The sequence below is a fragment of the Cryptomeria japonica genome, chromosome 10 (assembly GCF_030272615.1).
Source record: "Cryptomeria japonica chromosome 10, Sugi_1.0, whole genome shotgun sequence".
Lineage (NCBI taxonomy): Eukaryota > Viridiplantae > Streptophyta > Pinopsida > Cupressales > Cupressaceae > Cryptomeria > Cryptomeria japonica.
Window position 1 is genome coordinate 718,359,603 of NC_081414.1, and position 576,716 is coordinate 718,936,318.

Here is a 576,716-nt window from a genome sequence, read left to right on the forward strand (position 1 = left end):
TTCCTACGCTTGTATATGTGTAGAAGTTGATTTAAATAATCCTTTTCGAGACTCTATGGAAATTTGTTTGGGGAAATCTTCTTGGATCCAATAGTTGGACTATGAGACCTTGCCATTTCGATGCATAATTTGTCATGAATATGGTCATTTATAGTAGAGATGTCCCATAAATAAATATTCTAATATGGCTATTTCCAATCCTCCTCACTTTGTTCTGGGGGAAGATAAGGGGAAAGCCCCTCTGCCTAATGGTCATACTGATAAAGATGGCTTCATTCTTGTCAAACCTCAAAATAAAGACAAGGGAAAGAAGGGAACTTGGTTGGATAGGCAAAATCATGTCACCCTAAATAGGTTTGAGGTTCTAGAGGATTTGGTCCAAGAGGAAGGAGTTCTGGTTGAAATTTCCTTAGGTGCCCAATTTCAGCATGAGGTACTGGATTGGGATTCCAAGAAAGAGGGTCGGGCACTATCTTTGGAGAATCAACATGATGTTCAAATGGTTATGGATTTGCCTTCCCATGTTCAGGACAACAAAGATCTTAGTGAGTCACAGGTCCCTGAAGGTGCAGTGTTCATGGCATCTACTCCTCCTTCCACTATAGTGGCTTCAGGTTCAGTGAAGAGTAACAAAACCCCACCTGTTTTAGGCTTGCAACAGAAGATCCTCAAAAAGGGTTCTTTAGACAAACATTTAAGGAGTGGACAAAAAATGGATCAGGAAAAGGTTAATCTTATTGGTGATACTTTGGTTGAGTTGGGGTTTGTGAAGCCCATTGATTCCCACTTCTCTCAACCACATAAATGATTGTGCTCTCATGGAATGTAAGGGGGTTGAATAAAATCCCTAGACAAAAGGCTGTTCACAGATTAATTGACTCTGAGTCTCCTGATGTTGTTTTTATTCAGGAAACCAAGCTTTTAGTGGATGGTTTGGCTAGTTGTGCTTTGCGTGTCTAGCCCCAGGGCCTTTGGCAGGGAGTGAGCTCTCACGGCAATTCAGGGGGGGTTGCTTACTTCTGGAACCCAAGGAAATTTTCCCCTTTGTGGTGGTTTTCTAGCAGGTCTTCCATTTCTATGGTCACTTCTAGCTTTAAGACTAGAGAAAGATGCCTCTTCTCTAATATTTATGCTCCTACCAATCTTGTGGGTAAGTCTCATCTTTGGGCTCACATCAATCTTGTTTGGGCTCAAGATCCTTTTCTCCCCTGGATTTTGGCTGGAGATTTTAATGTCGTTACTAGTTTGGAGGAAAAACGAGGTGGGTTATTCAGGCTTGATCCTTCCTCAAATTTACTCAGAGATAATATTGGTCTCTTGAATCTTATTGATGTGAAGCCAATTAATGGTGTCTTTACATGGAATAATAGGAGGAGTGGTGTTGAGGCTATCTCTAAAAGGCTTGATAGATTTTTGGTTTCCTGCTTTTGGGTGCATGATAGGTGGTCCACCAGTTCAGAAATTCTTGATTGGAGGGGTTCTAATCATTGTCCTATTAAGCTTTCTATTACATCTTGTAGAACCTCCAAAAATACCTCTTTCAAATTTCAATTTATGTGGCTTCGTGATCAGTCATTGAGGTATCTTATGGTTGATTGGTGGTATGAAGGGGTGCTTGCCCACATGTGAGCTATGTACTCCTTTGGGAAGAGATTAAAACATGTAAAATATAGGCTGAAGAGGTGGAATAAACAATGTTTTGGGAACCTGTATAGACACAAGATGGAAGCTCAATCCAAGTTGGATGAGGTTACATGTCAAATTAGGGATCAAGAGATGACTGTGGAGCTCAGTATGGCAGAGTCCCTTGCCTTAAAGGACTTAGAAGAGTGGGAGTTGCGTGAGGAGATTTTCTGGAAACAAAAGTCTCATGGGGATTGGCTCCAAGAAGGTGATAGAAACACTGGTTTTTTTCATAATTCTATTAAGGCTCGAAGGTATGGTAACTCTATTACCTCTCTCATTTATTTAGAAGGGGTTCATCTTTCATCTAAAGAAGAAATTGCTATGGAAGTGGTCAATTTTTTTTCTAATTTGTTTACCACAGAGGAACCTGAAGCTTTGGTGGAAGAGAGGGCCATCTTGAACTGTATTCCCCCTCTTGTCTCTATTGAGATGAATGATTCTCTCTTGCTCCCCATTTTGTTGTCTAAACTTGAGGGGGTTGTTTTTCAAATGAAAAAAGGCAAGGCTCCTAGCCTTGGCAGGTTTCCTATTGAGTTTTTTCAAGAATTTTGGGAGATTATAAAGTATGATCTTCTAGATGTGGTTCAAGAATCTCATAGGAATAAATAAATGCTCAAATCTATGAATTCTACTTTCTTGGCTCTCATTCCTAAGAAGGAGGGGGCTAATAGCTTGGATCAGTACAAGCCTATTACTTTATGTAATGTTGTCTACAAGATAATCACTAAATTGATTACTGACGACTCAAACCTCTCCTTTGCACTTTGGTTTCTAAGGAGCAACGTGGTTTCATTGATGGAAGACATATCCTTGATGGAGTTGTGATAGCAATGGAGGATATTCATTCGATGGCTTCCTCTAAGGAGAAGGCTATGTTTATTAAACTTGACATGGCAAAAGCTTATGATAGGGTGAGTTGGGATTTCTTACAAAAGATCCTTTTGGCTTTTGGTTTTGGAGAAGAGTGGGTGAATTGGGTTCTTAGTTGTGTGACTTCTACCTCTTTCTTATGTCCAGCTTATCCTTTATTAATGGGGAACCCTCAGAATTGTTTAGCGCTTCACGGGGGCTTCGACAAGGGGACCCTTTATCTCCCTATTTATTTATTCTCATGGCTGAAGGTCTTGGCAAATTTCTCACTTCCCAGGTGAGACATAGTCTTATTCATGGCTGGAGTTGGAGTAATGCTCTACCTCCCTATTCCCATCTTCAGTTTGTGGATGACACAGGTTTGATGGGCAGTGCCAGAATCAATGAGGTAGTGAATTTCAGGAGAGCTTTGGATATCTATTGCAAAGCCTCAGGTTAGAAAATTAATGAAGATAAATCATCCATATATTTCTTTAATACCCCTCAGCTTATTTAGAATAGGATTGCCAAGATCCTCAGATTTCAGATGGGGTCCCTTCCTTTGTTGTACCTCGGGATTCCTTTAGATTTGGGGGTTCAGCATAGAGATTTTTGGCAAGGAATTTTGGATAAATTTCGTTGTAAGGTTAATCATTGGACTTACACGTCATTATCCTCTACTGGAAGAGTGATTCTTCTAAAGACTGTGGTGCAAGCACTTCCCATTTATAGGTGTTTTGTGCAGGCTCCCCCCTCCAACTTTGTGAGAGAGTTTGATTCCCTTTCCCATCAATTTATTTGGTTTGGTATTTTTCTTTCTTCTAAGTGGAGTTTAGTTAAATGAGACTCTATTTGTAGACCGAGACATGCTTGGGGTCTTGGCCTCAGATCTATTGATTTGGTTAGCAAGGCCTTAGTGGCTAAGCTGTATTGGAGGTGGTGTAACAGTCAGGATCAAGACTAGGCCAATATTTTAACCCACAAGTATCTCCCCGGTGCTAATGATCACGAGGTTCCTCATCTTAGTTTAGTGGGCAGGGGCTCTTATATCTGGGATACTCTTAAAAAAGGTGCCCAACTTATTAAAGATGGCCTTTTCTGGATTTGTAATATAGGCTCTGAAGCTCTTTTTTGGGAGGACTCTTGGGATGGCGCCCTCCTATTTTGTCTAGTTATCCACAACTTTAGCCTCTTTCCAACATTTTCACTAATGCTGGATGGGTTAAGGTGGAGAATTTTAAAATGGTTAGGTGCATTGGACAGGTTGAGGTGACTTGTTGGAAGGATCCTCTTTAATGGCCCTTGGGTGGTTCAAATGAAGATCGTGTGGTGTTGGTTAACGTCTTGGAGGGTAGGTTATGTAGTTCCCTCAAGGAGAGATATTTTGGCTTCGGGTCCTAATCCAAAAGGAAATTTTTTTGTTGCTGAAGGTTATGCTCATCTTGATAGGAAATTGCATGGCCTGACTGATGTTCCCTGGTGTAAGAAGGTTTGGAATAGCTTCTCTTGGTCAAAATGTAATTTCTTCTTATGGCAGGTTGCTCAGAGGAAATGCGTCACGTGGGAGAATCTTTGTAAGAGAGGCTTCCAGGGACCATCTATCTATTATCTTTGTATGCATAATGAGGAAGATTGTTCCCACTTGTTTTTTCTATGCCCTTTCTCTAGGGAGATTTGGCACAAGTGGTGGGAGGCTTGGCAACATGCTTGTTTTCATGCTACCTCCTTAATTAAATTTTGAGATAGCTTGGGCAGACTCCCAACAAAGACCTCTTTTCTTCAAGTGGCCTGGGCTATTGGGCCAACTCTTATTATCTAGAATTTATGGTTGGAAAGGAATAAGAGGGTCTTTTGTGATTCACATATAGGGATTTCTTAGCTGTGGTAGAAGATAGTTAATAGGCTTTAGGAGACAATCTCGACTAAGTGCAATTTGTTTGAAAATGTTGATCCAGGTAATTATGCTATTATAAGGAATTTGCAATTGGAAAACACTAAAATGGACCATGCTGCTGGAAATAGATCTCGACATGCAAAGCAACATATAAGTAGAGATGGAAGGTGGATTCCCCCTCCTGTGGGAATCTTAAAAATGAATACAGATGGCTCTTCCCATGGGAATCCTGGACATGCAGGTATTGGAGGTATAGGTAGAGGTGATGATGGTTGTGCAATTTTTTTCTTCTCTATTTATATTGGGCAACACTTTAACAATCTTATGGAGGCCCTAGCTATTAAGATTGCTATTGAGTGAGGCTGTTCTTCAGGATGGAGGAAGATTAGTTGTGATTTAGATTCTCAGATTGTTGTGGACATGTTGAACAAACAAAATTTGAATGATGTGAGTTGGCAATTAGCTTCTGTGGTAAGACAAATTTTACAAATGTGTAATACATTGGAATTTGTCTCCTTTTGTCATATTCCTAGGGAGTGGAATAGAGTGGCTGATTGTTTGGCCAAGTGGGCTTCAGAGCATGTTGATGGTTGGGATTTTAGTGGAAGGGATGGTTGACCTACTGATTATGTTGAAACTTTAGATAGGTTAATGCTACAAGACAGGATGATGCAAGAGCACCCAATGGTGTAGGATCAATTTCCCTTTTATGTTTGTTTCCTTTTCATTGTCATTTTTGAGGCCTTTCGAGGCTCCAGATGAGCCTGGTTTTTGGTGTAATTCCAAAGTTAATGGCCTCACCATCTTCTTGAGGGATTTCTGAAAAGGTATTATCATTGGAAATCCGATGATCAGATCTATTGCTATGGTCACTGGACTTTGTAGTGGTGGTGTTGGTGGTTCTTTAAGGATCCTTTTAGTTTTTGTTGCTGTCTTGGTGGGCCTAAGGTCTGTTATTTGTAATTCTATGATTTCTGAATAAATCTTTGTGTGTGTGAAAAAGTGGTCTGTAAGCTACAAGCACAACACTTCAATTAAGTCATTATATGTGTAGCGTCGTAAATTGTACGCACTCGATAGGGTGATACAATTTCACACCTAGTTTAGCACCCGCCTTAGTGCGTTTTGCATTCTGCATTGCATTTCTCCTTAAGCACTTAATTAATCAAATTAATTAGGTCTAAGGCCCTATTTCATCATTTTCTACATCACAAAGTTGGGCCCTTTCACTAAAGCGCGCCCTTCGCATTTTATTCTTCCAATACACCACTTAATCAAAAACCCTAATTAAGTCCTATTTCGAACTTGGGGGCTTGGTTTCGGGGTCTAAACATCTCGAAATCACCTGTAACTTCGGGATTCTCTCTAAAATCATCATATCCGACGGCCCTGAAAATTTGGTGAAAAGTTGTCGGGACCATGGCGCCCGTGCAACATGGTCCCGGACATTTTTCCCGAAATTTTGGGAGCACGATCCAATCATAAAATAAAGCTTAACCCCAAGAAATTGGCGGGATATTCAATCTCTAGGTCGGCCAAAATACGAATTTACGACCTAGGGTTTCATACATAAGAGCTCTCTTTCTTCATTTGAAAGGAGGGGATTTTTGTTTCCAGGAACTTCATATGCAGCGAAAGAGCAGATCTTTGAAGACTTCAACAAAACTCAACATCATTCTATCAAGCATCTATCAAATTCATTCATTCATCCAATTAGGGCTTGGAAGACATTGAAGAACAATAAGAGATTACCGACTGAAGATTGGCTTGTACTCCTCCCTTGAGGGTTGGGTATGATTTCATATTGTTTTCATGTCCTTACATAAGCTTTGATATATCGTTTATTCATGCTTTAGATCACATTGCATCTTGATTTAGAGCATTTGCATTATCATTTACAAGCAATTAGGGTTTACTTTCTAGGTTGCTCTAGTTTGCTTTCTTGCATTTTAGACCTTGCACACACACTAGGTCTGCACACACAATACATTTTACAAAACAACTTGGCTATTCGTGGAGGTGGAAATCACCAAAGTGGGGGTTTGACTAAGGCAAAACCCTATATAGCCGCCCTTCCCCCTTTTCAGATATTATTGCAGGTTTCGGGATTCGGACGACGCCGCAGGACACAGATCCGGAAAGAGGAGACTGAGACAGAACTCTGTGTGCAATTGCAGCTCAGAAGACTGGGACAGGGGCGTTGGGCGCCCTGGTCCTGCCAAGACAGGGGCGCTGGGCGCCCTAGTCCTTGGGACAGAGGCGCTGGGCGCCCTGGTCCTCCGGACAGATAGCTTTCCGACAGTTTCCAGACAGTGTTTCAGGGTGCAAAACAGTGGTTTCTGGTGCAGTTTTCAGGACAGTGGCGCCCGCGCCCCCGTCCCGAACATTTTTAGTCCGATTTCGACTCCAGGTACATATCTGCATTCTTATTTTATCCTTACATTTACAGCTGTTCATTGCTTAATCTCAATTCTGCAAACTTGTTACTAGTTCATACTTACATTTTGAGGTTAGGGCTTGAACTTGTATCATTTTAGCTTTCAATTTCAACAAGGGAATAGAAATCCTAATAGATATCCCGTGGCTCTCTCTTTCACCAAAAGAAGTAGCCAACCGTGTGATATCTCTAGGCTCTTTCGTATTCCGCAATGTGTGTCAAAAGTTAGGATTAGGGTACATTGTCCTAGTCTTGCTTTTTCCCCTACACATTTTGGTGAACCCGACGTGAAACTATCATTGCTTCCTCTTGCATTGCATTTGTTAGATCTAGATTTAGTGTGTTTTTCATTTCATTAAAAGGGAAAAAAAAAAAAAGAGAACTTGTGTTTCTTTGCATTGTGTGTTTCAATTTTATGCAATCTTTTCAAAATGTCAGATTTTTATTTGCAAAATGTTCATGCATTTGATGATTATTATGAGTATAGCCAAGATGAATTAGATGAAGCCTTAGATGAGTTTTTAAACCCTAAGGATGCTAAACCTTCATTTTACCAAAAACTCATAAACCTTGTTACTATGCCATTTAGGTGTGATGAGAAAGATATGACGAATGATTCCTCTCAAGGATACATTCCTATCCACTCTTCCCCTGAATCTAGTAACATGGTTGTTTTCAATAATCCCCTCTATGAGGAGATGTCTCCTTTTGAATCAAAAGACAAACCTTTTAACCGATATGATCATGCTTTGTTGGATGATGCCCTTGATGACTTTGTGGCTTTGTTGAAACCTATAAATAAAAACAAGACCTCTAAATTGGTTAACATGATAAATTTGAATGAATATAACAAACCTCTCTTTGAAGTCCAAGGTGCTTATCCTTCTCCCACCTTTCAAAGTCCTAAGACTCCTCTCCTTACTGTCCAAGGGAGGTATGATCATGATTCCTTTTGTACTCCGAATAAACCAATCATCACCGTACAAGGAAGACAATCTATAAGTCCTTACAATTATGCTAAGCAAATAACTGGAGAGAGTTATCATGCGGTTGCCCATACTTATCATACCAGAAATAATAAGCAACCTAACCCTCCTCCTGTTATTCCAGTTTCGCTTCCTAATCCTCAACCAATTCTTCCTCAAGCTCCCCGTATTTCGCAAGTTATGGGTAAGGAATATGATCTCATAGAACAGCTTAAAGCTACCCCTGCTAAGATATCTCTTTGGGATTTGATTCAAACTTCTTCCGCTTATCATGGAATGTTACAAGATGCCTTGAAAGATTTGAATGTTCCTCCACCGAATACATCTAGTAATATAGCATCTTTTGTTAACTCTGTGATGAATCCTAAACCTCAAATTGTGTTTACGCAAGATGAGTTGCCTACTAGTGAAGTCCAACAACAATATGATCCCTTGATGATTGTGGTTGTCATGAGAGACACTGCTATAAGACGAACACTAGTAGATAATGGCTCTGGCCTTAATGTGTGTAGCATCAATCTATTGCATAAGATGAATGTGGATACATCTCTTATGGAGCCTGACTCTCGTTCCATTTGTGGCTTTGACAATGTGGCTAAGACTTCATTGGGTATCATCACCTTACCTCTCACAGTGGGACCGGTTACTTTGCCTACTCCTATCCATGTTATGCCGGGAAATTTAACATACAACTTGTTATTAGGGAGGCCTTGGATTCACAGCATGCAAGCTGTCCCCTCTACATTGCATAGACAAGTTAAATTCATCTATAACAATAAGACATATACTTTGATGGGAGATACTAATTTTCAAGCATGTCTACAAACATCTAAAGGAGATTCTTCTAAGCCATCTTCATCTAATTATGACTCTTTAAATAAGAAACCTATTGATGAGTCTTTGTTTCCCGAGGATCAAAATCCTTGGGACGAATCTGGAATTCCTAAGGAAGATCCTTCTCGGCTTGAAACTACACAAAAAAAGGATTTTGATCCTGAGAAGGTTCTCGTAGAAGATGATTGGGGATCTCTTGATTTTAATCCTATCTTTGTAGGTGAATATAAACTTCCTTCTAGAGATCTTAAAGTTGAAAAGAAGGAAGAAACTGAAAATCACAAAGTTGAAAAGAAGGAAGAAACTAAAAAGCAATCAAACCTGCCTGAGGCTATGAGTAATAACTTTGTGGCCGCTTCTCAAACTTCCTCTTCTCACATCTATAACTATGAAGAGTTTGATTCTTTGTCTTATGAAAAACCACCTTCTTTTCCTGAAATGGTTGATCGCTATGGTCGTGGTTTTCGTATTTTTGCTAAGCATGGGTATCATGGAAAAGGTTGTGGTGCTAATGAACAAGGGATCAGAGTTCCTCTAGAGACTAATTTTCATAATTATGCCTTTGGACTTGGTTATAATCCCTGCAGACGTACTAAAGCCTCTAAAAGACCATGCATTAGTGTTAATGCTATCTCTACATCTTTATCAATACAACACCCTGAGTATATTGATGGGGATTCTTTGGATGATTGTGCTCTGGATATCTTCCCTACTGACGATGCTTTAGCTGAGTTCTTGGGAGCCTATGACACTCTTCCTCGTTATCATCACAATAGGGGTCTCCCTTATTGTTTGAACACTGAAGCTTATTTTGGAAAAGAGATTGATAATGATAAGATTGTGAAAGAATTCCCTCAGTTAAAGGATACTCCTCAACAAAGTAACCTCCTCATAAGTGATACCCTTGATGTTAAGATGGATCCTTGCAACAAAGAAAAAATCATTAAAATTGGAAAATGTTTGGACGAAGAGGAACAGAAACAATATGAAGAGCTATTGCATGAATTCCCTGAGATCTTTGCTTGGGCATATTCTGACATGCCTGGTATAGATCCCAAGATTGTTACTCATAATATTGTCTTAGTTCCTGATGCTAAGCCCGTGAAACAAAAGATTCGAAAAATGAATCCTAAGATAGCTCTGCTTGTTAAAGCTGAGATTGAAAAATTATTAGAGGCTGGATTTATCCGCCCTATTGACTATTCTCCCTGGATTTCAAACATTGTCGCTGTGGCTAAACCAGATAACAAAATAAGGATGTGTACCGACTTTCGGGATCTAAATAAGGCTTCTTTAAAAGATGATTTCCCTCTTCCAAACATTGACATGATAGTTGATTCTACGGCAGGACATGCCTTGTTATCCTTCATGGATGGTTTTTCAGGCTATAATCAAATTTTCATAAACCCTCAAGATCAATTCAAAACCGCTTTCACCACTCCTTGGGGTACGTTTTGTTGGATAATGATGCCTTTTGGGCTAAAAAACGCCGGTGCAACTTATCAACGAGCGATGACCCTTATCTTTCATGATTATATGCATAAGATTTTAGAGGATTATGTTGATGATATTTTGGCTAAATCCTTTCTTCGCATGGATCATGTTAAAGTCCTTCGTCAAATTTTTGAAAGAATTCGTAAATATCACATGCGCTTGAATCCCCGAAAATGTGTTTTTGGTGTGGATAGTGGAAAACTATTAGGGTTCATAGTTTCGCATCGTGGGATTGAGGTGGATACTAAGAAAATAGATTCTATTGTTAACATGCCACCTCCTCGAAATGTATCTCAACTTAAAAGCTTACAAGGAAAGATTCAAGCTATTCATAGGTTTGTGTCTCAACTTGCGGATCGTACCTTTCCTTTTACTCAACTTCTTAAAAAGGATATCACTTTTCAGTGGAATGAGGATTGTCAACAAGCATTTGAAGATTTAAAAGTGTATTTAGCTAGTCCTCCTATTCTTCAACCTGCCGAACCTTCTAAACCCTTTATCCTATATACAGCTACTTCTTCTCATGCTCTCGCAGCATTGTTAGCACAACATGATAAAGATGGTAAGGAGTGTCCGGTGTATTACATAAGTCGTACTTTACTCGATTATGAGACCCGATATTCTGTGATAGAAAGACAATGCTTGGCTGTGGTGTTTGCGACTCAGAAATTGAGACATTATCTTTTAATTTCAGAAGTCCATGTCATGGTTAAGTTTGATCCGTTGAAGCATCTTTTCTCTAAAACTAATTTGTCAGGACGTCTCGCTAAGTGGGTTATGATGTTAACTGAATTTGACCTTAAATTTGTTTCACAAAGAGCAATTAAAGGACAAGCGTTGACCGATCACTTAGTTGAGGCCCCTTCACCCTTCTCCTTCCCTAACCCTGAGTCCTTTCCTGATGACTTCATTCTTTCTATAGAGGAAGATGAAACTTGGGAGTTATTCTTTGATGGCTCTAAGTGTCGTACGGGATCGGGGGCAGGTGTTGTTCTGATTTCTCCTACAAAGAAACCTATTCCCTTGTCATATCGTCTAAATTTCCTGTGTACCAATAACATTGCTGAGTATGAGGCCCTTATAGCAGGAATAAAAGCAGCTCTAGCTCTTAATATAAAACACATACATATCTATGGAGATTCGCAATTGATTATAAGACAAGTAACAGGACTATATCAAGCGAAACAGGACAAATTATCACAATATAAAGACCTTGCTATATCTTTATTACGAAATTTCGATTCTTATACCATGGAACCTGTTCCTCGAAAAGATAATCGACATGCGGATGCAATGGCATGTGTGGCTTCTTTAGTATCTTTAGAGGACCCTATGGTTGATCTTAACTTCGTTATTCACAATCTTACTTCTCCAACTATTGAAGATGATTCTAGCTTGGTAACATGTTGTGACTTTGTAGACTTAGATGAATGGTTCTCGCATATTGTAAGATATTTGACCGATGGTACCTTCCCTGATTCTGCTAATAGGAACACTAGGGCTAGAATCCGCAAGTTGTCTGCTAGATATATCATCCTTTCTAATGTCCTTTATCGAAGGGGTTATGATGGTCTTCTCCTTCGTTGTCTTAACAAGTCGGAAATCCCTATTGCCCTTGAAGAGGCACATTCGGGTGCCTGTGGGGGGCACTTTGGGGGCAAATCCCTGGTTCATAGGTTGCTTCGTATGGGATACTATTGGCAAACTATGCAGAAGGATTCCTTTTCATTTGTTAAGAAATGTCATCAATGTCAACAACACAATAACCTGATTCATGCTCCTGCCCAAGAACTTCGCTCTCAAGTAGCTTCTTGGCCCTTCTCCGCATGGGGTTTGGATCTTATTGGAAAAATCTCTCCTCCTTCATCTCAAGGACACACCTTCATTATAACCGCAACAGATTACTTTACGAAGTGGGTAGAGGCTATTCCCCTTCGCTCTACTACTGCTGAAGTGATTTGTCAATTTCTTCTAGAAAACATTATTTCTCGATTTGGGATACCTTCCACTATTATATCAGATAATGGAACATCGTTTAAGAACAAGGATGTGAAGAAATTCCTCGAGAAGTATCATATCAAACATCGATTTTCTACACCTTACTATCCTCAATCAAATGGCCAAGCCGAATCATCCAATAAGATAATTGAACAAATTCTTCGCAAAACCGTGAATAAACATGGTAAGGATTGGAGTAACCAGCTGATCTATGCTCTTTGGGCCTACCGAACGAGTGTACGAATTGCTACGGGAACTACTCCTTATAATCTTGTTTATGGTGCTGACGCTATTATGCCCTTAGAGTTAGAAATTCCATCACTTAGGGTTTCTCTTAAAGGTATAGTAGATGATGACTCCTATAGAGAACAACGACTTCAACAGCTTGAGATGCTTGATGAACAGCGTATAAACACTCTTGAGCATATTCAAGCGTATCACAAAACTCTACAGCGAAGCTATAATGATAAGGTCATTCAACGTTCTTTCTCAGTAGGTGATTTAGTCCTTTATGAGAATCAGCGCAATGTGAATGCCTTGCCGGCTGAAAAGGGAAAATTTAGTCCTAATTGGCTTGGACCATATATCGTCATTGAGGATTATGGATCAGGTGCTTACAAAATAGCGGATGTAGATGGTACACCTCTTAAAGAACCTATCAATGCTATGCACTTGCGTAGATATTATGCTTAAATTCTTCACTTCTTATCTATCTTCTTCAACATTGGATAATATGTTAGTGTTTCTTAATTAAAAGCAAAATAGAATTAAATGTTATAATGTTTGATCTATATTGCTTCGTTCCTGACAAGCATTTCTTCTCACTTTATAGTTTGTCTTGAATTCATTAATGTAAATTGTAAAAGGTTTACATTTTCATAATACTAGCATATTATACAGTGTCTTTATGTGTTAAGTAGAATCGTATCATGTTGTGTTTAAGTTCAAAATTAAATCACATTAGTTGTATGATTCTTAAACTTAATGCATATTTCTTCCTTATCATCAATGTTGTACTTGATTAAATATTTTAATTAAGTCACACATGTATCTATTTTAATCATGGAGCATTGAGAAATCAATCACATAGAAATTAAATCCTGAACATACATGTACATTTACCAAATGTATTAGATTTAATCAAAACAAAATATACATTGTTTTAGGCATTAAAGATAACACATTTGAGACAAAAATGAGAAGCATGTATATATACATATATATGTGTGGATCGTGTACAAACATAGGTCACTGTATATCCAAAATGTGACCTCTCTCTTACATCATACAATCATCTCCTATCCCTAGGGCCAGTGGCTGGAGAGTGTCGACTGGATGCTCCCTCCTGATCTGGCCGTGGAGGTGGACCCATGGGTGTATAGCGCGATACAGATCGTGAGTGACTCCGAGAGGAACTCCTACGATCCCTATCCATGAGGATCGCACGATAGGTGGTAGCCTCGGTCTGGGCCGCTACTAGATCTCGCCGCACCTGCTGGAGGTCCTCTGATAGGACTCTCTCTCTCTACCCCGCCTGATGGAGATCCTCTGATAGGACTCTCTCTCTCTTCCGCGCCTGATGGAGATCCTCCGATAGGATTCCCTCTCTCTGCCGCGCCTGACGGAGATCCTCTGATAGGACTCTCTCTCTCTCCGTCCATATATCTACCTGCAATCGGAATGGGAAAAACAAATCCTCATGCCGACTCACGTTCCCCTGAGGCCTGTAGGTAATCTGTGAGGAACTAGGAATCTGTGCTATCATGGAGATGTCTGTCATTGCCTGCTGAATCAAGGAACGCCATTCCTGCACATTAGCTGTGGCAGTAGAATAGATCTTTGTTAGTACCATTCTATACCATCAAAGCATTAATCAATCAATATAAACCTATTATACCTGGATCTCCCTCGCGCCAGTAGGGATCATGATATGGTAGGATCTGTGATTGGGAACCGCTAGGCTCCCCTCACTCGAATACTCTATCCATGATGGGTGTAGGCTGGACGGTACTAGTGACAGGTCTCCATATCGCCTCTTGTTCCCCCTGTTGGGGAATAAAAGGTGGGTCCAGGGCTATGGTATCGTCTCCTGAATGGTGGGGAGCTGCATCCGACTCCTCCTCATCATCTCTATCATCCTCCTCCTCATCCTCCTCGTCATCCTCATCCTCATCCGCATCATCACCTGCATCCTCCTCGTCCTCCTCTCTATCTGCATCCTCCTCCTCCTCGTCACTAGGCTGATCGCCTGTAGGTGGATCAGGATCTCCCGCCTCCTCATGATCCTCTCCCTCATCTGGCTCCTCTGACCTGGATCCCTCGTCCTCGTCTCGGTCTCCATGTCTCCATGGGCCTGGATAGCCTGTCGGATGATCTGGTGGAAAGATAGGACCTGGATATGATCTCATGAACCATGAAATATATCTACGCTGTGCTCCAGGCTCTGCAGAATAGTCAGTGACTACATCCTGATCTGATCCCTCTAAAGTCTGTCGTCTCGATATCATCCACCGTCGGTCTCGCTACTGCTCTAGGTCTAGGAAGGACCCGTGAGTGTCGAGTATAGATGGGCACATCGGCTGTAACACACTGCTCTAGTCCGAACTGCCTCCGTACTCGGTCAAAGTAGAAAGGGACTATGATGTGTGCATATCATCCTTGCAGTAGGCGGTTCCTCTGTAGACATGCTAACTGTCTCTCCATACCATCCCATCTGTGCATCCGTAGGTAAGGTCTCCACACTGTCACCTCGGCTGTCAGTCTATCAATAGTCACTCTCCAATACAACAAATCCCCAAATCTCCACTCGCTGGTCAATGGATAAGCGAACACCCTAGGTCGCTCGCTCGCTATACTCAGTGGATAGCCGACGAGCCTGGTGCATGTGAAGTGCTCTAAGATCCACACCTGCAGAAGTGTGCATGTCATCAAACTACAACCCTATCCGAATACATACTCCTCAAGGTCGTGATAGAGATGCGCAAGCATACTCCGACCCCATGCATAAACTCTCCTATGTCTCTCCATCCCTCTGATACACCATGTGAGGCCCCCATGCATGTGTGTCCCTCGCCCATTAGGGCAGACGGCTAGTGCTATGATGGCTATCATGAGGCGTCTCAGAAGTGGTATCTCTCCTGTAGGATGTAAGAGCCAACTGACCATGATACGACCTCTCGTCTCGCTCGGCATGACTCTCCCTATGCAGTACATCTGCTCCCTCTGATGATCCTCTGCTACCCGATCAGTCGCATATGTGACTGTCGCTCCTCTGATAGGAAGACGCAGTATACGGTACACATCCTCGAGTGTGACCGTCAGCTCTCCTACCAGAAGGTGAAAGGTACAGGTGTCCGGATCCCATCTCTCCATCAGTGCCATCAGCATCGTAGGATGAAATCGAATGGCCGGCATAAGAATCATGTACCACAATCCTACTATCGATAGGGTGTCTCTCTCTGACTGAGTCAGCCGTGGAATCTGGTCTCGCAAAGTGCAAAGGATGTGTCCCGCTGTGTGCTCTCTCATGTACGGGAGACCCTGCAAAATGAAAACATGACCAAAATCAGTACTCAATCATCGAAATCGCAAATGCAAACTGTTGAACATTGAATGCTTGCCTTGTAACCCCTCGCCAGGCCCTGATTGGGGACCATGGCGCCCTGTCAGGGACCATGGCGCCCTGAGGGGACCATGGCGCCCTGTCAGGGACCATGGCGCCCTGCAGGGACCATGGCGCCCCTGTCAGGGACCATGGCGCCCTGGGGGGACCAGGGCGCCCTAGGTGGGCCCCGGTCGGCGTTCAGGGTCCGCATTCGATCACGGAAAAGTCAAACATGCGAGAAATCAAAAGTCAAACGTTCAGTCAACTCACCTCGTCCAGTGGCTCGTCGTCGATCACGGCCTGGCGCAGGATCTCGATCCTCGTGGGACGCTCCGGTCATCGTGAAGGCATGATGACTAGGTGGGCTCCGCTGCACTGAATAGTATCCTGAAATTGACAAAGTGACGAATACAAGTGTCACTTTCGAAGTATATACTCTCGTTTGTTTATTCTTACTTCTTAAAACCCTAATTTTTATCCTTCATTTTATCATAACTTGGGTTTGGGAGATGCGATTTTTGAGCCGTTTGTTGCGTTGGAATCGTATTTTCCTTCTCCTACTCTCAGGATGTTCCAAAAAGTGCTCTGATGAAGCCTATTTAGTGAACACCCCTCATCAATACTCTATTACACAATTTGTCGCAAGTAAACATGCTACCCTGTTTCACCTCCCTAAATAAGCAAGTCGAAATAGGGGGGGGCATATAGCTACTCACAGATTTCATCACTTTCCCTAGTAAGCATTAGGTGATTTTTGTGATCTAACGTTTGTTTTGTAGGGTGCGGTTCCTAACTGTGTACTGCAGATACCGCTGGGGGCTTCGTCCGACGACTTATGGATATATCCTTTTTCAAATAATGTTTACTTTTCTGTACTTTAGCTTGCATATGCACGTAGTACTCATATGACCGCTAAAGTGGGGGCTAAATGTAGCGTCGTAAATTGTACGCACTCGCTAGGGTGATACAATTTCGCACCTAGTTTAGCACCCGCCTTAGTGCGTTTTGCATTCTGCATTGTATTTCTCCTTAAGCACTTAATTAATCAAATTAATTAGGTCTAAGGCCCTATTTCATCATTTTCTACATCACAAAGTTGGGCCCTTTCACTAAAGCGCGCCCTTCGCATTTTATTCTTCCAATACACCACTTAATCAAAAACCCTAATTAAGTCCTATTTCGAACTTGGGGGCTTGGTTTCGGGGTCTAAACATCTCGAAATCACCTGTAACTTCGGGATTCTCTCTAAAATCATCATATCCGACGGCCCTGAAAATTTGGTGAAAAGTTGTCGGGACCATGGCGCCCGTGCAACATGGTCCCGGACATTTTTCCCGAAATTTTGGGAGCACGATCCAATCATAAAATAAAGCTTAACCCCAAGAAATTGGCGGGATATTCAATCTCTAGGTCGGCCAAAATACGAATTTACGACCTAGGGTTTCATACATAAGAGCTCTCTTTCTTCATTTGAAAGGAGGGGATTTTTGTTTCCAGGAACTTCATATGCAGCGAAAGAGCAGATCTTTGAAGACTTCAACAAAACTCAACATCATTCTATCAAGCATCTATCAAATTCATTCATTCATCCAATTAGGGCTTGGAAGACATTGAAGAACAATAAGAGATTACCGACTGAAGATTGGCTTGTACTCCTCCCTTGAGGGTTGGGTATGATTTCATATTGTTTTCATGTCCTTACATAAGCTTTGATATATCGTTTATTCATGCTTTAGATCACATTGCATCTTGATTTAGAGCATTTGCATTATCATTTACAAGCAATTAGGGTTTACTTTCTAGGTTGCTCTAGTTTGCTTTCTTGCATTTTAGACCTTGCACACACACTAGGTCTGCACACACAATACATTTTACAAAACAACTTGGCTATTCGTGGAGGTGGAAATCACCAAAGTGGGGGTTTGACTAAGGCAAAACCCTATATAGCCGCCCTTCCCCCTTTTCAGATATTATTGCAGGTTTCGGGATTCGGACGACGCCGCAGGACACAGATCCGGAAAGAGGAGACTGAGACAGAACTCTGTGTGCAATTGCAGCTCAGAAGACTGGGACAGGGGCGTTGGGCGCCCTGGTCCTGCCAAGACAGGGGCGCTGGGCGCCCTAGTCCTTGGGACAGAGGCGCTGGGCGCCCTGGTCCTCCGGACAGATAGCTTTCCGACAGTTTCCAGACAGTGTTTCAGGGTGCAAAACAGTGGTTTCTGGTGCAGTTTTCAGGACAGTGGCGCCCGCGCCCCCGTCCCGAACATTTTTAGTCCGATTTCGACTCCAGGTACATATCTGCATTCTTATTTTATCCTTACATTTACAGCTGTTCATTGCTTAATCTCAATTCTGCAAACTTGTTACTAGTTCATACTTACATTTTGAGGTTAGGGCTTGAACTTGTATCATTTTAGCTTTCAATTTCAACAAGGGAATAGAAATCCTAATAGATATCCCGTGGCTCTCTCTTTCACCAAAAGAAGTAGCCAACCGTGTGATATCTCTAGGCTCTTTCGTATTCCGCAATGTGTGTCAAAAGTTAGGATTAGGGTACATTGTCCTAGTCTTGCTTTTTCCCCTACACATTTTGGTGAACCCGACGTGAAACTATCATTGCTTCCTCTTGCATTGCATTTGTTAGATCTAGATTTAGTGTGTTTTTCATTTCATTAAAAGGGAAAAAAAAAAAAAGAGAACTTGTGTTTCTTTGCATTGTGTGTTTCAATTTTATGCAATCTTTTCAAAATGTCAGATTTTTATTTGCAAAATGTTCATGCATTTGATGATTATTATGAGTATAGCCAAGATGAATTAGATGAAGCCTTAGATGAGTTTTTAAACCCTAAGGATGCTAAACCTTCATTTTACCAAAAACTCATAAACCTTGTTACTATGCCATTTAGGTGTGATGAGAAAGATATGACGAATGATTCCTCTCAAGGATACATTCCTATCCACTCTTCCCCTGAATCTAGTAACATGGTTGTTTTCAATAATCCCCTCTATGAGGAGATGTCTCCTTTTGAATCAAAAGACAAACCTTTTAACCGATATGATCATGCTTTGTTGGATGATGCCCTTGATGACTTTGTGGCTTTGTTGAAACCTATAAATAAAAACAAGACCTCTAAATTGGTTAACATGATAAATTTGAATGAATATAACAAACCTCTCTTTGAAGTCCAAGGTGCTTATCCTTCTCCCACCTTTCAAAGTCCTAAGACTCCTCTCCTTACTGTCCAAGGGAGGTATGATCATGATTCCTTTTGTACTCCGAATAAACCAATCATCACCGTACAAGGAAGACAATCTATAAGTCCTTACAATTATGCTAAGCAAATAACTGGAGAGAGTTATCATGCGGTTGCCCATACTTATCATACCAGAAATAATAAGCAACCTAACCCTCCTCCTGTTATTCCAGTTTCGCTTCCTAATCCTCAACCAATTCTTCCTCAAGCTCCCCGTATTTCGCAAGTTATGGGTAAGGAATATGATCTCATAGAACAGCTTAAAGCTACCCCTGCTAAGATATCTCTTTGGGATTTGATTCAAACTTCTTCCGCTTATCATGGAATGTTACAAGATGCCTTGAAAGATTTGAATGTTCCTCCACCGAATACATCTAGTAATATAGCATCTTTTGTTAACTCTGTGATGAATCCTAAACCTCAAATTGTGTTTACGCAAGATGAGTTGCCTACTAGTGAAGTCCAACAACAATATGATCCCTTGATGATTGTGGTTGTCATGAGAGACACTGCTATAAGACGAACACTAGTAGATAATGGCTCTGGCCTTAATGTGTGTAGCATCAATCTATTGCATAAGATGAATGTGGATACATCTCTTATGGAGCCTGACTCTCGTTCCATTTGTGGCTTTGACAATGTGGCTAAGACTTCATTGGGTATCATCACCTTACCTCTCACAGTGGGACCGGTTACTTTGCCTACTCCTATCCATGTTATGCCGGGAAATTTAACATACAACTTGTTATTAGGGAGGCCTTGGATTCACAGCATGCAAGCTGTCCCCTCTACATTGCATAGACAAGTTAAATTCATCTATAACAATAAGACATATACTTTGATGGGAGATACTAATTTTCAAGCATGTCTACAAACATCTAAAGGAGATTCTTCTAAGCCATCTTCATCTAATTATGACTCTTTAAATAAGAAACCTATTGATGAGTCTTTGTTTCCCGAGGATCAAAATCCTTGGGACGAATCTGGAATTCCTAAGGAAGATCCTTCTCGGCTTGAAACTACACAAAAAAAGGATTTTGATCCTGAGAAGGTTCTCGTAGAAGATGATTGGGGATCTCTTGATTTTAATCCTATCTTTGTAGGTGAATATAAACTTCCTTCTAGAGATCTTAAAGTTGAAAAGAAGGAAGAAACTGAAAATCACAAAGTTGAAAAGAAGGAAGAAACTAAAAAGCAATCAAACCTGCCTGAGGCTATGAGTAATAACTTTGTGGCCGCTTCTCAAACTTCCTCTTCTCACATCTATAACTATGAAGAGTTTGATTCTTTGTCTTATGAAAAACCACCTTCTTTTCCTGAAATGGTTGATCGCTATGGTCGTGGTTTTCGTATTTTTGCTAAGCATGGGTATCATGGAAAAGGTTGTGGTGCTAATGAACAAGGGATCAGAGTTCCTCTAGAGACTAATTTTCATAATTATGCCTTTGGACTTGGTTATAATCCCTGCAGACGTACTAAAGCCTCTAAAAGACCATGCATTAGTGTTAATGCTATCTCTACATCTTTATCAATACAACACCCTGAGTATATTGATGGGGATTCTTTGGATGATTGTGCTCTGGATATCTTCCCTACTGACGATGCTTTAGCTGAGTTCTTGGGAGCCTATGACACTCTTCCTCGTTATCATCACAATAGGGGTCTCCCTTATTGTTTGAACACTGAAGCTTATTTTGGAAAAGAGATTGATAATGATAAGATTGTGAAAGAATTCCCTCAGTTAAAGGATACTCCTCAACAAAGTAACCTCCTCATAAGTGATACCCTTGATGTTAAGATGGATCCTTGCAACAAAGAAAAAATCATTAAAATTGGAAAATGTTTGGACGAAGAGGAACAGAAACAATATGAAGAGCTATTGCATGAATTCCCTGAGATCTTTGCTTGGGCATATTCTGACATGCCTGGTATAGATCCCAAGATTGTTACTCATAATATTGTCTTAGTTCCTGATGCTAAGCCCGTGAAACAAAAGATTCGAAAAATGAATCCTAAGATAGCTCTGCTTGTTAAAGCTGAGATTGAAAAATTATTAGAGGCTGGATTTATCCGCCCTATTGACTATTCTCCCTGGATTTCAAACATTGTCGCTGTGGCTAAACCAGATAACAAAATAAGGATGTGTACCGACTTTCGGGATCTAAATAAGGCTTCTTTAAAAGATGATTTCCCTCTTCCAAACATTGACATGATAGTTGATTCTACGGCAGGACATGCCTTGTTATCCTTCATGGATGGTTTTTCAGGCTATAATCAAATTTTCATAAACCCTCAAGATCAATTCAAAACCGCTTTCACCACTCCTTGGGGTACGTTTTGTTGGATAATGATGCCTTTTGGGCTAAAAAACGCCGGTGCAACTTATCAACGAGCGATGACCCTTATCTTTCATGATTATATGCATAAGATTTTAGAGGATTATGTTGATGATATTTTGGCTAAATCCTTTCTTCGCATGGATCATGTTAAAGTCCTTCGTCAAATTTTTGAAAGAATTCGTAAATATCACATGCGCTTGAATCCCCGAAAATGTGTTTTTGGTGTGGATAGTGGAAAACTATTAGGGTTCATAGTTTCGCATCGTGGGATTGAGGTGGATACTAAGAAAATAGATGCTATTGTTAACATGCCACCTCCTCGAAATGTATCTCAACTTAGTTGGATTTTTGAAGGTCCAAATGTGAAAATTTGATTTTGCATTTGACTTAGTTGGATTTGCGTGATATTTTACTTCTCTTGTAGGCTAATGTGGAATGTTTTTTGATGCTTCGTTGTTGGATTTTTGCAGGTTCGATTACCTCTTGTGCTGTTTAGATGCATATATCCTCCTACTATGGCATTAGTTCGACATTTATTTGAGGTTGAACAGGCTCATATTGACTTGTGCGGCTTGACTCATCTATTAAGATTACCTGATATCAGTGTGAATCATGGAATGCTCACGACATTGGTTGAGCGTTTTCATTTAGAGCAGAACATGTTTCATCTGCCGGTGGGGGTGTTGACTATCACTCCTGAGGATGTATACAGGATCCTCCATATCCCTTTTGCTGGGGATAAGGTGGATTATGATTCAGGGCACCTTCCATGATTACAAGCAGTGAGGCATGTCTTCAAGGATCCTGACATTTTAACCCATTCCATTAGTTGGGACATATTGATGGGCAGATACAATGAGGAGTTTCCTCTGGCGTGTGTTCTAGCAGGATTTATAGGCTATTTTCTAATGCCATATAGAGGGCAGCAGGGTTTCCAGTGTGGATGGGGTCAAATGCTAGAGAGATTGATAGAGACCCCTTAGAGACTTGGCTAGGGTTCGTGTTTATTAGCTCACATGTATTGAGAGATGCATGAGATTGTGTATAGAGATGGGCAGAACATGGCCGCTAGTGTATATATTTTGCAGGTGTAGGCTTGGGAGCACCTTCCCATTTGTCAGCCTATAGTAGATGATAGTAGTGAGCTCGGGCAACTGATTATATATAGGTATGCCAGATACATTACACAACCCCATCCGGGCAAGATAGATTTTTGGAGATGACAGCTAGATGACCTGATAGCCATTGTATGGAGACTGTACAGAGGCTTAGAGCCATGGGATGACTGGCGGATGGTTCACAGGGACCTTTTTATTACATGCCCTCTTATTGGGAGATCACAGACCATTATGGAGCGGTTCATTGTTTCTTAAGTGATGAGGCAGTATGGCATGCCTCAGGCAATCTCGTAGGAGTTTACAATTTATGCACGTTACACATATGAGGAGAGACAGGGATGGTCTCCATGGTTGTCCTATGCTTTGGTGATGCAAGAGCTGATTGATGTACACTGCCTAAGGTGGAATTATATGGATGATGTGGCGGATGCGGGGGTATTGCCCCAGTATAGAGATTGGTTTCAGCAGCATCCATTCCTCGATTCATAGATCCAGCAGAGCAGGCTCCTCATATTGAGGATGATGCCCCCGCACCGGCACAGGGATAGGGATAGGGATAGGGCCACAGGTAGGGACAGGCACAAAGAGCTGAGGCTCCCCAACGGAGTGGTGGTTATCTTGGTGCTAGCAGCAACAAGGTGCCAGTTGATGTTGGATAGTAGAGGGGTAAGGGCAGATCCCTAGGGCATGTAGGAGTGAGATTGGGTGGGACTGAGAAGGAGTGAATAGCTCCAAGATAGGTCCGATAGTGGTGGGATGAGCAGGGTGGAGCTATAGGTGGAGATGGGGGTAGAGAGCCTATGAGAGAGCAGGGGAATGATGCAGGACGGTCGATGAGAGCATGTCTTATAGAGCTGTAGTCACAGTTGACAGTGGCTTAGACTCAGTTGGTGAAGCGAGACTGACAGCTTGCTGAGGTGAGGTTTGAGCGTGATCGCTAGATCGCATCATTGAGGGTAGAGTCGAGAGCAGAGATGGAGGCTTTACAACAGGAGGTCCTTCTCCAGAGTAGTAGGGCAGCTTATTATGTGGTAGCATATAGTGTCGTAGTTCCTATTGTGCAGCAGGTGATACCCTATTCGCAGTATATGGCACGATCAGAGGGAGCTCGGGCACCTCGTCAGGATCGCGGGCATCAGGCTCCTCCTCCTCCACCAGGCAATGAGGGAGAGGGTGTTAGCTAGATTATTTCTTTTTGTAGCTCAGATATTTTTTGTAAACACACCCATTTTTTTGTAGCCTATACAATTCTTGCTCTGATGGGAGTATGTATATGTCATTTGACATCATTTTGTACTCTTAGACTTGACATATTATATATATATATATATATATATATATATATATATATATATATATACGAGATCCAATTTGACTTCATCGTATTTGTGTTGATTCGTTTATGAGATGTCTTTTATATGCTTTATTCTATATGTATGCATTTCTTTTCAATATGAATGTATGTAATGCAAATGATTATAGATGTCTATTTTTGTTTCTTTTCATATGCAAATGAATGAATATGTAATGAGTAATATGAGTAATGTAATATTTTCATTTTTCTATGCAATAAGATGAATGTAGATGAGTAAATAATGAAATGTATGAAGCCATATTAAATGTTATGTATGCGGCTAAAACATCTCAAAACACAAGTACTCGATTGGAGAAATGATGATAAATAGACTGCTTAGCGTAAGAAATGATGATTCTTTCAGCTCTCATTCAGAAGATAAAGAGATTATTATCATACCAAAATCACTCTAAATTCACAAAAATGCAGAATGATATGCAAAATGATATGCGAAATGATATCCTAAACCTAGTCATTGGATTTAAAATACTTAAGATTCATCACTGAGCATAACGAACACAACAGGCAGGTTAGAGTTCCTTTCTTTTTCAATGTGCAATATTAATTATCTTGTCCGCAATGACCCTTTTTTTGTTCATATCCTTGGACAGATTTTGTAGGGACCCAAATTGCATCATAAAGAAATTCCCTCAAAACAGACAAAGAAATGATATGGACCTCCTTGTAGCATACAAATAAGTGGAGTCGAGGTATGTGACGCGATTTCACCTTGTTGTGAAGGTTCTTATCACAGACACCCAGCTAATTTATATGTTTCCAAATCATTGGGATCATTCCTACAAGCAGAAAACAAAGAAAATATTATGCCCCCAATCCTTGCTCCTCTTAGTCACAATAGACTTCCTCAAGTTACTCAGAGGGATAATAATCGAAAATCAATATAAAAGACAACACACAAAGAAAATTTTCATTCATAGCTCAAACTGTTTAGTGATTGTTTTCCGTTATGTTGTTTTTCTTTTTTACTCAATGATAAAAACTCTTTGGTAGTTAGGAGATAGGTGACTGACTCATAGTGGATGACCAGGTTTCACTAACGGAAAGATGACTTGTTTGACACTGCTTAGGATATGTAATGTGCTCTGTCAAGTAACCTAAGACTAGGACACTGATCAGTTTCAAGTCATGAGGGTTCCAACAAACCAGGATGTCATGAAAGTGATTGAAAAATATGTACATGCGAAAGCAAAGATGCATGAAAGCGGGAAATGCCAATGTTGCGTTGATAGATAGAGCACTTGAGTACAAGAGGTGCCTGTTTGCCAGGTTTTCACCTGCTTGGCAGAGATTCATTTTTTCTACCAAGGTGCTTGTTTACCAAGTTTTCACCAGGGCATTTTATCTCTTTTATATTTTTTTTCTATTTGATGATTTTTCCCTTTTTTTAATTTTTTTAATTTTTCCATTTTTTTGATTTTTTTCATGACTTTTTCCAACTGTACAAGTTGGTGGCACAAAGAATGCTAAGTGAAGAATTTCTTCAAATGGATGGTGTTAATCGGTTCATGGATCTGTTCTCCTTCTGAGTTTGAGAGTTGATAGGCACCATAGCCAAATACTGCAATAATAATGTAAGGACTCAGCCAATTGGGTTCAAACTTCCCTTTATTGTCGCGAAATTGTTGATTTTTTGGATTTTCTCTCAGAATTAGGTCACCAACCTGAAATTCTCTTTGTCTAACTTTCTTGTTATATCCTTTGGACATTCTCTTCTAATACACTTTGAGATGATCAAACACCACTTGCCGATGCTCATCCAACAATTCAAGCTCTTGCAATCTAGATATTCTATGATCTTCATCAGTAACAAGACCTTGCAAAGAAACTCTTAGAGATGGTATTTCTACTTCAATAGGTAGTACTACTTCAGACCTATACACCAAAGAGAAAGGTGTAGCCCTAGTAGGTGTTGTGATACTTGTTTTGTAAGCCCATAGTGCAAGATTGAGCTGTAGATGCCAATCCTTCCCAGATTTTTTCACTGTTTTATGCAAGATAGTCAATAGGTTTTTGTTAGACACCTCAGCTTGTCCATTACCTTGAGGGTAATATACCGATGACCAGTGTTTCTTTATTTTGAATTTCTCACAAATCTCATCTAGATCTTTATTCTTAAACTGTCCTCCATTATCAGTTACGATAGACGAAGGTATCTCATACCTGTAGATGATATATTTTAGGATGAACAAGGTGACTTGTTTACCGGTTGCTTTGATGAGTGGAACCGCCTCTACCCACTTGGTGAAATACTTAGTGGCAATTATGATGAATTTATGTCTGTTGGATGAAGCAGGATATATCTGACCAATGAGATCAAAGGCCCATTGCTGAAAAGGCTAGTGTGTTATAAATGGTATTAGGTCCCTTGCCGGGGCATGTATGAGATTTCTATGAAGCTGACATTTCTCACAAATTATAGCAAATTGGATGGCATCTTTTTCCATGTCTGACCAGTAGTAGCCAGCTCGTAATAGTTTTTGAGCTAAAGTAAGGCCATTCAAATGAGATCCACAAATACCACGTTTAGATTCTTCAGTTTATAGACACCTAAGCAATGTACCATCCAAACCTCATCGAAATAAATAGTTAGCTATGATAGCATACCGTGAAGCATTTCCAGTTAGGTTTCTTTTCTCATTTCAGGTAAGATTTCCAGGGATAATTTGGTCTTGTAGATAGGAATAGATGTGGCTATATTGGGATGAGTCATGTCCAATAATAGAATAAAATATTTGGGTCTCAGGAGAATCATAAGCTAGGTAATATAACTCTTCCACCAGGAAATCAAAGCAAAAATTGGACTCCTGTAGCTCAGGTATAGATGCCAAGGTAGCCATAGCATCTGTTGCTCTATTTGTGGATCTAGGAATTTGTTGGAATGATACAAAAGCAAAATATTTCTTAAGATCATCAACCATCCTCTTGTAAGGCATCAATTTCTCATCTCGAGTATGATATGTATCATTAATTTGATTAACCACCAACTAAGAATCTCCATAGATATACAGTTCTGCAACCTTCCATTCAATAGCTAGTTTTATCCCATTCACCAAAGCTTCATATTTTGCAATGTTGTTTGTACAAGGGAATACAATCTTATAAGACTTTGGGATTGAATACTTCCAAGGAGTAATGAATAATATTCCAGCACTTGAACCATTTTGAGTAAAGGAACCATCAAAGAACATTTTCCAAGGTTGTTGAGTAAGGTGCATTATTGACTCATCTGAAAACTCTATGTGTAGCGGTTGAGTGTCCTCAAGTGGAGATTCAACAAGTTGATCAGAAATTACCTGTCTTTTTATGGCTTTGCATTCCACATATTCAATGTCAAACTCTGTAAGGATCATTACCCATTTTTCCAATCTTCCTGTAAGTGTTGCCTTATTAAGAAGATACTTGAGTGGATCAATTTTGGCCACTAGCTTGATTGAATGTGCTAGCATGTAGTGTCTTAGTTTTTGTGATGCAAAGACTAATGCCAAGCATGATTTTTCTATTATAGTGTAGTTCATTTCATAAGACATCAATGTCCTACTGATGTAATAAATAGCTCATTCCTTTTTATTGTCATCCTATTGCGCCAGAAGTGCCCCCAGTGATGAATCAGTTGCTGATATATATAAGATTAGTGGTTTACCCTAAATCGGTGGCATCAATATTGGTGGATTTGATAGGTACTCTTTTATCTACTGAAGATGTTGTTCGCACTGCTGATCCTAGTTGTATAATATTCATTTTCTCAATACCTTTGTGAAAGGTTGAGCTTTGTCTGCTAGCTGAGAAATGAATCGTCTGATAGATTGGAGACGTTCCTGTAGAATTCTCATTTGACTGATGTTCTTCAGAGGCAGCATTTCCATTATAGCTTGAACCTTCTTAGGATCAACCTCGATTCCCTTCTTTGAAATGATGTAGCCAAGTAGTTTACCAGATGTCACTCTGAATGCACACTTCTTTGGATTTAACTGGAGTTGGAACTTTTCCATTCTTTCAAGTATAGGACCTAACTCTTAAATATGCGTTGACCTTTTCATAGTCTTCACTAAGGTGTCATCAACATAATCTTTCATATTCTTATGCATCATGTCATGAAAGATGATTGTAATTACTCTTTGATAGGTTGCTCCTGCGTTCTTTAGCCCAAATAGCATGACGTTCCAGCAAAAGGTTCCCCATGCACAGGTGAAAGCTGTCTTTTCTTGATCTCCAGGAGCTATTTTGATTTGATTGTATCTAGAGAATCCATCCATTAGTGAGTACATTTCATACTTAGCAGTCATGTCGACTATCATATCAATATTTGGTAATGGAGAGTCGTCCTTCGGACATGCTTTGTTAAGATCTCTGAAGTCAGTACAAAATCTGATAGACTTGTTTGCCTTTGATACAGGTAGTATGTTTGAAATCCATTCGGCATAATCTATAGCTCTGATGAATCCAGCTTTGAGCAGTTTTTCTAGTTCAGCTTTGACTAATAGTGCTACATGCAGGTGCATCTTATGAAGTTTTTGCTTAACTGGTTTTACTCCTGGTGTAATTGAAAGATGGTGCATAATGAGATCAGGATCCAAGCCTGACATATCAGAGTACGTCCATGCAAAGTTTATTTTCTTTTCTAAGAATAGCTGAGTGAACTCCTTCAATTTTTTTACTGACAGTGATTGAGCTACATGAATGATGTGTGTTGTCTCTTGACTCCCATTGTTCACTAGCTGAGTTGGCTCGATCAATATGGAGGACCTTTCCTGGAAATGACTTGGCAATATATCAAGTATCTCACCTTTAGGCACCTCAGAGAGGTTTTCACCTTTAGGTATGTCCTTTATTTTCTCTTTTTTAGATTCTGACACCGCCACAATGTGGTTTTTGCTATCAGATCTTTTATTTTTATTTTTCCTATTTTTGCGACTAAGATACTTGATATCCACTTCAGTCATGTTCTCACTCTGTTCACTGGTGGAAGAGTTTATAGGTTCAACTGCATTGAGATGATAGGCTAGCGTATAGTCATTAGCAAAAATAGGTATAATCGTGGCCTGGTTTTGTAAAGTACAGTCAATCAATTTGGGATGTACTAAGGATAAATCTTAGATAGGCTCAAGAGTGTTCACAGTATTGTTATCACAATCGCGGATTGAAAAGTCGAGTTCCAGAATGATACCTTGATACCAGGAAGAGTCAGATCATTATTATTAAAGTTCACGTTAATATTTAGTTGATCTAATCTGATAGACATACTTGTAACATCGTTCACTACGCCAGACTGGATGTCATATCATGGTTTAACAATGATAAGATTAGTAGACAAATATTCATTGTTTGTATCAGATGATTCAGAATTTGAGGCTGAATAGATAATATCCTAAATAGGACTGTCATCAGAGTCATCAGGTGAAGTTTCTGAGTCTTCTTCAAGTGATTTAGTAAGAATATGTATGGTATCAATACCAACATCTTTAATGTTGCAAGTTTCTTCATGTTGTGGTTCATTTGTCATTTGTATTTGACACACCTGTTGACATGATTTTGATGTTTTTGTGATTTGCTGTCTCCTACTCTATTCAGCTTCTTCTAGACTGATAACTGGTTCTTGTTCTTTAGCTTCCAACTCTTCTTGTTTAGTGCTATACTTGATTTGTTCTATTTTAGGATAGGGGTACATATATGAGAAGCTTTCTAGTATTCTTCCTTCTTTCAGTCCTTGTTCATAATTTGCTTGTCTCTTTTGTCTAATTTCCTATATTTCTTTCTATATTTTTATGCGCATCAGCTCTTGAGTATCATTTATGACCTCGCTAGACTCTTTAGGAGTTTTTGTAGTGGATGTGTCTGAGAGGTTGTCAGGACTCCATTCATACTCTTTTGAATCAGTCTCTGAATCATCTACTTGCTGTCTGCTAGTATATGTGACTAGAACTTTTAGTGGTGCAAACGATTCTCTGATTCTTACTACTTCATCTCTTATATCTTCAGGGACCTCAACTTCTTGTATTATTGTAGCTGATGCCATTGAAGCTTGAGCACTGACTGTTTCTTCTTTCTTGACTGCTGATTCCTCTTTCTCTTTCCTACACTCTGCTTTTGTTTGTTGAGTGTCTACTTCCTGTAATGTTAAAGGCGATATTATTTTCTGCCACTTAGACTTAGAAACATGTTTTTGATCTGATGTCTTTTTTGGATTGTAACCCAGTCCAGCCTTATCATTTGTGGATTTTGTTCGTAGCTGAATTGGTTCAGTAATACCTTCCTTTTGTTTTATCCAAAAGACTAGTACCTGAGTACCCCATGCATTGAATCATTTTGTATCCAGGACCATATTGGTTTGAGGAAATCTCACAATGTCTTACCTCCTCATTTTGACTATCTTCCTTAAAGAGCTAGTTAAGAACAACATCTTCTTCTATTTCATCTGCCAAGGAGGTAGAAGACTGTACAAAGAGACCATCATATATGGTATTCGGAGCTGAAGTTTTTGTTCTCATAGCTTCTGATGGCTTGCCCAATTGTTTTGGCGATGGAGGGAGAGAAACTAATGAAAGTACCAGTTCTATCTTGTAGCCATCCATGCTGGTATTTGTAATCTTCAATCTCTTTTCTAAGTATTTCATTAGTGCTTTTGGATCTGCATTTTAAGAGGCTGCCTTATTATGAGGCACAAAAGTATCTACACCTTTTGTCAATGCATTACATACGACATTTGTATCAGCAGGAATACTGACTTCAGTTCCATTATAAGGGAACTTTAAGCATTGATGGTATGTTGATGGTACTTCCTTCATTTCATGAATCCATGGCCTGCCTAGTAATATATTATATGACAATGGAGTATCAAGAACTTGGAAAAGGACATCTCTCTCTAGTGGTCCCACTCTGATAGGTAATGATACCAGACCTTTAGAAGTCCTTTCTTCTTCATCATAGGCTTTTATTGTTATTTTCTTGCCAGGATCAATGACATTTTTCAAAGAATCCTAGTTGTGTAAGCAGATTGTAAGTACAAATATTCAACCCTGCGCCTCCATTTATCAAAACACGTTTGACTCTGTGTTTGTGGATCATGACTTCAATATGCAATGGCTGGTTATGTGGATGATTTAGTGAGTTGTCATCTTCTTTTGAGAAGGTCAGATAGTGAGGTGAAGTCAAATGACCCACCATAGACTGAAACTAATCAATGTCTAAATCTTTTGGAATGTTGGTAGTGAGGAATGCTTTGTCTAGGATGTCTTTGTGAGCAGATGAGAGTTTTAACAATTCAAAGATTGAGATTTGAGCATTTATCCTTTTCAACTGTTCAACGACACTATATCCAGAAGATGATGATGAAGTTAGCCTTTTAAATTTGTCCAAGGTTGATTCTTTTTGTTTGTTTGATTGGGCTGTTGAATTCAATGTTGCTTGAGCTGGGTTGGAAGAACTAGCTCCTTGGAGAGTGACTTTCTTCTAAGAATAGGTCAGAGCTCTTGCATATTGTGATTCATTTGGTTTATCTTGGACTATAATCACATTGCAATATTCTGATTGGGAAGGATCAATCATGTTGATAACGTTGTCCTGCTGACATAAGTATAATTTATCTTGGCACCTCCTTTGGTCTTTGAAGAATCACCTTGTTAATAAATAGGAAAAGGATCTTTAAATGCTTTATGATTTGCATTAGTCAGATGATTCCCAATAACAACTTTACCAGCGTCTATGAGATCTTGAATCTCATGTTTTAGCTTCATGCAATTGTTTACGTTATGACCTTTATTCCGATAGAAGTCACATTATTCATTTTCTCTCCACCATCTTGGTTTGACATCTGGATCATATGGTCTGGAGTTATCTGGTAGTGTTATCAAGTTGTTTTCCAATAGAGTTTTGAAAGCGGATTCATATGATTCTTCGAGAGGAGTAAAATCATGCTTAGGTTTAGAAAGCCAAGGCTTTTCTTTGAACCATTCCTTTGTTTTCGTTGGCAGATTTTCTGCTGCAGCCTCAGCGGCTTTAAGTGCTTGTGTACCACTAGCCAAGTTGAATATTGTGGATTTTGAGTTGGTTTTGATAGTGTCTACTACTCCATCATTAACAACATTCTTGTTTTTGTCTTTGCCAAACTTCCAATACTTGTTCTTCTCTTTAGAGCTAGATCTTGGTTGTGTTTCTTTCCAAGGTGTGATATCCCCCTTCTTTATGAGCACGCCTTCCATTCGAATGGAATTATCTACCATTTTGTTAAATGATGGGTGTACTTGCATTTGTATACTATATTTCAGCTCGGGGACCAAGTTATTGACAAATATATCCATTTTCTCAGAGTCTGGAATAGGTCGAGAATACCTAGAAAACATATTTCTCTAGCATTGGAGGAAAGTAAGAAGAGGTTCCCCTGTTTTCTATTGAGTATTACAAAGATCAATCATAGTCACAGGATGTCGAATGTTGTATGAATATTGTTGTAAGAATAGTTGGATTAGCTCTTCAAATGTTTTTATTCCTTTGGGTAGACTTGAGAACCATTCTATTGCTTGATCCCCTAAACTCCTGAGGAAAAGGTGCATGAGGTACGTTTGATCGTGCATGAACTCCATACAAGTAGCACACAACTCTCTAACATAATCTTGAGGATCTGAGGTACCATCATACTTATCAAATTTTGGGATCTCCACTCATGAAGGAAATGGAGGCATGTGTAGATTCTTGTCAAATGGAAAGGGACATATTGTTTCCAGAGAATATTGTTTTGGGGACTTGTCCTTATTCTTCAGTTCTGAGACGTCCATCCGTAAGGCTAGTAATTGTTTGTGTACCATGAGTATAGGTGATTATTTATTTTTAGTAAGGAGCGTCTGAACATCATATCCAGTAGGAAGTTTAGCACCTTGTTTTGCTAGTTCTAAGAAATAGTCTTCCTTCTCTAGGGTCATGATAGTTTTCATCATTTTTCTAAAGTCTTTGTCCTTTTGATAGTCAAGGATTTATTTTTCTGGAGGTTCAGTGTCTTCGTTAGCCTCACTTGATGATGAGGAGTCATTATCATTTTCAGGAATGTTATTATCGTCCTTGTTTCCGTCATTGTGTTCCATCTCATATATAGTGGGAGATTTAGGCTCATCAAAAATTGGTTCGCCTGATGATGATGGTATGTTAGTGAGTGGATCCTTTTCGTAAAATGGATTGTCAGTGTATGAAAAGGGTATTCCTTTGCCTTTGGCTTCTCTCTTACTAGAACTCCTAGTTTGTATAGGCATTTTTATGGATTAGTGAGACCTAAAGCTATTTGTGATGCAGAGGTCAAGATCAATTTCAAAGATAGTTGTTTAGTTAATGTATTGTTTGGGAGAAACAACTGAGATTTAGTCTGGTTTCAGGAACGATCTATCCTGGATAAGACATTTATCTAAGTTGATTCTAAGCATAGTGTAAGAATCTATCTGGTTTCAGGAATGATCTATCCTGTATAAGACATTATCTAAGTGACTAAAATTTGATAGGTAGTTGATTGAACTAGCTGAAAGATGATAAACCAAATCGTGCAACACAAATGGAAGAGGTACACTGTCTTGATCTGTTTATGCTCAGGAAAATTGATAACCAGTATTATGTTCACTGTAGACTATTTTTAGGCAAGTTTGACTATTCTGTTATGACAAAATCAGAGACTCGTATGACAAGATTTTCTGAACTAGACGACAATTTAGCAGTTACAAGACGACAAATTTTTTGTTTCATACGAGTTGCTATTTCTTATCGTACGACAGATGAGTATGTGTAGGATGAAAAAAGACTCAGAGTAGTTCTATTTCGTATGACATAGGATACAAAACCAAATGACAGATTAAAATGACTCGCATGACACAGGATCAGGTCTAGAATGACAAATCACAAGACTCGTACGAGACAAGATCAGGTGAAGCATGATAAATTATTAGACTCTTACGACTGTTCACAAGACAGAGCCTAGAAATTCTGAGTTTTTTTGATTGCTGAGTATGATAAAGGAGTATGACCAATTTTGAGATGGACTAATTTTTGACTAGGATAGACTAGTTTTGGACAGAATTTTGACTTAGGATAAACAAGCTTCTGACACGGACAAAGTTTTGACTTAGGATAGACTAGTTTTTGACACGAATAGAGTTTTGAATTAAGATGGACAAGTTTTTGACATGGACAAAGTTTCGACTTAAGATGGACAAGTTTCTGACATGGACATAGTTTCGACTTAAGATGGACAAGTTTTTGACATGGACAAAGTTTTGACTCACTGAGTTGTTTCTTGTCTTCTCCAATTTTTGGTATTTCAGTTTTTGTTTCAGGGATGAAAACATGGAAAACAAGTAGTACGTATAGTGACTCCAATCACAATATGCAAACCCTAAGGAATTTGGTGAGGAAAGAAAACCTTTTCTTATAGACTCAGGTACACACCCAATAGCTAATCAGAATACGACCGCTGAGTCTCACGCAATGGATTCTCAACACCGTATTATCCGGCTCCAAACGCTAATGGGGGCACAAAATGACAAGTATCTTGGGAGAGTTACTATCTCTCTTGCACAAAGATTATCCCCCTTTCGGAGATGAACCAGGTAGCTTCTAATTTTGAATTGGATTTAGTTAGGGATCCGTTCGGCGCATCGAGGTATAAACTCAATTAAGAGGTCTCCCAGCCTTGAAAACCAAGGTTTAATATACCCAAAGGTACGGAGGGGAGCTATTCCCGAGCACTACCGTTGACTTGATTTTCATCAAATCACATTTATTTTATAGTGGGTTGGAGTACTTGGCATCTAGTCGTTCCCACTTAGGTCGTTCCCCTCACACCGGCCATAATGACTTTAAGAGTTTTTCAACCCCTTGGGAGGGTAGGCCTGCTAAAGATGTACAAATCTCAAACAAAGAAAAAGCCTCAAGGGTCTGGATTTCTGATTGTCTAGAAAAAGACAAGAGAATACTCTCCTACCTCTCAGAATCTTCTAAAAGCACAAAAGACAGATTTGTTCTTTAACTAGATAGCAAGTTAGGTTCCTAGAAAATGAATTTAAAGAATACACGATGTTTAGTCGATTCTCCTTAGGCAACCTGCAAAGGCAATGAATCAGTAGTCATATTGTCTTTGTGTGACAAGCATATTCTTTGACAAGTGTTCCACAAAAAATTGATTAGGTTGTGAAAAATTCTGAGATAGACAGATAAATAGTCAGGGTCAGTCGTCAGAATAATCAATAAAAATCATGAAATTTTCCTTTTAACCAGAAAATACAGAGTCGTACAATAGTATAAAAACTTGTACGATACAGGATCCCAACTCGTATGAGACAGGATTCTAGTTCATACGACACCTGCAATTTGTCATTTCAGCCTGTGGTAATTATCGTACGAGATGTGCAGATAAAAAAAAAATTCAAAAAATCCAAAATTTGGAAAATAACAAAAAACAAAGCAGTCAGTCTTGGAGGCAAAAAAATGTAGTCTTCATCCCCATGGTGGGTGCCAGATATGTGTGTGTGAAAAAGTGGTTTATAAACTGCAAGCACAACACTTCAATTAAGTCATTATATGCATGGTTAGTAATCAATAGTCAATAAGTAAAAAAGCCATAACAAAGCGACTAATTGCCTTCTAAAAGATGCAAGTATAAGATTGCTCTCAGATTGTTATAAGAAAGACCAGTGACTAGACTACACCAAGACGAAGGATTTAATCTATATGATATTAACTATATGGATGCAATATGGATGAATAATTCAAGCAAAATAATCAATTCAAGCAATAATGGATGTAAGCAATAATGGATGCAAATAATCTAAAAAACACAATAATCTTCAATGACTCCAGAGTGAAATTAGTGTGATAATAATCTCCAAGTGTGTTTTCAAAAATCTCTAGGGTAAATTGGAATGAGAGCTGAAGACTAAATTTATAGAGAATTACCAAGAGAAAAGCTCAATTTAGAATTAATTGAAAATAATTGAGAAGTCAGGTTAAGTTTACCTTGAGATAGATTCCAATTATAGTTTAATTGAAATGCATTCAAATTAGAAGTCCAAGTTGCATTGGAAATAATAATAAATTAATTCCATGCATTTGTGATAAAAATAGATAATTCTTTTATTTATTCAAGAAAAGAGTCTTTTCAATGCAACTGAACTTCTTTTTCTGAAAAGCTTTGAATTCCAATTTTAGAGAATAATTCAATAATTCAATTAAATTGCTTTTCTGATTTCAAGTTCTAAATTTAGAAAAAGAAATAATATCTCAAGTTTAATTTCTCTCTCAATTCATTTCTTTTTGTTTAATTTCAATTCAACTCTTGTTTTGTAATTAATTCCTCTTTTGTAATAAATTAATTCTTTTTGCATGATTAAATGGCAATTTATTAATTAATTAAATATGCAAGGATATTTAATAAATTAAAATGGGATAATTGATCAAAATAATATTCTTGGAAATGATTCAATTAATTAAATGAATATTTAATTAATATTGAGTAATTGATTTGCCATGTGATATTTGATGATTAAAGAATTAATAATGTGCTCAAGATTGATTTAATTGCCTTTGGTTAGGACCTTGGTGATGTTGTCGAGATTAGGGGCCCATGGTTTAGATGACAATTTATTAGGGTATTACAATCTTTATCCCTTTTTTTCAAAAAAAACAAAAACAAAAACAAAAAAAAACAAAAACAAAATACTAACTTATGCTAACCTCCTAACAACTAGGAACTAACATATTAATTTTTATTTTTTACATTTACATGGGATAAAACTAATAAAAATAATGCTATACTAATAACTTATATATATCCTATGCATACCCTATGAATCCTCATCACATTTGGACACAAGAGTTGGCTTGTTTGTGAGAGTTGTATTCAGTTTGATTGGGATCGATGCAAGTCAAGTGAATGGGTTGATACATGGGTTCCACAATATCTAACTCCTTTATCTCAGATAATATCCATGTCAAATGATGACATGGAGATTTAAGTCAAGTATGACCATCTCTCAGATCTTCTACAACTAGGACATGTTTTTGCAGTGGTTGCACCATAGGGGAATGAAGAGAGATTAGAATATTGGTTGGCATGATGTGTACAACGAAAGTAGAAGCTAACACAACCAATGATAGATGATGATGGGTTCATGTATCTTACAGGTTCAGTTTTAGTTGCAGGAACTTGGTTGCGAACATACAAGATTAGAAAGAATGACATACTTGCATTTGAAGACTATGAGAGACACAAAACCATTCTCATGTATTCACAACTTTTTATAGCTATAAATGTCAAGTTGTTGAAGCATCAAGAAAGACCAAAGACATAAGAACTATGGATAGTTAATAGTGCTGATCATAAAGCAATATTGGATACACTTAAGAAAAGAGATGACCCTTCAGGCACACTTGAGTAGAAGGTCTTTATTATCTCTTAATTTTTTATTATGCATTTTATTTCAAATAATGATCATAAAACGTTTATGTTCATGTTTTTAATGTGTAGATTAACAATTTTTAAAAATGCAAGTCTTTTTTATGGACAAAACTATTAAATCATGATTTTTGCATCAATGTTGTGGGTACACTCGATATAATTTGTAAGGAGGTATCTTCACAGTATATAATCCCACCTCTTTGTTTATTATCATGCATTTCATTTCAAATAATGACCATAAAACCTTTATGTTCATTTTTTTAATGTGTAGATTAACAATTCTTAAAAATGCAGGTCTTCTTGATAGACAATACTATTGCATCACGATTTTTACATCAATGTTGTGGGTACACTTGATCTAATTCATAAGGAGGTATCTTCACGATATATAATCCCACCTCTCTATTTTCATTTATTATCATGTTTTTTTATGTAGATTAACAATGCTTAAAAATGTAGGCCTTTTGATGTTGTTCACATTGCTTATGTTGGTCTTCATTCATATGCATGCATTTCTCTATGTAATCTTGGCTTGTAGGATGCGAGGATAACAGATGCACATGGAGTAGGATGTTGTATTTGTATATAAGTACATTGATGTAACTTTGTTATGATGATATATGATATATTTGTACATGAGTACAAATATAATGTATTTGCACATGAGAACATTGGTGTAGTTGTATTGATGATATACAATGTATTTGTACATGAGTGCTTTGGTGTAGTTGTATTAATAATATACAATGTATTTTTACATGAGTACATTGGTGTAGTTATATTGATTATGATGAAAAAGATGCATAGACTAACAAATCTTATCTGTATGACCCACTTATGTATGTTCATTGATGTCACATGTAAGTGTAATGGTAATTATGTGTCTAGAATATATGCAAATATTGATGATCATGATCATTACTACTTCGCTAAATTCATTATAGCTTAATATAGTCTTGTTAGTCTATATTTATCCTTTTCATCTTCAATATCATTTAATATAGGCTTGATTGATTGTTTTTCACACTTAGGATGCTCAAGGGATGACATCAATAGGGTATGGCCTTGAGAGATTGACCAAGTGGGGGGGAAAAACAAGAGCATGCCTTGGGTAAGAATGCCTAACCAAATATGTTGGAATTCATGGTTTGTGCCCACAATGAACAAAATGATAGTTTGGCTCCATGGCAACTTTTCATTAAATGCGTTTGATAATTTTTTCATCAACTAAAAAATCACTACCCTACGAAAACCACTCTGAATCTTGAAAATCCAAGATAGGCTATTGTAGGAAGCCCTCAAGTGACCCTGTAGGTTCAAACAAATCATTAATAAGTACCACAAATTCTAAGATACAACCTATTAAATTTGGATAGTTTTTCACACTCAGGACGCTCCGGGGACAATGTCAGTAGGATATGGCCCTGAGCGTTTGACTGAGTGGGTGGGGGGGCAAAACATGATCATTCTTGGGGTAAGAATGCCTAACTGAACATGTTGGAATTGACGGTTCATGCCCATGATGAATAAAATGATAGTTTGGCTTCGTGACAACTTTTCATTGAATGCATCTAATGATTTTTTCATCAACTAAAAAATCACTTCCCTGCAAAAACTACTCTGAATCTTGAAAATCCGAGTCAAGATATTATAGGAAACCCTCACATTGTTTGCCTCACTGGGTAAACTGAAAGAGTACATAAGTAATGCAGAAATGAACAATGCAAGTATAAGATGAATATGAGAATAAGCTTTCCATTAATGACTCAGAATGCACCCAATGTCCATAGTATTATCTATTGTCAACATCACCTCCTTAAATACCCGCAGGTAGTATAATATATAACAACCAAAGGGGTACGACACAACCATCATGACTCCAACTACCCACCCGTCGGCTAACTAACTACTAACAAATAACATTACTCCCAAAACATACATATTTCCTGACAACATCATCCCCCCCCCAAAAAAAGAATTCATCTTCAATGATAACAAGAAAATGGGAGACAATGTAACCCATACAAATTATACATCCAAGACAAAACTAAGGAGGGGGCTGAGGAAGTGTCCCTGAAGTAGAAGGTTGAGATGCTGGTGTCTGGGCCGCCAAGCAGGCGCAAAGCTCATAAACCTGCTGAGTACGTGCAGTCACATCTCGCTCTGCCACCAACACTTTCACCAAAGCCGTCTTTACCATATGCACAACTTCTAGTAACTCCTTCTCTTTCATATCCACTGTCTCCGTCATACAGACCAATCAAGCTTGCAACAGGCTCCTCTTCGAAGTGACTGCATCCAACTCCTACTGCATGAGGCTCCTCACACTCTGCTCTGCCAAAAGGCGAGTCTCCACCTCAGCCTTCTCTTCTCGGGCCATCTCAAGCTGCTCCAACAACTGGGCCCTCTCTGCTGCCCACAAGGTCTGCTGACTGGCCACATCCCTCTCCAACTCGACTTGAGCAGCCTCGCGGATCGCAGACTCATGCTGCGTACGCCTTAATACATAGTAGGCGTCTCAATAGAACTGCTCAATCTCTCGGACGATTACCATCACCTGACTCTCCACAATGGGCTCATGCACAATCCAAGCCTACAACATCTCATCCATCTAAGTAGTCAGCCATACCAGGGACTCAAAACATGTAGCAAAGGCTGCGGGGCAGCCCACCCACATAAACTGTAGGACCCTCTCTAACTCCACCACGACCTGCTGTAATGCTCACATCTGGGCCATGGCCACCACTCGCCTACCCATCGTCACCATGTCAACTAAATAGGCCTCAATGTCCTCCCCCTCCTGCTCTGAAGAGTTTGACCATGATGGAAGTCTCCTCTATGTAAGAGTGCCAAGGGGTAACTCAGAAGTCTCTATCAGAACCGATACTACCACATCCTGTTGGTATGAAGGTACCTCATCTGCCACTAGAGGTGTGGTATCCCTCGGCTCCTAGATGGCATAGACGGCCTCTCCAGCCTCATTCCCAATAGTTGGTACATGTGCCTTGCTAGATGAATTGTCCAAGTCTACTACCTCAGCTGGAGTCTCTCGACAAGGTGAGAATACAACAACTCCCACAAGTGGTACCACTATCATCTAAAATTGCTGAGTCAGCCAGCTCTCCATAGCCACTACCTATGGGTCTGTAGTAGGGATCCTTGAAACTCTCTGCATCTCTACGACTGGAGTGTGTGTCGCCATAGCCATTGGATCCTCCAATAAGGAGGCAGAAATGGTCACCATTGCCTTAGGTCCAACAACATCCAACCGCACCTGAGGCTCCATATCAACTACCTCCCTCATTCCCTGCTCCTTAGCTACCACTATTCGATGCGATGACCCATCTGTACATGACTTCGCCATGTCTTCGATAAGTGCCTCCGTGGCTGGGGCCGGTTCCAAAGGTGGTACTCGACCCTATGGAGGTGATGCTACCTACTGCTGGATGGGACCAAGTGCAACTAGTGTGCGACTCTGCCCATATGCCAAAATAGAGGTGCCTCCCACTCCAGATGACATCACAGGTGTGCCCATCGGTAGCAAGGGTGGGGAAAAAAGGACCCTCTCCTTCATCGCCTTGCTGCTATCATCCTCCTCATCCTCCGCTTCTGAATCCTCTATACTACTAGAAGTCTCCCTCCTCTATTAGGTTCCCCTGATGCTGTATCTACCATCCGTTTCTACTTCATGGAAGAGTGCCCAATGTCAAGGTGTCTCCAATACATGATAGGAGGCTCACCTACTACCAACGGTCCCTGTGGCTGTACCTCCAACTCTGCCTCTGACACTGCTTCCTGCATGGCCTCGAAGAATAGTCCTATAGCATAATGGGGCATATAAAATGTGCGATGCTACATCGTCAAGAACTCTCACATTCTCTCTGCGAGCAACGTAGCCCAATCGTACATAATGCCATTCATCAGCCTGTTCATGAGCATAATCTGAGGGAGGGCAATGTCCGACACCCTACCAGATCCTATCAACCTGCTCTTAATGATATCCATTATGCATCGCCAGTGGCCCTCTGCAATAAAGGTCTTGCGTATTCCTCCCTTTGTGGCATCAGCCACATTGTCCAGCTCTGCTGTCATCAAGTTTTTGGATACTAATTTAATCCAATATTCTTTCTCCTCACGCTTCATCTTCTTAGCCTTCAACTCGATTTTCTTGTCTTGTCTGTCTAGGATGCCGAAAACTCTGATAAAGTCCACAACTTTGAAGGATATGGCGACATCCCTCTCGAGATACTCAAAAGTACTAGTCCGTGTGTGTCTATCAAAGGTGTCCACCATGAATAGTAGGGCACCCTCATACTCTCAGATAGGAAACACAGACATTCAGACAAACCACTCCACTCCTACCTTACGAAGGTTCTGCTTCACCAAATCATTGTCGGGTGTGTCTTGCCACCATTTCTGACATTCAGACCCGTTTAGTCCCTTGAAGGTGATATTTTGAGGAGTCAATGTATTTTTGCCACTTGCCGTAGGTTGTGGTGTTTTTTGCTTTTTCTTCTAACTTGCACTAACATCGATTGTGCTGCCTGCAACATGCACGCCTGCCGATAGGACCCTGGTATTTTTATCCATCTGGCTACCACTAGAGGAAGCCTGCAACTACTTTTTCCAACTTCATTTCCCAGTCGACTCCATTAATTTCTCATGTAACTAATTTTTGGTTATAGCCATATGGTCTTGACCTGCGGAACCACCTTAACTACCTCCTAGATGGCTGTGTATGGATGCGTGTGCCTGCTTTGTGCTTGCATGGGTGCTGCGTTGTTGGGCGGATTGCGTGTGGGGTGGGGTGGGGTGGGGCTACGTTTTTATGTGGGCTGCCTTTATGCCTTGCGGTGACGCCTTTATGCCTTGTGGCGGTGGTAACCACAGCACGGTGGCTCCATTGTTGGTGTTGCCACCGCACGGTGGTTCCACCGTGGTTTTTTTTTTTTGGGTGCCGTACGGATAGTACAAATTTTTTTATTTTTTATTTTTTAATTTTTAATTTAATTTTAAATTTTTTTTTTTCAAAATACTTTCAAACACCTTGATTGGAGGGTCCAGGTTCCCTCCATTTGTGGTAAACCTTCAATTTGGACCCGTTCACGATTTCGATCACTTCGCGATCGTCTGATGTCCACAGTCGAACCGATCCATTTGCTGTGACTTCACAAACTTTGTAAGGTCCTAGCCATCTCACTTTAAATTTTCCAAGTTTAATTTAATTTCACCCATTATATTTCAACATGAGTTGTCCTGGGGTAAACTTCATTCGCTTTAGATGCTTATCGTGCCACAACTTCCTCCTCTGCTGCATTGTCTTGGTTGCCCACTGATCCATCATTCGCTTCTCATCAAGTTTATTCGGAGCATAAAGTCACTCCCTGAGGCTCTCCATATTGCCGAGTCTATTTTCTAATGCAATACGAAGACTCAGTACCATGAATTCAGCGGGCACCACTGCTTCCTACCCATACATAAGTTGGAAGGGTGTTTGTTCCATAGTCACTTTGTATGTCGTGTGGTAAGCCCACAACACGGAGGCTAACTTCTCTTCCCAATCTTCCCCTTCACCTTGCATGACTTATAAATGACTCCTACAAGGATCTTATTCGTGGCCTCTGCCTGCCCGTTGGCTCAAGGGTAGTAAGGACTCGACAGAGAATGGAAGATCTTAAATTATGTCATGAGCAATTTAATAACATGGTTGACAAAATGGCCACCTCGGTCACTCGTCAACTACATGGGGATACCATAATGAGTAATGATTTGCTCATAAATAAATTTGGCCGTACTCACCGCTGAGTTATCGGGTAGGGTCCGTGCTTCCACCCACTTAGTCAAATATTCCGTGGCTACCACAATGTATCTGCACTGCCTAGCATGGCTAACTCTGAGTGGTCCGACAAAGTCCAACCCCCATCATTCAAATAATTCCTACGCGTGCGAGGGGTTGAGTGACATAAAGTCCCGCTTCAATGGTTTCCCTGCCCTTTGGCACGTGTCGCAATGAACAACCCATTCTTGGGCATCATTATATAGTGTGGACCACCACAGGCCCACTAGTAGGACCTTTTGTGTAGTAGTGTCCAGTCCCATGTGTCCCCCTGTTGGCCCTTCGTGCACCTCTCAGAGAACTCCTGGAAGCTCCATCTCCATCACACATCTTCTGAGTATTTGATCCAGTCCCATCTTATATAATAGTCCATTGATCAGTTGGAATGTTCGACTTTGTAAAACCAGTTTCCTTCGTTCTCCTGGATGCATCCCTGGTGGAAAGACTGAAGTAGAAAGATACTCCCCGACAACCATGTATCATGGTGGCAATGCAGCAATTTGGAATAAGTGGGCATATGGAAAATCATCGTTCACCCCTTCCACTGGTTCTCCTGACTTTATGCATGATAATTGGTCTACTATCACATGGCTTTTCCCAGGCCGCATGATAATGGTGAATGTAAAATCTTGCAGCAAGAGTAGCCATCAACTAATCCTTCCTTGAATTATCGGCTTGTTGAACAAGTACATGAGGGCTTGATGGTCTATGTAGAATATGAATGGTGTCGCCAACAGATAGTGTCTAAATTTTTGCACCGCATAGATCATCTCCAATGCCTCCCATTCTGTTGTGCTATAATTTTTCTTCGCTTTGGATAACAGTCTACTGGCAAAATAGACGGGATGATCCAACCTGTGATCTCCCACTTGGGCCAGTGTGGCACTAGTCGCAAAGTTTGAAGTGTCCAAATGGACATGGAACTCCCTGTCCTAGTTGGGGTAAGTGAGGATGGGGGCAGCTACCAACCTCGTCTTCAATTCCTTAAATTCTTCACTCTCTGGGGTCCCCCAGGTGTATGAATCACCCTTGCGAGTAAGCTTGTCCAAGGGGTGGGATATTTGTGCAAATTTTTTTATGAACCTCCTATAGTAGCCGATATGGCCTAGGAAGGACTTTACCCTGGTGACATCCGTAGGAGGGTCCATCTCCACGATCACCCATATTTTGTCAGGGTTTGTCTTCAGACCTGCTTTGCATACAATGTGCCCAAGCAATTTTCCTTATGACACCATAAATCGACATTTTTTTGGATTAAGGGCTAGCCTTGCCCTTCAACATCTCACCATGCACTCTTTGAGGGCTACCAAATGCGTATCTTGCCCACTATAGATGGACCAGTCATTGAGAAAGACTTTAAATTCCCTATCGACATCTTGTCAAATATGTGTAGTATAATTCACTGGAATGTTGTAGGTGCATTGCATAGGTTGAATGGCATCCAGTTGTATGCATAGACACCAGCTTCGACCACGAAGGTGGTCTTTAGTTTATCTTCCGTAGTGATTGAGATCTAGTTATATCTGGAGAATCCATCCATAAATGAGTACATCTCATGGCCGGCCACCTCCTCTAGTATGCTGTCCGTAAACGGGATTGGGAAGGGGTCTTTAATTGTAATTGCATTGAGATACTGGAAGTCCACACAAATCCTTATTTGGTTAGCCTCCTTTAATGAGATGACTATGGGTGACACCCATTCACTTATCTATACTTTGAAAGTGATCCTGGCCTCCAGCATTTTTTCTATCTCTTCGTTCACCCACATTCCATAGTTGCGGTTCATCTGGTATGGTCTTTTTCATACAGGCTGGGCTCCGGGTACCAACGAAATGCGATGGACACACAGTTTGGGAGGTACCCCCTTCAGGTCTTTATACATCCATGCGAAGACATCTTTAAACTCTAGAAATATTTTGAAGGCCGCTGCCTTCAGAACGGGATCCTAGTCATCCCCGACTAATATATTCCGTGGGTCCTCCTCCTTTCCCAGGTTTGTTGCCTTTAGCTTGGACTCTTCAAATTGAATTGGCTTGTCTTTCTCGAACTGATGTGTAGGTGCCTCATCCACTTGGTCTCCCCCCTCCTTATATTCTCTGTAATCTAGAGGGAAGGACTCCGGATCGACGGGCTCGTCTATCTGCAACATGTTGCATTGAAAAAGTTTGTAGTCCTCCATCTGCCAATGGAAGAGCCCGTTGAGTGAGAACACCTCATCTTCAGAACATCCCTCCAATTTGAGTACCCCTTCACTGGCTGGCTCCATCACATTCTTGCCTTTGCTTCTGTCAGAACCCCATTCCCATTTATTAGAGTCCTCTGAGTCTGAGTTGGAAGAGGCAAGCTCTTTGCCAACATCTTGGGTCCGTAGGTCAATGATATATTTCCACCTTCCCTTCTCCATGGAGAGTGTATTTTTCTTCCAGTTATGGTTCACCCTCATGGTGATCAACCACACTCTCCCCAGGATGGCATCATAGCCTTTCTTTTTCAGAGGAATAACTACAAAATCTAACAGGAAGGGTTGAGTACCAATTGTCACTTGCTGGGCCATCAATATGCTGAGTGGCTTGATGCCATGTTGGTCAGCTCCCACCAGATTAAATGTGGATGGCCACAAGGTGGGTTTCCCCAGCCTCTTCCATGTCTATTTTAGTAGTACATTCACCCTAGCACCCCCATCCACAATGGTGTCCTTCAGAATGGTCCCAAGGATGCCCATTTCTACCAGAGCTGGGTGCCTACCACTGTTCAAGGCTAGTAACATTGGGTCAGTCGAAGGGTGAACAGGGACCTCCACCTATGGTGCACTCGAAGGTACGTGTGTGGTGCTTAGCACATTGCTAAGGATGGCAATCCTCAAATGTGGCATGGAGTCTAGAAGGTCTTTTACCTTTATTAGCACCTCCATTTGCAAGACTTGCCCAATGATATTCTTTTCCACTTTCAGGTGGGTTGAGGGACTCCTCATCTTCATGTTCTTTCGTCCTTCTATCGCCATCTCTCGTTTAATGTTGACCTTTGCCTCCTGCAGTCTCTCCTTCTCTTTACGGGGGTTGGGATACATTTCCTTCTTTGCCTGCACACGAGTGATTGCCAATACTTCTTTGTCTTCGCTCATCTTCTCAATATTGAGCAGATTCAACTTGGCTTAGGACATTTTGTGTGATCATGATCACCAGGGCCACAACATCTACACAGGCTCTGGGGGGTTTCAGTACTCTGGCACTCTCAAATGAAATGTCTCCATTGGTTGCAGGCCCGATATTGAATTATTGGCTGCCCCTTAGCATCATACTGCATTCTGCTCTGATTGTTGTTATTGTTGTTGCCTCTCCCTCCTCTTCAGTTACCTCTATAACCACCGGATGATGCAGTGGCATCGGCTTGCAGCTGGGCAGAGTCCGCTACTGCGGACAGTGAGGGTTGCTCTTGTGCAAAGAATAATTGGTTCCCTTTTGTTTTCATGTTGTAGGGACACTCTTTGAAGGCGTGTCCCAACATTTGGCAAATTTTGTAGATGCCTTCTTTGAGCAAGTGCCTTTTGTGTGACCTTCTTCCTTACATTCCGTGCACCACACATCTTCATTTTTACTCGTGCTTCCTTTCATGTTCTTAAATTCCTTCAACATATGGTGCATATCCTTTTGAAGAGCTTGCACCTTCTTACTTGATGATTCATCAGTGCTGCTTTCTCCCGAGGAATCCTCTTCTACAGAGGACTTGTCCTTTTTCTTCCGTGATGTTTTGCCTTCACTTTCCAAATCCATCGCGTGGTTCTATGCATCATCATATGAGGTGGTGTAAAGCGGAAAATCGCGATCAAACCCTAGTCGTTCTCCCCTCCCCAACTCTAAGGAGAGAGAAGGGTGAGTCACTAGGGTTTATGGTTTTCACTTAGGAGGGACTTTACATTCAAAAGAGGGGTTGAAACCCACAAGATCCAATCCCACGCAATGCAAGATTGGATTCTATATGAGTCTCAAGGGTTAAGAAAACAAGGCTAGCCTCTTTTGTAAAGAATGTGCATAGAAGAATTAAGCTAAGCATGCATAGAAAGTGACAAAGATTCGCTTATAAACTGAGATAGGGATATAGGATGAAGCTGCGGACCTGGAATTAGCAGTAAAATGTCGATACGGCGCTGTCCTACAAATTTGAGCAAAAGTTGTCGAGACGATGGCGCCCGAGCGCCACGGTCCTCCGAAAAATTCGCGAAATGAAGGGGGATCTGTTCGTCTCTGCACAAGGATTCCAGATCTTCAATTTCAGCCGCGTACCTGCAACCTACACACAGAAAAGCGAAGACAATTGGGGGGTTAGGGATTAGGGGTTTTCCTTTAGGTCAAACCCCAGTTTTGGAATTAACCAAGAAATGAGCAAGTGCTGTAAATGTAAATGTATGTAAAACAAGTACTAATACCTTGTTCTAAGGATGTTTGTATCCTTATGTGCGAAGGTATAGATGTTGTATGTTGTTTGTTGTAGTAGTATGTAGTAAGTGATCTCCTCTTCAATGGTTGAATCCTTATCTTGAATGCAACACTTAGCCTTGAATGGAGACTTAGAAGGAATGCTTGAATGCTTGAATGCTTGAATATAGTTTCCACGCTTGTACACATATGTCCTTCTTACCCAAATGGGAGAGGAAAATGTAGTTTATATACTTGTCAATTAGGGCTGATAGACTGATTTTCCCGACCTTAGGCCGACCAGGAAAGTTAATTTCCAAATTGCAAACAAAAAGACCCGAGACCCCTTAGGAGACTGGGCCCAAAATAGGCCCAGGGAACGCCCTGGTCCTGAAGGACCAGGGCGCTGGGCGCTCTGGTCCCACCTCCCGGGACAGCAGGGTGCAAGGAGGTTTAGGCCAGGGTGCTTGAAAAATGCAGTTTTCAGTGTCATAATCAGGTTTCGGGGTCTCCATTCAGGTTGCGTGTTGCGTCGCCATCGTGAAGACCGAAATGCAGTCGAAATTGCAAGTGTCGCAATTTTAGGATGCTACATTTATCCCCCACTTTAGCGGGAGTATGTATGCTCATACTTCCGGTAAAGTACAAGGAAACAACATTGAAAGACTTTCACCATGTCAAGGAGGCAAGACACACCAAGCCCCCAGTGGACTAAGGATCTTACGACTTCGATTGACAAAGTAAAAGGGAAGATCACAAGGGAGAACCATGACTGTCAGTAGTAAGGTTCCCTCACTATGAGTCATGTAAAAGAAATACCAAAAATTTTCAAGGCAAAGCTAAGTTCGCCAAGAAATTTTCAAGTATCCTGAAGAGATAGACAGGGTGTATGCCCCCCTACGTTAAAGCGATCGCACACGCCTCAACGGGGGTGATTGTTTTAATGTAGTGATACACATAAGAAATGAGAAAGGAAAGGAGCACGTTATCGCAAGGATTTAGCCCCCAAGTGTAAGGTAAGCCCAAGGATAATAGACACAAAACACAAAGCACAAGGTGACTTCGCTTTCCTCGGGGTCAGTATGCTGTATGATAATTCATGTATATCATATGTATGTATGCATAATTGTTCTTCATTCCCCAATCAAGGAAGGTCAGCTAGAAGAAGGGAACACATGTGTCTTTTGAGTCAACATGAGAGAGATCGAGAGATCTCAATGCTTTGCATCGTCCTCAAGTAGACAACACTAAGGACAACAAATAGAAGAATGAGAATAACATATAGAAGAAGTAACACAAGAGAGGAGGAGAGAATCTGCTATGCTAATGTAACTAGTCTAGCACGTCATCTACCCCCCGATCTTGCTGATAATTATTTTGGGAAGGTAGGGAACACGCTAGAGGAGGAACATTCAACACAGCAGATGGAGCTATCACAAGATCCAAACAAGGACTATGTTCATGTTCCGAGCCACATTGTTCTTGTCTAGGAGCTAGGATAAGTGCTTTAGAAAATTCGTTAGATAAATGGTTATCAACATCAACAAGTTCATATTCACTATCAGAATGAACAGGAGTAACATTTGCATCATGAATAATATTTTCATCTATATCATCATCAAGATTTATAAAAATAGGATCTTTAACTCGCACAGCATCAAGACCATCATGCATCTTATGTTTTGGAGATTTTGGAGAAAATGGAATAATGCTTGTTGAAGGTGTTTTTGGAGATTGCAAAGTTTGAGAAGCAGCTGCTTGAGCTCTAAGACGGCGCTTTCGTCGGCGTTCACGTGCAGAACGATTTCGTCTAGTCTTAGTAGGAAGTTGAGAAGATTGAGGAGGAGGAATATTCTCATCCTTATCACTTGGGTGTTTAGGTTGTGGTCTCTTAGGCTGGATGATAGGAGAAGAGGAAGGTCTCTTCTCTCTATAAAAGGAAGGAGGAGGAACTGCTCCATATAAAGGAGGAATATTTGGTTTAGGAAGGAGACCAAGTCCATCATGATGAGGAGGTATAGGTCTACTCTTAGGAAGTTTATTAGGCATAGACATAGTCACATCCATGGGAACGGGTTGGGAATCTTCTTGAGGAAAGACATTAGTTTTATCTTTCAAAGGAAGAACTTCCTTCTCAAGAATGATAGGAATATCAAGTTTGGGTGTTCTAGGTTCACTTAGAGATAGGATCATATCTGTTTTCCACTTTTGATAAGATTTGAAAAGATGATCACTTCACGGAGGAAGAGATTGGAATTGTTTAGGCCAAAAATAATCAATAGGAACACTAGAAGTTCTTTCAGCTGGTTTAAAGAGACTATGATTGACAGTGACAACTTCACCATTATGGGGAAATTTCAAACACTTATGTATAGGAGAAGCAATAGCTTTCATGGACGATAGCCAAGGATAGCCTAGCTTCACACGAAATTGTTCAGATGAAGGAATAATAGCAAAGTTCACATCAAGGGATTTGTTATGGACCTCAATAGGCAATGTAATAGAACCAATTGCAGGAGAAGAAAATGCATCAAATAGTTTCACAATCACATCCGTTTTGTCATATATCACTTGATTCAATTGCAAAGTAAAAAGAAATTCTTCAGTAATAACATTAATCATGCAGGAAGGATCAATAAGCACTCCACGGCAAGGTGTATTCTTGACTTTTGCAACTATGTATAAAGGACCATCAGGTGCCCTAATGGTTTCACTGGAATCAAATGTGATGGAAGGTTCTTTAGGGTTTTCTTGCTACTCTACAAAGTTAATCACATTCGGAGTCATAGACACAAGACCATCAGATGAGAGAGAGGAATCATTAGCCTCAATTGCATTAGAGGTATGAGAAGGTAATGGATCAGTGAAAATCTGAAGATTTTGATTAGGAGGAGCTACAGATGTATTGCCTTTATCATTCACTCCAGAAACAAAAATAGTGTTATTATCAATCAAATCTTGAATTTTACCCTTTAAAGAAAAACATTTTTCAGTATCATGCCCAGGTTGACGATGAAATTGACAAAAAGATTTGCTATCAAAATAAGGTGAAGTAATCTTTGCAGGATCAATTTGTCTTATAGGAGGAAGAGTAAGCACATTTTGTTCCAATAACTTATTCATAATACTATGCAATGATTCATTCAAAGGAGTATACTTTCTTTCTTTCTTGAAAAATTTAGAAATAAGAGGCACACCTGATGCTGCATTCACATTGTTGTTGATGATGTTTTCATTGAATTTGATGGAATCTCTGTTCGGTTTAAACTTTCCAAATGGTTGTTGACTACTATCACCGTTATCACTCGGAGCCATAGAATGTGATTGTTCCATTTGACTCACAGTCAGTTGATAATTGTGAAGAGTTGCACACAACTGTTGGAAAGAAGTAAACTCAGAAAACAGAAGTTTGTCTAGAATATCCTTTTGTAAATTAGAAATAAAGATTCTTTGAATATCATTGTCAGGCACTGGAAAAGAAATTTGAGCATACAAATGCTTATATCTACCAATGAAATCAGTCACTTTTTCTTTAACACCTTGTTTACAATGCATTAAATCAATCAAAGTAACTTTAGGACTTATATTGTTTTGAAATTGTTGAATGAAAGCATTTGCGAGTTGTTCGAAAGAAGTAATAGAATAGGAAGGCAACGAGCAATACCATTGTAGGGCTTTGTCTCTTAATGTTCTAGTAAACAATTTTGCAAGCAACCTTTGGTCATAAGCAAAATCAGTACAAATTGTTTGAAAAGTCTTAACATGTGTTAGAGGATCACCTTTACCATTATAAAGCTCCAAATGCGGGATTTCAACATGTTTAGGAGGGATAGCTCGAACAATGTCAAGAGAAAGTGGGCTCGCAACATCAAATGTGGGCACACTAAACTTAGATTGATTCATAGAGGCGATTTGTTGCTGTAAAGAAGAGACAGTTTGTGCAAGATTGTTAATGGTCGCTTCAGTCGAAGAATTCATATTAGATGTGTTAGATTGAGATGGAGGTGTTATGTTATTGAAAGAAGGTAAAGAGTAAGGTGGTGGGACTCTATGATAATTAGTCATAGGAGATGATTGGACAAGAGGAATACTACAAGGAGGAATGGAATGATTAAACAAATTGCCCCCTTGCGTCATGTTCATTTGTGGAGATGTAATAGGAACACTCATTGAAGGGACGAATGAAGAAATTGGATTAAATGAAGGAAGAGGGTTAATTGAAGAAGAAGGGTTGCCCCCATGACTGGTGATCACAGGAGGAATGTCTTGTGTAGAAGTAGCCATTATGTTTGATGTAAAGGTAGGTATGCTAGCAATAGAAGTCGTCAAAGGAATAGAATGATTGACTTGAGTAGGAAGTTGTGTATAACCCAAATTTTCAGCACAACTCTTCATAGGCATCACATTCAAATCCACAATGTGTGCAATACCACGCAAAATATCAATTCCATTCTTATCACTTTGAAGCATACATTTTAGACCCTCAATTAAAGGAAGAGCTTGACTATCAGGGTATTCTTGAGACATCCATTGTCGAAAATCGTCAAATTGGTTATCCAATTTCGAAAGTTGTTCTACAGAAACCTCATGGAGAGCTTCTTCATCATTAGGAGGATTAGAGGAATTACCCATGTCCTCGTTAAAAAGGCTATTCAAATTAGGTTCCATCTCCTCAGTAGTTAAACCTCGGAAAGACTTAATTCTACGACTTCGTCTAACGGGAATAGTGTAAGTAGGGCTTATTGTTGTAAAACTCATGCACTAGAGAGAGAGAGAAAGTTTTGAATTTAGAGGTAGCAATTTTCAGTAAAATCAACCAATCTTCTGGATTTAAGCTGTTAAATGCAATCCCGACAGTCTCCCGAAATTTCGGAAAAAATGTCCGGGACCGTGGCGCTCGGAGTGCAACACGGTCCTTGCAACTTTTATCAAAATTTGCAGGAATGAAAGGTATGATGATTTTAAAGCTAATCTGAAAAAATTGAGTGATTTTACGGTCTGTAGATAGGCCAAATTAAAGTTGCAATCTCAAAATTGAACCCTACCAAGATTGTCGAAAAATGCAAAATTTGAATTTTGAAAAAGAGAGGGAAACTGAAATTTTGAATGTTATGATTTTAGAGGGAATGTCAAGAGCAATGCAAATTTTGAAATTTAAAAATTGACTCAATTTCACGCAAAATTCAATTTTGAAAGCGGAAATTAAAGTTGTTGTAATTAAGCACTTAATTTCAAAAGTCACAAATTGCAAGAATTTAAATAAAGCACTGAAATTTCGAATGAATGCAAATACACTTTTCAGATTTAGGACAGTAAGAACACAATTTTGACACAAAATTTCAATTTCGATGATTTTTGAATGTTTAGAAGCCTTAATCCAAGCAATCACAAGACCAACTTTGACTGTAATTTTGAAAGTGTTAGATTTGATAAAATCAGCCAAAATTTTGGATTTTAGCAGGAAAATACAGTAAGATCTAGCTCCTGAAATTTCGGAAAAAATGTCGGGGATGATGGCGCTCGGAGTGCACACGGTCCTCGCAACTTTTTTCCAAATTTTCAGGGATAAAGATATTGTGATTTTATTGCGGAATCCAAAGTTACAGCTGATTTGGAGATGTTTTGATCAGTGAAATTGTCGGACAAAGGTTGAATCAAGAGGGTTTCAAAAATTAGGGTTTTGACACTTAACCACTTAATTTTCAAAATTAAAGCACAAATATGAATTGATAATTTGTAATAGAAGGGCAGATTTGAAACAAGAATTAACAATTAAGCATTTCACAAGCTTAATTACTAAAAAGAAAATTTAGGGTTTTTATGCAATTAACCTCTAAAATTTTGCAAAAGATCAAACATGGAAATGTAATCAAGGAATCCAATTTTCAGATCTAACTATGAATAATCAGAAAGGATGTTCACGTCGGGTTCACCAAAATGTAAAGCAGAAAATCGCGATCGAACCCTAGTCGTTCTCCCTCCCCAACTCCAAGGAGAGAGAAGGGAGAGTCACTAGGGTTGATGGTTTTCACTTAGGAGGGAATTTACATTCAAAAGAGGGGTTGAAACCCACAAGATCCAATCCCACGCAATGCAAGATTGGATTCTATATGAGTCTCAAGGGTTAAGAAAACAAGGCTAGCCTCTTTTGTAAAGAATGTGCATAGAAGAATTAAGCTAAGCATGCATAGAAAGTGACAAAGATTCGCTTATAAACTGAGATAGGGATATAGGATGAAGTTGCGGACCTGGAATTAGCAGTAAAATGTCGATACGGCGCTGTCCTGCAAATTTGAGCAAAAGTTGTCGGGACGATGGCGCCCGAGCGCCACGGTCCTCCGAAAAATCCGCGAAACGAAGGGGGATCTGTTCGTCTCTGCACAAGGATTCCAGATCTTCAATTTCAGCCGCGTACCTGCAACCTACACACAGAAAAGCGAAGACGATTGGGGGGTTAGGGATTAGGGGTTTGCCTTTAGGTCAAACCCCGATTTTGGAATTAACCAAGAAATGAGCAAGTGCTGTAAATGTAAATGTATGTAAAACAAGTACTAATACCTTGTTCTAAGGATGTTTGTATCCTTATGTGCGAAGGTATAGATGTTGTATGTTGTTTGTTGTAGTAGTATGTAGTAAGTGATCTCCTCTTCAATGGTTGAATCCTTGTCTTGAATGCAACACTTAGCCTTGAATGGAGACTTAGAAGGAATGCTTGAATGCTTGAATGCTTGAATGCTTGAATGCTTGAATATAGTTTCCACGCTTGTACACATATGTCCTTCTTACCCAAATGGGACAGGAAAATGTAGTTTATATACTTGTCAATTAGGGCTGATAGACTGATTTTCCCGACCTTAGGCCGACCAGGAAAGTTAATTTCCAAATTGCAAACAAAAAGACCCGAGACCCCTTAGGAGACCGGGCCCAAAATAGGCCCAGGGAACGCCCTGGTCCTGAAGGACCAGGGCGCTGGGCGCTCTGGTCCCACCTCCCAGGACAGCAGGGTGCAAGGAGGTTCAGGCCAGGGTGCTTGAAAAATGCAGTTTTCAGTGTCATAATCAGGTTTCGGGGTCTCCATTCAGGTTGCGTGTTGCGTCGCCATCGTGAAGACCGAAATGCAGTCGAAATTGCAAGTGTCGCAATTTTAGGACGCTACAGGTGGGTAGTACAATTTTCATCTTTTTTCGTAGGGATGACTGCAACCCTTCCACAAACCATCTCTTCTTTAGTCCGTCAGCCGGCTGGTTCTCCATCTTTCCCAGTAACTCCTTCAACCATCGGCTGTATGTTCGCACTGTCTCGTGCTTTCCTTGCTTTGTGCTTAGTATCTTTGCCATGATCTCATTATCATCTCAAAGGAGTCAAAATTCCATCTCAAAAGATTTTTGTAGTTTGTCCCATGTTCCCACCTTTACTTTATCCACATCAGAGTAGCAATCAATGGCTACCCCTCTCAGGGTGGTAGGGAACTGCACCACCCAATCCGCTTTGTCAATCACCCCGTTGGCTGACCATATTGTCTCACACATACGACAGTGTCGTACGGGGTCATCGTTTCCATCTCTTTTGAATTTGGGCAACTTTTGTTTGCCCGCCATTGCTCTTCGTACCTTCAATGCACCTTGCCCTCTAGAACCTCCAAGGTTCATAGCTCCCTGGATTGGCTCTCCAGGTCCACTACCACCACCTTGCCCTCTAGAACCTCCAAGGTTCGTACCTCCCGAGATCGGCCCTCCAGGTCCACTACCGCCAGGTAATCAAAAAACTAGTCTGCTGGGTCCCACCAGACTGCGTTGACTACCAGGGATGGCTGAGCCTGACCCGAATAGATTACTTCTGCTACCATGCCCTGTGTCCTCCCAACACCTTCGGCTGCACCAGTATCTCCTACTTCTCTGTTCTTAATTTCGGTCTCCTTCTCCTTCTTGGTCTCATCCTCTCGTCTGAATAGTGTGTATGGTTCTACCATACTCCCATCACCAATTTCTTCCGACATGAGGGAAAGGTCCCCCAGTTGCTTCCGTGTGGTTTCAATTAGATTCGAGACTTGGCCCTCACCATTTTTGTTGTTCCTTCCACTCAGTTCCTCTATGATTCCCTTTAATCGTCTCCTACGTTCGACCTGTTGTTCAAAAATCAATGCTTGTTGGGTTGCTTCAACCTCTTCCACATATTCCTTTTTACTTTTATCCTTATTTAATAGATTGGGCATCAATTCTAATTCCACTCGATGAAACAAAATATCACAGTTAAAACAAGAACACATTCTTATTAATTCACTCTCTTGTCTACAATGTATGTTAACATAATTCCTATGACTATGACAATGTTCTTCTTTATTTCTCCATTCGTAGTTCAGGGATTGTTTGTCCTTCGTTAGGTTTCATCACACTCCTCTTCCTCTTGTTGACACCTCTCCTTGTACTGCCGCAAGATCTGTTGATGGCGGTTTTCACGATAGGTTTCCTCTCAACGGTTTTGGAGAGAAAGAAATGCTTGAGCCAACAAATTGGGAAGGTTGGTCATCAACTGGTTCATAGCAAGGTAGACCACACATCGCTTTTGGGCACATCTTCTTGCATGGCTTCCCTTCGTACGTAGGTTTCAATTGTTGCGTGAAGGATGCACCAGAAGTCCATCATTAGTGTTCTCTCTCTGTCGAACAATTCTTCTGACTCTTCTCCCTTAGGGGTGCTTGTCCCTTCATCCAGGGGTTGGCCCATTATTGTCATGCCATACGGGTTACTCCCATTCCTAGGTTTGAAATCGGCAATGACGCCAAATGTTTGCCTCACTGGGTAAACCGAAAGAGTACAAAAGTAATGCAGAAATTAACAATGGAAGTACAAGATGAATATGAGAATAAGCTTTCCATTAATGACTCAGAATGCACCCAATGTCCATAGTATTATCTATCATCAACATTACCTCCTTCAATACCCACAGGTAGTACAATATATAACAGCTAAAGGGGTGCGACACAGCGGTCATGACTCCAACTACCTACCCATCGGATAACTAACTACTAACAAATAACATTACTCCCAAAACATACATATTTCCTGACAACACACTTGACCCTGTAGGTTTAAACAAATCATTTACAAGTGCCATTTATTCAAAGATACAGCCTGTCAAATTTTGACAGATTTTTACACTTAGGACGCTCGAGGGAAGATGTCGATAGGGTATGGCCTTGAGAATTCGACCAAGTTGGGGGGGGGGGGAGGGAAACAAGAGCATGCTTGGGGTAAGAATCTCTAACCAGACATGTTGGTATCAATAGTTCATGCCTACAATGAATGAAATGGTATTTTGGCTTTGTGACAACTTTTTATTAAATGCATTTGACAATTTTTTCGTCAACTAAAAAATTGCTACCCTGTGAAAACCGCTCCAAATCTTGAAAATTTGAGATAAGCTATTGTAGGTGGCCCTCATGTGACCCTATAGGTTCAAAAAGATCATTAACAAGTGCCAAGGATTCTAAGATACAACCTGTCAAATTTTGATATTTTTTCACACTTAGAGCACTTGAGACCTACAATGCCAGTAGGGTATGGCCCTAAGCACTTGACTGAGTTGGGGGGGGGGGGTAGAATAGGAGCATGCCTAGGGTAAGAATGCATAACCAGATATGTTGGAATGGATGGTACAATACATTGTGAAGAACAATATACCTACCTTAAGTGGGGGGTGGAGATATTTTGCACACAATAATACTATATGGAAAGTAACATTTGTACCCTTTAGTAGCTAAATGACAACGAAAACAAGTTTATGTTCAGAGTTCATATATTTAGGTCTTAAATTTAATGGGCAATGCGTGGAAATATACCTCTTCATAGTATCTCCTTGCTGAGATAACTTTAATGATAGGGGATTGTTGTTGAATGTAGACAATGGATTATGAAAAAATTGCATTCTATTGTAGAAGATGCTTTGCTACTTTTCATTTGTCATTAATAAGCATCCATGTTATGATTAATAATAATACCAATATGCTCATTAAATTTGGTGAAGTTTCCAAAGACAACCAAATTTAACACTTAAGATTTAGATGGAACAAATCATATTGAATCTCAAGATTATACAAATAACATTCTATTTCTCATTATTTAACCATCGCTAATTATTACATTCAAGATTAAAGTTTTAAATAATGAAGCCATGCACATGAGGAACAAATTATATCGAATCTCAACTTCTATATATCAAAATGTCGAATAATTACAAGTGTATGTCCATATACAAAATATACATGCCAACTAGACATGTAAGTATCCCCAAATATCTCTATCACATCCTAGACTATTGTTGGATTAGCAAAATCAATCCTCTTCAAAGCACTCCTTGGCTTTGAAGGATCCTGCACAAGAAAAATCAAACCACAATTGAGATTAGTTATATTATATAATTTACATTTGAAAAGTTAACATAAAAATTAATATACATTGAACTATAATTGAACTCTAAAATTGAATTCTTGATTACCTCAAGTTCACGTCGTCTTAAGATGGTCAGGAGTCCTAAAATATGTCTTTGATAGAGAAGGGATGTCATCATATGTTCGTAAACAACCTATATATGTTCACAAAAACAATATTGATACACGTTAGCATATAATTGTCAATGATAGGAACAAATTATATCTACTGAACACAAAATAAAATAAACATATGTACTTGAGGCATCTCTTCTTCTGTTCCTTTAGGTATCGTGGGTGCAGTCAACAAGGATGTGAAGCCAACAATTCTCTATACATAGAGAAGAAAAGAATATGAAACTATAAACCTATGTAGACATATATAATCATTACAAGTTATTTGCACTATTAATTCAATCATATTTGGATTCAATTACATTTCCCTTGTCTTTTCTTGTGCTTCCAAAGTTTGGATTGCATGACACCGCACTTGCACTAGGTGTGCCCTACAAGAATAAAATAAGATAAACATCTAAGTTAACGTATAAATTTATTAATGGAGATTTAAATGACAAGCATGTATACAATAAAAAATGTAAACAACTAGGTACAAAAATATATACCACATAGTTACATCAAGCCCAAATGAAATGACTGAGAGTGTGGCATCATGGACCTCTGACAATTGCTCCTTAGACATCAACTATTTAATAGACCATATATACAAACATTAGTAAGTTTAATACTATCTCTTATAAATATTCATTTAAAATAAAATTCACTATGAAATTACAAGTTAAGTCTTACCACTATATCATCAGTATCGGGGCTTCACTAAATAGGCAATAACATATCACATGCATTCATATTGGGGGGTTTAATATCCTAAAAAATGATGATGCAATATATTGCCCATCAGTGAAAATAGGGGGGTTTTTAATTCGGGCTATGAAAAAATGTAATATTTTGTGCAAATAGGGGGACATTTAATTTAGGCTATGTATTGGGAGGGGGTGGAGAAAAAAGGAGTTTAGGGCAATATTTTTTGAAAATAGGGGGATTATTAGGTATGCCATGAATGTAGGTGATATAACCTAGGTTCACTAAGTGAAGCCCTCATGATCGTCAGTGTATGATGAAGGTACCTCCTCATCTCTAGCATGTGAGGACTCCCCAGGGTGTGCTCTAGTCCCTGTCATCACATTTGGTGTATCGGCCATATCATGCACCTTGTAATCAGTTGTATCTATGGGAGGATCAATAGGATCTCCAATAGGACCTAATCATACTTGATGGCACCCGCTGGATCCATTGCTAGCATCACCAAAAGGCTATGCTAGTGTCCCAACCTGAGAAATCAAAAGGTTACTGAAAGAGTGAATAACCGATATAGTCTGTGATGCTGCCTTGACAATAATATCTAGATGTTTTACTAGAGGTGGGGGATCAATGTGAGGAGGGGGAACATATGGGCCCTGTAATACTCGAACTGCCCCAGGTCTATCTTGAAGCATACCTAAACCCACACCCTGGAAAGACTTGATGTCAAAGTAGTTGACATGCTTGCCCAAAACAAACTTAGCATACAATTTTTTGATGAAGTAAAATGGGACATCAAGATTGTTGTTGGGTGATCTATCAAAAACCATCCACCAACAATCCCACAAGCTTTTAACAATATTTTTATTTTGACACCATTTGATGGAAAGTTTTGTTTTTCGTCACCTCTATTGGCTATCTAGTGTGAGGATTGATAAACAAAGTGACAATATCAGCTTTGAATATCTCAAGCTCCTTCACCTAATCATAGGTCAATCCATCTGTATATTTAACCCTCATGGCCTCTCGCCACAAAATAAAAAAGTTATGCTCAATGATGACAATTTCTACATTGTCTATTATGACATTAAGTGGAGTTAACATTGGGGCTAGATGAGGGATTCTCTTGTAAATATTAGTAATGCCCCTCAATTGCTTCAAATCTTGACCAATTATATCTTGAATTGTGGGAGGGTTTGGTGGTTGTGGCTATTCAAGATTGTCATTGTTATCACCCATTTTACTTGATTGAAGTTGAAAATTTGAATTTAATTAACAAATTCCAAACAACAATGTATTTGAAATAAAAAAAACATAATTCCTATTAGAAAAATAAAAAACAAATAAAAAAAGTGAATAATTGATGAAAAGACAAGAGAATTGGAAAAAATCATGCTTGTGAGGAAGATTTCACATAAAAATCTTTTAAAAATTGGATATCAGTTATCAGATTTCTTTGTTTCGTGTAGCTCGTGGGTAAAAATGACCCATGGGATGCCTTAATCGGGTATAAATATACCCATAGGGATCAGATATTTGATTCGTGGACCTTTTTTTTGATTGGTATATATGTATATTATATATTATATATAATATAAAATATGCGATATATTATATATTACATATAATATATAATATGTGATATATTATATATTATTCATATGTAATATATAATATATTATATTGAATATTGTATAATATATAATATATAATATATAATATATTACATAATATATAATATATAATATATTACATAATATATAATATATAATATACTATTATTAATATAGTATATAATTTATAACATATTATATATTATATATTATACATTATATACTATATATTATTAATATATAATATATAATATATAATATATATTATATATTATATTATATATTATATACTATATATTATGTAATATATAATATATAATTTATATGAATATTGTATATTATATATTACATAATATATACTATATATAGCATGTTTTGCAGTTTGGATGTCTTCATTTGGTAATCACCGTGGGAAGTGCTCTTTATCCTTATTTGCTTGATTGCTGGTCATGGCCTTGGTATTTATGTTCAGGTGAGTGTATTTATTTTTGCTGATGGCATACACGGTAAGTACTTTTGCTTCATCTGTGTGGTTTGTATCATGTCTAACAGATCATGCTTATCTGGTTAATCACAGGTTTTGATGCCCTCACACGCTCTTATTCAGTCGATCACCTTTGTTAATTGGCATTTCTCTTTATCATGATCTAGAATTTGGCTGTTTGATTTGGTAATCATGGTGGGAAGTGCTTGTTATCCTCTTCGATTGATTACTGGTCATGGTCTTGGTATTTATGTTTGGGTGAGTTGGTTTTTAGCAGCTTCTGAGGAATGTTGTGCTTCACTTTACTCATTAAAGTTTCTCTGGCATTGATTAATATCATGGTTCACAGCTTGGTTTCTTGATTGGGTAATTATGATTGGATGTGCTTTTGATCACTCCTTCAGATAGTGGGTTTGGTAATTATGTTTGGGTGAGTTGGTTTCTGCACTTTCTATGTTGTATCATGCTTTGCCTCAAGGTATTGTTGTCATGATGTTCTCTCTTACCTGGCTTGGGTTATATAGGAGCTTTGTTTTTCTTTATTCATATTGCTTTTTTCTTCTTCATGTTCAAATATTTTGGTGGTCTTACTCATATGCTAAGATGAGAATTGTGGCGGGGGTGCAATCTGTTTCATGCGAATGAATCTGCTAAGGTTTGAAAGGTGGTGGTTGTCATCACGTTCTTGGAAATTGCAGGTGTTATGGTATATGTGGTGGTTTCTTGTTTCTCCTTTGCTTGCTTGGCTATTCTTATGGGTTATTCTTTGGCTTGACCTCATTTTGGTTCCATCGGGTTTCTAGCATCCTCTTCTCCTTCTTATTTGGATTATCCTTTTTTTGCTCATGGTTCTTATCTTGGCAAGCTCACTTGCAGTGGTTTCTGTAGTACCCCTACTTGTTTGAACTCATTGGACTCATATATTATTGGTTGTTTTCAGTGGATACATTATGATGATTTGTTATTTAGTCTTATATGACATTATTTCATGCTTTATCTGGATATGAGATGCATAATTTATTTGCAGTATTTCAGTACTTGTGATTTATGACATTTTATGGATTATTGCTATGTGCTGACACTTTACTTTATCTATGCAATGTGGAATTATATGTTGTGTGTCTGCGAGTGTATTGGATGCAAGGGGATGATTTTCCTTCACTCATTTTGGTGAGACAGGGAACGTCGCAATTCTCCTTCATCAGTGTGTTTGTTGTGTTTTCTATATTGTATATATGTATGTGTGTGGTTGGGTGATGCATGATATTGTAGGTACAAGTACTGGGTAGGTACGGGGTATCATCTCCACCTGGCTTCACAGGTTTGAGCGTGCCTTATATTTTCTGATGGAAGTGGGGGAGATAGTAGTTGACCCTAGTTTATTCATTTACACTCAGGTGAGTGTCGTCAGTTGGTCGTCCTGTCAGTTTGTTCGGCCTTTGTATTTTGTTGTTTGACCTTTTATGAGTAATTGCTTGATGTTTGCTCAGTTTGTGTGTTTAGTGATTTTAATTATTGCATGATGTGTTTATTTGTTTATGAAGGGTTAAAAAAAAAAGAAAATTGTTGATAATGTGAATTAAATAGTGACGCTGGGATTTAACGTCATTTGTGTAAAAGTAGGTAAATTATCGAAACCATGCTCGATGTTTGGTTTTCAAGTTATACGTATTATATATGTATATGGATCGATCATATACTTGTATGAATCAATCATGTACAAGAATATACATATGGAATTATAGATAGTCACATATTGTATAAAAGGTGGCGGGTTTTTATTAGATAAGCGACTAAATTTTATGTCATTATTTATATATATATTTAATTATAGAAAAAGGGTTATTAAAGAAATTGGTAACAAGTTTATTGTTTAAATATATATTAATGAAAAGTCATTAACTAAATATTAAAAAATAATAAAAATGAAAATTATAATAAAACAAATTAAATAGAAGGTGGCGGGTTCTAAGAAAGTTATTTAAAATAATAACTAGGGTGGCCGATAGTAATATCGACCACCCCCCTTAATAAAAGGGAGGGGTCGGTATTACCACCGACCACCCTCCTCCCTTTCTAAATACATTCACCACGTTGCAAGCTGAATTCGGTGGTAGTTAAACACTGACCTACCCTCCTCCCTTGCGATGGAAACATACTCCACATTACATCTCGGGAATCATGGAGTCCAATACGAAGAAAACCAAGTTGCAAGACATGTAAACTACATTGCAAACAACAGGATGGTAGGATGAATGTGTAGTATAGAAGAAGTCGACTGTTCCACATCACCAAACTCATGCCATATCGCAAGGGAGGGAATGCCCTATGGATCACGTTATGCAGGCGAGGTGGTGTCAGCTAGATATATACTCAGACTAACAAGAGTTCGAAGAGTTAAGAGTAGTTTATATGCAATGTGGGCACCACGATGTTTAATCCATGTAACTAAATGTTTGCATGTAGAAGGTTGTTGACTTGGTGTATTTCCCCATGACCCTCGGTGAAATGACAGAGTAACCGGTTTAACTAATTGTTCTAGCACTCCACAACTGCAATGAATGACAGGTAGTTGGTCGATGGACTAGGAGACGTGGCTCTGAAGGTAGTTAACCCCGCGAGGAAGATGGATCTACAGATTATCATGCTCAAGCTATTAATTTGAACTCTAGCTTAGTCAAGAAGTGGTGGGGATGTGGAGCATACATAAGCATATCTGTCAACCATAGGTTCAAGCTTTGTCGATAGGATATGCATTTAAAGACTCTATCTCTTGTAGACATGGAGTAATAAGAAGAAGTTAAACATAGACTTAGGTAATCGAGTCCTATTCAATAACACTTACTGAGCCTTCAAATAGGGAGAAATCATAGGGAAATATTAGGATAAATAGAGGTGGGAGATCGAAGAGAGACACACATATTTTTCATTTTGGCAAGCAAGGAAGGACGATAAGATTTGTGAAAAGAAGAATAGAATAGGGGAGAAGAATAGTGAAGATACTTTTAAAGTATCGAAGAGAGGATAGCAAGTTGGATGATAGTAGGTTAGAGGGTGGATTGGGTTGAGATTGGCAAGCGAGGCATAGTGCTACTTGGCGGAAGAGCATCAAAGTATTGCAAATCAGCCAAGCTCACAAAAAGGTCAGAATTTCTTTTAGTTTTGGGTTATTATTTATGGAATTTTTGGTTATAGGTTGTGATTATTAATATGATCTTGCTTATATTATTGTTTGTTGAAAGGTATTATTATCGTTTGGAAGAGATAAATGAAAAATCATTGAGTAATAGATGTAATTAAGTTAATTGCTATAATATTGAAAATGGTCTAAATGATTAGTTATATTGCAATTTAAGAACATATTGCACACCTTTTGTTTATGAAATAAAATTCATGCTTGGGTTCCAGAACCTAGGTTTTAGGACTTATTAGTCACTTCTCTAGATGAGTTTGGAGAGTAATAGCTTTCTATTATAAGTTGAGTTAAATACTATGTCTTTCGTGTAAGATTCCTATGATGATATTAATATATATTTTGACCCTAACTTATGGTATAATCTTGAATAACGAGGATTTGAAAATTATCTAGGTTGCCATAATATAATATTGTTTCCCTATAGTAGTTAATAAGAGTATTTGATCTCTTAATCATATTATAATATTAGTTGTTAGGAATCCTAATAGAAGTTACCGAAGACATTATGTTTCTTTTTGCTAAGAAATATCGACATTTCTTAAGGTTTTAAATTCTGTGTTTATACTGTCTAAGTTTTGCATATTTCTATGTGTCCTGGATTAAATTACCTCTTTTCTCTACAAAATAGCAACGTTAATTATTCATATTAGTATAGTTGTAAATTATTACTGCAAGTTTTTTATGCATTTGGATGTTATATGAAAAGATTGCCTGTATTAGGATCTTGTTTAAATGGTGTTTGCAGTCAAGTCTAAATTTTGTCATATTTCAAGTTAAGTTGTCATTGTGTCCTATGTTTCTTGGACAGGTGTAGATGTATAACCTTATTGATGTGAGCCATTGTGTGTTCTGACCAAATGGTCAATCTTTGGTTAGTGAAGTGTGTTTCTTTCACTTGTGGTTTGTTAGGATTAGGTATGGCTGTCTGTGTCACCATAGAGTTCTCATAGAGAGACCTTTCGTGTAGTGTCCTATGAGAGAGAGTGGCTTTCAAGTGGGGGCTGTGCCCGAAGTGGATGACAAGATAACCCATCGGAAGTCAGATAAAAAGTGATAACCTAATAATTGATTAGGGGGTGGTTAGAATAAATATTAATTAAGATAATGTGCCTCGTGCATAGGTGTAGCGCTTGTACAGGGCTCATAATGTTACAAGAAGGCCTGGAATGGCAAACTTACCACCTTTTCTTCATGAAAGGATTGGTAGGGTCCGCATGAGACTTAGTTGGAGCTAGAAGCCAGGAGAGGTTACCATGATAGAGAGTCGGGACCTAGGAGGCTGCACCATGGTATCTATCTTAAGCTATGCGATGACACTCTCTGCTTAGAGTCACTAGTGATTATGAGTTGAGTCACATGGATGTTTGCAGAGTCTTGTAGTCCTTTCATACTTGTATTACTTTGCTTGCTTGAGGGTTTTCTACTATCTCCTAGCACGATGGGGTGGTTCCATTTCAGGATCACATGGGTGGTTGGTAGTGCCACTTCCCATTGGATGTTCTGGGATGTATCTTCAAGTGAGGAAGGGATTCACTGGTGTTCTTGGTTCATGGTTCATGTACCAGCTCATGTTCGTGATCCTTGTTCAGTTGAGACCTTGTGGTCATTGTATCAAACTTATGTGTAACCTTGATATTGTAACTTTGTAATATGTGGTATTTATGGTAACCATGTATTTATGGATATTGTAAAAGGGAATCATTGGAATATTTGTTAATTCAGTTACTTTACTCTTTTGTATATATGAACTATGAGAAATGAATGCATTAGAGTACTTGATTCTTTCATTATGGAATTTAGATGTATGTGTAGATTTTATCTTAAACTTTTAATTTTCCTAATTAGCTGAACAATAAGAATTTCTATGGTGTTATTATAATCTAAGAAGCAATCTTCATTGGTATCCCTTAGGGAATCAGGTGTTAGACTTCCGCTGTGTTATTAAATGTGCAAGTGATATAATTAATGCACTTGTTCTTTAAAAAAAATAAATTATTCCACCCTTTAGTTGCCTAGATTGTGATGTTTTCCTTTAGGGTTTATGATGGGGCATTATAGTTTCATTTCTTGTTCTCTGTCTCATGCTAATAAGTTGTTTGGAGACTTGTTCTTTGTAGACAGGGGTGTTTTGTGGATGACCTTTTTTGCTGATTCTTCAGTTGTAGTTGTCTATTGTTCTTCACTCTGATCTAAATGACAGATTATGCTATTGATATCTTCTTCTATGCCTTTTATGGCAGCTTCTTTTGTGTCTAATGGATAGAGTATGTAATATGGGGAGGGGTTGTGTGAAATGTGCCCATGTGGCCTTTTGTAATGGGTAGGTAGGCCTGTGTTTTTAGAGCAGTACTGAAGGGTTTTCTTACTGGTTGTTTCCCTTCAGTGCTCATTGAGCCAAACACCTTGTAAAAGATTAAAAAATATTAATATAATTCAGTGGTATATCCTCTTTTATGAAAAAAAATAAAAAAAATATATTATATATAGTATATATTATGTAATATATAATATAATATATAATATATTATATATTGAATACTATATACTATATTATATAATATAAATTAAAAAATGCGAAACAAATTCGCCAAGATCTCCAAAAAATCCTCCTCCCAAAGAAGACAGGCTTGAAGACCCATTCGTGGTACATTCAGACAGGGAAGTTCATGGAAACAATTGGCTCCGAGGGTTTATTGTCCTCTTGTTCCTCCCCCTTGAAAGAAGTATATTGCTCCTCAACTTTCCACAGGGATCTCTTCCTTCCCAGAAAATTGCCCTCGCCCTCAATGGGTTTTTGAGAATGGCCGATGGGTTGATAAGTGCTCTCAATCTTATTGCAAATAAACCTCAATTTCTAACCCTCATGCCTTGTCCCTAGATTCTAATGGTGAATGGAAGATCTTCCATTTGCCGAAATACAAAAAGTAGTTTTTAGCTCAGGAGAAAAACAATCGCCCCAATTCTGGCTTTCCAAGCCGTTCAAGAAAGAATTCCCAAAAGCATGGTTTATTTGGTCCTAGGCTACATAAAAATAGGCAACATCCTGCATCGGGAGAAAATTGTATTCCAATTGGGAAATCTAGGGTTTTTCTCTCCAATAGAACTTATCTAGAAACACAAGTGAATTAAGAACAAGGAAATAACTCCATCATTCTAGCTCTAAAACTGATGCAACCCATTTGGGATCTTTATTCAAAGCTAGGGATTTTGGTAAAGTGAAGTGGTCGAAATCAGTCAATTCAAAAAATTATTGACTGGTGGGATTTCAAATTCCTGGGCCAGGTAAGTATTTCAAACCTTGAAAATGATTATCTATTCATACTTTGCAAAAATGGGATGTAAAATAGGAAATCTTATAAGGAGATTTGAAACTTTTTAGAGGATATTGTTTTTATCGATTTGAATGGTTTCCAAATTTTGACCATAAATCTTATAAGCCTAAACAAACCCCTATATGGCTAAACCTAGGGTCTCTCCTAGTAGATTATCACTTCTCGCAAATCCTAGAAGCAATTGGTAATAAACTGGGAACCTTCATTGGGTGTGAAGGCCTAGATAGGTAAGATAAATCAAATCCTATAAAAATCCTTCTGAATGTGGACCTTGAGATCAACTAGTTTGATCCCCTGGAACTAATGATGGAAAAAGGAAAGTGGACTATAGCCCATTCCCTTTATGAAGGAGAAATTGATGAATCTGATATATTACTTAAAAATGTATGCAAAACTAATAAGAAACCTAATGACACCTCTAATCCAACTCCCAAACATGATGTGGTGATTAAACTGAATAAGGAAAAGGGAGGGTTTTACATAGAACCCTCAAGGATTAACCAGTGTGGTTCATGCCTATAATCCACTCAAATGAAGCATCCTCCTAGTTGTCCTAAGGTAGAAGATGATCCTTTGACATGTAGTAAAATGTCTCTCAAACAATTTCTTATAAATAAAGACAATCTCAAGGCAAAAGTGAAGAGCTAGATTGAAATTCTAGAATCTGAGGAGGATCAAGTGTAGGGGGCTAATAGCATGGAGCATAAGGATATCATGGACAATAATGATCAAACAATAGAAAGGATCCCCAACCCTCAAGAAACTCAATTGCAATTGGAAGGAACATATGAGCTGTTAGGCTTCGAAAATGAGGAAGAAGTAGATCTTGATGCTGAAGCTGCAGAGAAGCAGTACTTAATTAAAAAAAATGGAATCCATTGATAGTGATGAAGAAATCGAGGAGATTGAAGAAGGATGCAATCTCCAAGAGACACAACCTGAATTTACCTACAAGATTAATTCTCAAACGGGGAATGTAGAGGTAGGAAATCCCTTGGTCTTGGAAGCTTGCTAGGATGGAAATAAATTGGGCATTCTACAAAATGGACAAAGTAAAGACAACCCAGATTGTGCAAAAGAGGCTAAATGAAGAGGTAGGAAATCTTTGGGTGAATTAAGGTCTAAGGATGACCTGGCAGAAGACCAGGGCAAGTTGACCTCCTTTTTTAACTTAGGGAAGGGGAAGGTCCTTCCCAGGGAACAATGAAACTCACTACATGGAATTTTAGGGGCATGAATGCCCCTAAAAAGTAGTGCATCAGAAAGTGCAACATAATCTCTTGGAATTTTGAGCTTATCCTAATTCAGGAAACCAAACTAGAAACTAAGGATACTGAACTCTTCATTAAGAAGATGGGAGTTTGGAAGATGGTCTCAGTTGGGGTTGAAGGAGCTTCTGGGGGACTTGGAGTAATCTGGGACCCTAGAAGAGTTTAATTTGAAATCATAATCAACAATAAACATTGGATGGGAGGTCATGTGAAAAGTGTCCATAGAAATTTATCCTTTCTTCTTGTTAACATTTATGGACCCGTTCAGACATATAAGAAGTTGGAACTATGACATGAGCTGGAAGGTTTTTTTACTCTACATACAGATGACCAAATTATACTAGGAGGGGATTTTAATGTCATTTTGGATCTAGCTGAAAAAAGGGGAGGACTACCTTGGAGAGAACCCCAGTCCCTAAAGGATTTTAGAGACTGGGTAATCCATAATAATTTGATGGAAATTAAAGCTACCAATGGTAGCTACACATGGAACAATTGAAGATTAGGTTTTAGTCATTTTCCCCAAAAAATCGATAGATTTTTATTTAAAGGCAATCTAATTAACTTTCCTTTTGTCATGAAATCAAGCATTCTCCCCACCTCGGGCTTGGATCACTTCCCTATTTAACTGAAAAATTGAAGAAGAGTGAGGCCCTCCAAGGTGCCTATTAAAATTTGAAAAAATGTGGATGTTAGATGAAAACATTCTGAGCCTCATCGAACAATGGTGGAAGGAAGAATTCTTAATTGGGTCAAAAATGTTTTGTTTCATTTCTAAATTAAAACACATTAAGAGAAAATTGCTTCAGTGGAACAAGGAGCATTTTGGAAACATCTTTGAGGAAAAATAAAAAATTGAAAAAGACCTAGAAGATCTCAATGAGAAAGTGTTAAACGAAGGTATGCATCAATCCAGCTATCTAAAAGAAAAATAATTGTTAAGCAGATATGAAAATATACTAACAAAAGAAGAAGTTTTCTGGAAACAAAAGTTTAGAGAAACTTGGCTACAACAAAGAGATAGAAATACAAAAAAAATTCACAATAGTAATAAGCAAAGGAGAAACTTAAATAGAATTGTTAAGATTAAAGATGCAACATGTAATATGATTGAAGGCCCTCAGTCTATATCCTTAGAAGTGGTTAATTTCTTCAACAACATTCTGAACAATTGGGATTCATCTAATAGGAGAGCTCATACAACAATCCTAGAAAACATCCCCAAGTTAGTATCAGAAGAGAAGAACCGAATGCTCAATAGTAAGTTCATTGAGGCAAAGATCCTTATGGCTGTAAATCAACTACACCCAGATAAAGAACCCAGTCCAGATAGTTTCCTGGCATGCTTCTTTCATAAATGTTGGCATATCCTAGGAAAAGATTTGACATAAGCCCTTGAAGCTACTAGAAACTTAGGTAGATTCTCAAGGAAATTAATCATACCTTTATTACCTTAATCCCTAAAAAAGAGCAGGCAAAGGACTTTGATGATTTCAAGCCTATCTCCCTCTGCAACACAATATACAAAATTCTAACCAAGACCTTGGCTAACAGGATCAAAATAATTTTACCAAGCATCATAGAAGATGAACAAACTGGTTTTGTTCTTGGAAGATCCATCTTTGATAGAATCATTTTCTTAAGAAACTATCCATTCCATTCAAAACAATCTTCTTCCCAGTATGTTGATCAAACTGAATATAAAAAAGGCTATGATAAAGTGGATTTGAGGTTCTTATGCAAAAGCCATGAAGTGTTTGGATTTTCAAAACAATTGATTAATTTGATTTATGAGTGTATCTCTAGCTCTTAAATCTTAATCTTGGTCAATGGCACCCCAAAAGCCTTTTTTGACATTTCTAGGGGTCTTAGACAAGGTGACCCAATATCCTCCTTTCTCTTTATAATTATGGTAGAAGATTTAGGTAGATCCCATCACACATCAATAATTTGTGGATGACACTTTGTTGATGGGAGATGCCAGTTATCAAGAGGCAAGAAGGTTCAAAGATATTCTAGCTTTATATTTCAAAGCTTCTGGGCAATTAGTTAACAACAATAAATCAGAGATATTTTTCTTTAACACCCTCCTAGAAGTGAGTTAGAAATTTGCAACATTTTGGGATATAAGAAAGGATCTCTCCCTAGTAAATATCTTGGTATACCCCTATACAAGCTACAAAGGAGTAAAATTATTGGGAGCATATAGCCTCCAAAATGGATAAAAAATTAGATGCATGGAAACATAAGTGGTTATCTTTTGCCAAAAAGGTACTGATGCTAAAGTCAGTCCTTTCAGATTTACCTATTTACTAGATGTCTCGTCTTCACATTCCTAGAGGGATTCATGACAAGCTAAATAATAAAATGAAGGATTTCTTCTGGAATGGGTCTAGGGATCAGAGAAAGATAGCTCTGATAGCATGGGATAAGATATGTATACCTATTAAAGGAGGGGTCAAAGTAAAGAATCTCAACTAGAAAAATATGGCTCTGGGAGTGAAATTAGTATGGAAGATATAAAAGGAACCAAATCTTAAATGGGTCAAAATATTAAAATCTAAATACCTTGACAATAACGATTCAATCATTATATTTAGGACTGCCTCCCCTCCTAAGGGTTTGAGGATCTGGAACTTTTTGCTAGACTGCAAAGATATTATTTTAGAAAATATGACATGGGATATGGTGAAAGGAGACAAATCCCTATTCTAGGAAGACTCTTGGGGAGGCTTCCCTGCATTAGACTCTGCATTAAACAATGACCTAGTCAAAGATAGTATGAAATCTCGATGGGGGATATATGTCCAAGATTATGTGGCATTCCCCAATGGAGTTCCTTCTCTAGGATGAGAGTGGAAATCAATGGATAATTTGGACTTACCTAGACAAGATCTAGAATTAATTTGGAATTTGCTAGAACATAGAAAAATCTCATTCCACAATGCAGATGACAAACTTATATGGGCTAGATCTAAAATAGGGTCTTACAATGTGAAGGATGGATATAATCTCCTTCATAATAAACTCCAGAACCCCCAACCAATCTACCAATTAAGCTTTTCTAAAATAAATAATGTGCTCCTAAAGCAGGTACTTTTACTTGGGTAGCTCTGCACAAAAGGATCCTCATTGTAGATAGGTTTACCAAGCTAGGGTTTGAAGGCCCTTTCAGATGCCCCCTATGTGAAAAGGATGAGGAAATAGTTAATCATATTCTCTTGAATTGTCAGTTTAGTAATAAGTGCTGGAATTGGTTGTGCAACAAGCTAGGTTGGTCCTCAACAATGAGCAATGAGCTTCTTAGCTGGTTTCAAAGCTAGCTAGTGCCAAATTATATAGGAATTTATAGTATTATATGGATTATTGCCCCTTCCATTTTGATATGGGAAATTTGGAAAGAAAGGAACATGAGAATTTTCAAAGACAAAGCTATGAAGGAGGATATCTTTTTGAACAAAGTAGAAGAAACTATAGTAGAAGTTACCAACAACATACTCCTATTGTAGCAGAAAATAGAAGTTGCTCTCTAGATGGGATGAAATCACTAGATTCAAATGACATGGTCTAAAAATCTCACAATTTATAGGTAAAGGAGCCAATGGGATTACAAATAGTAGGAGTCATATTAAATAGTTTCCCCCTAGAGATGGATGGTGCAAATTAAACTTTGATGATGCCTCTAGAGGCAACTCGTGGATTGCAAGGATATGATATATAATCCACAATAGTACAGGTTCCAGAATTTCTAGCTTAAGTTGTTGGCAATTGACACTCATCCGGTAAGGTAAATTGCATTTAAGGTTGTCATTGATGGAAAATCATCTTCAGGTGTTGATATTGTTAGGTCCAATATGGAAAGCTAATGTATTGAGAGGGGAGGGGTGAATCAGTACTTCAAAACATTTCTTCAACAATATCGTTATTGTTATGCATAAACTGAATAGTGCAGTAACATAATATAAAACTAAAACAAATAGATAAAAATCATAAATGATTCACTCCATAACACATATATTTTAGTTATGCAGAAACTCTTGGTTAGAGAGAAAAAATATGGTGGGGATGACACCCACAACTTCACTACTGCAATAATAAAGAGTGCTCGGTTAGAGGTACATGTTTAGCTATTTCTAATAGCTTACCCTGTTAGGAGTAACAAGATCTGTTAGATCTACCTTGCTAAAGGATTTTACAACACTTCATCTAAATGCTGCACCTGGTTAGAGGCTTTACAATCTATAGACTTGATTAGAGTCTTTTACCCTATTAAAGGTTTCTCTTTCAACTTCACAATATTACAATAAAATCATTACAAATATCTGCAACTTTACATCTGAAATGTTATAGCAGATTCTATGTGCTCAGATAGATTACCTTGCTTATAGCATACCTCGGTAACCCATATAGTAACTCGATAAACCCTTCTATTTACTTTGTTCTTCGACTGTTCTCTAAAAACCTTCTCGGTGACCTCTAAGTCTCTGTAACAGTCTTCTTACACTCATGCACACACACCTTTAACTCTTAACTCATGCTGTATAAATAGATCTCTTATGACGGTGATCCAATTCATTGCTTCGATCTTACAAACATGATTTATAACCATGTAAAATATTTCATTGGTTAGATGACCTCGAAATCATACACAATCTTCTAGTGCAATTTCCAATGTGATAACGATTAGATGTGCCTCAATCTTGTAACATGTTTTCATGTACACGTCCAGGTTCAATGAATCTGGTAACACGTTTCACTCAGTGTGTCATCTTTGCTGCTTGGTAGACATGAAAAGATACTCGGTAGATAGCTCGGTGTATACTGCATTCTGTGACTGCTTTCTTTTGTAACCAACTAGACTGTGCATACTGACTGAATATTTTGGTAATAGCAACTGACTAGAGTATATAGTATAACTTTGACATAAAACTAATGGCAATCTGATAAGTAGTAACAATCTCCCCTTTTGACATTAGTTGAGATGTTTGACAAAAACTACTTTCAAAGTTATAACTCAAAAATCTATATACTTTGCAAAATGACTATGCTAACAGTATATACAATAGTCAATGGAATAGTATATTTAGATATACTCCCCTTATCATTATATTGTACAAAACTCTGATTTTGCATGCTTGGTGATCTGTTCTTGTGTGCTTTGCTTACTGTTCTGTATACTGCTCTTGGATACTCTGCTTATTCTGCTCAGTATACTCCCCCTATATACTATACTTGAATATTATATCATTCTCTCAATACTGTATCAAAACTGTATCACTCCCCCAAGACTATATCATATTACTCCCCAAATATATGGTATCACTCCCCCTTTTTGACAAACATCAAAAACTTAATTTCCATTCGGTGGTGGTAACTGGTCAAAAATGTATTTGTACTTGGTTCGGGCGTCGGTGAGAGCAACAGAGAGTGCATCCTTTACATTGTCCATTAAAGAATTTTGTGCTTGAATATCAGCCAATAGTGATATTAAGCCATCAAGAGTGCTTCCCTCTTGTGTAGTAGACAAGTATGTGGCTTGATTGATCTGTTCTTGGATGGATGAAAGATGAGGAAGGAATAATGTCTCAAGTGTCATTATGTCCATTTGGATCTTGTGTTCATTTCTTAAGTCCAATTGTTGAGCCATGAGCAGTTGTAACCTTGTATAAAAATTCTGAATTGAATTTGGCTCTGTGGTCAACTTGCTTGAGAGATCGGTGATCTCTTTCTCAATTGTCTCTATTTTATTCTTAATGTCTTTAATGAATAAAGAAAATGTGCAGAGTTTCTGAAATAAATAATGAATGTGCTTGAGTTGAGGAGTCAACTCAGCAATAAATTTGACAAGTTTGACTTTGCCAATGGCTAGAGCTTTCTGTAAAGTGGAAAATCGCGATCGAACCCTAAGTGTTCCCCCCACCACTCCAAGGAGAGAGAAAGGAGGTCACTAGGGTTGACGGTTTTCACTTAGGAGAGACTTTACATTCAAAAGAGGGGTTGAAACCCACAAGATCCAATCCCACACAATGCAAGATTAGATTCTAAATGAGTTTCAAGGGTTAAGACAACAAGACTACCCTCTTTTGTAAAGAATGTAGATAGAAGGATTGGGCTAGGAATGCATGTAAAGTAAGAAAGATTTGCTTATAAACAGAGATAGGAATATAGGATGAAGCTGTGGACCTGGAATTAGCAGAAAAATGTCGAGACGATGTTGTCCTGCAAATTTGAGTGAAAGTTGACGGGACGATGGCACCCGGCATGCACACGGTCCTCCGAAAAATCCGTGAAATGAAGGGGGATCTGTTTGTCTCTGCACAAGGATTCCAGACCTTCAATTACAACCGCGTACCTGCAACCTACACATAGAAAAGAGAGGATGATTGGGGGGTTAGGGATTAGGGGTTTGCCCTTAGGTCAAACCCCGGTTTTGGAATTAACCAAGAAATGAGAATGCTGTAAATGTAAATGATTGTAATGTAAACAAGTACTAATACCTTGTTGTAAGAATGTTTGTATTCTTACATGTGAAGGTGTCAATGTTGTTGTATGTTGTATGTTGTATGTGGTATGTGATCTCCTCTTCAATGGTTGAATCCTTGTCTTGAATGCAACACTTAGCCTTGAATGGAGACTTAGGATGATCAATTGCTTGAAGGAATGCTTGAATGCTTGAATGTTTGAATGTCGCTTCCGCGTCTTGTACACATATGTCCTCCCTCCCAAAATGGGAGAGGAAATGTAGTTTATATACTTGTCAATTAGGGTTGAAAGACTGATTTTTTCGACCTTGGGCCGACATAGCAACCTTATTTTCCAATTTGCAAACTTAAAGACCCAAAGCCCCATAAGAGACCGGGCCCAAAATAGGGCCAGGGACTAGGGCGCTAGGCGCCATGGTCCCACCTCCAAGGACAACAGGGTGCAAGGAGGATCAAGCCAGGGTGCTGAAAAATGCAGTTTTTGATGTCATGAACAAGTTTCGGGGTCTCCATTCAGGTTCAGTGTTGCGTCGCCATCGTGAAGACCCAAATGCAGTCGAAATTGCAAGTGTCGCAATTTTAGGATGCTACATTTAGCCCCCACTTTAGCGGGTGTATAAGCGTACGCCCATACTTCCGGTAAAGTACAAGGAAACAACATTGAAAGACTTTCACCACGTCAAGGAGGCAAGACACACCAAGCCCCCTAGTGGACTAAGGATCTTACGACTTCGATTGATAAAGTAAAAGGGAAGATCATGAGGGAGAACCATGACTGTCAGTAGTAAGGTTCCCTCACTATGAGTCATGCAAGAAAAATATCAAAAATTTTCAAGGCAAAGCTAAATTTGCCAAGAAATTTTCAAGTATCTTGAAGAGATATGAACGGGATGTATGCCTCCCTACGTTTAAGCGATCGCACATGCCTCATCGGGGGTGATTGCTTTAAGGTAGTGATACATATAGGAAATGAGAAGGAAAGGAGCATGTTATCACAAGGATTTAGCCCCCAAGTGTGAGATAAACCCAAGGATAATAGACACAAAACACAAAGCACAAGGTGACTTCGCTTTCCTTGGGGTCAGTATGTTGTATGATAATTCATGTATATCATATGTATGTATGCATAATTGTTCTTCATTACCCAATCAAGGAAGGTCACCTAGAAGAAGGGAACACATGTGTCTTTTGAGTCAACATGAGAGAGACCAAAAGAGATCTCAATGCTTTGCATCGTCCTCAAGTAGACAACACTAAGGAAAACAAATAGAAGAATGAGAATAACACATAGAAGAAGTAACAAAAGAAAGAGAGGAGGAGAGAATCTGCTATGCTAATGAAACTAGTCTAGCACGTCATCCACCCCCCGATCTTGCTGATCAATATTTCGGGAAGGCAGGGAACATGCTAGAGGAGGAACATCCAACATAGCAGATGGAGCTATCACAAGATCCAAACAAGGGCTATGTTCATGTTCCAAGCCACGTTGTTCTTGTCTAGGAGCTAGGATAAGTGCTTTAGAAAATTCGTTAGATAAATGGTTATCAATATCAACAAATTCATACTCACTATCAGAATGAAAAGAAGTAACATTTTCATCATGAATAACATTTTCATCTATATCATCATCAAGATTTATAAAAATAGGATCTTTAACTTGCACAGGATCAAGACCATCATGTATCTTATGTTTAGGAGATTTTGGCTCAATTTCCGGCTGAGGAGAAAATGGAATAATGCTAGCTGAAGGTGTTTTTGGGGATTGCAAAGTTTGAGAAGCAACTGCCTGAGCTCTAAGACGATGCTTTCATCAGCATTCATGCACAGAACGATTTCGTCTAGTCTTAGTAGGAAGTTGAGAAGATTGAGAAGGAGGAATGTTCTCATCCTTATCACTTGGGTGTTTAGGTTGTGGTCTCTTAGGTTGGATAATAGGAGAAGAGGAAGGTCTCTTCTCTCCATAAGAAGAAGGAGGGGGAACTGCTCCATATAAAGGAGGAATATTTGGTTTAGGAAGGAGACCAAGTCCATCATGATGAAGAGGTATAGGTCTGCTTTTAGACATAGACATAGTCACATCCATAGGAATGGGTTGGGAATCTTCTTGAGGAAAGACATTAGTTTTATCTTTCAAAGGAAGAACTTCCTTATCAAGTTTGATAGGAATATCAAGTTTGGGTGTTCTAGGTTCACTTAGAGATAGGATCATATCTATTTTCCACATTTGATAAGATTTGAAAAGATGATCACTTCACGGAGGAAGAGATTGGAATTGTTTAGGCCAAAAATAATCAATAGGAATGCTAGAAGTTCTTTCAGCTGGTTTAAAGAGACTATGATTGAAAGTAACAAATTCACCATTATGGGGAAATTTCAAACATTTATGAATAGGAGAAGCAATAGCTTTCATGGAAGATAGCCAAGGATAGCCTAGCTTCACACGAAATTGTTCAGATGAAGGAATAATAGCAAAGTTCACATCAAGGGATTTGTTATGGACCTCAATAGGTAATGTAATAGAACCAATTGCAGGAGAAGAAAATGCATCAAATAATTTCTCAATCACATCTGTTTTGTCATAGATCACTTGATTCAATTGCAAAGTAAAAAGAAATTCCTCAGTAATAACATTAACCATGCAAGCAGGATCAATAAGCACTCCACGACAAGGTTTATTCTTGACTTTTGCAACTATATATAAATGACCATCAGGGGCCCTAATAGTTTCACTAGAATCAAATGTGATGGAAGGTTCTTTAGGGTTTTCTTGCTGCTCTACAAAGTTAATCACATTCGGAGTCATAGACACAAGACCATCAGATGAGAAAGAGGAATCATTAGTCTCAATCGCATTAGAGGTATGAGAAGGTAATGGATTAGTAAAAATCTTAAGATTTTGGTTAGGAGGAGCTACAAATGTATTGCCTTTATCATTCACTCCTGAAACAGAGATAGTATTATTATGAATCAAATCTTGAATTTTACCCTTTAAAGCAAAACATTTTTCAGTATCATGCCCAGGTTGACGATGAAATTGACAAAAAGATTTGTTATCAAAATAGGGTGAATTAATCTTTGTAGGGTCTATTTGCCTTATAGGAGGAAGAATAAGCACATTTTGTTACAATAACTTATTCATAATACTATGCAATGATTCATTCAAAGGAGTAAACTTTCTTTCTTGAAAAACTTAGAAATAGGAGGCACACCTGATGCTGCATTCACATTGTTGTTGATGATGTTTTCATTGAACTTAACGGACTCTCTGTTTGGTTTAAACTTCCCAAATGGTTGTTGACTACTATCACCCTTATCACTCGGAGCCATAGGATTTGCTTGTTCCATTTGACTCACAGTCAGTTGATAATTGTGAAGAGTTGCACACAACTGTTGGAAAGAAGTAAACTCAGAAAATAGAAATTTTTCTCTAATATCTTTTTGTAAATTAGAAATAAAGATTCTTTGAATATCATTGTCAGGCACTAGAAAAGAGATTTGAGCATACAAATGCTTATATCTACCAATGAAATCAGTCACTTTTTCTTTAACACCTTGTTTACAATGCATTAAATCAATCAAAGTAACTTTAGGACTTATATTGTTTTGAAATTGTTGAATGAAAGCATTTGCAAGTTGTTCGAAAGAAGTAATAGAATAAGAAGGCAACGAGCAATACCATTGTAGGGCTTTATCTCTTAATGTTCTAGTAAATAGTTTTGCAAGCAACCTTTGGTCATAAGGAAAATCGGTACATATTGTTTGAAAAGTCTTAACATGTGTTAGAGGATCACCTTTACCATTATAAAGCTCCAAATGTAGGATTTCAACATGTTTAGGAGGAATAGCTCGAACAATGTCAAGAGAAAGTGGGCTCGCAACATCAAATGTGGGCACACTAAACTTAGATTGATTCATAGAGGCAATTTGTTGCTGTAAAGAAGAGATAGTTTGTGTAAGATTTTTAATGGTCGCTTCAGTCGAAGAATTCATATTAGACGTGTTAGATTGTGATGGAGGTATTATGTTATTGAAAGAAGGTATTGATTGAGAGTAAGGTGGCGGGACACTATGATAGTTAGTCATAGGAGATGATTGGAAAGGAGGAACACTACAAGGAGGAATGGAATGGTTAAATGAATTTCCCCCTTGCGCCAGGTTCATTTGTGGAGATGTAATAGGAACACTCATTGAAGGAATGAATGAAGAAGTCAGATTAAATGAAGGAAGAGGGTTAATTGAAGAAGGATTGCCCCCATGACTGGTGATCATAGGTGGAATAGAAGTAGTCATTATGTTTGATGTAAAGGTAGGTATACTAGCAATAGAAGTTGTCAATGGAATAGAATGATTGACTTGAGTGGGAGGTTGTGTATAACCTAAAGTTTCGGCACAACTCTTCATAGGCATCACATTTGAATCCACAATGTGTGCAATACCATGCAAAATATCAATTCCATTCTTATCACTTTGAACCATACGTTTTAGACCCTCAATTAATGAAAGAGCTTGACTATCGGGATACTCTTGAGACATCCATTGCTGAAAATCATCAAATTGGTTATCCAATTTTGAAAGTTGTTCTATAGAAACCTCATGAAGAGCTTCTTCATCATTAGGAGGATTAGAGGAATTACCCGTGTCCTCGTTAAAAAGGCTATTCAAATTAGGTTCCATCTCCTTAGTAATTAAACCTTGGAAAAACTTAATTCTAAGGCTTCGTCTAACGGGAATAGTGTAAGTAGGGCTTATTGTTGTAAAACTCATGCACTAGAGAGAGAGAGAAGATTTTGAATTTAGAGGTAGGAAATTTCAGTAAAATCAGCCAATCTCCTAGATTTAGGCTGTTAAATGCAATCACAACAATCTCCCGAAATTTCAGAAAAAATGTCAGGGACCGTGGCGAACGGAGTGCACAAGGTCCTCGCAACTTTTTTCAAAATTTTCAGGGATGAAAGTTATGATGATTTTAAAGCCAATCTGAAAAAATTGAGTGATTTTATGATCTGTAGATAGGCCAAATTAAAGTTGCAATCTCAAAATTGAACCCTACCAAGATTGTTGGAAAATGCAAAATTTGAATTTTGAAAAAGAGAGGGAAACTGAAATTTTGAATTTTATGATTTTAGAGGGAATACTAAGAGCAATGCAAGCTTTGAAATTTAAAAGTTGACTCAATTTCACGCAAAATTCAATTTTGAAAGTGGAAATCAAGGTTGTTGCAATTAAACATTTAATTTCAAAAGTCATAGACTCCAAAAATCTGAATGAAGCACTGAAATTTCGAATGAATGCCAACACACTTTTCAGATTTAGGATAGTAAGAAACACAATTTTGACATGAATTTCAGTTTCAACAATTTTTGAATGATTAGAAGCCTCAATCCAAGCAATCACTAGACCAACTTTGACTTTAATTTTGAAAGTGTTAGAATTGATGAAATCAGCCAAAATTCTGGATTTTAGCAGAAAAAAACAGTAAGATCTAACTCCCGAAATTTTGGAAAAAATGTCGGGGACAATGGCGCTCGGGGTGCACACGGTCCTCGCAACTTTTTTCCAAATTTTCAGGGATGAGAGATATTATGATTTTGTTGCGGAATCCAAATTTACAGCCGATTTGGAGGTGTTTTAATCAGTGAAATCATTAGTCAAAGGTTGAATTAAGAGGGTTTTAAAAATTAGGGTTTTGACACTTAACCACTTAATTTTCAAAATTAAAGCACAGATATGATTTGATAATTTGTAGTAGAAGGGTAGATCTGAAACAAGCATTAACAATTAAACATTTCACAAGCTCAATTACTAAAAAGAAAATTTAGGGTTTTTTTATGCAATTAACCTCTAAAATTTGCAAAAGATCAAACATGGAAATGTAATCAAGGCATCCAATTTTCAGATCTAACCATGAATAATCAGAAAGGATGTTCATGTCGGGTTCACCAAAATGTAAAGCAGAAAATCGCAATCGAACCCTAAGTGTTCCCCCCACCACTCCAAGGAGAGAGAAAGGAGGTCACTAGGGTTGACGGTTTTCACTTAGGAGAGACTTTACATTCAAAAGAGGGGTTGAAACCCACAAGATCCAATCCCACACAATGCAAGATTGGATTCTAAATGAGTTTCAAGGGTTAAGACAACAAGGCTACCCTCTTTTGTAAAGAATGTAGATAGAAGGATTGGGCTAGGAATGCATGTAAAGTAAGAAAGATTCACTTATAAACAGAGATAGGAATATAGGATGAAGCTGCAGACTTGGAATTAGCAGTAAAATGTCGAGATGATGCTGTCCTGCAAATTTGAGCGAAAGTTGACGGGACGATGGCGCCCGACGTGCACACGGTCCTCCGAAAAATCCGCGAAACGAAGGGGGATCTGTTCGTCTCTACACAAGGATTCCAGACCTTCAATTACATCAGCATACCTATAACCTACAAACAAAAAAGAGAGGATGATTGGCGGGTTAGGGATTAGGGGTTTGCCCTTAGGTCAAACCCTGGTTTTGGAATTAACCAAGAAATGAGAATGCTGTAAATGTAAATGATTGTAATGTAAACAAGTACTAATACCTTGTTGTAAGAATGTTTGTATTCTTACATGCGAAGGTGTCAATGTTGTTGTATGTTGTATGTTGTATGTGGTATGTGATCTCCTCTTCAATGGTTGAATCCTTGTCTTGAATGCAACACTTAGCCTTGAATGGAGACTTAGGATGATCAATTGCTTGAAGGAATGCTTGAATGTTTGAATGTCGCTTCCGCATCTTGTACACATATGTCCCTCCCAAAATGGGAGAGGAAATGTAGTTTATATACTTGTCAATTAGGGTTGAAAGACTAATTTTTCTGACCTTGGGCCGACATAGCAACCTTATTTTCCAATTTGCAAACTTAAAGACCCAAAGCCCCATAAGAGACCGGGCCCAAAATAGGGCCAGGGACCAGGGCGCTGGGCGCCATGGTCCTGGGGGACCAGGGTGCTGGGCACCATGGTCCTGAAGGACTAGGGCGCTGGGCACCATGGTCCCACCTCCAGGGACAGCAGGGTGCAAGGAGGATCAGGCCAGGGTGCTGAAAAATGCAGTTTTTGATGTCATGAACAAGTTTTGGGGTCTCCATTCAGGTTCAGTGTTGCGTCACCATCGTGAAGACCCAAATGCGGTCGAAATTGCAAGTGTCACAATTTTAGGATGCTACACTTTCTGTACCTCTTCTATCATTTTTGCAGTGAGCTCCTTGTCTTTTAGCTTGCTCAAATGCTCAGATGCATCAACTCTGGATGTTTCTATTTGATTAAGGAGTTCATCTAGTTGAATATGGATGGCTACATTGGTTGAAACTGTAGCTATAGGTAGCATATTTGATAGCAGTGTCTTCACCTTCTGAAGTACTTTATTCTTCTTTTGTATGGCCATCTATTTTTGTTGTTCGACCTTTTCTTTGCATAGTTCACCAAAATCAATGAGTGCTTGCCCCTTTAATTTTGATATATCCACATTGGGCAACACTATTGGTTTAGACAAATAAACTTTGAAACTATGTTTTTTCACTTTCTTTTCTTTACCTTTGGCCGGTTGGACCAAGACAATAGCTTGGAAGGCTTACTGACCCTCGGTAGGTTGCTCGCTAGAGGCAACACTTTGGTCAGTTCCTGTAGCCTTTGTGGTGTCTTTTGGTGTCTCGGTACTGGGTGTCTCAGTTGCAACATTTTCAATGCTCGAAGGTGCTTGTGAGGTCTATTCTAGAGTAGTATCTTCTATTGCTGTAGACTTGTGACCTTCGATGCCTTGTGTTGTATCCTGAGGAGTTTCGGTAGAGACAGGTTGATTGCTCGGGGGATAAGGCTGAGCTTGTTCTAAAATGGATTCACTAGATACAAGTTTTGCATATGTAGTGCCTTCTATCATTTCATGCTCCAGTTCCTCTGTATCCATGAAATCTTCATCTATTTGAATAGTGTCAACAGGGTCTTGTTCGGTAGCATCAGGACTGTAGTTTGTTCACCGGCATCCTTGATTTTGAAGATTTCCTGCCACTTTATTTTTGTCTCATTTTCTACGTCAATATATAGCCCATTCATCAGTTTTAAGGCTCTTTGTTTGACAAGAAACTGTGGCATCGGAATTAGGAATCATCAAAACATAAGTAGATCAATCAAAACACAAGACATGATAACTCAATCAAAAGAACACTCATTGAAATGAACCTAATTCCAAAGCACATTCAATAGAGGCATAAAAACAAAGCATTTAAAAGAAAGTATCATGCAAACCATATAACAATTCGGATGCTTCTTCCATGCGGCTCCATTGTTGTTCTTTCCTCTTCAATGGGTTTGTGGATCTCACCTACAAGTGCACACACAATTGAAAGCAAGATTGATGTTGGTTATTGGTCAAGAGTACTAGAAGCGTAAGTTCGGTAGTTTGATAGAAATTTGGATTAGGGATTAGGTTTGATTGAAAAACATCCAATTTATAGAGAAATTGAAAAAATGAGCAAATTAGCATCATGCAATTCAAATGGAAATTCAAATCAATAATAGCAAAATTATGACATATCTATGACAAATTGCTATGCAAGGATTATGACAATTCATGACAAATTTCTATGTCAAGAATTTATGACATTTTATGACAAATTCTATGACACATTTCTATGTCAAGAATTTATGACAATTTATGACAAATTCTATGACAAATTTCTATGTCATTGCCATAAATTTAGGAAAGAAATAGTAGGAAATTGAAATTGGAATTAAGAGATTAGGAAATTAGAAATTAGTGAATTAATCAATAATTTTTCATTTATTAATTAATTCACTCACAAAGAGGAATAATTAGCCAATTAAATGAATATTTAATTGTAATGAGAAAACTTAGGATAAATAAGTAATTTATTAATCCTAAAGGAAGAAATGACGCACAAGGTTAAATGATTAAATCATGAAACCCTAGAAGGTGAATTAGCAATGTGAGGATGACAATTAGGTCCTGATTGAAGATAATTAATGTCGATCATGATTTGATTTTGGATTGATAAATGACTAATGCGACAAATGATTTGATTGATAAATGCGCCAATTGACGAGGAACAATGACAAATTGATCCAAATTGACATAATTGAGACAGACAATGATCAATAGCGAAATAATCGCAAAATGACAAAATTGACAAGAGGACGAGGATCGATGATAAAATAGATTGCAAGACGAAAAGATTGGAAATGACCACGATCGATGACAATTTGATCGCCAAATGACAAAATTGAACAAGACAACGATCGACGACAAATCGATCGCATGATGACACGATTGAAAACAGGACAACGATCGATGACAAATCGATCGCAAGATTGACAGGATTGATAAGAGGACAAAACCCTAATTAGGATTGACGATGTCCAAAATGATGAGATTGATGATAAAATTGATAAGAGGACAAAACCCTAAACTAGGATTGACGATGTTCAAAATGATGACAAATAAGCATGCTCATTGATGCAACAAGATAAAATCGATCAAAATCATGACTGGATAATGTTGTCGACAAGACCAAATTCGAGGACGAGATGATTGAAGAATGTAGAAGAATGACTCGATGTTCACGAATGATAAAGACCAAATGCGTGACATAGGAGAAATGTTAATGCGACGCAAAAACCTAAAATGAGGCAATGCGCAAATGTTAAAGTATGACCTCGCAAGCATTTGACCATTTTTGGGTGTCTACATTTTGCCCCTCTTTGAGACAATGCGATTTTAAGAGTTGTTTCAAAGAACAATAATGAAAATGCCCCAGAAAACAATAATGACATATGCATGCCCCCTCGAGGAATTGGCCGGAAACATGTGGAAAAGAGGCCAATTGATCGATAAGAATGATAGAAAATGATAGGATCGGATAGACTGCCAAGATTGACGAAAGAAATGTTAGTAAGCAGAAATTAGACAGAGGACAATTAGAGATGACGAAAAACTTGCTTTCAGTAATGCACTTTGTAGGTGAGAACCTTTATTTTTATGTAGCAAAATGGATGCGTAGCATCATGGCATTGAAGGCCAGAGCTGAAATGCAACCCTTTTTGCAAAAGACAGACACATCACAGACAAACGGCAATCACAATTGAAAAAAAAAAAGAGCGAGACCATGAGCCATCTCGGTCACTCTAAATCACTCAGTGACATCATCGAGCAACATAGGAACATGATCGAAGCCAAAATCAATAAGAAAATAAGATGCACAAATTCAAGCAAATCAGACAAACATCTTGATCTTCATTGTCAAAAGTTGAAAGTGCTGATAGGACGATCATGCTGTCTGGTTTCAGGAAATGCGGTACCCCATCTAAGACAGGACACAGTCTGGTTTCGAGTATACCACACCCTGTATAAGACCCATGATAATAGGAACAAGGACAAATGATTTGGATACTGATATTCGATTGATAAGACAATTTTGATCAATTTGAATGTTTGGCTTGATTGAAAAGGTTCATCTATTTATGCATGATTTTATTAAAGCACGATATTGGATTGCGAGTGTCGTTGGATGAATGCTCAGTGATCTGTCGATGCATAAAGGGAATACTTTATTGCAAAATGCGTGTTTTTGTGAGTTTTACAATTTTTTTGTTTGCGTTTTTTCAGGACTTTATATGATTTTTTTTAGGGATTTCTTCAGGACAATTTTTAATTTTTATGACTTTTTTCAGGACTTTTTTCAATTTTGAAGACTTTTTTCAGGACTTTTTTCAATTTTTACAATTTTTTCAGGACTTTTTTCAATTTTTTTTTGATATTTTTCAGGACTTTTTTGGATTTGTTTTCAGGACATTTTTCAATTTTTATGAATTTTTTCAGGACATTTTTCAATTTTTATGACTTTTTTCAGGACTTTTTTCGATTTTTTAGGATTTTATCATGTTTTTGCCCCCAGTGTCTAGCAAGGCAAGGAATATGACAGGTGAATAAATAGGCTTGTTGAAATGATGGTGGATAGAGGGAAGATAAAGGCCTTTTATCATGGAGACAACATGGATGCAATTTTCAAGGGCTATGGTGTGATGGGACAAGAGACTGGATATGACAATGTAAAGCAGTGACATGGCATGAGGGACATATCAAGAGGTGTTTGAAACCATGTTTAAATTTTGCGTCCTTATGTCAGATCAAGATCAAGGAATGAAAATGAGTGTATGGATAGTGATAAGAGATGGATAGGATAAGCAAGGCCAAGAATGGATAAGGGACATGGACTGAAGGTCGGGATAGGATCAGAAATAGTGGCAGAAAGTTGCAATAAGACAGGGAATATGGATGAAAAGTTATAATAAGCAAATGGATAAATGACCAAAAGCTATGATAGACTAAAAGCTGCAAACAAGATGCATGATGCTCATGATGATCCTCAGCCTTGTCAAGATCAAAAGGGTAATGACAAGGGAAATGGACATGAGGGACAATAGGATATGAAGGGTAATGATAGGGATTTGATAGGATAATGAAACAATGAAGGGCAAAAGGATATGAAGGAGGAAACCTACCCCCAAGTGTGGTGTGCAAGAAGTTCATATATTACGCATGATGCCTGTTTGCCAGGTTTTCATCACGGTACTTGCCCAAGGCGCCTGTTTGCCAGGTTTTCACCAGTGGACGAATTATTTTTCTTTATTTTTCTTTTCTTTTTTTGTCTTTTTTTTTTTGTCACTTTTTTTCTTTTTTTGTATTTTGACTTTTTCAATAGAAGATGGACACATGATAGTGATAGAAGAAGGACTCAAGCGTCTTTTTTTTTTTTTTGGATAAAAGCCTTGAAATAAATGGACCATGACCTTTAAAAGTATGCTCAAAGACGTTGGTAGGATAAGGACATGGAAAATGAGATGAAACTAAGGCAAGGATTTATGCAAAGGATTGGACCAGAGGGATGGAAGGATGGAAAATATGCATTGGATAATGGATAGGGTATTGGAAGAATTCGGCTTGAGTGGATAGAAATGTTGGCAAGATCGACATTGGCACACACCTTGAGAGATGATGGACTGATGGAGGACAAATGTATTTTGGATATTGAGATTTTGATGGAGGAATAGCTTGGGATTTTGGGACATAAGGGCCCAAAATGGATGAAGGAGGTGATGGAGGAACAAATTTGAGAGGGTTGGATGGAGGAACAGCAATTTTGGATGCCAAGTTGGATGTTTCTTTAGGCTTTTGTGCTTCAAGGAGCTTTTTAGGGATCCACATGGTTTTTGATTTTTCATGCTTTTGTGGTTCCTTAGAGTGCATTGCTTGCACAAGGGATTTAGGAACCCATATATATTTTGACTTTTCTTTATTTTTCTCAGTGGGCCTTTGTGGCCTTTTGGATATTTCTTTTTCTTTATAGATCATATTGTTCTTTGTTTTGACATGTCGATTAGATTGGACATGTTGATCTTTGAATACAAGTGGATTGCTAGACTTATGATGCTTATACTTGGCATCCAAATTACTTGGAAGAGGGAATGAATGTCGGTGTGGATGGGAATGATATGGAGGCATGTGGGATGGATGGAAGGTTCTCCAAGATGTGTGCCTTTGCTAATGTTGCATAGGAGATGGAGGGATATAGGGACCTAGAATGGATGGAAGCGATGATGGGGAAGGTGGACATTTGGATTTTGACTTTGAAGGGATACCAACACCTTGAGTGTGAGCTTTGTAGCCATGACCATTAGTATACTCTTTAACATTGAGGAGTTCTTGCTTAGGAAGGTCTACTCCTTTGCCTTTATGAATATCTAGACTTGTAGGATACTCTTTTCTTTTGGAAGAAGACGCGAGTCCATTATGAGGTGGATATGATATGAGAGAAATAATGAGATCTTGAAGTGGATCGGATTGCACCAAAGTGGAAGAACCCATTATGCATGTTGAGGGTTCATGAACATCTTGGACTGACGTGTTAGAATCATGAGGGGGATTAGGATCATGAGGGGGACTAGGATTGTGTAGTGGACATGGTTCAATGACGGGCTCTTCAAGAGATGGAATGGGAGGAATAATGGGATCACCAAAAGAAATGCACTCTTGTAGTGGATATGCTGGATTAGGACGTGGAGATGGAGGAACAAGTGGATCTTGTGGAGGATCTGAAGGAAGAATTTGATCTTGACAAGGAGGAAGATCATTGGAATCCTCTTTAAAGGTGCTTTTCTCTTGAATTTCACTGGGATCATCAGAAAGGATGGAAGGGATATCTGGAATGTCAATGGGATCTGAAAAGACATTTTTTTCATGAAATGGAAGGGGATCATTTGGGATTGGATGGACTGGGATATCTTGATCTTGCTCGGGGAATGGAGTGTCAATAGGACTTTGGATAGGATGGACAAGAATAGGGGAATCGTCATGAGTGTCTGGGAAGATGAGATCTTGGTCAACAATTGGATGGGATGATAAGGTTTCAGGATCTTGATCTTGATTTGCTTTAGGACTCATTTCTTCATGCTCTAAATTATCCTCTTGACATGAGGTTGGACTTTGGATATGCATGGAGGATTCTAACAATGAATCAATGTTTTGGCATGAAGGGAATGCACTTTGAACATTTGTGATGGATTTTGGCAAGGAATCAATGCTTGAACATGAGGAAGAGGGACTTTGAATGGGGTCCTCTAAAACAGGTAATGGCAATAAAGTGCATGGTGGCATTGGGTCTTGTATTTCTGAAACATGACAAGGATGTGCATCATGAATTGAATTATTTTGGCAATCAATTATGGATAGCTCTTGGATAATTTCATCCTTGGGTGTATTGTTTGGTGAGGACAATATGGAAGGTTCTTGTGAAACTTCTAAAGGTGTAGGGATAAATGCCACTAGAGAGTCAATTTGTTTGTGGGGGGATGAGGCATTGCTAGACATAATTGTATTATCTTTATCTTCTTCAAAGAATTCACTTGGTAGTTTCCTTAAGAGCATTGCAATAAAGCCACCTTTCTTTCGAGGTTTTGACATGATTGGATCTGGAATTTGAACTTGTTTTTGGTTTGATGTCATGTTTTGACATTGGACTTGGTTCAATTGTTCCAACATGTTTGAAACTTTGCTTGGTGCATATTGCAAGTTTTGTTTTTGAATGTTTGGTGGCGGTTGTTGACATTGATATGTTGATTGAACTTGTTGATATTCCACCATTGGTTGAACCATTTGTTGACATTGTATAGTGGGTTGGACATATTGTTGAAATTGGACCATTGATTGTGTTGGTTGCATATGTTGAACAATTGGTTGTGTCATTGGTTGTGATGGTTGAAAATATGATTGATAGTAAACACCTTCTTGTTCTTGTTGTGGAGGCACATAATGTTGAAATTGATGTGGTCTCTTTGCTTGAAATTGTTTCATCATCTCTATTTGTGAGAGAAGGGCTGGTATGTCTGATCGTTCAAGAAGAGATCTTACATCAATTGGCTCAATCTTTGGATTTTGACCTGGAAATTTTCGAAGCATTTTGGACATTTGTGATCTATTCTTCACCATGTTTTTCACTCTTTGTTCCAAAATCTCATTTTCTTGAGCTAGTTTCTCCTCTAGTTTTTGTATTTGGACATTTACATCATCATGATAAGTTTGACCAATGTTGCTTTGTTGTTGGGTTGGATAGAATTGTGATTGCATTGTTGGTTGATATGTCAAACTTTGTTGCATCATTGGTGCTTGGAACCTTGTTTCAATAGACATGTCACTATGCAAATGCAATATTTTTGGAAATTTTCAAGGATAATATATGATATGCAACTAAATGCAAACTAAATAAATGAAAATGCAATCTATGGCAAGAATGCAATCTATGTTTTTGTTGTTTTTGAAGATTTTGACAAACTTTTGAATGCAAATCTAAAAGAGATCCTTAGGAAATTGAAATGATGTCTAGACCTCAAAGGACAAAAGGACCAAGTGACAAAAGGACAAATGACAAAGTCTCCCCTATATGCTTGGATACTAAGCGAGGTTTGACAAAATGATATTGATAACAAAAGGACAAAAGATTTGATAAGGTCTAGACTTCTTAACAATGACTTAGGGTTTATCAAAGATTTGGATTACTCAAGTATGACAAAACCTGGTTTTGACACTATATGCAAAGGGACAATTGCTATGATATGATAATGACTTAAGCTTAATGAAGAGACTTGGGATATGCAAATGCAAATGTATGACAATGTCAACCTAAGATGAAACCTAAGGTTTAATTATGAAATGATATTACTCTTATGCAAGAGGACATATGCAAATGGATGACTTCTATTGATATGCAAAAGAAGTATAACTTAGGTGAAACCTAACCTTGATACTTGACAATGACTTTGAAAAATGCAACCTAGGATGAATCTAAATGTAAGTGACATAAGAGTTGAGACAAGTTTTTGAACAATGTTGGATAACCATGTTTGAAGGTGTGCTTTGAACCTTGTTGAACTTTTGTTGGATGAATGTCTCTTGTGTTTAATCTTGTTTTGATCAATGTGTTTTGCTTTTGAAATGGGATAACATTCAACTTTTGACAATCAAAGAATACAAGATATTGCAACTTGGACTCAAGACAATCATGCTCATTTCCACATTTCTTATGGTAGGCAATGACATTAGGTACTTGAGAGGTAGACTCATTATGAGATTCAAGGAGAATACATAGATGCTTGACCCCACGGGCTCCCCTCCACGGCACTCACTTCTCAGGGAAGCCAAGCATTAGTCCCCATGGAAATCTCCCCATGGCAAACTTAGTATCTCTTCCAAGTATCTGAATTTGTCCTTCTCAAGCAACTAGAAGGGTTTTTGGCCTCTAAAAACAAGGTATGTAGTAAGGATTTCTGTTAAGCATTACTCCTTGATGTCATGCAAGCATGATTGAGACATTAAGCCCATCAAGATACCAAACAAATGTAGTCACGCAAGTGCGATTTAGACCAAGAGGCCCTACATAGATGTTGATATGAGAAAGAGTTCAAGGGTCATCACTTCCCAAGTAACTGCAATTCCCACGTAACACTTCCTTCAAAGCTTTCGCTCATCGGTTATTTTTTTATAGTGAGTTAGAATGCCAAGGAATTCTAGCCGTACTCACTTTGGGTCATTCCCTTCTCATGATTATCACTTGCTTGCAAAAGCAAAGTGGTCGGGAAGGCAGGCCCTCTAATGGAGACACTCAATCAACAACACAAGCATGGTATCAAAGATCTAGATTTCTGATCACCCTATGAAGGATGAGAGCATACTCTCCTACTCCAATGTCATACTTAACAAAAAAATCAAACAAGGGTTCATTTCCACCTATTTATAAATCACTAAGTGCCTAATTAAAAATCTCAAACACACAATTTGGTTGTTTCTCCAAGGCAACCTGCAAAACCCTAGTTAGAGGTTTGATTTGTTGTCTTTGACCATCGAATCTGCACAAAACATGTTAGTAGTTTGATTTGTAGTCTTTGTCATGCATATGCCAAGATCCTGCACCAATAATTAGTACCAAAATCCAAAACATAGAAAACAGAATGCAAAAACATCAAAAATTTCAAGTAGAAACTGCATTTTTCACCTCTGTTCTGGACTTTACACAAGCGCAGAACTCATGACACAGGTGCAAGATGTCTGACACAAGCGCAAAATGTTGCATACATAGGCGCAAGATGCATGACATAGGTGCAAGATGCTTCACACAAGCGCAGAAGTCTCCAGAATACCCTGCACGGCCCTGTTTTTGGGTTTTTTGACCTGCAAATCAACTTAGAAGCACTCCAAAACACAGTAAAAGGGTTAGAAGGTTAGTATTCACGTCGGGTTCACCAGTTAACGTGGCATCAGAATTAGGAATCATCAAAACATAAGTAGGTCAATCAAAACACAAGACATGATAACTCAATCAAAAGAACACTCATTGAAATGAACCTAATTCCAAAGCACATTCAATAGAGGCATAAAAACAAAGCATTTAAAAGAAAGTATCATGCAAACCATATAACAATTCGGATGCTTCTTCCATGCGGCTCCATTGTTGTTCTTTCCTCTTCAATGGGTTTGTGGATCTCACCTACAAGTGCACACACAATTGAAAGCAAGATTGATGTTGGTTATTGGTCAAGAGTACTAGAAGCGTAAGTTCGGTAGTTTGATAGAAATTCGGATTAGGGATTAGGTTTGATTGAAAAACATCCAATTTATAGAGAAATTGGAAAAATGAGCAAATTAGCATGATGCAATTGAAATGGAAATTCAAATCAATAATAGCAAAATTATGACATATCTATGACAAATTGCTATGCAAGGATTATGACAATTCATGACAAATTTCTATGTCAAGAATTTATGACATTTTATGACATTTTATGACAAATTCTATGACACATTTCTATGTCAAGAATTTATGACAATTTATGACAAATTCTATGACAAATTTCTATGTCATTGCCATAAATTTAGGAAAGAAATAGTAGGAAATTGAAATTGGAATTAAGAAATTAGGAAATTAGAAATTAGTGAATTAATCAATAATTTTTCATTTATTAATTAATTCACTCACAAAGAGGAATAATTAGCCAATTAAATGAATATTTAATTGTAATGAGAAAACTTAGGATAAATAAGTAATTTATTAATCCTAAAGGAAGAAATGACGCACAAGGTTAAATGATTAAATCATGAAACCCTAGAAGGTGAATTAGCAATGTGAGGATGACAATTAGGTTCTGATTGAAGATAATTAATGTCGATCATGATTTGATTTTGGATTGATAAATGACTAATGCGACAAACGATTTGATTGATAAATGCGCCAATTGACGAGGAACAATGACAAATTGATCCAAATTGACATAATTGAGACAGACAATGATCAATAGCGAAATAATCGCAAAATGACAAAATTGACAAGAGGACGAGGATCGATGATAAAATAGATTGCAAGACGAAAAGATTGGAAATGACCACGATCGATGAAAATTTGATCACCAAATGACAAAATTGAACAAGACAACGATCGACGACAAATCGATCGCATGATGACAAGATTGAAAAGAGGACAACGATCGATGACAAATTGATCGCAAGATTGACAGGATTGATAAGAGGACAAAACCCTAATTAGGATTGACGATGTCCAAAATGATGAGATTGATGATAAAATTGATAAGAGGACAAAACCCTAAACTAGGATTGACGATGTCCAAAATGATGACAAATAAGCATGCTCATTGATGCAACAAGATAAAATCGATCAAAATCATGACTGGATAATGTTGTCGACAAGACCAAATTCGAGGACGAGATGATTGAAGAATGTAGAAGAATGACTCGATGTTCACAAATGATAAAGACAAAATGCGTGACATAGGAGAAATGTTAATGCGATGCAAAAACCTAAAATGAGGCAATGCGCAAATGTTAAAGTATGACCTCGCAAGCATTTGACCATTTTTGGGTGTCTACAGAAACTTTGAATTGTAGGTTGTCAGATGTTCCTTTATTTCAGCTACTGACATATCAGGAAAGAGATGGACTAGACTTCTTTCTTTGATTTGTTTCTTTGAGTCCATTGCATACTTCCACCTATTATCAATATGCAAGTAAAGTTCATTTGGAAGTGACTTTGCTAGTTCCAATGGAGCTAACCATAACTTTAGAAGTGTGTAGATGACAGCTTCTTCAATTTTTCTCTTCTCATCATTATTTCTAGTTTCATACTTGACATATCTAAATAAACCAAATCCTCCATATTCTTTCAGATTAGCACAAAAGTTTTCAACACTATGTATATTTACCTTCTTACTCTTGACAATCTGGAATTTGTTTGCATCCTCTGATTCTGTATCACTAGACTCTTTTGCCAAAATTAGTCTCCGAGTAGATTTCTTGTATGTCTTTGTTACCTTTGGAGCAATAACACTCTTTTTTTTCTTACTCGGTGATGTTGCAGATGCTCTTGTGTTAGGTCTCTTTGTTGGAGGAGTCGGTAGGGCCTTTGAAGTGTCCTGTTTCTTTCTTTTTAACACTTTACCCTTAGGCAATTCGGTGCTCAGTGTTATAGCTACCTCTTGAGCTTCTGATTCCTCTTCAGTGATGGCAAGAGTGCCTTTGATAGGTGTAGAGGAAGAGTCTTCTCTGAATTTCTTTGACAATTCCTTAATCATCTTTGTTGCCTTTCTTGTAGCTTTGGGTACTACAATGCTCATTTTTACCTTTTGCTTTACTTCTTCATAGGTTCCATATCTTAGCTCGGTAGCATGCCTTGGTAGTTTAAGAAATGCATCAATTTGCTATTTTGTGATGTCAAAGTCAATCTTGTAGCCCATAGGTGGAAAATATTGAGTCCTTGGTTCTACAACATTCACATAACAGTAATCGGTGTCAACTTCAAAACATATATCATTTTTGTATTTCTCTACTAGCTGGGGTGGGATTCGGTACCTGATATGCATTTTCTCTTGAAATTTACTGAAGTAATCATCCATTATATCATTGAAATTATCTCCTAACTTCTTGATGAAGTCATTAATCTGATGGGTGATTGGTCGGTGTAGCTCCCAAACTACTTTACCGACTGATGGAAAGAATTTTTCAAAGTAGAAAAACATGCATACCAATAGTGATCCAAACTTTAGAGTATTAGCCGAGTTGTTCTTCTTCGGCTTCCTGATTGTGTTCAGATTCTCAAACAGGTTCTTCAATAACACCTCACATAAGTCAATTTTCATTCCCTTTTTCACAATTTTATAAGCTAAGTCAACTACTGCACAGGGTACACTGTTTTCCCTTGCCAATTGGAAGAAACAGTAACCAATTACTCTAATAGAAAACTTAAGTTCTGCATCAGTGACATTGTTTAGTTTTAGTCCTTTGTAATCAGATTCTACTCCGGTGAAACTGATCAATTCCTTCTGTGATATCATCTTCTGGGCTTGGGCATGGTCATAGATAGGGTAACCGGTAATCAGAGGAATGATTTCCTTGGTTATCTTGAAAGGTTGCTCTTCTAGCCATATGAAATCATCGTGAACTCTGTCAGAACAAACTTGACCCACTGGGGCTTGAACACACGAGGATAGGTTAGGGCTTTAGTTAATCCCTTGACTTTGATGTGCTCATACTTGTTGTTCAATACACCATCGGTACATAGCTCCTCATAGGTGTCTTTGATTTCAACATGACCAAGTTCTTCAACATGACATTTGGTGAAGAATCTCACATCCTCGAATAACAACATTCTATCCGGGATGAGTGAAAAGGTGGTTTTGTCATCCGGTTCAGAAGTAACTTTGGGAGTCAAAGAGTATTTCAGTGAGGGGTTCTCTACATTCTTGACAACTATGGGATCTTGTATCTTGGGTGCCACTTAAGATTTCAGGTAAAAACTAGTAAAGAGTCCTTAGGGTTTTAGGATTTCAAATGACAAACGCCTTATACTTAGCAGATAATGGCAACTAGATAAGATCGGTAAACCAGCTTAACAATACATTGAGATTTGATGTAAATACCTTGGATTTGCTTTGAATGAGGTTTTGATCACCTTGGCATCACTTGCTCTGCTCTCTCAAAAACTTGGTAAGTGTAAATGATCATAAAAATGCTTTTAAATACACAAAATACCTTATCGGGCTCCATGTGGGTTAGGTCAAAAACATTAAATGCACTCAGTTCCTCTTTAACTAATTTACTCTCCTTTTTTGTTTTAACCGAGTAACCAAACTTCCTTCATTTACCGACTTGACAAGCTTCCTGTATTCACCGACTTGATAGGTTTCTTGTGAAGTCCTTCAAAAGACTTTGATAGAATTTCAAACTTACTAATACATCTTAACTATGCAGATTTTGAATTTAGTACATAATAGAATTGGAACTGTTATGATTTTAACCTTCAGAGAATGTAGTCCCTTCATACCTTTACCGATTAATTTGGAATAGGAGCACCTAACTCAGTAGGTAAGGTGCTTTCTTCATTTGACACAATTTCCTTCTTTTTCCAAATCATCTTTAATTTTTCTTTTATTTCCTCAATGTCTTTTCTAGGTTGATCTCTGCAATCTCCAGCCAAGTGTCCAACTTTGTGACAATGAAAACATTCCATACTAGGATTTCTCCATGATCTTCGGTTGTTCATTCCAAACCTTATAAAATAGTTAGCACTAATATGTCCATATCTTCCACAACATTCACACCATATCCTTGTATTGTAATCCCATGGTACTGCTGCATATTGTCGGTAAGGATCTATGTAATTTCAGTAACCTCTAGTGTTTGCTTGGTGTGCAGACTACATGTAGTTCTTTTGCTTAAACCAACACTTCTCGGTAATATGTCCATATCTATTGCAATTTCTACAAAACCCTTTGAATTTTTCCTTCTAATAATTGTTAACAGACTTTGTCCTACATTGATTAGATGTGTGACCATATTTATTACTGTTGTAACAATAACCATTGGACTTAGTGACATTCGGTTGCTTACCTTTTCTAATTTGGCATATGTTGGCAGTGTGACCTTGATTTCCATAGTAGTTGCAAATAGGCTTCTTTCTTTTGATGTTATTCCTGTTTCCAGCTTGCTTTGATGATTCTCCTCTCTCGATAGTATGAATTCCTTTCTCGGTAGAGTCTTTTCCTTTGTAACCGAGTCTTGCAGCTCTGTTGGGTCTTCTTGTATTCAGTTGCTCATCCAAAATATTTGATGCTTCATAACTCTTCTTCAATGTTTCTTTGGATTTCTTTTCTGTTTCAAGTTCATCGGTCAACCTTGATACTTCAAGTCTCAATGCTTGGTTCTCATCATTCTTCAGAATTGCTTCATGATGTGCATAACCTAGTTGATATGATAGGTTTTATTGAATTCTAGTCAACCTTGAGATTTCATCATTCTTATCAGATACTAAGACTTCAAGTTGTTGTTTCTCTCTTTCTAGATCTCTTACTTTATCCTCAGCTGTTCTTAATGCATCTAGATTTTCAGTCATCTGTGTGCTGAAATGTTCATGTTCTCTTTTCATTGCTTTTAGTTGATCAGCCAATGCTTTGTTCTTTTCTTTCAATACTCCCATCATTTCTTCAGTTTCTTCAGATATACTGTTCTCAGATGATGTCTCAATTTGTTCCACTAACTCTTGAGAGTCCTGCAAATCATTAGATAATCTTCTTCTTACTTTCAGAGATTTTTGCATTTGCCTTTGCATGTCTACAATCACTTGATTAGTATGATCCAACTCTTCTTGCAGATACACAATCCTCCGAGATTGTTTATAGCCTTCCATTGATAAGATCTTTCTCTTTAGGTAGTTAAACCCTTGTCCAAGATATGTGCTCTGATACCAATTGTTAGGCCCAATATGGAAAGCTAATGTACTGAGAGGGGAGGGGTGAATCAGTACTTCAAGACATTTCTTCAACAATATCTTTACTATTATGCATAAACTGAATAGTGCAGTAACATAATATAAAACTAAAACAAATAGATAACAATCATACATGATTCACTCCGTAAAACATATATTTTGGTTATGTAGAAACTCTTGGTTAGAGAGAAAAACTGCGGTGGGGATGGCACCCACAACTTCACTACTGCAATAATAAAGAGTGCTCAGTTAGAGCTACATGTTTAGCTATTTCTGATAGCTTACCTTGTTAGGAGTAACAAGATCTATTAGATCTACCTTGCTAAAGGATTTTACAACACTTCATCTAAATGCTGCACCTGGTTAGAGGCTTTACAATTTATAGACTTGATTAGAGTCTTTTACCCTATTAAAGGTTTCTCTTTCAACTTCATAATATTACAATAAAATTATTACAAATATCTGCAACTTTACATCTAAAATGTTATAGCAAATTCTATGTGCTTAGAATAGATTACCTTTCTTATAGCATACCTCGGTAACCCATATAGTAACTAGGTAAACCCTTTTGTTTACTCTATTCTTTGACTGTTCTCTGAAAACCTTCTCGATGACTTCTGTGTCTCTGTAACAGTCTTCTTACACTCATGCACACACACCTTTAACTCTTAACTCATGCTGTATAAAAAGATCTCTTATGATGGTGATCCAATTCATTGCTTCGATCTTACAAACACGAATTATAACCATGTAAAATATTTCATTGGTTAGATGACCTCAAAATCATACACACTCTTCTAGTGCAATTTCCAATGTGATAACGGTTAGATGTGCCTTGATATTGTTGTTAGGCCCAATATGGAAAGCTAATGTACTGAGAGGGGAGGGGTGAATCAGTACTCCAAAACATTTCTCAAATAATAACTTTACTGTTATGCATAAACCGAATAGTGAATTAACATAAAACAAAGATAGAACATATAGATACCAATCATACATGATTCACTCCATAACACATATATTTTGGTTATGCAGAAACTCTTGGTTAGAGAGAAAAACTACGGTGGGGATGGCACCCACAACTTCACTACTGCAATAATAAAGATTGCTTGGTTAGAGCTACATTTAGCTATTTCTGATAGCTTACCCTGTTAGGAGTATCAAGATCAGTTAGATCTACCTTACTAAAGGATTTTTACAACACAATATAAGTGTAGCACCTGGTTAAAGGATTTACAATTTATAGACTTGGTTAGAGTCTTTTACCCTATTAAAGGTTTCTCTTACAACTTCAAAATATTACAATATAATCATTACAAATATCTGCAACCTTACATCTAAAATGCTAAAATAGATTCTATGTGCTCAGAATAAGATTACCTAGCTTGTAGCATACCTCGGTAACCCATATTGTAACTCGGTAAACCCTTCTGTTTACTTTGTTCTTCAACTGTTCACTGATAACCTTCTCGGTGACCTCTCTGTGTCTCTATAACAATCTTCCTTCATGCATACACACTGCTATCTCATTGCATCTCTTATCACATCATATCATCTCATCTTTCTAACCCTAGAATCATGTTGTATATAAAGATTTCTTATAGCGGTGATCTGATTCATTGCTTCAATCTTACAAAAAGATTCTTCTAATGAATAACTAAACAAAATATCTCATAGGTTAGATTGGCCTTGTAATCATACACAATCTCATAGTGCAATTTCTAATGCAAAAATGGTTAGATGTGCCTCGATCTTGTAACACGTTTTCATGTGCATGTCTAGGTTCAATGTATCTGGTAAAACGTTTCACTCAGTGAATGTCAACTCAGTGAGTTAACTTTACCACTCGGTAGCCATGAAACTTTACTTGGTAAACAACTTGGTGAATACTGTGTTCTGTGACTGCTTTCTTCAGTAACCGACTAGACTGTTCATACCGACTTCTCTGTGTGTACCGACTGCATGATTCGGTAATACTAACCAACTAGAATATATAATATGACTTTGGATATAAAACTAATGGCAATTTGATAAGTAGTAACACTTGTAACACGTTTTCATGTGTATGTCCAGGTTCAATGAATCTAGTAACATGTTTTACTCGGTGTATATCAACTCGGTGTGTCATCTTTGCTGCTCGGTAGACATGAAAAGATACTCGGTAGACAGCTCGGTGTATATTGCGTTCTGTGACTGCTTTCTTCTGTAACTGACTAGACTGTGCATACCGACTGAATATTTCGGTAATAGTAACCAACTAGAGTATATAGTATAACTTTAACATAAAACTAATGGCAATCTGATAAGTAGTAACAAATATTTCTCATCGGGATTCATCGTCTTATCATTTTGCATTGATTGGGTCAACTAGTATATACACTATGTTTTATTCTTAATAACTGGTTAGTCTTGGTACCAGTAACGTGTATTTGGAACCCAGTTAAGTATAGGACCTGATTAAGATGTTTTGGGACCTCAGTAATATCTTTGAAGGAATTTATGGTAGCTTGTGAAGGTCAACATGATCATCAGATAATGTATGATATATTTTGTGATCCGACAACCGACAATATTATTTTTCTCATTGAGGCCGACATGGTGAAAAGTTAAAGGGTATTTAAGGGAGATCTCTTAGCGATGGATTCAAGGTTAATAGTGACGCGATTTTGGATGTGAATCAATCAAAGATTGATGGTATGCTATTTGTTCAGCGAGTAAAATCTTTTGTGTGTAGTTTCACGTGCACAGTTACAACTCGTAGCAGAATAGGGCAAAACAAAGTAACAGTAAACTGGTTCACAGAGTAGGTTGACAGAGCATAAACTAGAACTTATCTAGCATGGTCATATGCAATCTATAAGTTAATTTTTTTGTTGTAATCATTGTATAATGTTGTGTAAGTCAGTGAGACTTCTGTTTGAGCAGTGAGCTCTAGGCGGTGAGCCTGATTGCATGTGCAATCCCCTCTATGTAATATTTTTATACCTTGATCAAGTATATAGATATTGTGGGTATTAGCCCCACCGTGGTTTTTCCCTTTACAGGGTTTTCCACGTATAAATGTTGGTGTTATGGCTGTGCTTCTTTATGTGTTATTTGGCTTATGCACATTAGTTATATTTACTATTAACTAGTTCATATGCAATAAGTTCAAAAAATCATTTACTGGTAGAACACTGATTCACCCCCCCTCTCAGTGTTCTTGGATTCCAACAATTGGTATCAGAGCTTAGTTCCTTGGAAGAAGTTTAACCACTTGAGGAAGATCCAAAACTTGGAATCAATGGAAACTGGTCTACAACAACAACTTCAACTTACTCTTAAGGATCTTGATAATGAATAGATAGAAAATAGTAAACTAAAGAATGACCTGATGCAAGCCAGAGAACACATCATTTCATTACAAGGAAAACTTTCAGCTATTCAAGCCCAGAGGAAGGAACTTTGTGATCAATTGTAAAATCAGAGTAGTGATGAAGAGGATGCCTTGAAAGATCAATGTCAGAACTCACTCAGGAGAACACTATCTTGAAGAATAAGATGCAAGCCCTAACCATGAGAATGTGCAAGGAAATTGAGGATAGGAAGAAGAATGAAGAAAACCTAGCTCAAGCATTGAAGGATAGATCTGAGGAATGCAATAGACTGACACATGAGAATGACATGTTGAAACTTAAGTGGATTCATTTCTGGAACATGAACTTGAGAGATAGATCATAATCATGAGAGATGATTTAGTCACAACAAATGAGTACAAAGATAAGTTCAAATCCATCTCTGCAAAATTTGATGAATTGCTAAAGAGTCAGAGAGATGCTAATGACAAGAGAGGTCTTGGTTATGAATAAGGAGAAAGCTTTGGTACTACACAACAAGATCAATCATCCGGTCAGAAGCATAATCATGCCAACAACCAAAACCATAAATCACTAGTAAGACAACCTAATGCTCACAAATTCAATGGTACATGCTTTGTTTGCAATAAATATGGTCATATAGAAAATCAATGCAGAAATAGGAACAATCATAACAATGCATCATTCACCGATCTTGGGAATGTTAGTTGTCATGCATGCAGTAGATTTGGTCATATGGATAATCACTATAGATCAAAAGGAAATCAAGGAAATCAAGGGTGCAACAAAGAAATTCAGAAGAACAATATTGTCTGTTATGCATGCAACAAGATTGGACATATTGCTAAGTATTGTAGGAGTAAGAACCCACTGATAGCTAATGGAAATGCATATGAGAAGGGAAAGGCAAAGGTTGAAGATATCATAGAAAAACATGAGAGAAGATGGGTTAGGAGATCAGATACTCAACCGATAGAACAACTGGTAGAGCCATCAGGTCTTGCACTGAAAGCAGGAACAACTGGTAACTAAGGCACTCTACCTTAGGGGTAGGCAAATAATTGAAGATCATGCAAACACCCCAGATTAGATCCATAGTCAGAGAATTCTGATTGCAGATGGATACTCAGGTGATTTTAAGAATTTACTGGAACGAGTATGAAAAATTTGTGATCTGGTCAGTTTCTTCGGTAGCATTTATGACACTGAAAAATTAGGGTTAATAGCAATAAAAGGGAAACTTTTAAGTCATTTCCTCATACATCGATCGAGCATTCTGAAGAGAAATTTCCAGAGCATTTCAAGAGTCGAAAAATGATTTGTGCGAGCATCTACATTCGAAAGGCGATTTCATCATCCAACAGAATCTTGAGGTATTTACCGTTTGCTGAAACCCTAGTTATCTATCATGGCTTCTTCATCAAATGTTGATACTCCTCAGGTGGTGGAAATCAAGAACCACCCCCATCCTAAATTTAAGAAGCATCTTTTCAAATATCTTCTAAATGATCCTTTGGGAGCATTCTCGAGTGTTTGCCATGGTGTTCTTCATATCAAAGACATTAGGGCATACATCCATTGTGACATTCAGGAGCTTGGGAGCTACGAGTTGTCTTGTGTGTTCACCAAAAATCTAATCACAGACAATCATTTTAAGCTATAATTCACCCATTTGTAGAGGAAGGGTATTACCCAGTTTATGGAGTTTTTGACATTTGACAAAGCTGCATGGGTCCAATATATTCTCAGCCTCATTCATGGGGAATTCATTTGGCTAGACCAACCTTACAAAATCATTGAGGAGGTCATCAAAAATATCACATGTCTTCATAAGGTTGGAGGTCTGCCCGACCCTAGGTCAAAACTCTCCAACACTAAACTTTGCAAACTCATCGGTGGTACCTTTGATGGCCGATTGATGAGAGTTGATGATATCAGAGATATTGATGTGAAATTTGTAGCAATGATAATCAGATACAAATTCTATCAGTCAAAGTGACTGAAATTTGTCTCCAATAGCACCATCCTTATTGCACATCAAATGGTGAAGGAGGACACACACTATGACCTGTGTAGTGTGATGCTGAAGGAACTAATGTCAAACCTTCAGAAAATAAAACAAGACAAGAAAAATACATTCCAGTATGGATCTTTTGTTATATGATTGGTATTTTATGTTTTGAATATGATTCCCGGTTATGGTAAAATATAATGGGCTTTTGATAGAGTAGTAGCCACTCAGATAGCACAAATTTTGGATAGTCAAGGTGATAAGCAACAAAAGGCTAATTGATGGGCATTTTTCAAAACCTTCTAGGAAGAAATGAAGAACATGGCTATAATCCCTAAAGAAATTGTAGAAAAATATAAAGATACTATTTGTTTTATGGTAAATAAAGATGAATGCATGATGGAGGAAGTCCAACCTAGAATAGTCTGGATCATGCCTATGGGATATGAAGTGGATGAGGCCATACTGGAAGCTTATGCACAACACTTATTGAAAGCTCCATTTAATGAAAAAGAAGAAAAAATTGACACAACATAGGAGAAAGGTTTAAAGGTTCATCAGGAACAAGTTGCACTGACAATAAGAAAGAAAATGACAAGGGTTGCAACTAAAAATTTAATCAGTGAGGGTCATGACAGGGACAAAATTGAACAAAAGGTTAAAATTCTTGAGACCAAAAGAAAGGAAGAGGTGAATTAGAAAAGAAAGGAGGAGAGAGAAGCAAGGAAGGCATCTCAGGCCACTCCCAATGTTGTCCCAGTTTCTAAAGAATTGTCCAAACAACCAGAAGCACCATTCGGTGAGCCTACTAGTCCTAAGACAAAAGAATCAGTGAAAATAAAACAAAAAGCGGCTAGGTAGTATATGACTGTTTCTTCAAAGGAGACAAAATCTAATGTAGAAATCAAACAAGCTTCGAAGAAGAAAGGTGTTTTTGCAAGGGTTGTGAGGGAGAAGAAGGAAGCACATAAGAAAGAATCGGCTAAGGAGCCTCCCCGGAAAGCTCCCAAACTCACCATTCTACATAAGCGAAAGCCAAAGACTGATGAGCAATCTAAACCAAAAGAAAAAAGGAGAACCAGTAAGAAGAAGTTAGACACTCAAGACATTATTGATCAAATTATTAATGATGGTAATTTGGATAACATTTTCATATTCTTTGATGATTTTGATGATAAATATAAGGAGCAGTTAGAGGAAGCTATTGTTTTATATCTTGATTCTTTCAGTAGGACATCGATTGAGTTAGGGAAAATTTTGCCTAAGGAACTGTATGATAAATTAGAGGTTAGGAAATTACATGCTCAAACTCTGGACCGACAAATAAAAGAGAGAGAATTAATTAATCTGTGTCCATCAATAACCCCACCAGAGATACAGATTTAATCAATAAGACAGGTTCATCAGAATTCAATCCTAAACACCAAATAACTTGATGTTAGAGAAATTTGAGGAAATCCAGAAAGAGACAATCGATATTTGGGTAAGAATTCTTTTAAGTCTTGGATATGAGTTGAGTCACAGTTTTGTACAGTCACATAATATTCAATTACTATGGCATAAGGAACCGATGAAAGAAAATGAACAAAATGTAAATATAAATCCACTAGTTAGCACTCCACCGGTTACTACTGAATCGGTTAGTGAGTCCAATTTTGAAATTGAGAATACTCAGAATCCTTTGACAGAAAATGTATAGGATGCAAAGGTAGATATTGCAAAAGATAAAGATAATGAGGATAAGGATACTGATAATAAGGTTTTTGAGGATGCACCAGAATAGAATAAGGTACCAAGTGGCGAAGCCACTAGTACACAAGAGACAAAGGTTACAGAGGTTAAGTCACTGACAGACAAAGATAGGGAACAAGTGATAAAATTCCCTTCCATCTTGGCAATTGACCATCATCATTAGCCAAAGGGAAAGTGCCATAATTTCCTATTAGTTTTGACAAGCCATATCACATGATGTCTCTGGCAGAGAAAATTTTGGCCACTGTAGCACTCCAGGAACAAGCCACATAGGAATTGGCTCAGGAAGAATCAAAGGACATGCAACTGATTCAGAATACTTTTAAAGTTTTGAACCAGTTAGTACCGAATTTCCAGGCACAGGGGAGCGCAAGGTCATCCAGTAAACTACAAGAGATCATTAATTTCATTAAAAACCAATATGATTCTTTGGTTAAAATTTCAATAAATGAGGCTAAGAATAAATCTGTAGAAGCCTAGAAGCAGACATTTTTGCAGATGATTGCATCGGAGAAGAGTAAAATTCAAACATGTTTACAGTTCATTGATGCAGCATTGGTAGAAGGTGGAAATGTTTATAAGACTTGTCTGGATTTTTCAAAGCTTACTTCTCACTTAGATAAGCAAATTTCAGACTGTAAGGATAATTTGACTCAAATCTCTAATTGTTATAACCCTCCAGTGAACCTAACAAGTTCTTTAGATGGTCCAATTTTGGTGGTCATGGATCAAATTTTGAGGTTAGAGAAGGAAAGGGACAACACAATAAGGAGAGAAATAGAGCTAACTTTTTTTATAGGTCCTCGACTTGATAATATTTTATTTCACAAGATTGAGTGTATATTGATGAATACTAAGAGGGGGGGGGGGGCTGAATTAGTATACTAGAAAATACTGAACTAAAACACTTTAATAGTTTAGTAGTAAACCGATATAACAGTTTAACTAACAAACTAATTAACACAAATGTAGACCAAACAACAAGTAAAGCATTCACCCACAGAAGCACAATCACCATAACACAAGATATTTTGACATAGAAACCCAAATGGGAAAAACCACGATGAGATGAAACTCACAAGTAACTATCTACAAAATAGTAACTAGACCGGTTAAGGTCAGACTAATTAAGGTCATACAATGTTCTTTACCAGAACAGATCCTGTTAGGAGATAAGTCCAATTAAAGACTACCTTGTGAGAGGATTTTAGATCCACAGATGTGTATCACCTTGTTAGAGGATTTACAAAGGCTTTGTCATGCCCAAAATTTAGGGCAAAAAAGGAACAATTTTTTTTTTAAAACATACTAATTAATTAACAAGTTCATTCTCACGACAAGCGTTATTGAAATTTCCATAATTATATTTGAGCTAATTCTGAAACGAACTAAGCATCGATAATTTGTTTAATTTTATTAATTGCGAAAAACTAACCGGTTTAATTTTATCTCCACGAGATACCTAGTCTTTGGGTTTATTAAATCAATCCAGCTAAAGGAATAGGAGAGGAAAATTAATTTAATCTCCAATATGACTATATAGTCTAACCCACCATTTTTAAAAATTTTCTTTTTATTACTTGTTACAAATTATAACCAGAATTATATATATATATATTTATATATACATATATATATTTTAAAATTAAATACTTAATCCAAATTATGACCAAAATCTATATATATACATATATATATATATCCATATATATATATATATCCATATATATATATATATAGATACATATATATATATATATATATATATATATATATATATATATATATATATATATATATATATATATATATATATATATATATATATATATATATATTACAAATATTTTAAATATTTTAATTCTATTTCAAAAAACACATTAACTTTCTTAATATTAATCCATTTTTTCCTCCAACCCTAAATAGGGTTCTATTTTTTCATATATATATTATCAAATCTAATTATCATATTATATTTTAAATTTCTTTGCCCTAGCCCCACCCGGGCTAGGGTTTAACCCATTTTTTTTAACAGAAAATTTTGCTTGATGGGCCGAAACCCCTTGGCGGCCATATTTTATTGCAGGTTCCGGGAGTGGAGGCGGGGAGAGCCGTGGCGTCACTGTGTGGGCGCATAGTGGGCGCCGGGGCACCACTGTGTGTCCACACAGTGGCGGCCGCGGCCGTCCACTGTGTGTCCACACAGTGGGAGCTGAAGCGGCTCCACTGTGTGTGCACACAGTGGGCGCTGCGCGGCCCTCACTGTGCGTACACACAGTGGGGTCCGCGAGGACCCAAAAACAATTTCCCTTTTTTTTTTTAATTTATTTATTTTTTTAAATATAATATATATAAATTTTATAATCATAGTTAAAAAAGGGTGAAAATTATTTCAATATAAATATATATTTTTTAAAAAAGAAAAGAGATTTACATATAAATTTTTTTAAACTAATATAACAAAGGGAAAAGCATTAAGTTAATTCAGAAATGTATATATATATATATATATATATATATTTGATAAGCTTATTAATCAACACTAACTGAAAAATACAATTTAGAAATACATTTTAAGAATGCAATATACTTTTCTAGAATAAAAAGATTCATTGATTTTTTTCCTCTAATAAAATATTTACATAAAACATCTTTTTTTCTTTAAAATACTTAAAATCTTTCAGCATAAATAAACTTCTATTTTGCCACAAGTAAAATATAGATAAAATTTAAATGAAATCTATTCTTTTGTTTCCATAATACAAAGAAGCTTTTGCATGCAACTCATAATAACTTTTCTTTTACTAAAAACCACAAGTAGAAATAAAACAAGCTTTTCTTTTTTACAACTCTAGGATATTCTGCAAAATTGTTCAGGATGTTTCTTTGAATAGCCACAACAATAAAGCTTCAAATCTATTTTCAAAAATTACAACTTGCTTCTCTTTTCTATGAATAAGGCCTACTTCTATAACAAATTTAAATAAATATCTGCAACTGAATTTAAGTATCTTCAATAATAATCTTTTGTGTCTCTTTCATGGTTCCTATTCTCTTTCTCCTGACTTTCCTGCATAATAGATAAACACAAATATGACCACGGAGTGCTCACCTCCCAGCCTAGGCTAACTGGTAGCCACCCCCGAGCTCGGAGAACCAATTCCTAGACAGGTAACAAACAGGCAAACACATAGAAAGCAATGCATACAGACTTTTTTTAGACACATTCCCAACTTGGCTTTCATAGCACCACACTTTGGTGATGAACATTTTCAAAGGGTGGTAGTGGACTAATACCCTGAGTAGAACTGCAAGTATGAAATAAACAAGAAGCCACCTCATGGCACAATAATAATATCAAGAATCACAACCCCTTATTCCTTATGCCCCCCAAAGGCATTCTAGCCTTATATCCCTCCTTATGACCCCCATTGCACAAATAGGCCATGCATCAAGGGTCACACAAAGATCCCTTGTGATCGCTCTCAAAAGAGAGTCTCTCACTCGAGGGTTGTCACTGCTACCACCCTCAAGATCCTCTTCTCTCCCAAGAGTAAGAGATCTTGAGAAAACTCCCAAAACACAACAATTCATAAAGTAAAAATTCCAAAAGATTTTCTAACACAAACTTTCAAAAACACAGATTCTTATACCAACAAACTTCCAGACATAAACAAGAAGAAGACATTAAAATTAATAACTGAAACCAACCTTAGTCTGCCCAAAGGTTATTATGATATTTGATGAAGAGCTGCCCAATCCACGAATCTCTTTTCTTATACCCTTAATCAATTTTTCTATTCCATAACATTATTTTTCTTTTCAAATATTCTTCTATCTCCAAAAATGGAGAGTGGGTGATTACCCTCCAATTCTCAAAAATCTTGCTTAAGAAGCTCACTTTCTGAGTTCTCACAAGTTTCTAAAAACCAAAAAGGAAAGAAAGCAAAAATGCAAAAAGACTCTCATTCCAAAAGGAAAAATCTTGATTAGATTTAACTTCTAATTTTCAATTTTCTCTCAACTCAAAAAAGCCAATTTTTAAAGTGTTATAAAGATCATTATAAAGTAGAAACTTGCCTAAAATTACCCCTAACCCCTAGGTATACCTTATGGGCTTTAGGAAACCCTATTAAACTACCCCTAGGTGTTCATTTAACCCACTTTAAACCCCTCTGAAGTTTATTTTCGGGTCAAACATAAGTTGACCACCCCAAATATTATATTCCCAAAGTATTTATGACAACACATTATTTTATTTAAGAAAACTATAATTAAACACTTTCCCACCAAGAGACAAAATTTAAATTTAAATCCACACATGTGTCAAGTGACACAACTAAAACATTTTTACAAAAATAAAACATGAAGTTGTCTCTTGTGGTTTTGACACAATAAACTTAAATAACACTTAACACTCATGCAACATATACTGTTACGAATAAAATACAACACAAACGGGGTGTTGTATCTCCAAATAGACAAACCTTGGCTTACGAACATACATAAGTCTAGGTTTGATTCTCCGTAATTTTCCATGGTCACATGGTAAATTTCTTGCGCATCTCAATTTACACATTAGTACTTCCAAATATCCATATATAATATAATTCAATAATATAACAATACACATCATCACTTGCATACAATTTTCATCTGCACAGATTGAATACATCTTTTATCAAGCAAATTCACATAAGCAATTTCATCCCAATTCACATAAACTAAACATATATCATAGTTCTATATTCAAAGTAAAGTCCTGCAAATTCAATAACGACATCTATCATTGCAATATCATCCTATCTAACAATCATGTAGTGTTCTATCTCATAAAGCATATAAGTAAATCATCAAATCATAGCAATGTTATCCAAATCCTGAAATCATATAAGTTCTAAGTCTCAAAATGCATCAAAATAAAGTATCCATAATAGTCTAAAATATAAAAACCACTGAATGTCAGACTGAGTCGAGGTGAGGCCTCACAGGCTTTTCTGAGCCTACCCAGTTAAGGGTTTCTGACTTGTCAAAGATGTGAGTAATCAACAAGTGAATGATCTAGCAAATAGCACAGTCTGCTTGGTTAGATCAATGATAGCTCATTGTTAATGAATTTCAGCATTACTTCGGTCTTCAGTAAATCAACACTCTGTTACAGTACACAGACTTGATCTTCTCTCCTAAGATCACACATACAAAAACTCATCAACCACCAAAAAACCTAATAGCTACTCCTCCTAAAACCCTAAACATGATGTCCTTAAAAAGGAATCTGATTTCATGTCAGTCCAATAGGATTACATTGCAAGTTCCTAGGTTCATTGCATCTAGACACATTTGATAACATGACACAAATCACCATCAAAGTGTCGGTGGATTGTAACTCATCACAAAATACTAGTTGGTAACTCTCATAGAGTATTACTAGTTCATACAACTTTATCGATTACCGATTGTCCAAAAATGAAGACTGGGAAAATGATAACTGCCACTTCAGTTTCTTTGCTTCGCTTGAGATCCTCGAACCACTTGAGGTCTCCATACCGCTTGAGATTGGTAAACACTTTTTGCAAAACACCGATAGCCTATAGACTATAATGCAATACCAGTTTGGAACAAATACCGGTTGAGCATAACTCATACATACAAAAAGTGATCTCAAAGAAAGTGTGTTTCCATCAATGACAATCACAACATAAACATAAAAAATACCAACAATCTCTCCCTTTGGCATTGATGGCAACACTTAGGAAAATTTTGACATCTAAGTGTTTTACAACAAAAATATGCCATAATCAAAACTACTCCCCCTAAGCATATACACTATCCCTTTTGCAGAAAAAAAAATGTATACTACTTCCTTACAGAGATAAACATGAAAGTATACATAGCATGCATCAAAATTTTGAATACAAAATAAAAATACTACTCTACCTTTTCCAACAATTATAAAGTGCAGCTGAATAACCCCTGTGTCTATTAACATTAAAACAATAAGTTTATGACAATAAAAAGTGAAACTTGTCAAAAACTGATTTAAAGTCTTGCATAAATGTCTTCATGGATACAGACCATGACTCAAGAAATGAGGTAGCAACCTCACTCTCTGTTTGCATTTGGGATATTTGTTCCTCCATGGTGTCCAAGGTACTCATCTCTTGAATAACTGTCAAGGCATCCAGATTGAGATATCATTTCTGAAGTGTTTGCAGTCTTGGGAGTAGAACTAGTTGTAGTTCCTACAAATCCCTGGTCTGGTTGCTGATCTCCAAATCAATTCTTGCAGCCTGAAGTTGAAACCGGTGAACGGTTTGCCCATAAGCGGTAAAGGAATCATATGGCGTCTTGAAGGTGCTTATGAACGTCTGCAAATCAGTTTACAATTTTTCTTTCTGAGTAAGCACATCATCACAGAATAGATGGGGTTGACATATCTTGCTGAGTAGTATATTCCCCTCATCCAAAACATCTTTAATGTCCTTCTATTCCTTCTGTAGATCAGACCAGAGCTCATTTAACTTTTTCACCAAGGCACTATTCAAAGCCTTTTGATGCTTCTTTTTGGCATTAGCTTCGGCAACATCTTCCAGGCATTGCACTTGGTCCTCTACAACTGTGCATAAGAGCATCAGTTGAGCTAAAGAGGAATCAGTACTTGGGAGATTGGTACCGGGAATCAAACTGGTGAGTGTTTCCACCATAGTTTGAATCACATCTTCCTCCTTTTTCCTCCTTAGTGCATCCAATTGCTCTTGAGAAAGCTTAATGCTTTGCAATAGCTCCATTTCATTTGTAGACTGGAGGTCAATGGGACTGGTGATGTTAGCCAGTTTGGCTTTATCATTGGTTTCCTTTGGGGTCTCTGTATGAGCACTCTTTGCCACTTCCTCCTTTTCTTTGGCTTTCCGCGTATCTTCTTCTTCCTTCTTCTACTCTTCAACTTATTTCTTTCTTTTCTCTTCTTCCTTCTTTCTTTCTTCTTCTTTCCGCTTCTCTTCTTCTTTCCTTTCCTCTTCCCTCTTCTTCTTCTCTGCTTCCTGTTTCCGCTCTTCTTCCTTCTTCTTCTCCTCTTCCTGTTTCCGCTCTTCTTCCTTATTCTTCTCCTCTTCCTCTTGTCTATTATTCTCCTCTTCTTTTCTCTTGTCCTCTTCCTGTTTCCTCTTTTCTTCTTCTTTTCTCTTTTCCTCTTCCTGTTTCCTCTTTTCTTCTTCTTCTTCTGCATATTTCTTCTTTTCTTCTTCCCATCGCTTCTTCTCTTCCTCTACCTATTTTTCCTGTCCTGTCACTTTTGTTGATGTACCCAGAGTAACATCTTCACCATTAAGGGCATCAACATCAATGAGTTCCATTTGATTAGTGACTGGAACTCCTTCACTGTCATACACCTCATCTGGTTTATTGATTTTCGATTCTTACTCAGCTTTCCTGTTGGCTTCTGCCACTTGGTGGAACCTTAGAGCGGATTGAGCAAGGGAGTGGGTATCTTTTACCACTTCCAGGATTTTTCCTTCTAGCAATAGGAGTCTCCTTCTTCTCATGAAGAAAAGGCCCTTATATCTTTCCACCACTTCATAAAGTTCTGATTTAGGCACATCAGGAAAGTATTGTACAAGTACTTCCTCTCTTATTTCTTGTTCCTTCTCTATGGCAATGTGCCATTTGTTATCTAAGGAATTATATAAAGAATCAGGTGTCTCAGATTTAATTTTTGATGGCCATCGGTCGTTAATACATAAATATTTAATGACTTCCTGTTCAACTTCTTCCTTTTCATCATCATTAAAATCATCAAAGCACTCTTTCAAATCACCATGCACTTTTCTTCTAATATTCTTAATAGTTCTTTGACAATGTGTCAAAGGTTTGTAGGAGGAAATATCAATATTTATCGGTGCAGATGTTGTCGGTTCATTGCTGGTTGTCTTTGTCTTTTTCCTCATTTGCCTAGTCTTCTTAGGCTGTTCTTCAGACATAGTGTCCTCTGAGTCTGGTGTGTTGCCTTTTGTCTTCCATTTTCTCTCAAATACTTTGGTGGGTGCAGCTTCTGGTCTTCTTTGCTGGTGACCGCTTGTTCACTTTGGGACTTGTTGCAGTAACCGGTGCCGATACTGAAGACACTACCTTTCCCTTCTTTACTAAAGGTTCTTCAACCAATGTAACCCTTTCCAAATAGGTATTGGTTCTCTTTTCCTTTGGGTCAAGGGGCGAGGCGAGTAGGGTAGAGGCATACCCATCTATCATGTCATACATTACCTCATATCCCATGGGTTCCACTTCTTCCTCTCTAGGCTCAACCACCTCCATTATGCACTCATCAACTTTGATGGTGAAGCAGATGTCATCTTCATATTTCTTGACAATATCACCTGATATTCTCACTCTTTGGCTCATTTTGCATCTGAACTCATCAAAGTATTTGTTTAGAACTTTTGGATAACCGGTTCTAACCGGTTGAAGGCTTTCCTTGATTTTCTTTGTCACCGGTTGGTTGGTAGACCACTGAATATCTTTGACTCCTGGGAAGTAACCTTGGAAGTAGAAGAACAACCCAACCAATAGTTGTCCAAACTTAAATCTCAAGGCATTGTCTTGTTTAATCGACTTCAGGTTCACCTGAAGTTGCCTTTGCATACAGGTGCATAAATCAAATGATGCATCTTCCATGATCATCCTGTAGGCAACATTTACCACTGCAGTAGAGACAGAGTTGATCCCGCTAGCATAAAATGTCTAGTAACCTATTAACATGTAGGCATATTTGACCAGGTCATCCTTGATGGGATTGATGGTCATTCCTCATTGGTCACTCACAGAACCGGTGAACTTGGTCATTTTAGTCTTGCTGATCTTCCTTAGGGCTGACACTTCACTGACATTACAGAAACTAGTGACGACATGAATAGCTTCCGGTGTGATGTCATGTGTCCACTCTAAGTACATTTTGTCACCATGCACTTTGCTCAGAATGATGCAGATGTGATCATTTGAAAACTCTTCAAGGAAATAGACCGCATTGTGAAGCTTCTTCTTTTCCAAGATGCTGAATTTCAGTTTAATCTTCTTGTCCTTCCTGCAGAATAAGCTTAACTGAGAATGGATCATTAGAGATCCTAGGTCTTCAATTTTACAATCAATATAATCTGAAATACCTTCCTCCACTATAACACCAACGGGTATTTGAGATAGGGCATTATATTTTTCCTTCCATTGGATGAAATCTACTGAATCAACCGGTGCACTAGAACTAGAGTGTGATGTGGGAGCCATTATAAATAGAGATATTCAAAAAATACCTTTGTAAATCAAAATTCAGGGCTTGCAAATACTCCTTTGGTTGCTTAAATACCACTTTGTGTTCTACACTTGACCGACTGATATTAGCTTCTGATTCGTCTTCAAGGTTTTGAAAATTCTTTGAATCGCAATCCAAATGGCTTTTCATTGCTTAGCACTTGAAAACTTCTTTGCTTGAGAACTGATAAGTGAAAATGAATTGAAAAATCCTTTTAAACAAGTTCTTCACCTATTATAATAAATGCTCCACTAGTAGGGCGTAAACCCTAATTTGCCTTTTACCATTTCCAGTCTTTTGCCAGTTGACAGGTATCACATACCAGTTAAGGTCTTTTACCGGTGTAAACTGGGGGTTCAAAACATTTCACCGTTTTCTTCCCCTAAGCTTTTCTAATGCTTAGTTTTCCGGTTCAGTGATTTCCACACTAGGTGCAGAAACCGGTTCTTCTTGAATCAGTTCTTCTGGCTTCTTTTTCCATGATTTCTTCATATCCACTTGAACAGTTTCAACATTAATCTTTCCTTCTGAAGTGACCAGTATATCATCCGATATATTCTTTCTCATCCTGCATAATCTTGCTGTATGACCTGGTTTGTTGCAATGATAGCAAATCATTCCAGGTACTCTCCAAGGTCCATTATTCATGTTTCCATTCTTCCTTCTGCATGTTGCAACAGTGTGACCACTGTCATGACAAATAAAATAGGTTTCTCTCCATCCGGTTGCCACTTGATAGCCATTGTTACCTGACTAATGATTATAGGTATTAAACTAGTTTGGGTTCCGGTTCCCAAAGGGTTCAGGAAAAACTCCTTGACTCCTTTGAGGATACCTCCGGTGTTGTGCGTGATAGACCTGCATTCAAATGATCTATGCCCAAACTTGTTGCATGCATAACAATTACCATGGAATCTATTGGGTCTAGGCTTATCGTTTAGAAAATAAGGAAAATTATTGTAAACCTTACTTCTACATACATTAGCAGTGTGTCCTTCCTTGAGACAATTAAAGTAAACAGGTTTGAACTTTTGCTTACCTTTATCCTTTGGTGCCGGTTGCTTCTTTGATGCTCCATCTTTTGTTCCAGAGGTCTCACCTTCCTCATATTCAGAGAAACCAAGTCCATTAGTATTCTTTACCGGTTTAGTTGATTCAAGCTTTTGCTCTAGCTTAACAGAGCTCTTATTGAATTTGGCAAGTATTTCCTTTGACTCAGTGAGTTCTTTGGAAATAGTAGCATTGGATTCCTTTAAGGTTGCATTCTCAAAAACAACCATGTGTAGTTCACCTTGCATTTCTTCCTTTTCCACTTTACTTTCATGAAGATGAGCGGTAAGTGCACTGATCTCTTGCTTCAGCTTGGAGATCTCATGATCTTTGTCTTTTACCAGATCTTCAACTTTCCTTCAGTTCTTAAGCTCTTGACACATTCTAATAGTTAGTCTTTCAAGTTCCCTTCTTAGGTTGGCATTGGGCTCATTCAATTTTTCAACTTCTTGAACTAGGGCTTCCATGTCTGCTTCATTAGAAAAACTGTTTTCAGTTAGCTCCATCAGTTTTTCAACATGCTCTCTTCTTTTTGCCTGAGAGGCCTTATATTTGACTTTAAGTTCATCATAGGCTTGCTCAGTCTACGTGAGCTAATGAGTAAGTTCCCTAATAGTGTATTTCCCCATATCTCTTTCCAAGTGGTTAGACTTATAGAAAGGTTGGCTCTGATACCAATTGATGAATACCAAGAGGGGGGGTGAATTAGTATACCAGAAAATATTGAACTAAAACACTTTAACAGTTTAGTAGTAAACCGGTATAACAGTTTAACTAACAAACCGGTTAACACAAATGCAAACCAAACAACAAGTAAGGCATTCACCCATAGAAGCACAATCACCATAACAAAAGAGATTTTGACGTGGAAACCCAAATAGGAAAAACCATAGCGAGATGAAAATCACAAGTAACTATTTGTAGAATAGTAACCAGACCGGTTAAGGTCAGACCAGTTAAGGTCATACAATGTTCTTTACCAGAATAGATCCTATTAGGAATCTCAATCTCTGTTAGGAGAGAAGTTTGATTAAAGACTACCTTGTGAGAGGATTTCAGATCCACAGATGTGTATCACCTTGTTAGAGGATTTACAAAGGCTTTTCTGGGCCTACCCGATTAAGGGTTTCCGACTTGTCAAAGATGTGAGTAATCAACAAGTGAATGATATAGCAAATAGCATAGTCTACTTGGTTAGATCCATGATAGCTCATTGTTAATGCATTTCAGCATTACTTCAGTCTTTAGTAAATCAACACTCTATTACAGTACATAGACTTGATCTTCTCTCCTAAGATCACACATACAAAAACTCATCAACCACCAAAAACCCTAATAGCTATTCCTCCTAAAACCCTAAACATGATGTCCTTAAAAAGGAATTCGATTTCATGTCGGTCCAATAGGATTACATTGCAAGTTCCTAGGTTCATTGCATCTAGACACATTTGATAACACGACACAAATCACCATCAAAGTGTCGGTGGATGGTAACTCATCACAAAAATACCAGTTGGTAACTCTCACAAAGTATTACCGGTTCATACAACTTTACTGATTACCGGTTGTCTAAAAATGAAGATTGGGAAAATGATAACTACCACTTTAGTTTCTTTGCTCCACTTGAGATCCTTGAACAGCTTGAGATCGGTAAACACTTTCTGCAAAACATCGATAGCCTATAGACTATAATGCAATACCAGTTTGGAAAAAATACCGGTTGAGTATAACTCATACATACAAAAAGTGATCTCAAAGCAAGTGTGTGTCCATCAATGACAATCACAACATAAGCATAAAAAATGACAACACAATAAGGAGAGAAATAGAGCTAAAATTTTTTATACGTCCCCGACTTGATAATATTTATTTCACAAGATTGAGTGTATATCCAACATGCAGAAGGAGGATCCCACCAAATCAGAGGTAACTAAATATTATGCCAATCTCTTGAATGGATTCACCACCATTCTTGATTCTCTCAAGCAAGGTTGAGACAAATACTTCTCATTTTTGAAGACTATGTATGTTGACTTTTTGAAACATGTATAGAAGCCGATATATGTATATATATTTACAAAATTTTTGGTGGGCACCCCACTTTGTCATTGATGTCAAAGGGGGAGGAGTACAGTAAAATATGTATATATAGCTCAGGGGGAGTATATCAGATGTATATAGCATGAGTGTACATGTCAGGGGGAGTAGATTTAGAGATGGTATCATTTTTCACATGAGTGTTGCCATCAATACCAAAGGGGGAGATTGTTGGCAATTGACACTCATCCAGTAAGATAAATTGCATTTAGGGTTGTCATTGATGGAAACTCATCTTCAGGTGTTGATATTTCTCATCGGGATTCATTGTCTTATTATTTTGCATTGATTGAGTCAACTGGTATATACACTATGCTTTATTCTTAATAACTAGTTAGTCTTGGTACCGATAACGTGTTTTTGGAACCTAGTTAAGTATAGGACCCGGTTAAAATATTTTGGGACCCCGGTAATATATTTCAAGGAATTTATGGTAGCATGTGAGGGCCAACATGATCATCAGATAATGTATGATATACTTTGTGATCCAACAGTCGACAGGATTATTTTTCTCATTGAGGCTGACATGGTGAAAAGTTAAAGGGTATTTAAGGGAGATCTCTTAGCGATAGATTCAAGGTTAATAGTGATGCAATTTTGGATGTGAATCATTTAGAGATTGATGGTATGCAATTTGATCAGTGAGTAAAATCTTTTGTGCGTAGGTTCACGTGCGCAGTTCCAACCGGTAGTAGAATAGGGCAGAACAAAGTATCAATAAACTGGTTCACAGAGGAGGTTGATAGAGCATAAACCGAAACTTATCCAGCATGGTCAGATGAAATCTATAAGTTCATTTTTGTTTGTAATCATTGTATAATGTTGTGTAAGTCAGTGAGACTTCTGTTTGAGCAGTGAGCTCTAGGTGGTGAGCCTGATTGCATGTGCAATCCCCTCTATGTAATATTTGTATACCTTGATCAAGTATATAGATATTGTGGGTATTGACCCTAGACCGTGGTTTTTCCCTTTACATGGTTTTCCACGTATAAATATTGGTGTTATGGTTGTACTTCTTTATGTGTTATTATGCTTATGCACTTTAGTTATATTTACTGTTAATTGGTTCATATGCAATAAGTTCAGAAGTTCATTTACTGGTAGAACATTGATTCACCCCCCCTCTTAGTGTTCTTGGATTCCAACATAAGTAAGCCAATTGGTACAAAACCAAATAATATGGAAAAGATTATATCTCTATGTGAAGGTTTGATTTTGACAATAAAACTCAATATTAAGAAGTTAGAAATTGAAGGAGACTCTACCGTTATTATTAATGCTATTAGACAGGGCTCTACCTCAAATTGTAAATTGGACAGTCAATTAAGGAGAGCACTTGATTTAGTCAATTTCTTATATGAATTCACATCGAATCATATAAACAGAGAAAGTAACAAAAAAGTGGACCTTTTGGCTAATCTAGGTGCAAATGGGATCTTAGAGGAGATTCTTAATTTCTCAGAGCCAAGTCATGCTACATCGCCCTCACCTAGAGGTGATAGGACCTTAAGGTCCTATGTGCATTATTGAATTACAAACTATTCCCTCTCATTAATAGAGGTCCTTTAAGGCCATCCTAGCTGGTACTTACCCCAGACAAGGGGTAGTTATGTTGAGTTGCTCTTATATACTTACATATATTCTTACTTGCTACTGTCTTTATATGTGTGTGTGTGTGTGTGTGTGTGTGTGTGTGTGTGCATATATATACATAAATACACACACACACACACACATATATATTTATATTTATATACATATATATACACATTTACGTATACATTTATAGGTACTTATATATTTTGACAATTTGGAGGAATTGATTATGTGTTGCATTGATGTCAACACTCGCTGTTTTGTTGTCTACTGGGTTCCGGTAGAGTGGTTGGATTATGATGTTGATCTGGAGATCTTCTCCACTATGCTTTGACTTGTGGAATTGGTTTGGATTGGTTATTCATGAGTTCCTGATGTGTATCTCATTCAGTTGGTTCCAGATTTGATGATCCAGAAGCTATCATTTATTCTAGTAAGCCTTTTGGTTACCGATAAGGGTTTTACAGACAGAGCTTTGTTGAAGATCTTTTGGTGAATCTGATAAGTCATGTTGGTACAACTTCTAGAAGGTTATCAGGATGCTGATGGTTATCTTATTTGTGTTCCAGTTGATTGGTGGTGTTTCATTTGTCTTATGGTGAGCTATTATAGGTCCAGTCTTATTCTATTAGGTTATGGACCGGTTTATGTAACATGTTGGTTGATGCTTCCGATGCATTACCGGTTGGATTTATTGTTTGGATTATGTTGGTTTGGTCTTAGGCTGACTTGGTTTATCATTGGTTTGTGGGATTATGTAATGAATTTATTGTATTATCTTTTAGGTGGCCGACCTAATTATTTAGGTTCCAAGTTGGTATAAATATTATGTAAGATCTCTTTGTAGATCATGGTATGTGGGTTATGGGATTATCTGTGTGCAAATTTAGTCTTTTAATAATTTCAAGTTTGTGTATTTAGTGAGGTTCTTCTAGGAAGGATGATTGTATATTATGGATTTTTCCTTAGTCAGCTAAGAGGTGGATAGTGGGCCCCTTGATGTGCCAAGTAGCAAAGTATAATCATTAATTCACAAGAGGTCAAGCAATCTCAAGCGCATCATTAGGTAGTAAAGAGGTGGTATGGCATATGTGCCAAAGAAGGAGTATCCATGCCGATAGAGCAGGCTTAAATCATTTAGATTACCATTCTAAATTGATATGCCCTCTGTGCATTGGTGTGGATGGTGGATATTACAGTAAGAGGTGGTTTGAAGTTTTGATTATGGAGTCGAACTTGCGTCTAGTAGTAGCGGATGATAATAGGCTTATGGATTTTATGGGGTTGTCAAAATAAAAAGATGGGGGAAAATTTTAAATGAGATGGATGACCTAGCCACCTGGGATGTGAAGGAAATTATGGGTGAAGAATTAGTCAACAATGAGTTTAGATATCATGTTAATTGTGACATCCCAACTACCTTGGTGGCAATCCTTATTTTGGTAGGCATTCAGAATGATGATGCCATTCTTCTCTGTAGAAAGTTTTTCAAAGAAGATCTCCTCAGTAAATTAGAGGAAGTGGTTGGAAGTGGGGATGAAGATTTGATGATTCAATATCCCGAAGACTATGATGTGTGTTGGTTAATAGATTTGTCTTTTATAAACTTTAATTCTTTAACTTCTACATGCCCATAAACAAAAGACAAAACACACCAACAATTCGATAACTGCTTAAATAGTTAACCTCTGTATACGGGTACAACTCCCCAAGAATGATTTTCAATAAGCTTATGTTACAACAATTTCTATGCACACTTTTTACTAGAAAGCATTAAAGGTATTTAAGCATTCATATGTCAACACAAAATGAACACCGCAAATGTTTTTAAGCACATATTTATTTTAAAAGCTCACAGACTTCCATTCTTCTAATCGATAAGACAAACATTTCAAAGTTTTTCTTTTGCACACTCACATACACTATATCAGAAAGATGATAATTTCCACAATTGAATCAAATCTTCACAAAGATTCACACTTCAATTAATAAATACACAGATTTATAAGATGAAAAATGCTGCAATTTCATTCACAAATCAAATTGTCTTTCCTCCAGAAATACATAGTACTGCAAAAATATAAAGCTTATGTCCTATCTTAACCAAAAATTCTTGAACCTTTTACAAGACTTTTAATCAAGTATATATAGCCACTAGGCTATGATAGTTTGTTACAATTGAAACCAAAGCAAAAAGATTAACTCTCCCCGAGAGTCAAAGAAGTCTATCCCTATAATTGAAAAACAACTACTAAACAAGAAAAGCGACATAAGCCGCAAGCAACGGCTATGCGATTAAGCTCCTGCAGACAATGTGGCCTCTACCTGTTTCTTCTAAGGTGAAGGAGTGCTACAGATATATCGCCATTCCAAATGAGCTGTAGAGAAGTTGAGAATGAGTTGATAATGTGGAAGACCAATATGAAGTTTTCGCTACTTCCAGACCTCCTTCTTCTTGCTCACCTGGACAACCTTGCCCTTATGTGTCTCAAGATGATAAAAGCAAACCACTATAATGGATTCAATTCGTGCAATTTTTGAGAAATCCTCTATTGTTAAGGATTTTGTTTCTTGGATTTGTTGAACTCGATCCTTGAAGGCTTGAATCATATTAGCTGAATCTTCAAGTGTCTACCTATCATCTCTTAGGAGTTGAATATCTATGCACTTCATATCTTTCTGCATATTATTAATCAGTTCTTTTAACTCCTTCAAAAGTTTGATGGATTCTTGATGCCCCTGTTCAATAATTGAGTTCCTCCATTCAATATTTTCTTTACATACAAAAAGCACATTGTCGTTAAGACCATGCACTGGTTTTTCCGCCAGGAAGTTCATGACCCCATACCTTTGGGTATCTGTCATTTGTTTCAGTATAATTACCCATTTGATTTTCTCTTTTTCCAAGGAAATTATTTTTGTTTCTAACTCCTTGTCCACAGACTCTACATTTTCAAATACCTTAACCAGATCAGAATTGTAGATTGTACCTTGCTGGGCAATTGATTCCTGCCACTCACTAAAGACGTATGTTACCTTTCGACTTCACTGAACATGGTCAGGCAATTTTTGGTTCATTGGTGACCTTAAATAAAATGACAAAGGTACTTGGGAGAGTGACTATGGATTGGGATCATGTATGGCATTGATGTACTGGGCCATCTGCATTATGATCTATTTCATTTCATTTTTATCCTTTTTCTCTTTCCAAGTCCTGGTCAAAATTCTCTTGGTGGAGGTCTCCAGGCATTTAGCATCCGTGACTCGAGAGGTCACCCCTAAATCAATCTTCTCAATAACAAAGTCCTTCTCAATGATAGTCTCAACATCTTTATCTATTGCAGGTCTAGCTACCTATACAATCCAATTCCCTGTTTGATCAGCCACATCTATCATTGCTTCAGTTTTAAGTCTCTTGGACTTTGACGTTCTCCCCAAACATTTACTGACCATGTCTTCCATTGGAATTGATATTGGAATTACATTTCTTTTCTTTCTAAGTGAAGCAATTAACCATTTGGGAACAATAGATGTTTCCTTGGGTGGAGGTGATTGTTGGTTAGTGATGACAACAACCATGATATTTACAGAATCCTCAGCTTCTTGAGTTTCCTTTCCCTTATTAGCAGCACCATCGATGAGCTTGTCCTCCATCTAGGCATCCATTATCCCTTGAATTTACTCTTTAGAGTCCAAATCTACTACAAGTGGACTTGTAAGGAGTTTCTGATGTTTCTTCTTGCTACAAGATCTTGTCACACGAGCAAGGGAGGAACTCAAAGAAGATTCTCCTAAGTTTGCAATTTTGATTTTCTCGGTCCTCCATTTTTCATTACCTATAATATCAATAGCAATTTTAGAAGAGGGAAAATATACTTGTGAAGCTGCACAAGTTCGACCAACTTTTCTACTCATAGGTGCAAAATTGGGTTGCTTTCCAAAATGATGGCTCTTTAGCCATCTTTCTATCCGTCTAATAACATTGAAGGTTCTAGCTTGAATGTTGTCATCTCCTTTTCTATCGCAATCAACTTCTGGAATAGGCTGCCTCTGCATCTTCTTATTGAACTCGAGATCAACAAATTCTTCACCTTCATCCTCTTGTACATCAAAGACATTCATGGATAGACCCATCGTCACAATTTGTTGAACTATGAACCTAGACCATAATCTCTTTCTGACTTGAAACTCATCATCATAGTTCTCTCAGTAGTCTTCTAGTTGAGGTTCATGACAAAAATCAATATCAATATTCAAGTTTTCTATGCCAAACCTTCGGCTATCAAATTTGCATCTATCAACATATAACTGCAAATTGAACTTCTTGAATTCAAGTTCAAGATTTAGGGCATCTGAAAATGATCTACAACTATAATATCCCAGCTCTACTAGAAAGACAACCTTAGACTTCCCTTCGCTTCTCTTATCAATGTAGGCGAGCTGTCGACTGACTTCAATCAAAATGTAATTATCTCAAGCATCTCTGGGTAACCTGAAAGTTTCACCCTGAAAGCTGCCAACTCTAACATAAGTGAATTGAGCAAAGTGGATGAAGAAACTACCATAGATACCTACAAATTCCATCACTTCTATTGATAATCTCTTGTTTATGTTACTTTGCAACTCATGAACCAATCTACCTGCAAAAATATTGTTCCACCTCATGAATTTTTTAGCATATCTCTGCAGCTGTAGGTGAGGATAGTATTCGTAAACCCTTATCCCATCAACCCAGGTTTCATGGTATAAGCCATTCAAATCTCGAGTGCAGGTGAGCATATAAAATAGGTATGATGACATATAAAAACCACTCATCCCTATAAATTTGTTTAAGCGCTCATGCATTCTTTCTGCAACAACATGTCCCCAATCTAGATAAGTGCTTTCATTCAATATGACTTGAATGTAGAAATACATCCAGTCTTCCCAAAAAAAGGCATGGGAATTTCCCTTCAATCTGCTCAACAAAATAACAATATCCTGCACTTCTGTTATAAAATGCTCTCTAGTGAGTGACCTCAATAACCTGGAACCTCGCTTTTGGATTTTCAACAACCAGTTTCTAGCATTTATGCTTCTATAGGTGCTCTTCTTCTCTGAAAAGAAAGAGTGAAGTACCAATGGTCCAATCTTCATACGACTCCTTATGGGGAATTCCCATGGCTGCCATTATGGTCTCCCTATTAATTTTCAACAACACCTCTCCACTGATAGCCCTAATACACCTGTGTTCTGCATCATACTGGTTTATGTATTCTAAAACTAGCTTCGAGTATGGTGCTGCAAGAGGAAATGTAGTGGCTTTAATCAGACCACTTCTTACAATTTTCTCCATCACAAAATTTTGAGCTGGATTCTTAACTCTTTCTAGGAAGTTAGTGAGGTTTTCTTGTGCCAGTGAAGTGTCAGCCATCTCTGGTAGTGAGCTAACCAAATAGGAAGTATGACCCAATTTTGGCAGAGTTGGCCTCATGATGGAACTTTTCATATTTATTAAACATTTTCGGGAATAAAATGAATTCCACTATAATAGCAAAGGAAACAAGCAATAACTAGCTTCTGAGCAAGAAAATACAATAGAAGAAGAAACAATTGAAACTAACTTGATCCTAATAGAAAATTCTCGAAACCTTTTGTGTGCAGATGCAATACCTCCGGCCTCCTTCACTTTCACGACTACTGAGAAGGAACTAGAAATATTTCTAGCTTTTGCAACAAAAATGAATAAAATCTCACTCAAATCCTAGCTAGTTGTACTAATTAAGTAAGCTCATGTTAATTGACACCTGATTTGATGGATATTTGGCATGCATTTAATTTCAGGTCATTCAATTACATGTCACACAAATTACCATGATTATTTGCCATAATTAGAAACTAATATCTCAAACTAACTGAAATATTTCCTTTCCTGTCGCCATTTTCCCTCCATGATACATGCACCACTTCTAAATAAAGCCTCAAACTATGAATTTCAAACTTTGAACCTTGAAACAAGAACCCAAAGGTTCAAATGTTCAAGATCAACTCTGAGGAAGAACATAGAACATAACATAAAACAGTGTTCACGACATAAAAACAAAAGACAACAAATGAGCTAAGATATAACTGACGCACAACCAATTTTGAACCTTGAACCTTGAACCAAAAGGTTCAAAGGTTCAAGTTCAACATGAACTTTCAACAAAGCACTCACCTTTATCATGAAACAAAGCCATGAAGACAACTATCTTTAAAGTGGATATTGAACTTGAACTTTTAACTAAGGCAAGGTTCAATCACTTGAGTTCAAAGGAAGGAAACATACAATCAAAAAGAAAAATAAAAATTAAAGGATAAATTTTGAATTGAAACTCAAAAGAAAAGAAGGGAGGACTAACATTGGCTCTGACTAGGGATTGGGATGACAAGGGACCAAGAGATGAACCTGAGAATCTTTGGTTTCGCAAACAAGCTTTAAATCAAAAGGACCGAAAAAAATAATAGAACCAAAACAACTAACTGAACACAAAAAAACTTATATACAAGACTTGCAAGGGACTCATGCTTACAATTGATATAATTTAAAATCCTGCACATTATAGGACAGGGGAAGAAAAGTACCATCCTAGTATGCTAGTTTGAAAGAATTAGGGCCTTTTACCTCTTGAATTGAGAATGGTCCTTTCCATAGTGACTCGAACTTCCCATGTGCTCCTTTTGGTTCTCTTCTTCTATCCCAAAGTAAAACCTAATCACCTTGCATAAATTTTCGAGGCTTGGATATCCTATGAAATCTTTTGTGCGAGTCTTTAAAGTTTCCACTCACCAACTTCTTCATAATTTTTATCAGATTTTTATTGCTTGACTTTGCCTGGCCATTACCCTGTGGGTAATAATTTGAAGAGTGAGCGAGAGATATCCCATGATCATAACAAAAAAATGAAATCTTGGTAGAAGATAAATTGGTTGCGTTATCAACCACAATCTTTTGAGGAACCCCAAAATGAACCAGAATATTTTCTTTAAGAAAATTTCAAACTACCTCAGAAGTTGTCTTCCACACCAGAATGGCTTCAACCCATTTGGTGAAGTAATTAGTGGTCATCAATATGTGCGTATGTCCAACACTTGAAGTAGGTGACAATGGACCTATAAAGTATGAACCCCACTTTTTGAATGGTTCATCGATAACTACTGGTTTGAGAGGCAATGTTGCAAGTTGTGGCTTCCCAGTGAATAACTTACACTTTTCACACTTAGCTACCTAAGCATAAGCATCCTTGAAATACTTGGCCAATAATAACAATTTATCAAGATTTTATAAGCAGTTACTATTGATGAAAAATGACCACCACAGGCTTCATCATGAAAAGTTTTCAATAGTGGCTCTTGAAGTAACTTATCTACGCAGTGTAGGAAAGTCCCATCCAACCCCTTTTTGTATAGCACATCATAAAAATGATGCATTTAGCAGCCTTTAATCTTAGATTCCATCTTTCTCTCAAAGAAAGGTATGCTGGACAGTCTCCATAAGTTAGGTAATATGCAATGTTTGCAAACCAAGTGTCTTGAAGTCCAACAAATAAGACTAAAGGCAGTTCCTCATTCACTTCGCTCTTACTTTCTACAATTAATTTACACAAACCTCATCCTCTCACCAATTTAGTTGTCTTGATGTCTAGATTGAACTCCTATATCTTAGACACCCATGAGGCTCTATTGTTCATTTCTATATCATGTTGTGTTAAAATGCTCTTAACAACAAAGTGTGGTATATACACTATCGCATGGGAATGAAGAATATAGTACCTGAATTATTTTACAACTTTCACAACAACAAATGCTTGTTTCTCCATCTGTGAATATTTTAATTTATTTTTCTTGAGAGGAACACTCATGAAGGATATTGGAACTTCTTCATTTTATTCATTCTTTTGTAACAAAATTCCTGACAGGGTATGTTCTGAGGGATAACAATAGATAATAAAATCTTTCTTAAAATCTGGATTAACAAGGGTAGGTGCTTGAGCTATAGCTTATTTTATCACTTCAAATGCCTTCTTTTCCTCATTCCATTTGAATACCTTCTTTCACTCATCAGGTTCACAATGTATCTTGTGGTCTCTGCAAAATCTAGAACAAATTTTCTCATAAAATTCACCTGTCCAAAGAAGGACCTGACTGCATTCCTATTAGATGGTAGACTTAGTTGCTGAATTACCTTTACCCTTTTAGGATCCACTTTAACTCCCTCTTTAGAAAAGTAATTTGCCTTCAGTGACCTCGAACACTAACTTCTTCGAACTCAATGACACTTCATGTTCCTGCCATCTCTGCAATACTTGCCTTAAGTCTCTTAGGTGATGTTTTCTTCTCTTGAAAAAGACAGTTAAATCATCAAGGTATATAACAATTATTTTATCTTTTCAAATGACCAAAAGACAAGTCCATAGCCCTCAGGAAGGTTGCTCCAATGTTTATCAAACCAAATGACATCTTTTTATATGCGAAGGTACCCCAGGGAGTGATGATTGGTCACTTTCTGAAACACTAATATGGTTATAACCAAAAAAACCATCAAGCATAGACATCATTTTTGAACTTGAAACTATCTGCAAAATATGATCCATAGAAGGCAACAAGTAATTATCTTTTAGGATGGCTTGATTCAAATTCCTAAAGTCCACACAAATTCTTATCTCCCCGTTTTTCTTACGAATTGGAACTATGTTGGCTATCCAAGTGGAATGATGAATAGGATATATGATTCTAGCCTTCAACATTTTTTCTACTTCGTTAAAGATAGCTTCAACAACTTTGGGGTTAAAATGTCTAAGTTTCTGCGGAAAAGGGTTTGTTCCAGACTTCAAAGTAATGTGGTGTTGAAATTTTCCTTCCTTGAAGTTCTTCAGGTCATGATAGCACTAGGGAAAAATGTCTTTGTATTCCAACAAGAGACTTATGAACCTTTCCTTCTCTGCAGGTGTGCAACATTTTCCTAGGTTAACATACTTAGGATCCTCATCAGTTCCAATATTAACTCTTTCATAACCACCAACATCCTAGATTGTAGGAATTTGCTCATCATTTTTCTTATTAAAGGCATCATGATGATCAAAGAAACATTTTAAAGAGACTAACCCTTCAGGAATTCGATTTCCTTTTAGCTATATAACTCCATCATTTATTTCATGACCTGGTTCTGGTGAAAACTCCTTGCACTCAGCATTTGATCCTTCAAAGAAAGTGGCACTGAACATTTCTGTGCAATGCAAAAAGTTTTTGATTTGCTTGTCATTTTCAAAGACCTACCAAAATTCTAAATTATTAGATACACTAGGTTGGTATATCAATTCCACTTGGTAGGTATCATTTGTAAACTTAGGATGAGGAATCAAAAGGGAAGCTGATACTGCCAAAGAATCAACTTTAGAATTTTTCTCTCTGGGAATAGCCTCAATAGAAAATGCATCAAAACCTTGAATTTTATCCTAGACTCTATTCCGGTAGTGCCTCAACCTCTCATTCTTTACATCGAACAACCCTCTGACTTGTTTCACAATCAACTCTGCATCTCCCTTAACTTGCAATAGTTTCACTCCCAATTTCTTCGCTTTGGCTAATCCCAACAATAGGGCCTCATACTCGGTAATATTATTTGTGTTCTTGAACTCCAACTTGAAAGATAAAGGAATATGTTTGCTAGAGGAAGGAATACAAACTACCCCAACTTCAAAACCTGATGTTGCACAACTTCCATCGAATTCCATCAACCATAAATCCTCCAGTGCCTTAGATTGTGACATATTTCCTATAGCTTCATTATCAGATAACATCATATAATTCCCAAATTGACATTCATGATACAATATTTGTGCTTTTGGATCATTAGAAGGAAAAAAAATGACCTTAGATTTAGGCTTGGGTCGCAAAATGACTCGCTGTTTCCCTATGGGAATGGTGGCCTGAGACCAGACCATCTTAATCTCACCACCTAGGTCTCTACAAAATTTATGACTTAACAACATGCCATAACTTGCAGGAATATCAGCTATCAAAATGGTTAACTTAATTCTTTTATCTAGATGAGCAACAAGGACCACTTGAGCATCTTTGATTTGTCCTAATAAGGGTATTTGTTTGGAGTCCATCGAGTAACACCTACCATAGGATTTTGTTAAGGATAATCCCAAGGCCTTGGCTACTACAGATGGCATGATGTTATCTGAGGCACCTGAGTCTATAATATAATTATTTAGTTTATGACCATTTATGAACAAAGATATATAAAAAGGCTTAGGTTTTGATTCAGGGACATACAATATATCATCCGCTTGATGGGCAACTATTTTAGGAGAAACTTCATGGGAAGAAGGATGAGTTGACACATATTCTTGGGAGGACAATGTAGCATTAACTGAATGTTGTATCATGTCAGCTTGTACATATGCATTATTTCCTTTCACAAACTTAATCAACCTATCAAGTTCTTTGGAATTTGATTTAAGGTACTTTGCTAGTGTAATTTGAATATGAGAGGATTTACAAAATTCTACAATATCAAACGAACCCTCATTCTCTACAGATTTTAATAATTGAGACTCTTGAGGTCTAAAATCATTATTATGAAACTAGGAAATAATCTCCTTACCTTTAGGATTCACAAAAGAAGATGAAGGAGCACCTTGAGGTTTGACATTTTGTTGATTTCTGGTCAACACAGCATAAGAAGGATCTTCCAAGGTAACCAAAATATCACCTCCTCTTTCTGAATCTGACTCATACTCTAGGAAGTGGATTTCAGATTCGCTAGGCTACCTGATAGATTCTTCTTCACTTGGTTCACTCAACACCTTTTTAGAACCAATCAACTAGGCATAATGCACCATCTCTAGGAAAGAACTTCCATCATGGTCATCGATGAGATGAAAAATGCACATGTTAGCTTTTGGTGGAGGCACTTCAATAGCTAGCCTTTGCTGCATGAGAGGCAATTGTAGTGTTTTACCTCTAGTTCCTATTGATTGATTTGGGAATCTCCTCAGGATATCTTGATAGGTCTATGGATAAGTTGTATTGGATTTAGGCAATTGTCTCTTGAGTGTTATCACATCATTCATCAATGTTTGAATAACTGGGTCTTATGTAGTTGTTGAGGTTGATGCCTGCAGGCCAGTAGTTTGAATTTCCCTCTTCCACTTTCCCGTAGTGATTAAATCATCCTCTAGTTCTACAGCTAAAGTCTTGGCAGCTGTTACATTTTGCACTCTTTGCCTACAGATTAAGAAACTTATCTCTAAAGGCATTGAGTTAATAAAGAAACACTTCAAATTATCATCAGAGGGCCTTTGAGTAGCCAGGATCTTATTGACTATCTTATCAAACTTAGCCACAAAATCTCTCATTGTTTCAGGGATATCCTTTTTCAATTGTGCTAATTGAGCCAAAAGTGAGTGTTCATCCTCAGCTAATTTAAATCTAGCTTTGAATTTTGTCTTGAGATATTGCCAATTTGTAATATCACCATTAGGTAAATGGTAAAACCAATTTGTGGCAACTTCAGTCAATGTTTGAACAAATAATCTTACAACCACATCTTCATGCTGGATTGCTAACACACCACATGCCACATTAAAGGCATTCAAATGGGCATTAGTTGTGACCTTCCCATCACCACTAAACTTGGGTAAATGATCTCTTGATCCTTTCGGTAAGGGATTTACATTTTCTCCAAGAGCAAGTGGCCCTATAGCTGGCCTCCAAGGCTTATTAGAAGCCATGGGTAAAACAATATTGAAAGGTGTGGGATTGATTACAGTAGGAAGGACAACACCATGCAAAGTTAGGGCCTGACAAATGAAAGATATAGGTAAAACAAGAGAGGAACTTGGAGGTCTACTTCTTTCTCTTCTTCTGGGTGTAAAGGAAGTGAAAAAATTCAAATTTTGTAATTCTTGAAATACAAAATCAAACACTCCTTCACGCCTCTGAGACCTTGTATATCTTCTTGACTAAAGCCTATTTACAAAATGTCCCTTCAATATACACACATGATGAATACTTAATCTAATCACAAGACAACCCTATGCACCTTATGATTGTATCTAATCTACTATTTGACTCCCTAGTAGATTCGCCAAAAATCTGTTGGTTAATAGATTTGTCTTTTACACATTTTAATTCTTTAACTTCTACATGCCCATAAACAAAAGACAAAACACACCAACAGTTGGATAACTGCTTAAACAATTAATCTTTGTATATGGGTACAACTCCCCAAGAATGATTTTCAATAAGCTTAGGTTACAACAATTTCTATGCACACTTTTTACCAAAAAGCATTAAAGGTATTTAAGCATTCATATGTCAACACAAAATGAACACTGCAAATGTTTGTAAGCACATATTTCTAAATTCCATTCTTCTAATCGGCAAGACAAACATTTCAAAGTTTTTCTTTTCCACACTCACATACACTATATTAGAAAGATGACAAATTCTGCAATTGAATCAAATCTTCACAAAGATTTACACTTCAATTCATAAATACACAAATTTTTAATAGGAAAAATGCTGCAATTTCATTCATAGATCAAATTGTCTTTCCTCCAGAAATACAAAGTACTGTAAAAATATAAATCTTATGTCATATCTTAACTAAAAATTCTTGGACCTTTTACAATACTTTTAATCATATATATATAGCCACCATGCTATGATAGTTTGTTACAATTAAAACCAGACTAAAAAGATTGACTCTCCTTAAGAGTCAAAGAAGTCTATCCCTATAACTAAAAAAACAATTACTAATCAAGAAAAGTAGCATAAGACGTGAGCAACGGCTATGCGATTAAGCTCCTACAAACAACATGGCCTCCACCTGTTTCTCCTGAGGTGAAGGAGTGCTATGGATATTGTGCCATTCCAAATGAGCTGTAGAGAAGTTGAGAATGAGCTGATAATGTGGAAGACCAATATGAAGTATTCACTGCTTCTAGACCTCCTTCTTCTTGCTCACCTACACAACCTTTCCCTTATGTGTCTCGAGATGATCAAAGAAAACCACTAGCATGGATTCAATTCATGCAATTTTTGAGAAATCCTCTATTGTTAAGGATTTTGCTTCTTGGATTTGTTGAACTCGATCCTTGAAGGCTCGAATCATATTAGTTGAATCTTCAAATGTCTGCCTATCATCTTTCAGGAGGTGAATATCTATGCATTTCATATCTCTCTACATAGTATCAATTAGTTCTTTTAGCTCCTTCAAAAGCCCTATTCAATAATTGAGTTCCTCCATTCAATATTTTCTTTACATACAAAAATCACATTGTCGTCAAGACCATGCACTGGTTTTTCTGCCAAGAAGTTCATGACTCCATACCTTTGGGTATCTCTCATTTGTTTTAGTACATCTACCCATTATGCAATTATTTTTGTTCCTAAATCCTTGCCCATAGACTCTGCATTTTCAAATACCTTAACCAGATCAGAAATGTAGCTTGTACCTTGCTGGGCAATTGATTCCTGCCACTCATTGAAGACATCTGCCACCATTTGACTTATCTAAACCTGATCAAGCAATTTATGGTTCATTGGTGACCTTGGATTAAATGAAAAAGGTACTTGGGAAAGTGACTGTGGATTGGGATCATGTATGGCATTGATGTACTGGGCCATCTGCATTATGATCTGTTTCATTTCATTTTTATCCTTTTCATCTTTCCAAGTCCTGGTCAAAATTCTCTTAGTGGAGGTCTCCAGGTGTTTAGCATCCACAGCTCGAGAGGTCACCCCTAAATCAATCTTCTCAATAAAAAGGTCCTTCTCAGTGATAGTCTCAACATCTTTATCCGTTGGGGGTCTAGATACCTCTACAATCCAATGCCCTGTTTGATCATCCACATCTATTATTACTTCAGTTTTAAGTCTCTTGGACTTTCATGTTCTCCCCAAAAATTTACTGACCATGTCTTCCATTGGAATTGAGATTGGAATTAAATTTATTTTCTTGCTAAGTGAAGCACTTAACCATTTGGGAACAATAGATGTTTCCTTGGGTGGAGGTGATTGTTGGTTAGTGATGACAACAACCACGGTGTTTACAAAATCCTCAGCTTCTTGAGTTTCCACTCCCTTATCAACAACACCAACAATAAGCTTGTCCTGCATCTGGGCATCCATCATCCCTTGAATTTATTCTTTAGAGTCCAAATCTACTACAAGTGAACTTGTAGAGAGTTTCTGACTATTCTTCTTGCTACAGGATCTTGTCACATGAGTAGGGGAGGAACTCAGAGAAGATTCTCCTAAGTTTGCAATTTTAATTTTCTCAGTCCTCTGTTTTCATTACCTGCAATATCAATAGCAATGTTAGAAGAGTTAAAAGATACTTGTGAAGTTGCATGAGTTCGACCAACTTTTCTACTCTTAGGTGCAAAACTGGGCTGCTGTCCAAAACGACGGTCCTTTAGCCATCTTTCTGTCCGTCTAATAACATTGAAGGTTCTAGCTTTAATGTTGTCATCTCCTTTTCTATCCCAATCAACTTCTAGAATAGGCTGCCCCTATATCTTCTCATTGAACTCAGGATCAACAATGTCTTTGCCTTTGTCCTCTTGTACATTAGAGACATTCATGAATAGACCCATCGTCACAATATGTTGAACTGTGAACCTAGACCACAATCTCTTTTCGACTTCAAACTCATCATCACAGTTCTCTCAGTAGTCTTCTAGCTAAGGTTCATGACAAAAATCAATATCAACATTCAAGTTTTCTATGCCAAACCTTCGGCTATCAAATTTGCATCTATCAACATATAACTACAAATTGAACTCTTGAATTCAAGTTCAAGATTTAGGGCATCTGAAACTAATCTACAACTATAATATCCTAGCTCTACTGGAAAGACAACCTCAGACTTCCCTTCACTTCTCTTATCAATGTAGGCAAGCTGTCGACCGATTTCAATCAAAATGTAACTATCCCGAGCATACTTGGGCAACCTGAAAGGTTCACCTTGAAAGCCGCCAACTCTAACACAAGTGAATTGAGAAAACTGGATGAAGAAGCTACTATAGATACCTAAAAATTCCATTGCTTCTGTTGATAATCTCTTGCTTATGTTACGTTGCAACTCATGAACCAATCTACCTGCAAAAATATCATTCCTCCTCATGAATTTTTTAGCATATCTCTGCTGCTACAGGAGAGCATGCAAAACAGGTACAAGGACATATAAAAACCACTCATCCCTACAAATATGTTTTGAGCTGTCATGCAATCTTTCTGCAACAACTTATCCCAAATCTAGATAAGTGCTTCCATTCAACATGACTTGAATCTAGAAATACATCCAGTCTTCCCAAAAAAAGGAATGAGAATTTCCCTTCAATCTGTTCAACAAAATAACAATATACTTATGTTATAAAATACTCTCTGGTGAGTGGCTTCGGTAGCCTAGAACCTCCTTTTGGATTTTCAACAACTAGTTTCTAGCAATTACACTTCTGTAGGTTATCTTCTTCTCAAAAAAGAAAGAGTATGAAGTACTAATGGTCCAATCTTCATACAAATCTTTATGGGGAATTCCCATGGCTGCCATTACGGTATCCCTATCAATTTTTAACAACACCTCTCCATTGATATCCTTAATACACCCGTGTTTTGCATCATACCGGTTCATGCATTATAAAACTAGCTCCGGGCATGGTGCTACAACAGGAAATGCAATGGCTTCAAGCAGACCACTTCTTACAATTTTCTCCATCATGGAATTTTGAGCTGGATTCTTAACTCTTTCTAGGAAGTCAGTGAGGTTTGCTTGTGCCATTGAAGTGTCACCCATCTCTGGTAGTGAGCTAACCAAACAAGAAGTATGACCCAATTTTGGCAGAGTTGGCCTGATGATGGACCCGCTCATATTTATCAAACAATTTCAGGAATAAAATGAATTCCACTATAACAAGAAAGGAAACAGACAACAACTATCTTTTGAGAAAGAAAATACAACATAAGAAGAAACAATTGAAACTAACCTGATCCTGACAGCAAATTCTCGAAACCTTTTGAGTGTAGATACAATACCTCTGGCCTCCTTCTCTTTCATGGCTACTGAGAAGGTACTAGAAAGATTGCTAGCTTTTGCAAAAAAAATGAATAAAATATCACTCAAATCATCGCTAGTTGTACTAATTAAGTAAGCTCATGTGAGTTGACACCTGATTTGATGGATATCTGACATGCATTTAATTTCAGGTCATTCCATTACATGTCACACAAATTACCATGATTATTTGCCATAATTATAAACTAACATCTCAAACTACCCAAAATATTCCCTTTCCTGCCACCATTTTCCCTCCATGATACATGCACAACTTCTAAATAAATCCTTAGACTATGAATTTCAAACTTTGAACCTTGAACCAAGAACCCAAAGGTTCAAAGATTCAAGTTCAACTCTGAGGAAGAACATAGAACAAAACATAAAATAGTCTTCATGGCATAAAAAAAGAAGACAACGAACGAGCAAAGATATAACTGATGCACAACCAATTTTGAACCTTGAACCTTGAACTGAAAGGTTCAAAGGTCCAAGTTCAACATGAAATTTCAACAAAGTGCTCGCCTTTACCATGAAACAAAGTCATGAAGACAACTATCTTTAAAGTGGGCATTGAACTTGAACTTTGAACTAAGGCAAGGTTCAATCACTTGAGTTCCATGGAAGGAAACACACAACCGAAAAGAAAAATTAAAATTATAGGATGACTTTCGAATTGAAACTCAAAAGAAAAGAAGGGAGGAATAATAATGTGGAGGCAAACCTTGAGAAATTTTAGAACCCGGTTGTGGTATCTAGTAAGTGACCTCTGTTAGTTTTAAAAGATGAAAACGTTTTTATCTAGAGGAAGGAGGACATAGTTAGGAACATAAATTTTCTGTTTAAATGGCTCAACTTGAAGAGTTATTTGAATAAATACTGGTGGGTTAATTAAATGTGAGTGGAAGGTTATAGAACTCCAGACTATTTGATGAATGTTGGGAAAAAGGCTATACAAGTTCTCCCTCCAGTGGTGATCAGAGTGGCTAGAGGTGGTGGGGAATCTAGGAATAAGGCTGCCTCCACTAAGGAAATGGATTCTTCCTCTATTTTGGCGATAAACATTGAATGCGATTATATAGACCGTAGCCTTTTGGAGGAAGATAGGTTCGAGGTTTTATGGAATTTTAGAGATTTTCTCTCTTTTGGCTCAGGTTTGGGTTGTTATGGTTTTATCAATACCGCATATACATTGGCAAGGTTTGTAAAGCAGAGTAATATCTTCTAGTTATTTAGACTTGCTTCTGTATCTAGTTATGTTTAATGTTGTTTTGATATGTTGTGGACAATAATTGGCTTAATCAACATCCTTATTACATTAACTCATTATGTAGTATATGAATAAAATATATTTGATTATACAAGTATAGCTTATTTTTTGGCACTCTGTTTTGATAGGCTTTACTAAATAACAGATTTTACGTATATTTGGAACTCATTGATAATAGTTATAATTCTATTTTGCTTGTTTGTCTGATGGTTAAGTTTCTTTTTCTTTCATAATTCGGTGTTAGTTGCATTTGTATATATTCACATTCATTGATTTTCTATGACATAAATCTATGTGGTTTTCATCCTGGATATTTGGAATATATGTAAATGCAGTTTTTCTATTACTAACAAGAGTGCCTAGGATTTGGATATGTCTTTATATGTGCAGGACGGGTATATCTGGGGAAGACAGTTAGAAAACCAGCTTACTTCCCACCAATTTCAAGATTAATTAGAAGAGATAGCAGCTATAGTACTCTGTGTTTCTTCTTGGGTAAATATTTAAAGATTCAGATGAAGCACAGGCTCTAGAAAGATTGGATGGATTTGTGGGAATAGAGGTTGGGAGGAGGTATATCTCAACATCTATGTTTCCATCTTATGGTCGAGGTTTAAAGAAGTGTTCCAGAATGTGGCATTATCAGATCTGTTCCCTATGTTTTAGTAATGTAGGTCTTAGCATTCTAATATTTGATCAAAAAATATTGTATAGAAAAAGAAATTGGTTTATGTTTGTAAATGAGGATACCTGAGTCCTCATGTATAACCCGGTTATGAGCGCGATACATGCAAAATTATAACTCTTTATTTTTTTGAGGCAAGACCAGAGGTTTTCTCGACCCGGCTCTTTCCTACCGGTGCCCCTAGTGAGTTGGGTTGTATTAGGTTTTAAATCAATAAAATTATTCGGCTACGACCCATTACTTATCAATATATATATATACATATATATATATATGTATATATATATATGTATATATATATATGTATATATAAATATATATGTATATATATATATGTATATATATATATATAATACAATATATATTATATATTATATACTATATAATATATAATATAATATAATATAATATATAATATATATATTATATTATATTATATATTATATATTATATATTATATATTATATTATATATTATATAATATAAAATTTCATTAATATCGGATATCCAATACTATCAAATATCGAATATGCTTTGGTTTTTGTCATGTCTAGATGTATTGACATCCAAGACAAGCAAAAAGTCAACACGGATTTTTCGCATTTTTGTGCGAGTGGAGAAGGCAATTTTTTTCATATCACCACTTTTTGGACCCTCATGATCTTGCACATACCTAATAAAATTATTTCTACTACTATTGGTGCATTGAATTTTTCTATTGTGAATTTGAAGAAATTGTTCAAGGATATTTAGCTTGGTAATGTATGATAGAAGGTATTTATACTCAGTTTGTTCTTTTCCTTTTTGAAGACTTTTGATAGGGGGAGTTACTGTTATGATTGGTTCAGTTTTTTTTTGGCAAATAGAGTTGCCCTTTATCTTTGATGTCAGAGGGGGAGAAGTATTTTGTTGGGAGAAGTATTAGGAGAAATATTTTTATTTTGCCATCAATAAAATAGGGGAAGATTGTTACACATATGAGTCTTTGCTGTCATTCATGTCAATTCTATTGTTGTGGTCTAGGATGTCTATTCATTTGGCCTGTTTGTTGGATTTGTCTAGTTGTTGGTGTTTCTAGTCTAGAAGTGATGTAATGCAAAAGTATATGGTGAAGTGCATGATTTGACAGTTTATTTTGGTTAAAGTCCTTGGTGCTGGTTGTTGGTTTGGACTTGGTTCGTATGTCTAGCAATTGGTAATATGAAACAAAGTTATATGCAGATTATTATGTAGAATGATGTGGTCTTTTCAGGAACAAGTGGATATTCTATGTTAACTATCTATAAGATTTCTAGATGTCTAGCATTGATGATATGATGTATTTCTAGAAGGTTAATGTCTTTTATTTAGTCTAGAAAATGTCTCACTGTCTTTGCTGACTTTTTTAGTGAATAATATATGTGTAGAGTGTATGTATGCACTAGATACATGTATCAAATGGCTATGTGGATTGCAGTAGAATGATTATGGTAGACTGGTCTTAGTTTTCCAAATGGATGGATGTTTGTTTATGAGCGTCATTTATATCTGTGATCAAAGTTAGTACAGTTTCTAGAGTGTGTAGAGGAACACGTTGCATTTATTGTCTTGTTGTTGCCTTGAGGTTGTTGCGGATCATTAGATATTGTTCTTAGCATGTCATGCTTCTTTTGCAGTCGACTTAGTGTGAATCTTCACACATCTTATTTTCATTTTGCATTCAATATTTTGGGCTGAGAATTCATATACATGTTACATATTTAAAGCCGAATTTAATAGAGTTTATTAATATTCTTATTGGTATATAAAGGATAGATCAGTTGTGTAAAGAAATATACGTATAGCATGCGTAAGTATGGAGATGAAGTAGTGAGATATATTATGTGAATGTGATGTGTGTTTAAAGTGAAGAAAACACATAGATGTGCTACAAGGCAAAGATAAAAGATGTATTAGATGAGTATTAAGTTGTGAACTATTATTTGCATGTGGGTAGATGCTATTCCTTCTACAATTCAAATTTATAATTCCTATTATATCTGGATAGATGTTTTGTATCTTTCCCTGAAGAAGTGCTCTTCAATTGTGCAAGTACCTCTTTTGTATCTTTCTTAAGGTTGCGTGCCTTAGCCTACAAGTCTGGAGTAGTGAGCTCCTTGACCTATGACCTAAACTATTGTAGACACTTATTATCTATTGTGATTTTGATTCTCACCATGGTTTTTCCTAGTTTGGCTTTTCCACATAAAAAAATCTTGGTTTTCTTATGTGGATGCATTTGCTATTTTAGTTATTTATTTTCATGCACATATGATGAATGGTTGATGTTATAATTTGATCAAGTTATAGTAGTTTTAGTATACATTGATTCACCCCCCCCACCCGCCTCTCAACATGTGGTAGTGTTCAACACTATTTTAGTATTTTTTAGATATAAGTAGTTAGAGAAGCCATGAAAGAACATCATGATTAGATATTGAAACTTTTAATGTCTTTGAGTTGTGGAAACTAAAAATAGATAATCTCTTGGAGGAGAAAGATTAACAAAGAGATATGATACAAAAGGATAAGATTTTAGATATGTTGGGTGCAAATTGGACAAAGATAAAAATTCAATGGATAATTTCACCATGTCTCTTTGATTCAACCATAAATATCTCCACGGAATCTATTATACAATCCTATAGAGAAGGGTTGATGATATTTATCAAATAAAGGGTTTGGTAAACAAGTTTTATTTAAATAAAAAATCATATTTGTTGAAATGAAGGAAGAAGACTCTATATATGAGCATTTTAATGTATTTAAATTTAATTTAAAGTTAGCTAGGAAACATTAATATTAAGTTAGATAAGAAGGATAAATGTATTACTTACCCAAATCTTGGAAGAATCTAATAATTGCAATTGCTAGTGGTACAACAAATCCCAATATGGATGGTTTTGTTGTTACTTTTCTTAGCTAAGAGATGAGATGGAAATGAGGTATACTTCATTTGACATTTCCACTTGGTTATTTTTGTGATTATATATTTAACCTTTATGATTGTTACACCTTTCCATTTTTTATTATTGATGTATTATAAAAATAATTCTTATATTAGCATCTAGATTTTAATTGTATATTTCTTGATACTTTGTGACACTCACATTTTGAATTTGACATTGTTTATTTTTTACTTCACACACACACACACATGTTCATAGATGGATATTAAAATTATTGTGTTACAATTTGGATGTTTGTTAATTATTATAATCTCATGTTTGGATGATGTATATTGATGCTTTTTTTTTGAAACAAAGGGGTAGAAATTTATGAATCAACAAAGAATATTACAAAGCCAACAAGATAAGGAAGTCTCACAAAACTAGAAGACCAAAAAGATAAAGGATCATGTCTCTCTAGATATACCCATATACCTACTCATATCCTTTGTGACTAAATCCTCAAGCACCCTAGAATAATATGAGGAAAAATTTCCCCAATCCTCCACTTGCCATTGACCAACCTACTTAGAATCCCATCTTCCTAAGAAATCTACCACCATATTCCATTCCCGAGGAATATGGAAAAAGGTAATAGAGTCTAGAGATCCACAAAGCCTAAAATTATGTCTTGCCACTTGAGCCAATTGCCAACTCACTCCCTCCAACTGCTATCTATTTACCATTTCCATAACGAGTTGCAAATCTAACTCAATGACAATTTTTCTCCAAACTAGACTACAACCTTTCTCCAAAGTATGAAAGATTGTCAGGGCCTCCATCAAGTTATTAGTCTAGTTTATTTTATACAAGGAGAAGAAAAATTGAACCACTCCATAGCTATCTCTACTAACTTCCCCAACTCCAACATGCCTAGGATTGTAGTGAGAGGAAATATGAGTATTAATATTAAAAACCCTTGAAGAAAGAGGAGCCTAATAACCATCTCATCTAACCTTTCTATTGATCCATTTACCAACCCTAGATGGGGATGACCTTCCCTGACACCTAGTCAATCCTAACCTTCGAATAACATCCCGATCTCTAACATTAACTTGATCAACCAAATCACATTTAGCTAAATTAGTTTCCTACAAGAAACTCATAATGAACATCCAAAGTTGGTGGCTAAGAATTCCTTTCTCTTGAAAGATCCTTCTATTTATATCTAACCATATCTGCCATAAAATGGAGGAAGGTCCTATGTCAAGGCTTTCTTCACCTTTCTTACATAGGAAACACATAGAGGGACCATGAAATCCTCTTCTCAAATTATCCCAAGTAAGATAGTAGTTCCAAGAAGCCATCCACGTAAAGGAATTACATTTAAGCCAAGAAAATCTACTCCAAAGCTACGCTTCCACCAAGAAATTTACTCTCTCCCATAAACTTGTTTGTCCAACTCATGATAGCCTAAAGATAGAATAAACCTACCTTTTGAAACTAGATCGTAAGCAAGGGAATCTCTCTTCATAGAACTACAAACCCTATCAGAAAAAAAACATTGCAAAGTTCTTATCGATCCTTATTTGATCCTCCTAGAGGCCACTCATGAGGCTCTTTCCACCTAGTTGTAATATCTTGATTATTCCTTTTGGAAGTTTGATAATCTCACATTTTACTCGATCCTGCCTTTAGAAAAATATCACATAGAGATCTCAAATAAGGATAAGTTGACACGATAAGAAGAAATCCATCCTAGGAATCAAACCACAAGAGAGATTCAAATCCTTTATTGCAAATCTAAAATAACCCTATTTAATAAGCTTATCCTCATGGTTGAGAGTGTTCCAGATCATAGACCCCTTAACCTCAATTATGTACCGAGGCACATCATTAATTTTGACATCATTTAAATATTTTAGATTAAGAATCTTGGCCCAATCCGGATCTTGACAACAACACAATCTCTGAGAGAGCTTCACCACAAAAACTTGACCATTAAGGGTAGTCAAGTGAAGGCTTACACCCTCTCCCTACTTTGGTCTACAAACTAAGGACCACTTGACCAAACTCCATTTCCTCTACCCTGAATTGCTAGCCTAGAAGAATTGGTGAGAGAGAGAATTGAATCTCTAGATGAAGTTGGAAGGGGTAGCCTATACAAATCATTTGTACAGAGGAAGAGCTTGAATCATAGACTAGAGGAGAATAACACACACAGTAGCAAAAATCCATTTGTGAGTCCAATGAGAGACTCTCTTGCAAAACCTATCCAAGATATGTTTCCATTTTTTTTGAAAGAAATCCGATGACAATAGAAATACCAAGATAAATAAAATGAAGAGATCCTATCTGAAATCTAAAAATTCTTGCAATCTTGTCTTGGATAGACTTAAGAGGATTAAAGAAGAATACTAAGGACTCATTATAATTGATATTTTTCCCTAAAGAAACCATATAAGTATCCAAATCCTTTCTAAAATTAACAATCTCCTTAACTGTAGCAAGGCCCATCAAGGGAGTTGGCATTTTTTTTGCCAAGCCTTGCCGGGATGAATTCTGGGAATTCAGTGTAACTAACATTCTGTGTTAGTTAATGTTGGAAATTGACACTCAATTGGTTGGTTTCACTATGTTGTCATTGATAGCAACATGGTAATTTATTCTGGCTTCATATTTTGGGTTAATTGTGTATCGACAGACACTTCACTGACATCGACAAGTTGGATAGATTTCTTTGGTTACCGGCAATGCAGGCCAACATGGTTTAGAATCAAGTTATCAGTATTGGAGGCTGACATCCTTTGGATCTGGCATCAAAAATTGTTTTTGATATTCATGTATTTATGTTATCTAGTCGACATGTATATTGATATTGTATTTATCTTTGTAAGCCGACATACGACATGATGAATTGTAAAGGGTATATAGGTCAGCTGGTTAGATCATTTTGAAATATGATATGGATGAGATTATGGATGGATAGGAGAATATGATAAAGTTATGTAATGTGAAATATATGAGAGAGATTATGTATGTGAGGATATTTTTGTAAAGGGATATTCCGATAAGGGTTTAGGGTTTTAGACCGGAACAAACAAAGCTTAAACGAAACTGTATTCAGGCATAGAAGATTCTATCTTTGTAGTTCAATCATTTCTTCGGATTGTAGTATAGATTTGTATGTATTCAGTGAGGCTCCTTTTGTGATTGAGCAATGTGCTCTAGGCTGCAAACCTTCCTGCAAGCACAAGCCCCTATATTTTGTAATATCTCTTCATATGGCCAATGGATTGATATTGTGGGTCACAAATCCCACCATGGTTTTTCCTCTTTGAGGTTTTCCACGTATAATTTTGCATGTTATGGTATTTATTTATGTGATTGGCTTATTGGTTGCTTTACTTCTTTCAATTCTATATGTATTGGTATACTGGTTGGTGTATGCATGTTTCAATAAGGTTAAAATTGATCATTCTGATAGAACACCGATTCGGCCCCCCTCTCAGTGTTCTTGGATTCCAACAATTGGTATCAGAGCCTTGTGCCTCAGAGGAAGTTTAATAGCTTGAGGAAGATCCTGAATCAAGAATCCATGGATACAAGTTTGGAGAAGTAACTTGAGGTGGCGCTTGAAGATTATGATGTTGAAAGGATAAAGAACTTGAAGCTACAAAATGAATTAAATTCTGCTTAGGAATTCATTCTTGTCCTAAAGGAGAGGTTGTCATTTGTTCAAGCTAGGAGGAAGGAACTTTTGTAGAATAAGGATGATGATGATAAAGATACACTTAATGAACAATATCAGAATCTAAGTTAGGAGAACATGGTCATGAGGAATGAAATGCAAGCTATAACTATGAGGATGTCTAAGGAGATTCAGGACCATAAGAAAAAGGAATAAAATCTTGTTGTATCTCTGAAGAAAAAAATTGAAGAATGTGGTAGGTTGGTTCATGAGAATGATATGTTGAGAACTGATTTAGTACAATCCCAGAGTAATGAACAAAAGTTTGAGAGAGAAATGATAATTTTGAGAGATGATTTGACTATTGCAAGTGAGTATAAAGAAAAATTCAAGATTAGTTCAACACAACTAGATGAGTTATTGAAGAGACAAAGGCAGAATGGAGATTCCGGTGGACTTGGATTTGACCAAGGATAGAGTTCTGGTACTGCAAATGAAGAGAAAAATCACAAGGCACTGGTAAGGCAATTTAATGCTTATAAATTTAATGGTAGATGTTTTGTTTGTAATAAATTTAGTTACATGGCTAGGCAATGTAGAAATAGAGCAAATCATAACCCTGATTCTAGTCCCAGACAATGTTATAAATGTAATAAGTATGGGCATAAGAAAAAAGATTGTAGAATGAATGTTAAGTGTTATGCATGTGGAAGATTTGGACATATGGCTAATCAGTGAAGGTCAAGCAATTACACCGGTTTTAGTAAAGCAATTCAAAAGAACAATGTTACATGTTATGCATGTAATGAGGTTGGACATGTTGCTAAATTCTATAGAAGCAAAAATCCACCAGTTGGTAATGGAGGATCAAATGAGAAAGGAAAAGAAAAGGTCAATGAAATCTGACAAGATCATACCCAGAGATGGGTCAGGAAGTCAGAAGATCAATCTACAGATAGGAATGCACTAGTTACTTGTCCATCAGAGGAGGTTGTTCTTGCACTGACAAGAAGCTCAATCGGTAACTAAGGCAAATGCCTTAGGGGTAGGAAAAATTTATGAAGATGCTGCATATGCCTTGGGAAGAGGTTCTGGAAGATGTTCCAGACATTGGAGATGCTTATCCGGCATGGAGATGTTTGTTTGAGATCCGATATATTTTAGTGGAATTCATTTATATCAATGAAGAATTAGGGTTTTTATTGGAGGATAAAAGGTTGAATTCACTTCATTTCTGATCACTTTGCATTTAGAGCGATTTAGAGGAAGTCTAAGGTGAATCAGAGCGATCGATATCATCTTGAGCGATTTCACCAGCAATTAGAAGAGGTCTTTTGGATTTCTCACCGGCAGTGATTCATGGGTATTTATCTTCAATCATGGAAGCAAGATCATCATCTGTACCTATCTTTGTTGCAAATCCGTCTATTGTTGAGGTCAAGGATTGTCCCAGGCTGATTTTCAAGTGATATCCACATGTTGCTACCTTGGACGATTCGGTTGGAGCTTTTTCTCGTGTCTTAGAAGGAGTCATGTATGTCAAAGATGGAAGAGCCTATATTCACTGTCATATTGAGGATTTGGGAATGATTGATATCGAGAGCATGTACATGAATGAGTTAATGGGAGATTCTGGAAAGATAAAGCCCAAATACCAACATATTGCTGATTTAGGGTTTACCAGTATTCTGGATATTCTAGAATTTGAAGATGAAATTGCTAGGTATGTTTTGAGAAGAGTGCATGGAGAGTTTATCTAGTTGGATAGACCATATAAGATTACAAAGGAGGCCATCAAGGCAATCACTGGTTTACCATAGGCTGGACAACGTCCAGAGAAGAAAGTTTCAAATGATTAGGTTAACAAGATTACTGATGCAACATCAGACAGACGATCAATGAGAATCAATACTATCATCGACACAGACATCAAATTTGGTAGCATGGTCATTGGTTACAAGGTAACTCAATCAAACCGTCTGAATTCTATTTCTAGCTCCTGCATGTATGCAACTTATAAAGTGATGAGGGAGAATGAGAAGATAGATCTATGTGGTTGGATGTTAGATGAATTGTTGATAAACCTAGGAAAGATTAAAGGTGAAAAAAAGGGACATTCTAGTATGGTAACCTAATTGTCTGTTTAATGCTATTTTTCATCAATGAGACTCCCAGTTTTGGGGAGAGAAAATGGGCATTCGATATCTCGGTAGGGAGGCAACTAAGACAGTCAATTGCTACATTGGGTAGTCAGAGAGATGAAAAATTCTGGGGTTATTTCAAAGCATTTTAAAAAGATATGAGTTCTAGGATGAGGGTTCCAAATCACAATGTTGAGAAGTACTCAATCGACATATGCTTCATGGTCAAGAAAGATGAAACTTTGATGGAAGTTGTTAGGCCCCGGAAGATTTGGATTGAGGAAATGGGTTATGAAGATGCACAAATTCTTGATGCTTATGCACAAATGCTAATTGATGTACGAGTAGATGAAACTGTAAATTTTTTTGGCACTGCTAAGCAGAAGACACAAGAGGTTGAAAATGAGTTCAACTAAAAAAAGAGAGAGAAGCAGGAAGGAAATGCAAGTAATTTGTTGAAAACATTTCACAGGACATCAAAGCATTGATTGATGCTATCCTGGAGAAAGGTAGGAAAAGAAAAGAACTAAAAATATTAATTGAGCCTATTGTAGCAGCGTCTACATCTGAAGATGACACACCCCTGGCATTCAAAAGGGTAACAAGGAAGAAAACTGAAGAAAATAAGGTAGAGGATAAGAAGCAACTGGTTAGGAAAGTTACTATCAGGGTACCGACATAGAAGAAAGCACCAAAAGTCACACCTTCAGCCCCATTCAGTACTGGAAGGAGAAAGAAGAAGGATGACATTGATCTGGCAATTGAATCTAGTAATGTAACTGTTATTCCACCAAAGACTTGTGCAGAGTTAGTTGATGAGATTACTAAAGATGGTATGTTAAAGAATGTACAGTTTTATTATGAACATTTAGAGGATGATGAACAAAGAGAAGTAGAGGAAGCAGTTTTGTTATATTTGGATATTTATAAGAAAGCCCTATTAGAAATTGAAGACCAAATACCGACACATTTGTATGATATGTTAGATGCTAGAAGACTATCAACAATGCAAGAGGACAAGCATATAAAGATACAAGAGTTGTTATCTATTTGTGTTTCTACTGCTGCAAAGGAGATGGATAAGACACTTGAAGTTGCAGATAGGAAAATATTTAACAACAAGCATAGAATAATCAATCTTATGTTAAGAAGGGTCAATGAGATAATCAAGGAGACCCACAAGGCATGGGTTAAGTTATTTGAAGAGAACCGTGGTTTTTATACTTCACCAGAATCTAAGACAGATATCGTAGACATCCTGGTTGAAGGAAAAGGAAAGGATGTTATGGGTACTTCACCCTCAATTTTGAAAAACATTAAGTTAGTGGAAATAGAGCCCCCGGTAGATACAAATGTATAGAAAAATGTTGAGATACCGGCAAATATAGAGAGTGTAAAGGTTGATAATGTACAAGATACTAATGTTGAGGACAATAGTCCTCCGGATATAGATGTACAGGTGAGGTTACAGTTCCTAGGGAGGAACCGATAATTACTAAGACTGCACCAAGTGGCAAAGCCACCGATGCAAGTGTGGAAGATATAAAGGTTAATCATCAAAGGAGAAGAAAGAGGAATCCGACAGGGAATCGATAGTGAGTCCATCATTGTTGTCAATTGACACCTCATAGGTTGAAAAGAAAATCATAACCAGGACGAGTTCTACTGAACTCATGATGATGGCTGCACAGAAAATGTTGAAGGATCTATGGATAAAAGGGGTTATTGATTAGTCTATCACTATTTTTCATAGACTAGTCCCAGAGTGCAAGTTTGACAGAGATGCGAGCCCATTTGGCAAGCTTAATATAATCACATAGCACATTTCAAAGGATTTTCAATCCTTGCAACAAATTTCAAACTGGCAAGCACTGGAGAGGTTTACATAGGCAAAAAGAGCTACATTTGATCAAGTGATTGAGTCTAAGAGGAAGAAGATTAGCGAAAAGTTGAAATTGACACATAATGCATTGAGGCACTGTACTAATATCTATAGAGTATGCTATAATAAAGGTTTTCTCACAACTAAGACAAATAAAAAGATTAAGGATATTCAGGAGGAGATTGCAGGTATAGAAAATTCTTTTGATGGACTGAATTCATTAACTACATCTATAGATGGTAAAATTTTGGTTTTGGAAGCCCAAGTTTTTTCTCTTGAGAAAGAAAAAGACAAAATCATAAGAAGAGCCAGAAGTCTTATAGGATTGGTGAGTCCCCGATTGGATTCACTTAGAGTACATAAGGAGTGTATAGATCTAGTTGGTAAGCCCATACCGACAATGTTTAATGGGAAAGAGTCATTTTCCCATTTGTGAAATGGACTTGTATCTATTTGTGACACTTTCAAATCAGGTTGGGATACCTATCTTGAGCTATTGGAGAAGGCCTATCCAGATATTTTCAAATACATCTAGCTCTGGTAAGGTATTTTGGGACACATTCATTCTTCATCCCATTTTTTGGCTTTTTGGTATTCTTTTTGGAATTTTTGATGGCATTGATGTCAAATGAGGAGTGATATACATGTGAAAAAGAAAAAGGGAGTTGTATACATTAGGAGGAGTATAGGTGAAACTATAGAAGTATGAAGTATTTTGTATTGATGGATATTCAGCTCAGGGGGAGCAGGTTCAGAATGAAACTGATAGTTGGAAACCATGACCATTTTCACATGAGTGTTGTCATCAATGCCAAAGGGGGAGATTGTTGGCAATTGGCACTCAATTGGATGGTTTCACTATGTTGTCATTGATGGCAGCATGATAATTTATTCTGGCTTCATATTTTGGGCTAGTTGTGTACCGACAGACACTTCACCAACACTGGCACCGGCACCGACAGGTTGCATAGATCTATTTGGTTACTGACAATGATAGCCGACATGGTTTAGAATCAGGTTATCATTGTTGGAGGCCGACATCTTTTGGATCCGACTTTGACAATTATTTTTGATATTCATGTATTTATGTTATCTAGCTGACATGTATATTGATATTGTATTTATCTTTGTAAGCCGACATAAGGCATGATGAATTGTAAAGGGTATATAGGTCAGTTGGTTAGATCATTTTGAAATATGATATGGATGAGATTATGGATGGATAGGAGAATATGATAAAGTTATGTAATGCAAAATATATAACATAGATTATGTATGTGAGTATATTTTTGTAAAGGAATATTCTGGTAAGGGTTTAGGGTTTCAAACTGGAACAAACAAAGCTTAACCAGAACTATATTCAGGCTTAGAAGATGCTATCTTTGTAGTTCAATCATTTCTCTAGATTGTGGTCTGGATTTATATGTAGTCAGTGAGGCTCCTTTTGTGATTGAGCAATGTGCTCTAGGTTGTAAGCCTTCTTGCAAGTGCAGGCCCCTATATTTTGTAATATCTCTTCATATGGCCAGTGGATTGATATTGTGGGTCACAAATCCCATCGTGGTTTTTCCTCTTTGAGGTTTTCCATGTATAATTCTCTGTGTTATGGTATTTATTTATGTGATTGGCTTATTGGTTGCTTTACTTCTTTCAATTCTATATGTACCGGTATACCAGTTGGTGTATGCATATTTTAATAAGGTTACAATTGATCATTCCAGTAGAACACTGATTCACCCCCCCCTCTCAGTGTTCTTGGATTCCAACAGTCAATACCGATAACATGTCGCGTTATCGATCTCGACAGAGTTAGCTACTTCTTCATAGTTTTACAAAGTCATATAACACAAGGGTTATATGATGTGTCAACATCGGGTTGTGTTATTGACCACTGAGATTGAGTTATGTTATTGACCATCTAATGGAGGGGCTCCCGATCATAAGTGGGCCCCAATTATTTTTCGAGTTGACCAGGTCAATTGACCAACTCACTTAGGCTCAACTGGCTGGAGGGGCTCCAAGTCGTTAGTGGGCTAATTTCCCCCTTCCTCTTACCAATCTCATGATTTTTGAATGCAACAAGCAAAGGCCACGAGATAAGAAATACAAAGGCAGGTAGACTTTTGGCTTATCTCGCAAGGTGAAACAAAGAGAAAAACTTATCCCATGGGACAAGAAAACAAAGAAGACAATGTAAAGCGAAAGGATTTCTCTTATCCCATGGGGCAAAGATGGGCACAAAGTGATGGAGCGGGATAAGGGTTGTGACAAAGCGATAGGCTTTCTCCTTATCCTGTGGGGTTGGAACAACAGATAGATGAGGCCCACGGGATAAGGAGCAAACAAAAACTACAAATAATTTTGCTTATCCCATGAGGTAAATTCGAGGACACAAATGGCCCGTAGGATAAGAACAAAGAAAGTAAATACCTTAAGGCCTTATCCCGCGAGGTTGAGAAAAGGCATCAAAGGTCCCATGGGATAAGGAAACAAGAGTAAATCAAAGAAACTCTTATCCCATAGGAGGAAAAAAAGACACAAATGGTCCCGCGGGATAACAAAAGCAAAGCAGATTCAAAGTAAAATTCTTATCTCGTGAGGTTAAAAGGGGCCTGTAGAGATGCTGCAAGGTAAGAATATAGTGCAGTCAATGGTCAACATAGTAAGGAAGCATGGACCCAGGGTGCCACGTTAGCCACCCATGGTCATTGGATCTTCATAAAGGATGATCCAGTGATGATTTTTTAATATTCTATTGGGATTTTGAGCGCGCTTACATGGTGAGATCTCGCACATCCATCAACGCGTGAGATCTCATATCAATGACCTATTTTCAAAATTTTAGCTACAGGGTTTTCCCTAATTTGTAGAGATATTTTCTCTTCTAGAGGCAGATGATTCTTCTCGAGATAGTTGTAAAACAACATCCGATCTCGGATATAATCTCTCCCTCTTCTCTAATTTTTTGTAACCTAACCCAGGTAGGGTTAGGGTTTTATCAAATGTAACCATCTGAGTTATGCCTGATCTATAAAGGCAATTTTGTAACATTTGGTTCGGATCTTCTCCCTTCTTTTCTCATGCAGAATTATTATGTCTCTTTGCATCTATAAATTTGCCTTGCCTTTTCATCAATAAAATTATCTTTCTTGCCTTTATTCGATTCTTGCAATCTGTGTAAGTGTTTACCTCTTTGTTTGAATGATTTCTCCTTTGGTTTTCTATAGTGTAAGTGATCATGTTGATTCTCAGTCTTCACTCACACTTAGATGGATAAGTAGAATAGTTTGTGCATCCTTGGGTAGTTTTCATTAATGTTTTGTGTAGCTATAGGCATGGATGGATCATTATTTCAGTCTGGGTACAAACCCTTTTCCCTTATGTCCTGCAACCCTTCTCTTTCTCCCTTTTCCCTATCAAACCATAGATTAGTTTTATCAGTGTCGAGTTGGTTCAACACTTTGCCGTCAGATTGAAGAGGAAGTTGGCCTTCTTTGGAGATTCAACCTCATAAGAGCACAAGGTTCCACACTTGAGAGGTTGATTCAATGTTTCACAAGGTTGGCGGTCAAACCTGATCACCAGGGGTGCAAACTTTTGTGTTAACAAAAGTGTCATCCTTGAATTACAAGTGTGAATGAGGAGGGATTCTATTACCTCGATTCCATTCCTCAATTAGACCAACCCTCACCTAAGATTTTTTAAATCTTCCAAAAACCTTTAGGCATCAGAATAAATAGGTATAGGAATAAAGGATCACCTTGCCGAAGGCCCCAAGTAGCTCTAAATAGCTTTGATGGTTCACCATTAATGAGCATTCAGAAAGAAATAGAAGTAACACAACTCATTACCCACTTAATATATTCTTGGCTAAATACATAAGCTTCTAGAATTTTCAACAAAAGGGTCCACTTGACCCGATCCTACACCTTGGCCATATCTATCTTGATAAATGTAGATTTCTATTTTGAAGTTGCCATGGACCGAATATCCTCCGTTTCCACAAACACCCTTGTTAGACATTGCTGTTGCTAGGATATGTTGTTGTCATTGATGTCAACATATTCCTACTCCAGTGATTACAGATTGGTTCATTGTGATATTGGTTTGGTGCATGGAGTATTTCTAGTATCATTATATTCTTCTATACTAGTTCTGGTGATCCAAGAAGCTTAATTGATCATATCATATGATCCGGTTTTGTAGTTTGTTTTTCTGATCAATGCTTTGCAGAGTTCAGTATTTCCTTTGGTATGTTCTTGTGTGATTAGATCTTGTGCTGAAATTTTGGGATATTGTTTGGAATGGTATTGTGTATCTTAATTTCAAATGGTTCATGATTTGGTGCTCCATAGGTTATATTTCTTCATGACAGTTGTTGTTGTTTGAGTATTCTTGAGGATCAGATGTTGATCGATGAAGATTTGATAACTGGTGTTGGTGTAGCTGTTATTGATGATTCTAATGTGCTTTTTGGTGTTTCCTAATCATTTCCTATTTGTATTGATGATACGCATTGATAGTTGTGCAAGTTTTTGGTGATTTTGCTAATTTGGTGACGATCTTCGTGTTATGCAATTTTTCTAGTGGTGTAGCATGTTGCGGTTGATCTTGGCATGATTTTCAGTGGTGTTGAGCATTTGGGAATTTGAATTAGGTCCATGTTATGTCATGTAAATCATTATATTGGTCCAGTGGTTAATCTTTGTATCGTGTGATGCAATTTTATAATTATGAGTTGAGGGTTTAGCCGACCTTGTGATCAAGGTTGATGAATTGTATATATAGGTGATATTGCTATGTAATTTGGGCATCAAGGTTGTGTCTGCATTATCAGAGAGTGATATATGTGCAAACAAGGTTTCATCTTTTGATGTTGTGATTGAGGAGAGATTGGTGTTGTAGAGAAGACAATTATGCTCAACCAAAACTATAATCAGGCATTAGGAGATGCTATTATTTCAGCTCATTCCTTTCGGATTGTAGTTAGAATCTTGTTGTAAGTCAGTGAGACTTCCCTGAGGGTTGTAGCCTTCTGGATCATTACTTTCTGAGAAGTGAGCTCTAGGTAGTGTGCCTGAATGCATGTGCATTCCCCATTGTAATATTTTCACATACTACTGTAGAGTATCATCTTACTATGGGTAGGTTCCCACCATGGTTTTTCCCTTAACCGAGTTTTCCATGTCAAAATCTTGGTGTTATGTGTTGTGTTATCAATTTGCTTATCTTTGTTATTGCTGCAGTTTATCAGATCTATTTTTGTGATTAAGTTTGTAGATCCAGTGAAAATTGACTCATCCCCTCTCTTAGTTTTCCCTCATTTTTTTTGCTAGCACACCCCATCCAAAGTTTGTCTACCAGACACAAAACCCCCCTTTTCCTCTGAAATGAGAAGACTAAGCCATGGCGTAAATCTCTCATCAATTAGCTTAGTAATAATTTTATAAACCACACTACACAAAGCAATAGGCCTAAAGAGATCTAAAGAATCAACACATATTTTTTGGATAAGGGCAAATAAATTCACATTCATGACCTTCATCATTTATTTATTTCTTTGAGATTCAAAAATACCTCCAAGAGATCCATCTTAACCTTATCCTAGTATTCCTGGAAAAAATTTGCTGGAAAGCCATTTAGACTAGGGGCTTTGCCCTTATTCATTTGGAACACAATAATCTCCAATTCCTTTATAGTGATTGGTTTGATTAATAGTTAATTCATCTTGTTCAAGAGAAAAGGAGTGCAATCTAAAATGAGATTTTCCTCCTCAGCCACTAGGGAGTCCTCTGTAAAAAGAGAAGAATAGTGGCAAGTGGCTTCATTTGAAATGAATCTAGTAGAAGATAATTGAATCTCATTCATAGCTTTAAGAGAAGTTATAATATTTCCTTGCCTCCTATCCCTAACAGAGTTGTGAAAGAAAGTTGTGTTTCTACCCCTTTCCTAAAGCCAATCCACCCAAGACTCTTGTTTCCAAAAAAAAATCCTCTCTTAATTCCCATTCCTCTATATCCTTAATAGGTTCAAATTCATGTTTGAATAAATCCTTAGTGAGTTGCTGATCTTAAATTTGATGGGTGATCTCATCCAAGTGAGATTGGGAAACAACCTTAGTCAAGAAAACATTTCTAAAACATTGCTTATTCTAGTGCTTCAACATATACTTTATAAGTTGAATTTATTGAATATCTCAGACAACTGAGAGGGATGTGAATCAACTGTCAATTAAAATATTTTACTTATTCCAGAAAATAGATTTAGTAAACTAATACTTAATTACTTAACCATAAACTAATATAAGCATGAGAGAGCACACACATGAAACACTAGATTTTACGTAGAAAACCTGTTGTCACAAAATTCAGCCCGCTTGATGAACATTTGTGCTCATCAACCCTATCACACATTTAAACAACCTCCAAGTGTGTGACCTTGCATATTATGAGGCTGAGTCGCCAGAGAAGGCCAACTTCCTTATCAATATAGCTGCAAGTGTTGGACTAACCCAACACATATAAATCTAATCTATCGATCTAAGGAGAAAAAGGGGGAGAAAGAATGCTTGAAAGGAGAAATTAGGTTTGCACCTAGATTGAAGATTGATCTTCCCCGCCTATAAATGCAAAAAAACATCAATAAGACTATCCAAGGTATGCACAAGATTCTAGCCAAATTAGTTCCCTAAGAAAGAGTGAAGGTTGGAATTCTTTTTAGGATGGCAAGATGGACTGAAATTAGTCCACATGTGACATCCAAAGAGGGATAAACACAATCACTATTCTAAGGAAAACTAATGAGAATTATTTTTAAACAAGAAGGTAACACATTGCACAACTTGTCAAAATTGAAAGGAGACAAAAAGAGTAAATATTATTGTAGACATCTAAAAATGGTCAACGCTTGCGGAGTCATACTTTAACATTTGCGCATTGCCTTATTTTAGGGTTCTTGCATCACATTAACATTTCTTCTATGTTGCGCACTTGGTCTTTATCATTTACGAGCATCAAGTCCTTCTGCATTCTTCATTTTTCTTGCTTTCGAATTAGGTCTTGTCGATAGCAATCTTCAGTCATGATTTTGGTTGATCTTTGTCCTTGTCAATCTCATCATTTTGCGATCAATTCGTCATTGATCCTTGTCCTTGTCAACCTTTGTCATTTTGCGATCGATTTGTCATCGATCCTTGTCCTCTTTAATCATGTCAATTGGCGCTTTTCAATTTGATCTCCTTGTCCTCTTTAATCATGTCAATTGGCGCTTTTCAATTTGATCTCCTTGTCCTTGCCAATTTTTGTCAACCAATTTTAATCATTTATCAACACTAGTCCTTTGTCAGTTAGAATCGTGATCAAATCAACCCTACATCAATTATCTTTTGTCAAGACCTAATTGTCGTCCTTGCATTTCTAATTCATCTTCTAGGATTTTATGATTTATTCATTTAATCTTGATTGTCATTTTCCCTCTAGGTTAAATAATTTATTTATTTATCCTAAGTCTTCTTGTCACAATTAAATATTTATTTAATTGTCTAATTAATTCCTCCCTCTTTTTGTGAATTAATTAATGAATGAAAAATTATTAATTAATTTACCTAATCTTCCAATTAACTAATTTCTCCTAATTCCTAATTTTCTAATTTTCATCAATTTCTAATTTCCTAATTTCCAATTCATCTAATTTTCTATTTTCTCCTATTTTTCTAATATTTCTCCTAATTTCATGGGAATGACATAGCAATCTTGTCATAATTTGTCATAATTTGTCAATCAATCAATTTTGCATAGCAACCTTGTCAATTTTGTCATAATTTGTCAATCAATCAATCTTGCATAGAAAGTGTCAATTTTGTCATAATTTGTCATATTTGTCATTCTTGATTTGAAATTTCCTTTCAAATCTCTTCATGCGAATCTTGTCATCTCTCCAATTTGTCTATAAATTGGATGAATTTCTTCAATCAAAGAGCCCGACCCGAATCAATCACGCTTCTAGTATCCTTATGTTGTCTTGTCAATTTTGCTTTCATATTATGCTTATGCACTTGTAGGTGAGATCCACAAAACAAAGCAATTTGAAGGAGAAAGAAGGACAATGGAGAATTCTTGAGGAGACATTCACGTTTGCAATGGTTTGCATTTGAATTGAATATCTTGTCTTCATGTTTTCTATTGAATGTTTTTAGGATTGTTATCATTGCAATCTGGTTTTGTGATTGAGCTAGTTTAATTTCTATATGCTTTGATGATTTCCAAATTCCTATCAACAATTATTAATGCAAGGAAGACAATTTTTACAAATATAGAAAGACATTAAGTTTTCTATAGAAGAAAGAAAGAAAATGCTCCTCCAAAATATTACAAAATTTGCCTTTGTAGTTTAGGCATAATTTAGGTTGAATTAAATTTTGAAACCCTAACCTCACCTAGGGTTAGGTTACAAAATACCAAAGGGGGTCAAGAAATGATCTGATCTTGCATGCAATACTCTGGAATATATCCTCTACAAACTAGGAAAAAACAAAATCACTATAGAAGGGGAAAACACTTGTGTTGATATGTCTGAGTACACTTGTAGAAATAAAAAGTCTTTATTCTACATTGAATAGATTTGGGTGGCATCTGGAATCAAGTTTCACATCAAGTCTAGAGTTATGGTAGAGGTTCGAGAGTGGGTGAATGAAATCTAATTGGATTCAGCCGCCTACAAGGTCTACAAGTTGGTCTTGATCATCCAGTCGACAACCAAACCTAGCAGAGATTTGAATCTTAGTGGCTCTCACAAGTTTTAATCTTGACCGTTCCATCTACCATATTGCATGAAGATGGACATGCGAGATCGAAGCAAATAACTCCTCAAAGGCCCACCAAAAGATTAAAACATAGCCATTGGATACCCTCTATGAAATCTGTCAGTTGCCATCGTGCCACGTATCGAGCCGGACCCACCAAGTCATTGCCGAGATTTCAACAAGAGAAACCCTTTCACTAAGAGGAAATTTTTTTTTGTCACCCATAGAAGGTCTGGCTGAAAAGGCCTTTCCATTCAATGCCCACTAATCCAAGTTCCCACCAAGACCACCTAATAGCCGCAGACTTGTCCACCTAGGATGAGGTATCACATGGGACCCACTGGCCTTAGGATGTCTTTGAGAGAAAGGATTTTGGCAAGACTCAAAAGAACTTTCTTCATCATGTATAACCTTGGCCGAAAAGGCCATGTCGCCAAGACCCTATTCGCATCCTGTCAAAAAGATTCCCTGTTCACTGTGAGAAGCACCTTTGCCAAGACCCTAAAAGTCTTTTGGCACCAAGAATAACCTATGCCGAAAAGGGTTCAACATTGGAAAGACAATTCCCAAGATCTTATCGACAAAGGTAGGAGTTCACCAAGAGAAGCCTTTCGGCAAGACCCAAATCTCGTCTTGCTGACCTAGGAAGCTATGCCAAAATCGAGGGAAGCCTTTTGACCAAGTGGTAGAAGGAGAAAGGGAACTAGCCCGCCATGACACAAAGAACCTCTAGCTAGTATGTTTTAAGTGATTTGACAGGCCAATCTAGTCAACATAAAATTAGAACTTTAGAGCCCGAGAAGAATGAGAAGGCCAAAAGACGTAGGTTTAGGGTTTAGAGCTTAGGCTCAAAAAGAGGTTTTTTGCAGGGTTTTAGAGGTAATAGCCAACAAAAATTAATCTCAAATCAGTAATCAATTTGGCTAATGGTTGACATAAATTTAGTCAACATTTTAGTGACTTTGAGGGGTGACAAGCTTGTTTGGCAGATAAGACCAGAGGCCTTAAGTAGATTGATTGGGCATAGAGTCAAGGCATGGAAAAGATAGATAATCTCTACCCTTGCAACCTGGAACACATCAAAATTCTCTACTATTGTGAAAGAGAAGACTGTTCTCATGCACTTCTTGGAAGGAAAATAACTGAAATGAAAAAACATTGTGCCAAAGCACTTGGAGGAATGAAAACCTAGTCTATCCTACTCTAACCAATCCAACTTGAATATTTTTAAACAAATCCATTCATTGATTGGTTAATGTAGCTTCCTTCTCTGAATAAGGAAGGATGAATTTCATGATCCTAAAACTTGATACAGAGTTGGAAGACAACTAGTAATATGGTAATCAGTTGCAAAAAATATTTTAAACCATAAGCAAGATCACAAACCCACAGATTTTGGTTAAACACACTGTTAGCTTGGAATGCATATGTGGATTCGGTCTATGGCTCTACAACCTATTAGTCCTCCCTTCTTTTCTTTTGAGTTTTAATTCAAAATTCGTCCTTTATTTTTATTTTCCTTTTCGGTTGTGTGTTTCCTTCCTTTGAGCTTAAGTGATTGAACCTTGCCTTAGTTCAAAGTTCAAGTTCAATGCCCACTTTAAAGTTAGTTGTCTTCGCGGGTTTGTTTCATGGTAAAAGGTGAGCACTTTGTTGAAATTTCATGTTGAACTAAAACCTTTGAACCTTTTGATTTGAGGTTCAAGGTTCAAAGTTGGTTGTGCATTAGTTATATCTTTGCTCGGTCATTGTCTTTTAATTTTATGTCGTGAAGACTGTTCTATGTTCTGTTCTATGTTCTTTCTCAGAGTTGAACTTGAACCTCTGGGTTCTTGGTTCAAGGTTCAAAGTTCAACATTCATAGTTCGAGGCTTCATTTAGAAGTGGTGCGCATATCATGGAGAGAAAATGATGGCAGGATAGGGAATATTCTGGGTAGTTTGAGATGTTAGTTTCTAATTATGGAAAATAATCATGGTAATTCATGTGACATTTAATGGAGTGACCCAAAATTAAATGCATGCTAGATATCCATCAAATCAGGTGTCAATTCACAAGAGCTTACTTAATTAGTACAGCTAGGTAGGATATGAGTGAAATTTTATTCAGTTTTTTGTTGCAAAATCTAGCAATCTCTCTAGTAATTTCTCAGTAGTCATGAAAGCGAAGGAGGTCGGAGGTATTGTATCCACACTCAGAAGGTTTCGAGAATTTGCTGTCAGGATCAGGTTAGTTTCAATTGTTTCTTCTTTTGCTGTATTTTCTTACTCAGAAGCTAGTTGTTGTTTGTTTCCTTTGCTGTAATAGTGGAATTCATTTTATTCCCATAGTTGTTTGATAAGTATGAGAGGGGCCATCATGAGGCCAACTCTACTAAAATTGGGTCATACTTCTTGTTTGATTAGCTCACTACCAAAGATGGGTGATACTTCATTGGTGCAAGCAGATCTCACTGACTTCCTAGAAAGAGCTAAGAATCCAACTCAAAATTCCATGATGGAGAAAATCGTAAGAAGTGTTTTGATTGAAGTTGCAATATTTCCTGTTGTGGCACTATTCTCAAAGCTAGTTTTAGAATGCATGAACCGGTATGATGTAGAACAAGGGTGTATTAGGGCTATTAATGGAGAGGTGTTGTTAAAAAATTATAGGGAGACTGTAATGGCAGCGATGGGAATTCCCCATAAGGAGCTGTACAAAGAATGGACCATTGATACTTCATACTCTTTCTTCTCTAAGAAGAAGAGTACCTACAAAAGCATAATTGCTAGAAACTGGTTATTGAAAATCCAAAAAGGAGGTTCCAGGTTGCCGAGGCCACTCACCAGAGAACATTTTATAACAAAAGTGTAGGATATTGTTATTTTGTTGAGCAAATTGAAAGGAAATGCTCATGCCTTTTATTGGGAAGATTGGATGTATTTCTACATTCAAGTTATGTTGAATGGAAGTGCTTATCTAGATTGGGGGCAAGATATTGCTAAGAGATTACATGAGGGCTTAAATAAATTTGCAGGGATGTGCAGTATGTCCTCATACCTATTATATATGCTCTCCTACACTTGGGACTGGAATGGTTTATACCATGAACCCTGGGTTGAGAGGATAAGGGTTTACGAATATTATCCTCACCTGCAACAACAAAGATATGCTGAAAACTTCATGAGGTGGAACGATATTTTTTCAAGTAGATTGGTTCATGAGTTGCAAGGTAACATAAACAAAAGATTATCAACAAAAGCGATGGAATTTGTAGGTATCTATGGTAGTTTCTTCATTAAGTTTTCTCAGTTCACTTATGTTAGAGTTGACAACTTTCATGGTGAACCTTCCAGGTTACCCAAGTATGCTTTGGATAGTTATGTTTTGATTGAAGTCAGTCGACAACTCACCTACATTGATAAAAGAAATGAAGGGAAGTCTGGAGTTGTCTTTCTAGTAGAGCTGGGATATTATAGTTGTAGATCTGTTTGAGATGCCTTAAACCTTGAACTTGAATTCAAGAAGTTTAATTTGTAGTCATATGTCGCTAGATGCAAATTTGATAGTCGAAGGTTTTCCATAGAAAACTTGAATGTTGATATTGATTTTCATCATGAACCTTAGCTGGAAGACTCTTGGGAGAACTGTAATGATGAATTTGAAGTCAGAAAGAGATTGTGGTCTAGGTTGACAGTTCAACAGATTGTGAGGATGGGTCTATATATGAATGTCTCCGATGTACAAGAGGATGAGGGTGAAGAAGTTGTTGATCCTGAGTTCAATGAGAATATACAGGGGCAACCTATTCTAGAAGTTGATTGGGATAGAAAAAGAGATGACAAAATTCAAGCTAGAACCTTCAATGTTATTAGACGGACTGAAAGATGGCTAAAGGATCGCCGTTTTGGACAACAACCCATTTCTTCACCTAAGAGTAGAAAAGTTGATCGAACTCATGCTATTGATGTTACAGGTAATGAGAAACAGATTACCAAGAAAATCAAAACTGCAAACTTAGGAGAATCTTCCCTAAGTTCCTCCCCTGTTCATGTCACATGATCCCGTAGCAAGAACAATAGTCAGAAACTCCCTACAAATCCACTTGTAGTAGATTTGGACTCTGAAGAAGAAATCCAGGGGATAATGGATGCCTAGATGCATGACAAGCTCACTGCTAGTGCTACTGACAAGGGAAAGGAAACTCAAGAAGCTGAGGATTCTATAAACACCATGGCTATTGTTATCACTAACCAACAATCACTTCCACCCAAGGAAACATCTACTATCCCCAAATGGCTAAGTACTTCACTTAGCAAGAAAATAAATGTAATTCCACTCTCTATTCCAATGGAAGATATGGTTAGTAAATGTTTGGGGAGAACATCAAAGTCCAAGAGATTTAAAACTGAAGCAATGATAGATGTGGATGATCAAGTAGGGCATTGGATTGCAGAGGTAGCTCGACCCCCAATGGATAAAGATGCTGAGACCATCACTAAAAGACTTTTTTATTGAGAAGATTGATTTAGGGGTGAGCTCTCAAGCTATAGATGCTAAACACCTGGAGACCTCTACCAAGATAATTTTGACATGGACTTGGAAGGATGAAAAGGATAAAAATGAAATGAAACAGATTATAACGCAAATGGCCAAGTACATCAATGCCATACAAGGTCCCAATCCATAGCCGCTTTCCAAGTACCTTTGTCATTTGATCCAAAGTCACCAATGAACCAGAAATTGCTTGATCAGGTTCAAAGAAGTTGGATGATAGCATACGTCTTTAGTAAGTGATTGAAATCAATTGCTCAGAAAGGTAGAAGCTACATCTCTGATCTGATTAAGGTATTTGAAAGTGCAGAGTTTGTGGGAAAGGAATTAGAAACAAAAATAATCGCCTGGGAAAAAGAGAAAAGCAAATGGGTAGCTATGCTGAAACAAATGAGAGATACCCAAAGGTATGGAGTCATGAATTTCCTAGTAGAAAAACCAGTGCATGGTCTAGACGATAATGTACTTTTTGTATGTAAAGAAAATATTGAATGGAGGAACTCAGTTATTGTATAGGGGTATGACAAATCAATCAAACTTTTGAAGGAGTTAAAAGAATTGATTAATATTATGCAGAAAGATATGAAGTGCATAGATATTCAACTCCTGAAAAATGATAGTCAAAGACTAGAAGATTCAGCTAATATGATTCAAGCCTTCAAGGATCGATTTCAACAAATCCAGGAAGAAAAATCCTTAACAATAGATGATTTCTCAAAAATTGCACAAATTGAATCCATGCTAGTTATTTGCATTGATCATCTCGAGACACATAAGAGAAAAGTTGTACAAGTGAGAAAGAAGAAGGAGGTTTGGAAGCAACGAATACTTCAGATTGGTCTTCCACATTATCAGCTCATCCTCAACTTCTCTACAAATCATTTGGAATGGCGCAATATCTATAGCACTCCTTCACCTCAAGAGAAACATGTGGAGGCCACATTGACTACTGGAGCTTGATCACATAGCCCTTGCTCACGGCTTATGCCACTTTTCTTGTTTAATAGTTGCTTTTTAGTTATAGGGATAGACTTCTTTGACTCTCAGGGAGAGTTAATCATTTATTTACTATGCTTTTAATTGTAACAAACTATCATAGCTTGGTGGCTATATATACTTGGTTATAAGCCTTGTAAAAGGTCTAAGAATTTTTGGGTTTAAGATAGGACATAAGCTTTATATTTTCGCAGTGCTATGTATTCTGGAGGGAAGACAATTTGATCTGTGAATGAAATTGCAACATTTTTCCATCTTATAAATCTGTGTATTAAGAATTGAAGTGTGAATCTCTGTGAAGATTTGATTCCATTGCAGAATTTGTCACCTTTCTGATACAGTGTATGTGAGTGTGCAAAAAGAATTTTTTTTGAAATGTCTGACTTGCCGATTAGAGGAATGAAAGTCTGTGAGCTTTTAAAAGAAATATGTGCTTAAAAATATTTGCGGTGTTCATTTTGTGTTGACATATGAATGCTTAAGTACCTTCAATGTTTTTGGTAAAAAGTGTGCATAAAAATTATTGTAACCTAAGCTTATTGAAAATCATTCTTGGGGAGCTGTACCCATATACATAGGTTAACTGTTTAAGCAGTTATCCAATTGTTGGTGTGTTTTTTCATTCGTTTATGGGCATGTAGAAGTTAAAGAATTAAAATGTGTAAAAGATAAATCTATTAACCAACACAACCGATACTTCATGATTGGTATCCACCTTGGAAAGGTACTTGATTGGGTATCCTCTTAAAATACCAAATTTTGGACTCTCTTTGTTGGCCTAGACATGCACAACCATCTCCTCCACTATGATTAAACCATCCTGACCTTGAGGACACCAAAATGTCATTAAGTTTGGAACTAAAAATATCAATGATATTTGAGAACAAATCATTATCTAGCTCATAATCAACCTTCTCATCCATGATATTATTGGCATTGATAAAACTGATCAATCTAGAGAACTGGTATATGAGCTAAGATTTGTCATTGATGTCTAACACTGACCAGTGAAGTGGTATCGGTAGAATGGTGTATTTAAGTAAGCAAAGGTTGACCAAAAGTTCAATCAGCTCAAGGAAAGATATACTAATCCAACTGGTCTATCATTCAAGAAGATCGGTCATTTTGATGATGATGAAGTCACTATAGATGACTCAGACAAGAATACTTGAGGTTATATGCAAACCGGAACCTCATTGGAAAACAGGGGAAGAGACTTGATGCTAGCACAACAAATTGACAATCAAAGGATTAACCAGTAATATAAAAGTGCATTGGTATATCGGTACATCAGTATGAAAGAAGGAAGATAGGTGATCACCATAAATCTCAGAGCGGTGATCAGTTATTTAGTTGTGCTAGAAAAAGGTGAGTTGGCGAGCTTGTGTCTATGCCAAATCATAAGTTGGTAAGGTCAACTTTAGTTATCATCCAGTCAAGTATAATTACTTATGGATTTTATGGTTCACACTTAATTGATTGAACTCGACCCAGAAGTTACTATCTTTGGAAGATGCGGTGGCAGAATTCATTGAACACTTGGCAAAATTGTTGCAGGGCACACTGAGAAAGAGTGGGAGATTCTGAATTTGAAATATTCCAAAATCTATATTGCTTTGATTGAGGGAACACTTGAAGGTGTCGACAGAAAATGTATAAAGTATTTTTGAATTCATTCAGAAAGACTTGATCGTAAAATTTGTAAAAAGCAGATCTTGTAGAAGGTGATCCAAAGTGAAGAGCAAAGTGAGAGGAAGTGCTAAAAGGACTTAGCAAAGTAGAGGGTGTTTGAGGTAGATCGGATGAGTGCAGAGCCAAGAGACAGAGGACCAGTAGAGTGTAGAGCTGAAGGTCAGAGAATAGATAGAGTACAGAGCTGAAGGTCAGAGAACCGAGAGAGTACAGAGCCGAAGATCAAAGGACCGACAGAGTGCAGAGCCAAAGAAGAAAACTGGTGTTGTGTAGAGCAAACACAACCGACATGGATAGAGTGTGATTCTCATTTTGATCCGATTAAGATATCAGTAGCTAAGTTAGAAGATCATCCAATTTTTGCTTTCTAACCATTGCAACTTAAATCCCTTAATCAGGTGGAATTTAATAGGTCCCTTTTGTAAAATCCCTTAACTAAGTGACATCTTAATTGATGTTCTTAAGTCCTTTAATCATGCTACCATTAATAGGGTAAAGGCATTAACTAGCCTTAAACAAAATCCCTTAACTGAGTGGCACCTAACAATTGTCTCTGTAATCTCCTAACAGTGATGGCTCCTCACCGGGTGTACTCCAGAAGAGTACAAATTTTGTGAGTTCCTACTCACACCGTGGTTTTCTCCCATTTGGGTTTCCACGAGATAAATCTTGTTGTCACTATCAACTTTTCATGCATGCATATTCTACTTTAGTGATTAAGTATATTGATGAATATTAAATAAATGTAGATTAGAGTTAAAATTTTTAATTGTGAAAAACTAACCAAGTGATGATTCACCCCTCCCCTCTCAGCACCAGTTGGGACTAACAAATATGTTCTACCTCAACTTTATAGTTTTGGAAATTAGAGATATCAATTTTTTAATCTTCATCAATCAATTTTGATTTCTTCTCTTGTTTATTCTGATCAACATCCTCTTGCAGGTCAACCTTCTGACTTTCAAATAACTGAAAGTCCTCATTTGTCTTCTCTTGGACCTACACATGACATGGTGGCAAGATAGGCACCTCAATGATTGGTTCCTTGCATTTCTCAACAAAAAAATCACTGCGAGGGGCCAACTTGGAGTCTAAACTTGGACAAAAGATCTCTAAATCATCCCAAAATGAGTCCTCTCGCAACTCTTCTTCAGTTTTTAGTAAAATGGGATTAATTTTGGCACTGTTGCAACTCTCTTGAAGATCTAATAAATTTGAAATAGAAGTAAAATTGGGATCCGCCATGGCTCCACAATCCTCATGATTTTGTTCTACCTTCAATGCAAGCTCTTGCATGCACACCATTGGTCTGGGTTCAGAAATATCCTTCTCTTCATCCTGCATGAAGGGGGAAAGATGATCAGATATGACCATGGATTCCTCCCTATTAAATATCTTCTTCTGATTGGTGATTTGAGGCTTCAATAAACTATTTTTTTGCTCCTCTTGCATGATCTTAGGTTCCTCAACATTGTCCTCATAATTGTTGATTGATTTCATCCAACTATCTTCTAAAATGTAACATCATATTTCTTATTTCATAACTTTCCTCTAACACCATAGTCTTTACAAGGAGGCTCATCTCACTTTTATGAGGTTGAGTGGGCTGATAAGAATGCTGAGCAAGGGTGGATAGGTGGAAAGCACTAGAAAAATTTCCACCTGCTCATGGAGAAAATCCATTCGATTGAAACTAGGAGAAATCCTAGTTTGGTTATGTTGGTAGGGGGATGGAGAATGATTTGCATTTTCAAAAAAAGAGGGTGAATAGGAGTTACACTCGTGGTATGAACTCATTATGGAAGAATTGAAAAGAGATGGATCTTGTTACATAGAAAGCTTAAAGGGGCAAATGGATCTGCTCAGCTAGAGAGTAATAACATACCATTAATTGTGAAAAGATTGTAGAAGTCAGGTGCTTGAAGAATAATTCCTCCAAAGGCTTGAGACTGAAGAAAACACTAGACCTTCAGTTGTTTTGAGATTTAGGACTACTTAACTAGTAGGTATTATTTTGTAGAGTCACCAGGTATGTGAGATATTTCCTCCTAAGGCTGAGTTTGCTGATAGACACACCAACCATCAACAAAGGATAAGAAAGCATGAATCAGAAACTACCGTCACAAAAGTTAGCCTGCTTGATTAACACCTGTGTTCATCAACCCTGTGACACATTGAAACAGCCTCCAAGTGTGAGGAATTGAGTAATGTGAGGTTGAGTCTCTAGAGAAGGCCAAATTCCTTATCAATTTGATGCAAGTGTTTAATGAATACTAAGAGGGGGTGGTGAATTAGTATGCCAAAAATCTTTGCACTAAAACACTTTGCAAGACTAACAGTAAACTGGTAAAGTAGTTTAGTAGACAAACCGGTTAGCACACATGCAAACCAAATAGAAAATAATGCATTCACCCACAGAAGCACAAACACCATAACACAAGAAATTTTGACGTGGAAACCCAAATGGGAAAAACCATGGTGAGATGGAACTCACAAGTAACTATCAGTAGAATAGGAACCAAACCGGTTAAGGTCTTACAATGTTCTTTACCAAAACAGATCCTGTTAGGAATCTTCAATCTCTGTTAGGAGATAAGTCCGATTAAAGACTACCTTGCTAAAGGATTTTAGATCCACAGATGTGAACCACCTTTTTAGAGTATTTACAAGAGGCTTTTGGGCCTACTAAGTTAAGGGCTACAGACTTGTTGAACATCTGAGTAATCAACAAGTGAGTGATCTAGCAAATAGCACAGATTGCTTGGTTAGATCCTTGATAGCTCGTTCCTAATGCATTCCAACATTACTTCAGTCTTCTACACATTCATACTCTCTCCAACTCCTCAACCACCTTAAACCCTAGCAACAACATTAATCACAACAACCTAAAACCCTAGACATGATGTCCTTATATAGGAATCTGATTTCATGTCGGTCCAATAGGATTACAATACAATATCCTATGTTTAATGTATCTAGACGTATCCTGTAACATGACACAAAAAGCACCGCTAAAGTGTTGGCACCGTCAAACAATCGGTGGATGGTAACTCATCACAAAATTTTGGTAGGTAACTCATCATAGAGTATTACCGGTTCATACAAAATACCGGTTACCGGTTTGACAAAATGAAGATTGGGAAATATGTGTTCTGTCGCTTTGATCCTTCATTCCACTTGAGATCCTTGAACATACTGCTTTAGATCGGTAATCACTTTCTGCAAAACACCAATAGTCTAAGGACTATAATGCATCATACCGGTTGGAACATGTACCGGTTGAGCTTTAACTAATACATACAAAAATGATCTCAATGCAAGTGTGTGTCCATCAATGACAATCACAACATAATCATAAAAAATGCCAACAATCTCCCCTTTGGCATTGATGGAAACACTTAGGAAATTTTGACATCTAAGTGTTTTACAACAAAAATATGCCAGAATCAAAATTACTCCCCCTAAGCATATACACTATCCCTTTTGCAGAAAATATAATGTAGACTACTTCTTAACAAAAATAACATGAAAGTATACATCAAATCATTCAAAATTTATACTTCTCTCCCTTTGCCAACAGTGATAAAAATATTACAGATTAACACTTGTGTCATTAGGATTAAAACAATAGGAACACCTGCGTCATTAGGATTATGACAATAAGGAATAAAACTTGTCAAAAATAGATTTGAAGTCCTGCAAAAATTGTTTCATAGATAAGGACCAGGACTCAAGTAGGGAGGTTGCCACTTCTTTCTCTGTTTGCATCTGGGAGACTTGTTCTTCCATGACATCTAGTGTGCTCATCTCTTGAGTCACCGTTAAGGCATCCAAATTTAAATAACATTTCTGAAGTATCTGCAGGCATGGGAGTAGAACTATTTGGAGTTCCTGCAAATCTCGAATTCGGTTTCTTATTTCCAACTCTAATCTGGCAGACTGGATGTGAAACCAGTGAATGGTTTGCCCATAAGCTGTAAAGGAGTCATATGGCAGCTTGAAGGTGCTCATGTATGACTGTAATTCAGATTGAAGCTTTTACTTTTGTGCAATCACATCATCATAGAACAGATGGGGTTGGCAAATCTTGTTGAGTAGAAGATTCCCCTCATCTAGAGCATTCCTTATATCCTTCTGTGCTTTTTGTAGTTCAGACCAAAGCTCATTAAGCTTCTTCACCAGGGCAATGTTGGGAGCCTTTTGATTCTCTTTCTTAGTATTTGCCTCTGCTACCTCCTCTAAGCTCTGCACTTGATCATCCACTACTGTGCATAGGAGTTTCAATTGGGCCAATGATGAGTCAGTGTTGGGGAGGTTTGTGCCAGGTAACAAACCGGTAAGAGTGTCCACCACCGCTTGGATCACATCTTTCTCCTTTTTCCTCCGTATCACTTCAAGACATTCTTGAGCAACCTTGATGCTCTGCAGTAGCTCCATTTCACTTGCAAACTGGAGATCAATAGGACTAGTGAAGTCAGCCGGTTTGGCTTGACTACCGGTTGCCTTAGGAGTCTCCATCTGTGAGCTCTTTGCCGCTTCTGCTTCCTTGTCCTCCTCTGCTTCCTTGTCCTCCTCTTCCTTCTTCTTCTCTGCTTCTTTTCTCTTTTCCTCTTCCTTATCCTCCTCTACCTTCTTCTTCTCTACTTCCTTCCTCTTCTCCTCTGCCTTATCTTCCTCTTCCTTCTTCTTTTCTGCTTCCTTCCGCTTCTCCTCTTCCTTTCTCTTCTTCTCATCCTCTTCCTCTTTCTTCTTCCTTGCATCTTCTTGTTTCTTTTTCTCTTCTTCCTCTTCTTTTCTTTTCTTCTCTTCTTCTTTTCTCTTTTCTTCCTTTTTCCATTTCTCCTCATCTTTTTTGTTCTTCTTCTTGTCCTCTTCCTTTTTCTTCTTCTCCTCTTCATCCTTCTTTTTGATAACTTAATGATGAACGAATAGTACTAAACCGGTATTGAGAGGGGGGGGGGGTGAATCAGTACAGGCAAAAGCTCAACCTTGAACTAGTTTGTCAACTAACACTTATGCACTGATAGACAAATAGTAACATCGGTCCTTCAACAAAGTTCAACCAACAAAACCCAGTGTAACTAAGATGAGCAAAGACTGGTTGACACTTATCTTCTCATATAATCTAACTCTTCATTCCATTTCACTCTAATGCATGAATAGACAATCTACCATCAAAGATGTACATATTACAACAAGATCAACATGCATCACCACTTAATCAGAAAATAATCATAACATCACACATGACACACATATTTTTCATGTGGAAACCCAACTGGGAAAAACCACGGTGGGGATGAATACCCACAAGCTTGTTTTTGAACTCTTTGGAAGTCCGCTCTATTAGGAGCCTTGTCCGGTTAAAGATAGATACAATAGGTTCTGTTAGGAACTGATCCTATTAGGGATCACCTGGTTAAGGGATGGCTACAATACCTGGTTAAGGGTTAAACCCTATTAAGGGTACCTTGTTAGAGGATTTCAAGAACTCAATAGCTAAATGATATCAATGACTCAGTAGCTTTCTAGTTACCCTGTTAGAGGATTTTCAACAAGCTGGTTAAGGCTACCCTGTTAGGGGATTTCACAATTGTTGAAGTAGTTAAAGATCAATAGGTATATCAATGACCTGATAATAGCACTCAATGCCAATGCAGATCCGCTTAAGCTCCTTTGATGAATACTAAGAGGGGGGGTGAATTAGTATGCCAAAAATATCTATACTTAAACACTTACTCAGTTTGAAGATAAACTGGTAAAACAATCTAACAGACAGACCAGTTATCACACATGCAAACCAAAATGCAAATAAAGCATTCACCCATAAAAGCAATACAATCATAACACAAGATATTTGACATGGAAACCCAACTGGGAAAAAACCATGGTGAGATGGAACTCACAAGTCACTATCTGCAGAATAGAAACCAGACCGGTTAAGGTCAGACTGGTTAAGGTCTTTCAATATTCTTCACTAGAATAGATCCTATTAGGAACCTCAATCTCTGTTAGGAGATAAGTCCGATTAAAGACTGTAGTCACACAAATTTGTCCAGCTTAATTAAATAAATAAATGCTATTTATTTGATTAAAAATCCACTAGCCATCAGTTAATTAAATTAATATTTAATTAATTCATCCCCAAACATTCTTCTATTAATTAAATAAATTATTCAATTTATTTTAATTAATTCATTAAATCAAATTCCAATCAATTAAATAAATAAAATCTATTTATTTAATTAAATCCCTTTTTCCTCTTTTAAATAAATTAAATAAATTTTTTTATTTAAATCATTATCCTCCCCCCCACTTGCATTTTCCTACAAATGCAACTTGCACACATTTATTGAAATAAATGAATTTATTTATAATAAAATCCTATTTTCCCTCACCCACCAAATCCACTTGCAAAATCTAATCCCCTTCTAGATTCTTCTAACCCCTTCCTAATTAGCCTAATCCATCCCCTAATTATTGTCACATTCCTGAGCAAAATGGAGTCACTTCTCAAAGACTCCAAAGTCTTTGAAAAGCATTTAATGCTTTGTGTGTTCAACAAATTAACCCCCAAAGTCTTCCAAGACCACTAATGGCTCTTACATGACCATTTATGGCTCTTACATAACCATTTATGGTTATTTCAAACTTGTCTCCCCAAACATTTATTGTTTTGACCATATTCATCCATTTCACATTTGCACAAGGGTTTATCCATTGGATAAAAGCTTTATTCTTTGAATAAAGAGTTTATTCATTCAACCAACCTTGACTCTAAATCTCAAAGTCATATCAGGCATTTAATGCTTATTCCCTCTCCTCTCAACCTATCTCACTTTGACACTTGTCATCCTGGGATTGGGTTGAAAGCCCTCACATGGATTTGAAATCATTCAATCCTGACCCTTGTTGAGATTGCTCAATCTCAACCATCCATTGCTCCATTTTTCCTATAAATAGAGCCCATTTCTTCATAATCAAGATCTTGAAAACTTGTATGCATTTATCCTATAGGCATTTTAAGAGAGCATTTTAGCATAATTAACTAATATCTTGTCATTTTGGATGAAATCAATCATTTTAGTATCAATAGCTTAATATTAGCTTCTTTATTAACATTAGAGCAATATTTCAATCTCAATCCTCCATAAGCATCCATAGTGCAAAAAGTTGCTGAGAGCTACACTATTTTGGAACTTGGAGAGGAGAGGAACAAGGGAGAAGGAGCTAAGAGCATGCTAAGAGGCATTTGGAGATGCCTCATTATCCTTGTTTCATTAGTTAGAGATATTAGCATGATTTTAGTGTCTCTCTTGATATGCCTATTTAGATTAGTCTTTGATTGAATAATACTAATGGTTTCTTGTGTGTTTTGTGTTGTTTCTCTTAGACTAACCTTGTCCACTTTGCAGGTCATCAAAGACTACCTTGTTAGAGGATTATAGATTCACAGAAGTGAACCACCTTGTTAGAGAATTTTACAAAGGCTTTTGGGCCTACCCAGTTAAGGGCTACAGACTTGTCAAAGATGTGAGTAATCAACAAGTGTTTGATCTATCTAATAGCACAAACTACTTGGTTAGATCTAGTATAACTTACTACTAATGCATTTCAGCATTACTTCAGTCTTCTCTATCTCTTTTTGTTACAACTTGATCTTCTCATATAAGATCGCTCTACAACAACTCAACAACCACCTTAAACCCTAGCCACAACATAAACCCTTTCAACAACATCAACTACAACAACTCGAAACCCTAGACATGATGTCCTTTTAAAGGAATCTGATTTCATGTCGGTCCAATAGGATTACATTACAATTTCCTAGGTTCAATGAATCTAGACATACTCTGTAACACGACACAAAAAGCATCATCAATGTGTCGGCACCGTCAATCAATCGGTGGGTTGGTAACTCATCACAAAATGCTGGTTGGTAACTCATCACAGAGTATTACCGGTTCATACAAAATACCAGTTGTTGGCTTGACAAAAATGAAGACTGGTAAGAATATGTTATGCCACTTTTCTCCTTCGTACTGGTTGAGATCTACGAACCGCTTGAGGTCGATATGCTGCTTCAGACCGGGAAACACATTCTACAAAATCATCAATAGTCTAAAGACTAGAATACAACATACCGGTTGGAACAAATACCGGTTGAGCTCTAGCTCATACATATAAAGGGGATCTCTATACAAGTGTGTGTCCATCAATGACAATCACAACATAAACATCAAAAATGCCAACAATCTCCCCCTTTGGCATTGATGGAAACACTTAGGAAAATAAAATTTTGACATCTAAGTGTTTTACAACAAAAACATGCCATTAACAAAATTTGCTCCCCCTAAGCATATACACTATCCCTTAATCAATACAATGTATAGCAATTTTGCATACAGAGAATAAACATTGAGATATCAAAGAACATAGCATATATCAAAAACATATATCAAAATTTTTAAAACCAGATACTTCTCCCTATTCTTCTCCAAAATAGATAGAGTACTTCTCCCCCTTTATCAGAAGAATAAAATTTTAAAACCAAAACCAGATACTTCTCCCCCTTTGCCAACAATGACAAAGTACCACTGAATAACCTTGTTTCCATTTGATATTGAAATAATAAAAGTTTATGACAATAATGAATAATATTTGTCAAAAACTGATTTATAGTCCTGCAAAAATTGTTTAATGGATAGAGACCAGGACTCAAGTAAGGAGGTGGCTACTTCTTTTTCTGTTTGCATCTGGTATACTTGTTCCTCCATGGCATCAACTGTGCTCAGCTCTTGCATAACTGTCAAGGCATCCAGGTTCAAATAACACTTCTGAAGAATTTGCAGATGTGGAAGTAAAACCAGTTGAAGCTTTTGCAAATCTCTAGATCCTGTACTAATCTCTTGCTCCATTTTGGCTGACTGGATCTGGAACCGGTGAACGGTTTACCCATAAGTTGCAAAGGAATCATAGGGTGGCTTAAATGTGCTCAAGTAGGACTGTAAGTCCATTTGAAGCTTTTTCTGCTGAGTTAGTACATCATCACAAAATAGATGGGGTTGACAGATTTTGCTTAGTAGCAAGTTTCCCTCATCCAAAGCATCCCTTATATCCTTTTAGTCTTTCAGAAGTTCAGATCGAAGCTCATTCAACTTTTTCACCAGAGCAATGTTAAGAGCCTTTTGATGCTCTTTCTTGACATTTGCCTTAGTTTCTTCTTCCAAGCTCTGCACCTAATCATCCACTACAGTACATAGTAGTTTGAGCTGTGCTAGTGATGATTCAGTGCTAGGAAGATTCGTATCGGGGATTAAACTGGTAAGGGTGTCTACAGCCGCCTGAATTATGTCTTGCTCCTTTTTCCTGTGAATGATCTCAAGGTGCTCTTGAGCAACCTTGATGCTTTGCATAAGCTCTGACTCACTTGTAGACTGGAAATTGATAGGACTGGAGATATCATCCAGTTTGGCTTGACTCCCGATTGCCTTCGGAGTCTCCATCTATGTGCTCTCCATTGCTTTCACTGCCTTGTCTGCATCTTCCTTCTTCCTTTTCTTTGCTTCTTTCATCTGTTCTTGTTCCTTGTCTTCCTCTTCTTTCTTTTTCTTGTCTACTTCTTTCCTCTTCTCCTCTTCTTTCTCTTTCTCTTCCTTCTTCTTCTTTTCTTCCTCTTCCTTCTTTTTCTTCTCTTCCTCTTCCTTCTTCTTCTTTTCTTCCTCTTCCTTCTTCTTTTCTTCCTCTTCTTTCTTCTTCTTTTCTTCTTTATCCTCTTCTTCTTTCTTCTTCCTTTCATCTTCTTGCTTCTTCTTCTCTTCATCTTTTTGTTTCTCCTCTTCCTCTTTTCTCTTCTCTTCCTCTTTTCTCTTTTTCTCATCTTCATCCCTCTTCTTCTTCTCTTCTTGTTCCTTAGCCACTTCCTGTGTGTCCTTAGCTTTCTCACCGCCCTATTCGGCTTGTTGCCCCTATTCTATTCCTTCAGAAGGTATGTCTTGAGTGACATCTTCTACATCCAGGGCATCGACATCAATAGTGTCGATTGGTTCTTCAACTGGGTTTCCTTCTTCATCAAAAAATTCATCCGGTTTGGATATGACCGGTTCTTTTTCTACTTTCCAGTTGACCATTCATGCTTTGTGAGCTTGAATAGCATGATTCATATACTGATGAGTGTCTTTTTCAACATCATCGACTCTTCCTTCCAACAACCAGAGTCTTCTTCTCCTTGTGAAGAAGAGTCCTTTATTTTGGTCCAACACATCAAATAATTCTGAATTTGAGAGGTCGGGAAAGTACTATGAAAAGACTTTCTGCCTAATCTCCTATTCTTTTTCAATGGCAATGCACCATTTATTATCTAATGCTTTAAATAAAGAATCCGGTGTCAGAGATTTAATCTCTGATGGTGACTAGTCATTTTTGCACAAATAAATAATGATTTCCTGTAATACTTCTTCCTTCTCCTCATCACTAAAATCATCATAATAATCTACTAAATCATGAAGTAATTTTCTCCTAATATTCTTAACTATCCTTTGAAAATGTGTCAAAGGTTTGTATGAGGAGATATCAATATTTACCGATGCAGATGCTGCCGGTTCATTCTTCTTCATTTTCTTTGTCTGTCTGGCCTTCTTTGGCTTTTCATCAGACTCGGTCTCTTCAGAGTCCAGTTCATTTGTCTTAGTCTTCCTTTTTCTTTCAAAGACTTTTGCCTGTGTCACCTTCAGTTTCTTCTTTGTAGGTGATCGCTTGGTCACTCTTGGAGTTGTAGTGGTAGCCGGTGCCGATGCTGCAGGCACTGCCTTGGCTTTCTTTGTTGCCAGTTCTCTTCCTTTCTTAATATATGGTTCTTCAGCCGGTGCAATCCTCTCCAAGTAGGTTTCGGTCCTTTTAGCCTTAGGATCAAGAGGCAAGGCAATAAGGGTTGAGGTATACCCTTCCAACATATCATACATAACCTCATAGCCCATTGGCTCCACTTCCTCCATTCTAGGCTCAACAGCCTCCATTAAGCATTTGTCCACTTGAATGGTGAAACAGATATCATCTTCATATTTCTTAACAATATCACCTAAGATCCTTACCCTTTGATTCATCTTTCTTCTGAACTCATCAAAATATTTGTTCAGTACTTTAGGGTAACTGGTTCCAATGGCTTGTATGCTTTCCTTGATCTACTTGGTTATCAGTTGGTCAGGAGACCACTGGACATCTCCTACTCCAGAAAAGTAGCCTTGGAAATAGAAGAACAACCCTACTAGTAGTTGTCCAAACTTAAACCTCAATGCATTGTCCTGTTAGATCACCTTTAGATTCAATAGGAGTTGCCTCTGCATGCCGGTGCATAGGTCAAATGATGCATCCTCTTTAATCATCTGATAAGTGGCATTTACTGCTGCAGCAGATACAGAATTAATCTTGTTGGTTGAGAATGTTTTGTAGCCTATCACCATGTAGGCATATTTCACCAGATCATCCTTGATAGGATTAACTGTCATACTCCGTGAATCACTTGTTGAATCAGTGAGCTTGGCCATTTTGGTTTTTCTTACCATTCTTAGGGCTGGCACTTCCCCTATGTTACAGAAACCAGTGACTACATGAATTGCCTGAGGAGTGATATCATGCGTCCTCTCCAGGTACATCTTGTCACCATGGACTCTGCTCAAAATGATCCTAATATGATCCTTCGTAAAATCTTCCAAAAAATATATTGCATTATGGAGTTTCTTCTTCTCTAGGATACTAAACTCCAATTTGATCTTTTTGTCCTTGCCGCAAAATAAACCTAACTGGGTGTGAATAGCTAAAGACCCTAGGTCTTCAATTTTGCAATCAATATAGTCTGAAATTCCTTCTTCAACTATGACTCCAGCTAAAACTTGTGATAAGGCATTATATTTGGACTTCCTCTAAATAAAACTTTCCGACTCAATGGATATACTAGAACTGGTATGAGATGCGGAAGCCTTTGTCGAGTATTTCAAGAACACGAAAAATACCTTTACAACATGAATTTAGGGCTTCCTGATTCTGCTTCACTCCACTCTCCGTCAGTTGCCAAATCACCGCTTTGTGTTCTCCTCGATCGCTTGCAAACTAGATTTGAATCTCCTTCAAGATTTATCAATTTCTTGAAATCTTAGCTCAAATCGCATTTTCTTCGCTCTGCACTTGAAAAATTTTCTTTTCTTGAAAACAGATAGTGAGAAATGATTTGAAATATGCTTTTATACATGTCTCTCACCTATCACCATTAATGTTCCTCTATTAGGGCATAAACCCTAATTTTCCCTTTTTACCATTTCTGGTCTTCTGCCAAGTGACAGGTATCACATACTGGTTAAGGTCTTTTACCAGTGTAACCTGGGGTTCACAATCATTTCACTATTTTCTCCCCCTAAGCCTCTTTGGAGCTTAGTTTGCTGGTTCTGATATTTCCACACTAGGTGCAGAAACCGGTTCCTCTTCCAACATTGTTGGTTTCTTCCTCTAGGTTTTGTTCATGTCCGCTTGAACTTTTTCAACATCAACTTCTCCTTTCTAAGTGATCGGTATATCATCAGATATACTCTTTCCGCTTCTGCAGAATCTTGCAATGTGACCCAGTTTGTTGCAGTGATAGCAAACCAATCCAGATGCTCTCCAAGGTCCATTGTTCATATTTCCATTCTTCCTTCTGCATGTAGCAACAGTGTGACCATGTCCATAACAAGTCCAATAGTTTTCTCTCCATCCGGTTGCCGATTGACAACCACTATTGCCTGGCTGATAATTGTAGGTATTAGACTAGTTAGGGTTCCAGTTTACAAAAGATTCTGGACCAGCTCCTTGGGTCCTCTAAGGATATTTTTCGATATTGTTCATGACATACCTGCATTCAGATGCTCTATGCCCAAACTTGTTGCATGCATAACAATGACCATTGAACTTATTAGATCTAGGGATATTGTTGATAAAATATGGAAAATTATTGTAGGCTTTGCTCCTACATACATTGGAAGTGTGTCCTTCTTTAAGATAGTTGAAGAAAACATGTTTGAATTTTTGCTTACCTTTTCCTTTGAGTACCGGTTGCTTCTTTGATGCTTCAGCATTTGTTCCTATGGATTCTCCTTCCTCATTTCTAGAGAAACCAAGACCATTGGTATTCTTTACCGGTCTAGATGACTCAAGCTTTTGCTCTATCTTGACAGTACTTTTGCTAAACTTAGCAAGTATTTCCTTTGACTCAGAGAGTTCTTTGGAAATAGTAGTATTGCTCTCCATTAGGCTTGCATTTTCAAAGATGGCTATGTTCAGTTCTCCTTGCATGTCTTCCTTTTCCATTCTTCTCTCATGAAGGCGAGCAGTCAGTGCACTAATCTCTTGTTTCAACTTGGAGATCTCATGATCTTTGTCCTTTACTTGATCTTCAACTTTCCTCCGATTCTCAAGCTCTTGACTAAACTGGATGGTCAATCCTTCCAACTCCTTTCCCAGATTAGAGTTTGAATCATTCAGCTTATTTACTTCTGCAATCATGGCTTCCATATTTGCTTCATCTTCAAAACTACTTTCAGATAGCTCCATCAACTTCTCTGCATGTTCTCTCCTTTTTGCTTGAGATGCCTTGTATTTGACCATAAGATCATCATAGGCTTTCTCAGACTGAGTGAGCCATTGAGTAAGTTCCCTCAAGGTGTATTCGCCCATATCTCTTTCCAAGTGGTTAAACTTATAGAAAGGTAGGCTCTGATACCAATTGATGAATACTAAGAGGGGGGGTGAATTATTATGCCAAAAATTTTTGTACTTAAACACTTACACAGTCTAAAGATAAACCGGTAAAATAGTCTAATAGACAGACTGGTTATCACACATGCAAACCAAAATGCAAATAAAGCATTCACCCATAAAAACAATACAATCATAACATAAGATATTTGACATGGAAACCCAATTGGGAAAAAACCACGGTGAGATGGAACTCACAAGTCACTATTTGCAGAATAGAAACCAGACCGGTTAAGGTCAGACTGGTTAAGGTCTTACAATGTTCTTCACCAAAACAGATCCTATTAGGAACCTCAATCTCTATTAGGAGATAAGTCCGATTAAAGACTACCTTGTTAGAGGATTTTAGATTCACAGAAGTGAACAACCTTGTTAGAGGATTTTACAAAGGCTTTTGGGCCTACCCGATTAAGGGTTACAGACTTGTCAAAGATGTGAGTAATCAATAAGTGTTTGATCTATCTAATAGCACAAACTGCTTGGTTAGATCCAGTATAGCTTATTGCTAATGCATTTTAGCATTACTTCAGTCTTCTCTATCTCTTTCTGTTACAACTTGATCTTCTCAGATAAGATTGCTCTTACAACAACTCAATAACCACCTTAAACCCTAGCCACAACATAAACCCTTTCAACAACAACAACTACAACAACTCGAAACCCTAGACATGATGTTAAAGGAATCTGATTTCATGTCGGTCCAATAGGATTACATTACAATTTCCTAGGTTCAATGAATCTAGACATACTCAGTAACATGACACAAAAAGCACCGTCAGTGTGTCGGCACCGTCAATCAATCGGTGGGTTGGTAACTCATCACAAAATGTCGGTTGGTAACTTATCATAGAGTATTACCAGTTCATACAAAATACCGGTTGTCGGCTTGACAAAAATGAAGACTAGTAAGAATATGTTATGCCGCTTTGCTCCTTCATACCGGTTGAGATCTACGAACTACTTGAGGTCGATATGTCGCTTCAGACCGGGAAACACATTCTGCAAAATCATGAATAGTCTAAAGACTAGAATACAACATACCGGTTGGAACAAATACCGGTTGAGCTCCAACTCATACATATAAAGGGGATCTCTATACAAGTGTGTGTCCATCAATGACAATCACAACATAAACATAAAAAATGCCAACATCCTCTTCACCTTCTGCACTTACACTCTGTAGATATGACTTCTCTCCTCTGGTCTGGCAAGAATCACATATCTCTTCTCTTAGATAAACACACACAACTTTTACCAACAAACTCTGAAAGAATCACAACATCAACCTTATAAGACAATAGACAGTTCGGTAGCATAAAACCTAAACCCTAGACCTGTTAGGTTAAAGAATTCAAATAGTTCAATCCTGACCATTGATCATACTGTGTTGAATGCAATAGTCTTGATCCAATCTCAAAACATTCTCCATCGTTCATTTTCCACCGATTTCATGGCCGCTGATAACCCATCACACGTTATCACCATTTATAGACTTCGCACATTCCCGAGGTAGATAGGAACACTCTTCTTTATGCAAGATCCTTCACGTGCACAAGGCTTACATGGAAACATTATCCATTCTTCGTTATCATGCTAACTTCATCACATAAAGCTCACCAATCGAGTCACACAGGCTTAAGATACTCCAACCAAAAATCCTGAAGTGGAAACTACCTACCAACCGGTAGTCATACAATGCTTCCATGTGTTGGTTCCCATGACTACATGCTGATTCACCTTGACATGCTGGTTCAGCTTGAACAAATATACCGCTTTACTTTGGCATATATACGGGTTCTCACATATGCCAGTTCTCTCTTCATATCACATATTGACATCAATGACAACATACAATATCATTATGCCCTCATACCGGTTCACATAATGCCAACAATCTCCCCCTTTGGCATTGATGGCAATATACAAAGATATCTTTCTACAAACTCATCTTCTCCCCAATTTTTGCAGATATCTTCGCTGCTACACTTCTTCTCCCCCTTTGACAACAATGCCCAAGTGGAGGCACAAACATCCCTATTCCATTATGCTGCTCCCCCTGAGGAGTAGCATCCTTCAACACATCAATAAAAAAAAATTGACTATGCAATACCTGACTGATGTGGAACAAATACTTTTAATTTACCTCCTGAAGGGGCAGTACCCCCAATTCACCTCTTAAATACACAAATGTAGTCTTTGGGAGAGGCTTGGTGAATATGTCTACTAACTGCTCCTTACTAGAAACATGTTCCAGTGCAATTTCTTTATTCTGAACCTTTTCCCTCAAGAAATGATACTTAAGCTCAAAATGCTTGGTTCTAGAATGTAAAACCGGATTCTTTGAAATATTGATAGCACTTGTGTTATCGCAGAATATACTTACCAGTTCAGATACAGGGATTTTGAAGCCATCTAATACATGCTTCATCAAGATTGTCTGAGTGTAGTTCATGAAAGCTGCAACATACTCCACTTTTGTTGTAGACTGAGAGATACAGCTCTGCTTCTTACTCATCCATGAGACCAGTCTACCATCGAGAAAGAATGCACCACTAGTTGTGCTTTTTCGATCATCCACATTACCTGCCCAATCAGCATCTGTGAATACTTTCAGGTTGAAATCATTGTTGTATGGGTACCACAATCCATAGTCAACTGTTCCCTTCAGATACCTAAGAATCCGCTTGACTGCAACCAAGTGGGATTCTCTTGGATTTTTCTGGAACCTTGCAGTAATGCCAACTGCATCTACAATATCTGGTCTGCTATGCACTACATAATGTAACTTACCAATAATTGATCGGTATTCCTTCTCATCAACCAATGCGGAAACATCCTCTTTTGATAATTTGCAACCGGTCACCATCGATGTACCAACCGGTTTTCTATCTTCCATGCCAAAGGTCTTCAACACCTCTTTGACATATTTGGACTGAGTGATAAAGATTCCATCTTTCATCTGCTGGATCTGCAGTCCAATGAAGAACTTAATCTCCCCTATGAGTGACATCTCAAACTCTTCCTTCATCTCATCAGCAAACTCATGACTCATCTTGTCATCTCCACCAAAGATAATGTCATCAACAAAAACTTCACAGATAAAGATTTGATCTCCTTTAGATTTCAAGTAGATATTGCTATCTTCACTTGTTCTCTCAAATCCAATCTTCACAAGATGGGAATGTAGACGTTCATACCATGCTCTAGGTGCCTACTTTAGACCATATAAGGCTTTATGTAGCTTGCACACCATATCATTATCTTCAGATAGGGAAAACCCATCTGGTTGCTCTGTATACACCTCCTCTTCAAGTACACCATTTAGGAATGCAGATTTTACATCCATTTGATATACCTTGAATCCTTTAAAAGATGCATATGCAAGAAGCATACAAACTCCTTCCAATCTGGCTATAGGAGTAAAGGTTTCTCAATAGTCTTCTCCTTCTTCTTGAGCACATCCTTTGCACACCAATCTAGCTTTATTCCTGATCACTGTGCCATCCTCATTCAGCTTGTTTTTGAACACCCATTTGGTGCCAATGACATTTTTATGTTCTGGTCTAGATACCAAGGACCATGTACCATTTTTCTCTATTTGGTCAAGTTCCTCTTCCATTGCCTTGATCCAGTCTTCATCTTTATGAGCCTCTTTGAATGACTTAGGCTCAAATTCAGAGATAAAACATGAGTTTTCTCTGATCTTTCTTCTTGTAAGGATTCTTGCATCCTTATCTCCTATGATCTTCTTAGGATCATGATTTAGCTTGACATACTGAGGAATAGTCTTGACTGGTTCTTCTTGCTTTTCCTCTTCATCCTCATCTTCATCAGTATCAACATTCACCGGTTTAGGAACAATATTATTGGTACTTGGTTGACTGACAACCAGTTCCCAGAAGGTTGGAATCGGTTCATTTACAGCTTGCTCACTACTTGTTTCTTCTAGTTTCTCAGAGGTTTCATCAACTCTCACATTGATACTTTCCATAATTCTCTGAGTCCTATTGTTGAAACACTTGAGAGCTTTACTCTTGGTGGAATATCCTAGGAATATTCCCTCATCACATTTAGGTTCAAACTTGCTCTGATCTTCACTCCTCTTGATGTAACATTTGCTACCAAATACCCTAAAGTAGCTAACCACAGGTGTCTTACCGGTCCAATACTCATAAGGAGTTTTATCCTTACCTTTCTTGATGAGTACCTGGTTCATTGTGTAGACTGCACTTCTTACCGCTTCTCTCCAAAAGGTGTGAGCTACTTTTCCTTGAATCAACATGGTTCTAGCTACTTCAACCACAATCCGGTTATTCCTCTCTGCTAGGCCATTTTGCTGTGGAGTCCGAGGGGTAGACAGTTGCCTCTTAATGCCAAATTCTTCACAATACTTATTGAATTCATCGGAAGTGAATTCCCCTCCTTGATCAATTCTGAGACACTTGATCCTTTTACTGCTTTCCTTCTCCACTAATGCTTTGAAAGCTTTGAACTTCACAAAGGCTTCAGACTTGTCTTTCAAGAATGTGACCCACATCATTCTTGAGCAGTCATCAATGAGAATCATGAAGTACCTATCACCCTGCACACTTCTAGTTTTCATAGGACCACACAAATCAGTATGCACAAGATCAAACAAGTTGTCAACAGTGAAAGATTTACCTTTAAAGGTTGAGGAAGACATTTTCTCCAATTGACACTCTCTGCACAAGGTATTATCTAGTTTTCTTAGCACCGAGAACCCTCTAACTGCATTGATCTTACTAGCCTTCACAATGTTATCAAATTTTACATGGCAGAGTCTCCTATGCCATATCCAGCTATCATCAAACTTAGCCATAAGACATGTACTTATATTTGCATTCAGATGAAATAGGTTACCTTTGGTCTACATGTCGGTGCCCACCAATTCACCATCTTTTCCTTTGATTCTGCAGATTCCATTCTTGAATTCCAAAGTGAGGCCACTGTCATTCAGCTGGGCAACACTTAGAAGGTTGTGTCTGAGAACATCAACCCAATACACATTGTCAGCACTACTCTTTCCATTCAGAGAGATGGACCCTTTTCCTTTAACCATACATGGTGCATCATTGCCAAAATGAACCACACCACCATCATACTCTTCCAAGGATAGAAACTTTCTCCGGTCACTAGTCATATGGTGTGAGGAACCACTATCAATAATCCACTCATTGGAATTATCAAAGTGGGAGACAAGAGCCTTCGTGTCTGACACATCTTCCTTTATGACAACAAACACAATGTCTTCATTCTCTTCCTCTTCTGATTCCTCATCTGTGACACCTTCATAAACTGCAACAAAATAGTTTCTTTGGTTTCCTCCTTTGGATTTCCTGAATCTTTTTAGTTTATCCTTGTTGTCACTATTAGGATAGTTCATAGCAATATGTCCTATCTGGTTACACGAAAAACATTTCAAAGGGAGCTTACCTCTGTATTTACCGGTTCCTTTTGGAAATTTCCTGACAAGAAGAGCTTCAAATTCCATCAGAAACTCCTCATCATCCATTACTCTGCTCTGGCTTGGTTCACCACTAGTGCTTGCTTCTTTTCCTTTCCTGGATGGTACAACACGAGCTCTAAAAGTTGATTCAGTCTTTTGAACACTACCATCAAAACTATTTAGCTCATAGGTTGTCAACTTTGCTATGATGGAGTCCAAGGATACCTTAGTCTTGTCTATTGATCTCAGCTCCTGAATAGCAGCAACCCTTATTGCATAGACCGACAATAGGGATCTCAGGACTTTGCTTATCACAGTGGAATCTTCCATTTTACCACCTGTACTCTTGATATCTCTGATAATAGTTTTGATTCTAATACCAAACTATTGAATGGTTTCACCTTCAACCATTCGCATGTCTTCAAACTTTTCTCTAAGGCTTTCTTCCTTAGCTTGTTTTACATGCTCATCACCTCCATAGATATTTTCAAGAGAATCCCATACCTCTTTGGGATTTACCTTATCTTGGATATCAATGAACTCAATATCAAATAAACTACTGATTAGGGCTTTGATGACTTGCCCATTCTCCTATATCTCTCTCTTTTGATCATCAATGAGAGTACTGGTAGGAGCAACATAGGGATTCTCAACATAGCTTCAGTGTTGAGCACCCATGCTTCTGATGTATATCTTCATTCTATCTTTCCTTATACTAAAATTTTCTTTGTTAAACTTTGAACCTTCCCTCTTCATCATTACAACAGGCTCTTTCCCTCAAGTGGTTAAGCTTACAACACAGAGGACCTGGAGGATGCTCTGATACCAATTGATAACTTAATGATGAATGAATAGTACCAAACCGGTACTGAGAGGGGGGGTGAATCAGTACAGGCAAAAACTCAACCTTAAACCAGTTTGTCAACTAACACTTATGCACTGACAGACAAACAGCAACACCAGTCCTTCAACAGAGTTCAACTGGCAAAACCCAGTGTAACTAAGATGAGAAAAGACCGGTTGACACTTATCTTCTCATATAATCTAACTCTTCATTCCCATTTCACTCTAATGCATGAACAGGCAATCTACCATCAAAGATGTACATATTACATCAAGATCAACATGCATCACCACTTAATCAGAAAACAATCATAACATCACACATGACACACATATTTTTCACGTGGAAACCCAAATGGGAAAAACCACGGTGGGGATGAATACCCACAAGCTTGTTTTTGAACTCTTTGGAAGTCCGCTCCATTAGGAGCCTTGTTCGGTTAAAGACAGATACAATAGGTTCTATTAGGAACTGATCCTATTAGGGATCATCCGGTTAAGGGATGGCTACAATACCCGGTTAAGGGTTAAACCCTATTAAGGGTACCTTGTTAGAGGATTTCAAGAACTCAATAGCTAAAGGATATCAATGACTCAGTAGCTTCGAGTTACCCTGTTAGAGGATTTTCAACAAGCCTATTAAGGCTACCCTGTTAGGGGATTTCACAACTGTTGAAGTAGTTAAAGATCAACAGGTATATCAATGACCTGATAATAGCACTCAATGCCAATGCAGATCCGCTTAAGCTCCTCTTCACCTTCTGCACTTACACTCTGCAGATATGACTTCTCTCCTCTGGTCTGGCAAGAATCATGTATCTCTTCTCTTAGATACACACACACAACTTTTGCCAACAAACTTTGAAAGAATCACAACATAGACCTTATAGGACAATAGACAAGTTGGTAGCATAAACCTTAAACCCTAGACCTGTTAGGTTAAGGAATTCAAACGGTTCAATCCTGACCGTTGATCATACTGTATTGAATGCAATAGTCTTGATCCAATCTCAAGACATTCTCCATCGTTTGTTTTCCACTGATTTTATGGTGGCTGATAACCCATCACACGTTATCACCATTTACAGACTTTGCACATTCCTGAGGTAGATAGGAACACTCTTCTTTATGCAAGATCCTTCACGTGCACAAGGCTTATGTGGCAACACTATCTATTCTTCGTATCATGCTAACTTCATCACATAAAGATCACTGATTGAGTCACACAGGCTTAAGATACTCCAACCAGAAATCCTGAAGTGGAAACTACCTACCAACTGGTAGTCATACAATGCTTCCATGTGTTGGTTCCCATGACTACATGCCGGTTCACCTTGACATGCTGGTTCACCTTGAACAAATATACCGCTTTACTTTGGCATATATACTGGTTCTCTCTTCATATCACATATTGACATCAATGACAACATACAATATCATTATGTCCTCATATTGATTTACATAAAGCCAACACTTTTTCTTCTCCTCTTCATCCTTCTTTTTCTTCTCCTCTTCATCCTTCTTCTTCTTCTCCTCTTCATCCTTCTTCTTTTTCTCCTTTTCTTTCTTCTTCTTCTCCTCTTTTTCTTTCTTCTTCTCCGCTTGCTTCTTTGCTTCCTCCTTTCTGTCCTCAGTTTCCTTTTGTTTTACTTCTTGTTCTACCTGCTTCTCTTGTCCTGTTGCTTCTGATGGTGTACCTTGAGCAACATCCTCTCCATCCAAAGCATCGACATCAATAGTGTCGATAGGTTCAACAACCGGATTTCCCTCGTCATCAAACACTTCATCCAGTTTTGTCACTTCCGGTTCTTGTTCAACCTTCTTGTTAGCTTGAAGCACTTTATGCGTATGAACCATTGTTGTCATATGCAGATGAGTGTCTTTTTCAACATCATCAATTCTTCCTTCCAACAACTAGAGTTTTCTTCTTCTGGTGAAGAAGAGTCCTTTATTTTGGTTGATGACATCAAATAACTCTGAATTTGACAAGTCAGGAAAGTATTGAGCAAAAACTTTCTCCCTGATTTCCTATTCTCTCTCTATGGCAATGTGCCATTTATTATCTAGGAACTTATACAAAGAATTTGGTGTCTTAGATCTAATTTATGAGGGCGACCGGTCATTAACACATAAGTATTCAATGATTTCTTTTTCAACTGCTTCTTTTTCATCATCATTGAAATCATCAAAACAATCAATCAAATCATTCAACACTTTTCTCCTAATGTTTTTGATAGTTCTTTGACAATGTGTCAAAGGTTTATAGGAGGAGATGTCAATATTTACTGGTGCCAATGATGCCGGTTCATTCTTTGTCTTTTTCTTTGCCTATCTTATCTTCTTGGGTTTTTCCTCAGATACAGTTTCTTCTGAGTCCAATGAGTTATTCCTTGTCTTCCTCTTTCTCTTGAAGACTTTGGCAGGTGCCGCTACCGGTTTCTTCTTCGCAAGTGACCATTTGGTCACTTTGGGACTGGCTGCAGTAACCGGTGTCGATGCTAAAGGCACTGCCTTTCCTTTCTTTTCAGGAGGTTCTTCAGTCGGTGCAACCCTTTCCAGATAGGTTCCAGTTCTCTTTGCCTTGGGATCTAGGGGTGAGGCAATTAGGGTAGAGGCATACCCGTCCAACATATCATACATCACCTCATAGCCCATAGGCTCCACTTCTTCTTGTCTAGGCTCAACGACCTCCATTATGCATTGATCAACTTTGATGATAAAACAGATATCATCTTCATACTTCTTGACTATGTCACTGGATATCCTCGTCCTCAAGCTCATCTTGCTTCTGAACTCATCAAAGTACTTGTTCAGAATATCAGGGTAGCCGGTTCCTACTGCTTGCAGACTTTCTTTGATTTGCTTGGTAACTGGTTGGTCCGCAGACCACTGAATGTCTCCCACTCCTGAGAAGTATCCTTGGAAATAAAAGAATAATTTGACCAGTAGCTGACCAAACTTGAACTTCAATGCATTATCCTGTTTGATTGACTTCAGATTCAACAGGAGTTGCCTTTGCATACCGGTGCAGAGGTTGAATGATGCATCTTCCTTGATCATCCAGTAAGCAACATTTACCGCTTCAGCATATACAGAGTTAATTCTGCTGGCTGAGAACGTTCGGTATCCAATCACCATACATGCATATTTTATGAGGTCATCTTTGATGGAATTAACAGTCATTCCTCATGAGTCGCTCATTGAACCGATGAGCTTGGACATTTCCATCTTGCTGACCTTCCTTAGGGCTAACACTTCTCCTGTATTGCAGAAACCAGTGATGACATGAATAGCTTGTGGAGTGATATCATGTGTTCTCTCCAGGTACATCTTGTCACCATGAACTCTGCTTAGAATGATTCTAATGTGGTCATCTTTGAAATCCTCTAGGAAGTAAACCGCATTATGATGTTTCTTCTTCTCCAAAATGCTATACTTCGGTTTGATCTTCTTATCCTTCCCATGGAATAGACCTAGCTACGAATGGAACACAAGAGACCCTAGGTCTTCGATTTTGCAGTCTATATAATCTGAGATCCCTTCTTCTACTATTACCCCAGCCAATACTTGTGACAAAGCATTATATTTCAATTTTCTTTGAATGAAATCCATAGAATCAATAGTTGCACTAGAACTATCATGCGATGCGGAAGCCATGTCAAAATAGAAAGCTCGAGAAATACCTTTCAAAAGTCAAGAATTTAGGGCTTTGCAAATTCCACTTCGCCTTCCACTTCATCAGTTGCTGAATCACCGGTTTGAGTTCTTCTCTTGACCATTTGCAATTTGCTTTTGAATCTCCTTCAAGGTTTCTAAAAATCTCTCTGAATCATAGCACAAATCACTTTTTCATCGTACTGCACTGAAAACTTTCTTCTCTTTTGAAAAATGATAGTGAGAAATGATTTGAAAATTCCTTTTAAACTTATTCCTCACCTACCATAATTAATGCTCCACCATTAGGGCATAAACCCTAATTTGCATTTCACCATTTCTGGTCTTTTGCCAAATGATAGGTATCGTATATCGGTTAAGGTTTTTACCGGTGTAAACTGGGGGTTCGAAACATTTTTCCGTTTGCTCCCCCTAAGCTTTTCTGATGCTTAGTTTGCCGATTCTGATATTTCCACACTAGGTGTAGAAACCGGTTCTTCTTGTAACACTGTTGGTTTCTTCTTCCAGGTTTTGTTCATATCCGCTTGAACAGTGTTAATATCAATATTTCCTTTTGGAGTGACTGGTATATCATCAGATATGTTCTTTCTTGATCTACATAATCTAGCAATGTGACCCGGTTTGTTGCAGTGATAGCAGACCAATCCAGGTGCTCTCCAAGGTCCATTATTCATGTTGTTGTTCTTCCTCCTACATGTTACAGCAGTGTGACCATGACCATGATAGATCAAATAGTTTGCTCTCCATCCGGTTACTGCTTGATAGCCACTGCTTCTTGATTGATGATTGAAGGCATTAAACCAGTTGTGATTCCAGTTCTCAAAAGGTTCAGGACCAACTCCTTGGGTCCTCTAAGGATATCTTCCAGTGTTATTCATAACAGACCTACATTCAGATGCTCTATGCCCAAACTTGTTGCATGCATAACAGTTACCATTGAATTTATAGGATCTAGGCTTATCATTTAGAAAATAAGGAAAATTATTGTAAGCCTTACTCCTACACAAATTGGCAGTATGTCCTTCTTTAAGACAGTTAAAGAAAATAGGTTTAAACTTTTGCTTACCTTTATCCTTTGATGCCAGTTGATTCTTTGATGCTCTAGCATTTGTACCAGAGGTCTCACCTTCCTCATGACCAGAATAACCAAGTCCATTATTATTCTTGATAGGTTTGGCAGATTCAAGCTTTTTCTCTAGCTTGACAGTACTCTTGTTGAACTTAGCAAGTATTTCCTTTGACTCAGAGAGTTCTTTGGAAATAGCAGCATTTGTTTCCATCAGGTTTTCATTCTCAGAGATGGAAATGTTTAGTTCTCCTTGAATGTCTTCCTTTTCCACTTTTCTCACATGGAGTTGAGTAGTTAGGGCACTGATCTCTTGCTTCAGCTTGGAGTTTTCATGATCTTTGTCTTTGACTAGATCTTCAGCTTTCCTCCAGTTCTCAAGCTCTTGACACATTCGAATAGTTAGTCCTTCCAATTCTTTTCTCAGGTTAGAATTGGATTCATTCAGCTTTTCTACTTCTTGAATCAAGGCTTCCATGTCTGCTTCATCAGAGGAACTATTTTCAGATAGCTCCATTAGCTTTTTTGCATGTTCTCTCCTTTTTGCTTGAGAGGCCTTATATTTGAACATAAGATCATCATAGGCTTTCTCAGACTGAGTGATCTGATGAGTAAGTTCCCTCAATGTGTATTCCCCCATATCTCTGCAATGATGGAAGAGACCTTTCGCTCATTTCCCCCGATACTAAACATCAACAACACACTACGACACCACTCAACTACAGCTACACACAACCTTGTACAAATTCACACCAATATGAGACACATTCTTTCTCATTCCAATTGATTTTATATAATATTTATTACAATCATCCTTTATTTATACTAATCTCTTGAATGAGAAGTCTCCCAAGTCAACCAAATAATTTACCAAAACACAATTTAAAATAGGTCTACACTAAACATTAATATGGTGGAAAGAAATGAGAAGTGGACCACACCACAGTGCACTTCATTGATCAAAACAACATGCTATCCATATGCCACAATCACTAGAGAGAAATTAAAAACATTCAGGTCAACCTAACCTAAAATGAACATATTTGTAATCACACCTCCGGAGCACATAATCATGTCCCAAATTATAATAATAAAGATAAATACTTGAATAGCTTAAATCTAAGATATCATCATCAAAACTAGAAATGCAGAGCATTGCAAACACTATTGAATGACATCATCACTGAATACACTTTCAAAGAACCAAGCCATAAACATGGCATCCCAAGGTAATGCCCAACAACATACCCAAAATTCATGAGTGTAATTGCAACATATTAGAAATGTAGAGCACAAACCAATGACAAAAGCACATAATCAGTAAGTTGACATCAATGACAACCATATTGACACACTATCAACTTCTAATTTGCAACAATCTCCCCTTTGTCATTGATGGCAACATTCATCAACAACAAACACAAAATCAGATTCATAGTTGTCCAATATCATCAATCTCTCCCCATTTGACATTAAGAACAAAGGCGGGTAAAAACTCAATATTTGTAATCAACTTCATAACTCACATAACTCCCCCTAAGAAGAAGTCCCAATCATTAGTTTAAACAAAATATATACATTAAGATCCGTGGACTAATGCACTACCATAGTTCAAACTAAGAAGGGGTGTTACCCCCAACTTTTTCTAAGAAATACTTTAAAGTATCCTTGAACAAAGCCCTTCATAAAGATATCTGCAATCTTCTCTTTTGTAGGTACATACACAAGTTTTACTTTATTGTCCAACACCTTTTCCCTTAAGAAGTGATATCAAATACATATATGCTTTGTTCTAGAATGTAGTAGCAAATCCTTAGAGATATTTATCTCACTTGTGTTGTCACACATGATTGAGGTTAGTTCATCAAACATCACATCAATATGCTTCAATGTTTATTTCATCCAAAGTATCAGAATGCAACATGATGCAACTACAATGTAATCAACTTCTGCAGTTGATAAGGACATATAGTCTTGCTTTTTACTTAACCACACAACTAACCAAGAGCCAAGGAAAAATCCTCCACCACTGGTACTCTTTCTGTCATCAACACTTCCTTCCCAATCTACATTAGTATAAGATTTTAGAGTAAAATCTGATCCTTTGGGATGCCACAATCTAAAAATTTTCATTTCCTTTCAGATATCTAAAAATCCTCTTTACTACAACAACATGTGGCTCTTTCGGTTCTTGCTATAATCTAGCTATAAGGTAGACAACATATATGATATTCGGTCTGGTAGCACTCAGGTATAACAACCCTCCAATCATTCATGTGTAGTTGCTTACATCAATCTTAGAAGATTTATCATCATTAGTCAACTTGCATTTGATAGCCATAGGAGTACATACTGGTTTGGAATTATCCAATCTAATATTTTTCAACAACTCTCTAACATAATTTGATTGAGAAATAATAATACCTTTACTATTTTGATTCACTTGCAACCCAAGAAATAAGTTCAACTCACCAATCATGGATATTTGAAATTCCTTTTGCATTTCACCAACAAGCTTCTTGCACATGCCATCATTTCATCTAAATATTATGTCATACACATATACTAAAACTATTAGGATCTTATTTGATTCAACTTTAAAGTAAGGATTGCTATCACTAGACCCCTTTTGGAAACCTTGAATCAATAAGTTCTTGTCTAACCTTCCATACCGATCTCTCAGAGCTTGCATGAACCCATATAGAGCCTTCTTCAATCTCCAGACATTATCCATATCATCTGACAACTTAAATCCTTCTGGTTGCTCAATGTAAACTTCTTTCAATTCTTCATTAAAAAATGCTAACTTCACATCTATTTGATAAACTTTGAAATCTTTATGTGTTGTAAAATCCAAAAACATCCTAATAGCTTTCATTATAGCAACAAGAGCATATGTTTCCTCAAAATTATTTCCTTCAACTTGTGTGTAACCTTTGCATACCAATCTTGGCTTTTTTCTTACCACACATCCATCTTCATCTAGCTTATTCCAAAACACCCACTTTGTTCTAACGACATTCTTATTTGTAGGTCTAGTGACTAGTTCCCAAGTCTGATTTTTGTCAATTTGATACAAATTTTCCTTCATACCCTTTATCCAATTTTGATCTCTACTAGCTTCTTCAACTGTTATAGGTTTAGTTTCAGAAAGTAAACCTAAAAGAGCTTGTTCTTCAACAACTTTACTTCTTGTAATAAAACCTCTATTTTTGTCTCCTATAATTTGGTTCTCAGAGTGATTCTTCTATACTTACCTCAGAGTTTTAGATACAGTTGTTGGAGCAACCTAAGTTTCTTTCTACTTATCTTCTTCTTTGTTCTTCTCTTCTCTTTATATGCTTGTGGACTCATCAGATTCATATCCTGCTTGTATACCAAAATCCTTGAAAATGTTTTTGTCAACCTTCACAATTGTGCTTTCAACAATTTTATTCAATCTCTTGTTGTAACATCGGTAAGCCTTGCTTTTTGTAGAATATCCTAGGAATATACCTTCATCTACTCTGCTATCAAACTTTCCAAGATTTCTTTCATCTCTTCGAATGTAGCATTTACTTCCAAATTTTTTAAAGTATTTCATTGATGGAATCCTCCCATGCCATAGCTCATATGGCATCTTCCCAAATTTATTTCGGAACAAAATTCTGTTGAGAGTGTATACTGTCGTATGTATTGCTTCTTTCCATTACACTTCTATTAGATTTGATTTTTTTATTATCATAGTTCTTGTTGACTTTTGTATAGTCCTATTCATTCTTTCCACTACACCATTCTGCTATGGTATCCTAGGAGTAGATAGATGTCTCCTAAGCCCATATTTCTCACAAAAAGTATCAAATTCATCAGAAACAAACTCACCTCCTCTGTCAAAACTTAAGAATTTAATTCTTCTATCAACTTCATTTTCAACTCTAGCTTTGAATATCTTAAACTTTTCTAATGCCTCTAACTTCTCTCTTAGAAATGCAACACAAGTCATTCTAGAATGATCATCAATCAAGAGCATGAAATACCTCTCACCTTGTAAACTCCTTGTTTTGGTAGGACCACATAAGTCTGTGTGCACCAAATTTTAAATGCCTGATAGAAGATTGTTCCTTTCCTCTGAATGTTCCCTTTATCTGTTTTCCCACATGACATTCTTTGCAAACACTATTATCTGGTTTAGTCAGTCTTGATAAATCTCTCACAACCACCATCCTGAAAAAACAACAACATTGTAGCCATTTTGGCACATTTTTCCAACACTTAAGAGATAATGATGTAATCCTTTAACATAGTATACATTGTCAATGTTATGTTTTCCATCAAAATTAATAGAACCTATTCTAACAATTTGTGCAGTCTAATAATCTCCAAATCTAACTATACCACCATCATACTTCTCAAGTTTTACAAAATTAATTTTGTCACTGATCATATGATTTGAACATCCACTATTAATCAACCAGTTATTTATATCTCTTATAACATGAAATGTTGTTGCAATAGTTTCTACAACCTTAGTATTTCTAGGTTTAGGTTGATCTTTTTCAACTAAGAACAAACAATCATCATCTTCATAATCTGATTCATCATTTGAAATACCAACATCATCTTTAACATGGTAGGCTTTCATATTGAATTCTCCTTTGTTTTCTTTAAACTTTTGTTTTGTTTCTCTCTTCGGACACCTAGATACATAATGACCAATCTTTCCACAATTAAAACATTTTAGAGGTAACATACCTTTACACTTGTTAGTTCCTATCTTCAGCATTCTTACAAAGTTTGCTTCCATTTCATCCAGGCTCTCATTATCTAAATCTTCATACATAGCTTTTGTGGCTTTAAAGGTTGTCTTAGTTATTTCTTTGTCTTTTCCAAACTTCCTCATCTTTACTACAATCAAAGTGCCATACAATTGTTCCCTGGTGAACTTGGATGGATCATAAGTTTCTTCAATGGCTGAAATCTTGTCACTACAACACTCCAGTAAATTCCTCATAATCTTTTCTATCACATCCTTATCATCCAAGGTGACGCCAAGATATTTGATCTCATTCACTACATTGTCAACCTTTTGAAAATAACTTGTTATATCTTCACCTTCTTCCATCCTTAAGTTCTTATATCTATCTTTAGTAGTGTGCATCCTAGCTAGTTTAACTCTGTCATTTCCTTCATATATTTTTTTCAATCTTTCCCAAACTTCATAAGTAGTATCTAATGTAACAACCTTCACCAATTTAAGTTTAGATAGGGCACTAAAGAAATCATACCTTGCTCTTTCATTTTCTTCATAAGCTTTAGTCTCATCTAGGGTAGTAGGTCCATTTTTGGGGATCACATATTTAGTCTCCATAAATTTCCAACTCTTGTACCTCAAAGAAATAAAATATACTCTCATCTTCACTCTCCAAAAACTATAGTTAGAACACATATGAAACACTAGATTTTATGTGGAAAACCCAAGAAGGGAAAAATCATAGAGAATGCTAGTTCTCAAGTATAAAACACCTATTAGGGTGTCACTCGTCAAGGTGATTTTTACAAAGGGTGGATCACTACTAGAATTCTCACTGCAAGTGGGCTCACTACCTAGGAGAAGAAGAAAAAGAAGGAATCCACCACTATAGAACAATCACCAGTACATTGCAATGCTGGAAGAGACCTTTGGCTCATTGTCTTTGGTACCAAACAACAATAACACACAAACACACTGCTCAACCACAACTAAACACAACCTCACACAAATTTACACCAACAAGAGACAAATATTCCTTCTCAATCCACTTGCTTCTATATATTCTTCATTACAATCATCCTTTATTTATACTAATCTCTTGAATGAGAGGTCTCCCAAGTAGGCCAAATAATTTATCAACAAACAATTTAAAATAGATATACACTAAGTGTTCCCATAGTGGAAAGGAATTAAAAGTGGACCACACCAAATTTGCACTTCATCAACCAAAATAACATGTTATCCATACGCCACAATCACCAGAGAAAAAGCAAAAACATTCAAGGTCAACTGGACCCAAAATGAACATATCTATAACCGTGTCTCTGGAGCACATCGTCAGGTCTCGAATCAAAATTAAAAAGATAAAGACATGAATAACATAAATCTAAGATATCATCATCAAATCCAGAAATGCAGAGTACTGCAAACACTCTCGAATAACATATACACTTTTGGAGCACAACTTCCAAAGCACAACTTCTGAAGCACCAAATCATAGAATTACATTCCAAGGCAACATTCAACAATACACCAAAAATTCATGACTGTAACTGTAACATATCACAAATTCGGAGCACAAACCAATCACAAAAACATCAAATCAGTATATTGGAATCAATGATAACCATACTGACACACTATCAACTTCACATTTACAATAGAAGTTGCTTTATAAAAGAGGACATTGATGTCCCAAAAGCCAATTTCCCCTTAGCCCACCACTCAAAAACAAAATATTGTAAAGAAGAGTCTTGCAACCATATTAATTAAAAGTTAAAAGGGGTTTTTTTGGAGGTACCAAAAAACACAATAGAGAGTTTAATCAACCAATGGTCTAACCCTCTCCAATCCAAAATCTCTAAGCTATTAGTCTAGCTATCACCCACCTAGTAACTGGAAACAAGAAACCTTTCAAGCCTCTCATTAATATCCTCATCACCTATTCTTTTACCATTCCATGTATACATGCCAAATTAGATGGTTGTATATCCACCAAGTTCAAATAATCAATGTCATCTCTTAAGATCTTTGAGGACTATTCAAGCCTACCAATCCTACCCCTTTTCTCCTCCATACATAGAACAACACTAAAATCTCCTACCAAGATCCAAAGGAGAAAAGGAGAAAGGGATCTAACCAATCTAATATGTGACTAAAGAAATAATTTTCTTGTTCTGTCATACAGTGCATATGTACATTAGTGAGAAGATTAATCTCACTAGTATCCAAACTAGTAGTAGACAGGATCAGAGAGGATCTAATTAAAATCCACTACACTAGCACTATCTTATGTGGGTCCCAGAAGCAAGCCACACCAACTGAATTACTAGTTCATCTAATATATTGACACTGTCCTCTAGCATAAATCTGAGAGGCTGAACTTAGCATACACTATCATCTAATATAGCTTACATCTTAGTCTCCTAGTTGTAAGCTATATTAGGAGAATGAAGCTGAATCAACTCTCAAATAGCCATTTGTCGAGGGATTCTATTCATATCCCTTACATTCCATGAGAGATCAATAAATTCTAAGATGGGTTAAAATAGGAATCAATGGTTTTCATAGAATCAGATTCAACCAAAGTCACATCGATTAACTTCACTTTTTCTTGGTCTTTCTTTCTTCCCAACTTAGACGTCTTTTATGTAATGCTCTTTTTGAGAAAATTTTAATGAATCTCAAAAGTAGGAGTGCCAAAATTTCCTTTGCCATCAGTTTTGGATCCTATAGAGGCTTACCCTCTACACTAGGATCCTTTGGAATGGGTTTATTTCTATGTCACCACTTTCCTCCACCTCAACCGAAGTCACAAGAGGGGTATCCCTAACCATCCTAGTGTCTATGTACCCCTCTTGGTAAACACTGGGGGGGATCACTAATTTATTTTTCAAGTGGAAGCTCCAAATTCTAAGGTTCTTGTCCTGTAGGCATCTCAAAAAGTACTTCATCAAGCTGGTCCAACTCTTCTAAAACATCAAACTTGTTAAACATTTCATCGATCTACCTCTCCTTCTAGGTTTTCTTTGTCTTCTTCTTTTATTTTTGGCCTTGAATTAGATAAAACCTTCTTTATCTTATTCCATAGGATCATTTTCTTTATCTTTCTTAGGAGATTGATTAGTTTGCACCTTACTTAAGGGTTCTACTAGTTTAGATTTGGGTCATATTCTTTGCAGGTGCCCATAATCATGACAAATATGACATCTAAATGACAAAGTTTCATAATCTACTTTGTAGATCCAAGAGGAAGAACCCAATTGAATTTCCATAGAATCTAATAAGGGTTTACTTAGATCAATTTCAATGTAGATATAGGCGTAGGTGATTACCTTTTTGTCTATAGTTTGCATTGACAACCCCACCAAATTCCCCAATAGTAATGCAATTGAGTGAAAAATATTCAGTCTCCAAAATTTTAGAAGAAACTACAGGAGATGAGCCCAAACTAAAACTCAAGATGGCATCTCCTCTATAGGGTTGAACCCAATATTCCATGACTTCATGAAAAGCCCAACTTGATTGTAGAAGTAGGCCCCCCTTAAAACACCTTATTTTTGTTTGCCATATTCAAGAAAGCCACCAAAAAATAACTATCCGCTATCAACATAACCTCCATTTCTCTCTCTAGATTCCATGTGCGATGGGTCCAAGACTCCGAAAAGGGAGGAGATAGCCAGATTCCTATGAAATTGCAAATCAGAACATGGCTCGATAGATAGTTAACATCCTAAGCTATTGCCTCTAGTTGGATAACCAAAAATAGTTTGCGATCACTTCTAGGAAGACAACAATTTACCTTGGAAGGTCAAAAATCACTATTGAAGGAAGACCCTTCCTTAGCACTACCTTTGTTCAATTCAGCTCCTAAGTTATCCACCATTCTAGAGGAGGAGGAACCCCTTAGAACCACATCCTTGAAAGGGGAATTCATATTTGAAAGAGGCCCAACATGCAAACCCATGTAGACCAAAAAGTAGATCCACCGAACCCTACACCACTAAAAAGAAGAAACTCCCAATCCAGAGCTCAACCCGTGTTTGCATCCTACCAAAAGTAGACAAACTCTACCAGTAATAAACAAACCCCTCACCCCTTACACACAACCTTGATCCTTCGCATGTAGCCTAGAAATAGACCTCCACTAACAAGTAGGGCATCTCGACCCTAGCCTATGAACCCTCTTGCCACCTTAGACTTCATTTCAAATTTTCCCATCTGATGTACATTGACATTAAACTATTGTAGATGTGTTGATTATATGATTTAGGCAATGTTGCACCTTGTTAGGTAATTATTCTTTGGTTCAGCTATTACATATATGGTGTAGATAGACTTTTTGCGTGAATTGAGTGTTCATGTATAGGTTTATTTCCCGACCTAATTGTGTAGGTTTGGGTTATTACCTCAATGATGGTTATTTTGGAGATGTTGCATCAAGCCTAATATATTTTCTAACCCCCTATTGCACTCAAATTGAAGTGCAAAGTATGTCTTATGAGACCTAGTGTAAATCTAAATATGAACTAATGATAATTTTGGATTTGTCTTATGTTGTGGTTAAACCACAAATGTGTGTTGTAGTTATGATTTCTTATTTCCTCATTGAATCTATTTATATTTCATTAAATAATTAATTTTATTTTAATGATGTTTGATACATTTAACAAATTAGAAAATGCAAAGAGAAAAGGAATTACTAGTCAAATCCATTCGGAAATTACATGTAGATCATTTTAACTAGTTAAAATATTTCATTATTTGAGTAAATTCAATTATTTAATATTTTGGAATTAAGGGTATGTTTTAAAAAATTAAGTTATTTTGTAAATGTTAATTATTAAAAATAGAGAATACGGATAAATAGAACTAAAGTCAAAAGGAAAATCGAAAAGGGAAAAAGGGAATTAAAAGAAGAAGGGTTAGCAGTTTTTATTTTAATCTCACATTTGGATGAATTTCTTGATTGAAGAAGTGTTTAGATTTGGATTTGGGTTGTAAGGAAAGTATTGAATGCATGATTTGCAAGTGAGTTTTCAAAATTGGCTTTTTTTGAATGAATTTGTGATTTTAGTGTGCTCTATATTGAAGTTATTTCAATTTTTTTCTTCATTATTGAATACTTTCAGTTCATGGATTTCGTGCCCATTTATGTGGTAGTGTATAAATTCAATTTCAACATATTTTCTTATAATAATTGTTGTCTTAATTTTTTTTTAGAAAATCTATTTTTAAACTACGATGATGAAATTTTTGAGGAAATAAAAATGTGAATTTTAATGCTAAAGAATGTTGCTATACAATTATGAATCAAAAGTGTTTTTTATTTAAAAAAATAATTTATATAAAAATAGTTTTTTTAATTTTTAATTTTTTTAGTTTTTTAGTTTTTTTAATTTTTTAATTTTATCAATGGTGGATCGAGGGGATTCCCAGATTTCATTAGAAAAATTTTCTAGAAAATTTTAATTTTAGAATAATTTTGAATGAATTTAAATGGGAAAAAATAAAACTCATTTATTTTTCATTTGTAATTTTTTAGGATTATGTCCAAAGTGTTATCCCACTATTGTTGCATTGATTTATATGCCACTTAAATAATGATTAATAATTAAGAATTTAGGATCAAGGTATAGGATTGTGAAGGAGTGGCTATCAACATTTTTTGCCAGTTCCATAGTGACTTTGATGGCTACAATGGGTGAGAGTTGTTAATTATTTGATAACTCGAGAAATTCATGGGGTAAATAAAAAATAAACCAAGATTTGAGGTGGTGACATACTTGTAGTGTTTGTATAGGTTCAATATGATACATCAAGGACATACCAAACTTAGTAGAGTTGGTGGATTTCATTTGGGTACCTTCCATGGCCTTATGATGGAAACTCATACTCGATTCGATAAATCCTTTTCATTGTGCTATTGTGATGATGTTCCTTGCCTTTCCCTATGATCCTTGTTCTTTTACCATTACATTTTGTATTGAATGAAAAGTCCATCTTCAACCATGTGTGTTGTTTTTGGTTGAGACATTAATTACATACATGTGTTCATGAGAATGCAAAGTATTTGGAATATGCTTTACCAACACTCCCTGATTTTGTATGAGTGTGTATGTTGTTTTGTGAAACTACATAGATCTTAGCTTGGTGGGGTGGAACTATGGGTACCACATGGATGAGTGGTGCTCAACCAATATTGGATACTAATAGATATTTTGGAGTGGGACAAAACCACACATAAGTCAAAAGAAAGTATCATATTCTCATTGATTATTTTATTGTATCAATGATATGTATAACTCAAGATGTATGATTCCCCTTATGTAGTTTCAATATTATATTGAAACCTCCTTATGGGATGAATTATTAACCACCCAAATAAGTGGTGATAGTGTTATCATTACTTTTACCATTTAAAAAATAAGTGTCAAACATGCATGTCATTTCATGTTATTTTCTTGACAGTTGTTATGTTGACAAAATGAACTTAGATTTTTTTTGAATTTGGGATTGAAATGTATATTATGTGATAGAAAATGCTCAATTATTATATCACAAGAATAAATATTAGTATCATTTACTTAGTCTTGGAAACTGTGCATGAGAACCCATTGTGAGGTGACATTGTGTTGTTCTAGTTTTTCTCTTGGTGCAAGAATGTGTGGGGTGTATTTGGAACATTAATTTTAATAACTTATGTACTTGGAATAATTTTGGAGTCCTTTGTAGACTTCCTAGTCCTTGGGGAGCATCTTCTTCAACCACTTATGTCTTGGAGATCAGGGCTGATCATCCACCTTGGACTCCCTATTGTTTATGGTTGTTTTTGTTAGACAACTTAGATAATCGGAGGACAACTAAGAGGGGGGGTGAATCAGTTGTCAATAGATTGTAGAACTTTAAGCATTAAAACCTTATTACCGGAATACATAAACCAAATACCAGAATATCATATATAACAGTTAAGCACAAATATAAACCATAGAACATGTACCAACCATCCACAAAAGATAACACCCAGATTTGTACGTGGAAAACCTGGTAAAGGGAAAAACCACGATGGGAAGCCTACTCATAGTCAGATAATACTTCCGCATTAAGTATGTGATTAAAATTAAGAGGGGCCTGCACATGCAGGAAGGCTAACAACCTAGAGTGCATTGCTCATCACAAAATGAGCCTCACTGACTACAAAATAAATCCAGACTACAATTCAAAAGAAGAATGAACTGCAAGAATAACATCTCCTATGCCTGAGTACAATTTCAATTATGCTCAGTACCAGAGGTCTTAAAACTCTTTCACCAACCCAATTCGATCACCTATAATCGACCAAAAATGTCTGCATATGATTACAACTTTATTTGCACACAGATAATCCCATAACCATAATCCATTAATCCCATGATCCACAAAGAGATCTTACATAATATTTATACCAACTCAAGACCTAAACAATTAGGTCGGCCACCTAAAAGACAATACAATAAATTTATAACTTAAACCCACAATCTAATGATCAACCAAGACGGCCTAAGACCAAAACAACATAATCCAATCAATAAACCAAACCGGTAACACATTGGGATCATCCACCAACACATTACATAAACCGGTCCATAGCCTATAAGCCGAATAAGATAGCATTAGGTCCAGACCCAAATCCAACACCACTGATCAATAGAAGCCACACTAACACCACTTATCACGTGCATCAAAAGGCCTTCAACAAAGCTCTGGCAATAGAACCCTTATCGGTGACCAAAAGGGTTACTAGAACAAATGATAGCTCCTAAGTCATCAAATCCCGAACCAACTGAACATGATACCCATTTGAATAGAATGAATGATAGATCCAAACCAAATCCACAAGCCAAAGAATACCATATCAATATCATAAACCAACCACTCTACCAAAACCTACCAGAAGCCAGTAAACAACCAAAACAATCAATGTTGTCATCAATGACAAAGCATGAATGCAACACATAATCAATTCCTCCAATTGCCAACAATATCTCCCTTTGGCATTGATGGCAACACTAGATGTGAAAAACATCCAATTGCCAAACAAATCTCCCCCAAAGGAAGACAACTAGCAAACTCCCAAAAGATGATGTAATAACGAAGTAACAAAATCCCCCTATGAATCATATCTTTGTTAAGCTCTGATCTCTCCCCTTGATTGATATTCTATTAAGCTTTGTTTTTTACATATATCTCTCCCCCTTTGACATCAATGCTAAAAATATGACATGAACAACAAAGAAAAATCATAACCCACTGAACCACATAGCTGACTACTCCCCTTGAGTAGTAGAACCTGTTGGTTCCCAAAACCACAGATTGGAAATCAAAAAGTTTTGCCACTTCTCTTAATGACTTCCGAATTAGTCTTAGCCAACAAACAAGATTGATCAATAGATCAAATTCCCTTGCACTTCAAACTTTGCTTAAACCAAGGCGGGTGAACCTATACCTGAAACCTAAATTTGCAGGTTAAAGACTTTTCTATAGTGAATTTAAGAAATTTAATGACTTCAAGATGGCAATTGTTCTTGAACCCAATCGTATTATCTAAAAACTGTTTACTTGTAAATGAATATTTATAAAGTAGTGATTGTATGAATTAGAAATATGTTTCCTTGATGAAGCTTGCTCTGAAAATACTTGATTCAAATATATAAAATCAATAAAAGACCAGTGCCTTGATTCCTTACTAGTTTCATATCATTTCAAATGAAAAATCCTACATTTAACCTTAGAGAAATTTTTATAACTTATTAATGAAACAAGACCATCATCTCAAAGGCTTCTATATGAATTGTAATTAAAATTTAACATCTAGTTAGTCTTACTGAATTTAACTTTATTTTGAAAGACCAATAAGACAATTCAAAGTTTTCCAACCAATCCTTCAAACTAATCTTCAAACTGAAAATCAATCTTAATTATAATAACATAAGATTGCACAATGAAACAATCTATGTAAGAAGATTTATCTAGGGAACTGATCAATTAATTGAAAAGATAGATACCATCATGAATAAAAAACACTTGAATCTTTATATTGAAGATATGATACTTAAATCAACACTTGAATCTTTATATTGAAAATATGATACTTAAACTAGTTGATTTCAGTGTATATCATCCATCAACTTGATACTTCCAGACAACAAGTTCATAAGAAATGCATGAAAGATTGTCTTGACATAAAACTATAAACTTGTGATAAATGTCTTTCCTAAAAGATCCTATATATATAGATGAGGATTCAATTTGAAAGTGAAAAGGCATACCCTTTCATTAAAACTAAACTTAACAAAAACTAACTAGAAACTAACTACCTAAAAACTGCCCTAACAATATGAACAAACTAAAAACTAGAAAATGCAAAGTCACATCTTTGAACATCCTTTTCATATTTATGGTTGATCTCCAAGTGTCTGATTGCACTTTGGAATATGCTTCAAGTATCCTTCTGATTTATAGGTATCCACATCATAGATGATATCACTGACCACAATCTCCAGAGTGACGAAGTTTTCCATATGCTCGATTGTCTCTGTCATGTCAAGTCCATCAGACCGGGAAATGTTAAGGGAGGTACTGAGAAGACTTTGGCATTCCATAATCCATTTATCTTTATCCTTAATCTATCCATTTTGATCTTCAATCTCTGGAAAACCATGTTGTACTATTTCCTTATATTCATCAAATTCATTTTGCAGTTCTATATCAAAGTCTTCATGTTTTCTCAACAACCCTTGTTTTCCTTCAATAACTTTGGCATTTGCATTGGCCATTGTCTTATCATGCAATAAAGTTCCTAATTTGTTATAAATCCAATTTTGAGATACTGCATTATCCGTATTCTTTGGGTAAACAACCCAGAAATCTTCAAGGAAACCTAGAACTTTTCAAACCTTTTGGTTAGTAAAATAGAGGCTGTATCAACCCTCACACTCTTCATTTGTCTTTTTAACCTTTTTTTTTCCAATTTTACTTCTTCACATTTATTTTTCTATTGAGACCCATCATGGATCTGTGGTACAGGCTGTCCTCGTCTTTTTAGCATCTCTTCATATAGTCCCTTGTACTGATCTCTTTCTTTGATCACTTTGACTGATTGTGCTTTATTAAATTTGGAAATATCAATGCCCATGTCAATAGTAACAATGGGGTCCACTTCACCAAATTTTAATTTCATCATGTGACCAAAAGCTTTATTCACATCAATGATCTTCGATATCTTATTTGGAGGGTAAAGAGCCCACAAAAGAAAAGCCTCTTCATTCTGGTCAAATCTAGAGCCAATAAACACATCATTCACTCCCTGAATATCCAATTTAAAATCCTTATTCTAAGAATGTAACATGCTATCAAAAAAAAATAATACACTCATATCCCATCCTAGAAAGATGATGATGCCTACTTCGCTAAGAAGTTGTCTTCCCCTTTGAGGGGTCATAGTAGTTAATTCTAAATTGATTTCTTCCTTGAGTTTCCTCAACAGTTCTGATTCTTTTCAGGATTTATTCTTAGGATAGATTCCCTCAATTTTTTACCTTTGAAATTATATAAAAAGGATTTAAAGTCATCATATCGTGCATCACTATGGATGTTCAACCTGGCAACAAATTGTTCTTGTAAGTCAGTTTCCTCTATTGTGTCTAGGGCTTGATGCCTGGATACTATCTCAACATCTTCTTCCTCACTTTCACTCTAATCCTCTTTGATCTCCATTTCCTACAATCTCTTTTTCTTTTCTTCCAAATTTCTGTTTAATTCATCAATGGACATCTTGACCTCTTCTTCCTCCATGTTCCTAAACATATCTTCTGCTTCCAAGTAAATATGAAAATAATCTCCCAGATTCTAGCCTTTCTTACAACTATGAATATACCCTTCAGGGTCATAATTGAATCTAGCAGTATATTTGAATAAATTCTATTCTTCAATTAATTTCCTATCAATGGCTTCATAAGCCTTTGTTGATAAAATGGTGAAGTCCCCAGAACTAAGAGTCCTGGGCAGGAAATCTTGCTTACGCATATCTCCAAAATGTCTGGCATTTGACACACTTAATTGTCTTACAATCTCCAGATAAGCAATCCTATGTGGTACAAATTTTGGCAACACATATGGGGTTCCTTCAAAACCATAAATTCTGAAGCAAGTAAAATCCTTATGAACAAACCAATCACCCTAGTTGTGATTGACAATACCTCTCTCATCAAAAGCTACATGTCTCATAATTCTTTTAATCTCAGTGGAAATAGATCCTTCACATGGGACACCATAAAATTGGTACAGTGGCTTTACGATTAGCTCTTCAAAGCTAATGTAGTTTGACCTCACGTATCATGAGTCCCATGTTGATGTGCACATTTGAACTAGTTGTTCTTTACCTGCTCTGGCCACTGTGTTCAATTTTAAACTCATTGGCCACATACCCCAAAATATTCCATAAAATAAAATTAAATGCATCAACAATGAGTAAAACTTAAAAGTGGGCTCCCTATTATCCCTAAGGTTCAAGAAACCCTCATGTAATTTTTCTGCAAGATAAGTAGCATAATCAAAGGGTCTCATCTCATACATTTGTACATTTTCTGCCAACACTAGTGGCCCAATACTAGCTACATCAGGGACCTCTATACCTCCAACCTGTCTGCATGACATATACATGTACTGTAAGTAGTGTCTGAACATTTCCATGTTCAATGGGGGACCATCCTCTTTGGTCAGAATGCCCTTCTCAACGTTGTTGAAGGCTAAGTTCCACCCTTTGTAAGTAGTATCCATTTTAACAAATTAATCTTCTAGTTCTTCAAATGACAAGGGCACATCAGGGTTAGGGTCTAAGCTAAAAAATTTAAGTATAGTGCCATGAAAAAATCTGACAAACACCTCACCATTTGGACACTGAATGCATCTCTTTACATAATTATAATTTTTGACTAGGACTTCCATCAGTCTAATATTTACAAAAATATTCAGAACAATAAGTTTACCTAAGCTGGTTATCCATGGGTTACTGATTTGTATTTCTCTGTCTTTTCTTAGAAAATGAAACAGGAGAGTTCATAACCCCTCACCTTTGTCCATACATCTCCAACCCATTTAAACTTATCTTCAAGCTGATCTGTTCTGGGCAAATGTTGTTTCGACCTTCTGGATTTTGGACCTGGAGATTGATCAATAATATCTTGATTCAATTTCCGTGTGGGAGGCACTTCTATTGTTTTGGATTTTTTGGATGTGGACTCATAGCCCTTAGCACTTATGTTCCTTCTTGTTGAACTTCAAGCTTCCATGATCCGTGAAGAATTGTGAGCAATAATTCTCATCTGGTGTGTTTCTCACTAGGATGCCATCTGCACTTGGTTGTCAATTTGCCTTGTTTGAGCCATCAATCTACTCATTCGTAAGCATTAAATACAGGCTACTTTGGTTTCAGTTTTGAATTAAATCTATAATGGCTCATCGGTATATGCTTTTGTGATGAATTACTCCCTTGGCGCCACTAGAAATATTTCATTCCTTAAGTCACTGTTGTCCATCGACACATGGTGTCTTCCCAATGCCATTATTGGGTATCAGCATAACCTTGAATATCTTCTACCAATAGTTATTTTTTTCTCTGATAAACCTTCTCCTTTGTTATTTCCATCAGGTATCGGGATAGCTTGAAATGATACATCCTAATCTCTTTAAGTTATGCTGATGACTAACATCTTTCTTCATGTCGGTGTAGGTCTTACTGATAGCCTTATCAGCTATCAGCAAAGCACTAACTCACATGTTCCGATTGTGAATGATTTATCGATGATGCTTCAGTAGTTACCATGTCGGTGTATATCCTCCCGATGTTCCTATTGGGTATCAGGATAACTCTTATCCCCTTCTCGTGATAGTTAGATACTTCCCGATTACCTTTTTCTTTGCTAAGGTTCTTTCTTCGGGTAAGCTACATCGATGGTTTGAATATGCTTTTCTCTACAAAATGTGCTTCCCTCAATGAAATACATATGTTTATAATTTTTAATATAAATTGAACAAAACCTCATGAAAGCTCAACCTCTGAGATATTACATAGATCTTGCTTCTTTGGCTAAATTTGTCAAAGTGAAAGCCTTATTTTACTTAGTGCCACCCCCTAATTGCCCAGCTGATAGTTGACTCTCTAGAGACAGATCATAGATGGATGGGAATTGATGTTGTAGGATCATTCCTGCACATAAAAATTCAGTAGTAACTATTCTCATGATAAAAAATACTTATTGAAAAGCATAAGCAAATAGTATCTCAATAGCATAAATAATTTTGAAAAATTATGTGCTAACAGTGGCTCTTTCTGGGGATGTATGTTTCTTTATGAACATAGACCTAGTTATCTTTGGAAAGAAGACCAACTATCTACTAAAAACCATAAAAATAAAGAACAGAAAACAAAAACAAAAACAACCCTAACTAATATGTACAAAGAACTACTCCCTATTTTACTTAGTAGAGGAAGTGCTTGAGATATTGCCCATGGGTATGGAATTCCTAAATTTCCCCATCAGTATTCTACAAAATGTATGAATTTTATCCTCTCTTTTCCACAATGACATAAGGGCCTAGCCAAAGTGCTTCAAACTTTCCATGTTTCCCTTTGTCCTGATCCTTAGCATTCCACTTTAATACCCAATCTCCTTCTTTGAAAGTTCTGTTAGGTGCTTTCTTGTCATAGAATAATTTGATCTGCTACTGCTTTCTGATGTTCTACTTCTGAGATTCTCTTCTATCCTCATCCAATTATGCTAACTGATTCAACCTATCCTCTATGAAGTTTACATCCTCTAACTTCTCTTGTGTCACAAATTTATATATCGGGAACAAATTGTTTAGAGGCAATTTTGCTTCTTTCCCATATACCAACTCATAAGGTGCAAATCTAATAGACTTCTTGATGGTAATCCTATCCACCCATACTGATTATTTCAATTTTGAATCCCAAGACTTCTTATTATTTCCCAACATCCTTTTGATTATTTTGATTAAATTTTTGTTACTGGATTCAGCTTGTACATTTCCTTGTGGGTGATAAGGCAAAGAATAAGATACAACAATTCCATATGATTCACAAAAATTGGAAAACTCCTTTGACTTGAAGCACATTCCATTATCAACCACAATTTTATGAGGTACACCAAATCTTGTTAAGATATTTTCCATAAGAAATTTTATTACCACTTTACTTGTGGCTTGCCTAGTTGGGATTGCCTCTACCCACTTGGTAAAATAATTTGTTGCTACTAGAATCCACCCGTGTCCCCTACTTGATTTGTTTGCTATCTCTCCTATGAAGTCAATGCCCTACATTTTGAAGGCTTCCTCTGTTTGCATGGGTTTAAGAGGCAATGCTCCATTATATTTTAGCTTCCTTGAAAAACTTTGACAAGCCTCACATTTCCTAACATATGCATGACAATCCTTGAAAAGTTGGGGCCAATAATATCCAGCACGTAATATCTTATGTGCATTGGTTTTAGCGGACAAATGTCCTCCACATACACCTTCATACAACTCCTTAAGTATTTCTTCTTCTTGATCCATGTCTAAACAAAGGAGTAGGACACCATCTTGATTTTTTCAATATAAATCTCCTTATAGAAAAACATATCTAGCTGCATGAAGCTTGATTGTCCTATTTTGGCTATAAGTGAGATCTTCTTGACATTTCATATGTTTTAGATAATAAACAACATATGTATACCATGGACATCTTTCAATTCTTACCTCTAAGTTTTCTAGCTCCACTTGATTTATTTGCGTTGCTTCTAAGTTGGAATTTTCCATAAGTTTAGCTAAGCCTTTCCTTCTAACAAGCTTGGTGATTTGTACATCTATGTTGAATTCCTGGATCGGATTAATCCATCTGTACCTACGACCAGTAGTCTCAGTCTGTCTAAAAATATCTTTTACTCTTGCATTTAGCACATATGCAACCACATTTGCTCCTACCAGGTATGACCTGAAATATTTTACAACCTTAACCAATGCATAAGCTTGTTTCTCATTCAAAACATAATTTAACTTAGATGCTTGCAATGTCTTACTGAAAAAATGCCACAGGTTGTTCATATGCCACATCATTTTTTTTGTAACATGATAGCTGCTATGGTATGGTAAGATGCAAAAGAAAACACTTGGAAAGGTTTAGAAAAATTAGGAGACTTGAGGACTGGGGCTTATTTAATGGCCCTCTTGATACTTGCAAATGCTTCTAGGGCTTGATTTGTCCATTTGATGTCTGTCCCTTTCTTAAGCATCTTAGCAATTGGTTTCACAATTTTTGAAAAATTTGAGACAAATCTTCCAACAAAATTTATTTGTCCAAAGAATGACTGGATAGCTTTAACAGTTTTAGGTATCTAAATTTTATTTATAGTAGATATCCTTTCAGGATCAATTCTAACACCTTCCTTTGATACAATATGTCCTAACAATTTTCCTTCTGTTACTCCAAAATGACACTTTTTGGGGTTAAGAGAAACACCATATTCTAGTGCCCTTATGAAGATCCTCTCCAAATCATTACAATTCTCTTCTGCTTTCTTTGAATAAGCCATCAAGTCATCTTGATAAACAACTAGAATATAATCAATCAAACCTTCAAATGCCACATCCATAGCCCTTTGGAAAGTAACTCTTGCATTAGTGAGTCTGAAAGGCATTCTAGCATAGATATATGTCCCCCAAGGTGTCGTAAAGGAAGTTTTGTATTGCTTTGTTTCCTTGACCTTCACCTGATTATACCTTGAGAATCCGTCCATCATGGAAATCAATTCATTTCCTGTAACCTTTTGCAACAAATATTCCATGTTAGGCAAAGCATAATTGTCCTTTAATCAAGATATACTCAAATTCCTAAAATCCACACAAAGTCTTATATCACCATTCTTTTTTCCAACAGGTACCAAGTTGGACACCCATGTTGAATGTCTAATTGGTTTTATGATCCCTGCATTTCTCATTTTCATCAATTCCTCCTTTATTTTTGGAGCTAGTGTTGGATTTATAGGCCTTTGTCTTTGTCTAAAAGGTTTCACATATGGCTTTAGAGGAATTTCACGCTGAAAGAGGTCTTCTCTATATGCTTTAAGGTCATCATATGACCATACAAAAACATGTCTATATTTTCTTTAAAAAATTATCAAGGCTGTTCTGATTTTTGGGGTAAGTCTTTTTCCAATAAACACCTCTCTAGGATTGTGTTCACTTCCAAGATTTATCTTCTCAATATCCTCTTGTGTTACAGGGTTAGATTTTAGATCAGCCCTATCCTGATTATCAAAAATCCTTTCCAACACTACCAACCCTTTTGGGATCTTATTTGATTTTAGTTGCAAAATCTCTTTTCCAAACAAAGTGTCTTTACCATCCTGATTTTCTACATAGGTAGTCAAATCAATTTTTTGATCTTCATATTGATCCTCACATATGAGAAATTTTAGTAAATCACGATCATCATAAAAAAATTTCCATTTTTTTATGTTAGCTGGTACTGTTAGCCTTGTTTTGACTTCCACTTGAGTTATTTCATCAAAAGGGATGTCATTGTGCTTGATTGCAAGGTTAGCCATGAAATCTGCTAAGATGTTCTTTGATCTTTCTGTCCAATTTATCGCAAAAGCATCAAAAAATTCTATGGAATCCCAAATTTCATTCCAGTAATGTCTCAATTTTGAATTATTAGTAGCAAATTTGTTTTTAACTTGAGATATAATTAGCTCTGAATCACCATAAACTATCAACATTTTTATCCCATGCGCGTTTGCAATTCTGAGTCCTAATAAGAGATCTTCATACTCCGCTATGTTATTTGTGCATTCAAATGCTAAAAGGAATGAGTATTTAAAAGACTTGCCATTAGGAGATATAAACACAACTCCAACCCCATTTCCATCTTTGCTACATGTCCCATCAAAATACATTTGCCATATCATGTTTTTATTTTCTTTTGCATGCATTTCAATTTGTTTTGTATTTGACATGGTAGGTTTAGCTATACTTATGTGAAAATTATCCATGTCCATATGGAAAAAACATGTCATCTGAGCTGGGTCCACTTCCTCAATGATGCATGATGACCTAGGTTCTCTATCAATCCTAACCTCTATGCCATTTACTAGGATAGTTGCATATGATAAATCCAATTGTACATGTCCACCCACCAAAATAGACCATTATTTGGATAAAAGAATCCCATAACCTGGAGGCACCTCCACCACTGTGACATCAGTTTTGTAAGATGCATCAGGGCACACTGGAAATTTGAATTCCACATCTTTCATGATTCCCACCACAGGTACCAATCTATTTTCCATAGCATAACATTGCCCGTATGGGGTGTCAACATTCATTCCTAGTTCCTTCACAACATCAGCCAACATAATATTTACGGCTGCCCCTGAATCAATCATGCAATTCTTGACAAGCTTGTTATTAATCAACAATGTTAGATAAAATGGGTCCACCTGGTTTAGATTCTTAACCAAAGAAGTACCTAGATAAACCACTGGTGGATTCTCAGTAATTTGTCATTGCTTAGGGTTCTCTTGACTGATTTTACCCACATTAGATATTAGTTTTACTATTTTATCTCTATAATCAGGGAATTTCATAATCTCAAGTAAAGGGAGGGAAATTTTCACCTGAGATAGAGCTTGGGACATAAAAGAATTATAGATTGAAACTTGTTTACTAGTTGTCTTCTTATCAATAGGTTTTGTTAACTTTGGAAGTTCTACCTATTCATTTTGTTTTGATATCCTCTCGTTTCCCTTTTTTAGATTGCCATCTTTACTATCATTCTGCTTTGGTATTTTTATAAATATCCGTGCTGGATTTCCTTGATCTACATTTATTGTTCTTTTTCTCAATTGATAATTACTCTTAGCCTGTGCTACTACTGCTATTGTATAAACTTTCTTCTCTTCATCTGTTAGGAAAATAATTCTCAGCAAGGGTGGTTCCTCTTCGTCTGATAATACTTGTTGTATACTTCTATTTTAATTTATCCTTCACAGACATACATCTAGTACATATTCTTCTTCTAATGAACTATAATCATCTCTACCCCAAAATAGTTTAGAGGAAAGCGCATTTATCGTGGGTCAGTGATCTTCATCTTGGCTTTCATTTTCTAATGAAATTTGAGCAATCACACACTATTCAGGTGCATGAGGCAACCTACAAATGTCACACCATGGGAAATCCTCTACCAAATGATTACCTTTCTTCAATGGATCAGGAGTCTCCTTATTTTGATTTGGCTTCTTAGGCTTACCATCCTTCCAATTAGTATTGTATGGCATGTCATGGAGTCTAGGCCTATCATTTTTTATATGGTGGTGGCATGTCATTTCTATTCCATCTTCCTTTCATATCTTTGACCATATCCATTATCTCTTTGAAATCACCCCTTTTAGAGCCCTAGGATTATACAATTTTACATCATCTCTCTTATTTAGTCTTCCAGAATCTTTCCTATTGTTTTCAATAGTAGAGATAGTTTTAAAAGCTTGTTGAAATATTGTAGGCTTGTGTGACCTAATCTCATAATGAGTCTTACTATCAAATACACGTAAGTAAAAATCAATTAGGAAGGAGTCAACTGGTCTCACATCTCTTGGTATTCTGTTCAATAATTTATCAAATATTTTATTAAATTTAGCCATTGATTCATTAAAGTTCTTTTTGATATTGGTTAATTCATGAGAAGCAAATGATGTGTCATTATGATCACCAAACTCTTCAATGAATTGTGTCACAAAATCCTGCCAACTGACAATTGATCCATCCGGTAAGCCTCTGTACCATTCACCAACGTCTTCTATCAAGGATTACACAAATAATTTCATGACCACATCTTCATGGGGGACTTCAAATTCTTCGATGGTATTCTTCATATTTATCACATGTTGTTCAGCCGATTCTACCCCATTGCTAGTATTGTTTGGAATAGCAGTCCTCAACTTATTTTGAATAGGATTTGGGTATTCTATTATTCCACTAAAATCCAAATTCCTATATCTTTCAATAGTCATAGGTGTCCTATACCCAGGATTATAATTCCCATGATTTCCATTTCCACCATTTTGCCCTCTATTGTTCTGATCCCTGTCACCGTTATGTTGTTGTCTTGGATTTCCTTGATTTTGAATCCTTCCCCAATTTGGTTCCCTCCAATGGTCACCCCTGTCACTCTTGTTGTCACTATTTCTATTTCTCTCTCCTTCTCCGGGTTCAAATATTGGATTGAAACGATTCCTAGTGAATACTTGTTCTCTATTCTTTTTGTGAGGGGGGTTGTATCTAGGAATTATGTCATCCTCTGACCCCCTTTCACTTCCAACTTCCTCACGCCGAACCCTCTCATTTCTTGATGTTTCACCTATAGTTGCCTTTTCTTTTGGGGAAATGAGTGCATTTCTTTTTATTCCCAATTTATCTAATATTTCATCTGGCTGCCTTCTAAGGGCCCTAGCTATTTTGTCCTCATTTGAGCCCATGCTAGCCATTTTGTGAATAAGGGCATCCCATTGGATATCCTCTTCTTCTTTATCTGGTCTCTCACAATTCATCTCATGATGCCAATCATAATTCTCCATGCTTATTTGAGAAAATGGATTAAAATTTTTATCATTAATTTGAGGACTGTGATGGGTTGATGTAGGATCCTCATTTTCATTTAAGTTTCCTCTTTCCCTACTAGGGAAATTTTTAAAACCTGCAAATGTCATTTACGATGTTTGATCTCTTTCTATTTGGTATTTTCTTAGGACTCAATTCACTATATTTATCTTGTGTATTGTGCAAAGATCTTCGTCCCCACATAAAATTTAATGACAATTGCCTAGGGTTCTTCCTTACCCTCTTATAAGACAGAGCATTAATCATGAACTAACAGTAGAGTCACCACCCCCTTTGGAGGAAAACCTTATTTCAGTTGGTCTAAGTTTATTTCCCAGTAGAGTCTGAAATTTATTCACCAAATATTTTGAAAAACTTCTTTTAGCAACTCCCCAATAGAGTCACCAATCTATTGGTTCCCAAAACCACAGATTGGAAATCAAAGAGTTTTGCCACTTCTCTTAATGACTTCCAAATCAGTCTTGGACAACAAACAGGAATGATCGATAGATCAAATTCCTCTATACTTCAGGATTCACTTAAACCAATGCGGGTGAACCTATACTTGAAACCTAAATCTGTAGGTTAAAGACTTTTCTATAGCGAATTTAAGAAATTTAATGACTTCAAGATGGCAATTATTCTTGAACCCAATCTTATTATCTGAAAACTGTATCTTCTTACTTGTAAATGAATATTTATAAAGTAGTGATTTTATGAATTAGAAATATGTTACCTTGATGAAGCTTGCTCTGAAAATACTTGATTCAAATATATACAATCAATAAAAGACCAGTGCCTTGATTCCTTACTGGTTTCATATCATTTCAAATGAAAAATCCCATGTTTAACCTTAGAGACAATTTTAATAACTTATTAATGAAACAATACCATCATCTCAAAGGCTTCTATATTAATTGTAATTAAAATGTAACATCCAGTTAGTCTTACTGAATATAACTTTACTTTGAAAGACCAATAAAACAATTCAAAGTTTGCTAACCAATCCTTCAAACTGATGTTCAAACTAAAAATCAATCTTAATTACAACAACATAAGATTGCACAATGAAATAATCTTTGTAAATAGATTTATCTAAGGAACTGATCAATCAATTGAAAACATAGATACCATCATGAATAAAAAACACTTGAATCTTTATATTAAAAATACGATACTTAAACCAGTTGATTTCAGTGTATATCATCCATCAACTTGATACTTCCAGACAACAAGTTCATAAGAAATGCATGAAAGGTTATCTTGATATAAAACTATAAACTTGTGATATTTGTCTTTCCTAAAAGATCCTCTATATATAGATGAGGATTTAGTTCGAAAGTGAAAAGGCATACCCTTTCATTAAAACTAAAATTAACAAAAACTAACTAGAAACTAACTACCTACAAACTGCCCTAACAATATGAACAAACTAAAAACTATAAAATGCAAAGTCACATATTTGAACATCCTTTTCATATTTATGGTTGATCTTTAAGTGTCTAATCGTACTTCTGAATATGCTTCAATTATCCTTATGATTAATAGGTATTTGCATCATAGATGATATCTCTGACGACAATCTCTAGAGTGACGAAGTTTTCCATATGCTCGATTGTCTCTGTCATGTCAAGTTCACCAGATCGAGAAATGTTAAGGGAGGCACTGAGAAGACTTTGGCATTCCATAATCCATTTATCCTTATCCTTAATCTGTCCATTATGATCTTTGATCTCTGGAAAACCATGCTGTACTATTTCCTTACATTCATCAAATTCATTTTGCAGTTCTGTATCAAAGTCTTCATGTTTTCTCAACAACCTTTGTATTCCTTCAATAACTTTGGTATCTGCATTGGACATTGTCTTATCATGCACTAAAGTTCCTAATATATTATAAATCCAATTGTGAGATATCGCATTATCCATATTCTTCTGATAAACAACCCAAAAATCTTCAAGGAAACCCTGCAACTTTTCAAATCTTTTGGTTAGTAAAACAGAGGTTGTATCAACCCTCACACTCTGCATTTGCCTTTTTGACCATTTGTATTCCAATTACACTTCTTCACATTTATTTTTCCATTGAGACCCATCATGGATCTATGGCATAGTCTGTCCTCCTATTTTTAGCAGCTCTTCATATAGTCCCTTGTAGTGATCTCTTTCTCTGATCACTTTGACTAATTGTGCTTTATTAAAATTTGAAATATCAATGCCCATGTTAGCAGTAACAATGGGATCCACTTCACCAAATTTTAATTTCATCATGTCACCAAAAGCTTTATCCACATCAATGATCTTTGGTTTCTTATTTGGAGGGTAAAGAGCCGACAAAAGAAAAGCCTCTTCAGTCTGGTCAAATCTAGAGCCAATAAACACATCATTCACTCCCTAAATATCCAATTTAAAAACCTTATTCTCAGAATGTAACATGCTATCAAAAATAAATAATGCACTCATATTCCATCCTGGAAAGTGTTGGGAAAAATGGTGTCTCAACCTTGCATTTATGTGAGGTTACTATTTATAGTAAGTTTTCATTTGAGCACGAAATGGTGCGAAACTCTCCCTAAAGCTTCTGGTTGGTTAGATAAGCATTCCGGTAAAGTTGCGTCGTAAGGTCACAGCTAGTTTTGAAGATATTAATGTTTTCGTCTTGGAGGGGTGCAATAAAATATTTAAACTTAATTTTGGGGACTTTAGAGGCTCCGAAACACCCTGAAAAGTGGCCGTAACCAGCGAAGCGGGTTACGAGGTGATAGAGCACTTCGCGAGCTTTCCGGCACTTCAAACGGTTCGTCAATCGGACACTCGGTTCTCAAGTTATGGCCTCCGGAAGTTTGTACTCCTAAAATAGGAAAAATAATTTGTATCGGATACATAAATGAGCTGTAAAAGGGAGTGACACATGTTGATGTGTGCTTTAACATGTCATAGGGCATCTAGAAGGGAGATAAGGTCGGCTACACCTTATTGGGTGGTTTTAGCCCATGGTTTTGTAATACCGTTTGACGGTTTCTTGTATTGTATCTCCTATTTATGAGGTGTGTGAGATAGAGGTTGTGTGTAAGAGTCTTATGGCTATTGAGTTGCCTCTGAATCTCTGATTAGTGGTACTCCTGCGAAGAGCTTGCTCTGCAAGTATGTTGTAATCTATTTTTGATTGTTGAATAAAATATTGAGCTGCTTTTGGAGGGTGGGGTTTTTCTCCCGAAAGGGTTTTCCCCACGTAAATCACTGTGTTGTGGTATGAATGCTATTATATCTATTTCTATTTTCTGTAACTGTTGTAACGATCTGAAAAAGTTTTGCATTACCCTCCTCTCAAGGTTAGTGTAGGAAGTTGTTTCCGCTACTTAACTTCCTTACAGAAAGATGATGATGCCTGCTTCACTACGAAGTCATCTTCCCCTTTAAGGGGTTATAGTAGTTAATTCTAAATTGATTTCTTCCTTGAGTTTCCTCAATAATTCGAATTCTTTTTCAGGGGTTATGCTTGGGGTATATTCCCTCAATTTTTTACCTTTTAAATTATATAAAAAGGATTTAAATTCTTTTGACTTGATAAAAACATCATCAGACACAAAAGAATAATGCTCATCATATTGTGCATCACTACGGATGTTCAGCCTGGCAACAATTTATTCTTGTAAGTCAGGTTCCTCTACTGTGTCCAGTGCTTGATGCCTGGATACTATCTCAACATCTTCTGACTCACTTTCACTCTACTCCTCTTTGGTCTCCACTTCATGCAATCTCTTTTTATTTTGTTCCAAATTTTTGTTTAATTCATCAATTTCCATCTAGGCCTCTTCCTCCTCCATGTTCCTAAACATATCTTCTGCTTCCAAGTAAATATGAAAATAAACTCCTAAATTATGGCCTTTCTTAGAACTATGAATATACCCTTCAGGGTAATAATTGAATCTAGCAGTATATTTGAATAAATTCTATTCTTCAATTAATTTCCTATCAATGGCTTCATAAGCCTTTGTTGATACAATGGTGAAGTTCCCAAAACTAAGAGTATCAGGCATAAAATCTTGCTTATGCATATCTCCAAAATGTCTAGCATTTGACACACTTAATTGTCTTACAATCTCCAGATAAGCAATCCTATGTGGTACAAATTTTGGCAACACATATGGGGTTCCTTCAAAACCATAAATTTTGAAGCAAGTAAAATCCTTGTGAACAAACTAATCACCCTAATTATGATTGACAATACCTCTCTCATCAAAAGCAACAAGTCTCATAAATCTTTTAATCTCAATGGAAATAGATCCTTCACACGGGACACCATAAACTTGGTACAATGGCTTTACTATTAGCTCTTCAAACTTAATGTAGTTTGACCTCACATATCGTGAGTCGCATACTGATGTCCACATTTGCACTGGTTGTTCTTTACATGCTATGTCCACTATGTTCAATTTTAAACTCATTGGCCATGATGGTATGATGAAAGAATAAGGATCTAGTCAACTACTGAGAGGGGGGGGGGCTGAATCAGTAGATAGAAAATTGATATAAACTTTCACCAATCTCAAAAACAACCTCACAATGCAAACACTAAACTGAATAGTTTAAACACTGAAATTCAAATGCAATAAGTAAACTGATTGACTGTTATAACATACTAACAGTAAAACATCTCTGAAAGTCTCAAACCATTTAACTGAATCATTCAAATACTTTACTGGCATAAGTAAAACCTCATTTCAGATTGTTGTCAGTTAACATAATATATCAAAGTGGATTTAGTTGTCAAGCAATTCAACCATAGTTAACATAACCACAAAAACATTCACCACTTGACACAATATTTTTTGACGTGGAAACCCAAATGGGAAAAACCACGGTGGGGATCAATATGCACAAGTATTGTAAACTCTTCTGAAGTTCACCCTATTAGAAGCCAAGTCTGTTAAAGCTTTACAATAAGTCCTGTTAAGAACAAATCCTGTTAGGGACCACCCGGTTAAGGGATTGACTATAATGTCCTATTAGAAAAAATACCCTGTAAGGAGTAACCTCAGTAGAGGATTTGAAATCCAAGCTAATAGATCACCTGGTTAGAGGATTTGAATAACGCTAAGCCTACTAGAGCTTACCCGGTTAGGGGATTTGACTGTTGTAATTCTTAGAAAACAATAGGGGTTTGCTGATCTGTACGAATAGCACTACACTTTCTTGTTCAAATCCTTTTCATGCTCCTATTTGCCTTTACACATACTATAGATACATCATCTGGTTTGACAACCACACTCTCACTCTCAACTACAAATTGCTAACTCTTCAACAAAACAATAGGTCGGTAACACATCACAAAACTAATTCTCTCATAAAGATTACAAATAAATTGGTTCAAGTATGACCGTTGAATTACATAACAATCGCTACACATCATTCAAGATAACCTCGATCGTTCCTTGATCATCACTTCATCAAACTCTGTAACTCATCATGCGGTTTACATTACATGCAATAAACTTGCTCATTCCCAAGATAAAAACCATTATCTCTATGCGCCAAAAACCATTTGAAACTCTTCTCATAATCAGTACCTCTCATCATCAGATCATAAAGCAATACAATCGATTCATCAAACTTCATCGGTTAGGGTTTATCATAACAATAGGTAGGGTTTACTGGTTCACCTCTCCAATACATAACAATACCAGTTTCCTTCACAAACTCACCTACCAGTTGTAGTTCCCTTCACTAGCTCTACCTACTAGTTACAAAACAACATTATAATAGCATCATTACCGCTTAATTGACATCAATGACAACATAACATTTCATTAATGCAATCTTCATACAAATGCCAACATGCCACATACCCCAAAATCTTCCATAAAATAAAATCAAATGCATCAACAATGAGTAAAACTTAAAAGTGGCCTTCCTATTATCCCTGAGGTTCAAGAAAACCTCATACAATTTTTCTTCAAGACAAGTAGCATAATCAAAGGGTCTCGACTCATACATTTGTATATTTCCTGCCAACACTAGCGGCCCAATACTAGCCACATCAGAGACCTCTATACCTCCAACCTGTCCGCATGACATATAAGTGTATTGTAAGTAGTGTCTAAACTGTTGGCATTTCAATAGAAGGAGATTGTTGATATTCAATAAGGATATTGAGAAGGTTGTTGGAGATTATTGATATAACTGAAAAAGGATGATAACTAATAGTTCTGATACTTAATGTTAAGTACAGATGCCAAGATAATAAGATGAGAGGGGGGGGGGGGGGGTGAATCATACAAACTTAATCTTCCATAAAAACAACAGATTCAACCTCGGTAACATATACTTCAGTAATATAACCAAAACTGCTAAACATGTATATTCAAAAGCATATAAACATCATAACACTCATAACACCAGATTTAACGTGGAAACCCAAATAGGGAAAAACCACTGTGGGATTTCGGACCCACTAAGAAATATACTCTTCTAGAGTATGCTCGGTTAAAAGCAAATCTTGTTAAAGATTACAAACACATTGCTAGATGTGACCCAGTTAAGGGATTTCCCTCAGATCTGTTAGGATCTTCACCTTGTTAGAAGTGACCTTGTTAAAGGATTTCAAACACTCAATCAGAATGTCACCTTGCTAGAGGGTTTTACAAATACGACTGTTACATCCACTCGGTTAAGAGATTTTCTATCACTTCACAAAATAACAGTAATAAAAATCTATCTGCAACTTCACATCTAAAATGCTAAAGCAGATTCTTATTTGCTCAATACAATATAGGACTTATCTTGTCCATCTGATGGGCTCTATACTCTGTTATTCAAAATAGGTCTTCAAGCTTCTATGCTCGGTAATCACTATGTAGCATCCTTGTGCATACACTTGCCCACATACATTGTTTATCAATAGTTCCTTATTTATAAACAATTTGCCAACCACTTAATCTCCTTGATCACATTTCCCATGATCAATCATAGCCATCAGATCTTGAAATTTTGACCATGTTCAATGTATCCTTCAATTTGAAAATGTTTTAGCCCGCCTTGGAACTTGCATATATTTCTTGGAACTTGTGCTAGGGTATTGTGGTTCAATCTGAGCGGTAGATCTTCCTGCTGATTTTCCTTTGCCATAGATTTTTTAACAAACTTCATTCATGACATACCAATCATTTAATCATAGCCAGCTCATCAACTTCCTTCATTAAATAATGCTTTTATTCATTCAATGCATTCTATTATTACTTGTTTGCAACTCGATAAATACTAAACTTCACTTGGTAGACATACCACCTTCATTAACCGATAGCGATAACCTTAGGGTTTACCGACTAGGTTCCTTAGGATTTATCGACTAGGTTCTTTGCTCGGTAATATAGTATAGTATTAACCTTACAATCAATAACATATGTATGATATCAAAACAATCTAAACATCATGATCTCATCATTGTCAAACTCGGTAATAGTTGCCCATTGAATAACTTATTCCTCCCCTTATTCATCACATTCTTTCTATGTCTTTTACTGACATCTTTATACTCATCAAATCATACTTCTTAAGATATGGCAACATCATACTGAATTAGAAAATCAATTTCTTGACATCAATGACAAAATAATAATATTAAGATAGTAAACATCCTTAATGAGTTATATCCATAATCATCAACAACCTTCTCAATTTCCTTATTGAAATGCCAACAATCTCTCCTTCTCTTTTATAATGCCAACAATCTCTCCTTGTCTGTTATAATACCAACAATCTCCCCCTTTGGCATTGATGGCAAAGCCAATTGATTTGACCTAATTGATTCGGATTGTTGTGAGATTCTGAAATGCTGAAATGCTCTCCCCCTGTCATCAGAATTCTCCCCCATACATTAGTCTTCTCCTCTTTTCTTCAGTCTTCTCCCCCTTTGACAACAATGGCAAAAAGTAAAGAACTAAAACATAATTTCTTCCTGTATGAAGTGAATTCCTTGCTGTTATGTGTCAACTTAGTCTCAGTTAGAGCATTTATGTCTGCAATTCCTGTTCCCTGTATTGTTTCCTGCACACCTTTAGAAAACATCCTAAAGTGTGTAAATCAACATCAACTCCTAAAATATATTTTGTAGAGTCATCGAATTGATGCTTTCACCTAACTCGGTCAATGAATGGAAGATAGGGGTAGGACCCCTAACTTACTTCTGAGATACTCAAAAGTGTCCCTTGGTAGTGGCTTGGTGAAGATATCTGCTATTTGTTCCTTTGTGCTAACATACTCCAACACCACTTTTTTCTCTTGAGCTTCTTCTCTAAGATACTGATATTTGATAGAGATGTGCTTTGTATTAGAGTGCATAATAGGATTCTTTGAAATGTTAATGGCACTAGTATTGTCACAGAATATAGTTACGGGCTCAGTAACTTTCTCATTTATACCTTCCAACAGTTGTTTGATCCATGCTATGTTGGTATAATTCAATGCTACAACAATGTATTCAGCTTCTGTTGTTGACTGTGAAACACATCCTTGTTTCTTGCTAAGCCAACTCACTAGTCTTTCTCCTAAAAAGAAAGCTCCTCCACTTGTGCTTTTCCATTCATCAATGTTGCCTGCCCAATCAGCATCAGTAAAAACTTTTAAATCAAAGTCATTTCCTTTTTGATATACTAAGCCATAATCCTCAGTGCCTTTCAAGTATATGAAAATTCTCTTGATTGCTGTCATGTGTGTTTCCTTAGGATCTACAGAGAATCTTGCAACTATACCTACTGCATGTGCTATGTCTAGCCTGCTGTGAATGACATATTGCAACTTTCCAATCATGGATCGGTAAAGTGTCTCATCAACAGATGTAGATTCATCATTCTTTGATAATTTATAGTTGGTAGTCATAGGAGTACTTACTAGTTTTGAATCCTCCAATCCAAATATCTTCAAGATTTCCTTTATGTACTTGGATTGAGTAATGAAAATCTCATCTTTCATTTGCAGTATCTATAAACCTATAAAATACTTTATCTCGTCGATTAATGACATCTCAAATTCTTTTCTCATTTCACTTCCAAAGTTCTTACATAGAGAGTCATTTCCACAAAAGATAATATCATCAACAAATATGGTTGAGATCAGTATTCCATTTTCATCATTCTTCATGTACATATTGTTGTTTTCCCTTGTTCTTATAAAACCAATCTTGATTAAATAAGAGTGCAGTCTTTCATACCATGCTCTAGGTGCTTGTTTCAGACCATATAAAGCTTTGTTCAATTTACATACCTGATCTTTATTATTGTCTTCAACAAATCCTTCAGGTTGTTCAATAAAAACTTCTTCTTCTAATATACCATTTAGAAATGCAGATTTGACATCCATTTGATATACCTTGAAATTATTGTAAGAAGAATATATGCCAACAATGTTCTTACTCCTTCAAGTCTTGCCACAGGTGCAAAAGTCTCACCATAATCAATTCCTTCTTCTTGGGCATAACCTTTTCAAACTAGTCTAGCTTTATTTCGAATGACCTCACCTTTTTCATTCAACTTGTTTCTGAAAATCCACTTTGTACCGATTACATTTTTGTCTTTCGGTCTTAGGACCAGTGTCCATGTGTCATTCTTCTTGATTTGATGAATCTCTTCTATCATAGAATTTATCCAATCTTCACTGTTAAATGCCTCTTTCACTATTCTTGGTTCAAATTCAGATATCAGACATGTGTTCTATCTCAGTTTGTTCCTTGTCATCATTGGATCATCCTTATCTCCTATAATTTGACTTGATGCATGATGTCTTCTGACATACTTGGCTAATACAGGCTTGGTAGGCTCTATATGATCTTCTTCATCACTCAGTAACTGAATATTCTCTTCATTTCCTTCTATAGTTTTCTCAGTAGGACTTGTCGGTTGAACATAGACAAATTCATCATAATCTTCTGGTTCTTTGGAATTTCCTTCATCTTTTCTTTCTACAAATTCATCAATTTTAACATTTGCACTTTCTACTATTTTGTTAGATGATTTGATCAGACATTTAAATGCTTTGCTTCTAGAAGAATAACCAAGAAATGTTCCTTCTTCACTTTTCTGATCAAACTTTCCATTTCTATCATCTTTGTGTACATAGCATCTACTTCCAAATATTTTAAAGTAACTTACATTAGGTTTCTTGTCATACCAAATTTCATATGGTGTCTTCAAAGTTCCTTTCTTCATTTGTACTCGGTTCAGGGTGTAAATTGTTGTGCTTATTACTTCTCTTCAAAATGTTTGTGGTACTTTCTTTTCAATCATCAGGGTTCTGGCACAATCCACAATAGATCTATTTCTTCGGAGTTCTCGGTGTAGAGACTTGTCTTTTAATACCATGATCATTGCAGAATAAATTGAACTCATCAGATGTGAACTCTCCTCCTCTATCTGACCTAAGACATTTCAGTTGTCTTCCTGTTTCATTTTCAACTCTTACCTTGTACCATTTAAACATTTGAAAAGCTTCTAATTTTTCTTTTAAAAACATTACTGACATCATCCTTGAATAATCATGCACAAATAATATGAAATATTTATCACCATCATAACTTTGAACTTTCATAGGACCACAAAGATCAGTGTGCACAAGATCTAAAATTCCCTTAGAAGTGTAAGACTTACTTGTAAACCTTGATCTTGTCATTTTACCCATCTAGCATCCTTGGCACATAGCATTCTCAGGTTTTTCAAGACTCGGTAGTCCTCTTACTTGGTGCTTCTTGCTTATTTTGATTAGATTATCAAAATTTACATGACAAAACCTTTTATGCCATAACCAGGCATCATCTATCTTTGCATACAGACATTTATTCCAAGTTGAGTCAAGATGAAATATATTACCTCTTGTTTGTGTCCTGGTAGCAGCTAACTTTCCATTCTTGTCATGAACTTTGACAATTCCTTTCTGAAATTCTATTCGGTATCTTGTATTGTTTAGTTGTGCTACACTCAACAAATTGTATTTCAAACCTTCAACCCAGTAAACATCATTGCATCTTGCATTGTCAAGAAGTGTTATGGATCCTTTACCTTTTATCGGACATGATGCATCATTACCAAATCTTACATAGCCACCATCATAATCTCTTAACATAACAAACTTGTGTTTATCACCTGTCATGTGATGTGAGCATCCACTATCTATGATCCAAGAATCATTAGTATTTATGTGAGATATTAGGGATTTTTCTTCATACCTTTCTTCATTTGATCCATCTTTGATAGCCACATAAACTACTTCCTCTATATCAGTTTCATCTGATTTATCATTATTGGATTCCTCATCGGCTATTAAGCATGACTTTCTATCTCTTCTTCTGAAGTCTCGGTGTCCTCTGTAATGATTATCTTTTTGTCTATCATCTTGGTAATCTCTCTTTTCAGTAGATTCTTTGTCAAGATAGTTAGAAGCCATATGTCCTATCTTATCACAATTGAAACATTTCAAAGGTAGTTTTCCTTTATACTTACCTTTGCCTCTCGGTAACCTTCTGGCTAATAGTGCTTCAAACTCTTCTTGCTTTCTGATTTCCTCTTACAGTTTGTGTACTTCCTCCATGTTCTTGTGAAATCTTTCACTTGCTCCACTGTGATCCCCTTTAGTGTACTTACTCATTCTATCATTGTAATCATCAGATTCACCAATATGAAAAGAACTAAATGCATATTCAACTTTATTTACCAAAGACCCACTATTATCAAAGTTACTTAACTCAAATGCATGTAGCTTACCAATAGTAGCATCTAGAGAAACTAGCATATTGGGTACAGACCTTAATTCATTGATTGCAGAGACTCGGATTGCATAAGCTGGTAGAAGGGTTCTTAACAACTTACTTGTTATATCCTTTTCTTCAATAGTTCCACCTGCTCCTTTGATTTGATTGACAATCTCCTTTAGTCTTGTACTGTACTGGGTTATGTTCTCACCTTCATTTATCCTCATAGATTCAAGTTGCCCTCCTAGACTGTCCACTTTTTCTCTTTGAACATGTTCATCACCTCCATACACAGATATGAGCTTGTCCGACATTGCCTTTGCATCATTGCAGCCTTCTAGATCATTAAACTTTGAGTCAGTCAATACAGATGTTATTTCAATCATTGCTTGGATATGTTCTTGCTTTGCCTTTATCTCTTCCATTGTTAATGGATAGGTGCTCGATGTAATGAAATCATTCTCCAAATAATATACAACATATTCTCCAACTCCTGATAGGTGCAACTTCATCCTTTTCTGCCATGTAGAGAATCTTGACTTGTTTAGCTTCAGTGCATCCCTCTTATACATCTTTGGATCTTTGCCTCAAGTACCTTTAAACTTTTCTTCCGGAGTCCAAAGCTCTAATACCAATTGATAGTTCTGATACTTAATGTTAAGTACAGATGCCAAGATAATAAGATGAGAGGGGGGGGGGGGTGAATCATACAAACTTAATCTTCCATAAAAACAACAGATTCAACCTCGGTAACATATACTTCAGTAATATAACCAAAACTGCTAAACATGTATATTCAAAAGCATATAAACATCATAACACTCATAACACCAGATTTAACGTGGAAACCCAAATAGGGAAAAACCACTGTGGGATTTCGGACCCACTAAGAAATATACTCTTCTAGAGTATGCTCGGTTAAAAGCAAATCTTGTTAAAGATTACAAACACATTGCTAGATGTGACCCAGTTAAGGGATTTCCCTCAGATCTGTTAGGATCTTCACCTTGTTAGAAGTGACCTTGTTAAAGGATTTCAAACACTCAATCAGAATGTCACCTTGCTAGAGGGTTTTAAAAATAAGACTGTTAAGTCCACTCGGTTAAGAGATTTTCTGTCACTTCACAAAATAACAGTAATAAAAATCTATCTGCAACTTCACATCTAAAATGCTAAAGCAGATTCTTATTTGCTCAATACAATATAGGACTTATCTTATCCATCTATTGGGCTCTATACTCTATTATTCAAAATAGGTCTTCAAGCTTTTGTGCTTGGTAATCACTATGTAGCATCCCTGTGCATACACTTGCTTGCATACATTGTTTATCAACAGTTCCTTATTTATAAACAATTCACCAACCACTTAATCTCCTTGATCACATTTCCCATGATCAATCATAGCCATCAGATCTTCAAACTTTGACCAGGTTCAATGTATCCTTTGATCTGAAAATGTTTTACCCCGCCTTGGAACTTGCATACATTTCTTGGAACTTGTGTTAGGGTATTACGGTTCAATCTGAGCTATAGATCTTCCTGGTGATTTTCCTTTGCCATAGATTCTTTAACAAACTTCATTCATGACATACCAATCATTTAATCATAGCCAGCTCATCAGCTTCCTTCATTAAATAATTCTTTTATTCATTTAATGCATTCTGTTATTACTCAGTTGCAACTCGGTAAATACTAAACTTCACTCAGTAGACATACTGCCTTCATTAACCGATAGCAATAACCTTAGGGTTTACCGACTAGGTTCTTTGCTCGGTAATATAGTATAGTATTAACCTTAAAAATCAATAACATATGTATGGTATCAAAATAGTCTAAACATCATGATCTCATCATTGTCTAACTCGGTAATAGTTGCCCATTGAATAACTTATTCCTCCCCTTATTTATCACATTCTTTCTGTATCTTTTACCGACATCTTTATACTCATCAAATCATACTTCTTAAGATATAGCAAAATCATACTGAATTAGAAAATCAATTTCTTGACATCAATGACAAAATAATAATATTAAGACAGTAAACATCCTTAATCAGTTATATCCATAATCATCAACAACCTTCTCAATATCCTTATTGAAATGCCAATAATCTCTCCTTGTCTGTTATAATGCCAACAGATAACTATCTTTATAACATTTTTTTTTCATTGATGTCAAGAAATTGATTTTCTGATTCAGTATGATGTTGCCATATCTTGAGAAGTATGTATTGATGAGTATTAAGATGTTGGTAAAAGACATAGAAAGAATGTGATGAATAAGGGTAGAAATAAGTTATTCAATGGGCAACTATTATGGAGTTAGACAATGATGAGATCATGATGTTTAGATTATTTTGATATCCTACATATGTTGTTGATTGTAAGGTTAATTCTATACTATGTCACCGAGAAAAGAACCTAGTCGGTAAACCCTAAGGTTATCGATATCAGTTAATGAAGGCAGAATGTCTACCGAGTAAAGTTTAGTATTTACCGAGTCGCAACCGAGTTATGACAGATCGCATTGGATTGACAAAAGCATTATTCAATGAAGGATGCTGATGAGCTGGAGATGAATAAATGATTGGTATGCCGCACATGAAGTTTGTTAAGAATCTACGACAATGGTAAATCAAGAGGAAGATCTATAGCACAGATTGAATTGCAATAACCTAGCCCAAGTTCCTAGGAAGGACTGTAAGTTCCAAGGCGAGGTAAAACATTTTCAGATCAAAGGATACATTGAACTTAGTCAAGATTGAAGATCTGATGGCTATGATTGATCATGGGAAATGTGATCAAGGAGATTCAGCGGTTAGCAAATTGTTTATAAACAAGGAATTATTGATAAATAATGTATGCAGGAAAGTGTAAGCACAGGGATGCTACATAGTGATTACCGAGCACAGAAGATTGAAGACCTGTTTGAATAACAGAGTAGGGAGTCTAGCAAAGGGACAATATAAGTCCTATGACAAGATTGTTTTGAGCAAATAGAATCTACTTTAGCATTTTAGATGTGAAGTTGCAGATATATTTTTATTACTGTTATTTTGTAAGTGACAGAAAATCTCTTAACTGAGTGGACTTAACAGTCTTATTTGTAAACCCTCTAGCAAGGTAACATTCTAAATGAGTGTTTGAAATCCTTTGACAAGGTCACTTCTAACAAAGTGAAGATCCTAATAGATATGAGGGAAATCCCTTAACCGGGTCACATCTAGCAATGTGTTTGTAATCTTTAACATGATTTGCTTTTAACCGAACATACTCTTGAAGAGTATATTTCTTAGTGGGTCCAAAATCCCACAGTGGTTTTTAACTATTTGGGTTTCCACGTTAAATCTAGTGTTATATGTGTTATGATGATTATATGTTTATGAGTTTGCATGTTTAGCAGTTTTGGTTATATTGCTGAAGTATAAGTTATTGAGGTTGAATCTGTTGATTTTATGGAAGATTAAGTTTGTATGATTCACCCCCCCTCTCATCTTGTTAGCTATTGGCATCAAAACTTTACAATTGGTATCAGAGCTTTGGACTCCGGAAGAAAAGTTTAAAGGTACTTTAGGCAAAGATCCGAAGATGTATAAAAGGCATGTACCAAAGCTGAACAAGTCAAGTTTCTCCACATGGCAGAAAAGGATGAAGTTGCATTTATCAGGAATTGGAGAATGATTACATACCACCAAGCACCAACCCAATGACCTTGGAAGAGATAAAGGCAAAGCAAGAACATATTCAAGCTATGATTGAAATAACATCAGGATTGACCAACTCAGAGTTTAATGATCTAGAAGGCTGCAATGATGCAAAAGCAATGTGGGCCAAGCTCATATCTGTGTATGGCGGTGATGAACATGTTCAAAGAGAAAAAGTAGATAGTCTAAGAGGACAACTTGAATCCATGAGAATGAATGAAGGTGAGAACATAACCCAATATAGTACAAGGTTAAAGGAGACTGTCAATCAAATCAAAGGAGCAGGAGGAACTATTGAAGAAAAGGATGTAACAAGTAAGTTGCTTAGAACACTTCTACCTACTTATGCCATTAGAGTCTCTACAATCAATGAACTAAGGTTTGTACCAAATATGCTAGTTTCTTTGGATGCTACTATTGGTAAGCTACATGCATTTGAGTTAAGTAATTTTGATAACAATGGGTCTTCCGTAAATAAAGTAGAATCTGCATTCAGTTCTTTTTATATTGGTGAATCTGATGATTGCAATGAAAGAATGAGTAAGTACTCTGAAGGGAATCACAGTGGAGCAAGTGAAAGATTTCGTAAGAACATGTAAGAAGTGCACAAACTATATGAGGAAATAAAAAAGAAAGAAGAGTTTGAAGCATTAATAGCCAGAAGGTTACCGAGAGGAAAAGGTAAGTATAAAGGAAAGCTACCTTTAAAATGTTTCAATTGTGATAAAATAGGACATATGGATTCTAACTGTCCTGACAAAGAATCTAGTGAAAAGAGAGAATACCAAGATAACAGGCAGAAAGACAACCAATACAGAGGACACCGAGACTTCAGAAGGAGAGAAAGAAAGACATGCCTAGTAGCTGATGAGGAATCCAACGATGATAAATCTGATGAAACTGATACAGAGGAAGTTGTTTATGTGGCTATTAAAGATGGATCAGATGAAGAAAGGTATGAAGAAAAAACCCTAATATCTCACATAAATAATAGTGATCCTTGGATCATAGACAGTGGATGCTCACATCACATGACAGGTGATAAATACAAGTTATTTAAATTAGAAGACTATGATGGAGGTTATGTAAGATTTGGTAATGATGCACCATGTCCGGTGAAAGGTAAAGGCTCTATAACACTTCTTGACAATGCTAAATGTGATGATGTATACTGGGTTTAAGGTTTGAAATACAATTTGTTGAGTGTACACAGCTAAACAATACAGGATACCGTATAAAATTCTAGAGGGGATGTGTCAAAGTTCATGACAAGCATGGAAAGTTAGCTACTACCGGGACACAAACAAAAGGTAATACATTTCATCTTGACTCAACTCAGAACAAGTGTCTTTATGCAAAGATAGATGATACCTAGTTATGGCATAAAAGGTTTTGTCATGTAAATTTTGATAATCTGATCAAAATAAGTAAGAAGCACTGAGTAAGAGGTCTACCGAGTCTGGAAAAACCTAAGAATGCTATGTGCCGAGGATGCCAGATGGGTAAGATGACAAGATCAAGCTTTACAAGTAAATCCTACACTTCTAAGGGAATTTTAGATCTAGTACACACTGATCTTTGTGGTCCCATGAAAGTTCAAAGTTATTATGGTGATAAATATTTCATATTGTTTGTGAATGATTACTCAAGGATGATGTCAGTTATGTTTTTAAAAGAAAAATTAGAAGCTTTTCAAATGTTTAAATGGTACAAGGAAAGAGTAGAAACTGAAATAGGAAGACAGCTGAAATGTCTTAGATCTGATAGAGGAGGAGAGTTCACTTCTGATGAATTTAACTTATTCTGCAATGATGATGGTATAAAAAGGCAAGTATCTGCACTGACAACACCTTAGCAAAATGGGATAGTTGAGAGAAGAAACAGATCAATTGTAGATTGTGCCAGAACCCTGATGATAGAAAAGAGGGTACCTCAAACATTTTGGAGAGAAGCAATCAACACTATAGTTTACACCTTGAACCAAGTACAAGTGAAGAAAGGAACTATGAAGACACCATATGAAATCTGGTATGACAAGAAACCTAATGTAAGTTATTTTAAAATCTTTGGAAGTAGATGTAATGTTCACAAAGATGACAAAAATGAAAATTTTGATCAGAAAAGCGAAGAAGGAACATTTCTGGGTTATTCTTCTAGAAGTAAAGCATTTAAATGTCTGATCAAATCATCTAGCAAAATAGTAGAAAGTGCAAATGTGAAAATTGATGAATTTGTAGAAAGAAATGATGAAGGAAATTCCAAAGAACCATAAAATTATGAAGAATTTGTTTATGTTCAACTGAGAAACCCTACTGAGAAAGTTGCTGAAGAAAATGAAGATAATGTCCAGTTACCGAGTGATGAAGAAGATCATATAGAGCCTAGCAAGCCTATATTAGCCAAATATGTCAGAAGACATCATGCATCAAGTCAAATTATAGGAGATAAGGATGATCCAGTGATGACAAGGAACAAATTGAGACATAACACATGTCTGATATCTGAATTTGAACTGAGAATAGTAAAAGAGGCATTCAAGAGTGAAGATTGGGTAAATGCTATGATAGAAGAGATTGATCAAATCAAGAAGAATGAAACATGGACACTGGTCCCAAGACCGAAGGACAAAAATGTAATCATTACAAAGTGGATTTTCAGAAACAAGCTAAATGAAAAAGGTGAGGTCATTCAGAACAAAGAAAGATTAGTTTGCAAAGGTTATGCTCAAGAAGAAGGAATAGATTATGGCGAGACTTTTGCACCTGTGGCTAGACTTGAGGGAGTAAGAACATTGTTGGCATATGCTGCTTTCAAAAATTTCAAGGTATATCAAATGGATGTTAAATCTGCATTTTTGAATGGTATACTAGAAGAAGAAGTTTATATTGAGCAGCCAGAAGGATTTGTTGAAGACAAGAGTAAAGATCAGGTATGTAAACTAAACAAAGCTTTATATGGTCTGAAACAAGCACCTAGAGCATGGTATGAAAGACTGCACTCTTATTTGATTAAGATTGGATTTATAAGGACTAGTGAAAGCAACAATATGTACATGAAGAATGATGAGGACAATGGAATACTGATCTCAGCCATATTTGTTGATGATATTATTTTTTTGTGGTAATGACTCCTTATGCAAGAACTTTGGAAATGAAATGTGCAAAGAATTTGAGATGTCATTAATCGGTGAGATAAAGTATTTTATAGGTTTAAAAATACTGCAAATGAAAGATTTGATTTGCATTACTCAATCCAAGTACATAAAGGAAATCTTGAAGAAATTTGGAATGGAGGATTCTAAACCTGTAAGTACTCCTATGACTACTAACTGTAAACTATCAAAGAATGATTCATCTACATCTATTGATGAGACACTTTACCGATCTATGATTGGAAAGTTGCAATATGTTGTGCACAGTAGACCAGATATAGCATATGCAGTAGGTATTGTTGCAAGATTCTTTGCGGATCCCAAGGAAATCCATATGACTACAATTAAGAGAGTTTTCAGATACCTGAGAGGCACTAAAGATTATGGCTTAGTATATGAAAAGAGAAATGATTTTGATTTAAAAGTTTATACTGATGTTGATTGGGCAGGCAACATTGATGACAGGAAAAACACAAGTGGTGGAGCTTTCTTTTTAGGAGAAAGACTAGTGAGTTGGCTTAGCAAGAAACAAGGATATATTTCACAGTCAATAGCAGAAGCTGAATATGTTGCTGCAACATTGAATTGTACTAATATAGCATGGATCAAGCAACTGTTGGAAGGTATAAATGAGAAATTTACCGAGCTAGTAACTATATTCTGTGATAATACTAGTGCCATTAACATTTCAAAGAATCCGGTAATGCACTCTAAGACAAAACATATCTCTATCAAGTATCATTATCTCAGAGAAGAAGTTCAAGAGAATAAAGTTGTGTTGGAATATATCAGTTCAAAGGAGAAAATAGCAGACATCTTCACAAAGCCATTGCCAAGGGACACTTTTGAGTATCTCAAAAGCAAGTTAGGGGTCCTACCCCTATCTTCTACTCACTGACAAAGTTCGGTGAAACCATCAATTCGATGACTCTATCGAATATTATTTGTGGATTGATGCTGATTTATGCACTTTAGGAGGTTTTCTAAAGGTGTATAGGAAATAGTGAATAGAGACAAGTTGCTCTGACCGAGACTGAGATGATACATGTGTAACATAGCAAAAGCAAGCACTTCACAGTAGAAGAGTTCATGATTTAGTTCTTTTACTTTTTGGCATTGTTGTCAAAGGGGGAGAAGACTAAAGGGTAAAGCCCTAAATGAAGAAGTTAATAGAAGACTAATGACAGGGGGAGAGGATTATTGAAAAAGGGAGAAGACTTCAAAAGATTTTAGCAGCTCAAGGATAACAAGAGAAGTCTCCACATCAATCTGAATCCAAATCAATTTGAATATCTTGTTGGTATTACTATTTAATTGTTGGTTTTGCCATCAATGCCAAAGGGGGAGATTGTTGGCATTTCAATAGAAGGAGATTGTTGATATTCAATAAGGATATTGAGAAGGTTGTTGGAGATTATTGATATAACTGAAAAAGGATGATAACTATCTTTATAACATTATTTTGTCATTGATGTCAAGAAATTGATTTTTTGATTTAGTATGATGTTGCCATATCTTGAGAAGTATGTATTGATGAGTATTAAGATATCGGTAAAAGACATAGAAAGAATGTGATGAATAAGGGGAGAAATAAGTTATTCAATGGGCAACTATTACTGAGTTAGACAATGATGAGATCATGATGTTTAGATTGTTTTGATATCCTACATATGTTGTTGATTGTAAGGTTAATACTATACTATGTCACCGATCAAAGAACCTAGTCGGTAAACCCTAAGGTTATCGATATCGGTTAATGAAGGCAGAATGTCTACTGAGTAAAGTTTAGTATTTACCAAGTTCCAACCGAGTTATGACAGATCACATTGGATGGAAAAAAGCATTATTTAATGAAGGATGTTGATGACCTAGAGATGAATAAATGATTGGTATGCCGCGCATGAAGTTTGTTAAGAATCTATGACAATGGTAAATCAAGAGGAAGATCTACAACACAGATTGAACCGCAATAACCTAGCACAAGTTCCTAGGAAGGACTGCAAGTTCCAAGGCGAGGTAAAATGTTTTCAGATCAAAGGATACACTGAACCTAGTCAAGATTGAAGATCTGATGGCTATGATTGATCATGGGAAATGTGATCAAGGAGATTCAGCGGTTAGCAAATTGTTTATAAATAAGGAATTGTTGATAAACAATGTGTGCGGGCAAGTGTAAGCACATGGATGCTACATAGTGATTACCGAGCACAGAAGCTTGGAGACCTATTTGAATAACAGAGTAGGGAGCCCAACAAAGGCACAAGATAAGTCGTATGACAAGATTGTTTTGAGCAAATAGAATCTGCTTTAGCATTTTAGATGTGAAGTTGCAGATATATTTTTATTACTGTTATTTTGTAAGTGACATAAAATCTCTTAACCGAGTGGACTTAAAAGTCTTATTTGTAAACCCTCTAGCAAGGTAACATTCTAAATGAGTGTTTGAAATCCTTTGACAAGGTCACTTCTAACAAAGTGAAGATCCTAACAGATCTGAGGGAAATCCCTTAACCGGGTCACATCTAGCAATGTGTTTGTAATCTTTAACAAGATTTTCTTTTAACTGAGCATACTCTAGAAGAGTATATCTCTTAGTGGGTCCGAAATCCCACAGTGGTTTTTCCCTATTTGGGTTTCCACGTTAAATCTGGTGTTATATGTGTTATGATGATTATGTGTTTATGAGTTTGCATGTTTAGCAATTTTGGTTATATTGCTGAAGTATAAGTTACCGAGGTTGAATCTGTTGATTTTATGGAAGATTAAGTTTGTATGATTCACCCCCCCTCTCATCTTGTTAGCTATTGGCATCAGAACTTTATATGAACATGTCCATGTTAAATGGGGGACCATTCTCTTCGGTCAGAATACCCTTCTCAACCCTGTGGAAGGAAAAGTTCCACCCTTTGTAAGTAGTATCCATTTTAACAAATTCCTCTTCTAGTTCTTCAAATGAGAAGGGCACATCAAGGTTAGGGTCTAAGATAAAAAAATTCATCTATAGTGCCACGACAAAATATGATAAACACCTTGCCATTTGGAAACTGAATGCATCTCTTCACAAAATTATAAGTTTTGACTAAGACTTCCATCAGTCTGATATTTACGAAAACATTTAGAACAAGAAGTTTACCTAAGTTGGTTATCCATGGGTTACTAATTCGTATTTCTCTATCTTTTCTCAGAAAATGAAACAGGAAGAGTTCATAACCCCTCACCTTTATCCATAGGTCTCCAACCCCTTTAAACCTATCTTCAACTGGATCTCTTCTGGGCAAATGTTGTTTCGACCTTCTAGATTTTGGACCTGGAGATTGCAATTGATCAATAATATCTTGATTCAATTTTTCGTGCAGGAGGGACTTCCGCTGTTTTGGATTTTTTGGATGTGGACTCAGAGCCCTTAGTACTTCTCTTTCATCCTGATGAACTTGAAGCTTCCATGATGTGTGAAGAATTATGAGAAATATTCTCATCTGGTGTGTTTTTCACTAGGATGCCATCTGGACTTGGTTCTTAATTCACCTTGTGTGAGCCATCAATCTACTCAGTCATAAGTATTAAATACATGCTACTTTGGTTTCAATTTTGAATTACATTTGTAATGACTCATCAGTATATGCTTTTCCGGTGAATTACTCCCTTGGCACTACTAGAAATATTTATTTCCTTAAGTCAATTTGTTGTTCATCGACATGTGTCTTCTCGATGCCCTTATTGGGTATCAGCATAACCTTCAATGTCTTTTGTCGATAGTGATTTTTTTCTCTGATGAACCTTCTCCTTTGTTATTTCCATCGGGTATCGGGATAGCTTGAAATGATACATCCCGATCTCTTTAAGTTATGCTGATGACTAACATCTTTCTTCCTATCGGTGTAGGTCTTACCAATAGCCTTATCGGCTATCGGCAAAACACTAACTCACATGTTCCGACTATGAATTTTGTTCCAATGATGCTTCAGTAGTTACCATGTTGGTGTATATCCTCCCAATGTGCCTATTGGGTATCGGGATAACTTCTATCCCCTTCCCGCGATAGTTAGTTACTTCCCGATGACCTTTTGCTTTGCTAAGGTACTTTCTTCGGGGTAAGCTACACCGATGGTTTTAATATTCTTTTCTCTACAAAATGTGCTCCCCTCAATGAAATACACATGTTTATGATTTTTTATATAAACTGAACAAAACCTCACAAAAGCTCAACCTTTGAGATATTACATAGATCTTTCTTCTTTGGCTAAATTTGTCAAAGTTAAAGCCTTATCTTAGTGCCACCCCCTAATTGCCCAACTGATGGTTGACTCTCTAAAGACAGATCATAGATGGATGGGAATTGATGTTGTAGGATCATTCATGCACATAAAACTTTAGCAGTAACTATTCTCATGATAAAAATACTTATTGAAAAGCATAAGAAATATTATCTCAATAGCATAAATAATTTTGAAAAATTAAGTGCTAACAACAACAACACATCAATCCATAATGAATAGTAGCTCTGTAAATGCATGTCGGACTGATGCTAATCAACATCATTCAGGTCTCTACCGGAGGGGCATAAACCCCCAATCTGTCTCTAAAGTACTCAAATGATTCCTAAGGGAAAGGTTTAGTGAAGATATCTGCAATCTGCTCTTTAGTGTTCACATAAACCAGTCTGACTTCATTTGCTTCCACCTCCATCAAAAAGTTATACTTGATAAATATGTGCTTTTTCTTAGAATGAAATACCAGATTCTTTGATATATCAATAGCAGTAGAGTTATCACAGTGAATAACTACCGGTTCATTACAATCCACCCTTATATCCTTCAACATTTTCTTCATCCATAGAACTTGTGTACAATTAGTAGCAACAACAACATACTCAGATTCAACAGTAGAAAAATATGTACATGACTGCTTCTTAATGATCCAAGAAATATGTCTCTTTCAAAGAAAGAAAGCTCCACCGCATGTACTCTTCCAGTCATCAACATCTCCATTCCAAATCTCCAGCCCAATCAACATCTATATATGCACATAGTATAAAGTCATCATTTTTAGGATACCACAAACCAAATTTAGTTGTTCCCTGCAAATACCCAAAAATCCTTTTCACTGCACTCTCATGATTCTCTCTAGGATCACTCTGATATCTTGATACAATGCAAACTACATTCATAATATCCAGTCTAGTCTAAGTCAAATATAACAAACCTCCAATCATAGACTTGTACCTTGTAGGATTTACTGGTGCTGATGCATCTTCCTTAGTCAACTTCTCACTTGTAACCATAGGTGTACCATGATGGACTTGAAAAGCACTGAGAGGGGGGGGGGGTGAATCAGTGACACCAAAAATAAAACTACTTCAAACACTAACTGATAGATGAACTTAATAAAGCTTTTAAACACAATGCATGCAATCCAAAATGATATAACAACATCCACAAAAAGTAAAGCATCCACCATAACACATGTGTTTGTACGTGGAAAACCCAAATAGGTAAAAACCACGGTGAGATGGAACTCACAAGTTAACTATCTGCAGTAATAGATAACTGACTGGTTAAGGTCTACAAAGTGCTTTGCTAGGAGTGAATCTTGTTAGAGATCCCAAAGCTTGATTAGAATCTTATACCCCGTTAAAGGTAGTACCCTATTAGGAGTAACCTCGGTGGAGGATTTCTGAATCCAAACTAATGGATCACCTTGTTAAAGGATTTATATATTGAAGCTTGTTAGATCTTACCCGGTTAGGGGATTTGATTCTGCTGTAATGGTTAGAAAACAACAAGAATGGTTTGATCTATTCTGAGTAGCACAATACTTGCTTAATTAGATCCTTCTAAACATATTCAACACTGCTCTTCTACATACTTTGCAACCTAACTCTTTTTACTTTCGCACATAACATAACACTTTTCACTCTATCAAAAAAATCATTGCGATGTCAATATATAGACCTTATGATTTCATGTCGGCCTTAAGAAATCATAACACAATATCCTAGGTTCAGTGTATCTGGACAAGTGATCATAACTCATCACAAAAATTACCGCCAAGCAGTCGATGCAAGTACCTCATCATGAAATGTGGTAACTCATCACAAAATTACCAAATACTGGTTGGATCAATCAAATACCGGTTTGAGTAAAACATATGAACCATTGTCCTTGAATCTCTACTTGATATCCATCTCGATCTTCATCTTGATGCCAACTTAGTATAATCATAGAGTGTCTCTTATGCACATACCGATTGACACAAAGTACCGGTTAGGGATAAATCTCTTAGTATAACCTCTAACATACAGGTTGATAGAGTAAACAATTGAAGTTACACCAGTAGTCAACATAATCATATGTGTGTGTGAGAGTGTTTCATCAATGACAACAAATGATGAATACATTACAATCATCATCAAGCCAACATACCAACTGGTTTTGAATCTTCCATACCAGATTTCTTCAACAAATCTCTAGCATACTTAGTTTTACAGATGAAAATACCTTTATCAGTCTAAGTAATTTGCAAACCTAAGAAAAAATTCATCTCCCCAATCATAGACATCTCAAATTCATTCTTCATATTTCTAGAGAACTCCATACATAACTTATCCTCACCTCCAAAAATGATATCATCAACAAAGACTTCAACAATCAATATGTCATCATTAGTGATCTTATAATATAAATTACTGTCAGCTTTACTTTTAGTGAAACCAAGCTTCAAAAGATATTTATCCAATCTTGCATTCCAAGCTCTAGGGGCTTGTTTCAATCCATATAAATCTTTCCTTAACCTGCAAACCATGTTTTCATCATTTGAAAGTGAAAATCCATCATGTCGCTCAATGTAAACTTTCTCTTCAAGATCTCCATTCAGAAAAGCACACTTAACATCCATCTGATAAACCTTGTAGTTATTATGGGTAGAATAAGCAAGAAACAATCTCACAGCTTCAATCCTAGCTTTCGAAGCAAAAGTTTCATCATAATTAATTCCTTCTTTTTGAGAATATCCTTTACAAACCAATCTTGCTTTATTACTCACAACTTGTCCATCTTCATTCAATTTATTCCTAAAAATCCATTTAGTTCCAATAACATTCTTATTTTTAGGCCAGGGAACTAAAGTCCATGTGTTATTATTTTTTATCTGATCTAATTCTTCTTCCATAGCTTTCATCCAACATTCATATTTACATGCTTCAATTACTGATGCCAGTTCAAATTGAGAAATTAAACATACCTCATCAGCTACCAACCTTCTTCTTGTCATCATTCCTTTGTTCTTATCTCCAATGATCTGATCTTCTGAATGATTTAACCTTACATACCGAGGAGTCTTTTGACTTTCTGTTCCTCTGCTCTGATCTTAAATTACTATTGAATTTTCTGATATTGCTGGAGTAACTAGTTCAACATTCTATTTTGGTGCAGGTGCTACTAGTTCAGTCATGATCATCTCCACTGCTAGTTCTCTCTCATAAGTTCTGATTTGATTTATGTTTTGTTCATCCACCTTGACATTAGTGCTCTCCATAATTCTCTACAATCTTTTGTTATAAAATCTATATTCTTTGCTTTCATTAGAATAACCAAGAAATATCCCTTCATCACATCCAGGATCAAAATTTCCAATGGAATAATCTCTTTTGATATAGCATTTACTACCAAAGATTTTGAAATACTTAACTGTAGGTGTATGGCCAAACCATAACTCATAAGGTGTCTTATCGATGTATCCCTTGATATGAACTCTATTGAATGTGTATACCATTGTGCTCACAGCTTTTCTCCAGGAGATATGAGGCAGATTAGCTTCCATCATCATAGTTCTAGCTGCATCCAAGATAGTTATGTTATTCCTTTCAACAACTCCATTTTGCTGAGGTGTTCGGGGTGCAGATAATTGTCTCCTTATCCCATTATTTTCACAATAATGGTTAAATTCACCTGATGTGAATTATCCACCCTGATCTGACCTTAATCATTTAATCTCCAATCCTGTCTCTATCTCAACTTTAGCTTTAAAGATTTTAAACTTTTCAAATGCTTCAGATTTCTCCCTTAGAAAAGTAACCCACATCATTCTAGAATAGTTGAATCAATGATTAGCATAAAATATCTATCACCTTGAAAACTTTTGATTCTAGCAGGACCACACAAATCAGTATGAATAAGATCAAGAACATCATTAGATTTGTCTTGTATACTCTTAAAAGAAGTTCTGACTTGCTTTCCCGATTGACATTCCTTACAAATCGGATTATAGGGCTTCACAATCTTAGGTATATCTCTAACTGCCTTAGTAGAACTAATCTTTACAATGCAATCAAAATTCGTATGACACAGCCTCTTATGCCATAACCAACTCTCATCAATTTGTGCGATCAAACATGTATTCTCACTGGAGTTCAAATGAAAGATGTTACCTTTAGTCTGAGTACCGGTTGCAATCTCCAATCCAGATCTATTGATAATCTTGCATTTTCCATCCTTGAACTATAACTAAAATCCCTTATCCACCAACTTCCCTACACTCAAAATATTATGCCTTAAACCTTCAACATAATAAACATTATCCGTATCATGCTTACCATCTAGTGATATAGTTCCCCTTCCCTTGATCATGCATGCTTTGTCATCTCCAAATCTAACCAGACCACCATCAAATTCTTGCAAAGATAGAAACATACTTTTATCTCCAGTCATATGATGTGAACATCCACTGTCTATCACCCATTCATCCTTGTATTCAATTTTATCAGCAAGGGCCTTTTCTTTAAGTACCAGATAATCTTCCTTGATAGCCAAAAATACCCATTCCTTTCCATTGCCGATCCACTAGCTGAATCTTGTGCCAGTTCATCATCAGAATTAGTCACACTTTCCTCATCAACATAGTAGCATGATTTGTCATTATTTCTCCTGTACTTATGCTTGTTCCGATAATCATGATTAGGCCTGAAAGATCTTATAACTCTTTCCTCAAATTTTGAATTCCTTTCAAGACATCTAGATTCAAAGTGATCTATCTTATTACGTGCAAAACATTTAAAAGGTGATTTTCCTTCATACTTACTTGCTATAGGACCTTTAGGTACTCTTCTAGAAAATAGGGCTTCAAGTTTCTCAAAATATTCATCTTCTTTCTTCATTACCTTTAGTTCCTTAGAATATAAGGCTTTCCAATCACTCTTGCCGATAGATGATGTAGATGCATGAAAAACAGGTTCAAATTTTGCAACTCCAGAAGGACGAGTTCCTCAAGCTCAAAAGTAGATAACTTCCCAACCAAGGTATCCCTATTAATAGAGGTGTTTTCCATTTTTCTCAACTCATTAATTATAGTAACCTTCATCTTATAATCTGGTGGCAAAGCTCTCAATAATTTAGAAACTATTTAATCTTCGCTTAGAGATCCACCACAACACTGAATTCCCATGACGATCTCATTAACTCTCTCCATAAAAGAAGTAATCCTTTCATCTTATTTCATCTTTAGGTTCTCATATCTCATCTGATAACCATCAAGTTTAGCAAATTTAACAGTAGGATCACCTTCATTCAGAGTCTCCAATTTATTTCATATAACCTTCACAGTTGATTTTTCAGATAGTCCCATAATTTGCTAATCAGAAAGTGCACACAAAAGGGCTTATCTAGCTCTACAATCATTTTCAATGTCCTTATCCAAGCCTGACGGATGAGGATTCCCAAATGCCAAATTATGAGGTATATAGCCATTCTCAGTGATCTCCCAAATCTCCTTGCCAAGACATCTCAGATGAGTCTCCATCCAAATCTTCCATACTCTGTAATTTGCTCCATCAAGCCTAAGAATTTATCTCAAAAAAAGAGCAGCAGATGAACTTGATAAAATTGCACTATTAGACACCATAGGATCTTCCTCAAGTGGTTAAGCTTTTGCAGAGAGAACCTAGCTCTTATACCAATTGTTAGACAACTTAGATAACCAGAGGTCAACTAAGAGGGGGGAAGTGAATCAGTTGTCAAAAAATTATAGAACTTTAAGCATTAAAACCTTATTACCAGAATACATAAACCAAATACCGGAATAGAAAATATAACAGTTAAGCAAAAATATAAGCCACATAACATTTACCAACCATCCACAAAAGATAACACCAAGATTTGTACATGGAAAACCCAGTAAAGGATAAAACCATGGTGAGAAGCCTACCCACAGTCAGATAATACTTCTATAGTAAGTATGTGATTACAATAAGAGGGGCCTGCACATGTGGGAAGGCCAACAACCTCAAGCGCACTTCTCATCGCAAAAGGAGCCTCACTGACTACAAAATAAATCCAGACTACAATCCAGAAGAAGAATGAACTACAAGAATAGAATATCCTATGTATGAGTACAGTTCTGGTTAAGCTCAGTACCAAAGGTCTTAAACCTCTTTCACCAACCCAATTCGATCACCCGTGATCGACCAAAAACCTCTGCATATGATTACAACTTTATTCACACATAGATAATCCCATAACCATAATCCCTTAATCCCATGATCTACAAAGAGATCTTACATCATATTTATACCAACCCAGGACCTAATCAATTAGTTTGGCCACCTAAAAGATAATACAATAAATTTATAACTTAAACCCACAATCTAATGATCAACCAAGTCGGCCTAAGACCGAAACAACATAATCCAATCAATAAACCCAACTGGTAACGCATTAGGATCATCCACCAACATGTTACTTAAACTGGTCCATAACCTAGCCAAATAAGATAGCATTAGGTCTGGACCCAAATCCAACACCACTGATCAATAGGAACACGAACAAGATAACCAACAACATCCCAAAAGCCATCTAGAAGCCATATCATGTGCATCAAAAGGTCTTCAACAAAGCTCCATCGAAAGAACCCTTACCGGTGACCAAAAGGCTTACTAGAACAAATGATAGCTCCCGAGTCATGAAATCTCGAACCAACTAATCATGATAGCCATATGAATAACATGAATGACAAATCCAAACCAAATCCACAAGACAAAGCATATCGGATCATACCAGATCAATATCTAAACCAACCACTCTACCATAACCTACCGGAAGCTGGTAAACAACCAAAATAATTGGTGTTACCATCAATGACAAAATATAAATGCAACAAATAATCAATTCCTCCAATTGCTAACAATTTTGGAGTTTGTTTTTAATTATGTCTTATTTTTGTGAGTATTTAAAATTATACCTTAGTATGAGACCCTAAAGTGGCTATCCATTCAATCTCTAGTTAGGGCTATATCATGTCGAAAAGACTAGCGCAAATCATGACTACAACACAATTTTTGGACTCTAGTGTTGATTCATGAACACAACACAAATATTATTTATCAAAAAATTGGGACAATTGAGTGACGACAAACTAGTTTTCTTTCTCTATACTAGTATCCCTTATACGTGCTAGTATCCCTTCTTTGCATTAGTGTCCTTTCTAGGTGTTGTAGTCTTATGGTGTGATGTAATTCTCTATTTCATCGAACAATGGGTACTTCCAAGCATTTTTAATAAAAAATATAGAGGAAATATTTTTTCGTTAGCCATGTGAGTCTTACCATGTCATATGTTCATTTAAAATTGTTGTTATGTGGAAGTTATACCATCTTTTACATCAAGTGTGCCATTGCACAAAAATGATCAATCTATTATTATTCTATTTGTTGAAGGGATTGCACCTCCTATTGGGGAAACCTCTTGTGAAGGTTTAGGGTAAGTGCAAGGTAATGGGTCACAAATTGGCAGAAGTCCACGAGTTGGAAAACATGCTCTTAGAAACGGGGGCCCGAGGTGAAACTAAATGGGTCCTCGTTTCAGAATGAAACGGAGGCCCGCTTGAAAACTAAACGGGCTCCCATTTTTAAATATGATTTTACCCATTTTTTTGGGTGCATTTTGTCATTTTTGGATAGTAATGGTGATTTTAGGAACGAGCCCCCATTTTCAAAACGAGGGCCCGTTATTTAAATAACGGGCCCCCGTTTTGAAAACGGAATGGACCCCTATTTTCAAAACGGGGGCCCGTTTTGTGGAAGTTGATTCCACAACCCACCACTTGCCTCGGGATTAGGTCCAGGATAGGCTTGGGATGGCCACACCTGAGACATGTGTTGGCAATATTGCATTATAACAGACAATGAAAGATTGTTGGCATTTCTTAAGGATATTGAGAAGGTTGTTGATGATTATGGATATAACTGATTAAAGATGTTTTACTATCTTAATATTATTATTTTGTCATTGATGTCAAGAAATTGATTTTCTAATTCAGTATGATGTTGCCATATCTTGAGAAGTATGATATGAAGATTATAAAGATGTCGGTAAAAGAAACAAGAAAGAATATGATGAATAAGAGGATGAATAAGGTATTCGATGGGCAACTACTACCGAGTCAAACAATGATGAGATCATGATTTTTTAAATTGTTTTAACATCATACATATGTTGTAAATTGTAAAGGTTAATACTATACTATGTTATCAACCAAAGAACCTAGTCGATAAACCCTAAGGAACCTAGTCGGTAAACCCTAAGGTTATCGCTATCGGTTAATGAAGACGGAATGTCTATCAAGTGAAGTTTAGTATTCATCGAGTTGTTACCAAGTTGTAACCAAGCTATAATAGAATGCATTAAATGTTTGTATGCGGTATTTAATGAAGGAAGCTGATGAGATGGAGCGGATTAAATGATTGGTGAGCCATGGAAGAAGTTTGTTAAAGAATCTAAGGCAATGGAAAGTCGGCATGAAGATCTACAGCTTAGATTGAACCACAATACCTTGGCACAAGTTCCAAGACTATTATGCAAGTTCGAAGGTAGGGTAAAACATTTTCAGATCAAAAGATGCATTGAACCTAGACAAGATTGAAGATCTGATGGCTATGATTGATCATGGGAAATGTGATCAAGGAGATTAAGCGGTTACCTAATTTTTTATAAATAGGAAACTGTTGATAAACAATGTATGTGGGCAAGTGTATGCACAGGGATGCTACATAGTGATTACCGAGCACAGAAGCTTGAAGACCTGTTAGAATAACAAAGTATAGAAGCCCAACAAATAGACAAGATTAGTTCTATGTCTAGATTGTATTGAACAAATAGGAATTTGCTTTAGCATTTTAGATGTGAAGTTGCAGATAGATTTTTATTACTGTTATTTTGTGAAAGTGATAGAAAATCTCTTAACTGAGTGGACTTAACAGTCTTATATGTAAATCCTCTAGCAAGGTGACATTCTGATTGAGTGTTTGAAATCCTTTAACAAGGTCACTTCTAACAAAGTGAAGATCCTAACAGATCTGAGGGCAATCCCTTAACCGGGTCACATCTAGCAATGTGTTTGTAATCTTTAACAGGATTTGCTTTTAACCGAGCATACTCTAGAAGAGTATATTTCTTAGTGGGTCCGAAATACCATAGTGGTTTTTCCCTATTTGGGTTTCCACGTTAAATCTGGTGTTATGAGGTTTATATTGTTCATATGCTTTTGAGTTTGCATGTTTAACAATTTTAGTTATATGACTGATATATATATGTTACCGAGGTTGAATTTGATGTTTTTATGGATGATTAAGTTTGTATGATTGACCCCCCCCCTCTCATCTTGTTTTCTATTGGATCTGTACTTATATTAAGTATCAAAACTATCAATTGGTATTAGAGCTTTGGACTCCAAAAGGAAAGTTTAAAGGCACTTGAGTCAAAGATCCAAAGATGTATAAGGGGGATGCACCGAAGCTGAACAAGTCAAGTTTCTCTACATGGAAGAAAAGGATGAAGCTACATCTATCGGGAGTTGGAGAATATGCTGTATACTATCTGGAGAATGATTTTGTTACACTGAGTACCTATCCATTGACTATGGAATAGATAAGGGAAAAGAAAGAACATATTCAAGCAATGATTGAAATAACATCTGCTTTGACCGATTCAAAGTTTAATGATCTAGAAGGCTGCAATGATGCAAAGGCAATGTGGGATAAGCTCATATCAGTATATGGAGGAGATGAACATGTTCGAAGAGAAAAAGTAGATAGTCTGAGAGGACAACTTGAATCTATGAGGATGAATGAAGGTGAGAACATAACTCAGTACAGTACAAGACTAAAAGAGATTGTCAATCAAATCAAAGGAGCAGGTGGAACTATTGAAGAAAAGGATATAACAAGTAAGTTGTTAAGAACCCTTCTACCAGCTTATGCAATCCGAGTCTCTGCAATCAATGAATTGAGGTCTGTACCTAATATGCCAGTTTCTTTGGATGCTACTATTGGTAAGCTACATGCATTTGAGTTAAGTAATTTTGATAACAGTGGATCTTCAGTAAATAAAGTTGAATCTGCATTTAGTTATTTTCATCTTGGTGAATCTAATGACTACAATGAAAGAAAGTATAAGTACTCTGAAGGAGATCACAGTGGAGCAAGTGAAAGATTTCGGAAGAACATGGAAGAAGTACACAAATTGTATGAAGAAATCAGAAAGCAAGAAGAGTTTGAAGCACTATTATCCAAAAGGTTACCGAGAGGCAAAGGTAAGTATAAAGGAAAACTACCTTTGAAATGTTTCAATTGTGATAAGATAGGACATATGGCTTCTAACTGTCCTAACAAAGATTTTACTAAAAAGAGAGATTATCGAGATGATAGACAGAAAGATAACCATTACAGAGGACACTGAGACTTCAGAAGAAGAGATAGAAAGACATGCTTAATAGCTGATGAGGAATCCAACGATGATAAATCAGATGAGACTGATACAAAGGAAGTAGTTTATGTGGCTATCAAGGATGGCTCAGATGAAGAAAGGTATGAAGAAAAAGCTCTAATATCTCACATAAACACTAATGATTCTTGGATTATAGATAGTGGATGCTCACATCATATGACAAGAGATAAACACAAGTTTGTTAAGTTAGAAGATTATGATGGAGGCTATGTTAGATTTGGTAATGATGCACCATGTCCGGTAAGAGGTAAAGGATCTATAAAACTTCTTGATAATGCAAGATGCAATGATGTTTATTGGGTTGAAGGTTTGAAATACAATTTATTGAGTGTAGCACAGCTAAACAACACAGGTTACCGAATAGAATTTCAGAAAGGAATTGTCAAAGTTCATGACAAGAATGGAAAGTTAGCTGCTACCGGGACACAAACAAAAGGTAATACATTTCACCTTGAATCAACTCAGAATAAGTGTTTTCATGCAAAAATTGATGATACCTAGTTATGGCATAAGAGGTTTTGTCATGTAAATTTTGATAATCTGATCAAAATAAGTAAGAAGCACAGAGTAAGAGATCTACCGAGTCTTGAAAAACCTAAGAATGCTATGTGCTGAGGATGCCAGATGGGTAAGATGACAAGATCAAGCTTTACAAGTAAGTCTTACACTTCTAAGGGAATATTAGATCTAGTGCACATTGATCTTTGTGGTCCTATGAAAGTTCAAAGTTATTATGGTGATAAATATTTCATATTATTTGTGGATGACTATTCAAGGATGATGTCAGTAATGTTTTTAAAGGAAAAATGAGAAGCTTTTCAAATGTTTAAATGGTACAAGGCAAGAGTTGAAAATGAAACAGGAAGACAACTGAAATGTCTTAGATTAGATAGAGGAGGAGAGTTCACATCTGATGAATTCAACTTATTCTGCAATGATCATGGTATGAAAAGACAAGTCTTTGCACTGAGAACTCCACAACAAAATGGAATAGCTGAAAGAAGAAACAGATCTATTGTGGATTGTGCTAGAACACTGATGATTGAAAAGAAGGTGCCACAAACATTTTGGAGAGAAGCAATAAGCACAACTTTTTACACCTTGAACCGAGTTCAATTGAAGAAAGGTACTTTGAAGACACCATATGAAATCTGGTATGATACCTAATGTTAGTTATTTTAAAATCTTTGGAAGTAGATGCTATGTTCATAAAGATGATAGAAATGGCAAGTTTGATCAGAAAAGTGAAGAAGGAATGTTTCTAGGTTATTCTTCCAGAAGCAAAGCATTTAAATGTCTGATCAAATCATCTAACAAAATAGTAGAAAGTGCAAATTTGAAAATTGATGAATTTGCAGAAAGAAATGATGAAGGAAATTCCAAGGAACCAGAAGACTATGATGAATTTGTCTATGTTCAACCGAGAAGTCCTATCAATAAAACTGTTGAAGAAAATGAAGAGAATATCCAGTTACCGAGTGATGAAGAAGATCATATTAGCCAAGTATGTCATAAGACATCATGCACCAAGTCAGATTATAGAAGATAAGGATGATCCAGTGATGACAAGGAACAAACTGAGACAGAACACATGCTTGATATCTGAATTTGAACCGAGAATAGTGAAAGAGGCATTTAACAGTGAAGATTGGGTAAATGGTATGACAGAAGAGATTGATCAAATCAAGAAGAATGACACATGGACTCTAATCCCAAGACCGAAAGACAAAAATGTAATCGGTACAAATTGGATTTTCAGAAACAAGCTTAATGAAAAAGGAGAAGTCATTCGAAACAAAGCAAGATTAGTTTGCAAAGGTTATGCTCAAGAAGAAGGAATTGATTATAGTGAAACTTTTGCACCTATTGCTAGACTTGAAGGAGTAAGAACATTGTTGGCCTATGCTGCTTTCAAGAACTTCAAGGTATATCAAATGGATGTCAAATCTGCATTTCTGAATGGAATATTAGAAGAAGTTTTCATTGAACAACCTGAAGGAATTGTTGAAGACAATAATAAAGATCAGGTATGTAAATTGAACAAAGATTTATATAGTTTGAAGCAAGTACCAAGAGCATGGTATGAAAGATTGCACTCTTATTTGATTAAGATTGGTTTTATAAGGACAAGTTAGAACAACAACATGTACATGAAGAATGATGAAAATGGAATACTGATCTCAGCCATATTTGTTGATGATATTATATTTTGTGGAAATGACTCTTTATGCAAGAACTTTGGAAATGAAATGAGCAAAGAATTTGAGATGTCATTAATCGATGAGATAAAGTATTTTATAGGTTTACAAATACTGCAAATGAAAAATGAGATTTTCATTACTCAATCCAAGTACATAAAGGAAATCTTGAAGAAATTTGGAGTGGATGATTCAAAACCAATAAGTACTCCTATGACTACCAACTGTAAATTATCTAAGAATGATGAATCTACATTTGCTGATGAGACACTCTACCGATCCATGATTGGAAAACTACAATATGTTGTTCACAGCAGACCAGACATAGCACATGCAGTAGGTATAGTTGCAAGATTGTCTGCAGATCCTAAGGAAACACACATGACAGCAATCAAAAGAATTTTTAGATACTTGAAAGGCACAGAGGATTATGGCTTAGTATATCAGAAAGGAAATGATTTTGATTTAAAAGTTTATACTGATGCTGATTGGGCAAGCAACATTGATGATAGAAAAAGCACAAGTGGAGGAGTTTTCTTTTTAGGAGAAAGACTAGTGAGTTGGCTTAGCAAGAAACAAGGATGTGTTTCACAGTCAATAGCAAAAGCTGAATACGTTGTTGCAACATTGAATTGTACCAACATTTCATGGATCAAACAACTGTTGGAAGGTATAAATGAGAAAGTTACCGAGCCAGTAACTATATTCTGTGACAATACTAGTGCCATTAATATTTCAAAGAATCCTGTTATGCACTCTAAGACAAAGCACATATCTATCAAATATCATTATCTTAGAGAAGAAGCTCAAGAGAAGAAAGTGGTGTTGGAATATGTTAGCACAAAGGAGAAAATAGAAGATATCTTCACCAAGCCACTACCAAAGGACACTTTTGAATATCTCAAAAGCAAGTTAGGGGTCCTACCCCTATCTTCTTCTCACTGACCGAGTTCAGTGAAAGCATCAGTCCAATGACTCTAATGAATATCTTTTGGGAGTTGATGCTGAGTTATACACTTTAGGATGTTTTCTAAAAGTGTACTGGAATTAATACAAGAAATATTACAGGGAACAGGAATTGAAGACAAATGCTTTGACCGATACTCAGTTGATACACAACAGCAGGAAATAACATCTTACAGAAAGAAATTATGTTTAAGTTCTTTAATTTTTGGCATTGTTGTCAAAGGGGGAGAAGACCAATATAGGGGAGAAGACTTATCAGACCAATATAGGGGAGAAGACCTATAAAGAAGAGAAGACTAAGAGAAAACTGAGCAGACTACAGATTGGGAAGAAGACTAATGTATGGGGGAGAGCATTTCAGCATTTTAGAATCACAACAATCCGAATCTACTAAGGTCAAATCAATTGGTTTTTCCATCAATGCCAAAGGGGGAGATTGTTGGCAATATTGCATTATAACAGACAATGAAAGATTGTTGGCATTTCTTAAGGATATTGAGAAGGTTGTTAATGATTACGGATATAACTTATTAAAGATGTTTTACTATCTTGATATTATTATTTTGTCATCGATGTCAAGAAATTGATTTTCTAATTCAGTATGATGTTGCCATATCTTGAAAAGTATGATATGAAGATTATAAAGATGTCGGTAAAAGACACAAGGAAGAATATGATGAATAAGGTATTCAATGGGCAACTACTACTGAGTCAGACAATGATGAGATCATGATGTTTTAGCATCATAAATATGTTGTAAATTGTAAAGGTTAATACTATACCATGTTATCAACCAAAGAACCTAGTCGGTAAGCCCTAAGAAACCTAGTTGGTAAACCCTAAGGTTATCGCTATCGGTTAATGAAGACAGAATGTCTACTGAGTGAAGTTTAATATTCACCGAGTTATTACCGAGTTGTAACCGAGCTATAATAGAATGCATTAAATGTTTATATGTGGCATTTAATGAAGGAAGCTGATGAGCTAGAGCGGATTAAATGATTGGAGAGCCGTGGAAGAAGTTTGTTAATGAGTCTAAGGCAATGGAAAGTCGGCATGAAGATCTACAGCTCAGATTGAACCACAATACCCTGACACAAGTTCGAAGACTATTATGCAAGTTCCAAGGCGAGGTAAAACATTTTCAGATCAAAAGATGCATTGAACTTGGACAAGATTGAAGATCTGATGGCTATGATTGATCATGGGAAATGTGATCAAGGAGATAAAGTGGTTACCTAATTGTTTATAAATAGGAAATTATTGATAAACAATGTATGTGGGCAAGTGTATGCACAGGGATGCTACATAGTGATTACCGAGCACAAAAGCTTGAAGATCTGTTAGAATAACAGAGTATAGAAGCCCAACAGATAGACAAGATTAGTTCTATGTCTAGATTGTATTGAACAAATAGGAATCTGCTTTAGCATTTTAGATGTGAAGTTGCAGATAGATTTTTATTATTGTTATTTTGTGAAAGTGACAGAAAATCTCTTAACCGAGTGGACTTAACAGTCTTATATGTAAATCCTCTAGCAAGGTGATATTCTGATTGAGTGTTTGAAATCCTTTAACAAGGTCACTTCTAACAAAGTGAAGATCCTAACAGATCTGAGGGAAATCCCTTAACCGGGTCACATCTAGCAATGTGTTTGTAATCTTTAACAGGATTTGCTTTTAACTGAGCATACTGTAGAAGAGTATATTTCTTAGTGGGTCCGAAATCCCACAGTTGTTTTTCCCTATTTGGGTTTCCACGTTAAATCTGGTGTTATGAGGTTTATATTGGTCATATGCTTTTGAGTTTGTATGTTTAACAGTTTTGGTTATATGACTGATATATATGTTACTGAGGTTGAATCTGATGTTTTTATGGATGATTAAGTTTGTATGATTCACCCCCCCCCCTCTCATATTGTTGGCTATTGGATATGTACTTATATTAAGTATCAGAACTATCAACATGGACCTGCAAATTGAAATCTCCATGAGTGAAAGCACAAATATGAATTTCTGAAATAGTTTACGTACCTCTAATTAGAGAATTTCTATATGAAATTAAAACCCATTTCATATTATACTGTCTAGATTCTAAATATGTAATTGTTTTTAAAAATTGATTATTTTAACTATTTTTCATTTAATTTATACTAAATTAGGTCCATAAACTTGAAATATTAACTAATTTTCTTAATTTAATAACTTTTTTATTTTAGTGAATTTAAAAAAAAAAAATTATATGTCATCAATATACACAAAAAAATTTTCTATTTAAAAAAAAAATAATTCAAAAAATGTTAAGTTTACGTCAAATTATGTGGGTCGTACACGTCAAATTTTAAAAAAGATAATTACTGTCATTAAAAAATTAATTAAATTTTTTAAAAAATAAAAAAATACAAAAAAGTATGCTCATCAATCTTCGGTGTGTTACAAATCATTTCCCAAAATGGTTTGAGAAAATAATTTTAATTGTGTCAAAAAGTGTGGGTCGTACACATGCATGGTATGGTCCTGAAACAACTATTTTTAAAACATAGTTTTTAGAACTCCATTCAAAAAGTTATTTTTTAGTATGTGAGTATTAAAATAAATTACATATTTTGAAAGTAGACTCAGAGGGCTATCTTTTATATTACTGACTTTTTCCAAGATTCAATCTCCAACTATTTTAAAATTTAAGCTCAAATGAGACAAAACTTGAAAATCAGGGAAAACACTTCCACTTTTTGGCCAAAAAGTGGACTCATCTTCTTGCACTGACCCTTTATCCCTTGTGTTTGGAAGCCTTTGTTTAAAGGATATATCCAACCTTGCATTGGTAAGTGTGTCATTCATGTAGGAAATGGTGGTCCATTGTCTAGTTGAGATGTGACATCTCCTAGTTGTACCACCACTTCTATAGGTTTCCCTTGGTGTAGTGGGTATTACCAAATGTGATTAGGGAGAAGATTATAGGTAGATGGTTTCATTATTCTATATTTGTGAGTAGATTTGAGGTAGATGGTTCCCTTATCCTATATTTGTGTTGTGTTCATGAGATAACTTATTCATGATTTAGGGAATGATCATTTTTTTGGTGTGGTTCTATCCTCTCATAGGTTCATTATAGTGAATTCATCATATGATTGGTGTATTATGTGTGTGCCAACTTTCTTGGAGAAATGGTGGTTTCTTCAAAGTATTATTCATGTCTCGAGTTTTGCATGAAATTACCTTTTTTAATAGTTTTTGGCAAAATCCAATAATTACCTTTTTATTGGCAATTTTTAGGTTCTCTTAACTTGCATTTTTTTGGGAATTTTGCATGCTTATCTACATGGCCTATAAAAATTTCTAGTTATTTAAAACTAAGTAAAGCAATACTAATTTTTGACTTACTAATGTACTTACAAGAAAGAGTTTGAGATTAATTAAAAAAATCAATTTGGAAAAATCCCAAGCTTGCTCCAACCACAAATAAAAAAATATGGCCTCTAAAAGTCCTTGTATCATTCTCATCTAGGTGAAAAATATTGTCTCCTGTGAGTTACTCTCCTAGAACTTGTGCCACTTATCATGATCTATATTCTTATATTACCATTATGTAATCCACTTGTTAAGCCCTTCCCATTGTACCAAATACTTATTGTAATGACCTTGTCATGTGTACATTGCCTTCTTTTCCAAAACATGTGTAGTTTTCCCCTTTTTTCTCCCAAGGACTTGTTGTTTCCAATCCATTTCTTTCTCACACTTATCATCATGCACCACTAACCTTCCCTCCATCCCTTATTCTATATATATTTCATCTTTAATAAAATGAAAAAAAATATATCTCTCTCTTTCTCCTTTGTTGCTGCTACATCCTCGTCTTAATTCTCAACCGCACTTTGATTAGTGAAAATTTTAACATTTTCCATATAAAAATCAACAATTTATTTTAGTACTTTTTTTTCTTCGTTTTCTTCTTTCTACACCACTACTGCTTAACAAAAACCCATTACCAAATGATTCGGTAAAAAATCACAACATAAAATATTATTTATATTATTGATATAAAACACAAAAAAATCATTAATTTTTGTTCATTCCCCATTCCATTATACTCCCAAAAATGAAAGAAAACTTTCTTTTAAGAACAAATATGAAAAGTACCTTTTTTTGGCAATTTTTAGCAAAATCCAAAAATTAACTTTATGTTTTTGCAAATTCTAAAAAATTGCCTTCCTGGAAATTTTAAGCAACTTTTGTAACTTGCCCTTTTTTGGTAATTTTGCACAAACAAACTAAAGTAACACTAATTTTGAACTTACTAATCTAGTTACATGCAAGAGTTTAAAATTAATTTAAAAATTCAATTTAGAAAAATCCTAAGCTCGCTTCAATTGCATGTAAAAAAAATGGCTTGTAAATGTTGGCAACAACAATGAGGGAAAACTAAGAGGAGGGGTGAATCAATTTTTACTGGATTAGAAAACTTAACCTCAAATGCAAATCTGATTAACACCAAGTTTTGACGTGGAAAAGCCAGTTAAGGGAAAAAACACAGTGGGAACCTACCCGCAATAAGATGACACTCTGCAATAGTATGTGAAAATAATTACAATGGGGAATGCACATGCATTTTGGCTCACTAACTAGAGCTCACTGCTCAAAGTACAATAACCTGGAAGGCTACAACCCTCAGGGAAGGTTCACTACCTTACAAGGAAGTCTCATTGATTTACAAAATATTTAGACAACAATTCAGAATCAAATGAACTGAAAGAATAGCATTTGCAAATGGGTATGTCCACAAAGATGGTGGTCAGAAAAGTGGACACCACCCCAAAAAAATTGGAAAAACAAGCAACGCGTAGGTAGTTTTAAAATTTAAAATTCCCACGTACGTGCTTAGGTTTGTTCTTCCCGAGCCTAGAAAAGGTAGCGCGTACGCACTGCTTTTAGGAAAATGAGCGCGTACGCGCTACACCTAGGACAATGAGTGCGTACGCGCTGTTCATAGGAAAATGAGCACGTACGCGCTAATAATCCAAATATAACCACGTACGCGGTGCCTGTTAAAAAAAGTTTTTAAAAAAAAAACTGGGTCTCATTTACTCGTGAATAGCACGTTTTTACTTCATTTTTTTTCCATTTCCTCTCCTAAACTGCGAACGGGGTGCTAGATTTGTCCTCCAAGCTATGGATCAAGGTTAGTTTTTGTTTATTCTTGTCTTTCTTTCCCGTTCAATTTGTTTTACATTTTGAATTTAATTTCATTAATTTTGATTAGGTTTTTTCAATTTTTGTTTCAAAAACCAGATTCTTCTAATCCACAACAAGAACAACCAAATGCACCTCCTGAAAATCCACAAGAACAACCAAATGAACCTCCTGAAAACCCACAAGAACAACCAAATGCACCTCCTGAAAACACACAAGAACAACCCCCAATTCCTCCTTTTGACCGCACACCCGAAACACAAGAGCAATTAATTAATCAGTTAGGACAAAATACGTATAAAATCAATAGACTGATTGTTAAATTGAAAACTTCTAAAATTGAGCATCATCAATCCCTTGCCACTAGCCTAGAAACATTAGCTAGTGGTGCCATAGTTGTTTCCACACAAATTACCAAATGGGGAAGCTTTAGGGATAGGTGTCGTCAATTCTATGCCGATGGGCTATCATACGATGGAGTAAAAAACAAAAATTTACTAAACAACAAATATGTGCCCTTTTTGTTGATCCCAAAACTGGTCAGTCATTACCTCTTAATGCAAAGAGGTTTCCCATACATTGGTGTACCAATGTGTAGATGAAGAATCTTTTTTGGCAGAGGTGGTGGATGGTCTTTGATGATCCACCTTGTAATAATTATGAGGTGCCATTATATTTTTTGAGAAAAGTATATTGTGAATTTGTGCTCAATGTGCGCCCAAACTATTTTGACATGAGAGAGTTACATGGTAGAGGTGGTGGCTCTGCCCAAGATAGACTTGGAGCCCATAGGCGATTACCTGCAGAGAGTCACCGCCCCTAGAACCCAAACCCAAGGTGCATTAGGATGTCCTAGTAAAGCTGAAAGAGTTGATGGAGCTATAGACTCTTCAAGTGGCCACAACATTGACTGATGCCATCATCCAACATGGGACGTCATTAGCACACCCTATTGTATTAGATGATGAGCCATTAGGTGGTGACAGAGAGCCCATCCAACATATGTGTGTCAGTTGATTGGGGATATGCTTGAGGATAGATGATGAAACCAGTGCAGATGATTCCTCATCTCATCTGTGCATGATTTGTGGGAGTAGATGTCATGCCCAAACGGCTAAGGATTTTGCGCTAACAAATGTGTTGATGGACATGGTGTTTGCCCATGAGCGAGAGACACAGGTGTGTTGATTTGAATTCATAGCATTTTATTTATCAGTCACTTTAAATTTGTAATTACATAAATGAATTTTCATTTATACATCTATTTAAATTAAGACAAATAATATGTATTTCAGGATGCAGCAGTGGTGTCCCATACTCCTCCCCCAGTTACTATAGCTGCAACATCGATGCCTGAGGTATAAATTTTGTAACATGTTAAAATAAAATAGTACACTTTGAATTCAAAAAAATACAAGATATACTAACTATCTTTAATGCTTGGTCCAATTTTTGGTTTGTAGGTGTTTATAGGGGACTAAATGTCCCATATTGATGGCATCACACTCTCAGTGATTGATTTTGGCCTACAAGGCTATACAGTATCATATTTTGTACAACCCTTTTTATGTATTGTTTTGATGGAATATGCAAGTCATTTCATTTTAGATTTTTAAAATTATGTTTAATTTATTATCTGTACTAATATCTCATGTTAATTTTGTTTTTTAGGGTACCCCCTCTGTCTCTAGGGTTCGTCCTAAGAAAAAGAATTCCTTGAAGATGCAAAAACATGGGAAGAAGGTAATTGAACACATTTTTAGTTGTACAATTGTTTGAAAATGTTGAAATCAATTATTAGTTGGGGTTTGTAGATTGATTAGTGTTTTTTGTCTATTTTACATGTACAGTGACCATTGAGCTATGTGGATTTGTTGAATGCACTTGATTTGCCCGTGGATCAAGAGAGGGCGGAGGTATGTATCTCTACTTTATTTTATTGATTTCATGATTATATGCACGTGTACATGTGAACTTGTGATATATTATAATCTTATAATTTTTACATACAGGAAATATCCATACCTATTTCATCAATGGCGAACCCTCCTCAGTGCACTAGAGAAGCATCTCAAGATCCGATACACTTTTATTTGATATGTAAAATTAATTGTTTTTAAGCTTCAATACTTATCATTATATTAATTGTATTTAATCTTTGAACATTTTTTGTATAGGTAATAGTGACAGTTTCTACATTGATGGTGAGCCATCCTCAGTCCATTGGAGAAGCATCTCAGGCATAGGTACGCCATTATTCTCTATATTATAGCTTTTAAGTGTTTTTGATATATTTATGTTAGTACATTGTATTAATTGTACATTTAATCTACAATAGACCCCTTCGCGGTATGAACATAACATGGATCCATTTAAGTATGTCTTCAAGAAAACTCCTAAGAGTGACAAGGAGACGAGAGAGGAAATATTACCTCCTAGATCAGCCGATGAGGTAATCTACATTTCAATTGCAAAGGAATTAAAGTTAAATGCATAGTTATGTTGTTAATTGTGAACCATTTTCTACAAAAGAATTCTAACTTGGCTTTTGAATTGTGGTTTTGCAGCCATCTACAGAGCCGCATACTACATCGAAGAGGCTTGATTTTAATGATCCACCACAAGTTTAGGATCATATAGTGTTAGTTTTGGTCATAGAATGACCAATACATGTAGATATATTCTACATTTTTATTGTATATTGATTTGGACATGGCATATGCCACATTTTTATAATACTTGTATTGACTTGGCAGACATGCCTTTTTTTATATATATAAATATCAATATTCGATCCAATAAATGTGTACCGAGTTCATTATTTTGTATTAATTGTATTTTATGGTTGTCATTTTATAAATTTAAATGAATATTTGCATATGTAATCAACAATATGAATATAAACAACAAAAACATATGATATAAAACATTGCAATCATAAAATATGATTTGATTAAATTTCTAAAATGTTGAATTAACCCTACAAAACTCCTTGTATTTAGTTCATTATTGTGTATTCACTATATTTGGTGGCTTCCCTTTTATAAATTTAAATGAATATTTGCATATGTAATCAACAATATGAATATAAACAACAAAAATTGACAATATGAATATAAACAACAATATGTGTTTGGTGCGAGAGCACCCTCACACTCCCAATGGCCAAATTTTGTTCATTGTGTGCACAAACTGACATCGTGAGTGCATCTAGGTGGGTAGGTTTATGCTAGGCATGCCCTTGTTGTGCATCCCAAAGCATCGAAACGTCGAGAGTCATAGCATACCGATGCGATCTCTTAAGTGCCCTGAGTCCAAAAAAATGTCAAAATTTGACGGATTGTTTCTTCAAATCCAGGACACATATGGTCGATCCGTTTGAACCCATGGGGTCACATGAGGCTCCTCTACAATGGCTTATCTCAGTTTTTGACAAGCCAGAGCCATTTTCAATTGGTAGCATTTTTTCGCTTGTTGCAAAAACCGTCAATTGCATGCAATGCAAAGTTGCCAAATTGGCTAGAATTGATTTGGTGCATCGTGTACACAAACCAATGTCACAAGAGAATTTAGGTGGGTAGGTTTATGCTAGGTATACCCCTGTCATGCATCCCAAAGCGTCAGAACATCGAGAGCCATACCGTACCGGTGTGATCTCTTAAGTGCCCTAAGTCCAAAAAATTGTCAAAATTTGACGGACTATTTCTTCAAATCCAGGACACATATGGTCGATCCGTTTGAACCTGTGGTGTCACATGAGGCTCCTCTATAATGATATATCTCAATTTTTGATGAGTCGAAGCCATTTTCAATTGGTAGCATTTTTTTGCCTGCTGCAAAAACCGTCAGTTGCATGCAATGCAAAGTTGCTAGATTGGCTAGAATTGTTTGGTTTGTTGTGTGCCCAAACTGACATCACAAGTGTGTCTGGGTGGGCAAGTTTACACTAGGAATTCCCCTATTGTGCATCCCAAAGCACCGGAACATCGAGAGTCATACCGTATCGGTGCGATCTCTCAAGTGCCCTAAGTCCAAAAAATTATCAAAATTTGACGGACTGTTTCTTCAAATCCAGGACACATATGGTCAATCCATTTGAACCGGTGGGGTTGCATGTGGCTCCTCTACAATGGCCTATCTTAGTTTATGACAAGTCAGAGCCATTTTCAACTGGTAGCATTTTTTCGCTTGCTGCAAAAACCGATAGTTGCATGCAATGCAAAGTTGCCAGATTGGCTAGAATTGATTCGGTTCGTCGTGTGCACAAACCGACATCATGAGCACATCTAGGTGGGTAGGTTCACGCTAGTCATGTCCCTATCAGGCATCCCAAAGTGCCAGAACATCGAGAGTCATACCGTACCGGTGCGATCTCTCAAGTGCCCTGAGTCCAAAAAAATATCAAAATTTGACGGACTGTTTCTTCAAATCCAAGACACATATGGTCAATTCATTTGAACCTGTGGGGTCACGTGATGCTCCTCTACAATGGCCTATCTCAGTTTTTGATAAGTTAGAGACATTTTCAATTGGTAGCATTTTTCGCCTGCTACAAAAACTGTCAGTTGCATGCAATGCAAAGTTGCCAGATTGGCTAGAATTGATTCAGTTCATCGTGTGCACAAACCAATGTCATGACCAATTTCAGGTGGGAAGGTTTATGCTAGGCATGCCCTTGTCATGCATCCCAAAGTGCCAGAATGTTGAGAGTCATACCGTACCGGTGCGATCTCTCAATTGCCCTGAGTCCAAAAACTTATCAAAAATTAACAGACTATTTCTTCAAATCTAGGAAACATATGGTCAATCCATTTGAAACTGTGGGGTCATGTGAGGCTCCTCTACAATGGTCTATCTTGGTTTTCAATGACTCCAAGCCAATTTCAATTGGTAGCACTTTTTCACCTGTTACAAAAACCGTTAGTTGCATGCAATGAAAAGTTGCAAGATTGGCTAGAATTGATTCAGTTCATCATGTGCACAAAACGACGTCATGAGTGCATCTGGGTGGGCAGTTTTATGCTAGGCATGCCCCTATCGTGCATCCCAAAGCACTAGAACGTCGAGAGTCATACCCTACTGACGCAATGTAGAAGTTGCTTGACAACTTTTTTGATAATTTTTTTGACAACAATGACAATTTTTGCTCAAATTATATCTAGTCTCAAATAATTCTCCATGATTATACAAGAATAAATAATTCTCATGATTGACCAGTGACACATCAAATATACTCAAAACATAGTCACAAAACATTGACACACAAAATAGTCACAAAACATTGTCACATATTATTCAGAAATTTGCCTCTAAATATGGTCAAATCAGCGCTTGGCTATTTGATTATACAAAAAAATATCTTACAAATCATCTCATGGGATTTTATACAAAATTTGGCATTACAATATGTGCGATTCAACTCATCGTCATTTTAATATACAAATCATCTCATGGGCTTTTATACAAAATTTGGCATTACAATATGTGCGATTCAGCTCATTGCCATTTTGATATACAAAATTTGGCATGTACATATGTACAAATTAGCTCATTGCCATTTAAATATACAAGATTATGCCCCTAAACATGTAAAAATCAGCTCATGGGCATTTATATATACAAAAAATGAATATAGAACAATTCGTCGACGATTTATACAAAATTCTTAAAATCATTCTACTCTGAACCATAGAATCAATCAAGTGAGCCTTCAGGATTGGCTCTAACCAATATTGTGTCAAGTATTGCCTCGTGGTCAGATTCACAAACTTTCCATAAAATCTTGTTATGAGGTCTACCACGATACTTAATCAAATGAATATTTGTTGCAACAACAAGGTTAGAGAAATGAATAATATGTCTATGTGTTTCAAAGTCCTTGAACAACCAAACATCAGAATTATTGATAGGGTATCTCCGAAGCCATGTTCCTATCATGACAACAGACCCTATTGGGTACTCAATACCCTCTCCATCAATGATTGTCGCTGTTAATTTTCTTTTTGGCTCAACACAACGACACAAATAGTAATCTGCTCCTTCTTCATTGTTCTCTTTTGCAACAGCTGCATACACATGACCTGCATTTTATAAAGTGTTAATTAATACCAAAAATAAAGTATGATGTACAACAAAATGAACCAAAAAGAATACTTGCAAAAAAATTACTTCAAAAAATCACCTGAATCCAGTAGGTCGGATACATGGTCAAAATCCAGTGATGTCTCCATCTGGCTCAATTGTAGTGCTTTGGGAATTTGATATGAATCAATGGGAACCAACGGTCTACAAGTCTATTTGTCAACCCGCTCTTGTGATTCACATTCTTCCCACAAACAATACATGCATGAAGAGAAAAAAAAATACCATCTGTCTTGTATAAATTACCAGTGAACTTGAATTTGAACTCATAAATGAGTACATGTCACTCGATCTTGCAACTGTACAACAATGTAGATATTTTTTAATGTTAGATTCAGTGATCAACCAAAAATATCTACGAACCATTGACGTACCTGGATTACCTAGACCCATCGTAGACTTACACCATCACACAATTGTTTCTGCATCTATCAACTCAGCACCACCTTCGTACTTCAATTCTTCCCTAGCTAGGGCTCTTTTCACACATGCTCCTGCACCATTGTGCTCTCCCTTACCATGTCTATCCTTAGTGAAATTCCAAAAATGTTGTACACCGCTTGTCATATGCATCCTTGTCAACCAATAAAACATCTTTGCATTCTTGAATTGTGCGGTGCAATTATCTGACCATATTAAGTGTCGGTTGTATCATATGTTCCTTTCCCTTAAACTATCATAGAAAAATTTAAAGCATTCTTGTACAAACTTCGATGAATGAGTACAATCATCACTTACGTAGAAGTGATACTCTTTTACAACCTTTCTATCCTCCTCTGTGCTATCATCTGCATGCATGAATGCTATGTGTACAAAAATAGAAACTTGTGTAGAGTGATAATACATGGATTTCACTTCATTTTGAGGTTGTAGTGTATAATTTTCAGCGAAATCAATGATAGAGACAATGGTGCCAAGAGGAAATGTGTCCTTACATAACTTTAATTGCTCATCTAACCATCGAGCTCTATGTGTATGCATTATGTACTCATAAACTAGTTTCTCTTGAAACATTTTCATAAATTGAGCTACACATATATCATTTTTCACTATCTTACATCTCTTCAAATATTTTCCATCTTTAACTCCATATGTGGTTGTCTTGTATTTTTTGAAAGAAACTAGTTTCGTACCAATTTCATGTGTGCTCTCCAAATGTATGCATCTTGGTAAACGTTGCAAACCACCACATATAGCACAAGAACCTTCCAAACAAGGCATCTTATAATAAATGCAAGCATCATGTCTATTACATAGCACACTTGAAATAAATTCTCTTACTGACTTAGGAGGTGCTTGTATATTACATTCCTACAAAACATCGTTAGTGTGCAAAGTAGAACAAATATGACAAAAAATATCATAATGCATGGAAAATTCAATATGCATCATACAACAACACGTGGTGCATACATGATTAATATTAATATAAAAAGGTTTTGTCATTTCAAAAAATCTTTGAGAAATTCTTATTTGAGAAAACTTTTGAAGGAATCTTTCATAAAATTTAGTTTGAGTCATATCCAAATAGTGTTTGGCATGTGGCTCATGATTTGTAAACCCAATTCGCCTTCTGAAAACATCTCTTTCATTGGGAGAAACTCTTGTGTTGTCATGCCAAAAATTTTCAATTAATGTTCTTAGTACATCAACAACAACCTTGTCTTTGCGTGGTAGTCTACCTGAGAATGCCCAAAGAGAATTATTGTTAGGTTCCTTTATTTTTTCCTGCCTCTTTAATGCTTTACTTAATGTTGTTCTACTAACGTTTAATGACTTACTTGTTTTGCTTATCAAATGATCTTTTTTAATTTTCTTGCTTATTATGGTTGATGTAATGACATGTCGAGTAGCATTAGAATCTTTAGTACATGATTTTGAACCAATAGCTTGATATGCATAAAATAGATTTCTCACAATAGTTCTTTCACTATTACTTTCAGATGATCTTAGGCCTAGAACTTTCATTCTCTCTCTAAAATTCAAATTTTTAATCATTTGAAGAATTAATTGACATCTTGCAGTTTGATTTAAGTTTTCAAAATAGTTTTGCCATATTCTTTTAACCATTCTTCTACAAGTTCGATCATTCATTTTATTGGGCATTGGCTTCAATATATTCTCATCAATGTCAATTAGATACTTTGGTTTCCTACGAATGAATCTAGGAGGTGTTAACGTCGGTGCATTATGTACATTCAATTCATCAAGTAGAGAAGGTGTAATATGTTTATCATTTAATTGATTATTCAATGCGGTATCTTCTTCAATTGCACTAGGTTCATACAGTAAATCAAATGTCTCTTCTTCAATTGCATTAGGTGCATTATATTCGCTTGGTAAATCAAATTGAGATGTTGAGGATGACATACCTTCTTCTCCCATTGTTCTTATGTCACGCAATTTATTCATACACTGCCTTTGTCTTTCCTTTTGAGCCTCTTGTTGTTCCATCGTTCCTCGCTTGTTCTTTCCCATGGTTGTTATTGGTTGTCCTAAATAGAATCATATTACATATATATGTAAACAAAAGTTCATAAACAAACAAATAACCATAAATATGTATCTTATCACTATTTTTTGGAATCAAACTATTAACCAATCACAATACTATTGACAAAAACTAATAAGAACAACAATTCAATCATTTGAAATCATGTAAAAACAAAAAATTCACTTCTATGTATAAAACAGTGATAGAAGTGTAGACATAGTTCCAGTGGGGCCTTCAACGACCTCAAAAACTTCTTTTGAGGCCGTTGAGGCTCTTGGGCAACTAAAACTATGTCTATGTACCGCGTATGCACTACATTAATAATTGCGTATGCGCTGTTAGTCCATAAAATGTTGGCAAGCCCAACGACATTCTTTTTCCCCATTCTAGACTAATAAGTAGCGCGTACGTGCTCCTAAGCCTAAAAAATGTTATCGCAGGGTAGCGAATAATGGGCTCAGTACCCCATATGCGCTTACAAGTAATAAGTATCACGTACGCGCTCCTTTGCCTTTAAAAAGTTATGGCAGGGCAGTGAACTAATAGTTTCAGTACCTCGTACGCACTATTGGTAGTAGAAAAGATGTGACTGAAAAGGGAGAGAGAGAGAGAGAGAGAGGGAGGGAGGGAGAGTACAGGGGAGGGAGAGAGGGATAGAAGAGGGGGGAGGGTGGGAGACAAGAAGGGGTATGGAGGAAGGGAGAGGGAGAGTAGGGGGAGGGAGGGAGAGGAGAGGGGAGAGGGAGGGGGAGGGGGAGGAAGAGAGAGAGAGAGAGAGAGAGAGAGAGAGAGAGAGAGAGAGAGAGAGAGAGAGAGAGAGAGAGAGAGAGAGAGAGAGAGAGGGGGGGGGAGGGAGAGGAAGAGAGAGAGGGAAGGAGGGAGAGGGAGAGAGAGGGAGAGAGAGAGAGAGAGAGAGAGAGGGGGGGGAGGGAAGGTAGAGAGAGGGAGAGAGGTAGAGGGAGGGAGAGAGGGAGAGAAGAGGGGGAGGGTGGGAGTGAAGAAGGAGTATGGAGGAAGGGAGAGGGAGAGTAGGGTGGAGGGAGAGAGGAGGGAAGGAGGGAGAGAGAGAGGGAAGGAGGGAGAGGGAGAGAGGGAGAGAGAGAGGGAAGGAGGGAGAAGGAGAGAGGGAGAGAGAGAGAGAGAGGGAGGGAAGGTAGAGAGAGGGAGAGAGGTAGAGGGAGGGAGAGAGGGAGAGAAGAGGGTGGGAGAGAAGAAGGAGTATGGAGGAAGGGAGAGGGAGAGTAGGGTGGAGGGAGAGAGGAGGGAAGGAGGGAGGGAGAGAGGGAGAGAAGAGGGGGGAGGGTGGGAGAGAAGAAGGGGTATGGAGGAAGGGAGAGGGAGAGAGAGAGAGAGAGAGAGAGAGAGAGAGAGAGAGAGAGAGAGAGAGAGAGAGAGAGAGAGAGAGAGAGAGAGAGAGAGAAGGTAGAGGGAGGGAGAGAGGGAGAGAAGAGGGGTGAGGGTGGGAGAGAAGAAGGGGTATGGTGGAAGGGAGAGGGAGAGTAGGGTGGAGGGAGAGATGAGGGAAGGAGGGAGAGGGGGAGAGGGAGAGAGAGAGAGCAAGAGGGGGGAGGGAAGGTAGAGAGAGGGAGAGAGGTAGAGGGAGGGAGAGAGGGAGAGAAGAGGGTGGGAGAGAAGAAGGGTTATGGAGAGAGAGAGAGAGAGAGAGAGAGAGAGAGAGAGAGAGAGAGAGAGAGAGAGGACACCATATGACCTCTAATGACACCTAAGGGGTCATATGGTGGGCTAATAAAATGATATATTAAATTTAAAGTTCTGAATAGAACATCATACAACGAGACTCCAAGAAAACAAACAACGAGGCTTCGCTAAAAAGCAAGTGTAAGAGCTTGACCTAACCCTAAGAGTACTGCCTAAGTTCTAAAACATATGATGCTATTAAATTTACAAGGTTATAAGATTGATCTCGGTTGTGATTATAGGAATTACACACTTGATTTCTTTCATGGGTATGTACTGTTCCAAGCTATTTGACAAGTGATGATCATCATATACTACCACTGCCATGCATACAACAAACTTTAATTTCTTTAGGTGATAGGCATTGTGTAACAACATGGGAACTCTCGCATACCCACCACTATCATTCTCCAGGACATCATCTGTGTTACTCTCCCTCTTTCTCTTCCTACCTATTGTTTCCTTCTGAAAAACATATTGCAGGTACTCTGACTCACCATGTTGCTTTTTTGACACTATTTTCCACATCTGCTCTGCTCATTAAAAACACATTCGATAAGAATATTGCTATAGGTTTCCTTGTTTGTCACGGTAATACACCCATGGTTCAATTTCACACCCTATTCCTCCTATTCAATATACACACACAAATCCATTAATCAACGAGACTCCAAGCGAATAAACATCGAGGCTTCACTAAAAAGCAAGTGTAAGAGCTTGACATAACCCTAAGAGTACTGCCTAAGTTCTAAAACATATGATGCTATTAAATTTGCAAGGTTATAAGACTGATCTCAATTGTGACTATAGGAATTACACACTTGATTTCTTTCATGGCTATGTACCATTCCAAGTTGTTTGACAAGTGACGATCATCATATACTACCACTGCCATGCATACAACAAACTTTAATTTCTTTAAGTGACAGGCATTATGTAACAACATGGGAACTCTCACATACCCACCACTATCATTCTCTAGGACATCATCTGTGTTACTCTCCCTCTTTCTCTTCCTACCTATTGTTTCCTTCTGAAAAACATATTGCAGGTACTCTGACTCATCATGTTGCTTTGTTGACACTATTTTCCACATCTGCTCTGCTCATTAAAAACACATTCGAGAAGAATATTGATGCAGGTTTCCTTGTTTGTCACAGTAATACACCTGTGGTTGAATTTCAAACCTATTCCTCCTATTCTATACACACACACAAATCCATCAGTCAATTTTCTTAGGAGAGCATACATGATAAAAATCAAAGAGGAAGTTGTAGACAAGAAATAAATTCACTTACTTCTATAGAAGTGCAGACATAGTTGCAATGGGGTATGGAGGGAGGGAGGGAGAGAAGAAGAGAAAGAGTGATGGGGTATGGAGAGAGAGAGAGAGAGAGAGAGAGAGAGAGAGAGAGAGAGAGAGAGAGAGAGAGAGAGAGACCTTGTATGTGTTTGAGAGGAGGAGACAATACACTTACATGTGTATATATATACTTAATATATATATATATATTATATATTATATGTATATACACATATTATATATAGAATATCATATTATACAATAGCGCACACATGTTGTTTATAGTAAAAAGAGGGTGTACGCGCTGCTTACACCATGAGTACCCCGTACACACTTTTTAAACCATAAGTACCCCGTACGCGCTTTTTAAACCATAAGTACCCCCGTACACGCTTTTTACTGTTTAGGCTTGGATGACAAAACTATGGTTTGGAAGTTTGATTTCCCTCCATGTCTCTCATTTTTGATGTGTTTTATTTTATCAACTTGGTTTATCAACTTTGTCATCATCAAGTTTACACTTCATCAAGTGGGTATTTCTAAAATTGCCACCATATTTTCACCCATCTTCTGAGCTTTCTAACCATATAATTTTTTTTCAATTTGAACAACAATAACATATTATTATTGAATTTCTTTTACCAGTGTCTCCATAGTTCTCATAGACATAGGTGCGCCATTTTTTGAATAACTTTTGATATACTTATCCAAATTTAAGAAAATATATATATTATGGTAGTGCAATTGATTCTTTACAATTTAAAAAAAAAAATTGTATTTGCAATTTGTTTAGTGCAACTTATGCTTCGCGCACGAACAGGTACCTAATTTTCAAGATGTGCTCAATTGGAAAAATCATAAAAAATAAAATACTCAACAAAAAATTACAAAAAAATACACATCTTCTAGTGCTCACTCTTAACTATCTTTGTGCCAAAGGATATGTCAAAATACTAAATCTAACTATGACTTTTTTGATGTGTGAAGGATTTGACCCCCTTGATCTTATCCAATTTTGAAAAAGTTTAGTAGTTTGGAAACTAGATTCAGAGTACTACAATATTTGTTCTTTGATTATCTTCATATCTTGAGTGGATGACTTTCAAATATTGCCTCCAAGTTTAGGTTCACCTGATTTCAAAAAAAAAGTGTCCACTTATACCCCCCTTTTTGACCACCATCTTTGTGCACTTACCCAAATGTTTAATGATAGTTTCGGTTAAGCACATTTGTCTGCTCTATAATACTTCAATCTCTGCTCAATCACAATGTTGAAGGATGTATTCTCTTGTTCGCACCTTTACCATTCTCTGATAATACATACACTTCATCGACACCCAATTTACATGACTATATTGGATCTATATATGTACCTATCATCAAGCTTGACTACAAGGTCGACCAAACCCTCAACTCTCAATTAAAAAATTACATCACACGATACAAAGATCAACCACCAGACCAATATAATGATATACATGACATAACATGAACCTAAACCAAATGCTTCAACATGCAACACTACCAAAATCAACTCCAAGATCAATTGCAACACACTACACCACCAAGAAAACTGCATAAAGCAAAGAATATCACCGAACCCATAAGATCTTCAATAATGCACACAAAGATCATTGTGGCTCATAAAAACAAATAAGACATAATTAGGAAATACCAGCAAGTACGTTAGAATCATTTGTAACAGCTGCATGAGCACCACTTATCAAATCTTCATCAATCAACATCTGAAACTCAAGAACACTCAAATAGCAGCAACTGCTACGAGGAAAGATAACTTGCGGAGCAACAAATCATGATCCATCTGAAATGAAGATACACATGAACATCCCAAACAATCTCCCCAAAATGTAACTCAAGTTTTGATCACACTAGAATATATCGAAGGAAATACCGAGCTCTGCAAAACACTGATCAAAAGAACCAAACTATAAACCGGATCATATGATATGACCAATTAAACTCCCAGATCACTGAAACCAAAATCAAAAATATATAATGATATTAGAAATACTCCATATACTAAACCATGATCCCAATAAACCAATTTTCAACCATCAGAGCAATAAATCACACAAATATGTTGACATCAATGACAACAACATATCCTAATAGCAACAATGTCCAACAATGTCCCCCTTTGGCATTGATGACAACATATGGATATGAAAAAAAATCAATGCAAAGAAAGAAAACATCTCCAAAGAAAGAAAACATCTCCAACAAACTCCCCCTAAGATCAAGCTCACCAACAATAGATAAGACAATTTTCACATGCTTTATCTCCCCCTTTGACATCAATGACAAAAGTTCTCAAAACAGAAACCCAAACTTACTCTCCCCCTTAGATAAACAAATCATGATTACAACCAACTCAACTGAACTACAAACAGACTACTCCATCAAAGGAGCAACATAAACTCATCAACACAGACAAAAAGATAAGACTGTGAAGTCCACCTGATTGATGCAACTCAATGCATCTATTTCCCATCAGGAGGGGTAGATACCCCTAACTTGTCTCTCAAATAGATAAATGCATCTACAGGCAAAGAATTGGTAAACACATACTCTAACTTCACTTCCTCTTTACTGACTTTTTCTCTCAAGAAATGATACTTGATTGATACATGTTTAGTCTTTGAATGTTGCACTAGTTTCTTTGACCTATTAATAGCACTAGAATTAACACAATATATGATGGTAGGATAATCATAGATAACTTTGATATCCTTCAACATTTATTTCATCCAAACTACATTAGTGCAGTTACTAGCAACAACAATTTATTCAGCTTCAGCAGTAGATAGGGAAACTGAATCTTGTTTCTTACTTGCCCATAAAACCAATTTCTTATCCAAAAAGAATACACCATCGAAGGTACTCTTCCGACCATCAACATCACCAGCCTAATCAGCATTAGTGTAAGTACATAACATGAAATCATCATTCCTTGGATACCATAAACCATATTCCACAGTTCCTTTCAAGTATCTGAATATCCTCTTTACAATAGTGACATGACTCTCTTTTAGATCAGCTTGATATCAAGCAACCATACACACATCATGCATAATTTCAAGTCTAGTATGAGTCAGGTATAGAAGTCTACCAACCATAGATATCTACAAGGTCTGATTAGCTTTCAAAGATTCATCATTCTTTAGACAATTTGCAGCCAGTCACCATAGGAGTTCCAACAGGTTTAGAATCCTCTAACCCAAACTTCTTCAGTAATTCCTTCACATATTTAGATTAAAATATAAAAATATCTTTTCTAGTCTGTGAAATCTACAAACCTAAGAAAAAGTTCATTTCTCCTATCATAGACATCACTAAGTCTTTCTACATATCATCGGAAAACTTCATACTCAAATCATCATCTCCTCCAAAGATAATGTCATCAACAAAAACTTCAACAATGAGAATGTTATCATTCTCAATCTTGAAATATAGATTACTATCAATAGTACCTTTATTAAATCCTAATATCAGTGAATACTTATCCAATCTAGCATACCAGGCTCTAGGGGCTTGTTTCAGTCCATAAAGAGCTTTCTTCAGTTTGCATACCATGTCTCCATGTGATAATGAAAAATCCATCAAGTTTATCAATGTAGACTTCTTCCTCAAGATCACCATTCAAAAAGGCTGACTTGACATCTATCTGATATACCTTGAAATTCTTATAAGCATCATATGCAAGCAATAGTCTAATAACTTCAAGTATAGCTACCAGAGCAAAAGTCTCCTCATAATCAATTCCTTCCTTTTGTGAATATTCTTTGCATACCAATCTTGCTTTATTTCTGACAACTTCACCGACTTCATTCAATTTGTTCTTGAATACCCATTTAGCTTTCAATATTGTTGTTTCCATTTTTACCATAAACAGTACCAATCACATTCTTGTCTTTAGGTCTAGGCACAAGTTCCCATGTGTTATTCTTTTCAATCTAATTCAATTCTTCTTCCATATCCTTTATCCAATTTTCATCTTTGCAAGCTTCGACAACATCTTTAGGTTCAATTTTAGAAATCAAACATATGTTCAACTATCCTTCTTCTAGTCATTACACCTTTGTTTTTATCACCAATGATTTGATTTTCCAAATGATTCAATCTTACATACCTCAGAGTCTTCTGATTATTTTGATTTTTTAGGTTCCTGCAACTCTTAACCAGAAGTAGCAATATCCAAATTAACATTTTCTACAAGATCATACTGCTTCAATTCTTATGTGTGAATTTTCTTTAACACAACATTCTGATCATCATCATATCCGCATGCTTTGATTTATTTTCCATAGTTGTCATCAACCTTTATATTTGCACTTTCCACCATCTTTCTCAGTCTTTTATTATAGCACCAGTAGGCTTTACTCTTTGTTGAATATCCCAAGAAAATTCCTTCATCACTTCTTGCATCAAACTTTCCTATATCCTCATCTCTCTTGATATAACACTTGCTTCCAATTTTTTTGAAATATATCATAGTAGGAACATGACCAAACCATAGCTCATAATGAGTCTTACCAGAATCACCTTTTATATGCACTTGGTTGAATGTGTAAACATCAGTGCTAACAACTTCTCTCCAATAGATATTCAGAACATTCCCTTCAATTAGTATAGTCCTTGTAGCATCCAAGATATTTATTTTCTTCCTTTCAACAACTTCATTTTTCTATGGGGTTCTAGGAGCAGATAATTATCTTCTAAGCCCATGCTTCTCACAGAATGAGTGAAACTCACCGGAACAAAATTCTACTCCTCTGTCAGATCTAAGAAATTTCAGCTTCAATCCCATCTCAGTCTCAACATTTTCTTTGAATATCTTGAATTTGTCCAATGCTTCTGCTTTTCCCTTAAAAAGGAAACCCACATCATTCTAGAATAATCATCAATCAATAACATGAAATATATGTCACCTTGTACACTTCTTATACTTGTCGGTCCACATAGGTCAGTATGCACAAGATCTAGTAATTCATCAGATGTATACTTCTTACTCTTGAAAGAAACTCTTGTTTGCTTTCCCATTTGACATTCCTTACATACCGGATTAGGAGGCTTAACAATTTTAGGCAAATCTCTAGCATCTTGAGTAGAACTAATCTTAATCATTGAGTCAAAATTAACATGACACATTCTCATAGACACCATAACCAACTTTCATCAATCTGAGCAATCAAACAAATTTTCTCACCGGCATTCAAATGAAAGATATTACCTTCAGTCTTAGTTCCTGATGCAATCTCTATACCAGAGGCATTTAGGATCTTGCATTTTTCATTCTTGAATTGCAAATAATAACCTTTGTCAACCATTTGTCCAACACTTAAAAGATTATGCTTCAATCCTTCAACATACAAGACATCATCAGTGTTATGCTTACCATCAAAGGAAATAGAACCTCTACCATGGATCACACAAGCTTTGTCATCTCCAAATCTTACTATTCCACCATCATACTTCTCCACACACACAAATTTTCTTTTATCACCAATCATATGATGTGAACAATCGCTAAGAATCACCCATTCATCTTTCTCTTCAACATTAGCAGCTAAATCTCTCTCCTCAATAGTGCAGCTTCTAGAATCAACAGATACCATCCCATCTTCTATAATAGCAATAAACATAATTCCATCTCCTTTTGATTCTTCTCCTGTAACACCTTCATCAGCAGCATAATAACAATTCTTCTGATGTTTATACTTTTGATTAGGCTTGTAAGGCTTATCATACTTCTCATTCTTCTCATATCTATCATTCCTATCATGCTTATCAAATTTATCACGCCTATCATATTTAGACATTCTCTCCACGCACCTAGAAGAAAATTGTCCTATCTTATTGCAAGAGAAACATTTCAGAGGCAACTTTCCATCATACTTACTAGCTGCTTTAGGCAATCTCCGAGCAATCAATGCTTCAAGCTCATCCAATTCTCTTTCTTTCTCTTTCATCTCTTCTCTCTCTTTCATATCTGCATATTCTGCATTCTTGTGGATCATACTTCTGCTTTCCAGATACAGATGCTCTAAATGTTGTCTCAGACTTTCCAAGTGATTCACCAAATTCTCTTAGTTCAAATACAACAATCTTTCCAACCAACATATCTCTTGTCACAGTCCTCACACTCCAGATCTCATCAATAGAAGCTACCTTATGTTTGTAAGCAGGAGGCAATTATCTCAGCACCTTAGCAACAATTTCATCTTCTTCAAGGGTTCCACCAACACATCTGATACCTAGGACAAGTTCATTTACCTTAGTCATGAAGGTTGCAAATGCTTGATGATAGTTCCCGTTAAGCACATTTGTTTGCTTTGCAATACTTCAATCTCTGCTCAATCACAATGTCGAAGGATGTATTCGCTTGTTCGCACCTTTACCATTCTCTAATAATGCAAACACTTCATCGACACCCAATTTACATGACTATAACATATATACATATATACATATATATATATCGACCATCAACCTTGACTACAAGGTTAGCCAAACCCTAAACTCTCAATTATATTTCATCACACGATACAAAGATCGACCATCAGACCAATATGATATTATACATGACATAACATGGACCTAAACCAAATTCTCAAACATGCAACACCATTGGAATCAACTCCAAGACTAACTGCAGCACACTACACCACCAAGAAGACTGCATAACATGAAGAATATCACCAGACCCATAAGATCTTCAAGAACGCACAAAAAGATCAATGTAGATCATAAAAAAAAGACATAAAATTAGGAAAATGCCAGAAAGCATGTTATAATCACCTGTAATAGCTACACCAACACCACTTATCAAATCTTCATTGATCAACATCTGAAACTCAAGAACACTCAAATAACAACAACTGCCACAAGGAAAGATAAATTGCGAAGCACCAAATCATGATCCATCTAAAATGATGATACACATGAAAATCCAAAACAATCTCCCAAAAATGAAACTCAAGATTTTATCACACCAGAATATACCGAAGGAAATACTGAACTCTACAAAGCACTGATCAAAAGAACTAAACTATAAACCGAATCATATGATATGACCAATTAAGCTCTCGGATCATTGAAATCAATACAAAAAGATATAATGACACTAGAAGTGTAGGTCCCAGAGACAACTGAGAGGGGGGGGTGAATCAGTTGTCTAATAAATTCAAACCAAAAACTTATTAACCAACTTAATGCTTAATACCAGTAAATCAGTTAAGTATGCCGGTAGACAATGTTAACAGAAAATTGTTGTACTGGTAAGAATTAATGCATGAAACATAAGCACAAAGTCATCCACAACACATGACACCAATATTTGTACGTGGAAACCCTGTAAGGGGAAAAACCATGGTGGGAAACCTTACCCACAATCATATGATACTACCGTAGATAGTAAGTGTACAAAGAGGGGTCTGCACATGTAGAAAGGCCAACAGCCTAGAGCTCACTACTCAATCACAAATGGGAGTCACACTAACTACAATTGGATGGTTAAATCCAATGAGAATGTACTGCACAAAATAGCATCTTCATATGCTGGATTCAGTACTGGTGTAATGCTGATATGCTTCTACAAAAACCTAACTTCACCTTCAAATGATGTCTTCATATATATCCCTGCTTGATCTCGCATATACCCTTCCTTAAATCTTTTTCGTATTCCACACTTGATCTTACAAATAAGATCTTACATTTATACCATACCCTAAGACCAATTTTAGTAGGTCGGCTCTACAAGATATTACAATAAAAACATTTTACAAACAATACAATATTCGATGCAATAACCGATTGAACATGTTGTCTTAATGCATTTACAACAATAATAAATCATCTCCATAGCATGCCCTACTGATCTGGAAAAGATAAACCTGCCGGTGTAACCCTAGATAACCTGGACCTATTTGCCAGTAAAAGAAGATATGCAAATGAGAATATACCAATGATTATTACTTCAAAGTAAAGTGTGCACATGATGTCTTCGACATTACCAAGTGTCTTCCATGTCAATGTAGGTTCCGGTGAACATTATATCTTGCCGGTTAATCATATACTGGTAACTGTTTGTACAATTTACTGTTTGCCGGTGAATGTTGTTGGATCTCCAACGTAGGTGTATTTAGCAGGTGTTGACATCAATGACAAAACCATACCAAAATACCAACAATATCCCCCTTTGGCATTGATGGCAACACAAGATGGAAAAACCATCAGAGTGCCAAAACAGAAATGTCAAGTACAAAAACCAACAATCTCCATTTCTCCCCCTAGGAGTAATATGTGTTTATACCAATCTCTCATACCAATCTCTCCTCAAAAAGATAATGCATTTTTCATACATCTCTCCCTAATGTTTTTCCATATATCTCTCCCCAATGTTTTTCCATATATCTCTCCCCCTTTGACATCAAATGCCAAAGTCACAAAAAAGTCAAGTTCATACAAAATACCAACCAATTCAATATACCAACTACTCCCCCTAAGAAGTAGCTTCCTCATCAAATACCAAAATAAAAGATTTGTCCATTTAATTCTGCTGGTTGATGACAATCATCAACTGTCTAAGTCTCTACCGGTGGAGGTAAGACTCCGAGCTGATCTCTGAGATACTCAAAAGTTTCCTTAGGCAAAGGTTTTGTGAAAATATCTACAAGCTATTCTTTAGTATTCACATAAACCAGTTTTATCTCCTTTTCTTCAACTTTTTCCCTTAGAAAATTCAGTTTGATAGAAACATGTTTTGTTTTAGAATGTAATACTAGATTCTTAGATATATCAATTGCTGCAATGTTATCACAATATATAGTAATAGGTTCCTTGCATTTTACCTTTATGTCTTTCAACATTTGCTTAAGCCAAAGTACCTGTGTACAGTTTGTTGCTGCTGCAACATATTCTGATTCTGCTATTGATAAAGATGTACAACTCTATTTCTTACTTAACCAAGAAACTAATCTCTTTTCAAGAAAGAATGCTCCTCTAGTGGTGCTTTTTCTATCATCCACATCTCCTGCCCAATTTGCATCTGTGTATGCATATAGATCAAAATTTTCATCTTTAGGATACCATAATCCAAGATTTGTTGTGCCTTGTAAGTACTAGAAAATCCTTTTTACTGTTGATTCATGATTTTCCCTAGGATTACTCTGAAATCTAAAAACTATACATACTGCATTCATAATATCAGGTTTGGTTTGTGTCAAATACAGTAAACCTCCTATCATAGATTTGTATCTAGTTGGATTAATAGGTGTAGATTCATCCCTTTGAAATAATTTGTCATTTGTAGTCATAGGTGTGCTTACCGGTTTAGAGTTCTCCATCCCAAATTTCTTAAGTAGTTCTTTCAAGTACTTAGATTGACTCAAAAATATGCCTTTATTAGTCTATAAAATTTGCAATCCTAAAAAGAATTTTATTTCTTTGATCATAGACATTTCAAATTCATGCTGCATTTCAAGAGAAAATTCTTTGCATAATCCATCTTCTCCTCCAAAGATTATATCATCAACAAATACTTCCATAATCAAGATGTCATCATTAGTTACTTGTAATATAAATTGCTATCTGCATTTCCTTTAGTAAAACCAATCTTTAAAAGATACTTATCCAATCTTGCATACCAAGCTCTTGGAGCTTGTTTTAATCCATATAGAGCTTTTCTTAATCTGCAAACCATATCATTGTCATCTGTCAAGGAAAATCCATCAGGTTGTTCAATATAGACTTCCTCTTCAATATCTCCATTCAAGAATGCACATTTAATATCCATTTGATAAACTTTGTAATCCTTGTGAGCTGCAAAGGCCAAGAATAATCTTATTGCCTCAATTCTGGCTATCGGTGCAAAGGTTTCATTGTAATCAACTCCTTCTTTCTGAGAATATCCCTTACACACTAGTCTTGCTTTATTTTTGACAACCTTACCATCTTCATTGAGTTTGTTTCTAAATACCCATCTGGTTCCAATTATATTTTTATTTTTAGGCCGGGGAACTAATGTCCAAGTATTATTTTTCTCAATTTGTCCTAATTCTTCTTCCATAGCTTTAATCCAAAATTTATCTTCACATGCCTCATTGATAGATAATGGTTCAATTTGAGAAATAAGACATACCTCTTCATTCGCCAATCTTCCTCTTGTCATGACTCCTTTAAATTTGCTTCCAATTATCTGATCTTTAGAATTATTCAGTCTTACATACCGGGGTGTCTTAGTCTGTTGTTGTTCTTCAATTACTGTGGAATCCTCTGATGATACCAGAGTAACTGGATCATCATTCTGTACTGGTTGATTTACTGTTGGTTCATTTGTCATAATTTCTGTTATCGGTTCAGAGTCTATATACCTTGAAGTTCCTTTGAATTGTTCATCAATCTTTACATTTGTACTCTCAACAATTTTCTATAATCTTTTGTTAAAACATCTATATGCTTTACTCTTAGATGAATAACCAAGAAATATTCCTTCATCACTTCTAGGATCAAACTTGCCAATATACTCATCTCTTCTAATATAACATTTACTTCCAAAGATTCTGAAATACTAAGAGTAGGAGTATTACCAAACCATAGTTCATGAGGGGTCTTACTGGTTTCACCTTTGATGTGAACTTTGTTGAATGTATAGACAGCAGTGCTTACTGCCTCTCTCTAGTACATGTGTGGTAGATTTGCTTCTGATAACATACTTCTTGCTGCATCCAAAATAGTTCTATTTTTTCTTTCAACAACTCCATTCTGTTGTGGTGTCCGAGGTGCTGATAACTGTCTTTTGATTCCATTTACTTCACAGAATGTATTAAAATCTCTAGATGTGAATTCTCCTCCTTGATCTGATCTTAAACATTTAATTTTCTTAGTTTAATTTTCAACCATTGCTTTGAATAGCTTGAACTTCCCAAGTGCTTCTGATTTTTCTCTGAGAAAAGTAACCCAACACATTCTAGAATAATCATCAATAATTAGCATGAAATATCTATCACCTTGTAAGCTTTTAGTTCTAGCTAGACCACATAAATCAGTGTGAATTAAATCAAGAGCATTATTGGATTTTTCTGGAATGCTTTTGAAACTAGCTCTAACCTGTTTTCCAAATTGACATTCCTTGCAAATTGTATTCTAAGGTTTCACAATTTTAGGTAGATCTCTAACTGCCTTAGAAGTACTGATTTTTACCATGCAATCAAAATTTACATGACATAGTCTTTTATGCCATAGCCAACTTTCATCTATATGTACAATTAAGCATGCCTTTTCACTGCTATTCAAATGAAAGATATTACCTCTAGTCTGATTACCAGTTGCAATTTCCAAACCAGTTCTATTCATGATTTTGCATTTTCCATTTTTAAATTGTAACTAAAAACCTTTCTCAACTAATTGACCAACACTTGAAAGATTATGTTTTAATCCTTCAACATAGTAGACATTGTCAGTGTTATGTTTACTATCAAGAGATATTGAACCCTTACCTTTGATTGAACAGGCTTTGTCATCTCCGAATCTTACTAAACCTCCATTGTATTCTTGAAAGTTCAAGAATTTGCCTTTGTCTCCAGTCATGTGATGTGAGCATCCTGAGTCAATAATCCATTCATCCTTTGATTCAACTTTAGCTTCTAGGGCTTGTTCTACCAGTTGAGCAATAGGTACCAGTTGATCTTCTATTATAGCAACAAAGACCCATCCGTTGTCTGCTGGATCCTCATCAGAATCATCAGTCACACCTTCATCTGCAATGTAACAAGATTTATCTTTGTTTTTCTTAAATCTGTATCTCTGATATTCAGGATTAGGTTTGTATGTCCTTCTAGCTTCTTCTCTTAGTCTAGCATGTCTATCAGGGCATCTTGAAGCCATATGACCAATCTTATTGCAGTTGAAACATTTAAAGGGTGCTTTACCTTCATACTTACTTCCAATTGGACCTTTTGGCATTTTTCTTGCGAATAGTGCTTCAAGTTCTTCAAGCTCTTCATTCTCCTTCCTGGTTTCTTCAAGTTCTCTTGCATAAAAGGCTCTCCAGTCTAATTTGTCGAAGGATGGAGCAGATGATGTTGATGCTTTGAAGGCCAAATCAGTTTTTATAGTAGCAACAGGGCCAAATTCCTCAATTTCAAAAGCTGAAAGTTTTCCAATCAATGTATCCCTAGTTACTGATGTATTAGGCATTGTTCTCAACTCATTTATAGTAGTAACCTTCATTTTATATGCCGGTGGTAAACCTCTTAAGATTTTTGAAACAATCTCATCTTCACTCAAGGTTCCTCCACAACATTTGATAACCAAAACAATCTCATTTACTCTTTCCATAAAAGCAGAAATCCTTTCATCTTCTTCCATTTTCAGATGTTCATACCTTACTCGGAAGCTTTCAAGTTTTGCAATTTTGACTATGGAATCCCCTTCATTCAGTGTTTCCAAATGATCCCAAATAGATTTTGCAGTGGATCTATCTGATAATCCCATGATTTGTTGATCTGATAATGTGCTCAAAAGTGCTTCTCTAGCTTTGCAATCATTTTCTTCATCTTTAGCTAAAGTAATGGGAGCAGTGTGACCAGCTATAGCAACAGTATAACCATTCTTAGTAACTTCCCAGATGTCTTTACCAATGCAATTCAGATGTGTCTCCATTTTGATTTTCCATATCTCATAGTTGGTTCCATCAAGTTTAGGACTATCCTTTCTGAAATAATTAGTAGATATTGGATCTCCTCAAGTTGTTAAACTTCTGCAAAAAGAGGACTAGGCTCTGATACCAATTGTAGGTCCCGGAGACAACTGAGAGGGGGGGGGGGGTGAATCAGTTGTCTAATAAATTCAAACCAAAAACTTATTAACCAACTTAATGCTTAATACCGGTAAATCAGTTAAGTATGCCGGTAGACAATGTTAATAGAAAATTGCTGTACCGGTAAGAATTAATGCATGAAACATAAGCACAAAGTCATCCACAACACATGACACTAATATTTGTACGTGGAAACCCTGTAAGGGGAAAAACCATGGTGGGAAACCTTACCCACAATCAGATGATACTACTGCAGATAGTAAGTGTACAAAGAGGGGTCTGCACATGTAAAAAGGCCAACAGCCTAGAGCTCACTGCTCAATCACAAATGGGAGTCACACTAACTAGAGTTGGATGGTTAAATCCAATGAGAATGTACTGCACAAAATAGTATCTTCATATGTTGGATTCAGTACCAGTGTAATGTTGATACGCTTCTACAAAAACCTAACTTCACCTTCAAATGATGTCTTCGTGTATATCCCTGCTTGATCTCGCATATACCCTTCCTTAAATCTTTTTCGCATTCCACACTTGATCTTACAAATAAGATCTTACATTTATACCATACCCTAAGACCAATTTTAGTAGGTCGGCTCTACAAGATATTACAATAAAAATATTTTACAAACAATACAATATCCGATGCAATAACCGATTGAACATGTCGGCTTAATACATTTACAACAATAATAAATCATCTCCATAGCATGCCATGCTGATCTGGAAAAGATAAACCTGCCGTTGTAACCCTAGATAACTTGGACCTATTTGCCGGTAAAAGTAGATATGCAAATGAGAATATACCAATGATTATTACTTCAAAGTAAAGTGTCCACATGATGTCTTCGACATTACCAAGTGTCTTCCATGTCAATGCAGGTATCAGTGAATATTATATCCTGCCGGTTAACCATATACCAGTAACTGTTTGCACAGTTTACTGTTTGCCGGTGAATGTTGTTGGATCTCCAAAGTAGGTGTATTTAGTAGGTGTTGACATCAATGACAAAACCATACCAAAATACCAACAAGAAGTACTGCATATATCTAAAAATGATCCCTATAAACCAATCTGCAACCACCGGAGCAATAAATCATAGGAATATGTTGTCATCAATGACAACATGATGTCCTAGAAGCAACAATGTCCAATATTAAAGTCCCTGCATCAATGTGGCTTCAAACTATTGTATAGGTGAATTTAGAATATTTTTTTGGGTTATTTTCAATCATCTTCAAGACCTAACAGTATTCCAAGGGCACCTAACTATAGAATAGGCCACTTGTAGGTACACTTAACATGCAAAAATGAGGAGCAAGAAGAATTAGTTTGGCATACATTCTAAAAAACCATAAATATATTTATCATCCTTTTGTGTTTCTTTTCTATATGTGTGGTATGGATGGTAATTCTATACTACAATTTTTTAAGTTTAAATAATCCAAAATAAGGTGTATTTGATTATAAAATTTTGTTAGGAATAAAATTTATCATGTCAAAACATCAGGCTAGGGTATGGTAGATTAATATATAGAAACCAATATGTCATAGGTTTACCCTATTATGACTAGTAGTCTTTTGTAAAGAGAATATAGGGTAGTTATGTGACTTTTCCAATAGGTTGAGAATATTTAGGAGGCAATTTTGACTTAGTTTGAGGCACTTAGAGCATCTAGGAGTTTTCAAAGGCATATCATCAATGAAGGGGTCAAAGAGAAGAAATATTCTTCATCCAAACAAAATCTTGGAGACTTTTAAGGACCTCAAAACTAGGGACAACTTAGTTGGATGCCCAAGGAGTTTTGACTCAACAACAAGTCAAGAAAGTTGTCATTTTCTCTCAAATACATGTTCCTAAGATGTAGAAAACTATTGCACAATATAAAGGAAGCCCTAAGGTCCATTTTCCAATTAGTTCTTGACATTTAGACTAAGAATTATACTTTGAAAGAAGGTTCCCCATTATCATTTTCCAACATTGTAACTCATTATTAAATTTCAAACTAAGAAACAAATATTTTTCAAGGTTGTATGTAGTTTGTAAGCACCTTTTATGAATAAAGTAAATAGTTATGCTTTCTCTAATCTATATTTTGTGTGCAAATATGAATGACAAATGTGGTTTTTGTGGTGTTATACTCAATCCTTGAATTCCATGTCTCATTTTTTAGCACCTACATATAGAAATAAATATATTATACATGCATCTTATAAGTTGTCTCACTAGTTCAAACAACCTTTTTGTTGTGAAAAATCTAATTTCTTTCATAATATTGTTATGTTCCAACCTTCTTATGAAACACTAATGCATGAATATGATAAGAAAATCTAATTTGTTCTTAGTATTGCTTTCTGATTGAACATTTTGTGTGTAAGTAAACAACATTATATGTTTTGAATTGATTTGGGACATCACCCCATAGAGTTTAGGCTTATTTCATGTTATTTTCTATCCTCTTTCCCTTGACACTATCAGTAATGTAATATTAGTATAGGTGAAGCTCCAAAATAAACCAACCTTCTTTGGAGGTTGGCCTTAACCATTAGAGCGCACACTCTATGAGACCATCCCATATTTCAGGAGGTGGCTGAGTTGATAATTCAATAAGGGTGCAAACTTGAATTGATAATCGATTTATTGATCCTTCTCATTCAAATCACATCTTTGCTTCTATGGGTGATATTGGCATGTCTCCTCGAATTTTTGTGGTACCCTTGAAGTGATTGGTGCCTCTTGTTAAACATTCATCTCCTCTTGTGAAATACTCAGTTGAGGCCTTGGAGACAATTTCTACTCCCTTGTCTCCCTTTTTATTGAATGTGGATCACGAGGTTTGTTAAACCATTATCAAAAGAAGGAAGTAATGAATTCCAAAACATATTTTCTAGTCTCATACTTGAGTCAAGAGCAAGATAACCACTAATTTTGGCTATGATATTGTTTAGTCCTTCTATATTGTTTTTTGTTCTAGTAGGGGAGAGGGACCACTAGTCATGAGGGCTAACTTTGTCAACATGTAGCCGTCACATGGAATATCGTAAGACCTCTGTTTTTTTTAGAAATGTAAAATGGACACTTAAATATCTACAACTAAGGTTTGAAGACATGACTCATCATGCAACTCATCAAAACAATATGTCTAGTGTGAAGTGTCCAAAAAATGACTTTTTAAAGATTTGACCAAAACTTAATCTAAAAATCCCTAATAGTTGAATAAAAAAATATCATTTGTAATTAATACAATATCATATTTTTATGTAAAATATAACTTATATACAACTTAAATGGACCAAATGCCCATTAGCAATCATAAGTGTGTGTTATCTCTATCTTTTATATCCAACACCGAAGGACTAATAGTTGAAAACAAAAAATTATTTGTTGTTATAAAAACAACATATTATTATATAAAATACAACTTATTTTGAACACAAAGGGACCAATTATTGGACACTAAAACCTTTGGAAAATCCCTCATATTTTATGGGAAAAAAAAAGGTATTTATTGTATTCACCTTTTATATTTGTGATAAGACCAATTGTTAATATGAAATACTCCAATGCATACACATTGCTACACCAATAGTTGTACACATAAGAATAATATTTTTTCACTATGATAATAGTACTTATTTAAGTGAGCATCTTATTTCATAAATGACACATTTACAGTGGAATATAGCTATGATATTTTATTTGAAACAAAAAATGATTTATCTCACTTGTTAATGAATGTATTTATGCCCTTTTTATTTAACATTTATAGGTTCTCTTGTGTTCAAGCATTGGTTGATTTTGGCCAACATTTGTTAATTTTTTAATTTAGATATGAACTATTTATTTACAATATATATAATATAAATATGTGGTAAGACTGGATATTATAAGCACAATTGCTATAACCACTATTGAACCAGTACAGCTACCGACAGCTCTCCCCTACATTGCATCAATTTCCATAACCCAGGTGTCCGGTGGGCAAAGGCCACAAAAAAATCTTTGAGTTTGTGCCCTGCGAGGACCTGTTCTCCAGGGAACTGAGCACCATGTCCAGTACTGTGAGGAATAAGTGCACCATGTCCCTCGAGCCAGTAAATCAACCATTACAATGACGAATTGATGAGAAAAGGTGGCCCAGATGTCAAGTCTTCTCTATGTCGTAACCAAGGAAAACGAGAAATATAAAAGACTTGATAGCTGCACTTTGTTCAGGTACTAAAATGATCATATTGATTTGAATCTATGCTCCATATACTGAACAGTGCGTGAACCAAAAATTTACCACCTCTGTGTGATAAAGCTTCTGTACACAACGTGGGTCATTTTGAGTGGTGCAAAACTTAGGGTATTGATATCGTTCACGAGCTCCACCTGTTATTGGAGCTTACATCTCGATGCCAGTTAACTGTTCTACAGTTAACAATCAGCATGAGCCATTTTTCTAAATCTAATTGGATTAAAGAAATTCGTACCTGACATAACGTAGAGAACTGAGCATGTTTGATGGTTTGAGCTTGAATCGCAGTACTTACCTATTGTCTGGATCGTCAAGTTTTGCGGGTAAATCCAAAATGACCTCTAAGAGAGTACATTTATAGACTGTGATCGTATAGGATGAAGGTGTAGATATTTGATCTTGAGATCACTGGATAGAAATTTTCATGATGGATATGGAGCAAGGAGAAGCCTTGAATAAATATTCTATGGTTGGTACACTTTGAGAAGGCAGATTAATTTTTTTTTTTGGAAGGATATGGTTGCCTTATTTTGATCAAATCGCTATCTCGTGTGGGAGAAGGAATATGAGGAAGATAACAAGTGTTCTCTTATTCATGTCTTTATTTCTTTTGGGTGGAAGAATCATTTTTAAATCAGCAATGAAAGAAATAGTTTAAAATAATAGATCTAGGATGTGATGAGATAGTTTTTTTGAGATTGAAGTTGTTCAATTAGATGACATTTTAATTTATCAATGTAAATATGTTAACGATGTACTAAGGAGATTAGATAAGTTAATATTAATATACTAATTCTAGTTACAATAGGAAATCCAACATTGTTGATTCATTGTAAACTTGATATACCCAGCAACTCTAATCTTAGATATCATAAATGACATTATTCTAATTTCAGGATTTAAAAAGTTATCAAAAGGTTTGGTATATTGGGAGAAAATATTAAGATATAGAGTAGGAACAATAGGACATAGAATATAAATGATTTATAGGTAGGAGAAATGATTTATAGGTAGGAGAAGTGATATGAGGAATAATTACAAATATGATTTATAGGATGGATTGAGATATTCTTATGGGAATCATAATAGTCTATAATAATAATTTCATCAACAAACAAAAGTAGAGTATGTAGTAACAACATCAACAACATGTCAAATTATTTGAATGCATAAAGTATATAGAGATTTGTAAAAGAAATAGGAGAACCCAACATTGATATTTTGTGATAAAAAATCAGCAATTTCAATGTCAAAGAATATAATTTATTTATAAGAGAATCAAGCACATCGATACTAGGTATCATTTCATTACAGAGCTAGTGAACAATGATGAAATCTATTTGAATTTTTACACATGAAAACTAGTTGATAGAAATATTGGCAAAGGCATTAGCAAAGGAGATTTTTGAACACTTAGATAAAATTTGTTTGTTGGGAATATTGAAGTAGTTAGCCGCATAAATTAAGGAACGATGTTTAAGTAACATTTTAACTTTCAAAATTAGCGAATACATGTTTTTATCTCCTAGAAGGAGAATAATAATATTAAATATTTATTTCTCATAATAGTAATCACATTTTTAATATGCATGTTATTTGCAACATCAATTTCAAGATAAAATATTGTAATGAAGGACCCTTATACACTAATACAATTGGTAACCGTTTACACAAGTTGATTAAAAGGAGATTTTACAAAAGTCCCGCATGGTAGGTGAATTGGCTTAGGCCATGGGTTTGCTCCCCATTGGTCAGCCTCATCTCGCCTTTACCAAAAAAAAAAAAAAAGGAGATTTTACAAGAATTTTTTTTTCTATCCCTCATTATAACAAGGCTGTGTTGCAACATAGTTATTGTCAAATTTTGGCAAAACTGTTTTGCTATTTGAATTTGAGAAATAAAAAAAATTGAAAGGAGAATTGAAATAATATATAGACAATTGATGTTATATTGAATTGGATCACTCTAAATTTCACTCTAATAACCTTTATTAATTTAGAATTTGTGTTAGGCATTAGTGTAAATGCATATTAATTTTACTTATTGCAAAAAAAAAAAAAAATTATTAATTTTTTTGTATTTCATTGATATGATTTTTTTTAAGACAAAATAATTGAATTAACATTTACAATTGATGAATTTTATGAAACATAAGTTAATAAATATAATTAGAGGTAAGTGTACTGGAGGTGAAAGTAAATTATTTTTAATGATAATTATTATTATAATAATTATGTAAAGTCTATTCAATAAGTTCAATTAATTTAAATTTAATTATTGAAAAAAATTATATTATTATTACTAATTTTTTTTATTTTTTTTTTTAGGTTTAATTGAATTAAAATAATCATATTCAAATTGATGATTTTTTATGAAATGTGATTAATAAATATAATTGGAAGTGGAGGTGAAAATTAAATATGTTTATGATTTTTAATAATTTATTTATTTTTATTATAATAACTATTTAAAGTTTATTGAATAGTTAAAATAAATTTAAATTTAATTGTTGAAAAAATATTGTTATTATTATTGTTTTTAATAGCTTATTTTATTTAAGATCACTTGTTCAATTTTAAATAATCATAATTTAATCAAATTAATTTTACATATTAAACCCTAGAAAATCTATTTATTAGTTGTTATGTATTTCATTTAAATTTGATTATTAAATATAAAACTAACTTTTTTATTTAATTTTTATGTTTTATTATTTTTCTTGGTTTAATGTTTTTTTCTAATAATAATTATACTTTAACAAATTTAATATATGTGTGTGTGAGTGATTGATAATTTATAAGTTTTTTAAAAAAAAATTAAATGTTTGAATTGAACTATTTTAGTTTTTTGGATATTATCCTAAAATATAGGATTACTTGTCATTGCCAAGAATTGGGTAGTATAGGTGTCATGAGAAATAGTCTTATTATACCTCTGAAAAAAATGCTCATTTACATAAAGTTAAAATATGAAAGTTGATTGTATGAAAAATAATAAAATGTTTTGATTGGTTCAAATAAAATCATTTAATCACTAGTTAGTTGCTAGTTAAAACTGTAGCCTCGCCTATAGTTCCATGTTGTGGTAGGAACTAAAAATGAGTAGCCAAATTTTTAGTAATTTAGGGAAGATAATTTATCTTTGTGTTAAGAGAGGATTCTTAGGTTAAAATATAATATTTGGAAAGTGAAAGGTAGGTCATAATCCCAAGATATCCCATGTTAATTTTATGTTGTGAGATCAAGCAACTAAGGGGTGTGTTAAAAGGGTAGGCATAACAAAAGTGGTGGGGGAAACTAATCATGTCGAATAGGATAGGGATGGACTTTAGAAAGGTTCATTTGATCTAAAGATGGCTTCATAAATAAGGAAGTTAGATAATAGAGCAAAGAGAATGAGTGGTGTTTGAAAATTTCAAGTGGGCCTTAATAAGGAAGTTTATGCAAGAGAATAACAAATAGAAGGCTAGCTTAGCAAGAAGGAGATGTTGCTTACTAGAGTATTCGTACACCCATGTTTAGTCAAAGAGGCATCACATACTGAAGAAGAATATACTTCTATATTTAATGAGAAAGGGTAGGTTTAAATCCTTCCAAATATATTGCAATTGATTAATGTAAAATATGTGCAAGTCATATATTAATTTATATAATTAATGAATGAATATTTAATATGTTATTAAGTGATAGATCACTGGTTTAATCACATTTTATAAATTATTTTCTTCTTGTGTGGCTATGAGAGGGCATAGCTTTTTTTCTTGTAACATATAGAGTAAGTATTACAATCGATTTAGATACTTCTTTTACCTTTAGCAATTTTGTTTGAATTAAAAGATGTTGAATTCCCTATCACCTCTTATTGTACACTTCTATGTAGTTTTTCTCAATATAAGTGATGAAGTACTAGAAGGAATGTGCCTACTCCCAATAAAACTAGCATAATATTAGCATTAATTATACATTATTGAAATGGCCTCTAAGAGAGTTCTTTTTATAGATTGTGATGGTATAGGATCAAGAGTAGATATTTGATGATGAGATCACTAGATAGGGATTCACGACACCATCTATGGAGGCAAAAATTTGCACCCCCCATAGTGTATTTACAAAATGGGGCACTTGTAAATACACTATGGGGGGTGCAAATTTTCGCCCCCATAGCCATTTCGGGGATTAACAAGGGATATAGAGTGAGAAGAACCCTCAAATTAACACACTATAGTTGGTGCACTTGGAAAAGGAATGAATTAAAAATATTTGAAAGGATATGATTATCTTATTTTGATTAAATGATGAATATTAAACCTTCTCACTCATTTATGAGAAGAAATATGAGAAAGAGTGATATAACAAGTGTCCTCACACACGTGTGAGGATCACATAAGGAAGAGAGATTATGCCATGTACCCTTTTCACACGTGTGATGATCATATACTGATGTAGGATGTGTTAATTAAGGCCCCTCAAATGAGTGCAAGGATCATACATAAAAAATATGGATGGTGCAAATTTTTTATGATAAAATAGATGGCCAAGATTTTATAAGAGGCTTTTATGGATAAATAGATTAGATGTGACATATGATTAAGTAGGCTAATATAATGATTAATTATAATAATCATAATTTTTTTTTTAATAAAAGGGGTAAAAACTTTATTGAAACTGAATCACAAAAACTACAAAGAGAGCCAGAGCCCCGAGGCCCCAGAAAAGAACCATCAAACCATCCCCACTTCATCCAGCTTCATAACCATCTATGTCCTCAGTAAAAATCTTCTGCAAGTCCTAAGAGTAAACCTTAGAGAGATGCTCCCAACCTTCAACTTTCCAATCACTATCATGCTCTGAGGCCCACTTGGCCAAACAATCAGCTGCTCTATTCCATTCTCGAGGGATGTTGATGAAAGACACCTGCCCCATTAAAGAACTAATATGGAGAATCTGCTGAACAATCCCTGCCATCTGCCATTGGATCCCATTCACCTTTTGCTCATTCAACAAGTTAACAACAATTTGTGAATCTGATTCACAAATCACCTTCCTTCGTCCCAACTCCCAAGCCCACTCTAGGGCATAGAGAATTGCAAATCCCTCCATAAAATTATTAGACTGCCTCCCTTTATGCACCAAAAAGAGGAAAACTACCTCCCCCCTACTATTCCTACCAACACCACCAACTCCAGCAGGGCTTGGGTTACCCCTAGATGACCCATCAGTGTTAATCTTGATAATCTCATCGTGAGGGGGAATCCACCTTCCCACCCTTTGCACCTTCTTCGTAGCCTGTCTACCTCTCCTAACATAAGCTGAGGTAGGAGACAATTCCTGCAGGCCAAACCTACTCACTATATCTGCGTCATCTCTACTCAGTGGAAAATTCACCTCACATTTAGTTTCCACTATCTTCTGGATCATAGCAATGATCCTATTCCAAACTTGTTGAACAAACAATTTGACCTCACAAAAGATCCTCCTATTACTCTCGAGCCAGATCTGCCACAGAATGAAGATGGGCCCAATATACCAGACAGTCTGGAGGAAGGAGGACAAGATAGGAGGTCTGCCCAAATTGCTCCAGAATTCAACCAGAGAGTTCGAGTGGACACAAGGATGCTTCCATACCCCCCACCAATAATACCAAATAAGCATAGAGAAGGGGCATCTGAAGAACAAGTGTGAGGAATCTTCCTCCCCATTACCACACAAAACACAAATAGAAGGCCCCATGAATCCCCGCTTGCAGATATTATCCCAGGTTAGACATATATTCAAAGCCAAAGTCCAAGAAAAGTAGTTACACTTCGGTCAAGAAACATCATTCCACACCTGTTTCCACCAGTTCACCTCTCCTCCCTCAAGTCTTATGTTCAATAATTCCCAGTATCCACTAGCCATATTAAAAAATTCCTTAGGATTTGGAGACCAAGCAAGCACATCCCTTCCCTTGAGGGAGCTACAGTGTCTACTTGCCAAAATGCCATGCAACTCAGCACACTCAACCTCCATCCCAGCAACCAGCCACTCAGTAGGAGCCTTCCACCGCTCCAAATCCAGCCGACCACACCTATAAACAGCCTTAAAGTCACTCACCCTTGACCATCACGCCCCCAAAAGCCTTTAGCATAGATTCCCAAGGTGAGGAAACTGATCAAAGATGGGAGGATATCCATCCCAAGAATCATTCTAGAAAAGGACCTCTTCCCCCCTTCTACAAATCCAAAAAAGCCCATCCTTAATGAGAGATGCCCCCCTCTTGAGATTATACCAGATCGATGAGCCCTTTCCCTCAAGCGGATATCTAGGGATTTCCTCCATCAGGATCCTCTGCATATATTTGTTGGCCAAAATCCTAGCCCAACCTCGATCTTACTCCACACACCACCTCTAGTACAATTTAGTAGCCAACACTTCCCCAAAAAGAATAGACTGCCTTAAACCCAGCCCCCCCCGACTGCTTCGGGCTACACACTAGGTCCCAATTGACCAGAATCTATTTGGAAGAGGAAAGATTGCCTGCCCATAAGAATTGCCTAGCCAGAGAATCCAAACCCTTCAAGAACCACTTATGGGCCACATGAAGCATACATCGATAGATTGGAAGAGCCTGAACCACCGACTGAATCAGTTGAACCCTCCCAACAAAGGATAGCCATCTATGAGTCCAATGTTTAACCTTCGTGCAAAATTTATCCAAAATACCCTGCCAAGACTCCCTAGGAGGGTTGCCAGGAGAAATAGGAATACCCAAATAAATCAAGGGCAAGGAGCCAACTTGGAATCTCAATATAAGAGAAATCCTCCTTTGAATAGTTTCAGGAGTGTTGAAAAAGAGGATAGAAGATTTATCCTCGTTGATCAATTGGCTTGAGGCCGCAAGATAAACATCCAAGACCTTACGTAGATTAGTAGCTTCTCTGACCCAAGCCAGCCCCATAAGGGTCGTGTCATCCACAAAATGCAATTGTGACTGTGGCTACAGGTCATTACCCCATCTCCAACCCTGAATAATACCCAGACCCACATAATGCTTAATTAGCCTCCCCAGACCCTCAACCATGAGAATGAATAAATAAGGTGAGAGAGGGTCCCCCTAGCGGAGACCCCTAGAAGCACCAAACAACTCAGTATTGTCTCCATTGATAAGAACAAAGAAAGAAGTAGATATAACACAACTCATAACCCACTGAACCCACTCATCAACAAAACCAAAAGCCTTGAGGATATTCTGAAGGAAGGACCACTGAACTCTATCGTACGCCTTAGCCATATCCAGCTTGATAAACATAGATTTTTCCTTGGATGAAGCCATAGAATGAATGGTCTCCATAGCAATGACTACACCATCCAAAATTTGGTGACCTTCCACAAAACCACTCTGCTCCTCATAGATAACATTCCCTAAGGACTTCTTAATCTATCCACTATCAGCTTAGATACGATCTTTTAAATCACATTGCAGAGAGAGATAGGGCAGAACTGGCCTAGCCGGTCGGCCCCATCGCACCTGGGGATTAGAGAAATGAAACTCGCATTCAATGCCCGAAGCATCTGTTTATTCCTCTGGGACTCCTGGACTACATCCAATAAATCCAGTTTGATAATATCCCAGAACTCTTGAAAGAATTCTACCGGGAACCCATCCGGTCTAGGATATTTTCCTTTCCTCATGTGAAAGACAATCCTCTCCAGTTCATCCAACAAAATAGGACACAAGAGCTTCTCACTCATCTCCCCTATGACCAGAGAAGGAATGCAGGAAAGAACCTGATTCTCCATCACCGAATCCCTCGAGGGGTCCTCCTTGAAGAGGGCCTGAAAAAACTGTAATGACTCCCTAGAGATCTCATGCAAGGATAAGCACTGCTCACCTCTATTGTTTACCAAAATAGGGATAGAATTTCCATGTCTTCTTGCTTTCATTGAGTTGAAGAAGAAAGAAGTGTTCTTGTCCCCCTCCTTCAACCAATGAATACAAGCTCTTTGCTTCTAGTATATTTCTTCCCTAAGCTCCCATTCCTCAACCACCTTGACAACCCTATCCTCCTCCCTAAGCAATTCCTCAGACAGGCCATGCTCTCTGATTTCACTAGTGATCCCATTCAACACAAGTTGAGCAGCTTTTTTAGCATGGAAAATGTTCCTGAAACCCTGGTGGTTCCACTGTTTAAGTTGAAACTTAACAAATTGCAACTGCTTGGCAAAAGAGTACATGGCAGTGCCAAAGGGTGGCTTCCCATTCCTCCACCACTCCGCTACAAGAACCTACAAAGTAGGATCCCGAAGCCACATAAGTTGGAATTTGAAAGAAGGAGAGTGAGCTACCCGAGCCAAAGAAGAAACCAGCTTGATGGGCTAGTTATCTGACCCTCTCCAGTCAAGAATCTTAGTACTTGTGGACCACCCCCCACCAATCCAAAAACTAGAGACCAAAAAATGATCCAACCTCTCTGCAATCCAATACTCTCCTATCCTCCTATTGTTCCAGGTGAACAAACCATTGCCAGGCTTAATGTCAACAAGCCGCAACAAGGAAATACTATCCTGAAAAAGGGCAGAAGAAGGTTCCAACCGCATGACACCCCCCCTCTTTTCACTCAACTCAAGGATGGCATTGAAGTCTCCTGCCATAATCTAGGGATGAAAAGGGGCCAGCCTTCACATATAAGAAATATGAGACCATAAGTTTTGCTTACCCTGAAAATCTATAGGGGCATAGATGTTAGAAAACAAGATTAAATCCCCAGTCTCAAGGCTAGAAATAAACCCAGATAAAGAAGATCTGGAGGCAACCCACCAGACAGGGCAAAATCTTAAAGGGTTCCAAAGACATGCCACCCCTCCAGAGGAACTAGCTGCCCCAATACACTGACACTCGCCTATCCCCCATAACTTTGGCACTAGACCCATCATACTCTCCACTAAGAGTTTAGTTTCTTGCAAGAATAGGACACTAGGAGAATGATTCCTAATCGATTCCCGAACAACTTTTTGTCTAGGGACACTGTTCAAGCCCCTCACATTACATGAAAGCACAATCATTTTGGGGGATTGGAAAAGTGAGAATCCAAAGACTTTACTAACCTTGACTCAACCAAGTTCTCCCCCATCAATTTGATCTTATCCAAATCATTCTTTCTGCCAACCTTTGAGCTCTTCTCTAAAGCACTTTTCTTAATCTCTTTTTGATGCAGACCCAAGAAAGCGGAGGACTTATTACTTTTCACCCTAGCTGGTTCCAATTTTAAAGCTATTGGAGAACCCTCCTCATCCACCAAATTCACCTCAAAATCAAGAGTGAGTCCCAACTGGACCCCTACTGGCTGATCCATCTCCATTTGCTGGCTTCCAACCACTAGCAGGGCCTGGGAAGAGTCCTCAATTACTCTTTCTAGAGGCCCCCCTGATGCACCTTTATCTAGAGGGATTAACCCCGGATTTACTTCCTGGTGGCTAAGATCATCGAAGACCTCGAATCTGTTGAAGGAATCCTCCTCCTGTCTCTCCTGTAAGGGCCTCTTTTGACCTCGGTTCCTGTTCTTTGTCTTAACTAAGACACAACCATCAGCACCCTCAACCTCGACCAACATGGCAGCTTTCCCTTTCTCAGCCCTATCTAGGCTCAGGTCCGACTGCTGAGATTGGTGCACCGCCGGTTTATATCTAGGGCACTTATGTTGTAAATGACCATACTCATGACATAGACAACATCAAAATGGTAAAGTCTCATAATCTAACTGCTGAACCCAAGAATAAGAGCCTGCGCACATATCTATAGCATCTGGCAATGGTTTACTAAGATCAATTTCAACACAAATATGCGCAAAGGTCATTACCTTTCTCCCCAGGGTTTGCATTGAAGATCCCATTGGCCTCCCAAGCAGAGCAAAAAGCATCCATAGCACATCCTCTCGACAACATTCCATAGGAAAACATGGTAACCGAACCCACACTGGAACCCTATTTGGGAGCTCCTCAGAAGGATTAAACCCCGCATGCCAAGGTTTGATGAACAAACCCACTTGGTTGTAAAAATACGGGCCACCTTCAAAGACCCTATTGCGATCCTCTATGCAATTGAAAGTAACCATGAAATAGTTATTTGCCAACAACATAATCTGCATTTCCCCTTCCGGTGCCCAAGTCCTTTGCGCCCAGTTTTCCAAAAACTGCAAGGAAACCCTCATTCCCAAAAAATTACAGTATAGGGAGTGTTTTGAAAAATATTCAATGTTTTCAACTATCATCTTAGGAGGAATAACCAGCTTCAGCCTCTCATTGCATCTCTCTAGGCAACAATTAATCTTCATAATGCGAGAGCTGCCAACACTCCCAAGCCCAGAATCTGATGAGAAAAGATTATTGTTAAAAGTCTTCATACTTTGAAGTGGGTATTTTGAGCCCATCGTAGCATGGAAATTTATGGCTAGCGCAACTTGCGAGGCCTCACCACCAAAACTCAACATCGGAGCACCAAAAAAACAAAACACGAAGGCCAAGAACACACACCCCAAAAGGGTCACTCAAGGAGGCTCGACACCCAAGGCACCACCCCACTCAAAAACCACAAAAAGGAAGGGCCAACCGACACACCCAAGCCCATGAGATGCAGCAAGCTGGGGCCCCACCCTCGCTCAGCCTAAGCCCTACCCCCGCACAGTCACAACCCCACCCTCATGTAGCCTAAGCCCCGCTCTCCAACCCCCGCAGCTCCCCCCACACTCACAGCCAAACCTAGCACTACACCCACAACCGCTACGCTCCCTCGACACCTTGTACAACCCTCCCCCGTCGCACCTGCAACCAAGCCGCTCATGAGCTAGGGCCTCGAAACCCTAGCTTGGCTGCCTGAGCACCCCCACACACACGCCATCCACATTCCATCATAAAATTCATTTCAAAATAAACATAATTGAATACTATAAGATTAATTAATTAAGTTTAGAGGATGTGAAGAAAACAAGGAATTAAATAAATAGGAATATTTATTTGTTTTTTGATAATATGTGTGATTAACTTATATAAATGTTTTTTATTTATCTATTTAAATGTAATTGAAAAAAAAGAATATTACCTTAGAGGAATGATTTAAATAAATTAATTACATAATTATATTACAAAAAGAATATAAATAATTAATTGAATAACTTTTATTTAACTTGGGAGTGATGACAAGAATTAGTAGAATTGACCAAGAGATAACTTTAAGTGTCTTCAAATATTAAATTATTAGGGGAAGTAGAAGCTCAAATGGAATCCATTGATGGGAATAAATCAAGAGACCAATACCATATAAATGATGACATTAATGGTAAGGATGAAGTCCTTAGGGAATCATAAAAAATAAAATGATGATGCACATGATAATGTGGATGTAGGTGGGAGAATTATACTTTGTTCCATGTCTAGGATAGTGATAGAAACATCAATGGAGTTTCCATGCATCCCAAGGAGGTTAGAATAAAATGAGTTATTTGACTAGGTAATAGAGAAGAAATACTCTATTAAATATGGTAACATGGAGGATTAAAAAAATCTAACGGAGACGTAAACAAGGGTGAAAGGACATGCTACTAGATAACTATTAGCTTAAGTTTCCCAATAAGTTATACAACATGTAAAAGAATAATTTGAGTGTATTTAAAGAGTTTCATTAAGGAGTTAAATGTAATATATTTATTAGACCTAGTCACCAAGAGATAGAGAACACGAATGTGTCATGTTATGTTAGTGGCCTAAGGGTAAAAATAGAAGACGAGTTACGTATATTAAGGTTGTAAACCATTAAGGAGAAATTTCAATGAGAAACAATATATGTGATAAAATGGTTCAACTAATATTCAAGACAAAATTCTTGGAGAAAAGGAAATTGCCAATGGTGATGAAATCTAAAGGGATATTTCATACAAGAAAAAGAAAGTGCATAAAAGACAAAAGGTTTAACACTATTTATGATAAAACTAATAATTATGACTCTAAAATAATAGCCTAATCAATAAAAGGAGGTAGATTTTATTGATTTAGAGGTGGAGGTTTCTTGGATAAGTGCTACAAAAATGGGAAAGTGGGTCCTAAAGTCACATAATGCACATAAATGAAACCATAGAGTGCTAGAGGAAGTGAAGACCAAGGCAATGATAATTGAATAAATAAATGTTGTATCTAAATGCATGTAGAGAAAAAGGCCCAGAAAATCCATCATAATGAAATGGTGTTGCTAAAACTAGCAAGAAGGAAGGATGATACCAAAAAATGAAGTAGTTTGTTTAGGACTATGTGTAAGGAAAGAGGTAAGTCTGTAAAGGTGATAATTGATAATTATCTCATGGATAATTTATTTTACATTGAGATGGTAGAGAAAATAAGGTTAGGTGTTGGAAATTCAGTTGTTGTTCTTTGTTGTCATTGATGTCAACCTATCACGTGTTGTCATTGACGCCAACCTATTCTATGCTATTGATGTTGAAGTGTGGATGGTGTAGTGAAAGTCTCAATATGTAGGAAATAGTATTTATGTGTTTTGATATTGTTGAATTGCTTTGTAGAAATATTAAATTATTTTTGGAAGGGTGGTATAGTAGAAGATTCAATATGGAGGAAACAATATTTAATTTGTTAGTAGAAGAATGCCTTGCATTCCTTTGGCATGTGAAGGGTCAGTGCAAGAAGATGAGTCCACTTTTTGGCCAAAAAGTGGAAGTGTTTTCCCTGATTTTCAGATTTTGTCTCATTTGAGCTTAAATTTTGAAACACTTAGAGATTGAATCTTGGAAAAAGTCAGTAATATAAAAGATAGCCCTCTGAGTGTAGTTTCCAAATATATAATTTATTTTAATACCCACATAATAAAAAATAACTTTTTAAATGGAGTTCTGAAAACTATGTTTTAAAAATGCCTGTTTCAGGACCATACCATGCATGTGTACGACCCACACTTTTTGACACAATTAAAATTATTTTCTCAAACCGTTTTGGAAAATGGTTTGTAACACACTGAAGATTGATGAGCATATTTTTTTGTATTTTTTTTTCTAATATTTTTTTTTTAATTAATTTTTTAATGGCCGTAATTATCTTTTTAAAAATTTGACGTGTACGACCCACATAATTTGATGTAAACTTAACATTTTTTGATTTTTTTTTTTTTCAAATACAAAAGATTTTTGTGTAGATTGATGACATATAATTTTTTTTCCAAAATTCTTTAAAATAAAAAAGTTATTAAATTAACAAAATTAGTTAATATTTCAAATTTATGGACCCGATTTAGTATAAATTAAATGAAAAATAGTTAAAATAATCAATTTTTAAATAAATTTACATATTTAGAATCTAGACAGTATAATCTGAAATGGGTTTTAATTTCGTATAAAAATTCTCTAATTAGAGGCGCGTAAACTATTTTTGAAGTTCATATTTGTGCTTTCATTCATGGAGATTTGAATTTGCAGGTCCATGTCTCAGGTGTGGCCATCCCAGGCCTATCCCGGGCCTAATCCCGAGCCAAGTGGCGGGTTGTGGAATCAACTTCCACAAAACGGGCCCCCGTTTTCAAACAAGGGCGGATTGTGGAAAAAAAGGAAAAATGCCATTTAGAAACGGGGGCCCGCTCTTAAACAAAACGGGGGCCCGTTTTTAGAAACGGGCCCCCGTTTTTTAAAACGGGCCCCCGTTTCTAAAAAACGGGCCCCCCGTTTTTAGAAACGGGCCCCCGTTTTTTAAAACGGGCCCCCGTTTCTAAAAAACGGGCCCCCGTTTTGTTTAAAAGCGGGCCCCCGTTACCTTTCGGCTCGGGAGCCCGAAGCACAAACGGGCCCCCGTTTTTTGAAAACGGGCCCCCGTTTTTTGAAAACGGGCCCCCGTTTATAAGAGCGCATTTTCCAATGCGCAGACTTCCGCGAATTTGTGACTCATTACCTTGCACTTGCCCTGAAGATTATGTGCTATGGTATTCAATATAATGTATATGTTTTGTATATATTGAACTATCAGTTTTGCAAGCCCTCTACTACTTAGTTGGTAGAGTTGGTTGGTGTTGTTTTTGACAATTTGGGTGTCTATCAGAATAGGTTTCGAGAATGCCTGGTGGATTTTGGATATGTGGATTCATGTGCTATAGTTTGGAAAAAAATTTCATGTGTTCTATGTAGTGTTCTAGTATAGTTTTTAGGTGATAATTTGATTTGCAAGTTGTGATGTTTTGAATTTTGTGTTGTTAGCTAGTCTGGTTTTTTGCTTACTGTGATATTGTATCCTACTTGGATCATGTTCTTTTGGTCCGGGTTTTCTTTGGAGGATGAGTATTGTTAGTTTTTTGGATCTCACCATGGCGTGTGTAGATCCACATTGTACAATTTGCATTGGAGATTCATTTTTGGTCAACTAGTTAACACAATTTAATGCTTATCTACGCATTTCATTTGATTCTAACCTTGAAAGAAGTATTAGTGCATGTGGTTCATTGGTATCATTTGAAATAAACACATTATGATATTTTTGGGTCCTCTTTATCTCCTAGAGTGGACCACAATGGTTGCTATTATCTCAAGTAGCCAAATTTATGTAATATTGTTTATTCTATCTATGTTTGACCTAGTTAAGGGTTTTGATGATTATATTATATCTAAAGGGGTGTAGATGTATAAGTGAAGACGTGAAGTTTGTGTAAATTGATGTGCAATGGTTGTGAATGACATGCAAGCAAATTTGGTATTATAGATGTACAAAAGACTGTTGTGATGAGCTTTGATAATAATATCCAAAGTGTGTCAATGTTTAGAGATAATGTTTGATGTCAGATGTGTTTTCCATGGTGTTGGTCACTTGACTCAGTAGTTCAAGGATAATTTCATGATCAAGAGGTCTTTTTCATTTCAATTCATCTATTCCTTTCTCCATCGAAAGATAGTGAGTCTCTTGGAAATTTTTTGTATCATGTCCTAAAACAATGTGTTCAACTTTGTAATTCAATTGTATCTTGCCCTATGGTTGTGCACCTTAGTTATAGAAGGCCTCTTAGGAGCAATGGGTTCCAAAGGCAACATTGTAACAAATTATATTTATATTATGAGTTTGATTCTCATTGTTGTTTTTCTCTACTTGGGTTTTCCACGTAGATTTGTTGTTCATGTGTTTGTTGTGCTTTATGCTTTCATGATTTATTTCTATTGTGATCATATGCTTGTGATTTAAAATTTGCAGATAAAAAATCAAATACTTTTGAGGTCCAAATTGATTCACCCCTTCCCAGTCTTGTGGTGTGTTCAACATTAGGAAGGATAGCTTATCTTAATCCATAACAAGTATATTTTCTACATATAGATTGTGAGTAATTGGTGAAGTATCATATTTAGTGAGATTTCAATTTTATAGTTATGAAGGACAAATGTGGTGCAATGTAATTCATACATACATTTAAACCATTATTTTACTAAAGTATGGAAACATGATCAAAGATTTATTTAGAATAGCAAGTCAAATCTTTATACATTGACAAGGAATGTGAGAAGACACCATCTCATCCATTAGCAGCTATAAGAGATGAGGTGACAAATGTTGGAGTAAATTAATATTTACTCATATTTATTAAGTTTAACTTGGGTACCATTTCCTATTTTTAGAAGGTTAGGTAAACTTTATCATTGTTTATTGTTTACCTACTTTTAGTAATTTATGCCAAGTAGTTGTCAGGTGGTTGTACCTACCCTCACATGACATTGGTTCTCATCTCGCTCACCTTTACTTTATAAGAAATGCCTATGTAAATTGTTTCTCACCTCTCATCTCAATACATTTTGTATATTGGTGAACTAGTATTCTTTGTGATGCTTCTCTATTTATTTCAATGAAGTAGTGTCTGTAGATTGAGATCTTGGGATAGGGTGGAAACCCTAACATCTACAAAAACTGGCCGAAGTATTTTATTTTACTTATAGATAAGAATATCTTGTGAACAACCAAGGATGAAACTACATGTGTTGAAGAGGTCATTATTGAAAGTTTGTAAATGAATAAATGTAAAAGAAACTAAATGTACCTACTACATGTGGCGAAATTGCAATTTAGGAAATACTACAAGTATATGTAATAAAGAAAGTAGAATGCGTGGATTCATGTACTTATAGTAAATTATTAATAATTTTGTACAAGCTATGGTACTTTATGATGAGGGAATATTGTTGTAAGTAGATGCAACAAAAGATAGCAACACATAATTTTTAATAAGACAATTTTATATAAAACAAGATTGCAATAATCCACATGATTTTTTCTAAAATATCACTAATTAATTTTTTCTTCAAGTTAATATGTACAATTGAGTAATTTTATCCATATGGGATAGATACTTATCCATTTTGATATAACATCCAATCTTACAATTTAGGAATTTCCCTATATGGGGTCGAAGAATCCTTCTATCCATTCATTTGATATACGCATCATCCCAAAAGAGGCAAGAATTTATCATAAAGATAGGTATGCACTCTAGTTAGATATTTACACTCATAAGGACCATCCAAGTCTTGATTCACTTCCTTGAAGACCACACTTCCCCATTAGGAGTGCACTAATCTCATTGTCAAGCATATTGGTGCAGCCATGGTCTAGTGGGTCCTCAAAGAGAACATACTAGATCACAGAGAAAGAGTAACATAATGGAAGAAACAACAAAACATAGAGAAAATGCAAAATCATATATCCGCATCATCATATATTCTTTGTAGATCATCCAAAAATCATCCGGTTACATGGAGGCTAACATGCCCTGTTACATACTACATGCCAGATTACAATCCTTTTGGACCTCCAAGAGGTATCCGAATTACAATTCAAGAAACTAGATCCTCCTATTCTTCGAACTCCCTTCTAAGGGTCACATACAACAATTTATATACCATTCGAAATACATCTGGGTCAGCCCAAAAGATTACATTTACCAAGAAAGGAAAATGAAATGTGTAGAATAGGTCAGCCCCAAAATGCAAGATCTCTTCCGCCAAGAATGTAAATGAAGTGCGAAACACCAAGGAAGATCGGCCAAAGACTCAAGAACATCGAGCAAGGCACCAAATAGATCTACAATCCAATAAATCACTCCGCATGAGAAGGAATGACTAACTAGTTGTTAAGCCCAAAAATTGCTCTGGGAACCAAGAACAGCTAATCAAGGAGCCATAAAACACCCAAAAATAATCCAAATGAACTAAAAATTTGGAATGACGATCAAGAACAGGCCTAGAAACCCAAAAATCTGATCTGCAACGAAAAAGAACTAGCTACCGGAACACACTGAAAGAACACACAAACTGCAATACAGAACTGAACAAGATCAAAACTAAAAGTAAATTTTTTTGGTTGATGCAAGATTTCTCATAGATCATGGATTCTCCTACATCAGACACCCCAGGTAGAAAGAGATGTTCCATGAGTGGCAACTCATGAACATCGAAAAGGATTCAGAATATAGACTCCATGCTCATTTATGATCCAAAAATCTTCTTTGTCTGCAAACCTCTTCCTTACCTCCTCTAGAACCTCAACCAGAGTCCGTAACTCCTGATTGTCTTTATTTATCTTTCCTTGCTTCAGACCTGCACATTGTCTCTAACTAATGCTCTCTTTCTTCTACAAATCTGATTTATTTCTACCATAATATTTCATCCGGTTTGCCACCATAACCTTACTGTCGTCTGGTTCCTTCTTAGTATTAGACTTACCCACTAGATCCTTTTGCAAATCCATGCCACCATCTGATGTACCTTCTGCAACTTGCTTCTCAACACTGTAACTCTTCTCAAGACTCAAATTTCCCACTTCCTTCTCTTTCTCCCTCAAAGAAGCTAATATGAACTTCTACCCATCCCTCTCAATAGTGATCAGGTTCCTTCTACAATCATAAATAACTCCTCTATCAAACTACCAAGGCCTTCCCAATAAAACATGACAAGCATTCGTAGACAAAACATCACATAAGACCTCATCCCTAAAAGGTCCAATATTAAAATTAACCAAAAATCGCTCTTTTACTTCTAACTTCTAACCATTCTACAACCAACTTATCTTGTAAGGACAAGGGTGCTTAAGCCTCCTCAAACCAAGATTCTCTACCATCTCCTCAGATACCAAATTATCATTACTTCAACTAGTCACAATAAACTTACAACACTTACTACCTGATTTACATACAGTCCGGAAAATATTCTTCCTCTGAGTAGGTCCAATATCTTCATTGCTCTACTCGATCAAGTCTCTTTTGAACATAAGGGATTCTCCCTGCTCCAATTCCAATACATTCTCATCGGAAACTCTAACTTCCCGATCCTCATTTTCCACACAATTTCTTGCCATCCCTTGCTTGCACTCAAAAGATTAGGATGTCTGGTTTCTCCACACTTAAAATATCTGCCCAAGAACTCTGTGCTGCTACTACCACTCCCTTTTCTTTGTGTCTTCTGATCTGGTTATTTACTCCACTTAGATTCTGTTTATTCTTCAACATTATGCTTCTCTATACTGCCACTTATCTGCCCTTTATATCTCTCCTTTCATCTAGGGTTATTCTATTGTTTTCTTCTCACTTTCTCCTCAACCTTCAAAGCATATTGGTAAGCCTCCTCAACTATGGAAATGTTTAACACACTCATCTCATCCTGAATGTTAAATGCAACTCTATTTATGTACCTAGCCACCTTCTCTCTATCCATCTCTCTATGTCCATATCTGATTATTACGTTGTATAATTCCTTGGTATACTCCTTCACACTCATGTTTCTCTACTTCAAGTTCTACAACTTCTTGAACAACTCCAACTAATAGTCTCTTAGAATGATCTTAGCCTTCAATCTCGCTACCATCTATCTCCACTAGGTGATTTTCATCTCACCATTCTCCACTCTATCTTTCTACAACTCTTTCCATCATAAAGAAACATGCCCTTTCAACTTAGTTTGTTCCAACTAGACTCTTTGCGGGTCCTTAATACTATCAAACTTGAAGTAGTCCTTAAACTCTCTGATCCAATCAATCCATAAATCATTCGGTTATATGCAAGCTAACATGACCTATTACATACTACATGCCAGATTACAATCCTTCTAGACCTCCAAGAGGTATCCAAATTACAATTCAAGAAACTAGATCCTCCTATTCTTTGAACTCCCTTCTAAGTATCACTTACAACAATTTATATACCATCTGGAACACATATGGGTCAGCCTCAAAAGATTACATTTACCAAGAAAGGAAAATGAAACGTGTAGAATAGGTCGGCCCCAAAACACAAGATATCTTCCACCAAGAACACAATTGAAGTGTGGACCACCAAGGAAGTTTGGGCAAAGACTCAAGAACATCGAGCAAGGCACCAAATAGAGCTACAATCCATGAAATCACTCTGCATGAGAAGAAATCACCAACTAGCCATTAAACCCAAAATTTGCTCTGGGAACCAAGAACAACCAATCTACGAGCCATAACACACTAGAAAAGAATCCAAATGAACTAAAATTTTGGAATGATGATCAAGAACAGGCCTGGAAACTAAAAATCTGATCCGTAATGAAAAAGAACCAGCTATCGGAACACACTAAGAGAATACATAAACTACAATATTGAATTGAACAAGAACAAAACTGAAAGGAAATATTTTTGGTTGATGCAAGATTGCTCATACACTAGGGATGCTCCTACATCATATATGCAATTTAAATTTTAAAGGATTTTAAACCTCCCTCAAAATTTAGCCTAAATTTTTGAGGAGTCAAGTGATCCATCTAGGATCCTTCCGAGCATGCAAGAAATATATTTTTATCTTATCTGAAGAAATTTATTTTTTATTTTCTCATTAATTGACTATATTTCTTAGATTCATCAATATTCTTCATACTTGTCTTGATCTTTAATGGACACTCCCTAAGCCACATCCTTGAATTCTTGAGTACTAGGAACTTCATTTACTAGACTACTTGTACATGCCCTACTTCCAAATGAGTTCTTGATGTAAAATATGTAGTACTATTTTCTATTTAGGTTTGATGTGAACTATATAGTGGATTTACAACCCTTTCTAGGGTCTTTTGTTGGTGTAATATTCTAATGTTTCATATATTAGGTTAGTTAATTAGGGATTATTACTAATTTTTAATTTTTATCTCTAGATTTTTTCCATTTCTAGAGCTAAGGTTTCTTAGGTGTCTTAGTGCTTGTATGGAGTTGCATGTTGCTTCCCTGTGTGGTTTATAAATTTCCTATGCACTATATATATGTACATATATTTTTATTTAATAATGACATATTTAAAATATTATCTTTGCATTCAATGTCCATTCACTTAATAGTGTAATATCAATATTCTATCCAAAAGATGTTGGACATTCTAGCATGGTATCAGAGCTATAAGTCTTTTGAATATTTTTTTGAAATATTTTGTGATAATTTGAAAGTATTCTATATTTCAAAACTTGGGTATTTGTAAATCAGTCACTCAATCAATCTACTATTCAAACTCTCTCAACTTTTGATCTACTAATTCTTCTATTGAGTCCATTGATGGTGGTTGCAAGGTTGTGAGTTTCTTTTGGAGATCATGTCCATTTTCATATAAGAAGGTGGATCTATTCAAAGGCATGGTTGGCTTATCCAAACATCAAGAGGCATTTTGGTAATTTTTATTGCTAGAAAAGCTTGTTTTAGTGTTTCTACTTTCTACACATATGAGGAGTTCTCCTATTATTATAGATTTTTCCTAGTGTGCATTGATTTATTGATGGATTATCTCTATATTTTTGAGAGATAATTCTTTTGCAGAATTATTTCATGTTTTCTAGGTGATTAAGAAGTGGTCTAGAAGTTGTGATTATCTAGTAAGGATCACCAAAAGCCATCAAGTTTATTATTACCTTGGATCTTGTGTCCCTAGTGTAAACTATTTATAGAAAAAAAATTTTTGGCTTGTGGTCGTCAATTTATGGTGTGAGAGATGGTTGGTTTTTTACCCTTTCCTAACATTAAGAAATTTTCTTTTCCATTGAAATTTTTGGTGCTATGTTTGGCATTTTTTTTTGGAGATAGCATTGATTAGCTCTATTTCTAGTTTTTGATCACTAGTTTTTTTCTATCTTTGGCTTGATTCACTTATTAGTCATGATTTATTTGGCCCTAGGTTACACAATTTCTCTATAGGGATATCCTATAATATGTTTCCTTTATGATACATACAACTTGAATTAAAATTTCAACTTTCCTATTTTTTGTCTTTATGTCTTGGTAGTGTGTAAATTTTTTCATATGTATATATTTTAGTTTTTATATATTAATACTTTCCTTCCTTATATTTAACCTATATTATCGTTATTATTTTGTCATTTTTTCCCTTCCAATATCTCTTTTTGATCTAGTATTCTATTAAAGACTCATATAATTTATTACCCTTTATATTATGGATATAATATACACTTTTGTGATACTAGAGGCTCTTTGATTTTAATTAATCTTAGAGATTAAATTTTGCAATGTTGTAAATTACACCTTGTGAAATTCTGCGTCACATGATGCGTCCACTTTAAGTTGAATCAAAGATAACCCCTTGGCTTCCATCTCACCTTTTTGTTTTCTTTCTCAACCATGTTGACTATTTTATTCAAGGAAACCTATGCATTGTAGAAACACTTGCGTGCCGCATATTCATCCCATGAATATGTAGTTTGAAGTGGCCATTAAGACATTACACCTAGTATTTTTGGCAATGTAACACCTCCTTCGATGTGCACAAACATTAGGATTCCTTTCTGGACTCTTTTCTTTTTCCTTCATTTGATGGCTCTTCTGGACTCTCCATGCAACCTTTCAAGATTTCATGGACTCTATCACTAGTTTTCTACATCTTGTCCATCATTATCATGTTTGTTTATTACACTATTTCCATTCTTGTAGATTCATGTCTTTGAGGGTTTAGTTCTCATCTTTGCTCCAACAACCAACCTATTTCTTAGTATTGAAGGGGGGTTTCTTATTCCTCCATTATTGCATTTTCCATTTATTTATCTCTATTAGCATATCATTTATGTAATTTCTTTAATCATTTTTATTATTATCATTTTCTCTATCTATCAATCCTATCTGTCCATGGAGTTGGAAACACTGAAACGAGGGTCTGACTATGGTAAACCACAAAATCACAACCCCAACATTTCATCTCCATTCTTCTATGTGTAGGTTCATTAAAGGAAGTGTTGCATTGGCTAGAACCTTGACTAGATGGATGCCTTATGAATTTCAGGTCCCTTTTTTCTTGTATTTTTTGTTATTTACTTTCAATTAATCTAGCTTTGTGTTATTATTTTCACATTAAGTATTTAGAACTTGTATTTGGTCACTTCTATTTTTTTTGGTATGACCTATATGTCTTGTTCATATGGAATTATAGTGTGTCGCACTATCATCCTTAACCCACACACATGTTCTAGATAGAGAACTCAAAAAGTTCACTAGAAGATCTATATGACTAGGTCTTTTAGTTTCTATGATTAAAATACTTTTATCTCTTACAATTAGTTAGTGAGTAAACCTAGAGGTATGAGGATTCTGAAGGTTTCTCCAAGTGGAGAGGAAGTTAGTGAGTCCCCAAAAGGTTTGAATACCTTTTGCAATAGTCCACTTTTCCTACTCTACACTTTGGTGAACTTGAGTGAACTCGCCTCTTGTTTGGATTCAGTTTTTAAAACTTTGTAAAAGTTTTTCTTAAACTTAAGAAATTTAGTGCTTCTATTGGGTTTGTCTCTTGCACATTCTTAAGCTTTTTGAAGCATTGCGAGGCTTTTATATGAGATTTACGACCCAAACTTCTTCTAGGTTTTCTGTCAGGAGGATTTCTAGACCTATCATCCAACTATATTATTATAGTCCTACAAGACCTAGCCCAATGTTATTTGGGACTGTAGATCTTGATAATCCTTTTTCTTCATGATCCTCACCTAAGAATTTGGATTTGGGGGGCTCTTCTACATCTAGTTCACAACCCAATTCTAAAAAAAATACTCCAATGAGTACACCTCTAGGGTCTCCTCTCACCATTGATCATGAACATGCTCTTATTATTTTGTTTGATCAAATTCAATCTTTAGAGGAGATCCTGAGGGATTTCAAAGAGTTCTTGAATCAAGAGAATATCCTCCCCCAAACTAGTTATGTTATTAACAATCTAAGAGACATTCTCATATCAAATAGTAAGGGTATGGAGGTGCTAAGAGACTTATCTATTATTGTGAAATCTCGTTTTCCTCTTACTGAAGTAACACCTAGGAAAATTAGTCCAAAACTGCTAGTCCTCAAATTGATGTCACTATTCCTGGCATGTTAGTTCACATGGTGGATACTGGACCTATTGTTGATCCTTTGATTGGTGGCACTATTTTGAGTGTTAATGTTTCTTAGAATCTCTTAGGGTACATTGGCATGGTTGCTAGCTATTACTGTCACTTCTAATGCTCATTCTCCTAGCATTGGTCTGGGTGCTCGTATTGGCCGTAGAGATGGTACTTGTATTGTTGTTGCTATTGCTGATAGTTTTGGTCCTCATATCTCTAATAATATGCATAATTTGCCTCTTCCCCCACCTAATAATACTATCCTAAATACCTTTATGTCTAGATCACTCTTTCATAAATTAAGGCAACAATTATCACAATAGGACAAGATTCTTTCATGAATCATAATGTGATCATGTTAGAATGGTATAGTTCTTTACCAAATCACTCTATTAAAATATCTTATCAACTTATGTATGCATTGCTCAAACAATTCCAAGAAAACATTGGCAATGAGGTCACTATTGCTGACCTTGTTCACTATAAACAAAGGCCGAATGAGAAAATCCTTGATTTTATCTCATATTATCAATCTATATCAACTAAAGTACCCTTTTCCTTGCTAGATGGTGATATTCAAAGAAAGTTTATTTAAAATGTATAACTAACATTGAGGGAAAATATTTCTCTAAATGATACTCAAATTTTACTAATCTTTATTTTGTACTCATTGGGTGTTAGTGTATGTTGATTTTGTTTGGATATTCTGCTCCAAACTCTCATGCTGATGCCTTTGTAGGCGTGTCTTCCTCAGGTGGTCTAGAAAGAACAAAGTTGTGGAAAATGTAATTACTATTCGTCTAACAACTAAGAGAAATACACAAGAGGCTTAGCAGAATTGGGTTTTCAATAAGTTATTCGATTCATATTTGTGCATATTGGAAAATTTATTAAAAGATAATTTGGTGGCCTTCCTTGAGATCAAACTTCTTCTTGACAAAAAACCATACCCTTGTTGCTATGATGGTTGCAAGTTCTGCCAATATCACTGCGTGCTTGGCTATCACACTGAGCACTATATGAGTTTGTAAAATATCATCAAGGACCATATTGACAATGGTGCTATCTGTGTTAGTGATAGGAAGAAAAAATTTAGTGAATATGTTGATAATGAAAATAATGAGCTCTAGATCTATACTGATCCCTTTCCGACAAATTCATCAAATTTTATCTAAATTGCATCATTTGATCTTGCATTTGGTGATGACCCTCATGTTAATATGGTCACTATCACTTTGATCTCACCCTTGAGCTAGAGGATAAAATATTTTTACATATATTTGATGCCTCTAGATGCTTCATATTGTGGGGAGCTCACTCTTCTTTGCATCTCTATGAAGGTAAATAGTCACACTATTATAGGTGTGATGGTTGATTGTTCATGTAGAGTCGATGTTATTACAAAAGAGGCTCTATTTATCAATGGCCTTTGAGTGAGATATGACGGGTAAATGCACAATGTTGTGTCACACTTTTATAAAGGAATTGGCCAACACAACTAAAATTGTTTAACTTTGACTGCATAAAAGTGACATTTCTAAATTGAATTTAAAAATGATGTAAATTGATCAAATATAGAAATATTAATGAAATTTATGTCATCTATTTTTAAAAAATTAAAAAAAATATTTGACATCTTTTTTTATATATATTCAAAGACAGATTTTTTATTGCTCAAATTCCTAAAATCATGGGTTCTAGCTGACGTCTTTTGATAATGATAAATTTAGTAGACAAAATGTGATGTTGAATAAAAACTACCAAATTCAGCTATGTTGGAATTTTAATATTATACCCTTTTGGAGAAGATTCTATCATCTAGTATATATATATATAAAATATTATTTAATATTTTTTAATTTCAAATCAGCCTCTTTTTGAACTTAAAAAACCTACTCGTAATGTTTAAAAAATAAAAAATAGTAAAATTAATCAAAATATTAAAAAAGTATATGTCTAGATTCGTGAATTCGAGCTCTACACAAGGGTATTTTTTTATTTTTGTAAAAAAGTATTCTGCCTAAAGAAAAATTGAGCAGAAGTAAAAAGTTTCATAAATGCAAACAAAATAGGTGATTTGGCTGCCACATCACCTCCCACATAGGTGAGTTCGACCGCACTCAGTCTGACCGAACTGAGTTCGACCAAACCAGTTTTGAAATATTGACTCTTTTGCATTTGGGTATTCACAAAAAACTCAGATTATGACACCAATAGTTTGGTCGAACTCAGTTTGGCCGAACTATTGGTGCCATTTAGGCAACACATCCATGCCACCTAGTAGGGAAATAATCCAGATGAACTTAGTTTGGCTGAAGTCAGTCCGACCAGACTAAGTTCCATCAAACTATGCCTAATTAGCCTGAAGTGAGACATAGGTTTGTGCTTTTGGCATAATTAGTATTGTGCTACTATTCAAATGCACAATGGGCTATTTGTTCCACTTTTGGGTTGCACCACCTTGATGGTCATTATGGGACCCAAGACAATATCTAACACATTTGTTGTTATTATTGAGTTGAACTTATTCTATGTCAAGATCATTATTCCCTAGAAAGTTGTCATAGACACGGCTCCCTTAGTGATACACAAATAATTAAAATTTTCTCATGAGGGTATAGTGCATGTTACCCAAGACATTGGATATCAACCACTAGTAGCCTGTGGGGGGCTTTTGCTTGATCTTTTTTGGTGTGCTCTGATTGGGCCATGATTCCCTGTGGTGATCTATTATAGAAAGCTTACTATAAGTATAAAATAGGGTAGTTAATGTCTAATTCAATATAGCTTGTTGTATCTTTGGCTCCTCCTACACTTGTTTCATCTCCTCCATCACTATCTGCTCCTATACTATAGCGTGTTGTTTCCTCCAATCCCTGTTCATTTGGGGTTAAGGAAAAAATTATTTCTTAGGGTAAAAGTCCCCAGTTGCTAAGGACTACACAACTTCTAGTGGTTTATTTTGTTCTTGTGGCTATGCCTAACATGGTTAAGGGAAAGGCACCCATGTTGTTGACATCTAAGGCCCACCCTCCATTTTGAGCTACCAATCCTAGTTGATATCCCTCATCCTACTCAGCATGGTAAGCATAGGCATTTGTCTCTTTCTTTCCCTTCACCTATGGCTCTTGTATCTTATCCTTTGAGGGTGCCCCTATTGCTCTGATTGTTCCTATAGAAAAATGGGGAAGGGTGTCTATGGATGAGTCTATAGTGCCTATCATAGTGGTACCTCCTGCCTCATTGGTTGGGCCTTCTTCTCTTCCAACAATGACATCAATGGCCTTTACTATGGATTAGGATTCTATTGGGCCTTCTCAGAATTTTATTTCCACTCCATATGTACACCAAAAGTATCTTATATGTGAGCATAAGAATTATCTGTGAGTGATGTCTTTGGAACATGAGGCCATTTTGAGGGATGAGGATGAGTCATCAGTGTGTTCTCTTTCTCATGTTATGTTCATGCCTACTTCCACTCCTATTGCTCATACTGCTAGCTCTACATCTACTTTCTTTCCATCCTCAATGTTGCTTCCCGCTGCCCTACAAAATATAGATGAGCCTCACCCTAAGTGGTTACAGGTCTTCATCGCTCTATTTTTGGAGTTGTTGCTTATCACCTCACTACCAAATATCCCTCTGTTCTCCTAGCCAATCAACATGTTACATACATAGGTTGTGTCCAATACAAAATTGATTGGTCCTCCCACTTCACCCCCACATCTTCATCATACCTTTCTTGGGGTCCTCAAACTTCCTATGGTTGATGTAAGGTCTTCACCTCAGTAGTAGCCTAAGTGAAATTTTGAGTAGGGCCTCATTCTATAGTTTTATTTCCAAGAAATGAAATTGATGACTTCTTTGTATGCTTTAGTTCTTATAGTGGAGGAGGCTCCACCTTCTCTTGGAGTTTTTTATCACCTCCCTTTTATAAGCTAATGGTGTGGCTATTATTTCACCACCTTGGGCCAAGTCACTTATCTCTTCGATGGAGGGGCATTTGTTTGAATCTTTAGACCACATTCTAACATTGTTTATGATCTTTACACACTCATTGACTCTTGTCTCTCAGGAGATCTTGGATGAGAATGCTAAGGCTGCATCATCCTTTGTTCTTGTTATTGGTGAGGATCCTAGTATTTCCTTAGCTATTGTCCCTCTTTAGGGTCTTTGTCCCTCCTCACATGATCAAGATTGGGAGGATGATGATCTAATGGGGTAGGATTTGTAGGATGGTACTCTCCTTTTCTTTTAGATTAGCATGTTCTTGTTTGCATTCCCTCATGATTTTCTTTGTTTTGTACCCTCCTAAAGAACCCAAGTTACTCCATAGGTAATTGGATATAGGGGGTTATATCTATTTTTATATGTTTGTGCTCTCCTAGAGGACCCAAGTTACTCTATAGGATCTTGGAAATAGGGGATTATTTTGTACTCTTCCTCTATTTGTCTCATCTTTTCTTCCATATATCATATCTTCACTTTTAGCATTCAGACATGATGCAAAGCATTAGAGGTATTTATGACTTGTTCCATGTTGACCCAAATTTTTAGTTTATCTTTATCTTCACATGTCTTTCTTTAGATCCAAACACTTCAGGACCATGATCAGTAACTCATAAAAAGATATATACATAATCCAATTTCACTACTGAGTTATTCTAATGTCGAATAATCAAATCCATTTGTCTCTTTGTGTTTTTGTTGATGTTGTGGGTATCATGTGTCATCTGTTGCAAGGTGACATTCTATGGAAACATCTAGTTATATTGACATGACTCAACATCTCTTCTCCTTAGAATGACTTACATTGCCTCTATGTAATACATATCATTCTAAGGGGTCCTATCATAACTAGATTCATATTATATTTATATCATATTTATCTTAGATCATTTATTTTATTTGTTGACTTTGTGGGGACCAAACAACTATCCAAATTAATCATTAATCTCTTATGTGGTTGTCTTACAATGTGATTTGTAGCAGTCATATGCTGCCCTATCATATGGCTATCTAGTATAACATAAATTACTACCCATACTAGCACCATCTATCAATATTTTATCTCATTGATCACTATCTTGCAATTTGCGTCTAATTGATAATCATTTTTTTAACTAAATTTTTCTTTTTCATCTAACATGTTTGTTTACAAATAACATGTTGTGATGATATAGATTAACAATATCTCACCAAGGATTGGGAAGACCTTGGGGATACTCCATGGAGATAGATAATTGTGCTTCCTCTTCATATCTTAGTATAACTTTCTTGACTTTCTTCATCTTGGGGATGCTCACATTTCCTTATGATATTCTCACAAAAGTGGGGAAAAAATGTAACATTATAAATTGCAACCCATGTAATTTTATTTCACTTGGTACCTCCACTTTAAGCCAAATCAGAGATAACCCCTTGCTTTCTATGCCATTTTCTTGTGTGGCCCGCTTAGTCACCTTTTTATTTTCTTTCTCAACCATATTGACTATTTTATTCAAGGACACCTACACATCGCAAAGATACTTGTGTATTGTGCATTTTTCCTATGAATATGAAATTCAAAGGTGTCCATTCAAATGTTATGCATGCTCTTTTGGGCAGTGTAACACCTCCTTCCATGTGCAATGTTGTTGAGATTCCAACTTGCCTTTTTGCTTCATTTGATATCTTTTTTGGACTCTCTATGCAACTTTCAAGCTTTCATAAACTCTACCACTAGTTTTCTACATCTTGTCCACCATTATCACATCTGTTCATTGCACTATTTACATTATTATTGCTTTATGTCTTCAAGGATTTAGTTCTCATCTTCACTCCAACAAGATGCCTACTTCTTAGTGTTGAAGGGGGGTTTCTTCTTCCTCTATTATTGCATTTTCTATTTAATTGTACTTCTATTAGCATATCATTTATGTTCTTTCTTTTATCATTTTATCCATCTATCAATCTTGGTTGTCCATGGAGGTGGAAACATCCAAATGTGGGTTTGACTATGGTAGAGCTCTAAATTACATCCCCAACATTTCATCTCCATTATTCTATATATAGGTTCATCCAAGGAAGCACTAGATTCACTAGAAGCCTCACTAGCTAAACCTCTTATGAATTTATTCTGCCTTTCCTTGTCTCTTTCGTTATTTACTTTTAGCTAGGTAGTTTTTTGTTGTCATTTAATCACATGTTAAATATTTAGAACCTATGTTTGGTTACTTCTATATTTTTTGGTACACCCTTTACATCTCATCCATATAGGACACTAGTGTGTTGCACTATTGTTCTCGACCTACACATGCGCCCTAGACAAAGAGCTTGCAAAGTTCACAAAACAATATCCGTGACTAGGTCTTGCAGGTTCTATGATTAAAATACTTTTTATCTATCAGCATTAGTTAGTTTCATGCTTTCATTTAGCTTCATTGAGTAAACTTAGAGGTTTGAGGACTTTAAAGGTTGCTTTGAGTGAAGAGGAGGTTAGTGATTCCTCAAGAGGTTTGACGAACTTACACAAAAATTTTCTTTTCCTACTCTACAAGTTCAAAGGACCTCATTCAATACCTTGGTTGAGTTTATAACTATTCCCTTGCATCTTATTATGTCTCTACATCATATAATTTATCCTCTTTCTATTTCTTAAGATTTATATCTCCATTACAAGCTTCAATTTTTTTGATGGATGCAAAATTATTTTTTATCTCAATATATTTTTCACTCCAATTATTTTTTATTGTATTGACTTGGTTTTTGCTAGTTGAAATCACTTAAATGAATTTTTTTATTTTATTTGTTACTAGCAACTTGCAAATTACATGAGATTAATTGTGTTGGTTGACAATGGTGATATTAGTCCATTGGAATCCACATATAGGCATTAACAATATTAGTAGTTATATAGAAAACTTATTCTATTTATCATGTGTTTGAGTGTTGGGGTCTATGAAAAAAATAGGATGTTATGCCCATACAATGTATTGACCTTATATTGAAATGACTACATGTAGTGGGTGATGAAATATTTTAATATTGCATCAAATAATCCTGTTACATAAATAAATCATTATTGTATAAGTTTTTTTTATATTTAACCATTTATTGTTTCTTGCATCAAGTTACCCTCAGCCACTAACCATCTAATTTTCTATGAAGCACATTTTGTTTAGTTACAATATTAATGTGTGATAGATTTACACATGGAAAATGATTATTTATTGAAGCTAAAAAGGGATAGTGTATGATGACTAATTCGTCACCAATAATCTATTACTAGATGTCAAATATAGTGGGTATATTCGGAGATAGTATTTATTATACTACTATGTTTGCATAATGGATAAAGTGAACATGTATTATATAAGTGGAAAAAATAGGGATTTTTAGTTTTTCATTTAGTATTTCAATAATTAGTAGCTGATGGTATTGAATAAGATGGGGCCAATTTTCTACATCTTGGTGAAGGTGGTGGCCTATTACCTTTTCATAGAAAAGTTTGACAAATTTTTAAATGGATATAAGTGCTTCTTGATTGTGTAATGTAAAAAACAATTATCAACATTTCATATCATACTATGTGAACCATCCTGTGAACTCTTATCTTGATGATGAATCATGAAGTTTGATTTAAATTTGGTCAAATAAAATATGTAAAAGTACAATCCAAAAATAGTCATACTCATATTATGGACTATAGAAATTCAACATCTTTAAACTTTTCAAATGCACAAAAGTTATATATAAGACTATGTGATATTGTGATTTTCTCCATGATTATGGGAAAAATATTGAAGTTACATAATTTACTTTATATCTTTACTTTATTAGTTGTATGATTTCCATTAATCATGTAGCTAGTTTTACAATATCAATGATCATATCATGGAGTTAACAAGATTTTCCTATCTACTAGCACCTGTATAGAATTGCAAATCACTATATGTTATGTATTGGATTTATACATAGCTAAGGAAAAGTATGGAAGGCCAGTTATAGATGGGTTGTTGAATGTTTAATTAGTATCATAGGATGATAAAAATTGAGTATAGCATGTAGCCTAGCTAGCGATGTGGTGTGTGTTCTATGTATGGGATTATTGAGCTTTTTTCTTTGTGTAGCTTATAGAATGGGTGGAGATAGAGGATTGGATGAGGATAGCATGATCAATTCGCATGTGGGACACCAGAAACATGACTGAAACATGACTGAATCAATTTCTTTATTTAGTCTTTACAATATTTGATGAGAGTTGGATACTAACAAAAAAATTGTTTTAGGAATTTAAGAGCATCAATGTGAAATTTCCTCTACTAGAGTATAATTGAATAGAATATCAAGAGGATTTCATTGTTTGCGTAAGATCAAATTTGATTAATTATCTAGTTATTAAAATGAGTTCAATGTTTAAACAAAGAAATGGTACTTGTAATTTTTTAAATTAGTACAATTGTGAACACCATATGAGTTTTAGAGAAACATTCTATCTCTATAGAAATGCATTTTTGTATTGAAGAAATGGTTTATTTTTGAGAAAATTGGATATAACCATGCTTAATATAGTCTATCAAGTGAAGCTTGTTGTTAATTTGTAAAGGTTAGGATTATTTTGCATGTATCTCAAGAATTCATTGTAATACTAAAAACTTTAGATAGTTGGATATACCTATATGTAATTAAATATTCTTAAGGAATAATAATGTATTTTTGAAATCATGTTTGTTGGCTTCATGTTACTATTTCTTGATGAGTGTTGTATCACAACAAAATTTCTTGAAGCTTTTAAAAAAAAACTTTATCTAGTGGAATATAATTATTTTTGAGTAGTACTTGTATGGATATTCCAAGTAGATCTACATATATGCATATTTCTTATTGTATTCAATTGTAAACATGTCCATGCCTTGTTCCTAATTGTATGTGTGGGTTAAAGTTGATGTCTCATTCTCTTTCTAATTCTTGACCTTCTTTCCCATTGAATAAGAACTAGTCATCTTTTAGTTGAATGCCCAATCTTATATTTCAATTTTTTTTTTTTTGAATTACTCTAGTATAATTGACCTAGAAGCTTTAGGCCCTATGCATATTTATGGTTTGATGTTATAATATCTAAATAATCCATTGTCAACTCAAATGTAATATACATTTAGAGATATATGGCAATTAGATTTTAAAATATGCAGTGATTTGAATGACAGGCTCAAAACTAAAGGATGAGATCAAGACAAAAGATCAAGATCAAATCTATAATTCTATGTTGAAACACATCACAACATGATCAATACCTTATGATATATAGCTTTAGATATAATTCAAACACAATAAGAAAATTATACACTTTCTTTTCCTTTCTCTTTCAATACCTAACTCTCTTTTATTTAATATTTATTAGATATGATAAATTTCATTAGCTAACACTGAATGTAAATACTTACCTTTAAGAATATGTTCTACTCTTATCCTAAAAGACCCAACTAGGACGAATTGTATACAAGCTAACTAATCTTATCCAAAAAGACCCAACTAGGACGAATTGTATAGAAGCTAACTAATTCATATTAGGATGATATGGTCCAATATTTACCTGGGCCTTTGTTGCATAGTATTCTTACAGGTATCCTAAGCAACTAATCTGATTATTTCAATAATAGAAAAGAAGCTGCCAAAATACTTTCCTTTAAGGTAGAAAATTTGTTTTAAGGTAGAAAATTTGTTAAAAGGACGAATTGTATACAAGCTAACTAATCTTATCCAGAAAGACCCAACTAGGACGAATTGTATAGAAGCTAACTAGGGGAAAGGACCCAGTAGTTGAGCATGTACCAATTGTTGTGAGGGTTGTTGATACCTTTTGTTCCAAAAATTGAACAAATAAAACCTATTGTTTGAAACAAAAAATATCAATTTTTGTTAGGAAATGTACCAACAGTTGTTAGGAAATGTACCAATAGTTGTTAAGAAATGTACTAATATTGTAAAAAGTAACCAATCAGGTGATGCCATGTCAGCTGCACAACTATTGGGGTCTCTTTTGCACGCCTATTGGTCTCACTTTTTTTTGGGGCTGTTTTGGACACCTTGGCAAAAAGCATGCTGATGTGGCATCATATTTGATGACGTGGCCCTGAAACCTTAGTTATTAGCAAGGGACTTGCCAAGTAAGCTGCTGTAAAAAAATCGGAGTGATTCGAAATTTCCAAGTAGGATTTTGAGAAGCGCGAAGTTAGGGTGCACGACTACTGGGTCCTTTCCCCTAAATAATATTAAGATGATATGGTCCAATATTTACCTGGGCCTTTGTTGCAAAGTATTCTTACAGGTATCCTAAGCAACTAATCTGATTATTTCAAAGAGGACGCGTGAAACTGTTCATTTAGACCTACTCAGGGTTTATGTAATTATTCCAATTTGTACCTTGTAATCTAGTACCAGACACCTGTCGAAATATTGAATGGATATAGAATAGGGCACACACGGCAGAAAAATGGTACTTGTACTCCTTTCTAATAACATTGGCCACCTCCGAAATGGCAGCTTTAACGTACAATATTCGGTGGAGTTTTCTTCCTCCATTTCTCGCCTGCGTGTGCCCCCAGCGTCCATTTAAGGAACCCTAAAACTGAAGTTCTGCATAACAATTGCTGTTTATGTTGTATTTGGCAATAGCCTTGACCTGTTTTCTTTAGAGCAACAAAATGGGTAGAGGAAAGATTGAGATTAAAAAAATCGAAAATCCATCAAATAGGCAGGTTACCTTCTCCAAGAGGAGAGTTGGTCTTCTCAAGAAAGCTCAAGAGCTTTCCATTTTATGTTCTGTTGATGTTGGGCTTGTTATATTCTCCAGCAATGGAAAGCTGTACACATACCCTGAATCTTCTGAGTAATATATTTAACTATCATAAACATTTGTGTGCATATATCCATCTAACTATAATCTCTAATTTATTTTGTGTTTTTTTCATTATGTTGCTTTTGCATTCAATTTAATGTTGTAAATATTGTTAATTAAGTTTAGATTTAAACAATTTTATAATTTTAACAGTCTAGAACGAATTATAGAGAGATACCATTTCGTGGAAGGGAGATTTCAAGGAGACCCAGTAAGAATAAATCTAAGTTTCAGTTCGTTTTCTACATCTTAATAGCTTTTTCATTTCTTTCCTTAATAGTTCATGCAAAAACAAAATATGAAAAGAGCATTGTGTAGCCAAGATTGACGCAGTTGTATTTTTACATGATGGGGCAAATATGCAGAATGCTTCCTTCCTTTTTAAAAGTTTAAAAGCTGAGAATCAAAGGCTTCGTGCTGCTATGGGGTATTTATTATTTTCTATTTAATGTAATCGTTTCACAAGCACCTAGTATACTGTAATAGATCTAAAATATTTATGTATTAACAGGCATTTCATGGGGGAGAATCTCACCCAACTTCCACTGAAGGATCTGGAAAATCTTGAAGATGGACTCAATAATTCAATAGCTAGGGTTAGATCAAGGAAAGTGAGTACTGCTAAAACTCTTGGCTCCTATTAGCTGGATGCATTTTTAGTGAAATAAAAGCTTTTCCTATGTGGGTCAAATAATTTTAGTAAAATTAGCTAACGCATTTCCTGATTCTTTTCTCTGGTTGTTCATATAAAAGCATGAAATTACGAATCAACTTATTCAACGAGAGGAGCACAGTCTAAGGAAGGTAAGATTTTAGTCTAATATTTTGAAAGCTGCCCTAAATTTGAGTGGGTTAAAAGTTAACTATAGTTTCTCTAATTCTTTTTGGTGATGTGAATATTTCAGATTCAAGAAGTTGAAAGAAAGGTAAGATTTTAAATGGATCTGTAGATTATGAACTATTTTTCTGTACGAATTGTTACAGTCTAACATCATTTCTCTTGACCATTCTATAGAGTGAATTTCTCCGAGAAAGACTGGCCCACCTGCAAAAAATGGTCGGTATAATACATATTCAACTTTTTCTGATCATTTCAAATGTATTAGCGTCTAAAAAATCCTTATTAATATTCAACCTTGGGTGCTTTTAGGTATATGATTGTCATGAAGGGCCGGCATTGGATTATCTACAGGATAAGGCATTTGGGCAAGATGAGCAAAATCAGTTTAATTTCCTACCTCAAACTCCTGTTCTTCGTGCGCAGCCAAGTGAAATAAATTTGACAGAACCAGATCAGTATCTAAAGCCTGAACTATGTTTGGGGTAAATATAATGTTATAAATACTATGATTCATGTTGTCTCTTACAAAAATATTTCACAATTTACAAAACTGACAGTTCATGATCTGCTTTGCATTTGATGACAGATTTGGCAGCTTCGAGAAAAGCAGTTGATGTCTATGTTTTTTTATCAAAATCAGACAACTGTTGAATGAGCTTGGAACATTTTTGAGGGGCCGTCTCTTCCATATCTGAAACATAAAAATGTGGGCTTATCTATTGTTTTTGGCATAGTCATCACTAATATCATATGATGATTTTGTAAAACCTCTACATATCATTTAACTATAAAATACTTCCATCTTAAAACTAATGTAGTAGTTTGTATTCAAGATATTGATTTCTGCTGTAATTTTCAGTTAATTATTATGGAATCATTGACATGATGTTTTTAAATTTTTTACTATGTTCTTATTAGGTTTTCTTTGGTATCAAAATCAGACAACTGTTGAATGGGTTTGGAACTATCATTCTGACATTTTTGTGGGGCCGTTTCTTCCATATCTCAAACGTAAAAAATGTGGGCTTGTCTATTGTTTTTGGCAGAGTCATCACTAATATCATATAATGATTTTGTAAAACCTTTACGTATCATTTAACTATAGAATACTTCCATCTTAAACTAATGTTGTAGTTTGTATTCAAGATATTGATTTCTGCTGTAATTTTCAATTAATTATAGAAATGAAAAACTTATATTCAAGATTTTTATTATGTTCTTATTACGTTTTTTTTGTAAATATAGAAATGAAAAACTTATATTCAAGAATAATATTGAGATGGGTGATTTGTGGTTTAATATTGAAGAGTGTAAAAGAATAATATAAAATGTGATATATTTTAAAATTATTTGTGTAGAAATGAAAATGCTAATAGAGTTCTCATAACAATTGTTTATAAGGAACAATTTTTGTTGATGTTTTTTCAAATACAGTATAATGTTAACTGGATTTGGTTTTTGAGAATATGATGGATAAATATATTTGAGATAGACCAGCATTCCTTTGATTGACCTCTAGGTTGCTGATTGAACCATTTGCTCTAGAGGGAAATAGGTTCTTGTGAACAATTATTAATTAAACATGGATCAACTTAATTGACTACAAAATGTGTAACACATATTTAAAAATTATCATAATTAATTTTTTTTCTAACATGTGTTCATTAACATTTGTTATAGACTTAAATCATCAATATTTTCTTAGTTAACCATTGAAATTATAAGTTTGTTCATGCTTTTAATTATTTTTAAAACAAAAATTTAATTTATAGCACTATTATTCATAACAATACTTAATCACTTTGTTAGTAGGATGATTAAGAAGCACAATATTTGTATTAAATATAAAAAGTTATTTGAATAATTAAAAAATAATAGAAATAAATAGACAACCAATTAACATCAACTATGATAGTAGCTAGATTTAAGATTGTATTGAAAAATAATGTCAAATTCAATAAGATAAAATACCACCACTCACTATTGACTGCCCACTCTCATCCTTCCTTTTGTCTCATATCTTACCATCACTATAGTTTTACATCCTTCACCATTTCCTTTCTTCTCATTTCTTTCTCGGCTTCCTTCACAAATTATTATCTTCCCTCCCTTTCTTGTTACTTCACATGATTTTTCTTTCCCTCTCCCCTCTCTTTATCATTGATTCATAGTTTAGTCATATATAGATTCCATCTCAATGATGTTAGGGCATCATGTGCTCATTTTTATCCCATGCAATGTTATAATTTTGAACAACAACAATTCCCATTTTACAAATAATTTTTTTTTTCATTAGATTTGTTTGTAGTCACTTCAATCCATTGCTAGTCATCCACAAACCTACTAGTCATAATAATGAACAACCAAGACCCAAGCTACTCTAATAATTAATGAAAATATTTGAATTGCTCAAATTGAATATTTAAGTAACATATTTTAGGGAGGAATTAAATATTTTAGTGGGAGAGATGTGTAAGTCATCTAGCTTTGGCATTGAAAGGAGGAAAAATGGTTTTCTATTAATATTATTGCTATTATATATTGAGTTTAGAACAAGAAGAAAGAGAGGTTTTTATAAAAGAGATCAATAGGTCTCATGGCTATGTGCAAGGACTTTAATATGATTGAAATTTCCAATGATAATTGAAAACTCTGACCATGTGCTCGACAATTGGAAAAAGGAAGGTTTTTTTCTACACAGGATGTAATAACTCACTTTACTTAACCCAACAAAATTTGACCACTTTTTTTTTTGTTTACTTTAATCATTTGTGTTTGATTCAATCGTATACTCTGGGCATCCATCCATTAGGATTAGGCATTCATCCATCCAGGATGAGCATCTAACCATACGGGTTAGGCATTTGTCCATATGGAGGAGGAGGTTTTATCTATCCAATACGGGATAGGTATCTACCCATACGGGGTAGGCATCTATCCAATTGGGATAGGGGGTGCTCTGGCCAGAGACTTAGATTCATTGGGACCATTCGGGTCCTGAGTCACTCACTAAGTACTACACTCCTCTAATAGGAGTGCACTGAGGTCGCCGTCCTTAGGAGAAATCAAATAACATAATACAAGCTTGAATTCCACCTCAAAATTTGGCTTAAAGCCTTGGGAAGTCAAACGAATCCATATGGGATTCCTTCCAAGTATGCATTGAATTAATTTTTCCTTTTATTATACTTATATTTCAAATTAGGATTCTTCTCAATCCTTCTTCTTACAAAAACCTAGACCCCATTCACGAACGCCTGAGTACTAGGGACAACTCCGTCCCTAGACTGCCTACATACCCGTTTCGGCACGGGACCAAGGCGTAAAGTATGTAGTTCTATTTTCTAATCTATGGTTTGATGTAAACTGGTTAGTGGGTACGCAACCCTTTCTAGGGTCAATGTCCCAGATAGTTTCTCTGCAATTGCTACCCACGGTGGTAGCACTTAAGCAAAGGCTCAAGATGGCCTAAAACAACTAGAACCTAATACCTATCATAAGCGTCACCCTTGACCCAATTGTCAATCGCCAACAACTCTTCAAGATCAAATCAATTTCATAAAAGCATTTCACTCAATCAAACCTAAAGGGGGTTTACTATGGTTTAACTCAGTGGATGTAAAATCATTTAACGATTATCTTATTAGATTATCAATCCAAGGGTGATTACCCGCCCCTTGGATTTTAACTTCCATGTGTCCCTTATTACTCCCCAATGATTTATAGGGACGATGCCATAGACGTCGTTGATGCAGCTTTATTAGGCATTAAGTGCAGTAGTTCAACATGATGGCATTACCCATAAGCGTGACCCAGAGGTACCGTAAATACCGAACGCTACTAGGTTTTCATTTTCTGACTTCCTTTATTTAGTTTCCTAACTAAGAAGCTATGAAAAACATCATTCTTGAAACAATTATGAAATGAATGTACATAATTAGGCATTGAAAAGTTTAATTAATTGAAATAACTACTTCTATGGCATTCATGTACCACTTGATAAAAATACCATCCTTCTACAACTAAACTATTTAATATTGAAATATAATTGCATGATAATGACCATTATGAACTCACATATAAAAATGTGTAACTTGCGTGAAGATGATGAAAATGTAACTCGCTCATCAATAAATGCAAGTAATGTATAAGTAATTCGCATGAAGCAAGGATAGTGTAAGTTACATGCAAGGCTAAGCAATGTTTTATTTCTACCATGAGAATAATCTCTTATAGAGTGACTAGTTCAAAAATAGCAAATAGTTTAGACATTTGACAATTTTGGTTCAAATCATGGATTAATTGTTTTTGATGAATCTAAAATGCCAACTAAGTGACCCAATGAATCTTAAATGGATTGAAAGATTCTAATTATAAAATTTGATATAATTTAATTTACAATTATAAATTTACTAAAGGTAAATTAATTGTAATTTTACTAAACATAATTTATTTATGAGTTTACCTAAGTTTAATTTTATTAAACCAAGATTTAAATTAAAAAGAAATTTACAAAATCCATCTGCCAAGAAAAGAATTTATGTAGTGGCATTTTAAAGCCAAGTGGGAGTGGGGGCCACAGGTCCCATCACCACTGCGGACCTGCGGGTGCAGGCCCGCAGTGATGAGGGGACCGCCATGGTCCCCTCCACTCCCTTGTGGCCACTGCCATAACAGTGACCGTAGGGTAGTGGAGGGTACCACTCCTGGTGGTAGTAATAACTTCGCCCCCTGCGTTGGCCCGTTAATCCATGCAACAACAAAAAAAGACAAAATTTATTCTTCGGACTTCTTCATACTATTTTACATACATTTTTGTATAAATTTTAATAAAATATATATATATATGTGTGTGTGTGTGTGTGTGTGTGTGTGTGTGTGTGTGTGTACAAAAAGAATGTTTTTATAAAAATGAGAATAAGAATTTAATCACAAGGATGAAATAAAATAGAGAAATTTGTTTTCAGCAATATATAGATAACTAAATTATCACAGAGATAGGTAAATGCTTAAATTTTGATTTCACAATGATCATATCCAACAATTTTGCCCTTATGTTGAGATAATCAAAACTTTCTTTGAGAGATTTTCAGGAAATTAATATTCACACAGAGAGAGATTTATGGAATAAATAAATAACAGAACAATAATGAGAAGAATTCATGTTTGATATACTATTTCTCATAGCGAGATTTCTCAATACAAGTGATTTTATGCATAGAGAGATAAATTATCTATAGAGATAAAAGAATTTGAGTTTTTTCCAAAAAAAAGAGATAGAGATGTTGAAAAACATGATTTATTTATTTTTATTTCCAGATTCGAGATTTTCTCTAGATTTCAAAAAAAATAGAAAAGTAGAATCTGATATCTTTGTTTTAAATAGATTAAATCAATAGATTAACAAATAAAAGAGAAATCTGCATTTGTAATTTAAAAAGAAATGAAACTTTTATCAATGCATTTCTTAAATGAAAAAAATTAGATTTCCTTTCTAATTAATCTATCTAACAAATAAAAAAAATGGTTTCTTTCAGAAAGCTATATTCAGCTAAAGAATCTAAGAGGAGATATTTCCCTTGAAAATATAGAAAAATTTACATAAGGAATTAACAAATGCAAAGAGGGAACTTGGAGAAGCCTTTTGATGTTGAATCATCTCCAAATCTTCGAGCCTCGCCTTCCTTGATCCTTCCTTGCGAGCTTGGAAAAATTTCCTTCAAAACAACCTTAACTATTCTCCAAATGAAAATATGACTACTAAAAACAAACTATTTGAGAAAACTTTCTTCAAAGAATAACCAACTCTCTCTTTTGAAAACTTGCATACAATATATAGGAAAAATCCCTTAATTCCACTATCTAGAGAAATTAATTAAGAATGAGATTCTTTTTCCAATATTGGACCCATGCAAAATTGATTAATATCCTAGTGGGGGAGTTACATGCAAGGGAATTAAAGAATGAAGATTCCTCTAGAAGCTTCTAATTTCTCCTACAACATGTGCCATAATTGGGAATGGGAAAAAGAATAAATAAATAATGCCTATTTAAATTATATTCTCCAAGTGTGTATGTGGGTCCATTATTTATTCTTTTATAATATTTATTCAACCATATTCAATAGTTGAACCACACAAAAAGATATAATAGAAATTGTATGAAATCAAAAGTGATAAAGGAGGGTTGTGGCATCCTCCCCCCCTTAATTTGTACATCTTTCCGGTGCACTTATTGAGTGTGTCCAAAAGAGTCTATAGTTCATGATTAGTTTAAAACAAAAAAGGAAACAACTATTGCATTTCCCTAGTATCTTCCCACGTGGCATTCTTTTCATCATACTGATTCCATTGTACTTTGCATTGATCAACCTCTCTGTTGCACAATTGGCACTGATGCCTCTCCAAGATTCTGAATGGCTCTATCATTATTCCTCCCATTTCCTAGACCTGTAAAGCATCCCAATTCAAAATATGTTTCTCATTTGGTACATACTTTTTAAGAAGAGATACATGGAAGACATCATGGATTCGGCTCAACTAGGGAGGTAAGGCCAACCAGTATGCAACTGGATTAATCCTTTCCAATATTTCAAAAGGTCCAACATAACAAGGTGCAAGCTTGGTCTTTTTCCCAAATCTTATGGAACTCTTGTGTGGCCTAACCCTTAGGAAGACTTTCTCTCCCACGTCAAATTCCCTTGGTGTCCTATTCTTGTCTGCATAACTTTTCTGCCTGTATGAGGCTTCCTTCAATCTTTGCCTAATTTCCTTATTTTTCCTTTCCATTTCCTTCAACATATCTGGTCCAACAATTACTCTATCTTCAAGACTATCCCAACTCAAAGGTGTTCGACATGGCCTACCATACAATGCTTTGAAAGGTGCCATTCCCAAAGATGTTTGATATGTATTATTGTAAGCAAACTCTACCACAGGTCAGAAATCTTCCCATTTCTTCTGTTGGTCCATGCAGTACATGCGAAGTAGGTCTTCCAAAATCTGATTTGTCCTCTCCGTTTGACCGTCGGTTTTAGGATGTTGTGCAGTGCTAAAATTTAGTTGAGTTCCCAGAGCTGATTGAAGAGTTGTCCAAAACCTTGAAGTGAATCTAGCATCTCTATCTGATATGATTATCTCTGGCATTCCATGCAACCTAAATATTTCCTTAACAAAGCACCTTGCTAAGGTAGGTGCATCATCCGTCAGATTTCCTGGTATAAAGTGTGCCACCTTAGTGAGTTTGTCAATTACCACCATTATTGTATCATGCCTAGAAGGTTACATGGGCAACCCTTGCACAAAATCCATGCTAATGACTTGCCACTTGTGTTGAGGTACATCATGTAATTGTAATAATCCAGCTAGATGTCTATGCTCTACCTTTACTCTTTGACACTCCAAACATTTAGCCACATACTTGACTATGTCATTCTTCATCCCTTGCCAGAAGTATAACTTCTTTAGATCTGCATAAAGTTTGTTAACCCCTAGGTGCCCTGAGTAAGGGGCATTATGAGCCTCCTACAAGACTACTTCCCTTAAGTCTCCCGAATTAGGGATATAGATTCTATTATTGTATTTGAGCAACCCATCTTCATCTAATGTATACCCTTCGACCTTAGGATCAGTTGGATCATATTCTAAAGTCAATTTGACTCGGTCATACCATGGGTGATGTCCTTGCTCATCCATTACTTGCCTTTTGAAAGAAGTTTTGAATGTTGCTATAGTCATCAAGTGTCTCCTCCTACTTAAAGCATCTGCCACCCTATTTTCCTTCCCCTTAATATATTCAATTTCAAAATCATATTCACTTAGAAACTCTAACCACCTTCTTTGTCTAGCATTTAAGTGGGGTTAGGTAAAGATGTACTTTAGTCCTTGGTTATCTGACTTTAACTCAAAGGGCTTCCCTAGTAAGAAGTGTCTCCATTTCTATAGGGCATGCACAATCGCTGCTAACTCTAAGTTGTGGGGTGCATAATTAACTTCATGAGTCTTCAGCTTCCTGGATTTGTAAGCTACTACCCCTTCATCTTGGACAAGTACTCCTAAACCTTCAATAGAAGTGTCAGTTACGATTGTGAAGTGCTCGTTCAAATCTGGTACTTTTAGAATGGGTGTTGAAGTTAGTTTCCCCTCAAAATTTGGAATGCCTTATCACTTTGTTCTTTCCACAAACCTTTTACCCTTCCTCTGTAATGAGGTGATGGGGTTTGCTATCTTAGAGAATCTTTCCACAAACCTCCTATAGTACCTTGTTAGCCCCATAAATCTTCTTACCTCTGAAACATTTTTAGGGATCAACCATTCTACTATTGCATTTATCTTATCTGGATCAACTGCTATTCCTTCCTTTGATATTATATGCCCAAGGTAGTGAATATTTTCCTCGAAGAAGGCACATTTTGATAGTTTCCCATATAACTTATGTTCCCTCAACCTTTGCAAAACAATTTGTAGGTGTACTAAATGTTCCTCCTCATTCCTAGAGTAAATCAAGATGTCATCTAGAAATACCAAAACAAATTTGTCCAAGTAGTCATGGAGTACACTATTCATTAGGTTCATAAATGCCGCTGGGGCATTGGTTACACCAAAAGGTACTACTGTGAATTCATAATGCCCATATCTAGTCTCGAAAGCTATCTTCAGAATGTCCTCCTCCTTAATTCTGAGTTGATGATATCCTGATCAAAGTTCTATCTTCGAGAAAACTATTGCTCCTTTCATTTTGTCAAAAAGATCCTCTATTTGAGGTAAGGGATACCTATTCTTTATTGTGACCTTGTTCAACATCCTATAGTCGATGCATAGTCTTAAGGTTCCATCCTTCTTCTTAATGAATAAGACTGGTGCTCCCCATGGTGACACACTTGGCCTTATTAATCCCTTAGCTAAGAGTTCCTCTAATTGCATTTTGAGATCTTGTAATTCAGTTGTGTTCATTTGGTAAGGTGCCCTTGATACTGGTTCAGCTCCTGGTAGTAAGTTGATAGAAAAGTCAAACTTCCTTTTAGGGGGTAAGCCAAGTAATTCATCTAGAAATACATCCTTGAATTCCCATAAGAAAGGAGCATTTTCAAAGGTTGGGGTATTTTCCTCTTTTCCTTCATCAATTTCAACCATATAGATTAGGCCTCCTCTTCTTCTTTCCTTCTTTAATTGCATGGCTGATATGGTTTCTATATTAATGGGGTTAAACTTTCCTTGGATTTTGACTCTTTTCCCCCCATCATCCAAACATTCAACAACTTTGTTATAGCAATCTAGATTAGCTTGGTGATCCATTAACCAACTCATTCCAATAATTACATCATATAACCCTAGGGGTGCCACATAGAGATATACCCTTGTTTCAAACTCAAGAAATTGTACCCTTGCCCTCGACAAACACTTAGTTACTTCCCTAGTTGCCTTATCCCAATATTGAGCCGTCCGTGATGACTCCATTTGATTAACTTTTAATGCATATTTGCTTACTAATTTAGGTGAGATGAAACATTCAGATGACCCAGTGTCAATTACAATTGACATTGGTTGTTCAAATAGTGTACCTATAGTTTCCACGGGAACATTCTAGAATCTTGCTCTTCAGTTCCTAACTGCTGCATGAATCTTTTGTTGGGGCCCTTGTTGTGGTTGATTGGCCCTAATCTGACCTTGCATCCTGGGACATTCTCTAGCAAAATGGTTTCTCCCACACATAAAACATCCACCTGGAGGACCCCTCCTGCCTTGATTCCTAGGGGGATCATTCCTTGTTTTATTGACCCTAGGTGGATAAGTTATCCTATTCTGTTGGTCATTCCTATTATAGTTGCCTCTATTATTATTGCCCCTATTATTATTATTAATATTTCCATTCTCTGATATTGATTAGGGGGTGGCCTTCTTTCAGAAGAATTATTCCTTTGACTTTTGTAGAAGTTAGTGTTCCCCTTGAATTCCTGCTTCCTTTTAAAAGAGTGCTTCCCATTATAGTTCTACCCTACTGGTGTTAGGGTTTGAATCTTCCTCTCTTGCCTTAGGGACTTTTCAAGTACTTCGTTCATGTTTTTGGGTCCATGCATGTCAACCTCTGCCCCTATTTTGGTATTTAGTCCCAAAATGAACTTCCTCACTTGGCCTTCTTCATCTTTCTGATACATAGGTACATACTTAAGCAATTTGGCGAACTTATCCCAATATTGTTGGACTGATAGGGGCCCTTGACGTAGATTATGGAACTCCGTCACCTTCTCATCAAAGAACAATTGAGGGAGCCACCTTTTACGAAAGTGGTGAATAAATTGATCCCATGTGATTGTATCCCTGTTATACCCATTTTGCTCCTTGGTGTTGGTCCACCAACTAGCTGCCTCCCTTGTGAGTTGATAGGAACCCCATAAGGCCTTGGTTGTTTTGCTAAAATCTCTTAGTTCAAAATACTTTTCCATTTCATTTACCCAATTCTTAGCTCCTTCACCAATTTGCCTCCCATCGAACTTAGGGGGGTGATTTTCTTTAAATCCTTAGAGAGTTCCAATATGTTATTTTCTTTTCTATTGCCCATCATATTCCCCTGATTGCTACCAGGGTTCCCATTTTCAGTTCCACTTTGATTTTCAATGTCATTCTGCCTTGCCCTAAGGTCCTGCATTGATTGTTCCAAGAAGTTGATTTTATCCCTTTGTTCGGTTAGCAGGTTGATTATAGCCTCGATCCCATCATCGTTATTCTCTGGGTTATGTTGATCCCCTTCATAGTCTTCCTCATGGTTTTCTTCATGGTTTTGTTCATGATTTTCCTCATGGTTAGCTTCCCTTTGTCTCCTAGTGGTAGCGCGTCTTCCATTTCCCCTTCCTCTTCCTCTTCCTCTTCCAATAGCCATTCTAGGGTTTTACCTGAAAATTAAATTGTGTAGTTAGTTCTTGATTTAAGATTTTATAATTTAATCTCTACCATTGCAAGACATTCCCTTAGTTGTGTAAATTGAAGTGAGCACAAGGCCTAGATTTGAACCTTTGCTCTGATACCACATGTAATAACCCACTTTACTTAACCCAACAAAATTTGACCACTTTTTTTTTGTTTACTTTAATCATTTGTGTTTGATTCAATCACATACTCTGGGCATCCATCCATTAGGATTAGGCATTCATCCATCCAGGATGAGCATCTAACCATATGGGTTAGGCATTTGTCCATACGGAGTAGGAGGTTTCATCTCTCCAAAATGGGATAGGCATCTACCCATACGCGGTAGGCATCTATCCAATTGGGATAGGGGGTGCTCTGGCCAGAGACTTGGACTCATAGGGACCATTCGGGTCCTGAGTCACTCACTAAGTACTACACTCCTCTAATAGGAGTGCACTGAGGTCGCCATCCTTAGGAGAAATCAAATAACATAATAAAAGCTTGAATTCCGCCTCAAAATTTGGCTTAAAGCCTCGGGAAGTCAAGCGAATCAATACGGGATTCCTTCCAAGTATGCATTGAATTACTTTTTCCTTTTATTATACTTATCTTTCAAATTAGGATTCTTCTCAATCCTTCTTACCAAAACCTAGACCCCATCCATGAAAGCCTGAGTACTAGGGACAACTCCATTCCTAGACTGCCTAAATACCCATTTCGACACGGGATCAAGGCGTAAAGTATGTAGTTCTATTTTCTAATCTATGGTTTGATGTAAATTGGATAGTGGGTATGCAACTCTTTCTAGGGTCAATGTCCCAGATAGTTTCTCTGCAGTTGCTACCCATGGTGGTAGCACTTAAGCAAAGGCTCAAGATGGCCTATTGCTTGTGGCCTAAAACAACTAGATCCTAATACCTATCACAAGCGTCACCCTTGACCCAATTGTCAATCGCCAACAACTCTTCAAGATCAAATCAATTTCATAAAATTATTTCACTCAATCAACCCTAAAGGGAGTTTACTATGGTTCAACTCAGCGGATGTAAAATCATTTAAGGATTATCTTATTAGATTATCGATCCAAGGGGGATTACCCGCTCCTTGTATTTTAACTTCCAAGTGTCCCTTATTACTCCCTGATGATTTATAGGGATGGTGCCACAGACGTTGTTGATGCATCTTTATTAGGCGTTAAGTGCAGTAGTTCAACATGACAACATTACCCGTAAGTGTGACCCAGAGGCACCGTAAATACCGAACACTGCTAGGTTTTCATTTTCTGACTTCCTTTATTTAGTTTCCTAACTAAGAAGCTATGAAAAATATCATGCTTGAAAAATTTATGAAATGAATGTACATAGTTAGGCATTGCAAAGTTTAATTAATTGAAATAACTACTTCTATGGCATTCATGTACCACTTGATAAAAATACCATCCCTCTACAACTAAACTATTTAATATTGAAATATAATTGCATGATAATGACCATTATGAACTCACATATAAAAACGTGTAACTTGCATGAAGATGATGAAAATGTAACTCGCTCATCAATAAATGCAATTAATGTATAAGTAATTCCCATGAAGCAAGGATAGTGTAAGTTACATGCAAGGTTAAGCAATGTTTGATTTCTACCATGAGAATAATCTCTTATAGAGTGACTGGTTCAAAAATAGCAATTAGTTTAGACATTTGACAATTTTGCTTCAAATCATGAATTAATTATTTTTGATGAATCTAAAATGCCAACTTAGTGACCCAATGAATCTTAAATGGATTGAAAGATTCTAATTATAAAATTTGATATAATTTAATTTACAATTATAAATTTACTAAAGGTAAATTAATTGTAATTTTACTAAAGATAATTTATTTATGAGTTTACCTAAGTTTAATTTTATTAAACTAAGATTTAAATTAAAAAGAAATTTACAAAATCCAATTGCCAAGAAATGAATTTATGTAGTGGCTTTTTAAAGCCAAGTGGGAGTGGGGGCCATGGGTCCCATCACCACTGCGGACCTGTGGGTGCAGGCCCGCAGTGATGAGGGGACTGCCTTGGTCTCCTCCACTCCCCTACGACCATTGTCGTAATAGTGACCGCAGGGTAGTGGAGGGTACCACTCTCGGCGGTAGTAATAACTCCGCCCCCTGCGTTGGCCCGTTAATCTATGCAACAATAAAAAAAGATGAAATTTATTCTTCGAACTTCTTCGTACTATTTTACATATTTTTTTGTATAAATTTTAATAATATATATATATATATATATATAATTAAATAAACTGGAATAAAAACCATATATATATATATGTCTGTGTGTGTGTGTGTGTACAAAAAGAATGTTATTATAAAAATAAGATTAAGAATTTAATCATAGGGATGAAATAAAATAGAGAAATTTGTTTTCAGCAATATACAGATAACTAAATTATCACAGAGATAGGTAAATGCTTAAATTTTGATTTCACAGTGATCATATCCAACAATTTTGCCCTTATGTTGAGATAATCAAAACTTTCTTTGAGATATTTTCAGGAAATTAATACTCACAGAGGGAGAGATTTATGGAATAAATAAATAATAGAACAATAATGAGAAGAATTCATGTTTGATATACTATTTCTCATAGCGAGATTTCTCAATACAAGTGATTTTATGCATAGAGAGAGAAATTATCTACAGAGATAAAATAATTTGAGTTTTTTCAAAAAAAAAAGATAGAGATGTTGAAAAACATGATTTATTTATTTTTATTTCCAGATTCGAGATTTTCTCTAGATTTCAAAAAAAACAGAAAAGTAGAATTTGATTTCTTTCTTTTAAATAGATTAAATAAATACATTAGCAAATAAAAGAGAAATCTGCATTTTTATTTTAAAAAGAAAAGAAACTTTTATCAATGCATTTCTTAAATGAAAAAAAATAGATTTCCTTTCTAATTAATCTATCTAACAAATAAAAAAAATGGTTTCCTTCAGAAAGCTATATTCAACTAAAGAATCTAAGAGGATATATTTCCCTTGAAAATATAGAAAAATTTACATAAGGAATTAACAAATGCAAAGAGGGAACCTGGAGAAGCCTTTTGATGTTGAATCCTCTCCAAATCTTTGAGCCTAGCCTTCCTTTAACCTTCCTTGCAAGCTTGGAAAATTTTTCTTCAAACCAACCTTAACTATTCTCCAAATTAAAATATGACTACTAAAATCAAACTATTTGAGAAAACTTTCTTCAAAGAATAACCAACTCTCTCTTTTGAAAACTTGCATACAATATATAGGAAAAATCCCTTAATTCTACTATCTAGAGAAATTAATTAAGAATGACATTTTTTTTCCAATATTGGACCCATACAAAATTGATTAATATCCTAGTGGGGGAGTTACATGCAAGGGAATTAAAGAATGAAGATTCCTCTAGAAGCTTCTAATTTCTCCTAAAACATATGCCATAATTGGGAATGGGAAAAAGAATAAATAAATAATGCCTATTTAAATTATATTCTCCAAGTGTGTATGTGGGTCCATTATTTATTCTTTTATAATATTTATTCAACCATATTCAATAGCTGAACCACACAAAAAGATATAATAGAAATTGTATCAAATCAAAAGTGATAAAGGAGGGTTACGACACAGGAAATAAGCTAGGTCATTTTGACCCTAACTCTATTTGTCACCCTAGATCAATCAACTTGGTACATGTGGAGCAACTTGTGAGTGAGGCCTATTAGATTTTTTTAATTACTTTATTGTACCTTGATTTTTACACAATCCTTCTTCACTTTTGTAAACTATTATTCCTTACCTATTGAACCATTGGTGGATGTTTTCATGCATGACCACTTTCCTTTAGATTTTGACATTGAATGACATATTACCACACCTAAATTTATGAAGATTCAATTATTCCTCATATCTTTTCTTAGTCACAAGGCCACATTCACTCATATCTAGCATTTGTGGAATCTTGAGGCATGTTCCTTTCATGAAATTGGATAGTTCAAGTGGTGGAATGATGCAATAACCCAAAATATTTGATTTATCTACATTTATAGGTGCTAAATAGTCTACTTCAACTATCACTAATATCAGGCTACTAACTAGGAGATCTACTTTAAGAAATCATCAAATTTGAAGATTAATTGTTTAATCTCATCACAAAGATTTAACTTGATAAACAATGATAGTAGAAGTAAATTATAGATGTATTTATTTCTTGTGGTGCCCAAATTAAAGCTAGATTGCATTAGCTCAAAATTGGTGACAATATAAGGACTTTTTATGCCTCGAGGGCTCACCAACCTCTCATTCTATCAAGAAAATTCATGAAGGTGATCATATCATTCATGAACAACTTTATATTCTATAAGACTTTATCTAACATATAGAGAATTATTTCATAAGTAAATAATAAATAGTCTTTAGATTTAAATAAATCAATATATTGTAGAATTTTTATGAGTAGAATTAGAGTATAGTTGATTCTATGTAATTGTGTTATTTATGTTTGCATATTTGATAAAAAATATTGTTTCTTTCAATCCCATTCCATGGGAGGAGGAAGAGACCACTTGCTCTAAAGAAGAGAGATGACATTGGTATTTATTAGCTTAGTTGTGTTATAATTTTCACACTGTTATATTCATACATGAATTATTTATTTGATTCTATTAAGAAGATTACTATGTGAGCTACAAGAGTATTGTTTCTTTGTTACATAAACTATTTATTCTTTTACTTTCTTTTTGGTTTGACTCTTTCACGAGAATTTAGTTCTAATTGTATAAAATAGGTTATACACATAATGGTCTTTTCTTTTTATAAAGATAAATGGGTTTTACATGGACCCAAAACCAAGAGTTTTAGATAAACTGACCATCAGCAAACCAAACAGAAACCAACCAAAAACAGGGGAACACCCCAGACCAAGCGCAAAAGCAAAAAGAAACAACAGGCAACAAAATAAAGCACATACAAACAATCAATTAAGAAAGTGCACCATATCCTTGTTCTTCTGGATGGTAACCTTGTTGATTTCCTCCAAGTCCTCCATAATGAACTTGGAGGTACTCTTATTGCTGCTCCTATTTTTGGTCCTGAAACTAGGGCCCGTAGTTTTATTGCCACCCATAGCAGAGTCTTCACTACCCAGATCTTTCTTTCTGTTACTGTCACTAGGATAATCACTGTCAATAGGATTGGCTCTGTACTCCACCACCATAGCATTGATCTTTCCTAGTCCCTCCATACTATTTCTCATCGCCTCCTTGCTTATGTCTACCATATTTTTAAGGTTATTCTTGATCTCCTCCATAGACTGCTCAACCTTCTCAATTCTTTTCTCATGATTACATTTTATAACCTTCACATCATGGGAAATCTTCTGGGTCATGATCATGAGCTTCTCTGTTTTGTTAGGCTCATGCGAATCAGTGAAGATATCAATTATCTCCTTAATCCCCTCTTTGAGGGTATCAATCTCCTTCGACATTCACTTCCAGCAGTTCTCCTGGCTTCTAGTCGCTTCCATCACTAGATTCATCAAAGTACTTTCCTTCTGTAAGCCACTATCCGCATCTTTAGGCAGAGTCCCCTGCTTCTCCTTGAGGACATAAAGAGCAATGCCCAATTTGATTTCATGGTCCAAGGTCTTGGGACCATAGTCTTTAGCAAACAACTTCTTCTTTTTGGAATAAGGCTTAGTTTGAGAAACCATCTTGCTGGTTGATTTATATTTACTTGCAGCCCATCTGGGGGGGTCTTGCTGCTATGGGTTCCAGGAGTGACCAACATCTCACCCTCTTCAACCGGCTTGTAATCAGGGTCAACAAGAGGTTTGGTGCTCCCACTATCCTCCATCTCCATATCCATATCAAAGACATCTTGAACATCAGTATTAGGGATTTGGCCTTTCTTAGAGAGAGAGGGCACAACTTCATGGGATTTGACATACTTCATAATGAGCATAATAAGCCCTTCATGGAGGACCGGGTTATTCGGATTCTTAGCATGTTTTTCTAGACTATTCTCCAAAGAAGAAACCAGATAGAATGGAATCGAAATAACTTTGCCATGCCTAAAGTGATTTAACATGGTAAAATGATAAGAAAAGATACTGGCATATCTACCATCAAGTGTAATGTACCTCATAATGAATTCGGCCATATCCGCCCAGGGAGCTATTAGGTCCTTTTTTGTTGTAGCTACCATCCGCCATTTTATTAACTCCTAAACACTCCTTATCTTTATAAAAAGAAAATTGCAATGTCTTCCTCCCCTATTTTTGTGTCTCTATAAACCCTTCTCCCATTCATAGCCAAACCCGTAACTATAGCCCCTAGGGTTTCATCCACCTGAAATTAAGCACCATAAGCCCTCAAAACCCCTTTTTTCCACCCATTGATAAAAATTTCCATGAGCAGAGGAGAAGGGCCATGAAGTCTTTCCAAGAAGGGAACCATCCCCCCATCTATAATTTCCTGCCACACCTCCTTATTTTATTTCCATTTATCAAAAGTGGGTTGTTCTTGCCTATTCTTGTCCCCACCCATAATGGTCCGAGTTGCCAAACAGAAGCAAGAAAAGTGCCACACAAGAAAAGTCTCCAAACAAAAGTAGGGTAGGGGCCACACAAGAAGACAGAAAATCTAGGCACAAGGGAAGTTTCTAAATCTTTGAACAGGGAAATCGAAAGAAAACCATTTCCCCAACAACTTAATCAAATCATGATTCTTCTTCATTAATTACCGCAAGTGGATAGTATCATCATATGCCAGGTCACACAATTTTTTTTGGAAAGAGTCCCGTTTGCTCCACCATTTTGCTGGTACGTACCCCACCACCATATTGCCCAATAAATCTGCCTCTCTTTATTTCCTTCCCGAAATACGTGAGAGATTTTGAATTCATCCAACTCTTTAATCATATCACAACAATCTTTGATCAAGTTGGCAATAGTTCGACTAGGATCTGTGTGCCCATTCAAACAGTTGATAATGTTAAGTGAGTCAGATTGCAGCCAGGCCTTTCTAAATCCTTCCTTTTTAGCCATGTGTATCCCTAAATGGGCAGCACTGACCTCCACAAAATGGTTGGACTGGGTGCCTAGAGGGAGTGCCACCACAGAAACTAGTAGACCCATATGAATCCTAGCCACTCCCCCACACCCAGCCAGCCCAAGATTCCCTTTAGCCGCCCCGTCCACATTGATTTTGATCCATCCCATAGGGGGGATGCCATATAACATTATGTCTGCACTGTTTAATTTTTTACATAGGAATGGAGATATTCTAGCCAATTTGCCACCATTTGATAGTATCCCACTCATCTTGGAGAGTAGGGAGGGTATGGTCGTTCCTTCTACTGGGGCAAGAGTGAAGAAAATTCTCTTTGATAGCATTTCTAATTCTTATAGCCAAAAAAAGCACAAGAGATTCCAAATCTGTAAAAACTCTATTGTTTCTTTCTTTCCAAATGCCCCAAGCAATATGATGAAGAGACATATTCCAGAGGACTCCCAAAGCCTGATTGTCAAAGGGGCACTTCCATTCAAACCATAGCCTTTGAACAGAATCAACGAAGACCCAATTCGTGTTCCAGATATCAAGGAAGAAACTCCATATATCCATGGCAAAAGAGCAGTGCAACAACAAATGACCAAAATTTTCTGTCGTTTCTTTGCATAGGAAGCATCTGTTAGTAATAGGAAGACCTCTTTTGCAAAGGTTGTCAATGGTAGAAATCTTACTCTGCATGAAAAGCCAAAAAAAGATGTTAATTTTTGGAGTTAAAAGCTTATTCCAGATACCAGCCTAGAAGGGGGAGGGAGAGAAACTTCTAGAGATGAACTTGTAGGCATCAACAACCTTGAATTTCCCTGAAGAGGAGAAATTCCAAAACACTTCATCCTCCACATGAGAGAAAGGGATATGAATACAGTTTAACTATGGCTGCAAAGGTATCAAAGCATCATCCACAAATTTGAGATCTAACCAGGCTCCATCTCTAATATAATCAGCCACCCAGGAGCCAATTTTTCTGAGACATAATTCTTTGAAAGGAGGAGCCCAAATAGAATCCGAAAAGGGGCCATCACCAATCCGCTAGTCCTCCCAAAATTTGATTTTAGTTCCTTTCCCTAGCACCCATCTACAACCATGCAAGATAATATTGGTGGAACCAAAGAAATTGCTCCATGAATTAGAGACTGAGTTGGGAAGATCATAAGATTCCAATGTGTTTTGGATACCCTGGATGTGGTATTTATGTTTGAAAATATCAATCCATTCATTATTCTCTTTAAGACATCTCCACAATTGCTTGTCCATCAAGGCTTTATTGAAATCTCTCAGATTTGTAATGTCTAGCCCCCCCATGGACTTGGGAAGGCAAACTTGTTTCCAAGCCACAAGATGCAACCTATTCTTAATTTTAGTCCTTGTCCACAATTTTTTTTTTCAATTCTTTCTAGTCTATCAGCAATTTTGATGGGAATTTTGAATAAACTCATAGCATACACTGTGAGGCTCTATAGCATAGCTTTGAGCAATTGGAGCTTACCAGTCTGGCTTAACAAAGCACCTTTCCACCCAGCTAGCTTATTCTGGAATCTATCAATAAGATTTGCCTAGAAGGAATCTGGGACCAGACCATGGCAGAGGGGAAGACCTAAATAAGAGTACACCCCATAATCATGGCAATCTTCATTTTCCCATGATCCGAGGTGTTAAAGAAAAAAATGGAACTTTTAGCCAGGCTAATTTTTTGTCTAGTACCTTGCTCATAAGTATCTAGAGGCTTTTTTAAATTCTTAGCTTCTTTAACCGAACTTTCCCCCATCAATAAAGTATCATCCATGAATTGTTGGTGAGATCAGGTAGAGGTCTGAGAAGAGGGTCGTAAGCCCAAAAGATTACCTTTTCTAACTTCCCTTTGGATAATTTTACTGAGAGCTTCCCTCATCAAAATGAAAAGGAAAGGAGATAAAGGATCCCCTTGTCTAATGCCCCTCGTTGCAGAGAAGAAACCAGAAGAAACACCATTGATCAAGACAAAAAATATGGGAGTGGACACACATTGATCAATAATCTGGATGAAGTTATCTCCAAATCCAAACGCCCTAAGGATTCTGAGAAGAAAACTCCAATTGAATCTATCAAAAGCTTTCAACAAATCCAATTTTAGAAAAAAACCAAGTTTTTTATTGATAGATATGGATTTAATGTTCTCATGCACCATAATTATTGAATCCAAAATCTGCCTCCTAGGAATAAACCGATTCTGGTGTTTTGAAATTAAAGTGGGGAGGTATTTCTTAAGCCTGAGCACTAGGATCTTGGTGAAAATTTTATAGATAGAATTGCATAGACTAATAGGTCTAAAATCTTGAAAAGAACATGCATCACATTTCTTGGGAGTGAGGACAAAGAAGGTGGCATTCAGCTCCTTCAGGAGAGAGCGGGACCCAAAAAAATCTTGTGCTGTGAAGACCACATCAGAGCCTAAGATCTGCCAAAAGTTTTGAAAGAAGAACAGAGGGAAACCATCAGGGCCAGGGACTTTGTTACCTTCAAAATGGAAGACCGCATTATAAACTTCATCATGAGTGGGGATTCTAGTTAGCTCCATGTTCATATTCTGAGAGACAATGTTGGGAACTTACTGCAAGATCTCATCTTGGGCCAAAGCATTAAGAGGGTCATCAACCGATAAGAGATTAGTGAAGTAACTGATGGCTTCCTAGAAAATCTCTTCATGCTTATCAATCCATCTCTGGCCAACTTGAATTTTACTGATTCTATTAGCATCCATGTGCTTGAGGGTCATCATATGAAAAAACTTAGTATTTTTGCCACCACTTTTAAGCCATAAGGCTCTAGATCTCTACTTCGAGAATTCCTCCTCTTTGGAAATAATATCATGCAATTTAGTTAAAATCTCAATTTCTTTGTTCAAGACATCATTATCAAACCTGAAATCTTGGATATGCTTCTGAACCTCCTCAAGATCCTGCTTGAGATTATCTTTAATTTTGAAAATATTACCAAAAGAGGACTTGTTCCAATGTTGAATATTGGACTTGACATTGGATAACTTCTTGGCAATACAAAACATGGCCATACACTGGATATCAATATTCCACCACTCCATAATTTAATCATGGATGTCAGGTGCCATCAGTCATATTTTCTCAAATCTACAGGGGTATGCCTTTCTTCCTGACAACACAATCATCGAAAGACAAATAGGGAAGTGATCAAATCCTAATCGGGTCAGGGTATTGAGTTTACAAGAAGCATTCTGTATCCAATCACGTGAGACAAGGCCCCTATCAAGCTTAACCTGTATGAGGTCCTCCCCACTGCATTTTGTATCCTAAAATAATGGTCTTTGTTAATATGTTGATACATATAAATTTAAATGAGTTCATTTTTAATCATCTATTGTTAATACATTTAATTCCATTATAATTTATTTTTAGAGTGTGCAATTTCAGTTTATAGTTATTCCAACCCTAGGATAGAAGAATCATTAGCATATTCCTTCAATCCTTTATTGTGTACATCCTTGGATACTACCTCCATAATAAAAAGAGAAAATTGTTTAGCTTTGAAAGGAGGAAAATAACTACCCTCATCAAACAATGCATGAAAAATAAATGTAATCTAAGCATGTAAGGATATTTAATCATGTAAGCTTATATAACAATAGAAATAGGAATATATTGTGTAATAATTTTATAAATATATTGAAAGATAAGAATGACAAACACATAGATTGGAGATTGGATTTGTGAGTAGTCGTGTTTATCACATTATGGGTAAAGGATGGTGGGGTAAATTTTAGTGGCCAAAAGTGTATGGATAAGTACAAGGACATGAAGCTATGATAAAGGGGGAACTCAATGTTCTTGAATATAAATATATTCCTATAAAGAAAGAATATGTTCTTTGAGGAAAATAAATGATTATTAATAGGAATATCAACTCCTTGTATATGAAAAATGGAAAAGGTCTTGATAGCCCAAATGCATAAGGTGGTTCATATGAATACAACAATGTAAGAATCAAGCATAGATTCTTGTATCATTGAATAAAAATTCTATGAGAAAGATAATGTAGTTAGGTGTAACGGTGTGTATAGCAGGAAATACTAATGCCTACTCAAGTAAAGGTATATAAATAGTAAATAAAATGTGAAGAGGGGACACATGATGTACCTAATGTAACTTGAGAGATATATCAATGCACACTATTCATAATCAATGTGTAACAAGAGAATAATATAATTTATTTTATAAAAATAGATAAGAATTAAAGTATATGAATAAGGTAATCATTAATAATATTAAAAATAAATTAGCACATGTGATATCAATATACTACCATGTGTATACATAAGCCCCATTAATTAGTATAGTCCTCCAAATTTATCTTAGTTAAAAAGTGTCATGTTAGTGTAATAAATAAATAATGTGAAAATTAGGCCCAAGTGCATATAAGTTGTGTGTTACTATAAATAACACATACCATTGATACACTTGATTTGTGTTTCTTAGATGTGCTTAATTTTAATATAGATATGTATGTGGATTTGAAATGTATCATGAGTAACAATATCATAAATTTAATTTATACTAATTAGTGAACTGTAATAATACAATCAGACCCTAATAAATGAGTCAATTAAAGGTCCAAAAGAAACTCCATAATCGCTATCACATGTGATGCAATAAAAATGATTACCTCACTAGGATCGTAACTGGTATTAATGTGAGTTTCTCTATTTTTATCATTCCTCTTCTAACCATTGAGTCACATCCTTATGTCAATAGTATATTTTCTAATATTTCCAAGTTTCTCCTTGTTCAACAAATTGTTGATAACCTTATTCATTCTTTCAAAGTGTAGTGGCTTTATATATAATCATTTTAATAATATTTTATTCAAGATTAAAAAAATTGTTTAAAGGATGGCTTAGAAAGACTTAAAAATGATGAAATGATGCATCATTCTAAGGATTAGACATAGACATAATTACACCATTAGATTACCTAAGATGTTTATAGCAAAATTGAAGAATTCATGAATAAAGATGGAATATCATAAGCCTTAGGATCAACATAATATTCATCCATATCCCACATGGTGTAACATTTAATAAGATTTTATTTTCTCCATGGAAATTACTAGAGTATCGTTCTAAAGGCTCTTTTATGTGATGCAATTGGTAGATGTGTCCTTTGATTTATATTTTTTGTATGGTTGAGGTACTATTTATGTATGATATTAAAAACTTCATTTATATCAACATTTTACACATTAATTCAAAGTAGAAAACGTCACTTTCATAGTGTATGCGACCACGGATTCTTCAAAAGGATATTATATTTAAGATTTTTGTACATTGCATGGGATAATGTATCTAACTTATATAGATAATATTGGATTGGAAGAATTATGGTACCCAGATAAGATCTAGGAACATTCTCAAAACCTCTAATGGTGAGATATAATGATTTTTTATTTCATATTTATACTTCTAATTGTTCTAAACAATATTTAGTGTATATGATATAATGATCTTATTAACTATAGTTTCTCTAATTCTTTTTGGTGATGTGAATATTTCAGATTCAAGAAGTTCAAAGAAAGGTAAGATTTTTAATTGATCTGTACATTATGAACTATTTTTCTATACGAATTGTTACAGTCTAACATCATTTCTCCTGACCATTCTATAGAATGAAGTTCTCCGAGAAAGACTGTCCCATCTGCAAAAAATGGTAGGTATAATAAATATTCAACTTTTTCTGATCATTTCAAATGTATTAGCTTAATAATATTCAACCTTGGGTGCTTTTAGGTATATAATTGTCATGAAGGGCCGGCATTGGATTATCTGCAGGATAAGGCATTTGGGCAAGATGAGCAAAATCAGTTTAATTTCCTACCCCAAACTCCTGTTCTTCGTCTGCAGCAAAGTGAAATAAATTTGACAGAACCAGATCAGTATCTAGAGCCTGAACTACGTTTGGGGTAAATATAATGTTATAAATACTATAATTCATGCTGTCTCTTACAAAAATATTTCACAATTTACAAAACTGACAGTTCATGATCTGCTTTGCTTTTGATAACAGATTTGGCAGCTTCGATAAAAGCAGTTGATGTCTTTGTTTTTGTATCAAAATCAGACAACTGTTGAATGAGTTTGGAACTATCATTCGGACATTTTTGTTTGGAACTATCTCAAACATAGATATGTGTGCTTACCTACTGTTTTTGGCGAAGTCATCACTAATATCATAGGATGATTTTGTAAAACCTTTACATATCATTTAAATAATAGAAATATATAGACAACCAATTAACATCAACTATGATAGTAGCTAGATTTAATATTGCATTGAAAAATAATGTCAAATTCAATAAGATAAAATATTACAACTCACTATTGACTGCCCACTCTCATCCTTCCTTTTGTCTCATATCTTACCATCACTATAGTTTTACATCCTTCACCATTTCATTTCTTGTTATTTCTTTCTTGGCTTCCTTCACAAATTATTATCTTCCCTCCCTTTCTTGTTAATTCACATGATTTTTCTTTCCCTCTCCCCTCTCTTTATCATTGATTCATAGTTTAGTCATATATGGCTTCCATCTCAATGATGTTAGGGTATCATGTGCTCAGTTTTAGCCCATGCAATGTTATAATTTTGAACAACAAAAATTCCCATTTTACAAATAAAAAACTTTTCATTAGATTTTTTGTAGTCACTTCAATCCACTGCTAGTCATCCATCAACCTATCAATCATATTAATGAACAAGCAACACAAGACAAAAAGGATTGAGAATGACCACTTTTCTTTAGAGTTTGACATTGAATGGAATATTACCACTCCCAAATTTATGAAGATTCAATTCTTCCTCATATCTTTTCTTAGTCACAAGGTCACATTCACTCATATCTAGCATCTGTGGAATCTTGAGACATGTTCCTTTCATGAAATTGGATAGCTCAAGTGGTGGAATAATGAAATAACCCAAACTCTTTGATTTCTATACATTTATAGGTGCTAAATAGCCTACTTTAATTCTTCCTCATATCTTTTCTTAGTCACAAGGTCACATTCACTCATATCTAGCATCTATGGAATCTTGAGGCATGTTCCTTTCATGAAATTGGATAGCTCAAGTGGTGGAATAATGAAATAACCCAAACTCTTTGATTTCTATACATTTATAGGTGCTAAATAGCCTACTTTAACTATCACTAATATCAGGCTACTAACAAGAGCTCTACTAAGAATTCATCACCTTTGAAGATTAACTGTTTAATCCCATCACAAAGATTCAACTTGATAAACAATGATAGTAGAAGTAAATTATAGATGCATATTTTTCTTGTGGTTCCCAAATCAAAGCTATATTACATTAGCTCAAAATTGGTGACAAATATAAGGATTTTTTAGGCCTCGAGGGCTCACCAACCTCTCATTCTATCAAGAAAATTCATGAAGGTGATCATATCATTCATGAACAACTTGATATTCTATATGCCTCTATCTAACATAAAGATAATGTTTTCATAGGTGAATAATAAATAGTGATTAGATTTAAATAAATCAATATGTTTTAGAATTTTTATGAGTAGAAATAGAGTATAATTGATTCCATGTGATTGTGTTATTTATGTTTGCATATTTGATAAAAATTATTGTTTCTTTCAATCCCATTCCATGGGAGGAGAAAGAGACCACTTGCTCTAAAGAAGAGAGATGATATTGGTATTTATTAGCTTAGTTATATTATAATTTTCACACTGTTATATTCACACATGAATTATTTATTTGATTCTATTAAGAATATTATTATGTGAGCTACAAGAGTATTATTTCTTGGTTACATAGACTATTTATTCTTTTACTTTCATTTTGGTTTCACTCTTTTAAGATAATTTAGTTCTAATTGTGTAAAATAGGTTATAAAAATAATGGTCTTTATTAATATGTTGATACATATAAAATTAAATGAGTTCATTTTTAATCATCTATTGTTAATATATTTAATTATATTATAATTTATTTTTAGAGTGTGCAATTTCAATTTATAGTTATTTCAACCCTAGGATAGAAGAATCATTAGCATATTCCTTCAATCCTTTATTGTGTACATCCTTGGATACTACCTCGATAATAAAAAGAGAGTATTATTTAGCTTTGAAAGGAGGAAAATAACTACCCTCATCAAAAAATGCATGGAGAATAAATGTAATCTAAGCATGTAAGGATATTTAATCATGTGAGCTTATATAACAATAGAAATAGGAATATATTGTGTAATAATTTTATAAATATATTGAAAGATAAGAATGACAAACACATAGATTAGAGATTGGATTTGTGTGTATTCATTTTTATCACATAATGGGTAAAGGATGGTGGGGTAAATTTTAGTGGCCAAAAGTGCATGAATAAGTACAATGACATGAAGCTATGATAAAGGGAGAACTCAATTTTATTGAATATAAATATATTCCTATAAAGAAACAATATGTTATTTGAGGAAAATAAATGATTATTAATAGGAATATGAAAATTTCCAATAGTGGCATGTTGTGATGGATAAGTTGTTGTGTTGTTGTTCTTGCCATCAAGGTGCAAGCCCCACCGGTTCATAGCTTTGAGTTAAAAGTGTTTACCCCTTTAAAAAAATAAAAATTCATTGTATATGAAAAATGGAAAAGGTCTTGATAACCCAAATGCATAAGGTGGTTCATATGCATACAACAATGTAAGAATCAAGCATAGATTCTTGTATCATTGAATAAGAATTCTATGAGAAAGATAATTTAGTAAGGTGTAATGGTGTATATAGGAGGAAATACTAATGCCTCCCTGAATAAAGGTATATAAATAGTAAATAAAATGTGAAGAGGGGACACTATTCATAATCAATGTGTAACAAGAGAATAATATAATTTTTTATATTGATAAACATCATGTGATCATGATAAAATGAGTTATAAAAATAGATAATAAATAAAGTATCTGAATAAGATAATCATTAATAATACACGTGATTAATTATATCTCTACATATCAAGGGTCTATCTCAAGGTCCAAGAAGAATAATGCATAGCATGAATGATAATATTAAAAATAGATTAACACATGTGATATCAATATACTACCATGTGTACATAAGCCTCATAAATTAGTATAGTCATCCAAATTTATCTTAGTTAAAAAAGTGTCATGTTAGTGTAATAAATAAATAATATGAAAATTAGGCCCAAGTGCATATAAGTTGTGTGTTACTATAAATAACACATACAATTGATACACTTGATTTGTGTCTTTTAGATGTGCTTAAGATATGTATGTGGATATGTAATGTATCATGAGTAACAATATCATAAATTTAATTTATATTAATTAGTGAACTGTAATGATGCAATTGGACCCTAAGAAATGAGTCAACTAAAGGTCCAAAAGAAACTCCATAATCGCTATCACATGTGATGGAGTAAAAATTATTACCTCACTAGGATCGTAACTAGTGTGAATGTGGGTTTCTTGATTTTTATCATTCCTCTTCTAACCATTGAGTCACATCCTTAGGTCAATAGTATATTTTTCAATATTTCCAAGTTTCTCTTTGTTCAACAAATTGTTTATAACCTTATTCATTCTTTCAAAGTGTAGTAGTTTTATATATAAACATTTTAATAATATTTTATCCAAGATAAAAAAAAATTGTTTAAAGGATGGCTTAGAAAGACCTAAAAATGATGAAATGATGCAACATTCTAAGGATTACACATAGACATAATTACACCATTAGATTACCTAAGATGTTTTTAGAAAAAATGAAGAATTCATGAATAAAGATGGAATATCATAAGCCTCAGGATCAACATACTATTCACCCATATCCCACATGGTGTAACATTTAATAAGATTTTATTTTCTCCATGGAAATTACTAGAGTATCGTTCTAAAGGCTCTTTTATGTAATGCAATTGGTATATGTGTCTTTTGATTTATATTTTTTGTATGGTTGAGGTACTATTTATGTATGATATTAAAAACTTCATTTATATCATCATTTTACACATTAATGCAAAGTAGAAAATGTCACTTTCATAGTGTATGCAACCATGGATTCTTCAAAAGGATATTATATTTTAGATTTTTGTACATTGCATGGGATAATGTATCTAACTTATATGGATAATATTGGATTAGAAGAATTATGGTACCTAGATAAGATCTAGGAATATTCTCAAAACCTTTAATGGTGAGATATAATAATTTTTACTTTCATATTTATACTTCTAATTGTTCTAAACAATCTTTAGTGTATATGTTAAGGCCAGATCTATTGTCAACTAAATATTTTCTATGATTGTTTCACCTCATTGCATGATGATATATGCAAAGGTATTTCTTTCTTCAAAACTGTCTTGGATAAAATCTATTGATCATTAAAAGATGTATGATGATATTCTATGTGGAATATAGATTTATCTATGTTGTTACTAATAATGGATCTGAATTCAATCCAACTTGAATTTATGTATAAATTTAAATTTTTCAGTTATATCTCTATGAAAGGGTGACATACATACTAAATATCATATACATATTTTATCTTGAATACTTCCAATTTGTTAAATAATATCATACTTCATTTTCTTAGTTATATCTTGAGGTGAATTAAGCTCATTTTTGGAAATATAGGTGGTGGTAAATTAGCATCTTGTTCTCTTCCTTAAATTTGATGACTATGCCTCACAAGATTATAGCTATGAGATTTATGGGCCACATGGAACATAATTATACAACAGACATAAGACACATCTATAGTTGATGAATAATGATTAAAAGATAGATTAAGGGAGGCCATTTCTAAGTCCACATTTTCCCAATGTGACTAGGTAGATAGGAAAAATACAATAAAGGCATTGACAAATCTAGCAAAAATATATAAAGAAATAAAGATGATTCAAACCATTGTAGATATCTACTATGTACAATCCTTCATATTTCTAATCAATAAAGGATAAATGAAATAAATAAGGTCCAAAGTTAGCTAAATAATGTATCAGTTTAACTATAGTTTTCCTAATTTTTAATGAATATATTTTTTTTAACTAATTTTCTATGTGGATGCAACATGAAAAAAGAAAAAAGAATTATGCTTTCCCACTTGATTTTAAGAAATAATATTCAATTTTTCAATGTGTCTACAATGAAACATAAGAAGTGAAAATATGATTTATTTCCAAAATGGATGTGTGATTAAAAATTAAGTATAAAAAAGGAATATAAAATTTTGTAAATGACACTACTAAAAGTAAATATAGATGAATACCTTAATATATCCAAATTTTATGGCCTTGGGTTCAACTCCCTTCATGGTTTTAAGAGGGTCGACTGCTTGTAGGCTGTCGATTAAGCCCCCCAAGGACTAGTCTCACCCCTTAGGTCGCCCTTAAGTGGAAACGCTCGGCCAGGTCCGCGGGCACTCGGGATGCCTTGGGTAACAAAATAAATAAATAAATAAAATCCAATGTTTAGAAAAAAATAAATGGTTAAAATCCAAGATGTTTAAGGTTGTATAGTTTTTTTTCTTTTTCTTAATGTATCCTAAAATAAATGGACCTAATGGAAAGAATGATTGATTTTTTCCTTTTGTATTCCTTTTATAAAAACACATTTTTTTCCCCAATTGAATGCCCAATCCTCAACATTTGTAAATTCAAATTTATTGTAAGTCTACATTTCAAATTTATTGCAAGTCTATATGTGACATATTTGAGTGAGGAATTATATATTTTAGTGGGAGAGATGTGTAGGCCATCTAGCTTTGGCATTGAAAGGAGGAAAAGTTATTTTATATTAATATTATTATTATTATATATTGATTTTAGAACAAGAAGAAAGTGAAGTTTTATAAAAGAGATCGATAAGTATCATCGGTTATGTGCGATGACTTTAATATGATTGAAATTCCCTATGATAATACAAAACTCTACCCATGTGCTAGACAATTGGAAAAAGGGAGGTTCTGTTCTACATGAGAAAAAAATTAGGTTCTTTTGACTCTAACTTTAGTTGTCACCCTAGATCAATCAACTTGGTACATGTGGATCAACTTGTGAGTGAGGCCAATTATATTTTTTTAGTTACTTAATTGTGCCTTGATTTTTACACAATCCTTCACTTTTGCAAACTATTATTTCTTACCTATTGAACCATTGGTGGATGTTTTCATGTATGACCACTTTCTCATAAATTTTGACATTGAATGACATATTTTCCCTCCCAAATTTATGAAGATTCAATTATTCTTCATATCTTTTCTTAGTCGCAAGGCCACACTTGCTCATATCTAGCATGTGTGCAATCTTGAGGTATGTTTTGGTGCAGGAGCGCCCAAAGATACAAATGAAGCCTAAAGAGTCTAGTATCACCCATGAGGTGAAAATGATCATATATAGTAGGTTGATAGGTTTGTGATTCAATAAGACCCAATTGATGTAAGACATTGTCATGGTTGCATTTTATAAGCCACCATGGATAAATGACCATGTGGATCAGTAGGAGTCTAGGCATGAGTCAGACAATAAAAATTGGTCTTAGAAACATCATAACAATCCTTGGAATCGGCCGAATGCACCTTGGAGTCACCAAAATTGAAAAGTACAAGTTGACAACTTTTGTTGTCATTGCAAAATGTTGTAAAAAGGGGTAACTAATCCTCCAACGGTTCCAAACTTTGAAAAGTGATTGGAAATAATTAGGGAGGCTATATTAGGCCCTCTTGGATCGATTATAGGGTTTTTTTTGTTGAAGTTGTTGAAATTGGTGATGTTTTGGAGAAATACAATATACTTGGAGTTTCCTGAAATTCTGCGTGTTTGATATTCATTTATGACAGGTACGGATTGGTGGATGCCTGAAAATAATTGGATGAGTTTGGGAAGTCTCTTACCTTTCATTTGAATCAATTTTAAGGACTTGTAACAATCGGGTTGTAGAGATCCATCAAACCCCATCCGGATTGGTCACAAACCCTGCCAACACCTAGGGTTTCACTGTAAAAATGCCCTTAATTTGATATTTTAACAAGAGGACCAAACAAACTATGGGAAAATGTTAGAGGGGCCATTGTAACATAATATTTTTTGTGTTGGTTTTTAGGGAGGCTCCAAGCTTGAAGAGATTTAATTGACCCTAGGTAGGCATCTCTATGTGACCGCCTGCATTAAAGAAGTGAAAATCACTTGCAGTAGATAAAGAAGATGGGATCAAGTCCTAAAACCTTGGATTTGGTTGTTTGACACCTTACCCCACCTTCTATAATTGTTGGTTTAGTTGGGTAACTAATGCAAGGGGTACATGCTTTGGAAATTAGGCTTAATTGGCTTAATTAGGTCTAGAAGGACAGTAAGGATATAGACCTTTCAAACTTGGGGTTAGGGTATAATATTTTGGGGAATTGTGTAACTTGATAAAGGATATTTGAATCTACCTTTATCTTATCTTATTCTTTGAAATTTTATTAAGTTGTGTGTGGAGAACTCAACCGGTAGGGCTACTAGACATATAGGATAATTGTGAGACTAGTACCCCCTAACACATTTGACAGTCAGATCTTATGGATATTTTGTGTTGGATGGACCACCAATAGACAAAATCCAATAGGTTTCCATCCCACCGGTAATGGAAGATTGTCTACCATTCACACAAGGGTAGAGTGTTTTCATCCCATCGGTAACGGAAGATACTAATCCTTTATGGACACGCTCACACAAATTGTTGTGTGAATTGAGAACTTGGTAGGTGTGTTGTTTTACATTTTGAAAAAATAAAACAACTTTATTTGGACATAGTGGTTGTGGGTGAGAGAAGGTTATCACCTAGTTTGTTGCTTGGCTTTGCATCATGTTCCTTTCATGAAATTGGATGGATCCAGTGGTTGCATACTCTTTGATTTCTCTATATTTACATGTTATAAATAGCCTACTTTCACTATCACTAATTCTAGGCTACTAACTAGGAACTCTACCAAGACATCATCACTATTGCGGATTAATTGTTTAATCCCTTCACAAAACTTCAACTTGATAAAAAATGATAGTATAAGTAAATTATATAGATGCATATCTTTCTTGTGGTGCTCAAATTGAATCTATATTACATTAGCTCAAAATTAGTGGCGAATATAAGGATTTTTGAGGCCTTGGAGGCTCATCAATCTCTCATTCTATCAAGAAAATTTATGAAGGTGATCATATCATTCACGAATAACTTGATATTCTTTACAAATTTATCTAACATGTAAATAATGTTTTCACAAGTGAATAATAAATAGTGATTAGATTTTTAAAAAAATAAATGTTGTAGTATTTTTTATGAGTAGAAATAGAGTATAATTGATTTCATGTAATTGTGTTATTTATGCTTGCATATTTGATTAAAAAAAACTATTGTTTAGTTCTATCCAATTCCATGCGAGGAGAAAGAGACCCCTCACCCTAAAGAAGAGAGATGATATTGGTATTTCTTAGCTTAGTTGTATTATAATTTTTACATAGTTATATGATACATGAATTGTTTCTTTGATTCTATTAAAAAGATTTAGTATGTGAGCTACAAGATTATTATTTGTTCATTACTTAGACTATTCATTATTTTACTTTCAATTTGGTTTCACTCTTTCCAGATAATTTAGTTCTAGTCATGTGAAATAGGTTATTTAAATAATGGTCTTTCTTAAAACATGTTGATACATATAAATTTAAATGAGTTAATTTTTAATTATATATATTGTTAATATATTTTTAATTTCATTAAAATTTATTTTTTACATTGTGAAATTCTAGTTTATAGTTATTTCAGCCCTAGGTTAGAAGAATCATTATCCTAGTCCTTCAATCCTTTATCGTGTACATCCTTGGATACTACCTCAGTAAAAAAAAGATATAATTACTTATCTTTTAAAGGAGGAAAATAACTACCCCCATCAAACAATGCATGAAAGATAAATGTAATCTAAGCATGTAAGGATATTTAATCATGCAAGCTTATATAACAATAGAAATAGAAATATATTATGTAATAATTGTATAAATATATTGAAAGATAAGAATGAAAAACACATATCTATTGGAGATTGGATTTGTGAGTCTTCATGTTTATCACCTCATAGGTAAAGGATGGTGGTGCAAATATTAGTGCCCAAAAGTGCATGGGTAAGTACAATGACATGAAGCTATGATATAGAGAAAACTTAATGTTCTTGAATATAAATATGTTCCTATAAAGACACAATATGTCCTTTGAGGAAGAACAATGATTTTTAATAGGAATAATTAATTCCTTGAAGATAAAAATGGAAAATCTCTTGATAACCCAAATGCATAACATTGTTCATATGAGTACAAAAATGTATGATGCAAGCATAGACTCTTGTATCATCGAATAAGAATTCTATGAGAATGATAATATGGTCAGGTGTAAAGGTGTATATAGGGGGAAATAGTAATGCCTCTTGTATAAAGGTATATAATAATAATAAGTAAAATGTGAAGGGGGGACAGATGATGTACCTAATGTAACATGAGAGATGAATCAATGCATGGTATTCATAATCAATGTGTAACAAGAGAATAATATAATTCTTTATATTGATAAACATTATGTGATAGTGATAAAATGAGTTATAAAAATAGATAAGAATTAAACTATCTAAATAAGTTAATCATTAAGAATGCATGTGATTTATTATATCTCTCTATATAAAGGGTTTATCTCAAGGTCCAAGAAGGATAATGCATAGCATGAATGATAAAATAAAAAATAAATTAGCCCATGTTCAATATCAGTATATTATCATGTGTATAGATAAGCCTCATAAATTAATATAGTCCTCCAAATTTTATCTCACTCAAAAAAGTTTCATGTTAGTGTATAAATACATAATGTAAAAATTAGGCCCAAGTGCATATAAGTTGTGTGTTACTATAAATAACACATACCATTGATACAATTGATTTGTGTATTTTTACATGTGTTTAATTTTAATATAGATATGAATGTGGATGTGAAATGTATCACAAGTAACAATATCATAAATTTAATTTGTATTAATTAGTAAATTCTAATAATGCAATTGGACCCTAAGAAATGAGTCATTTAAAGGTCCAAAAGGAACTCCATAATCACTATCACATGTGATAAAATAAAAATAATTACCTCACTAGGATCATAAGTCTAGTGTGAATGTGAGTTTCACTAATTTTATCTTTGCTCTTCTAACCATTGAGTCACATCCTTAGGTAAATAGTATATTTTCTAATATTTCCAAGTTTCTCCTAGTTGAACAAATTGTTTATAACCCTATTCATTCTTTCAAAGTGTAGTAGCTATATATATGATCATTTTAATAATATTTCATCCAAGATAAAAACAATTGTTAGATGGATGGCTTAGGAAGGCCTAAAAATGATGAAACGATGCATCATTATAAGGATTACTCTCATGCATAGACATATTTACACCATTAGATTGCCTAATATGTTTTTACACAAATTGAAGAATTTATAAATAAATATGGAATATCATAAGCCTTAGGATCAACATAATACTTACCCATATTCCACATGGTGTAACACCTAATAAGATTTTATATTCTCCATGGAAATTATTATAGTCTTGTTCTGAAATCAAGTGAACCTGAACTTAGAGGCAAAATTTAAAATTCATCCACTCAAGATATGAAGATAATCAAACAACAAATATTGTAGTACTCTGAATCTAGTTTCCAAACTACTAAACTTTTTCAAAATTGGATAAGATTAAGGGGGTCAAATCCTTCATGCACGAAAAACTAACCCTATTTTTTTCTGAAAAACATAACATAGTGTCTGATGTGCGCATCAAAAAAGTCATAGTTAGATTTAGTATTTTGAAAAATCTTTTGGCAAAAAGATAGATAAGAGTGAGCACTGGAAGATGTGTATTTTTTTGTAATTTTTTGTTGAGTATTTTTTTTTAATGATTTTTCCAATCAAGCACATCCTGAAAATTAGGTAATTGTTTGTGCACGAAGTATAAGTTGCACTAAAATAATCGAAAATACAATATTGTTTTTTTTTAATTGTAAAGAATCAAGTGCATTGTAATAATATATATTTTTTAAAATTTGGATAAGTATATCAAAAGTTATTAAAAAAATGGTGCACGTATGTTTGTGAGAACTATGGAGACACTGGTAAAAGAAATTCAATAATAATATGTTATCGTTGTTCAAATTTAAAAAGTTATATGGTTAGAAAGCTTAGAAGATGGGTGAAAATATGGTGGCAGTTTTAGAAATACCCACTTGATGAAGTGTAAACCTGATGATGACAAAGTCAAGAAACCAAGTTGATAAAGTAAAAAACGTCAAAAAGGAGGGAACTGGAGGGAAACCAAACTATCAAACCGTAACTTTGTCATCCAAGCCTATTTCCAAGACTAAACAGTCAAAAGCATGTACGCTCTATCTTACCCCATCTCTCTCTCTCTCTCTCTCTCTCTCTCTCTCTCTCTCTCTCTCTCTCTCTCTCTCTCTCCCTCCCTTTTGTTGCACTTTTTCTTTACTACAAATAGCATGTACAGGGTACTGAGCTCTCTCCCCCTCCTTCTCTCTCCCTCCCTCCTAGGTAAAAGTACAAAGCCGTGTCACACTTTTATAAAGGAAATGGTCAATGTTGAATCAAATTTTTAAATTAAATCAATAGAAAGTGAAATATATGTCTTGAATTTTGAAATGATGTAAACTAATAAAATTTATATTCTTTTGTCTTTTTCATGTTTGTAATTTTAACAAAAATTTAAAAAATTATTTATACACTTTATTTAGTAAATTTTACCTTTTTTCTACAATTTTTTTGTGTATATTGACAACTTTAAAATTTAGTGCATGGATGTATTCTTTACTATTTTTTATAAATATATATTTTTCAATAAATTTGAAAAGATGTCTATGCTGAAATATAACTCTTTCCAATTCCCACCACCTTTTTTATTAAATATTTATCCAAATTAAAAAAGGATTATATCATCTTGACATAGATTCATTTCTCTACTGCATCATATTGTTTTCAATTTTTTTTAATAAATTTTAGTATTTTTCCTTGACAAGATAATCAACCTTATATTGTAGTGCTGATGACCTAATTTCAATAGAAATAAAATATAAAATATAAAAAATAATTAAAATATTAAAAGATATATATTTTGAAAAATTCACTCATAGATCTATAAATGGGTGTTTTTACATTTCAAAAAAAATATTATTTATAAGAGGAGTTGTTGAAACATCGAGTTTTTTCAATTTTTTAATTTTTTGGTAATTAGACCCAAAGTGGTATAAAATATACATTTAGTAGACACTTCCAATTGGAAAAGTTATGGCCCATATATAACTTAGCTATTTTGAATCTATATAGACCATATGTTTGACTAAAATTATTTTTTAGTTAGAATTACTTAAATTCACTTGTACTGATAAGTTGGCCTGAAACATGACACAATTTTGTTCTTTTACCCCCCCCCTCTCTCTCTCTCTCTCTCTCTCTCTCTCTCTGAGCTCTCCCCCCTCTCTCTCTCTCTCTCTCTCTCTCTCTCTCTCTCTCTCTCTCTCCATACCCCATCCCTCTCTTTGTTCTTCTCTCCCTCCCTCACTCTCTCCCCCTCCTCTCTCTCTCTCTCTCTCTCTCTCTCTCTCTCTCTCTCTCTCTCTCTCTCTCTCTCTCTCTCTCTCTCTCCCTTTTCCTTCACATTTTATTTACTACAAATAGTGGGTACGAGGTACTGAGCCTATTAGTTCGCTACCCGACCATAACATTTTTAAGGCGTAGGAGCACGTACGTGCTAATTATGAGTTCTAAGCACGTACAGGGTGAAAAAAAATACCATTGGGCTTTCCAACGTTTTAGGGACTAACAACGCATAGGTGGTTATTAATATACCGCATGTGGGGTACTTAGACATAGTTTTATTTGCCCAAGAGCCTCAACAACCTCAAAAGAAGTTTTTGAGGTCGTTGAAGGCCCCACTACAACTGTGTTTGCACTTCTATCACTGTTTTATACATAGAAGTAAGTGAATTTTTTTTTTTTGCATGATTTCAAATGATTGAATTGTTGTTCTTATTAGTTTTGTCAATATTATTGTGATTGTTTAATAGTTTTGATTGAAAAAAATAATGATAAGATGCATATTTATGGTTATTTGTTTGTTTATGAACTTTTGTTTACATAAATATGTAATATGATTCTATTTAGGACAACCGATATCAACCATGGGAAAGAACAAGTGAGGAATGATGGAACAACAAGAGGCTGAAAAGGAAAGACACATGTAACATATGAAGAAATTACATGACATAAGAACAATGGGAGAAGAAGGTATGTCATCCTCAACATCTCAATTCGATTTACCAAATGAACATAATGCACCTAATGTAATTGAAGAAGAGACATTTGATTTACCGTACGAACCTAATGCAATTGAAGAAGATACCACATTCAATAATCAATTAAATGATTAACATACACCTGCTCTATTTGATGAATTTAAAGTACACAATGCACCAATGTTAACACCTCCTAGAATCATTCGTAGGAAACCAAAGTATCTAATTGACGTTGATGAGAATATATTGAAGCCAATGCCCGATAAAATGAATGAACGAACTTGTAGGAGAATGGTTAAAAAAATATAGTAAAACTATTTTGAAAACTTAAATCAAACTGCAAGATGTCAATTAATTGTTCAAATGATTAAAAATTTGAATTTTAGAGAGAAAATGAAAATTCTAGGCCTAAGATCATCTAAAAGTAACAACGAAAGAACTATTGTGACAAATCTATTTGATGTATATCAAGCTATTGGTTCAAAATCACGTACTAAAGATTCTAATGCTACTCGATGTGTCATTACATAAACCATAATGAGAAAGAAAATAAAAAAAGATCGTTTGATAAGCAAAACAAGTAAGTCATTAAACTTTAGTAGAACAACATTAAGTAAAGCATTATAGAGGCGAGAAAAAATAGAGGAACCTAACAATAATTCTCTTTGGGTATTCTCGGGTAGACTACCACACAAAGACAAGGTTGTTGTTGATGCACTAAGAACATTAATTGAATTTTTTTGTCATGACAACACAAGAGTTTCTCCCAACCAAAGAGATGTTGTTAGAAGGCGAATTAGGTCTAAAAATCATGAGCCACATGCCAAACATTATTTGGATATGACTCAAAAAAAAATTTATGAAAGATTCCTTCAAAAGTTTCCTCAAATAAGAATTTCTCAAAGATTTTTTGAAATGGAAAAACCTTTTTATATTAAGATTAATCATGTATGCACCATGTATTTTTGTAGGATGCATATTGAATTTTCCATGCACTATGATATTTTTCGTCATATTTGTTCTACTTTGCACACTAACGATGTTTTGCAGGAATGCAATATACAAGCACCTCATAAGTCGGTAAGAGAATTTATTTCAAGTGTGCTATGTAATAGACATGATGGTTGCATTTATTATAAGATGCCTTGTTTGGAAGGTTCTTGTGTTATATGTGGTGGTTTGCAATATTTACCAAGATGTGGACATTTGGAGAGGACACATGAAATTGGTAAGAAACTAGTTTCTTTTGGAAAATACAAGACAATCACATATGGAGTTAAAGATGGAAAAGATTTAAAGAGATGTGAACTAGTGAAAAATGATATATGTGTAGCTGAATTTATGAAAATGTTTCAAGAGAAACTAGTTTATGAGTACATAATATATACACATAGAGCTCGATGGTTAGATGAGAAATTCAAGTTATGTAAGGACACATTTCCTCTTGGCACCATTATCTCTATCGTTGATTTTGCTGAAAATTATACACTACAACCTTAAAATGAAGTGCAATCTTTGTCTTATCATTCTACACAAGTTTCTATTTTTATACACATAAAATTCATGCATGTAGATGATAGCACAAAGGAGGATAGAAAGGTTGTGCACACGATGACCAAATCAATTCTAGCCTCTTTTGCAACTTTTCATTGCATGCAACTGATGATTTTTGCAGCAAGCGAAAAAATGCCACCAATTGAAAATAGCTCCGAGTTGTCAAAAACTAAGATAGGCCATTGTAGAGGAGCGTCATGCAACCCCATAGGTTCAAACGGATCGATCATATGTGTTCTAGATTGGAAGAAACAATCCGTTAAAGTTTGCCAATTTTTTGGACTCAAGGCACTTGAGAGATCGCACCGGTAGCTTATGACTCTCGAAGTTCCGATGGTTTGGGATGCACAAGAGGAGTATTCCTAGTTTAAACTACCCACCCAGACATGCTCGTGATGTCAGTTTGTGCACACGAGGAACCGAATCAATTCTAGCCTATCTTGCAACTTTGCATTGCATGCAACTGACGGTTTTTGCAATAGGTAAAAAAATGCTACCAATTGAAAATGGCTCCGAGTCATCAAAAACTGAGATAGGCCATTGTAGAGGAGCCTCACATGACCCCACAAGTTCAAAAAGATTGATCATATGTGTCCTAGATTGGAAGAAATAGTCCGTCAAAGTTTAATAATTTTTTGGACTTAGGGCACCTAAGAGATTGCACCGGTAGGGTATGACTCTTGACGTTTTGACATTTTGGGATGCACAAGAGGAGCATTCCTAGCATAAACCTGCCCACGCAGATGTGCTTGTGACATCAGTTTGTGCACATGACAAACCGAATCAATTCTACCCTATCTTGCAACTTTGCATTGCATGCAACTGACGATTTTTGCAGCATACGAAAAAATGCTACCAATTGAAAATGGCTCCGAGTCATCAAAAACCAAGATAGGCCATTATAGAGGAGCCTCACGTAGCCCCACATGTTCAATCAGATCGATCATATATGTCCTGAATTGGAAGAAATAGTCCGTCAAAGTTTGACAACTTTTTGGACTCGGGGCACTTGAGAAATCGCGCTGATAGGGTATGACTCGACACTCCGACACTTTGGGATGCTTAAGAGGAGCATACCTAGTGTAAAAATTCTCACCCAGACATGCTCATGACATCGGTTTGTTCACACGAGAACCAAAATTTGACCATTACGAGCATGAGTGTGCTCTCGCACCACACACATATTGTTGTTTATATTCATATTGTCGATTTTTGTTGTTTATATTCATATTGTTTATTTCATAGGAAAATATTCATTTAAATTTATAAAAGGGCAGCCACCAAATACAGCGAATACACAATAATGAACTAAATACAAGGAGTTTTGTAGGGTTAATTCGACATTTTAGAAATTTTATCAAATCATATTCCACGATTGCAATGTTTTATATCATAGATTTTTGTTGTTTATATTCATATTGTTGATTACATAGGCAAATGATCAATTAAGTTTATAAAAGGATAGCCACAAAATACAATGAATACACAATAATGAACTCAGTACACATTTATTTGATCAAATATCAACATTTATATATATATATCAAAAAAAGGCGTGTCTGCCAAGTCAATACAAGTATTACAAAAATGTGGCATATGCCATGTCCAAATCGATATACAATAAAAATGTAGAATATATCTACATGTATTGGTCATTATATGACCACAACTAACACTATATGATCCTAAAATTATGGTGGATCATCAAAATCGAGCCTCTTCGATGTAGTACGCAGCTCTATAGATGGCTGCAAAACCACAATTCAAAAGCCAAGTTAGAATTCTATTGTAGAAAATAGTTCATAATTAACAACATAACTATGCATTTAACTATAAATCCTTTGCAATTGAAATGTAGATTACCTCATCAGCTGATCTTGGAGTTAATGTCTTCGCTCTCCTCTCCTTGTCACTCTTAGGAGTTTTCTTGAAGACAAACTTAAAAGGATCCACATTATTGTCGAACCGCGAAGGGGGCTATTATAGATTAAATGTATAATGAATACAATGTACTAACATAAATACATGAAAATACTTAAAAGCTATAATATAGAGAAAAATGGCATACCGATGCCTGAGATGCTTCTCCAATGGACTGAGGATGACTCACCATCGATGGAGAAACTGTCGCTATTACCTATACAAAAAATGATCAAATATTAAATACAATTAATATAATGATAAGTATTGTAGGTTAAAAAAAAATTAATGTAATATATCAAACAAAAGTGTACCGAAACTTGAGATGCTTCTCCAATGCACGGAGGAGGGCTCCCCATTGATGAAGCAGATATGGATATTTCCTGTAGGAAAAAATTCTAAGATTATAATTTATCACAAATTCACATGTACATGTGCATATAATCATGAAATCAAGAAAATAAAGTAGAGATACATACCTCCGCCCTCTCTTTATCCACAGGTGAATCAGGTGCATTCAACAAATCCACATAGCTCAATGGTCGTTGTACATGTAAAATAGACAAAAATACTAATCAATCTACAAACCCCAACTAAGACTTGATTTGAACATTTTCAAACAATTGTACAACTAAAAATGTGTTCAATTACCTTCTTCCCCGTTTTGGCGTCTTCGAGGAATTCTTTTTCTTAGGACGAGGCCTAGACGCGGAGGGGGTACCCTAAAAAATAAAAATTAACATGAGATATTAGTACAGATAATATATTAAACATAATTTAAAAAATCTAAAATGAAATGACTTGTATATTCTGTCAAAACAATACATATTTTTTTTTGTACAAAATATGATACCGTATAGCCTAGTAGGCAAAAATTGATTGATGAGAGCGTGATGTCATCAAACTAGGACATTTGGTCCCCTGTCAAAACCTACAAACCAAAAATTGGACCAAGCATTAAAGATAGTTAGTATATCTTGTAATTTTTTTGAATTCAAAGTGTATTATTTTATTTTAACATGTTACAAAATTTATACCTCAGGCATCGAAGTTGCAGTTGTAGTAACTGTGAGAGGAGTATGGGATACGTTTGCTACATCCTAAAATGCATATTATTTGTCTCAATTTAAATCGATGTATAAATGAAAATTTATTTTATGTAATTACAAATGTAAAGTGACTGATAAATAAAATGTTATGAATTCAAATCAACACACCTGTGTCTATTGCTGATGGGCAAACACCATGTCCATCAACTCCCCTATCAGTACCAAATCCCTAGCCATGTGAGCCTGACATATACTCCCGCAAATCATGCACAAATGAGATGTGGATCCATCTGTAGTGGCCACGTCATCCGTCCCTAAGCATATCCCCTAGCAACTGACACACATATGTTGAATGAGCTCTTTGTCACCACTTGGAGCAACTAATGGCTCATCATCTAGTACAGGAGGGTGTGCTAACAATGTCCCATGTTGGATGATGGCACCAGTCAATGTGGCTTCCTGAAGAGTCTATACCTCCATCGACTCTTTCAGCTCTACTAGAACAGCCTGATGCACCTTGGGTTTGGGTGCTAAGGGGCGACAACTCTCTGGGGCTACTTGCCTACGGGCTCTAGGTTTATCTTGGGCAGAGCCACCACCTCTACCATGGAACTCTTGAATGTCAAATAGTTTGGCTGCACATTGAGGACAAACTCACTATATACTTTTCTCAAAAAATACAATGGCACCTCATAATTATTACAAGGTGGATCATCAAAGACCATCCACCACCTCTGCCAAAAAAGATTCTTCAACTACACATTGGTACACCAATGTATGGGAAACCTCTTTGCATTAAGAGGTAACGACTCACCAGTTTTAGGATCAACAAAAAGGGCACATATTTGTTGTTTACTAATATTTTTGTTTTTCACTCCTTCGTATGATAACCCATCAGCATAGTATTGACAACACCTATCCCTATAATTTCCCCATTTTGTAATTTGTGTGGAAATGTCTGTGGAACCACTAGCTAATGTTTCTAGGCTAGTGGCGAGGATTTTGTGATGCTCAAGCTCAGATGTTTTCAATTTATTAACCAGTCTATTTATTTTAGACGTGTTTTTCCTAACTGATTAATCAATTGCTCCTGTGTTTCAGGTGTACGGTCAAAAGGAGGAACTAGAGGTATATCTTGTGGGTTTTCTTTGGGGTTTTTAGGAGGTGTATTTTTTTGTTCTTGTTATGGATTATTAGAATCTAGTTTTTTAAACAAAAAATAAAAATACCTAATCAAAATTAACAAAATTAAATTCAAAACGGAAAACAAATTGAATAAATAGGAAAGAAAGACAAAAATTAAGAAAAACTAACCTTGATCCATAGCGTCTGGAGGAGAAATGAGGCAGTGTGTTCATGGTTTCATGGAGGAAATGGAGAAAAAAATGTCGTGGTCACGGGAAAATAAGACCTAGTTTTTTTTTTAAAAACTTTTTTTGACAAGTACTGCGTACGTGGTTCTTTAGGGCTGATGAGTGTGTATGCAATCACTTTCCTAAAAGAAGCGCATATGTGTTATCTTTTTTAGGCTCAGAAACAACGGACCTAAGCGCATACGAGGTGATTTTAAATTTTAGAACCGTGTACGCACTGCTTGTTTTTTCATGTTTTTTTTTGGGTGGTATCCACTTTTATGACCACCATATTTGTGCACATACCCTTGAATTCAATCCAACTTGAATTTATGTATAAATTTATGAAAGGGTCACATACATACTAAATATCATACACATATTTTATCTTAACTGCTTTCCATTTGTTGAATAATATCACACTTCATTTTCTTAGTTATATCTTGAGGTGAATTAAGATCATTTTTTGGAAATATATGTCATGGTAAATTAGCATCTTGTCCTCTTCCTAAAATTTGATGACTATGCCTCACAAGATTATAGCTATAAGAATTATGACCCACATGGAACATAAGTATACAAGTGACATAAGCCACATCTATACTTTATGAATTTGGATTAAATATAGATTAAGAGAGGCCATTTATAAGTCCAAATTGTCCCAATGTGATTAGGTAGATAGTAAAAATACAATAAAAGCATTGATAAAACTAGCAAAAATATATAAAGCAAGAAGGTTCAAACCATTGTAGATCTCTACTATGTATAGTCCTTAAGATTGCTAATCAATAAAGGATAAATGAAGTAAATGGGGTCCAAAGTTAGCTAAATAATTTATCATCTTAAGTACATTTTCCCTAATTTTTAATGAATATATTATTTTTTACTAATTTTTTATACTTGACAAGTGGAGAAAAAGTATGCTTTCCCACTTGATTTTAAGAATAATAATCATATTTTCAATGTGTGTACAATGAATCATATGAATTGAAAATATGATATATTTCCAAAATGGACGCATGGATTAAAAATTAAGTAGAAAAAAGGAATATAAAAATTTGTGAATGACACTAGTAATGTTGATATGTGACAACCGATCATGCTAGTACTGTACACATGTTATGTTTCCAACAAAAAATTGTCATTTTTTGTTGAAAAAAACCCCTAAAATAGCTTACTTTGTATGTTGCCCTAAAAATTGCATGTTATAAGCAGTTGGAATAAAAAAAGGAATTGTAATAGTGTTGTATTGATTTACTAGATACTAAGAAAAGATTGGATGGTTGTGTTATGTGGATGTAGCCCATCTTGGGGGAACCACGTTAAATCTCTGTGTTATTTATGTTATGCATTTTTCTTCATCTTTTGTGTTTGTATCTGCATATAATTGTTAATTTGTATTTGCTCCAGATCTACCTAATCCCTAACAAGTAAAAGTAAACGGAGATGAATACCTTAATATATCCAAAGTAGAGAAAAAAAATATATGGTTAAAATCCAAGATGTTTAAGGTTGTATAGTTTTTTTTGTCTTCTTAATGCATGCTAAAACAAATGAACCTAATGGAAAGCATGCTTGATTTTTTTTCCTTTTGTATGGACCTTTTTATAAAAACACATTTTTTTCCACAATTGAATGCCTAATCCTTAACATTGGTAAATACAAATTTATTCTAAGTCTATATGTGGCATTCAATTGGTGAAAATAAGAATGTGTAATTATATAATATATCATCCTAGAATAATTCACTATAAGTCATAATATGCACAAGTAATAACATGCAAGTTACATTATAACACAAGCATTTATTTCCTAGAACAATTTGGATTGTTTGAAGAATTTTTTAAGTTCGGACACTTTTTATCCCCCAATATTTATGTACATATCCTAAAATTTCATATCTATAAGAAGAAAATTAATGAAGAAAACTAATTTTGCATGTAAGGATGAATTAGAAGAACCATCATAATCATCATGAAAAATTTATTCACTGAGACTTATAAAATTTTCATGATTGATGTAGAACAAGATATTAAAGCATAAAATAAGTATAGATGAGAAGTTAGTGAAGTATCTTAACCGAATAAACTATCATCATGTAAGTGGAGAATATGTGAAAGATAAGTATACATAATTTAACATGAGATGTAGAATATTGAGCATCATGTATCATATATTAAAGTATGAGAAGATATATGCTATCTAAAAAACGTGATTCTATGGATTAATATCATTATATGATAAGTGCAAGAAAGATCACCGTGGGAGGTAAAATAATATCATATATTCTCATCGTACAAGATGTTATGAGGTAGATTAGATTGCTAAGCGTGTGCTCCTCACAAGCATATGATGAACATTAAGTTCATGGTTAGATAATAAATATATCTAGTAAGAGTACTCATTAGTTCATAATGAATGGGAAAGATGAGACAAGATGGAATACAAAATCCATTGAAAATGTATCCTATATAAAAAAAATGGCATCGAAGTAGCAAAGGTAGATGGATAGTATGTAATGAAAGATAGGAATTTGTTATGATATTAAAAGTATACATTAGTACTATCCAAGGAACAAAACCAAATATGTGCAATGATGATCGGGTAGTAAAAGTGGGATAAAATATAAACCAAAGTATATAAAAACCTTAAGAAAAAATTATAAGCAAGTAAAGATCTTGAACATTTAACAAATTTAAAAATATATTAAAATAATATAATAGTATTATAAATAAATCTATTAATGAGAAACCCCAAAGGAAAGATAAGATTGTATAGGATTGGTTGGGTTCGTCAAAGGAAAAAATAAACTTTAATTAAATTTAGTCTAGGATAAACTGATAAAATTTAAACTTGTTCAAACTTAAACTTGTAATTAAGGTGCAAACATAGGAATTTTGAGATGAATAGGGACGGGACCAACGATGGCGACCCTCCCTTTCAGTTTGAATCCTCAAAATATAATGGCCGACATAAATGCATGTAGTAACGCCTAAATCCTCACACAATCAATACTACATGTTTATTTGCCGAGCAAATTAAATGCTAGAGATGGATACAACTTCATCTTCTTCATCTTCCAACCAGGCTCTTGTTAACTCCTTGGGCGTTTCCAGTGCAATTTCAAGCAATAAGAATAACAATGGCAGAAAGACAGGGATTAACAGAAGCCAAAATAATAAAAGAATAATGATTCCTGCTTATTCTCCTCCCTCTGTGGACTGTTTCATTAATTACTCTGCTGCTTCCTCCTCCCATAGCATTGCAAAGCCTGAAAGAACACAGTCTAAGAAGCGCAAGAGGAGAGGAAAACATTATGAAATACAGTATTTTCATGCCCTTTCTTCCAAGTCAATTAACCATCAAAATGTAAAAGCAAATGCAAACGCCATGGACATCGACTCAATTTCTCAACCCTCTTTGGGTATTCATTTTGAGGTGCAAGAAACACATGAGGAATATTTTCCACAGTTCATTCACAACATGAAGCCTGTATACAGCTTGGAGCCCATTATAGTAGTCCAACAAAGAGAACACCATAATACCATCCATGAAAAAACGGTGTCTGCTAGGCCTTCCCACCAAAGTGTTTGTTGTGTTCATGGAAATGTTATCAATATGAAGGGAAGTAGCTCATGGTGTCCATGGAGTGTGCATTATGCCGAACAGTATGGATGTAATTACTATTACAATGCAGTAACTGGTGAGAGCACTTGGGAGAAACCGGCAGAGTTGTTCTAATTCTTGATCTTTTAAAAAAAAAATTCCTTCAATTGAATGTCTGAAAGTCATCTCTAAATGAAGGGCTCAACTAATGGGAGATTGACTAATAAGAGAGGACCCATTGGTTAGATCTCCTAGAGAGGTCTACACAGATGGGACGGGCAATGAGGCTCACTTTATCACTGGAGAGAAAAATTCAGAGTTGTTTAATTCTTGAAATTTGTTTTGTTTGGTTGTCTAAGGGTCCTCGTTAGATAAAAGGCTCAACTTATTGGAAAGATCAGATTGACTAAGTAGAAAGGGTTGGCTCTACCAATTTGAGGAAGCAAAAATCTTTTATATTGGCAGAGAAGAAGGTGGTGAATGGTCTAAGCACTATTATTCATAAGAGAGTGCAAGGAGTCACTAATTTATGGAGTAAGGGAGCATATATACATGGGTAACCCCTTGTGGGTCTAATATGTTTAATTTTAGAGGGAATTGAATTGCTTTGATAAAAATGTCAGTACAGCAAATGAATTGAATTGTATCTGTGAAAAAGATTAGTGCAGCAAGAAGAGTTCCATTGTGCTTCCTTCAGTGTGCTTCCTTTTCTTGAAAAGTGAAAAAATATTTCATGCAAGCGATAATCTTCAATGAAGAACCCTGCACAAATTTCACCTCAAATCTCTGTTGATATTGTTAATTAAATCAGAGTACTTTTTGTTTTTTTTGAATGGGAATGGGTATTCTTTCATTTCCCTTGTGCTGAGAGAAAATAAAAATCAATAGATCACCATTAGTATAACACGCTAGAGAAAGCTCTCTATGGATTTTGAGTTGATATGCACTCCTTATAAGGCTCGTTATCTAATGTTATGTCTTCTGTTAGTGGGTTTTCCTATAAACAACACGCTATATAAAAATATATAGGATAAAAATCATAAATGGATTTGATTCTAGATTTCTTCAAAGAAATGGAGATTGGAATGAATATGGAGACAAAGATAATGGAAATGTTGAGATGGAAATAGGGTTTATCTAATTTATGGTAAGATGTAAATTTCATCTACTTTAACTAGTTGAGTTGATATGCACTCCTTAGGAAGCTTGTTATCTACTGTTATATCTTTTGTTAGTGTGTTTTCTTAAACAACATGCTATATAAAGATCTAGAATAAAAATCATAAATGGATTTGATACTAGATTTCTTCAAAGAAATTGAGATTGGAACGTATGTTGAGACAAAGATAATAGAAATGCTGAGATAGAAATGGGGTTTATATATTTTATGGTAAGATGTAAATTTTGTCTCTAACTAGTTGAGGTGTCATGATAGAGAATTTGAAAGTGGAAAATAGAACTAGATAAATGATTTCAAGTTTTTTTTAGGTGGGATTAAAGGCCACCACCACCTATTTGTGGCAGTGTTAACAATTCTTGGTACTTAGAATATTTTGAGTTACATTTGTGCACCCCTATAAGCATTCCCCACACCAACAGATATGTAGAATGATATTGAATGCAATATAATGTTAGTATAGTTTGTACAATATAAGTACCACTAGATCATGTCAAGTTGACTCACACTAACCAAATGGCTTACTCTAGATAGATGCCTTATGACTGGCCATCCTTGTCTGACACATCACTCTATTGGCATGCCCCAAAGTAGCAAAGAAATGGGCAACCTCTATAGTATCATGTGTAGGATGTATCCCTTATGTAACTATTTGAAGGATAATAAAAAGATAGGATGGAAACTATTAATTACTTGTGTATGAGTGTAACTCCAAGTTGAACCATTATGAAAGCATTTGTAACATTTTTTTAACATCTACTTAGTATGCAAAAATCACTCCACAACATGACACAAGCTCCAATAGCCATTTTAAATATTATGCAAACACTTGCATTATTTCACATAACAGTTTGCACTATTCTTGCCACATGCAATGAACCTCCATACAATTTGTAGTCAACATATGTCACATCTACTAATCCTTGCCTAAATATTTTAAAGCTAGAATTTTAATTGACAAAGGCCCAATCATTTTTTAAGAATAATTATTTCACATGCTAGAAGGTGAACAATCAACTATTGAAAAAGTTAAAACTATTTTGTAATTCTTTATATTCTTAACCATTTGACATTGACAAGGGCTATGAATATGCTTCAAGAATTTGAGATCACATAGATATTACCATATAGGCAAAATAAATATGATATGTCACTCTCTTTGTCTAATAATATGAATTTTCATTCTCTACATTATTTTGTGTGTGTGTGTGAGAGAGAGAGAGAGAGAACCTCATCTACCAATAAATATAATATTGTTTTTTGCTACTCAATTTGAATTCAAATGTATAATAATTTTTTCACAAACTATATATTAAGATTCTATTGCCTAGTTTATGGCTATGCTTCAAATAGGCATGGATTATTCTCTATAAGTTTCTTAGGCTTGGTTTAGATAATTGGTATTAGAGCCCAAGATTTTGTTAGATTATCTGTAATTAGTACCCACACTAAGTTATAATCGATATCAAATTCACTATTGTAGTTGTAGACACCTTGAATTCAATTACCTTATATAATTAATTAAATCAATATATTAATATTTAATTAATATTTACCACACAATTATTTTCTTAAACCTCAAAATTAATTAAATGATTAATTATTTAGTTAATTATTATCCATTCTTGCAATCAATAAAAAATTATATTAAGTTATTATGCTTTTTTCTTTTAAGATTTATTGTGATTTAATCTAATCTTAGCCCCCACTCCTAAATTCTTCTACACATAATTAAATAAAAAATAATTGATTAATTAATTACTTAAACATAGCTTGATCCCCATTACTATTTTTATCAATTTTGAATTCTCCCAAATCTCCAAATTGATCATGTGACACTTGCCCTTGAAGACCTCTTTACAGCTTGCATGCACATGTTATCATCACTTCCCAAGTCATCCTTTGCATCCTTTCCTTATTAGATTCTCACACATGTGTAAGATTCTCTTCCCATATAACTACATTATATATTACCTTTTTTCCCATTTGTCACATTCCTAGACTTACCCCTCATACATATTGTCACATTTATTTTCACTTATCATCTCCTTGGTCTTCTGAATGTGTGCCACACATGTGTGAGCACATCTAACCCTATTCCCCATGACACATGTCTCTTTCTCATGCCACCATCTTGTAACAAGGCTGAGTCATCTCCATTTTATTCAATATTGATCCTACATTGCTAAGGCTACACTACTTGGAGATAAATCTCCTAGATTTTATAGTTTGATGTCTCTAGTTTATACCACTTTCAGACTATAGTTAAAACTTTTTTATACTTTATGCATTTAAAAGACAACAATTACTATTAATTATAATGTATATACATGTGGCATAATGGTATACATATATTATGTGTTTGATGAATGTTTGGCATTAAATGATTGTGAATAATGGTTTCTGTGTGTGTTTTTATTGTCTTTACTAACGTGGCACAAGAGCATGAAGCCAAATGAAGGAAGGAAGAGTTCTATTATGTCAATCATCATTAAAGTAAGGAAAGGAATTGAATGCACATGCACGTGGGACAACTAGGAGAATAAATGATCAAAGTAGAAGAAGAAGAGTCTTTGTCGACTCTACCTCTATTTAGATGAAATTTTTGTTTGAATCAGTCCATCGCTATGTACCATCGCTTCTAGAGTGATGGGAAGGATTCATTTATGTTCTGTTGTAACCATTCAATAAATGAGTTTCCTTTAAAGTGAACTCCTATAGTTAGTTTTTCTCTTTCTTTTGAATAAGTCACCTGAGTCTTTAACATGTGCGACAAGTAGTTAGAAGTTAATAAAGGATAGTTAATGCTTAACTTCCTCCTCAGTGTTTAAATAGAGATTTGTTGTCTTATGTAAATAGTTAGTCAAGAAGAAAGAAAGAGGAGTTATTATGTTAGTCTTTAGTTTATTTTGTACTCAATTATCAACAGATTGTCTACAACTACTTTGGTGTACTACACATGTGTTATGATGAAGAATTGATGAATATTTCATAAGTAGTACTATTATCTTGCACGATGACCACATTTCTCAACTAGGCCACTTGAGGTAAGATGGAACTCTCTTTTAATTGTTTTGTTTTCATTCATGAGAAGATTAATTCATGTTAATGTATAGTTGTTATTACTTTAAGCTTGTTGATAATGAAGCTAGTGTAGTTAGTTAATCTAGTTGCAATCATCCTTAGCTATATCATTGTTTAGTTATTTAGTTTAAGGAAGATTTATGCATTTGCAACCACTATTGTGTTTCTATAAGCAGTAAATCACAACCACTACTAGTTAGTTGGTTTTGATTGCTTTAGCTATATTTTTAGGTAATATACTTTTTTTATGCGACATTAGGAGCCAAAACCATTCACTGCACAAACACTGCTAGTACCATATTTGAGATACGTCCCTGGTTGATAATTTAAATGAGCCTACATTTATGTCAGTTGGTTACCCCTTGAGTATTTCAACCAAGCTGAGTACATGGTAAATTGTTCCAACAAATTGAACATAATGGAGACTGGTCATTTTTGGGGGCATTGTCGAGGATGGTGCTAAGGCTAAGGGTTCACAATTTTAGGATTCTCTTTGGACATTTATTTATTTAAAATTTTGCATTTAGCATCAGGTATTAGGTCTTTGAATTTGGAATCAAACAAGTGCAAATTTAAAGACAACCACAAGATTGGTATTTTTATTGCATACACCAGGAAAGGGATGCTAGAGGAATGTTTCTTCCCTACAATAGTTGAGTAGGAGACTCCTCTACTTCAATAGAGGGAGTGAAAGAGTCAATCGTTACAATAGAAATATCAAAAGATCCATTTAGTGCTAATACAAATTCAACACCTCCTAATAACAATCAAGAAGAGCCTACTCATCCACAAGAAGAAGTACCAACCATGGGTGACGTTGATGCTATAGTAAAAAATGATAATGCACAGGTAACCTTTGCATTCCTAATTTTTTACCAAGAGAGGGGTACGTAATTGAAGAATATACCTTTGAATCATCTTCCTAATTTCTATGGCTTGGTCATTGAAGATCGTGATACATTTTTGTTTGAGTTTGATGTTCCTTGTAGAAGTTATGATTATGTGATTGATGCTCACTGTTTAAATCTATTTCCAACCACCTTGAAAGATTCAACACTCTGATGGTTCATGGGGATAGTAAGTAATGTCGTCACTAGTTGGGAAGCCATGAAAGATAAATTCTTACAAAAGTATCATGATTATTGTAGGGAAGGAGACACAAGGAAAGAAGACATCGAATATTACATAGATGGATTCTAGTTCTATCTCAAAAAGTCTAAACAAAATATCTACTCACGCCAAACTCTTTGAAATTGGTATTTCATAGGGGTGTGAATGATGAGTGCATTGATGCACTCAATCTTATGGGTGTAGGTGACATCACACAACAATTTTTGATGATATGTGCAAGCTAGCAAGGAATTATTCTAGGTCCACCTTAAGGAAGGATAGAGGTTCTAGGTTGCTTCCTAAGACAACCATGGGTTTCTCAAGGGTGGAATTAACTAACCTACTGTCCAACATGAAGAAAGATATAATAGGTCATATTGCAACTTAGTTGGATACTCTCCATCTTAACAGGAAGCAAGAGAAAGTAGATATTTTACTTGTAGAATACTGCCCTCATTGTAGATAAAAACAATCCAATTGTAAATGTAAAAAGATTACTGCAATCTCAAAAGAGAAAATGGTTCGACCAGACTTCTATGTAGTAGAAAATGATGATGGATAGGTATTATACATAGCCCAATGCAAGCCATGGTAGCCAAAACAAGGTATACCTATAGATCCATTATTTTTTAATCCTTCATTTCTATAATTCAGCAAACTACTACAAATTGGAACCCTCAACCTTGAAATAAAACACAAAATCAACCATGGCAAGGAAATTCATCAAAGTAGATGCCTCAACAAAATACTTGGCCACCTCAAAACCAAATTACTTCTTTTCGTCAGTGGCAAGGTCCTCAAACTCCATGGTCTCAACCATGGCATGAGAAGTGGTTGATAGTTTGTTGACAATTACCCATATCCACAATAGAATTTACCCCAATAGTTTTCTTTACTTCCTAGTGTGTACATGCAACAACAAGCTATAATCCCTAACCCAAATCTACATTCATCTGGTGCACTTAGGCTAGCTCAATTGCTTGCTCAACTTGCTCCTAAACCTAATAATAAGACTTCTCAACAAGCTTATTCAAGTGAGCCAGTGCAGTACCCAACTTATATATTGAAAGTAAGTGATGTACATTTATATTCAAGTAAGACTCTTACTAGTCCTACTCTACCACAAATTACTAAATTATTTGATGATGTGCTAGTTTCCAATCAAGAAGCTTTGAGCAAGACTGAACAACATGATGCAACCCTTTGCAAAGATCCACTTTTTCCTGAGAGATTAGTCATTTAGAAAAGTCCAATGGAAACTGAATTTGATCTCTTAGGATAGCTTAAAGATATGTGTTAAAACACCTCTCCTACAAGCTATAAAGGATATCCCGATTTACACTAAAGCAATTAGGGAATAATGTCTTAAGAATCCTGCTAGGAAGAAACAGTACCCCAAGATAGTTCATGTTATTGGGCAGTTAGCTGAAAGCGGGTTAGGGAAAATTGTAGTGCCATTTGAAATATTAAGATCTAGGAAGTCATGTTCTTGACATTAGTATAAAAAGGAACACTTATCAAGAATTATTTAATATACCTGGGAGTAGCCATCAACATCATGATGAAGCAAACAATGGATGACCAGAAACTGAACAATATTAGACCTACCCCAACTGTACCAAAACTAGCAGATAGGCCCACTGTCATGCAAGAAGGAATGATTGAAGACTTGATAATAATCATAGATTCCTATGATTATCACGTTCACTTTGTGGTACTATAGCCTAAAGTCCTTTTGGGGGGTATCCACTAATCTTAGGAATGCCATGGTTGGCCACAATTGATGCATTTATTGGTTGCAAATCTAAAAGCACGACCATATCCATTGGGGATTGTTGGTATTTTGGATATGTTGATATGGTTTTGTCATTGATGTCAACACTTTTCAACACTTATCAGCACTTGGAGATCTTTGGTTATGTTCACCGGCATGATCAGTGACCTATGCATAGTCACCGGTATTTGGTTAACCGGTAGGATTATATTGTTCACCGGCACTGAGGATGATCTGTTATCATCTGGAGATTACTTGGTTATGTCAAAGACATCATTTGGATACTTGGTCTTGGTGATTTGATTATTGATCTAATCGGGTTTGCATATTTGTTGTTACCAGTAAATAGGTCCAGGATATGCACCGACAAGCTTATCTATTCCAGATCAGAATGGCACGTCATGAATATGATTTATTATTATTATAAATGCATTGGGCCGATATCATGCATCACATATTGATTCATTTGTAATTGATTTTATTGTAATATCTTTTAGTGAGCTGACCTACATTTGGTCTTAGGTTTTGGTATAAATGTAAGATCTCATTTATGAGATTATGTGGAAAAGGATTGTAATAAGGTATATACGAATACAAGAAGAGCTATACACGTAGACGCCATTCAAGATTGAAGGAAGGTTTGAAGAAGGCAAATTAGAGCTTAATTGGTACTGAATCCAGCATATGAAGATGTTATTTTAAGCAATACATTATCATTGGATTTAACCATCCAATTGTAGTTAGTGTGACTCCCATTTTGTGATTGAGCAATGAGCTCTAGGCAGTTGGCCTTTCTGCATGTGCAGACTCCATATTGTACACACATACTATCTGCAGTAGTATCATCTGATTGTGGGTAAGGTTTCCCACCATGGTTTTCCCCCTTACAGGGTTTCCACATACAAATAACTATGTTATGTGTTGTGTATGTTATTTGTGTTTTTGTTTCATGCATTAAACTTTACCAGTACTGCAATTAACTGTTAAACTATCTACCGACATTAAGCATTAAGTTTGGTTAAGTTAGTTTTGGTTTGTATTTATTGGACAACTAATTCACCCCCCCCCCCACCTCTCAGTTGCCTTCAGGACCTAACAATTGGTATCAGAGCCTAGTCCTCTTTTTGTGGAAGTTTAACAGCTTGAGGAGATCCAATGTCTACTAACTATCTCAGGAAGGATAGTCTGAAGCTTGATGGAACCAACTATGGCATATGGAAGATCAGGATGGAGACACATCTAAATTGCATTGGAAAGGACATATGGGATGTTACAAAGAATGGTTATACTGTTCCTACTCAAGGTCAACCTAATCCACCAACCTTGGCTAAAGATGAGGAAAATGATTGCAAAGCAAGAGAAGCACTTTTGAGTGCATTGTCAGACTAGCAAATCATGGGATTATCAGATAGATCTACTGCTAAAGCTATTTGGAATAAATTGGAGACACTGAATGAAGGTGATACCATAGTCAAAATTGCAAAATTGGAATGCTTTTGGGTCAAGTATGAAAATTTGAAAATGGAAGAAGATGAAAGGATTTTTGCTTTTATGGAAAGAGTCAATGAAACTGTTTTGGATATACAATGTTGTGGAGGAACCTTAAGTGAAGATGAAATTGTTTCTAAAGTTTTAAGAGCTTTGCCACCAGCATATAAAATGAAAGTAACTGCTATTAATGAATTGAGAACAATGCCTAATGCATCAGTATCTAGAGACACTTTGGTTGGAAAATTTTCAGCTTTTGAACTTGAAGAATTTGGTCTTGTTGCTACTATTAAGACAGATTTAGCTTTCAAAGCATCATTAGCATCTATAGCATCATCATCATCATCTAAAAAATCTGATTGGAAAGCCTTTTATGCAAGAGAACTTGAAGAAATTAGAAAGGAGAATGAAGAACTGGAAGAGCTTGAAGCACTATTTGCAAGGAAAATGCCTAAAGGTCCAGTTGTAATTAAGTATGAAGGTAAAGCACCATTTAAATGTTTCAACTGTAATAAGATTGGTCACATGGCTTCTATGTGTCCTGATAGACATGCAAGATTGAAAGAAGAAGCTAAAAGAACATACAAGCCTAACCCTGAATATCAAAGGTATGGATTTAAGAAGAATAGAGACAAATCATGTTACTATGCTGATGAAGGAGTCATTGATGATTTTGATGAGGAACCGGCAGACAATGGATGGGATTTTATTTCTATAATAGAAGATCAACCGACACCTACTATTCAACTGGTAGAGCAGGTCCTGGTAGCTAAAATTGAAGATAAAGATGAATGGATTATTGATTCCAGATGTTCACATCATATGACTGGTGATAAGAGTAAATTCTTAACCTTTCAGGAATACAATGGAGGTCTAGTAAGATTTGGAGATGACAAAGCTTGTTTGATCAGAGGAAAAGGCACTATATCTTTTGATGGTAAGCATAATACTGATAATGTTTACTTTGTTGAAGGTTTGAAGCATAATCTTTTGAGTGTTAGTCAATTAGTTGAAAAGGGATTTTAATTACAATTCAAGAATGGTAAATGCAAAATCATGAATAGAACTGGTTTAGAAATTACAATCGATAATCAGACTAGAGGTAATATCTTTCATTTGAATAACAATGAGAAGACATGCTTGATTGCACATATTGATGAAAGTTGGCTATGGCATAAGAGACTATGTCATGTAAATTTTGATTGCATTGTGAAAATCAGTACAACTAAGGCAGTAAGAGATTTACCTAAGATTGTTAAACCTCACAATCCAGTATGTAAGGAATGTCAATTTGGAAAGAAATTTAGAACAACTTTTAAGAGTATACCAGAAAAATCCAATAATGTTCTTTACTTAATTCATATTGATTTATGTGATCTAGCAAGAACTAGAAGTTTACAAGGAGATAGAAACTTTATGCTAATGATTGATGACTACTCTAGAATGTGTTGGGTTACTTTTCTCAGGGAGAAATCAAAAGCTTTTGGGAAATTCAAACTATTCAAGGTGATGGTAGAGAATGAAACCGGTAAGAAAATCAAATGCTTGAGATCAGATCAAGGAGGTGAATTCACATTTAAGGAATTTAATACATTATGTGAAGTGAATGGAATTAAAAGACAGTTATCAGCACCTCAGACACCCCAATAGAATGGAGTTGTGGAAAGGAAGAACATAACTATTTTGGATGCAGCTAGAAGCATGATATCAGAAGCAAATCTACCTCATGTTTATTGGAGAGACACAGTCAATACAGTTGTTTATACATTCAACAGAGTTCACATCAAAGGTGAAACCGGTAAGACCCCTCATGAACTATGGTTTGGTAATACTCCTACTCTTAAATATTTCAGAATATTGGCAAATTTGATCCTAGAAGTGATGAAGGAATATTTCTTGGTTATTCATCTAAAAGCAAGGCATATAGATGTTTTAATAAGAGATTGTAGAAAATCATTGAAAGTGTAAATGTGAATATTGATGAACAGTTTAGAAGGTCTATAGGCTCTGACCCGATAGTTGAGATAATCACAAATGAACCTACTATGAGCACACCGGTACAAAATGTTGATCCAGTCACATTGTCATCATCTGAGAATTCCATAGTGACTGAAGAACAACAGCAAGTGAAAACACCCAGGTATGTAAGATTGAATCACTCTGAAAATCAGATAATTGGGAACAAATATCAAGGAGTTATGACTAGAGGAAGACTAGAAAATGAAGAGGTATGTCTTATTTCTCAAATTGAACCAGCATCTATTAATGAGGCATGTGAAGATAAACACTAGATTAAGGCTATGGAAGATGAATTGGAACAAATTGAAAAGAATAACACATGGACATTAGTTCCCCGGCCTAAAGATAAAAATGTAATTGGAACTAAATGGGTATTCAGAAATAAACTTAATGAAGATGGTAAGGTAATCAGAAATAAAGCAAGATTAGTGTGTAAGGGATATTCATAGAAAGAAGGAATTGATTACAATGAAACCTTTGCACCAGTAGCTAGAATTGAGGCAGTCAGATTATTCTTAGCTTTTCAGCACATAAAAACTATAAAGTATATCAAATGAATGTTAAATGTGCATTTCTGAATGGCAATCTAGAAGAAGAATTTTACATTGAACAACCTGATGGATTTTCTTTGAAAGATGACCAAGATATGGTTTGTAGGTTAAGGAAAGCTTTATATGGATTGAAGCAAGCTCCTAGAGCTTGGTATGCTAGATTGGAAAAATATCTTTTGAAGATTGGTTTTACTAAAGGTAATGCTGATAGAAATCTATATTACAAAGTAACTAATGATGACATCTTGGTTATTGAGGTTTTTGTTGATGATATAATCTTTGGAGGAGAAGATGGATTATGTAAAGACTTTTCTAATAAGATGTAGGAAGAATTTGAAATGTCTATGATTGGGGAGATAAAATTCTTTTTAGGATTGCAGATCTCAGAGACTGATAAAGGTATATTCATAAATCAATCAAAGTACTTGAAGGAATTACTAAAGAAATTTGGCATGGAAAACTCTAAACCGGTAAGCACACCTATGACTACAACTGATAAGCTATCTTTGAAGGATGAATCAACACCTGTTAATACAACTAGATACAAGTCTATGATAGGAGGTTTACTGTATTTGACACAAATAAGACCTGATATTATGAATGCAGTATGTATTGTTTCAAGATTTCAGAGTAATCCTAAAGAAAATCATGAATCAATAGTGAAAAGGATTTTCCAATATCTACAAGGCACAACAAATCTTGGTTTATGGTATCCTAAAGATGAAAACTTTGATTTATGTGCATACACAAATGCAAATTGGGCAGGAGATGTAGATGACAGAAAAAGCACCACTGATAGAGCATTTTTTCTTGGTAGCAGATTAATCTCTTGGTTGAGCAAGAAACAGAGTTGTACATCACTATCAATAGCAGAATCAGAATATGTTGCAGTAGCAACTAATTGTACATAGGTATTATTGATTAAGCAAATGTTGAAGGACATAAGGTAAAATGCAAAGAACCTATAATCATTTACTATGATAATATGGCAGCAATTGATATATCAAAGAATCTGGTATTTCACTCTAAAACTAAACATGTTTCTATCAAATTCAATTTTCTGAAAGAGAATGTTGAAGCAAAAGAAGTGAAATTGGTTTATGTGAATACTAAAGAGCATATTTCAGATATCTTTACTAAACCCTTGCCTAAGGAAACTTTTGAATATCTAAGAGAGATGCTTGGAGTTATACCCTCACCAGCAGAAACTTAGATAGTTGGAGCATGGCATCAGACCAACAAAATCAACAAAGAAAACTTTTTTCCAGCTTTGATGAGGAGAGCTACTTCTCAAGGGGAGTAGTTGGATAAATTGATAAGTTGGTATTTTGTGATAAGTTCTTTGAACTGATTGTATTTGGTTTTTTATTGCTTTGGCATTTGATGTCAAAGGGGGAGAGATATCTATGGAAAAACACATTCTCTTTTAAGGAGAGATTATTCATTGGGGGAGAGATTGTTACTCTTTGTATCTGTATTTTTGATGATCTCTTTTTGAGATTGATGGTTTTTGGTTTTTGGCATTTCTGCTTTGGCACTTAGATGGTTTTTCCATCTTGTGTTGCCATCAATGCCAAAGGGAGATATTGTTGGTATTTTGGATATGTTGATATGGTTTTGTCATTAATGTCAACACTTGTCAACACTTATCAGCACTTGGAGATCTTTGGTTATGTTCACCGGCATGATCAATGACCTATGCACAATCACTGGTATCTGGTTAACCGGTAGGATTATATTGTTCACCGGCACTAAGGATGATCTATTATCATCTAGATATTACTTGGTTATGTCGAAGACATCGTTTGGACACTTGGTCCTGGTAATTTGATTATTGATCTAATCGGGTTTGCATATTTGTTGTTACCAACAAATAGGTCCAGGATATGCATCGATAAGCTTATCTATTCTAGATCAGCACAGCACATCATGAAGATGATTTATTATTATTGTAAATGCATTGAGCCGACATCATGCATCACATATTGATTCATTTGTAATTGATTTTATTGTAATATATTTTACTGAGCCGACCTAGATTTGGTCTTAGGTTATGGTATAAATGTAAGATCTCATTTATGAGATTGTGGAAAAGTGTGGAAAAGGATTGTAATAAGGTATATGCAAATACAAGTAGAGCTATACACACAAACATCATTCAAGCTTGAAGGAAGGTTTAGAGAAGGAAAATCAGAGCTTAACCAATACTGAATCCAACATATGAAGATGCTATTTTGAGTTGTACATTATCATTGGATTTAACCATCCAATTATAGTCAGTGTGACTCCCATTTTTTGATTGAGCAGTTAGCTCTAGGTAGTTGGCCTTTCTGCATGTGAAGACTCCATATTGTACACACATACTATCTATAGTAGTATCATCTGATTGTGGGTAAGGTTTCCCACCGTGGTTTTTTCCCTTACAGGGTTTCCACGTACAAATAATTGTGTTATGTGTTGTGTATGTTATTTGTGTTTCTGTTTCATGCATTAAACTTTACCGGTACTGCAATTAACTATTAAATTGTCTACTAGCATTAAAGTTTGGTTTACCGACATTAAGCATTATGTTTGGTTAAGTTAGTTATGGTTTGTATTTATTGGACAACTGATTCACCCCCCCCCCCCCCACTCAGTTGCCTCTGGGACCTAACAAGGATAATAAAAAAATAGTTAGTCCTATATCCCCTACCTCAACCTAATGTGGACTTAGAACAAGCAGTTTGACCTAGTATGGAAGAATATGAGCAATGCTCAGTCTACAATCTCATGGTGATAGACGAAGTGCCAATGATGGAAATACATGATGAGGATATTGTTCTTGCTAAGATTTTTTAGAATTCTTATGGATTGGATCTAGAGAAAGAAGAATCGTTGTCATGTATCACTTATCCAATCCATAGCTTTGCATAAAATGAGGATTCTGCTAACTTATCCATGATAACAAGTGTGTTACCTAATGATTGCATCCTAAACTTTGTTGGCCTCAAGACCTTGCTTCCGTCTCAGTAGCTACCACTGTTGTATAAATTATCCCAAGAAGAACACTTAACATCAACAATGAGTTAACAACATAACAAAGGGATCAGTTGTTGCAAATGGTACAAAACCAGAATTCAACATTTGAATGGAACTAGTAGGATATGAAGGGCATTGATCTAGATCTCTGCATGCACAAAATTTATATCAATAAAGGATGTACACTAGTTAGACAACCACAAAGTTGCATGAGTCTAGCACTTCGAGAAATAATTAAAGATGAATTGAAAAAAATTCTGAATGCAGGGTTCATTTATCCTATCAAAGATAGTGAGTGGGTTTCACCCCTTTTTATTGTGCCTAAGAAGGTGGTAAATGGTGAGTGTGTGTGGATTATAGGGAATTAAATGCTGCTAAACACAAGTATCATTTTCCACTTCTCTTCATTGATCAAGTTTTTTATTCATTGGCTGGTAAGATATACTTTTCTTTTCTTGATTCTTTCAGTGGGTATAATCAAATAAAAGTTTCACCTATGGATCAAGATAAGACTTTGTTTACATGTCCATAGGGAATGTATGCTTATTCAATTCTTCCATTTGGCTTATGCAATACAACGACCACTTTTCAAAGGGTTGTTCTAAGCATATTCTCTAATTTTTCACATGACACAATGGAGATTTACATGGATGATTTCATAGCTTATGGAAATACCTATGATGAAGCATTGGGCAATGTAGAAAAGGTATTGCAAATATGTAAGGATCATAATATTTCCCTTATCCATGAGAAGTGTTTCATGATGATGGAAGGAGTTGAATTGGCATACTTTACCTCTACCAATGGGATTCAAGTTGACCTAGCCAAAATCTCTATAATATCAGATTTTCCAGTTCTGTAGAATCGGAGGTATGTTAGAAGATTTATTGGCTATGCTGGATACTACAAGCATTTTATCAAATATTTTAGCAAGATAGCTTCACCACTATATGCTCTTCTTACAAAGGTTTCATAATATGATTGGACCCCCAGTTGTCACATAGCATTTGATGTACTCAAGTTTGCTCTCACCCAAGCACCAATGTTAAGAGGACCTAATTGGAATTTACCTTTCCACATTCACACTAATGCATCTGATTTTGTAGTACTTGGATAAAAAGAAGGCAATCTTGAATATGCAATTTATTATGTTATCAAAAACCTTCAAAGTGTTGAAGATAACTACATAGTGACAAAGAAATAAATGCTTGCTCTTATCTATGCAATCAATAAGTTCGGGTATTACATTATAGGCTACTCAATTTTCATCCATATTGACATGTAGACATTAGATATTTGATGAATAAATCAATGTTCTTTTGTAGAATTGTAAGGTGGTTGATTTTAATTTAGGAGTTTGATGTAACTATATTTGATAAACTAGGGAAATATAACACTATGGTAGATTTTCTTTCAAGGCTTCCTAATAACACAAAAGACTAGGAAGTGGTAGATGACTCATTCCCTGATGAACACCTATTTTGTCTCTCAGTATAATCACCCTGGTATGTAGATGTTTCCAACTATCTAGTACCAGGAAGGACACCCCCACATTTCTCTCCTAGAAAGAAAAGATAGTTGATAAATCATAGTTTTTTTGTACTCCTAAATAGTTGGATACTTATTTCACATCGGGCTTGAAAATGCAATGAGTAGATGCGTAAGAGAGGATGAAACATATCATATACTTAGGGCCTATCATGATGAGCCATTTGGTGGACACTTTGCTACTAAGAAGATTTCTATGAAGATACTGAACATTATTGGCCCACTATACACAAGGATAGAGTTCGGTACACTAGGTGGTATGACTGTTCTCAAAGGATGGCCAGACCTCCAAGGAGTGACTAGATGTCCCTACATCAGCATGTCTCACTAGCACCATTTGATAAATGGGGATTGGATTTTATGTCCTATTGAGGTGGTATCCAATGGTAAGTCATACATACTGGTTTGTATTGACTACTTGACTAAATTGGCTGAAGTGGAAGCTCTTAGGAATGCTAGAGATGTCAATGTAGCACAAGTTTTGTATGAAGAAATATTTTACAGGGATGGGGTACCTAGAGAACTAGTTACAAATCAAGGACCATAATTCACTTCTAATCTAATTACCAATTTGGTTAAAGAATATGAGATACGTCATAGGAAGACCACTCCCTATCACCCATAGGTGAATGGTCAGGTGGAGGTTACTAATAGAGAGTTTGAAGAAATTATAACAAATATTGTGAAGGTACATAGAAGAGATTAAGTATCTAGACTTTCAAAAGAAGTATGGGAGTATAGGATTGCATGGAAATCAACTATAGGGTTTACAACCTATGAGTTGGTTTATGGTACAAAGGCACTCATCCCTATTGAATTTCAATATAAAATATTAAGAACAACCGTGGAACTTGAGATGCATCTTGATTAAGTACAACATGATAGATTGCACCAACTCAATGCAATTGATGAGATGAGGTTAGAAACCCTATACCATATTGAACTGGTATAAAGAAAGAGGATAAAATGGCCTGACCAGTACATAAGAACAAAACAATTCAATGAGGGTGATTGGGCCTTATTATATGATTCATGATACAAGGATATCAAGGGTAAATTATAGAGACATTGGATGGGACCTTTTGAAATTCAGAAAGTTTACCCTAACGGTGTTGTTCAACAGATCACCATTGATCTTGTTAGGTTTAAATTCATAGTAAATAGACACAGATTGAACTTATATATGAAGCATTTAGATAAAGTGGAATTCATGTAGGCTCTTCACCAATAGTTTACAAATCCTGATTCGCCCACTCCATTAGATTTTCCATCACCCATCGCTCCACCATTTCCACCTACCCCAAATCATGCATCATCTTCCACACCATCCATTCCATCAATAATAGAGGATATCTTTCCATCCACTGATGAACCATCTCTAGTTCACCCGTAGCCACTCCCTTTACTTAGTAATTTCTCAATCTCACAAGAACACACAACAGCCATTTCTTTTCAGTTTACTTTTCACTTTTTGGTTACAATAAGACATTTAGTGGGATTTGTTCTTGTAGTGAGACCTAATTAATTTTTAAAAGTATCAATCTTCTTCACATGTAGCCATTCTATTTACACCAACCACATCATTGTCTTCTCATTCAAAATTTAATTTTACCATCTCTCACACCATTCAAATGCATCATAATTACCAGTTTGTCCGCATGTACCTTGGAAACATTATAGGTATGCACTATATTAACCAAACATTTACTTTCTTTAGTATACTTTAAGCATATCCTTTCTCACATTTTGTATTTATTTCATCATTCCATTATTGTATATTATTTATAATTCCTTGCACGGAGGACACATGAAAATTTAAGTTGGGGATATTGGAAGAATATTTGATGTGACTATATGCTTATATTACTTTTTGATGTGATTGTTATGTCATTGTTATCCTTGTTATATCATTATTATCTAAAGCTTTCCTTGTTATCATTCCAAAAAATATATTTTTTATTAAATTGTTTAGTATGGGTTGTTACAATACAACAAATGATATGATTGTTCACATGAGTTTGATTTCTTGGAAGAGGGAGTTATCACTCATGAGAATGAACCAAGTGTTAGTTTCGTACACAATTGCTTTTAGTATAGTCATTTAAGCCATTTATAGAAAGCCATTCTTAGAATTTGTAGAGGATTGTAGTCACTTTTAATCTTGACAATCAATCTTCAGAAGTGGAAGTGGATAGAATTGTTGGTAATAGGTGCCATAGGGAAATGATCTTTGCAATTTTAACTACAACTATTCAATGTAACCAATGTTTCCAGCTGAAGAAAATATTTGGAGGTGATCCTAGTCAGGAACAACGAGACCACACCTTGTTACTGCCAGATGTGGATTCTCTTATGTCCTTTGAGTGAGCATGATGGAGTCATTATTGTCTATGCCTTACTGAATTTTATGAATAAATGACAAAGGAAGTTTCCTCTACATTGATAAAGGGCGAGTGCGCCAAGATGGGGGACCAAAAAGGTGCCAAAAACTTTTTTGGCCCCCATCAAACCCTTTGGTGCATGCCATATAAGGTGTGCAGCCTATTTGGTGCATGCCAAGTAGGATTTTCATGCAAAACCTAAGGTTTGGGCACACCTAATCTATTTGGCACACACCAAATAGGGCACAAACTAAACAAGGCGAGTCCCAAATTTGGTGTGCACCAAATGCATTTGCATTTTGACAAGTGCATTTTCAATTTGGAAACTGCAAATTATCCTTCTTTTTCAATTTCTCTCTCTTCGAATATAGGCATAAAATATAACATTTAAGTATAAGTTACATTTTATGTATATATTGGCAGGGTGTTTGAGAGTGGTTTCGAATCTCTAGGAATTATAATGCAGATTTTAGTTTTTAGAGTATTCATATAAATTTCAGACTTAGTTAAAATCTAGTAATCAACATGCTCATATCAACATTCTCTCTCTTTAGTCTCTCCCCTTTCATTACATTCCCCTTCTCTCTCTCTCTCTCTCTCTCTCTCTCTCTCTCTCTCTCTCTCTCTCTCTCTCTCTCTCTCTCTCTCTCTCTCTCTCTCTCTCTCTCTCTCTCTCTCTCTCTCTCTCTCTCTCTCTCTCTCTCTCTCTCTCTCAGGTATCTACCTCTCTTTCCCTCCCTCCCTCTCTTGTACTTGGTCTTTTTATGCCTTACATAACACACCCCAACTTTTTGCTTCTTGAGCTAGGGGCCCCCCTTTGCTTCGCTTTATTTTTGTCTCATTTTCCTTTCATTCACACTTCGAAACCCCAGATTCTCAAGATCCTGAAGTGCGTTTTGTTCCTTTTGTTTCTTTTGCCTTGTTTGACTTCGAATTTTTGGGATTCTGAAACCTCAAAGTCTTCATTGTTTTCCGCTTTGGAACTTCGAAACTCTAGAATCCCATAATCCTGAAGTGTCCCTTCATTGGTTTCTCTTTGATTTTTGGGATTCTGAAACCCTAGAGTCTCAAAGTCTTGTGTTTGCTTCTTGGGCCTTCGGGATTTTGAAACCTCAAAGTCTTCATTGTGTGTCTTCTCCTTGGTCATTGTTGTTGTCCTTTCATTGCTTGTTCATTTTTCTTTCGTCCTTCCTCTTCCAGGTTGGTCTTTTGTTTCCTTGTCCTTGTTTTCTCATTTTTCATGTTTCCTATTTTCGTAGTTTAGGGTTTAGAGTTAGAATTTCATGCTTTCAATAAAAATCAACTTTTATCGATCCATAGGTTGTTGGCCTTGTTTCCTGGTTCCGAGATCTCGGGTTCCCAAAATCTCAGAACTTCATTTTGCCCCACTTCGAGACCTCAAGTTCCTAAAGTTCCGAAGTGCATTCTCATTGGAACTTGAAATCTTTCTAGATTTTGGGGTTTTGAAATCCAAGACACCCTTGTGCATCGTAGTTCAACCTCTTTGGGACCCTGAAATCCCAAAACCCCAAAATCTTCCATAATGGACCCCAGGATCCCAAAACCATCAATAATGGACCCCGGAACCCCGAGATCTCGAAATCCTCCATAATAGACCTTAGAACCCAGGAATCCTGAAATCCTCAATAATGAACCCCGAAATCTCGGACACCCTTGTGCATTGTAATTAAACCTCTTCGGGACTCCAGAATCCCAAAATCTTGAAATCATCAATAATGGACCCCGGAATCCCAAAATCCCAAAATCATCAGTAAATAGACCCCAGAATCCTGAAATCCCAAAATCATCAATAAATAGACCCCGAAACCCTAGAATCTTGAAATTTTGGAGTCCCTTATGGTTTTGCTAATTTAATGAAGCTGATTATGTATCTTGTGTTGCAGGTTGAAGTAGACTTATTGAACTTTCCACCTCATCCCGAAAGAAGACTATAGGAAGGATTAAATTGGAGAAAAAGCTACCAACCATGAAATATCAATATCGGGGTCAGGCCTTGATATCTAAGAAAAACTAGAGAATACAGAGGAGGTGCTCAGAGTTTCTAAATTCAGAATGGAGTATATTGTTGGTCCACCTGCCGCTTCCGTAGATTGATTCATCAACAACTACCAGAACTACAAGAGGAATAAAGGACAAACATGCAGTAAGAAAAAAGAAAAATGCATGTTGAAGCAGTGCCACCACCACAACCACTATAGATTCAATTGATACTGGATGCCACACTTTCTTTTTGGGCGTAATTTTTGCATATTATGAAATCCTACCCCTGGAGCACCGTCACAAAAGTGAACTATGAGCTCTAGTTTCGTAATAGTTAAGTGGAGTTCATAGGCAACGACTTGCATGTTGACTATGACTCCCATCATTTTTTAATCTTAGTTTGTATACATGATCACTTTCTTCTATTTTGTATCATTTTTTCATGTTATGAAATACCTGCCTCTAGAGCACCGTCATGGAAGTGAATGATGAGCGCTAGTTTTGTAACAGTTAAGTGGAGTTCATAGGCAATGACTTGCATGTCGATTGCGGCTCCCATAATTTTTTAATACTAGTTTTGAATGTTGGATTACCATCACCACCATCACAACCGAGTCTTCAACTGACACTACATCTCACACTTCCTTTTTGGGCATAATTTTTGCACGTTACAAAGTTCCTACCTATGGAGCACCGACAATGAAATGAAGAACTGATAGCACTTTAGTAATAGTTAACTAGAGTTCATAAGCAGCAACTTGCATGTATACTGCAACTCCCACCATTCTATAATCCTATTTTTTAGGCATGATTCCTTCCTAGGGTGTAGGGGAAAATTTTTGCATGTTTCGAATCTCTTGACTCTGGAGCACCGTTATGGAAGTGAACAGTGAGAACTAGTTTAGTAATAGTTAACTCGAGTTCATAGGCAGCAACTTGCATGTTGACTGCAACTCCCACCATTATGTAATCCTATTTTGTAGGCATGATTCTTTCCCAGGGTGTAGGGTGAAACTCTATAAATTGTAGAATTTGGGTCATTTTGAGGGTCCATGAATTGATGATTCAAGGCCATTTAGCTAGATAATTTAGTTATATGCAATTTCTATCCCATGAACTCTTGAAGAATTTTGTTATTCATTTTACAAAGATTAATACAAAAGCAGCTTGAGGATTGCCTAATCTACAATACATGTCCTCTTGGTTTCTGTTCTTCGTAGTCTGGTATCTTCTTCCATTTGAATCAGCAACTTGTCCTTTCAAGCTTTATTGTTTAATTAATCTTAATGTGCATGTTAATGGTGTATGAGGATAAAATGGTAGAGCGATTATATGATATCATGATTACTATTTCTATTTATGTGTGGGTTGTATGACTTCACATATATGCGGGAAGGTCCCTTTTTAATATTGATTAGATGTTATTGATAATACCTTGATGTGATCCATTGACTTTTTAGTTCATTAAAGTTGTTTAGTATTGGTTTAGTTATCATCTCTTGTTACCCTAATCTATCTTTTGACATTTTTTGGATTCAAGTGAAAATCAAAAAATACAAAAAAATAGGATTTTGTTTGTTTTGTTTCAACCAACAAGCCCCTTAACAGGTACAATTGCATTAGCCACTGAGTGACCCAACATCGTCGTGACCCGAATATGGGGAACTTGAAGTAATTAGTCTTTCCGGATTGATTTCTTTTAAGGAGAGGTGGTTTACATTTCATATTCTACTTGACCATTAGTGAGTGCGTCAAAACACCCGTAAAAAACAACTAGCACTAGAAGGAGGGTAGGTAATGATTTCTGAATTATTTGCTTATTTTAGAGTGAGTTAGACCTTGGGAAATTTTTTAACTCCAATGGGCAGTCTGTTGTGCATACCCGGGATTGTGCATACAATTCCTTATCACGTGTATAATGGGCTTGCCATGTTCTTTCCTGAAAATGAACAAAATGCTTCAGACCATGTAAATGTTTTTAAACATCAAGTTTTTTTCCTTCAAATCACACCAGAGGATGTTTCTTGTAACTTGTTTATTCAAACTCTTCAAGGTTCAGCATCACAATGGTATGCAAGTCTTTCTCCTAACCTGATTTGCTCATGGCATGAACTTGAATTCCTTTTCTTAAGTCGATTCGATCCTTTCACAAGATTGGAAGATGCACTAATTCAATTTACAAATGTGAAAAGAGTATTTGGTGAATCAATTTCTCAATTCAATCATAGATTCTTGCTTATGTATCAAATAGTTCAATCTACAAGAAGAGTAACGATGCAAGATTTTTGAAAGGTCATTACTTTTGGACTATTGGTACTACGTTTGCAACAAAGATTAAAAGTTTTGGTGAAGTCAATGATGTGCATCAGGCACTTGGAATAGCCTTAATCTTAGCACAATCTGGGTATGACGTTGTGAATAATAATTTTACTATTTTAATGAAATTGTGTTAGGGGGTTGTTCATGTGTACAAACTTGTGCTCAGGCACAGACCATGTCTATCCAACAACAAGCATTCAAAAACTACAATGTCCCAAATATACCCACTATAACTTCAAACACAATAAATTAGCCTAGCTATAATCAGCAAATGCAACTCTCAAATGTGAATAAAAATGCTATATTTGCTAATGAAGTTTTTATGGTTGTAACTTCTTTATTTGGTCAAGATCTAGGGAGAAGAACAACAAATCATAATAAAGTTGCAGCTTCAAAATTTAATGCTCAGCTATATCACGTGAACTAGTTGCTCAAAAATGAAGAAGAAGTGGCAGCAAATTTTGATTACAAACAAAAAAAATTAGATTTGGAGGTGATTCAACAACCTTTTTGGAAGAAGATTTTCAAGAATTTGGAGTGTCAACAACATTGCCCCAACATTATTACAATAGAGTTTCAACAAGTGAAATGTTTAATACATATCCTCAACATGGTTTCAATAATAATCAATCACAGAAAAAAGCTGAGAAAAGTTTTTATTCTTTCAAAGACATTCTATTTTCACATAGTAGCTTGAATAGATATTTGAAAGAAATGGGCATTTCCAAGTGTTTGGTTGACATTTCATTATTAGATGGTTGTAGAATACACCTCACAAATAAGCATTGTGAAGCTAACTATTTTGTTTTCCTTGAAAGAATGGACCTATGCTTGAAGGAGGAAATTGAATTTGCAGAAGTATTCACTCTGTTGGAAGACCATTGGGACCTTATAGATGAATTCAAAGAGAAATTCTTATCTTATATATATCAAGAAGAATCACAACTAGACCCTCATAAGGAGCTGATTGGTAAAGACCAACATGACAAAGAAATCACTACAAGTAAGGATAAAGTTGGTATGTTAATGATTGGACCTTCTTTTCTTGATTAGGTGAATATTGAATTAGCCCTACATGATGAGGTTGATTTGGATTTGTGCATGGATTTGATGTGCAAAGAGGCTGGTTCACCCATGGATAATTGCTCAGGCAAAGTTATGAACGATAATATTTTGTGTTTAGAAGTTGATAATGCTGATCTTTGTATGGACTTCATAAGCAAGGAATGTGATTTTAGAGCAGATTTGGAAGTGATTGAGAATAATAATGATAAGTTGAATTGTTTGGACAAAGGTGATGTGTTTGAGAATGTTTTCATGACCAAGGATGATATGAGTTGCTGATTGGAATGTACAAGTTGTGTTGATTTAGTTGAAGAGAGTGTTGATGATGCAAGGGAATATAATATATTCTTGGATGAAGTAGTGGAAGACCTCATCCCTTCTTATAAAAATGACTCATATGTTGAGACTTTTGATACAAACATAGAAACAAGTCAAAACTGCATTCAAACTTGCCAAAAACTTTTTGATGAATGTCTCAATCAGATTTATATCAATCATGAGAGAAAGTTAGAAGTCTCAATGAATAACAATGAAAACACTGACCTCTTATTGCAACAAAGTGTTTGTGATATGTTCTAGGTTAAAAGAGTGCAAGGAAGTGCAAAGTGTATGCAAGAGGCACAATCAGAAATGGGGATGCTTCAACAAGATCAAAAACATAAAATGGAGAAGTCTTCATTTGATTCTATACATTTTAATGAACTTTCAAGAGAAATATCTTATTTATCAGTTACTCATAACCTTGGTAATGAAATTGCTAATGCTGATGATTTTGTGAAGGGAATTGATGTTCTGCATGAAGAAGTTGAGGAAATACAACTTCAAAGATCCCAAGAACACCTGCATGCAAATACCTGTCACAAGAGAAGAATAGAGGCACATAAAGCAAAAAAGCATAAATACTCTAAAGAAGAAAATTATCATTTAGAAAGGGAATCAATTGAATGAAGGAGTACAATACCTAAAGAAACCCTAAAGGGATAATGTGTATTTAATAATTAGAATAATTATTAAATACCTACAATATTTATTAAATGCCTAAGTTTATCTTAAGCCTAGAGTTTAATAGACTAATAATTAAATAAATAATTATTAGCTAATACAAGATAACTCTAACACCCCCCCTTAAGATGAACTTAGGGAGTAGCTAGAAAACTAAATGCAAGAAGCAAAAAATGCAACTACATGATGAAGGTAAATTTAGGTCCTGGCAACAAGGCCTGATGAGGTACCCAATCACAACCAAATCTCTATTAAACAGAGAAAGGGACAAAACCATGTGGGAAAAAAACTCTACTCCAAAAAGAGATGGAAAAGCAAGAAGAACACCACTGAAGCATGAAATAGATGCAAACACTATCGAAGAGTAGCTGTTGATCTGAAGAACCTCCACTGAAATAGAACATGACCAAGTAGAGAAGACTGTAATCTGCATGAGTGCCCTCAAATGACACTACTCGAATCAGGTGGCAAACAAAGGCAAACAACTGAACTCGACGATATAGATGGCATGAGACACCAAAGCCTAAAGAGTTGATCAATCGAACCAAGGAAGCATTAGAACCAATAGGACAAACCTCCCCATAATGCTGAAAGAGAGAGGGACAGGTACACTGAAAAGAACGGCCAATAAGAACTGCATGATGAAAAATCAGGAACATCGAAGGTGCAGAGAAAGTACATAGTGTCGTGGAAGGAACACTCACTTGACACACATCATGAGGCTAATGTCGTGGAAGGAACACTCACGTGACAAAGGTAGATGGAAAACAAAAAGCAAACACCAACCTCCCATGGCACTTTATAAGTAGTGCATGTACAATAAGGCACAAGATGTGCAAGATCCCAAATAAACAATGCATGATGGTAGTTTATCTTAGTGCGTGTGCATAAATGAAATGCTACAATGATAAGAAGATTGGAAATAGAAAGAAGAACCAAAACCAAGACATCCTACTCAGAGAAGAGATCCCAGGACCTAAAATAGCCAAGATATCCACCAGAGTGCTGAAAAGAAAAAAACTAAATAAAATATTCCTGGAGCAGAATCTGGAAAGAAAAGTCATATGGCTGGAAAGGACATAGGACAAGCTTTCCAAATATATAAATTTTTCAAAAAACGGAGTTCGGATGCTCATTCTATGGCTCCCAAAGTGCAAAAAAGAGACCCCATTTTGACTGGAAAAAAACACAGTCAAACAGCAAAAATGGAAAAAAAATCTAACATCACGAGGTCCAGCTCTGAACCAGCTTTCCGATGCCTATTCCTTTTCGAAAAAACGACTTTGTATGCCCAAGATATGGCCAAAAGAAAAAACCTCTTTTAGGGCATAAAAAGGGTGTAATTTTTTTTTTGGACAAAAATTTTCTTACGCATTTGCAGGTACATCTGTACGGATTTTTGTGCCTCGTAAAGTGTGCCAATGAGAAAATCATGACCTAGATACCCTTGTCACCGAAATAGGTCGAATTATATATCAAAGTGACTAGAAACGCCCTTTGGAAGCCAATGGTGAGGTCTTTTCTGGCCCAAACTGCTCTAAAAAAATTTAATATTTTTTTGACAAATTTCTCGAAATTCGTGCCAAAAAAAAGAAAAAATTTCAGAACCCAAACTTGTCAAAATTTGACAAATTTTATATGGAAATGGGGGTTTGGGTGCATTTTGAGTTGAACGGTGAGGTTCGTTTGAGCCCAAAATGATTGGAAACAAAACAAATACCCCAGATCCAATAAAAAACTCTGAAAATACTTGAAACCCTCCAAAATATCTTCTGAAAAATCAGGAACAAGCAGCAGCAGATGTAGGCTCTGATACCATGAAGAAGTTAAGGAAATACAACTTCAGAGATCCCAAGAACACCTGCATGCAAATACCTGTCACAAGAGAAGAATAGAGGCACATAAAGCAAAAAAGCATAAATGCTCTGAAGAAGAAAACTATCATTCAGAAAGGGAATCAATTGAATGAACAAGTACAATACAATCCTTATAAAAGGATAATAGAAACCCTATAGATATGCAACCCTAAAGAAACCCTAAAGGGATAATGTGTATTTAATAATTAGAATAATACCTACAATATTTATTAAATGCCTAAGTTTAGCTTAAGCATAGAGTTTAATAGACTAATAATTAAATAAATAATTATTGGCTAATACAAGATAACTCTAGCATTGCATCATGAAGAGGAGTTTCAAACTTTGCAAGGAAAATATAGCATGTAGCTTGCCTCAGTAGAAGAATTAAAATGACAATGAATCTTGTGTTGGAATTGGTCATAGAGATGAGTAGTTGTAGCTGCTCGTGTAACATGTTAAATTTTGCAACATGTGATTCATGTAGGTTTCATCCTTTGGAATCACATTCTGAGGTAAGTTATTCAGACTTTGTAATGGCTTGGCAGATTGCCATGGTAGGTAACGTTGAAGGTAAACATTCTGATTTTAATAATCTGGAGAATGATGAACTTAACGATATTGACTTACTAGAAGAGGGGTTTGAAGTAAATAGTCCATTGGAAGTTAAGTGTCCCAGTTCATTGCTTAGTGTTGGTCTTCATGATAATGATGTGTTGAAAGTTAAAGTTAATGGTGATGACCAGCATATCACATTTCTAATGGATGTTATTTCTCTTGATATATATGAACCTAAGCAAGAATACAAGTTGCACCTTGAGCTCGGACCTCATAAGGACAAAGTCACTATGTAAGAGCATGCACCTACAATGCAATCAAATCAGGTGGCTTCTTTCCTTTTCCTTCCATGTGTTAATTACTGTGTGTTTGAATACAAGGTGGGGGGAATACCAACATGTTTGTGGGTAGATCATGGTCATAATGAAGAGCCACAGTTGTTGATCTTTAAAGTTTTGTGCTCTCAAAATGAATTGAAATTGCTAAAATTTTACAATTCTGAGTACAAAAATGAATTTGCTAGACTTAGGACTTGGCCAACTAAGTTGTTACTACTGAACATAATGAAGAATCAATCAAGAAGTGGTCAATTTTTTTGTTGTCCCATTTTGTTAAGATCAAGTCTTAAGCTAGTCTAGTGGAAGTTTAGGCTAGGTAGGTAGGTTTAGTTTAGTTTCCTTTTTGTTTTCATTTCTTTTCCTTTTTGTTTGGTCTTTCATGTTCTTTCACCTTCTTGTGTGTGGTGTCGTCTTCTCTTTTGTTTCTTGTGTTTTGGTTTTGTCTGTCTTGTTTCTTCCTCCTCTTTCCCCTGTTCTTTCTTTTTGCTTCGTCATGTTCCCTTGCGTTTGGGTTTTTGTTTCCCTGTTCCTTTCTTGTGTCTTTGTTCCTTCTCCTTCCTTTATTTGGGGCTCCCATGTTCTAAGCTTGAGGTTGGAGTGTTGCATAAGGGGTATAACAGAGAGTGACCTAGTTGAGAGTTCGTTGTATTTGTTTTTAGAAACTTGATCAGTTACTTGCCTTAAAAAAAATAGTTTACTTTCTTCATTTTCAATCTTGAGGGTGCTAACATGTATCTTGACTTAGTACATTTCTAAGTTTCTAGGAAGCAGATGAAGACCTATCATGAGCTACACATCTTAAGAATTCCATAAGTTAGTTCATATCAGGCTTGGTAACTTTATCCAAGGTGAAAAATCTGAAGGTTTATGTTTCCTTCACGATGTCCACCGTGGTTCCCAACCCATTCTCGAACTTCATTGTTTGAAAATTGAGAAAAGTGAGAAAATAATGCAATCATCAAAAATATAACAAAAAAAAGGAAAGAAGAAAGAATTAACAAAATCTCAATTCAAAAGGGCCACTCAATTACCTCCACCGGGGCTATGGACGCCTAGCTGGAAGTGGAGCAATACTTGAGCGGAACCAGAGGTATCTTTGTCGGGGCTATAGATGCCTAGCTACCAGCAGAGCTATGCCCAGGATATCATTGTATGTTGGAAACTACATACTTCACCTACATAGCCTGGATAGAGTCTACCTTGCTTGGTTGTAACAAAACTCAATGGATGGCTAATGAATCATTTTCACACACTTACAGTTTCAATTGTAATTTGGGCCTCTTTGGTGTGTTTGTTAGGCCCAATATGGAAAGCTGATGTACTCAGAAAGGAGGGGTAAATCAGTACTCCAAAACTTTTCTTTGATAATAACCTTACTGTTATGCATAAACAGAATAGTGCAGTAACATAAAATAAAACTAAAATCAATAGATAACAATCATACATGATTCACTCCATAACACATATATTTTGGTCAGGCAGAAACTCTTGGTTACAGAGAAAAACTGCAGTGGGGATGGCACCCACAACTTCACTACTACAATAATAAAGAATGCTCGGTTAGAGCTACATTTAGCTATTTCTGATAGCTTACCCTGTTAGGAGTATCAAGATCAGTTAGATCTACCTTACTAAAGGATTTTACAACACTATACAAGTGTAGCACCTAGTTAAAGGATTTACAATTTATAGACTTGGTTAGAGTCTTTTACCCTGTTAAAGGTTTCTCTTACAACTTCAAAATATTACAATAAAATCATTACAAATATCTACAACTTTACATCTAAAATGCTAAAGCAGATTCTATGTGCTCTGAATAAGATTACCTAGCTTGTAGCATACCTCGATAACCCATAATGAAACTCGGTAAACCCTTATGTTTACTCTGTTCTTCAACTACTCACTGATAACCTTCTTGGTGACCTCTTTGTGTCTCTGTAACAGTCCTCCTTCATGCATACACACACACCATATCACATCTCTTGTATCTAACCCTAAAATCATGTTGTATAAATAGATCTCTTACAGTGGTGATTTAATTCATTTCTTCAATCTTACAAAAAGATTCTTCGAATGAATAACTAAACAAAATATCTCATTGGTTAGATTGACCTTGTAATCATACACAATCTCCTAATGCAATTTCCAATGCAAAAACGGTTAGATGTGCCTCGATCTTGTAACACATTTTCATGTGCATGTCCAGGTTCAATGTATCTGGTAAAACATTTCACTCGGTGAATATCAACTCGATGAGTTAACTTTACCACTCGGTAGCCATGAAACTTTACTCGATAAACAACTTGATGAATACTGCATTTTGTGACTGCTTTCTTCTGTAACCGACTAGACTGTTCATACCGACTTCTCTGTGTGTACCGACTGCATGATTCGGTAATACTAACTGGCTAGAATATATAGTATGACTTTGGATATGAAACTAATAGCAATTTGATAAGTAGTAACAATCTCCCCTTTGGACATTAGTTGAGATGTTTGACAAAAACAACTTACAAAGTCATAACTCAAAAACTATATACTTGACAAAATGACTATACTTGACAATATATACAATAGTCAATAAAATAGTATATGCAGATATACTCCCCTTATTATTATTCTGTACATAACTCTAAATTTTGCATGTTCGGTTTTGTTTTGTACTTGTGTGCTTTGAATGATCTATATATTCTGTTCGGTATACTTCCCTTGTATACAATACTCAAAATTGTGTTAACAAAACTGTATTACTCTCCAAATGTAGAATTAATCCCCTATTGCTGGGCTTTCCTCTTTGTAGTATCATAATATTACTCCCCCTTTTTTACAAACATTAAAAACTTAATTTCCATCTAGAGGCGGTAACTGATTAAAAATAGTCTTATACTTGGTCCGGGCGTCGGTGAGGGCGACTGAGAGTGAGTCCTTGACACTTTCCATTAATGAGTTTTGTGCTTGAATATCAGATAATAGTGATATCAAGCCATCAAGAGTGCTTCCCTCTTGTGTAGTTGATAAGCGTGTAGCTCGGTTGAGCTGTTCTTGTACTGATGAGAGATGAGGAAGGAATAATGTTTGAAGGGTCATTATATCCATCTTGATTTTATGCTCTTCATTCCTCAGTTCTAACTGTTGAGCCATGAGCTATTGTAGCTTTTTGTAAAAATGCTAAACTAAATTAGGTTCAGTGGTCAACTTAGATGAGAGATCGGTGATCTCTTTCTCAATTGCATCAGTTTTATTTTTGATATCTTTAATAAATAAAGAAAATGTACACAATTTCTGGAATAAATAAAGAATGTGCTTGAGTTGAGGGGACAACTCAGCAATGAATTTGACAAGTTTTACCTTGCCAACAACAATTGATTTTTGTACTTCCTCTATCATTTTTGTTGTAAGCTCTTTATCCTTGAGCTTGCTTAAGTACTCAGATGCATCAACTCTAGATGTTTCAATCTGATTATGGAGTTCATCCAACTGAATAGGGATAGCTGCATTGGTTGACACTATTGCTGATGGTAGCATATATGTTAGTAGTGTCTTAACCTTCTGAAGTACTTTATTCTTTTTTTGTATGGCCAGTTGCTTCTCCTATTCGGCCTTTGCTTTGCATAGTTCACCAAATTCAGTGAGTGCTTGCCCTTTCAATTTGGAAATGTCTACATTGGGCAACACGATCGGTTTAGATAAGTCAAATTTAAAACCATGCTTTCTCACCTTCTTTTCTTTTCCTTTGGTCTGTGGCACTAAGACAAGTGCTTGTGAGGCTTGCTGACCCTCGATATGTTGCTTGGTAGATGCAACACTTTGGTCGGTTCCTGTAGCCGTTGCAGTGTCTTTGGGTGGCTCGGTGCTAAGGGTCTCAGTTGTAATAGTTGCAGTGCTTGTTTGTGCTTGAGACTTCTGATCTTTGGTTGTATCACCTATAGCTTCAGATTTATTACCTATATCTCCTGCAGCTTCAAATTTGTTGCCTTTGGTAGCTTTCTTAGTGTCCTTCGGAGCTTCGGTTGAGACTGGTGGCTTCACCGGCGGATAAGGCTAAACTTGTTCTAAGACAAATTCACTAGAGACAAGCTTTGCATAAGTGGTGCCTTCAATCATTTCCTGATCTAGTGCTGCTTCATCCATTACATCTTCATCAATTTGTATAGTGTCAACTGTGTCTGGACCTTGCTCAGTGACATCTGGATCTTGCTTGATGACATCAACAATTTCAATTTGAGATTGTTCACCGACATCCTTTTGTTTTAAGATCTCCTACCACTTGGCTTTAGTCTCATTTTCCACATCAATGTATAGCCCATTCATCAATTTTAAGGCTCTCTGTTTCACAAGAAATTTAGAATTGTATGTGGACAAATGCTCCTTGATTTCAGCTATGGACATGTCAGGAAATAGATGGACTAGACTTCTTTCTCTTATTTGTCTCTCTGAATCCATTGCATATTTCCATCTGTTATCAATATGTGAGTAGAGTTCACTCAGAAGTGACTTTGCTAGTTCTAATGGTGCTAACCGAAACTTCAGAAGTGTACATATGACAGATTCTTCAATCTGTCGTTTCTCATCAATATCCCTAGTCTCATACTTAACATATCTGAATCCTGTAAATCCACTGTATTCTTTAAGATTGGCACAAAAAATTTCAACACTGTGAATGTTTACCTTTTTACTTTTCACAATCTGGAATTTGTTTGCATCATCAGACTCTATATCACTCGACTCTTTTGCCAAAATGAGTCTCCGAGTAGATTTCTTATAAGTTTTGGTTACCTTAGGAGCGACAACAATCTTTTGTTTCTTACTTGGTGATGCAGCTGATGCTCTAGTGTTGGGTCTCTTTGTTGGTGGAGTCGGTAAGGCCTTTGTGATGTCCTGTTTCTTTCTTTTCAAAACTTTACCCTTTGGCAACTCTGTGCTCAATGTTATTGCAGCCTCCTGTGCTTCTGATTCCTCTTCGGTAATGGCAAGATTGCCTTTCATAGGTGTAGAGGAGGATTCTTCTCTGAATTTCTCAGATAAAGCCTTTATCATCTTTGTAGCTTTTCTTGTAGCCTTAGGAACTACAATGCTCATTTTTACTTTCTCCTTCACCTCTTCATAGGTTCCATACCTTAGTTCAATTGCATGCCTTGGCAATGATAGATAGGCATTAATTTGTTGTTGTGTAATATCATAATCAATCTCATAACCCATTGGTTGCAACGATTGAGTCCTTGGTTCGACAGCATTTACATAGCAATAATCAGTGTCAACTTCATAACATATATTGTCCTTGTATTTTTTGACTAGCTGTGGTGGGATCCTGTACCTGTTGTGCATTTTCTCTTGGAATTTTCTGAAGTAATCATCCATGATATCATTAAAGTTATCTCCTAACTTCTTGATGTAGTCATTGATCTGATGGGTGATAGGTCGGTGTAGCTCCCATACTACTTTACTGACTGAGGGAAAGAACTTCTCAAAATAGAAAAACATACATACAAGTAGTGAACCGAACTTTAGTGTGTTTGCCGAGTTGTTCTTCTTCAACTTCCTTATTGTGTTTAGGTTCTCAAACAAGTTCTTTAGTAGAACTTCACATAAGTCTACTTTCATTCCCTTCTTCACTATTTTGTAGGCCAGGTCCACTGTAGCACATGGTACACTATTTTCCCTTGCAGATTGGAAGAAACAGTAACCAATAACTCTGATTGCAAATTTTAGTTCAGCATTAGTGACATTATTCAATTTCAGTCCTCGGTAATTAGATTCTACTCCGGTTAGACTAATTAGCTCCTTTTGTGATATCATTTTCTGTGCACGAGCATGATCATAGATGGGATATCCAGTGATCAGGTGAATGACTTCCTTCGTGATCTTGAACAGTTTCTCTTGTAGCCACATGAAATCATCATGTACTCTGCTCAATACAGACTTAACCCACTGGGGTTTGAACACACGGGGATAGACTAGGGCTTCAGTTAATCCCTTGATTTTGATATGCTCAAATTTGTTATCCAGTTTGCCATCAGTGCACAGTTCATCATATGTGTCACTAATCTGTACATGACCGAGTTCCTCAATAGGACATTTGGTAAAGAATCTGACATCTTCCACTAACAAGACTCGATCCAGGATGAGTGATAATGCAGTTTTATCATCCGGTTCTGAGGCAACTTTAGGAGTTAGAGAATATTTCAGTGAGGGCTTCTCCACATTTTGGACGACTACAGGGTCTTGGATCTTGGGCGCCATGGTAGATTTCGAGTAAGATTTGACAAGTTATCCTTAGGGTTTACAAATGACTGACGCTTCACACTCGGTAGACAATAGCAATTTGACTAGATCGGAAACCAGCTTAATAGTGTGAATAGATTGATGTAAATACCTCAAAATTCGCTCTGAATGAAGTTTGATCGCTTTGATTCACTCTGCTCTGCTTCTTGAAAACTTGGGTGAATGAAAATGACCGCAAAAACACTTTTAAGTACTCAAAAATACCTTATTGGGCTCCATGCAAGTTAGGTCAAGATATTAAATGCACTCGGTTCACCTTTTACCGATTTACTCTTCTTTTGTTTTCACCGAGTACCCAACTTTGCTTTATTAACCGACTTGACAGGTTTCCTGTATAGTATATAAACTAACTAATTGCATCTTAACTATGCAGATTTTGAATTCTGTACATAATAGAATAGGAACTGTTATGATTTAACTTTTAAAGAATGCAGTCCCTTCATACCTTTCCTTGACTAATTTGAAATAGGTGCACCTAACTCGGTAGGTAAGGTGCTTTCTTCATCAGACATAATTTCTTTATTTTTCCAAATCATCTTGAATTTTTCTTTTATCTCTTCAGTGTCTCTTCTCGGTTGATCTCTGCAATCTCCAGCTAAATGTCCAGCTTTGTGACAATGACAACATGCCATACCAGGATTTCTCTATCATCTTCGGTTGTTCATTCCAAATCTTATAAAACAGTTGGCACTTATATGTCCATATCTTCCACAACATTCGCACCATATCCTTGTATTGTAATCCCATGGTACTGCTGCATATTGTTGGTAAGGATCTATGTGAGTTTGGTAACCTCCAGTGTTTTCTCGGTGTGGATACTTCATGTAGTTCTTTTGCTTAAACCATCACTTCTCGGTACTATGTCCATATCTATTGTAGTTTCTACAAAACCCTTTGAATTTCGCCTTCTGATAGTTGTTAACAGACTTTGTCCTACATTGATTAGGTATGTGACCATATTTATTGCAATTGTAATAATATCCATTAGACTTAGAGATATTCGATTGCTTACCTTTTCTGATCTGGCATATGTTGGCAGTATGACCTTGATTTCCACAGTAGTAGCAAATAGGATTCTTCCTTTTGATGTTATTCCTTTTTCCAGCTTGTCTTGATGATTCTCCTCTCTCGGTAGTATGAATTCCTTTCTCGGTAGAGTCTTTTCCTTTGTAACCGAGTCCTCCATCTTTGTAGAGTCTTCTTGTATTGAGTTGCTCATCCAACATCTTTGATGCTTCATAACTTTTCTCCAATGATTCTCTAGATTTCTTCTCTATTTCAAGTTCACCAGTCAACCTTGATACTTCAAGTTTCAATGATTGATTTTCATCATTCTTCAGAATTGCTTCATGATGTGCATAACCTAGTTGATCTATCATATTTTGTTGAATACCAGTTAACCTTATGATTTCATCATCCTTATCAGATACTAGAGCTTCAAGTTGTTGTTTCTCTCTTTGTAGATCTCTTTCTTTATCCTCAGCTATCCTTAATGCATCTAGATTTTCAGTCATCTATGTACTAAAATGTTCATGTTCTCTTTTCATTGCTTTTAGTTGATCAGCTAATGCTTTGTTCTTTTCTTTCAACATTCCAATCATTTCTTCAGTCTCTTCAGATATACTGTTCTCAGATGATGTCTTGATTTGTTCCACTAGCTCTTGAGAATTCTGCAAGTCATCAGATAATCTTCTCCTTACTTTCAGAGATTTTTACATTTGCCTCTGCATGTCTGCAATCACTTGATTTGCATTATCTAGCTCTTCTTGAAGATGCACAATCCTTCAAGATTTTTTGTAGCCTTCCATTGCTAAGATCTTTCTCTTTAGGTAGTTAAACCCTTTTCCAAGATTGCTGCTCTGATACCAATTGTTAGGCCCAATATGGAAAGCTGATGTACTGAGAGGGGAGGGGTGAATCAGTACTCCAAAACTTTTCTTTGATAATAACCTTACTGTTATGCATAAACAGAATAGTGTAGTAACATAAAATAAAACCAAAATCAACAGATAACAATCATACATGATTCACTCCATAACACATATATTTTGGTCACGCAGAAACTCTTGGTTAGAGAGAAAAACTGTGGTGGGGATGGCACCCACAACTTTACTATTGCAATAATAAAGAATGCTCGGTTAGAGCTACATTTAACTATTTATGATAGCTTACCCTGTTAGGAGTATCAAGATCAGTTAGATCTACCTTACTAAAGGATTTTACAACACCATACAAGTGTAGCACCTGGTTAAAGGATTTACAATTTATAGACTTGGTTAGAGTCTTTTACACTGTTAAAGGTTTCTCTTACAACTTCAAAATATTACAATAAAATTATTACAAATATCTACAACTTTACATCTGAAATGCTAAAGCAGATTCTATGTGCTCTGAATAAGATTACCTAGCTTGTAGCATACCTTGGTAACCCATAATGAAACTTGGTAAACCCTTCTGCTTACTCTGTTCTTTGACTATTCACTGATAACCTTCTCAGTGACCTCTCTGTATCTAACCCTAAAATCATGTTGTATAAATAGATCTCTTACAGCGGTGATTCAATTCATTGCTTCAATCTTACAAAAATATTCTTCGAATGAATAACTAAACAAAATATCTCATTGGTTAGATTGACCTTGTAATCATACACAATCTCCTAATGCAATTTCCAATGCAAAAATAGTTAGATCTGCCTCGATCTTGTAACACGTTTTCATGTGCATGTCCAGGTTCAATGTATCTAGTAAAACATTTCACTCGGTGAATATCAACTCGGTGAGTTAACTTTACCACTCGGTAGCCATGAAACTTTACTCGGTAAACAACTCGGTGAATACTGCGTTTTATGACTGCTTTCTTCTGTAACCGACTAGACTGTTCATACCGACTTCTCTGTGTGTACCGACTGCATGATTCGGTAATACTAACCAACTAGAATATATAGTATGACTTTGGATATGAAACTAATGGCAATTTGATAAGTAGTAACAGTGTTGGGGTTGGATTATGATTGGTTTTCTTTGAGATGTCTAGTATGAGCATAAACCAGAGATTCTAGGTTCTTGAAAGGTTCAATGCTTGAAAATGCATGGAAGCATTTTCCCAACCGAGTTGCCATTTTTTATGCCCTGCATAACACACCCCAACTTTTCACTTCTTGAGCGAGGGGCCCCCCTTTGCTTTGCTTTGTTTTTGTCCTATTTTCCTTTCATTTGCACTTTGGAACCCCAGGTTCCCAGGATCCCGAAGTGCATTTTGTTCGTTTTATTTCTTTTGCCCTGTTTGACTTAAGAGTTTCAGGATTCTAAAACCCTAAGGTCTTCATTGTTTTCAGCTTTAAAACTTCAGAACTCTAGAATCCTAGAATCCTGAAGTGTCCCTTTGTTGGTTTCTCTTTAAGTTTTGGGATTCCAAAACCTTGGAGTCTTGAAGTCTTGTGTTTTCTTCTTGGAGCTTCAGGATTATGAAACCCCATAGTCTTCGTTGTGTGTCTTCTCCTTGGTCATTGTTTTCGTCCTATCATTTCTTGTTCGTGTTTCTTTTGTCCTTCCTCTTCCAGGTTGGTCTTTTGTTTCCTTGTCCTTGTTTTCTCATTTTTCGTGTTTCCTATTTTCATAGTTTCGGGTTTAGAGTTGGATTTCATGCTTTCAATAAAAATTGACCTTTATCGATCCATAGGTTGTTGGCCTTGTATCTTGGTTCTGGGATCTCGTGTTCCTGAAATCTCATAACTTCATTTTGGCCCACTTCGGGACCCCAGGTTCCTGAAGTTACAGAGTTCCTTCTCATTGGAACTTAAAATCTTTTGGAATTCCAGAATCCCAGAATCTCAGACACCCTTGTGCATCGTAGTTAAACCTCTTCTGGACCCCGGAATCCTAAAATCTTGAAATCTTCAATAATGGACTTCAAGATCCTGAAACCATCAACAATGGACTCCGGAACCCCAGGATCCTGAAACCATTAACAATAGACCCTAGAACCCCGGGATCCCGAAATCCTCAATAATGGACCCCAAAACCCTAGAATCTTGAAATCCTAAAATCCTCGATAATGAACCCCAGAATCTCGAATACCCTTGTGCATCATAGTTAAACCTCTTCGGGACCTCGAAATCCCAAAATCCCAAAATCCTCAATAATGGACCTCGGAACCCCGTAATCCCGAAATCTCAAAATCATCAATAAATAGACCCTGAAATCCCAAAATCATGAAATTTTTAATAAATAGACCCGAAACCCCGAAATTTTGGAGTCCCTTATGGTTTTGCTAATATGATGAAGTTGATTATGTCTCTTGTGTTGCAAGTTGAAGTAGACTTATGGAAACTTCCACTTCATCTCGAAAGAAGACTAGAAGAGGGATTAAATTCGAGAAAAACCTACCAACCATGAAATATCAATATTGGGGTTATACCTTGATATCTAAGACAAACTGGAGAGTACAATGTTGGAATTTGCATGAAGATTGCATTAATGATATGTTATATTGTCATTGATGTCAATTAAACTGGTAATTATATTGTTGATATTGTTGTAATATTGTTACTGTAACTGGTAGGAAGAATTTGTGGAGTGAACCGGTAACTGGTGTAAACCTTATCTATCGTTGTAATCGGTAAGCCCTACCTATTGCTTTTGATAAACCCTAACCAATCAAGTTTGGTGAATTGGTTATATTGGTTTATGATCTAATGATGAGCGGTAATGATGATGACACACATGATTATTGTATGAAGACAATTCCAAGAGATTTTGGTGAGTTGTTGTAATGGTTTTTGTCTAGGGAATGAGCAAATGTACTGCATCTAATGCAAAGCGTGTGATGAGTTACTAAGTTCAATGAAGCGGTGATCAAGGAGTGATCAAGGTTTTCTTGATTGATGTGCAGAGATTTCTATGTAATCCAATGATTATACTTGAATCGAATTTGTTTGTAATCTCGATGAGAGTTAGGTTTTTGTTGTGTTACTGACCTGATTGATTTGTATTTAAGGTCAATGAAGTTGTTTAGTTTTAAAGAGTTGGCAAAGAGATAGACACAGTTCAGTTGAGTGTGTGGTTGCCGAACTAGATGAAGTATCTGCAGTTTGAGTAAAGGCATATAGGAGCATGAAATGGATCTGATCAAGTGTAGTGCTATTCAGATAGATCAACAAACTCCTGTTGTTTCTAACAATTATAGCAGAATTGAAATCCCCTAACCAAGTAAGATCTAACAAGATGGTCCATTAGATTGGATTTTCAAATCCTCTACCGAGGTTACTCCTTATAGGTTATTGCTTCTAACAAGGCATTTGTAATCAATCCCTTAACCGAGTGATTCCTAACAAGATCAGTTCTTAACATGACTTTTTGTAAAGCTTTAATAGGCTAGGCTCCTAATAGGACAAACTTCAGAAGAGTTCAGATAGTTATCTTGTGAGTCTCATCTCACCATGGTTTTTATCTATTTGGGTTTCCACATCAAAAATATTTGTGTCAAGTGGTGAATTTTTTTGTGGTTGTGTTTTCATGGTTGATTTACTTAACTACTTAACTATTTTTGAAAAGTCATGATAACCAGAAGTATTGAGATATAAAGAAGTTGTTTATTGTTAATTTGTTGTAATAGACAACCGGTTTATGTTTTGAGTTTTTATCTTGATAGAGTTATTATTCTAAGTTTTTTTTGAGAGACTGATTGGTGAAGTTTATTATCAGTTTTTCTATCTATTGATTCACCCCCCCCCACTCTCAATAGTTGATCGGATACTTATTCTTTCATCATACCATCAATTGGTATTAGAGCAATTCAGGTCCTCTAAGGTCTAAGCCTAACAACTTGAGGTAAAGATCTTCCGATCATGATGAAGAAGGAAGGTCCAAAGTTTAATAGAGAGAACTACATGATATGGAGTAACAGAATGAAAATTTATATCAAGAGTTTGGGAAGTAAGGTACTGATAACCCTGCTATCGGTCTACGCTATCCGAGTTGCATCTATTCAGGAGCTGAAGTCCATTGACAAAACTAAGGTAACTCTTGACTCCATCATTGGAAAACTTATTGCTTTTGAATTAAATGGTTATGATGGTAGTGTACAGAAATCCGAGTCTGCATTTAGAGCTTCTATTTCTAACTCATCTATGAGGAAAGGTAGAGATGCCAGTCATAGTTATGAATCTAGATCCAGTAGAGAAGCTGATGATGAATACAATTTAGTTGAGCTTGAAACATTGTTGGCCAAGCAGTTGCCTAGAGGTATAGGTAAATATAGAGGTAAATTACCTTTGAAATGTTTTGCATGCAACAAGATTGGACACATTGCTGCTAATTGTCCTAATGGTGATAATGAGCACAAACAAGAGAAAATCAAGAAGTACAAGGGTAAAGGCAAAAGAGATTGTCTTATTATTGTTGATGGTGGTATCACTGATGAGGAATCTGATGGTGATTCTAATGAAGACATTATGTTTTTAGCCATCAGACCAGGAGGCATTAGTATCCAGGATGGATAATTCTGATAATTGGATCATTGATAGTGGTTATTCACATCACATGACCAGTGATTGGAGCAAATTTATTTCTCTGAAGGAATTTGATGGAAGAGTTGTAAGATTTGGTAATGACTCACCTTGCATGGTTAAAGGTAAGGGAACTATTTCTCTTAATAGAAAGAGTAGTGCAAATGATGTCTACTGAGGTGAAGGTCTAAAGAACAATCTTTTGAGTGTGGCACAACTCAATGACAAAGGATACCCATTGGAATTTAAAAATGGTATGTGCAAGATCTATGACAATAAAGGTGAACTGATTGCAACCGGGAAGCAAACTAAAGGTAACTTGTTTCATCTTAATCCTAAAGTCAGCAACTATTTAATTGCAAAGATAGATGATAGTTGGCTTTGGCATAGGAGATTTTGTCATATAAACTTTGATAACATTGTTAAAGTGAGTAAGTCCAAGACAGTGAGAGGTTTTCCTCAGTTAGACAAATAGGTTGATGCTCTGTGCAAAGAATGTCAGTTGGGAAAGATGACATCCTCAACTTTCAAGAGAAAATATTTTTCAATGAAATATTGTTATATTTGGTTCATACAGATCTTTCTAGACCAATAAGAACAAAAAGTATTTAAGGTGACAGATATTTCATGATCTTCACTAATGATTTCTCAAGGATGATGTGGGTCACATTCTTGAAGGATAAGATTGAAGCTTTTGGTAAGTTCAAGGCATTCAGGGCCTTAGCTGAGAAAGAGAGCAGTAAGAAGATAAAGTGTCTGAGGACAGATCAGGGCGGTAAATTTACTTCTAAGGAATTAACTAGGTATTGTGAAGGAAATCGTATCAAGCGGCAACTTTTTGTACCAAGGATACCACAGCAGAATGGTATCATAGAGAGAAACAATCGGTTAGTTGTTGAAGTTGCTAGGATGATGTTGATACAAGGAGGTGTAGTGAAAACTTTCTGGAGAGAAGGTGTCAGCACAATTGTCTACACTATGAACCGAATTCTAGTAAAGAGAGGTAAGGACAAGACTCTTTATGAATATTGGTATGGTAGATCAGCTGATGTGAGTTATTTCAAAATGTTTGGAAGAAAATGTTTTATTAAAAGAGGTGATTATATTAGCAAATTTGAGGCTAAAAGTGATGAAGGTATATTTCTCGGTTATTCCACCAAGAGTAAAGCCTACAAGTGTTTTAACAACCAGACACAAAGAATTTTTTAGAGTGTTGATGTTTGAGTGGATGAATTTCTTGAAGTCTCAGAGGAAAGCAGTTCAAAGAAAAAGGATGAGGATCCTTGCATTTTGTGTAGTCACATAAATCTGTCCATTTTAATTAAATGAATATTTCGTATTTATTTGATTAAAAATCCACTAACCATCAATTAATTAAATTAATATTTAATTAATTCATCCCCAAACATTCTTCTATTAATTAAATAAATTATTCAATTTATTTTAATTAATTCATTAAATCAAATACAAATCAATTAAATAAATAAAATCTATTTATTTAATTAAATCCCCCTATTCCTCTTTTAAATAAATTAAATAAAACATTTATTTAAATCATTATCCCCACCCCACTTGCATTTTCCTACAAATGCAACTTGCACACATTTATTGGAATAAATGAATTTTTATTTTAATAAAATCCTATTTTCCCTCACCCACCAAATCCACTTGCAAAATCTAATCCCCTTCTAGATTCTTCTAACCCCTTCCTAATTAGCCTAATCCATCCCCTAATTATTGTCACATTCCTAAGAAAAATGGAGTCACTTCTCAAATGGCCCAAAGTCTTGGATAACCATTGAAGGTTTTCAACCTTCAACCACCAAAAACCCCCAAAGTCTTTGAAAACCATTAAAGGCTTCCAACTTTCAACCACTTAATCCCCAAAGTCTCCAATAACCATTAATGGTTAATCCAAACCCTCCTACATGGTTAAAACATTTGTTTTGACTCAACCTCTACCCAACCCAAGGGTCTCATCAGGTCATTAATGCTTTGACCATGATTATCTCTTAATCATTTGCACAAAGGTTTATCCTTGGATTAACTCCTAATCCAGTGGGTAATCCTAATTTAGGCTTGACCCTTAGTCTTTAGATAACCATGAGGTCTTCTCAGGCCTTTAATGCCTCCAACCTCTTCTCTCAACCCAACCCTATGTTGACATTTGTCACCATTTTATTGGTGCCAATTGTGCACATGGATCCCCAACTTTCAAGCTTGACCCTTGATTAAACCATTCAATCCTGGCCATCCATTGCTCCGTTTTTCCTATAAATAGAGCCCATTCCTTCATAATCCAGATCCTGAAAACTTGTATGCATCTAAGCTATAGACATTTTAGAGAGCATTTTAGCATAAACAATCTAATCTTTTGTCTTTTGGTTAAAATATATCATTTTAGCATCAATAGCATAGTAATAGCTTTTCATTTCATATTTGGAGCTACACTACAATCTCAATCCTCCATAAGCATCCATAGTGCAAAAAGCTGCTGAGAGCTACACTATTTTGGAACTTGGAGAGGAGAGGAACAAGGGAGAAGGAGCTAATCTCATGCTAAGAGATAGTTGGAGATGTCTCATTGTCTTTACTTCTTTAGTTAGATTCATTAGCATGTGTTTTTAGTATCTCTCTTGGAATGCCTTCATTTGTGTTTGGTTTTTGATTGATTAACTCTAACATCTTGTGTGTTTTGTGTTGTTTGATCTTAGACTAACATTGTGCCATTTAGGAGGGCATCATTTGGTGAACCCGACGTGAATCGAACATGCAACCTTCTGATATTTTTTTGTTAACTAACATGTCTGAATGTTGAACTTGACACACAGGTCGCGCTTTGACGCTATTGAACGCGTTTTAGTGCTTTTGAAAAATATATTTTAGCGCTATTGACACTAAAATAGCGCTATTGACAACATTCCAGTGCTATTGACAGAATTTCAGCGCTATTGTCCCCATTTCAGCGCTATTGACACGCTTTTAGCGCTTTTGTCTATTCGGGATTTTGGTTTTCTTTCAGCGCTACTGTTTAAATTAGCGCTTCTGCTCACACAGACTAGCGCTATTGCATAAATCAGCGCTTCTGCAAAAACACAGAACAGCGCTATTGCGACAGAGTGTCGCCCAAATAGACTTGTAACCGAAAAATCAAAAAAAAAATTAGGCTTGTGGAAGCCCCCCTTTGAGCACTAATTTTACTAACTTGTTTCTTTTCTTTGTGCAGGTTAAACAACACAACAAAAATCACAAAAATTCTTTTTTTTTTAGTGCTTAAAAAGAACTTAAAAAAAAAACACAAAAAAAATAGTTTCATTGTTTTCTAGGGAGGGATACATTGTGTTTTTGGTGCTTAAAATCAACAAAAACAAACTTTCTTTCTTGCATCAATTGGGACTTAAAAATCACAATTCACACTTCAAATTTTTGGTGCAGTAAAAAGAACAATCCACTAGTCTTTATTTTTGGCAAAAATGAATTTTTCTTCATGCAATCGTGTTTTTCATTAAGTTGACCAGGACTTTCAACTTCTAGATTACAAAAAATATTGCTTTGAAGTTAAAAAGAACACCATGGCTGTTGGAGCAACATCTCCAAATAGTTAGATCATCTTTGCAAATGTTGGATTAAAAAGAACAAGTGTTTTCCGTATTTGGCACGCTTGTGCAAACAGTCAGTCGAGTGGACCTACTTCTAACACACACTATCCTCTCCCTTGGCTCTCGTGGTCCTAGGTGCAAGAGAAAAGTGTTAGTAATGCTCAAATTTTATCTTTTTAAGAGAGGCCTGCCAAGGGATCGATACTCTTGGGAACGACCTCGAGCGGTAAATCCTTCGAGCCGCTATAGAAATCAGGTGAGAGCGAAAGCTGTAGCCTTGGGTATAGCTGTTCCTACAGTGTAACTGGCCGAAAGGACAAATGGGCCCCACCACCAGTTACAAGGCTCTTAAGTGAGTCACTGCAGAATGAACTTATGTCCAAAAACATCGAGCATGACTAAACACCTTTAAGTAGTAGCCCACCTGTTCTATTGATTGAGGATATTTGAGGTATAATTTAGTGCAAGAGCATAGATGGTTTTGCTCCCAGGATACTCACCATACATATTTCCTTGAGTAGAAACATAGCTTTTTGAAAAGTCACTTGTGGCTTGATAAAAGTGGTGACTCCCCCATCATAGGGATCATCTATTTGTTATGCTCGTGCAAGACTTAGTATATCACATCCTTACCTGCCACGGCGGGATTCATAAGGTATGCAGTACCAAAGTCGAAGAAATATCAAGATGTGGGCTAAATTTATCACAACTGGCCATTTGACCTTAGGGATAAAAAGTGTTTGAAGTGTGTTCGTTTTACAAACCTAGTGCAAATTGAGCTGACTTCAGGCTTTGGAAATACACCTTAAAATAAATCTAAAGGAAGGGTCAAAAACAAGTCCAAGGATTGGGTTGATCTAGACCCATACTCATTTGTGCCTTTGAGGCTACAATCTTGTGTTTGTGTGCTTGCTTTGTTTTTCTTGTCAAAGAAAAAATCAGAGAATCAATCCCAAAAACAAAGTATTCATCCAACATCTGTCAACACAACCAAAAATACCCAAAACAAAAGGGCAAACAACACAGAGTCACAACTTTTATGACCATTCTTCACATCTTGCAAAAGAAGAAGTATCATCAGAATATCACCTTGAAAAGGAGACCATTGAGCTCAAAGGCTTTACTCAAAAGGAGGAAATTCTTCTATATCAATCGACAAATCTTTGTCTCCCATAGAGTCTTTCTACATCGCATGCGTCTATACCTTCAAGGTAAAACAAACGAGTTTGATTCAGAATCATTAAACCGCAGAGCTTTTATGCAATATAGAGCTCTGAGTTATCACAAAAATCAAGGAGGAAAGATTAATCCCAACTTCTTCCCAAACATCTGTATCACCTACAACACATCTTGAGAAGTGCCACCAACACCTGAAAGGGAAGAGGTAGAGTTTGTTCCATTTGTAACACAAAGTTTTTATTGAAAGTTGAAAACATTTTCATCCATCATCCCACTCATACATCATCACTTCATCATCAATCCATCCCAAAACTCTCAAAACATTAAGAGGTTCTTGTCCCAAGATTCTTTTTTTAGATATTGCTTGAAATCAAACACATCACATCACTTTTTAGATTGTTTCTGCATCTAGGATAAGCTCATCCTAAGAGACACATCTACGCAGGTTAAAACTAGTTCATGAGTGAATCCTCTCATTACTAGGTAGTTAAATCTGTAACACATCTTAGATTTCTCTACACCTTATCACATCAAAACTTATCAAAAAAAGCAAGCAATTCAAAGAAGGAATTTTGGTTACATCTACCTTAGAGTGCTAGAGACCTACATACCACCAATCCACTAAAACATCCATCCTTCATCAAACAACTCATCATCATCTTCAATCAACTTCAAAAACAAATTTGCAAACAAAATGGCTCAAACCCGATCACGATCAAGGCAATGGGAAATAGAAATTGAGGAAGAAGAGGACAACCTCAATGAATTTCAAGAAGCACTTGGAGGAAATGGGAATGATGAAAACCCAGGTACACCCACTCCTTCAACAATCGAAAGGGTTCAGCATAACCCTCATTTTAACAGATTATTTGATGAAATACTCAGGAGCAATGCAGATGCTCACTTCTTAAAACTCGCTCAAGAAGGAGCCAAACTCCCCTCTGACTTTGATCTTGCCCAATTAAGACAAGCATCAAAAAGACAAAGTCGCCATGAGGAGGAAAGGCGTAGAGATCCCATCAGATATAACATCCCTCGAGGTAACCCACCACCTCCTCCTCCTAATGAAATAGAGATGTTGCGGCAACAAGTCGAGAATCTCGCCCAACAACTTCATAGTGGTGTCAAGATTAACCAATTTTCACTCAACGACATCTGTCCCTATCCGTTTGATAGGAATCTTTATATGCCACCCTTTCCACGCGGGTTCGAAACACCAAAATTTGAAAAATATAGAGGAAAGGGAGATCCCCGCGATCATGTCCGAGAATTTCATTCCGCTTGTCTCGAAGTCGCATATGAAGACACATACTTAATGTGCCTTTTTCCCCAAAGCTTGGGAGGAACAACCACATCATGGTTTTCCCGACTACCAGGCGGCATTAGAACATTTGAGGAACTCATCCAGAAGTTCCTATCTCATTACTCTTATAATATTGAACGCGACATCACCATGGCTGATCTATGCAACACCAAACAAAAACCAGGTGAATTATTCTCAGTATTCCTGCAACGATGGTGCCAAATGTCTAGCAGACGTTCTCTTCAGTTACCTGAACGAGAACTAGTGGAAATTTTCATTTCCAACTTAAACGAAGAAATGGAATTTCACCTGGATGTCAAAGATACAGATTCTTTTAACGATATGATCACCAAGGGTATAAAATGTGAAAGGGCACTCATCAAAAAAGGACTCATCAAGATCTTTAATGAACCCAAAGATGGTCCTCGCCCGCGCTTCAATAGCGATAAACCGAACTTCTGGAACAAGAATAAGAATATCGTCAACGATGGAGTTGTGGATGCTCGAACTGTCCAAAATGCACAACCTGTGGTTCGATTTGCAGGACAAAATCCTCCACCTCAAAATAACACAAACGTTCCTCTTAATCAAGGTCGCATCACATCTCATGATGAACCAAGACCTCGTCCACAAAAACAAAAACGCACATACACTCCCTTAGGGGAACCCATTGAAACAGTGATGCGACAACTCATTTCTCAGAATTTGATCACTCTACCTAAGTTATCAAATTATGAGCCTCAGGTCAAACCGGCATGGTGGAGAGATACTGAACATTGTGAGTTCCATCAAGGAAGAGGACACAAGACAAGTAATTGTCACCGATTGAAAGATCTCATTCAGGATCTTATTGATCGAGGAGAAATTGAAATTGAAGGGCATGACCCAAAAACAACCAATAATGATCATCAGATGTTCAAGAATCCACTTCCATCGCAAGATCAAAGGGGTCCTTCCATGTCCAGACGAGGTCCTGATACCACTGATTATACGCAAGCTGCGTATAATTACACTGTCAATCACCTGTATGATGCCAGTGAACAAATTGCAACTATCACCTTCAAAAATCCCACCTCAAATTGCAATGTTGTTACACGTCGTGGCAAGGTCACCATCAAGGCAGCTCCACAGGGCGCCACCTCCGTCCCAAAGCAATATAATCTTGTGGAACAATTAGACAAAACCCCTGCACTTATATCCATTTTGGAGCTATTACGCCTATCGCCATCTCATAAAACAATCTTGGATCAAGCACTCCAAGAAGCGTCAGTCCCCACAAACCTGAATACGGACCAGTTTCAAGCCATGGTTGGAAATCTAAAGTCATCACCTTGTCTCACTTTTTCCGAAAGTGACAACTCCTCTTTTCAACAACCGCATAACGCCTCACTCCACATTGAAGGCTTTGTCAACCAACACAGGATCAAGCGAGTCTTGATAGATAATGGAGCAGGCCTAAACATTTGTACACTACAGTTGGTCACAACATTGGGATATGCAATAGAATCAGTGGATCCTCGCAAGAAGATCACCATCAAGGCCTATGATGATGCAGAGTGCTCATCCAAAGGAGCTGTGGTACTACCAATCCGAATGGGCCCTGTGGTAAAGCACATCATTTGTCAGGTTCTGGACCTTCCTCTACCATATAATCTATTATTAGGGAGACCTTGGATACATGCCATGCAAGTTGTTCCATCTACCTACCATCAATGTATCAAGTTCCCACATAACGGTACAGAGATCACAATCCTGGGCGATGCAAATCCCTTTGCATTTTGCCATAATATCAGCCATCAACCAGAGATTACTGTTCCTAATAATCGGGAAGCCATTTCCTCCACATCATATGTAAATCCCGCCTCTCTTGCCAGTTCGAACACCCCTATACCCAAGCAAGAGAAGCTTAAGATGAAAGTCGCAGAGGAAGGTCCTGGGGAATATAACCTGAGTTAGCTCTTTTGTGTGGGACAAATGCCCACTTCTCCTAGAACACATGGTAAACCACAGCAGTTACTCCAGCAACCACGGATCATGCCAGCATGTGCCTTGACACCTTTCATCCTTGGAAAGAGTCAAGAGGAAGAGACACAAGATGAGGACCTAGCGGACTGGATCTATAAAGATCCCATCACCACTGACAAACCGCAAGTTACACTTCCTACCGAACAATATGGCAAAGGCCTCCTCATTATGCAAAGAATGGGATATGATGGTCAGAGTGCTTTGGGATCCTGCAAACAAGGATGACAAGAACCACTGCTGCCAGAGTTCAAGCCCAAAGGTAATACAGGCCTAGGCTTTGAAAAAGAAGTCCTTCCTAAACTCAGATTCAAAGGCAAACCCAGCAAACCATTTTGCCCACCTACTGCAAAGAGGACACCTTTTATAATCAAAGCACCATCAAGCACCATCCCCACTGCCCCATCGAGGCTCATGACTCCACCGCAACCGTCATCAATATCATTCATCCCACCAAACGCACCAGTAATCCCATCAATAACACCAATAGTAGCAGCAACTACATTGGAACCCGCAGTAACATCTATGGCACCAGCCATTCCAACAGAAGCCACTAAATCAACACTACCAATACTTTCAGTGAAAAATCCTTTAAACCCCATCACGGTTCCTGCAGCACCGATCACTACAAAGATACATAAACCAATCACACCTGCCGTGTTTAATTCCAAAGACATCCCAGTATGGTATAGCAATCAGATGCTGGAGAGTGATTCAGAGACCGACTCACATGAGTGGGAATTTGATTCTGTACAGCTTAATACTTCAGATGAGGAAGACACATCACCACCTCCGCCACGCAAAGACATCCCTGTTTACGGAGAAGCACAGATAAAGACCACTTGGGTACCTGAGCTGGAAACATCTTCCACAGACCCTACGTCTCATCCTACGCCTGATTCTGACAGGGAGAGTACCATCAACGACCTTCACCACAATGTCTTAACCCTCACTGATACCTCTAACGAACTTAACCTAATCGATGAAGTAATGCCCATTATCCACCCTGAACTCATCGAATGGAACCGACCAAATCCCCCATGTCTTGACCTCTTCCAAAACGATGAGGCTATCATTGACTTTTTGGAATTAAGGGATAATCTACCAAGCGGGGATCACAAAGCTGGATTCACCATTCAACTTAATAGCGCAGCATACTTCGGGGCGGATGCCAAACCCTTCAGCTGCAAAAATATAACATTGAAACATGGATCTTCCAGTGAAAACCACACTGTGGCACTGTTTGATCCGACAACAGTAAAAAGAAAGAGCGTATCCAACAGTGAAAACCTCTCTGAGGCGCCTAAGGCTAAAGGGTTTAACATTCTCCCTGCAAGCACACAACAGGAACGATCAACGATTCTTATCGAGGAAACCAAAGAATACAATGTGGGGACTCCTGAAAACCCTCATATCATACATCTAGCATCTCTTCTCACTACAAAGGAACAGCCTCAATTCATAGAATTCTTCCAGCAGCGTCAGATCAACTTTGCATGGTCATATGCAGACATGCCTGGGCTTGATCCTGATTTAGTCATGCATCATCTCACAGTAGCAAAAGGAGCCAAACCTGTCAAGCAGAAGCTTTGTAAGATGCATCCCCAGATTGCAGTGCTAGTCAAAACAGAACTCAAGAAACTCCTGGATGTTGGTTTCATTAGACCAATTGATTATGCAGAATGGATCTCCAATATTGTGCCTGTCGGCAAACCAAAAGGGGGCATCCGCATTTGTACAGACTTCAGAGATCTGAATAAGGCATGTCCTAAGGATGACTTCCCTCTACCAAATATTGACATCATTGTGGATCTAACAGCAGGACATGCCATGCTTTCACTCATGGATGGATTTTCAGGATATAATCAAATAAAGATCGCACCAGAGGACCAACATAAGACAGCCTTCACATGTCCATGGGGCACATACTGCTGGAATGTAATGCCCTTTGGTCTAAAGAATGCAGGAGCGACCTATCAAAGAGAAATGACCACCATCTTCCATGACATGATGCATACTATGATGGAAGATTATGTGGATGACTTACTAGCAAAATCACTTACTAGAGAAGGACATCTCCACATCTTAGATCAAATCTTTGATAGACTGGAACAATATCATGTTCGACTCAACCCAAAGAAATGTGTCTTTGGAGTAACCTCCGAGAAGCTTCTAGGATACATTGTCTCAAGCAAAGGCATTGAGGTCGATCCAGCAAAGGTTAAGGCAATCATGGACATGCCACCTCCATGAAATATCAGTCAGCTAAGGACACTACAAGGACGGCTTCAATCCATCCGCAGATTCATTGCACAATTGGCTAATAAGTGTCACCCATTCACACACCTGCTACACAAGAACATCCGCTTTCAGTGGGATGACAGATGCCAGCAAGCATTTCAGGCACTTAAAGACTATCTCATGAATCCACCATTGTTGATGCCACCAGATCCAAGTAGACCATTGTTACTTTATATCTCAGCAACAAGTACAGCATTAGGTGTATTACTGGCACAACATAATGCAGAAGGAAAAGAGTGTGCTGTATACTACATCTCTCGTACACTGGTTGGCTATGAACTCAATTACACACCTATTGAGCGAGCTTGCCTAGCAGTAATCCTGGCAGCCACTAAATTGCGGCACTATCTATTAACACACAAGGTACAACTCATTGCAAAGATTGATCCACTCAAGTATTTACTTAGCAAAGCAGCATTGACAGGTCGCTTGGCCAAATGGGTAATGATTCTAAGTGAATTTGACATGGAGTATGTGGACCGTAAAGCTATCAAAGGGCAGGTTATTGCAGACCAGTTGGCCGATGCACCCCTCATAGGCGATCATTCTCTTATTTCCAATTTTCCAGATGAAGAGATATTCATGATCACAGAAGTACAACCATGGAAACTATATTTTGATGGTTCATACACTAGGCACGGCTCGGGGGCAGGCATTCTGTTTATCACACCTCGAGGTGATAGCATCCCAAAGTCTTACAGGCTCACATTTCCATGCACAAACAACATAGCAGAGTATGAGGCCTTGATCACAGGACTCAGATTAGCCATACAATGGAAATTACAAGAACTACAAGTATATGGCGACTCACAACTAGTCATTCGACAAGCAACTGATGAATATCAGACCAAAGATGATAAACTCATGCCATATAAACAAATGGTGGACACTCTAAAGACATCATTTACTACTATCACTTTTGAGCAGATACCAAGAGATCAGAATCGAGCTGCTGACGCCATGGCTACCATCGCATCTCTACTAGATCTTCCACAGAATTCAACACGCTACGAGTTCTTGGTAGAACAGCTTTGGATCCCCGCTTATGATATCCCCGAATCTGAAATGATATGTCGCCTTGTTGGTTCCGAATCCCCATGGTACGGTGAGTTCTACACCTATCTTTGTGATCATACCCTTCCTCCCAACCAATCAAATAACCAACGAAAAACCTTCATTCGCCAAACTACTCGATATACCATTATTGCCGAAACCCTATACCGACGTAGTCTTGATGGTACTCTCCTTCGGTGTCTGGAACAAGATGAGATAACAAAGGTTTTGGAAGAGGTACATGAAGGAATTTGCGGGACTCACTCAAGTGGTCCATCACTAGCCAAGAAGATCATGCGAGCTAGATACTATTGGCCATTTATGGAAAAGGATTCCTACTACTTTGTCAGGAAATGCAAGAAATGTCAAGTTCACGGTGACCTGATACATGCACCAGCACAGGAACTACAACCAATCACGACACCATGGCCTTTCTGTCAATGGGGCCTTGACCTTGTGGGCAAGATTCATCCATCTTCATCCAATGGCCATAAATTCATTATTACCGCCACCGAATATTTCACAAAGTGGATCAAAGCTGTTCCACTTACCCAAGTCACCGGCAAGCAGATCGCCTCATTCATCCTCAATTACATCATCTGTCGGTATGGTGTACCCATGTCCATCGCCACAGATAACGGTCTCCCTTTCAAAAATCAAGATGTCCGTGAGCTTTGTGAGAAATTTCATATCCAACACCGCTTTTCCACTCCCTATTACCCACAAGGCAATGGTCAGGCCGAAGCATCCAATAAAAACATATTACGGATCCTCAAGAAAACAGTCAATGATGCCGGTCGTGATTGGCATGTTCAATTGAATCCAGCACTATGGGCATATCGAACTAGCATTCGGACCCCTACAGGTGCAACTCCTTATTCATTGGTCTATGGTGCAGAAGCTATCTTACCTATTGAGGTTGAGATACCATCATTACGAGTTTCCTTGCATAATCTCATTGATGATGAAGTATATAGAGTCTCACGTCTTTAGGACTTAGAGTTACTTGATGAGAAGCGACAAGCTGCATACAATCACCTCAAAGCCTATCAGCAGCGCATGAGCAGAAGCTATAATCACCGAGTTAGATCTCATACATTTGAGGTAGGTGATCTGGTTCTTCGAGAAAATCCTCGCAACCAACCAAATAGAGAAAATCAAGGCAAGTTTGAATCAAACTGGCTGGGCCCATATGTTGTCACTGCTGTGTTCGGGTCCGGGGCATATCAGTTAGCTACTTCAGAAGGAGAACCGCTTGCAGATCCAATCAACAGCATGCACCTCAAACAGTTTTATACCTAAGGTGTACAAGGCATCAGGCTCCCCTACATATCAGAAAAATACCAAAAACATTCAGAAAATGTCCTGAAGAAAATACAAAAACATTCCAAAAAGTAAAGAAAAATCATGCATCCAAACGGTGAACAACCACTCCGGTCGCACCTTGGGTAAGTACGGTGGTGAAAACCTGGCAAACAGGTGCCACTCATAAAGGCAACGGCTCCAGTATCTTGCAGGCTCGTTGTGATCACATTCACACACACATCCATCCATCCCAACCATGGCTTGTTATTTAATCTGCAGTTAAGAAAGTACTCCATGCGTCTAGCATCCCACCTTTTCATAGTCAGGTCTAAAAACTGGGGGCAATACCCTTAACCTATTGATGGAAGTGGATTCTACATTGTCTTATGTGTCATTACGCTCTTCATTCAGGCGATCATCAGAAAATACAAAAACATTCAAAAATGTCCCAGAAAATATCAAAAACATTCAAAAACAATACAAAATCCAAAAACATTCAAAAATGACTCACAAAATACAAAAACATTCAAAATTGTTTCACAAAATCCAAAAAACATCAGAAAACATCAAAAATCCAAAAACATTCAAAAATGTTTCACAAAATCCAAAAACATCGAAAAACCCATCGAAAATCACACAAAAACATGGCAACACCTTGTACATACCCATCCATGCAGATACCAAAATAAACATTGACAAACTACTCACACAATGACCATTTACCAATCAAACCACACAATCGACATTAACAATCCAAACCTGTCTTTAAAACAAGGATGCATCCTTCCTTACCAAAACAAAGACAAGATGACATTTTCTTTGACAAGAAAATTATGTTAAGCTATCAAATACTTGGTTGATTTGTGAGTACAATCATTTTTTTATCTGTATCGGGATCTTTCAGCATTGTTTTGAATCGTTTGTGCATTATTTCCGATGAAGTACTGAGGCATGTACTAATGGTGTCTACGTGGGAAGTTCACCAAGCTATGTGATCTTATGCAAAATGCAGTCATAGATCACTACGGCTTGCTGACTACAGCGTATATCTTGACCATATGAGCATGAACCATTACCAAGGATCCTTATTCTTTATTCTTTATGCATATATACTGTTTGTTTACAGGTACAATGCTCATTCTTTGGTTCCTCTTCCTCCAAATTGGATAAAGGTTTTATTTTCTTAGTACGGTATGAACTTGTCTCAGGATCTGATCAGCCTAAGATCAAGGAGGACGATCCAAGTCATGCACGAAAGAAGATAATCCTTGTCTGTTCCGCAAGCAATACTCTGGTCGACTTGACCCTTATATCAAGTCGTTTGTATTAACTGGCTATATTAAAATCCATGAAAGAAATACTCAGGTCATCTTGAATTATTGTGTCAAGTTGCTTGTATTCTCTTCCAACATTTTAAAGCTCAATGATGAAAATAGAGCACTATGGATCGTCATTTCACCTCATCTATTTATATCTTGCATTCCGTTGCATATCACCCATCCACTCATTCATTTATATATAGGCTTTTACATGCAAAAATGACTAATAAAAACTGGTCTTGGATACAATCACGACCAAGTACTCTGATACATCATCAATGCATCATGCAAAGTCTTAAAAACCTTGCATTCCTCATGGACATATCATCATTACATTTAGGTGCATCTTGCATTGCAACCATTCATGTCATTTTTAAAAAAACTTAAACATTGCATCTAGTTCATTATTGACATTAGTTTTCATTAAAAATCATTTTCATCATTGCATCAATCATAAATAATTAGATTCATTCATGGGATCAAATTGTCTTTGGTTGTTTTAAATCATTTACTCAACATTTCATCCAGTGTAAATTATCCATTATCATCTTATCAACTTATTATTACACACATCCATTTATCCATTTAGTTACAAAGTGCATTCATTCATTCATTAATAAACATCTTATTATGTTCATTTTAGGATTCATTTCACATCGCATTCATTATCCTCTTTTTAATTGTATTAAGGTACAGTTATTACAAATATTAGTTATAGTATCATCCCACTTTCATATTTAATGCATTTTAGATTCATAAGACCATTTGTTTACAAAACATTGGTTCATACCATTTCATATATCCATTTTACGTATGCATTTAAAACACATTATCATATAAACATTTGAACTTTACATTTGTTTATCCATTTGCGTTCATTTCGGCATTATCATATAAACATTTGTACTTTACATTTGTTTCTCCATCTGCGTTCATTTACCACATTATCATATAAACATTTGCACTTAAACATTTTGTTTATCCATATTACATTCATCTAAACACATCTCGATGCATATCCATACATAAAATCATTCATCTAACCATTACATTAACATCGTCACATAAATCATCTTATCAATGCATTGCAATAGGAAACACCATAAATCCTGTTCATACATCAAAACATAAGCATATATCATCCTGGCATTCCATACATAACGCATTACATCACAAATCAAATACATCATATATATATAAACCTGCATTCACCTGTTAGTATCTCACATCATAAATCATCATAAAAACATGCATAAAACGAAACATCTCATCAAATGCATACATGTACACATATACATCTAAGCAATAAATCATCATCATGCATAAACATCCATACATCATCACATGCATATCATCACAAATATGGGATCCCCTCATATATATCATCTCATATATCAGAGTACAATGAAGTCTACAAAAAAATCGGCTACCAAAGAGCCATCCAAGATACAGTCCAAAAAAAGACAATGATACAATACATGCATGCAAAAATGCTCTCTCAAATACCGCTCTGGCCAGATGCTGTACCACCACCACCCCTACCTACTCCCCCACTGGTACCTGCACCACCTGATCCATCTCTCTGTGGAGGCCTCATCGAACCCCCACTCCCTCCTGCATCCCCTGATCTCTCCTGACGTAGAGGACCCATCACACCCCCACTGCTCTGCATCCTCTGCAATCGCTCGGATCTGGCCTGTCGCATCTGTGAATAGCTGAGAGCTCACTGGCTGATTGGTACCACCTGCTCATATAACCCCCACCAGTACTCTATCTCCGCCTGAGCTCGCCGCATCTCCCTCATAACCTCTCTTGAAGGCCCCTGTGCACCAGTCCGCACTCTCTCCTGCAGCTCCGCCAATCTCTCCACCGTAGTATCTCTCTCCCGCAGCACCACTGTCAGCTCTGACTCACGTGCAAATAGCTCCACATCTCTAGCTGCTACCTCCGCCTCCAATCTCTCTACCCGGGTCTGCAAATAACCTATCATGTGCTCCCGCAGATCCCCAGTAGCTCCCTCCCCCATGGCCATGGCTGCTGCACCTATATCATCCCCTCCACTAGGTCCCTCCCCTGCACTACCCTCTCCTGCACCTGTATCCATAGGGATCTCTCTCTCCATCCCCCTCCCACTCAGCTGCACTCCTCCCTGCATCAAAGGACCCTGTGATATCTGCAGTGGTAACCCCCCCCTCCCTCTCTGCTGTCTCGGCATCCCCATCCCTCCTCCACCTCCTCCACCACCACCTCCTCCACCACCACCTCCTCCACCACCACCTCCTCTCCGTCCTCGTCCCCTCTCATCCTCAAACGATGGGATCGGCTCCGCTGGATCTGATATCCGTCGAATCGGGTGCGCCGCTCGATACTGGGTATACTCTGTTGTAACCCCTGCATCCATGACCCTCGGTCGTAGATCCCATGGCCTCGCCTGCAGTGTCCAGAACTCTGCCAGTGCCTGATCATACGGTAGCACTGGACCCCATGCATACCGCTCTCGAATAACTCGAGCATACTCTCCCGATCCGCTCGGCAGTCCCTGCTGCCGTCCAAACTGCCTCATCACCCGTCCCGGCACCTGTCTCTCTACATGATACGAGGTCCTCCCAATGAGGAATCGGGTCATAAAGCAATACAGCAGTGCCTCTGCATCATCCTCCCATGGCTCACACTCCAAGTATGGCTGCCAGATCACTGCATCCAAATCATCTAATGCCTGCCGCCACCACTCTAACTTCCCCAAGTGGGGCTGACTCATCATACCACTATACATAAACATGTAGGGCTGGTCTATGACTCAGAATCTCAGACTCACTGGTCGAGTCACTGGTAAGTGCTCCCATGCCCACACATGCAGCAACGTCATGCCCACTGCTAGAGACCCCCGCCCTCTGTACACTACCTCATGTAACTCCTGATACATGTGCCCTAGCACGCACGGCCCCCAGGCATATCGGGTCCCCTCTGTCACCATCATCTCTATCACCTGTCCCCATCCGACCGCCAATCCATGTGACTGCCTGTCTGGACATAGAAGTCCTCCCACGATCCCTGACAATACTGCTGGAAGGGGCTCATATAGTGCCGCTATATCCTCCCATGCGATCGAGCCATCATCGATGTATACATCCTCATCAAATATCCTCTGGCAAGACACCGTCCCCCAAGATCGATCATATGTCACCAGCTGCCCCCGAATCAGAATCCGAAGGATACGCCACACGTCCTCCAAAGTCACCGTCATCTCGCCCTGGGCCAGATGGAACGTGCACGTCTCACTATGCCATCGCTCTGCCAATGCTGTGATCAGGCCGTGATTCATCCGAATCACGGGCATATGCATCACCTCGTAGAGGCCAGTAGCCGCAATACAGTCAATCTCTAGCTGCGTCAAACGATCTCGCAACCCCTGTGTCACGGGGTGGCGCTCGCATAACTGCAACACGCGCAGATCCTCCTGCACATCGACATTCATAAAACCACCATCAGTTGTTTTGTTATCAAACTTTCTTAAGTTTAAACCTCGACTATCATCAGATACTTTGATCAAGTATCTTCGGGTCTCAACAGGTAAGCAATCATGGCCGCCTAGACTTCAATAGGCATTTATCCTAACAAATGACCTAAGTCTCATCGGGCTGCTATGGTTCAAAACAACTCCCACTTCACCTTGCCATCCATCAATCGTTAGGCATCAAGAGATTTCTTTTGTCCAAAACTGGGGCATCTCGTTATCCTAAGGCAAAAGCGCTATTTTATATACAATAGCGCTAAATATACACAATAGCGCTACAACCACATCAATAGCGCTCAAAAAGCTCTACAATAGCGCTACAAAACCAAAAGTGCTAAAACTGCCATACAATAGTGCTATTCCGAGCCAATAGCACTCAATTAACCCTACAATAGCGCTAATTTATCAAAGGCGCTCAAACTCCCCTGCAAAAGCGCTAATTAATAGCAAAAGCGCTCAAACTAGCTTACAAAAGCGCTATTGCGGCACAATAGCGCTAATTCATGGAGCAAAAGTGCTAAAAACCTAGTTCCAGCGCTCTTGCTCCGACTTGACTTGGACTCAGCTAAAAACATATTCAAAATGCATGAAAAGACAGTTTTCGAATTTGCGTACCGCTGGTCCATAGTCGGCTGGGCGCTGGAATCGTCACACTCGCTCAAATCGGTGCTCGGTGATCAGAAACGGCATCGTTGCTCCTCCTTGCTCCTCCAAATGTCACTGTCAGAGCTCAAGTTTTCAACTGGTTGCGGTCACAAATGATCCTGTTTTCACCCCTTTCACCTCATTTATACCCCCCGCCGTCCCCGTAACTTCGCCCTGTTCATCGCCGTGGTCCCCGTGAACTTCCCGAGCCCCCCATTTCTCCATGTTTCCCCCGTTTTCTTCTATTTTCCCCAGTATGCCTAACTTCTTCTCTTCTACCACCCTGCCAATTTTCATTCTTTTTCGAGAGATCGCCCGATTTTTCAAAAAATTTCGGCCCATCTCTCGAGGGGGCATACCACCCATTAAATTTACATTTTATGGGGCATTTCTTCACACCAGTTTTTCTTTCTTTGAAACGATGCGATAAAGTGCACCGTCTCAAAGAGGGGCAAATGTAGTCACATAAATCTGTCCATTTTAATTAAATGAATATTTCGTATTTATTTGATTAAAAATCCACTAACCATCAATTAATTAAATTAATATTTAATTAATTCATCCCCAAACATTCTTCTATTAATTAAATAAATTATTCAATTTATTTTAATTAATTCATTAAATCAAATACAAATCAATTAAATAAATAAAATCTATTTATTTAATTAAATCCCCCTATTCCTCTTTTAAATAAATTAAATAAAACATTTATTTAAATCATTATCCCCACCCCACTTGCATTTTCCTACAAATGCAACTTGCACACATTTATTGGAATAAATGAATTTTTATTTTAATAAAATCCTATTTTCCCTCACCCACCAAATCCACTTGCAAAATCTAATCCCCTTCTAGATTCTTCTAACCCCTTCCTAATTAGCCTAATCCATCCCCTAATTATTGTCACATTCCTAAGAAAAATGGAGTCACTTCTCAAATGGCCCAAAGTCTTGGATAACCATTGAAGGTTTTCAACCTTCAACCACCAAAAACCCCCAAAGTCTTTGAAAACCATTAAAGGCTTCCAACTTTCAACCACTTAATCCCCAAAGTCTCCAATAACCATTAATAGTTAACCCAAACCCTCCTACATGGTTAAAACATTTGTTTTGACTCAACCTCTACCCAACCCAAGGGTCTCATTAGGTCATTAATGCTTTGACCATGATTATCTCTTAATCATTTGCACAAAGGTTTATCCTTGGATTAACTCCTAATCCAGTGGGTAATCCTAATTTAGGCTTGACCCTTAGTCTTTAGATAACCATGAGGTCTTCTCAGGCCTTTAATGCCTCCAACCTCTTCTCTCAACCCAACCCTATGTTGACATTTGTCACCATTTTATTGGTGCCAATTGTGCACATGGATCCCCAACTTTCAAGCTTGACCCTTGATTAAACCATTCAATCCTGGCCATCCATTGCTCCGTTTTTCCTATAAATAGAGCCCATTCCTTCATAATCCAGATCCTGAAAACTTGTATGCATCTAAGCTATAGACATTTTAGAGAGCATTTTAGCATAAACAATCTAATCTTTTGTCTTTTGGTTAAAATATATCATTTTAGCATCAATAGCATAGTAATAGCTTTTCATTTCATATTTGGAGCTACACTACAATCTCAATCCTCCATAAGCATCCATAGTGCAAAAAGCTGCTGAGAGCTACACTATTTTGGAACTTGGAGAGGAGAGGAACAAGGGAGAAGGAGCTAATCTCATGCTAAGAGATAGTTGGAGATGTCTCATTGTCTTTACTTCTTTAGTTAGATTCATTAGCATGTGTTTTTAGTATCTCTCTTGGAATGCCTTCATTTGTGTTTGGTTTTTGATTGATTAACTCTAACATCTTATGTGTTTTGTGTTGTTTGATCTTAGACTAACATTGTGCCATTTAGGAGGGCATCATTTTGTTTTTGGAACCAGAAACTATGAAATCTGAAATCGGCAAAGCAAATATTGATGTACCAGTCCAACAAGAACATATAAATTCAGAAGAAGATGATGATAATTAAGAAGATGAACTTGAAGATAATGATCATGTTATTCCAAGATATGTGAGACTCAATCAAAATCCTGAACAGATTATTGGGGATAAGGATGTTGGAGTACTAACCAGAAGAAGAAATAGAGAAAATTCTTGCATGATCTACACTATTAAACAAAGAACTGCTAAGGAAACATTTGGTGATGATCATTGGGTTAAAGCTATGGAGGAGGAATTAGATCAAATTGAGAAGAACAACACATGGATCTTGGTACCCTGACCGGTAAATAAAAATGTGATAGGAACTAAGTGGGTTTTCAGGAACAAGTTGAATGAAGATGGTGTTGTAGTTCGCAATAAATCTAGGTTGGTTTGCAAAGGTTATGCACAAGAGGAAGGAGAAGACTATGGTGAGACTTTTGCACTAGTGGAAAGACTGGAAGCTGTCAAAACTTTACTTGCATTTGCAGTACACAAGAAATTAAAGGTATACTAGATGCATGTTAAGTCAGCATTTTTGAATGGGATAGTTGAAGAAGAAGTATACATTGAGCAACCAGATGGTTATGCTCTGACTGATAAGAAAGACATGGTATGCAGATTACATAAAGCTTTATATGGATTAAAGCAGGCACCTAGAGCATGGTATGAAAGGATTCATACACATCTGATGAAGATAGGCTTTCTAAGAACCAGTGATGATAGTAACATATATCTCAAATCTGAAGGAGATAAAATACTAGTCAGTGAAGTATTTGTTGATGATATCATATTTGGAGGTAATGATGACATGAGCAACAATTTTGCAGATGAAATGAAAAATGAGTTTGAAATGTTTTTAGTGGGGGAAATAAAACATTTCATAGGCTTGCAAATACAACAAATGACGAATGGTATTTTCATCACACAATCTAAGTATGTGAAAGAGGCCTTGAAGACATTTGGCATGAGTGACTGTAAACCAATTGGGACACCTATGGTCACAGGTTGTAAGTTGTCTAAGGAAGATGAGTCCAAATCTGTTGATGAGAAGGAATACAGGTCAATGATTGGAAAATTGCACTATGTTATTCACAGCAGACCGGACATAGCTCATGCAATTGGCATAGTTGCTAGATTTCAGAAGAATCCTAACGAAATACGTCTGATAGCAACCAAAAGATTTTTTAGATACTTGAAAGGTACTGTTGATTATGGGTTATGGTATCCATATGGAGGAAATTTTGACTTGAAGGTGTACACATATGCAGATTGGGCAGGAAATGTTGATGACTGGAAAAGCACAACTGGTGGAGCATTTTTTCTTGGAGGAAGGCTTGTTTCATGGAGTAGTAAGAAGCAGAGTTGTACTTCACAATATACTGTTGAAGCTGAGTATGTTGCATCTTACATTAATTGCACATAGGCTATATGGATGAGGCAAATTTTTGAATCTTTTAAGATGAATATTTCAGAACCTATAAAGATTTTATGTGATAACCCAAGTGCCATAAATATTTCCAAGAACCCTATTTTGCACGCATGAACCAATCATATTGAATTGAAGTATCATTTATTAAGGGAAAAAGTTCAGTGTAAAGATGTTATCTTGGAGCATGTTTCTACCAAGGAGCAGCTTGCATATATTTTTACTAAACCTCTGCCTAAGACTACTTTTGAGTGTCCTACTACTTTTGAGTATCTTAGAAGTCAATTAGGGGTTGTCCCTCTTCATGAAGTCAGTTAAGTATGATGTAGATTACATCAGTCTTGGAGCTACTTGCAGAATTTTACAGGAGGATTGGTGTAGAAGATGATTTATTTCATAGGGGGAGCATCAAGTTGCAGATTGTTAATAATGCACAGTGAAATTTGACATTACATGTTTTACTTTCAATTTGGCATTGTTGTCAAAGGGGGAGAAGAATTGTATGATTATGGGAAGGAGAACCAATGAGAAGATGAAGACATAGTGAGCATGGTGAATACTTGGTAATGTAAACCAAGATTCCTATTCACAAATCATGCAGCAATCAATGGTATTGATATTTGTATTACCATCAATATCAAAGGGAGAGATTGTTGGCATTTGCATGCAGATTGCATTAATGATATGTTATGTTGTCAATTATGTCAATTAAACCGGTAATGATATTGTTGATATTGTTGTAATATTGTTATTGTAACTAGTAGGAAGAATTTGTGGAGTGAACCAGTAACTGGTGTAAACCTTATCTATTGTTGTAACTGGTAAACCCTACCTGTTGTTTTTTATAAACCCTAACCGATTAAGTTTGGTGAATTGTTTATATTGGTTTATGATCTGATGATGAGCGGTAATGATGATGACACACATGATTATTGTATGAAGATAATTCCAAGAGATTTTGGCAAGATGTTGTAATAGTTTTTGTTTAGGGAATGAGAAAATGTATTGCATCTAATGCAAAGCAAGTGATGAGTTACTATGTTCAATGAAGTGGTGATCAAGGAGTGGTCAAGGTTTTCTTGATTGTTGTGCAAAGATTGCTATGTAATCCAACGGTCATACTTGAACCAAATTTGTTTTTAATCTCGATGAGAGTTAGGTTTTTGTTGTTTTATCAACTTGATTGATTTGTATTTAAGGTCGATGAAGTTGTTTAGTTTCAGAGAGTTGGCAAAGATATAGACACAGTTCAGTTGAGTGTGTGGTTTTCGAACTAGATGATGTATCTGCAATTTGAGTAAAGGCAGATAGGAGCATGAAATGGATCTGATCAAGCAAGTGTAGTGCTATTCAAAAAGATCAACAAACTCCTATTGTTTTTTAACAACTACAACAGAATTTAAATTCCCTAACCGGGTAAGCTCTAACATGCTTGGTACTATTCAAATCCTCTAACAAGGTGGTCCATTAGATTGGATTTTCAAATCTCTACCGAGGTTACTCCTTATAGGGTATTGCTTCTAACAAGGCATTTGTAGTCAATCCCTTAACCAAATAATTCCTAACAGGATCAGTTCTTAACAGGACTTTTTGTAAAGATTTAATAGGCTAGGCTCCTAACAGGGCAAACTTCATAAGAGTTTAGATAGTTATCTTGTGAGTCTCATCTCACCATGTTTTTTACCTATTTGGGTTTCCACGTCAAAAATATTTGAGTCAAGTGGTGAATGTTTGTGTGGTTATGTTTTCATTGTTTATTTACTTAACTGCTTAACTATTTTTGATAAGTCATGATAACCGAAAGTATTGAGATATGAATATGTTGTTTACTATTAATTTGTTGTAACAAACAACCATTTCATCTTATGAGTTTTTATCTTGACAGAGTTATTATTCTAAGTTTACTCTGAGAGATTGATTGGTGAAGTTTATTATCAGTTTTTCTATCTACTGAATCACCCCCCTCTCAGTAGTTGACCGGATACTTATTATTTCATCATACCATCATACAGAGGAGGTGCTCAAAGTTTCTAAATTCATAATGGAGTATATTGCTGATCTAGTTACCACTTCCATAGACTGCTTCATCAGCAACTACCAGAAAGTTGCAAGAGGAATAAAGGACAACATGCTGTTAGAAAAAGAAAAATGTGTGTTGAAGCAGTGCCACCACCACAACCACTATAGCTTCAACTGATACTGGATGTCACACTTTCTTTTTGGGTGTAATTTTTGCATGTTACGAAATACCTCCCCCTGGAGCACTGTCACGAAAGTGAACAGTGAGTGCTAGTTTCGTAACAGTTAAGTATCTAGTTCACAAGCAATAACTTGCATATCAACTGTGAATCCCATCATTTTTTAATTTTAGTTTGTAGACATGATCACTTGTTGCTATTTTGTATCATTTTTGCATGTTACAAAATACCTACCTCTAGAGCACCATCATGGAAGTGAATGATGAGCGCTAGTTTCATAACAGTTAGGTGGAGTTCATAGGCAGCGACTTGCATGTCGATTGTGGCTCCCATCATTTTGTAATACTAGTTTTGCATGTTGGATTACCATCGCCACCATCACAACTGAGTCTTCAACTAACACTACATCTCACACTTCCTTTTTGGGCGTAAGTTTTGCACATTACAAAGTTCCTACCTATGGAGCACTGACAATGAAATGAACAACTAGTAGCACTTTAGTAATAGTTAATTGGAGTTCATAGGCAGTGACTTGCATGTTGACTACAACTCCCACCATTCTATAATCCTAGTTTGTAGACATTATTCCTTCCTAGGGTGTAGGGGAAAATTTATTCATGTTTCGAAGCTATTGACTCTAGAGCACCATTATGAAAGTGAACAGTGAGCACTAGTTTAGTAATAGTTAACTGGAGGTCATAGGAAGTGACTTGCATGTCAATTACAACTCCCACCATTTTGTAATCCTAGTTTGTAGGCATGATTCTTTCCGAGGGTGTAGTGTGAAACTCTATAAATTGTAGAATTTGCACCATTTTGAGGGTACGCGAATTGATGATTCAAGGCCATTTAGCTAGATAATTTAGTTTTATGCAATTTCTATCCCATGAACTCTTGAAGAATTTTGTTATTCATTTTACAAAGAATAATACAAAAGAAGCTTGCGGATTGCCTGATCTACAATACCTGTTCTCTTGGTTTCTGTTCTTCGTAGTCTGGTATCTTCTTCCATTTGAATCAGCAACTTGTCCTTTCAAGCTTTACTGTTATATGAATCATATTGTGCATGTTAATGTTGTATGAGGATAAAATGGTAGAGTGATTATATGATCTCGTGATTTCTATTTCTTTTTATGTGTGGATTGTATGACTTCGCATATCTGATGGAATGTCCCTTTTGAATGTTGATTAGATGTTATTGATAATACCTTGTTGTGATCCATTGACTTTGTAGTTCATTAAAGTTGTTTAGTATTGGTTTAGTTATCATCTCTTGTTACCCTGATCTATCTTTTGACTTTTTTTGGATTCAAGTGAAAATCAAAAAATACAAAAAAAAGTGATTTTGTTTGTTTTGTTTCAACCAACAGGCCCCTTGACAGGTACAATTGCATCAGCCACTAAGTGACTTGACTATAGAGACCTTGGATTAATTAGTTTTTCCATATTGATTTCTTTTTAGGAGAGGTGGTTTACATTTCATATTCTACCTGACTGTTGGTGAGTGTTTCAAAACACTCGTAAATAGGTCTTTCTCTCCCTCTAGTCTCTCCCTCAACCCCCACCTTCCTCACTCTCTCTTTCTCAAACTCTCCCTTCATCCCTCTCTTCACCTCTCTCTCTCTCCCTCTTTGTGGTTGATGGAAAGAAAGGAAAATACAAGAGAGAGAGAGAGAGAGAGTGAGAGCAACAAAGGGAGTGGTTGATGGAAAGAAAGGAAAAAAGCAAGGATAGAGAGATCCTAAGGGACAAATAGAGTCAAAGTGAAAGAGAGAGGGAGGGAGGAAGGAGTAGGCTGAGGGAGATACCTGAATATAGATCAAGTGGGAGAGATGGAGAGAGGAAGGGAGGGGTTGATGGAAAGAGAGGGAGACATCCAAGGGAGAGAGAGATTAAGTGAGAGAAGGAGGGAGGGTTTGAGTCAAAAAGAGAGTCCAAGTGAGAGAGATGGAGGGAGAGAGGTAGGGGTTGATGAAAAGAGAGCGAGAGGCCTAAGAGAGAAAGAGAGAGAGTGAGAGAGAGATAGAGAGATAGAGAGAAAGGAAAGGGGTTTGATGAAAAGAGAGGGAGAGACCAAAGAGAGTCCAAGTAAGAGAGAGATGGAGGAAGGTATAGGTTAAGAGAGAGAGAGTGGGGGTGATGGAAAGAGAGGGGGATCAATTAAGAGAGATAGAGGGGGGAAGGGAGGGGTTGATGGAAAGAGAGGAATATACTAGGAAGAGAGTTGGTGTAGGGGAACAACCAATTTTTGATGTGTTGATTCTAGGAGATTGGAATCATTTTGTAAAGAGTAAGGTGGTGGGACCCTATGATAGTCAACCATAGGGGATGATTGGATAGGAGGAACACTACAAGGAGGAATGGAATGGTTAAATGAATTGCCCCCTTGTGTCATGTTCATTTGTGAAGATGTAATAGGAACACTTATTGAAGGAATGAATGAAGAAGTCGGATTAAATGAAGGAATAGGGTTAATTGAAGAAGGAGGATTGCCCCCATGACTGGTAATCACAGGAGGAATGTCTTGTATAGAGGTAGCCATGATGTTTGATGTAAAGGTAGGTAAACTAGCAATAGAAGTGGACAAAGGAATAGAATGATTGACTTGTGTAGGAGGTTGTGTATAACCTAAAGATTCAGCACAACTCTTCATAGGCATCACATTCGAATCCACAATGTGTGCGATACCACGTAAAACATCAATTCCATTCTTATCACTTTGAAGCATACGTTTTAGACCCTCAATTAAAGGAAGAGCTTGACTATCGGGATACTCATGAGACATCCATTGGTGAAAATCGTCAAATTGGTTATCCAATTTGGAAAGTTGTTCAACAGAAACTTCATGGGGAGCTTCTTCATCATTAGGAGGATTAGAGGAATTACCCATGTCCTCGTTAAAAATACTACTCAAATTAGGTTCCATCTCCTCAGTAGTTAAACCTCGGAAAGACTTAATTCTACAGCTTCGTCTAACGGGAATAGTGTAAGTAGGGCTTATTGTTGTAAAACTCATGCACTAGAGAGAGAGAGAAGATTTTGATTTTAGAGGTAGCAATTTTCAGTAAAACCAGCCAATCTTCTAGATTTAAGCTGTTAAATGCAATCACAACAGTCTCCCGAAATTTCAGAAAAAATGTTCGAGACCGTGGCGCTCGGAGTGCAACACGGTCCTTGCAACTTTTTTTGAAATTTGCAGGGATGAAAGGTATGATGATTTTAGAGCTAATCTGAAAAAATTGAGGGATTTTACGATCTGTAGATAGGCCAAATTAAAGTTGCAAATTCAAAATTGAACCCTATCAAGATTGTCGAAAAATGCAAAATTTGAATTTTGAAAAAGAGAGGGAGACTGAAATTTTGAATTTTATGATTTTAGAGGGAATGTCAAGAGAAATGCAAATTTTGAAATTTGAAAATTGACTCAATTTCACGCAAAATTCAATTTTGAAAGCGGAAATCAAAGTTGTTGTAATTAGGCACTTAATTTCAAAAGTCACAAAATGCGAATATTTGAATAAAGCACTGAAATTTCGAATGAATGCAAATACAATTTTCAGATCTAAGACAGTAAGAACACAATTTTGACACAAAATTTCAGTTTCGATAATTTTTGAATGATTAGGAGCCTTAGACCAAGCAATCACAAGACCAACTTTGACTGTAATTTTGAAAGTGTTATAATTGACAAAATCAGCCAAAATTCTGGATTTTAGCAGGAAAATACAGCAAGATCTCGCTCCCGAAATTTTGGAAAAAATGTCGGGGACGATGGCGCTCGGAGTGCAACACGGTCCTCGCAACTTTTTTCCAAATTTTCAGGGATGAAAGATATTGTGATTTTATTGCGGAATCCAAAGTTACAGCTGATTTGGAGATGTTTTGATTGGTCAAATTGTCGGACAAAGGTTGAATCAAGAGGGTTTCAAAAATTAGGGTTTTGACTTTTAACCACTTAATCTTCAGAATTAAAGCACAAATATGAATTGATAATTTGTAATAGAAGGACAAATCTGAAACAAGCATTAACATTTAGACATTTCGCAAGTTTAATTACTAAAAAGAAATTTTAGGGTTTTAATGCAATCACCTCTAAAACTTTGCAAAAGATCAAACATGGAAATGTAATCAATTTTTTCAGATCTAAGCATGAAAAAATCAGAAAGGATGTTCACGTCGGGTTCACCAAAATGTAAAGCGGAAAATCGCGGTCAAACCCTAGTTGGTCTCCCCTCTTCTAACTCCAAGGAGAGAGAAGGGAGGTTCGCTAGGATTCGATGGGTTTTCACTTAGGGGGAAGACTTTACATTCAAAAGAGGGGTTGAAACTCATAAGATCCAATCCCACATGATGTAAGATTGGATGCTAAATGAATTTCAAGGGTTAGGAAAGCAAGGCTACCCTCTTTTGTAAAGAATGTTGATTAAGGAAATTAAGCTAAGGATGCATAGAAAGTCATAAAGATTCGCTTATAAACTGATTTCGGGTTATAGGATGAAGCTGCGGACCTGGAATTAGCAGTAAAATGTCGATACGGCGTTGTCCTGCAAATTTGAGCAAAAGTTGTCGGGACGATGGCGCCCGGCGCCACGGTCCTCCAAAAAATCCGCGAAACGAAGGGGGATCTGTTCGTCTCTGCACAAGGATTCCAGATCTTCAATTTCAGCCACGTACCTGCAACCTACACACAGAAAAGCGAAGACGATTGGGGGGTTAGGGATTAGGGGTTTGCCTTTAGGTCAAACCCCGGTTTTGGAATTAACCAAGAAATGAGCAAGAGCTGTAAATGTAAATGACTGTAAAACAAGTACTAATACCTTGTTCTAAGGATGTTTGTATCCTTATGTGCGAAGGTTTAGATGTTGTATGTTGTATGTTGTAGCATGTAGTATGTGATCTCCTCTTCAATGGTTGAATCCTTGTCTTGAATGCAACACTTAGCCTTGAATGGAGACTTGGAATGATCAATTGCTTGAATGCTTGAATGCTTGAATGCTTGAGTATAATTTCCACGCTTTGTACACATATCCTCCTCCTCATCATCTATCCCAAATGAGAGAGAAAAATGTAGTTTATATACTTGTCATTTAGGGCTGATAGACTGATTTTCCCGACCTTAGGCCGACCAGGGAAGTATATTTCCAAATTGCAATCAAAAAGACCCGATATCACTTAGGAAACCGGGCCCAAAATAGGACCCAGGGACCAGGGCGCTGGGCGCCCTGGTCTTGAGGGACCAGGGCGCTAGGCGCTCTGGTCCCACCTCCGGGACAGCGGGGTGCAAGGAGTTTCAGGCCAATGGTGCTTGAAAAATGCAGTTTTCAATGTCGTGAGCAAGTTTTGGGGTCTCCATTCAAGTTGCGTGTTGCGTCGCCATCGTGAAGACCGAAATGCAGTCGAAATTGCAAGTGTCGCAATTTTAGGACGCTACAAAGACATTCAAGCAAATTCCTATTTTGTAGGCTAAAAAGGAGGGAATTAGGCCTAGTAAGGGTTACGAAGGTTAGAGACCAAACCCATGTCCAATTTTAGGATATTTTATGAAAATTCCAAATGGGTATCTGAAAAGCTAAAGAGTTCATAGGGGTGTTCAAGACTCCTGATAGATAACTGCAAAATACCTTGCAGGTAGGGCTAATTGTACTAGGTCTCCTAATAAGCCTAAAAGAGCAGATCAGCCCTAAAGCTTGGAATTAGTAAAATCCAATGTACTAAAGGAAGGGATAGGGTTGGAAAACTAAGGCAAATAATCCCTAAGGGTGTTGGTCTTGTATGAGTGAAGATCCTATAGTAGAGGGGATTGGCTCTTGGTTAAGGTGTGAGAAGGTGTTGGGAAAGGAAGGTCTCTATTAAGGAGTGTTGGATAGTCACAAAATAAGAGGTGGTCACCTTAGTCTAAGGACCTTGGGAAGGTCAGTAAGAGTGGGCCCTACAACCCTTGGAGGGTTGGAAAGTGTGGAACCATTGGATGGTTCAAGAGACATCTTGAAGAGACATCAAGAGTAAGAAAACCTATTAGGAGAGTCTATCCACTCTACATCAGATTGGTATCAGAGCCACTTGATTGAACAAAGTTGTGTATGTCAGACAAGAGGTAGATTCAGAAGCCAGTAGCATGCCACCTAAGGCAATGAGTCAAGAGGCCATTAGGAAGTTGGTCCAAGATATGCTTAGTGAAGAACAAGAGAAAGACACCAAGAAAGGTAAGGGAAAGATCACAGAGTGGGGTGATGAAACTGATGATGAAGATGTAGATGTGATAGGAGTGGTGACAGAAAAGAAGGAGTTGGAGAAATATCAACAAATCTTTTTGGATGCCCTTAAATCACTCAACAAAGATAGTCTAGATGGTTTACCTGTCTATAGTGGAAACCTAAATGGAGATGAGTTATTGGATTGGATAGAATCTTTTAACAATCATTTTGAATACAAGGAAATTGTAGAAGAAAAGAGGGTCAATATTGATAAGACAAAGTTGAAAGGACCAGCTCTAGTGTGGTGGAACATGATGCAAGAAGAAAGGGAACAAACCGGGAGAAAGAAGATCAACTCCTGGGAGAGAATGAAGATCAGAATAAAAACTCAATTCCTACCCCTAGATTATGAGGTGCAGATGCACAAGAAGTTGATGATTTTGAAGCAAAGAGAAATGGATGTGAGTGCTTACACAGAGGAGTTCACCAAACTAACTCTAAGAGAAAAGAAACAAGAGAAAGAAGTGGAGAAGGTAGCAAGGTACCTAAATGGCCTTAGACAAAACATTCAAGATGAAATCAGCATGATGGCACCTGAGACAGTCTATAAGTGTTTTCAGTTGTCTTTGAGAGAAAAGGCCAAGATCAAGAGGAAAGGTGAGTTCAATCAAAGAGGCAGAGGTGGTAGAGGATTTTGAGGAAGAGGCACATTTGGAAGGGGTAATAACTCTGGCAAGAATGAAGAAGGTAATCAATCTGAAAATAGTGGGGATAACTTTAGCAAGAGTGGTCAGTTTAGAGGAAACTCTAGAGGAAGAAACAACTTTAGAGGCAGATTTGCCACTCAAGGAAGAGGACCCACAATCTTCACCGGTAAATTCTTTCATTGTCATCAAGTGGGCCACACTATGAACCGGTGTCTTGAAAAGACTTCAAGTTATTATGTAGGTGAAAGGATAACTCAATTGGTGTAGGAGGAAGACAATCAAAGTGTTACCTCACCAATCGGCAAATTTGGACCAGTTCTAGATGGAGAGAATCTGATGCTAAGAAGAACCTTGTTGAAGCGACCGCAGGCCAAAGAACCTACTCAAAGAAAGACACTTTTTAAAACCACTTGCAGATCACGTGGTAAGATTTGTAAGGTCATAGTGGATTCGGGGTCTACTAAGAAAATTGTAGTAGTTGAGATAGTAGAAAAACTTAAGTTGAAAAGGTTGCCACACACCAATCCCTATAAGGTATCTTGGTTGAGTAAAGGACAGCGTGTGTTAGTTGATGAGCAAGCTTGGGTAGACTTTGAAATTGGAGAGTATAAGGATAGAGTACTATGTGATATACTACTCATGGATGCATTCCATTTGTTGCTTGGATGCCCTTGGCAATATGATGTCAAAGCCATACATGATGGGGAAAAGAATTCCTATGTTATCACCAAGGAAAGAAGGAAGTTCAAAATGGATCCTTTCATTGTTTAGGGAGAAGAAAGACATGTAGGTTCAAGTGTTATGTTGCTTAATGGGAAAGAGTTCCTAAAGGTGTTGAAGCATGAAGGGAACCAAGGATGTGCCATTATGATAAAACCAAAAGAAGAGGCAAAGACTAAACCCAAACCGATGATACCTTGGACTGGTACAAAGACATTTTTGTAAATGAGATACCAGATACTTTACCCCTATATAGAGATGTGAACCATCAGATAGACCTCATACCCAGAGCTACCTTGCCAAACAAAGCTGCTTACAAAATGACACCTACTCAAAATGAGGAAATAAAAAAACAAGTGCAGGAGTTTCTAGATAAGGGGTTGATAAAGAAGAGTTTAAGCCCATGTGCAATACCTATTGTTTTGGTACCTAAGAAAGATGGCAAATGGAGGATGTGAACTGACTCAAGAACCATAAACAAGATTACAATCAGATACCGGTTTCCAATGCCAAGAATTGAGGACCTAATGGACTACCTAGGTGGAGCTTGTTACTTTTCAAAGGTGGATTTGAAATCAGGTTATCATCAAATAAGGATCAGACCTAGAGGTGAGTGGAAAACAACCTTTAAGACCAATGAGGGGCTTTATGAATGGTTGGTGATGCCCTTTGGGCTCACAAATGCACCTAGCACCTTCATGAGACTCATGAATGAAGTGCTTGCTGAGTTTATTGGTAAATTTGTGATTGTTTATCTTGATGACATTTTGATTTTTAGTAGGTTAAGGGAGGAACATATCAAAAATTTGGATCAGGTCTTGAGGAAGCTACATCAATAAAATTTGATGATCAATTTAGACAAGTGTGAGTTCTTCAAAACTGAACTAGTATATATTGGTTTTGTAGTTTCTCAAGGTTGTTTGAAAATGGATCCAGGAAAAGTAGATGCAATTGTTAATTGGCCTACTCCTAAGTCAATAGGATATGTGAGAAGTTTTCATGGATTAGCTTCTTTCTATAGGAAGTTTATTACAGGGTTTAGCCATGTATGTGCACCTATATTGAACACCATCAAAAGTGGAATGAAATGTTAGTTTAAGTGGACTAGTGCAGCAGACAAGGGGTTTGAGTTGTTGAAACAAAAAGTAGTAGAACTACCTAATATTAGGCTTCCTGATTCCAATTGGCTCTTTATTGTGGAGTGTGATGCTAGCAAGTTGGAAATAGGAGCAGTTTTGAGTTAGAAGGTCATCCGGTAGCATTTTTCTTTGAGAATCTCAATGAGGAAAAACAAAAGTATTCTACCTATGACCTAGAGTTGTATGCCATGGTACAAGAACTTAAGAAATGGTGGCATTATCTTCTCCCTAAGGAATTCATAGTCTATACTAATAACCATGCACTTAGCTTTTTGAATGGACAAGAGAAGTTACACCAAAGACACCTCAAATGGGTTGAGCACTTGCAAGCCTATACTTTTTCCATCAAACACAAGAAAGGAGTCACCAATACACTAGCAGATGCCTTAATTAGAAGGGTTCTTACCATCCAAGAAGTGCAGCTCCAAAGTGTGGGGTTAAGTGGTCTCAAAGACCTATACCAAGGTGACAAGGATTTTGGTGAAGCATATGATGTTTGCACCAAGTTTGCTAATGTTTGTCATGTTGCATATTCTGATTTTATGTTGCAGGAAGGCCTTTTGTTTAAAGGACACTTACTTTGCATACCACAGTGCTCTATGAGAGACAATATCATCAAGGAGAAGCATCAAGGAAGCTTAGGAGGACATTTTGGTCTTGACAAGACCTTAGATCGGGTTGGATGGTTCTATCATTGGCCTAAACTTCATTTAGATGTTAGAAGGTTTGTGGAGAGATCCCCTATATGTCAGAGAGCTAAAGGAACCTCCAACAATGCAGGTTTATATCAACCATTGGCCATACCAACCAGACCTTGGGAATGTTTGAGCATGGACTTTGTTCTTGGTTTGCCTAGGACTCCAAGAGGGTATGACAGTTTTTTTGTCATAGTGGATAGATTCAGCAAGATAACACACTTTGTGCCTTACAAATACACTAATGATGCCTCCTACATAGCAGGGTTATTCTTCAAAGAGGTTGTGAGGATTCATGGCTTACCGCTTAGCATTGTGAGTGATAGAGACACTAAGTTTGTAAGCCACTTTTGGCGAACCTTATGGAAGAAACTAGGAACAAAAATTTCATTTCCATCAGCATACCATCCACAATTAGATGGTCAGACTGAAGTAGTTAATAGATCCTTAGGTAACTTGTTGAGATGTCTCACCAAACAACATGGACAAGCTTGGGATCTATTATTGGGTCAAGCAGAGTATGCCTACAATGACTCAGTTAATAGGAGCATAGGCCAGAGTCCCTTTGAGATAGTATATCGATTTCATCCTAGGGGCATATTAGAGCTTAGAGATCTTATTTCTATGGACCGTAGAAGTGCACAAGGTGAAAACTTTGCAGAGAATATAAAAGACATACATGAGTAGGTCAAGAAGACATTGCAGCAGCACAATGAGAAGTACAAGGCACTAGCAGATAAAACAAGAAGAGAATTACACTACAAGGTTGGTGATCTAGTGTTGGCCTACTTAAGGAAGGAGAGACTACCCAAGGGACAACCTAGTAAGCTTTGCATGAAGAAGATTGGACCTCTTAGGGTAATGCATAAGTTTGAAAATAATGCCTATGAGTTAGAGTAACCTCCAAACTTGGGCATCTCACCAATATTCAATGTATGTGATTTGTATCCATACAAAGGGTCTCAAATAGCTATAAATCAAGAAGAAACTACTGCTATTGAAGATGTAGACTGGTTACAAGATTTACCTCCAAGCCAACCGGTCACATTGAAATGCATTTTGGATTCTAAGATTGTGAAAAGGAATGGGAAAGGAGTCTATAAAGACTATCTGATCAAATGGACTGGACTACTAGAGTCAAAGGCTACATGGATGTCAGAGAGAGATATATTACAACATGGTACCACTGTTCAATCCTTATCCACTCAAGAGACTTGAGTTCTTCTTACCCCCAGAGCATGGTGCAAGGGAAATTAGCCAATTTTTGGTGTGTTGATTCCAGGAGATTAGAATCATGTTGTTTTAGTTTGTAATAAGGTCAAGATGTCTTTGAATAAGTGCTCAAATGTTTGTAAGGACCCTAAGAGTTACTGTTTGGCCAATTTTGGCATATGAGCTCTTAAGGGTGCCAGGTAGAGCACTTACTAGAATAAGTTGTTATTGAGTTAGAATAGGTTTGTTTGATATTTTTTAGAATTTTTTAAGGTCATTTGAATCATTTGGAAGTGACCTAGGTTGGATTTGAGCAAATTTGCTCACCTATGTAAAAAGTTGTAAAAGTTGCAAAAGTTGCTCATAGCAACTTTGCAACATTTGCACTTTCATACACCAATGGCTAGTTGGTTGCCATTTTTCAGTTAAAATCATTTGTAAACAACCCAAGGCAGAGATAAGGCTTGGGGAAGACTGATGAGAATGGTTGCTTGAGGAATTGAATCAAGAAGAGCAAGTTTAGCCTTTCCAAAACTAACTTTCCAACGAGTATTGTGATTCTTGACTAGTTTTATATGACTTGTACAGACTTTCAAGCCCAGAACAAGGCATGGACGAATATTTTAGCATCATATATTTCATTTTTTGGTGGTTTGAAGTTTTCAAGTATTGTAGGTTGCAAGTTATTGGCTTTTTGTTGCAGGTGGATCCTAAAGACCTAAAAACCAGGGTTTGAGGACTCTATGGCCCCTACCTAGCATTCCATGGTGGATTTCCGTACTGAAGCCTTATGGAATGTTAGTTGGCCTTGTATATTATTTTTTCTTTTTGGTTATAAGACAAGGAAGGCTCAACTTCATATTTGCCACCATACCCTAGGCTTGGCATGCTGAGTTGGCAAGCATTAGGGATTATGGACAGTAGGCCCTAGTTGGGTAAATCCAATGAATGGGATTGAGACAAGGTTGGATTGGACATCCTCATGCATGTATAGACCTAAAAAAATCACTAGATTCCTTGAGCAATTGGACTGGTGAAGACATTCAAGCAAATTCCTATTTTGTAGGCTAAAAAGGTTGGAATTAGGCCTAGTAAGGGTTAGGAAGGTTAGAGACCAAACCCATGTCCAATTTTAGGATATTGTATGAATATTCCAAATGGGTATCTGAAAAGATAAAGAGTTCATAGGAGTGTTCAGGACTTCTGACAGATAACTGAAAAATACCTCGCAAGTAAGGCTAATTGTACTAGGTCTCCTAGTAGGCCTAAAAGAGAAGATCGGCCCTAAAGCTTGGAATCAATAAACTCCAATGTCCTAAAGGAAGGGATAGGGGTGAAAAACTAAGGAAAATTATCCCTAAGGGTGTTGGTCTTGTATGAGTGAAGATCCTATAGTAGAGGGGATTGGCTCTTAGTTAAGGTGTGAGAAGGTGTTGGGAAAGGAAGGTCTCTATTAAGGAGTGTTGCAAAGTCACAAAACAAGAGGTGGTCACCTTAGTCTAAGGACCTTGGGAAGGTCAGTAAGAGTGGGCCCTACAACCCTTGGAGGGTTGGAAAGTGTGGAACCATTGGATGGTTCAAGAGACAACTTGAAGAGACATCAAGAGTAAGCAAACCTATTAGGATAGTCTATCCACTCTAAATCAATAGCCTAGAGAGAGAGCCTAAGTGAGAGAGGGGGAGAGAGAGAAGGGGGCAAGGTAGGGATTGAGAGAAAGAGAGGCAGAGACTTGAGAGAGAGAGAGATATCCCTACCTTCGTCCCTCTATTTCTCTCACTTGAGGTCTCTCTCTCTCTCTCTCTCTCTCTCTCTCTCTCTCTCTCTCTCTCTCTCTCTCTCTCTCTCTCTTGTTGGGAACATAGTATCTCAACCTTGCATTTACTTGAGTTTACTATATATAGTAAGTTTTTGTTTGAACCCTAAATGGCATAAAATTTTCCCAAAATCTTTGAATTGGCTAGATAAGTATGTCGATAAATTTTTGTCGCAAGATCATAACTGGTTTTGAAGATATTAAAATTTCTATTTTTGAAGGGTGTGATGAAAGGTTTAAATTTAATATTGAGGACTTTAAACCAGATAAAAATGCCATGAAAAGTGGGCATAACTAGAATAGTGGATTATGTGGTGATAGAGAACTTCTTGATCTTTCCAGTGCTTCAAATGGTTCGTCAATCGGACACTCAGTTCACAAGTTATGGCCTCCAGAAGTTTGGACTCTTGAAATAGGAAATATAAAAAAATGCATCGGACACGCAAATAAGCTGTAAAAGGGAGGTATAGATGTTGATGTGTGTTTTAACACATCATAGGGAATATCTCTTGGAGATAAGGCCGGCTATACTTTATTGAGTGGTTTTAGCCCATGTTTTTTTAATACCATTTGACGGTTTCTTGTATTGTATCCCCTATATATGAGGTACATGAGATAAAAGTTGGTTGTAAGAGTCTGATAGCTATTGAGTTACCTTTGAATCTCTAATTGGTGGTACTCCTATGAAGAGCTTGCTCTGCAATTATATTGTAATCTATTATTATTTCTGAATAATATATTGGGTGGCTTTTGGAGTGTGGGGTTTTTCTTCTGAAAGCGTTTTCCCCATGTAAATCACTGTTTTATTGTATGCATGTTGTTATCTATTAGTGTTAATTTTTTGTAATTGTTGTAATGATCTATAAAAGGTTTTGCATTACTCTCCTCTCAAGGTTAGTGTAGGAAATTGTTCCACTACTTAACTTCCTTACACCTCTTTCTCTCTCAACCTCTCCCTTCTTCCATCTCTCTCACTTCAACTTTCTCTCTCTCTCAACCCCTCCCTTCCTCCCTCCCTCTCTCTCACTTGGGATTTCTCTCAAGTGTCTTACTTATTTTCCATCCCTTCCTCCCTCTCACTCAAGCTCTATCTCTCTCTCTCTCTCTTAGGTTAAGCTTGGGAGGGAGAGAAGGAGAGGAAACTGAGAGGATTGAGGAGGGAGAGAGGGAAGGAAAGGGAGAGATACTTGAGAGAGAAAGAGAGGATGAGAGGGAGAGATACTTTAGAGATAAAGAAAAAGGGAACATTATAGAGAAAGAAAGTGTTAAAGGGAAAGATAGAGAGACCTGAGAGAGAAAGAGAAAGGGAGAGAATGTGAGAGACACTTGAGAGAGAGAGAGAGAGAGAGAGAGGAAAATAGTGGGAGGGAGAGAGGGAGAGTGAAGATAGAGGATGGGGGAGGGAGAGAATGAGAGAGAGATAGAGGGTGAGAGGGAAAGAAACTTGAGAGAGAAAGAGAAAGGGAGTGAGAGGGAGAGAGGGAAATAGAGTTAGAGGAAAAGAGAGAGAGACATGAGATAAAAAGAGAAAGGAAGGGGGAGGGTGAGAGGGAGGGAGAAAATGGGAGAGAGTGGTGCACAAGAACCCTTACAAGCTCTTCCTCCTTCTTTTTTTTGTTGGTGCTATGCTTCTTTTGAAGCCATTGTATATAAAATAAAGAGCCATGTGCTCATTGGTCCTAGTTGAGGTCTTAGGGTCATGAGTCAAAAATTGGGATTTTCTTGAAAATAGAGGGTATGTGTGTCTTTGAGGTGTTTAGGGGTCCTTCATAGCATGGTGGTGTCCTTAGATATGCCCAATGTGGGTCTAGGAGTCAAGAAAAGCAACATTGGGAAAGTTGCTCAAAAGTTGCAAAAGTTGCATGACAACTTTTAAAAGTTGTCAAGCAACTTTTCCACCATGAGGCCAAAATTCTTAGTTTGGCATGGACAACCCTAATATGGGAACATAGATCAAGGAGAGGGTAGTATAAGTATTTCCAAACCCCAAGTTAATGGGTTGGATGTCAAATATTGTACGGCCCAAGCTAAGTGACCTGACTGAGATTGCAAATTTGTTACAGTCAGTTTGAATGAAGCAACCGAGCCAGTTAATGGATTGATTTACATGAAAAACTGTATGGATTTTATTGTATGGTGTTTTTACTCTCATTTTGAGCATTTAGAATAGGTTTTGATTTGTGTGTGAGGTGTGTTTGTAAATATTTTGAAAATTGTCTTCTCACTGTCCAGTTTCGGATTGGTTTGTGTAAATGGATGCATAACTCCATTCCCCATTGTGGAACCACCATGAAACCATGCGGAATGGAAGAGAAGACCTTGTACTATAATTCAATGCAAGAAGGGCCTTTGAAGATGCAAGGAAGCCAACCATTTAGCCATTCCTAGGCGAGACTGGACAGTGCCCAGTTAGGAATGGTTGTTGGTGCAGAGGTCTGAGAGAGAAAGGTTGGTCAAAGGAGAGTGCACCCTTTGGAGGAGGTGTAGAGGAGTGTGAGAAGCACCACTAGTGTGAAGGAGGAGCCTCCACTAATCTAGACAAGGTGGCTAAAACACAAAACATTCACTATGACCCAGGCAGACCATAAAACCCTCATAAAACCCTTAAAAACCCCAAAATTCGCCCAAGGCACTGTACGGCCACTTGGAGGCCCAAAACTAGAGAAATCCTTGAGCCCTTGCCAAATATTTTGGATATTTTGTGCATCGTTTGTGAGAGGGAGCCCTAAAGGACTGGTTAGGAGGCCTAATTGGTCAAAATCCTTGTAGCCCTATTTTGTAGGCAAAAACACAAAATAGTGAAATCGGTAAGGGGTTGGAGTCTTGAAACCTCTTGGGGGCACATGAATGGGTGGAAAAACCATGAAATAGACCTGACCTAACCTTGCTAAGACCTTGGAAGGTGTAGAACAAGCCTAGCCCTTATTAGCCATAGTAAGGGGTTTTGAGTCTCATGAGTATGTGAGACCTTAGGAGAAGCATTGCAACTCATTGGTGGGTGGAATTGGGCAAGGTCAGGGGATTCCTCAAGCAAAGGAAGTCCTAGAGACCCTAGGGTGTGTAGAGAACACTAGGTGATCCAAGGAAAGGATCCAAGAGCATAGACTAGGCTAGTCTATCTCGAACCCCAACCCATCAGATTGGTATCAGAGAAAGTTACAGATTTGGAGGACTGGGTATGTCTCTATATACAAGTGAATCAGTAGGGGAGAGTAGAATGGTCACTAATGCAGAGCTAGATAGAGAGGTAGAAGAGAAGAAGGAGAAAAATAGACTCCTTGAAGAAGCTATGAGTGAGATAAGGGATAAACTGCAGGAAGTGGTGGATCAGAGGACACAAGGACCTTGGGGTGAAGACACCAAAGGTAAGGGAAAGAAAACCATTGACATAGATGACATTATACCTGAACTAGATCCCTTGTTTAATGAATAACCTTTTGTGAAGGCTATCAAGGCTTTGAACACCAAATCTTTTGAAGGTTTGCCACATTTCAGTGGAAGGATGGACATTGACACTGTCATGGAATGGATTGAGGGCATGGAAAACCACTTTGAGTGTGAGGGAGTGACAGAGGCTCAAAAGGTTAAGGTTTCCAAATCAAGATTAAGGGGAGTAGCTTTAACATGGTGGAAGTAACTACAAGAAGAGAGAGTTAGCATGGGGAAGCTACCTATTGCCAATTGGAAGGCCATGGTGAGCAAGATCAAAGAGAACTACTTACCAGAGGATTATGAAGTCCAACTTCATAAGAAGAGACAGGGATTGAAGCAAAAAGACCTTGATGTGACCTCCTACACCAAAGAATTTCAAAAACTTTGTCCTAGATCCAAAGTCCAAGAAGATGAATCTATTAAGGTGGCTAAGTATCTAAGCGGCCTAAAGTGGAACATTCAAGATGAGATAAGCCTATGGACTCCTACTACTATTCAAAAATGTCATCAGCTTGCTGTCAAGGTGGAAGAGAGGAACAAAAGGGAACGAGACTCCAATAACCGGGGTAGAGGCAGAGGTAGAGACCAAATGAACCACTGAGGTGGTTACCAAAGCAAGTCAAATGAGCAAAGGAACCAAGGAGAAGCCAAGTTGACTAAACATGGCAGTGAAACCAATCTTAGAGGGGGCCATTCTAGAGGAAGAGGTGCACAAGGTGGTCCAAGTAGGGGTAGAGGTACCGGCAGAGGTAACTCCTCCTTTGCAACTATGAAGTGCTACAACTGTGGACAATTGGGACACCCAGCATATAGATGCCCTGACAAGCCTACCTCATCAAACAATCGAAAGAGTGTTGCTTATTCTCATGAAGACTCTTCAAGCAGCAAGACACTGAATGTGGACTAGATTGAATAAGAGATTGGAGAAAATCTGATGTTCAATAGGATTTTAATCAGACAGATGGTTAAGGAGGAACCCAAACATAGGAGAGCATTCTTTAGGGTGAGATGCAAAGTTCTTGGTAAAGTGTGCAAGGTGATAGTTGATTCAGGCTCAATCGACAACATCATATTAGAAGAGGCAGTTAGGAAGTTGAAACTCACAAGAATACCCCACACTAGCCCTTACAAGGTGACTTGGTTGAACAAAGGACAGAGTGTGCTAGTCAATGAACAGACTTGGGTAGAGTTTTCTATAGGAGGATATAAGGATAAGATCCTTTGTGATGTGTTGCCTATGGATGCTTGTCATCTACTGCTAGGAAGACCCTGGCAATTTGATAGGAAGGTGATCTATGATGGAGAGGAGAACTCCATATGATTCAAGAAGGATAGCAAGACCTTCAAGATTTAGTCCTTGACAGAGGATGAAGAGGGAACTTCAAGAACCCCTAGTGTCTTATTGGCTACTGGTAAAGAGTTCTTAAACTTTCTACATGAGGAGGAGATAGTGAAGTGTGCCATCTTTGTGAAACCAAAGGAGGAAGAAGACATGTTGCAGGTAGAAGTACCCAAGGAGGTGAAGCAAATGTTGCAAGAGTACAAGGACATAGTGAGTGATGGAGCACCTGCAACACTCCCACCTAGAAGGTCTATAAGCCATCAAATAGACTTTGTTCCCAGAGCATCCCTACCTAACAAGGCAGCATATAAGCTCACACCTAATCAGAATAAGGAGGTAGAAAGGCAAGTGCAGGAGTTATTGGAACAAGGACTGATTAAGAGGAGCATCAGCCCATGTGCAGTCCTAGTAGTGCTAGCATCAAAGAAGGGAGGCAAGTGGAGACTATGCACTAACTCAAGGGAAATCAATAGGATCACCATAAGGTATAGGTTTCCTATTCCTAGAATAGAGGATTTGATGGACTGTCTAGGAGGTGCTATGTATTTCACTAAATTGGACCTTAAAAGTGGTTATCACCAGATTAGAATCAAGGAGGGTGATGAGTGGAAGACTACTTTCAAGACCACAAAAGGATTGTATGAATGGCTTGTGATGCCATTTGGACTCACCAATGCCCCAAGCCCCTTCATGAGGTTGATGAATGAGGTGTTAAAGGATTTCACGGGCAGGTTTGTGGTGGTGTACCTAAATGACATACTCATCTATAGCAGAACCAAAGAGGAGCACCTTGAGCATTTGAGGTTAGTCCTAGAGAGGTTGCATGAGGAGAAGTTATCCATCAACCTAGAGAAGTGTGACTTCTTGAAGCAAGAGCTGGTCTACTTAGGATTTGTGGTGTCTAAAGAAACCTTGAAGATGGATCCAAGCAAAGTGGAGGCAATCTTGAATTGGCCTGCACCTAGAAAAGGGACTGAAGTTAGGAATTTCTATGGATTAGCTCAATTCTATAGGAATTTTGTGAGGAAATTCAGTGGTATATGTGCACCAGTCCTTGACACCATAAAAGGAGGCCTTAAAACTAAGTTTAAATGGACTGAGCAGGCTGACAAAGCATTTCAATTATTGAAGCAAGAAGTAGCCACAAAACCTATCCTTCTCCTACCTACCTTTGATAAGCTATTCACATTGGAGTGTGATGCAAGTGGAATTGCAGTAGGTGGTGTATTGAGTCAAGAGGGAAGACCTGTGGCATTTTTCAGTGAGAAGCTTGATGAAGCAAAGAAGAAGTACTCAGCCTATGACCTAGAGTTGTATGCATTAGTGCAATCCCTTAAAAAATAGAGGCATTACCTTCTTCCAAAGGAATTTGTGGTGTTCACAGACAACCAGGCATTGAGCTACATTAACACTCAAGAGAAGCTTAGCAATAGCCATTTGAAATGGATGGAATACCTCCAATCCTTCACCTTCACCATCAAGCATAAGAAGGGGCAACTTAACAAGGTGGCAGATGCATTAAGCAGGAAGTTGTTGATAGTTCAAGAACTACAGTTGCAGAGCATAGGAATAGAAGGTTTCAAGGACCTCTATGAGGGAGATGAAGACTTCTCATCAGCTTACAATGTTTGCAAGGAGTTTGAGAACCATTTCCATGGTGAGTATGCAGATTATACTCTCCAAAATGGTCTCTTGTTCAAGGGTAATCAGTTGTGTGTGCCAAGAGGATCCATGAGGGAAAACCTCATCCAAGAGAAACACAATGGCAGTTTAAGTGGACACTTTGGAGTCAACAAAACCTTGGATTTAGTACAGAGGTACTACTATTGGCCAAAGTTGCCAAGGGATGTGAAAAGATATGTAGAACAATGTGGTGTATGCCAAAGAGAAAAAGGAGGATCAAGCAATGCTGGTCTCTATCAACCATTGCTGGTCCCAAATAGGCCTTGGGAATGTATAAGCATGGACTTTGTAGTAGGACTTCACAAGATAAAGACAAGTATGGACAGAATCTATGTGGTAGTAGATAGATTTTCCAAGATGAGCCATTTCATTCCATGTACAACTACACATGATGCTAGCTATGTTGCACATCTCTTCTTTAAAGAGATTGTTAGGATTCATGGACTCCCTTTAAGCATTGTTTCAGATAGGGACAACAAGTTCATGGGCCATTTTTGGCAAACATTATGGAGGAGACTTGGAACTAATCTCTCATTTAGCTCAGCTTACCATCTACAAACTGATGGTCAGACTGAAGTCATCAATAGGGTGTTAGGCAATTTGTTGAGGTGCTTAACTAAGGAGTATGGGTAGACATGGGACCTAATCATTCCTCAAGCAGAGTATGCATATAATGACAGTGTGAATAGGACCACTGGTAGAGGTCCTTTTGAGGTTGTCTATGGTAGACATCCAAGAGGAGTATGTGAGTTGACAGACCTTGGTACCTTGGAAATGAAGAGTGGGCAAGCAGAGGACTTCACCCAAACCATCAAGGAAGTCCAAGAGAAAGTCAAGAAAGCCATCCTTGAATCCACTCAAAAACTAAAGGCCAAAATGGATGAGAAAAGGAGAGAGGTTCAGTTCAAGGTGGGTGACTTTGTGATGGTCCATTTGAGCAAAGCTAGGATGCAAAGTGGTAAGCCTACCAAACTGCAAATGAAGAGGGTAGGACCTTGTAGAATTCTATCAAAGTATGGGGAAAATGCATACAAGGTTCACCTGCCTTCAAATTTGGCTATATCACTAGTCTTTAATGTAGCTGACCTGATCATGTATAAGGGTGAAATAGCAGGGCAAAAGGAGAACCAAGCCAAGGTGCTGCAGGACCTAGATGTTAATGTCTTACCACAGGTGAAGAAGCTTATAGCGGAGGAGATCTTGGAATCCAGAGTAAAGAAGTCCACTAGACACCAGGTCTACATGAAACACTTGGTGAAGTGGGCAAATCAGCCTAAGTCTGAAGCTACCTGGGTTGAAGAGAGCAGGTTCAAGACACTTGGCATAGACCCGGCTCTCATCTCTTCTTCCATTTCTTAGTTGTGTGCAGAGGGGGAGTATGGTGCAGGAGCACCCTTCCAAGCTCTTCCTCCTTCTTTTTATTTTTGGTGTTATGCTTCTTTTGAAGCCATTGTATATAAAATAAAGAGCCATGTGCTCATTGGTTCTAGTTAGGGTCCTAGTTGAGGTCTTAGGGTCATGAGTCAAAAATTGGGATTTTCTTGAAAATAGAGGGTATGTGTGTCTTTGAGGTGTTTAGGGGTCCTTCCTAGCATGGTGGTGTCCTTAGGTATGCCCAATGTGGGTCTAGGAGTCAAGAAAAGCAACATTGGGAAAGTTGCTCAAAAGTTGCAAAAGTTGCATGACAACTTTTAAAAGTTGTCAAGCAACTTTTCCACCATGAGGCCAAAATTCTTAGTTTGGCATGGACAACCCTAATATGGGAACACAAACTAAGGAGAGGGTAGTATAAGTATTTCCAAACCCTAAGTTAATGGGTTGGATGTCAAATATTGTATGGCCCAAGCTAAGTGACCTGACTGAGACTGCAAATTTGTTACCAGTCAGTTTGAATGAAGCAATCGAGCCAGTTAATGGATTGATTTACATGAAAAACTATTTGGATTGTCTTGTATGGTGTTTTTACTCTCATTTTGAGCATTTAGAATAGGTTTTTATTTGTGTGTGAGGTGTGTTTGTAAATATTTTGAAAATTGTCTTCTCACTGTCCAGTTTCGGACTGGTTTGTGTAAATGGATGCATAACTCCATTCCCCATTGTGGAACCACCATGAAACCATGAGGAATGGAAGAGAATACCTTGTACTATAATTAAATTCAAGCAGGGCCTTTGAAGATGTAGGGAAGCCAACCATTTAGCCACTCCTAGGCGAGACTGGACAGTGCCCAATTAGGAATGGTTGTTGGTGCAGAGGTCTGAGAGAGCAAGGTTGGTCAGAGGAGAGTGCACCCTTTGGAGGAGGTGTAGAGGAGTGTGAGAAGAACCACTAGTGTGAAGGAGGAGCCTCCACTAATCTAGATAAGGTGGCTAAAACACAAAACATTCACTGTGACCCAATCTGACCATAAAACCCTCATAAAACCCTTAAAAACCCCAAAATTTGCCCAAGGCACTGTACGGCCACTTAGAGGCCCAAAACTAGAGAAATCATTGAGCCCTTGCCAAATTAATGGTAATCCATTTTGGGATTTTGGATATTTTGTGCATCGTTTGTGAGAGGGAGCCCTAAAGGACCGGTTAGGAGGCCTAATTGGTCAAAATCCTTGTAGCCCTATTTTGTAGGCAAAAACACAAAATAGTGAAATCGGTAAGGTGTTGGAGTCTTGAAACCTCTTGGGGGAATATGAATGGGTGTAAAAACCATGAAATAGACCTGACCTAACCTTTCTAAGAACTTGGAAGGTGTAGAACAAGCCTAGCCCTTATTAGCCATAGTAAGGGGTTTTGAGTCTCATGAGTAGGTGAGACCTTAGGAGAAGCATTTCAACTTATTGGTTGGTGGAATTGGGCAAGGTCAGGGGATTCCTCAAGAAAAGGAAGTCCTAGAGACCCTAGGGTGTGTAGAGAACACTAGGTGATCCAAGGAAAGGATCCAAGAGCATAGACTAGGCTAGTCTATCCCGAACCCCAACCCATCAGAGAGGGACATTTGAGAGAGGGGGAGAGACTTGATAGAGAAAGAGAAAGTGAGTGGGAGGGAGAGAGGGAAAGAAAGAAAGATAGTTGAGAAAAAGAGAAAGGGAGGGGGAGGGAGAGACACCTAAGAGAGGAGGAGAGAGAGATATAGAGATAGAGGGTGAGAGGGAAAATAGAGAGTGAAAGAGAGATACTTGAGAGAGAAAGAGAAAGGGATGGGGAGGGAGAGAGGGAAATAATGGAGAGAGAGAGAGAGAGAGAGAGAGAGAGAGAGAGAGAGAGAGAGAGAGAGAGAGAGAGAGAGAGAGAAGGGGACTGGGAGGGAGAGAGGGAAAGAGAGTTAAAGGGAAAAAGGGAGAGACTTGATAGAGAAAGAGAAAGGGAGGGGGAGGGAGAGAATGTATAGAGACACCTAAGAAAGGGAGAGAGAGGGAGAGAGAGAGAGAGAGAGAGAGAGAGAGAGAGAGAGAGAGAGAGAGAGAGAGAGAGAGAGAGAGATCGAATAAGAAAAATAATGAGAAGAAAATAGAGATTCAATTATTCAAAGGAGAATAATCTCTGCAGTCACAGAACAAATTCAAAGTAGACAGCATGCTCTACAAACAAGGCTACAAAATTTCATTCTTTCAATGTCTCCTACGTGAGGAGAAAATACAATTATATAGGCATATAATATGCCATGTTTGTATGATTTGGAATATCTTCCAAATCTCATGTCAATAATAAAACAAAAACCAATTAACAAATAAATTAACAAAATACTAACTTGTGCTAATCTCCTAACAAATAGGAACTAACATAATACTTTTTACTTTTTACTTTTTAATTTTTGACATTTACATGGGATAAAAACTAATAAAATAATACAATGTTTTCTCCTAGGAATGGTGTTTGTCCAAGTATAGCCAAACTTTATCCCCAACTTGAAAAGTGTGAGGAACATGATGATGATCCATAAGTTATTTTTTCTTTTCTTTAGTCTTTTGAAGAATTTGAACTACTTTGGACTAAAGATTCTACAAATGTTGAATGAAGGCTTGAGCCTTCTCTTGCTCTTTCTAAATATGTGTAGTGGATGGAGATGGCAAGGAAAAGGGAAACTCACACAGATGAGTGAACTTCTTATTTTTATGCATGCTCTATGTGGGTTAGGCTCAAATCCCACTTGGCAAGAAAGCTATGGTGATAAATCCTCAAACTTTCTATAAGAGTTCGATTCAAAATTGTAGTCTAACCATCTGACTAAGGATGAAAAAGAGTGGAGAAGTTAAGGGAAACTCTTAAAATATTCCACAAACATCGCAAAAAATGGCCCACAAAACGCGAGTCATGATTAGAAACAATTCTTGTTGGTAAACAAAAATATATCCAAACAGAGTCAAAAAAGTATTGGGCTAAGTCATGTGGCATGGAATGAACCTAGCCATCTTATTGAATCAATCAAAAACCACAAAAAACATTATCATTATGACTAACAGTCAGTGGAAAGCCATTAAAACCAAATCCATGGAAATTCTCTCCCAAGGACAAGAAGGAATAGGTAAAGGAATACTAAAGCCCATCTTTTGGTTGGTTGGTTTGGAGCTATAATAGACTGCACATCTCTTGAGGAAATGGAGGACATTTCATTGCATATGAGTCCAATAGAAGCATCACTACAAATGAGGAAGTGTTTTTTGTTTTCCAAAATGACCACCATAAAGAGTAGAATGTGCCTCCTTGAGAAGTGAAGCTCAATGATCTCAAGGAACACAAAGTTTATCCAATTGGTCACATCATGGGTGACCTTTATCAATAAACTTGCGACTAAATTCAAAAGAGACATTGCAATTGTGTGTGATCTGTGAGAATGAATCATTACCCTTCCATCCAAGTGAATAGGGATGAGGATATGGATCCATCAGCAAATGAAGTTTGTCAACAATGGACTTCGCAATCAATTTTTTCTGCGAGCCATTGTGGATAATACAATCCACTGAAAAATTATGTGTTAAATGTGCATGAGTGACAAACAAATTGTCATGTCCCTCTGAAGTAGAATGATGGTTCATTAAGGTGACCTTGTTGAGTCTACCTTTCAACTCATCATAATTCCTATCATCACCAAAAGTATCAATGGGAATATTTTTCCTTTCCTCATCATGAGACTGTACAATTAGATTCTTCTTCTTCAACTTTAAGCATTCTGACTTTTCATGTCCCTTCTTTCTACAATAAGTACAAAACTTAGATTTCTTAGTATTAGAAGGAGGAGATTGAAAAGAAGAGGAAAGAGCAGAACTTTTATCTTTGGAAAAAACAATTGTGGCCGAGAACTCGAAGCTTTTGGAGGACCTACAGAAAATAAAGGTCGAGATGCACAAGATTGGGCAGATAGCTTTTCCTTTGCCAATTGTGTTTGGTTTAATGCAACATCAAGAGATTCTAAGGTAGTATATTTCAACTCCCTAAACAAATTTTGCTGTTTTTTGTTGATGAAAACCGACATTGTAATAAAACCCTAAAAAGGCTGACTTTGTTTGTTTCCCTAAAAATGCATGTTATAAGCGGTTGGGATGCTTAAGGCATTGTAAGGTTGATGTATTGTTTTTGCTGGATAATAAGAAAGATTGGACGACTGTGTATGGTGGATGTAACCCATTCTGGGTGAACCACGTTAAATCTCTGTGTTATTTGTGTCCTATTTTATTTCTTTATCTTTTGTATTTAAATCTGCATATAATTGTTAGTTCATATTTGCTTTGGATCTGCTTGAAACCTTAACAATTGGTATCAGAGTGAGGTTTTCTGTAAATTGGCAGGACTTTCAAATTTGAGTGGGAGCAATGGAGGATTCCAAATTCAAGGTCGAAAAGTTTAACGGCCAGAATTATCAGTTATGGAAAATGCAGATGGAGGATTACCTATATCAAAAGGATTTGTGGCGGCCATTGGAAGGAAAGGCAAATAAAATGACCACAATGTTAGATGAAGAGTGGGACATTTCAGATAGAAAGGCACTGGGATCCATTCGATTATGCCTTGCGCTATCTGTAGCATTCAATATAACAGAAGCAAAAATGGTTGTAGATTTGATGGCAACATTGGCTAAGTTGTATGAGAAACCCTCAGCTTTGAATAAGGTATTTCTTATGAAGCGTTTGTTTAATTTGAAAATGAGTGAGGGAGGATCCGTAGCGGAGCACTTAAATGAATTTAATACAATTACTAGTCAATTGTCTTCGGTAAAAATTACCTTTTCAGAGGAGGTTAGGGCTCTCTTGATTTTATGTTCTTTGCTAGAAAGCTAGAATAGCTTGGTTATGGTTGTAAGTAACTCTATCTCTGGTAAAAATACTTTGGTATTTGATGATATTGTTGGTGTTATCCTAAGCAAGGAAATACGAAGGAAAAGCACAGGTGAGACTCCAACATCATCGGGTAGTGTTTTGAATGTGGAGAACAGAGGAAGATCAAAGGAAAGAGGAAAAGGCCCTAGGAATGAGAAGTCACGAGAGAAGTCAAAGAAAGGACACTCTCAATCTAGAGGAAAGAAAGATTGCTGGTACTATGGAAAGCTTGGTCATCTAAAGAAAGACTGTTGGTCTCAGAAAAACAAAGAAAGAGACAAAAATGAAAATGACAGTAAAGAAGCTAATATTGCAAGTAATACTTTACAAGATGCTTTAATCTTATGTTTGGATAATGTTAATGATTCCTGGGTAATAGATTATGGGGCTTCATTTCATGCTACACCCCATAGAAAATATTTTTTAGATTATGTTCAAGGTGATTTTGGACAGGTATATTTGGGTGATGATGACCCCTGTCAAATTGTTGGAAAAGGAAAGATAAAGATCAAGTTGCAGAATGGAAATGACTGGTTTCTGCAGGAGGTAAGACATGTTCCTAATTTAAGAAGAAATTTAATTTCTGCTGGGCAACTAGGTAGTGAAGGTTGCATAGTTACCCTCTCAGATAGTATCTGGAAGGTCAGTAAAGGATCATTAGTAATAGCTAAAGGTGTGAAGGTAGGCACATTATATCTGTGTACAGGTAACACTTACTCTACCCTAGTTGCTACAGATAAAGTTACTACAGGGACAACAACAATAGATGTTGCAAGAATAGATTTGATAATGTGGCACCATAGGCTTGGGCACATGAGTGAGAAAGGGATGAAAACCCTTCACTCCAAAAATCTATTGCCAGGACTAAAGAAGATTGATTTAGAGTTTTGTGAAAACTATGTTTATGGTAAACAGAAAAGAGTCAGATTTCTCAAGGTTAGGAAAGAGAAGAAGAGTGAGAAGTTAGAGCTTGTACATTCAGATGTATGGGGACCAGCTCAGGTATCATCTCTTGGTGGCTCTTGTTATTATGTTATTTTTATTGATGACTCAACTAGAAAAACATGGGTATATTTCCTAAAACAAAAATCAGATGTTTTTTGAAACTTTTAAGAAATGGAAAGCTTTGGTTGAGAATGAGACAGGAAAAAAGTTGAAGTGTCTCAGATCGGATAATGGAGGTGAGTATTGTAGCAAAGCATCTGAAGATTACTGCTCCTTAAATGGGATTCGAAAGCAGAAGACAATTCCAGGAACTCCACAGGAAAATGGTGTGTCAGAGAGAATGAATCAGACTATCATGGAACGCGCGAGGAGCATGAGATTGCATGCTGGATTGCCCTTACATTTTTGGGCAGATGTTATACATACTGTTGTCTATTTGATAAATAGAGGACTTTCAACCCCTTTGGATGGTGGTATTCCAGAGGAGGCATGGACTGGTAAAAAGGTAAATTATTCTTTTCTAAAAACTTTTGGTTGTGAAGCTTTTGTCCATGTTGATAAAGAAAACAGAACCAAGCTTGATGCTAAATCTCAGAAATGTACCTTCATTGGATATGGGATAGATGAATATGGCTATCGGTTATGGGATTTTGAAAATAAGAAAATAATTAGAAGTAGAGATGTTATATTCAATGAGAAGGTTATGTATAAAGAACAGATGCAGGAAAAGAAGCATGAACAGGACAAACAAGAATATGTGGTGTTGGATGAGATTCCTGAAAATGAAATGCCGTAGGTACCTGATGCTCAGCAACAACAGATTGTCCCACAAACTCCTGCAAGTGTTAGACGTTCTACGAGGACAAGTAGACCCCCTGAAAGATTTTCTCCTTCTTTGTATTCTATTTTATTAACGGATTCTGGTGAACCAGAAGAATATGAAGAAGCAATGCAGGTAGATGCCAAACAATAGTGGGAGCTAGGTATGAAAGAGGAGATGGACTCCTTGATGAAAAATAAGACCTGGGACTTAGTCCCTTTACCTGTAGAAAAAAGAGCCTTGCCTAACAAATGGGTTTATTGGCTGAAGGAGGAGGAAGGAGGTCAGAAAAGATATAAGGCCAGACTTGTGGTAAAAGGTTTTGCGCAGAAAAAGGGTATAGATTATGATGAAATATTTTCTCCAGTTGTAAAAATGACTTCAATTAGAACTATACTTAGTCTTGTGGTTGCAGATGATTTACATCTTGAACAATTAGATGTCAAAACAGCTTTTCTCCATGGAGATTTGGAGGAGGAAATTTACATGTTGCAACCACAGGGATATGAGGTCAAAGGTAAAGAGAACTTGGTGCGCAGGTTGAAGAAAAGTCTGTATGGCCTAAAGCAAGCACCCCGACAATGGTATTTAAAATTTGATAGTTTCATGGCTGAACATGGTTATCATAGATGTCATTTTGATCATTGTGTATATTTTAAGAGATTTGATAATGGCAGTTATATTATCCTGTTGCTTTATGTTGATGACATGCTTGTTGCTGGGTCTAACATGCAACATATAAATGATCTTAAACAGAAATTAGCTAGGTCATTTTCTATGGAGGATTTGGGTGCAGCTAAGCAAATTCTCGGTATGAGGATTACACAGGACAGGAAAAATAGAACCTTGAATTTGTCCCAAGGTGAGTATATAAAGAAGGTGTTGAAAAGATTTAACATGCAGGATGCAAAAGCAGTTAGTACACCTTTGGCTAGTCATTTCAAATTGACTAAGGAGATGTGCCCAAAGGCATAGGAATAGGTTAATAAAATGTCTAAGATCCCGTATTCATCAGTTGTTGGCAGTCTGATGTATGCAATGGTATGCACAAAGCTAGATATTGCACATGCAGTGGGAGTTGTGAGAAGGTTTATGAGTAATCTGGGTATGGAACATTGGAATGCTATGAAATGGATTCTTCGGTATTTGAAAGGAACTACTACGAAGGCATTATGTTTCAAAGGATCTAATGCTGCTCTAAGTGGATTTGTTGACTCTGATCTGGTGGGTGATATTGATTCACGGAGGAGTACTACAGGGTATGTTTTTACTATAGGGGGAACTGCAGTCAATTGGATTTCTAGGCTGCAAAAGGTTGTTGCACTTTCAACCACTGAAGCTGAGTATGTTGCTGCTATAGGAGCCAGCAAGGAGATGATTTGGTTGCAATGTTTTCTAGAGGAATTGGGTCAGACACAAGAGGATAGCCCATTGTATACTAATAGCCAGAGTGCCATTCATCTTGCGAAGAACTCTGCTTTTCATTCAAGGACAAAGCACATTCAGCTCAGGTACCACTTCATCCGGACTGTTTTGGAGGAGGGTCAGTTACGGCTTGAGAAGATTCACACAAGTGAGAATCCTGTCGATATGTTCGCAAAGGCAGTTCCACAAGAGAAGCTAATTTCTTCATCAGTTTTTGTTGGTCTTCTTGATTGATAATTGTAGAATTTATACCAGTCGAGTCCTAGTGTTTTATCCAATGAATGTTGCATGTACAGTGGTGTCGTGTAGTATCAGTCTCCAAGTGGGAGATTGTTCGGTGTGGAGCCTGATCAATCTCCAAGTGGGAGATTGTTGAGGTGTGGCGACTAATCAGCAAAGTACTATACACTCAGCACGTATCCTCCCTGGGGCCGGGCCAAACCCCGAGCAAGGGTTTGGGGGCGGCAGCCCTCGAGAAAAAAATTTTTGCTGTTTTTTGTTGATGAAAACCGACATTGTAATAAAACCCTAAAAAGGTCGACTTTGTTTGTTGCCCTAACAATGCATGTTATAAGCGGCTGGGATGCTTAAGGCATTGTAAGGTTGATGTACTATTTTTGCTGGATAATAAGAAAGATTGGATGACTGTGTATGGTGGATGTAACCCATTCTGGGTGAACCACGTTAAATCTCTGTGTTATCTGTGTCCTATTTTATTTCTTTATCTTTTGTATTTAAATCTGCATATAATTGTTAGTTCATATTTGCTTTAGATCTGCTTGAAACCCTAACAATAGTAAGTCGTCGTTGTATTAGAGTAGTAAGCTCTTTGGGTAGTGAGCCCTTCAACAATGAACCTATTTTGTAATCCCATGTAACTAGTTATATTATCTTGAGAGTTAACCATTTCGATGGTTTTTCCCTTATTAGGTTTTCCATGTATAAAAATATGGTGTCTCTTTTATGGTTGTGTTATGTTGTGGACAAGTTATTTACTATTTTTCATTTCAAGTATAATTAAGATTAATTTATGTTTTAGATAATCAGAATATTTTCGTTTCAGTTTTAGTATATAGAGGTATACTGATTCACCCTCCCCCCTCTTAGTATTTCAGTTTGTGGACAACAATAAGGTGATCCTACAATAGGTATAAAGCCCAACAATAATCTCTAGAGAGTATCAAATATAGACAAACAACTAAATAGATTGCTGCAAATCTTAGTTCCATAGTTCTTTGGATAGCTCTGGCCATTGCATAGTTTGCGAATACAAAGATTAGAAAACTCCAAAAAAAAATTGTACAACAAGGTAGCAATAGTAGTGAGATTTTAGATCCCACTCTAACCTACATAATACTAGGAAAGACCTACAGTCTAACAAATACTTAACCAAAATTAAAGGTATGAAGATTTAATTTTTTCATTATTTTCTTATAGTGATTCAATTTATTTCGAGCATGATTTGAAACAAGAGAAATGGTGTGAGTCCAAAATTAGGATATATATGCAATATAGATGAATATAACATGGGAGATAACTAATTTTCCTCTAGGTGAGAAAGATATTGGTGTTAGGTGGGCCCATAAGACCAAGAGAAATGCCAAAGGAAGAATAGAGAAGCATAAAACAAGATTGCTTGTCAATGGGTACAAACAATAATTTGGAAGAGATAATGATAAAACATATGCTTTAGTTTCAAGCATGGAAATTGTGTAGGCAGTCTTAACAATAGTGGCCCAACACAAGTGGAAGGTATTTCAAATGGATGTAAAGTCCACCTTATTTAATTGAGCTTTAAAAGAGGAAGTGTGAATGGAGAAGCCACCTACTTATGAATTTCCAAGTGAATAAACCTATTTATAGGATGAAAAAAGATATTTATTGGTTGAGGAAAGCACTATAGGCATGGTACAACAAGATTGCCTCATAATTGTTTATAATTAGCTTTAGAAAAAGTTATTGTAAGCTTACTCTTTACATCAAGGAAAGTGATGGTAAGGTTTGTATTATTATCTTGTATGCAGATTTATTTTTCATGAGGAATGATGATTTCCTCATTATTGATTTTAAAGAGGCTATGAAAAGAGAGCTTGAGATGACAAATTTAGGTCTCTTAAGGTATTTTGTAGGCATAGAAGTAAAGTAAATGAAATATGATAAATTTATCTCTCAATTAAAGTATGTTAAAGAGATTTTGAAGAGGTTTAGAATTCAAAACAAAAAGCCTACACCAACACCAACAACCATAGGTCTAAAGTTGAGCAAGCAAGATTGTAGCTGTCATGCCCACTTTGTACCCAAGTGGACATAACACAACACTAACAATTTTATTTTTTTGAACTTTAAACACATTTAACATAATATTTTAATGGAAATACAATTCCTACAATATACACACTTAAGAGGCACAAAAAATCATGAATAAACTACACCAAACTTAACTAACTTGTATAATATATATTTTTTATAAATCTTAACTTAATGCATTTGTAAAACTACAAGTAATAGAGAAATATAGCAGGTAACCATTCCAACCAATATTAAATGTTAAACAAAACATAATATTGTTTTAGATACAACTAAATGTACCTTCCACGTACTCACATTTATCTTGCAATTCCACCATTATGGATTTGCCTTTCTTACCATACCTACACTTGCAAGATGACTACTTATCTAGATGTTCAACACAAGGTCAAAGGATTATTAGATACATGATCATCATGATAAATTGTATCATTAGTTTTAATTGGATCCATCATACAACACACAACTATTGAACTTGAAAAGATGAACAAGGAATGCATGAGATTGGAAAGGAGTGGCAAGATAAAATTCAAATAGGTAAAACCTAAGGGCCAGACCTAGTGTATTGTGGGATCATCACAAATGGCCTTGCCTACATTAAAGCGCAGAGACTTTATAGTTCGTATACTTGATTTAAAACCATCTATTATGCAATTATAAGAGTGGGTATGCAACCCTTTCTAGGGTCCAATTCCCTAGACAATATCTTCATCGACTGCCACCCACTTAGGTGAAACAGAGATGAAGTCATAGATTTAATTGAAGACTTGACACCAATCTTAACAACTCAAGATAGATTACTAGTCTTTGCAATTATAAGATTACTACTATTTCAAATAATGATTATCATTATTAACATGTATATGATAATAAAATGGAAACAACCGTAGATACATACTTGACAAGTGTTGACCACCTATAAACATCATGAGGTTGACTATTACATCCCATCTTAAGAATCTCAAACCATATTGTCATGTGTTGCAACCTAGTGATTTATAAAGTATCCATTTCAAAGTAGTAATTTTATAAGAGAAAAATTTAATTCCAGTAATAACAATAATATAGCAAGAAAAACTAATAACAATGATAAATGGGAAAAGAATAGGGAATTGTGGACAAAGATTATAGATGGTGGTCTTGTGCCCTATCTCAAGAAACTTCATGGCCAAGACCCAAAAATGACATAAGAGTTTGTTTATGGTTGGCACAAAGGCATCCTTACAACTTTTGGGGCTGAATTCAAAATTGATGAGGCCTTTGATGCTAAGATCATAGGTTTGCAAATGGTTGGCAATAATTTCTACAAGGAGAGAAAAGAAATAGAGGAATCCCTCTCGAACTTTTTCGACAAGCAAAGTGAAAGAGACAGAGTGCAAAAAATGGCGGATGGAGGCTATAATGGGAAAGACTTGTTGTCACTTTGGGCAGACATGGCTGAAGTCATTATGAGGTTTATAACCTTGGAGGACCACTTTGCTAGTATCTTTTCTTATCACTTTATGATCTTGAACCACTTTAGGCATGAGAGAAGAATCTCAATGCCCTTTTATTTTCTTTCATCACTAGAGAACAATTTAGCGAATCATGCCAAGAATAGTGACAACCCTAATTTGCACGAGGGCTTAATAATGCTTATTATGGAATATGATAAATCCCATGGGGTTAAACCCTCCCCTGTAGTGAAAACCCCCAAATCATCGACCAGCCCTGATGTGCAAGTTGTGTCTAATACTGAGATTGAGGATGATGGGGGTGGTATAGCTATGGATTGGCGGGACCTCAAGGTACAGGAGGACCCAAACTATTGTCCCTTTGAGGAAGAGGCCCCCCCATAGAATATCACACTTGGCACCAACAACAATAGAAAAAATAAACACCCTAGATTGGTTGCCAGTAAATTTAAAACTCCTACCTACAAGTTATAAGGTTTGGGCCCACCGAATCTGAAAAAAGTCAAATTTGGGAAAAACAAGGGAAGCTAAGGAAAGGGAAGAGGAAGGAATTAAACTTGACATCCCCCTCAACGTTGACCAGGTAGACCCAGAGATAACAAAAAAGACATGGATTTTGAGGTGCTCCTAACAAATTCTACCAATAGCCAGAAAAAAATGTTATCTGGGTCAACAATGAAATTAACATGTTGAAGGAAGGAATTAAGGGTATTATTGATACCTTCACTGAGAATCCCATGCCAAACAAAACTGATATGCTTCTTCAAATGATCCATAAGATTACTAAAGATGTTGAAGTCATGATAAAGGATCATGGGTCTAGGATGGGGCAATTGGAAAAGCACTTGTAGGAGATTAAGGGCAACTTGAGGAAATTGGTCAAGATTAGCAAGGAAGCCATGAGCAGTAGCACTGAGGGCCTCAGAAAGGTCAATGAGATGATGGATAACCATATAACCCAGCCTATCTCTAGTGTCCCACCATTAGATGCTAAACAAAAGAAGAAAATTTAGGAACTAAGCTCGCAAGGAGCAAGATCATGGGTTACTATGGGCCCCTTTACCAAGACAAGGAGCGGGAATCAGGAGAGGAGTTCAATGAGATTTATCATAGAAGAGCTTGAGGAGATCAACAAGAATATGAGCTAGAAGAACTCTAAGCTTATGCACTCTTTGGTTTAGTTTTCTCTTTTTGTGATGTTCTTAGTTTAGATATTTTGTTGGTTGTTGTTCTGTGTGGGCTCTGCCTTGTTTCGGTGGTTGTTTTGCTGTTGGTTTTGGACGGGTTAGCGATTGTTTCGCTTTTCTTAATTTTCTGTTTGGATTTGGGTTTCAGGTCCCTATAAAACTTGTTATCATAATCAAAAACTAATAACAATGATAACCAAATTGGTTCCAATATAGCATATCAACAACATAAACTCACAAGACAAGGACTATTCAATAGGAATCCTTAATAATCTTTAATGAACTTTAATCACTATCCTCCTCCATTCAATATTATCCATACTATTGTTTATTGAACCTATTACCTACCAACTATATTGTTAAATTACTCAATGGCTAATTATCTTTTAGATTAAATTGAATATTATGTAACTAAAATGATCATGAAGAGATAATCATAAGATAAAGGATCAAACTAACTTTTATTAATTCAATTTCCTTTATCACCCAAAGCCTTAAAAAGAAAAAAAGAAAGAGAAGAGCAATTGAATATCCAAGATCACCATTGTAGAACATCATCACCGTAAGTTTCTCAAGTCCCAGAGATACTCGATTTTAGGCAATGAAAAGAAATGGACCTCAATGAAATTTTAGCCTTTAATGCCACTTACTTAATCTCTACATGTATCACAAAATACTAAGGGTCAAAGTCTTCTGATTTAGTCTATATAAGTCCCCCATATATATATACATGCACAAACATTAATTCAAAGCACTCTCTATCACTAAAGGAGATGATTATCTTTATAACTAAAGTAGTTTTTGTAATATTAAATGGGAAATGAAAACTACCCAATATGCTTATTTTAAACAAAAAGAAGTATGAAAATTGAACTTCTCTTTTTGAATAATTTGTTTTTATTTAAAGTCATATTTAAGTATGTCTAGTACCTCATGCTTCACATCATAAAATATTAGAACTGATTAGTAAATAAAAGTACAATGTAAAAATAATATTGTTGATCAAAAGAATTAAAAAGGCTATAAATCCATATAAACTTTTAATAGAGAAATATATAATATTCTTGGTTAAAATTTAATTTAATTTTTCTTAATCAAGAATACATTGACCATTTAAAAACCAATAGTATATAGAAACTTAAATAATAAAAGTATTTATTAATATTAAGATTTAGCATTATTCTTATAGTAATCCACAAGATTTCTTTTAAAGCTTTGCTTTATCAAATTTCTATTTTGACTGAACTTCCATTTAAAACATATATTTCTATTTTTTTAACAGTTTCTAAAGTTTATAGATTTAAAATATTTCTATACTGTCATAATAATATTAATGTTTTTTTATTTTCATAATTAAATAGAATGTTTTTTTAATATATACAAAAAGCTTTACAAGGCAAGAGATGAGAAAATCAATATTACGATGACTACCGAATTAATCCAGGAGATTATATCTTATCCCTGTTCAAGTTTGGAAAATGCTTCCAGTATATTTTAAACAAGGTTTTAAGATCATGCCCCTGTACTCACTCTAAGAGAAAGATTTTGTAGATGATTGGAACATGGTTATTTGTATAAGCGTGCTTACATCCATTACTGTTTATGAAGTTTTGTTTCAAATTATCTTATGATGCTTTGTTTTTTTATTTATTTTTGAGTGCAGATAAACCACATGTAAAGTGGAGATAAATTCATCAATGGTTGCAGCTACAAGGGATTTATTTATGTATTTTTCTGGTTGACTCTTTGAATACAAATTGGGTTTGAAACAAACAGTTATGATTTCAATCTTTAACTTTATGGTTCAGATTGATAGCTTAAAAATTTTGATGGATTAAATGATGGTCCTAGATTATATTTTTTTATTAAGGTTGTAGGGTTTTAACTGAAATCCTCGTATAACTCTCTGGCATCCAATACTTCACTTTTATGTTCATCATTAGATATTATGGGATGGTTGCAGCAAAATTGTCGATTGTGTTCATTGATTCCTTTTATGAGGATTGTTCAATAATTTACAAATTTTCTTTATTCATTTCATATGTTTGGGTCTATGCACGAAATCTAATCTTGATTTGAACTGCTACAATTCTAAGTGCTACGATTTTCACGTTCTACATTACTAAAGATGGGCCGCTGTGATATTAAATCTTTTACTAGATTGAATTTTCCTTTACAGGGGCAAACTGTGCTACCTAAAAAGAATGAAACAATGCACAATAAGAACAGTATAAAAGAAAATTAGAAGAACCCATCTTCATGCCCGCTCTGGATACATTTTTATCTTGGATGCTCTACTCATCTCTTCCAAATGCCTCTTCTACACTTTCCCAGTGCGGTGAACTGCTCTCCCATTTTTATTCATGACTGCCAATACAGTTGTGACTTCAACTTAATGATGAACTTCCTCTCTTCTTTACGCTTTGCTAGATGTTCCGGCCTCTTCCAATCAGACTTCCAGCTCTCCAATACAATCACTCTAGCCCACCCCCGTCAATAAAATGTGGCCTCACCAGCCTGCAATTTCTGCAGGCATCGTACAAATGGATTTGTTGAAAGGCTTTAGAAACTTTCAAGCAGATGCAACATTCGACTTACTTGTTTGTGCCAAGATGGGCTCTAGGAACTTGTTCGTGGAAGCGCAGGCAAGGCAAATGTACCTTTTGACAAGAAATCTATTCTCATGGATTATAATGATTGCAGGAAATGGACAAAATCGAATTCATGGAAAAGGCCTTAGAAACCTTCAGGCAAATTCCATTGGCACCCAGAAAACCTGGCTACACAATATTTTGGCCATCATCGTGCCAGCCTTTGCAAATATGAGAGAAAGGTTTTATAAAAACAAGATATGGACATCCATCAAGGCTTAATGGTGGGTAAATTTTCTGTCAGATGTGATCTTTGCAACATCTCAGTAGACACGGAAGCAAAATGGGGAAAACATAGAGCAAGCGTGTGAGCAGTTTACTGAGATGCCTCCAAAGAAGTGTGATCTCCCGACCACCATTATTGTAAGATGCACACAAAAATAGATTTGATAAAATGGCTTTGGAAACATTCAGAAAATGCCAATGGCGGATAAGCCAAATTCTTTTCCAGTGACCTTCAAGACTGTGCCAAAACGGGGCTTCTGAAATAGAGAACGGATTCACCTCACAGCACATTAGTAGGGAGAATTTATTTGCCAGATATTATGGTTTGAAAAGATTTTGTAAATGTGCAAGAAAATATGGAATAATAGTCATCGCACCGGCATTATTCAGAGAATGCTTCAAGACTGACGTCTCATGGAATGTAATGATTGTCAAATTTTGTTTCCCTCCCAGAATTGAATTTCATGAATAGGGATAAGGCCAAATTTCTTGCAGAGGTCTCCGGTCCAGCTACGCCATGGGGAAAGCTTCCCTTTTTCTCTGTCTTCTTCACGCTCGATAATTGGGGTAAAAAACACACCCCAGCTATTGTGGTGTCATAATAGCAATGCCCTCGCTGGCAGAGCTATCGATGCATCCAATTCAACAGTAGTTCTCCTTCACTCTTGATGTGACATTTACTATTTTCTTCTTCCTCCTTGTGTGCTGTAATGGGAGCCCATGCTTCTCTCAGGTTCTGCATAATTTTCTTGTCATGAGGCCCTTACCTCTGTCCTACCCTCCCTCAATTTATTTATTATCTCCAATCTAATTTCAACACGGCATGTTTGCACCATGTCCTCCATTGCCACCCTCTGTCAGCATTTACTCCTCATATTTATGAAATGGCCGAGTCTGAGCCTTTGTAGGAGGAGTATTACATTAAATTGATTGACTATATTACTTTTCCATCTGCTGCATTTAATAATGGCCAGATAACTTTGAGTAGTTTACATTTAATGAATTTTATTTGAATACATTGAACTCACATATTGCTTCTAATCGCTGGCATAAATGAACCAAGGAAAGGAATACATAATCTAAGAACTTAAAAATGTTTGTCAGTGGCTTTGGTTCAATTTTTTTATGGTTGGCTAGGAATTTGGGCAAAAAATGGTGCTAAACCAACCAAAATCATGCTTTAAGTCAAGCACACAAGCCACCCTCATAAAGTGATAAAATTAATTAGAAAAATAGCATGTTATATATTTTAATCCATTACAATTAGTAGGTGGACAAATTCTTAACGACAATTGCTAATATTTGTAACTATAATGAAAAGGTAGAATGAAGTTTTGCTGGAATGGATGGATGACACAAGGATCACCACATAATTGAACAAGGTATTTACAAGCGAAACATTCATTGTGCCCAATTGTATATAAATTTGTCATATGTATATTAAACACACCTATTCAAAGATATGACATATGCAATATAAAATCCTTAAAACTAATATCTTTGGACATTTTTGTCAATAAATGTATTTGAAATATTTATATTAACTTTTTCTTTCTTTAACATAAATAATCACAAGATTTAAATATAAGAATAATATTTAAACATATGTTAAAAAAATGAGAATTCATAGATAAAATGCATATGCATACATGTGCACACATGCACATATGCCCACATGACTCTATCTAGTGAAATTTGGACTATAAGACATTCTTTAATAATATTTTTCTTCATAAAAATTCGGATACATAATTGTATTGGGAATAGTTGACTAAACTAGATACTATAATGTATAGCTTTGAGAATAAAAACATTTTTATAAAGGAATTAAAACCACTTTCAGGAGTAAAACTCTCATTTAAGAGGGACTTCATATTACCTAAATAGATCAGGAATGCTCAAAATATAATAAAAGTCACAGTTTTTTGAGAGAGAGAAAGAGGGAGGTTGCATTTGAAGACAAAGAGATGTTCAGTGCTACCATGAAAGTACAACATAAATATTTGTTCTTTGTGTGCTGTTTTTGTTGCATGTCATAGCATGTAATTCTTTTTGTTGATTTTATGCACAAAATGTAATTTCCTTGTGCTTGTCAGTTTCCAAATGTATTTTTATAGTAAATGTTGGAAGAATACATTAATTAATTTGGTGTGTCAATGTCTAATTTTTAGATTTGATGTTGTTTCATTAAAAATTTAGATTTATAAATATAATACTTCTTCAAATTCAAATTGTGTGTAGGGGAAACGCCCACGTCACACACTCTCAAGTGGGCATCTCCTCCATTTGAATTGTAGATACAATTTGAATTTGAATAGGTATTATATTTATATTATTTCTTTTAATATCATACATTTCTTAATATATTTGTTATTAATTATATTTTTAATTTAATAAACATAATATAATAATAGAATTATAATATAAGAATACTAATAACATTTCATTATAATAATATATTAATAGAATCAAAATAAGAATCTGAACAAGGCTTTGGATTGGAGTAGGATCATTAGGGCTAAGTACTTGGGCAATGCGGTTTTTTCCTTTGTCCTGAAAAAGGAGGGCTCTCCCAAGGGTTCCAAAATTTGGAATAACATCTTGAGTTGCAAGGACCCTTTATCTCATGGTTTGAGGTGGGGGTAAGTGCACAAAGTTGTGTCCACTTAGTGTGGAAGTTTTACACTTAGAAAAAAATGGAAACTCTCACAGAGCACATGAGAGACGAAACAGGATCCTGTTTCACATCGAGATCCCGAGCCAAAATTTGAAACGGGATCTCATTTAGCTTCAGGATCCCGAGCCTAGATCTAAGAAATGGGATCTCATTTGAAAAACAAAACGGGATCCCGTTCTCCTGTTTGAAAAACAAAATGGGATCCCGTTCTCCCATTTCAAAAACAAAACGGGATCCCATTTCCTTTTTTTTTTTTTTAAATTAATTTTTATTTTAAATTTTTTTGTTTGTTTGTTTATAAAAAATACAAGCTATATATACATGAAATATAAAATTTATATATAAGTCACATTTCTCTTTGTCTTTTTTCCCCTTTCTATCTCACTTTCTCCCCTCTCTCCCAAAATCTAAAACTATGTCTCTACCTCTCTCTCATGTCCTTAACTCTTTACTCTTTATCTCTGCTATCTCTATACACCTCCCCTTACCCCCTACCTACCTATATTTCTCTAAATATACATCTCTACCTCTCTCTTAATGTATCATCACTCTCTCACAACCAGCTTATCTTTCTCTACATATGTCATAATAGGTCCTACTAAGGGGTCTTATGTCATAATCGGTCCCAGTAAGAGGTATAATGTCTTAATAGATCCTCTTAAGGGATCTTATGACATAATAGGACCTATTATGTCACAATGGGACCTATTATGACATAATAGGTCACATTATGACATTATAGGTCGCATTATGACATTATAGGTCCTATTATGTCACAATATGTCCTATTATGACATAATACCCCTTAACAAGTCCTAGTAAGGGGTATAAAGTCATAATAGGTCTTCTTAAGGGGTTTTATGACATAATATGACCTATGATGTCATAATAGGACCTATGATGACATAATAGGACCCATTACATCATCGTAGATTTTATTATATCATTATTAGTCCTATTATGACATAATACCCTTTAACAGGTCCTACTAAGGGGTATAATGTCATAATAGGTCCTCTTAAGGGGTCTTATGACATTATAGGACCTATTATGTCATAATAGGTCCTATTATGTGATAATTGATCTTATTATGTCATAATAGATCCTACTAAGGGTCCTTATGTCATAATAGGTACTCTTAAGGGGTCTTATGACATAATAGGTTGTATTATATCACAATAAGACCTATTATGTCACAATAGGTCCTATTATGTCACAGTGTGATCTATTATGACATAATAGGTCGTATTATGACATTATAGGTTCTATTATGTCATAATGTGACCTATTATGACATAATAGGTCAAATTATGACATCATAGGTCCTATTATGTCACAATAGGTCCTGTTATGACATAATACCCCTTAACTCTCTCTAAAAGTACCATCTCTCTCTCTCAACCAACTTATATTTCTCTACATATGTCATAATAGGTCCTACTAAGGGGTCTTATGTCATAGTAGGTCCTAGTAAGAGGTATAATGTCATAATAGGTCCTCTTAAGGGGTCTTATGACATAATAGGTCGTATTATGACATAATAGGTCGTATTATGTCATAATAGGACCTATTATGTAACAATGGGACCTATTATGACATAAGACCCCTTAAGAGGACCTATTATGACATTATACCTCTTACTAGGACCTATTATGGCATAAGATCCCTTAGTAGGACCTATTATGACATATGTAGAGAAAGATAAGTTGGTTGAGAGAGAGAGATGGTACTTTTAGAGAGAGTTAAGGGGTATTATGTCATAATAGGACCTATTGTGACATAATAGGACCTATAATGTCATAATACAATCTATTATGTCATAATACGTCACATTGTGATATAATGGGACCTATAATGTCATAATAGGTCATATTATGACATTATAGGTCCTATTATGTCACAATAGGTCCTATTATGACACAATAACCTTAACAAGTCCTAGTAAGGGGTATAAAGTCATAATAGGTCCTCTTAAGGGGTTTTATGACATAATATGACCTATGATGACATAATAGGACCTGTTACATCATCGTAGATCCTATTATGTCATTATTAGTCCTATTATGACATAATACCCTTTAACAGGTCCTGGTAAGGGGTATAATGTCATAATAGGTCCTCTTAAGGGGTCTTATGACATAATAGGACCTATTATGACATCACAGGTCCTCTTAAGGGGTCTTATGACATAATAGGTCCTATTATGTGATAATCAACCCTATTATGTCATAATAGGTCCTACTAAGGTTCGTCTTATTTCATAATAGGTCCTAGTAAGAGGTATAATGCCATAATAGGTCCTCTTAAGGGGTCTTATGACATAATAGGTCCTATTATGTGATAATCGATCATATTATGTCATAATAGGTCCTACTAAGGGGTCTTATGTCATAATAGGTCCTAGTAAGAGGTATAATGCCATAATAGGTCCTCCTAAGGGGTCTTATGACATAATAGGTCGTATTATGTCACAATAGGAGCTATTATGACATAACAAGACCTATTAAATGTAATAGGTCACATTATGACATTATAGGTCCTATTATGTCACAATAGGTCCTGTTATGACATAATACCCCTCAACTCTCTCTAAACACACCATCTCTCTCTTCCAACCAACTTATCTTTCTCTACGTATGTCCTAATAGGTCCTACTAAGGGGTCTTATGTCATAATAGGTCCTCTTAAGGGGTCTTATGACATAATAGGTTGTATGACATAATAGGTCGTATTATGTCATAATGGGACCTATTATGACATAATAGGTCGTATTATGACATTATAGGTCTTATTATGTCCCAATAGGTCCTATTATGACATAATACCCCTTAACATGTCCTAGTAAGGGGTATAAAGTCATAATAGGTCCTCTTAAGGGGTTTTATGACATAATATGAGCTATGATGTCATAATAGGACCTACGATGACATAATAGGACCTATTACATCATCATAGATCCTATTATGTCATAATTGGTCATTTTATGACATAATACCCCTTAACATGTCCTACTAAGGGGCATAATGTTATAATAGGTCCTCTTAAGGAGTCTTATAACATAATATGACCAATTATGACATGACATGTTATCTTAAGGGGTCTTATGACATTATAAGACCTATATGACATAATAGGTCCTATTATATGATAATCGATCCTATTATGTCATAATAGGTCCTACTAAGGGGTCTTATGTCATAATAGGTTCTAGTAAGAGGTATAATGTCATAATAAGCCCTCTTAAGGGGTATTATGACATAATAGGACCTATTATGACACAAAAAAAGGCCTATTATGTCACAATGAGACCTATTATGACATAATAGGTCATATTATGACATTATAGGTTCTATTATGTCACAATAGGTCTTGTTATGATATAATACCCCTTAACAAGTCCTACTAAGGGGTATAAAGTCAGAATAGGTCCTCTTAAGGGATTTTATGACATAATATGACCTATGATGTCAAAATAGGACCTATGATGTCATAATAGGACCTATGATGACAGAATATGACCTATTATGTCATCATAGGTCTTATTATGTCATAATCAGTCCTATTATGACATAATACCCTTCAATAGGTCCTACTAAGGGGTATAATGTCATAATACGTCCTCTTAAGGGGTCTTATGACATAATAGGACCTATTATGACATGACAGGTCCTCTTAAGGGGTCTTATGACATTATAGGACCTATTATGATATAATAGGTCCTAGTAAGGGGTCTTAAGTCATAATAGTTCCTATTAAGAGGTATAATGTCATAATAGGTCCTTTTGAGAGGTCTTATGACATAATAAGACCTATTATGACTTAATAGGTCCTATTATGACATAATACGACCTATTAAGTCATAATAGGTCCTATTGTGACATAATAGGTCCTATTATCACAATAGGACCTATTATGACTTAATAGGTCCTATTGTGACATAATACGACCTATTAAGTCATAATGACCTATTATGACACATTAGGACCTATTATGACACAATGGGACTTGTTATGACATAATAGATTGTATTATGACATTATAAGTCGTATTACGTCACAATTTATAAGATCTTCTAAAATCTAGAATATGTATTATAACTCATAGAGATCTGAAACCACTCTCAAACATCCTGCCAATATATACATGAAATATAACTTAAAGCATAAGAAAGGAAAAAGATAAAGGGAAATATGACTTTAACTTAAATGTTATATTTCATTTATATATAGTTTGTTTGTTTTTTAAAAAATATATATATTTTTTTAAAAGAATGTATATATAGTTTATTTTTAAAAAAAATTAAATTTAAAAAAAAAATTAATTATTTAGAAAAAAAAAAATTAAAAATAAAGGGAAACGGAATCCCGTTTTGCTTTTAAAATGGGATCCCGTTTGTTAAATGTTTTTTTAATTATTTTAAAAAACGAAACGGGATCCCGTTTTTAAAATTTTCAAACTTTGGTTCGGTTGTAGCTTCGGTTTTGGCTTGGGAAATGGCTTGGATAGCCGACCCTTTGGTTTGGACCTGGTTTGACCTGCAACTTGAAGGCCAAATCAATCTTCATATAAAATAATCACTTCAAAAATATATCTGAACACCAAATTTTCAGAATTTTTTTTAACAGTGAAAACTCATTATAGTAGAGACTGTCTAAATTCGAAATATGTAATTTTTTTAAAAAATTGATCAATATTTTTATCTTTAAAATAATTACTAATGAAAGAGGTCTAAACACTCGAAATAACATGGTTTTTTAGTTTTTTAATAACTTTTTTGTCTCTAAGTTTTTTGGAAAAAAAATTATATGGAATCAAACTAGAGACAATTCTATACAGTTAAAAAAAAAAAAACCAAAAAAGTTAAGTTTAGGTCAAATTATGCTTGCTGTACACAAGAATTTTTCAAAACAATGATTATGCCCAATAAAAAATTAACAAAAAAAAAAAATGCAAAAAAAAATTACAAAAAAATATTCTCATCAAAGATGAGTGAGTTATAGATCTTTTCCTAAAAGGATTTATAAAAATAATTTCATTTAGGTCAAATTATTCTTGTCGTACATGGGCATGGTATGGTCCTCAAAAGTGACTTTTAAACTATAGGTTTTAGTAATGCCTATTCAAACTTCATTTTTAAGATCTGGGTATTAAAATAAATTACATATTTGGGAAGAAGACTTCAAGCACTACATTTTCTATTACTAAATTTTTTCAAGATTCATTCTTTAAGTGCCTTAAATATTTAGGTCAAATGAGACGAAATCGAAAAACAAGGGAAAAAACTTCCACTTTTTGGCCAAAAAGTGGACACAACTTCTTGCACTTACCCATGGATCATTGGAAATGGCAGGAACATCCTCTTCTGGGAAGATTGTTGGCTTGGAGAGGGATCCCTGACTTCTTCCCCCTCCCTGAGACAGATACAGGATGCCACCAAAGGCTTCATTGGTGAAAGGTTCAATGACGACTACAACAACTGCACTTGGAAGGCCTTGGAGGACTGTTGTACAGACCACCCCTTTCTCCTTCCTGCTACCAGAGAACTCCATAAGCTTTTGGCTGGTATTTTCGTCCCCCTATTCCCCAAGGATGGCAAACTTATTTGGAAATGGGACCCCTCTGGAGACTTTTCTGTCAAGACTGCCTATATAAGCCTACTAAAGGAACCTGTTGCCTCCTTTATCTGGAAAGAGATCTGGAACTCCTAGCTCCTCCCCAAGGTCAATTTCTTCTAGTGGACTGCCCTTCTCAACAAAATTTTAACCCAGGACAACCTGGTCAAGAGGGGATTTCATCTCCCAAACAAATGCATTCTCTACAAAGAGGATAAAGAAATTACTACCCACCTCTTCCTCCACTGTGCCTTCTCTTGGGAGCTTTGGGGGATGGTCTATAATAAACTCAATATCAGTTGGGTAATGAATGATAACTTGGGTAATATACGTCAGGAGTTTCGAGGCCCCTCTTCCAACCCTCTTATCCAATAGTTATGGAAGCAGATCCCCCCACCCATTTGTTAGTGTATGTGGAAGGAACAAAATGATAGGATATTCAGAGACAAAGAGACCTCTATGGAAAAGGTGTTTGCTTGGTTCCTTAATCTGATTCTGGAGAATATCTTGGTCTCTAAAAATTGAATGGCATTCAAGCCCCACTCTACCTGGGACTAGGGAATTTCTAGATGCTAGAACCTCCCCCCCTCTTTCTCCCTTGTTGATTCCTCTAAGAGACTTCTAAGACAATGCACAATTTGGTTCCCCCGGCTACTAATTTTAAACTGAATTTTGATGGGGTTGCCAGTGGGGGCCTTGTTGCTAGCGGTGGGGTGATCAGATCGCACCTGGGGGCCCTCATTGCTGCTTATGCAAGAAACCTAAATGGTCATTCCTCTAATCAGGCTGGAGCGATGGCCTTAGCCTGGGGAATTCGCATTGCCCTCTCCATGGGAATCAAAATTATGGACATTGAGGGGGACTCCATGCTCATCATTGATGTTGTCAAAGGAAGGAATAAGCTTAATTGGTCAATCAAGGGAACTATCAGTGACACCTTGAGGCTCATCTCCGGGCTTGACTCATTCAGAGTGATGCATATTTACAGGGAAGGCAATCGCGTGGCAAATGCCATGGCTGCCATTGACCTAAACCTCTCAGGGCTCAAATATTGGAGGAGTCTCAAATCTCTTCCAAACCATGTCAACATCCTCCTATAGGAAGAGAAATCTAGAATTCCCTTTAATGATTGATTGGCTGCTAAATGCTTCCTTCCCCCTCCTATTTTACCTTGGGATTATCTGGCGGTGGTGGTTTCATAATTAAAATAACAGGAATGTTCCTCAAATCCCTTCTAATGAGGTGGCGACTTGTTCGGCCTGGCTGGTGACGATGCACATGTTGTTGTGCTGGCACTTCACTTGGGCTTGCAAAGCCATGATGAAGTACGACGGGTTTGGAAATGTGTTGGCTGTCACCAATTTCTGTTGGTGCTTATGGTCTCGTTTCCAGCAAATCATTACTAAAAGCGACTTCTTGTTTTCCCATGCACCCAACTTTATTTCTCATTTTTTGAATCTGGGCTCGCACATTCCCCATTTATTGAAGTTGGGCTTGTAAATTCACCATTTTCTCTGTTGGGTTAACTTGTCGAAGAATCCCTGCATTTTCCTATGTTTCATGACTAAGGAAGCTTTGTTGGCGGATGAAATGGGGGGCGACAGAGTAAGATATAAACCAGACTATCCGGATGATTTTAAAAATGACCCTCTTGTTTGGAACTTCTATGTTGAAGGTGGAATTGTTGATTTTATGGATTGCCTGAAAGGTCATGACGAGCAGCTCTCAGCTGCTTTCGCCTCCTCCTGGTTTGGAAGGCGGGTCTCGATTGGCAGTATTACTTTTTATGTCTCCGAGGAGAATATTTCCCAAGCTACCAAGCTAACCTTGGATGGCCACCGCTAGAAGCACACCAGTCACGTGGCTAACAGTGAGGGTTTGAAATGATTCTTTGATAACCGTGAGGAACTTGTCAACCTGCAAGGTGGGTTTGCATGGGAGGAGCTCAAGAACCCATGGAACATGATCTATCTCATGATCATAAAATACTTCACCCTCAAAGGTAGGTATAAGGTATTCTACTACTACCATTTTCCCCTCCTCAATCACTTCCATAATAATGATTTTCTTTGCTTGTTGTTTTATTTACTGTACTCCTTGGAGAGCTTTGTTAAGGACACTATGGACCCCAAGCATGGGGATAAAACTCCTTTCCTCCTCCACCAGGGTCTTATATATAGGTTGTACAAATTCTATGAGGCCCTCTGCCCCCCAAGGAATCTCTCGCTCTCTCAGCCCCTCATGCCGACTCCCCAACAACTCGCGGCCCTGTCTTTGGCTTTCCCTAGATTCTTCCAATTTCCCCAAGAGGGATTTGAAATGGCCACTATGTCCCTGCCTACCTACGCATCGGTTGTTTCTCTATCCACCTCCCCTAGTTTAACTCTCCCTGCCTCCCACCATGTCCCCCTAGAGTAAAACCCCTGCTAAACACAAACACATTGTTTATGATGACAATTCTTCCTCTGAAGATGCTGACAATGATAACCCCTCCCCAGATTCAGAGGTTAAGAGGAGATCCTCTAGACTTGCTTCGAAAGGCCACAGGAAGAAGACCCCGGTTATTGAAAATCTAGACTCTGAAGAGGACTCCATTGGGGACAACAAGGAGGAGGGCCCAAAAAATTTGGGGTCCCCTGATGGGGGTGTTGATAATGTTAATATGACTAGGGACCCCATTGTACTGACCACTGCTGCTGCTGTTGACATTACTACTCCGGAAAGGAAAACCCAGGAATTCATTGATGATAAAGATATGGCCACTGACACTCTGGGCCTTATGAATGTGGAAAACCTCGACAACAACGCTCTGGATCCTGGAAATTTGGAAGCGGATTTAAACTTGGCTGAGCAGGTGATGCATTCTATACCATTGATGGACCTGGTTAAATACATTGATAACCCCATTGCTGGTGGTGAGCAGAAAGAGACTACTGAAACTGATCAGACTGCTGAGGTCCCCCAGGAGAACCCACGATACAACAAATGAAAAAGCTAAGCATGAAGGTTTCGGATATTACACAGAGAATTGAAAATCTAGGCCCTATCCTAGATCTGCAATCTATCAAGCAAGAGATTAATCAGCTAAAGAACAAAATGGCGGCTTAGGAAGCCCAAATGGTGGGCCTGAACAAATTTCATGTGTAGGTTCTTCGCAGCTCCGCACTCACCCTCTCTCTATTGAGGGAACGCCATGCTGACACCGAGGAGGACAAGCTGGAGGCTGGGAGCCTCTACAAATTCTTGTCTAATGAATGGAGCAGTACTATGGAGGCCTCGGGGGTGCATATGGCACCTCTGTAGTTTGTTTTCCTTTCCTATTGTTGTTTTTTATTGCAAAAAAGACTTGGTTCCTTTTTGATAGTTGTTGTTTTTTGTTGTTATAGTGTTGTCTCAGTGCTATGATTTTTGATAGTTCAGCTATGTAAAGGGTCAGTTCCCTTGTTCTCACTGCTTTTTTAATAAAAAAACAAGGTCTTTAAATGTTATCCTAATTGAACTCTAACTCTTACTTACCCTTGTTCCCATTAAATTATATTTAGATTTATTATATTATATTGATATTATATTGTTATCATATTTATATTATAATGTAATATTATAATGTAATATTATATTAATAATATATTAATGCATTCTTCTTCTTATTATTAAATATGATTAAATAGTATAATATAAAGTTATATATAAATAATTAAAATATATTTTAAAAAAATAATATACATGCTTTTCAAAGATATTTATTGATGTTCTTTATATAAGTTTCTTAAAGTATATATGTTAGTTTAAGTTTACTTAAGAGGATTACACAATAAGCCATAATTAGATTTAAATTAAATTGAATTTATCAATAATTGAATTATATTTAATTGAATTTGATAAATATAGAAGCAAATAGATTATGTTTGATTTTTCACTGTAATGTGTTGGTGCAAAGATGCAAGTTTTATATTCTTGAGATTTGAAGTGTTGAATACTTTTAACAATTTGTCATCTTTTATGTGTCATGCAAGTTAATACAAACAAACTTTTCTAATGCTATCAACATATTCTTGAGATTTGAAGTGTTGATAACTTGGGAACATTAACATTTTGGTATTAGCAAGTAAAAGTTTACATTTATGTTAATTTTTAGGTAAGGTTCCAAGCGAATTAGATTATAAGTATATGTAATTAAAAGTTAATTTGGGTTGAAAAAATCTTTTGGCTGAATTCATCTATTTAAAATAAATGTAACTTTTCTAGCTAAAAAGTATATACTATATATATATGAAACATGATTGTAAAAAACTTAAAAATGTAATGTTCTTGTCACTTCTATTCATATTATAAATAATATTTTAGAAAATTTAAAAGTAATGTTTTCAAAAATATAATTTTAAAAGTATTTTTTATTATTGTTTATATTTCTTTTGTTTTTATGTGTTTTATAGAAAAAAATCAAAATCTATTATTTTTAAATGGATGTGTTAGATTAAATATTTAATATGAAGATATTATAATATTTGTATATCTTGTACAAACAATAAAGATAAAATATCTAAGCCCTTCAAAATAGTTATAATTTTAATATACAAGGCTTTTAAAGATTTAGTAAAAATATATATTTATTAAAATGAAAAGATTAAAATTTACTATATAAAAAGTCAAGGCCTATTAATTCCATTTCCTTAATTGAATCAACAATTAAATTATTGTTTCAACTTTTATAAAACATATTCAACAAAAAATTTACTTTTTTTTAAATAAGTACATTGGTAAAATAGATTAAATTATCTATAGTTGTTAGCCATTTGTTTTGCAAAAAATGAACACAAATTTACAATTTACACAATGTCTAAATCAAAATTGAACACCATTTTGTTTTAAATTTTTAGGGCTTGACTTAGTAAGCTTTATCTCAATGCATGTCTTACCTAGACACTATTTATACACAATTATACTCTCAATTTCACTCTCTTTACTTTTTTCTCTCTATAAATATTTCTTCAATATTATTCCTTCTCTTGTGTTGATACTAAGTTATTTGGGTTGTCTCTACCATCTACCACTCTCCCATTTTTAGATATACCAAAACTCCACTATTGTGGAAGCTTTTTGTAGATCTCTACCCTCCTTCCTTTTTAGAATCTATAGCCGCCTATAATCTCTTTTCCTAAAATATCATACATTGTGATGCCTCACCTAAAGTTGGACATAGACACTACATGTTTTGATGCTACTTTGATACACCTTGCTTAATTGTAATGATAGGGGACATCTAGTTTATGATTTGACATTGAATAAAGTTACATTGCATGCTTATCATAGTTTAGTTATGTTCTAAGGCTGGGGTCTCATGGGAGGGGCTTGGGCTCTATTTTTGTGGAAGAGGCGGTCCCATGAAGATTTTTTTTTGTGCTACAAGATTATTTGGAATCTTTTCCAAAAAAATAGCAGCCCCCACTTTTTAGGCTTACGATGTTATCTGCCACTTGTCAAAAATCTAAATTTAATTTCTATAAAAAAATAGTTTTGGAAGGAAATAAACAAGGAAATTAATTATTTTTATTTGTTTTTATTATGCATATCGTATAAAAGATATTCATGAGACCACCATCCTCCTTAAATGTAGGAGCTTAAATTTTTAAGCTAGACTACACTACAAAATTCATGGGACCGCCAGCTTAAAAATTATCCTTAAAAATCTCAGCAACACACACTCTTTTTTTAGGAACCCCCCTCAATGGGACCCCAACCTAAGAGTCTTATAAACTTAAGGGAGGTTTGATATTGTATTTTTGTCTTTGTTGATATGTGGTAATAACTAGAGTGAGCTAGATTCATAAATAGATGAAGCATAGTGATTTTTCTTTCTTGCGAATAAAAGATCTTTTAAGCATAGATCCATCCTTTCATGATATGAATGGGTATAGTAATAGGTAGAGAGCTTCTTAGTTTTGACAAGTAAGGTGATAAAAAGATAATATAGAAGCTAGATAATATTTGAATCAAGTTTTAATTAGACTTAGTTGTACCTTTAGTTATTTGACATTCTAATGAATATGAGGATGACAATTTGAAACTATGTGATGTTCTTATAATGTGATTTGTTCTAAATGTTATAATTTACTCAAAGGAAAGATGACAAATTATAGTGGATTGCTATCAATTGATCTAAGTGAGTAAAATGGACTTCAAGAGTTTCTACATAGTGAATTGAGGTACACATGAATATCAAATCTTGAATAGAGGTAAAACGAATTCTATGATGTGAAAAGTGGTTCAACTACAAATAAGGGCTTAGATGATTTAGCCATTTCTTGTTATGTCGGGTATGAGTAAATTCAAGTTGTTTTGGTTATGGTTACTATATTATACTAACTATTGCAATGGAATGTGATTTAAGCATGGACTTGGAGTTATTGAAGGGGTAGAAACAATCTTTAGGTGGTACGGGCTATTATGTTATACAAGGCTTTGGCCAAGAGAAGGAAATATCCAAAAAGGTATGGATTAATATTATATCTTAAAAAGAAAGAAAGATATACAAATGTTTATTTAATCTTTATATTTTCTTAACATAGTAATGGGTGAATGTTGGTTCTAAGCTAGTGTATACATATGTGTGTGTCGTCATTCATTTCATAATTATAGCAATGTATACTTATCGAATATCTAACTCTAGCTATAACTAATTTATTAATATCTAATAAACTATAACAATCTCAGAGTATAATTTTTCTATTACAAGATTAACATAGATGGTTTTATTGATTTACTTATTTTAGAACTGGTACAAAGGAGGGTGGACGATTCTAGCATGGTTGTGTCTATTTTGGCTTCAAAAAGGACAAATCTGTTAGACTAACAAAACGTGTTATGCATTCTTCGTCGTTGGATACAAAATCTACAGTTGACATTTACGACTAACATCGCGTATTAATCGCGTCGTACCACTTTTTGAGCCCAAAATAGATGAGTCCTTCTAGCATGGCGTGAGATTGAATATAAACTTTGTGTAAAATAGTAAATTAAAAAGAGGTGGGAAATCCGGCTTACAAAATTTGAAGTAATTGTATTCTCCAATGAAAGACACTTGCATTGACTCTAATTTTGATATTTTAGTCCTATGAGCCGGTAATTTAGAAGTTGGTCAATTTTTAGGAAGATAGAATTGATGGCGAGGCATGGGTTTCTGCTGCGCATTTAATGGAGTCGTCCTTTTCTATTGAGGGATTCCAACTGTTTCCCATGCCATGCAACACAGGGTTATCCGATCATGAATGATTGCGTATAAAAAAGAAACTAGATAAAATTACAATTTGACCTGGCCATTATTATTTCCATCTACTCCAACCCTTGGAATGCACGAAAGCCATCTAGAATTGAAGTCTGGGGGGAGATTGAATTGACCAGGGGGAGGCGTAGATTTGGGGAGCTCATCATGATTTTTTTGGGTACTCCTATGCGATGGTGCATGGTTACCTGGAGCAGCCATTGCAATTACAACCACATGTATCTGCTAAAGCCAGTCTCGAGTCTGCAGGATAGGGGCAGCAATTTGTTTGGAATTTTCTTGTTTTTGTTAACAAATCTATTTTGGGTGTATCCTGCAAGCTTGACTTCATGCCTGCCGATTGTATTGATTTAAGAAGTTTCCAAGCCTCTTCAGGAAATCTATATATTTTTTGTCACATATTTTGTACTAACCAGCTGCAATGGTGTCATGATTCTTAACCTTTTTTTAGCGATTCCATTTTCTATATAGCATGTGTTAAAGATTTTCGAGTTGCAGCGCTAGCTGCATTTTCTTAAAAAAATTTAAGACTTTTCAACACACTGATCTGCCATCAGCTTTGCTTTAAAATACTCTGAAGCCTTTTTAAGTGTATCGACCTACCTACGACTGCATTTGTTTCATAGTTTATAATGCCTTTTTCATCAAATCCATTTTTTCTGCAACCTCGCAATCATTGCATTCGATGAGACAACAACACCTTGAGGCATTTTGCAAAACGGTTCGCCTTACCTCCACATTTTGAATGCATATCCAGCAGAGCATTTCTAAAGTGGAATTCGACAAAATCCCATTTTCATTATGCTTTGATGTATGCTCATACCCTATTCCAAAGCTCCCATTTAATCGCAGGCAGAGAGGGAGCTAGAAAATGGTTGTTGAATCTGGCTTTACGTCTACCAGTTGCATTTGCTCTAAAGCTTGAAAAGCCATTTCGACAAACCCACTTTGTAGGCAGCCTTTAATCATTGCAGCCCATAATACCATGTGTCTTAGCAGATAATAAATAAATAAATAAAGTAAGGGTGGGGTGCAAATGAAACGCTAGTGGGTGAGTTGAAAGTTTACCATACCATAGTCTAATACAGAGGGAGAACGTCATGAAACTCCACAGGTAAATTGTTTGCAAGCTTCCCTCTATTTGTTTTGACTATTATCATCACTAAAAGCCTTTTCAAATCAAAACATATGTGCTAGGATGATTATTACAAATCTGGAATCTGTGTGAAGATTTTGATGATTTAGTTTCAGCTTTGTCTACGATGTTCATGCACTTGATGCCAATGTTTTAACAATTAGCCTGGTATTTTGGTGTTGGCCTTTGGATTTGGTTCTATTCGTTCCTTTCCAAAATAACCATTAATTTATTTTGAAGGGTTGCGGAATTGGTTTGTTAAATTTATAATGATGGTGTAAGTTTCTCTTACTGGTATCCATTGTCGGTGTATTTTGTTGTTTAGTTAACGCCAAGCTCTAGTCTAAATACAACGCCCTTTAATGGATGTTTATATTCAAGTAACTTCCCTATGTACGATGGCCATGATTATGGCCCAAAGAAAAACGGGTTTATGTGCAAATTTACATCATCTGAACATTTGTAAAGGGCCTTTTGCAAACCTTTGACTATTGATTAGTCTAATCAGTAATATATATATATATATATTAATTTTTTTATACTCAGAAACCTTTTCACATCTGACTGAAAAAGATTATTAATATTTTGATGTGTCAACTAGGAACATTTGTAAAGGGCCTTTTGCAAACCTTTGACTATTGACTAGTCTAATCAGTAGCGTGTGTGTATATATATATATATTTTATTTTTTTTATACTCAGAAACCTTTTCACATCTGACTGAAAAAGATTATTAATATTTTGATGTGTCAACTACGAGATAAAATTATGTTCAAATTTACATCATCTGAACATTTGTAAAGGGCCTTTTGCAAACCTTTGACTATTAACTAGTCTAATCAGTAGCGTGTGTATATATATATATATATTTTATTTTTTTAATACTCAGAAACCTTTTCACATCTGACTGAAAAAGATTATTAATATTTTGATGTGTCAACTACAAGATAAAATTATGTTCAACAAATATCTCGTTTAAGTGTTAATCAGATTTTATTATTGTTATATTTATAGATGGCTAGGTAGCTGACTTAATTCTCAAAACACTGAAGAGTGATGTGATGTGGTTACTGGTTTTAGAGGCTTCGTGCAATAGTGAAAATATCCTTCCTTTTTAATGATGCATACGTATACTAATAACAATGTTAATTCTCAAGAAGGTCTTGTTGAGAGTATTATTGGTTAAGAATTTAAATTGAATATTAATAATGGCAATAATTTTTATAGCAACATTCTTGATAATGATGTATTACTATTATGCAAAGAGGATTTTATATATATATAATGATGTAATGCTATTAATATTAAAGCTATGAGATTTCCACAATCCATTTTGCATTTCTAGTGTATTTTTTTTCTGGATTCGATTGTGTGTATATTTTTCCATCAACGTTTCGAATCACACTCCGTGATTCATCATCAGGATGAAAAGAATTCCCAAGACATGAAAGATCACGGAGTGTGATTCGAAACGTTGATGGAAAAATATACACACAATCGAATCCAGAAAAAAATACACTAGAAATGCTATTAATATTGTTAATTATGATATTCTTATTTAAAGTTGATAAAGTCAATCTTTTTGGTGTGATATTAATTTTAGCATTATTCTGTCATTAGTAATATAATTGGCAAAGATAACTTCTAGATTATAAATAACGTGAACATTAGCATTTTAGAAACATGATCTTATGATACAAAAGCTAAATTTCGCTGGAGACGCATACAATTCTGATATTCAAGTGGAAGCATGTAGTTTCATGCTATAGTCATTTTGTCAAATTGAATTGCTCCATCAGAATGATAAATATTTGTTGTTGACTAGTTATGGTTAGTAACCAATATTAAGTTTGTGATTATATCATTTAGAGATCCTATCAAATTTGGGATCTCCGATTCAAGCTATACTTAATTATAGTAGGAGACCTAGTGACCATCAATACTGATTAGATATTTATTTGATGTACAATAGTATTATCATAATTTCTTGATGTGCAATTGGGTTTCTTGTATCATGAATTAGGATTCTATGGAATAGTGCTTAGCTTCTATTGGATTAATGTTCGTGTGATTATTTTAAAATATGATTGAAGAATATCTTTATCCTTACTCTTTATTGTAATTGGAAAATGTATTAACACTTTGATTGTGCTTATTGTATGCTTGCACCTTACAATGTTATTGGATAGATAAATGTTATGGCATTGTCTTATATGGGCCAATCACCTTAATTGATAGTGAAATCATTTAGTCATTTTATTTATGTCCTTATAAAGTTTATATAAAAAAAATAGGAGGACATTAGTTTTCTTAAGGATTATGGTTATTGGATAATGACATTGATCCCCATTAAGAAGCAATTGGGATATTACCATAGGTAGGTTTTTTCCATGATATTGTGAATACCTATTCTTCATGAGTCTTTTATAATAAGCTGCAAATAGGTACCTTATCGGGATATGTCCTTAAGCATAAAGTAAAAGGATATAGGTTTGAAGGGGAATAATTAGGATTTTGTCTATGTCTCACCTAAGAACTAGACCCTAGAAAGGGTTGCATACCCACTCTTATACTTTCATTATTGATGGGTTTTAAATTGTTTTACGAACTATGAAGTCTTTGAGCTTTCACATAGGCAAGGATATCTTTGATAAGCCCCCAAGACACTTAGTTTGGCCCTTAGGTCTTGTCCTTCTATGTTTTAATGGTCTTACCTCTCCTTTCCAATCTTATGTATTCCTCGCTCATCTTTGAAAACTTATTAGTTGACCACTGTATGTTTGATCTAATTAAAGTAATCATATGATTTGCCATCTTGATCATGCATCTGATAATCCATTGACCTTGTGTTGAATCTTGACAAGTAGATAGCTTGCAGGTGCAGGTATGGAAGAAAGGAAAATACATAACGAAGGATTGCAAGAGCAATTTGAGTACGAAGAAGGTACGTTTATTTTTAATAAGAAGAACCTTTATGTTATTGTATAAAATTTAATCTTGGTTGGCATGGTTACTTGTTATATTTTACTCCTACTTGTAGTTTTACAAATGCATTATGTTATGATTTAAAAATATATATATTGTAATTTAGTTAAGTTTGGTGCAGTTTATTTATGTTTTGTTGTAGATCTTGAGTGTGTACATTATAGCCATTGCAATTCTATTAAAATATTATATTAAAAGTGTTAAAAGTTGGAAAAAAATTGTTAGTGTTGTGTTATGTCCACTTGGGTAAAAAGTGGGGATGACATACATATTATAAGCTTTTTCTTCTATGTCTCCAAGTAAAATGTTGCAAAATCCTACATCTTATAAATTCTCTTTGTCATAAATTATATCTCCATTATGGTATCACTTGGAACATTTATTGGTCCTCCATTTCCTTATTTATTCCTTATTTAATCCTTAATCACACTATATAGAAGACACCATAAGTAGAAGGCATCCTAGGGATTTATAATTGCAACCATTAGACATAACACAGACACCTTACATCTAAGGATCACATACTTCTAAATTTTAAAATATTTTTGAGCCCTTAAAATAAGTCATTCTAGGTAACCAACTAATGCAATATCCAATATACATATAAGCATTTTTCCCCTTTAGGCTTGTTTAGATTTTTTGTAGAAATTTGGTCTAAACATTCTAAATATGGTCACCTTTTACCTTTAAGACATTATAATCATATTTATGTCCACAAATAATGAAATATTTTCTCTCAAGTCTTAAGTGCCAAGTTCTCAAAAGGAAAAAAATATATTCCATTTTTCATTGCGTTTCAATGTTATGAGAAGGAACATTTAAGTTTTATTGTCTTTTGAAAGCTTGAAGTTTTCCCATCCATGTTATATCAAAGGACTTAGTTTTCCTAGTTGTTGGAATTAAGAGATTCTATGGGGTTGAAAAGAACACTAGAAGGAATAAGTAAATATTTTTGGAATGTTGGTGGTATTAGAGGAGTTCCAATATTTTGTGACAAATTATATCCATGTATTCAAAATCTTTCAAGGTGTAGTTTCAGTGTGGTTTCATGCATATTAATGTGCCTATTTTCCTTTTGATTTCCTTTTATTATGATAAAGAGTTATTCTTAATGAGCTATGTAGAGTTATTTTGAGGTTAAGATCTTTCCTTCCATCTATTACTCAAGTATATGTGAGAGCTGGTATAAGGTATATAACTTTTATGTTTTGATTGTCAAGAACAAATGGTGAATGCATGGTATGATGTATCCTCCTTGAGTCTTGCATATAATTTTCACAAATAATAATTATAATATCAATGTTAAATTATGGAGAGTTAGTGAGGATGCTAAAGTAGTGTTTTCAAAATACCTACTAGAATGATGTCATGATAGTCAAGGAAAATTTAATAATGGATGGTCATCAAAGAAATAAAGAGCATGTAAGTTATAAGGCATTCATCAAGACATTCCATAGGTCAAAATAATAGAAGAATAGAAAACTTCACAACAAGGAACTTGGTATAGGTTGAAAATAGACGGCTAGACAATCATCTAAAAGGGCAGTGGTCATTGTGATGGAGATCTTCTTGAAAATATTATGATAGTTTTTTAACATGTGTGATACTCAATTAGAGGGTGTGGAAAAGAGGCATAAAAGTTGAAGATCATAAGGGTCTCGCCAAAAGAAGTAGATAATAGATGAATACGAAATAAATGATAGTCTGTGATAAGAGGAAAACCCTCATGAAATGAAAAGATCTTAAAAGATAGTATAGTTTACAACTTATCTTTTGAAGACAAAACTCATTCCTTATTATTGTAAAGGTATTATGGTTTTGTTTCTACCTATAGACACTAATAAGTATCCAATGCTTGCAATGGCATTTTTACTAATATACTTCTCAACTAATTAAAATATTTTATTATTTAATTAGAGCTAATCCTCTTCTTCTAACTCCATATAATTAAATTATTTTTTATTTTTTAATTATCGTTTCTTCTAATCTTTATTTAAATATTTTTTATTATTTAATTAAAGTTTATTACCCCTCTTTAATCAATCAATCTCAACTAAATTAAACATTATTCTATGATTAAATATTTATCCAAATTATTTAATCATACCAAGAACACTAATTAGATTTCTCCATTTTTAATTATTTAATCCCTTAATCTAATGTTATTATAATTAAAATATATGAGTGAAATAAATAAATTTTATTTATTTATTGCTAATTTCACTTAGCACTTAATTTCCTAATTTCTCCTTCCACTTAACCCTTCCACCTCTCCACTCATGACTCACACTTTCCAATTTTATCTCCCACTTGCCATATTCACAATTTGTTGAAAATAAAAAGTTTTCCTTAATTATTTCAATTATCTCATCTCTTTCTCAACTTAAATTATTCCTCACTCCTACTTTCCTCTACTTTCAAAATGGTACCTTTTGTTGACAATAAATACTTTCCATTATTTATTTTCACTTATCTCATTTTCTCTCCACTTAACTTTTTCTCTCCTTTAATCCTCATCATTGATCTTGCAAAATCTGAATCAATCTTAGCCATTAATCACAATTCAAATTATCTATAAATTCAAATCTTATTCTCTCATTTGAAAACAACCATATCTTCAGTTTTATTCTAATAATTACCACATCATTTAACCTTTTGAATTTTGTTTTGTACACATAAATCTAAGAACATTTGAAGAAGAATAATAAGGAAAATGGAGGTTTGGACAATTGGATGTATCATGGATATGGTTTGATCTTTATTTTGTTGCATGTCAATTACATTTTTTTAATTTGTTGAATAGGTTTCAGCATTGAAAATTGAGTTCATGGTTGCTCTAATGTTTCTATGTAGCTTTCTTATTTCCTATAGAACACTATCAATAGTGAATGAACATTTCAAAAATACTTGTCAAAACCTTTGTTAAGCTTGGTAGGCACAAAGGTAAATATTCTTGTTTCATATGGACCTAAAACACCAAGAACAATGCATAAAAATTAACATGTTTCCTATGGGTAATTCGGGATTAGTGGATGGAGGAGAATCCATTCAATGGTTTGTTCATTGCAGTATGTAAATGTTGTTCCTTAAGGGCATTATAATTATGATTAGAAAAAGATTCAAGATAAAAATATATGAGCAATATTTGTATAAAAAAGGTATTGTTCTCATGATGGTTGTAGTTATTATTATGGAAAGGTTGATAGGGTAGAGTATAGAAAGTGACATTTAGAATGGTGATAGTTGATAGATCACAAGGGTAGCTACCTCACAAAGATTTAAATGATAATGGTAGAAAAATATTATGGAGCCATTCATTCAAAACATACTACCATGAAAAATATAGTGAGGTCATATACTTAACTATTTAGAGTATATATATAATATATTACTAATCATAAGAATAATATACTTAAAAGATATAATAAAATCGACCTCAATAGGAAGCGATTATGATATTCAACACTCCTAAATTTCCTTATGGCATCATAATCAAGAGAAAACAAGAGAAATAATGAATAGGTTTGAGGTAGTAAGGTATGAAAGAGAATCCTTGAAAGATCTAAGATTCTGCCAAACCACTCGTGTAGATAATGACCATCTAGACGAAGATAAAAGGTTGGTTCCATAAATGAAATAGTTTTTATAAGATTAGCCTAACCTTCAAGAGTTTTATATGTCATTGAGATGTCTATTGTAGGAAGAACAAAGTTTAGAAAGGTCTGTCACATTTAAGAAATATGTAAAGTCATGAGTGTAGTCATACCCATCATATTGCAAGGGGCATCAAGGTAGTAAGTTATAGTGATTTATCTATCAAATAAGTGATGGAAATTTTTCTATACTATAAGGTAAATAAAACTAAAGAAAACTTACAAGAAACCTTGCAATAATTCTTCGTAAGTCATAAGAAATTCTATAAACTTGTAACCATTGTGGAAATCATTGGGGTATCTATAGATGAAAAGGGTAGACCTCTTATGATATTAGTGAGAGACCTTAAACATTTGAAAGAGGTTATTATAGAGGTTCCTTACATACATTTCTAATTTTAGATATAAAATTCATAAGTGCCATGGATTTTGTGGACTAGTCTGGCATAGTTTGACAGTTTCTTGTACTATGGACTCTTAAGAGATTGTATAAAAATAGTGTAGCCTTGAATAATTGGGATGGATACAGCGTGTTGATTAAAAATCTAAACAAATCTTTCAATATGAACTTGAACAAAGTGTTTGCAAATCCAAATCTTAAATATTAACCCTTAAAGAATGTGATTGCATAATCAAAGAAAGAAGGAGATAAGCATGTGCAATTAACACTAGATACATATGGAGAAACCTTTTGGGACAAAACTCCACCACAAAAAGAGAGGAGAATATATCAACGACCAATAAATATTACAAGATAATACACTTTTCTAAACAACTCCATAGAATCTAAAAGTATACTATTATCTACATAGTTGAAAAACACTTGATTCTTACCACTAGCTCAAGTCCCCAATTTATAGAGATTTCTAGGAGCACCGTGGTATCACAAAAATTCAAATGATAAGACTAATGGAAAAATATTACACCTACCTTCTTGAGATCATGCATGCAGCCTAAAATATCCACTTTTAGGTGCTCTGAAAAGTATCATAATACATCTCACCAAATTGGACCACGATAGAAATATTATATCATAAATACATTTATAGTAACTTAGGAGATACATCAAAACTATCATCCATGCCCTTGCAACATGTCACATGTTCAAAAACCTCAAAATGAAATATTTCAAATGAGACATCTGACTATTTTGTCATTTTGCTAAAGTTCAAGTGCTAACTATAACTTCATTGAGCTACATGATCTCTCTTACCAACATTGGTTAAATGGTTTCATCACTTATGTATAAATTAAAAATAACATTAGTGTACAAATAATTCAAGGATTTACAAGGTTGATGGCACCTGAATCCTCATAGGGTAAAGAATAGGGCCTTTTCTAGCATTCACACACCCACTCAAATGAGTTTTTGTAGTTGGTTGAGCCCCACTATCGACACTAAAAAATGGTTACCACTTGCAGCTATATTTTTTATTAACATGTCTTCTTGTTGGTCATTTGGTTCCTATCATTCATTGACATTGTGTCTTTCTCTCATTAATAAAATAATATTAATTAATTAATTAATTATTAATTATGTTTTCCAATTTGATCATTTTCTATCACTTTGTCCTCTATCATACTTTTCATCTGTCAAATTCAATAATTTTGTCAATTATTTAAATATTTTGTCCTCTTGGCATTAATCTATCCTAGGAAAAATAATTAATTATATTTTCCCTTTCCCAATGTTCCTCATTTGATAAATAAATATTTTGATTTATTTATTTCCTTATTATCTTTATCATAATTAAATAAATTTATTTTATTTGATTTCCTAATTAACTAAAATGTGGAGGGATTTACTCCACTTATCTACTTTTCATGCTAATTTGTCTCCACTTCTAACTCTTCTACCTTCCACTTTTCTCCCCACTTCCCACTCCCACTTGCTAATTTATCTCCCCACTTTACTCTTCTCTCTTTCCATTTTAACTCCTCTCTTTCTCCACTCTACTTTTTTCCTCCACTTTCAAATGGGATATTTTATTGAAATAAAATATTTTCAACATTTATTTTCATTTAATTCTATCTCATTTATAATTCTTTCTCCACTTGGAAATGCAATTTTTTATTTATCCTTGGGTATGTGCAGGATCATGAGGGGCCAAAAAGTGATAATATTCTGACTAAAATCCTGATTGATAGGATGATTGAAAAATATCTATAACATTCAAATGATATCACATTTTTTGAATCCAAAACATGTGTCATATTCTATGCTTCATATACTATTAAAATTTTAAAAAATAAATTGAATTTCATAGAGTTTTGACCAACGAATGGTGGTTAGATAAACGAGTTTTTATATATTTTTATAATTTGTACTAAAAATGTCATAATTAATTAATTTAAAAAAAATACAAAAAAATATTCGTCACATTTGGACATGAGTCTTCTAATTATATCTAAAATCTTATAAAAAATATTATGATTTGATTGTGGTTAGGGTGGTTAGACAGACACCTACTTCTTATGTTTTTCTTGAAATTTCAGTACTACTGCATTGAAATTTCAAATTTTTGTCAAAGAGATTTTTTTTTTTATAAAAGAACTAGTAGATTAGAAACTACATTCAATTTGCTACAGATTATATTCTTACATATTTTTGAAATAGTGTTGGAAACTTATTCAAATTTTTACATTAAGTTGCCTAACTTCTTTTTTTTTTTCATTGCCACTTAAGGGCTTGTTTGGCCCACAATGATCTTGCACATAACCCCTTACTTAACAATTCCTCTCATTTAATCTCATCCATTTGTCACTTTCAATCCCAAATCAATCTTAGCCATACAATTTATCTCAATTTATCTATAAATTGTACTCTCAATTCTCATTCTAGCAACCACGACCTTTTGATTAACTTCACGACCATGATGTTGAATTACCTTTGCTTCATCACATTTGTGCACTTGTCTACAAAATAATATTAGAGGAGAAAGAAGAAACAATGAAGTACCATCAAAGAAGTGCTATGAATTTATTTTCATTTATTTCATTATGCACTTTGTTTTGATAGCTTTATTGGTGTGATTAGGATGTTATTTTAATGATATTACAACCATTTGTCTAATGTGTCTTATGGGAGTGTTGAAATAATTTTTCCAAACAAAAAATCACTATCTAAACACAACTGTCACAACAAACCAGTCAAAACGTTGGAGACTCAAAAATTTGCCAGCCTCAAGACATTGGAACTTCAAAATATTTATGATCAAAACATCAAAAAACTTTGAGAACTTCATTCCAATATTATATTTTCATTCAACCATCATTTTTCTAGGTCTTAAGTCCATTATTGCATTGTCTCAAATCTAGGTCATTGTTAGTCCAATCTCAAAGTCTTTCATATTAGTTCATTTCATTAGCACATGTCCTTAGATTGCATTTAGATTCCTAATATTAGATCTTGAAAATCACAAAGATCAAGTCTTAAGATCAAATCCTCGGTTATTGTTAGGAAGTCTAGACCTCATCAAATTTTGTCCTTTATCACTATCACCATGTCAAAACCTAACTCATCAGCCCATTGATGGGTATCTAGCTTTGTCATTTGTCCATAATCTTGTCCTATTGATCCTTTAAGGTCTTTACTTCATTTCAATCTCTTAGGGATACATCTCTATCTTTTCATTCCTAAGGTCTTCAAAATATTAAAAATCCCAAAACATAGGTTGCATTTGTCATCCTTAAGTGGATTTGTCCATTTTCAAAATTCTCAAAAATCTAAAAAAATAGGGTTGCATTTTTCATCCTTAGGTGCATTTCATTTCATCCCAAAATTCAAGAAGACAAAAATTAAAAAATCCAAGAAAAACTCAAAAAAATCAAAGCATTAGCTAGGTTTCATCACCAAATATTCTTGATCTTAGTTTAAAACAAACATGATGGATTGGTCTTACTTATATCATAGAGAAGGTTACCCTCCAATTGAAAGAACATCACCCCTATATCAACCTTCCTACTCTCATGGGACCATGTCATCACAATCAACCTTTCAATCACATCAATCCAACTTACACATGTCACAATTTCTAGATCAAAGTTTGTTCAATCCAACTTCAAATCTAAATCCCCTTAATCATATCCCAAATCAATCCCATTTTAATCCCATTCCAAATCAAACTCTTTTCAGTCAAATTACAAATCAAACCTCATTCAACCAAATCTCAAAACAAACCTCCTTCAACCAAGTCCCAAATTAATCCAATCCCAAATCAAGATCTATTCCACCAAAACCAATACCTCAACCTCAACTACATTCCTCAACAACAAGAAAACATCCTTTCCACAATAACGTACAACTCAAACCCTCCTATCACATATCAAAGTTACATCCCCTAAAACAACATTCCTTCCCATAAGCTATCTATATCATCTTCTTAGTCACAAATTTCAGATGAGGAGGATGAACTCTCCTTATAAGATGTTTCTAAAAAATAAATTGATGTGACATTGATAGATCCTAAGTTTAAGAAAACTTTAGACCAATTGACACTTGAGGATCTTGTAACATATCTTATCCTTGTTATGACAAAAAATTTCATCGAATTTTGAGTATCAATCCTTGTTGAGTGGATCTAAACTACAAAAAATTTGTGCATAAGTTCAAACAATTCCCCTCTTGCAACAAGTCCAAACAAGTCTCATCTTGCAAAAAGTTAAAATAGATCCCATCTCAGAACAAGTGAAAACCAATCCCATTTTAAAGCAGTACACAATGAACACACCTTTGGAAAAAAATGCATATAGCATTATAGGCTTGCCAAATCTATCGCAAATGATATTTGAACAAAGTAGCACTACGCTTAAAGAATGTCCTAATGGTTCACCCACTGAAAAAGAAACTATTTCCAAGCTTAATCAAAGTCATCTACCCATGTCTAGTAATGGCTTGTTTCAAAGCAATCACACCAATGACACACCTTCTTCTTACATAAAAATTAGTCCTCGTATATCCTCTATATCTTCCACCATTCCTACATCCCTTGAATCTTCACAAGTGCAATCAATAGCATCTCTATAAAATAATACATCTAATCATGAAACTTCCCAAGTGCTATCTACTATAGAAATCAAAACTAATCTGCTTCTCTGTACAAATCACTTGTACTATTTAGAAACTCTATATCCATTTCCACCATATGCTCTCATTCTGGAGAGTTCCATTCAAATTCCTCCTTCCTCAAATCAGAATATTGATTCCTTCCCAAAATCCCCTACACATATTCAAAATCTTATCCAATTGTTGACTAGGATCCCACCTTCCCAAACTCTGATGATGATCCTACCATCCATGTCCATCCTATCCAAGATGATCCATTTCTATCTTAAGAACAAAGTATGGAGTTACAAGTCATCTTGTCATTCCACCTCCTAACCAAGATCATGACATGCCTTCCATCCTTCGTAATGAGTACATCCAAAATCACGAGAAAAATATCAAAATGGAATACAATGATTGCCTTCCAAGTCAAGATTAAAGTATTAATTCACCTTCATATCTACCATAAGATCCTGTCACCTCTCCATCCCTTCATCTCCATGTCTTAATCCTCCATGTCCCCCACAAGATTCCATCTCCCTAGATGACCCTATCATTCCTCCTATTCCATCTAAAGATCCCATCAATCCTCCTATTCCCCCTCATGATCCCAACACCTATGCACAAGTTGTTTAGGAATATCTTACATGTCAAATGGGCTCTTCCACTTTTATCTAGTTCGGTCTACTTCGTGATCCTATTATTTCTTCCATACCATATTCAGCTAAAAATGGACTTGTGCCTTGTTCCCAAAGCAACAAGTATCCCATTAGTCAAAATGTTTATCAAGGCAAATGGTCAAGCCTCCATGAACAAGGTACATTAGAATCCCTGCATATCAAATAAAATATTGATTGTCATGACCTTAGTTGCATACCTCACTCTTAAGACATTGGTATCTTGCAAAATCTAAGTCCAAATATATGCCTTCTTCTTCTTCTCTTTCATCCATCTTAGGTCCTTATATCCCTTCATCCACTATCTGACAATCCATATATATTCTCAAGATTAGCAAAGCTGCACATCTTTGAGAACCTTCCACCTATCCACCCATTAGTCAAACTCATCTTCCAAGAAATTTGGATTTCAAGCATAAAACATTTGAGGATCAATGTATCCTATCCAATCGACATGCAAAAACAAAGCAAAATATGATCCAAAAATAAAAATAAATATCCAAAAGGCCACAAAGTCCCATTGATAAAATGAAATAAAAGTCAGAAGCCATATATGGGTTCCTAAGTCACTTGTAAAGCAATGCACTCCAAGGAACTGAAAAATAAAGAAAAGTCAAAAGCCATGTGGGTTCCCAAGCAGCTTATCAAAGCACAACATCCTAAATAAAGATTAAAGTTGAAATAAAAAATTTCTATCCCTCCATCTAATCATCTCCCACCTTTCAAATCCATTTTAGTTCTTTATACATCTTGAAATCCACATCCACTCCTCCATTTCAATTCTAAAATCCAAAATTCGCTTCAGCTCCATCACTCCACCACCCCTCAAGTTTTGTGTCAATGTTTCCCTTGCCCACATTCCATCCACTCATAAAAAAATCTTCCTACTTGACTCTTTTATCCCTCCTATACAATCCTCTACATATATCCTTACCCTAGTTCCATCTCCTCACCCATCTCATTTCTATTTCATTATCCTACCAATGTCTTTGAGCATATCTTCATAGCCATGGTCCATTGTAGCACACATTTTAAGGATATCATCCAAACAACAATAAGATGCTTGAGTCCTTCCTCTATCACCTATCTTCCGAAATATCAAAAAATAAAAATAAAAAAAATTACAAAAAAGAAGAAAAAAATTTAAAAAATTATAATCTATCCACTGGTGAAAACTTGACAAATAGGCATCATGTGTAATCCATCATCCTTTTTTGCTATGCACTTGGGGGCAAGTTTTTTCCACACTTTCCTACCCCCTATATCTTCTATCATCCCTCATCCTCCACTATCTACCATCCCATCTTTATCCATCTTCACTTTTCCATCTTTGATCTTGACAAGGGTGAGGATCTCCATAAGCATCATGCATCCTATCGACTTTAATGTATCCACACATTTTAGTCCACATCCCTTATCTTATCCATTTCTTTCTGCCATCATCCATTAACACCTTTGATCTTCCTTATATTATATGTATCCTATCTCCATCCATAATCCCTTTTCCATCCTCGATCTTGATCAAAACTAAGGAAAAATAAATGCAAAAACATAGTTTCAAAAACCTCTTGACATGTCCCTTCATGTGGACCGCATGTCATTCAATACATCATGCCATTGTATGATATTGTTGAATCCACTAGCTTGCATAAAAATGTTATCCCAGGGTAAAAGCACAAAGTTGTGTCACACTTTTATAAAGGAAATGGCCAATACTAATTCAAATTTTTAAATTGAATCAATAGAAAGTGAAATATATGTTTTGAATTTTGAAATGATGTAAACTAATAAAATGTATATTTTTTTTGTGTATTTTATGTTTGTAATTTTTTAGAAAATTTAAAAAATATTTGAATATACTTTCTTATAAAGTAAACACTATAATTTTGTTGCTGATAAAATATTGAAATTGAAGTTACATAAAGCGTCACACTTTATATAGTAAATTTTACCTTTTTCTCTTCAATTTTTTTGTGTTTATTGATAACTTGAAACTTTAGTGCAAAAATATATTTTTAACTATTTTTGATGTATACTGCACGGGCTTCACTTAGTAAACCTAGGTTATATCACCTGCATTCATGACATTCTAAAGAATCCCTATATTTTCAAAAAATATTGCCCTAAACTCTTTTTTTTCCACCCCGTCCCAATAAAAAGCCCGAATTAAAATCCCCCCCTATTTGCACAAAATATTGCATTTTTTCATAGCCCAAATTAAAAACCCCCCTATTTTCACCGATGGGAAATATATTGCACCCTCATTTTTGGGATATTAAACCCCCTCAATATGAATGCACGTGATATGATTCGATAAATTTGAAAAGTTGCGTACTAAAATATAAATTTCCATTTCTCATTGCCTTTTTTATTAATTATTTATCGAAATTAGAAAATAATTATATCATCTTGACATAAACTCTTTTCTCTAGTGCATGTTTTTTTCAAAAATTTTAAATAATTTTTTTTCCTTTACAAGATGATCAACCTTATATTTTAGCATTGATGACCTACTTTCAATAAAAATAAAATATAAAATATAAAAACTAATTAAAATATGAAAAGATATATATTTTGGAAAATTAACTTATAAATCTATAAAAGGGTATTTTTACATTTCAAAAAGAATATTATTTATAAGGGTAGGAGTTGTTGAAACATTGAGTTTTTTCAACAACAAAAAAAATTTGGTAATTAGACCCAAAGTGGTATAGAATATATATTTAGTAGACAATTCCAATTGGAAAAGTTGTGGCCCATATATAAGATAGCTACATTGCATCTCTATAGACCATATGTTTGACTAAAATTAATTTTTAGTTAGAATTACTTAAATTCACTTGTGCTGATAAGTTGGCTTGAAACAGGACACAATTTTGTGCTTTTATCCCCCATCATGAGATAGTCCTTAGAAACCAACTCAACTCTTATTGCATAATAAGCTAACTCCATCTTTTTCTTATCCATCTCCATCTTAACATTTCATTCATCCATTCATAATATTCCTTGTCTTGCTAGACACTGGGGACAAATAAATATATCTTGCTTGTAATCCAAAAAATTCCTAAAACTTGAATAAAGTCCTGAAAAAATCATAAAAATATAATAATCTTAAAAAATTCTAAAAAATCAAATAAAGTCCTAAAAAATCATAATTTTTTTTAAATGTCCTTTAAAAAGGCCAAACAAATGGCAAAATGTCTTGAAAAAATCCAAAAACATTCATAAAACATCTTGAGGAAAGCACAAGAAATTCAAATATCCTAAAAAATACAAAAACAATAATCATTTCATCAAGAGATTATCCCTTGCAAAGACACACATTTGAGCAAACACAAACATGAAACACACAAAGAATTGTGCTTAACAAATCACACAACAACAAACAAACTAGCAATCAAGTCATCAATCAAACTCATCAAATTGTCCTCTCAAACAACATCATACATTATAAATCCTTATAATTTTGACAACAAGATTAGAATGGATATTGACTCGCGTGGTTTAGTGAGTCTTATCTTTGATTGATTTATCTTTTGTCATGTTCCTATACTACTCAAGGATATCCATAAGTGATGAGAGTGGCTAGGATGGTTCATGGTTTTTTGTTTTGTCTTTTGTTTGTGGGATGTTTTATTTAAATTGTGGGGCAAGTACGTCTTGGGTGTCTATGTCGACACATTCACTTGATTGTCTCACATACCTCGACCCTTAACGTACAAATATTTCAAGATGATTGAAATATTCCTTGTCTGCAATGTGTCTTTTTTTTGCAAAGGAATTGCATTATCGATTTGGCTTTATATGTCATGGTACGATGAATCTATTTTCTATATTAAAAAAAAACTCTCTAAAGATAAAATACAGTTATGAGATTTGGCCCATTACCCATATAAAAAAAATACTTATGAAAGCCAAGTTTCATCATTACTAATTGTTCTCCATCTAATTTATACCTCTTTGTCACACTTCTTCAATCAGTCCTTATGATCCTATTGCTGTTGTGCTTTGGTACACATACTATAAATCTGGCACTCGTATCTTGCTTGTTTGACCTCTAATTTCACTTATGTTCATATTTTTCAAATCCTAGCACATTATTTTCAACAAATTGGTCTCTTGTTCCAACTTTTTTTGCCCATTTTTTTGAGGGGGCACTCTTGCTGGGACAACTTTTAATAAGAATTTTCTTGCATTTTCTTTGAAATAACGCTCTAAATTGTATTGTGTCAAAGAGGGGCAAAATGTAGACACTAAAAATTGGTTACCGCCCATGGCTACGCTTTTTATAAACATATCTTTTTTTAAATCGTTCATTTTTTATCATTCATCGATATTGTTTATTTCTCTCGTTAACTAATTAACATTGATTATTTAATTAATTTTTAATTATATTTTCCAATTTGATCATTTTCTATCAATTCGTCTTTAATCACTCTTTTCATTTGTCTGATTAAATAATTTTGTCAATTATTTGAATATTTTGTTCTCTTAGCATTAATCTCTCCTAGGACAAATAATTATTTAATTATTTCACCCCCTATCCTAATGTTCCTCCTTTGATGAATAAATATTTTTATTTATTTATTTTCTTTTTATCTTTCTCACAATTAAATAAATTTCTTTAATTTAATTGCCTAATTAACTAACATGCAGAGGAACTCATAAATAACATTTATTAATTCACTCCACTTATCTACTTTCCATGCTAATTTGTCTCCACTTGTAACTTTTTACCTTCTACATTCCTCTTCATTTCCCATTCTCACTTGCTAATTCATCTCCCCACTTAACTCTTCTCTCTTTCTATTTTAACTCCTCTCTTTCTCCACTCAACTTATTCATCAATACTCTTTTCCCCCTCTTTCAAAGGGCGTATTTTGTTGAAAATAATTTTTCCAATATTTATTTCACTTAACTCTATCTCATTTCTATTTCTTCCTCCACTTGGAAATAGAATTTTATATTTATCTTTACTTAATAAGTCCTCTCATTTAATATTGTCGATTGATCACTTTTAGCCCTAAATCAATCTTAGCCATCCAATCAATCCCAATTTATCTATAAATTGGACTCTCATTTCTCATTCTTGCAACTATGATCTTTCATTATCCTCGCAATCACATTGTCAAATTGCCTTTTCTTAATCACATTTGTGCAATTGTCTACTTGATAGAAACATAAAATTAGATGATAAAGAAGAAACAATGAAGCATCGTCAAATAAGTGCTATGAATTTGGTTTCATTTTGAGTTTGGTTTCGTTTATTTTACTATGCACTTCATTCTGATAGCTTTATTGGCATGATTTGGATGTTATTTTCATTATATTAGCTTTTCTGGTTCACTTTATGATATCATTTGCTTTCTAACGCGTTTTCCTAGTCATCGCCCATAATTCATAAAATGTAAAATATGGCTCCCAATAATTTTTCACTAAACACAAATGACACTTTTTGTAATTTTTGAAATATTGTCAGAATAGTCAAATTCTTGGGGATAAAAATAATCTAAGAGAGGTTATTGCTATAAAGGGAACCTACATCTAACTATAGGTTCAAGTAGAACATTTTTAGGTACCACATATTTCAAGAACTAATTTCATTATAGCTTCATTAATATTTGTACTTAAGGCTTTTAAGAGACCATGTCAAAATATTGTAGCTCAAAATGATTTGGATAGTTAGAGTGTTACAAAAGGCCTTTCCTAGTGTTCATCAATGCACTCAAACATTTTGGTGCAGTCACTTGATCCCCACGATGCACAAAACATAAAATGGATTACAACAAGTGAGAATTGATCTCCTTACATTTCCCTTTATATTTTATCTTTCAAGGACCAAAGGACCTTGTACAATATTTTGTGTACTTCTTAAATAGAAGAAAAATTCGCGGCTTTTTCCTTTTCTTATTTTCCCACAAAAATTTGATGTGAGGCACATATAGTGCTTACCTAGCCATTCCATACATTTGTCATCCTAAAATGCCTCTAAAATATATAAATATATCCTCTCCTCTCTCATTTTGATGTCCATATCTTTTAATCCTAAAATGATATGTATGTTTCTATTGTTATTGCTTTGGAGTTATCATAGTCTTCCTAGATCTTCAAGCTATCAAAGTCCTGGTAGAGCTTGTAGCTATTGACTTATTAATAGAGATTTGAGATATTGGATCTTTTGAATTCAATGGAGCTTTGGTCTATCTCTATTATGGCCTTCCTTTTTTTGCCCCTCATGTTGCCCATTTATTTTCTCCCATAGTATAAACCATCTATGCTTCATATCACTCCTTAAGTTCATCAATAATCATATTGTCTCATCCAAATTCTTACATCCCCCTCAAGTTTATTTGTGGTCCCTCTTTTCTATTTCCTAGTGTATTTCACATCAATTTGTTGAACCTAGATATAAACTTCAGTTTGAAGGAACTTTTGTTTTCTATGTTCATGTGGATATTATTATAAAATAAAATAAGGAAAATAATCAAGGATTTTGTGTAACATTTTTATTCCATTAAATCTCTTATCATTTTTTGAATAAGTAAAATAATAGGGAATATGTGTACATTAGATAGTCAAGCTAGAATTGAAAAGTGTGTAGAAAATAGAAATAAAATAGAGATAGAGAATCTTTAAAATTTTGGAAGTATTTTTAACAATAAAAATGAATTTCATTTATATTTTTGTAGCACTTCTCTTTAGAAATCATTTCCTTCTACACTATTTTATAATTCTTAACTAGACACATGCACAAGACAACACCCTTTTGCCATAATTTGGCAATTACAATACTTAGATTTAGCTCATAAATTTTTAGAATCTTTTAACCTCCATGTCAAAATTCTCAATTCATATTAAGTGAATATTTTCCATTTAGTACATTCTTTCTCCCTTTTTACAAGCTTAACACTTTAGGCTCTACATTCACTTTTTCATCTCTATGTGTTTTAGGGTCCCCTATATGATTATGTAGCCTTCACACCTAGAGGACTAGCTTTTGTAAAATCTTGAGACTATTTGGAGATCAATTGTATATAATTTTTAATCTTTTCCTATTCCTACTAGATGCCTATACTATTTGCATCTATTTCACATCCTTATCTAGATATCCAGACATGCGATGTGTACCTTATAACTATTTGCTAGAAAATACCTCTTGTAGTTTCCTAATTTCAAACCCATATGTTTTTTATTACTTCCTTATCGTACAATCACTACCAATAACTTTCTAGGTGTATCTTATTCCTCTATTTCATTGTATTATTTCAATTATTCCTAATTTACTTTTGCTTGTTCCATTTACAAGTTTGTGTTTTCTAGTTGCATCACTTATTTTTTGTTAGTATCAACTTTCATAAATGTCAATATAGTTTTATATTATAGTACTAGTTTAATGTAAAAGGGCTTAATTTTTTTTGTATTTTAATAAATAAATATTAAATAATATAGTTAATATAGAATCTTTAATTTAGTACATTTTAACACATATACATTAATAAAGATAGTTATTTTTTTACTCAAATAACTTTACCAAGTTGATAGATTCTAAATGGAAACTAATGAATGCTAGATAAATGGAAGAACATGCCAGACAAGGTAAGGGATGGAGTCTTTTATATATTTGACCTATACACACAATGCAAATATTTTGGTGTGAGACTCAACACACAATAAGTTTTTAGAATGAATTTGGCTTCGACCAATGTAACTAAATTTTAATTTTAGAATATCTAAGTTAAATGTGGGAATCACGACATTGGTCCTTGTCTCAAATTCATGAGTGCATAAATAAACTAGGGAAAGGAATACATAATCTAAGATCTTAAAAATGTTTGAGTGGATTTGGTTTATTTTTTAATGGTTGGCTAGGAATTTGGGCAAAAAATGATGTTAAACCAATGAAAATCAAGCTCTAAGTCAAGCATTCAAGATGCCCACATAAAGTGATAAAATTAATTAGAAAAATAGCATACTACACATTTTTATCCATTACAATTAAAATAGCATACTACACATTTTAATCCATTACAATTAAAATATAATATATATATTAAAAATATCTATTTATTGATATGACATATCCTATATAAAATTCTTAAAACAAATATGTTTCAACATTTCTTCAATAAATATATTTGAAATATCTATACTAATACAAACAATTTTTTTTTAAAAATTATTCTTTAACATAAACAATCACAAGATTTAAACATAAGAATAAATATTTAAACAAATATAAAAAAATAAAATGAGAATTCATATATAAAACATATATGCATACATGTGCACACATGCACAAATGCCTACATGACTCTATCTAGTGAAATTACATCAGACTATAACACATTCTCAATAATGCTTTTCTTCATTAAAAAATCAAATACATAATTGTGTTGGGAATACCATACCACGGAGCATAACTGTGAGAATAAAAACATTTTTATAAAATAATTAAAACTACCACCATGAGTAAAAATCTCGTTTATGGAGGCTTTTATATTAGCTAAATAGACAAGGAATGCTCAAAATATAATTAAGTCACTTTTTCTACCATGAGTAAAGCTCTAATTTAAGAAAGGATTTTAATATTAGAAAATGATGAAAACCACTTTTGCTATTATAAATAAGGCCACGTTGCAATTTTGTTTAGTCAATTGAAATTTCAAATCTTGACAAATTTTGTAAACATTGTTTAGTAAGTGAATATTTGTTTTTATTATTTTTATTGATTATTTGGAGAGTTTTGAATTTAGTGTGGCCTAACAATAAAATATTAATTTCATCAAATAACTTCATTATATGCTTTAATATTTATAGTTTCACTTATGTTTTGATTAAAATATTGATAATATAATATTTAATTATTTTATTTTTTAAATATTTATACAAATAATAATATTATGAATCGGGATTTAAGTCAGGTTGTTATTGGCGAAAATGCGAATTCATCACGCAGCGAACTTGTCAAGGTTTTCGGTGGGGGGGTGCAGACAGGTGTTTGCCACATGCCCGAGGAGCATCTCTGTCTTCAGTCCGCCATGTAAGAAAATCCCTGCTAGAAACATAACGTTGTCAAACGAAAGGAGGGATTCGGTTTTTAGAGAGGGCGATTTTGGGATAAATGATGAAATTAGGGCAAAAAATGCCGAAGCCCTGTTGCTACCCTCCGACGGAAATTGGCAAGTGTTTCATTCGAAAAAAACTATGAAAAAGATGGGCAATCATAGAGATACATCTTTAAATATTGATAGGCTCAAACACACAGCCTCAAAGCAATCTCCGGCAACTGGGGCTAATTTGGTGCCGCTCGGGAAAGTTAGAATTTTTGAGCCGAAACCTAATATTAGGCAGAGGCGTATATGCAATATCCCAGCTTATCTGATGGAACCCCAATTCAGTTTATATAGCAAATGTGGGGTTTTTGTAAAATGGACTGGATCTGGTGAAGATACAAAAAGGATTGTCGATTGGTGGTTGGCCCTATATCCGGGACAGGTAAGTATTACTATCCTGGAAAATAATTTTCTTGCAATTTTGTGTGATAATCAAAATACAAGGAATGACATTATGCATGGTAAGGTTAAATTGTATAGAGGCTATGGTTTTTTTCGATGTGAATGGATGCCGAATTTTGACCCACATTCATAGAATTTAAACAAATATCCAAGATGGATTAATTTGGGCTCATTACCAATCGAATATTTGGATTTTAAAATTTTGGAATACTTAGGGGAACAGTTTGGGTCCTTTTTGGGATGTGAAGGATTAGAAAGAATGGTTTTAAACAAGAACACCAAAATCCTAGTTGAATTTGACAGTAATTCTCGGGTCTTGGAACCCACCAAGCTAGTAACAAACAGGGGGGAGTGGAACATTCATCCCACCTTCTATGATGGGGTCATAAATGAAACTGATATATGGCTAAAATCAAGCCCGGTACTGGTAAATAGTATCGATCAAAAGGAAAATCCTCTTTCAGATCAGAATGAAAAAATCACATTAAATTCTATCCATGAAAATGCTAACTGCCCTCCTGTGACTAACACAGATGAAAATAAACACAATAATCTCAGTAATATTAATGATCTCGATAAGATAATAGATTAGGCAAATTCCATAAAAGAAGAAGCCTTAGTGGAGATGTCAAAAAGAATCTCCGATTCGGTGGATTCATTGAAATCTCCTTCTGAAACAAAATCAGTCAAAAACTTGGAGCAAGATAATGAGGCAGATCAAGAAGAAATGTCTTCTAGAATGGTTGCTGTTCTAGAGGTATTCAATAATAATGTAGTTGAAAATCTTTCCCCGGAAGAGGAAGATGAGAAGAGGTTTCTAATTCAGGAGCTTCTGGCCTCTATGGATGAGGAAGAAAATAATGTGAATAGGGTAGGAGATATTACCCCTCTCCCTGTCAATGACTACACAGCAGCTCAGTCCCAGCTGGGAGAGGATGACGGAGAAGGAGTGATAGTTCCCCAGCAAACCTTAGGAATAACAAACATATATGATGGGAAAAACTTTCCTGACTGCACTAGAGAAGCTAAAAGTAGAGGCAGAAAATCTTTGAGCGAATTAAGGTTGCAGGATGGAAATGCAAAAGACCAAGGCAAATTAACTGCCTTCTTTGATGCTGGGAAGGGGAAGGGCCTTCCCACGGTCTAATGAAAATCTCTTCGTGGAATGTTAGGGGCATGAATGCCCCTAACAAACAGCGTCTAATTAGACGCAACATCATAAAATGGAAACATGACATCGTTCTCCTTCAAGAAACTAAATTAGCCCAGGTAGAAGCTGAGGCTTTTAAAAGGAAATTAGGTCTTCTTAGCTGTGAATTTGTGGAAGCCAGGGGTGCCTCTGGTGGATTAGGTATCATTTGGAATCCACGTAGTATATCATTTTGCCCAATAGCAGGAAACAGAAACTGGCTATTGGGAAAGGTAATAAGCAAACTCAGCAAGCTCTCATTTACCCTAATAAACATCTATGGCTCGAATCCAGATGCTGGGGAACGCAAAGTTTGGTCGGAAATCTCATTTATGATGGGGCTAGATCCCTCTTCCCCTGTTATTCTAGGAGGGGACTTCAATGCTATCCTAAATTTATCAGAAAAAAAGGGTGGTATTCGCAGGGAACCGCAGTCCTTAAAAGACTTTAGAGAGTGGGTAGCTCATAACAATCTGATTGATATAGAAACCAGTAATGGAGTGTATACCTGGTACAATAGAAGATCAGGCTTTACACAAATCGCTGAGAGATTAGATAGATTCCTTTTTAGAGGGAATCTGAGCGATCTAGTGGTTAACCTCTCAGCTTCGTTACTCCCATCTTCAGGATCTGATCACTATCCTGTCACCCTCAATATTGAGGGAGAGGCTACACCGAGGTGCTGCCCCTTTAAGTTTGAAAAAATGTGGATGCAAAATCCGGATTTCTATGATCTCGTAGCCAGGTGGTGGTCTGAGGTTAATTTTCAGGGATCAAAAATGTTTTGCCTCGTAAATAAACTAAAACATCTTAAAAGCAAGTTACTGAAATGGAATAATGAAGTCTTCGGTAACATTTTTGAAACCAAAATTTCATTAGAAAAAGAAATCGCAGACCTAAATGAAAAAGTGTTTAGACTAGGAATGGATCAGGATAGCTTCCTCAAAGAAAAGGAGCTCCTCGGGAAATATGAGGAAACGTTAACAAAAGAAGAAATTTTTTGGAAACAGAAATCTAGAGAGAATTGGCTTCAAAATGGGGATAGGAATACTAAGTTCTTCCACAACAGTACAAAAAACAGGAGGAACACCAATAGTATTCACAAGATCATGAGTAATAATGGTATACTTCTGGAAGATCAAAAGGACATAACCACAGAAGTGGTGAACCATTTCAAAACCCTATTCAGTTCGGAATCTTCCCCTAAAGATGCCAATTTAACTTTGCTTAGGAATATTCCTAAGATCATAACTGAAAACCAAAACAAAGCGCTTAGCAACAAATTTTTAGAATCAGAAGTAAAATTAGCATTGGGGCAACTTAACCCTGATAAAGCACCCGACCCCGATGGTTTTCCAGCTTTCTTTTTTCAAAAATGCTGGCACATTATTGGTAAGGAGGTGGTGGAAGCATTGGAAGCTGTTAGAAACTCTGGAAGTATTTTAAGGGAGATCAACAATACTTTCATTACTTTGATTTCTAAGAAGGAGGAATCAAGAAACTTTGATGACTTCCGACCTATTTCCTTATGTAACACAATCTACAAGCTTTTTACAAAAATTTTAGCGAATAGATTGAAGGGCATTCTCCCTTGCATAATTTCAGAGGAACAGACCGGATTCGTTCCAAGTAGATCTATCTTTGATGGCATTATTGTTGCTCAAGAAGTCATGCACTCGTTACAACAAAATCGTTCAGCTGCTATGATGATCAAATTAGATATCAAGAAGGCATATGATAAAGTCGATTGGAGATTTTTGTGTAAATGTTTAGAATCCTTTGGTTTTTCTAAACAATGGATCAATTTAATATTCGAATGCATCTCATCTCCCAGGGTGTCATTACTTATTAATGGTTCCCCTGCAGGCTTCTTCCAGATATCTAGAGGGATTAGACAAGGAGATCCTTTATCCCCCTTCTTATTTATCATAATGGCAGAGGGCCTTGGGAGAATCATTTCTTGTGCTCGTATGAATCAGATTATTAAAGGTATTAAAATCACTAATGGAATGGAGGCCATTACTCACCAGCAGTTTGCTGATGACACAATGCTGATGGGATGTGCGAATAGGACGGAAGCCATGACTTTCAAAAGGATTCTTGACATTTATGCATTAGCTTCTGGTCAGGAAGTGAACAAGAATAAATCGAAAATCTTCTTCTTCAATACTTCGCAAAACATAGAGACAGATATTTGTAATATTTTTGGGTTTGATAGAGGGAAACTTCCTTGTAAATATTTAGGGATACCGATGGATAAGGGAAACAATATTATTTCATTATGGAGAGGTATCCTTGATAAGATGGATCTCAGGTTGAATTCTTGGAAGAACAAATGCCTCTCTTCGGCTGGGAGGATTACATTACTTAAAGCTGTTTTGGCGGCTATTCCGATATATCAAATGTCCTGCCAACAATTACCTAAAGGAGCTCGGCTAGAAATGGTAAAAAAGATGAGGAAGTTCTTTTGGAATATGGATTCTGACAAAAAGAAATTCGCATTAATTTCTTGGGATAAAATTAGCCAACCTATCAGTTCAGGGGGAGTTGGCATCAAAGATTTGGGGGTACAAAACATGGCTCTGGGGGCGAAGTTAGTCTGGAAAATGTACTCGAAACCAAATCTTAAATGGGTAAGGATCCTCAAAGCTAAATATCTTACTAACTACAACCCTGATAGCATATTGAGGATGGAAATATTACCCAAGGGATCCAAAGTTTGGAATTTTATGATAGAATGTAGAAAGGTGATCAGGGATTATCTAACTTGGGATATTGCGGAAGGATCTGAGGCACTGTTCTGGGAAGACTCTTGGGGGGGCTATCCAGCCTTAGATAAAATAGGTATAAGCGAAGAAGGTATAGAACATTGCAAATCTATCAGGGGTAGGTTTGTTAAGGATTATATCAAGCTTATCTCCAATGATCCCGCTTTGGGTTGGGAATGGAAACCCCTTGATGAGATGAACTTGTCAAATGCAGACAAGGAGATCCTCTAGAATAATTTGAGGCATAGGCATTTATCATTACATAGTGGGAAAGACAGGATAATATGGGCGGGTAGCTCTTCAGGCATTTACAAAGCCAAAGAAGGATACTCACTTTTAAAACTCAGTCGAGCTGCAACCAATCCTAATATACCGATTAGCCTATGCTGGAATAACGTTGGTCTTCCCAAAGCTGGTATCTTCTCATGGGCAGCTTTCCAAAAAAGAATTCTTACCTCAGACTGGTTCTCAAAATTAGGATTCCTAGGACCATCGAGATGTCCTTTATGCGAATCAGAGGAAGAAAATGCGGATCACCTGCTTCTCAATTGCAGTTTCAGTCAGAGATGTTGGGATTGGCTTTGCTCAAGCCTTGGATGGCTGACGCCGAGACCTAGGGACATTTCAGAATGGCTGATTAGCTGGCAACCTCCTCACACAAAGGATATATATCACTTAGTGTGGTCAATTTCCCCGGTAATCCTCATATGGGAAATATGGAAGGAGAGAAACAAGCGGATCTTCAAAGAATCAAAATTGAGGGTAGAATCCCTTCTAAATAAGATCGAAGCAACAATTGTGGAAAAAATTAACAATAAACTTAGACATACACAGGAAAAGTCTATTAACTTAACCAGATGGGATGAGGTTCTTCGATCTAAATGGTTGGGTTTGATAATTCCCCCGTTTATTGGGAAGGGTGGGAAACAGGCTGAGTTAGATAGGAAGCTAACAAAATGGGCTCCCCCCCGAAATGGCTGGGCTAAGCTAAACTTTGATGGCGCTTCCCGTGGGAACCCTGGTGTAGCAGGTATTGGGTGTGCTATTCATCAAGATAACAGAGATCTAATAGCTAGCTTTAATAAGCCCATAGGTGTGGCTTCAAATAACATGGCTGAGTTTTCAGCGTTGCGGGAGGGACTGATTATAGCTAAATCACTCAAGATTAAATATCTGGAAATTGAAGGTGATTCGACATTAACTATAAATGCAGTCAGGACTAGGGAAGTGTCTAACTGGAGATTGAAAGCGGAATTAAAAAGAATTATGGATTTGATCAAATACTTTGAGGAAACTTCAGTTAAACATATTTATAGGGAAGGTAATTCTATAGCAGACAAGTTAGCAAATTTAGGGGCAGATGGTAATTTGTCTGTCTTTAGGAAGGATACTCCCTCGGATTAAAACTTTGGCGTTGACCATGTCAACAACTCATATCACTCCTCTCCAAGTCCTCTCCTTGGCCCCCATGTATAAATTCTAGGATATGCGGTCACCGTTTCCTTATAACAGCATTTTGGTATACTAAGTTTCAGATAAATATATATATATATATATATATATATATATATATATATATATATATATATATATATATATACAGATATATATATATATATATATATATATATGCTCACATATATATATATATATGTATGTATATATTTGTAGTTAATCCCATATGGACTGATTCATGTTATATGGTGTACTCATATAAATACAAATATATACATATATATATATATATTCATATATATAGATATATGTATATATATACAATCATATATATATAGATATATATATATACTCATACAATTACAATTACACACACATAGATATATGTATATATGTGTGTGTGTGTGTGTGTGTGTGTGTGTGTGTGTGTGTGTGTGGGTGTAAATAGAAACACATACAATTACACACACACATATATACATATATATATATTCAGATACTATATATATATGAGTATGTGTATATGTGTACAAAAAGTTATTCATTGATATCCTTATTCGAACCTTCATATATGTTTGTATTAATCTCTCCTCACCTGACCCTGTGTGTGGGTGAAAGGGGTGTTTCAAGAGTGTTGAAAGGAGATTGGCAGATGTCGGGTATTCCTGTTCTGACACATGCAGATCTCCCCTCCAATGCAAGTTATCTGTGTTTAGACTGTCCTGGGCAGCAAGGGTATTGACTTCAATATGGCATATATGATGTCTTCTATTGACAATTAGAGTCTGCCAGGCTATGTGTATTCATGCTAAGGTTACTGGCTTTTGCATTCTGATATTCTTGATTCATTGCATCGGATAGTGATTGATTTTAGCCCTGTGTTAAATAGGGGACAGATAGCACTGGTTTCTGTTGCGATGATTGTGGTACAACAGTGGATTTTATAGAGTATCATAGTATTGGACTTATCTTGGTTTTTAGATACCCCTTCTCTATCGGGTGGGTTCATTCGGGTTATTACAATCTACTAAGAAATGGATGGAATATTTTTTTTGTAGTGGTTTTGTGGAGGGAAGTAGAGGTCAGTCCAGGCTTAAGCATTGATTCAGATTTGTAGAAGGTTCTATTGGATTAGACTCTGTACAGGTCCTTTGCTCTTTTGTTGTTTCACTCCTATCTCCAGGCATATATATTTCTGTGTGCATTTGTATATATTCATGATCCTGGCAGACTCTATGATAATCTCGCATAGTGACATTTAAATGTACATACATATGCATATGAATTTATTTATGTTATGGAGTATCAGATGTCTGCTGTGTTAAAATTAATTAAGGAACTGTTAGAAATTGATCCTTTCCATTAGTGTAGGCAGAATTGTAGCCTGGATAATCTCTTAAATTGAAACCTAAAAGGTTAAGATGGTTTCAAGCTAAGGGATATCCAAGCTACAATCCTCTTACATAAAATAGAAAAGATGTTATTATTCATTGAATGATTGTTACAAATTATCATGTTTACTATGCTACTAACAGTCTGGCAAAGTAAGTTGCAATAAGGTTTTGCAGATTCGGGATACAGGACATAAGTTAAAGCTCGAAGTATTAGTGGATTCGCCATATTTGTGAAGTTGGATCCAACCAGAAAGTGTTGCAAGATTTTATGTACAAAAAGAAACTAAAATGTCTTAATAAGACAGCCACCATCCTCAGATGAGGAATTGTAAAAATTTACAGTTGTTTTTGTTATCTGATCCCATAAGGGATCTGGGCTAGACCGGAGGTTTTCTTATCTCCATTCTTTCGTACCGGTGCCCACACTAAATGGAGATGTAATAATTTTATAAAAGAAATAAAATTTGGCTTCGGCCTTTTATCGATCAAAAAAAATAATAATAATATTAAGAAAAAAAAAATGTCAAATATTATATATAGATTTTAAAAGGAATATATATGTATTTACTACATTTAAAAAAAAAAAAATTATAGAAATAATGAATAATATTTTTTAAATTTAAATTTATATGTAAAAATTAAATAAATGTTAGTTTGTGCATGGGCTATTTTTTTTTTTATTATTATTTCACTAAGAATGAAAAAACCAAAGGTAAGCAATAAAGTGATTTTTGAGTGGTTCACATTAGAAAAGTATCCACTTGCAAGTCAAATTGTGTACTTGTCATTAGAAATAGTTGTATTATGCCTCCCCAAAATGTTGGGGTTTCAAATAAGATCAATCAATATTAAAGAAAAAATATTTTAATTTATTTGACATAAAAAATATTCATATACATAAAGCTAAAACATTAAAATTGATTGTATGAAAAAAAATATTTAATTAAATTAATTTAAATAAAATTATTTAATAACTCATTAAAATATAATCCTATGATATGAAAGGAACTAATAAAACCGTCATTGAAGAAGAGATTTGATATTACCTATAATAAGTAATGACCCGGACCCCATATGTCTTTTCTTTCGGACACACAAAATAGCCGTTGGACTCGATAAATCTAAGTTATCTAACCAGATCTACCAAAAACCATGATAGATTGTTTAAAAAGATGCTAAACCTGCAAAAATCTCGGAAAAAACATGAGAGAGAGATTCGAAACATACCAAATAAAGCTCCTTACTGAGTCGTTGAGAAAGAAACAAATAGTTATACATGGAATAATATTAACAACAAACTATACATTCAAACATAATGCATGTGCTCTCACATGGAATAATATTAAAAGTCCAACTAAAATGTAATGCTAATTACTTTTACCTAGAAATTTTGATCCAAACTAGAACTAGTGAGAATACACCTAATCATCTCTAGCAATCACATGAATCTGCATCTATTATTAGATTACAAAACCTCAAAACCTATCAGCTCTATAAAACCATACTTTATTTTTAATTTTTTTTTGTGCATCTTGATCTTCCATGTCAACTAGTTTTCTATAAGAACATTAATCCCTTGATGATTTATTTCCTTGTGCTTTGTGAGGATGGTAGTTCTATGGCCATTTCTGGAGGGGAAGCTGAAGGTGATGGGGATGAAGATAAGGATGGGAGTGCAGTGGTGTTACTATCATGTGGGTTTTTCCCTGTGGATGTTACTATCATGTGGGTTTTTCCCTGTGGACCTTACTATTGGAGTTGAGTTTGTTTGGGCTCTGTTTTATGTGGGTCTCAAAACACTTTCTAATTTATTTTTTTTCTTTTTTAAATGGTGGAGATTGTTTGTCTTATTTTTATCAAAACAAAAACATACTATCTAATGTTGTGTTTCTTAAATGTTAAACTTTTTTAAAAATTTTAAGAATCACTCGAGTGAGAAACTAGGTAATACAATATAGTTTATGCTGAATTTTTTGGTTAATTTTTTTATGAATATATGTTTTTTTACTAATTTTTGAAATAGACATATCTTGAAAAAATTAAAATTTGAGTGTGCTCCCCATTAATTTTTTTAAAGCTAATCGAAAAAAAAAAAAATTCAATATGTGTAGAATGGAGTCTAGCTTCTAAAAATATAATATTTCAAAATATGATGAACAAGTAAAAAACCATGTCCAAAATAGAACATGTAATTTTTTCACAAAAAATGGACACACTAACAAAATAAATTAGAGATGAAAACCTTAACAGGATCTAAATTTGAAAAAAAATATATGCATGAACACAAATGTCAGAAATGTCTTCATATTTTCATAAAAACATGTCTTAGGCCTAAAATGGTTGTACAAGCCTTTGAGTTGGATGCCCAAGGAAAATCCAAGACAGAGGCTTGTTATTTCCTCATGCAACCAATTTGGTGAGAATGAAATATGGTGAGAACCAAATTTGTCGCTCATCAAATTCAAAAAATGTATGTTTTGCATTTAGCAAGTACCAAATTTGGCACATTTTAATATATCTTTTTCTTTCTTATACGTTAGGTTATATTTTATGTATATATTGGTAGGATGTTTTAGAGTGGTTTTTGTAACTAGGAATTCAGGAATAAGCATAAAAAAAACACAATTAGGCAACCATAAAACCCAATATGCTTATGAAATTGAATCCTAATACACTTAATAAAAGAATGAAAGAAAAACACTAAAACAAACATGCAAACCAATGCAAGGTGTTTCTTTCATTGAACTCCACTGGCTTTCTTTCTTCTTCAAATAGGACTTTCGTGGATCTCACCTACAAGATTGCAACTGTATGGCAATGTTAACCTAAGATAAAACCTAGGGTTTAGACTAGGCAATGATATTTAACCTAATGCAAGGAGGACATATGCAAGGTAATAGTTTGAGATATAAATAATATGACCTAAGCCAAGACCTAGTTTTGGTATGATAATGATAATGCAAAATGCAACCTAAGCCAAGACCTAGTTTTGGTATGATAATGATAATGCAATATGCAACCTAAGCTAAGACCTAGTTTTGGTATGGTAATAATAATGCAATATGCAACCTAAGGTAAGACCTAATTTAGGTATAATGATGATAATGCAATGAAGACTTAGAAAAATGACACTAACCCTAAGTGCAAGAGAGGATAATGACCAAGCAATGAACCTAATATGAAAGGAGATGAATGCATACCTTAAGACCTAAGTTTGAACTATGAAAGAGATGACCCTAAGTGACATGAATTTTGAAACAAATATTTCCAATATTTTGACAAGCCATGTTAATAAAATATTTTCAGATGTTGGATGAATACTTTGTAGTACTTTGGACCAAGTTTGACTTTGGTTTGAACCTTGTTTGAGTTTGACTTAGTATGAACTTTGTTTGGAGACTTTGTTTTATAACCAAGATTGTTTATGGAGATTGTTTTGTTTGTCAATGTTTGATGTGCTGATTATGTCCTTTGTTTGTGAATCAAACCTTTAACAAGCAGGGAAGACAAAATGTTTGGTTGACTTTTGCATGAAAATAAAAATAATCAATCACAATCCTAAGGTTGCAAGGACAATACTTGTTGAATCCCCTTGCAAATTACCACATTCAACTGGATAGTTAGAAGCTTGGTAGCATTGGCTCCCTTCTACAACACTCGCTTCTCAAGCATACCAAGCTTTGAATTTCTTCGGTCATCACTTCCCAAGAAATTTACTATCTCAAATTAAAAGGAGCATGAGAGGTATCTTTGGCATGTGCATATCACAACACCTGACTCAACAAGTAGAAGGTTTTTAGAAAACTACAACAATGTTTTTTCTAGTATAGGACTCTCTTTCAAGTAGCCATATACGCTCTCTCCCTTGGGAGGCTTCCTTTATGTAGAACACAAGTATAGGGGAATTCAGCTTAGGTGGGCAATTACTACCCATTGTGAGTACTTTTGTGCCCACGTATTTTATATAGTGGCTAAGAGGTGACTTGGCCTTAGACCATTACCGCTTTGGGTCATTCTCCCCTTGCTAGCCTTATGGGCTCTTGGAGGGACAATCCCTCTACCTATGAAATGAAAAATAAGCATTATTGACACTTTTTCCGTGCACCCAAGACCACATAGGCCAAGGGGAGAGGATAGTGTGTGTCAGTTGTGGGACTGCTCACATGTACAAGTATGGCCAAGCAAAGAAAACACAAGAATGAAAAAGTTATTTTTAATGCCCAAATCTAAATGTTTGCTAACTATGAAAAAGAAGACACTCTTGTTTCAAATTTCAAGTCTTTGATCGTGTCCTACACCAAATGCGTTAATAATTTTCACTTTAAAATTTGGCTTTTGTTTGCTAGAAAGCTACCAACAGTGTCAGAGACTCAAGAAGTATAAATCACCAAAAAAATATTGTAATCTTAAGACAAGACAAGTGTGTTATTTTCATAGTCAAACATGTCAAATATTACAACAAATGTGTCACAGATAATCATATGATTAAATTAACCCATCAAAATTGTGATTCTTTGACTCTTGGATTATTCTATGTGAAACTCATCAAATTTACCACCCTAGATTAATCCAGATGAGATTTCTATGAATGCAAGATTAATTTACCAACCTAAATTAATCTAGATGAAAGGTTGCATGAATGCATGATTAACTTACCATCCTAAATTAATCTAAATGAAAGGTTGCATGAATGCAAGATTAATTTACCATCCTAAATTAATCTCAATGAAAGTTGCATGAATGCATGATTAATTTGCCATCCTAAATTAATCTAAATGAAAGTTCTATGCATGCTTTGAAAATTTTGTCTTTTACAAAAGTAGAATTAAAAACACCATAACTTATTCAATTATTATCCAAATCACAAACCGTAAAATAATCTGGAAAGGTGAGAATGAGATCTAATAAGCCCATAAATCATTTGTTTTTATTCTACACTTAAATTATTGCATGACCAAATGATTAGGATATTTTTAGAAGGATTTGAAATTTCTCCACAAAAAATCTGCTACTTCACAAAACTTTCAAATAAGATTAGATCCAAGAATGTTCACGTCAAGTTCACCAAAAAATGTAACTAGAAATTCGGGAATAAGCATTAAAAGCACACAATTAGGCAACCATAAAACCTAATATGTTTATGAAATTGAACCCTAATACACTCAATGAAAGAATAAAAGCAAAATACTAAAACAAACATGCAAACCATCGCAAGGTGTTTCGTTGATTGACCTCCATTGGCTTTCAATCTCCTTTGAATTAGACTTTTGTGGATCTCACCTACAAAATTGCAAGTGCGATGGAAGCAATATTGCAAAGTGAAAACAACAGCGTAAGGGTACTCAAAATGTGGTTGTTAATTAATGCAAAAAGGGCTCAATTTATAAAAAAAATTGGGATTGATTGGATGGCTAAGATTGAAAAGATTTTTAGTTAGATGGAGGGACCTAATTGAGCACATGACAGAGCTACCATTTGAAGAAGGATTCAAATAGAAGAAAGCAAATAGGAAGATATTATGATAATAAATAATAAAATCTTTAATTATCTTTTCATAAATACCAAATTAGCAAGTTGAAAATATCAAGAAGATTTTAATAATTAAAAATTATTAAATATCTTCATTTGAAAAGATAAACGGAAGAAAATTAAAATTAAAGAGATATTACCAAAATGATTGATTTTTGAAAATCAAGGAAAGATTTTAGTTTCCAAAATTGAAAATTAGGAGGATTTTATGAAAAATTTTAATAATTAAAAATTATTAAATATCTTCATCTAAGTGGATAAAACAAAAGAATAAAAAAAAAATATCCTCACATGAGAGGATAAATAGAGATAATTAATAAACAAAAATTATTAATTATCTCCTCGCAAAAAGAAGATAAAGATGAATTAATAAATAAATTTTATTAATTATCTTTATTTTGGAGGAAGATAAATATTATAAATTAATAAAAATGATTTATTAATTTATTGCTCATATTTATGAATTAGTTAATTAAATAAAATGAATTTATTTAATTAATGGACAAAGGAGACAAATAAATAAATAATTTTATTTATTTATTTATAACTTAGAAGAATTGTTAGTAAAAGGGGTTTTAATTAATAAATTAAACCTAAGAGGCCAAATGAGTCAAACTAACATCCATAAACCTTAATTTAGTTAAATTAAGTCAAATTAGGTCAAATTAGGTCAAATTGGACAAAAATGAGAAGAATTGGGAGAATTAGGTTAGTAAAGACTATGTGCATGAAATATTAAAAATAGGAGACACAGACATTGACTATTTTTTAGTGTCTATAGTTTTAGATCTCTAGGAGTTATAATATAGATTCTAGGTTTAAGAATATAATATAAACTTTCATACTTATTCAAATTTTTGTAATCAACACTCCTCTCAAGATACTCTCACTCTCTCTATCTCACTCTCTTTATATCCCCCAAACTCTAGACCTATATCTCTTACTCTCTTCTCTCTCACTCACTCACCTTTATCTCCTTCTCATTACTCACACCTCTCTCTCCCATTTCTAGGTCTCTCCCACCCTCTCTCCCTCTCTAAGTGACCTTCCCTCCTTACTCCCATCTCTATCCCTACCTCCCTCTCTCTTCTCTCTCTCTGTCTGTTATTGTTTCTCTCACCTATCTCTCCATTCTCTCGATCACTGCCTCTCCCTTCCACCCTTTCTCTCCCCATATCTAGGTCTCTCCCTCCCTTCATCTTTAAATCACCATTTCTCTCGCATTGTCTCATTACCCACCTTTGCCTCCCCTTCTATATCTCTCACCTCTATCTCTCTGGCTCCATCTATTACCCCTCTCTCCCCAATCTCTAGGTCTCTCACTTCCATATATCCACCCTCTCTAATTCTTTCACTTCCTCTCCACCTCTCTCCTTGCCTCGTTACCCCTCTTTATCTCTTTTTAAACTTCTCTCTCCCTCACCTCTCTTTCTCTTCCCTCTCTAGTTCTCTTAGTCACTCCATGTCTACCTTACCCTCCCTCCCTCCTTAGCCCTCTCTTTGTCTTTATTCTTCTTTCTCATTTTCTCTCTCCCTCCCCTCTCTTGGTCATCGCCTCTACCTATAGATTTTATGGAATAGGGTTTAGCATATAGATTATAGTGTTTAGGGTTGAGGTATAGGGTATTTGATACATAGGGTTGAGGGTATTATTATAGTATCCACCCCTCAGACACTACATTTTTTCTAGATGTACCAATTCAATCAGCCAAGCTTCTAGTTATAGCATAGAACTGTCGACTTCATAATTTCTTTAATCACTATAGTGGTGACAACTCCTTTCCACCACCTATTCTTACTATCAAAGGTTGTAAGCTCTTGAGGTCAACGCCATCTCTAAACCTAGACGTATGCCTTGAGGGTTCATTCCTAATGACCCTTCCTACATATCCCTTCAAGGGAATTGAAAGGCTTCATGATTCACATAGAATGCTAGAGGGAGATCTTTCTCTTGTCTTGTATGAGATTCTTGATCTCTCTATAACCCTAATTATTATTTTCATGCAATTAAATAACTTATTCATTTCAATAGAAGATAACCATTATCCATCAAGTAGTCTACAACCATACACAATTACAGAGGGATCATATCGTTCCAATATTCACAATTCCATAGAGAGTGGCTCAAGAATACATCTCATAAACATATATTGACTAGCTCACATATATCACACACATAGTAACTAGCTTTAGCATACGTCACTTTTACACAGTAACTAGCTCCAATATACATCACACATACATAGTGAGAGACTAAGACATCCATAATGGCTAACTATTACTTACCCCTAGTGTATCCTAGATAAAAGAAACGTCAATGCATTATGCATTACATCATGGGTCACATTCATTTCCTTGGTCTTCTACACTAACAAGCAAGTGGAAATAAGATTTTATGTATCCCATACTACACTAAATATTTGTCCTCGTCCTAACAAGATCAATTATATCAATTCCACATCAAGATACCCACAAAACTACACTATAAGGTTGGTAGATACTTATTACCTACCTATTTTTCATTCGAAATTCTCTTCCCTATAGTCCAATGGACAGTTAAGCAACAAAGACATCTATTGCTAGCATGTTGAGGCCCAAGCCTACATGCTCCTAGTGAAATCCATCCACTACCCTATATCAATGTAGAGTAACCCTCACCTACATGCAACTAGAGGTATCCATCCACAACTAGGTGGTACAGCTGATAGTCTACTGAGATAGTACATTTCTTGACTACTGTCAATCTTGAGTGGATAATATAATATTAATAGGGTCATATGATTTATCCTTCGGTGATCACCTTAGATAAAGAGGACTAGTGTATGTTTTAGAGGAATACAATTCTCTACCTATGCCCTCATATGGTCCTATCTCCATACTTGTTGTAAAATTCAGCACATGTACTTGGCTTAGCGCTATAACTAGAGGAGAGGTTCCTAATTCAAAACAATTTTATCATAATCAAGACTGGTCTAAGGGTATATACACAAATTCTTATAGGTCTAAGATTAAATTTCAATTGGATCCAACACAAGATGGCCTCTATTGGATAGATAAACAAACTGACTATAAGGTGGTCTACCAATTCACTTCATCAACTTGTCATTTAAAAATTATATATATATATATTAAATAAAAGCTATAAAGCTTTCTTAACTCTTTCATAATCTTCTAATGCCTGGTCAGCCTAATCTAAAGCCTACTATAGAGGAAATATTGACAAGTTAGGAACAACCCTCAACCTTGGAGTTATCCCCCTTATACCCTACCCCTACGAACTTGAGGTTATAGGGGCATCCTTCAGCCAAGGATTGCCTACATTCCCACTTCTAGACAGGTCAAAGTATATACATTAAATATCAATTAAAGATATTCTCAAAAATCCTATTATAGTTTTTCTTATTCAAGGCCCTAACTCCTCTATTGTGTCATCTTTGTTAAATAAAATTATCCCTATTAGGATTATCAACCTCTCTTAATTCATTTAGATTAGTGTGTTATATATATCATTTAAAGATGCATATGACTCAATAATGTTTCCTGGAATTGTGTTATAGTCATCTTATAGTTCTTTATGAATTCCTCCTACATCTTCTCCATTGTTCTCTAGTGTCTCTCCTTGTTTTCTCATCTATCTTTCTCTCTATCTCGATGAGTGTAATATTATTGATCTCATCAAATTCCATAATTATCTTAGGAAGAATTGAAATCTAACTCTCTTGTTAACTCCTCTATATGTCATAATTTTGATTTATTCATCAATAATATTAATTTTATATTTTCCCAAAATATATACCCAATTTGACTAAACATTCATATGTTTTGGATCTCCCCCTTTCAATAGTCACCCCTAAGTGCCTAGCCCTTGCCTTGCCCAAGGGTTAGGGCATACTATACACTACCACACTTCTTTGTCATAGTTTTATTTGTCATGAATGCTTAACTTCCTCAAATTATTTATTAATTTAACTCCATCTTCTTTCTTTTTTGGTTCCTCCATATGTAATAGAAGCTTAAAAATATGAATTCATTTAGGTCAAAATCAAAAAAATAGATGTACACACCCCATTCATGGGGATAGGGGATCCAATTCCACTAAGTTGGCTAGATCAAAGACCTCTTTGATCCCATCAAATATCAAATAGACAAAAATGAACTTTGATGGTGCCTCTATGAGAAATTGAGTGGTTGGGTGCTAAGTGTATCTTCAAAGGTGAAGTGAGGGGTGATTAAGAAGTCAATTTTTTTGCTACTTGTGGGAACAAATAATGAGGCAAAACTATAGGTAGTAAAACATGGATTAGAAGAAGGCCTATTTCATTGAGGAATATTCCCTCATACTATTGATTCCCTAAGGAAAATAAATTAATGTAATTGGAATCTTAAAAGCATCCTAGATTAATATCTAAGGTTTCTCAACTACTTTGAGGGATATAAGTTAGGTTATTTGTATAGGGAGGCCAGTGATGATGCAAACACATTGGCAAACAAGGTCATTGATGGTTCAATAGATCAAAAAATTTAGGAGTGAACGAGTTAAGTTTAAGTTATAATTATTAGATGTAGTATTAGATGCTCCCCTATGTAGTTTGTGTTTTAATAATGGACAATGTCATGCTTGGTGCCTATGAAAACCAAGCTCAGGGGCTCATAATTATAAGAAAATCATGTGTAGTGTATTGGCCGCACAAATATATAACATCATTGGTTTTACTAAGGTACAAATGTTTCCTAGTAGTTTCATTTGAGCCTACTTTGTGCCTGTATGCAAATGAGGAAAATATATTTCAATGGGACCTTAGCAAACCTAAGGCTCGGTAATATTTTTAGATCAACTTTGCTAGTTGTCTTAGAGGTAATTCAAAGAGTATTATACCACGTCTTCCTATTGGATGTTGTGAGATATAAAGTAAATGCAATAGCTTCTTTACAGTTTATTATAGTGTTCTTGAATCTCAATGCAGTGGTGGATCAAATAGCTCTAGGATGTAGTTACCTCAACAAAATTGGCTTACGGCCTACAATAGTTTCTTATTCTAGTCCTAGGCAAAGGGTTCCATTTTTGGTTGATTCTCCCAATGATAATGTTAAGAAATAATGAGAATAGGCATGTTAGGGTGTACATTTTTTGAGATCCATAATAAGTGCTACTAGACTAGACTATGTCGAAAGGGTGTAAATGCCTTCATGGAAAGCTAAGAGTTTGAGGAAGGTAATCTTGAGCTAAGTGAGTGTAGTTTCTGAATTTGGACCATAGGTTCTTAATCACTTCCTTAGCATACAATCACTACCATTAACTTTCTAGGGTATCTTATTCCTTTATTTTATTGTATTATTTCTCTTAAATTCCTAATTTACGTTTGCTTGTTTTATTTGCAAGTTTGAGTTCCCTAGTTACATTACTTATCTTTTGTTAGTCCCAAATTTCATAAGAGTTAATCTAGTTCTATATTATAGTATTAGCTTAATCTTAAAGGTCTTAATTTTTTGTATTTTAATAAGTAAACATTAATAAATATAGTTAATGTAAAAATGCTTAAATTTTGTTATATTTCAACAAATATACATTAACAAACATAATTATTTTTAATTCAAATACATTAGAATGATGTTAACTTAAGGAAGTTGATATATTCTAAATGGAAATTTATGACTACTAAATAGATAGAAGAATGTGCCAAACAACATAAGGGATGAAGTCATTTTTATATTTTGTCTAGACATACAATACACAAGTTTTTATGTGAGACATAATGTTCACATAATAACTATTTAGAATCAATTTGGCTTCAACCCATGTAACAAAAATTTAATTGTTGACCTGAAAGGTTAAAATACAGATTTACAGGTTCATGTTATGAACTTGAAAACTAGAGCAAAGGAGTCAAAAATGTAAAATGAAGATGGGCTAGGATATTAGTTCTTTCTATGCCATCATAGATGGAATTGTGAGAAAAGATGTTATGGGATTGATCTTGGGGTAGAGAAAGATAAGGAGGAAGACCAAGAAACAACAGGGCATGGGCCACCTTTAGGAGGAGGAACAAATTGACAAAGATTTGGACTAGGATACTTGGAAAGACCATATGAGGAGGCTTGCAAGGATCTACGAGATTCTCAATATTATATAATATAGTGGTTTGTGATGGGTTGTTTGGTGTTGTGCCTTTTTACTATTTTTTAAAATCTTACTGGTATAAATGGCTCTGGGTAGTGTTAGTAACCTATTAAGGCTTAGGTTTTAGAGTTATAGGATCTCTAAGTTTACACTAACACATTTGGGATCATTTTTCGATGAAGTATCATCGTAATTCTGATATATTATTATCGTAGATCTGACCAAACGATGAAAAGATTTTTGTTGCTCAAATTTTGTCAAGTTATTCAATGGATAGATGGTCATCAAAATTTCAACGCATTCTTTGTCGGAAGTTGACACATAATGTGGCGGTCTAATTCATTGGAATATCGATGAATTTGCCAATCTTTCAACAAACCATGCACTGGGTTTTTCATCGGAATTCCGACAAAAAGGGGCATTATGCTTCGATGAGAATGGTGCACCTACAACGAACTTTTTCATCGTGGGTGTAGCATTCCCATCAGAGCATAGTGCCCTTTTTTTGTCAGAATTTCGACGAACAATGCAAGAAAGCTCTGAGGGAAATGGGACACCTGCAACAAAATGTTTCATCATTGGTACAACATTCATGTCAAAACATAGTATCATTTTTTATCATAATTCCAACAAAAAATGCAAGGAAGATTCGATGAGAGTGTTGTGCCTGTGACAAAATATTTCGTCACAAATATAGCACTCTCATTGGAGCTTATGTTGGGCATGTTCATCAAAATTTTGACGAACAGGCTATATTTATAAAAAAAAAAAATCCATCAGAGAATATAAAGCATTGCAAATATGGAATATGATTTGGCTCTGTTGGACCTTGTAATTAAGATTTAATACATATTATTCAATAAGATTAACAATGGAGCATAATAAAATATTGAAAAGTATGTTACCTTCTTGAGTTTCTTATTGTTTCAAGAATAGTTTAATATTATCTACTTAACAGGGCCAACCACGTGAAGGTGGAAGATCATTTGGTCTTCCCCCCCCCTAACATCACTCTAAATTCCCTATTAACATATAACATTCATTTGTTCTTTCATCCATTAATAAAATATAGCATTCATTCATTATCACATAACATTCATTAACGTGTAACATTCATCAACATTCATTAACATTCATTAACACATAAAATTCATTCATTAAAAAATAATATGATTCCAATCATTTTTTTAATTTTTTTTAAGCTAAGTAAACACTAAGCAGAGCATTGTTTTTTTCATCATTTTTCCCCTCTTTAGTTGTTGTGCCCTCTACTCGTGATCTTAATGTATGCCTAGTCCTGTACTCATGACAAGGACACCTAGGCAAAGGGGGCTCCGCTGCAATAACAAAGAAATGGTTTAAATTCATAAGATTTTTTATTATTGTTACAAGTATTTCATTAATTAAAAGAATATTACAGGGATGCTCTTTACCTGATAGGTCCACATCATCTTCCTGTTCATTTTGTCTAGCCTCATCCTCAACATGATGAACACCCTCTAAATCCTCTAGAGTTGAAACACACACGAAAGGTTACATTAATCAATACACCAATTGAAATTAAATTCATTTAAAGGAATAGCAATGGTCCTCTTTACCTGATGGGGGTACATCATGTTCTTGATGTTGTCTACCCTGGTCATGCTCCACTTGTTCACCACGCTCTACATGCTCTAAAATAAAAACAAAAAAGGTTACATTAATTACTACACCAATTTCAATTAAATATGTTTAATTGTATTAATAATTACATAAAAAATAGCACGTGAATACCTCCAGTATCGGGATGCACACCACAACCTTCATCATGTGCAGGTTGTGTTCCACCCTTAGTAGGCTACATTCCAATGTCATTTGTATTGTTATCATTTCTTTCTTATTTAAAACAAATATAGTCACTTTATGTTGGAAATTAACATTGAATAGATTATTGCTCAAGTATTCAATTTTAAATCATTTTCATTTAGCTTATTTACCTATGTGACAAATGCATCAAAATCTTGTGTTTTCCCACTCAATTATCTTAGGCATTTAGCCATGACTCCATAGCCTTGCTGGAAGGCACTTTTCATGTCATTTTTTGTGTGCGCTCTATTGAATTCAAAGCCTTGTATTTTTGCTTAATATCATGAATTTTGCTTCTATTGTTTGATTAAAAAAAATTGTTTGCAATTTATTATTTCGATGCAATATTTCATTTATTGATACTTACAATTCATGCGACAACTTTTATATAACCACCAGAGCCAAGTTTGTGTTGCCCGTGCTTTTCTAGTCTTGCCTTAGTTTCCTTCGATGTGTCAAGCGGCCTATGAAAATTTTGAAATATGTTAGATTATATAAATATAAAGAGTAATTAGTACATAATTACATATTTTAATAATATCACATACCTTCCTTTTCCTGGTGGTGTATGTCCTTTTCTATTTTCATCTTTCTCCTTTCCATCTGAAACTAGGTCCTTCCACTCCCTCTGGAATCATCAGGGGGGGTGCTCATAATTTTTGTTCTTCTCTAAATGTGTCCTATATTAGTCCCTCACATACTTTAGATATGTGCCAACTTTCTGAAGGGCCTTGGTTTTGTTCAATGTGTCATTTCCGAACAACATAGGCAAATGATTTCTGAGTTCATCTTATAATTGTTGATTTTGGATATTCCACCATGTATGTATGGTGGGCCCGAATATCTCCAGTGTAATATCATTTAGATGTTTATAAAAAACATCATTGCGTGCAAAAAATCATGGGATCATTAGTCTAAAACGAGTGATCAATAAATAAATTACAATTGGAATATATATAATAATCATTTTAAAGTACTTGGAACCTTCTCTATCTTTATGGGAACAAGATCATCGGTCACCACAAATGTGACCGGAAACATTCCCGTACTAGTACTACGGGAAGATCCAGGAAATGTTGTTAAAATATCACCACTAGTGACCTCTGTGTCCCTAGGTGCATGTCTTGTTACACAGGTCGGTGCAGTACTCGATGACTGCATGTTGCGTGTTGTCGACATTGCAATCGACAATATAGGTGTCGATGATGGCGTCAAATGAGGTGGTGAATGCACATGAACATTGAAAAAACCTAAATATTAATACATTAAATATAAGAGCAATAACACATTAATAGAAGAACAGGAACATGTAAAAATATGAGTTGTTGTATGCACATAACATGGTCATCACCTGAACTACCTAGAGCACCCTGACCATGGCCTCCAGCTTAATGAGGATGCAAAAATTCTTGTAAAAATATCACGTACATATTTTAGTTCATGACATAAAAGAGTATAAAATATAAACCATGAATGAACTTATGTTATAATTAAAGACTTAATGACTGCTTACTTGCAAGTTTTGTGCTCTCTTTGTCAATTGTTTCACCCTCTCCTTTATCTCATTAGTTTGAGGGACTATGAATAACAATTTAACAATTTCTTTATTACTATTTTTTGTGTCTTTCTTATCATTTCAGCAGGGTTTGTGGAATATGTGATGTCATCATCACATAATAGTGAGTCCACCTCTGTATCGATGTTCTCAACTACTACAGCTGCCTTTCTGAGAACATCCATCTATGACAAGAATATTAGTAACATTATCAAAATTTATCCAAAACCCTAAAGAAATGAAAAAAATAATATAACATTTTTCTTGTATCTAATTTGTACAATTACAATGAGGTTTACCTACTAGGCAGAAGTGCTCAGAGCTACATCTCGGTCTGTGCTATGTGTCGAAGCAATGTCACGCTGTGATGAAAATTAAATATAAAATAACATTAGCGAAATGAAACCAATAGACTTGCCAAAAAAACTTAATAATAAAATGGTATATTGGGGTCATTAATTGGAGGTTGGTTTAAATGGTATATATAAGTACACACCACCCCCACGATAGTAACTTTTTTGTATCTATGTGATTCAAAGTGTAATCTATTAGAAGTTCTTCCCCTGCACTTATTGATTTTATTGCACATATGAATAGACAATTTCCCTTGCACACCTCGAATATGCAATTGGGTTGCTTATAAGTTGACCCAAGTCATGTACTATTTATAAAACCTACAATATTCCCTGTTGTTGTTGGCCTTTTGTTAATGTACATAGCCACTCTTCTACTTTGATCCTTATCTTTTAGTTGTATATAATTTGCTAACAGTGCATACATACACATACTTCGTGTATATCAAACTAGTTGCATCCAATTTTTGTAATTGTAACAAGGTCCGACATACTCCATAAATTCAGCAACTTTTTGTAATAGACCTTTATGTCGTCCATGGAAAATAGGCCCAAACCATGTAATGGCGATGGTGCTATGCGTAATATCCTCCCATTAACACAAAAATTAGTGTTTATTGGAGGAATTTCCTTGGGTACCCATTGTTTCTATAGATGTTTGTACCTCAAGAGCACCTTAATGTCGCCTATGCTCTCGTCATCATAAGAACATGACCCCCCTTGAGCAAGAAATAATTCCATGCTTTTATGAAATTTTCTTCTAATCTTTTGACCTCTAGTTGATCTCCCTCTTTTAGACCTACTACATGTCTCGCTTTCCTCTTCTCTTCCTAAATTTCCCTCGCTTGAGGAAGACACATCTGAAAAATACCTATTTCATGGTACCTGCACTCCACCAAATGAGAGACATAGTTGGGAGAGGGTTGATTGTTATTGTGAGAGGAAATAAATTTTAGGATTCCATGGAGAGAGATGACAAGAAGTTTTAATAGATGGTTCAAGATATCTTGTTTTTTTTGCAAATGCTGCAAAGAGATTTGAGGGCAGGTTGTCAAAGGTCCTGATAGTCCTAAAAATGACTATGCAAAAATTTTCATGCCTTAGTCAAAATCCTGGTCAATCTGGATTAATTTTGTTCTTTGTTCCTGCCTTTGGGGTTTAGGGTTTAGGTTTCTATGCTTTTATAATTAAATCTTGTAGAAAAAACCTAAGTTTGTTATAATTTCACATTACCTTTTTGTCTTAAGGCCTGAGGGTTGTGTCGTCGATGCAGGGCCATTTTATCCCCTAAGTTGTGCTTACCTATATTATCCTAGGCGGATCTCGTTTAACATTTCAGCCGACCCCTTTGTTTTTCCTAAGTCTAATATTTTATATTGCGGTTAGAAGCTAAACCACAAGTAAATCCTACAACTCGTGCTCCCTTGCGGTTGAAGGTGCGTGGTAGATAATAGCAACAAAGTGCAAGCTTGTCAACTTGGAGAAAATACTGATAAGGTAGGATGATTGGATGCTAACTCATTTCAGAAGGCCAGTTTTCTGAAGGTTTGTATTGAGTCAAAATTGATTTGATAAGCAAGGACAACAGTTTCAAAGGCATAAGAGAATTTGGATAACCTCTGAGTTGGAAATGAAAGATCATGGATTTCTCGGTAATATCAGAGGTTGCTTGTTGTCAAGGATTCTCACAGAGGGATAAAGTCAAAAAAGCCTTCTTTGAGAAGATCTAAAAGAGGATAATCTGGTGTTTTAAAAGAATTCTAAAAAAAAGTTGTACATTCCCAAGACGAGAAGATCAAAACAAAATCATCCATGTAAGGTGAATCTTGACCAAAAAATGGTGGATTGATTTTCCTTGTGAAAAAGTTGGAATTCGACGGTTTCCTGGGTCTAACATGCATGATTTCCCTTGTTCACAATTGGCATGATGAATAGATACAAGCGAGAATTTAGGAAGATTGTTTTTGCATGAACATACACTGCCAAGTGAAGTGATTTTGATTATAAATACAATAAGGTGGTAGTTTAGTTGGTAGAAGAGAAAAGAAGCCTATTTTCTTCCTAAAGAGTGGTTTTTCATCATTGAAGAAGATGATGTTTGAGTAGTATCGTGTGTGGATTTTTTGTGTGCTTCTTGATATTGGATATATGTTCTCTGTTTTGTGTGATTTTTCTTATTGTCAGAGGGGTTGTGAAAGTTTAAAGGATTGTCATAGGGGGCATGAAAGCCATTTCTTATCAGAAAAAGTCACTCATGATACATCATCTCCTTCTACTCTGCCACTAGTTGGCAAGGGATTTGAGGAAAGAGCCCACAGGGGAATGAAAGAAGGATTTGTTTTAGTGGGAGTGGAAGCAAGTCGTATCTGCGATGAGATGCAAGCTACGACCCCTCCCCAACATATTATGTTTACCTATAAGCTTCTCCTTCCACTTTCTCTGATCCTAGGCATAAAGATTGGAGATCTTCCTCTAGTTTGGGGGTGAGTTTACTTCTTGCCAAGGTCCAGTTTCACTTCTGGGGAGGGAAATATTATGTAGGACATAACGAAGCATCTCACAATCCAATTGAAGACATCAGGATGATATTGGTATGACTCATGCACTTTTTTTTCTACCAATGTTCATTTACAAATTATGATTATGTTTTATCATGGGTGCCAGCGTATGGGTAGTTTTAAGGAATATTTGGTAACAAAATTGTGTATGGCTTTCTTGGCTTGTTTATTATAGATGACATGTGTCTCATACACTCAAGCTTGTGCTCCCTTATTTTCTATAAAAGGGAAATCAAGGCCATTAGAAAGGCTTCCAAAATCTCTCAATAGGGTCTCTTGTGTAGGTCCAATCTGTAGGATTAGGTTCCAGTTTTGAGAAGTCATGAGTAAATAGCAGAGAATCGTAATGTCATTTTGCAGAGCAAAATAGAGTATTGTCATCAGTTTCAAATTTCAAATGGATTATTCTATAAATGAAATTTATTCGGTTATTTGATAGAAGATAGATTTTTAAGTTAATACAGATATAATTTCAAAATCCTTACTCTCTTGTGTATGACTTTATCTTATTTTGAGTTAATGGAATCAAGGGTTTCATTTGCTTGTTGCATTGTTATGATGTATATAATTTTTTATTTCATGCTTTAATCGAAGGGGTTAATTAAAATGCTTGAATGAGATTACAAAGGGATAAAGCTTGTACTCGGATTTGATAAGTAGTTCGGGTAAGAAATTGTAAATAAAATGATACTATAAGGTGGTATTGTTTAAGATTTAATCGGCTATTAGATAAATTTATGTCAGTGATATTTCAGAAACTTGGAGCCCAATGGAGTAAGGAAATGGTATATGCTAGTAGATGTCATTAGGTTATCAATTTATTGTTTGTTTCACTTATGGTTTGTCATAAACCATTAAAATCAAGACATATTTCCAAGTTTTTATGTATGTTTGTTTTCTTAGTAATTTTGAAGTTTAAAAAAATCAGAAAAATAGTCTTCCTTGTCACTTAAAGCATATAGGAGGGTCGATAAATTGGAATGAGCTATACCATGTGGATGTTTAGGTGGTTTAGGTGAGAAAAAAATGAAAGTTTTATCAAAATATAGTTGCTAAAACCTGGCCTATTATTAAACCACTCCAAGACGGGTGTAAAGAAAAAGCAAACAAATAATAAATGGTTTCTATAGGGTGTATTGACTTATACCTGTCAATCCATGAGAAGAATCATCGCCTTGCCTTTATGTAGATTGTGTAGGATCATCGTCAAAGGGGTTCAGGTTCCTACATATGTAATTCATTTATCTTATGTTAGCTTACATCTTATATGAAGGTCAATCAAATGGCTCACTACCTTGCTTAGACAAGGCATCGAACTGTTTGAAAAAATGTCTCAAAGAAATGTGTTCTCATGGTGATGGAATGCCATGAAAATCCATAGTAATTTGGCTATCATGGCATTCCATCAACATCATTTCATTCCATCACCATGAGACCGTATTTCTTTAAGGCATTTTTCTGATAGTTCATTGCCTTGTCTATGTTACCACAATTTTCATACATTGCTTATATTGGTCAAATAGTGCAAAATATATATTCAACATGGCTAGGCAATGTTCATTCGGATAACAAATTCTCCAATTATATATAGCTAGGCAATGTTCATTCTGATCTTCCAGTACGCTTAAGGTTCCTAGTGACAAGACACGTTGGTCACCTCACACATCACATACGATGTCTTCCCCTAACATTCAATTTACTATCCATATACAAAAGAAGTACTCGGCACAATCCCAACATTCAAAGAACATCCTTCAAAGCCTTCATAAAGCATACAAACCCTTGCAATACCAAGAACAAGTACCTAAAAAACCCTAGAATATCATTGAAAAGGGAAACAAATAATTCTGATTATGTTTGAAATGCATATAAGATGAAGCTAAGTGATTGCTCACCTGTAAACTATTTTTTTCCTCCTGGGAATCTCCTCTCCTATGTATGAATGAACTGTTCATTCACCACCATCTGTGAATCTGATCCTCTCCTACTTTTCCTTATGGTAATGAAGTCTTTTGCTTTGCCTCACAAGAATGAAGTTTATTGAAGTCATTTGCTTTGCAAAGTAATTTGAAATTCAAATTCACCTATAGGATATTATAATTATATGTAAATGCGATATTTCAATTGCATAATTAAATGGTATCTTAAATTGGATATCATATGGGTAATTTCTTGTTGTTATTTCTTGTTGTTGACTTATGGTAGCAGATTTATGTATCTTAAGTGATGATTGAAAGGGTTCTTTGTTGTTTGATTACTAGCCCCTTGCATTAGGAATTACTATTCGTAAAGGTTATTTTAATATGCAAAATACTCCTAAGTATTGTTAAAACCCTAGGTCTTGAGTCATTTATTTCTCTAGGAAGGCCCTGTACACAATAACCTAACCCATAAGGTTTTCCATGTGTTCTAAACGATCACCTAAGTGTTGACCCCAAGTGACTCGATCACGCCGGATAATATTTACAAAGAAAGCGCCCCTTGTCCCTTATCCCGTTGGGTGTTTCAATGTGATTTTCAACCTCATTGGATAAGAAAATGATAGTTTCCAAAGAGAGCATCTTATCCCATGACACATTTGCATCAATGATCTAACACTGTGGGATAAGAAGAAGGAAAGAATTAAAAAGGAATCCTTATCTTGCGACAACTACAAGGTGAGAAAAGAAGCAACGTAGGAGAAGGAGTGGCTAAAAGAAACAAGCAGTAGAGGCCTATCTCACAATGATCCAGGAGCACTGTGAGAGGCCCGCTCGATAAGGGTTATCTTAGGCACAAAGGGGAAATCTTATCCTGTAGGGTCTCCAAGTTACCATAATAGCACGTTGGCAATATTGCATTATAATAGACAATGAAAGATTGTTGGCATTTCATAAGGATATTGAGAAGGTTGTTGATGATTATGGATATAACTGATCAAGGATGTTTACTGTCTTGATATTATTATTTTGCCATTGATGTCAAGAAATTGATTTTCTAATTCAGTATGATGTTGCCATATCTTGAGAAGTATGATTTGAAGATTATAAAGATGTCGGTAAAAGACACAAGAAAGAATATGATGAATAAGTGGATGAATAAGGTATTCAATGGGAAACTATTACCGAGTTAGACAATGATGAGAGCATGATGTTTTAGATTGTTTTTAACATCATACATATGTCGCAAATTATAAAGGTTAATACTATACTATGTTATCAAGCAAATAACCTAGGCGGTAAACCCTAAGGAACCTAGTCAGTAAACCCTAAGGTTATCGATATCGGTTAATGAAGGCAGAATGTCTACCGAGTGAAGTTTAGTATTTACCGAGTTGTTACCGAGTTGTAACCAAGCTATAACAGAATGCATTAAATGTTTGCATGCATTATTTAATGAAGGAAGCTGATGAGCTGGAATTGATTGAATGATTGGTATGTCGTTAATATAGTTTGTTAATGAATCTAAGGCTATAAAAAGTCGGCATGAAGATCTACAACATAGATTGGACCACAATACCTTGGCACAAGTTCCAAGAAATATATGCAAGTTCCTAGGCAGGGTAAAACATTTTCAAATCAAAAGATGCATTGAACCTAGACAAGATCGAAGATTTGATGGCTATGATTGATCATGGGAAATGTGATCAAGGAGATTAAGCGGTTACCTAATTGTTTATAAATAGGAAACTGTTGATAAACAATGTATGCGGGCAAGTGTATGCACAGGGATGCTACATAGTGATTACCGAGCACGGAAGCTTGAAGACCTGTTTGAATAACAAAGTATAGAAGCCCAACAAATAAACAAGATTAGTTCTATGTCTAGATTGTATTGAATGAATAAGAATCTGCTTTAGCATTTAAGATGTGAAGTTGCAGATAGATTTTTATTACTGTTATTTTGTGAAAGTGACAGAAAATCTCTTAACCGAGTGGACTTAACAGTCTTATTTTTAAAACTCTCTAGCAAGGTGACATTCTGATTGAGTGTTTGAAATCCTTTAACAAGGTCACTTCTAACAAGGTGAAGATCCTAACAGATCTAAGGGAAATCCCTTAACCGAGTCACATCTAGCAATGTGTTTGTAATCTTTAACAGGATTTACTTTTAACCGAGCATACTCTAGAAGAGTATATTTTTTAGTGGGTCCAAAATACCACAGTGGCTTTTCCCTATTTGGGTTTCCACGTTAAATCTGGTGTTATGAGGTTTATGATGTTTATATGCTTTTGAGTTTACATGTTTGACAGTTTTGGTTATATTACTGAAATATATGTTATCGAGGTTGAATCTGATGTTTTTATGGAAGATTAAGTTTGTATGATTCACCCCCCCCCCCTCTCATCTTGTTGGCTATTGGATTTTACTTATATTAAGTATCAGAACTATCAATTGGTGTCAGAGCTTTGGACTCTGGAAGGAAAGTTTAAAGGCACTTGAGTTAAAGATCCAAAGATGTATAAGAGGGATGCACCGAAGCTGAACAAGTCAAGTTTCTCTACATGGCAAAAAAGGATGAAGCTACATCTATCAGGAGTTGGAGAATATGTTGTATACTATCTGGAGAATGATTTTGTCACACCAAGCACCTATCCATTGACTATGGAAGAAATAAAGGCAAAGCAAGAACATATTCAAGCAATGGTTGAAATAACATCTGCATTGATCAACTCAGAGTTTAATGATCTAGAAGGCTGCAATGATGCAAAGGCAATGTGGGATAAGCTCATATCAGTATATGGAGGAGATAAGCATGCTCAAAGAGCAAAAGTAGATAGTCTAAGAGGACAACTTGAATCTATGAGGATGAATGAAGGTGAGAACATAACTCAGTACAGTACAAGACTAAAGGAGATTGTCAATCAAATCAAAGGAGTAGGTGGAACTATTGAAGAAAAAGATATAACAAGTAAGTTGTTGAGAACCCTTCTACCGGCTTATGCAATCTGAGTCTCTACAATCAATGAATTGAGGTCTGTACCTAATATGCCAGTTTCTTTAGATGCTACTATTGGTAAGCTACATGCATTTGAATTAAGTAACTTTGATAATAGTGGATCTTCGGTAAATAAAGTTGAATCTGCATTTAGTTCTTTTCATCTTGATGAATCTAATGATTTCAATGAAAGAAAATCTAAGTACTCTGAAGGAGATCATAGTGGAGCAAGTGAAAGATTTCGTAAAAACATGGAGGCAGTACACAAACTGTATGAGGAAATCAGAAAGCAAGAAGAGTTTGAAGCACTATTAGCCAAAAGGTTATCAAGAGGCAAAGGTAAGTATAAAGGAAAGCTACCTTTGAAATGTTTCAATTATGATAAGATTGGACATATGGCTTCTAACTGTCCTGACAAAGATTCTACTAAAAAGAGAGATTACTGAGATGACAGACAGAAAGACAATCATTACAGAGGACACTGAGACTTCAGAAGAAGAGATAGAAAGACATGTTTAATAGTTGATGAGGAATCCAATGATGATAAATCAGATGAGACTGATACAAAGGAAGTAGTTTATGTGGCTATCAAAGATGGATCAGATGAAGAAAGGTATGAAGAAAAAGCCCTAATATCTCACATAAACACTAATGATTCTTGGATTATAGATAGTGGATGCTCACATCATATGACAGGAGATAAACACAAGTTTGTTATATTAGAAGATTATGATGGAGGCTATGTCAGATTTGGTAATGATGCACCATGTCCAGTGAAAGGTAAAGGATCTATAACACTTCTTGACAATGCAAGATGCAATGATGTTTATTGGGTTGAAGGTTTGAAATATAATTTGTAGAGTGTAGCACAGCTAAACAACACATGTTACCAAATAGAATTTTAGAAAGGAATTGTCAAAGTTCATGACAAGAATGGAAAGTTAGCTGCTACCAGGACACAAACAAAAGGTAACACATTTCACCTAGACTCAACTCGTAATAAGTGTTTGCATGCAAAGATAGATAATACCTGGGTATGGCATAAAAGGTTTTGTCATGTAAATTTTGATAATCTGATCAAAATAAGTAAGAAGCACCAATTAAGAGGTCTACCGAGTCTTGAAAAACTTGAGAATGCTATGTGCCGAGGATGCCAGATGGGTAAGATGACAAGATCAAGCTTTACAAGTAAGTCTTACACTTCTAAGGGAATTTTAGATCTAGTGCACACTGATCTTTGTGGTCCTATGAAATTTCAAAGTTATTATGGTGATAAATATTTCATATTATTTGTGGATGATTATTCAAGGATGATGTCAGTAATGTTTTTAAAAGAAAAATCAGAAGCTTTTCAAATGCTTAAATGGTACAAGGCAAGAGTTGAAAATGAAACAGGAAGACAACTGAAATGTCTTAGATCAGATAGAGGAGGAGAGTTCACATCTGATGAATTCAACTTATTCTACAATGATCATGGTATTAAAAGACAAGTCTCTACAACGAGAACTCCACAACAGAATGGAATAGCTGAGAGAAGAAATAGATCTATTGTGGATTGTGCTAGAACACTAATGATTGAAAAGAAAGTGCCACAAACATTTTGGAGAGAAGCAATAAGCACAATAGTTTACACCTTGAACCAAGTACAATTGAAGAAAGGTACTTTGAAGACACCATATGAAATCTGGTATTATAAGAAACCTAATGTAAGTTATTTTAAAATCTTTGGAAGTAGATGTTATGTTCACAAAGATGATAGAAATGGCAAGTTTGATCAGAAGAGTGAAGAAGGAAAATTTCTCGGTTATTCTTCTAGAAGCAAAGCATTTAAATGTCTGATCAAATCATCTAACAAAATAGTAGAAAGTGCAAATGTGAAAATTGATGAATTTGCAGAAAGAAATGATGAAGGAAATTCCAAGGAACAGAAGACTATGATGAATTTGTCTATGTTCAACCGAGAAGTCTTACCGAGAAGACTGTTGAAGAAAATGAAGAGAATATCCAGTTATCGAGTGATGAAGAAGATCATACAGAGCCTACCAAGCCTGTATTAGCCAAGTATGTCAGAAGACATCATGCACCAAGTCAAATTATACGAGATAAGGATGATCCAGTGATGACAAGGAACAAACTGAGACAGAACACATGTTTGATATCTGAATTTGAATCGAGAATAGTGAAAGAGGTATTTAACAATGAAGATTGGATAAATGCTATGACAGAAGAGATTGATCAAACCAAGAAGAATGACACATGGACACTAATCCCAAGACCAAAGGACAAAAATGTAATCGGTACAAAGTGGATTTTCATAAACAAGCTAAATGAAAAAGGAGAGGTCATTCGAAACAAAGCAAGACTAGTTTGCAAAGGTTATGCTCAAGAAGAAGGAATTGATTATGGTGAAACTTTTGCACCTGTTGCCAGACTTGAAGGAGTAAGAACATTGTTGGCATATGTTGCTTTCAAAAATTTTAAAGTATATCAAATGGATGTCAAATCTGCATTTCTGAATGGAATATTAGAAGAAGAAGTTTTTATTGAAGACAAGAATAAAGATCAGGTATGTAAATTGAACAAAGCTTTATATGGTTTGAAACAAGCACCTAGAGCATGGTATGAAAGATTGCACTCTTATTTGATTAAGATTGGTTTTATAAGGACAAGTGAGAACAATAATATATACATGAAGAATGATGAAAATGGAATACTTGTCTCAGCCATATTTGTTGATGATATTATATTTTGTGGAAATGACTCTTTATGCAAGAACTTTGGAAATGAAATGAGCAAAGAATTTGAGATGTCATTAATCAGTGAGATAAAGTACTTTATAGGTTTACAAATACTACAAATGAAAAATGAGATTTTCATTACTCAATCCAAGTACATAAAGAATATCTTGAAGAAATTTGGAATGGAGGATTCAAAACCAGTAAGTACTCGTATGACTACCAACTGTAAATTATCAAAGAATGATGAATCTGCATCTGTTGATGAGACACTTTACCGCTCCATGATTGGAAAACTTCAATATGTTGTTCACAATAAACTAGACATAGCACATGCAGTAGGTATAGTTGCGAGATTCTCTGCAGATCCTAAGGAAACACACATGACAGCAATCAAAAGAATTTTTAGATACTTGAAAGGCACTGAGGATTATGGCTTAGTATATCAGAAAGGAAATGGTTTTGATTTAAAAGTTTATACTGATGTTGATTGGGCAGGCAACATTGGTGATAGAAAAAGCACAAGTGGAGGAGCTTTCTTTTTAGGAGGAAGACTAGTGAGTTGGCTTAGCAAGAAACAAGGATGTGTTTCACAATCAACATCAGAAGCTGAATACGTTGTTGTAGCATTGAATTGTACCAACATTGCATGGATCAAACAATTGTTGGAAGGAATAAATGAGAAAGTTACCGAGCCAGTAACTATATTCTATGACAATACTAGTGCCATAAATATTTCAAAGAATCCTGTTATGCACTCTAAGACAAAGCACATCTCTATCAAATATCATTATCTTAGAGAAGAAGCTCAAGAGAAGAAAGTGGTGTTGGAGTATGTTAGTACAAAGGAACAAATAGCAGATATCTTCACCAAGCCACTACCAAGGGACACTTTTGAATATCTCAGAAGTAAGTTAGGGGTCCTATTCCTATCTTCTACTCACTAACCGAGTTAGGTGAAAGCATCAATCCGATGACTCTATCGAATATCTTTTGGAAGTTGATGTTGCATTATACACTTTAGGATGTTTTCTAAAGGTGTACAGGAATTATTACAAGAAACAATACAGGGAATAGGAATTGAAGACTTAATGCTCTGACCGAGACTGAATTGATACACAACAGTAGGAAATCACTTCATACAGACAAAAATTATGTTTTAGTTCTTTACTTTTTGGCATTGTTGTCAAAGGGGGAGAAGACTAATATCGGGGGAGAAGACTGAGAGAAGACTGAAGATTGGAAAGAAAACTGAAGAAAGATGAGAAGTCTAATGTATGGGGAAGAGCATTTCAGCATTTCAAAATCACAGCAATCCGAATCTTTTTAAGGTCAAATCAATTGGTTTTGCCATCAATGCCAAAGGGGGAGATTGTTGGCAATATTGCATTATAACAGACAATGAAAGATTGTTGGCATTTCATAAAGATATTGAGAAGGTTGTTGATGATTATGGATATAACTGATTAAGGATGTTTACTGTCTTGATATTATTATTTTTTCATTGATGTCAAGAAACTGATTTTCTAATTTAGTATGATGTTGCCATATCTTGAGAAGTATGATTTGAAGATTACAAAGATGTCGGTAAAAGACACTGGAAAGAATATGATGAATAAGGGGATGAATAAGGTATTCAATGGGCAACTATTACCAAGTCAGACAATGATGAGATCATGATGTTTTAGATTATTTTTAACATCATACATATGTCATAAATTGTAAAGGTTAATACTATACTATGTTATCAAGCAAAGAACCTAGTCGGTAAATCCTAACGAACCTAGTCGGTAAACCCTAAGGTTATCGCTATCGGTTAATGAAGGCGAAATGTCTACCGAGCAAAGTTTAGTATTTATCGAGTTGTTACCGAGTTGTAACCGAGCTATAACAGAATGCATTAAATGTTTGCATGCGTTATTTAATGAAGGAAGCTGATGAGGTGGAACTGATTGAATGATTGGTATGCCGTTAATATAGTTTGTTAATGAATCTAAGGCAATAGAAAGTTAGCATGAAGATCTATAGCACATATTGAACCGCAATACCCTGGCACAAGTTCCAAGAAATATATGCAAGTTCCTAGGTAGGGTAAAATGTTTTCAAATCAAAAGATGCATTGAACCTAGACAAGATCAAAGATCTGATGGCTATGATTGATCGCGGGAAATGTGATCAAGGAGATTAAGTGGTTACCTAATTGTTTATAAATAGGAAACTGTTGATAAACAATGTATGCGGGCAAGTGTATGCACAGGGATGCTACATAGTGATTACCGAGCACAGAAGCTTGAAGACTTGTTTGAATAACAGAGTATAGAAGCCCAGCAGATAGACAAGATTAGTTCTATGTCTAGATTGTATTGAACAAATAAGAATCTGCTTTAGCATTTTAGATGTGAAGTTGCAGATAGATTTTTATTATTGTTATTTTGTGAAAGTGATAGAAAATCTCTTAACCGAGTGGACTTAACAGTCTTATTTTTAAAACCCTCTAGCAAGGTGACATTCTAATTGAGTGTTTGAAATCCTTTAACAAGGTCACTTCTAACAAGGTGAAGATCCTAACAGATCTGAGGGAAATCCCTTAACCAGGTCACATCTAGCAATGTGTTTGTAATCTTTAACAGGATTTGCTTTTAACCAAGCATACTCTAGAAGATTATATTTCTTAGTGGGTCTGAAATCCCACAGTGGTTTTTCCCTATTTGGGTTTCCACGTTAAATCTGGTGTTATGAGGTTTATGATGTTTATATGCTTTTGAGTTTACATGTTTGATGGTTTTGGTTATATTACTGAAATATATGTTACCGAGGTTGAATCTGATGTTTTTATGGAAGATTAAGTTTGTATGATTCACCCCCCCCCCCCCCCCCTCTCATCTTGTTGGCTATTAGATCTGTACTTATATTAAGTATCAAAACTATCATAGCATTACAGGGCAATGCGGGACAAGTCAATAAAGAAGGATGCTATGCTTTTCTTATCCCACGAGGAGCAGAGATCCACAACAAAGGTGAATGAAAGATCAACGGGTAAGACCCAAAGGTGCACCGTGGGATAAAAGTGTTAAAGGAAAGAAGAGGAATTCTTATCTCATGATGTGTTCCTCTTGTTCAGAGATGGTCATGGTATAAGAGTTATAAGCTGGAAATAAGGGAAAGATTATCCCACGCGTTCCCATGGGGATAAAAGGAGTATTGTGAGATAAGACAATGCTAGTTCAAAGGCTTATCCCACAAACGGTAGGAACATAAAGGAAAAGGGCTTGCAGGCAAAAGGCTAGGAGCAACATGAGATAAGGCTTCCAAGGTAAAACACATAAAATCTTATCTCGCAAGGATAGAAGAATGGGTAAAAGACATCATGTGATAAATATTCCTAAGTACTGCTAAAAGCCCTGGGTCTTAAGTCCTTTATCTCCTAGGAAGGCCCTGCGCATGACCACTTAACCCATGAAGTTAACCATGTGTTCTAAATAATCACTTAAGTGATGTCCTCAAGTGACTCGATTGTGCGGGATAATATTTCCCTAGGAAGCACCCCTTGTTTCTTATCCTATAGGTGGTTTCAATGAGAATCTCAATCTTCTGGGATAAGGAAATGGTAATATTTAAAGAGTGCATCTTATCCCAGGACACATTTGTATCAATAATTACAAAGGAGTCCTTATCTCGGAAGAACTACAAGGCAAGCAAAGAGAAACGCGGGATAAGGAGCGGTCGAAGGAAACAAGCAGTAAAGTCTTAACCCGGAGAATTTCCAAGCCGCTAGAATTGCATTGCGAGGCAATGCAGGATAAGCTAACAAAGAAGGATGTAGTTCTTTTCTTATCCCGCGCATCCCTGCGGAGGATAAGAAAATAGTCCTGGGATAATAATAATACTTAATAAAAGGAAAAGGGCTTATCCCGCAGGGCAGCAAAGATCCAAAACAATGATTAAGCTCAAAGGTGTGTCTCGGGATAAGAATTCTGAAGGGGAAATAAGAGAAAGCCTTATCCCATGCGTTACTGCGGGGATAAGAAAGATGATCTGGGATAAGAGAAGGCTAGTTCAAAGTTCATCTCACAGATGATAAAAACACAAAGAAAGGGGCTTGCAGGCGAAAGGTAAAATGAAGGGTTAAGATCAATACGGGATAAGATCTCCAAAGAAAGAAAATAGAAGCTTATCCCGTGAAGATAGAAGGAATGGCTAGTCACACCATGAGATAAGTAAAATAAAGGAAAATTACAATAGAAGCTTATCCCATAGGAAAGTTAAGATGGCTAATTTGACATGAGGAACTTTAAGAGAATGCCACATCATTATTCAAGGAAGCCAACGAGCAATCTTGATCGTCAACTGCTATATCAATGGATGAAATTCAAATATGGCACCAACTATTACCTTTGTCCAACACAAATGAATTAATGGCATTGCAATAAATTGAAAATTTAGTGGCATTCTTTCTTACCTTGCATCCAGAGAGATTTCACGCTAGCATAGAGAGAAAAAAGGCAAATTTCAGCATTCCAGTGTGCTTCCTAGCATTTTAGTTGAAGAGAAAACAAGTAAGTGTTTTTTTCCTGCTTGTGTGCATTATCAGAATGTTACAGTAATATCTTGATTTTCTTGCATGTGTGCCCTAGAAGTCAGTAGATTTTACTCTTGCATTTTCTTTCCAAGTTTTTAATCAGTCCAAATTGTTAAGATGGCATCTCCTACAAAGCAATTTGCTACCCTTGTTGCCAAGAAAGCCCGCGTAACTGAGGCAAGCTCCTCAATTCCCATCACTGAGGTTACACCTCTAGATACGGTTCCCCTCATGCAATAAATTGCAGGTGCCCCTTCTATGCAACCAATCCCTAGATCACCCCGCAAGTATCAGAGGAGGTCGAAGCTAGCTCCCCTCTGAAAGTGAAGGCCACAAAGAGAAAATTAAAAACCGTCTGAAAGACTGTCACTATCATTTCTGATAGTGAATCTTCAGATGAGCCCTCTCCCTCTCTTAAAACAAGGAATCTCACTCCAAAGAAGAGGAAGAGCTAAGAGCCAGCCAAAGAGGCTGCTCAAACAAAAGAAAAGACCCCCAAGCCTACAAAGCACTCTAGGAAGCTATCCAAAGGGGGGTCATCAGCTCAGGTGGAGCAGCCACCAACACAACCTACTACTCCTCTTGCTCCTATCATGACCCCTAAAGAGTTGCAACAAGAGGTTGAACAAAGATTGGAAGAAATCGCACAAAGGGTAACCAGACAAACTAGGAACCTATCCCAAGACCTGCTAGAATTATTTTAGGGATCCACAATGCGGGATCATCTGAGGAATGTCTTCGATGATAAAGAGGCAGGGTGTAGGGATGCCTTCACCAAGGAAAGGGGTTGGGACATTTTTCATTCATTCTATGGCAACAAAGACAAGTCCATCCCAGTGTGCAACCCCTGGATAGTGAACCTTGGCAAATTGGTGATGCCCAATGTTTTTGTAGAGCCTATGCTCATAAGGGAGCTACAAAAGGCATATGATGTTCCAAGTCAAATGGTTAGGACTACTGAATGATATGTCCTACTAGAAATCTCTCTCGAGTCTATCATTCAATATTTTTATTTAGATAAGACTGCCCTCACAATTATAAACAAGGATCATTTGAAGAGCGACTATGAGAAAAAAAAAAAAAAGGAAATGTATAGGAAGGATCTTGTTCCTCATTTCATGAGGAAACTTTTAAAAGATTCACAAAATTATGTCCTACCATCTGAAAGGGAGCCCTTCAATCTTGACTATTTTGAGCCCTATTTTGTTAAAACCTATTATGCACTAGAGGATGTCCTTGGAGTTGATTGCAGGCTCACCAAATTTCCCATTGATTTTATGGTGATGGCCTCTATATTTAGCACCCCTCAATAAATTAATTGTATGGTTTTGCAAGTGTTATTCATGAGAAGATTCATGAGGGATTGGTGAGAGATGAAAATAAGGATGAAAATTTAGAATTGTTGCACTATTATTTGGTGTGCCACTTAATTATTTATCAAAATAGAGCATATTGGGCCCCAGAGTTGAGAATAAAGACAAATGATCCCTACATGGGTCTCCCTTGGCCGGTGCAAAGATGGACCCAGGTTTGGGACAAGGGATCTAAGTTTGGTGATTTTTCTGTATTCTTCGACCATTTTGTAATGAATATTTTGACAAGACTAGGGGTAGTAATGTCGAGGATGACTAAAGAGATAATCAAAATATTGAGAATAAGGAGTTACAGAGCTGATGGACATGTCTATCCTAAGGGTGCATTCACCCACAATTTTTGGGATTTCTTCTTTTATGTCAATTGTACAATAATAATAATTTATGGATGTGAGAAGGGGCCCCATGTATTGCCTATTGTTGTCTCTCCAAGGTTAGCATTCCTTGAATTCATCTGTCAAATGATGTGGATGGAGAGGGAAAAAATCAAATCTGATAGAAAGGGAAAATTTACCCCCAAGGTAACACTTTTTGATGAATTCAATGTGGGTTGTGAGACCTTGGAGAAGGTACATAATTTTTTGGTGAAGAATTACAGGCCGAGGATTCCCCGAGCCAAACATTTTGACCCTGAAGAATGCATAAATGATATTAGAGTGAAAAAATTGAAGGAGAAGGGATACTTTCATTGTTTTGTAGAAAGGGTGGACCTAATAAGAAATGCCCATCCACGTGAGGCAAAGAAGAGGAGGAAGAAGTGGGACCTCATGAATAAATTTGAAAGATGAAGGAAGAAAGAGGATCCCAATTTTCTCAGTTCCTTCTGGCATTCGAGAATGATTTTGCTAGAACATCTTTCATTCTAAGAAAGGCAAATGATATAATCAAATATGATTGCAAAGAAGGGAGGCCAAGGATAAAGGAGTTGAATACAAAGAAAAACCAATTGATCCAGCTCCTAAGGCTCCAGCTGAGGAAGCATCTGTAGATTCCTCCAAAGGGGGTATATAGAAGGATGAGGGGGTGATAGCAAAGAAGGTTAGGAAGATTGAAAGAGGAAAAGCTAAAATATCTGACTTTGCAGATATCCAGGAGGATTTTGATACTTTGGTGCCACCACTTTCTCCTCCTATGGAAACATTCCAAGATGATGCAAGTGTCAAAGTTTTCAATGATCTAGATAGGGCTCTCATCCCAAGAACAATCCTTATAGAAGAAACAGATGATGAGAGGATTATTGCTTCAAAAAACTTTATGGCAGATGACAATTTTGTTAATACCGCTGAGTTTAGATCATTTTGGCTAAGGGAGAAATTGAAGAACATTTCTCATGAAGAAATCAGTAATTTTGATAGGAACAATTTTGATTGTACTCCTCAATAGGGAAGAGTAATGGTAGTGAAAAGCAGAGTGCTCCTTGTCCCGAGGTGGAATTTTGAGAGAATTTTCTTGTTAGATCAGATCATGCGGCAGAAGGACCCCAATTTTACTAGAGAGTTTGGAGATCATGGCTCTAGTGTAAATATAAGTTCAAAAGCTTTTGCTTTATGATCAAAGGCCCCTAGCACTAAAAATACCATAGTTTTGCAAGGGGTGCAACACAAAACAAGGGATGTTGTTGTCAGGACCTTAAGGACACTACTGATTCAGAGGTTCTATCAATTTCCAAGCATGCAACCCAATTTGCTCAGTTGGCAATATAGGATTTAGAGAAAAAGCATATAAAGCTAAAGGATATGCATGTTGTTTTGAATACCAAGTACAATGAATTATTTGTTGAAAACATTGCATTGAAAGAGAAAATAAAGAATATGGCAGTTGACTCTTCTGGAGGAATTAGACCCGAGGATCTTGAGAAGATAAACAAAGAAATGCAAAGGGTCAAAGATGAAGTTGTAGGCAATTATTTTAAAATTAGGAAAGATTCAATTTTGAGAATTTCAAATAAAATCATTGATAAATTTGATAAAGTCCACACTTCATAATCTTTGACTTCCAAGCTTTTGAGTCAACTTGATGAATTCATTGTATTATTTCAACCAATTAGAGCTATGTGGCTGCCAAAAGGTGAAACCTTCAAGGAGCTTATGTTAGCAGGAAAAAATGTGGCTCAGCCACCTCAGATTGTATGGGTAACTTGGAAAAATTTTAATTTATTGAATAAAGAGTTTCCCAACATAGAGGAATAGAAAGCATTGATGGGAATGATTGATTCTTTTTAGGGACTCAAAAAGTGGCATGTCCTTACAATTTTGATAGATGATGGGCAAATTAAGAGCTTAGAAGAATGGAAATTGGGTTTCCTGGAAGCAATAAATGTCATCTTGACATCCTTGGAAGGTGATCCAAACCAAGGACATAAATTTCTTAACATTGTTGATAAAATTATGGAAGTAGAGAAAATGTATCATAGCTTTGCCCTAGGAGTAGCAGTTGTGCCTGCCCACAAAACAAAGGAAGCTATGAATAAATTGCATATCCTGAAGGGTTTTTCTTGGCCAGTTGATGAGATTGAGGCGCTAAATAAAAATTACTGCTCCTTGGAAGAAGAGCAACCTGAAGAGGAGGACTAGTCACAGTCTTTCCATTTTTTCTATTCCTAAAAGTTTTGTGCAGGATGTTCATTTTGGGAAAATGATTAGAACACTCAGTCAGAAAGGGGCGGTCTCCAAGACACCTACCACCTCATGCCAGATTGCATGTTTTGATCTTGATAGAAGCAAATAAGAAGTACAAATGTGAGAACATCTTTTGCAAACCCATAACTCGAGCTTCCAAGATAATGCCTTTTTATTTGCCATCATTCAATGTAGGTTGCCAACAGAGGTCAAGGTATTAGGCTTTAGGTCTTTTTTGTAATGCAATTAGATTTTGACATTTATCTTCTCCGGCCTGAGGCTTGTTTTGCTCCCTTGTGTTATAAAAGGGAATTCAGGGCCAAGAAGAAGGATTCCAGACTCTTGATTTGTATACATTAGATAAACCTTAACATAACCGCAAAGAGTCTTCTAGAAGTTATGGTGACTCACTGTAATAATTTCATGAATGTATCAATTTAATATTGAAAATCAATAAAGAGAACATTCATTTCTGGCTCATATCTTTTGTGCTATGTTGTATGAATTGTTGTGTTAATGACATATACAATTTGTCTTCTCCAAGGGGGAATGTGTATTTTTGGATGGGTTTCATTTCAAGCTAAATAAACTAAATTTAATCTTGAATACTGCAACAAATTTTGAGAGAGTGTGAGGAGGTTATGAATGCATTCTCAATCTAAACATTTTTAGAAAGTCTTAACTATTTAGTATTGAACTTTAATGTTGATAATGTTACTCTATTTGTCACTAGGATTGTGATTTGACTTTGTTTTCCCTTGGAATAGGCACTGATCATACGTTCTTGAAGTATGTGGGTCATCTTGAATATTGCAATAAAATTTGTTTTCATTTCTAGCTAAATGAATTAAATTATGTCTTGAATTCTGCAATAAATTCTATCTTGAATACTGCAATAAATTCAGTGGCATCCTTAATGCAACACACATTCCCTAAGGTATTATCTACAATAGCTCATGCAAATATCATAGACTTGTTAAAATATCAAGATTGGAAAACATCATCTCCTCAAATTGGATTAAGAGCATAGATACAAAATAGTATCAGGTGCATCATACATCATAATAGGAATCATCATGTTATTGCATAACAAATCATTAAAATGATTCATCCATTAAATTTTCCATAAATATCTCAGCAAGGAACACAACATGATGCAAATATTTGTAATGTTAAAGTATAAATGACTTGACAAGTAAAGATACATGTAAAGATAATCACAAACTACAAGTCCTCCCACATAATTACAAACAAGTCCTCCCACATAGTCACAACATTTAATCAAATAGATAATATACTAATTGCATACATCATACATTTAAATCATGTAATTGATCTTCTTCTTCATCCAACTCTTTATCTGTATCTTTCGATCCATAATCGACATTGTAAGGATTGTTGATCATATCATCATCATCATCATCATCATCATCATCATCATCATCATCATCATCATCATCATCATCATCATCACCATCATCATCATCATCATCATCATCATTGATATCATCATCATCATCTTCATGAACATTAACTCCTACATCATCGCGATCTTGTTCCTCTTTTTCGACATCTTCATCGGGCACATCATCAACTAACTGTTGATCCTGATCATCATGTACATCATCTTCTAGTTCTTTTGTATCTTCTTCTTCCATGATATTATACTTTACCGGCCTTCCTCTAGGATCATGTCTAACAACAAATGACCAACCTGGTTTATGCGGAACCTCTGAGTAAAATACCTTCTCACATTGGCTTGGAAGAACATAGGGCTCATTTCCATCTCGCTCAAACAACATTTTATTAACCATTGTAAATCCATTATCATGTTCAATAATAGGTTTGTCAGTATCATTTTCATTCAATCGTAGCCTATACCACTGGATGATGAAAAGAACTAATTTGAAGGACCCAAAGTCACACTCAAGTATGCCATCCAAAATCCCATAGTATAGATTTTCTGAGACTTGAGGATGTATGTCACTTCTAGATGAAACATTAGTCACCTAAAATACTGCAGTTATCCTAGAATCACAAGTTTTCTTCATGCCATCCAACTTTTTGATGCAAAATTTATGACCATTGCACCACATAGCCTTGTGATGTTTCACCTGCAATATGTCAAACATGTAAAAATTATTGCATCGCCAGTTGATAAACATATAATTTATTCTTGGTCGAATGTATGCAAAAAACAACATATATATATATATACATCATTACAATTGAAAAAAAATTAAATAATATGGGTGATTAATATATTTATAGGTACCTGTTTATCTCTTAAACAATATGCCAAATCAATTTCCCTTAGTGTAACATTGGAATCTCCATTACGATGAGCTTCTTTAAACAATGAAACCACACCTTCCCATGTTAATGCGCGACCAGATTGTTGACATCGTTCAATCCATATTGTAATCCAATCAATATTGTTGATGACATACAAATGTAGTGCATCCCACTCTCAAGCAACTATAGAAAAAATAACTAGAAATTTACAACTGATGTATATTGAATATTAAGAATTGATTAACTACAATATATATAAAAACCAAATATAAAATGTATTCAGATTAATGTCCATTAACATCCAATAATTACCTCTCATTTTTTTCAATCTACCTCTCCCCATCAAGTACTCCCCTTTGAATTTGTTAATGAAGTTCGGATCTCAAATGCAATCTACATGGATCTTTGCCACAAACTTAGGAAGATATTTAGTAATGTACACCATAATCTGGTATACCTTATATCCCTCCACCATAGAACCCTCAGGATGTGCTCTTTGTCAAACCAAAGCCTTTAAAAATTTCAAGTGCCTCTCAATCATCCACATTGACCTTGTGTGTACAGGTTCACACAATTCAATCTCCTCAAGTTGGTGTATGAGGTAGTGTTCTTGTCCATTCAAAAATGTCGAAGATAGACACTTTTGCATTTCACACATTAGACGAGGAATTTTTGTCTTCCAATATTTAATATATTCTTTATGGATTTCTTTAGATGACAACCATCTACAAGTGATTTAAGATGCAAATATATTAATGAGAATTAACAAAATAATATAAAATATATTACATAACAAATAAAACAAATGGAAAATATAATACCTATACAACAAATTGAACAAATAAAACTATTTACCTCATTTATTTTTCAAGATCATATATAACTTTCTTGACATTATTGTCGAAGTGGTCTGGGAGAGATAGAGGTAGAACGTACTACAAGAATTATAAAATGATCCTTTCATTGTTTTTTCCAAAACTAGCACTAAACATAATACAATGAAAAGTACACGTAGTATACAAATATATAGAAAATATACAAGAACATGAATTACCTTAATGAAGGTATGTCAATCCTGCGTTTTCATCCCTGGCCAAAATTCACTTTTCTTTGTTATGAGATTGTTTATGTTTGCAGCAAATCCTGTGGGAAAATGAATTTTTCGTATGACCTCTTTTAGAGAATTGCTTTGCTGCTCCATTAATAACAAAGGAAGGGCACTTATATGAATTCGGTCTCCATCGCTATTTAATTGATTAACATTTTTCATTGCATGATTGGATTCCTGAATGTCACTACAAATTTTGATATTTTTTTCTTTGTCATGCCTTCCATCCAATATTTTCCATAACATCTTTGTTATATTCTTTCCTATATGCATAGTATCAAACAAATGCACAATTTGTAGTTGCTCATAGTAGGGCAGCCTACTAAATTGTCTGGGATAACTTTTTAGTCCCTTTGGAAGGTGGTAATTAGTGCCTTGACAACCTTCATGAAGCATATAAGTTTAAAAAGTTAACAATGACAATAATCATCAATTACAGCATGAGTAAACAAAACACAATATAAAAATATAAATTCCAAACATATCATATATGATAGATAAACAATTAGATTGAATGACATTACCTTGATGATTAATTCTATTATATTCCAACTTCCATAGGCGAGGTGTCATTCTTCATGGTTTTGATGTAGTCTCTGCTTTCCCATTAAAAAGATGTTTTTTAGTATTTTGATACTTATGAATTTTGTGGAGGAATTTCCTAAACTCATTAAACACCTACTTTTCTAAACTTGTTGAGTGACTTTCATCTTTGAACCATAAACTGGACATGCAAATTTTCCCTTTGTTTGAAGACCTACAAGATCATGTATAATTGGATTAAATATGTTAATTTTTATAATTATATATATTTAATGGATTTTTTTTAAAAATCCATGATTTATACTTTAAAAAATTAAACATTATTAAAGTGTGCAAGTTGAACATTATAACGTACCACAAAAATGTGTTAGCCCTGGGGCATCATGAATTGTCCATACAAGCATTGCATGGAATGGAAATTGTCTTTGTCCTATTGGTCTAGAGATGTCATACAGAGTGACACCATTCCATAACTCAAGAAAATCATCAATAAGAGGCTAGATATATATCTTTAACTTGGTACTTACCTAGTTGAATGAAAAAATTCGTTGCATAATTATTATAACCATTTTACTACAATATATATAATTTAATGTACATGACTATAAAATTAAAAAATACCTGAAACAATCATTGCCAACATTATGTGCTCCCTCTTTATTGATATCCATGGAGAATTGTTATTGTTGATAACAAAAATAGGCCACACCGAGTAAATAGATCTCAACTCTCCAAATAGATTGACACCGTTCGCTGCCAATGAAAGCCTGAGATTGTGAAATTCTTCTTTAAAGTGTGGTCATTTCTCCTCTATATTCGTAAATGCAGAACCAGCTACAGGCATTCGAAGAATGTCATCTCAACTTCTATTGTGTGCATGATAATCCATAAATTACGCCAAGCTTTCGCACCTAAATAATCGTTGCAAACGTGGAATAATGGGAATGTAATGAAGAACCTTGCGAGGTACCCTTTTTGTTAGTTGATCTATTCGATATCTACTTATATGACATTCAAGGCATTCTGTTGCAAATTCAGGTTGTTTATGATATATAATATGATCATTGGGATATGCATATATTGCTTGATACTCCATTACAATACCTTTCATAATGGCAGATAATTCTCGATATGAGCGAGGAAGAATATTTGATGGTGGTAACAAAAAATCACCTATCAATCTAGAACAAAAATAATAATTTATTAATATAAAGAATATTAATGGTACATATTTCACCTTTTATTTATTAGTGATGAAATAACAACAAAAATAGATGAAAAAAGATGACATATATGACATACCTTAACATACATGAGATTTTTATGTTGGATAAACCATTTATAACCTTCAAGTTCAGCAACAACAATATAGCAGAGAGAAGATTTGTTTGGGATCTTTCGTAAAGGGGCTCGTATGCCTTCTCAAGTACATGTAAATCATGAACATCATCAAAGTCATCTTGATCATCATGATTAGTTGTGCCAATACTAAATGTGTTATGGATCAATATATTTGTACCATCATCTTCAACTATTTCTTCTGGTGCATGATCATCTTCTTCCATAGGATCATTATCTTCACCTTTGATATTCACACCTCCATGTTCCTCTACTTGGAAAACCACATTCTTCGGGTCGTGGTAGTCCATATCATGTGCCCTAGAGAACCCCACCTATATAAAAATGATCAACATAAATAAACCATGATCATGATCTCATTAACAAGTGATTTTTTATGCATGTAAATTGTTAAAATGATATAAACATTTAAAAATGCAATCAATATAAACACATATAATGAATAACTTACTAATGGACAATAATCATGCCCCCTTTCAATGTGACCATGTTGCCTACAATATTTCTCAACTATTGTGATTAAAAGTCTTCTAGTCTTTAAGCCCTTACAATTTTTGCAGGGATAATAACATTTCCCACTACCTTTTCTTTTCAAGCTAGACCACAATCTAGCAATTGTCTCCTTATTTTGTTCTTCGCTGATATTATATGACATAATTTTTCTTCACATGCAAGAAAATTGGGCTATGGAAAATTTGGTCTATAACCTTCACAAACCAAGCAAAACGATGTCGCAAGTACGGAAAACATTATTCGCGCACGGTTTTTTTTTCACTTTTTTACTTTTTTGTTTTTTGTCAGAATTTTGACGAACATCGGGCAAGATTCTGATGATAACTGGTTTCGTCGGAATTTCGACAAATGTTGGTAAAGATTTTTTTTTTTTTTTTAATTGACACAAATCGCCTCCTAAGATCCAACAAAATGAAAGAAATCCCATAGTTCGTCGAAAAATGCACCCAGATGACTTAGTGTTAATTTTTTGAACAATATATTTAATCAAGCTTGTGTGTTGCCTAATTCGATGGTTGTTTTGGGCAATGATACTAGTAGTAATGTTTATTTAGGCTTTAATCCTCATGATACTATGAATGTCTATGATAATATGTTGTTATTTTTGGCAAATAGCCTCCTCCGAGAGGGTTTGGTTTTGGGTTTTAGTATTTTTTTATTACTGGCTAGTGGGTTAGCTTCTTGAGCTTTGTCGGGCTTGTAGTTGTGTGTTGTTCTAATGCTGCTCGGTTTTGATATTTGAATTATTGTTTGGAAGGGTCCACCCTTCTTCATTAGCAACCTCATCTTTTTCCTTGTTCTAATCCATTTGAGAGGGTGAGATTGTCAAAGCCAATGTGAAAAGTCTTTGGAAGAACCAGGCCATCTGCTATCACCACCAAAAGCTGGCCAAATTTTGCCACTAGAGCCGACCACCCATTGACCGAAGAGCTTAAATCACACACACTAAGCTTTGACTTCTAGACTTAAACATGTTAAACACTCAAAGTTGATTGACATTCTCTAGGCTTAATATGTTGCTTAGTGTATGGTTTAATATTGACCCCAATGGCATCACCATTAGTTGGGTCCACGGCCCTGAACCAAGTAAAACTCCAAGTGATGTAGAGGCAGAGTGCCAAGTTAGTTAATGTAGAATTTAATGTTCACAATTTTAAAGTTATATTAATTTGCAGCATCTCATGGAACAAAATTTTCTCCTTCATGTGATTTTATATGTTGAAGGGAATGATTTCATTGAGAATAGTATGACTATTGCAGCTCATTAAGGAACTTTTGACGTTACTATAATGATCTGCTAAGTATGCTTTCATTTACATATATGATAAACAATTGTAGTCATCTACATGCTCATAAAATTTATATTTGTTAGTAGCATGCACAATTAGATCTTAGATAAATATCCTTTCTTTCGGACACAAAATAGCCGTTGGACTTGATAAATCTGACCAAATCTTCCAAAAACACGCTAGATTGTTTAGAAAGATGCTAAATCTGCAAAAATCTCGGGAAAAACATGACATACAGTTTAGAAACATTCCAAATAAAGCCTCCCTTTGGGCTCATTACTCACTCGTTGAGAAAGAAATAAATTCTCCAACTCATGCAATTCAATTAATTCACTTTGTTGAGAGAGAGAAAGAGGGAAGTTGCGTTTGAATAAGGGAGATTACGGAGGCAACAAAATGAACTTCACAGGCTCTCCTGTAATAACGAAGGGTTTTCAGTGCTACCATGAAAGGACAACAAAATTATTTGTTCTTCGTGTACTGTTGTTTTGTTGCATGTCATGGTATACGATTCCTTCCTTTTGCTCATTTTATGCACAAAATGTAATTTCTTTGTGCTTGCCAATTTTAAATGTATTTTTTTATTTTTAATTAACACATTAATTAATTTGTGTGACAATGATGTTTATTTTTAAAAAAAATAGATTTATAAATATAATACCTCTTCAATTTTAAATTGTGCAGATGAAATGCCCACTTCACACACTTGCAAATTCTTTCTCCACCAGGCTGCAGAATGAAGAAAGAGTTGGCAGGTGTGTGAAGTGGACATTTCCCATGCATGCAATTTGAATTTTAAGATGTATTATATTTATAAATATAATTTTTATTTAACTTAAAAATTAAACATTGACGCATGTATTGCTCAACATTTATCGTGGGAGAAGAACAGAAACTCACTTCTTTCGAAGAAGATCAGAAGTTCATTACTTCCATTTTCACCTATTGTGCTTGAATAGCCATGTATCAAATTGTTGAAGTAGCGGAATTTTGTATCGTTTACCCAACTGGTATATAAGTCAATTTTGTGTTTAAAGGTGAATTTTTGGCAGTCTTATGATTATGATATTGCTATCACGGTTCAACTATCCATCTCTCATGAGTATGAACGATCCACTTAGGACTCATTGCATCTAGGTGATGTTCATAGGGGTGAAGCATTAGAACTTTCGAGGAGGTCACCCATCCCAGTACTACTCCAACTTAAGTGTGCTTAACCACGGAGTTTCCTCCAAGATTAAACCCACTTATCAGTTTTATGATTGCTAAATTTGATTAAATTTATTTTTATTGATTTAATCTAAAAAAAAAACAAATATATCTTAGGTATAAATTTTGGTTCAGTGGTATTGCGTGGTCATCTTTGTACTTTAATTCCTTACTATTCTTTGTTGAATTTTGCAATATTTTTTAGTGGGTGCGGCTCATCGTGATGTTGCTTGGATAATATTGGTTGTTCTTTTAACCTTGTATATCAACAATCAAAGCAGGAGCAAGAATTATGGTCTAATTACAACAGAAATAATTAGAATGCAAGAAATCCATGGCACAGATATCTTTATATCATGGAAGCGTGTTGGGCAGGTTTAGTATACATCTTCCTAGCCATCAACCTTCTGCAAAATCTATAACGTATCTATTGAAGTGTTGACATATCATGAATTCTATGCTTTTTAGCTTCTTATATAATCTTGTATTAGAATTGCAGTATTACACGCTAGGTAGGCGTAGTACATATCTCCGCTATTATCAACATTCTACATCTATAATGTCAGTTGCAGTATTGTATTATTTTTTCAGAAAAAATAAATTAAAATCTATTATTAGTTTTAAAAATGGTGTGTTGTATAATATTTTTTATATCTTGAATAAACAATAAAGATGAAATATCTAGGTTCTTCAAAGTAATTATAATTTTTTGATGAATAGCAATCAATTTCATTAATAGATATAAAATATATTATTTACCAAAAAAAGTGGAGGATACAGGATCACCCTTTAAGAGTCAAATGAGATGGATAGTTAAAAAAAGAAATTAAACATGGGCTAAGTCAAGTGCAGAAAACATAAAGCAACCACTAAGTTGTTAAAGTAGTATCTTAAGGAGGTGGATCTCTATCATCCTTAGGACCTCACACATTAGCCCGTCAGGGTTATGGTTTGAAAGGGTCTACCCTTCTTCATTAGCAACCTCCTCTTTTTCCTTGTGGTAATCCGTCTGAGAGGGCAAGATTGTCAAAGCCAAATGCAAAAAGTATTTGGAAGAAACGGGCCATCTGCTATCACCATCAGAAGCCGACCACTCACTAGCGGACTGCTTAAATCACATACACTAAGCTTTGACTTCTAAGCTTAAAAGTGTTAAACACTCAGAGTTGATCGACATTTTTTAGACTTAATATGTTGCTTAATGTGTGGTTTAAGATTGACCCTTCTAGACATAATATATTGCTTAATGTGTAGTTTAAGATTGGCCTTCACTTACACCACCATTGATGAAGTCTACACCCTAAAACCAAGTGGTGGAGAGGCAGAGCGTCATGTTGAAAGCACTGCCACCACCTTAACAATTAATTAAAGTTAATGTAGAATTTAATGTTCACAATTTTGAAGTTAGATTATCAACCTTAACAATAATGCATTTAAATATTTATGCATATTTATGCATGCTGCTTCTATCTTATTTGCAATAGCTAACTGGAAAGAATCTTCCTAATTAATTTGCAGCATCTCGTGGAACAAAATTTTCTTCTTCATCTGATTTTATATTTTGAAGAGAATGATTTCATTGAGAATATTGTGACTATTGCAGCTCATTGAAGAGCTTTTGACGTTACTATAATAATCTGCTAAGTATGCTTTCATTTACATATATGATAAACTATTGTAGTCATCTGCACGCTCATACGCATCTAAATTTATATTTGTTAGTAGCGTGCATAATTATATCTTAGAACAGCCATTGAACTATTTGGTGAGGTAGATGGGATAACAAAATTTACATATTTCTATACTTTCAATTTCTTGTATTCCAATTTATAAGTTTAAATTTTTACCAGCTTAGATAGCTCTGTGCATGTATAAAACATTCTTTTTGTTAGATGTTGTCTTAAATTGAATATGTAAAAGAAAATATTGATAAATATGTGTCACTTTCTGCCTCACATAAAAAAGCAAAATACATATATATTTAAATCCTCCAACAATGCAAAAAGGAAATCTGCAAAATCAAACAAAAAAGCAACCAGAAATAAACATCGAGTATCATTACAGGTTGCAAAAATTAGCACTAAAAAAACCAAATCAATTATTTATTAAAAACTCGTAAATCTCTTTCTTTGAAAATAACAAAAACAACGTAGACATGATTGCTTATCTTTTATGGTACCAAATCCTACACAACTATTATGCAATCCATGCAGTTACAATTTCTTATTTACAATAAAAAATACATTAAATGTAGACCAGAAAATACATTTTCATCTTTTGTGTAAACGTGGAAAGTGACATAATGATTGCCCAAAACATTAGTCTTAGGATTTCCTTAAATTATGGAAGTGAAAGGTTTCGTTAAATTTTGAGCCAAAAAACTATCAAAGGGTAAGATACACTCTGGGTAGTAGTTAAAAGCTAAATCAATAAGTTGTTCATTAAAGGATTATTCAGAATAATGGGTGGTAATGGGTGGTAGGAAGCAGGTTTGGAATTCTAGGGTCACTCTTATTTGATGTTTTAAGAAAAATATTAATTGTTAAAAAAGTATTCATAAATTTAACCACAAATTTTTCTAGTCATTATATTTCAATTTTTTTTTAATTTGTACTTTTTCCTTGTCAAAAAAGTATTCACATGTTTAACCACAAATTTTTCTAGCCATTCTATTGAACAATTTTTCTTTTTATTTGTACTTTTTCCTAATTTAATAATTAAATTTCTAAATTCATACCAAAAAATAAATCAATTAATAATTTTTAATTTATTAATAATACACGTTAATATCTTAAATATTATATAATAATGCACTATAACAAGTTTCTAAATATTATATAATAATAAACTATAACAAGTTTCTAAATTTATATTAAGACAAACTTATAAAAATAAAATTATTTATGAAAATAGAAACTATTTAAAAAATAGAAACTATTTAAAAAATAGAAACAATTATATTCTATCATTTCAATTATGAGAAGTTTCTAAATTGACAATCTTATTAAAAAATAAATTAACTAAGTGTTAGGATGAAGAAATCGAATTGAAAACAACAGATAAACAGAATTAACAATACACAACACAAACAAGTAAGACACAGATTTATCGTGGTTCGGCAATTGCCTACATCCACGCTTGAAGCAGGGGAATTACTCTATTATTCACCAATCTGGTTTACACATATACAACTACATTCAGCTACAGCAAATTAACCTTTTGAAATGAATTACAATCATCTCTTAAAGAGCTTGCAAAGAGAATGTGAATAGCCGAGAGTTTTGGCGACAAACAAGGAAGGAGTCCGTTGGACTTCAACTTCCAACAATCTCCCACTGAAGGCCAACGAACTGCTGCAACAAGTAGATTCCCCCACTTAGTTCTGCTATCAGTTATTGGCAAGGCCGAGAGAAGCTCGGCAGAAATTGAACTTCTCCCACTTAACCACTTTAATGAGCACATCAACTAGATTCAGGTCGATATGAATCTTATCTACATGAAACTTGCCTTCTTCGACCATATGGCGAACATAATGACTGCGAACATCAACATGTTTTGACCGTGGCTGAGATGTCTGATGTTTAGTCATAAAAATTGCACTGTTGTTATCACAAAACAAAGAAAAATCTATTTGCTTCAAACCCAACTCGCTAAACAAGAGTTGCAGCCATACCATCTCTTTTGCTCCCTCAGAAAGAGCTATGTATTCTGCTTCCGCGGTTGATTGAGCAACTGTATGTTGCAATTTTGAAGCCCAACTAATCGTTGCCCTGGCAAATGTGAAAGCATAACCAGAAGTAGACTTTCTTTTGTCTAAGTCACCAGCAAAATCAGAATCGGTAAACCCTTGCAAAACTGCCTTGTCCTTTCCAAACCATAAACAAAAATCAAAAGTACCTTTGAGATACCTCAAGATATACTTAACTGCCTCCCAAATGTGATTTGCTTGGATTAGCCATAAATCTGCTCACTAATCCCACGGCATGAGCAATGTCCGGTCGAGTAGACACCATAGCATACATGAGGCTTCCAACTACAGATTTGTATGGAATTTTATCCATAAACTCCTTATCTTCTTGTATTTTAGGACACAATTGAGAAGACAACTGAAAATGAGAGGCTAAAGGTACACAAACAGACTTAGCATCCGCCATACCAAATCTGTCCAAGACTTTTTTAATGTAGTCTTGCTGAGATAGTTTGAGTTCTCTCTTTTTTCTATCCTGAACAATAGTCATTCCTAGGATCTTCTTTGCTGCCCCTAAATCTTTCATGGCAAATTCCTTTGCTAAATGAGTCTTAAGTTCACTCACAATCCCCATGCTTGTGTCGACCACTAGCATATCATCCACATAAAGGAGAAGAATTACAAATTCGCCATTAGGAAGCTTCTTGTAATAGATACAAGGATCAAACTCGCTACGAGTAAACTTGTGATCAATCATGAACTTGTCAAATTTAAGATACCACTATCGGGGGGCTTGCTTAAGCCCATACAAACTACATTTCAATCTGCAACAAAGGTGTTCCTGCCCCTTTTTAATAAACCCTTCTGATTGATGCATAAATAGTTCCTCATCAAGATCGCCATGGAGAAATGTCGTCTTCACATCTAGCTGTTCAAGTTCAAGATCTCACGCTGCAACTAATCTCAATACTGCTCAGATGGTAGTCATTTTAACTACTGGTGAGAAAATTTCTTTGAAGTCAAGGTCTTGCTGCTGAGCATATCCCTTTACAACCAGTCTTGCTCGAAATCTTTTGTGACCATTGGCTTCATCTTTTAGTTTATACACCCATTTATTTCTTAATGTCTTTCTGTCAGGTGGAAGTGGCACCAATTCCCATGTCTGATTTCTCACTAGTGCGTCCATTTCTTTGCACATTGCACCGTGCCAGTTATCATGGTCTGCATTTTTACAAGCCTCTTTGTAAGTTGCAGGCTCTGTTTGATCAGAGATGAGCAAGCAAGGTTCAACCTCTTCACAAAATAGTAAATCATAATCGGAGAATTTTGCAGGAAGTCACCTCTATCTGGTTGATTTCCTCAATTGACTCTATGTTTCAGTAGTAGAGTCGTTCAATTTTAGTGATCCCTTTTTATGCAAATTGTTATCTCTCATTGTTAATATGCCTAGTAATGTCTCTATTTTTGAGTCTGTTAGTGTCCATTTTTCATGGTAATCAAAAACCAGTGGATTTTTGTCCATATTGTGTGAAGGCCGATCAGAAATGTCCCCCATGTTCTGCACGGGAGAAAGATGTCATTGTTGTGGGTTCGTAGAGGAGGTCGCTCCAGGATTGAGCCTGCGACCATGTGAATTTCGTTGGGGGCAGAGACCACATGAATGGTCTTCCACGAGACCATCACCATCAGTGGCAAAGGTCTATGGTGGCAATGAACCCATGGAGTGGGCCTGCGGAGAAGGAGAGGGAGCTGTTGGGGGGTCGCGGGGAGTCTGCAGGGAGGACCTGTGGGGTGGGGAGCCCATGCAAAGAGGACCAATAGGGAGCTCGCAAGGAGAATAGCAGGCTGTGGGGAGTGGGGAGTGCGGTGGGTATGCAGCGTGGGAAGGCTACGCAATACATTGTGAGTGGAGGACAGAGCTTACAGAGTATGGTGGCATTGGTGACCACCATGGAGTGTGCCCAGCCAAATGGGAAAAGTGTGAGTCAAATTGCTCATGGTGAGGATAATTATCTATATTTCCTGCAACATCAGTGTTCTTTTGGGGAGGATTTGCTCTGTTCTGTAGACCCCCAATTTCAAAATTACATGAAGACCAAACATTATCAGTATTTTCTTCATCATTCTCAGTCTGAGAATTATATTCAACAGATGTAGATGTCATAGGAGCTCCCACTGACTGAGAGATCGGAGGAAAAGCACTGGTAGTTGAATTCTGAAATAGAGATGTAGGGGCATATTTTGTCTCTGATTTATTTGCATCTTGTAGTGCGGGAAAGGCAGTTTCATGAAAAACTACATCCCTACTGCGAACAATCTTTTTGTGAACTGGATCCCACAATCTGAAACCAAACTACTCTTCTCCATACCCCACAAAGATACATTTCAGCAACTTTGGATCCAATTTCATTCTCTTTTCCTTGGGTATATGCGAGAAGGCTTCGCATCCAAACACATGAAGATGCGAATATGAAATCCTCTTCCCTTGCCATTCCTCTTCCGGAATACCAAAATCCAATTTAGATGATGGACTTTGGTTAATTAATTACACTTCCATGTTACACACTTCTACCCAAAATTCTTTGCCTAAACCTGCATTAGACAACATACATCGTGCCTTCTCAAGGATTGTTCTATTCATCCTCTCGGCTACACCATTTTCTTGAGGAGTGAAAGGAACAACCTTGATTCTTCTAATCCCATTATCAGCACAAAAATTATCAAATTCATGTGAACAAAATTCCCCACCATTATCGGTTTGTAAGCATTTAATCCTATGCCCAATCTAATTTTCAACTAATGCCTTGAAAATTTTAAATTTTGAAAATACTTCAGATTTCCTAGAAAGCATATAAATCCATACTTTTCTTGTACAATCATATAGAAATGTTACAAAATAGTTAGCTCCTCCAATGGATGTTACCTCGGTTGGTCCAAAAACATCCGAGTAAACAAGCTCCAGCGGTGTTGTCTTTGTGTCATGCCCACCTTTCAAAAAACTGACTCTCTTTTGTTTGCCATAGAGGCAATGTTCACAAAAGGCTAAGTCCACAAGCTTAAGGCCCAGTAGCTGATTTCTTGTATGCATAACATGGAGACCTTTCTTGCTAATGTGCCCAAGTCTTTGATGCCAAAGATCCGCTTTGTTGTCCTCAATCACCATTGCAGCTCCCACTTCACCATGAGTCTTAAAAATGTAAAGAAATCCCACTTTATCACCATTTGCAATCAGCATGGTACCCTGTGTTGCTTTCCATGTATCTGGAAGAAAATTAACATTAAGACCTTGACCAAAGAGCTATCCAACGGATATCAATTCCACTTCAATTTTGGGACATGGAGAACATCTTTGAGCAGCCATGTTTTACCACCTTCTAATGGCAGCAATACATCCCCTTTTCCTGTAATTTCACAAGCTTTGTTATCACCTAAGAAAACATTGCCAAAATGACCTTCATGGTAGTTAATGAATGCTTCAAGACATGAGGTAGCATGATAGGAGGCACTGGAATCAAGTACCCATGAATCCGGAGTAGTGTTGGTTGTAGAAAGGATTAAAACACTATCATCTTTATCATAAACTGTATTTGCTTTGATGTCCCGCACACTCTCTTATGCTCTTTTGAAATTTCTGCAATCCTTTTTCACATGATCAGCTTTGCCACAAAACCAAGATTCACCATTTCTGTTTCTAGACTTCAATCTCTTTGTTGATTTCGAACGTCTATGGTAATTATTTTTGCCTCTATTATGACTTCTACCTCTATTATCGGTGCTGACCACCGTTAAGGCTTCACTGGATGAAGGTTCATCATTCTTTCTTCTCAAATCTTCACTGAGAAGAGTAGCTGCTACATCATTAAAAACTAACTTATTTTTACCGGATATAGATGTGCTAACTGCTGTTACAACACCATCCTAGCTGCTTGGTAAAGAACACAATAATAAAATAGCCTTGCTTTCATCATCTTGTGTCATCCCCACCAAAGTCGCTTGACTAATCAATGTATTGAATTCATTGATGTGGTTTGCCATAGCACAACCTTCCTTCATTTTTAGTTTGTACAAGCGCTTCATAATAAAGACTTTGTTTGTAGTCGATGCCATTTCATACATGGCTGAGAGTCTATCCCATACTTCTTTTGTTGTTGCATCACCCGTGACATTGAAGAGAACATTATTGAACAGCGAGAGAAAAATTGTCACTCTCGCCTTCTTGTCCAATTTTTCTCAATCTTCATCATCCATCCCAGTTGGTTTCTTTGCTTTCCCTTCAAGCACGAGTGAAAGGTCTTTCTTTATCATAAAAGAATCCATCTGCACTTTCCATAACCCGAAGCTCTGACTGGAGAACTTCTCTATCTTTGATTCTTCCATGATTCTGGAAATTCAAACACCAAAATCTAAACAGCGATCTAACCTCGCTCTGATACCAATTGTTAGGATGAAGAAATCGAATTGAAAACAGTAAATAAACAGAATTAACAATACACAACACAAACAAGTAAGACACACAGATTTATCGTGGTTCGGCAATTGCCTACATCCACACTTTAAGCAGGAGAGTTACTCTATTATTCACCAATCTGGTTTACACATACAACTACATTCAGCTATAGAAAATTAACCTTTTGAAATGAATTACAATCAGCTCTTAAAGAGCTTGCAAAGAGAATGTGAATAGCCAAGAGTTTTGGCGGCAAACAGGGAAGGAGTCCGTTGGACTTCAACTTCCAACATTGAGTTTCTAAGAAAATAGAAACAATTATGTTCTACTATTTGAAAATATTCTAAATAAATTTTTATTTTTATAATAAACATTCTAAAATAATATATCAATATTAAAAATTACAATACTATATAATATATTATATATTATAATTTATTACGGTTTATTAATAATTTAAATTGTCATATGTACAGTTTTAGAAAAAAAAGAGCATGTCAATGCATACAGTCCAAAAAAAAATTGAACTGTCATATACAATCCAAAAATGAAAAAACGACCATATTGACTGTCAAATTCCAGACCTATTAGAAAGCAGTCCCTCAAAATTTATGGGGAATCAAGTATATATTATTTAGCAAAAGGATATATTAAAAAATCATACCCTCTTTGCAAACATGTCCAAACAAATAAAAAACAATCAAATCTATGGGGAACCAAACGACAGTGCCAGCTCTTCTCAAAGAAAATTTTTTTATGTTATTTCTATCAAATGTCAAATATACTAATGATTTAGTTTGAATGACATGTTTGATTGTTTTTATAACTATTTGGTTTACTTTTAGTGATGTTTTCCTTGCTCATCTACAAAATTATCTAGAATGTAAGACATTATGTGTATGAGTCAAATCAGTCTTATTCTCTTCATCTCTGGACTTATCTGCTCGACATGAGTGGAGATGATAGAGTCCTTGATTTTGTTCCAAACTCACCATCGTGCCATGGTAGGTAGTAGCCTGTAGGCCTTGAATTTGATGGCCATCATATGGGGTTTTATGAAGGTTTGGTTACACTTAATGTCAATATAAATTGTTAATAAATTGTGCACACAGTTTACAATACAAATTTTAAAAATTAGTATATCTATATTCAAGTTGAAAGATATCATATTTTTTCATTATTCCACTTAAAAAATATTATATTATTATATTGTAATTAACATTAAATTATTATTATTATATAGATTTTAACTATCAAAACATTAAATTATTATTATATTATGATATTTTAATTAATATATCATTATATATTTTATTTTATTTTCGTTCTTATCAAAAATTGAATTTTATGTACTGACATTTTCAATCCCTCATAATTAATAATATTACATTGAGATAATTATGAAGTTAATTGATTGCATGATGGAGATATTGACTAGTTCAACTCAAAGTAAGTGATAGTTGAGAAGTGGAAATGAAAATATAATTGGCATTAAATAATTTTAAAAAACTGGTTTTCATGCATTTAACAAACATATCAATTATCTGCTTCTAGTTTTTATTAGCAGTCTTTGTAATACACTTTACATAATTAGAGTTTGAGTATCTATGAAAGAGCCTATAATACCAGCATATCAATCTTTAGAGGAATATAGGTAAAGTACATTGAAAGATACCATATTTATTATTTATTCCACTTAAAGAATTATTATATTATAATTAATATTAAATTATTATTATATTATGATATTATAAGTAATATTAAATTGATATTAAAATTATATTATTATTAGTAGTAGTAGTAGTATTAGTATTATTATTATTATATTGAGATAATTACAAAGTTAACACATAGAGATAGACATAATTATTGATTAGTTAAACTTAAAGTGACAACCATCTTTGTCTATCATATAGAAATTTCATAAGACTTTGATTATATTTAAATGATTTTCATTTAATATTTTGAAATAAATATAAATTATCAAAAAAGATATTTTTGATATTAAAAGCAGCCAAAACAAGGGGGTTGACCAAGGAACATAACAAGAAAAATAGTGGCAAGCCAATTGTCAGCAGAGCAGCAGCAAAATCGTAGCCCCCTAAACTTTTCCTCTATCAAAAACTTTAATCATTCTACACAAATTAACCAGGCAAATAAAAGTCTTAATAAAAGCATGTCATGCAGGGCAACAGATAGTTAAGTTCAAGCATAACCAGAAACTAAAACTATAAGTCGATAGGCCTCTAGGGCCGAACAAAAAACCAAAGATCCAAACCATAGAAGATAGCTATTTCTTTTTCCTATTGCTCCTCTTGGGGAGGAGCTTCCTAGCCCAATCCTTGGTGAGGAATTTGAAGAGGTCCTTGTAGTCTTCATCCTCCTTTCCTTTGCCCTTGATTGTTCTTTCGCGTAGAAGATAGAGAGTGGTCGGCGAGCAATGCATACCATTCAGAGAAAACCTGGAGACGTCCTGCAGCTTGTTCTCAATGGCCTCCATTCTGCTGGTGATTTCCTACAAGTTTTCAAACATACCCTCCACTTTCTTACCCAATTCCGTCAGATTGTTGTCCTCTTCCTCCTTTATGTTGCTCACTTCCTCCACCACCATCATCTTATCGAACCTAAGAGTAGGGGACAAAGAGTTGGTCTGGGATTTGGGGCGGGCCTCTGGACTCATGGAATTATTTGGACTCTCAGAAGCGTGGATGGAACTGATAGAGTGAGGGATCGAGGTAGACTGAAATGAGGCCACATTGTCAGAAGGGATGGAATTCCCAATTTCATGGGATGAGGAGGGGTCCCTTAAGTATTTCTCAGGGGGTTTGGAGGCCAATTGATGCGGAGCATCATGAAAAACCCTTCAAGAACCCCAAATCAACATGGAGTTTCAATCTCAACACAACATCTTCACTTGTATTAGAGGCATAATCTGATCATAATCATTATTCTACAGTCCAAAAAATATTAATATCAACCAACCAATACAATATCAAATCCATCATATCATTTTACAACCCTTTGAATATTAATCAAGACCAAAACAATGCATTATGCTGTCCCGGTTAATGACAGTTTGATATACCCATACTCAGTTATTAATAACTTTAAAACTTGAGTATATTTGGAAGATCTCTTCGGTGAGGCTATATAAAACTAGGTTTTTAAAACCATATCCAAAATTGAGAACAATCCAACGGTTCATTAAAAAGTTATCATCTCTGCACCGAGACCAATTTTGACTGTCATAAATCTGGAAAATGTATGCTTGCTGCCTGCTAGGGCATCATATTTCACAACAAATACCTAACCAAACTAAAACAATACCATACTCAAATGAAATACCTCTGAGTCTAATTTCGTAATATTCAAGTCATTAATTTTTCCAATGGTGAAATCATAAGATAAGTACAAACCCTTTCCAGCAACTCCATTTAAGACAGTTTAAAACCAGTTTTCACCAAAATCTTCATAACTTCCACAAATAAAAACCAAAATGCCTCAAACCAAAGGGAAAAGAAATATGATTCACATATATTTCCAATAAGTCTATTTATAGGTCTTAATAATATCATATGAGTTCATACCATACGCTGCAATGTGACTGTTCTTAGGAAGTATCAAATCTGCAATTAACAACTTTCACCAAAACTTCCATATCTTCTTCATTTCTAAACATAATAACTCCAAACAAAAAGGAAAAGAAAGTTAATTAACATATCTAACTATCAATTATACATATACAAAGGTTTCCAGGCCATACATGGTCTTACAAGGCCTGGAACCAACACAAAAACTGGAAAGCCAACCAAAATAACAATAGTAGAATGCACCAAAATGTATCCAAAATGTTCTCCTTTCTTCTCTATTCTTCCAATAATGATTTGGTTCGACCAATAAAACATATTTATAGACTCTTTGGTAGTTATAAACCATCCAACTACCTTTATGACCCTTCATCTTCCATTTTACAACTTTATGTGCAATTTTTGCACTTTTACATTTTTGCAAATGTTGCACTTTTGCAATTTTCTTGCAACTTTGACACTTTTTCCTAATGACTCTCCAAATTTTAAAAACCTCATAAACATGTCCAAATAATCTATTTAGTACCTTTTACATACTTGATAGCCTTCTCATGGCCTTTTATACAATTTTGACCATCTTGACCTATAAGGGCCTATATGGACAACTAGGACATAATCAGGACTTGCTTACATTTTTAGGCTTCCAAGTCTTACAAATCATTCCAAATGGATTCAAATACATTATAAATGACCTTCAAATATAAATTATATTTCAAATGATGAATTTGACCATATATTTTCCTTACACCATGGATGCTCCTGCACCACCAATCTCACAAAGCGGCAGGGAGTGTTAGTCTCATCTGTAATCTCCACATCAGAGTCAATTTCCTGAATTCTAACTTTCTTAGGGGTTTTAGCATCCTCTGAATGGCGCTTTTTATTCTTCTTACCACAAGAGCCAATTTCAGGCAGCCGAGGAGGGCTTATGTCAGGTTTATCAGCAGCAATGGCTAGGGGTTGGTATTCAGTCACATTCTAGATAGAAATCGTGCAGGGGGGGCAAAGGGCTAGGTGGGAATTGTAGAGACGAAGGATAAGGCCTTGGTGCAGAATAGGATTATCAAAAAAATTGTTTAAACACTCAATACATTTCATTTTTTAAAATTTTAAAAATTATAATTTGAGTATCTGTAAAAGAGTCTAAGTACAAGCTATTAAAAAGAAGAAAAGCAAATGAATCTATAAGAAATTTATTTATCCATGAAACTCGATGTGAGTATAGGACAAAGTATAATGGGATATGTAGATAAATGTATTTCTTTAAATGTGAAGAAAATTGAATTTAAAAACAAGTATTATTGATTATCATAGATGTCAATAATAAAGAATAGATCTCCAATTTATTTGTGGAAGCTTCTATCAAATGTATTAATTGAAAATAGAGAATTATAGATTTTTAATTACTTCAAGGAGCACAAATTTGAATATAAAAGCTTAATTTATAAATTACTATGATTTTTTTTTAAGAGTATTGTTTTAAAACGAAATAAAATTAAAAGTATTTGAGAAATTGAGATATTACTTTCAAATTGTAGTTCAACTACTATTTTTTTACCTCTACATAATGGCAACAATTATTCTTGATCTCTCTAATTGTAAATTTTAGTATAACAAAATATTTATATGTAAAAAGTAAAAAATAAATAATGATAACAATGAATGTGTATAGTAAGTCAAATTATTGATAAATTTTAAAATTCTAATAAATATTCTTAAATTAAAAAAAAAGTTCATGAGACCAAAGTCTAGGCTTAATAGGGGTTAGTGCAGGATCATGGGGGGCCAAAAAGTGGCGATGTGAAAAAAAAAGCCTTCTCCGGTCGCCTAAAAACGCGAAAATCCGTGTTGACTTTTTGTTTGGCCTGGGTGTCAGTACACCTTGGCATGGTAATTACCTATGCAAATCGGATATCCGATAATATTGGATATCCAATTTTTATTTGTAATTTTAAATTAAAAAATATATTATATAATATATAATGTAATATTATATATTACATATAATATAATATATAATATATTATTATATTATATAATATATATAATGTAATAATATATTATATAATATTATAATATAATAATATACTATATAATTATATAATATATATTATATAATTATATAATATATTATATAATTATATAATATATTATTATAATATAATAATATATTATATAATAGGTATTATTAAATATATTATTATATTATATAATTATATATAATATATTATATTATATAATTATATATAATATATTATATTATATAATTATATAATTATATAATATAATATATTATATATAATTATATAATATAATATATTATATATAATTATATATATTATATAATATTATATTATAATATATATTATATATTATAATATAATATATTATATATAATTATATATATTATATAATATTATATTATAATATATATATATAATAGGTATTATTAAATATATTATTATATTATATATATTATATTATATATTATATAATATGTATTATATAATATATAATTATATTATATTATATATTATATAATATATAATTATATTATATAATATAATACAATACGTATTATATTATATAATATATTATTTTATTATATAATATAATGTTATTTTAAAATAATTTAAGTATAAAAATCGGATATCCGATTTTATCCGATTTTCTGAGACAAATATATTTCGACTGTGACAGCCCGTGAGTCATTTTTAACCCACAGACTGTGCGATTTTTTGAAAATCCGATATCCGATTGTAGCCGATATCCGGTGTTTTGGCCAAAAATTGCTAAAAAAATAGATTGAAAGGTAAGATTTTTATTGTTTTCAATCATTTTCATTCAATTTTTGTATTTTTTATTAATGTTTATTTGATTTTTCATTGAAAATATGGTTTTTTTTCATGAAAACTAGGTTTTTTTAAATCAAATACCAAATTCTTTAAATTTGTTAACTAAATTCAATTGTTTACATTCAATTTAGGTGAAAAATGGGGGATAACAATGAAAACATTGATGAACCACAACTGCAACAACCAAACCCTCCTTTGCCAAACCCCCCCTCAATTCAGGATTTGATTGCACAAAATTTGAATGAATTGAGGGGGATTGTAAATGTATATCCTAGGATCCCTCATCTAAACCCAATGTTTGATCCTCTCACGTAAATCATAAAGAGTATGGAAACCATGACTGAGGAGCACAATGCTGCCCTTTTGTGGCAAGATTCTATGAGGGAAAAATATGTGGATGGCTTGTCGTATAAGGATATCAAGGATCTAGATATATCGAAAGCCGATATTGCCTCATTGTTTGTGAATCCCCGCACTGGTCAACCCGTAGACCCCAAAAAAACAAAACTTTCTATTAAATGGTGCACAAATGATGGTATTGTGAAAAAAATTTGGGATCGTTGGTGGATGGTTTTCGACAAACCACCCAACAACAATCTTGATGTCCCCTTCTATTTCATAAAAAAATTGTATGCTGAGTTTGTTTTACGCAAACATGTGAACTACTTTGACATCCAACCTTTCCAAGGTGTAGGTTTAGGTATGCCCCAAAATAGACCTGGGGCAGTCAGAGTAGTCCAGGGCCCATATGTCCCCCCTCCTCCTGTTGATCCCCCGCCTCCAATGTAGCATCCAGATATCATTTATGAGGCGGCTTCACGAACCATATCGGCTATTCACTCTTTGAGTAGCCTTTTGGTTTCCCAGGCTGGGTCAATAGCTCATCCTACTTTTGATGGTAGCGGTGCATCTGGTGGCGCTGACACGTCATCCTCAGCTCCACACATATGTGTGCCCCATAGTTGTGTCATGTGTGGGCATGTATGCTTGGGTCCAGGTGGACAGCCCGTTGATCCTCCTGTGGACAATGCAGATTATGAGGTGCATGAGATACATGATGCACCAGATGTTATGACACAGACTGGAGGATACCCTGGGGAGTCCTCGCATGCTAGAGGTGAGGAGCCACCATCATCATACATTGATGATGTAGTGGTAAGATTTGTATTTTCACAGTTCATGTTATATTTTAAATGAATATTTATAATCAAGATAATATTAAGTACTAATTTTTATTTACATGGTCTATTTAACAGTTGATGATCGAGGAGGAGTTGAGACAAATTCAAGAGGGCACCTTGTCGGCCATTTCATTTGGATTGATAGCTTGACGGTACATATATTATTGCACCTAGTCGTTTGTATTTTATTGTACATACATACTCATCATTTATATTGGTCTTAATTATATTATGTAGTAACTTGCATGTATATCTTATTTTACTCTTGTAGGGCACAAGCAGCACGAGTGCGGGACAGTGTGATTTAGGATCTGGTAGTGCAGTTGGAGACAAGGGAAAGGTAATTGAATGCAAATATGATTGAATGAATAGTTTAAATAACTTATAGTGATTATACACGTCTAGACATAGATTGATAGTTTCATATACTTGTTGTGTATATGTACAAAGAATTCTTGGCTTCACATCCTTGATGACTACACCCAGTATACCTGAAGATGAAGAAGAAGAAGAGATGCCTCAAGTAGATGTGTGTTTATTTTATTTTGTGTTTAGTAGATATAATTTGTTATTATCAATGACAATTATATGCTAACTTGTATCAATGCCATGTTTCTGAACATATGTAGGTTGTGTATGAAAAAAATTGAAAACATACCTCCTCTATCGAAGACATACATCAAGAGTCCTGCAAAGCCGAAGAGAAAACGTGGAGATGAGGTAAACATGAATAGTTCAATTATAGTTCATTTTTATGTTAACTTTTCAAATGTGAATTATATAATATAACTAATATTAAACGTGGTTTGTTTTTCTTGTACAAGATCCTTCAGAGTCTAGTAGTGCAGCGAAGAGGATCGGTTTTGATGATCCATCAGCAGCTTAGGATGTTATAGATAGTGTAGTCACACAAATCTGTCCAGCTTAATTAAATAAATATTCGCTATTTATTTGATTAAAAATCCACTAGCCATCAGTTAATTAAATAAATATTTAATTAATTCATCTCCAAACATTCTTCTATTAATTAAATAAATTATTCAATTTATTTTAATTCATTCATTAAATCAAATTCCAATCAATTAAATAAATAAAATATATTTATTTAATTAAATCCCCTTTTTCCTCTTTTAAATAAATTAAATAAACATTTATTTAAATCATTATCCCCCCCCACTTGCATTTTCCTACAAATGCAACTTGCACACATTTATTGAAATAAATGAATTTTTATTTTAATAAAATCCTATTTTCCCTCACCCACCAAATCCAATTGCATTCCTAAATCCCCTTCTAGATTCTTCTAACCCCTTCCTAATTAGCCTAATCCATCCCCTAATTATTGTCACATTCCTAAGCAAAATGGAGTCGCTTCTCAAAGACTCCAAAGTCTTTGAAAAGCATTTAATGCTTTGTGTGTTCAACAAATTAACCCCCAAAGTATTCTAAGACCACTAATGGCTCTTACATGACCATTTATGGCTCTTACATAACCATTTATGGTTATTTCAAACTTGTCCCCCCAAACATTTATTGTTTTGACCATATTCATCCATTTCACATTTGCACAAGAGTTTATCCATTGGATAAAAGCTTTATTCTTTGAATAAAGAGTTTATTCATTCAACCAACCTTGACTTTAGCTCCCAAGGTCATATCAAGCATTTAATGCTTATTCCCTCCCCTCTCAACCTATCTCACATTGACACTTGTCATCCTGGGATTGGGTTGAAAGCCCTCACATGGATTTGAAATCATTCAATCCTGACCCTTGTAGAGATTGCTCAATCTCAACCATTCATTGCTCCATTTTTCCTATAAATAGAGCCCATTTCTTCATAATCCAGATCCTGAAAACTTGTATGCATTTAAGCTATAGGCATTTTAAGAGAGCATTTTAGCATAATTAACTCATGTATTATTATTTTGGTTAAAAATAAATCATTTTAGCATCAATAGCATAGTATTAGCTTTTCATTTCACATTTAGAGCACAATACTACAATCTCAATCCTCCATAAGCATGCATAGTGCAAAAAGCTGCTGAGAGCTACACTATTTTGGAACTTGGAGAGGAGAGAAACAAGGAAGAAGAAGTCAAGAGCATGTTAGGAGGCATTTGGAGATGCCTCATCATATTTACCTTCCTAGTTAGATATTCTATCATGTTTTCGGTATCTCTTTTGATATGCTTGTGTAGGAAAGTATTTTGTTTATGATTTCTAACACTAACAACTTGGTTTTTCTTCTTGTTTGTGTTTTGTTATCATTCACTAACTTTCCCTTTTTGCAGAGCATCATTTGGTGAACCCGACGTGAATCCAAGCACCAAAAAAAATACCATTTTTTTTTTAAACTAGCATGTTTGATTGTTGAATTTGTCACACAGGTTGCGCTTTAGCGCTATTGAACACGTTTTAGCGCTACCGACACTTTTTCTTTTAGCACTATTGTTCTTACAATAGCGCTATTGTCCAAATTCCAGCGCTTTTGGGTTTGTTTTGGCGCGTTTGCTATTCTTTTGGCGCTATTGAAAATCTTTTAGTGCTTTCGCCTCTCTGGTTTTACCCTTCTTTCAGCGCTTATGTTTAAACGCAAACTAGCGCTATTGCAACAGAATGTTGTAAGACACACCTTGTAACCGAAAAATTGAAAATCTTAGACTTGTGGAAGCCCCCCCTTGGACATAGATTTTACTAACAAATTATGGTTTGTGCAGGTTAAAACTCATCATTAAAAAATCACAAATTTTCCTTTGGTGCTTAGAAAAAAAAAAAAACTTGAAAACAAACATTTACTTCCATTGCAAGTTAGGATTCATCTTCATTTTGGTGCTTAAAATCAACAAACAAATTTTCTTTCTTGCATCAAACTTAAAAATCACAATCCACACTTCAATTTTTGGGCAAGTAAAAAGAACAATCCACTTGTTTTGATTTTTTGCAAACAGATTTTACTTCAAGCAAACGTGTTTTTCATTAAGTTGACCAGGATTTTCAAATTCTAGATTACAAAACACATTACCTTTAAAGTTAAAAAGAACATCATGACTATTGGAGCAACATCTCCAAATAGTTAGATCACATTGCAATGATGGATTAAAAAGAACAAGTATCTTTCGTGTTTGGCACACTTGTGCAAAAAGTCAGTCAAGTGGTCCTACCTCTAACTCCCCTGGCTTTCGTGGTCCTAGGTGCAAGAGAAAAGTGTTAGTAACACTCAAAATTTTGTCTTTTTAAGAGAGGCCTACCAAGAGACACATCACTCTTGGGAACGACCTCGAGCGGTAAATCCTTCGAGCCGCTATAGAAATCAGGTGAGAGCGAAAACTGTAGCCTTGGGTATAGTTGTTCCTACAGTGTAACTAGCCGAAAGGACAAATGGGCCCCACCACCAGTTACAAGGCTCTTAAGTGAGTCACTACAGAATGAACTTATGTCCAAAAACATCGAACATGACTAAATACCTTTAAGTAGTAGCCCACCTGTTCTATTGATTGAGGATATTTGCGATATAATTTAGTGCAAGAGCATAGATGGTTTTGCTCCCAAGATACTCACCATACATATTTCCTTGAGTAGAAACATAGCTTTTTGAAAAGTCACTTATGGCTTGATAAAAGTGGTGACTCCCCCATCATAGGGATCATCTATTTGTTATGTTCGTGCAAGACTTAGTATATCACATCCTTACCTGTCACGGCGGGATTCATAAGGTATGTAGTACCAAAGTCGAAGAAATATCAAGATGTGGGCTAAATTTATCACAACTGGCCATTTGACCTTAGAGATAAAAAGTGTTTGAAGTGTGTTCATTTTTAAAGACCAAGTGCAAATTGAGCTGACTTCAGGCTTTGGAAATACACCTAAAAATACATCTAAAAGAAGGGTCATATACAAGTCCAAGGATTGGGTTGATCTAGACCCATACTCATTTGTGCCTTTGGAGGATACAATCTTGTGTTTGTGTGCTTGCTTTGTTTTCTTGTCAAAGAAACATCAAATCAAAAAATCACTTCCCAAAAGAAATACAAACGTATTCATCCAACCAAACATTTCTCAAAAACAACCAAACCCATCAAAAACAAAGTGCAAACAACAAAGTATCAAAAATTTATGACCATTCTTCACATCTTGTGAAAGAAGAAGCGTCATCAGAATATCAACTTGAAAAGACGACCATTAAGCTCAAAGGCTTTGATCAAAAGGAGGAAATTCTTCTATATCAATAGACAAATCTTTGTCTCCCATAGAGTTTTTCTGTGTCACATGCGTCTCTACCTTCAAGGCAAAACAAACGAATTTGATTCAGAATCATTGAACCGCAGAGCTTTTATGCAATATAGAGCTCTGAGTTATCACAAAAACCAAGGAGGTAAGATTAATCCCAACTTTTTTCCAAACATCTGTATCACCTATAACACAGCTCGAGAAATACCACCGACACCTGAAAGGGAAGAGGTAGAGTTTGTCCCATTTGTGACACAAAGTTTTTATTAAAGTTGAAAACATTTTCATCCATCATCTTTTTCATACATCATCACTTCATCCTCAATCCGTTTAAACTCTCAAAACATTAAGAGGTTCTTGTCCCAAAGTTCTCTTTTAGATATTGCTTGAATCAAACACTTCATATCACTTTTTAGATTGTTTCTACATCTAGGATAAGCTCATCCTAAGAGACACATCTACGCAGGTTAAAACTAGTTCATGAGTGAATCCTCTCATTACTAGGTAGTTCAATCTGTAACACATCTCAGATTGCTCTACACCTTATCACATCCAAACTTATCAAAACAAACAAGCAATTCAAAGAAGGAATTTCGGTTACATCTACCTTAAAAGTGCTAGAGATCCACATGCAACACAATTCACCAATCATCAATCTCTCATTTCATCAAAAACTCATCATCATTTTCACTCAACTTCAACAAAGACTCATAAACAAAATGGCTCAAACCCGATCACAGTCAAGGCAACGAGAAATAGAAATAGAAGAAGAAGAAGAAGAAAAAGAAAATCTCAATGAATTTCAAGAAGCACTTGGAGGAAATGCAAATGACAAAAACCCAAGTACTCCTACTCCTGCAACAATAGAAAGGGCTCAGCATAACCCTCTCTTTAACAGACTGTTTGACGAAATACTCAGGAGTAATGTGGATGCTCACTTCTTAAAACTCGCTCGAGAAGGAGCAAAACTCCCCTCTGACTTTGATCTTGCCCAATTAAGAAAAGCATCCAAAAGACAAAGTCGCCATGAAGAGGAAAGAGGTAGAGATCCCATCAGGTATAACATTCCTCGAGGTAACCCACCACCTCCTCCTCCAACTGAAATGGAGATGTTGTGGCAACAAGTCGAAAATCTCGCCCAACAACTTCATAGTGGTGTCAAGACCAACCAATTCTCACTCAATGACATATGTCCCTATCCTTTTGATAGGAATCTTTATATGCCACCCTTTCCATGAGGATTCGAAACACCCAAATTTGAAAAATATAGGGGAAAGGGAGATCCCCGTGATCATGTCAGAGAATTTCATTCCGCTTGTCTTGAAGTGGCATACGAAGACACATACCTAATGCGCCTTTTTCCCCAAAGCTTGGGAGGAATAACCACGTCATGTTTTTCTCGACTACTAGGTGGCATTAGAACATTTGAGGAACTCATCCAGAAGTTTCTAGCTCATTACTCGCATAACATTGAATGCGACATCACCATGGCTGATCTGTGCAACACCAAACAAAAACCAGGTGAACTTTTCTTAGTATTCCTGCAACGATGGTGCCAAATGTCTAGCAGACGTTCTCTTCAGTTACCTGAACGAGAACTAGTGGAAATATTCATTTCCAACTTAAACGAAGAAATGGAATTTCACCTGGACGTCAAAGACACAGACTCTTTTAATGATATGATCACCAAGGGTTTGAAATGTGAAAGGGCACTCATCAAGAAAGGACTCATCAAAATCTTTAATGAACCAAAGGATGGTCCTCGCCCGCGCTTCAATAGCGATAAACCAAGCTTCTGGAACAAAAACAAGAATATCGTCAACGATGGGGTTGTGGATGCCCGGACTATACAAAATGCACAACCTGTGGTTCGGTTTGCAGGACAAAATCCTCCACCACAGAATAACACAAATGTTCCTTCCAATCAAGGTCGCATCACATCTCACGATGAACCAAGACCTCGTCAGCAAAAACAGAAATGCACATACACTCCCTTAGGGGAACCCATTGAAACAGAATTGCGACAACTCATTTCTCAAAATTTGGTCACTCTACCTAAACTATCAAACTATGAGCCTCAGGTCAAACTAGCATGGTGGAGAGATACTGAACATTGTGAATTCCATCAAGGAAGAGGACACAAGACAAGTAATTGTCACCAATTAAAAGATCTTATTCAGGATCTTATTGACCGAGGAGAAATTGAAATTGAAGGACATGACCCAAAAACAGCCAATAATGATCATCTGATGTTCAAAAATCCACTTCCATCACAAGATCAAAGGGGTCCTTCCACTTCCAGGCTACGTATAATTACACTATAAATCATCTGTATGATGCTAGTGAACAAGTTGCAACTATAACCTTCAAAAATCCCAACTCAAATTGCAATGTTGTTACGCGTCACGGCAAAGTTACCATCAAGGCAGCTCCACAAGGCACCACCTCCATCCCAAAGCAGTACAATCTTGTGGAACAATTAGATAAAATGCTTGCGCTTATATCCATTTTAGAGCTCTTGCGCCTATTGCCCTCTCATAAAACTATCTTGGATCAAGCACTCCAAGAGGTGTCAATCCCTGCAAACCTAAATACAGACCAATTTCAAGCAATGGTTGGAAGTCCAAAGTCATCACCTTGTCTCACTTTTTCCGAAAGTGACAACTCTTCCTTCCAGCAACCTCATAATGTTTCGCTACACATTGAAGGTTTTATCAACCAACACAGGATCAAGCGAGTCTTGATCGATAATGGAGCAGGCCTGAATATTTGTACACTACAGTTGGTCACAGCATTGGGATATGCAGTAGAATCAGTGGATCCTCATAAGAAGATCACAATCAAAGCCTATGACGATGCAGAGCGTTCATCCAAAGGAGCTGTGGTACTACCAATCCGAGTGGGGCCCGTGGTAAAGCACATCATCTGTCAGGTTCTGGACCTTCCTCTGCCATACAATCTACTATTAGGGAGACCTTGGATACATGCCATGCAAGTCGTTCCATCTACCTACCATCAATGTATCAAGTTCCCACATAACGGTGTGGAGATCACAATCCTGGGCGATGCAAATCCCTTTGCATATTGCCATAATATCAGCCATCAACCAAAGATTACCATTCCTAATAATAGAGAAGCCATTTCTTCCACATCATATATAAGTCCCGCCTCTCTTGCCAGTTCGAACACTACTATACCCAAGCAAGAAAAGCTTAAGATGAAGATAGTAGAGGAAGGTCCTGGGGAATACAACTTGAGTCAACTTTTTTGTGTGGGACAAATGCCCATTTCCCCTAGAACACATGGTAAACCACAACAGGTACTCCGACAACCACAGGTCATGCCAGCATGTGCTTTGACGCCTTTCATCCTTGGAAAGAGTCAAGAAGAAGAAACCCAAGAGGAGGACTTAGCGGACTGGATCTATAAAGATCCCATCACCACTGATATACCACAAGTTAGACTTCCTACAGATCAGTATGGCAAAGGTCTCCTCATTATGCAAAGAATGGTGTATGATGGTCAGAGTGCTTTGGGATATTGCAAACAAGGACGACATGAACCTCTGCTGTCGGAATTAAAGCCCAAAGGTAATACAGGCCTAGGCTTTGAAAAAGAGATCTTTCCTAAATTAAAATTCAAAGGAAAACCCAGCAAACCATTATGTCAGC

General features: G+C 35.8%; 1 protein-coding gene across 2 annotated transcripts; it reads left to right on the plus strand.

The window, feature by feature from the left end:
- Positions 1–317,002: 317,002 nt before the first annotated feature.
- Positions 317,003–342,246, plus strand: LOC131046272 (truncated transcription factor CAULIFLOWER A). 2 transcript variants are annotated; one of them, XM_057979965.2, is made up of 9 exons: positions 317,003–317,286; positions 317,449–317,506; positions 317,661–317,722; positions 317,807–317,906; positions 318,049–318,099; positions 318,201–318,221; positions 318,311–318,352; positions 318,446–318,618; positions 318,723–319,037. In XM_057979965.2, exons 1-9 carry the CDS (start codon positions 317,102–317,104, stop codon positions 318,748–318,750), a joined length of 720 nt encoding a protein of 239 aa, XP_057835948.2. In that variant the 5' UTR covers positions 317,003–317,101; the 3' UTR covers positions 318,751–319,037. The 2 variants fall into 2 exon arrangements, with proteins under 2 accessions (XP_057835948.2, XP_059069251.1); XM_059213268.1 differs by lacking the exons at positions 318,446–318,618; positions 318,723–319,037 and adding an exon at positions 341,917–342,246.
- Positions 342,247–576,716: the final 234,470 nt, after the last annotated feature.

Coding starts and splice junctions, on each gene's coding strand:
- LOC131046272 (XM_057979965.2), top strand. CDS start 317,102: ATGGGTAGAGGAAAGATTGAGATTAAAAAAATCGAAAATCCATCAAAT. Junction 317,507..317,660: donor GGAGATTTCAAGGAGACCCA/GTAAGAATAAAT, acceptor GCAAATATGCAG/AATGCTTCCTTCCTTTTTAA. Junction 318,100..318,200: donor AGGAGCACAGTCTAAGGAAG/GTAAGATTTTAG, acceptor TGAATATTTCAG/ATTCAAGAAGTTGAAAGAAA.